Below are 546,325 nucleotides of genomic sequence, written 5' to 3' on the forward strand. Positions count from 1 at the left end.
GGATTATTCTTGTTTGGTGTTTTGCCAAGACAGTGAGGTAATACAATGGAACACTGTAATACACTTCTACAACTCCCACCATAATCTGTGATATATCCCTACGAAAACAGATTTGGAGTCATTCCAGTTCATGCTGTCAGTTTGGACTAAGACGAGCCGTACAAATGGGCAGACAATTTTTTTGGTAATGAAATCTAGATATTTGTTTGGAAGACCCTGAGCAATATCATTGGTGCTGTCTGATGCTGCAGTGCCATCAGCATGAAGTGGAACAGCTCTGCTCTAAAGTGCCTGGCAAAAAAAGGCGCATGTCTCTGCATCTCAGGAGCACAAGCAATAAACATCATGTTACTGTAAATTCCATTTTTATAGCAGAGATTAATAATGCATCAGCGTGCATTGCTTACTGCCATTCCAACGAATTTCCAGAAGACTTTTAATTCTAAATGTTAAAAAGACTTATTTATATTTTTCACATGATGATGTGTGTGCTGTACATGTAGTAAAAGATACAGACGCATAAAGAGAAAATACAAATTATGAATTTTAGAAGAATCATTTTTCTAGCCACAGCCATTTTTTGGTGTCTCTGGAGAGATCAAACGTGTCACTGCAAATATTCAGAAAGTAAGAAAAGAACAGAAGCATATTGATGCTATAGCTTCCTGGGGATTTCATTATTTACAACAAGTGAATTGTGCAGGTGAGTGCAAAGAAATGTTCTCCCAACACTCCTCCAAGAAATCCCTTAGAAATTGAAAATTCATGTGAAGGTTGACTCTGGAATGACTGACCTGGAAAATGCCATCTATGTGAAGGTGCACGTTCACCTTCGCATGACACACACACATACGCACGCATACTGTGTGCGCACATAATGTGCACAAAAAATACATGCATGGGTAAAATGTGATGACTAAGACCATCTTCCTGCAGTCAAGATATCAGTTCTTAAATTGGAAACTTCATTTTTCAGTCTCTGAAGTTATTCAGCCTCGCACTTGGACCACAGGTGGGAAATTATGTGCAGGAGGCCCACCTGTGAGCTCTTTGGCCAACTGTGATTAAATTAGCCAGCTATGCAGTTGGGTAAAAAGTACTTACTGTACCATCACTTGGATTGTTGAACGAGCTCTGCAACTTCTGATTGTCTCTCCATTTTTAGCTCCTCCTCTTCTTTATTATGTTATCCTAGATTTTTAATCGATCTTATTTTTAGATGTTAGATACTATCTCTCCCCAACCCACACTGTATACACACAATGTAGGTGGGCCACTAATTGCATGAGGCCATTAGAATAGTCATGCACTTATCTCTAGGGTCCATTCTTCAGAAATTGATTTTACAAAATAATCTCAGAGGGATGTACCCTGCTGTGAGATAATTGGAGTTTTGCTTGTGCTCACCTCACGTGGAAGATGATGGCAATTGGTGACCTAATATTAACTCCTCAATGCCTTCTTCCTTGTTCAGGATGGCAATGTACCCAGATAAAAATAGTCTATGGAAACTAAGAGATGACCATGGGACATAGTTCTAGCCAAGAGAAATGGCCAAGGCTTTCTGAGAATGTTTAGACTTCACAATGTAGGTAGTATACCTTCCTGTATGACCTTCTTTCTTCCTGTAATGGAAGTGAGATGAAGGTGTGGCCTGTATATTGCAACCAGGAGGTGGCAAGAAGCTTGGATTCACTACCTTTGTACTTTTTATTATTTGATCAAAGTAAACCTTATATGCTTAAATGACTAGAGTCATATTTTCTGTTATTTGCAGCTGACCTCTTCCTCAACTGACATAGAGCATTAGTCAGGGTTATCCAGAGTAACAGGACCAACAAAGATATATTGAAAGGAATTGGGTCACATGATTATTAAGAAGTTCCACGATCTGCCATCTGCACCCTGGAGATACAAGAGGGCTGACAGTATAGTTCTAGTCTGAGTCCAAAGGCTGGGAACCAGGACAGCCTATGGTATAAGTTCTAGTCCAAAGGCTTGAGAAGATCAGTGTTCCAGGTCACACAAACAGAGAAGGTAAATTCTCCTCTCCTCTGCTTTTTTTGTAATCAGTCCCTCAATTGACTGGATGTTGCCCACGTACATTTGGGAAGGCTACCTGCTTTACTCAGTCTACCAATTCAAATGCTGCTCTTGCCCAGAAACACCCTGATAGACATACCCAGAAATCTTTATCCAAATACCTGGGCACCCTGGGATCCACTTAAATTGACACATAATATTAACCATCACACATACCTTACATTGCCAATAAGGTATCAACAATGGGAGTTTTGAAAAATACTACATATAAACTAGACTTCTTATTACCTAGGGAACTAGAGGCACGATGCATGAAATTCGTGCAAGGGGCTCAACCCTCACAGCTCCAGCTGCCTTGACCCTCTCAGCCTGGCTGCCTTGCAGCAGCCCTGTGGCCCCGCCCACTGGTCATTACAGAAGGTCGTTCCACCATCTGATCTAATTAGCATATTAGCTCTTTATTATATAGGATTCTCTACCCAACAACAGCAGAATATACATTCTTCTTAAGGACACATGAAATATTCTCCAGAACAGACATATGGTAGGCCATGACACACTCTCAATAAATTTTAAAAAAAAATTAATTAATACAAAATATGTCTTTGTATTCCAATATAGTGAAATTAGAAATTAATAACAAATAAATTTTGGAATTTCGCCAAAATGTAGAAATTAAACAAGACACGACTAAATATCCAATGAGTCAAAGAAGAAATCACAATGTCAAATAGAAAACACTTCAACTGAATAAAAAGAAGGCACAACACAGCACAATTTATGAAATGCAGCTAATGTAGTGCTTTTAGGAAAATTTATAGCTATAAACACCTACATTAAAAGAAAAAGGAAAACACCTCAAATCAACAACTTAAATCCCCTCCTTCAGGCACGGGGAAAAGAGTAAACTAATTCCACATAAAGCAGAAGAAAAGTGATAATATGCATTTGGGTGGGACTCATATCTAATAATAACAATGAGATACCACTTCCCACCCACTACAATGGCTAAAATAAAACAAAACACATACATAAAAAAACAGATAATAACACATGTTGGTAAGGATGTGGAAAAATCAGAACTCACATGACAATGTCACGGATGTAAAGCTGTGCAGCCACTTTGGAATAAGTCTGGCAGTACCTGAAATGGTTAAACATAAAATTACCATATAATCTGTCAATCCCCCAGCTACGTATATACTCAAGAGAAATAAAAACATAAAACTTTCACATAAAAACTTGTACATGTATTTTTATAGCAGCCCTATTTAGAATAGTCAAAGGGTAGAAACAACCCAAAAGTCCATTATATGATAGATGGATCAACAAATTGGTATTTCCATACAACAAAATATTATTTGGCAATAAAAAGAAATGAAATGTTGGTACATGCTACAAATGGGTGAATGTTGAAAACTTTGTGTGAACTGAAACAAGCCAGTCATGAAGGAACAAATGTTGCGTGATTCTATTTATATGAGATGTCCAGGACAGGCAAACCTATAGAGACAGAAAGTAGATTAGTTACCTAGGGATGGAGGGATGGGGTAGGGGAGGGTTAGGGAGGATAGATGGTGCCTAAGGGGTATAGGGTCTCTATTAAGTTGATTGTGATGATGAATGCATAACTGTGAGTGTGCTAAAAGTCATTGAACCACACACTTTAAATGAGTAAATGGTATAGTATAGTACCAATAAAACAGTTTAACATAGAGTAATAGCCAAATGCCAGGGTCTCTGTAAAATGTGAAAAATGGGAATACATGCAAATACATAAATCATATATTTTCTTTGTCTGATACAGTAGTCACTAGCCACATGCGCCTATCTAAATTTACATTGTCATTAACTGAAATTAAGCATAATTCAAAATGTAGTTCTTTATTTGAAGTTACAATAGTTCAAGTCTTCAATAGCTACATCAGGAAAGTGGCTCCATGTTAAATAGTGTGTATGTAGCACATACCCATAATCTCAGAAAATTCTATTGGACAACATTGATATCTATAATCTATACATCATAAATTTAGTTTTCATATTAGTAAATTTATAAGTACAAATTTTCCTACTTAAGAAAAATTCCTGACTTGGAAATGTTTGTCCTTTCTGGTTGTTGTTTTTTTAATAATAATAGATGTGTGTTTTTTTTAATGTTCTTACCTTGGGGCAGAAAGGGGTGGTTAATCTATATTAGTTGCCTGCTCCTGTCTCCAATCTCATCAAGAAGTCCAGAACCATTGATATATATTTTCAACAGCACTTCAGTTTAAAATTTTATACAGAAGAAAAGTAGTTTGTAAGACTGAAGGCAGACAAAGATGAGAGTCTTGGCATATTAAGATCTTTTCTATTAGAAGGTAAATAATGAGTGTTAATTTAAAAACAAAGGTGGTTTTGACAGTGAAGTGCTAATATTTCAACATGATTCTGCAGCTGACAGAATCAAAGGCATTCAAGAGGAGGGTAATTTCAGTTGCTGTGTCACTCAAGAATAAGAAAGAAGGGGTAAAAAAGTATTCTATTGATATATGTTGTCTTCTGAGTTTGCTATTCCATAGTCCTCTGTGTCTGTGCACGCACGCAATTGACTGTATTTTATGTCACCCTGGTGAACACGGTATGTCAAGGCCATTAAAATTCAACTACAAAGGAACGAAGAAGAGAGTTCCAATGTTCATGTCTAGCAGGATCTTCCACTTAGATTTGGAGGCTTAAAATTAACTCAAGCAATATAAAAAAATATATAACAGACACAATGCAGAGCAGACAATCTCACAAAAGACTTCCTTCATGGCTCATCAGAGTACATTTCTTGTCAAAATACTCCCTGCACTAAGTAAAAGTTATCTATTCATATGAACACCTGACTTATAAAATCAATCAGGGCACAATAAGAAAGATGCCTGCTTTTTGCACGCATTCAAGTTGTTGCTTCCATTAACTTAACTTCCTAAAAATATATTTCTTTTTTTTTTTGCAGTCTGCTCTGCAGTACTCATTAACATCATAATCGCCAGCAATAATTGCCTGAAGTGAGTAAAGAAAATCACGAAAGATGAAGAGTTGAATTACCACTTAATGAAAGAAGAAAAAAAAGAAGACAATTTAAATCAACAGTCTACCATACTGTCACCACTCCCTTCCTTGAGAAAATGTATAGTAATTGTGTTTCTTGGAGCTTGATGTGTTTATAAATGAGGATTCTCAGACAGTGAGTTCTCAAAATGATTCTAAGGGCTTAATTGATGATATGAATCAGATGTACTCAAGAATATTTGCTCAGCAATCCAAAGATGCATTTTTATAGCAAGTTGCAAGATAATAGTATTTAGAATATTTCAAAATTATCTCTATGGTAATTAGAACTTCTGACCAGAAGAAATGTTTCCTCTTGGTCTTCAAAATGTGTAGAATCTATCAAGGACATGTTTAATGACTTGGGGACTTAATGAGTATCCCCAAACCAGCGTTTCTCAACTAGAGTTGGTTTCAATTCCCAAGAAACATTTGTCAATGTCTGGAGAAATTTGGGTTATGAGAAGTTAGAGAATGCTATTTGCATCTAGGACAGCTTCCTACAACAAACAATCATCCGGCCCAAAATATCAATAGTGCCATGAAGTGGAGGAATCTTGATTTATATCCACAAAAGGACCTAAAAGCTTACTATATAAGGTAGCAGCTAAAATAAAAAGATGATGTATCTTAATAATAAATAGAACACAAAGTAGTATGATTAAAGCTTAAAAAATTAATACAATATTTTACAAAATAATCATTTATTTTGCAGTTTAGTGAGCAAGCTAGAGCTAGGGAGATGGGAGAGGGAGGATAATGACACATTACTCCAGCTGCCCTTCCTGGCCAAACCTTCAGGTCCTGGTGATTTAGGTCTGATGAGTGTCAGATAATCAGCAGGCTCTAATTGTAGTAAAGTGTAATTATGATTTATCATCTTTATAGCTATTTCTTGAATCTGTAAACATATGAGTTATTATGAGAAACAGATTAAGTGGGTTGACAAGTTCAGCCAAGTGCACATGTGAGAGGATATTACAGTAGAATTTTGGCAGATGCCTTAAAACAGTGGTTCCCAAACATGAACATACATCAGAATCACCTGGAGGGTTTGCGAAAACAGACTTATGTGATGAACCCCTATAATCTCTCTGATCTAGTAGCTCTGGGGTGGGCTCTGAGAATTGGTGCTTTTAAAGAGTTCCCAAGGGATACTGATAATGCTGGTCTGGAACCCCTGTTTGAGAACCACTGCCCTAACTCAATGCATAGGCATCTTAAAAGGAAGTGTGATGCAAATTTTTTAGAGGTGGCTAAAACTCCTCCCCACAGCAAGGATATAACGGAGAAGAAGTTTCGAGATGAGTGAAGTGGAGGGTTTTGTGTGCTGTGAGCCCCATCTCCTCATGGATGGTAGGTGGTAGCTGGAGAGTGCAGGCACTTTCCATTATCAGTAGAGAAAAAACTTCAATCTGACCACTTAGACATGTTTCTTACAGTTTGTAGATATGGAGTGGACTCGTATTTCTCTCTCACCTGAGACATCTAAACAGCCAGAGAGACTGGTTGGCCAGCTGATCTGATGGCAGGACAGATGGAAGTGGGTACTGTGTTGGAATTAGCCCGTACTGCTAGAGTTTTTCAGGGAAAAATATGGATGTGTCCCCCACCGGTATGGGTTGTGTGCAAGGGACTCTGCATGGGTCTTCTTAAATTATGTCCACAAGGGCAACCGCAGGGCAGTAAGTAGAAAGGGCTGGAGGGATTGCTGATTGCAGGGGCTAGGAAGGAATAAGGTATCTGCCGTGACAGAGATACATTTTCCTTCAACAAAGTGATGACAAGTGGAAAACTTATCCCAGAACAAGGGGCATGTTGAGTTTATTTTTAAATGCCTGACAAATCTCAAGAGCAATGAAGCTAGGTAAACAGGAATCCGCCTGTTAGGACGTCTCCCCTCAGTGCACCTTCCTCTCTTGTGCCAACTCTGGAAGGGTCACAAGCAAGGTTTGTGAGGTGATGGAGAATGAATCAAATAAGAAAAAGATGCCAACTCCACTCTCATTCCTGACTCTAGCCTTCCTGTCTGCAGGAGGCCTGAGCGACAGGAGGAGGGGATAGTTTTAATTACATACAAGTGAGACTGAACTTTTAAGTTACTAAACCAAGTGTGTGTTTGTGATTGTAATTGACTGTTGAATTGTTAGTTTTACTGGAGAGGGGCCAGAAAGGTCAAGGGCTTGCCTGAGATTTGATGGAGGAGAAGGATTTGTTAACAGTGGAGATTTAGAAGGAGACTTGAAAGCTAAAATTAAAGTTGCTATTTCTTAGTGTAACTTCTTTAGGCCCTCTCCACTAACCCCGAGGGAACAAAGCTGCCATCCAACTTCCTACCTTCCCCTACCACCAAGAGAGGTTATGATCGGTCATAACACAACCCAGGATATCTACTGGATCAGGTCATACATAGTTTGGACAAGGTTCCGGTAACCATTGTTTGAGCCAGCTTCCACCATTCATCTTGACCTTCTGACCTCATCCTTAGAAGTTGAGGCCTCAAGCTTCAGCCCCATTCTCCAATTCATCTTTTATGAGAGAGTTTTCACTATGGTATTGAATATTCTCTCAAATATCAATAAAGGTCTACTTTGATTTCTAAGTTTCACTATTGTTTCTTTTAGACACCATTTCCTTAGGAAGTCAAAGGGATGTAGACTGATTAGCAGGCAGGATGCAGACATTTCTAAATTCCTTACTTTGATCCAAGCATATTTTATCTAATAAAATTAAAATTTCATACTGAACCCCTAGCAAGGCTTAAAATTGGATCCTCTTCCCCCATTTCACCCCCTTTCTTTTTTTAAGTCTCATGTGTCCATGATACTCTAGTGTTAACCCCACATCACTTGCATTCCAAGACAGGATAGGAAAACAGGCCTTATGTCTCTACAAATTATAGTAATTCCTAATGACCCTAATGGATTTGTTTTATTCTGAATTGCTAAGCAAAATTTTTCTGTTCATATTCTTGGTCTTCCTGAGTGACTGGTTCAGTCTCCTATCCCAATCAAGCCCTGGTGTCTAGTAATGAGTCTCTTCCTGCTAGATTTTAGTGTAGACTCTCTTTATTCCTCCTGGGCTTTGGTGATTTGCCCTGCTACCTCATTTTGAGTCCTGTAATTAGGCAGAATTATAAGAGAGCCCCCAAATGTATCTGCCCTTGAGTGTGGGTGGGCCAGTGAGCATGATGGATGTCACTCCATGAGCAGTTTGCATTATACAGTCATGTGCCACATAATGATTTTTCGGTCAACAACAGACCCCATATATGATAGTGGTTCCATTAAAATTATAATGGAGCTGAAAAATTCCTTTTGCCTAGTGACTTCATAGCCACCCTAACAGCATAGCTCAATGCATTACTTACATGGTTGTGGTGACGCTGGAATAAACAAACGTACTGAGCTGCCAGTCATATAGAAGGATAATACATACAACTACATATGGGACATAAGACTTGATAATGATAATAAATGACTGTTACCAGTTTATGTGTTTACTACCCTATGCTTTTTATCATTATATCAGAGTGTACTCTCTCTACTTATACAACAGATTTGCTATAAAACAGTGTGTCTTGTTATACAGGCGGTAGCCTCATCGATCTTGTGTTGGCTGTATCTCGATTGCACCATTTTCTCTGGTGCTTGATTTAATCTCTACTTCTTTTGTACAGTAACATGCTGTGCAAGCTTGTAGCCGAGGAGCAACAAGCTATATGCCATAGTGCCTAGGTGTGCAGTAGGCTACCATCTGAGTGCACTCTAGGATGTTGTCGCGATGATGAAATTGCCTAACAATGCAACTTCTCGGAAGGTATCCCTCATCATTTCGTGGCACATGACTGTATATCAAATGGTCAGGGATTTTGCATTCAAGCCATTGAATTGTGAGAAAACCACAGTGAGATTATCCAGGGTGAGCCTGGCCAAATCTAGATCCTTTCAAAGAGATTCTAGGAGCAAGCAAAAAGCAGCAGCAGAGACGCTCTCTGCTGGCTGGCCTTGAAGAGGCAAACTGCCATGTTCAAGAGAGGGCCACGTGGCAGAGAATGCCGGGGGGGCCTCAAGGAAGTGGGGGCCTCAGTCCCTCAAATGCAAGGATCTAAATTCTGCCAATAATCACGTGGCCTTTGAAGAGGAACCCAAGTTCTCGAAAGGCATGCAGCCCAGTCAGCATCTTTACTACAGCCCTGGCTGGTGTGGCTCAGTTGCTTGAGTGTCATCCTGTGCACCAAAGGGTTGCCGGTTCGATTCCTGGTCAGGATACATGCCTGGGTTGTGGGCTCAGTCTTTGGGGGCGGGGAGCATGCAGAAAGCAGCCGATCAATGTTTTGCTCTCACATCATTGTTTCTCTCTCTTTCTCTTTCCCTTCCTCTCTCTCTAGAAATCAATGTGTGTGTGTGGGGGGGGGGGGGGGGGGGGCAGGGGGAGAGCATCAGGAGATCCTAAACAAAGCACGCATTTAAGCTGTGCCTGGACTCCTGACCCAGAAAAACTATGAGATACTGAATGCACGTTGTTTGAGGTTGCTAAATCTGTGATATTTTGTCGCACAGTAATAGGAAACTAATATAGGTTCCCAGGTTATTGTTTCTACTAGAAGCAAGACTGAAGATTGGAGTTCTGAAAATTGCACATGCAGTTCCAGGGTCAGCCAGAAATTCTCTTCGCACTCCCTTCCCCTAACAAATACACACAGATGCACTCCTGCATCTCCAAACTGCCAGGATCTCTTCTGCTGTAGGAGGGGCTGGATTTAATTTTAGGTTTGGGCTCCTCCCTCTCCTGCACTGGGCTGATGATACCTGCAGCCCATCGATCTCGACTTTTTCTGAGATGAAACAACATCGCCCTTGGGGGCTCACAGGCTCAGCTGGGGAAGTTGCTTCCATTAATTGCAGTACAAAGAAACCTCTTGAATATGATATTGTGAAGTTTGTTTTGAAAATCATATTCCTTCTGAAAATTACCATTCATTATGCTTCACAGCCAAATCATTTTACTTGGGAGGATAAATGCGATTTTCTACCAGCTGAAGGGACCCTCCACAATGAAGCTGAAGGGTCATTTCTTGAGCAAAGACTGCCTCTCCTGAAGCTAAGCTCTTCTTGCATATTCTAGGGGGGGAAGGGACAAGTCACATGTAAGTGGAGAAATAAATCTTTGAAAGCAAGAGAGAACTCCCTTTGAGTTCATTTCTATGAGTATCTTTTTCTCATTTTGTTTGTCAAGTGGGAAGTGATGTAACTATCTGTATTTTTGGTGAAGATGTAATTCATCACTTCAAAATCTAAATTTTTCTTCCTGAGCTATAATACCTCATGGCCTCAATAATAGGACAATCAAATCAACTCAATGTGTCTCAAATATGCCATTTTTTGTGACATTCCTTTTCAAAGTCATTCTTGGCTCCTTGACGCTGTAGTTTCTTGATATATGCAATACCCTATTTATAGCTGTAAATTGTATTTGCTGGATAGACTGCAATGATTTGTATAGTGATTTGTACTGTGTGTCCTGAAAGCAACCACACAGAAATAAATTGCATTATAAAAACCGCATCTGATGCCTCAATCAAGTCTATTCATTATTATTTGGAAATTTTCACCACCCACAGGCCAGAGCTACTGCTTTGCATTTATCAGTGGTTTTTAATCCTCATGAATTCGAAATTCATCAGTTCCTAGTTATTTTCTAGATGCAACTGAATACCAATACTCATGAAAGAGCTATTTAGTTTCTGACTATTGCAGTAACATTCTGATTACAAATAAGTGAAACCAATTTTTTTTATCAGAATCCTTGCCTGGATAGACAGGGTGTGGCAAAAGTAGGTATACAGTTGTGAGTACACGAAACAGTTTTTTTCTTGTAATATTATTTATTAGTTATTGTATTATTTCCATATGAACAAATGTGTAAACCTACTTTTACCACAACCTGTATAAGTACTGAAGTGGGCAATATTAGGGAAGGTTGGTTTTTTTCTTGTGGATGCAAAAGAAACACTAACGATTCCTTTCCCTCCTTTGCTTTCTTTTTCCACCATCACAGGATAAGAAATGAGGGCGTAACTTTGTGCACCTCCATTATGGGGGTCACCTGAAGGCTCCGACTGTGTATGTATGTGCCCCCACAAGCACAGAGTGGAAAAGTATTCATCTCTGAGTCTTCTGTGCCTAGCAATGTGTTTCACGTTCCATAGATGTTAAATAAGTGTATGTTGAATGGCTCATAAGCTGAAAGATACTAAAAGGTGGAACATGCCCACCCCCACCCCCCCAAAAAAAGAAATGAAGGTACAGTAATAATTTACCATATTTAGTTACAGACAGAAATAAATATGCAAATTAATTTTAAAAAATATCCTAAAATGCCACGACTTCCTTTTGCATCTCCAATCATTGCCTGGGATAATTCAGAATTTCATTAGGTGCTTTGAGCTGTATTTGAGAAAAAATAATTTTGAAATGACCAATACAGCCAAGTGTTTGTTTGTTTGTTTGTTTTTTAAAAAAAAACTTACATTATTCCTTCTTTATATCCACAAACCCACTCCCTGAATATGGTCTACTATGATATTTTCTCCACCTTCTTTAGCCATGCCTCAGAGATTGCAGGCTTCATGAAGGTTAAAATGGTTATTTTCCTATTCACTGTTATATTCCCACAGTTTAGCAGAGTTAGGCACATACAAATATTTGTGGGATACATGAATATCTCTAAGCATTTAGAAATTTGGGTTTCCTTAAAATCAGAAAATGGATTAGATAAATCATGTTCAGATTGAAATTTCCCATCACTCCTTTAGCCAATCACTGTTTAGGAAAATTATTAAGCAAATATCTAAATATGTAGGGGGTGAAGGGGTACACACACAGCAGTATCCACAACCCCTGAGAGAGGTAGAAATCAAAATCTAGAGCATAAAACATATTATCTAAAATATTCAGTTTTTAACAAAAAAAATGCAAGGCATGCAAAAAAAATAAGATCATGGGGCCAACATCGAGGAAGAAACAATTTCTGCATATGCCTGCCAGCTAGCCATTGGATGTGGGTCAGCTGCCTCAAGAATGGGTGTGACCCTGGGCAAAGGATTACCAGGAATAATTCCTGGAGTTGGCTGACAGCTGAAAACTATCAGCAGGAAGTCTCCCAGTCATTGGGAGAAATCACCTTCTCCTTCCCAAAGGGAATTTTGGGCAGATCACCACGATATCAACTAGATGTTGACGGTTAAGCCAGCTTTCAAATGCATACCTTTGTGGCTTCAAGCACATGCTTTAACCCTTACATTATTATGCCTGCTGAATGCACAAGGAATACTGTTTACAACTGTTACCAGAGTTCTAGCCTCTCTAATGAAGCTTCAGGGCATCTGAAAGAGCAAAGCATATGCCCCTAGTTGGTTGTTCAAGTAAATGTTTGGTTTCACTGCAACAGTTGTGAACTAGATGTGTGAAGAGGCATGCTATAGCCTGACATCCCCCCTCCCTTTCTAGATATAGTGCAGTAACTCAGAGAACCCCCTCTGGTTTGTAGGCACAGGGAAATGTACACCAAGGCTCTGTGTAGGCAGGCACCCTGAAGACTTTCCTGATCCCCGGGAAGTGCTCTGCAGGAATGAGAGTGGGGTCTTCAGTAAACTCCCTCCAGCCCCTGTTTCCCATCCTCAAAGAGTAATTCATAGTTTCTTAAGAGAATACTAAACATGAACTTTTGTTTTTTCCCCAAGAGGTGCCAGATAGGTGGCTTAAGATTCACCGCAGGGAAGTCAGGGGTAAGTTGAGTGATTCATGAATGCTTCTCCTGGCCAATGAGGAATGACCTGTAAAAGAGGAGCCAGACATATCCAAACCAGAAAATAGGGTCTGCTTGGGTTCATTTACAAGCAGAGTCTAAAACAAGAACTACAGAGTAAGCCTTTTTTTGTTTGTTTGTTTTTTTGTTTGTTTTTGTTTGTTTGTTTTTTGTTTGTTTGTTTGTTTTAGGGAAGAGATTATCCCAAGATTCTAGAAAGTAAACTAAGGAGATTAAGAGACCGAAGAGCTTTAAAAGGAGAGTCTGTCCTCTGAACTGGTTATTGTTGTGAGCAACTTGCCTAACCCACCTCAGAACTGCCCAACAAGAATGGATGCCTGGGGCATTATTCTAGTATTCTAGTGACTCCAATTTCCCATTATGCAACCATCTCCCCTGGAGGTATTAAGTCTCCCCTACTTCCTTAGCAAGCTCCCTTGGTTTTAAAGAAAGCATTGAATAAGAACAATGGCAAATCCAGGTTCACCCAGGTCTGCATCCACAGGAACTGTCCAGCACAGCTGCTGCTGAAATCAGACATGAGCTGAGGGAATACTGTGGAGAGTGCCAAAGGTGTCTGCTACAGCCAGTGGTTGTCTAATTAGATATCTAAATGATTGTTTGAAAGATTAGCTCTCAAAAAAGCAAGAGTAAATAATCAACTGAATTGTCAGCTCTGTTCTTAGATGTCTCTGCTCTCTGATGTTCAAGGGAGCTTCCTTCTGTGCTCACATCAGAAAATATTTTAACCAATAGGAATAATTTCTCTATGGCATTCCTGCTTTCAATTCTGGCTCAATACTCTAAGAGGCAAGAGTAATTTATCCACACTGGACCTCTCATCTTATCCCCAGTAAATATCAGCTCCTACACCTACTAAAAGAAGAGGATGTCAGGAGATTATATAAGTAAACAGTATTTAAAAAATTGGCTGGTTTCTCCAGACTACATGTGTTTTAAATGATTAACCAGTGCTTCCTAAAGGAGCCAGTCACCAATAAAAAGGTTTTTTCATTTCGTTTGTTAAAAATCTGTCCTGGGTATTTGGAAGGGCCTCTGGAGCTAGCCTTCACCGCTAACTTTGTTGTTTCTGTGGGTTTCTGTATGTCTTACCTTCGAATTCTATGATTTCATTATATATCATGAAATGGGCTTCTGTTTCTTTCCTTTCAGTCATTCAGGCAGTTGAGATATGACATTTCACTTCATTTTGAGTCACTGAATATCATTCAGTAAAGGGTGGAGAGAGAGCTAAAGCAGGTGCCTTTTTCCTTGCAAACCAGTTGGCTTTTCTCCTACTGTTTTGGAAAACCCTGATAACATTCATGCTTCCAAATTTCTAGCCCCATACCTTTTTTTGGCTATTTCACTGCATTGAACCTTAAAATGCAATTTTTAGCACAGAAAACAAGTCCGCCTTCTCTGGCTGACATCTAGAGAAGAAAAATAAATATGAGGGTAGGTTTTATTTAGGCTTCCTTCCTTATTAACTGTGAAATGTATGAGTCTAAATAAGATGGTACAGACTCAAACTAAAAAGCTGGCTATTCAATAAAGAACAGAATATATCGTTTTTAAAAATAAGCTAGAGCTCTAACCGGTTTGACTCAGTGGATAGAGCATTGGCCTGCAAACTGAAGGGTCCCGGGTTCGATTCTGGTCAAGGGCATGTACCTTGGCTGTGGGCACATTCCCAGTAGGAGGTGTGCAGGAGGCAGCTGATCGATGTTTCTCTCTCATCGATGTTTCTAACTTTCTATCCCTCTCCCTTCCTCTCTGTAAAAAGTCAATAAAATATTAAAAATAAGTAAATAAAATAAAAAATAAAAATGAGCTAGATTTCTTTGTTTTGCATAACTCTCACAACATCTCTATAATTGCTATTGCTAGTCTAATTTACAGATGGGGAAACTGAGGCACATTGACATGAGGACCACAGTGTACACAGGTGCTAAGTAGGGGAGCCAGAATTCAAACCCAGGCAGCCTGGCTTTAAAAATCTATGCTCTTTACCACAATCTTTTGCTACCTCTTAGCTACCGTTCTCTCTTTAAAGTCTTTGGCATGAATTCACTGATACCTTGTCAAACAATAAGGAAGTTAAGGACACCAACATTATTTACATAAACTGTTTAAATTTGTTTGAAAATTAGCAGCAAAGCAAGAAAACATCTGATAATTCTAATCTTTATATACATTATTTTATTTTAGCAATTCTGATTCCTCCCACAAATCAGAGCTCAAGATTGTGCCCCTGTATTGTCTTATGGTACTGCAAAGTATCCCAAATGTGAGGGCTGCATTTTGGATATTTTTAGTCATAGTAAAATATGTGTAAGAATAGAATTCTGTTAGTTAGCTCTGACCTGGCTGCATCTTAAAATCACCAGAAAACCTCCCTAATATAGCTCATAGTAGCATATCAGCAGGCATACACACTGCAATTCTAAATTTTCTGGTTTAAGAATGTAATGATGCCTAAAGCACACTAGATGGCAACCTTGCCACATGAGCCCCCAACCTAAGATCAGGGTCTGAGGCTAGTTCTCATTTCTAAGTAGAATGTTCAAACAGTGAATGCAGGACTAATAATGAGTCTACCTCTCTGATTTCAGAATTTGAGGTCAAGACCTCTGGAAGGACTCACATGAAGTTAGAGAATTGTCCCCTGCTCAATAGTTCAATAAGACTTGTCCTAGGGAGACTTTTTTTCCCTGTGAGGCTAGGAAAGTTCACTTTCTGCTCCTTGCACAGTTGGGATAATTGTAGAAAGCTTCTTTGGGGGCCCATCAAAAACTCAAACTGTTTATTTGTAATTATACACTAAAATACCTGATTTCTTGTAGCTCTTAAAATACATGTTTAATTTACAACCATATGTAATGCCAGACATTGGGTATGTGTGTGTATGTATGTAATTTTTACTTAAAACGTCCATTTTTCTAAAACATAAGAGATTTAAGGTATGAATAAAAAGTTAATAGTCTCAACATTATCTATGGTCCTTTAGAGTCACTTAACACCTATTTTTTCCTCATCCCAGAAATGCCTCCCCTAATCGTTATCCTCATTAAACTCAGTCCACGGCAAACATTCCATACAAAATCCTCCGGTTAGCATATTCTCCTCTCTACTGGATGGAAGTTAAAGAGATTAGACGGGAGATGGAAACTCTCTATCTTACAATCTAAAGCAATGGTTCTCAACCTGTGGGTCGCGACCCCTTTGGGGGGGGGGCAAAAGACCCTTTCACAGGGGTCGCCTAAGAGCATCGGAAAACACATATATAATTACATATTGTTTTTGTGATTAATCACTATGCTTTCATTATGTTCAATTTGTAACAATGGAAATACATCCTGCATATCAGATACTTACATTACAATTCATAACAGTAGCAAAATTACAGTTATGAAGTAGCAACGAAAATAATTTTATGGTTGGGGGTCACCACAACATGAGGAACTGTATGAAAGGGTCGCAGCATTAGGAAGGTTGAGAACCACTGGTCTAAAGTGACAGACGTATTCCTACCACCGTATGGAAAAGCCTTGACCACATCGCCCTGTAGATGAAAAGACTGCTTCAGGTGCATTAGGCATTAAATCGGCTTTTGTGGGTTGGCTTTGGAACCAAGCACCATCAATGAGCTTGTGAGATATAGGTTCCTTGAGCAGTGCAAACTGTTCAAATGATTGAACTACAACCAGTTCCTAGAATGGAACTTTAAGATACTAATCTCTTTTGTCGTGTCCGGGCAGCTCAGTTAGTTGGAGCATCATCTGTGCACCAAAAGGTTGCAGGTTCAATTCCCAGTCAGAGTACATACCTAGGTTGCAGGTTCAATCCCTGGTCAGGACACATTTGTGAGGTAATATCTCTGACTTCTCCCTTCTCTCTCTCTCTCTCCCTCCCTCCCTTTCTCTCTCTAAAGAAAAAAAAAAAATCAGTAAAAGCATATCCTTGTGTGAGAATTTAAAAAGAGAGAAAAAATGTTCATCTCTTTTATTTTCTGTTGACCTCCTACAGTTTTAATCAGCTCTCCCAAGTCAGATGGCTGCTGGTGCTCCCATTTATCTTGTTACAAGTATACACTAACAAAGCAATAATTATGACATGACATAGGCTCAGTAGGATAATAGTTCTTTATGATTATCATCTTGAAGATAAAAATAAAACTCTGCATTTGGGAGTGAGAGACACAATCTAGGTGAATGTTTTGTAAAATATATATATGCCTAAACAACTGTCCGACCGTTAGTTCTACCATTCGCCTGGTAGCTATGACACACAATGACCACCAGGGGGAAGATGCTCTGACCAGTAGAGGAGGGAGCCTGATTCCTTGCAGAATTGGCAGTGGATTAGGCTGCTGCTGGGGCACTGTTGGCCCAAATCTGCTTCACCCGCACCCTGGACCCAGAGAGGTTCCTCGGACTGGCCTGTGGGCATCGGGCCGAAACCAGCTCTCCGACATCCCCCGAGGGGTCCCGGATTGTGAGAGGGCACAGTCCAGGCCGAGGGACCCCACTGGTGCATGAATTTATGCACTGGGCCTCTAGTGTGGAATAAAAACAATTGATCCTGAAAACACATCATCAAACTCTACTTTAAAGGTATATAATAAAGTCTTAATCTATATACAACATACTTGCAACTTATCCTGCTGCCCTTTAAGCAAGTTTATGAATAATTATAGATTTTTTAAAATAATTGTATGGTTATGTAGGTTGGCCTTCCTTCCTTTAGCAAAATAAAATGAGTATCTCTGTGTCAGTTCCTATTAAAGGGCCATAGTAGGATACGTGTTCTGTGTTATAACTCTTCACCTGTTCTCTAGTTGATGAAACCTTAGAAAAGCATTCTATGCACACTGAAGTACCATTTCTAGATTTGTAAGGACATTTCCAGCTCTGCTGTATGCTGTCATGAACAATATAGCATTCAACTCTCAGAACAACTTTTGAGTTGGAACAGATGCAAAGAAGTTGAGGATATTGTTGAAGAGCATGTGGTAAATTCTAGAGCCTGAATTTGAATTCAGTTCTCTTGCGTGGATGTCCAGTGTACTCACTGATTACAGTCATGTATAAAAGTCTGGATACTTGCCTATTTTTAAAACTAAACCTAACCACTCTCTGAGTGCCTAAGCCAGATGACTTGGCAAATTGTGGTCAATCCTGTTCTGTTGAGGGTAGCTGGTTGCCCATAACAGTGACCTCCTCAGTTATGGGTTTGGTTTAGATGAAGTCTCCCGGAAATTTGAAAATAAGAATTCGCAACCAAAATAGGTTTTTGCCTATGTGATTACATATAAAGGAATGAACAAGTACGTATAATTATTTATATTTGCTCTTGACTGTATAAAAAATTCATCAGACCAAAAATATTAACTGAATGTGGTCATATTAAGTTCTGCCTCCTCCCATTTTATTTTCCACTCCGTTGAGTCCCCAAACCTGATTATAAAATGAATCAAGCGATAGCCAAGGTCAACTACAGTTCCTTGGGAAGGAAAAAGACAGTATTGGGTGTCTCAACCCGGTTATGTGAAGGTATTTGGAAGAAAGGCCTACTCTTCAGGATCTAAATCAAAACCACTAATAACCTAACTTAACAAAAATGGATTCCAGGTCTATGGCAATTTTAACACTCTCCAGAGCACAGATGAAGCTAAAGCGACCCTATGGTTAACATCCAAATTGGTACACACTTGAGATGGAAGATAATCTCAAATAATAATAATAATAATAATAATAATAATAATAATATGTGAAACAGGGGTAAGCCACAATAGTCCTGGGCCTATCAGGATATCTGACTCTCCACCTATCGGCAGCCTGGTTTGAGAGTGAGACAGTAGTTTGGAATCCATGGTCAATATATGTCTTTTCTAGTGTTTGTCTAGTAAGAGGGGCCTCTTTGATGTATGTCATACTCTTTAGGGGAACCACCAGAAGATGCAGGACCCTGGTGTTTGCAGCAGTTAGGACTTGTACATTTTCCCATGGCAAGGTTTACTAAGGTATAGTGGTGTCTAGTGCAACACAGTGAATGACATTCCAGAGACCAGAATGCCAAAGGAAAATAGAATTATCTATATATCTATATATATAAAAGCCTAAGTGACCGAACAACCGAATGATCAGTCGACTGGTCGCTATGATACGCATGGACCACCAGGGGGCAGACGCTCAATGCAGGAGCTTCCCCCTGCTGGTCAGTGCATTCCACAGCCAACCTCCCACATCCGGCCAACCTCCCACAGTCCCTCCTCCCAGTTGGCTGGCCCTGATCAGCCCCAATCAGGACTGGGCAAGACAGCCCCGATCAGCCAGTCAGGCCAAGGGACCCTACCTGTGCACAAATGCATGCACTGGGCCTCTGGTTACCTATAAGTCCCAGAGAGGAAACTGCAGCAGGCCTCACAGGGCTGACAGGAAGTTGGATGATGCAAGGGCTCAACCAGTAGGTGGGGAAGGAGAGGAAGGGAACTGTGGCCCAGAGTCTTTAATGAGGTCCATAACACTAGGCAAGTGGGATTCCCTCGCTCATGGGGGATTGGTTAGGTTAAAGGTAGTTGGTGGTCCCAGGAGATTGTCTGGTGGGAACTTGAGGAACTTAGTATCAGATGTCCCATATGTTTGGTGAGCCAGAGCAGAAGTCCAGGAAGACAGGTGAAGTCAGAACATGGACCTTATCTAAGTAGAGCAGAGAAATGGGAAGTTTTGTTTTGTTTAACTGAGTCCATTAAACACACACAAAATAAATGCCGAGGCAGCAAAAATAATAGATGAGTATGACCCCACTCCTACTAGATTGCAAGGTAGAGAAGAAAGCATTTATTTAACAAAAATTTGGAACCCGGAAGACAAAGTATAAAGTGGGCCACCTTAGAGCAGCAGTGCCTGTAGTTAAAGACCACAGACTCAGGCAACTTTTCCAAGAAAGAAGCCCGAGGAATGATTCCTCCCACCTCTCTGTAACCCATCCCTCTGAACTCCCTCTGGGGTCCCCAACTGACTGACATAACTGGACACTCGAATGCAAAGGAGCCTGTTGTTGTCTTCCATGCAGGTCAGCATCCACAGGGAAGAGAGTGTGGTGGAGACAGGCAGACAGTAGATGTGGGGATGAAGAAGCAAAGGGAAGATATCTGCCCCACAGCATTAAACAGGTGTCCTGGTTACCACTGCTGCATAGCACACCACCTTAAACTTACTTCAATATCAGGACAACTCACAGTCCAGAAATACAGACCTTTCTTGGCATCCCATGGGAGACGGGGTTGGAAATTCAACCAAGGTCATGAGGACACGGCTTATCTCTACTCCAGGATGTCTGGAATATCAGTTGGGGAGGCTTTGGTGAGTGGCTTGGTGTCTGAGGGTTAGAGTAATCTGCTCACTTATCCACATGTACGGCAGCTGATTTTGGCTGTTGGCTGAGAACTTAGCTGGGGCTGTCAGCTAGAATACCTGAACATGTAGCATCTCCAGGACCTGGGCTGCTGCACAGCACAGTGGCTGAATTCCAGAGCAGATGTCATAAAAGAGAATCAAGTGGAAGCTGTGTGCACATTCATTAGCCTGAGATTTCACACAGCATTACTTATACTACAGTCAGTTTCAAGGGAAGAAAATAGAAATCTACTTTTTCCATGAAAATATTTGGATGGGAGAGAATGTGTCATCACTGGAAAATGCAATCTGTCATACCAGGTTGATAGAATTTCCTCTATTATTTTTAATATCATCATTTATATGCTTTATGTGCTTTCCAAAATAAACATTGAATTAATGTACATTTAACATAATTTGATTGATTGTATTTTTGGACATTACTTATTTGGTTGTACCCTATACAAATAAGCAATACATTGGCAGAAAGACCTAAGCCATTTTTTAAAGATAGATGTGATTCTTTATAATAGTATATGTTATTTTTATGTTTATAATATTATATAATTGTATAATATTAAATAAATTGGTATAATGTATTTATAAATCATGACTCTTCTTCCATAATTTTGATGTATTGAGTAACTCTAGAATAGTGTTACATGTCTATTCTGACATTTAAAATATTAGGTACAGCCAATCATTAGTTTTATAATGTAGAGATGTATACTTGAGACATTTTATGTTACATTGGGTACTTGTTTCTAAATGGTTGTAGAAAAGCCATAACATTTTGTATTTCTCCATAAAGTCTAGAATGGAATCCATAATCATACAGAGTTAAAATCTAATTCAACTATAGGTAATTTGAGTCATATGCTGGATGTATTCCATGTGTCTCAGAATGATTCCTTACTTGCTCCATGCATAGTTTCATTGTGAAGAAAACAAATTCTCTCTTGGGATTGGATTAAGTACTGGTAAAGTGATGACTCAAAACATCAAAATATGGGCAAACTTAACACTCTACATTGTCATATTTGACATCAGTAAATGGCATTTCTCTTCTTAAGGAGAACAGCTCATGTTAAGGGCTGAAAGATGAGAAAAGCCTGAAAAAAACTTTTGAATAAAGAAATTTAGGGCTATGGTATAGAACAGTGATGGGGAGCCTTTTGAGCTCGGCGTGTCAGCATTTTGAAAAACCCTAACTTGACTCTGGTGTCATCTCACATAGAAATTTGATATTTGCAACCATAGTAAAACAAAGATTTATATTTCTGATATTTATTTTATATATTTAAATGCCATTTAACAAAGAAAAATCAAACAAAAAAAATGAGTTCGCATGTCACCTCTAACATGCGTGTCATAGGATTACCATCACTGGTATAGAATGAAAATAAGCTTGGAAAGCAAGGGACGTAATCAAATTTGATAGTCAGTTTGGTTACAAAATCAGAAATATAAATGCTTTCATATATATTTGTTGGAACTTTGTAAATAAGTAATTATTAAATGTTACCATAAAATAAAAAATAATGGACAATCTGAATAGGCCTACATCTATCAAATAAATTGAATCAATAATTAATAACCTTCAAAACAGAAAGCACCAGGTCCATATGGGTTCACTGGTAAATTCTACCAGCAGAGAAAATACTTTTTAATATATTCTACCTGGCCAGCATCATCTTAATACTAAAACTAGACAAAGACATTACAAGAAAACTACAGATCAACCACTATCTATCGTGAGCATAGATGCAAAAATCCTCGATAAAGTATTAGTAAGTCAAATACTGCCATGTATAAAAATAAATATATATCATGACCAAGTGAGATTTATCTCAGGTAGCAAAGGCTGGGTCAACTAAAATCAATTAATGTAATAAAAATAAATTAATGTAATCCATCACATCAACAAACTCAAGAAGAAAAATTGCATGATCCGATCAATAGATTCAGAAAAGCATTTGACAAAAGTCAATACCTATTCATGATTTTTTAAAAAAGTCAGCAAAATAAGAATAGAGGGAACTCCTTCAACCTGATAAAGAGCATCTACAAAACACAGTCAACATCACACTAAGTGATAAAAAAAAGAAGTTAATGCTTTCCTTTGAACATTAAGGAAAGGATGTCACCTCTCACTACTCCTTTTCAACATAGTACTGAAATTCCTAGCTCTTACAATAATACAGAAAAAGGAATAAAAGGCACACAGATTGGGAAGGAAAAAATAAAACTGTCTTTGTTTGCAGATCACATGATCAGCTATTTATAAAATTTAAAAGAAGGAACAAAAATCTCCTAGAATTAACATAAGCAATTATAGCAAGGTTGCAGGATACAAGACGAATGTACAAAAGTCAACCACTTTCCTATATAGCAGCAATTGACAAGTGGAATTTGAAATGAAAAACAGTACCCTTTACATTAGCATCCTCCCAAATGAAATACTTAGATATATATCTAATGAAATGTGTACAATATTTTTCTAAGGAAAACGTTAAACTCTGAGAAAGAAATTAAAGAACAATACTTTCACAGTCATATTATGTCCTCCTTTGAACCCATGAAGGGCAACACATAAAGTATAGCTCATTATTAGGCATTTGAAACTCAATCTTCCATTGAGAAAAAAAAAAAGTGTTTTCTGTATGTAGGTTCTACTTTACTAGAAGAAAGACCTTTGAAAGGAAAAGAACATCACCAGCAATTTTTACAAACAGCCTTCTTATGAAATGTATGAAAAAATGGCTTTAGATTCATGGGTTCATTGTTACTTCTGACTTTGAAAATGTCATTTTAGAGCAAAGGCATCTTATATGCAGATATTATATTTTAAATCCTATATAATAAAAGCCCAGAGACTGAAATGGCAGAACGACCAGAATGACGCGAGACCAGAAAGACTTTGGCCCCTCGCCCCTGCTGGCGCTGCCCCCCAGTGGGGACCCCCACCCCAATCAGGGGCGTGGCTGGCCTGCAAACCACCTGCAGCCCCTTGCCCCAGCCATCCCCACCCCCCAGCAGGGACCTCCACCCCAATGGGGGCCGTGGCCACACTGCAAACCATCTGAGGCCCCTTGCCCTGAGTGGCCCCACCCCCCAGTGAGGACCCCCACCCCAATTGGGGGTGGGGCCGGCCAGCAAACTACCCTGGTCCCTCTTCCAGCCGGCCCCACTCCCAGCAGGGACTCCCACCCAGATCCAGGGCCCCCATCAGGGCAGGCTAGTGGGCCCCCACCCATGCACTGAGCCTCTATCCTATATAATAAAAGGGTAATATGAAAATTGACCCTAACAGAGGAAGGACCAGAATGACCACTCAACCAGTCACTATGAGTCGCACTGACTACCTCTTGGTCCCTTTCCCCGGCTGGCAGGCTCTGATGGCCCAATGGCAAACGGGGAACTGGGGATGCGTGGCAGGGGATGCAGGTGGTGCCATGCCAAGGTCCCCACCCCACTGGTTGCCCCACACATAGAGGGAAATCTGTGGCAGGGGCAGGGCTGGTGAGTGGGTGGAATGGCCGACCTCTTGGTTCCTTCCCCTGGCCGCAGGCTCCAATCACCTGATGGTGAATGGGAAACTGGGGGGTGGGTGGCAGCAGGGGGTTGGGACTGGCTATTGGCAGCCGGGGAAGATGGCCCTGATCACAGGCCAGGCCTAGGGACCGTACCTGTGCATTAATTTCGTGCATCAGGGCTCTAGTATTTGTATAAAATCCAATGACACACTTAAGAAACTTTAAAGAAATGTATAAGGACAGACAGCATCACCCATTTGATTGATAGTAAAAAAGAATCCTAATTTGGAATGTGGCTTCATGAGCCACACATTGTTTCTTTCATTTCACCTGGTACATTGAATAGCCCTTATTGTCACTAGAAAATTGCATCCCTTTTAAATGACTAGAGAATGAGCTTGAGTTTTTTTCAATCTGAATTCAGGAAGCTGCTAGCTAATGCATTCTCTTCAACTCAGAAAATATACTTTTCTGGGGCCTAAACAGTCAGGCTACCCTTTTAATAGCTGTAATTTTATGAAGGTATTTTCCTTGAGCTAACTTTTCTTGACTGTGACTCCACACAATTAGAGGTAAATCAAGCCACCTCTCACCCTCACCCTCCCACAATTAAATGCAACAAGGAGCAATAACCTCTGCTCTCTTCCTCCCAAGTGGAACCTCTGTCTGGGGCATAACTATCGGATTGCCACCTCCCTACCTGGGCACTGCCCTTACGGGTTGTTCTGACCCATCTAGTCTGGTCTGCATGTGAAAGGCAACCCCATACTTTAAGAACAGCTCTATTGCTATTTTATCTTTATTTTTAACTAGAGACCAGTTGCACTAATGCACCAGTGGGGTCCGTTGGCCTGGCCTGCACCCTCTTGCAATCCGGGACCACTCAGGGGAATGTCAGACTGCCAGTTTTGGCCTGGTCCCTGCAGGCCAGGCTGAGGGACTCCACTTGTGCATGAATCCATGCACCAGGCCTCTAGTATGCATATAAGATCTTTAGTTAATCTCTTCCCACCCTCCCCTCTCCCCTCTGAAATTCATCAGACTGTTCCATGTTTCCATGCCTGTGCGTTGAGCATCTGCCCCCTGGTGGTCAGTGTGCATCATTGCTACCGGTCGAATGGTCACATAGGCTTTTATATAGATAGATAGATTAGAAAAAACTCATTTAGCTTTTACAAAACCTCTGATTAGTCCCCTTCTGATATACTGGTCCTGTGCCAGTGACAATGGGCTTAAACAAAGGATCCATGTCCATATCACACTATACTTTACCAAGCACTCTCACATATTATTTACCATCCAGGGACACGTTATCTCCATTTATGTTTGCAGAGTGCTAAGGGGAGAGGGGGAGAGGTTATAAGGTCTAGCTCAAGATTACACAGGGAACAAATGGCAGAGCAAGCACAGGAGACGAGGTCCCCACACTCTCCAGAACCAGACTTGAGTAAGCATTAGAATCACCTGGGCATTTGTTAGAACAGATCTCTGAGCTCCAAGACCAGAGTTCCTGAGTCAACCCGGCAAACTGCATTTCAAACAGTTTCCTAGATGATGCTGATGTGTCCTGGACAGGGACCACACTTGGACAACCACTGTGCTAGAACTTGCCACATTCACATGTCTGTGTTATCTGCATGCCCCTCACTCCAAACCTAGACACAGTCCATAAAATGAAAACAAATATGTCACTAAAAGAAGCGGGGAAGAGAATCAAAATCTCGTTAGGCCTGCTACCCCCCTGGCCCTGACCCCTCACTCCGGAGTCCAGAGTTTACCATCACTGCTGTTGCACCACAATGCCCTGAGATTTAAGTGGTCACAGCCAGAGGTCGTGGGGAGAGGAGAGTGGATGGGCTTTGTGTTGACAAATGCATTTCCAGGATAGGATCATTGTGGTCTTTTCTGTCGATTTCATCACATGCTGTTCTCTCAACAGGCTTTCAGCATCTGGCCTCCACAGGAAACTCCAGATTGATTCTAAGAGTGAGGTAAGTCTTTATTTTTAGAAAACATCCACCATTGCTGAATGTCTTTGGTTTTGCTTCAGATTTGAACATAGATTCATTTTTAAAAGGCACTGGGGCCAAAGGAAAAATAAATAGTCGTGTTTGTTATGGGAAAGTACTGTCTTATTTTAAGAAGTCAGGGAAGTTAGCCAGCTACAATTTTAAACATTTTCAAAGCAAGAAATACTATGAGTTTAGGGAGTCACTTGGATTTAAATGCTAAGATAGCTTAATAATAATGATCATTTACTATGTGCCAGACACAGTTTTGATATATATCTACATAAATTAATTTCAGTTACATTTTCAGCATTTTTTAAGAAGTAGTATAAATATCTCTATTTTAGAGATGAGGAAACCAAGGCCAGAAGAGATTAAGTGACCTCCCTAAGAACACATAGATGGTATAGATGATTAAAAGGTGGCATTTGAATGCATTCACAGTTTGGATTCTGTGTTTGGGCTCTGAATCGCTATCTCTTCACTGTAGGACCCAACTTTCTGGCATGAATGCATAGGAAAGGGAGAAATAGGAATAAGGAAACTGTGCCCAGGTTTGATGCAATGCCAGGACTAGACTGGCAAGAGGCAATAACTTTCCATCATGAAGGCATTGACTTACGGTTGAGAACCAACAGTCCGAGTCCAAGACAGGTAATCTCAAACCTTGGATGACCCTGGATACTCTTTGCTTGTCTAGGTAAACTGCCTTGACAACAATAACAAATTAGTGAGTAGTAATGGGAAAATAACACCAGTGAATTGCATGACTCAGACATAGAGATAATTGAGGAAGGAAACAGCTCTGTTTTGTCTGATAGGTCTTAGTTTAGTATGTCTGTCTGATGTCACTCATTTCTCCTTTGAAAGAAAAAATAATTAAGATGACTAGTCTTTTGTCACATAATGAGTCCCTTTGTGACAATAACTAACATCCAGCAGAATGAAATACACCCCCATAGTTTTTTGGTTAATCTATCCAAGTGATTCTCTCCTTATTTTTATTTTCTCTTTTAATTGCTTAGAAAATTAAAGTTGGGAAAAGGAGAGGGAAGAGCAGAGGATGCCACTATAGAGTGTTACTGTCTCCACCTTCACGTGGTTACTGGGTGTCCAAAACCCAATACTGAGACGAAGTCACATTAGCCCAAATGGTGGGCTCTTTGCTAGTCAAACTGTTTTCAAAGACCCAACTTTCAAACTTTTTTTAGAAGTTTTGGACTTCTTAGGTTAGCATTGGGGAAACAAACAACTTTAACATACCAATTTCAGTTTACAATAATGGTTATATGTTATCCAGTTTATTTTTATAATAATTCATGAGCTAATTCCAGTGGGGTTTTTTTTGTGGGGAGCCGGCATGGCCGTGGCATACTCAGCCCCAGGGCACCTTATGTGCCATGCCAGCTCCGCCTGGTTCAGTGACCCTGAGTCGGGGCGATGAAAGGTTTAGAAAAGACAGACATGAGAATGAAAGCTGGGTCTCAGTGGGATGCTGCCCCTCTGATGGACAGCGCCGCACCCACAAGCCGTGTCTTTATTTTATAGCAGATGCCACGAGACAAAGTAAGGGCGTGATCAAGATGTTTACAACATTCTCGTTGGTTTCAATCCTTACTCAACTACATGCACCTGAACTATATCACTCAGGCACATGGGGCCACGTGTTCAGACTATAGGTTCAAGCTTACAGCTATAGCTGTTGGCTAATTGTGCTGGGAAGGGTCTGCCCTCCAGCTGGGACTTGCACATGGCAATGAGAGGACTATGCCCTCTCATCAGTCCAAGGCTTGAACCTGTCCAAAACACTATAGCAGCACCCCATAGTTTTTATCATCCTCATTTTCCAAATGCAGAACCTCATGCCCGGATAAACTCACATTGAAAAGCTTCTATTTAGTAAGTGACAAGTTCAGACTTGAACCCCAGCATAACAACTGTTAGGCACATTCTTACACTCCATTATGCTTTGCTTGGGGCTCTCGCCCCTCCTTGGACTCTCAGGTACATTCTTGGGCTCCATTATGCTCTACTTGGGGTTCTTGCCCCTCCGGGCAATTTTCTGTTATTCTCATTGTAGGTTTCATGATTAACAACAGCCTTCTGCTTCCAGTCAACTGCCTCACCCAGTTTCCAGTGACCACCTACACCTGGCTCCCACCTACACCTGCTCCCACCGGTTACTCTGACTGACCTTTACAGGAGACATAAACATCCCACTTCCCCTACTCTGCCCTAATGATGCTGTTTTGGCCTCAGCCCTTCTGCTAGCAGATGTAACAATCCTATATAATAAAGAGGTAATATGCAAGTTGACCCTCACACTCTCACAAGATGGCTGCCTATGACCAGGCCAGCAGGGGGGTTAGTGAGGGACGACCAAATGACTGAAAAAGCAGGCTGTGTGGGGCAACCAGGCTGGTGGGGGCAGGGGGGGAGGGCAGTTGGGGGTGACCAGGCCAGCAGGGGGGGCAGTTGTGGGCAACCAGGCTGGCAGAGGGGGCAGTTAGGGGCAACCAGGCTGGCAGAGGGTGTGCAGTTAGAGGTGACCAGGCTGGCAGGGGCGACAGTTGGGGACGATTAGGCTGGGGGGGGGGGCAGTGAGGGGCGACTCGGCCAGCTGGGGCAGGGGGGGGTAGTTGGGAGCCACCTGGCTGACAGCAGGGAGCAGTTAGGGGCAATCAGACCGGCAGGCAGGTGAGCAATTAGGAGCCAGCGGTCCAGGATTGTGAGAGGGATGTCCCGGATTGGAGAGGGTGTAGGCTGGGCTGAGGGTGCCCCATGCATGAATTTCATGCACTGAGCCTCTAGTAAATTTATAATTCTTTACCCATTTTGGCCTCATGTGTTCCTCCTTTGGCGACCCTCACACAAACTATAAAATTTTAGTACCTTTTATTTTTTTACTCTAATGTAATACTTGAATGTATAAAACAGCCTTATTGTATTCTTTTCATTGCAATTGAAGATATTCTCACATATATTTTTTAAAGGAACAGTGTGTTTTTCTCCAACCAAGCTAAGAGCAATATTTGAAGAATGCAACAATACAAATCAAAGTTCTGTTTTCAAATTGGGAGAAAAATATCAATAAAGAATTTTTAAATTATGAAGAGCCCTTCAAAATTATTTATAAAGTAGTTCTCAGATGTTCTGAAATATTAATTTGTTGACAGGGGCTAATTTTCCATTTTAAAAATGAATGTAAAGTGACAGTTTAAAAAATGAAGAAAACCCTTGTAAATGGCTGATGCACTTTATCAAGTGAACATCCAGGGAAAACCAAAGACTCAGTGTTTAAGGCACAGCTGCAGATATGGCTAATTTATTGAAAAAAATGGAGAAGTGATACCTCCCAAAATACATAATAGTATTAACAAAAATATAAGAATAAAAACTGAAATATAACAACAGTGGCAAATAAATAACAAAATTTATCAATTACAAAAAGTTGTGATCTACAAATTAAATGTAAGTTTCTGGTTTGACTTGGTGTAGTTCTAAGCCTTATATGGCTTTCCACCAATAATGTAGAAAGAACATGAGTGAAATAAATCCCAAGAATTCCTTCTAAGTAACAAAATAAACTGATGAACGAAGTGGATCCAGAGACATGGAAGCATGGAACAGAGTGCGGATTCTCAGAGGGAAGGTGGGGGAGGGTGGGTAGGTGGGAGGTAATCAACCAAGGACCTTGTATGCATATATGCATGGCCCATGGACACAGACAATGGGGTGGTGAGGGCCTGGGTGGGGGAGCAGGGGAAGCTGGGGGGGGGGGGCAGGGGGATCTGAGGGGGGTCAATGGGGTAAAAGGGGACATATGTAATATTTTCAACAATAAACAATTATTTTTTTAAAATCCCAGGAATTCTTTCTACCAATTAGGATAGAAATCAATTCAGCATATGAGTAAGTGCAGGTTAAGAAAGGGTAATGACAAGTCTCTAAAGTGTATAAATTCCTGACTTCTGCTATAGAATCTCAGCACAGCCAACAAAAACAGTCAGAAATCACGATATCCCTGGTCCCTATGTTGAATGGAGAAAATGGTCCAAACACCAATTGTATCTCGCCAAAGAAACAGCATTGCTGTCTGTTCAGAGTGAATCCAAACATAAGATATTTAACACAATACAAAAGAAAGAGCAATGTTGCCTACTTCCTTAGGAAAATACAAACTACTTAGGGTAAATGAAATAGAATGTCTAGACAAATATTACCACAATATTATGAGAAATGTGAGAGGATGTGGTGTGGCAAATATCAGAAAGAGAGAGATAGAGAGAGACAGAGAGACAGAAGGAGGGAGGGAGGAGAAAGGAAAAGAAAAAAAAAGGAAGGAAGGAGAAAAGCCTCTAAAAGGCAGATAAATAATTCAGTCTGGAAGTTCAGGAAGTAAATTAAAAGACTGAAAAATTACCCTTGAAATGCTTTACATTATAGCAGAACTTAAAAGGAACAAAAATTAAGTAAAACAAGCATTTAGATATTAAAGCATGAACAAATGTAAAATTTAAAAGTTATTATCAACCTAAAAATAGAGATGAAAACATCATTAGGGAATTAATAAGTTAGCAATAGCAAATAGTAATGATAATAATAGTTAACATTTATATAACAGTGACCTGCCAGGCACTGTTCTAAATAATACACACACACATATTTGCACACAGACACAAACATGGAACCCTAAAAATGACACCATGTTACACCTAACCTCACACCGTAAACAAAAATTAATTTGATGAAAATCAGAGACTTAAATGTGAAAGATAAATCAACAAAGCTTCTGAAGAAAAACCTTGCTGAAAAATCTTCATAACGTAGTAGGCAAAGATTTCTATACCAAAAGCTCTAACCAGAAAGGATTGATAAAGTAGACTTTATGAAAGTTAAGATTTTCTTGTTACATGTGCTCTTCTGAATACCTGTAAATTGTTTTTTGTTTCTAATTGATTTGCTTTAAATACACTGAAGAAACTTACACTGTAAATGAACCCTAAGGGTATGACAGCAACAGCAGCTATTCCTTTGTGGTATGAGTAAGCCAGATTCTATTGTATCTGTTTTCTTTTTTTATTATAATTCTGAACTGAGGATATTTTTCCATTGATTTTTAGAGAGAGTAGAAGAGAGAGGGAAAGACAGAAATATCGATGTGAGAGAAACACATTGATTGGTTGCCTCCCGCACATGCCCTGACCAGGCCCGGGCCTAGGTTCATGCCCTTGACGGGAATCAAACCCGGGACCCTTCAGTCCGCAGGCCAATGCTCTATCCACTGAGCCAAACGGGCTAGAATTGTATCTGTTTTCTAATTAAATTTAATAACAATATACAATTGACATGTTGAGATAATCTTTAAAACAGCACAGAGATATATAAATAGTTACTCTCATTCAACCTCTTTCTTTCACACTTGCATCCTCTTGAGGCAGTCTGTGGTTAAGAGCCAAATATTTACCTTTCCCCATTCTTTTTCAAACTCAAACATACAAGAGTTTATAAATCTACCAGGAATGTTTGTTTTCTGATATTGCATGCCTGTCTCCAAACTTTTTTCCCCCCTCTGAACAATACATCCTAAATAACCCTGGAGGTCAGCATATACAGACATAATTCTCCGTTGAGCAAAAGCTTCCATTCTCCAGCTGCTGGGAATTTCTGCTGCTGACAGCTCACACCTGCGCTCCCCCTTGGTGCTGCCCTGACAACAGAAAACAGCCTCACCCAAGGTAATGACCCCTCCTCGGACTGCCTGCAGCCAGTGATTGACTGACCTGGGAACACAAGGCCAAGTCTTCGGTTGCCTCTGGGTTTAACTCTGAAGGGCTATCTCAGCTCCAGAGTACCCTGAAGCTCCAGAGAAGCCTCAGGGGAGAGTTGCTGTGTTTCTGCCCAACCTTGCCTTCACCTACCTCCTAGCTTGCGTATTTCCTGAGATCTCTGAGCAAAAACCCTTTTCAAGCAAATCAAGATCTCAGGCTCAGTTTCAACCCAAACTCAGACAACTGCCCATGAGAAGGAGATGGGGTAGATAATGGGGACAGAGAGAAATAAATAAAACAGTAGAGAGACACTGCGTAGAACAATGAGTTTCATGCACGAAGAACTTGATTTTCAGAGAGATTTGAAGATGGCGGCATAGGTAAAAACGCCTGTCCTCTCCGCCTACCACAACCACATGAAAATTACAACTAAAATACAGAACAGCCATCATCCAGAACCTCTGGAAAGCTGACTGAATGGAAGTCCTGTAAATAGAGAAGTAAAGAAGGCACACTGAGGCTGGGAGGAGGTGCAGAGGCGCAGAATGGGCTTTTCTAATCGGGAGGGAGATCCTCTCTGCTAAGGCCTCCTGTGAGGAGCAAGGGGTCCCAGCCCCACACCAGACCCCCTCCCCCTGCCCCTGCCCAGGGCCCCAGAGCTGGGAAAAGAAGTCCCTATGGGTAGTAAGAACTATGGGCTGTAAAAACCAGTGCGAATTGGGGCTCAGTGACACAGAAGCTGCTGGGACCCAGCTGTTCCTCTTAAAAAGCCGGCACCAAACTGAGCTTACAAGGTCCCGCTTCCTCTGAACTCCAGCACCAGGACGAGGCTCTGGGGGACACAGACACATACCAGGAGGAACTGGACTATTTGGCATCGGGGCAGGAACTCGGGGGCGGCTTTCTCCCAGACGGAGGTGCTTGCAGGGATCATTGTTCCTGTGCTGGGATCTTCCAGGTCGCAGGGCTGACTGGAAGCCATTGCTGTTTGGTCCACCCTGGTAATTCCCTAAGACCCCGCCTCAGCCAATTTATAACCCCACCCAAGCTGTGTGCAACAGCTTTTGCCTATGAATGCCCTGTCCTGGCTCTGGCTAAAATCTCAAACACACTGCAGCTGGGTCAGGGAACCGCACCCCTATCAATAAGAGGCCAGACACAAGCACCAGCACCAGCCTGCCTTGCTTCATAGCTGGGCCTCATCCGGGTACTTCCATTTAGAGCTGCCAAGGCTGTCATACCTATCCAGGCTAAACATTTCTCAAGGCGCAGTGGGTCCTCAGCGATGGACTCAAGAGGAGAGAGGATAAACTAGAAAATGAAAGAGCCTAAATTAGCTTAATGTTGCTCAAGGGCCAGCTTCCGAGGAGGGTAGCTATTGATGTAAGTTACATCATTTGACACAGCAGAATATATTTAACTCTCATTATCACTAACCAAGAAGCTAGGCCTCCATTTAATGAATGGGTGTCTCAAGAAGTCATCCTCAAGGAGTGGATGAGTGACCACATTTTGGGATCTAATGGAAAGTAACTACATTTTTTGTAAGTTTTTGTATTGAAGCAGAAACAGAACAGGAGTCCTAAATCCCAGGTTGAAGAATAGGAAACATATCATAGAGAATTGCACCATGCTTGAAAACATGATCTGAGAGTCAGTGACATTGGTTTTTAACATTGGCCACGTTAGTGAGCTAGTGATTTGTAACAATGAACTACAGTCCCGGTGGGATGAGACTACCTCAAACTTTGGGTTGTTTGGGGCATCCCTGCTGAGCTCTGTTCCATCATTTGTGTCAGCAGGTCAGCTGTGATTGGTTGGCTCAATTCTAGAAAAAAAATAGAAAATCTTATTGAAAGACATTAGAGAGATTCTTAATAATGGAGAATCATGCCATGTTCACAGATAGGAAGGCACAATATTGTGAAGATGACCCTTTTTCTCAAATTGATCTATAGTTCAATACAATTCTAATAAAATTTCCAATAGTATTTTTATTGACCTTAGCACCCTGCTGCCTCTCCACCCACTGCCTTTTAACTCTCTGCCTGGCAAGAATAGGCCCCCAAATCAGACCTTTTCATGAAGCCTCCCCCAGACCCATAAACCTACGCACAAAGCACAATAAAATTGCCCTGAATTGCTCCGTCCTCTGTGATTTTAGAGCACTTTGGACATCTGTACAACTCTCCATTAGAGCACATATCACATTTTCTAAAACGACAGCTTTCCACCCACATCTGTTTTAACTTAACTTGTATCAGCGGCAATCAAAGGTGAACGAGGAGTCTTTTTTTTTTTTTTTTTGCTGACAGTGTTGGCCCAGTAAGTCATGCATGTTAAAGTGAGTCACTGGAGAAAGGCAGCATGAATGACACAGTCCTGAAATTTTTAGAGACATCTCCTCCTCTAGTCTCGAGCCTCAGGAGAAACACAAACCAATAAAATAGTTATTAAGAAAAGAAAGAAGTTGATGAGCTGGAGAAGATTAAAAAGCAGATCGGTGAGCGGTATGAACACTGAACCATTGCCCTCTTGCTGAGCTTAGACTACTTTGCTGTGTCTTAATTAACAAGTCTTTTGCCATTGCCGGCTCAGAAGGCTTCAGACAGCAGTGCTTCTCATAGACTGGGTTGCATATCTTCACCCTTTAAAGGAACCATGTGGTTATAAGCTTATGAACCAGATATGGCTGTTTGAGATACACTTGTAAACAGAATCACATTATCTCAGTGGACTGATTCCTTAATGAAAACTAGATAATTTGGGGAGTGGGGTACTGCAGAGTTCTCTTTTAGCATGCTAAGTATAAGAATATTACTGCTGTAGCAAATGAAATAATATTAAAAAGTAAATCCTACGGATGCAAATTCTGGGAGAATTCAGCTCACTTTCCATTCTACGTTTACAAACCATAGCTGGATATTTGGAACCGTATCAGAGAGCTCTGCAAATCAATTAATTCCTGCTTTTGTTTTTGCACTGAGATCAGCTCCATGACATGATTTTCATACACTTGGGCTTTTATGTGGTGGCCAAATAGACAGATTTTCCTCGCAGACACTGTTTTTCAAAAATTGAGCAAATTTTTTTTTCATAGTTCTTCTGTTATTTTCAAGAAATTTTAATGCCTTCTAATCACTGACACCCACTACGTTGAAGTCTATTGATGACAAAAGAGAGAAAGAAGTCCTAATTGATAATGACACTAATAGAAAGAAACTATAAGGTATTTCTAAAATATGTATGATCTCTCACCTTTTTTAATTATGCTATGTATACTGTGCCAAACAATAGAAATAAACATTTCTCATTGCTTTTGTTCATTTTTTCTATGTATAATTGTTATTAAATATTTTGTAAATAGATAACAAAAGAACATTTTCCCATTATGCTGTTTTAAAATTAATAATAAAAATTATGCATGTCTATGTTAGATAATTAGGAGATAAAAACCTGTAATAAAAAGCCACAGTCACACATAATCTCACCATTAAAGAAAGCCTATTATTAATATTTTTGTGAAGAATTTTCATGTCATTTATCTATGTATGAGCTTATTTATTTTTACAATTTTAAATTATAATGCACTATGCTGTTTTATCGTGCTTTGTTTAGTCAATATGTCTTCAGCATTTATTTATATTTTCCGATTTCAAAATTTTAACACGTGGCTTTATTTCTGTCTCATGTCTTGTAATTTGTTGCATAACATGATTTAAAATGACTTTAAAATTATCCAAAAATGATTTGATTTAAAAGCAATTCTATAGAGAAGCTCTAGCCCAGCATTATGCAAGAGAAAATAAAAGCCACATATATAACTTAGAAAGTTCTAGTAACCATATTAAGAAAAATAAAAATCTGGTATGTAACTCACACACAACACATCTTACTTCTGACGTCCCACATATCAAGTACCCAATAGCCACCCGTGGTGCGAAGCTGCTATCTTGGGTAGTCTGACATTTTTTACTTGACTACACTAGATATCAAACTAACAAACACAGTCAAACTAATTCATAAAGATATGTGATTTCTTTTGTATGGCTCTGTTTAGCAATTTTCTTCTTTTCTCCTATCATATTAAACCCCTAGGATTCTAAGAGAAGTTTCACATATGTATCCCCTATGATCTGGAGATGATAGCTTCTTAAAGACCCACCCCCGCCCTAGCCAGTTTGGCTTAGGGGAAAGAGTGTGGACTTGTGGACTGAAGGGTCCTGGCTTCGATTCCAGTCAAGGGCAGGAGGCTACTAATCCATGTGTCTCTCTCACATTGATGTTTCTCTCTCTGTCTCTCCCTCCATTCCACTCTCTCCAAAAATCAATGGGAAAATATCCTCAGGTGAGGATGAACAAAACAAAAAATAAAAGACCCTCCCCCTCTGACTCTTTTCCTGATCTTCCAACCCTCACTCCCATCCCCAGTAAATAGCCCAGGGTTCTAGAACGGTGGTCCTGAATGCCTGCTTCTGCCACTTTATGCCCTTGTTGTAAAGAAGTTCCTCCGTCTCAGGCCTCATGATTTCCTTAAGGTCTTGCTTCTTGGGGATAGTTTCTGGTTAGTACGTTCATTTGCCCCCTTACTACACGGGGCAGCTGTGCAGTCTGTCCTCTTAGCAAACAGTCTTCACACTGGGGTCTGCGAATCACCGAGCTCCCAAGGGGTACATGGGCAAGTAGATATTTTAAGAGAGTTCATTTCTAAATCCTCAGCTTCCATATATATTCTCATGTAAAATGAACCTGCTTTTACTATTTCACAAGTTCTCCTTTCTCTCCTCCCTTTTTACAAACAACCCTCAGCATACCGTTTACTCATGCCTGGTGTCACTCCGCTGCTGGAAAATCCCCTGGTGTACAAGACAAATAATCATTTCTAAATGTAGGTGCAGGTGCCAAGAAGGCAATCCTAAGGTAGCAGACCCTCTTTCAGGCCAGGTGCTTTCTATGCTCTGATCTCCATGGCTCATCTAAGTGGGTTATCAGCTGATAAATTAGTAAAAATAACGTTGACAGTAGATCAGTAGGTGATAGCTGACAGAATTGAAGGGCTATTACTAGTAACATAAATCTTTTCATTTCTATCTATTTATTTATGCAAATACATTTTCTCAGTACTTACATCAGAAAAAAAATTAAATCGGAGTAAAACTGATGCTAAACTCTATGTTTACAAAAAAAAGTATAATTCATCTTGTATACATGAAAAAAATCCCCACCCATCTCCTTAAGAAATATAATAAAGTTTTACTTTTTATGTTTATTATTTATTATGTTTGTTTATTAGTATCCATTTTATTAGCTATGCATTAATAATAGCTATAAAATAACTCAATCTGGAGCCTTATTATAATAAGAAGTAAAATATTTAAATTTAAATTTATATGCTCCATTTTGTTTCAGAAAATTTTTATAGAGTAATCAATTCTAGCCTTTCACATATAAAAAATATATTTTCAAGATAATATCCTATGAAGAAAGTACAATAGAAATATGAATTCAAGGAAATGTGAATTTCATGTAAAAAGAGAATATGTAAATATTTCGACTCATAGAAATTTATATATGTTTTAAGAAGAACAGTGATATTAATATTAGACTAGAGGCCTGGTGCATGAAATGCATGCACTCAGAGGGGTCCCGCAGCCCATCCTATGGCCTCTCACAGTCCAGGAGCCCTAGGGGGATGTCCGACTGAAGCAGAGGTGGGAGAGGCTCCCACCACTGCTGCTGCACTTGCCAGCCATGAGCCCAGTGGGAGTGCACTGACCACCAGGGGGCAGCTCCTGCATTGAGCATCTGCCCCCTGGTTGTCAGTGAGAGTCATAGTGACCAGTTGTTACAAGGTTCAGTCAATTTGCATATTAGCCTTTTATTATATAGGATTTGTTAGAATTAAAAAAGAGGCATCAAAATTTCATTATACTAGAAATTTCTTCCTTTGTACTTATTTAGAGGTATGATGAAATTTCTTTAATCCAGTAAAAATGTGCAATAGGACACAATTTTTAAAAATGAGATAGTACACAAAAACATTGAAGAATCCATAAAATTAGCTCAACTCACCTGCAACTGGTCCTTGGGAAGACCTCATTGCCAAGACCTTTAAACATTCTGCAACTCAGTCTCCAATTGGGATAAAACTCTAATATTAATAATATGGAGTAATGGAGTAATATGATTTATTTGATAATGTTGTAAAGATAAAATGCGATAACTTGCCCAGCCAGTGTGGGTTAGTGGTTGAGCATTGAATCAGGAAGTCATGGTTCAATTCCTGGTCAGGGCATATGCCTGTTTTTCGGGCTCAATCCCCAGTAGGGGATGTACAGGAGGCAGCCAACCAATGATTCTCTCTCATCATTGATGTTTCTACCTCTCTTTCTCCCTTCCTGTCTCTGAAATCAATATGAACATATTTTTTAACATGAGATAACTTAATGGAAAAGCATTTTGTAAACTATGAAATATTGAGATGTTTGTTATTTAATAACTTTTTTTCATCTGTGAATTCCTTTACCCAAAAATATATCTTGAGCATCTACTCTGTAACAGAAATTCTTTTGGATTTTTCATATACAATGATGAAATAAAAAGGGGAGGTCCATGTATTTATAAATTTTACATTACAGTAGGACTGGCAGAATACACAAATAAGCAGAATCAAGATCATTGTAGTCACAGTATTAGGAAGGAAATAATACCAGTTATTTCAACTCACACTGAATTTCCATTTCATAGATTTTGAAAGAAAAGTACAGTGCTTTCATTACACATAGAACATCTTTTTCTCGATGTTCTAGCACAACCAAGGCCCTCACAATAGTTCACAGCCAGCCCTTCTGACATTGTCCCCTACATGCTCCACTTTGTACTCTGTGTTCCAGCCACTGTGACCTCTGGACTGACCCTTGACCAATCCAGACATGCTCTCTCCTTAAGTGTTTGTATGTTTGGACTGGCTTTGTCCTGTCTCTAAACTTTTCCAATATGCGCGTGGATAGTTCCTCCAACCCCTTACATTCTTTTCCTTACATTTAATCTTCTCAATAAAGCCTACCCTGACCATCCTAGCTAAAACTATACACTGTTTCCCCTGTCCTCCAACCCCCTTTGCTCTATTCTCTCCCACCTCCCCCCCATAGGACATCACATTCTAACAAACTACATTATTTATTATTTCTGTGTGCACCTTCTAGCATGGAAGCGCCACAAAGGTCTCTGCAACTTTGACTCAATAGTACAGTCCAATCACTAAGCAATAGTTACATTTCGTTGCAGTGCTCTCCCAGAGGGTGCTAACTGTTTTACTAGTATTATTGCTATTTCATTTACTAGTATTATTGCTAACCACCACATTAGATAGATTCCATTGTTGTTTCTATTGCTACATAACAAGCCACTCCAAAACTATGTGAGTTGACACACAACATTTCACCACCTGTAACTATTTGGTGGGTCAGGAATTCGGACATGTCTCAGCTAGAAGGTTCTTCGGAAGAAGACTCCACTCAGATCTGGGGCCTCAGTGACCCTCCTTGTGGCCTCTCTGTATCTACACGATTCTTCCTTCATCTAATAGCCTTGTCTGAGTGTCTTTATAGCATGGCATCTGGCTTTCCTGAAAGGGAGCTCCCAGGCTTCTTAAGGTTTATTACTGGAACTGGTACAGACTCATTTCCTCGGCAATCTACTGGCTAAAGGAGATCACACGGCTGGCTTACATTCAAGGGCATGGGAAATTGAATCTACCCTTAATGGATGAAGCAGCATGGGCATATGAAGAGAAAAGGGAGTGATGGCAGCCCACTTTGGAGACTGTCTACTGCCATTGTTCTCCTATTTCAGATGAGGAACTCGGAGAGATTAGGTTGACACATTAATAGGTGGCAGAAATGGTGGTCAATCTAGGTTTCACTGATCCCAGAGTCTACATCCTGAAGCACTCTGCTTTCACAGCCTCCGGAAAGTGGCTTCCACTCTGGCAGACGGGAGGTCTGGACCTTCTGAGACAGATTCTTAGAAGGCTGGAAAGCAGGCAGGCCCCTGGGGAGGCAAGTGTAAGGGTTCCAGGATCCCATCCTTGCTTCAAGCAGAAGAGCTCAACCGCAAATTATTTTACACATCGAGCTTTCCACTGAATTTGATTCGAAGAAGGGATTCCACAGATTTAGAGTGCAAAGTGTCCAAAACAACTATCTGAAGCAAAAACGAGTTTCTGTTTCTGTGAGTTAAAATCTCTAACATAGTCCAAAACTGTTCTTATTTTGTTTATAAAAATAAATTTTAAAGAGATAACAGTTTACCATTTCATACTTATTTTACGCATATGTCAAGGGTGATTTTTATACAGTGACGTAAAAATAGTAGTTTTTGTGGGAAGGTTCCTTTTGAGCTCTTTTGAAATGTTATAGCGTGTGAAGTATCTAATTTCAAGCCGATAGAGCAACTTACATTTCTGCTGAGTTCTTCACAGGGATATAATTTGGGGAGCGATTTTCCACACAGTTGATGAACATGTTACATTACAATTTTGTGCAAATTTGGCACAATATTATTGTAAATTCTAATAGTTCTGTTTTTTCCATAATACTGTATACAATGGGGATGGAGGGAAGGCAAAATGGTGAACAGTCACCCTCCCATGCTTCATCCAGAGGAATGCTCTTTCTTTTTCTTTTATACATTAGATTTCTGTACAAAATTTTATTTGAAGAAAGCCATCCACAGCAATAAAGTAATAATACAGTTTTAAAACCATCTCAATCAATGTCCTCTAAGAAAAATAGTTTAACTACAAAGTCTATGGTTTTCTAGTCACAAAGTAATTCATTTTCCAAAATCTATATCAAATATAAGGGAGCTGATAATTTTATGAGAATTTTTGGCTATGGTGATATTGATTGGAGATAGACAATATAAGAAAGGATGAAAAATTTCCCTTCATATGCTACTGAGGAGCTGGTATAAATACTTTGTCCTGGTATCTTTATTTTTTTTCAAGATCTCTTGAAGGTAGGTAAGATGCTCACAGTTTATCTAGAAATATTTTTAACTTTCCAGAAAACTGCTCTAGATGACAAATGCATAGATTTTCCATTCAAGAGATCAGCGGATGAAAAGAATAACTGGCCTACTGCTAACTGAGCACTACTAGAGAATAGAAATGGTCCTAATTTTTCAGTAACCACAGTTCAAATTTAATTCAAAATCCATTCCACTTTCTTGATTAGTTTTACTTTGTTTGCATCCAAAACCTTTCAATATGTACTTTTTAATGAGCACTCTGTTCTCCGAACAATTCACTTTGGTTTCTGAAGTAGCAACCTGAGAAGCCAGGATCCCTCTAATTCCCCCTGGATGAGAAAAGAGCACTGTGGATACTCATTCCACATAGTGAGTGCTGAAATCATCGGGTCCTGTCAAGTCTCTAGAGAAAATATTAAGTTGCTCTACATGGGCTTTGACACTGGCAGTTAGTTGATACACGGTGGATCTAGAAAACATAGAGCATTTCATAGAACCAAAAGAGATCATTTTCCATAGCCCAGGATGCTCTCTCCAACTGTTAGAACAAACAGACACCAGAGTTCTAGCAGAGAGAAAGTTCCATTTCAAGACAAATTAGATACAGAACTAACGTCAAGATACACAGTTTAGAACCTATGTGTGTTCCGGGTTCACAGACTTGAAAAAGGTTGCTAAACTAAAAAATGTATGGAACCCATGATAAAAGTAACAAAGTCAATTAGCAGGCCATTATAACAATTCAGATTAAGAATGGCAAGGAGATGAACTAAGCTAGTAAATACGATAGAGAGGAAAGGATGGATAGTGTGGTGAAGGCTGTGGAAGGGGGAGAAGGGGGAGGAGGGGGTCACTGGGGAAAAAGGGGACATCTATAATATGTTCAACAAGACAAATTTCAAAAGAGAGATAAGCTGGTGCAGGGTGATCAATGGTCCTGGTTTGTGCAGGACTGAGAAATTTCCCCAAATGTAGGAATTTTAGTTTTAAAAGCAGAATATTCCTCTGCAAACTGCAAACTACCTAGTTTTCATGAGATTGAAGGGATTCCCAAAATACAGGGCTTCTACTGCTAAAACTGGGACCATCCTGAGCAAACAAGGATAAATTGGTCACCTTACCCAGCTATCCTTTTTCTTATAATGGCCCAGCCTTAGCGTCACTGTAGAAGCTCTTCCTTCCACCCATGACATTGAAGCGATGCCCCTTGAACACTCAATTACATCTGGAAAGCTTCAGACAATCCTGTTCTAAATGTTACTGGAACGTCTTGAGATGAGCCAGAGAGGAAAAGGCACATTATGTGGATGAACAATAATAAGTACTTTCCTGAATGCAATCAATACGAGTAAGTACTGTTTATCTTCTGAATATAAAATATGCTATACATTATTTTTAAAATACAGTAACCCCTTCAAGAGATCTCATTCTTAGGAGAAAGATAGAAAATAGAGATGATTTTAGCTACTTCCCCCAAAATTCTTCCATGTGTATTTAAATAAGCTTTTAACAGCAATTAAAATTGTTAGATGTTCCCGTTTTGTTGCCTGTGGCAGTGAAGAATGAGTAAGCATACAAAACGCTATCTAGGGAAGTGTTTGTTGAAATTTGAACCTAATATAAAGGCGCTGCAGTGTGAGCTTGTTGTTTGATAAAAATACTCCTCATTTCCAAAAGTCATCTAAGGCCCCACTTCTGTGCCATCCTGTACAGAAATGGCATCTGGAGCCACAGCGCCTCCCACTTGTTCAAGCACTGGACTCAGGCATTCATTCATCGCTCATTCCTCATGGGGGCAATCACAGTCTCTATGGTACTTGAATCAGTTTTGTGAATGGTTTTTACTTCGAATCATTTTTTCCACTAAGCACAGCTATGATATTGATTTTTAACAAAAAAAAAAAAAAAAAAGGAAAGCCATTGAGGCTGAGCCTCATTCCAATGTATGTTAGCAATGCTTTTTATGCCTTGTTTCTTCAGATCTAACCTCCTAGCCCACATAAAAGATTGTGACTACTTCATGAAATTATCAGCAAAAAGAAAGAAATGAAAAATTACTACAAATTATATTCTTTAAGACGTTGATAATTTTGTTCTTGGAAAACAACCTCTTCGTAATTTTTGCCTTACAATGTGAAAGTGTCGACCTTTTTTTTTTTTTTTTTTTTTTTTTGTAAAACAATAAAAACCACAAGTGAGATAATTTAAAATTCTGATGATTTCATTACTTCAGAAACTGCATATTTTTGTCTTTTCCTTTTAATTAAAAATTAAATATTGTACTGTTTTAATATTAAAGAGGAATTTTATGTGTGTCTCTCAGAAAAAAAGTAAAGTCAGGCAGCATACAGGATTTAAGTAATTGTGTAATAAAATGATTAATTAATGGGCATGTAAAAGTTACTGAGCTATTAATTCTTGTTCTTATTATAAACCACTTGCACAATAGGTTTTATTGAAATTTCCATCTATTTTCTATCATATTACCAATTCAAAATGAAGTTATTCTTTTTTAATATATTTTTATTGATTTCAGAGAGGAAGGGAGAGGGAGAGAAAAACAGAAACATCAATGATGAGAATCATCCATCCACTGTCTCCTGCACGCCCCCTACTGGGGATCATGCCCACAACCAGGGCCTGTGACCTGAGCAGGAATCAAACTGGTGACCTCCTGGTTCATAGGTCAGTGCTCAACCCCTGAGCCACACCAGCCAGGTTGAAGTTATTCTTGAACATAACCTGAAATTATTCTTTTCAGATATTTCTTAGAATTTAAAATATTCTCAAAGTACTGTACTTTCTCAATCCCTGTGATACCTACTATAGCATATCTAGATCTTCATACTTCCTGAGTCTGAGCCTGCTATGTCCTCTGCCTCTACACACAGTTTCAATAACTATATAGTATTCTTAATACATGTCCTACATTTTCTAGGTAACAAATATGTATTGTGGTCAGTACTAAATGCTAGGGAACCCCCAAAATAAGATTGACAGAAAGTCAATCCTGAACCACAAGTCATGCAATAATTACACAAAGCTGTAACTGACACTGCAGGTGTTTTGCAACTCACTAGATATGATTACATTCTCTACTTCAACTTCACTTTTTGAATTCTGCTAACCTCAGGACCACCTGAATGCATATTCCAGGGAGAATAGCCTGAAGTAGCAGCCACAACTTTGAAATTAAAAAAAAAAAATCAAATCCCTTTATTAAAAGGAAACACATAGCAGAACTTGAATATGAAAATTAAGTTTCTGGAAGATATGTCTTGTTTACCCCTAGGCTTTAGAAATAACTTTACCACATACCATGCACCATCAGCGGCACACATACTGTAGCTTGGGAAACTTTAAAGGAGATCTACAAAAGATAAGTGGCCATAAATATTTTATCAGAAGAGTTCAAACTCCAAAGATAAAAAGGAAGTTAGTTTTCCATGGCCACATTAGGCATCGAGCATCAAAAGTTCACCACCTTGATAGTTTGAAAAATATGGATCCAGGAAAGAGCAGAGATACAAAGAAAAAGTCCCAAGGGTACTCTGCTGAGACTATTTAGATTTAAATGTCCTCTCTTGAGTTGACTGTTTGACCTTGGAAAAGTCATAGCCTTTAGTAGGTACCATTCTCCCTCTGCAAGAATAATGGCATGGTCTCTCTGGTCTTCTCTAGCTTTGCCAGCCTATGATTAAAAATGTACTGAATTTCTTGTCACTGGACTGCACTCCACTTTGAATTAATGAACACAAAAGAATGGCAATAGTTCCTACCTGCCAAGCTCACCAACAGAAGTAACTTTAGCAACATAATTGTAAAATACAGTTTGATTGCCTGCAATTTTTAGGCTTCTACAAAAGGGAAAAAAACTAGCATTAATTGAGCTACTATAATGTGCCAGTCATTGCATATTCCACAGTAATTTATATATATAAAAAAAATGACTCAACACTGTTTAGGGCCAAAGTTGATAGAATGGAATCACATAAGAAAAAAAAAATCACATTTCAAAACTGGGGAGCAGTAAAAGAAAAAATGAATCTTGAGAGTTGAAGTGATGGCCAAGATGAGAAAGAATGAATATTAGAATTATTTTAGAGAAGAGGAATTTTGAGCTGAATCTGTGAGAAGATGATAACTAACTAATAGAAAGAAGGAAGGGAAAGTAGATGTTGAGTTGGGGAAGGAACAAAAATGCAGTTGAAGTTTCTCTACAGTGCAAGACTTTTGAATGGAGTTAGTAGAATAAGAAGATGGCAACATGAAGACCATAGTTACGTTCTTCAAATCAATACACATTGTGTAAATGACCTACTATGCACAGGAGACATACGTCTTTATTGAAAACCTACAAAGAGCAAAAGTCCAAGCTAGATACCATGAAAAATACAGAGCATCTAGACTGCAAACCTGGCCCCCAAGAACTCTCTAAGTGGAAGAGCCAAAGCATTCAAACATTGAAAGGTAATGAAACTAAATTTTACAGAAGTCAAGACATTAAAAAAAGACATGTCTTGGTATTTCATGAAACGTTACCAAATAAAGAAATTAGCTAGTGCTACTACAATTCAGGAAAGAAAGAGTCCATGGAACTGGCACCATGGGGTAAAAAAGAAATGAACAGTATGATGTCTGAACACCAGGAACTTATAATGTTTAAATATCGACTTCATCAACAGTTGGAACTGCTCATCCTCCCTACCCCCTTTTCACCCTTTTATTTCTGTTTTCCGTTAGCTGAGTGATGACGGCATTGCCATTTACACCAGCACTGAGCATCTATTCTAATCTTCTGCTAAAACGTTGGGTTTAAATACATACAAACGAGCAGCAGGGGACTTGAAAAAGGCTAACTTTATACATATATTTTTTTCTTGTGTGAAAGTCTAAAAACAGAAACCAGGATAGAATCTAGGAAAGAGAGGAGGGTGTAAAAGCCATTCCTTTCATCTTTAATGCACTGGACTGTTCTGTGAATTGTCTTCATCTGTATGTAAGCAAAGTTTTCCTTTCAAGTTCTTAGGGGCAGCGAGGATTGTAGCTGGGATTCAATTTTCAAGTGTCACAAGATGACTCCCAAGCTTATTTTGAAATTTTCAACCTGAACATGAATCGAATTCTATAAAAGCTGGAAGGGACCTTGGCGATCTGAAACTGCTCTTCCTTCTTTCTCTATGTGAATCCCAGAGATATTAAATGATTTGTTCAAAGTCTCAAATTTAGTTGAAAATGAGCTTGGAATAAAACTTGAGTTTTTAATGCTCAATATTTTTCTATTTAAATAACACCAACTGACAGTTTCTTCTTAGAATTTAGTATGAAGAAAGGTTTTGATCTCACTCCCTAGGCCATGTTTTAGCCTCTAATATGATCAGAGCTTAATTTAGTGCTCAACTAAGCCATATTCCTTGCACAATAAATTGCCCCTTCCTTTATATAATTTCTAATCTTTCCTGCCTTTTCTTCCAGTGTAAAGTGATACATATTCATTGTGAAAAATCTGGAAAACATGTCAGACTACAAAGAAACAAAAAGTTCTACAATCCCACCACTCATATTACTTTATTTGAACTACTTGTCTGTATATGGCTTTATTGTTAACTGCCTTTACATATTTTAAGTAAGAAAAGATTACTTTATGAATAAGTTAATTTCGTTAAGGAAAAATGACATCACCTCGCTTTTTAGACATACTGACCAGTCTGTTAATATGTGCAGTCCATTTAGCTTAGCAAGCATCCAGCAAATGGAGAGAGGCCTCCTGTTAAAAACATGCATTCCATGGGGAGATTGAAGCCCTAGAGCAGGGAAGGGCCATGGGAGCTTGCCTTGGACTCACAGTGAGTGGTTAAAGACTTAAGAAATATTCTGTAACTTAAAAATTTTGTGATTTAAGAAATGTGATACATCATGAGAGATAAGTTGAGCTTAGAATATAAATACATTATTATAATGTATCCATTCAATGATTTAAACAGAATTTTGGATAGCATACCACTTCTCCCCTCACTTTTTGCATTTAAACAATCAGTTCAGCAATATTGAATAGACACTTCTCCAAAGAGGATATATAGATGGCCAATAGACATATGAAAAGATGCTCAACATCACAAATAATCAGAGAAATGCAAATATAAAACCACAATGAGATATCACCTCACACCTGTCAGAATGGCTATCATCAATAAATCAACAAACAACAAGTGTTGGTGAGGATGTGGAGAAAAGGGGACCCTCATCCACTGTTGGTGGGGATGCAGGTTGGTGCAGCCACTGTGGAAAGCAGTATAAAGTTACTTCAAAAATTAAAAATGGAATTGCCTTATGACCTACCAATTGTATTTCTGAGAATATATCTAGAAAAACACACACCTTGAAACACTAATTCAAAAGAATATATGCACCCCTATGTTCATTGCAGGGTTATTTATAATACCCAAGATTTGAAAGTACTTCAAGTGCCCATCAGCAGATCAGTGAATAAAAAAAAAAATCCATGGTACATTGACAATGAAATACTACTCAGTCACAAAAAAAAGAAGGAAATCTTATAATTTGTGATAGCATGAGTGGACCTGGCAAGTATTATGCTAAGTGAAATAAGCCAGCAGAGAAAGACAAATATTATATGATTTCACTTATTTGTGAAACCTAATGAACAAAATAAACTAACAAACAAAATAGAAGCAGACTTGTAGAGACAAAGAACAGACTGATAGCCATTAGAGGGGAGAGGGGTTGGGGGGCTGGCTTAAAAAGGTGAAGGGATTAAGCAAAGAAAAACACCACCTCATAGACACAGAGAACAGTATGGTGATTACCAGAGGGAAAGAGGCTGGGGGCAGGTAGAAGAGGCTAAAGGGAGGGCTAAATGGTGATGGAAGGAGACGTGACTTGGGGTGGTAAACACACAACACAATATACAGTTGATGTATTATAGAACTGTACACCTGAAACCTATATAATTTTATTAACCAATGTCATCTCAATAAATTCAATTTAAAAATAATAAACAGCTCTAGCTGATTTGGCTAAGTTGATAGAAGGATCCTGGGTTCGATTCCAGTCAAGGGCACATGCCTGGGTTGTGGGCTCGATCCCCAGTAGGGGTCATGCAGGAGGCAGCCAATCAATGATTCTCTCTCATCATTGATGTTTCTATCTCTCTCTCCTTCTCCTTTCCTCTCTGAAATCAATTTAAATAATATATTTTTAAAAAAATAATAAACACACACATGTTCTGTTAGATTATATTTTTCCCATCTAGGAATTTCCATCAATCTAAACCCATGAAAATGTAAGAGTAAGAAATAGCATTGTTGTCCTGGCTGGGTAGCTCAGTTGGCTAGAGCATTGTCCTGTACACCAAATGGTTCTGGGTTCGATTCCTGGTAAGGGCACATGCCTAGGTTGCGGGGTTTGATCCCCATCAGGGCATTTATGGAAGGCAACTGATTGATGTTTCTCACATCAGTGTTTCTCTTTCTCAAATCAGTAAAAATATATCCTTGGGTGAGGATTTTAAAAAAAGAAAGAAATAGCATTGTTTTAATAAACCACTGAGACATAGTGTTTTTATTAAAGTACTAGAGGCCCGATGCATGAAATTCGTGCAAGAGTAGGTCTTCACAGCCCTGGCTGCCTCGGCCCTCACAGCCCTGCCCCCTGCCCACTGGTCATTCCAGGTCGTTCCGGAAGGTTGTTCTGGAAGGTTGTTCTGCCGTCCAGTCTAATTAGCATATTAGGTCTTTATTATATAGGAAAATCTAGATTATCCTGGCTGTGACTATAATTCTGGTGGTTTTCCAGAGTATCCCAGTTTCTACAAACTTTGAGAGTATATTGGGAACGAAAGGCAGTGATCATACCACTAGAATCAAGTTTGGGTGGACATCCGAACTGGACAATTCTAAAGCATTAGTAAGAAAAATTAATGAATTTAAGCCATTTATATTAAAAACAACAAGCTCAGAAGCCATAGGTTTTGACAGGTTATTATTAATACACGAATGTATCCTGAGTTAATAAGACTACCCAATATAATAGTCAACAACATTTACTGTGTATAAAGAACTTTGAATTAGGTGTTTTAGAATACAAAATAAAAATGAGGCATATGTTATTATAATAATATCTTCCATGTCACATATTACAAGTTTTAAAGATTATACACAAATATTTTGTTCTAGTCAGTGAAGTAGATAGGGAAAGTATTATCTCCATTTCACAGGTGAAGAAATGGAAACTCACAAAAATTAAATGACTTGTCCAAGGTCACCTCAAAATCACAAAGGGAATAAATGGTAGAGACAAAACTAGAATACAACACCTCTGAGTAGATGCTCTTTCCTTCCAATCAGCCTATAAATTAAAAGAGTTCTCTTAAGGAATAAAAGTCTTGTTTTCAGAAAATGTTTAAGAATATTTTCAGCCCTAGTTGGTTTGGCTCAGTGGATAGAGTGTTGGCCTGCAACCCAAAGGGTTTGATTCTGGGCAAGGGCATGTACCTCGGTTGCAGGCCCATCTCTGACCTGGGCCCTGTTTGGGAGGCAACCAATTGATGTGTTTCTCTCACATCAATATTTCTCTCCGTCTTTCCCTCTCTCTTCCACTCTCTCTGAAAAGCAATGGGAAAATACCCTCGGGTCAGAATTAAAATTTTTTTAAAAAAGAGAATATTTTCAGATCCTACAGTCAAATACATGAACAGCAGTGAAGCCTTTGTCTGTGCCCTGTAAATGCTATAATTAGAAAATGGACGCAAAGAGGGTCGAAAACCATCCAACATGCCTGGGAGCTCCTAAAGCTCTTTTCAATCTCACCTAGACTGAAAAGACAGCATGGAGTGTTGGGAAGATGTTAGTTTGAAATCTCAGGAGCTTCGGGTGAAATCTTATGCTGGCTCCTGTACTTGAAGGCAAGGAGAGACCCAAGAAAGGCCTATCACCCCAGATTAGTGACTGGTCATTTTTAAAACAGGGGGAACTTACAGGAAACTTGTCTTGAGGGGGTCCCATGACGAGTAGATCTCGGAACTTGCCGTCAGAATCTTAAAAGTTTCTATAGAGGCCTTAATGGGGTTCAGTGTTGTATACCAGCCAGGCCCAGAGAGTCTCGACAACACATCGTTCTCTCAGGGAGTGTTCTTGAAAATGGCGCCAGCTTGGGAACAGTGGGCAGGGTGTATATTACATGCCCAAGCCCTGGGGGCAGCTCTGGAGTCAACAGGAGGTCATGTCCGCTGGGTGGCCTCCCCCTAACAGGAGAGAATCAACTTGAAACAATAACAATTGCCATTAATACCTGGCTTTTGTTCTCACGTGAGTTTAATGTATATTTCTTTATTTGTCTTACATTTTCCCTAGAGTTATCGACTTGAGCCCAGATAAACCCCAAGTTCTTATGGAAATACTTAGAATCGGTAAAAAGGGATTTTTTTCCATCGTATTTTGGGATACTTTTGTAAGGTAACTTCCTTTGAAACTTGAAATACTAACAAATGGATGCGGAGATTTTAACCCATGGATTTATGTTTCCTTCCATTGCACCTGGGCTCTGTGCCTGCTTCAGTTCTGGCAGTTTAGGAACCAAACCTTACAAAGCTGGTAGCTGCTAATCCCTCTCTTGGGACACTCAGTCTTAAAACCCCACCATGCTGTAAGGAAATCCAGGTGTCTATGGAGAGAGTCACATGAAGAAGAACTGAAACCCCAAAGCCACTGCACTGGCTGAGCTCCTAGCTGATAGCCAGCACCAATGGCCCCCATGTCGGTGAGCCACGATGGAAGTGACTCAGAAGTGAGCACCATTGAGCCCTGTCAAACTGGCAGATCTATGGTGGGGGGGAGAGGGGGGAGAAAAGAAAAAAAAAAGCAAAACCTATTGTTTTAAACTAGTGTAATTCAAAGTTCTTTATACACAGTAAACCAGTTAAATTTGCCTAGGTTTGTTTTTGTAGCATTCTATAGCACAATCACAGAGTGTACCTTGGTCCGAATTTAGGGATTTTTGTCTTTTACCCTGTAGAGCAGGGGTGGGCAAACTTTTTGACTCCAGGGCCACAATGGGTTCTTAAACTGGACCGGAGGGCCAGAACAAAAGCATGGATGGAGTGTTTGTGTGAACTAATATAAATTCAAAGTAAACATCATTACATAAAAGGGTACGGTCTTTTTGTTTTTTAGTTTTATTCATTTCAAACTGGGCCGGATCCGGCCTGTGGGCCATAGTTTGCCCACGGCTGCTGTAGAGTCAAAGACATGATGTCCTGCTCTGTAAAGATGAATCTCTTCAAAAAGGCCTTGGGTTTACTCTATTGTGTGTTAATCCTGCCTTCTTGTGGTGTGGTGTTATTGAGGTGGTAGAGAAAGTTCACATCTCCAGGATAGAATGGGTCTTCAGTAAAAGGAGTTGCAGTTCTTTTTGTCAGTCATTGGGGACATTTCCTTTAAAGAAAAAGAATGTGATTTTTGTGACAGATAATTTCTCATTGCGTCTCTTTTTTGTGTTTCTTTGATTTCAAGGTGCCAGAGGACTTAATATGCTTACTCTCTTATCAAGATCATGTTTTAATTTCCAAGTTTGGCCTCCCCCATGCCACAAACACTTAGGAGGAGCAATGGGTCCTTGTTTAGTGCTTAGAGAGGGCCTGGACCCCAAGGCCACACAGGTGATGACAGTCCATTAAGAAAGACTCTTGGGTGATGAAAACATAAAAATGTGGTGAGATCTACCTCCGACAGGCCAATAGGATCCAGTCTCTCTGGACTGAACATGAATTTAGGGTAGGAATCTTGTCATGCCTAGTCCAGTCCCTGACCGACAGTAGGTGCTGGAAACGGGACTAAGACAGTGAGTGATAAATGCTGGGATCCCTTTGCAATAAAATCTAAGCTTTCTTTGGGATTGTCATTCTTAAGCCTCTCTTGCTGCTTGTTTCTTGCAAGTGATTTCATGCATTTGGCAACATTGATCAAGTCCCCCAGGAAACCGTTTTTACACACACACACACAGCCCTAAAGTGCAAATTTATAAACCTGAACCATGGTTGTCACTTAATATAGTTTGTGATGAACTCCAAGTCACTTCAAGGGAGGCATTTTTCTGGCTTCATGGGTGTTTTCGTGAGCAAATTTCGTAAGCGAGATTAAAAAATAAATATGCGTCTTTGGATAAGTTCAGCATTTGCAGTAAATTGAACAGAGCTGAGTAATGGCAGCAGCAACAATGAAACCATGCTTTTTATTAATCTCACAGAAACACAATCATTGCAATAACTGACAGCAGCAGTCTGGGTTTTCTGGGACCCGCTGCACCGCCCAAACAGAAGCAGGGACTCCCTGGTCTTTCTCTCCCCGCTTCTGCCCTAGAGGGAGCCAGCAGAACCACCCGCATTTGGCTCGGCGCGCCACGTGGGGGACACCACCCGCGCGCGAGCTCAGTTTCCGCAAAGCTCAGCGGGCTGGGGACTGCAGGGTTCGCGGGAGGACGGGAGCCGCCCGAGAGCCCAGCGCAGAGTTCAGCCGGGCGGGGGACCCCGTGCCAAGCGCCAGGCCCGCTGAGGAATCCCCTCTCCAGCCAGGCGCGCCCCCGCCCCGCTAGAGGCGCCGCGCAGCCGGATCCGCCAGAATTTCAACACAAAGGGAATCCTCGGCCGCAGGAAGTGCATCACTAGGCAGCGGGACGGAGGCGGGGAGAGGGGGTGCTTCCCTCCCTCCCTTCGCCCCTGCCCTCCCCGAGCCCTGGGCAGCGGTGACGGAGCCCTCAGGGTTCCCCTTGGCCGCAGGAGCCGGGGGAATTCAAACAAGGAACTACCCCCCCCCCAAAAAAAATAAAATAAAATAAAAACATAAGTGGGGAACGTGCGCTCTCGCCTCCAGCCACGCCCGAGCGCCAGGGCGGCGGGGACCCGAGCTGCCTGTCGCCGGGGTTCACACACCTGTTCGCTTCCCCCTCCTTTTCTTCCGGGCGCCCCAGCACCTGGGCCCACGTTTGTTTTTCTGCCCCTAAGCTCTCGACTTGCTCCCTCTCCTTCCCTTCCACGGGTCTCTGTCGGATCCCCGCGCCGGGTTTGGGCTTGGTTCTCCCGGGCAGGACGTGGGGACAGAGGGAGTCCCCGCGTGAGAAGAGGGACAGGGACGGGGACGCACCACTTTCGCTTTCCAAGACACTTGTGGTTCCAGGGACTCGGCCGGGCTTCCTCCCTGGAGGTGCCGGCCTTGGGGGGAGCCTCGCCGTGGGGCCAGGGAAGAGGGGGCCGGCTAGGCTAGTTTGTGTGAAAGCTGTTTTCATCGGGCAGCCTTGCCGTTTTCACTGGCGCTGTCATCTGCAAATCAGCAAAAACAGCAAACTTTTCAAGAAATATTTTGTTCACATGTCACCGGAGAGAGGGAAGCCGCCCATTGTCTGCGTGAACAGCTACTGTTATCATTTTCGGTTTGAGTTTAGAATGGCTTGGGGGGGCCGATGGCCATTTGGGGCGAGGGGCTGAAACACCCCCTTTTTTGAGCCCAGGAAGGAGAGGTGGAAACCACCCCACTCATCCCCCCGCAACCCCGGCGCTTTGGACCAGTTCCCGGGTGGAAAGACCTGGGTGATTGGAGAGGGGGCCGCGCAATGAACTCCAGGCGCCTCGCGCTGCCGCGGGCACGGGCAGGTGCGCCAGAAGGGGGCCACCTCCCCGGGGGCGCCGGGCCGCCCGGGCTGGGCTGGACACCACTGGGTGGCCTCCCCCTCTCAAGTTCTAGGCGGAGGCCCGGTACCTGTCCGGACCTATCTCCTCCCCTTTCTCCAACACCACACCCACGGGACTCCGATCTCTTCGAGAGAGGGAGCGGGAGCGAACAAAGGGGTCTTTGTTCCCTGGCTCCTGGGGGGTGGGAGATGCGCTCGCTTGCATTTCCTGGCGCCCCTTAGAGACCGGGAGGCTCGGCGCCACCGAGCGAGCGTCCAGCGCTGTCCTCCGAGACCCCAGTGACTTAGGTCAGGGCACGGCGCCCGGGCCGCTGAGGGCTCCTTCCCGGGGGGGGCGGGCGGGGTGGGGGACGAGGCACGCGCCGCGGCGCCGGGCGGGCACCGCCGCCAGCCGAGGGGCGGGGAGGAGGGCGGAGGGAGGAGGGAGGGGGATCGGCAGCTGGCAGAGGTGGAGGGGGCGGGAGAGGAGCCTGCGCGGGACTGAGCCTGGAGGTGCGGGGCGGGCTCCCGGAGCGCTCTCGGGGCTGCTCCTGTCTGAGCAGCAGCGGCTGGAACTCGCTTCCTCCCTCCTGCCAGCCTCCCCCTGCCCTTGGCTCGGCCCCACCGCCACGCCAGGCCCCCCTCCCCGCCATCCTCTCGCTCCCCTTCTCCCTTCTTGGCACTTTCCTCTCGAACAACCCTCCCGGACAAACTTTGATGGAGAATTTCACACCACGCTGGAAAAATGCCGGTTATGAAAGGATTACTGGCGCCCCAGAACACCTTCCTGGACACCATCGCCACCCGTTTTGATGGAACACGTAAGTCCTGCACTTCGGCGAGTTCCACGGTTATTTTTTGATAATGATGTGTGTGAGTGTGAGTGTGTGTGTGTGTGTGTGTGTGTGTGTAGAAATTACTTTCGCTCCCACCTTCTTTTTGTGCAACAGCGGAGTGAATTTCCTTCTGTTCCAAGGTGTCTTTTGTGCGGAGAAATTTTTATTTCCTCCCATGGTCTGGTGCAGCGTGAACACTTTGGTGTAGTTGGCCCCCTTGATTTCTTGGGGTTCAAAAGAGCCCGACGACTGATCCCTCGTTCCCGGTGGGACCTGTCTTTTGGGTACCTCTTTCAGGAATTGGTTTTTATTAAGTTTATGAGGGGAGAGTGGGAATTGTCCATAGTGGTGAATCTGCCACCGTATCCCACAATCTCAAGTCCTCCTCGATTAGAGGGAGAGTTTGGGATGTTCTTCGTCCATGGAGCTTCCTTCTGTGAGGTCTTTCGGATGGCATGGTTTCCCATGGGAGCTTAAGAACCGCAGACTAGAATCAGGAATTGCCAAGTGTAAGCTTTCTGTGGAATTCTAAGCATTGTGAGTCTGTCAGAATCTTGATTCCTGCTTTAAACTAGAAGAGTGCACCTTTCAGCCCTGGAGTTATCCTAACACTGGAGGAGAAATTGTTGGGGAAGGAGGAGCTGGGCATTAGAAAGGCTGATCTTACCAAAAAGAAAGTTTCGACATTTTTTAGGGCAACTGTTATTGGACGTTGGGTTGTTTAAGCGGCAGTTTTGTGTGTGTGTGTGTGTGTGTGTGTGTGTGTGTGTGTTGTGGTTGTTGTTTGAGAGAGAGAGAGAGAGAGAGAGAGAGAGAGAGAGAGAGAGAGAGAGAGAGAGAGAGAGAGAGAGAGAATGCTTGGAGCAAGTGTTCTATTTCAGGACCATGGTCAGGTCCTGATTCCGTCCTAGTCTTTTCTCTAGCTCCCTGCTTGAGCCCTTTGGTCTTTCCAGTAAGCTTTCTCCCGGTAATTAGAAGTCCATAGTCACATCTCCAACAAATGTTCTCAGCTGGTTTCACTATGAATATCCATTCACACTTAACTCCTAGCGTATGTTGCTTCTGTGCTATCTTTCTTTTTCCTTACTATTACAGCAGACTCATAGAAACTCGTTTATTTAAAAGGCTTTTTTCAGTGGTTCAGGTATCAGTGTGTGTGTGTGTGTGTGTGTGTGTGTGTGTGTGTGTGTGTGTGTCTTTACTATGAGGCTGTTTCTTGGAGCTGGTATGGAGAGCTCATTTAATTTTATTTCCACTCCAGTGTTCTAGATACACACTCGATGCTGGGAAGTAGCTCCTGGACTTTTGAACTTTGGGAATACTTGGAAAACTTTACATAAGGGAGAGATGAAGCCTTTACTTGATTCTGCTCAACTTTTGTTTTTGACATCCAGCCTACTCATGGTAGTTGGGGTGGATATTCTCCCAGTGTTATCTTTAGCTGTAGCCATTCTCTCCCTTTTTATATTCTAGATGTGTCAGACAGCGTAAGAAAAGTGCAATGCCATGATAGATCTGTCTTCCTTAAATAATAATTTGATAAAAATTAGTAATGAAATTCCAAGTCCCTGCTGTTGCCATTACCTCCACCACCTAGCCACCACACAAATTTACCACTGCAGACCTTAATCATGCATGATTGGGGAGAGGGGGTGCTATATTTATTACCTTAGGAAGTAATCAGTTTTATGTGGATGTTTGGTCTTGAAGTTGCAAATTTAATCCCCTCCCCCAAAGCCTTCTGACATTGATCACAATGTATCTATATTGAAAATGAAGTAACTGGTAAAAAGTAGTTGCTTATATCATTGTCATTTAAAATTGCATGGAATGCCTTGTGCACTGAATCATCCCAGCATAGCCCTGGGAATCACCTCAGGGTTCACTTAGATATCAATTGTTAATGAGGGGCTTTGGATCCTCAGTGTGAGGATGCCTCTATCACTATAATATTTGACAAGCAGAGGGCATGTAGAGAGAGATAGGTATACTAGTGATTAGGCATTTTTCTATTTTAACTGCACATTAATGTTAATAAAATGGGTTAGGAATTTTAAATCCTTATTTGGGAAGACCATCATCATATATCAGCTTTTAGAATAATTTTTAAAAAATTAAAACTGTTGGAGTGCATGCTTGGTCTGTGATCCACAGCTTCTGGGGAATTCCTGGAGGGAACCACTTTGTATGATATCAATCTGAAAATCAGTGAAGCACATTTCAAAGTGATGAGTAACACAAATGTTTTGTTTACCACATTTGCTGGATATTCCTTGTCCCAACAAACCTCATCCAATAAAAGATTGTACTTTCACGTTTGTTTTTTGTTTGAATTGCAGGATGACTTGAATAATCTGAAACTTAAAAAATACTTTAAGCAAATTTTCATCCACAAATTTCACTGTGTCTAGAATCATGAGCATACCCTTTCCCTGGTTAAATATTCAGTTTATCTTGTTATGCTATCTTTTCTGTGTTGACACAGTTTTATTTAAGTAAAATTACTATCCTGGAAACTCTTTTCCTATCATTATCCTTCTTTCTCTTGATTTTTTATAGTGGTCATTTATTTTCTTGTGCAAGATAAAACTTAGCAAGTTTTAATGTTGCTAAATTGTTACCCCCTCAAATAAAACCTATCCTAGAGAATGGACAATGTCATTATACTAAAAATGCAATGTGCTTACTTGTTAAAATTTTTCTGCATTATTTCTTAGGTACATTTTATTGTCATGTTAGTTTCTTATTTTATTTTCGACAATTCTGATAAAAAGCAAGACAGCAAACAATAACCCTGAAAAACCACTTTGCTAACTTAACCATGATGTTTGTAGTATTATTGTTAGCCATACTGATTTAATATTTTGATAGAAAATAATAAAACAAAACAGCATCTAACATTTCCCCGAGGGGAAAAAAACAAGTATATGACAAGAAAAGCCTACAACATTATCTTACTAATGTATCAGTTGGTGTATAATCACAGGGAACATAAAAAAAAAAGTTAATAATATACTTTATCACCTAGTGACATTTTATTCTTTTATGTAATAGGGTATTTTTTACTTTTAATATTTAAGAAGTGAGCTCTTTGTCAGGATTGAAAGACAATTGTGGACCATTAATTAAAATTGTTTTTCTCATATACAATATAATTTTTAAAAAACTATTAGAAAATATTAATCCTTTTATATAAAACTACCCTAAAATGTATTTACTCTTAAAATATCTTCTCATTTGTGTTTAATTCAAGTACAAATGAGACTTAGAAAAACTAAGCCCTTGGAAATATTGAATATGTATACCCCATTTTAGGGGAAAAATAACTCCAATTAATTTATTTAACTCATTGCATGTAGCCTTATTTCTCATTTGAAATACTCTAAAACACACACACACACACACACACACACACACACAATCTTAACATTATCACCTACATATAGTTCACTCCTCCATAGTTCCTTTTTTAAAAACACATTTAAAGTATTTTTTATTTTTTATTTATTTATTTTTTTTAATATATTTTATTGATTTTCTACAGAGAGGAAGGGAGCGAGATAGAGAGTTAGAAACATCGATGAGAGAGAAACATCGATCAGCTGCCTCCTGCACACCTCCCACTGGGGATGTGCCCGCAACCCAGGTACATGCCCTTGATCGGAATCGAACCTGGGACCTTTCAGTCCGCAGGCCGATGCTCTATCCACTGAGCCAAACCGGTTTCGGCTAAAGTATTTTTTAAAAATATATTTTCTTAGTAGACTTTTGCTTTAAGTACATGAGTATTAATCTGGACAAATGGAAAGTATAATAACACAAGTACATATTTTATAAAAATAGTTTTTAGCACAGATATTTGCCACAGAGTACCATTGGAGAAAAACACATTTTTGAGAATATAATACTTTCAGAGGGAAGTAGCCATTCTCAAACATAATGGTACATTAGCCTATATTTTCCAGTCATATCAAAATTTGGCCAGACTACTTCTCCTTTGGGGTTAATGAGGCAAGATTTAAGCTTTAAAGGAAGTCTGGGGCCCAGTGGACTCTATCAAGGAGATTTCAGTCAAAGCGTTCAAGAACTGTGCTTCAGAAACTCATTCATGTTTGCATATATTTTATGTACTCCTGTTATAGGCTGTTCAAACGGTCCAAGAAAATTTGTTCAAATCAAAATACTTCCTTTTCAGGGGCAATTCTCAGTGATTTTTTTTTCCTCTTTATGCTTTCATCAAGTTACATAGATCTCTTAACATTAAAAGCATAGAGAAAAGGGTAATGTACCCAATGTCCTCGGAAGGGGAAAGGATAAGGTGAGACTGTGGAGATCTGAAGTCTTTGCTTAGTTGTAGTCTGGAAAATATCTTAAATTAAAGGCAGTTAGCCAATAAAAAAAATAGCTCCATTATTACGGGTCTGAGTGTATAAAAGGCTATAATATGAAAACAGGAAAAGGCTATTACATGAAAACTTCATAGATATCTCCCCACAAATGGAAGATTCTAAAGACTTTTTTAAATTTTTACATGGTATTATAGTTACTTTTATTGCTCTTCTTTATGTTTAGGGAGGTAATTCCTGTGTTCATTTTCTATATCTGTTTAGCAAATTTTCACAAACTTAGTGGTTTCTTATCTCACATTTTCTCTAGGCCAGACATCCAGGCAAGGATTAGCTGGGTCCTCTGCTCAGGGTCTCACAAGACGGCAAACAAGTTGTCAACTGTGAGACTGTGGTCTCAGCTGAAATTAGAGGCCCTCTCCCAAGCTCATGTGGTTGCTGGCAGAATTTAGTTCCTTGTGATTTTGTGATTGAGGTCCCTTTTTTCTTGCTGGCTGTCAGCCAGGGACTTTTCAGCAGCTAGAAGCCACCCTCAGGTTCTTGCCACATGGCTTCTTCTATAGGCCTCTCACAGCAGAACAGCTACGTCTTCAAGACCAGCAGGAATGCCTGTCTTTTAAGAGCTCACTTGACTAAGTCAGGCCCAGCTAGGGTAATCTCTCTTCTGATGAACTCAAAGTCAACTGATTATGGATCTTAATGTCCTCTGTAAAACCCCTCCTAAAATCATATGTCCTGTCCACATACCGGGGAGAGGGATTAGACAAGTGTGTATACAGGAGTTGGAATCCCGGGTGCTGTCTTAGGATTCTGTCTACTCCAGTTGCTATTGCACTGCTGTACTATCATACAAAATGTAACGTTCTTGCACTTGTTCTTCATGAGACAGGTTTATTGAGCACACCCTGTAATCCTACATGCACAACTCTGCTGAGTTCATGTCTGAAATCTTTGTGAATATAAGGCCCAGCTCGCTGGAGGTGGGTTTTCCTTTGCAATGGGGGATGACATGAGTAAACCTTACCTAGGACACGTTCAGTCAGTTGTGCTGTCAGAGTCTTCATTCTCTGGTCTGAGAGTAAAGTGGGAGACATAGGTATATTTCCAGAACATTACTCCCTGTCTCCTGACAGGGTGCTCCCTCTTTCCAGATAAGGAAGGTTACATGGGGTCTATTAGCCTATGTATAGGTATCTTAGTCTGCCCTGGATGGGGCACCAGTACAAGAATGTGGCATCTGCAAAGAATGATACCAAGTCAGATCCATGCACACTAACGTGACTGGGCTGTTTCTGCCTTATTAACTTTATTAACCAGGTCATTTCTGGGCCAACTATTTGGACTGTTTTGAAACAGTATGTTTCTATCTCTTTCTCATGCCTATAACCATGTTTAACATTTAAGAAACTCCCCACAATGCACTGGTGCATTGAAGTTGGTTGGCTGTGTTAAACCAAATAATTTTTTTAATTTAAACTTAATTCCAGGTTTATTAAAAAATACATAGGAAGAGAGATGGAGAGGGAGGAGTCAGAAGAGAAGAGAAATGAGGGAATTATTTATTCTCATTCTTTGGCCTTTGTAAATGAATTCTTCACCCTGCGAAGGACTTATCACAGGGGCTCTCATAATTTCCCCACTATAAAGTATTTGATTTTGATATACAAGAATTGGATTAACATGTTTACCAAAAATACATTTTTTTTGATGAGCAAGACTACAAATAATAAGAAGCATTCTATTACATAGTCTCTAAAATATTAGATAATTTTGTTTTGACATCATTATATAGAAGGAAATAGATAACTAATGTGTCAAGAACGGAAGTTATGCTCACAATATTTTCTTTTTAGACTCTGGCATTTGCCATCACCTGTAGACCAAGGCTATGGCATGATCCCTCTTCTGGCATGAGAAACATATGAAAAATCTTGAGTTGCCAGTTTCTGGGATATCCTAGGCATACTGTACTTCTGAGAGGGCACAGTCTTTCTGAAGAAATTTTTACTGTAGTCATTCCATCAGCCAGTCAATCAATTACTCATCGCTTCAACAATATTTAATTAACACTGACTATATACAAAGTTATTATGCTAGGAACTTTGGGATGAATCGGGCTTGTCCTTCTCTCAAAGAGGACAATGAATGTATACACAAATTGCCATAATATAGGAGGGAAAGGGATAAGAGTATTCCGGAGCTGTAGGCAAAGGGCTGTGCACATTTTGATGGGGTGGAAGGGATAATTTCTGTGAGGGAATGGCCTGAGATGGCTTCATATAATAAGTGACTTCTGGGTGAGAATGATTGGCTCATCTTTCTCCCTCCCTCTTCCTCTCTCTCTCTAAAAATCAATAAAAATATTTTTAACAAAAATATTTTTTAAAAGGGTAAGGGCAAAAGCTATATTCTGTGTACTTTGCCAATTTGTGTAGCACTTCTTACTGAGGCTAACATGGAAGGGGGCGGGGGTCTTCAGGGAGAGGAGCAAGTATCTTTGAGAATGTGAAAGTGGCAAGGTGGAGGCAGGAGGACATAGAAAGCCTATTAGGCCAGACATGGAATGTCTTCAAAGCCAGAGTGTTTGCATAATAAGCCATTGGAGCTGATAGATCCATGTCTTGGCAAGAGAACTATGGTACCATCTATGCCTGGAGTAAAAGCTCTCAACCCTGCCGAAACCGGTTTGGCTAAGTGGATAGAGCGTCGGCCTGCGGACTGAGAGGTCCCAGGTTCGATTCCGGTCAAGGGCATGTACCTGGGTTGTGGGCACATCCCCAGTAGGAGATGTGCAGGAGGCAGCTGATCGATGTTTCTCTCTCATCGATGTTTCTAACTCTCTATCTCTCTCCCTTTCTCTCTGTAAAAAATCAATAAAATATATTTTAAAAAAAAACTCTCATCCTTTCTTTTTTAAAAAAATATATATTTTATTGATTTTTTTACAGAGAGGAAGGGAGAGAGATAGAAAGTTAGAAACATCGATCAGTTGCCTCCTACACAACCCCCACTGGGGATGTGCCTGCAACCAAGGTACATGCCCTTGACCAGAATCAAACCTGAGACCCTCCCGTGCTCAGGCCAATGCTCTATCCACTGAGCCAAGCCAGTCAGGGCTCTCAACCTTTCCATATTCCACAGGTTGATGCATAATATTGGAGAAACGTCAACCTTGAAACTAACAATGCCTTTACACTTGGACGGGGGTCCCATAGAATGCAGTGGAATGGGTGTATTCATTGTCTTATGAATGCCTGCTTTTGCCCAGGAAGCTAACTTTGTCTTAGGAAAGGAAAAGATTCATTTCTGACCACATAGCTGAGTCCCCTTCTCCACCCCTGTGTTGTACTATAGAATTATGCCTGCGGAGAGAAAAAAGGATTGAGAGTATGCTAGAATTCAGTTCCAGTGAAGTCGATTGGAGAAATGCCAACAGTAAAAGGTACAGAATTGCAACTACTGCAGAGATAGTGGGGTTCACCTGGCAATATATTTTGCTGATATAGTCTGACTATAGGTTTTAAAATCCGTTTTGGTTTAGCAGAGTCTACAAACAAAAAAGAAGAGACTTCAACTTTTCCTATGGCATATTTAGCAACAGGAGCAATTAAAGAACTTTTTCAGCGATTTAAACAGTCAAATATATTTCTTGGCTTAAAAATTCCCTGGAAGATATATTTTGCTTACCTTTATAGCTGTTAATGCAACTAGCTGTATTCCTTAAGCCCTCCAAAATTCACGTCCCCAGATGAACTGATAATCTCTTCTAGCCTATGAAATCCATCTGTCTTCGCATGTTTTCTGGCCCCATTGCTGGCATCACCACCCACCCATTTCTCCCAGCTCAAAAAAGGAGTGGGCCTTGACTGCCCACACATCTCCGTGGTTATCAAGTCTTTGAGATTTTACTTTAGAAATGGCCTAAGTTGGCTCCTCATCACCTTCTTCACTGCCTCTGTCTTGGTTTGCATCTGCTGTTTCTTATCTACATAAATACAACCTCATTCTAATTAGACTCCTGTGGTCATAGGCCCTGATCCCACTCACCCGAAACCCCTGCAGGCTATATTGTTCCCAGAGTGATTTCTGTTTAAAATAAAACAAAACAAAACAAAAAACACAGTATGACTATTTAGTCATGTAGCCCTCCTACTTAAAACTATCCATTGGCTCCCTGCAATCTCTTGGAGAATATCCAAAGTCCCTAGTGTCTTCGACTCCAAGAGGATTCTGCAAAATCTTTTTCAACCACTGCTTCCGAGGCTGCAGACACACGCACCCCCAATCATCTGCTCAGTCCTGCTTTTGGGCCTCGGCATGTCACTTGAGCAGCAAGATCCTTTATTGTCTTCCAACCCCATCCTGAAGGTTACTGTATATGAACTCTTTCTGTGAAGCTCCAGGTAGAGTTAGGTGACATTTCCTCCATGCTCCCACATCTCCTTGCCCATCCCTCTAGTCAGCTCTTAACCTGGGCTCTAATTGTATGTGTTCACATTTTAACACTCAACTACCACCTCCTGGAAGCCCTGACTGTCTTCATTCATTTTGTATCCCCTTAGCTGAGACTTGTGCTTGGAACAAAGTCTTTGTTCAATAAATGTTTGAGTAAAAGACTTAAATTCCTTTAAAGCCAGCGTTGTATATTAATTAGTTGTCTTTATTTCCCTTTAGTGATAGCTGGTGTTCCTTTTATTCAGTAAGGGGTGATTAAATTTAGCTTTGAAATATAATTATAAGACTGGCTTCTAGCCCTTCATTTTCACATGTTTTAAGTACTAATTTCTTTAATAAAACTTGAATGATAACAGTGACTAGGATTTGGGGCATGTCTATTTATAGGTTCTATACCGTGCTGGTGTTTTATCTGTTCCTACCACAATCCAACAACCCTGCAAGGAAGATGGAGCCCCCCTTTTTGTTTCAGATGACAGAACTCAAGCTCAGAATTTTTCTACATAATTACACTAGCTTACTATAGCCTGTGACTTTTTTTTTTTTTTTTTTTTTTTTACTATATCACACTGCCTCTAAATGTGGTATTTCTTATAGTATGTATAAACAGACTGGGACAATCTGTGGTATCATTTCTAGTTTCTATCTCTTGTAAGAAGGGATTTCTGCTTTAAAGTATTTAGCCATTTCAGGTTATAGGGTTTTTTTTCTGTTGATATATTATGCTTTAAGTACTTGTTATTTATATATTGTCCTTAAATAGGCATTTCAGACACATTTGGGACTATTAAATGCAAAGCAGTTTTACTCATCAAAGAAAATCTACTGTTTGTTTTGTTTGTTTGTATCTTTGTTTTTAGAAATAAAGATATCTATTTTCTTTGAGATTTTGGTGCTTTATCTGCTGACTTTAGAATCTCCTTGTGATTTTTTTAAAAACTGTCAGGCTAATCCCTCCTTAGAAGATATTCAAAATCTCATAGCTATTATATTGACATCATTGTGTGTTTTTTACTTAATTTAATGTAATTTTATTTTTCCATCACCATGTATCTGCCCCTACAGAGGGAATTCTTCTATTTTGAGTATGCTTTTATTGGAAGGAATAGAGCCTCCAGTGTCAGGTGCTGTTGACATCTTTTAACAGAAATAATTTACCTTTTCTCTACAATGAACATACAGGAAGAAATAACAGGATCTCTCTCCAACTCTCAAATCTACTAAAGCTTTTTTTTTCTTCATGTTTTCTTTTGTACTATTACATCTTTTGGACAGACTTCCTTATTGTACTTGTCAGTCCAACTGAATTTCTTATTCTAGTTATTGACCTAGAGGGAACTGAGTCCAGAGCACTTAATCTTTTCACACTTTATTTGATTTTCTAAAAAGAAGGCTGCACATAAGAAGTTCAGATGCTATTGACAAGTCAAATACCTAGTTGGACAAGAAGTAGACTTGTTCGTAAGTGTGGTGTTCTGACTATTCCTTCAATGGAGAGAATAATGTGTGAAGGTAAAATTGGGCATTTTTATTTTACCTTAACACCTAAATAAATGTTTCTACTATGATTCCATGAAAATGGAAAAGAATTAATGTCACTGGACTGGAACTTTTGTATTGTATTAATTTGGTATACCTTTATTTAGGTTACATCCAAAAATGAGCCCACAACTCTCTCTTAACAAATGTGTGAATCCAAGATTTAAGATATAGAGTCAATAATTACCAAGAGTTACTGTCTCCCTGTACAGTGCTCCATATCATGTAATGTAGTTTTTTATTTAAACAAACCAAAAGTTACAAAATTAAAGATAGTAATAATTATAAATATTTTGAATAGCATTTAAGTATATATTTTTTTCTTCCATCACTTGAATTGCTTTTTAACTAATAGATGAAAAGTGGCTTCCTATTATAATTTTAATGTACATATGTTGAATATTGTTTAATATATTTAATATCTATTTAAAATTCCTTTTCTGGAGCATTATTCATTTATATTCATTGCCTTTTATTAATTTTATTGTTGGCATTTTCTTTCTGACTTACTTTGATGTGTGCTTAAATCTGAAAGATACCTGGCAATAATACATATCTTTTCAAAATAATGTTTGAGTTTTTTACTTTACCCGTAAATATAAGTAAAGCTTTTCAAATTGTATTCTATAGAAGGTAAATTATATATTATTATAAACTCAGTAAAATGATCATTAAAAATAAAGTTAGTTTGTGGTGACAAGACAAATATAAATTTTGGTAGAATCCAATATCATAGTAAAGAGAATGTTTGTTAAAAAAAAAACGTGTGAAGCAGAAGTGTGCTTGGACTTGGTTGTGGTGTACACATAATTAATTTTTGTGTTAAAAATTTTAATGTTTTGTCAATCACTGTGGAGGCTGTAGTGGTCAAAATGACCAAATATTTATATTTCATAAATTAGTTACATTAGTTACACAACATAATATGTAATGTTAGATACAGAAAAATATTTGGCATGACAGTACATGGTTTCTTTTTTTGCTGCCATCATCAGAAGATAATATTAAAAGTAAGTTACATGCACACACACACACACACACACACAAAAGTAGGTTATATAAGAAGTCTAAGGAATTGGTGGGAAATTTATCCCATAACTTTAATTATTAATGTAAATATAAAATAATTATTCAATCATTTATTTTAATATTTTATACATATGTGTATATATATATATATGTATGTATGTATGTATATCTCTGTTTGATATGTCTTTAACTTTGCTATGCTAGAAACTTTGAAATGGAAGTCACTTGGGTCTGTATTGGCCTCTGATTGTTCCTAAATATTTTTATTGTCCCCACTTTAGTTGAAAGGAGACAAAAGGAACCTTGAGAGGCTCAAAATATTTGGTCCCAAAGCTAGTACCTGAGAAGGCTTGGCTTTTACTCTTATCCTATAACTAGAGGCCCAGTGCACGAATTTGTGCATGGGTGGGGTCCAGCTGGCCGGACTTCAATCAGGGTGGATTGGGGCCAGGCCTGTCAGGAGGAGGAGACAGCAGGAGGTTGGCCAGCCAGCCTCTCCCTATCAGGCCAGATCAGGGCTGGGCTGACTGGGGGGAGGGGCTGTGGGTGATTGGCCAGTAGGCCCCGCCCCCAACTGGGGTGGAAGGGGCCAATTGGGGGCGGAGCCGGCCATGGGGAGGGGCTGTGGGTGGTGGGCCAGCTGCCCCCCCCCCCTCCCCCCAGATCAGTCAGTTCGCTGGCCGTAGTGGGCGTTATAGTGACCGGCCGTTCTGGTCATTAGGGCATTTTGGTCACTGGCTCTTTATCTATATAGATAGATTGCAAAACCCAAGTTCTTCCTTCAACTTTGCTCTAATTTTACTTTGAAAGAAGGAAAGGGAAGAGAATTGACATTTAATGAGCTACCATGAACCCAATGCTATGTTTGATATTTTCATCTATATCAGTTTATTTAATCTCTTAATAACAAAAGGTAGATGTTTTTACCCCTACGTTAGAGATAGAGAAATTAATTAAAGCCCAGAAATGTTGAATAAATTGTCAAAAGTCACACACTTTATAAATAGTGAAGCTGGAATTTATACACATGGTTTTGGCTTTAGCAGTCTGTGTTTAATAAAAAGACAAAAAAAATCGGAGCTAAATTATAAAGCATTAAATTTATATGACTAAGATGTTAATGATTAAGGCTGACTTCCTTTGGAGACACTTACAAATCATTTTCATGCTTTTTAGGAATACATTTTTGGGAAGACTCAATTTAGAAAGCTGCAAAGTGGCAATGTTTTATGAACAGCATATAGTGGGTTTACCCAGGAATTTCTCTCCCTTGTTATAATAAGTACCCCAAGGCAGCCTTTACTCGTCTATGATTAGTTGTACTGATCCAGATTGTTGAGTGTATGAGACTTGAGAAACAAACAAAATTAACAACGAAAATATTGAAATTAATAATATGAAATGACTATTTTAACACTAAAATCATATTAAAAAGGTAATGTTGATTTTTTTTTCAATGGTACAGACTTATTTGCAATATTAGTTATCTACTGATTATTATAGCTCAGATGTTTGTGAGTTGCCTAGGGCATAACCTGATCCAGATTTGGCTTCCCTGGCTTGCCCAGGGTCTTGGCTGGGCTTGCTCATGCATATGCAGATTTTCTACAGTTTCTGCTCCCCTCTAGGCTTGGCGAGTGAAGTTTAACTGGGGGAATTTCTGCTCCTTATGTCTCTTGTCATATGCTGGCCCGAGCATGATCTGTGGCAATAGCAGAGGTGCCACAAAGCCAGCCCAATAACACAAACAATTCTCAAGATTTTTCTTGTGTCACGTTTGCTAACATCTCATTGGTTAAACTAAGTGAAACGAACAAACATAGGATGCCCCTCAATGAGTAGGCACAGAAAATTATATGTCACAGGAGAATTGGAGTCAATAACAAAATGTATCCCACTTCTTATTAACGTTATCTTTGAGAAGGGGAAACATGTTTCACAAATTAAAAGTTTTTAAAAAGAGATTAGCCATGTTTATTTTCTTTGTAGAATGACAGTCTCGTATCTTAAAATAGCTTCCTTGTTTCCTCACATACTGTTAAAATTTAGAATGAATACCTTAGGATAGAAAATCTATGGTGCTACTTGTGAAATCTATAAAACTGTTACAAAAAGAGCTGTTCATAATATTTCTATATAATGGGAAATTATACATAAAAAAACACAAGACTCTTGAAATTGAATTTTGTTCTGTTACCTTATCGGCATGCCGTCAAACAATGGACACACCAGAGGCTTGGGGATAACGACAAGAAAACGAATAGATTTCTTTAAAGTTAAGTCAAAGATGGTGATGGAAAATAATTTTAAATCTATACTCAACTAAAAAGCAACAGGGATATCTAGAATCTTTAAAGAAGGTTTTATGGATTTAGGCCCTCAGTGGCTTCTATAACAGAGTCGCCAGTGTGTGCTATTTGATACCAAGGGACAAGACCACTAATGGTTAGTTAGTATACCAGGGTTAAAGCTCTGTTTACTGCAGCTCAGCTCTGGTGCTGGAATGGCAGTTGTAAAAGACTGGAGAGATTAGATCGAGCCTCTTCTATGTACTAGACATTGTGATATATTTGTACACTATTTCCTAATTTTCTCTGTTACAAGTGTCTCTTTTATTTGTTACTCACAACACAATGAGGCAGAAACTTCATCCCCATTCTACAGATGAGGAAATTGAATATTGACTGGTTTATAATTACTGAGCAGATGAGTGACATAGACAGAACTGGGTGATCATCCTAATTGTCAGGCCTGTGTTTTTAAATTATATTATATTGCTTCCAGAAAGGGTTGTATGGGGGAATTAAAAAGATTTGCATAATAGAAACTTCATAAGCATGAAAGCAATGTTGCTTCAGCTAATGTAGATGTATAATAGCTTATTCAAAATGTTTATTTTTGTAAATCCCCAAATCTGGGCAATTTTCCATTATTTCCTCTTCAATAGGAAAGATTGCACATTGATATTCTTTTTTGTCTCAGACCTAGGATGTGATTCTCCTCATTCTCTTGAAATGAGATATTTCTGAATTATTGTTTTGTAGGACTTTTTACAAGTTATTCATTTATTGAATTAAAAATATTTAAGGTATGAGAAGTGCAAAAGTGAATGGTAATTTTCTTATTGTACCAGGATTCTAGAATTTTTCTATTCTTACTGATTGGAAAACAATTCTATTCTACTTTTTTCCATATTTTTAAGAGATAATTATAGATTTTAATGCAGTTATAAGAAGTAATAGAAAGGATGAGGACACATTTGTAATACCTTAACTAATAATAATAAAAAAAGAAGTAATAGAGAAAATTTCCATATACCCTGCATCCAGTTTTGCCCATGGTAGCATCTTGTTTTACTATCGTATAATATCATCAGGAAGTTTACTTTGATATAATTCATCTACCTTATTCAGATTTCATCAGTTTTACATGTACTCACTTATGTTTAGGTGTGTGTTTAGTTCTATGCAATTTTATCACACATGCAGATTTGTGGAAAAACCACCACAGTCAAGATACAGAACAAGCCTGGCCAGTGTTGCTCAGTGGTTGAGCATCAACTTATGAATCAGGAGGTCATAATTCGATTCTAGGTCAGGGCACATGCCCTGGTTGTGGGCTCGATCCTCATTGGGGACTGTGCAGGAGGCAGCCTATCAATGATTCTCTCATCATTGATGTTTCTATCTCTCTTTCCCTCTCCCTTCCTCTCTGAAATCAATAAAAAAATATATTTTTAAAAAGATACAGAACTATTTCATCACAAAGATTCTTCATGCAACCTTTTTACAGTCACAGCCACCTCTCTCCCTACCCCATGACAACCACTGATATGTTCTCCATCTCTATGATTTGTCCTTTCAAAAACATTAAGTATATAGAACAATGCAGTAAAGTACTTTTGGGGATTGATTTTTGTTTTTTAGTCAGCATGAATTCCTTGACATCTATTTTACTAGATACATCTATGTATAAATAATTCATACTTTTCATTGCTGAGTAGTATTCCACCCATTCTTGGGGGGAGGGGGTGTTTTAGCTTTAATTTTTCTCATCTGTAAATTATATGGAATGGACTATTAGGATTTGCAACACCAAAGGGCTAAGATGATTTGCTTGAAAAAAAAGGCTTTAAAAAATGCTGAAACTCCTCCAAATTGGCAACAGACCTAGCAGCTATAAACCTTGAAAAGATGGTCTGTGCTACCTCAGGTATTTGAGCATAGTCCCAGTCACATAATAATTATTTTCACATATGAAGGATGAAGAGTAACAGCTTTCACTAAGTATTTAAAGGAGGTGACTCATTAATTTGTTTTCTCAGAAAACTTGTGGAGATGCTGTATTCTCATCTCTCAAATTAAAAAAAACAACACATTAAAATAATGAGTTCAACGGCTTATCTATGAAAGGGATTCATCTGTTGTATTCTTAACTTCCTATTTTTTTGTTATTCTTCTTTAACAGTTCCCCCACCTCTAGCCCCAACACACACACTCACACACACGCACACACACACACACACACACATACACATATATATACACACATACACACAGCTATTTAGAATTTAGTATTACTTCAACTAAATGTTAATTGTTTCCAAAGTATAATATCTTGTATAATGTAGTAATGTCTCATGCTTAAATAATTTAGAGCTTTTTTTCAATGTCGGAGAGTTAGACAAGAAGAGATTTAGGAATGTTGTAAAATGGATTGTGTTTCCTTCTTCCTCAGGCTTAAGGATCCTCAAAGTTGAATGTTTAGCAAGTGTATGTGTTCTTGTGGCATATATAAATAAAGGTAGTATTTTTAGTCCCACAGTCTCATTCTTGTTCAAATTTCCTTATTTATTTTTATAAGTTGTATGTATTTTGTGAGCCATGTGAATTATTTCTTTTTGGGGACAATTCATCATATACATAAACGTAAGTTTTAAGAAAACTTTTTTTTTAACTTTCTGAGAAACTTTCTCACTGGCTCGGTGTTTTCTAGGTTAAATTAACTTTCTTGGAAGATACAGCTCATATTTTTTGCTCCTGTTTATTCTATGTATCTGCTTATTTTTCAGAAACTAAGATTCAGGAGAAATGAATGATCCCTGCTTGCAATATATTTTTGAAGTTGTCATTTATTAAAGGTTGATGCAAATGGTGGAGCTACATGGCCATACTTCACTTCTTGGATCTATAAATAAATGAGTCTATCAAGAGTAAGATTCCATGAATGACAGAGCTGGTCCTCTGATTACTTAATTCACTCCAATGAGTTCATGTATACTCTCACATTAAGTGACTGTGACATTTTTTGAAATGAGCAAGAAAACATGCTAATTGCTTCCATGGCTGAGTTTATCCCATTACCTGGGATGAGAAATATCCCATTACCTGGGAGTGAGACATGGCTCTGGGCTGCCTGTATAAAATGAGAAGCTAAGATGGGGTTGAAATCTAGACTAATAACTGGGGCAGTTTTGCTGTGTTGGAGCTGGAGAGTGACTAAGTTTCCTCTGCTCACGCAGTGGTGAAGTATCTTCATTCTGAATGTACAGGCACTTGACAGTGTTTGCACTCAACGTGTGACGATGGAAAAATCTCTTCTGAGTGCAGCAGTTCCCGTTTTCAGTCATGTGGGAGGAGGGACTGGGAAAGGCTTTTGATTTTTGTAGAAAGTTGCTGTCTGTTAATGGGGTTTCTATGTAAAACTTGCTCTTTTTTTCTGATATTTGTTACTGCACCGTAATGGGAATACATTACCTTCCTGGGTTGGGCAAGTTATGAAAGAGCAATATTTTGTAAATTATGCTGCTTCTTAGCACCTAGATTATTTTAACAAAAAAAATTGTATTTGGAATTCATTATGGTATTACTTTATTATTTTATGTCACTTCATCACTTTTTAGGTGTAGACTTGTCTCCTATACAAGAATACATACCTCTTAAGAGACAATCTTCTCTTTTTTTATGATCATCTCTTCAGTGCCTTGCAAACTGCCCCAAACATGGTAAACATACAAAAAAAATTGCTGAAGGTTTTTAACCTGATAAGTGTGAAACAAAAATATAGAAAGTGGTTTTCTATTCAACTACTTAAGGTTTTTCAAAATCCCTTGGTCACTTATACTCAGGAGTCATTAAAGACATCATCGTCATCATCATTGTCATTGTCATTACACCTCCCATTTATTGGCCTCTGTGCTGAGCATGTTTTACACTTAAGTTCATTGAATTCACACAACCTGTGTGGTATTTCACACTTCCTGTTTTACACATGAAGACACTGAAGCAGGGAGAAGGTAAGCAATTTACCCAAGTGTCATAGCTGAAAAAATAGAAGAGTCAAAATTCAAACCTAGGTCTGTCGTATTTCAGGTCTGGGCCACCATGTGGTTGCGATAGAAGGTGCCTTTTTACTGCACCCCACTCCAAATCTTCTTGATTGTATAAGTCTTTTGTTTATTTGTTTCATAATTCCTTTATTCCATCCTTTGCTATTTGCTTAGTTACTTTCCTCTGTGGATGTATTGTTATATATTGAAAAGAAAAGAAAGGTTGTCTAGGGTTAACTGAAGGAATAAAGATGACAGTTGCATATTTATATTTTATCAAACATAGGAGATTCATTTCCTTGTAGGTGATTCTCAACCCTGGCTGTAAAATCAAATTGGCTTAAAAGCAGTTAAAAACTGGAGATCACCAGGCTCTGTCCCAGAATTATTGAATCAGAATCTCTTAGGCATCTGATTAAAAAGATACAAATGCCAATGTGTTTCTTATGTGCAATTGGGGTGGACAATCGCCCCTTAAATCTGTAAGATGGAGAATTGAAGCTATTTCCCCTGAACAACGGACCGTCAATGTGAGTGGTATTGCCTTGAGTGACAGATGCCTGCACAGCTGCCAGGTTTTTCCCAATTCTTTTATTCTATAAATATTTATTGAGTGTCTACTAGGTGCCAGACAATGTGTGAGAGCTTGCACTTCCCAAGTGTAGACAGCAGGAAATAGTTCAACCACCCAAACTGTTTTTTTTTCCTTTTAGTGAAAATTGTGAGATAGATATAGTGTCTACAGCACACTTAGCTTCTCATTTTTTAATTCTTAGCTCAATTTATAAATATTGCATAGAGATAAGGAATTTAAAGAAGAGGGAACAGTGGAGAAAGGCACAAACTACATGTGGACATATATTATGGCAGAAGAACACACTAAATCATTAATGTACGCTATTCACAATGTATGATTTATGAGATGATAGAACGTTTAGACCAATCTATATATATATAAAACCTAAGTGACCGGCTGACCGTTCGACTGTCTGACCAGTAGCTATGATGCAAACTGACCACTAGGAGCAGGGCGGGAACTTCTCAGGGTGGGCGTCAGGCAGCCAGGAGTGGGGCCTCAACTTCTGCCGTGTTGCCATGGCAACGCGGCAGAAGTTCCCGCCCTGTAGCTGCTTGCTCATTCACTTACTCGCTCATTCATTCACTCATTCACTTACTCATTATTCACTCACTCACTCAGCAAACCCTCTCAGGTCCCTGGCACCAGGCCAGGCACTGAAGTTGAAGCAGGATAAGACAGAGCTATGTCCTCAAGATGTTAGTAATTCAGTAGGGCGAAGCAGGCACATGAACGAGGCAGTTGTACGCACAGATGCACTGTACTGGGTTCTGTGAGGGCAGTAACTAATGCCGACTTTGTTCTTTTGATAAAATGGGGCCTCAGGAGCCAGGCCGTCCCAAGCCTGTAGGCCTGTGCCTAGGCCAGGAGCGGCCGGGGTCCCAGAACATGACAGAGGGGTGCAGGTCAGGCTGAGGCGTCTGGCCCCATCCTTCACTCCCCCCGCCATCCCCGAGTGCACAAATTTTTGTGCACCGGGCTACTAGTCTATATATATAAAAGCCTAAGTGACCAGCTGACCGTTCGACCATCTGACCAGTAGCTATGATGCAAACTGACCACCAGGGGGCAGACACTCAATGCAGGAGCTGCCAAGCTATGGTGACTTGGCAGCTTCAGTTCTTGGGTGACGCACCCAGAACCAGAGAGGACGGAGCCCAATTCCGGGGCGCGTCACCAGAGAACTGCCCTCTCATAATCCAGGACACCTCAGGGGATGTCAAAGAGATGGTTTTGGCCCAATCCTTGCAGGCTAGGCCGAGGGACCCCACCGGTGCATGAATCCGTGCACCAGGCTTCTAGTATTTAAATATATTCTCCCAAGAACAAAGGAATTATATCTATGACTATGATTCTCACTGTATGTTCTATACATTCACATTCATCCTCAAAGAAAATAGTTACCTTTGCTTCTGCAGGACTTCTTCCAGGAGCACACGTTCTTGGCAACTTTGTTGATCAGATTTGGCACCCAATAGTTCCCACAGACGGTCTCATTGATATTTGACCTGTTCTAGTGTCTAGTATTTATGTGTTGTGTTCACATTACTTTTTTCCCTCCCATCACTACAGCTACACCACAGTGACTCCTCCCCATCAGCATCCCTGCCCCCATCGTCCACTGCACCCCCTCCACATCATCTCACTCTTGTCTTCTGTGGCTAAAAAATTTTTAAATAATACAGAAAGGAAAAAATGCTTAGGGGCAGATACCCTGGGGCAGGTGTTTCCTCCTTACTCTTTCTTTAGCTCCTCTCTAGGCTCCATACCTACCTGTAGTGGGTTTCTTCAGTAGGGTTTCAACATCATTATGTCTGACCTTAGCTCTAGGCCTTACAAAGAAATTCTATTTTTAAAGATTTGTGTGTGTGTGTTTTTCTGTATATTTTAAAATATATTTGAACAGAATACCTCTCTAAAACACAATTATAGTGGTTTCTTTAAAAATAGTATTTAAGATGCCTCCAAAGGGCCTATATAAACATTCTGGCTTGACAACAAGTTAACAAATATCTGGATTTACCACAATAAGCTTTAGAATTAAGAATAATTATTAAGAATTATTTAGAATTAAGAATGTGGATTAAGTATACACAGTTCTTTCGGCAAGTTCACAAATCTCTGTATTCCCTTTACCTTTAGGGAAATGGAAAAATATCTTGGATGAGGTCAAGAAACTAGTTAAGAATCAAAAATTTATTTTCAAAGCTCTAATTTAGACCTCCTTCAACTTTTTAAGAAATATTGATTTTTAAGTGTTCTCAATCTTAAGAACTAAATTAAAACTGAATTCTCATGTTTTTGTGAATTTATTTTCCCATTGTGTCTTAAAGTATGTTTATTATTCAATTCACCTGGCATCTACTGTGTGCTTTAGAATGTAACTAGCAAAAAGATATTCACCATCCTCCAGCAGGGCATAGGAAAAGGATATGAGCATTATTATCTCTACCAGTAAAATCTGGAAAACTTTACAATGGAGAAATGTATACAATTGGAATTACCTTGATTTTTGTATAGTCAAAGTTTGTACCTGTTTCTTTTAAGACAAAGAATTTTTTAAGTCAATCCATATTGGGTTTCTTTAATTAGTGAAAAGTATTGCAAAGGATAGAAAGAAATGTGCCAGTGTATCCCTTTGAATTGGATACTAGTCGTTTTATATTTTATTTTATAGAGTATTTGACCAACTAGTCATAATATGGTATATTCTTTTTTAAACCGTGAATCTGATCTCATTGCCCTAGGTGAAGTTTCATGAGTTTTAAAAGACATTATCACACTGGGATAAATACTTTCTCAGTCAAAACTTCTGATAACGGATTACCTTTGTCTAAATATAGCAATCTAGAAATTCTCTATTCACATTTAGCTGAAAATAAATGCGCTCTCTAAGAAGTGGTTGATTTAAAACATGCAAATAATGGTTCTGTTATTTTATCAATCACACTTTTTTCATATTCTTCCATAAAATGGCAATGAATTTGTTATACGTTATGTTCTAAATAGTTGAGGTGCTATTTTATAGTAATATTTTCTACAAACTCCATGAGCACATAAAGACTAATTCTTACACACTTTCTAGTATATTTCATCTGGAAATACTGTAATATTACCTTTTAATCAGTTCTAAAATAGTTTGTTATCTTAGTTTTTTTCTGTTAATCATTTATTGATCTAGTTAAATCTAAAGACTGACTATAAATTTGCTCTCTTAATACTCTGTGACATTTCAGAGGTGGGAAAAAATCTACTCATTACTTATATTTACACTTGAATTTAAGCACAAGTTCCTATACAGTACTCAGACTTCACATTAGACATTTTCTTCCACTAATAAAATTTTAGCAGCTGTGTGGGAGTTTTAGGTTCAATTTAGCTACATTAGCCTGTTTAGAAATGATGCTACCTAAAATGATATAAGTTCAAATTATGATGTACCTCCTCTGGACTTGTTTTCTATTATTAGAATTTTCTCAGAAAATGCATGCTGTTGAATTTGGTGTGAAATATTTGTTAATCTCTTGTCTGTTAATATTTCACTCTCAAGTAGATTCAGAAGGTCTTTTTTGAAAGCCCCAAAAGAGATCTGAAGAAGTATCTTATTTCAGCTTCTTTGAAGATAAGGAAAATGAGGCTTAGAAAGGCAAGTGGACTTGTCCAAGGACACACAGCTGGTTAGAACCCATGCTTATCCAGTGTCATGTCCATTCTATAGCTGAATAAGTGAAATTGGAAAGAATATTTGACTTGGATACCTTAAAATCTCTTCTCTATGTAGACTTTTGGCCCAAGGGAATGGACCTTTAAGATAACAAACATATTAACAACAGTGACTATAACACTGACATTTTAGTATGATCTTTGAAATGATCATTTTGTAGACATTGTAAAGTTGAGGTTAGGCAAAGGAAGAAAAATGAAAATATAATAAGGACTCGATTAAAAAGACCTACTAAGGTTTAAAATCTGATTCTGACTCTGCCAGATTTTTTATAATAGGCAGTGTCTTTATAGAAATTGCCCTACCAAAACACTGAATGAATTCTTTTTAAAGTATATATTAACACCGGTGATTACTGGTTGAGTGTAAAGCCTTATCCTGAATGTCAGGCATATTCCATTTGGCCTCTCTGTTCTCTGAGATTAGAACCTTCATTTTGCAGTTTCTGTAGCAAAAGTGACTTTTAATGTACCGCCTCACCCCCCACCTCAAGGCAGGGAGAGAAGAATCACTTTTTTATTTTCATCTTGGCAAATTAAAAGTTCCTCACTGAATCAATGTTTCAGGATTTGGATTAAGGTTCCAGTATCTAAAAATAATAAAAAATTGCCATTAAGTTAAATATCTGTGTTCCATATGGTATGAATTTTATTTTCTTTGTGGATAGTCACATCCTGGTCATAGAGTGACTTTCCTCCCTTTAGCTCATAGAAGCTCATCTAGCAGCATTCTGGTGTCTTCCTGTGGACAGACATGAATGTGGACAGAGCACCATTCTATTCTTGAAACGTATCTTCCCTAACCAGTTTAGCACACAAGAATTTTCCCTAATCAACATAGCGCTTCATTCTACTTTATTCTGTACTACTTAATATTATATTTATCTTGTCATGATGAGACACTATAAGCTCTTAAAAAGCTTAACATTGTAAATTCAAATTTTCATTCACTTGTTGCCAAGTCAGAGCAATTATTCATTTAATAAATGATTATTGAGCATTTACTATATGTCAGGCACTGTTCTAGGTACTAGAGATATAGCTGTGAATAATTCAGAGAAAGCTCCTTTCTTCCTGAAGCGTATATTCTGAGGGTGAGCATGGGAGGGCATCCCAAACACACAAATAAATTGAGTTTAGAGAGAGATTCAGTATTAAGAATATATAAGAGAAAGGAAGAAGAAAAGTAACTAGGAGAAAAGAGGTTCTTTAGATAGGATGATTACCAAAAGACTCTGTAAAAGTGATTTTTAAGTCAATATTTAAATAATGAAAACAAACCAGCATTGGAAATATTGGGGATGAAGAGGGAACATTCAAAGCAGAAATGACAAAGTTGTAGATGTGGTGGGACAGGAGGGGGAGTGTGATATGAAACAAGTTCTGAGTAATAAGAAAAGACCTGATCAAGTAGGGCCCTATAGGCCATAGTGGAAAGGAGTTTGGATTATGTTAAAATTGAAATAGGAATCTAGGTAAGGTTTTAGTAAATGGATTAATATTATCATTTTGTACTGAGAGACATAATAATAGATAGACATGAGTGAAAGCCATCTCTTCATGTATTTTTCTCTGTAGATTGGAATGGAAAGGAATCTATTTGGTGAGTCTCTTTAGATGTGCGTGTGTGTGTGTGTGTGTGTGTGTGTGTGTGATTGTATTGTGTGTGTTGATCCTCTCTATTTTTGGTAGTTATATTCTATAAAGTGCTATGAATACTGAATTAGCTACAATTGAACCAGAGCTTCTAGGGGAAATATAGGGTTATGTTCCAGTGAGTCTCTGGTCACAATATTTTTGTAAACTGATCAATACACATTTTTGTTTTGCATGTGTTTTCATTTAAAGACATTTTACTTAATATGTATTGTTGATTCATTAACATTGGACTCATGACCAACAGCACTATAATTCAAGCCTGAATGAAGCTTATCTAACACATATATTTTCTCCATAAGGCATAGCATTCTTGTGCTTAGGAACTCTAGACAGCAAAATCACTAGACAGCACTCTTGATGACCATTTAGACAGTAAAATCACTGATTGAAAGGACAAAAACGTGAAAAACATGGCATTAAACAAACTTTGCAAAGGACACTTGTTTACAGTATGAAAGCTGAAACAAGAAGGCAGAGTTGCCTTGTTCAATCTTAGGTGGGGACATGTCAGGTGACTTATTTTTCAATGCTCTGTGTGTGTCTGTGAATGATTGTTAAAAGCACCACAGATATTGACTTAATGGTTACAAATAAATTTCAGTGAGTAGGCAAATTCCAAAATAAGGAATCCACAAATAATGAAAATTAACTGTATAAAGATGTATCTATAATATCTTGGTTAGTCTAAGGTAGCAATTATCTTCTAGTATGTTCTATCCTCCTAAATAATAAAAGGGTAATACGCAAATTGACCCTAATGACGGGGAACAACTGGTCACTATAATGCATACTGACCACCAGGGGGCAGAAACTCAACATAGAGGCTGCCCCCTGGTGGTCAGTGCGCTCCCACAGGGGGAGCTCTGCTCAGCCACAAGCCAGGCTGAGGGCTGCAAGCGCAATGGCGGTAGCGGCAGCCTCTCTCACCTCTTCTGCAGCACTAAGGAAGTCCGGCTGTGGCAGGTGGACATTCCCCAAGGGCTCCCAGGCTGCCAGAGGGATGTCTGACTGCCAGCTTAGGCCCAATCCTCCGGGGAGCGGGCCTAAGCTGGCAGGTGGACATCCCCCCCAGGGGTCCCTGACTGCGAGAGAGTGCAGGCTGGGCTGAGGACTGCCCCCCCTCCCTGAGTGCACCAATTTTTATGCACCAGGCCTGTAGTTATTTTGTAATACTTGATGACTAGCCCAGCCCATTCCATGCTTCCACTTATTGTTAGTTATAGAAAAATATCTCTAAGTATAATTATTATTATATTTTATAGACATGTATTAAACTTGAGTATTTAAGTGCATGTTTATTTAAATACATGTATATTATTTATATGTACAAACAGAGACAGAGCAAGTGAGAGAACAAGAATAAAAGAGAGAATGAGAGAAAGGACATGTTGATGTATAGGAGAAAGTAATTTTTTAAAGTAATCAATTTCCTAATTATTCATGTATTACTGTAGCAGCCTACTCAAAAATTCTTTGAAGTACATAAAATTGACTTAACCTCTTCTGTTTATAGACAATTGAATTGAAAAGCCTTCATAATTAATATGTTCTTAACATTATTATAGAATGCAGTTAATGGGAAGTCATCCATCTTCTGACATAGTTAATTCAGTTTTTGCCACACTTATAGCACCTGAATTAGAACATGTTATTATATATAAAAGGTGCTCATTTGCTTTGCTTTTCTTCTTCTTTTGAAGATGAAGGCCAGTGAAACATTTGTTAGTATATTACCAACTCAATTTTTGTTTATTTATTGAAATTAATTTATGCCTCTAGTAACACTGAATAGCTCAGAAAAGTAAATACAGTAATTGGGTGGCCTTTCCCAGGAAATTCTTCACTGGATTAGTAGGACCTAGAATTAATGCCCCTTAGGAATAAATAAATTCATCAGTTTGTATTATATTTTGTACTTAGAGATGTTTTTTCATGGCCATAGATTTTGGGGAACAGAAATACTTGGTCATTTTAACTGTTTGGTTCACTTAAAAAAATCATTGGGAATAGAGAATAGAAGGCAGGTGCTCTGTCAATTTCCTAATCTTTAGGCTCCAACTGAATGTCTCAAACATCAGTTCAATCACTACTTATGCAAGTCACTGTTACATGTTGTTGAAGAGGTGGCTGAAATAGGATAAATCTTTCCTGTCTCAATACACTTACACTACAGATAGGTAAGATTGGCTTGACTAGAACACAGAATAGAATGGGAGAGTTATATAAGAATGAGCAACAGGGATTATGAATTGATATATGATGAGAAGGCTGCTTCTTGAGAATAGAGAGGGGAGCATTCTGACTGGGACTTGTATTGTGAGTAGACTCTGATAGGTAGAGAGGGAGCGTGTAATTCTTCAGCAGATTTTGCTGGAGCAGGGCATTCTAAAAGTAAGTAGTAATAGTAGGGCAGTAAATTCTAGGAAGGCTGGAATGGTAATTTGGGCATATTCATATCTTGGAAGCAGAGTAATATGGTTAGACTTCAATAAATAGACAATGGGGAGGTATTGCAAAATATTGAGCTGGTAAAGTCAGAGCCTTAGTAACGAAGTTTAGATGGGTTAGAGAGATGAGATACCAGAGGCAAAGAAGCCAGTTAGGAATTGTGTTAAGGGTATCAAGGGACTTGAAGGTACTCTTAACACAAGAGAAGGCAATTTGAACTAGAAAGATGAGGATGAATGTAAGAGATGTTGTTGAGAAAATGTATGTTGTTAATATAAGAGATACTTTCACTTGTCTGAAAGATATTTTGCCCCCACAATAGAAATTACATTGTTCTGATTTACTTGGAATGGGAAAGTTTAACTGTTTCTCTGTAGTTTTGGCAAATGTACTTATCTGTTTTGTTAGATACCATATAGGAATTATTAATTTTTGAGTAACAGGGACAAAATATTTCAGTTAGCCTTAAAACTGTGCTGATTAATAATTTAATCTTTCTTAGACATTCAGAAGATACTTTTATTTTATGCATGGGCCTTAGTGTCAAAATTAAGAATATCAGTTACTTATGTTCTATAGCATTGCTGATTAATAGAATTTAGAGGGAGAACTTACAGTAATATACTCATTTAATCGAAATTTATAGAAATCTGCTTAAGTTATCCAGTATAGAAGCAACCTTTGAACTCAGCTTTGTTGCTTATTTTTGCTGTTAGTTATTATTCTCCAAGATGAAAGGTAGTGGAGATAATTGAAATACTTGCTTTCTCACACACATTTTACTTAAAAATAGAAACATTCGACTCTTTCTCAGAGACTTTGGAAGATTTAATGGCTATTTCATGAGCAAATTTCATTAGGAAGACTTCAAAATAAATACCTTTGAATAAGTTCAGCATTTACAATGCATTTAAGACAGCTAAATAATAGTTGAATCAACAAAACCATTCTTTTTATTAATCCTACAAACACAATAATAGGATATTGTTATTTAAGCTAGCCATGGGGGAAAACGGGGGAATTAATGCTTTTATTTTTGTAATTGAGAGAGAGAGAGAGAGAGAGAGAGAGAGAGAGAGAGAGAGAGAGATTTGTTGTTCCACTTACTTAGGCATTCATTGGTTGCTTCTTGTATGTACACTGACCAGGGATCAAACCCACAACCTTGGTATATCAAGATGTGGCTCTAACCAACTGAGCTACAAGCTTGGGTGGAATTAATGCTTTTTCAAAGAGACTACAGGTATAGACAGAGGAGACATCTGCATCTGTACACATGGACTCTATATATTCTTAACTCTAATCTTTGTAGAGACCAGACTGATGGATGTGTTAGGGGAAACCTATACTAATAAAAGGGTAATATGCTAATTACACCAGGGGACTGGACATCTTCTGGATGTCCCACATTCTTCCAGACAAAGCCACAGGGTGGGGGCTGAGACGGAGGTGGTTAGGGGCGATCAGGCCAGCAAGAAAGGCCAGTTGGGGGCCATGAGGCTGGCCAGGGAGGGCAGTTGGGGGCCATGAGGCTGGCAAGGGAGGGCAGTTGGGGGCCATGAGGCTGGCCAGGGAGAACAATTGGGGGCCATGAGGCTGGCAGGGGAGGGCAGTTGGGGGCCATGAATCCGGCAGGAGAGTGGTTAGGCAACGATCAAGCCGGTAGGCAGGCAAGTAGTTAGGAGACAGCGGTCCCGGATTGTGATAAGGATGTCCAACTGCTGGTTTAGACCCCATCCCGCTGTGGGACACCCCCCCCCCTCCCTGTGCATGAATTTCATGTACTGGGCCTCTAGTATAGGATAAAATTAAAGAGAGGAAGAGGAAGAAAGGAGGAGGAACAAAGGTAGATCATAAAGAGATGATCACCAAAACCAAAAATTTGTGTGTGTTTTTTTAAAGAAATCAATGGTATATAAATATCTGTCAAATTGGTGTAGAAAAAAAGAGAAAAGACAAAAAGAAATGAATTTGGAATAAAAAGGAGCACATAGATATTTTTTAAATCTCTGTGAATTCCATGAGCATCTCTAAGCCAAATTAAAGAAACATAAGAAATAGATGAATATCTATAGAATTATAAATTTCCAAAATTAATAGATTTTTAAACATGCATCACCACATAGCCAGTAACAAATAGATTGACTCAAACATGATTATACTCTTCTCGTATGGCCCCCTGTCTTGCACAGCAATAGACATTTTAGAGCACCCATATTTATGGAACACATACTTGCTAGTCTGGACAAATTGTTTCAGCAAAAAGAGCACTATTAAATGTTTCTTAACTTAGAAATCTTGGTACAAAACTGGACAAGGATAGAAATAGAAAGAAAAATTAAGAGCTGATTCCTTCTGAATGTATAGACATATATATATATATATATATATATATATATATATATATATATATACACACACACACACACACGTGTGTGTGTGTATGTGTGTTTGTATATATGTGTGTTTCTATAATAATAAAAGCATAATATGCTAAGTAGAGCAGACAGCCAAACGACCTTCCAGACATCATTCCGGACGTCCTTCCAGATGCAGCTGTGGTGGCGGGAGCCGAGGCAGAGGCGTTTATGGGCGATCGGGGGTGATCAGGCAGGCGAGTGGTTAGGGGTAATCAGGAAGGCAGGTGAGCAGTTAGCAGCATCAGGCAGGCAGGCAGAGTGGTTAGGGGTGATCAGGTAGGCAGTCAGAGGTCGTTAGGGGTGATGAGGCAGGCAGACAAGCAGTTAGGGGCAATCATGCAGGCAGGCGACTGGTTAGGGATGATGAAGCAGGCAGGCAGAGTGGTTAGATGTGATCAGGCAGGCAGGCAGGCGAGCAGTTAGGGGCCAGCAGTCCCAGGTTGCGAGGGGGATGTCCCGATTCCTGCAGGATCGGGCCTAAATTAGCAGTCAGACATCCCCCAAGGGGTCACAGATTGCAAGAGGGTGCAGGCTGGGCTGAGGGACTCCCCGACCCCTGTGCATGAATTTTGTGCACTGGGCCTCGCGTGTGTGTGTGTGTGTGTGTGTGTGTGTGTATGTGTACTACACAGTAAATTCATTGTCTTGTGTGTGACATTTGTATAGAAAATGACCAAATACCTGGGTATCTGTATCACAGGAAAAATATAGTTTTACATCAGAAGAAACTGTTACTATAGCACGGCACAGTAATAAAGAAGACTCCAGACTGTAAAGAATGGCTGCTCCTCCCATCATGAAGTGGAATCTGGTTCTCCACCCTTGAATCTGGACTTGGTCATGTGCAACAGTAGCTTTGGCCAATGGGACAGTAGCAAATCTGATGCAAGAAGAGGCTTAAAAAGTTTTGGTGCATTGGTTCTTCCTCTTTCTTGTGGCTCTGAGTCCTGATATGATCATGTGAACAAGTGTGGGCTAGCCTCCTGCAGAATGAAAGGACAAATGAACAAAGAGGTCACAATAGTCCCAGCTGAGCCCTTGAGGGCCTGCTGAATGTAGCTCTGGGAGTGAGCCTAAAAGAAAGCTGCAGACTGGCTTAGCCAATGTGCAGAATCATGAGGAAATAATAAATCATTGTTACTTTAAGCCACTAAGTCTGGGGGTATCTTGTTATTCAGCAAAATTTAAATTATACATTAAAGCATGATCACATGCAAGAAAAAAATTTGTAGTTCTTAATGCTGCTTTAGGAAACACCGTAGCAAAATAGCAGAACTTTCTTAATGTGATTAAACTTATGTGTCTAAATCTTCCAGTTAATGTACTTAGTGGTGAAGGTTTAAAAGCATCCTCTTTAAAATCTGGAGCCAGTCAAGAACCCCGCCATTACCGCTTCTATGTACTATTGTGCCAGAAGTTTCAGCCAATGTAATATAATAAAAAGAGGGAAGAAAGTATACAAATTAGAACTCTCCTAAGTGCAGATGATAAGACTGTGGAGGAAGCCCTGGAGAACGTAAATACAGTTAGAAAAAATACACTGAAGATTATGTTAGAGCAACAAGGTACAGAGACATGCTCCTCTGGATGGCAAGATTTATTATTTATTAAATTACAGCAAGTAGATAGCAAGTTAATGTGCAGACATAGAAAAATGACTAATGGAACAGAAGACAGCCTAGAAACAGACATAGATATTTATAAAAAACTTGCCGAAACCGGTTTGGCTCAGTGGATGGAGTGTCGGCCTGCGGACTGAGGGTCCCAGGTTCGATTCCGGTCAGGGGCGTGTGCCTTGGTTGCGGGCGCATCCCCGGTGGGGAGTGTGCAGGAGGCAGCTGGTCGATGTTTCTCTCTCATCGATGTTTCTGACTCTCTATCCCTCTCCCTTCCTCTCTGTAGAGACTCAATGAAATATATTTAAAAGGGAAAAAAAACAACAACAAAAAACAAAAACAAAAAAAAAACTAATAGAGGGCAGAGTTGACATTACAACTGAGTTGGGAAAGGGTGAAAAATTAAATTCTAAGTGGTCTAAAGAATTAGATCAATAAATAAATAACTTTAAAATGAAATATAGAAAATCATAGAAGAGGAAATGCTTCCATTAATCAACGGAAGTCAGGAAAAGGGGAAGATGCTCAATCTCACTAGTAACCAAGGAAATGCAAACTAAAGCATTTAACATCTACATAGCACATATATAGATACTTTGAAATATGTTCATAACATGTATTAGCAAGAATTTAGAGGAACAGATTTTAAACATGCTTATGTTAGTATGGATTGGAACAGCCACTCTGGCAGAGCAATTTGCCATCATAGTAAACTTGAACATGAGCATATGCTTTGATAAAGCAATTCTACCTTTAGAAATATGTTCTAGACAAGAATTCACTACCAGTACCAAACAGACATATCCATAATGCTTGTCGCATCATTATCTGTAATAGCTAAATTTACTATAAACTGGATAAACACATTTTGGATGTAATCATATAATGAAATACTAAACACCTATGAAAATGAACCATCCATAACATGGACAAATCTCAAAGGCACAATTTTGAGGGGGGGGGGGGTGGGCAGGGGGGAAGCAAGTATGTCATTGTTTATAGAAAGTACAGAAATATGTAGAAAATACCATATGTTATTTATAGACATATCTATGTAGTAATCCTATATAATAAAAGGGTAATATGCAAATAGACCAAACGGCAGAACAACCGAGCAACCAATCAAAGCATAATACGCTAATGATATGCTAAGGCTGCTCAACCGCTCACTATGACATGCACTGACCACCAGGGGGCAGATGCTCATACCGGTAGATTAGCTTACTGCTGGGGTTTGGCCAATCGGGACTGAGCGAGATGGGCTGGACACACCCTGGAGCCCTCCTGTGGTCCCTCCCCATCCCAATCGTGCACCGGTGGGGTCCCTCAGCCTGGCCTGAACCCTCTCACAATCTGGGACCCCTCGGGGAATGTCAGAAAGCTGGTTTCAGCCCGATCCCACAGGCCACTCCCCTTGGGAGGGCACCAAGCTGCAAGGCTGATGGCTGGTAAGCAGTTGGGACTGATTGGGCACGAGCCTGTGGCAGGCACAGTGGGGCAGGGATGAGCAGGAGTGGCAGGTAGGAGCTGCAGGCAGCATTGGACTGTGGGTTTCAGCCCAATCCCTGCAGGCCACCCAAAGGGACCCCACCCATGCACGAATTCGTGCACCAGGCCTCTAGTAATATAATAATACACCACTTCAGAATAATGGATACAGCTGTAGAAGTGATGGAATTTGGATACATAAGCACTTTGACTGCATATGTAATGCTTTGCATTCAATAAAATCTAAAATAGAAATGAAAATGTTATTAGTTAATAAAACTGGTTGGAGAATACAAGTCTTTCTAGATGGTAAAGATATTTCATTTTTTAAAGTAGAGTTAACTCAAATTATGTTGTTGCTGATGCAGGACTTTTCAGAACTTTTATTATGCTAGGAAGCACTGTGACTCACTAGGAGGTAAATGTAGTATGCAGTGCTATTCAAACTCATTTGACAAGGGAATGGATTTTGAAGATATATATGGAACACTGACACCAGATTATTGTAGAACAACGCTGTGGAATTGTTTTGTAATGCAAGTCCCTGGGGCCTGAATGAGCATCTGCCTTCTGGTTAAAATATTTAACCAAATGGGTGAGGCTTTGTTAATTACGGTTTAGTTTTGAGCAATTTAATCTAAAAGTTATTAAAACTTGTGCCATAAAATAGGCTTGAAATTTAAATGTTTTAAAACAGATTGTTTACAGTTTTATTAAGGTCTAATTTATACCCTGTGATTTTTTTTTTTGGTGACTGTACAATTCAGTAATTTTTAGTGAAGTAGGGAGTTGTGCCACCACCACCACTGTCCAGTTTTATAGTATATCCATCATCCACCAAATTCCCACCAGCCTGTAGTCAACTTCTGTTACCACTCCCAGGAAATAACTGATTTGCTTTCTGTCTCTATAAGTTTGCCTTTTCTGCATATTTCATACAAATGGAATCATAAGAGCATGCAGTCTTTTGCATCTGGCTTCTTTTGCTTCACATGTTTCCAGGCTCATTTCATGTTGTAGCATGTGTTAGTATTATGTTCCTTTGAATTGTTGAATAGTAGTCCATTGCATGGATATACTGAGTTTGGTTATCCATTCACCTGAATTATTCATCTCAATTATTTCTAGTTTTGGGCTATGAGTACTACCGCTATGAATATTCATATACAAGTCTTCTGTGGACAAATGTTTTCATTTCACTTGGGTATATTCTTTTCTTGTTAAATTTATTGGGATGACATTGGTTAATAGGATCATGTAGGTTTCAAGTGTACATTTCTATGATACGGGATTTATATATTGCATTGTGTGCCCACCACCCAAAGTCAAATCATCTTCTATCATCACACATTTGTCCTCCTTTACCCTTCACTGCCCCACCCCTTCCCTCTGGTAACCACCATATTATTGTCTTTGTCGATGAGTTTCAATTTTATATCCCACATAATGAGTAAAATCATATGGTTCTTAGTTTTTTTCTGACTGACTTATTTCGCTGAGCATAATATTCTCAAGGTACAACCATGTTGTCTCAAATGACTGTATTTCATCGTTTCTTATGGGTGAGTAGTATTCCATAGTATATATATATATATATATATATATATATATATATATATATATACCACATCTTTATCCAATCTTCTATTGAAGGGCACTTTGGTTGTCTCCATGTCTTGGCCACGTAAATAATGCTGCAGTGAGCACAGGGATGCATTTTTCTTTGCAAATAACTCTTTTGATGGTTTTTAAAATAGATACCCAGAAGAAAGATTGTTGGATCATATGGTAACAATATTCTCAATTTTTGAGGGACCTCCATATTGTTTTCCATACTGGCTGTACCAATTTACATTCCCACTAGCAGTGAATGAGGGTTCCTTTTTCTCTACAACCTCTCCAGCACTTGTTATTACCTGTCTTTTTGGTAATTGCCATTCTAACAGGTGTGAGATGGTATCTCATAGTAGTTTTGATTTGTACTTCCCTAATAGCTGGTGAGGTTGACCATCTTTTCATATATCTGTTGGCTGTTTGTATGTCTTCTTGGGAGAGATGTCTGTTCAGGTTCTGTGCCCATTTTTTAATTGGATTGTTTGGTTGGTTTTGAGTTGTATAAGTCCTTTATATATTTTGGGTAAGCAACACGCAAAAGGATGAAATTAGATTAGAATTTGTTCCCATGTACAAAACCTAATTCAAAATGGATTAGGGACCTAAATATAAGATCTGAAACAATAAATTACATAGAAGAAAACATAGGTACTAAACGTCTGAACCGTGGTCATGCAGAACATTTATGAGATTGACTCCAAAAGCAAGAGAAATAAAGGTGAAAATGAGTGAATGGGACTATATCACACTAAAAAATTACTGCACAGCAAAAGAAACCTACAACAGATATTTGCAAACAACAGCTCTGACAAGAGGTTAATAGCCAAAATATGTAAAGAACTCATACAACTCAACACTTGGGTAGATGTATATGGATGGAATTGTTGGGTCATTGAAAGGTTATGTTTACCTTCTGAAAATACCGCCAAATTACTTCTAGAGTGATTGCACAAATTTACATTTCTACCGGTATTATATGAGAGTTCCAATTCCTCCACATCTTTGCCAAGACTTGTTATTGTTTTGTTTTTATTCATTCCTTTCAAGGGGGTATGCAGTGATATTTCAGTGTGGTTTTAACTTGCATTTTCCCAGTGACTAATAATATTGAATGTTTTTTCATGTACTTACTAGTTATTTGATGTCTCCTTTAGTGAAATGTCTATTCAAGTCTTTTGCCATATTTTAAATTAGATTATTATTGTTGTTTATTGACTTATAAGAGTTATAGTCTGGATAAAAGTCTTTTACCAGAGACAAGGCTTGCTAATATTTAAAGTGGGGCTTTATTTTCATGTGCCTCACATTTCTCACATGATCTTACTTTGGGCAGACAGTACTGCTGAGGAGATGATGTAAAAGAGGGTCATTATCACTGTGCCTCATACTTTGGGTGGTTAGCATATTTGTGCTGCTATCATTTATTTACTCTTTTTCTCTCTAAAGGAGAGTTGAATCTTATGAAAAACATTGATTCTAACTTATTAGAACTCATGCATCCCAATTACCAGAGCTTCTGTCAAAGTAATTATCTTATATTTACTCTCTGCATTTATTCCAAAAATATAACCCTGTTCAAAACATTCTTTGAAGTTTTCTCATTATTTGCATTCCTAGCCAGTGTTAAACTCCTGCACACAATGTACATACACACACACACACACTCACATTCATTTTCTCTGCTTCAAAATAGAAGTTAATATTTTGCTAATTGCAGAAGTCACCCCAAACTCCATTTGGCAAGATTAGTATCTCATGGAAAATAAGGATTTAGTGAGAAAATGATTTTAAAAAAACTATGCTTTAAGAAACAACGGTAAGTAAGAATTCTAGAAGTTAAATGCTTGTACAGAAACAAGATTAATCAGCATTAAAACTTGCTGGGGTAGGTAACTCTTCTCCTGAATCACCTTCTCAGATCCTCTAGGAGACATTGCTGTATTGACACAATCCACTGGGGTGCATTATCCCCCAGTTTTATTTTAGGCCGAGTTCTTCTCTTAAGAAAAGGGGGAAAAAAGTTACTGGCTTGAAATGAATGTCCTTTACACTTGAATATGCCTTTTGTTTCATTTTCAAAAGTCTCTCCAAAAGAAAACGTTGTATAAACACCTGGCATTTCACAAATTATTGTGTTGCTTAAGGGCACTTTTCCTGGGCCTTGTCTTTTATTCATATATTGAAAGGGCAGAGCATAAACAGATCACTTTTGTGTGCTCTACCCTCACATGATGGAAGAGGTAGGGCAAGGAGAATAATGCATATACTTTGATGTATTCTTTCTATTCTGTTGAAGGATAAATGTAAAAAAAAAAAAAAATGAAAAATCAACTCCCATATGGATATAAAATAAATATGTGTTAAAGGCTTTATTTAACCTATTATTAAAAAGGAAGCTATGCAGATGTTACAAAGTTCAAAGGAAAAGTCAATGAATCTCACATTTATATGGAGCAAAGACATGTAGAAATGAATTTACAAGAGAGGAAACTGGTTTTTTTCATGGAGGACAGAAAGGGGTAGGGGGCAATGCATGCTGTTTCATTGGAGACATTAGTAATCTTTTCTACTTATCCCAAATATCTGCATAGTCTTAAGCAGGGCTTGTTGATTTTTTTCTGTAATATGCAGGTAGTAATTATTTTAGGTTTTACGGGCCTTATGGTGGGAACTCAATTCTGCTATTGTAACATGAAGCAGCCATAGACAATTTGTGAACAAACGTGCATGTTACATTTGAATAAAACTTTAATTATGGGCACAAAATTTGAATATTATATTATTTTCATGTATCATGAAATATTTTTTTGCTTTTTATTTTTTCTCAATAAAATTGGGATTACAGGCCATATTGGGCTAACCTCTAATCTACAGGGAGTAACTTGAAAAATTCATAACTAAAATTAGCACATATTTCCCAAAGCATGGATTAATTATAATCAATTATTCTATATAAAAGTATAAATATATATATATTTACCTATCTATGAATATAAATAAATAGTAACAATATAAGAAAAAATAAAGCCTTATGCAAAAACAGCTGGAAAACCCATGATTGGCCAAGTAAAGATTATGATACCTTGTTGTTGACTCTAGTTATATAACCTCAGTTTATCACCCACTTTGCTCATAAGATTCAACAACATATTATCAAGTCAATATTGCCTTTGAAAATAAAATTCTTTACCCTGAAGTGATTCTCTTTCAGAAGTGCCTTTACCAAATCATATGGTGTTCCAAACATATTTAAAACATACACATGAAACCCATTTGTTAACAAGTATTTAAGAAATAAATGGAACTGTATAAACTATAGATATGAATATTTCCTTTCTAGTAAAAATATTTTTTAAATTGAACATTTAAAACAATCAAAACAGTCCTTGAGAATAAACTTTTATCAGCTCTCATATACCCATTGACTGAATAATGATTCCATAAATCAGAAACAGCTATAAAATTATATCTTTTATATATTTACTAGAGGCCTGATGCATGAAATTCATGCAAGAGTAGGACTTCCTTCCTCCGACTTCCAGCACCAGCTTTCCTCTGGCACTTGGGACCCAGGCTTCCCTCACAGCCCCGGCTTCATCTGGAAGGTTATCTGGAAGGACTTCCAGTCTAATTAGCATATTATACTTTCATTGTTATAGATGATTACATTACCTATTATTGTGTTTATTTCTGCTATGGACATACTAGGGGCATCAGATATATTCTTGGGATTCATGAGCTCTTAATAGGTTTTTAAATATGTATTTTATTTTTATGAATGGTTTAATAAAATTATAAGCATATTGTCTATTATCTGTATTCCCCCTTTATGACCAAGACTGCTATACAACTTTTATTTCTATACATGTGTTTATTTATTAGTGGGCTTTAGCCTATGTTTTAAAGTCTAATGTTTACTATAACATTGGTCCAACTATGAGCTTTGGCTCCTTGTTTCATGTTATACAAACATATTTTAGAGTGGAGCTCAGCAATCTTTCTGGAAGGGATAAATATTAAATATTTTAGGTTTTGTGGGCCATATGGTCTTTATCGTAACTATGCAACTCAGTTGTTGTAGCATGAGAGTGGCTATCAATAGTATGTGAATGAATGAGTGTGACTGTGTTCCAATAAAACTTTATTTACAAAAACAGTGGTGGGTTGAATTTAGCCCAAGGACTTCAGTTTGCTAACTCCTATTCTAGATAGGATTCTCAAAAGTCTAAAAAAAATCATTCTATAATTATACACTATTTAACAAAATTATTCATATAAGACATTAGCAATAATAAATTGAGAAAACTATTATCTGCTTGACAACCTCATCCTTCCTTTATAACATTATAATTTAAAATTCGGTCATTATTAACACTTTATGTTACAATAAAGATTACTAGGTTTTTCAGATTTGTTTGTTTTTTAATAAAAAGCTCTTACTTGAAGAAAATTTGCCTGCATTCAATAAGTTTTTTACACAGAATATGAGTAACTGCTTTTTTTAACTCAGCCATACCCCTTTTATATATTTGAGTAACTACATAAATTGCTAACCATAATCCTAAGTACTATGTAGGCCTTACCTTTTCATGCTCATCTTGGAAGTGCAGGATTTTTAGACTGTCAGCCAAATCAAAGGTGTTTGGATGAAGAAATTTCAATGTTAAGATGCAATAGTCGGTCATCCTCTAACAGACCAGAAAGAAAGTTTAAAAGCTCTCAATTCCCCCAACATCTGTTAGGTGAATGATTTGCAGAATTTATCAAAATTGACATTTCTTTTTAAATATATTCAATGACCATTCAATTACTAAGTTGATAAATTTTTATAAATGCATCTATAAATATACTTATTTGTTAATTTTGATGAATTTAACATGTTTTCTACATGAATAATTTAGGTAATATAATCTCTTTTAAATTACTTTTAAAGCCACTTTTAATTTTGTCTTTTAAAATATCTTTTTAATTCTCAATTAATATTGATTTAACTTGTTATTTAATTATTTGTAAATTTTATAGCAATTCATACTGTAGAACTACATTAATATTTTTTAATATTTCTGTAAATTTTAGCCCATTGGCTCTTTTGTCTTCATAGCAATATTTTAAATAATTACTTGGTTGAAAGGTAATTTTTAAAAGGTCAAAGGATGATTTAATCTTCTTATGGATATATTTCAAATTCAGAAATTTGTAATTCATATTCAGCAAACAAAATTTAGAGTAAGATCACCATCAAAAATCTGATTTACAGTTACCATCAACATAGCTTTACCTATAAATGTTCAAAAACAAATACATTGATTTAAAATGTTAACTATTTTGCTAGTAGTTATTACAAAATCATGGCTGATATGCCTTTTTAAAAAAAAAAAAAAAGTTAAACTTACTTAAAGCCCAAAAGTATAAAATGAAATTGCAGAGAATTTGAAAGAACTAATAATAGCCAAAAATAATTCCAATCACATATAAAATACTCAAATTTTCTATTTTAATTGATAGAAATAACAAAATCAAGGCTGATGTATTCATAACAGATTTATAAAAGGAATATATAGTTATTGGTCATAATTTTAAAATTTATTAACACATTCCTTCAAGAGTTTATAGGGGTCCTCAAACTACGGCCCGCAGGCCACATGCAAATACAAATATTGTATTTGTTCCCGTTTTGTTTTTTTACTTCAAAATAAGATATGTGCAGTGTGCATAGGAATTTGTTCATAGTTTTTTTTTTAAACTATAGTCCGGCCCTCCAACCGTCTGAGGGACAGTGAACTGGCCCCCTGTTTAAAAAGTTTGAGGACCCCTGGATACATTTGGTAAAAGGTAAAATGTTGGTGATTGTTTAATTAATTGATCTGGGGCGGAACTGATCTACAGCCGGCAGAGACAGCCCTAGTTAAGGGAAAGAAAACAGTGTTGCTTTCCTTCCATTGAAAACTTAAGTTGGGACACCAGAATCACGATTTCCGTGAAGTTCTATAGTGAAGTAAACATTTAAAAACTGGTGTTGACAGTTGTTTTTTTCTTGATTCAAGAAACTAGTAAATGCTTTCCTCCATTTGCACCTACAAAAGTTCAAAGGAAAGTTTTATTCAGTATCCTCTTTTTTGTATCAGCAGCTGTTCATGTTTGTAACAAATCTACTTCCCTCTAATTCTCATAGGAAACCTAAGCCCCTTGTTGTTTCACTGTCATGGACTAGCCCTTCTCATTAGCGGCCTTCAGGTGCTATTTGTATGTTCTCATCATTCCATTCCATCTTCTTTTTTTAAATTTGTCTTTATTGTTGAAAGTGTTACAGATGTTCCCTTTTCCCGCCCATTGACCCCCTTCACCCTGCCCCCGCCCCTCCTAGACCTTCACCACAGTATTGTCTGTGTCCATGGGCTATGCATATCTGCATATAAGTTCCCCTATTAAATCTCTCCCATTCTAACGTCTTTTAGGATCCGGCACTGTAATTCAGTTAGAAGCTCCATGGTTCCTTTATAACAATTATGATCTCTCTCTCTCAACTTCCCCTCATCTTGCCAAGAGCAAAAGTTGAATGGATGCCTCACTATATCTAGTCCCACACTCGACTAGACAAGACTACATGTTTCCAGTAGATCAAGGACTTTTTTTTTTACCCCAAAAGTATTTTTAAAAGAATAAACAACCCAAGTGAAATTAAGTTGACCTCTGATGAGATAAAAGGAATAAAATCTATAAACCTGGCTGCTCTGAAGACCTTTTTTTTTTTTTCGGGAATAGCTTTGTGGAGGATATAATGTGCCTGATTTATTTATAGCCAAACAAGTATTAATTGCATGGACAAGAAGCCTAATGGCTTTAATGTGGAAGAAAATAGGATGCTGGTGGAAGTTAGCTAATTCCTTAAAGCAACATGTGGAAATGACAAAGTGGCAGTAGTTTGCCTTTCACGATATGTAATGGATGGAACAGCTTAGGACAGAGAACACTCATGGGCAATGTCGTCTTTTAAGTCTCCACCTAAACGTTCTCAAATTCAAGCCTCGTGAAGGTAGGGGTATCTTCTGCAAGTTTGTATGATAGCTTATTTCAAGTATAGTGTGTGAGTTTTCTTTTTAAGGAAAGGAATATATACGTTATATAGTATATATAAAATAATGCTTTTGATATTTATTAGAAAGTGGTTGTCAATACTTTAATTGTCCTAATTATCATCCACCTGTGAACTAGATTATTTTGAGGACTTGAGGAATTGCCATATCTTAAAACTTTCAAAGAAACTTTTGTCTTCGGAAAAGAATAGTAATAAACTGTCCATTGGAAAATATTTTTAAATTACAAAATTAACACACGAGTATGCAATTCAAATAGTACATACATAATATGTATAGACTAAAAAGTGAAACCTCCCTCTAACTCCATGATTTACACACACACACACACACACACACTCAGTTGAAGAATTGATGTCTGGTAATTGTATTCCCCTCTGTAAAGGGTTTTAATATGCATCCTTAAACACTTTCTTATGCATTCATGTATATAATAAAACTGGTTCATATTTTGATGTTTTGTAAAACTTTTCTCACCTCATATATTTTAGAGATCTCTGTGCTAGTAATATATATTTCATTGTTCATGCTTGCATATTCCATAGCATGGATAATTTATGTAATGGAAATACCATAGATGATTCCATAGTATTGCTTCATCATAATATGTTCCATAGAATAGATATATCTTTTATCACATTTTGCTTTTTTATTGGCATTCAGGTTGTTTCCATTTTAACTATTAAAAAATGCTATAATAAAACTAGGTTTATTCAAATTTCCCCTTGGGAAAGTAAAGTTATTACCTGTTTTCAAGTATTGGCTTTCCTCCATAAATCTGAAATTGTACCGTCTTGTATTTCCAGACTGAATGAGAATTGTTTTTTGTTTGGCAGTAAACAAAGTTTTAAAGACAAGAGTTTTGCCTCTGGTTATTTTTTAGAGGAGAAAAGGGACAGGGGCAGTGACCTTCAAACAGTTTAAGCCTTCCTTGAGTGTCCTAAAAAATGTTTACCTAGAACTTTGTCTCATAGTTCTAGCACAGTGATGGCAAACCTTTTGAGCCCGGCGTGTCAGCATTTTGAAAAACCCTAACTTAACTCTGGTGCCGTGTCACATATAGAAATTTTTTGATATTTGCAGCCATAGTAAAACAAAGACTTATATTTTTGATATTTATTTTATATATTTAAATGCCATTTAACAAAGAAAAATCAACCCAAAAAATGAGTTCGAGTGTCACCTCTGACACGTGTGTCATAGGTTCGCCATCACTGTTCTAGTACCTGTGCCCACTCTTGGAGTCTCTCGTGTCGGAATTCCTGCTTTGCTAGAATATACTCATGTTTGTTTTGTTTTGTGTTGTTTTCAAAACAAAAATAGTCACCAACCTTGTCAGCTACTCTCGTTGGTACCTTACAGGCTGTAACTTTTCTCTTGACTGCCTATGTCCCAATTCTTCTTTAAAGAATCCCTTTACCTTAGGGTTGCTTAAGGTTTTCTATGGCTGAGAGCATTATTACTCAGTTGGATTTTGAACTCAGTTTATTACCGTCTGCTTTATATCTTCCAGTAAATTAATTGTCCAAAATTTCCAGTGCTATTTTCTATTGACTTTTATTTTTTCATTTGTCCTTTTTGAGGGGATTTGGGGAATGAAGAGATTTGTTCCATCAGTTCTCTTCCATCTTGATTTAAGACCGCATTTCTTTTATTAGTGACATAAAATGTCTCTAGTTAAATAAATGATGAACTCGTTTTGGCTAATTGATTATATTTTTCCAAATTATTCCTTTTCAGCTTTTAATGGAATTGCTTGGGTTTGTGGTTGAATTTGATCCATTATATTTATTTTTACTCAGTCTGATTCCAGTAAAGAGATGATTACTTATCTTGTTTTCAGTTTGAAATAACTGTAGCAGGTATATTTAGAAATGGTCTTTGAACTTGCTGGACATTTAAGCCAATCAAATATTATTAGAAGCACTATTATTCAGGTTTTTTACTGTTTTAGTGCAGAATTACCACAGATTTGTCATAAAAGATTTAACATTTCCACATCACATTTTAGAAAAACTCTAAACTGAATCTTTCTCATTTTAAAGCATCAGGCGAGGCTCATACCATGCAAGGATTATTTTCATTACCTATTTGACTGAAAGTTTTAGATTCTTTAACATATGCCATTTTTAAAAATAGTAAAGAGAACATCTTCTAGTTCCAATATTTAAAAAGTCCTCTCTTTGCAAAACCTGTAATTTAGTGCTCAACACAAAGCATATGTGTGAGAATTGAATATTAATGCAATTTAGCAAAATCTCTGCACAGAGGAACATAAGAATAATCTTCTGCATCTCCATGGACACTAATCTCTCCGTGCCTTTGAGTCATATCATTCGCTCTCTTTCCTCCATATTTTTATTCATCCTCTTCTTTCACAATTAATTTCACACTTATTCAATGTCTCATAGAACCAGGTACTGTGTTAGCACCAAAGATAATTAAATAAGAAATATACAAATATAAATATACAAAGATAAATAAGCCATAATTCTGACCTCATATTTTGACCTTTCTGTAAGTGTGAATTCAAATGGTAGGGATGGAAATGTTCTGTAACATGCTGTATAAATATAAGTTGCCATAGAAGGTATAGGTAAGAACACAACTTAATTTAAATTTCCAGAAGAGATTTTTTTAAAGTTATAAAATTAGGCCTAAAAGCTTTCAAATTGTTGTTTCAAGTGCTAAGTATTAAGTTGAAGATAATTATGCTGTTGCAAAAGGAGGAGATTCCTCAAAGAAAGAGCTGTGCCACTGAAGAAAGTTTGCTTTAACTTTAAAGCTGCAAACATTTGGAGGAGCTTATTAAGTATGAATATTTTTCTCTTGTACTTTTTGTTTGTGTGGAGCAAAGGTCAAGTAAGACAGTAGGTGTGAAAGTGTTCTGTAATCTGTAAAGTGCTGTATAAATATAGGATGTCCAAAAAAATGTATGCACACACTTTGATAATTATAAAGGCAGTGTTTATGAAATTACATTTCATTTTCAAAATTGAGCTATCAGCTGTTAAAATGTGTGTACATTTTTGGGGACACCCTGTGTAAGGGGCTGTTATTGTGGAAGTACATGGTGTTAAGAGACTATACAGATCTGAGCTTACATTGGGATAGGAAAAGACAGTAGACTAAGTTTTAAGCAAAATTCTAACAGCCTATCTATAATAATAAAAGCGTAATATGCTAATTAGACCGGACGTCCTTCCGGACCAAGCTGGGGCTGTGAGGGCCGAGGCAGAGGCAGCCGCCGCGGTGGGGGCTGAGCCTCTTGTGCATCGGGTCTCTAGTATGTTATATTTTGAGATTCCATTTCCAAAAATATCTTCTGACTACAACCTGTTGTGGCTTTTGAAATTAAGCTAGAAAAATTGCTTTTTTGTGTGATGCTGATAGTAGTATACATAGGAAAGTCGTGTTTTTATAATACAGTAGGTTAATGTTTGATATATTTTTTGCCATATTTTTACTAGCTCACAATAACACTTTTGACTAGGTCTTTGTGATGCTATTTTTATTTTCATCATCTTTATCGTTCCATTTTTATTGACGAGGACGTAAGGATCAACAGTTAAATAACCAATGTGGGACAGGCTTAACCAAGACCACCTCACTTCTGCTTTCTTTCCATTGCTAAGAGCAATTTAGATAATGGAGAAAACAATATGGTTGGTTTAAGTCAAGAAATGCTTTTTTAACAGGTGGGATTATTTTTAAAAGTTAGAAGAAAAGGGGTAGCAGACCATTTCAGGGTAGGTTAAAGACATTATGAAAAATGTGAAAGTGACAGCAAAAGTGATTAATATGACATGATACGCTTTAAGGGGAAATACCAATAACCCCTATAAACAAATGTTTCCCTGAGCTTTGCCAGCTATGAACATAAGAACACTTCAATCATCTTTTGCCACATTGAGGCTCCCAGGAGCACGCCCATGCCTTTTCCCTACTGCCTTCATTTGCCCATGTACCTTGGCTGGCCTCCTGCCGTTTCAGGACTGCAATGTCTTATGGGTTGTGAAACACTTCTTTTCCCCACCTTTTTAGATGACATCCCAGAGTAGAACTGCTTGGCCCTGGCATTTAGGGATTCCCCCTCTTTGATTCCGATAGCCTTCTTCTTCCTCAAAGTACATTCATGCTGACAGAGTAGAGGAACCAGAGATGGTTTCACATCCCTGTCCCCAGCACCCAGACAGTCGTAGGCATTTGCTGTTCGGTTTGATATGGAGCACCTATCACCCTCCTTGTATTTGGGCAGAATTTACCACTGTGGATCGGATTGATGTGCTGCAGTGTGCTGGCCTCTCCCTACAAAACTGAAAGGGGAAGATATACCATTTACCTGGTAATTCTGCAGGAGCCAGGGCACAGCCTGTGACCCAAGCTGGGCCTATCAGATGTTGCAGCCTGAGACCTTGATTCTGGAGGAAGTGACTCAGGAAAGCAGGGTCAGATAGAAGCCATGTGACGATAGCAAGGTTAGCATTGATGGCAGTGGCTCTTGCAGTGGTCACACCTTGCAGAAACATCACAGTCTTTTCATTGGACTTGTCTGCTTCTTAGTCATCCAGCTCAAATCTTTTCTGGGTCTTGTTTGTGTGTGTGTGTGTTTTGTTTGTTTTCTGTTGTTGTTTTTTTTAGTTTGCATTGTACTCTAACTTTCTTGCAGATTCTTTAGTAAGCCTTCTATCTTTCTAATCACATTTATGGTTTATTTTTAAGGTAAAATATCTCAAGTTTATTTTCTTGTAAGAAAGTATTCTGACTCAAAACAAAAGACTCCTTTGCCAAGTCTGGCTTATTGCACCATGCTGACATTTTTCTTGTATTAGTTTCTCCCTAAGAGGCGCTTCGTCTGCCTTTTGTTTAGCTCCTATCTTCCTCTGCCACCCCTGAAGTGGCCGGGTATAATCCTCATGAAAGACAGCTCCATGCCTTTCCTGAATCTTCTTCTTCACAGATATATTGAGAAAATCATTAGATACTATTCAAGGGATGAAGAGAGGGGGAAATACCACCTAATTCCATGTGTTAGGAATTTTGAATCTGTGTTCCGGTCCAGTATTAATAATATTCTCACTTAATGTTTATATCATTTTCATGAAATAAACACTTTTACCCAATAAAAGACTTTGAAGTGGAGAAAAAAAAAAACGACTGAATGTCTTCATTGGAAAATTAGGCATTCTTTAGCGATGGTCTCTTCCCAGTGATATGATAATAGGGAGGTCGTTGTACCCTTCCTTGTCTTTGGGCGCTCTACAACTCTGCAAATAGTAGATAACTAATAGCAATGCAAATTGTCCATATCCTTAGATGTACAAATACATTTTGTCTGATGAAGTTAAATTGATTTCCTTTCCTCACTGTGGAAGAAGCCAGCTTTTAGTTTATTTGTAAGTTCATTTCAGCATTTCTTACCAGAACCAATGTAAATGGTTCTTTAGATTCTCCTCTGAGCTAGTTGTAACATCTGACTGGTTATCTCATTAGTTAATAAGTTAAATATAATCTTTGACACCTGCACACTGTAAATTTGTATAAAAGATTTTATGTTTTAAAAAAAAGATCCTTTAACAATGTCAGTTTAAAAAATATTACACTTGTAGCCTCCAGTGATTTGAACATAGCCAATGAATGATTGACATAAAATTTAAACCCAGCTCTGGCTGATGTGGCTCAATTGGTTCGGTATCATCCTGTGCACTGAATGGTTGCTGGTTCCATTCCTAGTCAGGGCACATGACCTGGTTTCAGGCTCAATCCCTGGTAAGGGGCATGCAGGAGGCAGCCAATCAATGTTTTGCATTCACATTGATATTTCTCTCTTGCTCCCTCGCCCTTCCTCTCTCTCTAAAAATCAATTAAAATTTTTAAGAAATTAAATCCAGATTTTCCAACTTCAAATTCAACAATATTTTTACAGGGAAGAAGTGATAAGCAAAATATGGGTCCGGCCACTTCTGTCCAAACCTATAAAGTAGTTTTAATGAGCTTCCTGCCATCTAGTACCTCTCCTGTCCCCCAATTTTACTTTACAAACTACTGACAAATTATTATTCTTAAACAATGCTTTATCCATTTCTCTTTGGATATTTCTCCCAATGAATTCCATGGTCAATTAAAAATATTTTGAACTACTAATCTGTACTTCACTACTAACTGCAGAATTTAATTTTCCCACTCACATCTTGCCCTATATACCCTCCAGTATTATTTCACAAATAATATACCTTATACTTATTTTTTTTCTCTCTGATTTTTTGTTGTTGTTGTTGTAAGGCCTTTTCCCACTCTGATTTGCCAAATCCAAAAAAATCTTAAAAGTCAATTCTAATCAATTTTCATTTCTCCCATAATGTTTTCCTGTCACAAAGCCACTGCTCCCTCCTCTAAAAGTATAGCATTTGTCTATCCAACCATTTGGCAGTCAATCTTGCAATTGTTTTGGGACATGTAGGCAATTTTGTACTATGCTCCTAGAGGCAACATGGTACATAGGTTTTGAAACAGGCTGTCTATTTCAAACAGAGGTTTGAAGCATAGGTTTTGAAACAGGCTGTCTAGCTTCAAATCTCAGTCCTGCCAATTCCTCCCTCTAGAACCTTGGGAAAATTATATAACTTCTTTACCTCTGACATGGAGAGTTCCTATTTGAATGGATTCTTGTGAGGATTAGATGACTTAAGTCAGGTACTTATAAATATAAGTGTATGTTGTATAAACTTGACCATTATTGTTATTGTTTCTATTTTAATCATTCTTGGCTTATTTTCCTAACTGAATTTTAAGTTATGTGTGGAAGTAATTTTTTAATAATTTGTACAGTGTATGTCACAGCTTTGCTGCCCAATCACTTGGAAAGGGGAGCTACTGAAGGCTTTTGAATAGGGTTTTATGTGTCAAAGGCAGTGTGAAGCACCATGCATCAAGGGGTTGGAAAGGCTGGCTCAAGGACTACTACAGATATTCCAATCATGCAATAATTTTTTATTCTTCTCCAATCAACAAACATTTATTGAGTATTCATCATATGCCAGACATAGAGATAAACCATGAGTATTCAGAGTGAACAAGTAAGTAACCATTACAATCTTTAGAGCACTTAACATCCAGTACAGGAAAATTAATAGGTAAGTGAATAGAGGCAACCCATTGCTGAGCTTTCTAATCTATATATATAAAAGCCTAAGCTACTGAACTACCGAACTATCCATTGACCGGTCACTATGATGTGCACTGACCACCAGGGACAGACACTCAATGTATTGGATTGGGCTTCCTCCTGTCTGGATCGGGCCTGTGGGGAACCAGACTCCCTCCTATCTGGATAGGGCCTGCAGGGATTGGGTTGAAACCAGCTATCCAACATCCCCCGAGGGGTCCCAGATTATGAGAGGGCACAGGCCAGGCTGAGGGACCCCGCTGGTAAAGGAATCCATGCGCCGGGCCTCTAGTAGAAGTATATATAGGCACAGGATACAGTGGGAAACAAAGGCATTGATGGAAATGGTTTCTCTGAAGAGGTGATTCTTAAGCTAACCCTGAACAGGAAGCATTGGGAGGTAATGGTACAATAAGAGTACTCTAAGCAAGTAGAGCAAATTTTTGGATGCCATAACCAATATGGTGTGTACGAGAACTTCAGCAGGATAAGGCATGGCTATAGCACAAAACAAGTTGGAGAAGTAATGGGGCTCCACCCTGCCATATAAAAGATTTAGACCTTTTCCTATGGCCAATAGAGAAAGAGTGGAGATTTGAATTTCTATAATAAATGATCAATAAGATTTACAGACTATTGTGATTCTATATTATGCTTCATTTTAATATTACAGAAATAAGGATTATTTTTCATGGGAACAATTAATGTGATAGTGACCACCCCCCCAAACACTGAGAATGTAGACTTTCCCAAACAACAATAATAACAAATTTCATCCTCCCTGTTTTATTAACACAAAAAAATACACTCTATTTGGTTTTTAGAATATCTCTTAGAATGTAGAATTCCATTTAGTATGCCATAGCTTTTGTGATAAATTAGCTATCTCAGTGAGAATAGGGATCTGCAGAAATGAGATACAGATCAGAAAAAAATGAGGGCTAAAGAGATAGGAAGAGAGAGGTCCCAAACAAGGCCATTACCTAAAAGAACCACAAAGTTCTTTGAACCTTGAAAAACCAGAACTTCAAAGCAGTGGCTCCTGGCAAGTGAAAGAACAGGTGATGGAGACTGGCTGGCTGGCCAACATCTGCCTATTATCAACTTCATGTTTATGGAAGAAAATTATAAAGTAGGAAATATGCAGTACGAAGGGATAGCTTGACATTTCGAAAGCTGTTTTGACTCTCCCCTCAAATATATAACTTCTACCGCACTGCATGCTCTTGCATTCATTGTATTGTGTCATCCTACTAATATATGAAGTCTGATGGTTAACGTCGATAATCACGATGAAATAAATCACATTGTGTGTAAAACTGAGTTTAATTCTACCCTGTTTCTATCTGACAGGGTGCTTTCAGAACAATAAGTTCCACAAATGTCAGAGCACAAACAAACCTTCATTATAGAAGCAATTTACTAATGTTACATAAATCATGATGAGAAACAAAGGACATCGCGGCCTAAGAGGCAAACTTTTCAATCATCTAACAAAAGAACACTCCCTCAAATTTATAAATATGTATTCTCAGCTGGTAATATTAAAAGTTCTTATAGCTGCTGGATAAAAATTATTATTTATGTATTTCATGCAGCAGAAATGTGCTCATCATTATTGCTGAGAACAACTCATGTATATATATTATATATTTACATATTTACATAAAATAATAAAGTGCATCGAGGTATGTATTTTAGAAATCCTTTAGCAATGGTTACCTACAGTTTTTAATGATAGGGAACTACCTCTCATTCTCGTAAGCAAGAACTATATTCAGTAAAATATGTAAATCACCAAGAGTCCTTGGCATATGACAGATGTGGTAATAAAGCAAAGTAGTGTGTAATACAATAATATTGTTTCAATTTAAAAAGTGAGTGGTCCTATCTGTCCTGATGAACTTTTATTCAGCTGATTTCATCATCTAGTGCCACAGTTAATAATGAAGGAGTTCAGATTAGGAACTCTCTTTAAACTGTTTTAAACTGTCTATAAACTCTCACGTATTGTGAATACTTTAGTACAAATTTTTATTATGAAACTGAAGAATATATATCCTGTTCAATGAATTTGTAGGCCTAAAATAAAACTAATTAATCAACTTATTCCCCTATACCATTCCAGAATCTTATATGAGGTAGTTTTCAGAGATACAAATAACTGATTGCAAATAAAATGTTTTTTCATATAAAAATAGAAACAAGAAAATAGGCAAAGAAATAGAGTGAAGAGAAAAATAGAAGTAGAAAAAAGATAAAGACCTAAGGAGCATCTTGATGTAAAAAATGATCTTGACAAGTTGCTAAATGTGGTTCAAAAATTTATTCAGATCTAATAGTAAGCACACAAAAAACTTACATATTTTTATTTTTAGACATTTATTTTTAAAGATAATGAAGGAAAATTCATAATAATCTATTAAATGAATAAAGTTTACTAAAATTTTATATTCTACAAAAAATTAATATTCTAAAAAATAATTCTTTAAAATACTGGAAACCCAAACAATATGGCACCCAAGGAAAGTTGCAATGATTTAATTACCTGGATAGTTGGGATTCCCACTTTTTTCCCCCTGAACAAATGCTTTATTATCAGTATATAATCAGTATGATGTTGACTTAATTATGGCTTTCAATTTTCCCTGTGTCCTGTACAATGTAAACTAATGTTAGTTCAGCTTCATCTTTATTGACTAATTGTTGTTATACATTTGGTTTCACCCTACAGGTCTCAAAGTTGTTTTAAAAAAACAACAACTTAAGACATGAAGTTCTCCATGAGATAATTAAGACTCATAATAAAGGATCATACTAAGTGACATAGGGGGGGTAACTGAATATAAACGTCTAAACATTTTTTAATACAACACCCCACCAATTGTTACATATCAAAGTCCCCTTAATTATCTCATGGAGATAAGACATGAATATCTCCATACTACATTGGTGATATTCTACCTTTAAAGTTGAGGTATTAAATTAACTTTGTACCCACAGGTTAGGCATAATAAATGAGTGAGATAATAAATGAGTGAGATATTTTTAAGTATGTAAGTGGACATATAATTAATAATTATTATCTTAAAAATTGTATTTGATAGTCATAAATGCTACTAACATTTTATCACCTGTGTCTATTTTGTTCCTCTCTAATTCTTTCACCTAATTAGTTTTCCACATTCAAAATTTATCAAATATTTTTAAAGGGCCAATTATGTGCAGTTGTGTTATTTAATCTCACAATATTCTCTCCCTCAGGGATATTAGCATTTTTGTTTTACATGTAAGAAAATGGTGGCTTAACAATGTTAAAGGATCATACTAAGTGACATAGGGGGGGTAACTGAATATAAACGTCTAAACATTTTTTAATACAACACCCCACCAATTGTTACATATCAAAGTCCCCTTAATTATCTCATTAGTAGATGCCCTATTCAAATCTGAATTTTATGTCATTAACCCTGTGCCATTCACCTTAATTCAGGGACCTCCTGGTGCCTTAAGTTATCCATATTAATATTATACATTGAGTCATTAGTCCAAGACAGAATAAGTACATTATATGTCAACTCTCCCACATCAGACATGAGTTATCTCCTCACTAAGCTCCATTTCTTACCGCCCCCTCCCCGCCGCATTATGTACACTTTCTCAACCAAGGAAATGACAGTTAATACTTTAGATGCTTCACTTACACAGGGTGGGGCAGTAGTAGGCTTACAGTTATGAATATGAGAAATGCAGAGTTTATTCTCATATTATTATTTATTAATTATTGTATTTTTTTAATATGAACAACTGTAAATCTACCTTGTCCCACCCTGTATTGCTATCCAGGGGTAACAAGTTGATTGCTTTTACATTTTAGACCCAAACCATTAGATGCTAATTTATATTAGTCCTTAAGTTCCTTTTCATTCTAAAAACAATTCATTAAATTCTTTTCATTTTTTGCACATAACACTAAAAATAAAACAAAATGAGCAGTCAATTCATTAGGTTTTACAGATTCGTCACCAGTTTTAAAGATAAAAACTGACAATATCAACTTTACTAACATATATCCTGCAACAAGTTAGGGAGCTAGAAGAACTGGATAAAAAATACCTTTATTGGGTTAAGGGTAGAAGTGCAAACAGGCCTCATGAGGAGGATGACCATATGTTCTGCTTTGCCTAGGCTCATCCTGGCTTGTGCCTGTCCTCCTGTCATTCACTCTGATTTAGCATCTATCCAAATTGTTCAGTTTTTTTATTTTTTTAAATATATTTATTATTGATTTCAGAGAGGAAGGGAGAGGAAGAGAGAGAGAAAAACACAATGATGAGAGAGAATCATTAATCAGCTGCCTCCTGTACGTCCCCTACCCGGATCGAGCCCACAACCTGGTCATGTGCCCTGACCAGAAATCAAACTGTGACTTCCTAGTTCATAAGTCAATGCTCAACCTCTGACCCACACCAGCCAGACATAATTTTTCAGTTTTTAAAGACATGTTGTTATTGCTTATTTTTTATTACAATGAGGTGGGATGGGTTTGATAAGTTTCTGCTTTGCTTGCAGCTTCTGCCATAGTCTGGTCTAGTAGTTTGTGAGACCCAAGTGCAATGAAGACCATCCTCACTTCAACTTGTGGTGAAATCTGAAAGACAGTGATCAGCCTGTCTCTCTAGTCCCACCCTCTCTAGCTACAACTTCCCTGCAAAAAAACTGCATGCATTGTCCTTGCTAGTAAAACAAAGCTTGCAGACCTCAGAGACTAGGAACAGCTAACTCCTTCTAGACCAGATGCACAAAGGGGCCAGGACACCAATGCTTGGGGTCAGTAGGAAATGTGGGAAATTCTGCTTGTCATGTGGGAAATGTGTATGACAAGTTGATAATGAGCAGTCCTGCTCTGTAGAGAGTAGTCTATAGTGTATTTGTCATTTATCGTATTGTACTCTCCTGCATTGATTGGAAAACCTTTCAGCAGGAATAACAGAGTAAAGGGAAATGAATATTTAATGTGTTTGGTAATGAAATTATAGTTCTTTAAAAGAATTGATGGGAAGCATGTAACTTGCACAAAAAGTTTGTTAATATGTACCACCCATTATGGGGACCATAGATATGTCAGTAACTACATGACCACCAGAAGGTGCAAATTTGTTGACAAAGCACCAGTGTTCACATCACATCTGTTTGCATTTTGCTCAAAATTAGTTAGAAATTTAGAATCAACGAAAGGAGTGGCAAAAATATTCATATTTTGAATATGCAACAAACTGTAATTATTGTAAATGGTGTCTGCAAACAGAAACATATTGAAATTGGTCCTTACAAAGGGAGAAACAAATTAAAAGAGAGCTCAATAAGCATGAATGACAATTTTTAAACTTTACAATTATACTTTGCAATATCTTGAGTTATGGGAAGAATTTTTTGTTGGTACTTCTCTCTTTAATGGAATATATTTCTATATTTTGAAGTACTTAAATTTGGCAACCATTCAGAGGAATCATAATAGAGAGGGCCTATTGATGTATCAAATCTTATAGAAACATTTGGCAAATAAATTTATAAATAAAAGTAAATAATATATAAGAATATTTATGTTTCAATATAAAAAATATTAAAATTGACGTTATACTCCATGAATCATAATATGCTTTTGCTTACCTGGTACCTTAGCAGTTATAGAGATGATATTTTCAGTTAAAAATTTTATGGCCTACAAAAAAAAAAGGGTCAATTGAAATGTGCACAATTTCCTATGTATTGTCCATCTTTGAAGCAGTTTGCTGGTAATTTTTACCAAAAATATTTGTAAAATAATAAGACTCTATTGAAAAATATACATTTTCCAATAATACCAGTGACATAGTACTGGAGAGAGATGTGGATAAGAACCTGTTTAAAGCATCTAATTGTGTATATATACTTTTTCAACTTATGTTGTTTCTAATCTTATTTTTCTTGCTGAATTTTTATAGGGCTTTACAATCCTTTTAAAAATTTCTAACTCTTTCAGAATATATTTCCTAAAATTGAGGACAGTCTTTGATAAAAGCAGTACAATTATTAGTCTCTGGAAGTGAACATTGCTTATGTTCAGATAAGTGAAGAAGTATTTTAATGTGGTTTACTACCCAAGATATGCACTATTTTTATTTTTAGAAAGAATTTTATCTGGAAAATAGTTATTGAATAGAACTTTTTTATTGGTTCATGGGTTTTCAAAAGCTTGGGTCTTGAGACACCATTGAAATGACGTTAGTAGTGCTGGTCCATTTTTAATCTAGATCAGGTTTCTCAACCTCAGCACTACTAACATTTGGGTCAGATAATTATTTGCATGTGGGGTGGGAGGACACTGTCTTGTGTGTTATAGAATTTTGAGCAGCATCTCTGCCCTATATCCTCTAGATGCTAGAAACATCAGGCAGTTGTCACAACCAAAAATGTCATCAAACATCGCCAATGTCCCCTGAGGAGCAAAACCATCCTCAGCTTTAGATGAATCACCCAGAGGATGAATTTCAGGGGGAAAGACAAGTGGTAAAATCAGACAGATAATTTGGAAGACATAGGGATGGAAAACATTGGAATAAAGAGAAATGAGGGAAGTAGGGGTGCTGGGAGAAATCATGGGTTTGTTTTTTTGAAATGGAGATTCAAGGTACCTAGGTTATATTCAAGCAGATGGGTCTGACAGACAGTTGAATATACAAACCTGTAACTTCGTGAAGAAGTTTCCCCTTGAAGGAACGTTTTGAGTGTTGTAAGCTAAAGTGAGGATGGACGTGTATAGAGGAGCAAACAAGTGGGCCACCAATACAACCTGGGAACATAAAGAAATAGAGGGGTGGACAGCATGAGAGAGAACTAATTATTAAAGATAAGGAATGGTCCAGGGTAGGAGAAGAGCTAGGAAAGTGTGATATCATGTCTGTCAAAGAAGCCTTTCAAGAAAGAAGCTGTCTTAGTAGCAATGCTAGGGAAAAGCACATTCAAGCAATAAATGTAAAATGTTCTTTGGGCATAGCAGTCAATTTGAGAGGGAAATACAGGACTAAGTGGAGGCTGTTATTCTGCTCTATAAACTTGGTGGCTGACACATAGTGAGTACTCAAAAATGTGAGATGAATAAAAGAATAAATAAGTAAATTGTATTGAATTCTACTGAAAAAGTACCTCTTTTGAGAATAGAGAAGCAGGTCTCTGTGCCTATAATAGTCTTTGACTATAACAGTATATCAAATATCATATCTAAGTACCTTTTGGTAATGCAAAATGTTCTCTGTGTATGAAGTATTTTGAGACTTTCAGAAATAGGCACTTCAGAGATATATTTTAATACATCCCTTTCCATACCAATATGCACATATAGACAGTTGAATTATGCCAGTCACAAAATAACTTCACTGTGGAATTGGACTCATTTAATTTATAAATGATCATTTGTACATCCTGAAATATGTCAAGTTGTGCCTAGAAGGCTGTGAACAGCTGTGTCGTGTAGCTAATGAATTTTATCATCAGAGATGTAAAAAGTAGATATAATACTTATCACCAGCATGATGTGTTCTAGATAACAAAAGTAGAGAGAAGGTTTTCTTGCATGAAATTTTAATGTACTTGGTATGGATTTAAGAATTACTTTTTCTACATGTAGTTCATGGTATTCAGTACACTTAATATCAATTTTCAATTCTACTAAGATATTTTTTAAAATAAGAAACTAGTTTCAGCTTAATTTCATTAAACACTAGCCTATGTAGTCTTTTCGCTTATTCTAAAAGTTGAGAAAGTCAAATGTTAAATGCTATAGAAATTCATTTTTTAAGTTGCAGTTGAAGGAAATTAGTCATTTACTCTTCCTGTCAATGCTACAAGAAAGGAGCTGTGCTAAACTTTGTCAGTTTGAAATTTTTCACATCATGATTTTACTCACGAGACATTTTTTCTGTGCATTTACTTTCAGAGTACACATTTAATGGTTCAAATGTCATTATTTTTATTCCCATTGTGCATCTTCAGTATATAATAAAATACCATGAATAAGAAAATATTGCTAATAATCTCTTCAGAAGTTGTCTGGGTGCCACCAAAGCATAAATTCACTCTCCTTTTGTAGTCAAATTAATACCTTAACTCTATTTAGACATACATTTTCAAGGACTTGAATGATTGAAAAGAGTAATGCGTGATTCTCAATCAAGTGAGTATGACGTGCATACTTGTCTGTACTGATACACTACTAAATAACGACAAGGCATAAATAATAAGCATAATATTATAATCCTTATTCTCAGCAGCTTGCAAGCCTGTGGGAAAGTAGGGACCATATGTAAATCAATAAGAAAACAATTACATGCTGAGCACTCTAGGACTCTGTGCATGGGTAGAAAGTATTTAGGATAAAGGACAACCTAGAAGGCCAGAAGTGTTCTTCATCTATTTTTATGTTGATTTTGATAATGGTCCCAAAGAGAAACTTGTTTTTCCCAAGTTCTACTCTAATCTTTTTTATTAGAGGGAGATGGGAAAAGGGGAATTGAATTTGCCATTTGGAGGAGCACAGGATTAAAGCAAGGGATCAAGAGACAACAGATCTTGAGCATTTTTTGACCTGAAGGGTATTTTACTGTACTTTCCTTATTGAGGAAAGAGAACCACAGGTCTGCTTTGGGCATAGCTAATTTTCCTTAGTCCTTTGAGACTCCCAGTAGTAGGGAAGTTGGTCCTTAAAAAAAATAACTTAAAGTATATATTAGCAACTCTGTCACTTAGCTTTTTTGGCAAGAGCTTTATTTTTGGTTTTTAAATAATATGCCTTTTTACTTAAAAATATTCATTGTAATTGCTACCACAAGCAAACCAATCTTCTGTTTTTGTACTTAGAAGTTCATTCACCGATTAAAATAAATCACTGAAACGTGCTTTAGGAGAATAATTTATATTCCTTGAGTACAATGTCATTGTACTTCCTGGGGCCAAGAAAGTATATTCATCTAGCAAGTAATACTGATAAATTTAAGAAAAGATTGAACCATTTTAAAATAGAGTACGTTGTTGCAAGCAAAGCTAATTTAATCTTGTGGAGTTGGGAGGGTTACTTAACACTGACCCAGAGGTAGGCTATTACATTGGAAAGCATTCAAACCAGTCATGTGGACTACCTCAAATTATCCAAGAGATTTCAATTCCCTTGCAGAAGTAAGCAAATGATTGTGTCTTCACATCTGCTCTCAGTACAAAGCACAGCTTCGTCTACTGGATTCCAAACCAAAGCAGCTTTGCTTATAGGAAGATGTATTGTCAACGGTAGCATGAAACCTGAGAGAAATACTGTCTGTTCACTCTTCTGGAGTTGCCAAGAAGGGAAGTCACAGACATGAGCCATGTGCTTGCTAAAAAGCTGGCAGAACCGTGAGTGGAAGAATTGCAGGTATCTGATGAGGTGTCCATCATCTGTGTAATATATATATACTTCTGCTTGCTCAGTATTCATACAGCCTGGGCTAAAGTGGAGGAAAAGCCTCAGGCTCTGAGCTCCGAGAATTAAATTCTTTGGCAGGGGGTGGGGGTGGGAGTGGGGGGGGCGGGCGTTTACTGGATAGGCTGATGCTAGAGATTTGTCTCAAGAGACCTGCGTTCCAGACCTTCCAGACCAAAAGTAACTGAGTGATTCTAAACAATGTATACGCTCTCCTGGTCTTCTCTTTCTTTCTTTGCAATATGGAGTTTGAACTAGGCAATCTCTAAGGTTTCTGCCAGTTTTAATAAAAGGCCCTTATAGAATTTCCTACGTATCCCCAAGAAAGCCTTGAACATTCTGTGAGTGAACACACTTGCTATCGCATTTGAAAATGGAGAGAGAAAGGCAAAGAATGGACAGCCATGCCGGCTCTCAACTGTGATTCCTTTTCTCCTCCTACTTGCTCTCTTTTCCCGTTATCTGATTTTCTCTCAAGTGACATTACCCAAATGCATAAAATGAAATTATGTCTGTTCAGACTGAATGCCTAGCGATGATGATGAATGTCCTGGTTTTTGTACAGGACTTAGTGGAAACCAATGCAAGAGCCCTACCACCAGGTTGAATAACACCTTTTATTTGACATTCCAATCTCTTTTGAAGTGTAAGATGTGAGAGAATTCATTTTAATATTTTACCTCCTTTTATATAATACTATCTTTTTCAACAGTGCTTTCCTGAAGATCTGAAACCTCACTGTGTTGGGTTCTGACATTGTGAAATGGCTGCTTTAGTGTCGGCACAGATTAAGTTTCATATGCTTAACAGTTTTTTAAAAAGTAATAAAAGCGGAGCATTGACCTATGTCCAAATAGGAGTTATTCATGTTTCCTAGTGAGTCAAATAAGAGATCAAAATAAAGGACCTTGGTAAGAAGCTGACAGTAGATTCCTTTGATAGCACTACCTGGACGGAGTCCTGTTACTACTGCACCCTGGAGACATGGTGAGTTTCTGCTAACAGTGCTTGTAGGTACCCTTTTCACAGCAATACAGAGTCAAAATCTCAGGAAAACTTTTCTCTACTACTCAATATTCAAATATTTATATTTTAATAATGCCTAGCTAATGTCACTCTTTTCAGCCCTCATCTAGAAGGTCTCAGTTCTCTAATATGGCCATAACACCCAATATTCTCATTGACCTTACATTTTCGTCACTTATTCTGCATATATCGGCTACATGCCTACCATTTTCAAGGTATGCATGGCAAGATAATGTGTGCAGAAAAGTCAGAGTTCCCATCCACAATGACTTACATTGTGGAAGGGGGTACAAAAAACTTACAGTGAGAAAAACAAAAGAGCAAAATGCCAGCATGACAGTCATAGAACAGATGTCACAGGAAGGGTTTTTTGTTTTTTGTTTTAAACCAAGTACTTTGATTTAAAGCCAGGGAGCTTAATACTGAGTGAAATAATCAGGGGAGGCTCCATGGAGGAGGTATCGCTTGAGGGAGCATTGAAAGGTATGAAGGACTGAGATAAGCAGAGAAGACAGGATGGTGTGAACTAAGGCAATGTTTCTCAAGGGCCAGCTGTACCACTGATGTGCACAATATACAGATATAATATTAAATAATATTGAACCACACAGGGAGAAGGTGTTCTCTTTTCAATGGTCTTTCAATACTTGTATTCTGAGAACAAAAAAAGGGCCCAATTTCATGCTAATGCATGTTTAACCACTTTCCATACTTGCTAGTTAACTTCCTCTTCCCTAGTCCAACTTCCACTCTGAGGAGGTACAGCTGCACTTCGATGATAGGCCAAGCTAAATTATCTCCCTAAAGAAAACTTTAACACACAGCCAGAAGGGTCCCAGGTTCAAAGATGATGGCAGACACAATAACCATAATTCAATAAAAAGTTCCTCAGATTGCACTTATTTTTTAGTTCTCTTTAACTTATGGAAAGTAATCCTGGGTTTTCATTTAACATTGTGATATAAAATGTTTTAATCAAATAAATGTACTGAAGGGAAAACATACAATTTAAAGAAAAATGGAAGCAAATAATAGTACAAGTGTTATGTTGATAGGACAACATTTATTTGGGTGCTATTCGAATAAATTTTGGAAAACACTGAGTTACAATGTAAATTATACTTGGGATGGTAAGTAGCTCAGTGTGATAACAAGGAGAGTCATCACAGGAACTAGCTAGAATAATATTTGAAAGACAGGTTGTGAGTAGGTCAAAGAGAACAGAAATACTAGATTCATGAACTTTATTTATGTTGTGTCTCTTCTTAGGATTCCATACCACCTCCTTTACCCAGATATTAATAACTATGGTTTATCGTTTCCTTCTCAGATGCCCGGTATTGTAACATATTGTATATAATTATCACTTCTTTTTTTAAATAACAACCACCCTAAGAGGAAGGAATTAGCCTGAGGTTAGGAGTGAAGGGTCTTACTAAAGGGCACATAGCTAATTGGTCATACAAATGAGTTTGGAACCCAGGCCTGTTTCATTCCAAAACTTCTCTTCTTCGTCATGCCTGGAAACCCTATTCATCTTCAAGCCCCAACATCAATACTAGCCTTTTCTGTCTAAGCCCAACTTTCCAACAGATGGCCAATTTCCTTTTTGGCCATTCTCCACTAGCATTATGCGTTTCTGGGTAGTGATTTCCTTTTCCCTTCACTAGAATTGTTTATCTGGCCATCTGATGACTAGGTTGTGAGTACCTAGAAGGCCTATTCACATGTCCCAAAGCATCAGCACTGTACTTTTCTCATGGTCAAGGCTCATATTGTTTGAATTGAGCTAAATTATCTCCCTATGCCATGGCCTATCATTGAAGTGCAGCTGCACCTCCTCAGAGTGGAAGTCGGACCAGGAGCTCTGGAGATGATAGCTCATGAACTACCTGGAAAGGCTTTTGCCTTTGTCAGATTCCAAGAATCTAATTAATTAATTTTGAGCAAATCAGCCATGCTTTGGATTGGTTTTTAACTTTGGACTCTTTTTATTCCTGGGTTTTATAATGTCTGGATTAAATAGCACCAAAATGGATACCTGGTAATTATAGACTTCTAGATCCCAGAAGATAATTTTATTTTTTTTATTTTTTTTTCCAGAAGATAATTTTAAAAAGTATCTTGCCCCAAAAGGCATATGATAATTTTAAAAAGTATCTTGCCCCAAAAGGCATATGAAAGCTGTTCAACCTCACTGGCAATTAGGGAAATGCAAATCAAAACTACAATGAGATACCACCTTCTACCTGTTAGAATGGCCATTATCAACAAGACAAGAAATAACAAGTGTTGGAGAGGTTGTGGAAAAAAAGGGAACCCTCATTCACTGCTGGTGGGGATGTAGACTGGTACAACTACTAGGGAAAGCAGTCTAACAACTCCTCAAAAAATTAAGAATAGAGCTACCATACAACCCAGCAATCCCTTTCCTGGGTATATACCCAAAAAACTCAAAAATCATGTATTCACAAAGATATATGCACATTGCAACATTATTCATGGTGGCCAAGACATGAAAACAATCAAAGTGTCCTGCGATAGAGGACTGGATAGAGAAGAAGTGGTACATATACATAATGGAATACTACTCAATCTTAAGAAAGGATGAAATAGCACCCATTTGTAAGAAAATGGATGGGCCTTGAGAACATTATGCCAAGTGAAATAAGTCAGTCAGAAAAGGCTAAGAACGATATGATTTCACTCATAGGTGGGATATAGAACTGAAACTCGTGAACACAAACAGCAGTGTGGCGGTTGCCAGAGGGAAGGGGGTTGGGTGGGTAAGGGGTCCTAATATAAGGTGACAGGAGAAGATTTGACTCTGGGTGGTGGGCACACAGTGCAATATACAGATCTTGTTACATAGAAACCCACACCTGAACCCTATATCCTTATGTTGACCAATGTCACCCCAATAAATTGAATAAATTTTAAAAGATTTTAAAAAGTAAATGTAGCATAACAAAAATTTTAATTTTTATCATGACATTACCCCCCTTCCCCCCAAAAAAATAAAGTATCTCTCCCAACTCTTTCATTTTATTAATGAGGAAACTGAAGACTAAGGAAGTGTCATGAGTTGCTTAAGGCCAATAGGGCAGGCCTCAATGAAAGGTCTCTTGATTTCTGGTAATAAATTATCTTCCATATTGATGACTTTGAGCTTGGAGGTCATGTGCTCTTCTTCCCGCCCATTGTAGGAATTCCTGACGAGAGTAGTAGTGATGTCAACAGGTGCTGCTTGTGAGCCTGGAACAGTAACTCACTATTTGTTAACAATCTATTCAATTTTAAATTAAAGAGCGCCTTTTTCTCTATTGAACCCAATGCAAGCTTATAATCATATTTATTGCTCTTCACACCAGAAGCTTCTTCCAGTGATCCTCTTGTCCTGAGGCTTTAGCTACATCTGTAAATTGAGGGCTTTCAAATTTGCAGCTCCAAACCAACCTTCTTCTCTGAACTCTAGACTCATATAGTGCCTGCTGGATATCTCCCTTTGAATGTCTAATAAGCCTTTCAGAATTTTATTTTTTATTATTATTATTGCTACAAAAAGCGTTATTGTTTCCATTTGGTCCAATGCATGGGAGAGGGCTCCAGGGTGGTTAAAAGGATGCCTAGTGGTTTCAGGGAGAAGCTCAGGCAAAAGCCAGACCCTAAGGGAATCCAGAGGGGATCTGAAAGGCCTCTGGGCTCCAAAGGCTCCTAGTCACGCTTGAGGGTGAGTCTTTGGAAGAGATACTCACCCAGCCCAGCCTCGGGTCTGGCCAGCCTGCGGAGGTGAGCCAGGTGTGGCCCATCTTCTTGATGAGCTTCACCTGCTCACCCGGAAGTGCTTCTCCAGGAGGTCGCAGAGATGAGGGCCTGCGCAGCCAGAACCCAGGGCCTGCAGCTCCACAAGGGCCTGGCTCAGGGTCCTCTCCAAGGCCAGGGCAGCTTCCATGGCGTCCTGAGTTTTGCCCCAGTCATCCCGGGACGCTTCAGCGCGTCCTGGAAGAGAATGCGGCCACCGCGCTGGTTTTGCATCTTTAAGAGACGCTGGGAGCCCTCGTGCTTCTTCTCCACCAACTCTCCACCAATTCGTGGAAGAAATGAACCACGCCTTTGAGAGCCACATCGTCAGGGTGGGAAAAAAAGCCCAGAGAGAGGTAAGTGGGGGAAGCCCGCAGATGCAAGCTGGCCAGGCAGTTGACCACAGCCTCCACCTCCGTGGAATCATTCTGACGAATCTGGGAGCTCATGGTTGTTCAGCAATAAGCAGTTAAGTAGGGAAAAAACAAAACGGTGTTGGCTAGTCTCCGAGTTGGTTCTAAAGGTGGTGACTGGATAAAATGCTAGAGAGTGGTCGAAGGCTGGAAAAAGGGGCATCCCTGGGTCTGGAAGTAACCTGGAGGCTTTGCACTTCTAAAAAGCAGTGGAGATGGGCAATCTGCCATTTACTTATTGATGCCATAGCTTGGCATCACGAGATAATAAAGAAAATAGCAATAACAATTGCTACTATTTGCCGAGTACTTACCATATGCCAGGCACTGTGCTTGGCACTGTACAAAATCTCATTTAATCTACACACCTTTACATAGTAGATGTTACCCCGTATTTTCTAGAAGAGGAAACTGCAGAGTGGGTATTAGCAGGTGCAGTGGGTGCCTTATCCCAATCCCCTTTGCTGGGTGGGGTATGTCAGTTGTCAATTTGTTACCTCTCAGCTCCGAAAGGACCCTTCAATATATGCTCTGTATTAACAGAATTCCAGTAAAGGGCACTAGAGGGACACTGTGGGAGGAAGAGGCTCTTCTGCCTGTTTCACAGTGGCATTGGAGGTTGACTATGAGAGTGAGGACATCCAGTGAAGCATCAAACCCCCAAACACAGCCCCTCTATAAACCCGTGGTCTTAGCCTAGCCATAATCTTTCCAGAACCCCAGCACAGCTTGCACCCTCTTTCCCTACCCCTGCCAGCACCCAGACCTCATACACCCACAGCATCGGTTGCTGATCGCCTGCTCCCCACTTGCACTCAGCACTCCAGAGGATGATGGCCTGTTGTTTGCCCAGCAACACGTATCCTCTGCAGCCTGGCCAAACCAGCATACTTCTCTACTGTCTGGTGGGCTGAACATTACTTTCTTCAATTATTCCTTCTGTGGATTCTGTCCCCCAGCCCTAGGGTACTATGCAGTTATTCTTTCCTTATCATTAGTAATTATATTAAAATTTTCCTGCTTTACTTATTGTATAATTTTTATATCCAGATTGGACCCAGACCACTATAGACCCATCTCGTAGCTGCTGCAAGCATTGCCTGCTAACACACAGCTGCCAGGTTGCTCAGATAATTGCTGTCAGCCAATGAGAGCTGCTTTGCCTAAGAAATTAGCACCCTCCCTAATCCTTCTGCTCACCTTTGGGCCAGAGCCAATGACTATCCCACAAAAGTCAGCTCCTTTGACTTCAGGCAGACAAGTCTGTAGTGCAGTTTACCTTCTAGAGCTCCCCTATCAACCAGGTCAAAGCGAAGATGTACGAGAAACCCTGTCCTGTCCGTTCTCAGTCTCTCTCCCCTGCTCAGTCCTGCCCTCCTCATTCCCTCATAGTCTTTTCCGGAGAGAACTTCCTTAACAAAGTGGGTGTATCCTAATCCTGTGTCAGGCTCTGCGTTTGAGGAACCTGACCTCTGACCTGTACCAAGGCCACAGAGCTAGAAGATAATGGAGCTGGTGATTGTGCCAGGTCTACTGGCATCAAATCCTGTCTTCTTACCCAGCAACTTCTCTGGATGAGGAATCTCCCACCTCCAATGTGTTCCCCCTAACCCAGTGGTTCTCAACCTTGGCTGCACATTAGAAGGCCCAGAAATCAGGATTTTAAAAAGATTCCCAGGTGATTCTAATGTGCAGCCAAGGTTGAGAACCACTGCCCTAACCCACTGTGCCTTCTGTGCTAAGCCATCTCAGCCTTGAGGATGGTCTGTCACTGGTTCAGAGTGAAGTTTGTGATCCTGGCTCAGCAGTATCCAAGGCCTGTGCCCACTGTTCCCAGAGGGCCATATGCCACCTAATTGTTTCATGGAGGCTTACATAGCCCCTGCTGTTACTCCTGCTTCTCTTACTCTTCTTTCATCGCCCAAGAGTGCAGCCCAACATCCTGACCCTCCCAGTTCCCTGAGGTGAGTCGGCTTGTTTAGCTAAACTATCCTTCTCCTGTCAGCCACATTTATTTGGGCTAGACTAGTTCTCGGTGCCCTGGGAATTGTGCACTGGTATTCACTAAGGTTCAGAAACTAAGATGACAGCTTGACACTTGCATACCTGTTAGGTAAATAATAGTTTTTATTGGGGGCCATAGCAGTGAGTTTATTTATAACTCCTGCCACCACACACGAGCACTTAATGGGGTGGTGGGGACAGACAGTCGAAAGGCTGCTTAGGGACCCAGAGGAACTAGGAGGATGGAGACTTGGCAGAGATTGTATGTGCCAATCTTGAAAGATAATTGGGCCAACACCGAGTGAGAGCAGCGTGTTCCAGTCCGTTCCATTTTCAGATGCTCTAACACAGAGTGAAAGATTCGGCAGACAAGTCAACAGGTCTTGACTTTAATTGTCTCTTTTCCATGATCCCAACATGTATTTTGGTTTTGTGGGTTGTTCTTTGACCACCACATGCAGAGATACCTTTGGGGGGTTGTCAGCCTAGGCAGTGCTCCCTGGTCGACTCTGACTCCTGTTTTCCCATTTGGTAGTAATTACTTGACAGTTACACAACTTCCCTCCCGTCCTCAAACATGTACACGTGCTAATAAATAGAAGACCGGTGCTCTAATTGTGGGCTCTCCTTTTTTCAGAGAGGCAACCCATTCCCCTTCAGAAGTGGTGTTCCCCTCTCGTCAGCATTGCCACATTTCTTTGTGGCTGGGTGAAGTACAGCTGTAGCTAATCCAGCCACAATTTCAGTTGTCCCACAGTTAAATGAAATTATTAGCCATCCCCACAGAGTGTCAGCAAACTGCAAATAGAAATGCGCCTTTGCAGGCAGCTGAATCCAACTGGGAATTGAGAAATTAATAGAAATTTAGAATAATGGGCAAGCTTGCAATGAACTGTTCATGAGTTCAGAAACCTAGTTCCTTTGGTAATTTGAATGAGCAGTTTTGCTAATAAAGTTTGTCTGTGTTTCATGAACCTTCTGGATCTACCCGTCATTCACAAACAACTTGAATTACCACTTTCCCGTCAAATGTTGCCCTTTCCCTTAGCTTGCCAACTGGCTCTGAAAGCAGATTTTCTCCACTGTAGGCAGGGAATGGGGGGAGAAAAAGAGGAGAAGCTTTTAGCACCAGCTGAGTCAGACTGGCTTACATCTACATCAAGGATGAAGCATGTTTATTTCATGAAGGTAACTTTGGATGAATTTCAAGTGGTACAACTTTTATTTGAAAGGGCAGCCATTCCCAATAGAAATCCCCAATTATGATCACGATCTACCCACAGTTCTTGACCCCTCTACTTAGTAGATCTGCAAGTGCCATGATCCCATTCCTCTGCCTACAGTGGATTTAAACTGCAGGAAAACGAGCCGATGTCACTGGCACCTTCAAGCTTTTAACAATCCTCTAAGTCCCCACACCAGTAAAGCATATTAGAGTTTGCTTATCACCTTTATTTATGTGCTTTTAACTTTTCTCTCCCCAGTGAAACAGAAATGCATGTCCCTCAAGGAAACACAAAGCATTGCCCTCTCACAAATACATCAGGAACCCCTTTTGCATTCTCTGCAGTTTCCCCAGCAGTTTGAGTGCTGTTCTCAAGGAAACGGTTATCAACAGGATTGATTTTTCCATTCGGCCCCTGGGATTGCAGCAGCCTGGCCGCTGGCCAGGTGCAGGGCACTGAGGCCTCCCGGAGGCTGAGGAACAATTCAGGGATCCCAGGGCAGGTTGAGCAGCCAGGAGGCATGGCTTTGATGCAAGTAAAGCAGGTTGGCGAGGAGCTCTAGTGCTAGGTTTTCCACTACATTGCAGCCGTGCGATGGTACAGAAGATATTTAACCTCTCTGAGACCATTTCTTCATCTTTACATGGAGACGGTTATGAAGCTACTGCAAGTGTTATTTGAGGGATTCATGTAAAGTCTTAGCATCAACCCTGGTAGAAGGCTAATATTTTTGCTTGGGTACAATTATCATCACCGATAATTAAGATTGAGGGGCTACCATCTGCTGTTCTTCAAAAGTGTTCTTTCTAGTTTATTTAGCTATAGGGATTAAGGAATTTCGCCTTACTTTTCTGTAATTTCTAAAAATCTATTGACTCTAAACTTTTAAAATAGGTGGCCAGTTTGTGAGCAGGTGAGCACACATGTGTAGGTATGAGTAGTTAAAATTAACACACATGTTGCTTTCTGGAGGCAAACATTTTTAAGAGCTTAAAAATTTGTCTTACTATATGAAGTCTTTTATGACATTTTTATTTTTTAATTTGTTCATCAAAATTTGTTTGTAGGAAAAATACATACTTGTCTGTTTACGTATTTAACAAATACTTAATTTTTACTGAGTGCTAAGCATGTTCTAGGTCAGTTACAAATATTAACTCAGTTAATTCATATTACAATACTATGAAGTCAGGCCTATTATTATCCCCATTTTACAGATATGTACAATGAGGCACGAAGAAATTAAGCAAGTTGTTTAAGATCCTATAGGTAGTAAATTGCTCAGCCAGGATGCTAATCCAGGCAGGCTGGTTTCAGAGTCTGTGCTTGCAGGTATCAGGCTAGGCCAGGCTAGCCCATTTGTACTGTGGGGTCTTTTGAATAACAGGAGTTGGGATTATTTGAATTGTTTTGTGTGGCTGTCAGGATGGGATTTCGAGGTTGATACACAGTCACCTTCTTTAGTCGGTGTAAGGCTGTGCATTAACCAAGGATTTTCCCTTTGCATTAGGAAGGTAGCAAAATGGTGTGAAGGACTCCCTCTTAAGAACCTGTGTCATGTGTATTAAGAGCCACTGGAGTTGAGTAAATTAGAGCCTGTGTTATGTGTTTGTGTGTGGGTTTGTTTTGTTTTTTAATGAATCTAAACAAGATTCTTAGACCTTTGGCATTCTGAATCACTTTAAGAATCTCTTTTAGTGACTCAAAGTAATTCTGTTCCATTCAAATAGACCTCTACATTGAGACCAAGATTTATCACTTATCTTTTATTTCTTCTCGTAAATAAACTCATAAGTGTAAAAATATGTAAAATACTAACCATAACAAACCACGTGGACTTCAGAGATTTTTTTCTCTCCAGCTTTAACTGGCTCCTGTACGCTTTGGAAGAAGCTGGTGACTTGCTTGTCTTCCCTCTTCAGTGATTACCCCTGACTCACCTCCAGGGTTGGTGTTGCTTTGACAATACCATCTAGCATGTTTTTATTTTGAAAAAAAAACACACCACGAGCTTCCCTCATGCACATTCTCCTGGTTTCCCTCCTACATCACTGGCCATTCCTTCTCGGCTGCTTTGCAACGTTCTCCTCTTTTCTGAGACTTCATCAAGTGGTCCAGAGCTCAGCCTTTGGGCAGGGCATAGCTCCGCTCTGCTCAGAATGCTATGGTGACTGTTCATCCAAAGTCCTTGGGTTAAGACCCTTTATCATCTGTTCTTTATCTCTTGCCTAATTGCTTATTGTATTAGTTTCCTAGAGTTCTTAACACAGTACCAGAAACTGAATGACTTAAACAACAAAAATTTATTGTCTCACAGTTTTGGAGTCTAGAAGTCTGAGATCAAGGTGTCGGCAGGGCCATGCTTCCTCTAAAGGCATGAAGGAAGGATCTGTCCAGGCCTGATCCTGGCTTCTGGTAGCTTCATGGCTTATGGCAGCATCACTCCAATCATCACATGATGTTCTCCCTGTGTGCACAACTCTATGTCTAAATTTCTCCTTTTTTATAAGGACACTAGAGCTATTGGACTAAGGGTCCACTATATTCCAGTATGACCTCATTAATGGCACCAGCAATGGCTCTATTTCCAAATAAGGTCATGTTGTGAGAACCTCAGCACATGAATTTGGGGGGAACACAGTTCAACCCATAACACTACTAATCTTCTCCTTGATCAATTTTGGGACACCACACTCCTCTCTTTGCTGTTCCTTGAATACTTACTTGGATGTCCTCCCGCCTTGAGGCCTTTGCACTGGCTGTTCCCTCTGCTTGGAACATCCCCACACCCCAGCTGTTCACATGGCTCGCAAACTTCTCTCTCTCAAGTCTGTCTTCAAATGTGTGCTCCTCAGTAACGCCTCCTTCCCCTGATCCTCCTGCATAAATTCAAACCTCCACTCTTCCCCATGCCCCTCAGTTCCCCTTGTCTATTGTTTTTCTTTTTGTGTGTGTGTGGTACTTACCACCTGATAACATGCAGTACTTGATCATTTGTATCATCTTATTTACTTGTTTTGCTGTCTATTGTTTGTCTTCCCCCACCACAACATCAGAATGTAAGCCCAATAAGAGGTTCTCTGTTTTATTCTCTGGTGTATTCCAGGCACCTAGAACAACAGTACTTGAAAATAAGGGCAGGTCAAAAATGTGTGTAGCTTTTCTATTTTTCTGGGTGGGTTTAGTTGTAGAGATGCTTACCTTTCATAGATTGGAGTGAGGCAGGTGGGAGGAGGGCGGAACATGCCTTAGACTGTTTTCTTGATCACTGTGGCATCATTTTCCCATTGGACCTTCCACCTGGGACTTTAGCCAAATGTCATGTTCAGGATGACTGCAAATCCTAGTGGGGCTTGCCATCCCTCCCTTCTGGAAATTCAGGGTGTTTTGCACATACAGGATGAAACCACAACCTTCTGATGATACGATTAGAGGCCTGATTTGACTTGTTACATTGAGGCTCCTGGAAAAAACTGATAATCAGGTTGAGAACGGAGGCATCATGACTTGCTGTGATTTTCCTCCTAACATCAGAAAGCAGAACGCTCCTAAAGTGACCACAGAGTGCTCTGGGAGACAGTTCTCTGGCTTCACTAGAGTGGATGAGGTTTAAACGGCCCACAGATGCCACTTCCAATTTCCTTAATAATTATGTCAAGGTCTCTCATGGGCCCCTGGCCAATGTCAGGAGTCATTCCCAGCAGAATCACTGAGCTAGCCAACCCACTGTGCACTTCTTGGTCTTAAAATCCATCATTTTATATCAAAGTTATCGATTTGTTATGATCCTTTGTCCTCATCAATATTGTCTACTTTTTATAGAAGGTGGAGTTTAATGACGGCAAGCATTGTTGGTTTTCATTCTGTTGTCCGCATGGATGCTGGCCCAGGTATATACTTAGAAATGCTTCTTAAACTGGTTGTATCACCACCCAGCCTTACCTTGGCCATTTTGATTTAGTTTTCTGTGTGTGTGTTTTATTTTTTTTTAACTCATGAATGGCTTTCAAAAATAAATGCTATAACACCACTTTAAGCCATTTTTCTGTCAGAAGGAAGATTGGTGGTTTTAGAAAAGCATGGAAAAGTGTTTCTGACATCATGAGGCCCAGGCGGTGAACCATCTCAACAAGGCATCAAAAACGAATGAGACTTCATAGGGGAAGGCCTGGCCACATAGATGCGGGAAATGTGCCATTGATTTTTTTTCCTCCACACTCATTCATGGATGACAACATTATCCATGACTGACCATAAAACAGCAGGGGTATTGGGAGATAGGAGCTGATTGAGGCAACACATTTGATCCCTCAATCCACACATAATAAAGCCATCTTATTCCTTGCTCAGCCACCTGTCATATGCTTGCTGAGCAAACTCTCTTGTTTCTCCCTAGTCCTGGGGGTGTTGTCCACATGCATCAGTCTAGAACAGTGGTTCTCAACCTTCTGGCCCTTTAAATACAGTTCCTCATGTTGTGTCCCAACCATAAAATTATTTTCATTGCTACTTCATAACTGTAATGTTGCTACTGTTATGAATCATAATGTAAATATCTGATATGCAGGATGGTCTTAGGCGACCTCTGTGAAAGGGTCATTCGACTACCAAGGGGGTCGCAATCCACAGGTTGAGAACCGCTGGCCTAGAAGAAAATGCTGGGTGTGTTTGATTGCAGATGTAGCTCTTTTTGATGGGGATGGATCCTTTCTGCAGCGAATTCACGAGGAATTTATGAAGCTCAAGTTTCAGGGCCTGTCACTTGCCTTTGGTAGGGACCACAGAATGTCCCATTCATCATTTCTGTTTAAAATTTTCCAAAAGTAATATATTTTAACCATAATAAGTTTATTGCCCTGACTTTTTTCTTCATTGACATGCAGGCAATTTAGGAACCCAGCTAAAGTGGAAGTTGAATTGCAAATGCATTTATTTAGCTTAGGTTGAACAGAATATATTTATGTATTTACTGGATTTGCAGTAATTTCCAAGTGAAGGTATTGCTAGTCGTCCCGGGGAAGGAATGAATGACTCACAGGAATTCTCGGGCCACCCACTCTCCCACTCCGTAACTCAGCAGGTGTCAGAGCACAGCAGTGCAGGCCTGAGCCTTGTCCTATGATGCCCTGCACCAGAGCTATGTGAACGGGGGAGGAGAAAGGAGGATGGAAACAGACAGAGCCAACCATTGGTCCCTGAAAAGTATCACAAAGGGTATGTCAGGCAGTCTATAAACAAAGCCATTATGTTATTTTTCTGGTTTTTCTGATGTTTGTGTTTGTCAGATTTTTACAATTTGTGATTATGTTCATCCTACATAAATCCTCCTTTTTACTTCTAGTGTATTTTTCTTACAAATTTCCCCCTTTTTAAAAAAAAACAACAAAAACCAACACCTTAGGATTTCTAAAACCCAGATCTCCCCTGCCTCTACCTTATCAATTTTATTTTTAGTTAACATTAATAATTTGACTGCCCTCTGCAATTTCTGAAAAATATGTAGATATTAAATAATTCATTCTTATCAAGTCTTTAAGTGTGAAAAAATAACCCTAGCATTCCATTTTATAGGACAAGTGGAGTCAGGAAATTTGAGTAGGTTTTCATAACCTCAAAGCTTCAGTGAATTCCCAGAGTTCTTATCTATCTGCCTTCCAAATGGAGCTATGTCATCTACATAGAAAATTGCACTTCTACATTAGAATTTTTTTCTAATTATTTGTACATACTATGATAGAATTTCTAAATGACACTTAGTTGGATGCCTTTATTCTATGTATACAATAAATACTTTGGTTAAAATAAACATTTTATATAGCCAAAATATTCTTAAATTTTCTGGGAGAAAAGGTGATGGTGAAATGTTTAATCATTTCTACTTGAACTAGAATTGACTAATTAGAGTAAGTCAAAGCATGTGCATTTGTTTACAGGGGATAATTTTGTTTGGCATTTCCAATCATCCACATAACTGCAGTAAAGATTTCAGAAAACATCAGTAATGCCTTGTAAGACTGCCTGTGGGGTGACAAATAATACCAGCTCACCCTTTGAATAAATTGCACTTCAAGAAAAATAGTGATAGTAAGCTTTGATAAAAGTAAGTGGTTCAGAACTTTCCAGCTCAAGTGTAAGCCAATTGTAGAGCCTTTAAAACCTTTGAAACTGCTGCTTTGACAACAAATAAATCTGCACCAAGATCACTAGCATCCAATTTGTTCCAGAATACTTTATAGGAGGAAACCCATACAGAAAATAAAAGAAAGTCTCCCACAACAGGCCTTTCTAATGAAGAAGGACCTGCATTTCCTCTCCCCAGAGATTTCCCAAGTGATTCCCATGCAAGTGTTGACCTTGACCAAATCCCTGAACTTCTTTGGGTCTGTGCCCTCATTTTATAAAACAAAGGGTTGGAGCCACATCCCAACTGTACATTCCAGATCTGGTACAAATATTCTGTGGTCTATATCTCAATGTATTAAATGGGTCAGATCCATAAAGGAGAAGAAAAGTAATTAGAGTAATTAGCAATTACTCTAGGTGTAACAGATGCTGTGGGAGATGCAGATACCACTGGAGCCCTTAAGATTCCACTGAATTATTGCTTGATACATGGGCAAGAGTTGCTAGAGAGGATAATTCTAGTTTGAGATCAACAATTCAAAACATAGGGCATTAGAACATTCACATATTATTTAACAATTCTATCCTAAGATCTCTACTTACGGTTAAACTTGCATGTGGACAAAACTACCCACCACTGTCCCCAATGAAGTAAGTTTATTGCAGACTGACATTTATTGCAGTCTGTTAAACAGTCATATTTTTCCCAGCATTAAACAGGTAACTGACTCTTGAGTTGAGCCTCTGAAGAAATAATTGCCTTATGTTTTGGGGCCACATTATATTTAAACAACAACAAAAAAAACGTATCTGGAAACTATTCCAATTGAATGCTCAAGTTACCTATACTATTTAAATGTTTACTTCTTTTTCCTCTCCTTTTAATTATTTGCTTATTTACATATTTATACTAATCTTGTATATTAGGTTTGTATATGTTAAAGGTGCTTATTTGGACTCCACTGCCTCCAAGTCTCACTGAGCCACTTAGGACTGTGAAACTTCAAACTTTTAGCCTCTTCTACCAGGGCTTTTACCATGTACTTGTCATTTTCTTCAATTTGGGGGAAAATGTTTTAAATAATTTCTGCCTTTTTAAAGATTGTACTGCTACTTTATTTTCTAATTTCATCTCAAATATTTTAATCTTTAATATCTTTTCTGAGATAAAAAATATATGCAGTCAGGGAGGTAGAGATGTATAGGAAATTATTTGAAATCCTATAAGTCACATTTGGTAAAGCACAGAGAAAATAATAAAGGCAGATTTAGATACATATTTACACATGTTTTATTGATTTGTGTGCTTCCCCCATAGGAATATGTGTGCATATCTTAAAAGACAGAGCCAAGCCTTCTGTTAAGACTAATTGGCAAGGAGTGGTTATTCACTTAGTGATTTCAAAGTAAAGATTTTTTTTTTTTACATGGGAAATAGGATAGCCTAATTCAAACAGGAGACCAATTTTTCTTGGACATGGAATGAAGTCAATTCTGACATATTTCCATGGTGAGTACATTATATGTTTCAACTTAGAAAATATTTAACCTTATTCTAGCCATTAGTTTTTGAAGCACTTGACAACATAATTCATTAAAATCTGCTGTGGAGCCTGTGAGCAATTAGTCTGGCAATGTTTATTTTTGTTTACCTGAACCATGCTTGCTTTAAAAATCATGAATTCTAGCTAGTCTATTTGCAAAAATTAAAAAAGCTTTATAATGGTCTGAAATGTCATTTAATTCTTTTTTTTCAATGGCATTTTATTCCCACAAGGGTGAGAGGAATTGATTTTTGTTAGGGCTCACTTTGTTCTGATTTTTAAACAAAATGTATCATTGATTAGAATACAACCAGACCTTTTGCTATTTTACCAAAATTAGAATCACTGGTCATTCTCACAGATATACAGGGTGGTGTAAAAGTAGGTTTATAGTTGTGAGTACAATGAAGCACAGTGTTTATTCTTTTATTATTATTTATTAATTATTGGATTACTTTTCATACAAATAATTGTAAGTCTATCTTTGCCCCACCCTGTATTTTGGGCAAGGTGTTGCTGGGTACTGTACTAACAGATGCAACCACATTTAAGGCCCAGCCTCTCACATCAAGGGCTTATAGCTTAAAATGACGGCAGATATACAGAGCTCTAACACAAAGATGGTTTTGGAAAATTATAGAAAAGAGTAAAAGACAGTTCAGCTGATGACAAGGGAAGAAAACCAAAGGTAACTGTGATGAAAGAGCAAGAGAAAAAAGAAGATCTGAATGGTACATTGATGTGGCTTCAGGAATAGACCAAGATAAAGGGGGAGATAAGGATGTAATCAGAATATGGAGAATTGATGCTAACCTGAAGTTGTTTGGACTTCATTGTCAGCCTCTGAAATCAAGACCTACTATGAAGGAAGATTTGAAGAGACATAATAGAGGTACAGAATGTTGGAAGAATGGTCCATAAATTCTAGTCCATTGTTCTACAGTAAGGAAAGTGAGGCACACAGAGGATAAGTAACTTACCGGAGGTCACATAGAATCTCAGTAGCTTAATGGGGCCAAACACCCATCTGCTGAATCTCAGCCTACAACCATTTTCCATCACATCATGTAGGCCAGTGATGGCGAACCTATGACATGCGTGTCAGAGGTGAAACGCGAGCTCATTTTTTTGGTTGATTTTTCTTTGTTAAATGGCATTTAAATATATAAAATAAATATCAAAAATATAAGTCTTTGTTTTACTATGGTTGCAAATACCAAAAAATTTCTATATGTAACACGGCACCAGAGTTAAGCTAGGGTTTTTCAAAATGCTGACACACCGAGCTCAAAAGGTTCGCCATCACTGTGCTAGGCTATTCAAGGTCAAAACCTTCAGCAGTTGCTGCTTCTTGAATATGTAGTAGATTGGCCTAGTTATCATTGCTTTTTAGTCTCTGTTTTTCTCCCAAGAGCTTCTAAGAATGATAGCTTTCTTCCCAATTCCTGAATGTGGTGGTATGTTCACCATAATAACTTTCCTTTCATGTGTAAAACTCATAATTCTTACAAACTCACTGGCTAACTGCCTGGCTTGTGGCAGGTGGTGTGTTTTATGGATGTGGAGTTGACCGTTCCTGTAGTCCTTATCCTTGAGAACAGGCTTTCTATCTATTATGGGAGTCCTTTTTTCTTGTGCTCCCAGATTCATAGATGGCTGATTTGGACACTGCCTTTATAATTAAAGTGTGTGTCTATATTTTGGGGAAATCCTATATTTATTTTATAAAATGTCTGTGTGTGTGTGTGTATATATATATATATATATATATATATATATATATATATATATATATATATATATATTTGTATGTGTGTGTCTGTGTATGTAAAATTTTTCCTCAAATGTTATAAGAGCATGCTTGGCATTTTCTAGAATACATGGCCCTCAAACAAAAGTATATTATACAGTCCTTGTCTTGGTAAGGCCTCGGCAACAACAAGAGACTGAGTTGCACTTTGGAGGCATCATGCTTTATTTGGCATTAAGTTTGCTGTTGCAGCATCACACACACACAGGAGAATTCACTCTGCAAGAAAGGCAGCTGTCAACTGGCTCATGCTCAGGCTATGCAGGTGCCATTCACATGAGACTACTAGACTGTGGTCTAGATAGCACTCCTGGAGCTCTGCAGGATTTGAACTCATCCTAAAAATCTTCCCAATGTTTTCAGTTACAGGATGCAACACTAGCAGACATGATGTCTCATTTGTGTACACTTCTGGAGATCCATAATATCCCGTTCTCTCATCCCTGGCCACAAGACTTAGGGTCTGTTTTTGAAGCTGTACTCTTAAGTCTTCACCTGGACTCTTTACTGGACTCTTCCTTTTGTCTGAATAGATCCAGCAACTCCTTCAAGCCACTGCCTGGAACTTGTTACTTACATTCAGGCATAATAACGGGAAATATCATTGTTCCCCTCTAGAGCCAACATCACTCTTTGGGTGCCTCGGCCTGATTTTCCCACTAATCTTGAAAACATCTCCCTCCTACTGCACTGTCTTCTTTAGCCTAGCCTCTCTTGTCCTTGACCCCTCCTTTCACTCGTTTCTTCCCAACCCAGGCAAGGTTGCTATTCTCCATAGTAATAGTGATCTGTGCCCCTAATGAGCCAATATTTTGTTTTCTTCTGATACCATAGAGAAGTGGGGGAATGGGAAGTAAGATGATAACACATGACACTTTTCCCATATTGAAAACGTTGCTCCTAGAGGTGACTCATTGTGTACATGAGAACTCAAGACTTCATAGCAATCACCATTGGTTATATTTGAATATAAGTGCTTTGTTCTCAGTACAGAGTTTCATAGGATATACACACACAGACAGAGAGAGAGAGACATGCACAAGTTATAAATGGTTCAGAGATATAAGACATAAAAACTACCTACCTCTTATGAAGATTAGGAAAAGGAGTTTAGCACAAAACAACAACAACGAAAACTTTAAAACACCCTGGTTATGCCAGAGACTCAGTGAAACATTCAGTATGGACTATACTCTCACAGCAATCTTGAAGTGTAGATGACCTTGCAGGCTCAGCATTACACCTCAGTGAGCTGTAACACAGTACAAAGCTGATGGCCAGATTTGGGTGCAAGTCTATGTGGATTGAAGGATCTTGTGTTTCCACCATACATGATGCCTATGAAGATAAAAATGCTTAGATGGGAAGGGTGCTACCATTTGAGGCAGCCCTCATTTGCTATGTGTTTTCATGTCTTCCTTCTTCAGATCAAATTACATAAAAATCCCATGAGTGGAGTACAGGTTATTGTTCCAACTTGGACGTCTGTGTGGAGAGAGGAGACTAATTTACTCAGGATGACATAACCACAAAGGGATAAGCCAGAATTTGGGTCCAGACAGTCTGACGCTGCAGCAGGGTCTGGAAACTGCTGCCTGCAGGCCCTATTAGGTTCACCTCCTGTTTTTGAACAACATGTGATCAAAACAATATTTCATGACGATACTAGTTTATGTATTTTCTATGGCTTCTTTCATGCAATGACAGAGAGAGTTGAGTATCCATTATGGAGACTAGATGGCCTTCAAAGCCTAAAATATGTTGTCTCTGTCTTTTTACAGAAATAATTTGCTGATCTCTACTCTAAAACCTTACCCTTTAGGCTATCCTTTTCCCACTATTTTATGTTAGGCTTAAATTCGAATTTCTAGTTGGTTTTGCATTATGTGAGAGTTTTAAAATGAAAATAATTATCTGGGACCCTTTGGGTGATAGTGGCACAGATGTGAAAATTTAGGAGCAGCTCAATGAAACCATAAATTTAATTTGATATTATATTGATGGAAAATATGATAAATGTTCTACTCGCACCATTACTAGCTCTGTGACTCATTAGAAAAATTCATCCCAATTGACAAGTAAAATGAAGGTTTATTTGTGTGCTACATTACCAATATATTTAGCTAATTTCTATTCATTTGTATTCATCGGGTTATTTTCCAAAATAGATTTTTTTAAAAAAAAAAACCCAGAACATTAGCTAGAAATTATGAATAAAACCACACACTTAATAGTTTGCCTCTTAAGGCCTATGGAAGAGGTTAAGGAATTAACCTCGCTATGAAAAAAATTGATAATCAAGACACCTACGATGTGCCATGCACTTTATTGGGTGTAGCTGATATTACTCCAACAACACCATTTCAAGGGCACCAGGGCTCAGAGGTAAAGTAACAGCTGCAGGTCATGCCTGCTGGTGAGTGACAAAGCCAAACCGGAGGTTCCAACTCCAAATTTGGTATATTTTTATAAAACAAATTCCAAGACAGTTATCATTTCAGCTTGTAAACTAGCATAGCATTCTTCATCCAGGCAGGGGTCCAACTGCTTCTCTTTCTAAATGTTGCCCATCAGTTGATTCTCACTTCAATCTGTTATTTATTAGCTGCTCAAATGTAGAAAAGGAGTTGAAGTGGCCATTGAGTCATAACCACACACACACACACACACACACACACACACACACACACACACAGAGAGAAATAGTTGAAGACGTTGACCAAAAATAAATGTGTTTTAGTAATTTGAGAGTGTCAATAAATTTTAATTCCCAGTTTTTATAGAATTCAGAAATATAACCTTCTTGGTATGTGTGTAAATTTTACTTGTGGTGGTGGTTACCTCAATTTTGCAAGTAGCAGACAATAAACATAGAAGTTTAATAAAGATTATATAAGCAGTGGACTATTTCACACTTAGAACAGATAGCACAGATAGGAGGCTTGATGATGAGAGAAGAGAGGTCAGCTACCAAGACAACTTAAAACATGGTTTTAGATAATGGTAATGAAAGGTTACAGCAAATATGCATAACATGTCATTGGTTCCATAACATCAAAAACTGTGCCTTCTTTTCCTTTTCAAAATGTTTTAGTCTTAAAATAGGTATCTTTTACAATCAGACAAAACCAACTATCATCTCTGAATCTTTATATAATGCAAATATGTATTCGCTTGTGCCCAAGAACAAAGAGATTGCTTGTACTTATGCTTAGAAAATCTTGACACTTTGGAGGAAACAAGGACAGTGTGAATACTTATGAGATGAGTGTGTACTTGTGTATGTATTTTTAAAAGACTGAATTCCTGGTGGTCATGTAATTTGGCACAACCGTTTTGTTCTTTGGAAGGCGACTTTGCAATTTGTGCCAAGAGTTTTAGAGCTGTTCTTACCCTTTGAAACAAAACTTAATTTCTAGGAATTTGCTTTAGGACCCGTGTGAAAGATGTCCATCATTACAGTAGGTAATGAATGAAACATTTTAAGTAATCTAAGCAGTCAGGCCTAAGAAAAAAGTTAACCAACTATAGCATAGCCAAAGCATGAACTACTTTGCAATCAGTAGCATGATGCTAAAAATGCATATATATTATCATGGATAAAACTTATATTAATTGAAAATAAGAGATCTAATTTTTTTAAAATGTGATCATATCTCAGTACAAAGTATGCATATGTACCTCAATGATAACCCTGATCAAAATGTGTTGTATTTTCTTTTTAATTTCTACATGTTCCCCAGTAGATGACATAATTTGAGGCCAGTGACTGTCTTATTCAGTGCATTCCTTTTATTATGCATAATGCTTGGTAGACTGTAGATAATCTCTAACTTCTTTTGAATGAATAAGAAAGGTGAAAAAAAGCCTTAATGTAGCAGAATTGTGATTTTGGTACATTTTACATTTTATTTAGTACTTTATTACACATGTGACCAGAATAAACAATTTTTAAGCAATAGTAAATTTATATATCAAAAAAGAAAGATGGCATCTTTTCTCCAGGATTGCTGGTAGCTTAGACTTCTATTGTTGAAATGGCTCTTTGTAATGTGGCTCTAAGTTTAAATAACCGTCTTAATGGGCCCACCTACAAAAGCAGAACAGTTGCTTGGCTTCCTCTCTACCCCAAGGTATTGTTTTACAGAATGAAAGTATCCAACAATGCAAACCTGCATCATTAGGAGCTCTAATTTGGGGGATTGAGCCTTGAAGTAATGAGTGTTTGGGGTCTGATTCTGTGAGTGCTACTCACTTTCAGCTTTCATTTCATCAGAGATCTCATCTCGCTTCACCAACATTCCTTTTCCCTTAGAAACATCTTCTACAGTGGCCTTGCCGGATAAACACATCTCAGCCTCAGATATAAGTCAGTACTTCAAATTAATTACAATGAGTTGAGACCTGACACCAAAAGAGGGTATACGACACCTAGCTCAAGTCAGAGGCCACTATGCTGACTTGTTTTTAAAAATCTTTGAATTACCCATTTGAGATGTTTGTTTCTGTGTCTTAGTTGGAATTTATTTTTAGCAAGAGAGTAGTGGAGAGGAATTAGTGCTGCAGAATTTATCTTTTTTAAAAAAAAAAGAAAGAAAGAAAAATACATTGTCAAACAGAAGCCTTCTGCATGATAGGCAAACAAAACACACCTTACAAGTTTATCACTTCAATCAATAGACTGTGAATGTCCTAATATAACTGGAATACGTCATCTTAGTTTGGTTGCCAAGAAGATAATCTGATTCCTGATTTTATTTTCCCAACCATATCCTTTACTCAGAACCTAGAGCTGAGAATCCTTCAACAATTTCTGTGGAGGGATATTTTATGTAGAAAGATTTGATCTATGAGAAACCAAGGGACCCATCTAACAGAGGAGAATTGCCATTTGCATGTGTTCCGAAGGCCCAGTTCACCATTCCCATTTCATCTTATGCTTCAATTCTTCAGGCTCCCATAAAATTAGAAATGATCTACAGTAGCCTATAGGGTGCTTTTGTGAAAATTAGAAGCGGCATACTTGTCAGGCAGATCAATTAGTAAAAGAGGCCTCTTCGGATGGACTAAGTAACCCCCTGAGGTGCAAGGATGGTCATCAGCCCCTGGTGCCCCTTTGGCTGGGATCCTTTGTGAATCAAAAGCACAGCTCTGGATGGCAGTGCCGGGTAAAGGGTGAGTCTCCACTCATTAGTGTAAGAATTGCAGGAAGTATCTGCAAGGTATGGTATGAAAGGAATGCATCCAGATCTGGATTGGCATGGGTCACATGAGCTTCAGTACCCACAGGTCTATTGAAAATAGTTCTTGACTATTTCAGAGAATAGCTAATGCCAAATCCAGTTGTATGAGTAACAAACTATTGTAATGTATTGCCATTATTTGACCTACAAAATGGCAATTTCCTATGGTTCAACCAAAGTACTTCCCCGATCAGCACTTCTTGGCCATTTTTTTTATGTTCTGATTTCAAATGCTTTTGTCTATTATCCTTACACCTCATAGATTGATATTCTTTCTCCATATGTAAGCCGAGGTGGTATCTTAAAGTTTTTCCATCTCTATGCCTGGCCCTGTTAACTCTTGTTAATGTTGAAAACAGCTTTGATTTGATGTTGTTACTGTCAGCACACTTGAGTGAGTGCCAATATAAGCATACCACAGGGAATCGAGGATTTTTAATAAGTGGAAAAACTGTAGCAAAAGAGTCACCAGCATCATTTGTTAAATATACCTAGGAAAAATGATGACTGGATTAATTGTGGGATAAATAGTTTGCAAAATGCGTATACTGGTTTTGTAGGTTATAATGCTCAGATATGGTTTAGCTGTTTGTATGGAATAAATTAGTTCTTGCCTCCCAATAAGAAAGGTTATTCAACTTTTTTTATTAAAAATATAAGAAGATATTTGAATGAACTTTGAGAAACTCTGACACTCATGCTTATGTGCTTTACTGCTTGTTTATTATAGAAAAAAAAAGGAAGAAAGAAAGGGAGGGGGGGATTGAAGGAAAAGAAGACTGGAGGGGGGAGGGATGGAGGGAGGAAGAGAGGGAGAGATGGAAGAAGGAAATTTGTTAAATATCCATCCGTAGAGGCATGGGTAGATAAATTGTGTTATATGCCTACAGTGGAGTAGTTAAAATGAAACAGTTCAATGTATAGTTATCAATGTGGATAGATCTCAAAAACAAAGGAAGTAGGGGAACAGACTTCAGAATGAGCCATAAAAATGATTCAATTTTTATACAAAAATATTATGAAAATGTAAAAACAAAGGTGAATTGGATGCGTGCTCACTCCAGGATTATGTGTGCTTCTGGGAAGGATGAGAGTGACGAGCATTGAGAAAGGCATGTGCCTACATCTGTAATATTATAAAATTGGAAATTAGTATGGAAATGTTAGTACTCATTAATTATGGATGATAGGTACTGAGGTGTTGGTCACATTTATCTCTATTTTTTATGTTTGGATATTTAATAATAAAAATTACATAACAATGATCATCTATGTAAGTCCATTATAACTAGGAAGGATCAATATTACCAAATAAATGAATTTTTCTTAAAAGTTTTGATGCCATTAATCTTTTGAATGCCCCCAGATTGTCTCAGGTACTTTGAAATCAGAGTCACAGTGATCTAAGGTCTTGAGTACAAGGTATGCTAGTTGGAGTGACTTGATTTTTTGAACAATTATTTTAGGAAAAATGGCCAAAATTAAGACCAAGAAAACTGACTTTTGGCACAGGTATTTATTATACTTACTTGGGAAATAGACATTATACATTTATTTGGTCAAGTAGTCAGATTCTAACAGACTTGTAAGTAGAGATAATTTTTTTAAATTGGTCATTAAATAAATACTTTTCTGTATCCAGATGGGGAACTGCGGTGGAGAAAGGCAGGGAAAGCTTGGTGGCACAGTCTTCCTTGTATATTTATCTTCTAGTATAAATAACTGAAAACTCATTTAATGGTACATAGTGGCCTCACAGATTCCCAAGCCGCTTCGGGTAAACTAAGTAGCACCTTGAGGTGCAAGGATGGTCATCAGCCCCTAGGGCACCTTTTGGCTGGGATCCTTTGCAATTTGCCCTCCCGTAGCTCTATAGCACCAATAACCTACGTGGAGTACTGGGGCTGTAGGGCTTCATAAAAGTTGTTCATCTCTCTCTCTGCACCATTCAGAAAGTCTTCCTTTGTGTGGGGTTGAGTTGGGAAACGTTTTGGTGAACAACAACAATAAAGGTGTGGATAGTCATATCTGGATAAGTCACATGCACTCTGTTCTTGTCTCCTGTACTCGTCCCCCTCCCTCTTCAACTGTTAATATGTTTAAGCCCAATTACTCTAGTGTCTTTAGCTGGGGAGGAAGGTCAACGGGAAACACTGATGAGTGCACTGTTTGTGTGGGTTGAAGATGGGGTGAGAGGGCACTGGTTAGAGTCAGGTATGTAAGAGAGACAAGAAAACTAAGATGGGAGAAAACTGTTAATTTCTGACTCTTCATTATACTTTACTTCATCTCCGACACTAGATATGTGGGGTTTTTTTTCACACATCAAGCAATTCTGAGACACCAGCTGAGTGTCCTGCAATGTAACATCAGGTCCCACAGGTTAAGGTCAGTCCATAAGACCGCCCCCGCCCCCTCTGCAGATGCCAGTTGGAAATCCAGGTTGTCACCTGTACCTCTGACCAACTGTCTATAAATTGGAGATTTCCTCAAAACCCCTCCTGGGGTTTGATTAATTTGTAGAGCAGCTCACAGAACTTAAGAAAATATTTTACTGCTATATTTCTGGTTTATTAATAAAGGCCTATACCTCAGGAGCAGGCAGATGGAAGAAATGAAGACATAATATAGATTTATGGTAAATCACAATATCACATGTAGAATTAGGTAAAACTATTACACTCTAACCATGTTATATACACCCATTCCTCAGAATCTAGCAAAGGAAGACATGATCTAAATTTGCGATGAGGCAAATAAAATTATTCACTTTGTAAATTAATTAAACAAGGAGCCATTCATTCGACTGAGGTGGTAATACCTTAGCATCCTATATAAGCAACCCCAAACCTAAGCCTATAAATGCCTCAAGGTTAAGAAATTGAAACCTAAGGATAATCAGTTATAAATGCTTAGTAGGCTTTAAGCTATAGCCAATCAAATAAACTCCTGTTTTTGCTTTGGCACCTTCTCTATGTCTTTCCCTTAGCTTTTTTTGGCTGGGCCCTCCAGACCACTTTCAGTTTGGCCCTGCTCTATTGAAATTGATTTTGCTCAAATGAACTTACAATTTTTAATATACTTCAGTTTTATCTTTTTTTTATTGTCTAAAGTTTTACATATGTCTCCTTTTCCCCCAAATAATCTCCCCCTAGCCATTCCCACCCTGGGCAAGCCCCCACCGCCCCAGAGCCTGTGTCCATTGGTTATGCTAATATGCATGCATACAAGTCCTTTGGTTGCTCTCTAGCCACCCCCTGCATCCCCTACCATTCGTCTCTGGATCTATTCTTGTTCATCAAACAATTTTATCTTTTAAAACTGCCCAAATTGCAGCCTTAGAATGGCACAGTTTCCATTAATAGGTGTTCATATAGAACATGACTAAATGGAGCTATCTAAGACAAGACAAAGAAAAAGATAAAGAAATAAATTTTAAATAGAAATCAATCATACCTTTCTGTAATACAATAGGTCTCAATATTCATTGTATTAAGTGCCATACATATATTTGCTAAAAATATTTTAATGCCATCATTTTAGAAATCAGTTTTAAAATCCAGTTGAACTTCACTTTATTATTCTACTTTGACTAATTGCAATTTCTTTGGAAGCCACTTTATCTATATTTCAATATTTTTATCTGCACTATAGAATGGTATGAGTTGGTAGGATGTAAATGTATCTTTCATGGTCAAGTTAAACAATACATGTAAATGAAGTAAAGAGCAGTCTAGACTTTAGTTATTTACTTTGTTTCTAAAATTATAATAATAAAAGTGTAATATGCAAATCAACAAAATGGCCAAACAGCAGAACGACCATCCAGATGACCACGCTATGACATGCACTGGCACCAGGCCAGCCAAGGCAGATGCAATGCGATTGGTCAGGGGGCCCCGCCATCTCCCCATGATCGTCCCATAGAGGGAGGCCCAGGCCACCAGCCAGCTGGGCGATCATTCTGGGGGGTTCTTTGATTGCCCCAAAGGGGGAGGCCCAGGCCACTGGCAGGGGCGATCAATGGCAGGGGAGGGCTCCATGATCGCCCCAAGGAGGAAGGCCCAGGCCACCCTCTGCGGGGTGATCAATTGGGTGTTTCCTTGGAACTGGGGAACCAGAGGTGCGTGGCGGCTGATGCAGGCAGCACCAAGCCAAGGCAGGTGCGGGTGGAGGGCGGGGCCACAGGGCTACAAGGCAGCCAGGGCTGCAAAGGCCTACCCTTGCACGAATTTCATGCATCAGGCCTCTAGTTATTTATAAATCACCTGGGAATAGCATTTGATGGGAGGTCACAAGAAGCATCTGCATGTAGTTGTTGTTGTTAACTAATGGAAGAGTCTCCAGATATTAGTCAGGCATTGTTCTCAGAACTGCCATAGACTTTGTGGGAATTAGACAAAGGCCTGCATCTTCTAGTGGACATGGCCCAGTACCAGGGCTATGGCTTGATGAGCTGGGTACAGACTGGATCTCAGTCCCCATACATCCCTCAGCTGGACACACTTGCTCGGACATGACCTGCTCAATTGTATGTGCCAACCCTGGGTGTTCTCTCCAAAAGCAATCTATACTAATAAAAGGGTAATATGCTAATTAGACTGGCTAGACTGGATGTCTTCCAGACGTCATTCTGGACGTCCTTCCTGACAAAGCCGAGGCCCAGCCTGGGGAAGCCGCTCGCGGTCCTGGGTGCCTGCAGGCAGCTGGAGGGGAGAGAAGCCCAGGTCCTGGGTGCCTACTGGCAGCCAGAGGAGGGAAGCCCAGGTCCCAGGTGCTGGAGGAAAGCCAGTGCCAGCAGCTGGGGGAAGGAACGCGTACCCTTGCACGAATTTTCGTGCATCGGGCCTCTAGTGATAGCTTATAAAACCTTGCCCTTGACTTCAGCATGAGGACCACGCCCCTGCATATTAGAGGGCAACCATAGTAGGCACACTCACTAGACAGCAGTGCATTCCTTGAGTTCAGTGATTTACATGAATCTGTACAGAAGCAAATACCAGCAAATAATTAGGGTCATATAAATGCAGCTGATGAATTTCCTGTACTTTACTGACTGTGCTTGGAACAAATGCAAATAGCAAGACTGAGAAATCTGTTCCATTAGTGTATCAGCTCTGATAGATCAAAGTGCATGAACCACTGTGGGACCCAGAACAAGATCAAGGGATAATGTAGATTCAGGCATGTGTGTGTGTGTGTGTGTGTGTGTGTGTGTGTGTATTTGTGTGTTCTAGGAACCTTTTGTTCCAAAACAATTCAAATCCAATATCTCTGTTGCTTAGAAATAATGTGATTTTTCCATTTTGAGACTATTGGCCAAGGGGTGAATATATACATATATACTTACAGTAATTTATAATTTATATATGTACATCATATATCCCATATGTTTTAATGGTGACAAATTTAGCAGTTGGATTTGGTATTTGGTAAGAAATAAAATAGAAGTATTTTATTTCTATACTTAGAAATAAAGATCTCCCGCATTCAGGGCTTGGTTAGGAGAAACTCTTCAACAAATCATGGCAAGATTATTTCTTAGATTACTTTTTAATGGATTTAGAAGTCATCGAGGTCAAATTTCGGCTGTTCTTTATCGTTCGCTTCCTATTGCATCTGTGCCGGTCACCCATGTCAGCATGAGTACCCTCGATACCAGGAAGTTCACATATTTGAGGTAGCTTGTGACCTTTTAGGCAGCCTTTGCTGATATAATTATATTCATGATGAGGAGAAATCTTTTTCCTTGTGGTACCATCCGCAGGTCTTGCTTCCGCTTCTTGGACAAATCCAGAGGGACACAACTCTCTCTTCTATGTGGCAATACTGCAAATATATGAAACAGTATAATGTTCCCATTTATAAAACAAACTGCAAATGGGGGGAAGTCAGGAAGTAGAGAGTATTCGAAGTCTTTGTTTTTGCAGATATTTGCACCCTTCTCTGAGAATTTCTTATTTGTGTAGAATAATGGCACTCTTTTTTGTGATTTCATTATCACATGGTGAGCAAGTATATTTTGCTTTCCATTTGCAGGTGCATAACAATGCCAGAAGAGCTTGACACGGGCAAAAGAGCCACTTACCTACCCTCCCTGTCTCCAGAATTGTAGGCTAACAGAAAACAAAGCAAAAAAATAAAAAAGGTTTAGGAAGATGCTACTTAGTGTACGTAAACATTGTAAAATATGAGGTACACCTTGTAGGCTTTTCTCTCAACCTACTTTTGTTGGAAATTATAGAATTTGATACATGTCTTTAAGGTAATTTGGTATCAATAAATGTCTAGCAGTATATGGAAAAAAAGGTATCTTATAGTCTTTTTTTTTTATTCTAGAAGATGTATCCAAAATTCTAACTTTAATTTTTCCTAACACCAAAATATTTTAAGGAGCAGACCTAGAAATTTTCCAGAAAACATACATAATTCCCAGAATAGAGGATTAGCTAAGCAATTTTTGGTATATTGATCATTATGTCACCATTCAAATGATGGTTATAAAAATAGGAATAAATGGGGAAGATATTCATGAGATTGTATGTTTCCGTTGGGAATGCTTTCAGCTTCAAATATAGGAAAACCCAAATATCAGTGCTTTAAACAAATAGGACTTTATTTTTCTCACGTCATATAAAACTGGACATAAGCTTTTGCTGGCATTGGCTCTGCTATTTCAAGATGTCATCAAATATCAGGGCTTTTTATCCTGTGTCTGAGCTCAAAAGGACTTGGAGATCATATATTCAACTCCCTCACTTTGTGCGTAGGGCCAGTAAGGCCCAGGAGAGGAGGCGACTGGGTACATCCACCCCGCTTGTCACTGAGAGAACCAGAATCCAAATCTAAGACAACCTGGTAGGTAGACCAGAGTTCATCCAAAGTATAAAATGTCTACTAGATATGTTATATTTCATATTTATTTCTCTCATGATTGAGGTCACAAGGGTGCTCAACCTAAAATCTTATCATCGCCAGAAATGAGTTTTTTTCATAAAAAGACAGTTTTCTTTGTTGCAGATTAGGTGGCTGCCATGGTGGTGTCAAGTCAGCGTAACTCAAATGTACCAATACCATTTACTTAAGAAGAAGTGTGTGTGTGTGTGTGTGTGTGTGTGTGTGTGTGTGTGTGTGTGTGTGGTGTGGTGTGTGATATATTTAATTAGAAGAAAATAACCACATAATGTGCTTGAAGATGGGATATACAACAATGGACCATTTCCTTATGGAGTTTACAGTCTAATGTGTGTTTATAGTTTTGTGTAAAGTGGGCTTGGCTGACAAATCATAAACTAACATGTTGAATATCATTAAAAATTATAACACTCATTCTTAAGGGGAACAAAACAGGCTATAATGACATAGAATAGTGGGATGGGGTGTGTGGAGGGGGTTCACCTATTTACATAAGATGATCAGGGAAGAACTCTTGGAAAAAGGGACATTTAATCTGAGACCTGAAAGGTGAAACACAGGGAGAAGGAACCACATGGGCAATTTGAATGAGCTGAAAAACATTCTTAAATGCCAGATACTAGGTAAGGAGTGAGTGAAATCCTAGGCAGCGTATTACAGGCCATGGTAAAGGACATTTGAATTTTATTCCAGTTGCAATGGAAAGCCTTTAAAGAATTTAAAATAGGAGATTGATAGACTTGATTTATTTCTGCAAATATTATTCTAGGCAATGAGACCCAGAGCAAGTGTTCAATCCATATGTGGGGGTAGGTTAGCACCCTTCACAGTCACCGTATTGGTATCACTGATTCATGAAAGAGTGAGGTCTCCATTACTAGGCGATAGTGTTTCACAGAGGGGGATTAAAGGAGTATAGGTTGGGCATTAGGTCCTACACTAACCTTTATCATCCTTCCTAAACTTCGAGCTCCTATAGATTTATGAACTAAGCAAATTATTGAAGGTCTTTTTAATAATTATAGAAAACCATAAAAATCAAAGGGGTTATTATTTAGAATGGAATTCTCCCAAACCTTAGAAATTGAGTATATACTTATCTACAAAGGAGATACCCCTTGCCAAGCTTGGGCTGGAATGTATAATCTGAACCTCCTTCCATTAGGGTAGACGGTCTCATTTTTTATGTAGTATGTGTCACCTAGCGATTTTGTTTACTAGTAAAATGAAGATCCTAGCGTCTGATACCTTGGGGATTCAAAATGAATAGACCTGAGGTGACAACTGAGAAACTGCAACATTCATAAGCACTAGCAGATTCCGATGAACGTGTGGACCAGAGCTGCGCATTGGGAAACATTGGACTTAGTGACTGAACCCCTATTCAGACCCTAACTGTCCTTCACCTCTAGCTGTCCTCCAGTGACATCAGGGATATTGTAGTTCTAAATATATTTTTACTTGCTGTGTAGCGTTGTTAGGTTATTCAACCTTTCTGTGCCAAGGTCCCTTCCTCCATAATGACACCATGAGATGTCGTTGTGATGACCAAACACCCAAAATGCAAAATGCTGACCTGAGCGCCTGGCATATCACAGCTGCTTAGTAAACAGGGGCTATTATCTGCTTTATTTCCACCTGTCTAATTTGGCTGCCTCCTTCCTACTCATCCCAGTTTCCTAATGCAGAGTCAGCATTTGCCTGTGTTGGTTTGTTTCTCAATTATTGCTGTCTTCCTCTTGCCTCTGCTTCTCCCATGAATTCCCAGAGACCTGCCTTTTGCAGCTATCACCTTAATTAAAGTTTTGCACTCTCTCTGCATTATTATGAAGACAGTGGAATAAAAACACTAACGTCACAGTCATGGAATATCTATAACTACCAAATTAGTTTACTCTTGTGTTTCCTGCGACTTAACTTCCAATTATCTCTTGTAAAAGCACTCATCTTTCCTGTTTAATCTAACATGAATACTGTGAAGCAGAGGGGACTAGGCAGGAGACAGATGAGGTTCTGGAAAATGATACCGTATTATGGAAAACATTTGAATTGCATTAGCTTCCGCAGAATATAAACAAAGCTTGAACAGAGAGAGAAAGGTCAGTCCATTCTGGGGCACTGGGCACACTGATTTGTATATGTTTTCTTCAAAAATTCAGACTTAAAAGGGATCTACTGGTAAAAATATACTATGTAAAATGACTAAAATTTGGCTGAATCACTTTTTTTTCAAATCGTTATGTATGTTTAAGGTCAAGATCCTATTCTAGTCTGTTTGAAATTATAAGGAAATATTCATTGAATTAAACATAATTGCAAGGAAACTCTAGGTTGTGCTGGAAGAGAACCAGGGGACAAGTTAAATTACATCTTTGGAGAACCTGGGTATTCATAGAGTGTGGCTGGTTTCATTTGCTAGGGTCCATGTAGGGCCAAAGAAAATGCCGAACAACTAACTGTTCTTCAGAACAAAAATATTGTCATGTGAGCGTCCGTTGTCTTTTAATAAACATCTATGAAAAGTCTCACAAAGGTATAAAATTTAAACCACTATTAGCCACATATTTGGTAATTTACGTTTGTTTGAGAGAATGAAGTTGCACTAAATGAGAGTTGTGCCGGAAAATCCAGGCCCCACAATTGCCAGGCACTAAACCCTTCCTGTCACTTGCCACCTGACTCTCTGTCCACCTTGCCCTTCCTCCAGGCTAGCTGGAGTTGGGATTTTTATGCCATCCAATTCTGTATATTGAAAAGGGGGAGGGTTTAGCAAACACTGAGCTTTCTCCTCCCTTGCTCTCTGCAAACGCAGGGGAAAAGCTTGACCTTCCCAGGAAGCTGAAACTATGGTTCGTATTGGATTCAGGGAAGGAGGGAGAGCAAGGGACAGGAATTATAATTATGAAGATGCAGGAATAATAGATGCACAAATGCAGAGATATTTACATCAGACCTAGTTCTTTTTTCTAAGCACTATTAGGAACAGGTTAGGCTACCCTCACTAGGGTAGTGGTTAAAATGCAGCACCCCGGATTAGAAAATTACAAAGGAGCCCCTTGAAGACCCCCAAGGCTCTCTAATGAATCCAAAATGCTTAATTCGTGTGCACACAGTCGTTTTCTTTCCTGCGTAGAAGTGCCTCATAGTTTTGGGGGGTTTTTCATTTTCTATTTTGGAGAAAGGTCTTTGTTTAGCATTATTTAGCTCTCTGATTTTGCTCGATCAGTTTTCTAATAGAAAATGAAATTTTCTCTCTTGGCTTACCCAGGTCTTTACTAAAAGTAACATGTCAGGATGAAAACTGCAAGTATTAGATGGGCTATTTAAGGAGGTTCTGAATTTTATTTTTAAAGCAAAGGTGCTAGTTATAAGTGATTCCTGTTAAATAATAGATTTAGCTAAAAAAAAAATGCCCTCTTTTGGTATGCTTCAATAAAAAGTAATAGGTTACAAGTTTATTCCATTCATTTGCTTAACAAATATTTGTTGAGTAAGACAAGAACCAGAGAAAACTGGGGCACATTTTAATATTTTTTCAAATGTGTTCATAGAGAATTAATTGTGAATAAAAAACAAACATTTTTTATTACCTTTGAGATTTTCTGAATCTTGTCCACTCATTTTACTTTTGATGAGCACTGTCACCTACCATAGTTAAAAGTCATCCTTAACAAAGTTAAACTTAGGTACTGAACTCTAAGAGGCTATCCATGTAAAAAGAATTAGTACAGCTCATCCTTAAGCTCACATAGTTTAAAAAGTGGAATTTGCAAAACTTACTGATGATTTTGCTAATACCAAATTAAGATAAATTGTGTACTAAATTTGCTTACAATTTATTTATAATAATGAATTTTTTATTATTAGAAATTTTAAAATTTAGCGGTTTTACTTCCTCATGATTGTTATTTGTTTTTTATCATTATCATTTTTCCACTTAGTGGTTAAGTAAACTTTAAGGAGATAATTTTGAATAGGTATTAATACGTATAGTACAAAATTCAAAAATTAAAAAGGGCATATGATGAAAATAAGTCTCCTTTTTATTTTCTTTTACCATCAGCCACCCAGGGGCTCTCCCTCAGTCATTTACTGTCACTAGATTCTTGGAGAACTTTTCAATATTCTAAACTTCTCAAGCTTTAACATGCGTATGAATTTTGTCAAATTGCAGATCTGATTCAGAGAATGTGGGGTGAGGCTTAAGATTTCACATTTCTAGTAAGTGCCCAGTTGAGGCTGATGTTGCTGGACCAGGACCACACTCCCAGTGACAAAGTGATGAAGCACATTTGTTTATATTTATTTCTGTGTTTGTTTATTGGAATGAAGAAAGCGAGGTATCCTTATACACATATGCAACTTAGTGCTTTTTTGACTATGCTTTCAGCACCAAAGTTCCAGCTTTGAGCTTTGCTCTGTTACAAAGTTTCCTTCTAATCTTTGCCTATTAAACAATGAAAGCTAGCAATGTGACCATTTGGAGCATGCCACTAGGTAATGCTTAAGTTGTAAGAACTATGAGAATCTCTCTGCACACTTTTCATCTGTTTTTGGTTTTTGGTGGTGTTGTTTTTTAATAAGGTTAGAAATTCCTCAAATCCAAGCAACCTCCTAAATTTTGGCAGAGGACACACTGAGTACTTTAGCTTGCAGCCAGTGCCATTAATCTGATAAAGATGCCATCATACTTGGAAATGATACAATTAGATCCCTGAAATCAGAATAACGTGCAAAGATCATTTAAATACTTTAGTCATAGACATATTCTACCTGCCTGAATAAAATAGTCTCAAGAGATGGCTATGCTCAATATCACCCGGGTACTGATGTTGTCTTTGTTGGACCTATGGGCATAGGAATTCAGAAGCCATGAGGGCAACTCATAAAAGAAGAAAAGTTCAGGTTTATATCCTGCCCTCTGCAAGAACATGAGGCCTAGAGGACTCACATTTGCCCATCTTCTTCGACTGCCGAGTCTGTTTCTACAAGTACTTCCGAACAACACAAGACTTGGTTTAAAAGACAGCCAGTATCAGAGGCACTTTTCAGAAATCACGATTCGGACCACTCCTGGTCTCAAAACCTGTGTCAGTGGCAGAGAACCATGGGGGTACAGGTTTCTCTTTGATGCCAAGTTAGTGCCTATCTGTGACTCCTTTGGTTTGAATGGCTGCAGAGGTCTGCCATGTGGAGAGTTCTTAGACTGGCTGCTGAGATGGTTTTGTTTTGAAGTACTTGAGGCTGCAGGATCTGGCTGCAGGGAGAGAGTGACCTGAATCTACCTAGTCCTCCAGAGCATAATTCACAACCCTAGGTTACATAAACGGTGCACGGTGTCATAGAAGAAAAAGGGCACAACCTGAGTTTCAATTGAATTAAAAATCTGTCAGGCCCGTATTAAAATTAAAAAAACACTCAAACAAACATGAAGATACAACACCACAACATACAAAATTCCCAGGGGATTTTTAAGTTAAATGTGAGTTTTCCAAACGATATGGAGCTTACTTTTATGCCTACAGGCCCCATGGAAAACACATGTATTGGCTTTAGCCAGTAGAAGGAATGTTCCAGTGGGAGCATTTATTGTAATGAAGGAATTCTTACCATTTGCAACAGCATGGATGGAACTGGAGAGCATTATGCTAAGTGAAATAAGCCAGTCGGTGAAAGAAAAATACCACAAGATCTCACTCATTTATGGATAATAAAGACCATTATAAACTGAGTAACAAAAATAGATACAGAGGCAGAGCAGCATTAAACAGACTGTCAAACTACAGAAGGAAGGCTGGAGAGGGTTGGCAGGGGGGGGGGGGGGGCTAAGAGATCAACCAAAGGATTTGTATGCATGCATATAAGCATAACCAATGGACACAAGACACTGGGGGGGGGGGAGGCTGAGGGAAGGTCAATGGGGGGGGGGGGGAAGGAGACAAATGTACTACTTGTTGTAATATTTTAAGCAATAAAAAAAAATCAGACAAAAATAATACATGAGGAGATAGGAAACAGGTATTTTGAGGAGATAGGAAACAGCAGCTACATTTTCTTGCCTCTTGCATGCCTCGAGTGGGCAAAATATTTTGGGACCAAAAAAGTTGCTGTCATATTTTTGAAATAATTGACTTTCTGTGGGAAATGAGAAAGTGACATAGAAATTGCTGAGAGACCCAGACTGGTCTAGGAGCTGCCATCAATGAGCTTTTAATAAATAATCTACATAGAGAAAAATCTGTGACTGGGCTCTTTGTAGGATAGAAGAGATAAAAATATTTCTCTAGCTCTAACCCATTGCTTCGAGAACAAGTCACTTCTTTACAGAAAAAAAAAAAAAATGCATGTTGTAGTAAGCGTACTCTGTCACACAGACCTGGTTTTAATTCCAAGCTTCAGACCTTGGGCAGGAGACTGAAGTTGTCTAGGTCTCAGTTCTCTCATCTGAAGAGTAGGGGCAAGTACAAGGATGTAAGGCAGCGGTTCTCAACCTGTGGGTCGCGACCCCTTTGGGGGTCAAACCACCCTTTCACAGGGGTCGCCTAAGGCCATCGGAAAACACATATATAATTACATATTGTTTTTGTGATGAATCACCATGCTTTAATTATGTTCAGTTTGTAACAATGACATTGGGGGTCACCACAACATGAGGAACTGTATGAAAGGGTCGCGGCGTTAGGAAGGTTGAGAACCACTGAATTGTAAGGGGTAAGCAATGGACCGATATTTGTTTCTCCTCTTCTCAGTGTTTTTCCTTTCTATACCTTTGTATTCCAGCCCTTATTCCCTTTGTTGCCTGGGAAGTCAACAGCGACTAGGACATCTCCATTTGAAAGAGGAAATGCCCTATATGAGGAAGTCAGACCAACTGACCTGGGACTCCACCAACCCTGAGATTCCCTCTGCTAATCTCTGAAAACTTTCTGTCCAGAAAGCTTTGAGAGAAATAAGCTGCCTACTAGTAAAATGTAAACACACTTAGATCGTGCTGTTTATTGGCACTTCAAAACTGAATATACCTAGAAACAAGTAGAGAAAGGCTGTGCGGCTGTGCGGCATTTAGATGCATATCACATATGCATAATTGATTCCTTAAAAGGTTAAATACCCTTAGCATATGTATGGATAGTGATACACCCATGATGAGCTCATAATCATTATGGCAGTGGCTTTGTTTTGCATAATTCTAAAGTAAATGTCATGTTTCTTCTTTGGAGATTCCAGGACTGGTATTCAGCAAAGCGTGTGTTTGCAAGCAGATAGCTGGGTAAGAGGAGCTACTCATTCCCAGGCTGGAGGACTAATCATGTAGCTAGTACACCAAGCTTTAAAAGGCGCCAGCCACTGCCACTAATTTCTCTTTGGAATTGAAATGCGATTGCATATCGAGGACAAGTGCTAAATATAAACAGAAACGGCCAAATACATGACTTTTTTTTAGCTTTGTTTTTGCAGCATATTTGCAGGAAGAATTAACCACCCAAACACACTATAATCCTTCATTAAAACATGCAGATCAGGCAATTTGGTGAATCCTTTAGAAGCTTTTTTTTTTTTCAGAAGCTTAGTGTACCTCTAAAGGAATGGTCTTACATTCATAAACAATTATAAAGATGCTAAGAAAATTAATAAAAGAATCAAGTCACTCAAAATATGCAGAATGAGAGACCATAGTATATGCCATAATAAGCAGAAAAAAATAGGTAATATATAGCATGAGGATAGGTATGTAAGTGGTAAAGACTATATAAATGGGAAGAATTATTACAAATATTCAAGTTATGGGTTCTTCATTGGGGAAGGAGGCAAATACAATTTATATGGTACACGCAGGGGTTTTTGCTGTAGGAGTGTTCCATGTATGCTTATTGTTGTTTTTAAATACTATTATAAAATATTTTTATATATGTTATATTTCCTAATTTTTTTAAATGATGAAAGCAAAATAATAAATCAAGGTGAAGAGAAAGTACAAATTAAGTTATTTAAAAAAACAATATAATATAGTTTAAAAAGTAAATATGTTTATCTCAAGCTGATGGATGTATCTTCATATTATACTTTTTAAAGATTTAAATATATGACATGTGCAAGGCTCAACTAAAGCATAAGTCCCTAGAAGGGTTGAAGTATAAGTAGATGGATGAGAAAAGGTATATCAGATAAATACTAACAAAAGATAACTATTGTAGCTATTTGAACAATGGGAAAACTGGACTGTAGGACAAAATGTAATGTTATTTATTCTCTTTGTCTCCAATTCCTCTTTCTCCATTTATCCTCCAAGCCTACTCCATCCAGGCATCTGCTCCAACCTCCCAGGACTTTTGATAAATCATCTCCGACTATTTTTTGTCCTATTATTAGCTAACTATTTCCAAAACCTAAGATCTTTAATCTTTCAACTCTGGTAGGACATATTATCTATGTACCATTAATTTGGTAATCATCATATGCTATAGTTTAGTGTTATTGATATTCATGCATTTCTTTAATTAAAATATAATGTCCGAGAGCTAGAGGCTATACCTTATTTATTTTTTAACACCTCCTGTCACCTCACCCTAGGACCTGCCATATGGTAGAACCATGTCACCTGGCACATACTAGAAAGTCAATAAACATGTCAGCAGTCGACTGAAAAATGGCTTCTGAAAGCGCATTAAAAGCTCTTTCGAGATGTTTGAGTACTTTGCCAATGCTATGCATTTGCATTTTCTAAGCAATTTCTCAGCCAAAGTTTTAAAATGGAAGAAAGAGCAAGAGAGACTATGGTTAGAGAGTGACTAATCCAAAACTGTAAGGAGTTGGTGAGGCTGAGCGTCAACAGGAGGGCGCCCCCTTCTGGATCTAGTTGGGAACTCCCATATGTTCATGACTGATCTTTAAGAGTGGGGACTGCATGTAATAAACTTCTTGGCTCTCTGCACCTGGAACGAAGTCCAACATAGTACAAGTCAGTAAATACTTCTGCAAAGTGTGCAAGAATTAAACATTAGTCTGGGATTATTTAATTTGCTCCCATGGCTTCCAAACAACCTATTATTCCAGGTTTTCCACTGTGGATCTTTAGCTCTGGCTTCTCCCCACAGGGAAAGGGTGACTGGCACTTTAAGGAGAGAATGGTGGGGTGGGGTGGCGGAGGTGGAGTTGTAAAAGAGCCAGACCCTCCCATGTGGGATGCAAATGTCAACACCAGAATTTGTACTCTGGGTTTACTTTAGGGGCTGATTGGAGCAAAGCTGAATGGAGTGAATTTGATTTGGCCCACTGATGGTAGACTGAAGAAACACATGACAAATGTTTCAAAGGAAGCCCATGGAATTGATCTTCATTCAGTGCTTGTCCAGCTGGCCATCAAGAAGTAGCTGGAATTCCTCCTTTGTCATGACATACAAGACAGGGTGTCTGCTGTAAACCTCTTTTAAACATACTGGTTTTTTTGTTTGTTGTTTGTTTTTGTTTTTTTGAATAGGCAATACATAAAGCATATGTTTTAAAATTCAAAGGGTACATGGTAAAAAAATTAGTGTTCCTACTACCTTTGCCCAAAGTTGCTTTCTCTAGAGACATCTACAGTTACTGGTTACTTCACTTAATTTTAGCTACATAAGCATTTCATATTTGGGTACACATATATAGGTTTATATGTATTTATACTATATTTTTAGACAAATATTGAATCTTGATTTTTTAATTTATTATCTTCAAAATCTCAGTCGTGGTTATTGTCTGGGATATTGACAGTGATCAACATTTTTGTTCATGAGTGAATGAATGAATGAATGATTTAATAATAGCGTCTAATTCATTCTGAACCTAGAAGTTATCCACCAACATTTTATAAATGCTTTATCTTTTATCTTATCTCCATTATGCAGCTGTTTTGCCTATAAAAAATCATATGCATCCTTCAAAGTTCATCTTGCAAAAATTGGTTCTGCAGGAGGAACCTTCCCTGAATATTGGCTCTCAGTGTCTCTCCAGTTCTCTCTAAGCACTTAGCAATAGTCTACCACATTTTAGTGTCCTCTTATTCTCATTTGTTAGTATAATGGCCATGAAGATGTGAATAATATTCTTAATAATTGTTTTCATTGAGTGCTTATTTGTATCAAACACTTTGCTAAGCACATTATATGCATTATCTCCTTAATCTCTACAACACACCTATATAAAGTTAGTAACATCCTATCATCCTGTAGCATGCCTGCCAATGCCCTTCCAGTATCACCTTGACTCACCCTTTAGATCATGAGCAGACTGTTTCCTTATGCACCAGTGGTTTCCAGCATCTTGCTGCCCAAGTCATCTCTACAAAATGTGCTTAGCCCAAGTGGGTAGGTCAGAAGTGCCAACATACTGTCACCCCAGAAGTGACCTTTAACCAATAAAGTATAGATGTTGATGGATAAATACACCAGCTTTCTCTCCCCTCAGTGAAAAAATTTTAAGTTGTGTTCTAATCAGTCACTTCTGGGGTCCCTGTGTGATTGAGTCTCTCAGTTGCCCATAATAATAAAACCCTTTATTTTTATCTCACTCTTTATTACCCCCCCCCCTTCTTTTTCTCAATTTTCCATTTGTTCACTTTCTGGAATCGCCTACCAAATAAACTACTTCTACTCAAATCCTTGTCTCAGAGTCTGCTTCTGGAGATATTAAATCTAAGGAAGCTGAGGTTTAGAATAACTTTTCAAGTTCATATATACATCAAGTGGCAGATTCAGGATATGAACAAGAAGTCCTATTCAAAAGCACCATACCTTTTTTACTGCAGCGTAGTATTCCATTGTGTAGATGTACCACAGTTGTTTTTTTACCCACTTAGGCTGTTTCCAAATCTTAGCTATGGTAAATTGTGCTGCCATGAACATAGGGGTGCATATATCCTTTCTGATTGGTATTTCTAGTTTCTTGTGATATATTCCTAGAAGTGGGATCACTTGGTAAAATGGGAGTTCCATTTTTAGTTTTTTGAGGAAAAAAAGAAGGAATTCTTACCATTTGCAACAGCATGGGTGGAACTGGAGAGCATTATGCTAAGCGAAATAACCCAGTCAGAGAAAGATATATATCACATTATCTCACTCATTTGTGGAATATAATGAACAACATAACCTGATGAATGAAAACAGATCCAGAGACAGAAAAGCATCAATCAGACTGTCAAACCTCAAAGGGAAGGTGGGGGAGGGTGGGGTAAGGGGGAGAGATCAACCAAAGGACTTGTATGCATGCATATAAGCCTAACCAATGGACACAGACACCAGGGGGGTAGGGGCATGAGTGGGGGTTGGGGGGGGCAATAGGGGGATAAGGACACATATGTAATACCTTAATCAATAAAGAAAAAATAAAAAGCACCATACCTTCCTGCCAACTAGATAGTAAATGCCTCAAAGCAGGCCATGAGTACTGTGCTCCTGCCAACGGTATATTCAAAATGCAAGCCAAAGTCAGAACTTAATACATACTCTGCCAAGTCAACAACGTTCTATGTTTGTAGTCTCTTTTCCACCTCAGCACATCAGGACATGCATTTTAAGCACTGTTAGCTAAATACATGTGCTCATAATTTGTTACTGAAACTGATTTAAAGGAAAAAAATCTGTTTAGTTGCTGAGGGTCTTCTCATTGTTGTTTTACAGACAGCAACTTCATCCTCGCGAATGCCCAGGTGGCTAAGGGTTTCCCCATAGTCTACTGCTCTGATGGCTTTTGTGAGCTTGCTGGATTTGCCCGAACTGAAGTCATGCAGAAGAGTTGCAGCTGCAAATTCTTATTTGGGGTTGAAACCAATGAGCAACTGATGCTTCAGATAGACAAGTCACTGGAGGAGAAAACGGAATTCAAAGGAGAAATTATGTTCTACAAGAAGAATGGTGAGTTGGCTTTCTGTGGGGCTCATTGGACAGTGGTGAAAGGTCACCTTCTTTCAATTCAGTAATTGCTCCATAACTCCCATTAGGGCTTAATGGCATTTCACATAAATACTGTCTGTTCCAGAAGTTCCACAAATGACCTGGACAATGGTCTTGTTTTAGCCATTAGCAGCCCGAAAATTTAGCATGATAATTATAACTTCAATGTCAATATATGAACTAAACTGATAAGTGTCAAAATGAAGTATATGACTATTACATACCATTCTTAAAATATATAGTAGCTATACTAGTTGTTAGTATATTAACAGATGATCTTTTATCTAGAGATGGTTTTCCAAGTTTTATGCCTTTCTGAACCACAACTCAACCTCAGTCATTAAGGACAGAGACCCAAGTGTTTGGGTGGGAGAAAAGGAAGTGAATTTAAAGAACATCAGGATAAGGAATTTTCTCTTTCAGTTCCCCAGCCACAGAGCTTTTCTCACTACTCTCTTCAATTCTACAGACAAAAGAAGAGACACACATTGTCTCAGAGTGAAAGTAAATTTGCCTGAACTCTAAACTGCCACTGGGAAAATACTAAGTATTTTCGGGGGGCTAAAGTTTTATGATTCTCCTCTAAATGTAAGAGGATCTAGGGATGCTTATGGTATCATCAGTGCTTGAGTCTTATGTGAGAATCGATATTACCCTCTGGGCCCTGGTAGTTGGGAGTGAATCCAAAAGGCATTATGTTGGGGAAATGCTAAATAAAAATTAGAACAAATCATTGTTTTCCAGTTTTATCTCTTTCTTTAATAGGTTTCCTTAAGGCAAACATACACCCCTGAGTTTTAGCTGGGCACATGGCTGCCAAGCTAGAGAATATATTTCTCAACGTTCTTTGCATTTAGATTTGGCATATGACTAAGTTTGGGGCCCATGATATGTGAGAAGGAATTATCTATGCATCTTCTAGATAAACTCCATAAATAGTGAAATTTATTTCTATTTATTTCACTATTAGAATTTTATTTCACTATTAGAAATTTATTTCACTATTAGAATATCTAATTTCTCTGCTCCTTTCTCATGGTGCTATTGACTGAATTGTATCTTCTCCAAATTAACATATTGAAGCCCTAACCACCACCCTCCTCAATGTGACTATATGTGAAGATGGGGGCCTTTAAAAAGGTAGTTAAAATTAAATAAGGTTATAAGGGAGGGCCTTAATTCCTTATAAGAAAAGGAAGAGACATCAGGGATACCCACACTGAAGTCATATGAAAAGACAGTGAGAAGGCAGCTGTTTGCAAACCAAGGAGAGAGGCCTCAGGAGAAACCAATCCTGCTGGCACCTTGATCGCAGACTTCCAGCCTCCGGAACTGTGAGGAAATAAATGTCTGTTGTTTAAGCCAGCCAGACTGTGATACTTTGTTATGGCAGCCCTAGCAAACTAATACAAATGAGTCCGACTGTTAAAGTAAGGTTGGAAAGCCAGCTTCCACCATTGACAAGGACCTCATAGAGAAACACAGAACAGCAATATGGAAGGAACCTGCCTGTTCTTAGAGATCTACCTTATCTACCCCAGACAAAGACAAATCCATTTCTATCTTGTTTGAATCCCTATAATTTAGATTTTTTTGTTACAATATTCAAATTATACTCTAACTCAGAGTTTCTCAATGTCGGCACTATTGACTATTGACATGTGGGGCAGGTAGTTCTAAGTTGTGGGAGGCTGTCCTGCCCGTTGTAGATGATGAACAGCATCCCTGGCCACTATATTCATTAACACATTCTTTACAAGAGTTGATACATTTGGTAAATGGTAAAATGTTGGTGGTTGTTTAATTAATTGATTTTGGGAAACATTGGGCTACAGCCAGCAGAAATAGCCTAATTAAGGGAAAGAAAACAGCTTTCCTTGCCTTCAATGGAAAACTTCATTTGGGACACCAGAATGAGTATGTCTGTGAAGTCCTATAGTGAAGTAAACATTTTAAAATTGGTGTTCACAGGTTTTTGGTGGGGTTTTTTTTGTTTTGTTTTAATTGATTCAAGAAACTAGTAAATGATTCACAGCATCCCCGGCCACTATATCTTGCTCTAAATACCTAGTTTTGGGATCTTGGTCAGGAAGAGAAATAGGAGCCTGAACATGGCTATTTGTCCTTGAAGGACTTTCCTTGAGGATGTGAGTTTGGGATATACAGTAATCACGAAGTATTGGAGAGTGCCCTTCTGGAAGGAATAGGATATCCTGAGTCTTTGACACTAGGAACAGAGTTCAGACCAGGATGTTTTTCCCAGAATCACTAGGTGAGGCCTACATAGCAAATATGAGAAATTAAAAGGATTCCAGCTCTAATTATAGTATGATAATTGAAAAGAGGGACTGAGATAAGAGAAAATGGAGGCTGTCATGAGAATGCAGACTGGTAGGGAGTGATAAAGCCGCCATCTCGTAGAACAAAGGAGAAGGAATGTCCTTTGTCTGACATATCTGCTGACTGCAGACCTGTACAAGTAACCTTGTATAGGTCACTCCAAATCCAAGCGAGTGTCTTTGTTTTTAAGCCTCCTCAAAATATCCAAACATGGCACTTGAGAGAGGTTCAGGCCAAGAGGAGAATCTAGGCGGCAAGCCCAAAGGACAGAGATTTTAGAAGCCACGTAAGTAGAATATATCGAGAGTCAACACCTAAACAATTTCCTGAGACCCGTTTTTTATAAGATGCCTGCTGCCTTGGACCCCTTTGGGTGGAAATCATTAAAGGCACCAAGAAATAATAGGTTCTTTTTAAAAATTAGGTAATGATTAGGAAGACAAATAGTTTCACAGGTAAACATAATATGCAAACATTTCTTTGTCTAAAATGAAGATAGTAATATTTCACATTGTTATGTACAGCAGCTAATATTTTCCATTTATTGCTCTTCCTCTAGATCAGTGGTTCCGAACCTGTGGGTCGCGACCCCTTTGGGGGTCGAACGACCCTTTCACAGGGGTTGCCTAAGACCATCGGAAAACACATATATAATTACATATTGTTTTTGTGATTAATCACTATGCTTTAATTATGTTCAATTTGTAACAATGAAATTGGGGGTCACCACAACATGAGGAACTGTATTAAAGGGTCGCGGCATTAGGAAGGTTGAGAACCACTGCTCTTGATAGTGCAGTGTCTAATATACATCAGAAGTGAGTACCATTAAGATGCCTTTTCAAGCCGAAACCGGTTTGGCTCAGTGGATAGAGCGTCGGCCTGCGGACTGAAGGGTCCCAGGTTCGATTCCGGTCAAGGGCATGTACCTGTGTTGCGGGCACTTCCCCAGTGGGGGACGTGCAGGAGGCAGCTGATCGATGTTTCTCTCTCATCGATGTTTCTAACTCTCTATCTCTCTCCCTTCCTCTCTGTAAAAAATCAATAAAATATATATTTTTAAAAAAAAAAAGATGCCTTTTCAAAAAGCAGTCCCCTCCACTTCTGTTGGTATACAGGGTTGTTCTAGTCAAACAAAAATATGGTCACTCTAACTAAGGGTAACCATTTTATTAATTTTATATTTAACCTCTTATTTTCTTAATATAAGTAATACATATCTTTGTGGTTCCCTCCTTTTCTTACACATAGCATACTTTTCATACTATTCTGCATTGTGTATCCTGTAGGGTTGTGTACACATTACAGAACAATATATGCAGGAGATTTCTCATTCTTTTTAAAAGCTGTATAGAATTACATCGTGTGGATTTATGATGGTTGATTCAACCAATCTTCTATTAATGGATATTTGTGTTCCCTCTAGAATGTAGTCTGTTCTCTTTGCTCTTTTTGCTTCTCTCTGTTTTAAATATTCCTTTTGTTATTTAAAAGGTTTTGTGCATTTTTTCTAAAAATTTTATCTTTTACATGAGATGCCTACCTTTATATAATAAAGAGTGTCCCACTTTTTAAAGATTTTGTCATTTTCTACTCTAAGTAATGTTATAATCAGCCAGGAGCCACTCTCCCTTCTTCCCTTTCCCTCAACTAATTTAATGTTCTTTTAGTACCTGCTAGTATCTATCAGCACACTTGTTCTGTTTTCCTTATAGTCCCCCTTTGTTCGACTCTAACGTCTTTCACAGTTATATTTACATTGTCAAAGGAAATAACAATTACATATATTGAATATATTCCTTCACCACTTAATCATATTGCTACAGTTAAATATGCTTAAAGATCACCATATATTCCATCCTAAAGCTTCTCCAATTATTTCTTGGTTGTCTAAAGCTTGTTCTTGGAACCATCTCGGGAAGAGCTCATGGGAATTTTTTTCTGAGCTCTTTCACGTTAATAACAGTATGAATGTGGCCCTTTTACTTGTTGATCAATTTAGCTGAAAATTGATCATACTTTAAATAGATGAATTATGTTAGTCCTTTATGTAGTGGCATAGAGTATTGTTTTACCCTACAAATGCTGTTCATTAAGTAATTTCATGTTTGTCCTGGGTTTTCAATGAATTTATTTTATTTTATTTTATTTAAACCAATAGTTTTACTGTACTATATCTTATCTGTAAGGGGCTGGGTAGTAAATATTACATGTACTGCAGGCCATACAGTCTATGTCACAAGTACTCATTTCTGTTATTGTACTATGAAAGCAACCATAGAAAACATGTAAATGAGTGGATGTGGCTATGTTCCAATAAATCTTTACTGACAAAAATAGAAGGCAGGCTGGTTTGGCCTACAGACCTCAATTTACTGATACCTAATATAGAATATTTTTGGTCAGATATTTCCCCTGATACATGGTAGGCCCTATAGTATTTATGTTTAAGGCCCTTTTATTTTGGAAAATTTTTCTGGATTTTAATTATCATCATTGTTCTGTTTTATCCCTTTGGTTTCCTCTTTATGATCACCAATTATATGTACATTGGATCCTCTTTGCCTACCCTCTATTACCTATCACTTTCTCATTTTATTTCTTTTTCCAATTTTCACCTTGTGCAATCTGTTTTCTTTTCTTTTTGTGGTATCCATTCACACTTTTATTACTTCTCTTTAAGTCTCCAGTTCTTTATCCTCTATTTAAATTCTCTCCTGAGTTCAATTAATTCACAGAAGCAGAGAATAGAATGGTGGTTACGAAAAGTTGAGGGGGAGGGAAAAAGGAGAATTATTGCTCAATTGTATAAAATTTTAGTTATGCCAGATGAATACGTCAGAGAGATCTGCTGTACAACACAGTACCTGTAGTTATGGTATTGTTCACTACATACCTTTTTAATGCCTTATGGGGCTTTCCATGAAGTAAAACACTGGTTTCTAATTACCTAGATGTGGAACCTAACACACAGTGTTTTCTGGAAGGCTTTAATTTCCCACTGAATTGCCTAGAATAAAACAATAGTGTAGTGAGGGAAAATTGAACTTTTTCTTGTTCAGAATTTCACCATTTCAGAAAATCTTGTCACTGACTCATAGCACTTGTCAGGGAGACAGCACATCTGCACAGATTCTGTACTTGGAGCTGTTGTATTCACAGTGACTCTGAATATTGATCCAATGATCCAACTTCCCCATTATAGCTTCTATGGTAGTCCACACTCTCAGAGCATTTCATGTTGAGATGCATATTATTTAATGAGAAATTACTTCAATTTTATTTTTTGTTATATTATTGTTAATAATATAGAGTATTGTCTTTCTGAAAATGTGTGTAAGTAGCCAAGTTTTATAATTTTTCAGTTTTAAACAGAAAAGAGGAAAATACAAGTATTTGTTACAAAAGGGAATCTAGAGTCTGATAGGGTTGAGGGTTTCTTAACTCACAGACTCATTCCCATGTCACCTCCAAGTTTTGCCATTTATGTTTGTGTACCTCCTGAACTGTTGCTTACTTAATGCTTTTCTTTAAGTTGACTCAGTTTTAAAACTCAAATTGGAAGCAAAAGAAAAACAAAATCACTACTCTAAATGGATAATCAGGATCACTAGCCTCAAAGAGACGGTAACCATAAATAAATATGCAATAAAAACATTGTTGTTTAACTTTTATAAATTAAAAAAAGTAATCTATAAAATCTAAATAATAATAAATCTGACTATACTGTGCCAAGTAGCACATATATTATTTTCCCAATAACACCTTAAGGTATGAATTATCTCACATTTGCAGATGAGGAAACTGTGATGCAGAAAAATGATTTGAATACACGTCTATGTGTTATGTGATAGTCCTCAGCTTATCATTGACCTACCAATTTCCCCCTTGTTCATTTCTTTCCCCACTAATGTACTTCACATTTCTTTATTTTCCCATTTCTTTATTTAATTTTCTTATGACATAGAAAAAATGTCTAGAAAAATCAATGCTGAATCTGTTAGTTTTCTTTCTTTTTAAATGTAGTTAGATTTTCAACTTTCTATAATATATAACAACAAAAAACAATTTATAATTTACTGTTTGTTTGTTTAGGGAGAATGCCTCCTAAAGAAGATCCTTTGTTTACTCAGCTGCTAGTTGTATATTTAGATGCGAATCAAAGCTGAAATTGAATTGTTCCATAAATAAAAAGTTATGTAGGAGAGGTGGGGAGAAAGCTGGAGCTGGAAAGCCGAGGGGACTTCCCTTGGGCTGGGATGAGTGGGAGAAGAGGAGAGATTGGAAAATATATGAAGAGATGAGAGAAGGGGAGAGAGTGAGAGAGAAATGGGGAGACATCTGCTGGTATCTTACTCATGTCCCTCAAAATGTCCAGCTCATTTGATGTGCTAGCTGCATATTTTTGTTCCAATACACATTAAAACTAATACACAGATATTAAAGTGTAAGATATGCATATACACTACCTAAAATAATTTTAGTACAACCAGGAGTATGCATACCACTAATTGAGTAACACACTGTTTTCATTCCAGTGTACAAATAAACTTTTTGAATTAGGCATATTCATACTCAGTGTTACGAGGTCAGCTTATGATAAAAGACAAAAGAAAGCTGATTTCTCATGACCTTCCTTTGTTTTTACAATGAGCTGCTCATGGCAGATAGGGCTAGTATGAAACATTATTTTCCTCCTAACACTAAGTTTATATTTAAGATATTCTTAGTGAGTTCTATTACATTCAGTTATTCAATATGACTCTGCAGAAGATTTTCAGAATATTTGATTATGCCCTCTAGGTATTTTAGAACTGGAGCTCAATATAGAAAAAAGACAAAGCCTTAGGGCTGTAGAATGTCAAATTATTCTCAAAATTAACATTTAAAATGTACAGCAAAGTTGCCTCCTTATTTGACTGTTAGGAAATGCCATTGGAGCATTGAATATAGAATGACTTTATGTAAGATCCAAATTTTGGAGCAACGGATGTTGTGCCCATTCATGTAATAAGTGAACAATAAGAAAATGCCTTTTATTGCAAAGTATAGTGTCTAAATGAGTGTATTTTGTGGATGTTGGGGTTCACAGCATGGGTACCATTTGTAATCACCTTAGATTTTCACCACATCCGGAGAACAATGAAGCAAGCCAGCCAGAGACCTATTTCAACAAGAGCTAGAGAAACCAAGTTTAGGATTACAGAAAAGAAAACTTCTCTTAGGGCTGAGTGAGATCCTGGGAAAAAAGAAAGAGAATTCTGAGCAAAGTAAGATTATTTCCCCAACCAGTCCTCCCAAAGACTCAGAGCAGAGTCCAACAGAAAGACAATACAAAAGCAACTGCAATATTTTTCATAAAGATCTCCTTGGGCTATTGAGGCTGTCCAAGCCACAGCATCATGGGCATTAGCCTTGCCTGGTATGGTCCCTTGGGCAGGATCCAAATAAGGCTAAGTCCTCCATTCTTGGGAGCCCAGAGGACTAGATTGTGGAGAACTTTCCTCTAGATATTAGATGTATTTGTGAAGAGCCCAATGGGGACTTAGTTTCCTGAAAAGCTAGTGAAGGTGGGATCTTGGAAACTTTTATTTGTGGAATGGACATACCACATTCTTACAGGCATGTAGAATGAAGAAAGCACACACAGTTTACTAGTATTCCACTTATCTATTGCTGTGTGACAACTACCTCAAAACTTAGTGGCTTACAAGAGCAACCATTATATCTTAATAATAGTGCGGGTCAGGAACCAAGGCTGGCTTAGCCAAATGATTCTCCTTCCTTGTGGAGCCAGCGGAGGTTAGTGTTAGATGGGTTCAGATGAGAGACACACTGCTTTGGAGCATCTTGGATGGCTTCTCTCACATGTCTGGCATCTTGAAAGTCTGAATGAGTTGGGACAGTCCACTCAAGTGCCTACACATAACCTCTTCAGCATGGAGACTTCCAGGAAGTCTCGTCTTCCAGAGGCTGCAAGACCTTTAGTGACTTAGTTTAAAAAGTCACCTGGCATACCTTCATTTTGTGGTTGGAGAAGCCACAAGTCTGCCCAGATTCATGAGCAGAGGATCTAGACCCCCAACTCTTGATAGAATACGTACCATGTTTTACAACTAGCAATCTAGCTCCACATCTAGATTTGCAGAAACACATTTGTTGAGTCTGTGTGTCTATATGTGTAGCAAGGCACAAGAGAACATTTCATATTGATGCTTGTAAAATTTGCAGGTTTTATAATGTCTGAAAGGCTACCAAATAGAGACCATGCTGCCCACAGCAAAGTGTATTAGCAAACACGGGGTCAGATTTTTGTTGCTATTCTCAGCCTGATTCCTCTGAGGTCTTACTTGAGACTTTGCATGCCCCAAAATAGAAAGCATTTTATGATGCTTTTATGATTTGATGATGATTCCCCATATGTCCTTTCAGTCTTGATAGAAGATTAGTATTTTATATTTCCATCCTGTGTCTTTTGCATTCAAGAGATGAGGCTCAGAAATGCAAATACAGTGAACAGCTTCAAAGTGATTGTAGTAGAAAGGCAAAGGGCTCAGAGAGAATGTGCTCTGAAGACGACATGTGCAGCCTTCGGTGAGGAGCCTGCCTTGCAGTTTATCTTACCGCTTGTGTATATAGTCAAGCTTTGTACTTGTAAACCTAGGCAGCTTTCCTGGTCTACTCCCCATGTATCTGAGCAAGCTGCTCTAACAGAAAGCTTGTCCTTTTTCTGTGCACACGGTTACGGTTGCATTGTTTAATCAATGAGCTGAAATTTCACATGAGGCCATTTGTTGAAGTGCTCACCCAGGCTCTGCAGCCAGGATGATTGGAACAAAGTGAGCCAGATGTATAGAAGAGGCATTTGTGCATTCATCAGGAACTGCTTAGCTTTGCCTGTCCTGTTGAGATTGAGCAGTCACTGCCCCTACCTAACTAGATTGCTGCATACCTTCACTTCTTCAATGTCAGCCTTCCTGACTTAACACAGACAACTTCATGAAATAGCCACAGCTAGCAATTACTGAGTGTTCACTGCAGGCCAAGCTCTGTGCTCTGCCCTTTGCTTGTGTTGTTACTTCATTTAATCCTCCCATCAACCCTTTGAGGCAGATCTGTTAATGCCCCATTTTAGAGTTAAAGAAACTGATTCACAGAGAAGTTAAGTGGAAGGCTGGGATCCACGTGCTGGCCATCTATTCCTGACCCTTGTCCTCTTAAACACCAAGCCATGCTCATGGGCATGGCCAACCTGAGCCTCCTATCTAGGAAACCTGTGGCTCTGCCTTACCTGCCCCTCGTCTATGACAGTAGATAGATGGACTTCCCAGGGGCTATATATATACCCCTTGGGGAATAACTGGCAAACTAGCAAGGAAAGACCCCATAAAGGCAGTCATTTTTGTACCTGTGGCTGTTCATTATTCCATCTTTATTAGCCAGAAGTGAAATATAACCACAATGTTTGAGAATCTTTGAAGCTAAACAAGTTCCCTTTGGAATAAGGGAAGCTTATTATTTTAAATGTTCTCTCTCTATGGTGAGAAGAAATGATATTGAATATGGAGGATCAAGGCGTGGTGAAAGCTGTGCCCAGGCCAAGGACTAGCTCTGAATAGCTGCTATAGATAGAGCAATAGTTAGAGAGGCTTCATTAAGTCACCCTCATGAAGTGACTCTGCTTGTCTGAGCCTCAGCTTGATCTTCTTCATGGAAATACCACCTCAAAGATGTCTGATGAAGGACCGAACAAGACACCCATTGTACACAGACATTGTCAGGAAAAGCTACATAATTTGCAGGGCCCATGGCAAAGTGAAAATGCAGACCCCTTTGTTTAAGAAAAAAAAAAAAAAACACTACAAATTTCAAGACAGCAACAGCAGAGTCTTAAACCAAAGCCTGGAGCCCTTCTGAGTGTGTACTCTGTGTGACTACCCAGGTTGGATGTGCATCAGCCTGTTCCTGAACATTATAGCAATTTAATAAATACCCCCTTCCTCCCCTGACATGTTCCACCAATAAGAAGAACCTGTCTACTCCCATTTCCCAGTGTGCCAGACCCTCAGAACCTCACAGTTAGATGCCTGAATCCAGTGCCTGGTCCTGGGTGACTCTGAGCCTTGGTCTGTGGGCTGGTTGCTAGTTCCCTCTCACCTTACTAGGAAGCCATGCACATCTAACCATCTTCTAGAAGAGCCTATAAAGGTTCTGTGATGTCTTAGCTGAGAGCTCTATGTCTTTGTATAAGAATTACAAGATTAACACACACAAAAAAAATCACACCATTCTAGTCATGCTTAGAGTATACTCTCAACATGAATAATTATATAATTGACTAGTAATTATATAAAAATAGAGCTGTACTTTATTTCTCTCTGATGAGCTTTTACTCCATGACATCCACCAAATTTATACAATAACAGGTGCCAGACATTCAGGTCTCCAGGGCACCCACCTGAACCTGTTTGCTCTGATATAGAAAGCCATTCTTCCTGCCATGGCCCTAGTTTCAGACTCTCGTGATTCAAGGTCTGAGTTGCAACAATTCCACATACCCAGTCACCCCAGTTGTGCCCTCTCAAATCCCCCCTCCTCACTATCTCCAAAGCCATCTTTCCACAGTGCAAATCTGATCATGCTGCTCTTCTATGACAAAGCCTTCAGGGGCTCCTCGTTGCCTTTCAGGATAAATGCAAACTGTTGAGTCTGGCATTTAAAGCCACTCATGAGCTAGCTCATCTATAATCTATTCCTTTAAAATCATCCTTTCCCTTTCCACCCTTTTTCCCCTCTTCATTCCTCATTCACACTCTAGCACAGCGGTTCTCAACCTGTGGGTCGCGACCCCTTTGGCAGTCCAACGACCCTTTCATAGGGATTGCCTAACTGTGGTCGGCAAACCTTGGCTCGCAAGCCACCTGCAGCTCTTTGGCCCCTCGAGTGTGGCTCTTCCACCAAATACCACGTGTGGGCGCGCACGTATAGTGCGACTGAAACTTCATGGCCCATGCGCAGAAGTCGGTATTTTGTGGAAGAGCCAGTATTTTGTGGAAGAGCCACAGTCAAGGGGCCAAAGAGCCGAATGTGGCTCGCGAGCCGCAGTTTGCCGACCGCTTAGGCCCTAAGACCATCCCGCATATCAGATATTTATATTACGATTCATAACAGTAGCAACATTACAGTTATGAAGTAGCAACGAACATAATTTTATGGTTGGGTCACAACATGAGGAACTGTATTTAAAGGGCCAGAATGTTGAGAACCACAGTTCTAGCACATCCCCTGCTGCGGCCCATTTTATCATTTTTGTTTTTTACTATTCCGAGTTCTAACTTGTCTTGTGCCTTTCTAATTGATGTTCCCCCTGCTAGGAATGGTATGGCCCCTCCTCCCCCCACCCCCCATCCTCACATTAAGCTAATGCAATCATCAAGACTCAGTTCAAGCCTATCTCCTCTGTGACCTGTTTCGAGTCAGCTTTCTATTCTTAGTCATAGATACCATCCTGCAATGAACTGAATGTTCTTATCCCCCTAAAATTTCTATGTTGAAACCCCAATCCCAGTTTGTGAAGTATTTGGTGGGGTATTTGGGAGGTAATTAGGTCACATGGATAGAGCCCTTGTGCGTAGGATTAGTGCCTTTATAAGAGGCCAGGGAGCCAGCTTTCTTTCTTTCCATGATGTGAGGAAATAATGCAGAGTCAGCAGTCAACATCTCAGAGGAGGCTCCTCACCAGACCAGGCTGGCACCCTCATCTTGGACCTCCATCCTTGAGAGCTGTAAGAAATAAATTTCCTGTTGTTTATAAGTCAATCAACCTATGGTAGCAATGGAATCGAAAACAACAAGAATCATTTTGTTCGGTATTTGTGCACCCTCAATTCATGAACTATTGCCAGTTTTGTGCTGTAAACTTTATCTTTTATGTATCCCCATAAATAAAAAAGTCTAGCGGCACTTTAGGATACATTTTCTTTGTTCGAAGCTTAGTCTGGCTTCACCCATTATTTCAAATCAGTTAAACCTGAAAAGGAGTGAAAATTAAGTGAGTTATCAGCTGTTGTTCTAGAAGCCCAAACCAACTAAGACATACTTTCAACCTTCTCTTTATACATCTATCTCCTCCATGAGATTATGCCTGGTTGAGGGTGCACGTTCAGGTGCCATATTAATCTAGGTATCTGCAGTGCCTAAAACAAGCCCTTGGTACAAAATACTTCCTGACTGTTGAATGAGTAAAAATGTTTGTCTTGTTTCAAATGAAGCTCAGTCATATTGGAATAGGCTTGAGGCTCTGTGCGAGTCTATTTCTACATTCTCCTATAAACTCATTTTGCTCTTCTGTTTCAACTCCACGATTAGCTCTCCTTCCGAGTTTCCCCAGACCTCTGACCCCATTCACTTCATTTCTTTCTGTTTTTAGACATTGGTTTAATTACTAGAATATGTTTTTTTCTTTTCTACTTGGAGAATTCGTTTTAATTTTCTATCTTGCCCAGGTAGGGTGGCATTCTGGAGTTTTCTGGTAGCTTAATATATCAACATCTGTTAGATGGGAATTCCCCAGGTTATCCTGAGGTATATTAATTCCAGAATGCAGGATTCGGGTCTGGAGGATTTATTCATTGACATCCTTTGCTCTTAGTCCTTTCTAGCGCAGCTGCCTCTGGGAGGCTGAGCACAAAGGAGGTAAACAAATAAGGCAGGCAGGACAGGTGGGTGCCTCCCCAGAGCATGTAGGCAGGACACGGCAAGGGGAGCAGCTGGAGAGAGAGCACCTGGGAATGCAGACAACGCCAGCAACTTGCACACAACTCGGGAATCCTTGTGGGTGTTGGAGACAATGGGAACGTTCTGAACGCAAGCAAATAAGTTTTGTTGCTCTACCTAGAAGCTCTGGCATGTGAATATCTCTCAAAGCTGATAGAGCTTCTCAAGAAGTAGTCTAATCGTTGGCCTTTAACAACTTGGCAGGATGCTCAGATTTTCAGATGCATAATTGAGGACAGAAATGTAATACAGATCATCTTATCATAGAGAGTACTTTTTATCACCTTCAATGAAAAAAAGGTACAAGCTTTGTGTGTGTGAAGTCCTAGCTAAATCATTGACACGCTGTATATTTCCTTAGCTAAGTCATTTTTCCCTTCAATCTCTAATCCTGCCTGTAAGAGGCAGAGATAACATTTTTCTCTTAAAGCTGTTAAGGGGATCAGATAAAGAAAGTAAGTGATAGAAAATATAAAAACTACATAAATGTTTGCTGTCATGATTCTGAGTCTAGATTTGTTCCTACTAGGCAAAAAAAGCTCCCATCACTTATGAACTATGTGATTTAGGGCAATGTACTTCAACTTCCTGAGCCTCAATTTCCTCATCTGTAAGATGGTCATAATAAGTAATAACATCTTCTTCATAGGCTTAGAGGAAATGTTGCCTATAATGTGCTTTGCATGGTGCCTGGCACGTGGGCACTCAGTAAATGTTAGCTGTCATTCTTGCAACCAATAGCAATATTATTATAAAGTTGGAATTCATCTTAATATGTGATGTTTGGGCCAGGTACTCACTCTGCTTTGAATATGGGAGAGTGTAAGAGAAAATAAGGCATAGTTCTTGTTCTATTGACCTTTATTGTCTCCTGAGAAAGATATATCAAATAATCACATGAACCTGTTAGTAGTTGGCAGGAAAATTAAAGGCTGTTATGGAGGGAATAATGGGGGGAATCCAACCCAATCTCAGGTACAAGGAAGGCTTCATCAAGGTAGTGATGTTTGAGTTAAATTTTGAAGGGTAAGTAGAAGTTGGCAATGGGGAGGAAAGAATGAAAGCATTTTAGGCAAAGAGAACGTGCAAAGGTCCTACGAGAGACTGCCTCATTTGAGAAAAGGAGAGAAGGCCAAGTGTCAGGCAGCAAGGTATCTCATGGGAGCGGGGAAAGGTAGATAGGAGTTAGGTCACGTGGGCTTTATAGACAATGCTCAGTCTTTCGCCAGATAACTAAAGGCTCTCATTGTTCTAAGCAGGGAAGTCACATGATGAATATTTCATTTTACAAAGGTCACTTTTGCTGGTCGTCCACATAACTGATGCTGGTTACTCAGACAAGTGCTACTCAGAGTGTGATCTGAAGGCCAATAATATTGGTATCACCTGGAACTTGTAAGCAATGCAAATTAACAGATACCTCAGTGCAGACCTACTGAATCAGATCTTGAGGTGGAGCCTTGCAATCCCTGTTTTCACAAGCCTTCAGGGGATTCTGACCCAGGCGATAGTTTGAGAATCTCTGGCTTCGTCTAGGGCAGCGGTTCTCAACCTGTGGGTCACGACCCCTTTAGGGGTCGAACGACCCTTTCATAGGGGTCGCCTAAGACCATCAGAAAACACATATATAATTACATATTGTTTTTGTGACTAATCACTATGCTTTAATTATGTTCAATCTGTAACAATGAAAATACATCCTGCAGATCAGATATTTATATTACGATTCATAACAGTAGCAAAATTACAGTTATGAAGTAGCAACGAAAATAATTTTATGGTTGGAGGTCACCACAACATGAGGAACTGTATTAAAGGGTCATGGCATTAGGAAGGTTGAGAACCACTGGTCTAGGGTGTGGCCAATAAAGACAGCAGAGTGACTGAGCTGAAAACAGATTTCAGAGGATTAGCTACTGGAGTGGACAGGATTTGATCTCTTTGGTTTGGAGGATGAGAAGGAAGAAAGTGTCAAGAATGACTAAAATGTGCATCATTCTTTTTATACTTTGTTGGCTGAATGTGTTTTGATATGAGAGGGGAGGGAAGTCTGGGGCATGGGCTTTTTTTTGTGTGTGTGTGTTTTTCAATATTTACTAATCCACAAGCACTGATGATAGGATCCAAGATGCATCATTGTTAAAAATTACTTCAAGTGACAAAATATGGCTTGGTACATCTCTACCAATTGGCAATATAACCAAATATAAATGGAGAGCTGATTTCATCTGATTAGAAGAGCTCTTTTTTCTTGAAGCCTTTACTTTCCCAGAATTCCTCAAATTTGAGTCCACTAAATTATTTTTTGAAGCATCATGTTCCACTATTTTTATTATTATCGTTGTTGTTGTTGACAGTATTATGGATGTCCCCCATTTTTCACCCTCTTGCCTGCCCCTACCCAGCCCCCATCCCACCCCAGGCCTTCCCCTCACTATTGTCTGTGTCCATGGGTTATGCATATATGCGTATATGTTCTTTCTAAACATCATATTCTACTTTTTTTTTTAAAAAAAAGGCACTCTTTCAGAAATGCTAGAGTAGTCAAACAGCAAGAGAATAACAGATACTATTAGAAGGGAAAACATTAAACTCGGAATGTATTTTAAGGTTTAAAAAATCCCCTTTTGCCCAAGATTGTTTCATTGTGTATAATGTCTACAGTGATTTAGGAAACTACCTGTTCTGCTCCATGCATAAAAGAGATTGCCAGAGGAGAAGTGTGGAACATATTTCAGCTTCTAGTTGCTTTGGCCTGAGGCTTATAGACTCTGACCACAATGTCCATTTCACTCCTCTAGACTTCTGATTCACTTGTAGTTTGCTTTTTAATGCAGCTCAGAAAGTTCCTATTCTATGCCATCATCTCCAAAGTAGCTTCTGTTTTGGAATGGAAAGATGGGCCTTTTCAGTGACCCTTTTAGGTCATTGATAGTTAAGCCTATTTTTCTATTGAAAAATAAGTCCATTCTTGTAATCAAAAGAGAAAAGAAGTGACTACATTTTACTTAAAAAAAATAGGGTTGTCTGGATAACCTTTTAGAATGCACACCACTAAGACATTCATAGTTTAGGTCTGTGATCGGCAAACCGCGGCTCACGAGCCACATGTGGCTCTTTGGTCCCTTGAGTGTGGCTCTTCCACAAAATACCACGTGCAGGTGCACACGTACAGTGCAATTGGAACTTCGTGGCCCATGCGCAGAAGTCGGTATTTTGTGGAAGAGCCACACTCAAGGGGCCAAAGATCCGCATGTGGCTCGCGAGCCGCAGTTTGCCGACCACTGGTCAAGGTTCTACCTAAAGAAAGACTTTACCTGGTTCTTGCACCTACAAATAGTGCTTCTTATAGATATTGTGGTAGTATAGAGTCTGGTCAAGACTCTCAAAGAATCAAGAATGAACTCCTAGTGTACAGTAATCTGTAGGCTTCTACGTAGGACAAAGTACCATGGACCATATCTGACTGGATGCCTGTTTCTGTAAAGGATGTGTATGTTTTTTTAAACAGCCATGCTCATTTGTTTATGTATTACCTATTACTATTTTAGCACTATCACTATAGAATTAAGTAGTTGAGACAGAGACTATATGAACTGCAAAGCTAAAAATATTTAGTACCTAGCCCTTTACAGGAAAAGTTGGCTGACATCTGAAGATTAATAACAAATTGGAGCCCACAAGGTTAGAAGAATTCTGAATTGTCATATTTTAATTACATGTATAGATTCCAAATGTCCTATTTTGTTTTGGAGGAAAATGCCTATAATCATATAAAGGCTAGAGAAAGAATACTATGCATAAATTTATTTTTCACTAACCATTAGTCTGTCTTGGGGCAGGCTTGTCAATGCTAATACCTCACCTGAACACGGTGGGTACAGCAATGCTTCCCCAGGCACTAGGGTTTGTTCTGGAGTTGCTGGTGGGGTATCAGCTTCATGTGAGGGGAGAAGCAATAAGTTGAGGAAGCATCTAAGTGTTTTGTCTCACATGCCTGCCAAGTTGTGACTCAGGGCAATCTGGCACAGCGCTTATGAGTCTTCGCTGAGTGGAGTTTGCACAATAGGAGAAATGTTCAGTATGTTTGTTGTCTGCGTGTTCTTGGAAAGTGCTAACTTGACACCTCAAACTGCCATCTTCTATTTATACCCTGGAGAATTGTCAGGAGCTCCGTAACCATATCTTTTCCATGCCTATTTCTTTGTTTCCAAACTCTAATCTCTAAATTTCTGATTGCTCACAGAAAATATTTTCTATTTTTTTTTAGCGTCTTTGCCCAACCTTTTAAACACAGATTCTAATTCTGAACCTAATTGCTTAAAAAGGATTTGATCAATGCTGAATTTGTTACATGTTCTGGCTTATTTAAACAATAATATATACAAACACTATACTTTTTCCTATAAAGATAACAAACTAGATTGTTCACTTACGTGATATTTTTCCTTTGGTGATTTTTTTTAAAGTTTGAAGAAATGCAGTGTTTTAGCACAAACCTCATAAAACTGAAAGTCATAAGACCTGAGATCTAGTTTCAACTCTTCCAACAATTAACACTTTGACCTTGGACAGTTTACTTCACCACTCTGAACTTAGGATTTTCATCTTTACAATAAAGAGTTCCACCTCATAATCTCTAATATCTTTTCTAATTCCAGCAATTTAAGATGACTTTGTGTATTACAACTTAAAATTAGACTAGATGTTCAAGGAAATGCTAAATAATTCATCATTTTCCAAAGTGATGTTTCCTTAATTAGAAAAAAATAAAGCATGAAATGTTTCATACGTACACAGAAAACAGAGATTTTTATAATAAAAACTCTCTCCCCATACTACCACCTGGCTTTAACAAATATTAATACTGAGCCATAGTTGTGCCTGATTGCTTTTGATGGTGAAAAAATCAAACATACAGGCAAAACCCTTACTTTACATAAATAACTAGTCAAAAGGTATGAGATACTTTTACATATATTGATCTCTTCAAAGCTCTTAACCACGAGAAGTGTCCATATATCCAGTATGCAGATGTGATGCAGACAGATATAAAACTTATATCTGAGGATACTCAGCAAGGAAATGAAGAACCCAGGACTCGACTACATGCAATGTCATCTAAGCCCTGTGTTCTTTCCATTACATCTTTATTATTCTTTTCTAAAGACTATATCACTTTGTAATGAGGGCTCTTCATAATCAACATTAATTGATTCTGGTTATCTTAGGCAAAAATAATAATTTATTGAAAACATGTTGTTACTTATGGAATCAGAGAAAGTAATGAGCAATCAGCTCTTGAAAAAGATAGGAAGTGGTGTGTTCTGTAAAGTCTACGTAGTAGGAATAACTGGAAAGATTTTTCTGGCCCTTATTGTTGAATGAACCTGCTTGCTCCATTTTTTTATCTTGGGTCCCTCTGTTCAAGATTAAATTACCAGACCAAGAGAATGTAAGTTGATCCAGGATGGACCATTTGCTCATCCCTCCAGTGAGGACTAGTCAGAGCACCTGGCTTGATAGCTCTATTGAGGCTCCATGCAGAGAAGAGTTTGGTTCCCAATGGAATATGGAAGTGCAGGGACAAGAAGAAGGGGCACAATGCTATTCTGTTCAAAATATGAGATGTCTACTATACTAATATGGCAACCACGAGAATGTGCTTCCTGTATCTCATTACAGGAGAGTGGTTGGCTGATAGCCCCAGCTGCTGTGCTCTGAAACACATCACTGTGCTGGCACAGAGGCCAAACTTTCCATGGGCTGCTCCCAGCCAATGACTGAGGGAAGCAAGGAGATGCAGGGCTGCTTTGATGCCTGACTTGACTAGATGACTCCCTGAGGGCCTTAGTGAACTTTCTTTAGAACTACACTGCAGTCTAAGATACCAACATCCAATTTCCTTCCTTCTCTCCTTTGTTTGACCTCAGACCTACATTAGGACCTTCTCATGGTTTGCTTCTAAGAGGACCAGCAATAGCACACAAAGGTTAAGTAGCACTTGTGTGAATCATTCCTTAAAATGTCAAGCTACAGTTCTACACCACCTTTTTCCACATTCTATGTGCCCTTACCCTGTTCTACATTTTCTTTTTGCTGTAGCATTTAAAACCTTCAAGTAAATGTTATAATTATTTATAATTTCACTGTTTTTCTCTCCAGAGTAGAATATAAGTTCTCTCAGGGCACAGGACAGAGATCTATTCTGTTTTGTTTGCTGATTTATTCAAACACTTAAGACAGTTTCTGGCCATAACAGGCACTCAGTAAATATTTGTTACATGAATGAACAACTTTATGTTCAATTACTTGCAATGCAATCTCCAAATATTTTCTTTTGGATCCTAAACTATTTCCAGAGTCCCCAAACCCCCTAACCATCATGAGATCATGTGTGCATTATGTTTATTGACACCAAAATTCATTTCCATTGCCCTGCAAAATCCATAGATTCCTCCAACAAAAACTTGGTGCAGTTATAAACACGTAACTTGATTCTCAAATGCTCATTTAAACAACTTCTTTTCCACCAGACAACTACGAGTTTGACGAAATCTTAAAGTCAAGTATCAAGGGAGTAAGTCTGTTTCAGTGGCTTATTTTCAGAAAGAAGTGACTTATAAGTAGCAATCACAAAGCCAAGCCTGTTGGATCAGACATTTTTCTGCTAACAACTATCCCTCATCTCTGGCCTTCTTTCCCCCAGAGGATTTTTAAAAGTTGATTGGGACTCAGTTCTCTTTTGTTACTTCCCGTCTTAGAAAATGAGTCCAGAGGATGTTGCCATGTGTCCTACCTAAAGCTGGAGATCACCTTTTCTGAAGCTTTCTAGGAAATTGAGAAGCAGGAACATACTGAAATGAGGACTCAAAGGCTTTGTGAATAAGGTCAGAATATAGTGCAGCACAAATTAATAGCTGATCTTGAAGGAAAATAAGCCTGAAACATCGCTGGAGGCAAAAATGACGAAACTGAAGCTGTCCTATTTCAGGAACATCATGAAAAGTCAGGGTTCTTTGGAAAAACAATAATTCTTGGGTAAAACTAGAAGGCAGCAGGAAAAGAGAAAAACCAACTATGAGATGGATTGACTTTATAAAAGAATCTGTAGTCATGAGTCTCTGTGAGCCACGCAGGACTGTTGAGGACAAGACATTGTAGGCATCACTCACTCATGTTGTCACCAGGAATTGGAGCCGACTCAACAGCCAGTAACACACTAGTACATACCCATGAGCAACTAGGTAACTGTACTTAGAAGCTTCAAATGAAGCTTGTATAAGTACATTCTCTTTGTCTCAATTGAAAACAGCACTAATGGTGGATTTTCTGATCTCATTGTCTCATTGGCTACTCAAGCAAATTAAGAATGAGTGCCATGTGTACCTTAATTAAGGATGTATTCCAATCTGAAACCAAAGCAGTTGAGTCTGATTTCAAATAGAAGTTATACTCTTATTATGGGGTTGAGAGTAAAATTTGTTGATCAGTTTTACTTTATTTTCTTCTTTTATAGTGTGACATTTTTAAAAGTATATGTATTATTCATTATGTCCTCTAGCATGGGTAAAAATAAAAATTAAATGGAAGTGAAACTCAATTCCTAAAACATTGTTCACAGAATAGGATCATTCCTAAAGTATATATCAAAGCAAAATTAGACTATCAAACTAAGATTTGTGTTAAATTCTGGTCTTTGACACTTATTAGGTATGTTACTCTGAAGACAATACTACCCAATTTTTTGTTTAGTTTGGTAAAATATTGGTCAGATTGATGAGTGAGAAATTTAGGTATAATCTATATAAAGCATGTGGGACAGTGTCTAGTACATAATCAAAGATTGATAAAGTCCTTGTTGTGTGCATTATATTGTCAGGACTACTTTATCTGTATTTCTCACTAGAATATACCCAGATGTCCTGGCTCCTCCTCCAAACCTATCCCACTTGAATTTGTGTTTAAACCATATTGAAAATCCTTTCAGTTGTAGGTAGGAATTATCTGTGTTTATCATCAGAAGCAGTTTGGTTGTCTTAAAGCAAGTAATAGCTCTACTGGTCAATGATCCAGTAAATGATTTGCTGAGCAAAGATGTTGGAACTATTGACTGAGCCCATTTGGGGATATTCTTTAGATCTCAAGTTCTCAAGCTTCTCTTCTACATAATTATTAGAGATTTGTGAGACGTGACCATTCATACTCCTAGGAGAAGAAGAAAGTATTTTATTTAAGGACAAAGGGAATTTGGAGCAAAATGGAAAGAGGGGGAAAAAATACTCCAAAGCTTGGTACCTTCGAGTCAGTTAAGCATCACTTGATCTGATCTTCCCTCTTTCCTCTCTTCCTTCCTCCCTTCCTTTCTATCTCGTTTTACAAATATCCTAACTTTTCTCAAATTTTGAAGTGGATCATCTATCAGAACTTAAATCATGGAGAATATGTAAATTGGTTGCCCCAGAAATTTGATCTCATCACTCTTATTGTCCAGTCTTGAACTCCTTACATTCTTACTCTAAATCTTTAGAGTTGCCAGAACTGCACTATGTATTTTCTCATGCTTATTCTAGAAAAACTGAAAATAAGGACGGACCGTGAGAAGAAAAAAAAAGTAGAAATGATAATCCCACAGTCCACCACCATTAATATGTTGTGTGTATTTTGCCCATCTTTTCTACACAGAAACAAAGTTAAAATACATTGTTTTATGAGCTCTTCTTTAGTCATTAAACATTGAAATGACAGGTGTTTGTAGCCACTGCTCAGCTCAGGATGGTCTCCAGCTGGTTCAGATCATCTCTCATCAACCCCACTCCACCCTTCACTACTACACAAGGTGTCAGGGCCCACTGCCCCTCACTTTGGTCCACTAGTATCCTGAGGTGTTTGGAAGAAAGATGTCTACTCAAGTCATATTCCACAGGGACTGAGCAAAGATCTAAAACATATGCGATCTGCACTGCAGATGGGTAGTCCTTGAAAGAGGTGTTCTCTGCAGATAAGGTGAAGCCTTTACCTGCTATTACACCAAAGAATTATTGCTTTTATCCCTTAGCATAGTACAAACACCAGAAAGAGCTGGTGAGGTTGCTGTAGGGGCTTGTCTGCTCTGGGTACTCCAGGGGACTTCTTGCTTTTTTTTTTTTTTTAATATCACATGTCCTTTAAGTTCATTCCTCGCACTACCCATCCCATCCCTGTTTTCCTTCTAGTCTCTTGAAAATAGACCTTTCATATTAATAAATGTTTGGAATGTAATGCTGATGCTTTAAGCAAACAGTGAAAAATCATTGGGTGTTTCTCACAGCTTATTGGAAGTAGCATGGGAGAAAGGCTAGAGGCAGGGAGAACACTTGAAGAGTGGGTGAGAGATGATAAAGGCCACAACAAGGCACTAGCAAATGGAGTGAAGAGGAGGGACAACTAAGAGCTCGGCCGTGACTCAGTAGCATTCCCATGATGCTCTACTCTTTCTGCTACAGACAGCAGTGTCCCAGCATTCAGCTACCATGAACAAGGTGGCCTTGTTCACCTACCTGTGGTCTTGTCCCACCCCACCCCAATTCATGTCCCCTGGACTAATGTTTAAAAACTGTCTAACATGTCACCACATCAGTAAGTATGTAGCACTGAAACAACAGTTGAGAATAAGACTTATCAGATTTAATGTGAAATGTGAGGAACTCCTGAAAATATTTAGGTCACATGATACTGATGCTGATAACAGTTAGGCTATCACAGTACTGTTGTCATAATTGCAAAAACTAAAAGTCACAAATATTTATCATTAAAAATCCAATCAAAATCCTACTTGATACAAAAAACATGAGGACATGCAAAATATCCATATCCCATTTTGTGTTACATTGAGAAGTGCAACTAGTAACAACTCATATGACAGCATAGTCATTAAAGAAAAGGGAACAATTCACAACTCAGTTTTCTGTATACCTGCACCTCCTTGTATTAAGTTATTGAACCATGAACTTATACTGGTAACCTTATCATTAATTTTTACTTATTGCCAAATATAATCTTTTTTTGGGGGGGGGGCAGGGTGTATATGGAACACATATAAATTTTTTTCTACTTGTAAATGTTAGCAAGTCAAATGCTCCTGTGCCCTTGTTTCCCAATGAAGAGAAAGAAAGTACCAAAATGGAACATTCCACCAGATTTAAGCTCTGTGTAATTATTTATGCAATTCTGAAAATACATTTTACCATATAGGGTATAAACCCTGTTTCTTCTCATGAATTGTATTTAACCATGGAAAGTAAAGGTGTTATTAACTTACATCCAGTCAGAGCCTCATCAGTTTTAGCTCTCACCAACCCACATGGTAATTACTGGCTGCTGTATATAAAGGAGTCACAACTGACACGAGATTTCTGCCCTCTAACCCTGCTTTTAAGGATCCTTCACAGCTCTGGATTTGAGGGCGGGAGATTGGCTGCCTACCACCTTAACCCTAAGACTTGCAGTACCAGGCCTGAATCGCTGCTAGCTGAATGGTGTTGCATGTCCATCATTGTGCTCTTAGGTAAAGAAAGAAGAGGCAGACCCTGGGGAATAGCTGTGAATTATCACAGTCGTGTAAGGTTGAAGATTTTGTCAGAGAGCCAGGGCAGAGGGCCTGGTGGAGAGATGTGGGGGAGCAGGGAAGATAAGTAAAGAAATTGTGTGAAAGGTCTTGCTTTGAACCTGGTTAGAAGCTTTTGGCATTCATCCTCTTTCAGGAGAAGGAAGCGAGTGTCATGCCTTGCTTTCTAACTTTAAAGGTGCCCAAAGCCATATTTGTAAGGCAGTTCATGTGGATAAATGTGAAGAAGCAGTTGAGAGAAGGGAAGAAGGTAGGGAAGGAGAACATAAGTCTATATGTCCCGTACACTATTTCCCTTAATACTCTTTTTTTTTTGGGGGGGGGGGGGCGGGTCATTTATGCAATGGGAAGGTAGACATCAGCCTAGTTTATGCCAAATCAGTATAAAACTTGAATTTAGAGGTACCCATATTAATGAAGTTTTATTGAATTTATACAGTGTCAGAGAATCACATCTCATTGTATCTTAAAAGACAGACCTCAAAGTGATCTTTCAGCTCTCCCAGAACATGATGTGAAATGACAGATGTGCATCTAGGGTTGTGAGAAAATATTGTGGTGTTGGCAGCTATTTCCTGGCTTTCATCTCATTTTGTGCTTTTGCCTCTCTCTCAAATACATTGGTGCACCTGTGCGAAAGCTCTGTGGAGACAATAATGGTGCTTGTTGGAGTGTATAGATAAAATGGCTTTTCAGGAAAATTAATAACCTCTATTCTGACTTGGATGATGCTCTTACAAGGTAATTGACAGAGAGATGCTTTAAAATGTGAACCAAAATATCAAATTCATACCATTATCCATGCCCCCACTGTTACTGACTCTAGATGCTGATTGATAGCTTGGCCCTATTCTTTTTGTTCCTACCATTGCTGCAGAATTCGTGAAGAGGGCTTTCAACTTGAAGTAGTAGCCATAAAAAAATTGAAGTAAGACCCCTTCTGGGTTGATGGGGATAGCAGTGTTCTGCCAAAAAATATGGCTCATTTATGAGGTTTCTTCATTAGTCACAAACAATAGAATGAATTTATTGTCTCACATTTTGGGGGCACTCTATCCACCCTAGACCGGAGAATGTAAGAATATTGCAATTGAGGGAACCAGGTTCCAGAGAAGTGAATTGACTTCCGTATGGTGGTCTCATGGCTAGTTAATGTGGGAGCTGTGGTTGGATCCCAGGTCTCCTGGAGTCTGGTGATGAAGTGTTGAAATGGAGTTGCTGTAACATAGATATGAAGAGAGATGAATGAAAGGAAACCACAGAGACGAGTCAAATGAACAAAGAGAAAATCATGGCTTTAAAAGTTTTAGAAGGATGAGGGGGGCAGGCATATATTCCATTCGTGCTTTATATAGTAGACACACATCATATACGCATTTATTGCATGTGAATTCAACCACACTTTTAAAAAAAAACGACAACAGCAACAGCTATAATAAAATGGGGTGTTTATGCCAGATGACTCCTAAATACAACCAACTGCTTCATCTGGTGTTCAACTAGAGAAAAATGATAGATGGCAAGGCAGGATGGACACACATCAACTGTGTTGGTTGGAACTTGTGAGATCTGATACTGTAAAATATCAAAATATTTTTCTATTTCTGATTCTGTTATTCTGTCTTATACTCAACTTTGAGATCAATGCCCACGTAAGATGGAAATTTACAGCACTGAGGGTTGTTTTCCTATCAAAAGAAAATTGAAGGAAAATTTCTGTGAATAGATTAGTAGTTTACTTTTTAAGCAACAAAAAGTAATTGACTTATTTTCAAATATTTCTGCCCAGCAATCCTTTTCAGCATGAAATCTAGTGCAAACTTTTATAAACTTTTAAAATATGTATTTTAAAAAACAGGGGTGGGAAAAAGTATGTTTACAGCTGTGAGTAGTCAAAACACAGAGTTTATTCTTTTGATTTAATAAAGGTATTGTAATAATCATTGCCTGTATGTGTTTTTCCATACAAACAACTGTAAACCTACTTTGACTAACCCCTGTATATAAAAACATTTCAAAACATACGCCTTAGGCTTGCACTTGAGTCTATTTAAGACATTTCTCATGGTTCTTTTGCTCAAAAAATAGAATTGAACATTATTGCTTTTATAAAACGTGCTCTTGAAATAAAACACACATAATGAAAAATACACATAGCGAAAGTGTAGAGTGGATGAGTTTTCAAAAACTGAACACTCCTATGTAAACATGAAGATCATAAAAAAAAAGTTGACCAGCATCCCAGAATTCCCTGAGATGTGTCCCCTTCTAATCATGATATGCCAATGCTAACCACTCACCTGACTTCTAACACCATCAATTAGTTTTGCCTGTCTTTGTATTACTAGTATATGTGAATGCATTCATATTGCATTCCACTCATTTGTGTCTGGCTACTTTTGTTCAACATTTTCTTATTGATATTTCTCCATTGTCAGTTATTATACATTGTTCATACACATTGCTGTATAATGTTGTTGTGAGAATATATCTTAATACTGCCAAATAGTTTTAAAGTATTTGCTAATTTTCTACCAGCCAGCAAAATAGGACAGTTTAAGTGACTACACATTCAACCCAAACTTGGTATTTTCCATCTTTTTTATTTTAGTGTTTCTGGTGAACAATCATTGATTTTTTAAAATTGACTAAATAAACCTCTAGCAAACTCATACCAAACAAAGGTCTTTATTTATGGACTAGAGTGTGATGGGGGTGGGAAGGGGCAATGCTTCATGAAGTGGAATTCTTCACCATCAACAACAAGTTCAAAGAAGAAATACAATTTGAATGGCATAAGTAGAAATGTCTCAGCACAGACAAGTGTTTTTGTTTAAAATACTGCCTTATTTTCAGAGAATGCACATGGGCTAGACATTTATGGAATCTGAAAACTGACATTTTTAATATGTTGAGGGGGGAAGTTGTGGGACAGAAGAAAACAGTAAGAACTTTATTAACTGTAGCACTAATTTTCAAGATTTTCGTAGAAAAACCATACAAGGCAGTGGTTGACCTGTATTTTTTATTACTGTTGCAGGGTCTCCATTTTGGTGCCTATTGGATATTGTGCCCATAAAGAATGAGAAAGGAGATGTGGTACTTTTTCTGGCGTCCTTCAAAGATATAACAGATACAAAAGTGAAGATTACTCCAGAAGATAAAAAAGAAGGTTTGTACTGTTTTCAGAAAACATTGACAGATGGGGTAACATTTTGAAATTGTTTATTCAAAAACTCTGAAAGGAAAAAAAAAAGTCTTTTTAAGTAACAGCAACTCATGAATATTCATAATCTAAGTGATCAGTATTTGGTACCTATTCCAAAATCATAGAGACTCACAGGAATTTACATTCTCTTCTTTGTATTAAAAACTCAATTGACAAGAAACAAAAGTTCATATCCCTACACAAATAGGATGAGGATAGGAAAATAATTTTATCAAAATAAAAAGATTTATACCAATTTGTTTTATTAGTGGGAAAATGAATTGATAGTGACAAGTAAAGTTAAAATGATGTGATTAAAAATACATTTCTCCGTTTCATCTAAATTGCAGCAGCTCAATACTTGGAAGTGCAAATTTCATTTTATGTACAAAATTAAGAACTCAAATTTAGTGGTTGTTAGGGTGGAATGTTGCAAAGAAATGTGTATCTGTATTTTGTAGTATATGACCATATAATAATTTGTTTTGTTTGAAAACAAGCTTCTCAATGATCCTTGAAGGGTTCTGAGACTTTATGTTGCTTGCCTTATATTTCCTGTCTATAGCTTACTAAGAAGCAACCTGCATTTTATGTCAACTGACAAAGCATAATACTGAAAAAATGCTGCTATTATTTTGTTTAATCAGGAGTAGAATTAGATAATTTGGTGACCAGAGAAAAACAGTTGCCACGTAGGGCTTCCCTATGCTATAAGTTATGTATTAGAAATAAGCTATTTGACAAGACATAACAATAGCTATGTCTTGTTAAGAATGGGCTCTTTTACTCCAGCTTTTTTGAAAAATGTGTGTGATTGTTTTAAATATATTGTCTCTTGAAATGACAACACAAATGGAGAACAGTTATGGATTGCCCCTCCCCCCTTTCTGTTATTTGAAATGTTTGCAAATACATGACTTTTTCCTGTGTATTTGCATGACTAAACACTGTGGCATGTTTTACATACTCAAGGGAAGAGCTGTCTTGTAATTAAAGTTACTTGGATGTGAGAGCAAGTGTAATGGCCACCCGGTGAGAGAAAAGTGTGGACATCCCTGTGTATATTTTTGTTTTTACAATGTCTTTGGTATTTGCGAATACAGAAGGTCAGTATGTATTGTGTTTATTCACACTTCTGACACCAAATGTGTGGGGGTTTTCCATACCCATTCTGCAACTCTCTGGACACCTACTGAATGTCCTATAATTTAATTTAGTTCTGACACTAAGTACCCAGAGTTAGTGTCAGACTCCTCAGGTTTAAGGGCTCTTTCTCACACTTCAGATGCTAATCACAGTATTGGGTGCCCAGGGAACACACAAACTTTTGTCCAACTTGGCTCAGAGTTGGGGATTTCCACATGAATAATTCGCTGGAACAGCTCACAGAACTCAAGGAAACACTTTACTTATATTATTACAAACTAGAGGCCCGGTGCATGAAAATTGTGCACTCAGGGGGACCCTCAGCCCGGCCTGCACCCTCTCGCAGTCCGGGAGCCCTCGGGGGATGTCCGACTGATGGCTTAGGTCTGCTCCCTGTGGGCCTAAGCCATCAGTCAGATATCCTTAGCACTGCCAAGGAGGCGGAGAGGCTCCTGCCACCGCCGCTGCGCTTGCCAGCCATGAGCCTGGCTCAGGGCTTCTGGCTTAGCAGCGCTCCCCCTGTGGGAGCACACTGACCACCAGGGGGCAGCTCCTGCATTGAGTGTCTGCCCCCTGGTGGTCAGTGCATGTCATAGCAACCGGTCATTCTGCCCTTCGGTCGATTTGCATATTAGCCTTTTATTATATAGGATGATACAAGTCAGGGACAGCCAAATGGAAGAGGTGCATAGGGCAAGATATGGGTCAGAGTGTAGAAGGGCTGCCATGAACATATTTTTTCTGGGTTTGCCAGAACATATTTTTTTCTGTTGCTACCTTATTATAAATATCCCACAAAAGTATGTAGTATTTTTATAGAGGTAAAGCAACTCTGCAAGCCAGCATGATTATGAAATTACCATAAAAAAATAGTGAGGTACATATTTCTTTTTTCTTACCTGCACTTCATAGAGGAAATTGTGTTAATTAAATCAATTCCCTGCTAAGGCTCATGTGATGGCCTTCTTTTAAGAGATACAAGTTGTATACTTCCATTTTTAAAAATACTTCAAATCATTAATATCTACATTGTTGAGTTTTTGTTTGAAATGAGGAAAAAAAACATATTTTATAGAAAAGGCTAACAAGGTATGTACTCAGTTTCACATCTCAATTTTCCAATCGTTTGTCATAGCAGTTCATTCATCATGTTAATTTCATTTTTTATTTAAGCCATTTTAGTATAATAATGTGCCATGTTTTTCCAGACAGGACCCAGTGCAATTATTTTGTTTATTTCTTGCAGGGTGTCCCAGATTTGGCTTGAAATGAGAGTTGACACTGGGTTATTCATTATGTGGCAACATCATCAGTTATGCCAGAACTGGGGAATTCCAATTCCAATTTCTAAAAAGTGGGCACTTTACTAGTACATTTGTCTTGACAATTTAGAGGTTGCTGTATGAAGCTTTTCACGTTATCTTCAGTGGTCATACAAATCAGGATTAAAATGCAATGGGTGTCCTTTTTGAAATCTGACTTTTGGCAGGCAGCTGCAGCTTACTATTAAGTACACTGACAAAAGGGGGTTTTTTTATTATTAAATATGCCTTTTCCTACTACTAAATAGCTCCAGAAGAAATAATAACTGCTGTACTAAATAATGACATATGAATTGCATTTACCTATAAGAATCTGAGTACCTAACATAAGCTTAAATAATCAGGGCTTATTTTTCTCATATTTTGAAGAGTCTGGAGCTAAGCAGCCCAGGGCTAGAACAGCAACAGCAATACTCACAGGCACTCACACTCTTGACCTTTCTGCTCTGCTCTTCTTAATATGCTATTTGCCATCCTCATACTTGTCACCTCTTGGTTGGAAGAGGCCTGCTGCACCTTTAGAAATTATTTCTGTTGGGTAGACAGGAAGAGTGAAGGACAAAGGGCAAGGACTCTTCCTTATGAGACTTTGCCTTTGAATGGAGGAAGGAATGTCCTTCCTCTGCATCCCCCTCCTGCTAGGGATTTCCATCAATGTGTCATTGACCTTGACTGTGTCACATGGTTATGGCCATCTCTAGCTGCAATAAAGGCTATGAAATCAAGGATTTTGGTCTACTTTTTACATTTTTATACCCTTAAAGTAGGAATAGCCAAAGAGAAAGGGCTTAAAAGTGAGGTTAAATCAGAGTGTCTAGTATTTATTGATTATTTTCTATAAGCCAGATGGATAACCCAACGTCCTACAATGTAGAAGGTTGAGATTTATGAGAGTAGGTGAAATGCCCAAAGCCTCAGTGCTGTGGAGAGGTAGAGACAGGATTGAAACCCAGGATTGTCTGGTCTAAGAGCTCATACTTTTCACCATGCCAAGGAGCCTCCTATGACAACAAATGAGAGGAAATTGGAAATGAGGTGGAAAGAAGGCTGGGCTTGTCTCAGTTCCTTCCCCAAACTCCTACAGATGATTGCTGTTGAAAATGAATACTCCTACCCCAATTTGTTTTACCATTTTCATTTCTTATTTAAAGTTCTTAGAATTCAAAGTGGAGTCCAAGAGAAGACCTAGTGTATTGGCATCACCTGGGAGCTCATTAGAAATGAAGAATCTCAGGCTCTACATGAGATCTCTGAGCTAGAATCTGCATTTTCACAAGATCCCCAGCCGATTCACAGGTACATCAACGTTTGAGAAGCCTGTGCCATATGCATTCTTTAGAAAGGCCTTCTCTGACCATACGGTCAGCAGTTACCCACTTCCAGTCACTCTGTCACAGCTCCTACTTCATTATCTTTGTAGCATTTATGGTTATCAGAGACAATCTTTTCCTGAAAGTTTATTTTGAAATTGTTCTCTACTCCATAAAAATGGAAGCTTCATCAGGAAATGGACTTTTCCTCTCTTGTTTAGGATCATAAATCCAACATGTAAAGAGTGTCTGACAGTAAAAAATAAATATTTGATTGTTGGATGGATAAATAAATGAATGCATAAATGATGTCCAATTTAGGGAATTTGACTATTCGGAGATGGAACACAGTAACATTCTTGCTTTGTCTTAATTATCAAAGCTGCGTGCCTCTGGTGCACATTCTGATGAATATATTGTTTGGTTGTGTTCTGCTTGACTTAAGTCAAAGACAATTTGACATGTACTTATCAAAGCCAGTTCCCTCTCAAATGTGTTCATACAGTTGGTGTTGAATAGCCCTTTCACCTTCAAGTAGAATCTCTGCTGTTGGTTAATTTTTTATTCTTGTTGACTCTGGGTTTGTTTTTCAGTTTCTGAGGATCTCAATTTGGTCACATTATTTAAGACAACTGAAGTTGTTTGTTTAAAAAACTATATAGTCTCCAAAAGGATAGGCGTTAAGCCACTGATCAGATACTAATTAAGTCTGACATGATTATATGTACTTTGAATATTTTAATTTTCAATGTGGAACATAGTAATAATGTCCCTTTCACTTGCTGAAATATTCTGCCTGATTTTTTTTTGTTTGCATAATGGAAGGACACATGCAAAAATTCTAATAGATAGCAGCAGCCTGAAGAAAGAACTATTATAAAAATTGATACTCTTTTTGAGGATATAGGCTTCAGTTTCAAGGAGATCTATACCAACTCTTATCAAATCCTCCTATATAATAAAAGAGTAATACGCAAATCAACCGAAGAATGGAACAACTGGTCGCTATGATGTGCACTGACTACCAGGGGGCAGACACTCAACACAAGAGGTGCCCCCTCATGGTCAGTGCGCTCCCACAGGGGGAACACTGCTCAGCCAGAAGCTGGGCTCATGGCTGGCGGGTGCAGTGGTGGTGGCAGGAGCCTCTCCCGCCTCTGCAGCAGCGCTAAGTATGTCCAAGGGACACCCTAAGCTGTCAGTCGGACATCACCTGAGGGGTCCCAGACTGCAAGAAGGTGAAGGCTGGGCTGAGGGACACCCCCCCCCCCCACACACACACACACACACAAGTGCATGAATCTCGTGCACTGGGCCTCTATAATGTGCTAAAATTTAAAATGAAGAGCTGAGATGCTTAAAGTGACTGAAGAAATTTAATCACATCTGTATTTTATTGTATTACCTATATTTAAAAATCCAAAGGTTGTGTGTTTTTTAAAACACATTCACCAATATCATTGTTTCCTAGAATCTTTTTAAGGCAAATAGTATAAGCTGGGGTTCATAAGCTCAGTTGCCTTTAGAGACTGTGGGGCAATATGATGAGTGAAATGCAGTGATATTCCATGGTGAGGACTTGAGGCAAAATACACATGGACTATTTCAAGTCAGTCCATTTTAAAGAAAAAGTTTCTGTATTCTGTAGTCAATCAAAATATACCTATGGACTAAATTTCTTCTATTCATCCGTAGCTTATGATTACTGGACAAAACTTTATTGAAGTAATTATTAGTCTACTTTTTATTTTAAAAGTTTCTAGTTTTATTACTTTGAGAATGGAGACACGATTTTAACACTTTTGGTGAATTTAATATTTAAAAACTTTTTTTATAATTGAATGATCCATTACTTAAAGCACCAGATAAATATGTATTCAGAAGATGAATAACTTCAGTCTGAGAGTTTTAAAAGCCATATAACTTGACTCCCTGGTTGGACATACATTCTTAGTGAAATTCTCTATATCCATCAGAATTCACCTAGACATCGGTATGAGGGAATGTACTCAATTCAGGGATTGTCACTGTCATGCTATTGTCATGTATGATGGCAGCAATCCTGGGACAGGCTGGAAACCATGGAGAGAAAGGTCTGCAAGCATCTAAGTCTCGGCTTCAGCATCTTGTAGAGAGGCATGCTTGGGACTGGCAGGACATCATGTGTTTGTGCTTCAGTGAATGGTAGAGGGGTGGTGGTTCCCCTTTTAGCTCTTCTTTTTTAATGGGTTCATGTGGAATGGATCTGCCAGTGTGAGGAAAATAGACTATTGGGTGCCAAGAGCACAAGTCCCAGCTATTTCGAGAACTGCTAGTTTCTAAGTGGTTTCTTGAGGTAGAATCTACTAGTATTTCTGTCAAAGATGCTGTGAAGATTGCTGAAAGGGTAACAAGGGGTTTAGAATATGACATAAATTTGCTTGATAAAGCAGCGGCAGGGTGGGGGAGGATTGACTCCAATTTTGAAAGAAGTTCTGTGGGTAAGACGCTATCAAAAAGCACCACGTGCTACAGAAAAATTGTAAAAGGAAGAATCAGTTGATGTGGCAAACTTCATTGACTTATTTTAAGAAATTGCCACTTCAGCAATCACCACCCTGATCAGTCAGCAGCGATCAACACCCTTCACTAGCAAGACCCTTCACCAGCAAAAAGGTTAGGAGACGCTAAATGCTCAGATAATGCTTAGCATTTCTAGCAGTAAAATATTTTTTAATTTTTAGACACAGTGCTATTGCACACTTAGACTATAGTAAGTGTAACTTTCATACTGGGAAACCGAAAAATTCAATTGAATCTCGTTATTGCTATATTCACTTTATTTCATTGGTCACTAACTAAAGCTGCAATATCTCCAAGGTTTGCCCGTAGACGCAAAAATTCTAAACCAAAAAAGTGTTTATCAATTTAACCCTCTCAACAACCCTGTGGTATAGGCAATACTATCATCAATGCTTTCAGAAGTTAGGTAACATGCCCATGGTTACAAAGCTAGTGTCAGTCAGGACTTGAACCTAAGCCTTGTTTAGCTTCAGTTTGATCTCCTATAATCACAGTATAAAGGAATATATCCATAATATCATGTTGTGATGAAAATATAAATTGTGCAAATTTGTATCCATTATTAAAATGTTACCTGGTCATTGATAAAAATTATGGGGGAAAAAATAGGAAAGTATAGAAAATGAATAAGGAAATTCAGCATTTCTAGGATCATTTTGGGAAAAAATATCTTTCACACATCCATTAATCTATTTCCATCCATTCCTTTTTCTATGTCAATTTCAGTTTTTTAAGCAATGGATTTATCCTATATTAAACCTCACTTCTAGGAATTCTTATATAAAACTTCATTTCTTTTTGTTGAAATTAAAGACCATTTTATTATACTTGGATCCTTTAAGAAAGAAGAAAACTAACATTGAATAGCCTACTATCAATAAAATACTTTGACCCACCAATCATTCCATTAACTTTTCTTAGAAAAAGCACTTTAAAAGTTGAAAATGAGTAAGCATTGCTATACTGTATATGCTTTAGGGCCATTAGAAAACCATCTAGTTTTTCTCTTCTGAATACACTGCATGTTCTCCTGCTTACTGCTTAGGTTCTCCTTATCCTCAGCCCTTTAATCATATTTGCCATTTTCCTTTAAGCCCTCTCAAAGTCCATCAACTCCTTTGAGGCTAGACTGGTTCATACTAATGCGTATTATATCTCATCACTACTGAGTATAATCAAAGGATAGCTTTTAAATACGTGCATTTTATGTATTTTACCCCCATCATGATGGCTGTTAAAAATAATTATGACACTCATTCAAGTTATAAGCCTATCATGATCCTTGAGATAATAGACATTATCCATACTTAGTCATTTATATCAATCTTGTAATTGCAAACCTGTAAGAACTCCTTTCATACTGATAGTTTCCCATCACTTATTTCCTTAAAGATATATCAAATTTCAAGATATATAATCCCTTTCTTACTCATTCTTCTGTCCTGGAATAATGCAATCAGAAGCTTTCATGATGAATATTTCTATTTATACAGTATGGCCTGCAAATAAAAATGTCAGAAGTTCTCAATGCAGGGTGAAGTCTACATCAAGACACTGAAAAATTAAATGCATGTATTTCTAAAATAACACTAAAATGACAGTAAAGCCCAGCCAATATGGCTCAGTGGTTGAGTGTCAACCCATGAGTCAGGCGGTCATGGTTCGAATCCCAGTCAGGGCACATGCCTGAGTTGCAGGTTGCAGGCTCCATCCCCAGTAGAGAATATGCAGAAGGCAGCCAATTGATGATTCTCTCAACCACTTCTCGCTCTCTCTCTCTCTCCCTCCCTCCCTCCCTCCCCCTTCTCTCCCTTCTTTCTGAAATCAATAAAAACATATTTAAAATTTAAAAAAAAAAACTTTAGTGGAAAAAGTTTTTGGAGGTTTAATTGTGTTCCATAAAGTCAGAAAGCACAAATCATAGGTGTACTGTTCCTTTATTGCACTCATCTGCTCAGAAAAGAGTCACCAAACATCTAGGGACACCGATGAAAAAGAAAAATTCTTGCCTTTGCATAAGCCACTAATGGGGAGTGACACAAATAACTAAAATGCATTATTCTGTATAGTAAAGCAGAAAAGTGTTTTGAGCAAGTGATATGATTATTTCTGAGTAGGAATAGAAGAGAGTGGGAGAAGTGAGTGGAAGGCTCCTCAAAGGATATGACAGTTTCAGAAGGAAAATATTTGGATAGGATGGTATAACATAAACCAAAAATCAGATTCTTACAACAAGCAGCTGAGACCACTGAGCATCATAGTTGATTCGGACACTATAGAAATCTGGCATCAAAGTCACTCTAGATAGAGATGGAATATGGTAATTTGCTTTGACATGAGGCTCAATTTGCTAGTGGGTTGTCTCCCTTCACCAACTGTTTGTGTTTTGGGGGGGCCTTTATTGCTTTAAGTAGCTTTCTTGATCTATATTTAAGATTCTCCTGGGAGGAAGAATGAGAACTCTGTACCCAAGATATATTAAAATATGTGTAAGACAGGTCTATATCTTTGTTTTCTAGCTCCTAGCACAGTGCCTGCCATATGGAAAGCATGTCTTTAAAAAAAAAAACACACATTTTGGAATGCATGGATATTTATGAACAATGAGCATACTGATTATCAAAGCATAACAGGATGAATTTTCTTTGTATTTATTTCTTACCTAAGTAAAATTCCAGTGTTTCTCTACATAAATGACTATTCTAAAACTACTTAATCGTATCACTGATTTGTTAGAAGATTTTGACTGCTTGTTAAAGAATAAAGCTTTCTTTAACATAAAGCAACTTACCAGAATAATTATCCATCCTGGTGCAGATTTCTTTCCTTCTAGAAAATGTTGCCAAATCCTATCCACGGATGGACATAAAATATCATGAAATGTGAATATAAAGAATGCGATTTTATATTTGTGTTATTTATAGGTTTTCATAACTTAGGAATCATAACAGCATTGCTTTTATGAAGTCTCTAAGGAGAGACCATGAAAAAGGGGTTATCAGGTGTAGGGTAAGAAGCTTTTGAAATGAGAGCAATAATCCTTAGATCAACGCAAACATATTGGTAAAATAGCCTGCTGTTCTTGAGTTCAAAGAGGTCGGTTGTTAGAATCTGTTTCTTAATAGAGTAATTTTATGAATATGTCATAAAAACCACGCGGGGATGCCTTCAGATAAAATTGTTTCTAATAAATGGCTTAAATAAAACAGGAAATGTATCATTGTTTCACAGTAAAGGACCTATAATCCCAAACTGAGAAAAATAGACTTTTTAAAAATTACCTTTTAGAAGGAACACAGACTTACCCATACCCAGAATTTTTGAAAAAATTCTAGCACTTGAGACCTTGTTATAATTTTCCTCTTCACTCCAGTCAAATTGGTTGGTCTACTGTGACTTTTGCTCTTTTGCATCATCACACTTGGGCATGGGCTGTTTCCACTCAGAATGCCATCTTCTTCCCCACTCTACACCACAATTACCCACTTCTCACTGTTAGTGCAGATCTACAATTTACCCCACCACTAATCCCTTTATAAGTGTTCTCTCCTGCCTTTGATGTTTTGTAATACTTATCATCTTTGCCTCTATTAGATATGAGAGGCAAATCTATGGCATAGATACATCTACAGCATAAAAAAGAACCTAATTACTTTATCTCTATACCCTCTATTTTTACTTCTTATTTCTTTTCTCTTTTCAGAACACAAGGAAAACAGGGCTATGTGACTGGTTTGCTATCGAAGATTTCATACTATGAAATAGTGTACTGTAATGGACTTAGAAATGGGAACCTTAGCAAGTTGTATAAACTTGGGTAGGCCTGTAATACTCTCTCAGGCTTGGCTTAAACTTTTTCATACATACTCTGAATTTATTAGATTATGTCACTTCTCCTTGGCATTGGCCTTATTAAAATAATGGAAACTGTGACTATCTGACATGTTTTTGCACAATTAGTCACATCACAAAAATCTTCCTGATGTCACCAATAGCTAATCAGAGCTTCTAGTCAAGTGATATTAGTAAATACTAGAGGCCCAATGCACGAAATTCGTGCAAGGGGCTTGGCCCCCACTGCCACAACTTCGTCCAGAAGGTCTTACGGAAGGACGTCTGTTCTAATTAGCATATTATGCTTTTATTATTATATTCTAAAGTCTAGATGGAATATATACTATAAATATTGCACTTTTGAGTATTAGGATAATAAAAATTATTTCTCCTAGGTTTTATGCAATATTAAAAGTATCTCAAGGAGTTTGCTCCTTTACTGCTTTTATGGGCCATAAAATTGAAACTATGGAATAACTGAATAAGATGTTATGCAAGGTCCCTTTCTGCCCTCCCCCCTCCTATGAAAAGATACAAGGCCATTGTCTGGAATAATCCTTATTTAATACCTTGTATAGTCAAGATGGGACCTCTTTTCTCTTGTTCTGGATGCCTATGTTTTGGAACTAGATGAGTTCTAGTGTCCAGGTTTTCCTGAAGGTACTTTTTCTCCAAAACTGCCCTTGGCTACTTGCCTTCATGAGGACATGCTGGCCTGTGAGCTGTTCTAGAAGTCCAGGAATATGAGTTGCCTTCGATGGAGAACATGTAGGTAGTTAAAGCCTTTAACTATAGGTCATACTAAGTGGTGGGTGAGTTCTCCTGTTAAGACATGCCATCAAAAGGGGTTTGGGATTTATAGTTGTCTGAGGACAGCTTTTCTCTATTTTATAATTTTATCTGGGACAGGTCAGCTTGCTAAATTTGTGATTTAGTAAAAACGATCCTAGAACTTAAGGGTTCAAGTTCTGCCACTAGCTAGCAGTATGACCTTAGTCCAGGCATTTTGCCTGTCCTAATTGCAATTTCTCCAGCTGCAATATAAAATAATTATGCTAGATAATTTCTAAGGCTTCTTTTATTGCAAGGATCTTTAATTCCATAATCATGCTACAGACAAGAAGGTTTACAGTATACTGGGTCACAATCTATGTAAAATTGAGAATTGAAGGCCCTATTTTCCAAATCTTCCATCTGAGCTCACCAAAGGAAGAGAATACTCACTGTGTTTACCAGCCAGGAAAAAAAATAGAAAAAAAAGAACTGTTCTGGCCTAAGCTTTTGAAATTGAAGTGCACCCTCTTTTTTTCTGATGCTGCCACAGATTCAATTGGAAAAACCTAGTAAATACGTTTTCTGTGGTTAAGCAAAAAAGAGCTTAAGGAGGGTCATGCATAACATTGTAGATTATCATATGAAATTTCCAAAGGTCCCTGGGTAACTTAGGGTCCTATCTGAGGAGGAGAAATAGACATTAGTATCCATGCTGAAGTTAGTGATAATTTGCATTTCAATGCCAGTACTTAAATGGTTTAATTCTTATAAACCCTACATTTTATGGAGTTTGATGTTACATAATGGTGAAATGAATAGAATTGGGAAGTATTTGAACTTCAAATGTACTTGCTGATGTGCCTTTTTTTTTAACCACCTATATTCATAAACCTAGGATCAATTATGTAAAGTTTAAGTTTTAAAAGTTTTCATAAAGCTGGGTCATTATACTTTCTCCTTTTCCAGCAAGTTAACTCTCAAATAAGAATATATTTGGGAGAATGGTTAGTTCAGATTTTCATTCTCAGTTGCTCTTTCTCATTTGATCTAGATCAGGGAGCAGCAAACTTTTTCCGTGAAAGATCTGATAGTAAATATTTTAGGCTTTGTGGGCCATATAGTCTCTATCAAACTTAATTCTTCCCCTATAACAGAAAAGTAGTCATAGCCAATATGTAAACAAATGGATGCAGCTGTGTTCCAATAAAACTTTATTTACAAAAACAGATGACTGGTTGGTGGGCCAAAGTTTGCAGATTCCTGATCTACCTAATTAACAAGTGATTCCTTCCTCAACCCATTCCAATACTAGATGATTTTATACTGAAAATAGCATTAGAATGGGGGATCTGTATACCTGGCTCTTATTTATGGCTCTTCTAATTACTAGACATGATTCCCTGGAAAGTCTCATTGACATGGGTCATTATATTTAGTACTTAACATGTTAACAAAGAGCTAATCAGATTGTTGTTGTGTTTTATGTCTTTAGTAGTCCTTTAATTATCAGGTCATAGAAAATTTCATAACCTTAAGAAATGTAGGTTAGGTTAGGACTCAGATCAATAGGACCATGCTTCTGGTCTAGAGGAGAGGGAGGAAAGAAAAGAGTTTCTTCGTAGCATGGTCTGGAAGTGCTCATGGTCTAGAATCATAACATACATGGCACAGAATTATGCACTGTTAAAACAGGGGAGTGAGTTGTCAACCCCAGAAATAATAAAGAAAATGTTGGCTTACTTTCTGATTTAAGAGGTTAAGATGGGGAGAGTCAGATCTATGCAAGGAGGTTCAAGGACATCCTAGAGTCAAATGGGCAGAGTATTAGTAACCTAGCAAACTGGTGGATTCGACCACGATAATGAGAAATGGAAATCTTGCACTCTCTGTGATGGTTCTATAGACCCTTGTTAGCTTCTTTATTATCCAAGACTTTCCTTTAATGTACTAAGGGATTTTTCCCACTCTTGTCTCATAAAACCTTTAAGCACCAATTGCTGGCACCTAACAAACTCATGGTAAATAGAGGCAGAACCATAAAATGTTGATATACAGAGATCATTTGGAAATCTATTTTGGAGAGTAAAAAAGAATATGTTAATAATTTATTGGTAGTTTGCCACTACATTAACCCATCTGGAATGCTTTAGTATGCCCCAAAAATTGTTTTCTTGTACACTTGAAAAATATGTCCCCTGACCTACATGAACTATATTTACAATCTTAATTTAATTAGGAAATCATAGCATCAAAGCTAGAGACCCCAGGACCTTTTATCTTAGATTTTACTGATATTACAGAGTCATCAGTTGGACTCAAGTGAGTGAGATGCTATTATTTTTCAATTAAGAAAAAATAAGAATATCTTATAGTTTGCCATTATGTATATGCAAATTTCTACAAAACAAAATCTCTAATGTTGTCAGAAGCCCAGATCATTATTTGGTGAGTTGATGAGCATGACTGGAGAAACAAGTTCCAGTTGAGAGTTGACTATTCCTGAATTAAATATTTAATGTCATAATGCCTGACCCCAAGATTTAAAACAAATTAAATCATTTATTGATTTTACAGTCATCTGACTTCCATGTAAGTCTATTTCCTTATTTTGGAAAAAAAAAAAAACTAAATTTTTTTTAGTAGTTCATCATCTTTTGTGTATGATTGGTTGCATCATTTTATGATTGAATTATATGAAAAAGTCAAAGTTCTTATAAAATTAGCATATAAGTGGTTTTATTAAACTTGGCATTATTGACATTTTGGGGTCTGATAATTCTTTGTTATGGAGGGATGTTCTGTGTATTGGAGGATTTTAGCAGCAGCCCTGGTCTCTACCCACTACATGCCAGAAACACATCCCAGTTTTGACAACCCAAAATGTTTCTAGACATTGGTGAAATCTCCCCTGGTTGAGCAGCATTGGTATAAAGCAACCGAGTCATTACCCTATAACATATAGCATTAAAGAATAAAATAGGGATTATATTAATATGTTTCAGTAGTAGTTGAATTTGGTGTTGAGGTGAATAAATTTGTGTTATTCAGTATTTGTGAGTGATGTATTATTATGCAAAACTTCTTAAGGAACCCCATTATTTAGACATAAAACAGCCTTCCACAAAGGGCTCTCTCTCTGTCCCTCCACCCCTGCATATATATCGTGTTATCAATAGCATGCTGTGGTTTTAATAAGAGAATTGTATTAGAAGACTCCATCCTTCGGTGGGAGTTTGTGTGCAGAGTAGCCTTGATGGAGTTAGATCTCAGAATAGAAAGTGAGTTGGACGTTATATTGGGATGTCCATGAACTAGCTGGATCACCTTCAAACCTCCCAGCACACCTTTTGTCTGGATAAATCAGACTCCTTACTTTTCCTTAAGGTCAAGAAATCTGAACTATTTTTCTTTGTCTCCCCAGCTCAGTGGCTGGCACAAGATAAATACATGCTTTAAAATTGGATGAATAGGTTGAATCTATTTGTTGATCTTGTAGACAAAGAGTTCACATTATGTTTTCAACATCTGTTCTTCCTTTTTCTCCGTTATTCTTACACTTTTCATTCCTGGCTATTTCTTACTGGCCTGCATTCTTCAACAGAAATCCTATTCTATTCCTTCACTGGCTCAAAGGATGGCCAAAAATTTGTTGCTTTGACTTCTATAAACCTGAGAAGAACCCAGAACAACAACAACAACAACAACAACAAACCAGTAAGGAATTTTAATGTAGGACATTGGGAAATACCAGTGAGAAAAAATATTGAATCATTTCAGCACCCACCATCAATGTGATAAAATTGTTACTGCTACAAATTATTAAGGCAAGCCTTTTTATTTTTATTTTTTTACTTTTGATTGATTTCTTCATTAGAATTCCTATAAACTTGTTTCTCATCTTAAGTAATTTTCAATGTACTCTGTAACTCTTAAATATAGACCAATTTCCTATAGAACCTAATTATTTTTGAAAATCACTTACCAACACCTTTTTTGAAGTTGGCAGTCCTTAAGAAAAAGGTGTCCATAAATTTTGAGAAAGTAAATGATAAAGGCAAAGAGCAAAGGCTTTGGAATTGGGTATTGTCTTGCTGCCTCTTGTATTCTACAAGGATGTAAGCAAGTTATTTAAAACTTTTGAGGTTTAGTATCATTTAAAGTGGGACCATGTCTACAGATGTCATTATGAGAATTAGAGAAAAATAATGATCTCAGATGATATTTGCAAAAAATAGGTGGTTGTAAGTCCATCATTAGCACAAAAATGATTATGATTGGTGGTGATTGTGGCGGTGATGGTAGTGGTATTCATTAGAAATGGACACGGTGTCTCTCTGGTAGCTTTCTTACACTCTTTTCTGGGTCAGGCTTAAATAAAATCTTCCCCTCCGTCCTGTCCCATATGATGGTACTCTGTAGGCTATCACTTAATCCTTACTAAGCAGCTAAGTATCCCTTCCATAGTATTTGTATCTTCATAGAGGTGTTCTTTAATGTCAGGTATAGGCTCAAGGATCTGAATGAAGACGGAGACTAAGGTGACACTACCCTTATTGTTCTATCTTTTCCTGATGACTTGTTTTCTCCACTCCAGGACCTCAAAACCAAGTGTATCAGTTAGCTTTCGCTGCATAACCAATTTTCCCCAAACTTGTAAACAACCATAGTTTATTGTTTCTCATGATTCTTTGAGTAGGCTATGTGGGTTCTTCTATTCCAAATGGTGTTGACTGGAATCACTCAGGTAGATGCCATCCACTTGGAACTCAGCTGGGCTGGAACATCTTAAAGAACTTTACATATCCAGTGCCTTAATGGGGAGGATGGAAAGACTGGGAGTTGTAAAGCTTTCTCTCCCTCGCCCTCCATCTTTATCTCTATCTCTCTATCTTTGTCTCTGTCTCTATCATTTCTATCCCTGGCTCTAGCACTAGCTCTAACTATGTCATTATTCACTAGTTGAGCCCTTGTTACTTTGCATAGAGGATGGATCCAAAGAGGGCAAATATGGAAACTTCATAAGTCCAGAAGTCACACACTCTTTCCTGCCATGTTCTTTTAAGAAAGCCACAGGATGCCGGGGTCCAGCCCCATCAGGTCCAGGGGTTCCCAAAGGTGTGGACGGAGTCGGCGAAGAATGTTTTACACAGAGACAGCGTTCAGAACTCTCTAGCTTTCCTTAGTCTCCGTGGATCTTCCTGTGCCTGGCTGAGGCCACAGAGAAAGAGATCCCAAGGCAAGCTGAGCCTTTACTTTATAGTGAGAGGTAAACAAGGTAGTGGTTTCCATAGTTACACAGTTCTTATGAGTTTCACTTGTTTTGACCATGGTTATACTTCCTGCACTTCCTCAGCCCATTAGCTTCCCAGATAAGATCTAGGGAGTGTTATAAGATCAAGCATAATTATGCTAAGAGGACTGTGCCCTCTAAGCTGGGAATTGTTTGTGACTTTGCCTACAGGTCAGTCCGAGGCTTAACCCTATATCAGCTCCCTACAACAGGACCAGCCCAAATTCAAGGGGAGAGGAAACAAACTCTTGAAGCGAGATGTGTATGAATAAGAATGTGAAAATTAGTTGGTGGCCACATTTGCAGACAGTCTGCCACTCTGGAAATAATTCCATTCCACCCCACGTTTTACCTTCTCTTCCTCCTGCATCCCTTTCTCTATTTCTCCTGTTGGGATTAGTGAAACCCATGGTTTCTCAGTTTACAAGGTGTAAGTGGTTATCATTATTCTCATTAATGCAGTATAATTACTAGAAAGTACATGGGTGTAGAGACAGAGACGTACAAATAGATGCCACGTCTACTAATTCCTAGCTGTATGACATCAGCTCTTTCGCCTCAGGCTTCTCATCTACCAAGTAGAGTGGATACAACTTACCTTATAGGCTTAATATGAGGTTTATGTTACTGCTAGAGGCCTGGTACACTGGGGGGAGGGGGGCGTCCCTCAGCCCCACCTGCCCCTCTCACAGTCCAGGAGCCCTCAGGGGATATCCTCTGCAGGAGGCAACTGGGCCGATCATGGGAAGGCGCTGCCCTATCACCCTGCTGTTGCTGCCACTGCTGGCCAGCAGACAGGCCCTTGCTTCTTAGCGCTGGCCCTGCCCCCCACCACTTGTTGGTTGGGGACGATCTGGGGCCAGGCCAGCTGGGGGAGGAGGCACAGCAGGTCCAGCCTCTACAGAAGTGTGGCGCCAGGACCAGGAGCGGAGGCGGTGCCTCCACCTCCACTCCCATTCCCACTCAGCTCCACAGCAACGGCCCTGCCTCCACTCCCGCTCCCTTAGAGGAGCCTTTCCTGTGCTGGCCCTAGGCCTTCGCAGCGCTGTGGCTTTGTCCAAATAGACGTCTGCTCTAATTAGCATATTATCCTTTTATTAGTATAGATAATTTACCCACAGTGATTAACTGAAACTTAATAGGTGTTCAATAAATGCTAATTCCTCTACTTCTTTCTACCTCTTTCTCCCAGTTTTTCCTTAACCTTTTTTCTGGAAGAGAAATTAAAATACACACCTTCTAAACACTTCTTATAATAATCAAACACGTTTGTCCTAAGCCTTGTATTAATTTCCAAGAAATGCTTCAAGATTTAGAGAGCATTTTGATAACTACGCTTCTCTTACACTGATTGTGTTATTCTTTCTGGAATTTGCCATGTAATTTCTACCCTGAAGTCTTGGTTCACATTTTTCTCTTGCCTAGTAATCCATCTTCTTTGCCTGCTCCTAGATCCACATGAAATCTTTTTTCTTTTAAAAGCATTGTCTAATGTTTCTGGTGCCTAATATTTACAACTTTGTGTTTTCATTTATATTATGACCCTAAACTCCTTTTCTATCAGTTTTATGCTTCATAGTGATTTTAGGGATCTTTTAAACCTTCCCGCCTACCCCCGTCAGCTACCCACTCTAAATTTCACACACTATAACTAGAACTAAACCACTGGCAACTTTTCATTAACAGCATGTTGACTTGAATTCTTCCACAGAACACACAAGAAGCATTACAACCTTGTTTTTAGGGCCACACATCCATGAAAGATTCTGGAAATTGCATTACTCAATGTCTTGATAAGTCCTGTGGGAAAAAAACATATATAAATAGAAACTAATAACAATAATCAGGCAATTTTTGAGAGAACAAAATTGAAGTAAACACATTAGCTTGCTTGATTCATGCATTAATTTGTGTAATTTGAATTTCCATAAAAAACTCCTAACCAGTAAGTGACTAAGCATTAAAAACATAATAAATTGTGAATGAGAATCTGTTTTTATCTTATTATATACTTGTTATATATGGAATATACAGGGACTTTATTCTTTTATATATGTTGCTGGATAATTTTTAAATTTATGTCCTTGATAAATATTGTCAGGACTGTGTCCTAAGAGTAAATAGCTAGATCCCAGTTCTTATCAATTCATTAGTATTTTTTTATGACTAAACACCATTTCTTTGGTCTTTCTGCCTCTAAAATTCTCCTTCAGTACAAACTTCATTCTAAATCTAAAAGCAAAAATCATCTTCCCTTCCTAGACTAATCTAATATTTTTCAGGGTTAGAATTAAATTACTTAGCTCAATCCCCAGTAAACTTAACCAAAAGTTTTCTCCCAGTCTGTTTTCTACTTAACTGGCAATACTCAACTGAAAGAAATTTAGTAAAAAGCAGAAATGCATGGTCCTATGGCAGATTGGTGTGTTATTTTTGATTTGTGTAGATGCAACTCTCCCAATGAATTGTTGGTGCTCATTAAAATATAATTACCCCAGCGTTGGTCCAGTTATTTGAATTTATCACCGAAAGACACTTTCATGATTTCAAAGGATTTAAAGAATAATTTATCAAAGTATTTCCATTTCTATGATATTTTCTGAAAATGTATTTCCACCAATATTGTTAAGTAGCATAGACTTTTTTAAAAAAGGAAATGTTTACGCTTCCATTTACCTTTCCTCCTCTGTTAACTGTTTCGTGGGGGTTTTTTCTGATTTTAATACCTTCATATTTTAATTTTTAAATGTAGGGAGTGGCCATTTCTAAGATTCAAATGGCTAGTGGTTTACTACCTACATAGATTTATAACCACAAACTTTGATATCTTTCAGTATGTATTCATTTTTAAAGGAGGTTATAATAAAACCCCATGCATCCATTATGTAGCTGAAAATTCATCAACATTTAAAAGTGACTAAATACAAATTTGCTCTTATAAATATCAAAGTAAATCTTAAGAGTCATTTTGTAAGTTGATATATTAAGTTGAACAAAGGAATTTTATTGCTCCTTAAGCTATTCAAACTAACCTTTATCTTCACTCCTAGAATTTATTATAATTGTTAATACTTTTATTTTTTAACTTTATTTTTATTGTTGACACTATTACAGATGTCTCCATTCCCCCCCGAAACTTTTGCCCACCTCCTCCCAAACCCTCCCCCCCCCCTTCCCTCTGGCTATCAATCACCACACTGTTGTCTGTATTAATACTTTTAAAATTCCTGGGTTATTAATATCAGTTTATCTTAATCCCTCACTTTCTTTTTACTGTTTTGCTGCTTGAACTTCTCAGACTTTTAAAAAATTATTTGATATTTCTGCTTCTTACTCTTAGGGGAGAGCGACTTGCTCTTGTAATAATCCTGTGGCATTATTCTGATTTCTTCTAATTCAATAAGAGGTCTATTCAAAGGAAATTGAAGGCCTGCCATTAAATTCTAAAATAATGCTCTCTTGTCTTTTTAGCCAATCTTGCATAAATGCTCCTCCCAAAATTTTCCTAACCAGTGACTTAAATTCCTCACACAAAACAATATATAAAGAGATTAATAAAAAACCATATTAAGTAACATTAATAACCATTAATAACTCACTTGCCTCTATCTCTTGTGTTAAATTCTGAGTAGTGAGCTTTTTAAGCCATATAATGCTATGTCTTCCAGACAAGAAATTGAGTAGAGCTAAAACACTTACTGCATTATTCAATACACTTTTCTACTAAATGTACTTTTTTTTTCTAGTTTGAACAAAGTAGAACTAATACTACTCTCTTATTTTGACTCAAGAATACCTATTTAGTAATATTCATTTTCTCTAAATGACAGTTCTTTCATTGAATTGAATCTCATTTTGAAGCTCATTTTATAAGACAGATACACAGAAATGGGACTTCTTGACCAAGTACATTATCTGGTAGCTTTTTCCTGTCCCACACTCACACATGCCCATCCCTGGGAATGGGAATCCCCTGGGAATCTAAGAATTCCAATTAAAAGTCATGGTTCCTCAATGACTGAATATTTGATCATATCTTAAAATATGGTTATACATTTATGATGATATAGTGACATATATTGATTCTGCTTTTAAAACTTTTTATCATATCCTATATAATAAAAGGCTAATATGCAATCAACCGAAGGGCAGAACGACCAGTTGCTATGACATGCACTGACTACCAGGGGGCAGATGCTCAATGCAGGAGCATGGGCCTAAGACATCAGTCGGACATCCCCCAAGGGTTCCAGGACTATGAGAGGGCACAGGCTGGGTGGAAGGACATCCCCTCCCTCACCCCCCCCCCCGAGTGAATGAATTTTGTGCACCGGGCCTCTAGTATGTATTTATATATGTAGATAGATAGATAATAGATCAATGATAGATAGGTAGCTAGATAAGAAGATAAGTAGCTATGCTGCCTCAAATTTGCATCAAAAGAAACTGAAGGAGTGAAGTTGGTGGAACTAAACAAGACTATACAGCATTCATACTTGTTTAAGCTGGGCAATGGGTGTACCAGAGACAGAGTTCTACAGAAAAACAGAACTAATGGGAGACACATATAATACTTATGTCTACATCTACCTATATAATATCTTCCTGATTTAGAGATTCAAAATCAGTACCAACCAGAAATCAAGCTGTACACTTTTGATTTGTCTGGGTGTATATATATATATATATATATATATATATATATATATATATATATATATACTAGAGGCCCGATGTACGAAGATTCGTGCAAGAATGCACCTTCCTTCCCCTGGCTGCTGGCACCACCTTCGCTCAGGCCCGGAGCCACCTTTCCACCTTCCCACGCTGCCCAGAGGCCCGGAGCAGCTGGCGTGGTGCAGAACGCCTGTGTTGTTGCCATGGCGACGACGCAAGCATCCTGCCCCGCCCCTGGCCACTCGGTGCCTGTGTATGCAAACTAACCTGCCATCTTTGTTGTGTTAATTTGCATACTCATGATTGGCTGGTGGGCATCATGAAGGTACGGTCAATTTGCATCTTTCTCTTTTATTAGTGTAGATCTGTTACACTCAGGAAAATGTTGACTTCATGATGTAAATAAATAATCTGAAAATATATCAGAATTGGTATAAAACATAGATGACTATAAAATATAAAATCAAGTTTATGCACAGGATTTTGAGTGTTTTTCTGAGAAATAAACTAAAAAAAAATGAGAGATGAAAATAATGATGGTGATAATAATTATCTGATAGGCAAAGCATGTAGCCAAATTCCCAATAATCCACAAATATCCAAATACATAGTGCTGTACAAAATATATAATGAGAAAGTATTTTTCTTTTTCTTTTTTTTTTAAATATATTTTATTGGTTTTTTACAGAGAGGAAGGGAGAGGGATAGAGAGTAAGAAACATCGATGAGAGAGAAACATTGATCAGCTGCCTGCTGCACAACTCCTACTGGAGATGTGCCCGCAACCAAGGTACATGCCCTTGATCAGAATCGAACCTGGGACCTTTCAGTCTGCAAGCTGATGCTCTATCCACCGAGCCAAACCAGTTAGGGCAGTATTTTTCTATTTTGTTCAACTCTTCATTAAAAAATTTATTATGGAAAAGGCTCTATTTTAAATACTAGTAATAACAGTAAGTCATCTATATCTCATAAAATGTATAAAGGTGAGATATAAAAATATAGGCATTTGCTTTGTAGATGTGTGATTTGTATATTTTTATGATAGAATATAACAATAAAATGTCATATTCTAATAAGATCAGTGTAGTGTACCAATTTTATAAAAGATAGATGTAATATGCTTTAAGGAAGGACTATTTTCGCATATTGACAACTCTCGGGATGGGCCAGGAAAAACCAGCTCCAGGCTTTCATGCAGCTTAGATTCTCCAGTGTTAAAAGCACTTAAAAGGCCTTGATATGCTACACTCAAAATCAGTGAAAGCAGACCAATACATAGACACAACATGAAAACTATTTTTTTACTCTATTTTAAAATAGTCACAGATTTACAGGCATTTGCAAGGACGAGAGAGAGAGAGAGAGAGAGAGAGAGAGAGAGAGAGAGAGAGAGAGAGATCCCAGTTGCTCCCAATAGTTACAACTTACATAGTTATAGTGTAATATCAAAACTAGGAAATTGCCACTGGTATGTGTGCATAGTTCTGTGCAATTTTATTACATGGGTACATTTGTGTGACTACCACCACAAGCAAGCTATAGAACTATTTTATTACTACAAATGTTTCCCTCTTACTACCCTTACTTATATAGTCATACTACCCCCTACCCTGCACCATCCCTACAGATAATCTGTCCTTTGTCTCCAACAATTAGAGAATGTTGCATAAATAGAATCATGTAGCATGTAACCTTTTGAGATTAGCTTTTTTCACTGAATATAATATGATGTCATTGATGTCAAAACAAAACAAAAAGCCTAGGACAAAATAAAAAACCAATTCACCAAATGTTAAATTATTTCTGGAAGTCAGTATTATGAAAGACATTCATTTTCTACTTTATGCAATTTTACATTTCTCAATTTTGTAAAATGTACACGTATTATTTTTTCATATTCAAAGAATAAATGTTTATGTACTCTATAACTGCAACTGAGTATGAAAAATAAACGCACTAAAATTTTAAAAGGAAATGCACAAAACTCTTGATATTGAAAATAACCAAGCATTCTATACTTTTTAATTTTTTGGTATTTTTAAATTTTTCATAATGAATTTGCATTTTCTTTGGAAAGTTTTGGCCCTTTTACAAATTACAAAAACTGTAAAGCTTCTAATGTCACCCATTAAATATGAGTTTTCCCTTGGTTACTGATAGATATCCTCTATTAAATTAAGGAAGATCCCTCCTATTGCTTGCTTATCATGAAATTATAAAAAAACACACACAAGAATATTTAATTATATTTTTAAAATCAGTACTTATTGAGATGATAATATGCCTTTGCTTCTTTGTAAATTATATTGATTCCCTAAAATGAAGCCATTGTTGGCATAGTCCCACATAGGCATGGTATATTTCCTTTTAATATTCAGTACACTAATGTTTTGTTTAAGATCTTTGGATCTATATTTAAAGTGGTACATATAGTTTTATAGTTTTGGTATCAGTTTTCCAGACTTGTAGCTTGCATTCAGAAATATTCAGTCTTTTTTGTTCTCTGAGGCTTTAAAACAATTATTTGTTCCTTTAAGGCTTGATAACATTGACCTTTAAAACCATCTGAAGTAGGCTTTAGTGTGGAGTGATAAGCAGTGTGAGATGGACTCTTTATTGACTTTTTTTCCACAGTTATTAGTCTATTCAAGGTTATTACTTCTTTGGGAGCCTATTTTACTAATTGGTTGGATCTCCCTCAAGGTATTCAGTTCATCTAGAAGACTATGCTATAATTGTATGCAAAGTAATTCATAATTTTTAAGTTTTTCTAAATTCATGGTGCTTTTAAATTTTTTAAAATAGTGTTTGTGTTATCTCTATTTTTCTCCCTAAATACAATTGCTAGAAGTTTAATTATTTTACCTTTTTTGGTTTTATTGACCATATTTTTTAAACTTTGTTTTTTTATTTTATTTATTTTACTTCCATTTCTATATCCTTTTAGTTTACTCTTATTTGGATTTCTCGTTATAAAATGTAGTTATTTTGTGACTTGAAAAGTTCTGTATATTTTACATTTTAAATATCTTTTGTGTCATGTGTTGGATATTTATATGTGATATCTTTTATGATGCATGCACTTTAAGTATTAATTTCCTCTGATCCATCTTTGATCATATCTATTGGGTTTGATTATCAAATATTTGGTAACATTATTTCTTTTTAAACATAATATTAATGTATTTCCAAGTCTATTAATTTTATTTACTAATTTCTTTTAAAATGAAGTTACATAAAAACTTTGGGAAAAATCCAAATGCTTAGAATCTGAAGTAGAGGGAAGATTTTTCTCCCCCATGTGACCTACTTTTTGGAATCTTTTTGAAGTTGTCTTTGCAGAATAAAATCAATTGTTGTGAATATTCCATAAGCATGTGAAAAGAATGGATATTCTATGTTGGACATCACCATAGATATATGCCGATTAATTGTTGATAATTAGTATTTAAATTCCCTATAATTTTATTTATTTATTGCCACCACATCTACCAATTTCTAAGACAGGTTAAATTATTTTATTGTGATTTTGTTTTTGTTTTTCAATTTGATTTGGGTTTCTAATGATTTTCTGCTTTCAAAATAATATGATTCAGAGCATGTGAACTCGTATATTTTATATGTTATTGTAGTTCTCTAATATGGGGTTTTTTTCTTAAAGCCATCTTGAACCAGAAGTCTGGATTAATATTTAAATGGAACACATGTTCTAATATGTAAAAGATGTATTATTAAAGTATTTTACAGCGTAAAAGAGAGGACATGAGGGGAAGTGGAAAAGAAATGTAACCTAAAATAAACAGAGAGGGAACATTTTCCAGTGTATAACTCTTCTGAGGCAAGGAGTAAAATGGGAGACGAAAAGACCACAAAGGAAACAATTCCTGTTTAGGAGATAAGATCCATTTTGACTCAACAGGTAGCACAGATAAGTAAAAATATCTAATAAGAATAGTCTTCCTAGTTGTCTATGATAGTAAGGTGGGAAAAACATGAGCTTTCAAGTAAAATTAGTAAGAACTCCAAATCAGCCTTCCCACTTTGAATTTTTCCAAATTACACAATTTCTATGACCTTTAGTTTGCTTTTTAATAAATGGAAAAACTAATGCCTATCAAAGTGAGAATTAAATGAGAATGAAGACAAAGTTCCTAGGCTAATGCCTAGAACATGTTGGGGGTTAAGGGAATACTGCCAATTCATGATGCTTTATTAAAAAGTCCTAACTCACTGGAGTATAAACATAACATTTCACTTTTTTCTGGAAATTATCCTCAGTATTGCTCAATAACTGAAATTGCTTATTTAACAGTCCTGCTTAATGATATACCTAGCACCTCCTCCCCTAGCATGTTACTCATTTACCTACAATTTTTGACCTGATGGTAATCGCCAAAACATTGAAATCTTCACCTTCTTCCTCTTAGTTCACTACTGTTTACTTTGTTCTTTACCTTAGCTTTCATGGTTCATAATTTTAGAGTCTTGTTTGGATACTCTTACACCTCTGTATTTTTTCTTTATCCATCTAGCAAAGCTGTAAACTCATGACCAACTATCTATTTTCTCCGGCCTGCACACAGGTTGCTAAGGATTGCTGGTATAAAACCTACCCTAGACAGATGGGAACCCCCTCTAAATTTATTATTTGCAGTCTCAAATAGGGCAGTCAAATTCCCCAACAAATCTATCACTTTCACTCCAGGGCTTGACAGCCCATCTCCTACAACAGATGTTTCAAGCACTCCTTATTGTCTTCAAAGGACCAGCTCCTAGTAATTAAACCCTCATTCTTAGCATTTGACATTTGACTTCACCTCCAAAGTCAATGAGAAAGAGAGGAAGAGAGGGAGGGAAGAAGAAAGAGAGAGGAGAGAGGAGAGAGGGAAGGGAAGGGAAGAAGAAAGGATGGGAGAGAGGGAGAGAGGGAGGGAGGAAGGGAGGGAGGGAGGGAGGAATGAAGGGAAAGGAAAAGGGGAAGGGGAAGGGGAAGGAAATCCATTAGCCATACATCTTAAGCAATTGATGGTCCACCCTCACTACCATCACCACCCCAAAGAGATTAGTCAGGTTCCACTGTTCAATGGTTCAAAACCACTCTAGCCTTGTCTCTTTTTTGCTGTGAAATACTTTATAATAAAAAACATATGTAATATGAAAATATTATTACAAATCCCCATACACCAAAAATCCAGTTTAGGGAATAGAATTCTACTAATGCTATTTAGTAAGAAACATGGTGGCCCAGCTAGAGACTATATTTTCTAGTCTCTTAGTAGGTAGCCGTAGTCATGTGAGTATGCATAATTTTACAGAATATACATTTCCTAAACAATATGTTCTTTAGTTTTAGTTTTGCATGTGTGTGAACAATATAAAAATGTTGCCATTTTGTCTGTGTTCTATTTCTTTTGTACTCAATATTTTGTTTCTGAGGTATTTCTATGCTGATTATTTCATTCATTTTCCATTTATTCCCACATGAGTCCAGTTTAATAGAAGTTGTAATAGCCCATATCATGACTATACCAGCATTTATGCATTCTTTTGTTTATGGACAATTGGCTAGTTTCTAGTTTCACACATGAATATACATGTATATTGTATATGTGTATACATTTATGTGTTTGTGTACATGTGCAAATTACAAATATTGCTGTCATACATATTTTGTACCTACATTTTTTTTTTAATGAGCTGTTCTCTATTTGTAATTTTTTTAGTTAGGAGCCATCAACCTAGGACCACTCTGACCTCTTTCCTCTGCTTGGGAGATTTTAGATCACTAAGTGGAATGATTTTCAACCCCAATCTTGCATGAGTGTGTAAACTGTGACAAAAGTTTTTAAAGAAACATATTTTTATTCCATTTAGAGCTAAGGCCAATACAGATACAGTTCTTTGACATCTCCCTTTGAGGGGCTCTTTTTAAGACTATCAAATTGCTGTTGTTGGATTTAGAAAATCTCAGCTATTAATTAGATTTCTCCACTGAAAAAGGAACTGGCTTATTGGCTGTCAGAAAACTCTAATCTGGTCCATTTTGTAGTTAGCTTTGCAATTCCACCTGGCATTGTGATGCTCCCTCACACTGCGTAAGCAGCTGCTGGCCGTTCTTACCACATTTCTATAGACATTGGCTTAAAAATCTCACTGTCTTCACATTTGCATATATTTAAAGTTACTCCCTGATGGACTAATAATTAGATTTTCAGACACAACTTAGAAGAGTTTCTACAAACCAAAATGTTGACCACATAAAGACATGATCCTAACTTCCAGCAGTACAATGAAATGTGCTTTGTTCAGCCCTGAGTTTCCAAAAAACTGACCCTTTTGATGTTTTACCTTGTGTTTTCTAATCTGTTTTTAGTGATTCAAGTCTATAGACTATATCATGTTTTATTTTAAGTACTCTTTCAATGTAAATGAAAAGGTGAGTAATTAAAAACTGACAACCATGTAGCATCAGATTAGACTTTGGCAGTGAATAAAAATCCTATTTTCTAGTCATTAAAAGCATCCCAGGGTGAAGTGGGAATGGGGAATGATTAAATTCTTTGAAAGACTTGGAGTCCAAGCTCAGATAGTCAGGGACAGTGATACAAATTAGTCTATATGACATTCAATACATACTGGCTTCACATACTGTCTCTATCCCTTACTACTGTGTGATCATATGATATTAAAACTTTCAATTCTCTCATCTGTAAATGGAGGATGATAATATTTATGAGGATTAATTGAAACAATAAATACTGAAAATCTAGAACAGGACCTGGCATACAGTAGCCACTGATAATAGTTATAGTCTATCCCCAAGGTAGCAACTAAACCAAATCATTTTTGTGAAGGAGAGGAATCAAAGAGCTTTCATAATCCTATGGAGACTTGATGATGAAGCTTAAAAAATAGTTTTTAATTTTTATATTTTGCAGTTGTTGCAATCATTTATTTATGAATAATTATGTTTATCGACTAACCAAACCAAAGACTAATGTTTCTTAAAGTCATATAATTGATCGATTTCTTTATATTTGACAATAACCCTTTGGAAAAAAATAGCAAGTCCCTACCTAATTTTACTGACATAGAGTCCAGTCGAATTAAATATTTAAATGCTGAAAATAAAAGTAGACATAAAGATGTTGGAAGAATGCATGCATATATTTTTAAAAATAATTTTTGAGTGAAGACAGTTTGGTTATGCAGGCCATAATGTCTAGACACCTCAAATAGATTGATAAATGGGACAACATAAAATTTTAAAATGTTTATTTATACTGCATAAATTAAATCTAAACTCAAGTAACAAAATGGGAACACTGGGCAGCATATATGACAAGAAAGTGGCAATTAGTACACAAAGAGCTCTTACAAATCAATAGAAAAATACCAACTTAATTTCAAAATGGGCAAAAATATGAACAGACTTCATAAAAATAAATTCAAATAGACAATGAATATTTAAATGAAGATTCACCCTCATTCATAATTTTGAAAATGCAAATTCAAACAATATGATGTTTTAAACTATCAAAATATCAGGCAGCACTCATTTTATATTTCATAATTTTGATGTATGTGTGGTAAAGCAGGCACATCCATTCAACTCTGGCTTAGAATGTAAATTGCTAGAATGAAATTTGAAATATGTATATCAAAATTTAAAATGAACATATCCACTCCTAGTCATTTATTTGCTGAATATGCTGACACACCAGTGCAAAGCTCTATGCAAAGTGTTTAAGAACTTTTATTGCAGGATTAGCTATATAGTTTTTTGGTGTGTTTTTTAATCCTGGATAAATCTAAAAGTGCATGATAAGGAAATAGTAAAATAAATAAGGTAAGTTATATACTTAACATGGTAAATGCTTAGCTATGAAGAATGTGAGAAGAAATACAATGTGCATTTTGGAATAGTTTACAAGTTATTATAATGTGAAAAAATAATATGTAAGAATTTATTATAAACTTCCATTTATGAAAAAATTATGTAAATGTGATACAGGATATATATTAGATATGTTTCTGGGGGAAATAAAGAAAAACATATTGGGAGTAGAATTTGGGGTATGAGTATGGAAAAATAGGAAAAAAGAGGTGAGAATTTTTTGTTTAATATTTTAATAGTTTTCTGAAACTATTTTTTAAAGTTCCTCTATGCTCGTGTATGTCTACTTTTATTTTAAAAACTAATGCAATTATTATGCTCATTAAAATATATAAATTATAAAGGACTAAAATTTTAAATGTCAGCAGAAGCCTTGTGCTCTTGAAAGGGAACTGTCTAAACTTGACTTTCTTGAGATGAAATGATGCATTTATTGGTGCTTAATGAGTTTTATTTTCCCATAGACAAAGCCAAAGGGAGATCAAGAGCAGGAACCCACTTCGACTCAGCCCGGAGACGGAGTCGAGCGGTCCTTTATCACATCTCTGGGCACCTGCAAAGAAGAGAAAAGAACAAATTGAAAATAAATAATGTAGGTGGATATGTGTGTACACTCTGAATGCTAGACTTTCCCCTGGTGGCAATGTTTGATTCACTTAAAGAAAGGCTCCATGTACTCTTTTATTGGCTTTCCTAGATTTTTTTCCACTTTGGCTTGTGCTTTCCTATACAGAACAAACCGGAAAAGGTCAGTAGTCATGAGGCATTTCTGTAATAAAAGTGCTTAATCATTGTGTTATCACAGCAGAGAGATTAGAATATTGCAGTCAGTACAATAGGATACTAGGGGCGCTGTAAATGGGGAAACACTGGCTATATTTTCTGGACAAGATGTTGCAGCAAGTCATATTACACATTCATAGTATGTTGGTTAAAATTTCTCAAATTAAATTTTAGTGGCATCTACTTTGCACTTTATCTAATTTCACATGCTGATTTTATCCAGGGGGACCATGAACAAATCAAAATCATTACTCCTCTTTAAAAAATTATGTTTTATACAAAACACAGTTGGAAATTGCACACAGTATAACATTGAATTTGAAATTACATGCCATACATTATTATTCAACTTTGTAAAAAGTTGCACTCTTAGTAAGTAACAGTAGAGCTACTTTCTGAAACTTGGTGCTTATCTGTCAAAAGCCACAGCAAATAACTATGCCTATAAAAGGTGATTCTACAGAGTTTTACATAACACATATCCGTCAGGATTTCACACTTAATTTCTTAATTGGTTCTTAGCACTAACAGACTTCACTGAGAAGGCCAGAACTATGTCTGTTTGGTTGTAGATACTCAAGGATAAATTTTCAAATGATGACGATGTCCTTAATTTGCACTGTGGAATCTCTAGAGCACACACTTTGAGGGCATGTCTGACTAGGGGTGGCAGATATAAATACTAAGGGTCTAACTTGCCAGTGACATTAGAAAAAATCACATCAAACAACCAGAACTATTTGGGGATCAATCTAAGATCCAGAAGTTCTGGGAGTTAGGGGCACAAGAGGATTCTTTGGCATCTTACTTTGTACGGGGGAGCTTGAGACTACCTAATCTGACATACAAATGCTTTGATAAAACTGAGTCACGCATCAGACATACAAAATATCCACTTCTGTGAGTGTGACCAACAAAGAAGGATGCATTTGCCCAGGTGTGGAGGGAAATCTGACAGCGAAATGCTGCAAACCTGGTTCTGCTTCATTGTGACTCCCTCTGGAAGCCAGAACAAGCTGTTGGGGTCCATTTGTGCTCCAGGGCCATCGGCCATGCTGGCGCTGACCTGCCATGCACCGCTGTTGAGAGTCAAATACTGCTTACCATATTTTGTCTTGACTTAAAGGTTTTCTGGGGATATATGTGCCTCAGTGTCACATGGATTTCCAGAGAGTCTATAGACAGACTTGAAACAGGGCACCAGACTTGATCCATGGATCCTACTGGGGTTCCTATTTACATCTCCCTTCAGTTACCAAGTCAGCCTTAGTGACAGTAAACAAGTTCTGGGGAGAAACGAAGGTAACCACATCTGGGTTTGATTCTATTCAAGTCACCCAGCAAAGCTCCTACACAAATATTAGGCAGAGATTCGGCAATGCTGAAAGCTGACACTATCTTCTAGCCTTTCCCTGAGAATCATTTGAACGTAGCAAGTAGTATTGAGCTTTAAAATGCATTTGCTGAACATGCTGTTTTCCCCTTTAGAGTGAACAAAGTACAGAACACTACTTAAAAACTCATTTTAAAAATCATAATTCCCACCGCTTAGCTAATTAGCTAAGTTGCCATTCATTTAAGAAGTACAGACATCAAGGTGGAACATAAAAATAATACACAGTAATTACAGATGTCTAATCCACACAATGATTTAGCAATTCAGGTAACTCTTACTTCTAGAAGCAAAGTATGGAATCAGAAAAAGCCCTGTTCATTATCTCCTTTCAAGTAGAACAGGGTAGACTAGCTAAAAGAGCAGGAAGAGAGAAGGAAGAAGAGGAAAAAAGATCTGGGCAGTTTATTAGCTAATCAATCTTTGGGAAATCTGGCTATTCACACACACAGACTTCTTAATATTTGTGTAGCTCTCTATTTCCAAATCCCTTTTACATACATTATATTATTTGATTCTTATACTTAGCCAGTGCCAGAGGTGATGTTTATTAGTAATGTGTGAACGATGGAAAAGAACAACCTAGGGAGATCTCCAAAGTAGAGCAGTGGTTGTGGAAGCCAGCTGTGAATCCTCTGACTCAGAGACCCTGTGCCTCTGACCCTACCCCGCTGCCTCTCTGATGCAGTTCTGTGGACTAAGAATATATGATCCAGCCACAGACAAAAGATCTCAGCAGGCCCTTAGCAAGGTTCCATCCCAATCAAGATGTAACACCTTTTAGTCACGCCGGAAACATCTTGGAAAAGGTGTTTCATTTCAGCTTTCCTTGATTTGTTACTCTATTAAACGGCACTGCGATGATGCAAGTGTCTCCAACAGGAGCGCCTTGGGAGCTTAAAAGGAGAGTGCTTTAAATGGTCGAGTATTACCAGCAGGGTATTACTAATCGTCATCCAAGAGTACACTCCGCTAGGATACTCTGTGCAGTGAATGCAGAAACATTTTCTTCTCCGTTTGCTCATTCAGAAGTTAGTTTTAAAGAAATACTGCAAAAATAGTTTTGGAAACAGCTTAGACATTAGCCTTAACCATTGTGTTTCAATAATTTATGGGGTGGAGGTCAAATAGCTAAAACACAATTGGTACTAAAGAATATGCTTCAAAATTAATAAACAATATTTGAGAATAGTTGCTTGTATTATTCTTTAGGCAAACTTCATATGTTTCAGGGTTACAAATAATGTCTTTTTCTCCCTACTTGCTAAAAGCATACTTTCCAATTATAAGAAATTTTCTTCCAAAAAGATTTTTGATAAAACTTGACAAATGAGGTGGGAGGAGAGAAGCATCTATTTTTTTCACTCAGGTGATTGTGTCAAGATGTATATAGGATTTGAGTTTAAATCTAAACTCAAAGCTTAAATCTAACCTGAAATGTGTTAGTTTGTCAGTATCTTTTAAAATCATTTTAACTAATACATTTTAAGTAGCCTATAAAAATGAAAGCTTGTGACTTATTTTGTGATTTGTGGATATAACTAATATATTGCTGACCTTTTACATCAGCATCACTTGTGATTCATATAATCAATATAATCCAAAGAAAATACTTTACTTCTTGGCTTTTCCTGACCCTCATTCCTAGGGTTGGCTTCTCCACAAACAAGATAAAAATTTTTATTTCTGTAACACTATCGGAAAAGACTTACTTGGATAGAAATTGAGATAGTCCTTTATGGTTTCTGGTGATGTCTTACTGTAGTAAATATTTTTTAAAAATCTCTATTGGAATGCATCATGTCCTATTATAAAGTAGATGCAGTGCTTATCAACCTTGAGGCTATTAATACCTATGGACCCTAACTCTCTTCTATGCACTAACCTAAGCTTTGATAAGCCCAACAGTTGTACTTCATTCTTCTCTTTTCAACTCTATGCCAAAATCTATCTTTGGAACCTGATCCTGGAAACTATAGAATGAGATGAAGGAGAAAGGTCAAGTACCGATTAGTCTCAATTTTAGACATATATGATTCATAATTTTGAAGTATATTCTTTAGTGCCAATGGTGGTTTAGTAGATGCAGTGGCAGATAGGCATCAAAAGACAATCTGAAAGTGGTGAAGCAGTTTCTCGCCAGGAAACCCTGACAATATGAGCTTCCTGTGTGGGTTAAGTAAGAATATTAACTGAAAGTAAAAACATGTGTTAGGGTTGCCTACCAAGAAAAGATGCAAGATAAAGGGTGCCTTAATATTAAGGGAGTAGAAATACCTCATTACTGATAGTTACCACTAAGGGGCTGAGTGTTCCGATCCCTCTGAACCTTTCTTGAGCTCTCAAGTGTTTCAGGGCTCCCTGAACAAAATACATTAGTTGGTTCTTTCCTCTATGGCTGAAGTAAGAAAACACATTGTGCCCTGCAAGTAACATGTATTCCAGAACTTTTAACTGTTCCGTTCATTCAACTTAACTTTGACATTTCGGTTTCCATGACCAATCTTGTCTTTCTCATTAACTGAGGTTAAAGCGAGGTCGACAAGTATCTGGTCATAGGCTTGTCAAACTTCCACACGTGCTATTGTTGCACCTCCCTTTGTCTCAGAGCAATAAGGAGAGCTGTTCATCAATTCTGACTGCTTTCAAAGTGAAGTGCTTTTGCAGCTATAAAAACTCCAGCTATTCTTCCGCATTTAATCAGCTGCATGGTGAACATTGCCCTTCTCCTCCCATGATTTGAATAGTAACTCTAAAGTGATCATTTCTCCCTTTCCACCTTAACCAGAGCTAGCTACTGTCAAACTGAATCCATATCAATCAAGGTTATGAAATATGGGTTCCCAGCTTGAAACTTCACAAAAAAACACAATGCAAAAATGCAAGTAGTTATAAGAACTGGGTTATATTTTGAAAGAAATGTACACAGCTATTTAAAATAGAATGTTTAAAATAGAATGTTGATCATATCATCTCTCTCTAGAGGGGGAAAATTGTACCTTCGTTATCATTAGAAGGATTTCAGGTCAAATAGATTCTTTAGCTAATGATTGTCACCTCAAAATTATAATTATATGAAATGATCTCATGACAATAGGGATATAAATGTATCTTTGTGTTTAAAATGTGTGTAGGATTATATTTTCAACTTGTGGAAGTTTATAGGAGGTGATATTTTAGGTAATTATCTTTTCATTTTTAATGAACAAAAGCTGGATTGCTCAGTTAACATTCATGACTAAACTCTGCATGTTTCTATAACCTACAACAAAGATCTCTGCTCAATTTTAGTATATACATCTCTACTTTTTGCATCACCAAGTTCTAAAATCCACTTGTAAGATAGACTGACATTGTATGTATAAACGATCCTCCTCACGGACGTGTGTCTAAGGCTGTGTGATTCTGGTTTCTAATGTTGTGTCTCCCTTCTTTTCTCTTTGTGTTTATCCACAGAATGTTTTCGTAGATAAGCCAGCGTTTCCGGAGTATAAAGTTTCTGATGCAAAAAAGTCCAAATTCATACTTTTGCATTTTAGCACTTTTAAAGCCGGATGGGACTGGCTTATTCTCTTGGCGACGTTTTATGTTGCTGTGACCGTACCTTACAACGTTTGCTTTATTGGCAACGACGACCTGTCCACAACTCGGAGCACAACAGTCAGCGACATTGCAGTGGAGATTCTTTTTATTATAGGTAAGAACCAGCGCCTGCTCTCCTAGGAGATTTGCATAGGGGGAAGCAAGTGTGTTCCAGATTTTTCTGACACAAATTTGAACTAAGAACCATTTGCATGGGCATGGCTCAGCCTCTGATGCAAATTTTGGAGATGCACATATTTGAATGTCTGAAAATTACCTCTTCCAACACTCTCTCTGTTCCTTTAGTGCAAACCAAGATGAACCCATGCTTTGTGTTTTCATCTTTATTTTGTCAAAAATGGGCTAAAAAAAAAAAGACTTAGTGGCTGTTGTGTTTGTACTCACCCATCCATCATGATCTTAACTGTGTCAGAGGTGGTGCTTGGCAAGAACTCATCAGTGGTGTTCTGATAATGGTCCAGTCCTGGGCATGGTTCTCCATGCCCTACATGTTCTCTCGGCACGTTGATGGTGGTCGCAATAAGAGACCTGGTTGCAGAAGCAGAGGATTACATAAGGCTTCCAGTAAACCAGGAGGAGCAGTGAGTATCAGATTTTAACTAAAAAAGGCCGCCAGGGATGTTTGCTAAGAGTATTTATCTCTAGACTATTGGGAATGTCAGATGAAGCTGCATCTCTTCCCTCTTATAAGCCTTTTCCTACATTCTATGCCTTAAATCTTTGTCTTGTTTAGACCAAAGCTGAGCTCTTGCTTGCTCATTCTTAGGCAAATTCTAGATCTCTGCTATGGCTTGGACTGACTCCCTGTGGAGTTCCCTGTATCTTTCATTCATTCCTGTGGAGTTCTTGGTCTTCATTAGCGACCTTATACCTATTTCTCTACCTCGTCATGGTGATGTAGGGCAACAACCTTATTGTAAATATGAATGTTTGAAAATATTTTCAGACAGTTTTTAAACAGAGGAATGAGAAATGGATTTTAAAGTTGAAAGGAAAGGAAATGAGGCAGATCACAACCTTGTTTTAATGGTGGTGGTACTCTCCATGGAGCTGGTGAAGCTTTGGGAGAGGGGGTCTTCCAACTGAATGAGCATGTTTGTTCTGGATAAGTTTGTATGACCTATGTGTGGCTTTGGTGCCACTAATTAGCATTGCATCTGCTATCTTAGTACCCCTGCCCCCACCCCCAAAACGTTGGCTGTGGTATGTTTAGGCCACTAGATGGCACTGTTGTCTAGTTGGGTAGCTTGGGAAGGCTACAGATTTAAGGAAACTTTAATTTTTTTAACCTAACTTATGCATTATTAGAAAAGTGTAATGGTAAAGGGATATTAAATCACTGTTAAATGGCAAATAACAACATTCTAGTTTGTAAAGGAATTTAAAGTGAAAACTGTAATCAAATTGGTTGTGTCCATGTACCAATCCATTGTGGTTTTAGACCCTTTTACTTGCTAACTTTTAATGTCTTCTTCCATCCAAGACATACACAAATGAACACTCTAAACAGACTTCTAATAACCTGGCCAAAGTACTCAAGAACTTGAGAGGTCATTTAACATGTATAAGCTTGAGTATATCCTTAACAAATATTTTATATAATAATTATTATTATTACTATTATATAACCTTGCTCATAGGGATAAGGTTACATCCTGAACTTTCTTTTCCACTATTTCTGGTTCTTAGATATTTGAAATTCCAAGGGCTTAGAAGCCAATTCTGATACTACATGCTCATTGGCAGATGATGACATGTTTACACTCAGAATTGACACGTGTGAGAAAGATCTTTTATTTTATTTGTTTTGGGTTGCTTCCCTCTGTTAAAGCAATAGAGTCTGGCTTGTCCCCCATAGTTGCCTCTAAATCTTCTGTGTTCTTTCTTTATGCCGTCAACAATGTTTCAGGGAGCAAGATATTTCTCTAGGAAGACAATACAGTAGTCTCTCCTTATCTGCAGTATCTCTTCCCAGGGTTTCAGCTATCTGTTGGTCAACCACGGTCTAAAAATATTAAATGAAAAATTCCAGAAATAAACATTCATAAGTTTTAAATCGAGTGCCATTCTGAGTAGCATGATGGAATCTTGCACCATCCCGCACCACTCTGGACGTGAATCATCCCTTTGTCCTTCATATCCAGGCTGTACACACACCTGCCCGTTAGTCACCTCGTAGCCGTCTTGGTTATCAGATGGACTGTCTGTCGTGGTATCTCAGGGCTGGTGTTCAAGTTGGGAGGTAATATATCTCTTTTGGAGAGTCACAATGAACTTTATAGCATTATAAATCCTCTGAGAAATCCAGTGGTAAAGAAATCTGTTTAACTGTGATTAATACAGCACTATCGATAGTTATTTTTACCTCAGAACTCGCTCCTCCCCAGACCACTTGGTAACACTCTTTTGGGAAGACTGAGTTTAAAACATTCTTCCCTGATAGATTCACTATAAAGAAGGTATCTGAATATAATTATGCTAGTCAAAATATAAATATGAATCATGAGCTTGAATCTCTATTCTCTTCCTCTTAAAATGAAGTTTGTAAGCCATATTCTTTTTCTTAATACATTTTTATTGATTTCAGAGAGGAAGGGAGAGATAGAAACATCAATGATGAGAGAGAATCACTGATTGGCTGCCTCCTGCACGCCCCCTACTGGGGATCAAGCCCGCAACCTAGGCATGTGCCCTTGACTGGAATCGAACCCGGTACCCTTGAGTCTGTAGGCGGACACGCTATCCACTTGGCCAAACCAGCTAGGGCCATCTTAGTTCTTTAGAATCAACAGGACACAAGGCTTGGCTTTAAGTTACAAAATAGTTATAAAATTACTTTTAGTTTGAAAACCACCCTACATAACTTAGCTATTGATTCAAAGCCTTACAGAATGAGAAGTGATTTATAGAACCTAATCGTTCTTACATTACAGGTGGGAAACTGAGCCCTAGCGATATGCCCAAAGCCCCATAGCTAACTGATGGCAGACTTGGGTCTCCTAGTTGTTGGAAAGGGTTTCATAAGAGTTTATAACCAATATGATTCCATTTTCTGAAAAATTCCACTCAACTTAATTTCTTTTATTGAAAGCAATGAGGCAGAAAATGAGAGAAAGAGGTGCCAACTTCTTTCTCTTTCTTCAATGAATGCAGAAATTAACAGCTTGAATCTCTGAAATCTCAGTACTTAAAACTGTAGTATGCCCATAGGTCCAACAATCATTTCCTTATTAAAAACCCAAAGAACCCAGTTTTGTGCAGGCAGTAGTACGCCCAGACAGACACAGAGAATGAGTTATGAGTATTCTAAGCCAGTGGTAATTCCCTTCCCTTTAGCCAATTTCAGGAGTAGGGGTAAAGGTGTGGCTAGTTCAGTCCAATAGGATATAAAGAGATCATTTCTGAGGGCTTCTTGGAAATAATTTTTCCCCTGATCAAAGAGAAGCATGTGAGGAGAAAATATTTGTGTTCCTACTCCTTCTGTTCCCCCTGGGGTTGGATATGATGGGAGGACATGATGTGTGTAACTCCTGCAGCCACCCTTAATCATCAGGAGAGGCATAGGAAAGAAGATGTGGATGGCAGAGCAGAAAGTTGAGATATTGCACCTCTGGACCCCTCGTCAGATGATGTAAGAATGTTCCCATTATTGGAGCCAGCTAATTAGATATTCTGTTACTGATTGATATGTCATTCTAAAAATACCAGAACAAATTAAGAAAAATTCTCTAGCATCTTGACCCCTTGCACTAAGTCATTTCATAAGTCCTACAATATGTCCTTTCCAAAGGAACAGAATGCTCTTTCTTCTGTCTTGTCATTCCCCTCTGAGACAGGCTAGCTAGGAAGTGGTCTGCACATTCTTTGAATCTGAGATTATTACCACCATGGCTTCATAGGCTACACCATAAAACTGTAACTCTGATGGACTTGGTCTCTCTGAGAGCCCCCAGAAAGTAAAGGTCAAAGGAAAGTTGATGTGCAGTTCTACTTCCTATTTGCTACATTCACCTTAGTCACAAAAGGGCAGTTGAGAGTCATGTGAGATAAAGGGCAATTAATTATACATTGTGTGGCCCATCCTGTCTAGGACTGAACATTTAGCATCCTTACCCACTACTCACTAGCAATGCTCCCCAACTATTATGACAATCCCAAACATCCCAAAGGAATTTTCTCCCAATATTATATTTTTAACATTATACTCTGTTGATCTAGGTAGTTCTTAGTCACTGGTTCTCAATATCATAACAGAAAACATTCCAGAAACATGTGGGTTTGACTTTAATTCGTTAATCAGCACTACCATCATTTAGTGTTTGTTTAGTGCTTTTAGGTCACAATTTACAAGTGATTTTACCCCAACTAATGAACAGAATTCTTATAAAAGCAGTATTTCTTTTTTCTTAATACATTTTTATTGATTTCAGAGAGAAAGGGAGAGGGAGAGATAGAAACATCAATGATGAGAGAGAATCACTGATTGACTGCCTCCTGCAGGCCCCCTACTGGGGATTGAGCCCCCCTGCAATCCAGTCATGTGCCCTTGACCGAAATTGAACCTGGGACCCTTCAGTCTGCAGGCTGACATTCTATCCACAGAGCAAAATCAGCTAGGGCTAAATGCAGTATTTCTTATAAGGATATGTCTAAATTTTTGTCATTTCTGATTATTTTATTTCTCCTTTTGTCTCCAATACTTTATTAACCAATGCTTTTTATCCATTTACATGTCAACAAATTTTGCTATTTCAGAGATGATTTCTTCTCATTTAATTTTTAATATAACCTTGTGACATAATCATGCAGGTATATATATTCATACTTAGGAGGGGAAGGGGAAAAAAACAAAGCAATTAATTTATCCATGATCTAGCTAACTACTGACCAAGCTAGAACTATAGCCCTAAACCTATTTGTAAAATGGGCAAAATAGTATCAATCTTGTGAGGATTTAATGAAGTAATTTTATTTAAAAAGAAATAATCTCACTCACTGTTTAATCAGTAATAATGAGTATTGTCAATAATATTATCAAGCCCATATCTCTTTGGTTTGTTTTAATATCCATTATTTTCAGAAAATCAGCCCTCTTTAATTCATACTGAAAATCCAACTTGAACACAAGCCCTGAGATACGACGACAGTCCATCTGATAACCAAGAACATTCCAATTCCCTCAGCTTTCAGGAACACAAGTGTCTGGGGACTCATTTACCACTTAAAGGATCTGAGGCTTTTACAGCTGCTTCTACAGACTTGCCTCAGCATTCTTTTAGAAAAGCCCAAATTAGATCTTCCATCGACTCTAGTCCTGCATTCTTTATTTGCAGCTCTTCGGGATCTGGTGTGCATTAAATGACCCCAAACAACATTACAGGCAATTTTTCCAGTGTCTTCTTCCATCCAGTCTTCCATCACCACTTCTAGGAACAAGGAAATAAGCTGGTCTGCATTTCAGCTCCTCCCCTTTTTTCTTCCCAGCTCTGATGAAGCCTAAAAGGCACAAGCTGGGCTTCCATTAACAGTCTAGAACAGTGGTTCTCAACCTTCCTAATGCCGCAACCCTTTAATACAGTTCCTCGTGTTGTGGTGACCCCCAACCATAAGATTATTTGCGTTGCTCCTTCATAACGGTAATTTTGCTACTGTTATGAATCGTAATGTAAATATCTGATATGCAGGATGTATTTTCATTGTTACAAATTGAACATAATTAAAACATAGTGATTAATCACAAAAACAATATGTAATTATATATGTGTTTTCCGATGGTCTTAGGCGATCCCTGTGAAAGGGTTGTTCAACCCCCAAAGGGTCTCGACCCACAGGTTGAGAACCACTGGTCTACAAGGAAGTCATTACCTAAAGCTTCAATCACCAGTTTCAGAGTAACTGAGACTTGTCTCCAGCCAACAACTTCATCATTTTCCTGAATCTGTGTTCAATTTCTAATAGTTTTTTTAAATACATGTTTGTCTTGTAAAGCTTTCCCCATATCCCGTATAAATATGCCTTTTCCCACTTAACGTAGAACTGAGAAATAATGTTCTTATACTATTCAACTCCAGTTCAAAAAAACTTTCCAATAGAAATCCAAGGTTCAAAAGGAGTTCTTTCATTCTTTCAGCATTCTTTTTTACTTTTAATATTTTTATTGATTCCAGAGAGGAAGGGAGAGGGGGAGAGAGCTAGAAACATCAATGATGAGAGAGAGACTTATTGACTGGCTGCCTCCTGCATGCCCCCACTGGGGATCAAGCCCACAACCCAGTCATGTGCCCTGACTGGGAATCGAACCCAGGACCTCTTGGTCCATGGACCGACACTCAATCCACTGAGTCACCACAGCCGGGCCTTTCAACATTCGCGAGTGTCTTTTTCTGTTGGGGTAAAATATATAAATTTCACTGGAATGTGAACGAGTATGGACATTTTATTATACAAGAAAACCTCAACTTACAGTCATTTTCCTGAGATGTGCAAACCAAGACATGTCATTCCCCCCTTAGATAAATGACTAAATTAAAGATAAAAACTTGGATACTGGAAAGAAAGACTTCTAACAATAAATAGGGTTGAAATTTCATAATGATGAGGGAATTAAAATAAATTTTACTGCTGCATGATTTGGGCATTCTAGTATTCCTGGGCTACGTATTTAGAAGCGTTGATTGGTTAGCATTCATTTATCTCTTAGTGTTTGAGTCCCCACCCCCTTCCCTCCCTTTCTTTCTCATTCTCTTCCATTTTTTTTCCTAACTCTCATAATCACAGTCTCCCTCCTACTCTTTCTCTGACATTCAAACATAGGATAGTAATGAAAGTCCACACATAACACCCCATATCTGCACATCTGCACTCCCACTAAGAGTAATTCACAGCCAAACTTCAGATTTGACCTTTGTCTCATGTGCCATTTTTCACCCAAGTATGAGAGCATTCCCAGTGCCCACATTCCCAGTAAATACAACTGGAGTATCAAATAAATGGAATGTATTGCATTGAGCATTAACCATTTATTAGAAATGAATCACTGCCCACTTGGCCATTGACCAGCTATTGTCTGCTAAAAAAAGTCTAAGCCTGAGGATAAGAACAAACAAAAAACCAGAAAATTACCCTGCCACTTCAGATTTCCAGAGAAGTGTCACATACCCAGTATTTTAAGAGTGAAGAGATTTTGTATGTCAGAGTGCCTTGAGGGGGAAAAACAGAGCTTTGTAAAGTAAGGTACTATTTCATTATTGCTATTAAGAGCTCCCATATAAGTTGGCTTAAAAGTACCTACATAAGCCCTTGAACAAAGATTGGAATTGCATTTATTTTACAAATATACTATCGGCTTAATTATTGCTTCTTTAGGCTTTTCAGAATATCTCCTGGGAAGATGAAGTGCTATGATAAATGAGCTTTTGAATGGATACCCAGGATATGTGACCACTGTATTTTTCTTAACCACATGAAAATGCAGAGTTTTCATTTCATTGGTTCAAAATTTGCAATTAATAGTTTCCTTACACTAGAATAATGGGTGTATGTTTGATTAGAAAAAGTACTTTATTGGCCATCATTTCCTATTAGACAAGTAGATTTTTAGAAATATTTCCTCTATTCTTTGCTATGAACAAAAATCACTAAATGGCAATGTTCTAACAAACCAACAAATCACATTCCCCGGACATTTTCTTTTGATTAGTTTAATTTCTCCTCTGTGAATATACCATGCTAATTACATAAGGTTTAAAATAGAAATAGTGGAGAGAAACAAATGGCCTTCAGCAACACCCATTCCAACACAACTGCCTCCATGTGAAATTTTTCTGGTATCATTTCCTCTTATTCCTCTTCTTGTGGATGTGATCACAGTCTATGCAAATTTAGGTGCCTTGTATTTTACAGACCTTTTTTATATATTTCTCTGTTTTATAAATATTTATAGACATTAATATTTGCATAACATCCCATCATGTAAAGGAGCTTTTCTGTTTAGTTAACCATGTCTTAATTGTTACATATTGCAGGTGATATATCTTGCCACTTACACAAAAAAATAATGAATACCTCCGTGGAAAATATATTTATTCACTAACAGAGCAAATATATATTGAATGCCCATTGTTTGCTATGCACTGTTTTTGGATGTCAGAAATAGAGCAGTGAAACAAATAGAGACATTTGCCCTCAAAGGTCTTACATCCCAGTAGGAGACAAACAGGAAACAAAACAAATAAGAAAATATATAGCGTGTTAGATAGTGGTGAGTTGCACAGAGAAGTAAAGCAGAGAAGGGGAAAGGATTAGCTAAAATGGGAAGCTAATGGTGAACATGACATGTAGATAAAAATGGAGGGGAAGCAACGGGACAAGCAATTACATGAACTACATGTCTTGATGAAGAACATTCCAGAGAAAGGGAACATCAAATGCAAAAGACTCTACCTTGACATTTTGAATTCTTTTAAGGAGTTTAATATTTTTACTGGGCCAAAAATATTAAGAGATACAGCTTATAACATTCTCAGAGTGTTATTTTTTAATCACAGTATCCTTAGAGCATTTATTTATCAAAGTTCTAGTTGAAACGCAATTTGTTCTTGCTAGTATTTTTTTTTACAGTAATGGCTATTGTGAGAAGTTCTAGTTGCATGTTGCTTTCTGAATTTCTTTAATGCTACAAAGCATTTCATTTAATGGAATAAGTCAGATAAAATAATGTTATCAATATTGTACTACTGTGATTAACTACTATTTTCCCCTTTAGAAGATTAGATATACATAGAAAATGAGTTGTATTTGCCTGACAAACACAGTAGTTATTTCACAATGTACCTGAATTCACTATGTTTAAATATGAAACATTTGTGAGATGACAAATTTGGTGGAAAATTGTCTTCACTGCCCTGAGACTTACATATTATTGTAAATAGACTACAGGAAGGAGCACGTACTCATAAAATATGAAACAATAGTGCTTGTTTTGTACAAGACAAGGAAATTAAGAATGGAATATTACTAAATTTAGAAACCCAGAGGAAAATTATGAGTTCTTGATTTAGAAACATATTGCACAGTAATGAGGTGGGTTTTTTTTTTCCATTTCCCTCTTAGCAACATGAACTCTGCTATGTCATTCTCTCCTCTTTCCACTTTTTCAAGTATATTTTCTTGCAGCATATAAAAATACTGTATTCTGTAGGTAAAAATTGCATTATTTATGTGGTTTATATTTCCCAGTTGAACCCATGCATTTAGCATTTGCCATTGGAATAATCTCCTCCACCACTACCCCAATAGTTTAAAGATAAATAATTTTTAAAACCAAATATATATTGAATATATTGAAAAGTTGTTTATTTTAGATAACAAAAGAATATTATGGCCACCTGTCCCTAGATGTCATTCATTATGTGTTATTCAATTCGCTAAATATTTGTTGAAGATCAAAATACTGTCACCCGAGTGATTGCACATGGCAATTCTCCACCATGGCATAGGAGACCCTTTAGGATCTGGACTCTATCTTTTTACTTATCGCCACTTGCTTCTCCTTTCTGTGGGTCCAGCCATATGAGACCCCTTGCAGTTCTTCAACTGTATTATTCCTTGCATCCTGTGTATTTTCATATCCTCTTTATTTTATACTCTCAGAGAAAAGTAGCAAGATATCTCTTTACCCAATCAAATGCTCCTTATCCTTGAACTATCATCTTTGACCTCTTCTACAAAGTCTTCTTTCTAACTCTTCTTACTCCTGGCACCGCAAGTCTGGGACTTCCATCGCGCACTATTTACATGCTTTCCCTCTCACATTCTTCAACCCTATTTCATAATTGCTTATTTATCTCCCCACACTCACATGCCATAAATAAACTATGCGCTCCCAGAGGACATGGATTGGATAATATATTTTTCTCTAGTTCCTTCAACTAGTATAGTTTCTGACCCATAGTAGACAGGAAACTAATGTTTGCCTACTGCCATAATTCAGATAAACAAAAAGTTAAGCTCATTGAGTTAAACAATGGACTTATTTCCAAAGGCAGGCCTATATGGTTTTATACATGGTCCCACAGGTATTAGCAATTCTTTCTTGGTGTCTCCAAAGCACTCACCACATAATTTTTTTAATTTCCAGTTTTCTACCTATATCCCCTACTAAACTAATTTCTTTGAATGCAGGAAGAGAGGATCAATCTTTGTACAACCCACACCCAGCCAATATACGTACATACTAGGTGATCGATAAATGCTGGTTGAGTAAATAGATGAGAAGCAATCATTTATTAGCTCTATTTTACTTAAATAGAAATTGGAACTTAGAAAAGGTTACAAAAAGAAAAAAGAAAAAGAAAAACCTTTCCAAAGGACACTGCTACTTATGGGAGAGCCAAAATTAGAACTCAGTTACATTTTGGCTCATAACATTTTATTATATCACCACATTTAACTGGACTAACATTATAATTTTAAAGAATAAAATCCAAAAAATGTATATGTATTTCAAACTTGCTAATGTTATGTCCATAAATATGATTATTATTACAGTTTCCATGGAAATCAGTAAGTTTGGTGATATTCCTCTGGAGAGATTCCAAACAGGTTAATTTACATTGGATAATCCAAACGGTATAATAAAAAAAAGTGTAGAAAAACTCAAAATACACTGGAATGAAACAAACGTATAGGTTTCTGAACAAGAAGCAATTCATCTCTTTGGGAAACCAGTTGTGAACAAAGAGGAGATGCCCACAATCAGAGACTTTTCCAAAACACAGGTATGAAGACCTGGAAAGGTGGTTTCATAGGTGCACAGCAATACTGTGTACATACAAGGCAGGGCGTGAGAATGCACAACCAAAAGAGTAAATGGGAAAAGGCGATTGGAATGATCCTTGCTGTACTTGAGTTGATGATAGAAGTAAAGGTCTAGAATGTAAGTTGTATAAGTTTGATAAAACAGCAAGAAATTGCAAGGAGGTTAATTGCTGTTGCAAACAACAAAGTTTTTTTCTTTTTTCAAAGAATGGAAGCGAGAGATGGCAGTGCAGAGAAGCACATGAAGATGTGATGTTTCTGGCTGAAACATGTTTCTTCTGTATAGTTCACTTCCACATCAGGATCCATCTGGTGGCGCGCGCGCGCACACACACACACACACACACACACATTCTTAAGTTCCTGACAAGGACATTATGTAGATTTGTGCACGTATGTTGGTGAGATGAGGAGGGCTGATCAGTTTTTAGGTCATCTGGTTTTCTCTCGAGAGGCTTCCTAGCCTGAGGACACTTGTAGCAATAAAAGGACTTTTTCTTTTTATAGGACATATTTCTGCCCCCAAATTATTCATTCTATATTTGAAAACCAGATTTAACTGGCTGTCCTGTTTGCTGAAATTGCAAGTATATACTGAGGTGACCTCAATGGATCATATTAATGCCTCTGCTTTAGCAACACCGGGAGGTTAAATTCCTAGGAGCTGCTGCAGAAAAGGTTTATGTTGAAATGATGCTGACCAATTTTTGGCTAGATATTGAGAAACAAACAAATAAGAAACTATGGCTTAGGAGTGCTGCCATTGTTAGTAGAGTCTGGAGAACTGGATGCATCACTTGCCCATTATGGTAGCAGGTCACATTTAGATTGGACTGTCAAGACCAGCCACCAAAGCACTATTTCATGGGACTAGGAACTGTTAAATTGCTAAGTTAATGAAAGGATGAGAGCTGTGGTCTTTGCTTTGTGTATTAGTTAGGTTTGATCAGCTACTGCAGCACGAGCTGCAACAATAATTCAGTGGCTTCTGAGACTAGAAATGTATTTCTCACCTAATGTCCTGGGGAATATATTGAGGGCTGGTAGGGAGAAATAGGAGGAGGTGGTTCTCTTATGTAATTATTTAAGGACTGAGACTGACAGTGGCTCTACTAACTTTAATGGGTGGCTTCTAAGGTCACTTTGTTCTTAATTCCAGCCAGCAGAAACAGAAAATCAAAGAGCATGGCAAAGCAAATGTGCATAACTTCAGCTAATAGTAATGCAAGATTCTTTTTAAAGGTACCCAACAAGTCGTTAAGGCTGTATTACTAGAGTAAAACCAATTCTAAAGAATTACTAGAAGCATTATATGCCCACCCAATTGGCAAAGTCTAATAATATCAAGAGTCAATGAGACTGTGGAGTAATAAGAACTGAAAACTCTGCTGGTTGGAGTGTGTCTTCTACTCTGGACAGGCTATGTCTGGGGATTAGCTTTTGTCTTTCCTGGTACAGAGAGGAGGAGGGTGCTTTTGAAAAGTATGTCCTGCTTTGAAGCAAATAGGGGCAGAGCAGGTAGCTTTTCAGGTTTCTGCTTCTCAGTTGCCTTCAGCTCAAAATAATTCTAATGCCAAACTGGCATATTTTTGGATGGCATAAACCTTTCCATATCTTACTTCCAAAAGGATAGTAGTCAGCTATATAAGTTGACTACTTTTCTTTATTATGCTAGCACTTGAGAATTCGTTTTTAAAATAAAAACTGATAGGGCAGTATGTAAAATGAATAAAAGCTCAGCCTGAAAAGAGAAAGGGGGAAATAAGAAGGGGAAAGCCCAAAGTCATGAGACTTGTGGAACTAGAGAAAATCACCAGGACTGGGAAAAGGAAACCCCATCAGTTGGAGACAGTTGGAAGAAATGGAGATATTCATCCTGGGGTACTGAGTCAACTTGATGACTGATCTTGAGTATTTATGGAAAGGGCTTTGGGATGCGAGAGGACAGTGTATTCTGTGTTGTTGCTCAGGATGAAACTAGAACCAAGGAAAGGGTGCTACAGGGAAGAAGGCATCTTGCGGAAAGGCAGAACTACTTAGTGATGGGCATGTCAAACCAAGGGCTCTCAAAAGGCAGGGAGCTTACCACTGCTGGGGGCATTCGAAGACTGGTTGGCCATATCCTTATGAAGGATGACATGGATGGAGTGCCTGCATTTGAAGACATTAGGATAGAAGACTTGTAGGTCTCTTCCCTCCTCTGTGGGTTAATGAGATGCTGATATTGAAGGTCAAACTGATATAAGAGTACACCATGGTACCATTGGCCACACTGGTACAAAACAGAAACCAACACCAGCTTCAGCCACCCCTCAATCCACCTGGTTGCCTCTTTTAGTTTCACCTTTTTTTCTAAATGCAATTGCTCTTAAGTTCCATTTATCACTAAGTCTGCTGCTCTTAAATGCTATTTCTCACTGAGTCTGCTATCCTTTCTTTTTCTTTAAATCTTTCACTTTAAGGTAAACAGAAGGGACAAATGCTGACAAGATAAGGGTTGAGTGGTATGAAAATCTCATCTATTATTATTGGCAATTGATTACAGTCATTCTTAGGATTATTAGTCCCTCAAGCCTCTTCACTAATCAGCTCTCAATTATTCATTCTTCCCACATCTTGTAGCTCGACTTTGTAGACATCATATAGTGTTGAAAGGAGAACCTCACAAGCCATATTTAGAACATTAGTCCGGCAGCTGGTTTAGTGAAATATCTCTTCACCCGAGCTGTACTACATTGATTAATTTTTAAAGGAATAGCTAAATGAAGATATTAATTATTTGTATGTGGTGCATATGCTATCATACACACAATTATATTTTAATTTACTTTTTACGAGTAAGCCAATATGATTTTAAAATTATTTCCCATCTGGCATGCATGCTAATAAAGAAAAGGAATCTACTCATTTGTGCCATATTGAATTTAACCTTTTTTTGTACTTCCTAATTACATAGTTCTCAAGGAAATCAAACTAGAAAAAATGGGTTTAACCTTTCTGATTTTTAGTCCACATACATAGCCATTTAGTGTGGGAGAGAGAGGAAGCACTGATTTTTAAAGGTCCTTAACAATATGAAAACAGAACATGCCTACATTTGTTTATTATTTGTCTTAAATTTAATCATGTTTTTGTAAAAATGAAATACAAGACAAATGATTATCCTTCAAAACCATTAAGTGGCACCTGAATCATCATATAATTCAATTCTATTCTGCCTCATTTGGGTGGGGTATATTATGATCAATTTTTGAAAATTCTATAAATCGTATAAAGAATGGAGATAATGTTCTGATTCAAACTCTGTGCTCTGTGTGTATATACTTCTGGACAGTTGCACACATTAATAAGTGGAATTAATAATAAAATCACACATAAAAATTTGGATATGAGTACACTTTTATGTACTTCTCAACATAAAAGTTGAAAAACATCATAGATCTTCCATATGCCTCAAAATGAAAACTATATTGCTGCCTTTCAGGTAAATTGTGGATTGTCTGCAGGAGACCACATTCTTGCTGTAACATTTTAATGAGTTCCTGATTTAATTTGCCAAAAATACAAAACCTCATGGGAAATGAGACAACCATGGGGGGAGGAACAGCTGTCCCAATATTCTCGAGGCTCCACTTTGCCCCCATGATTCTCACATGAGGGACATCACATCTGACAGCTCTTTGCTTTCTCGTCACAATCATTTTATCTGATGCTCCCTTCACTCTTAAAGAAGAACTTGTACTAATCACCTGCCCTTCCATTTAAGAGAATATTTACAAACATGGAGTTCTGTTTCTAGACACCACATTGTATCAGTAGAGAGAAAGCAGAATGAATTCTCAGTGATCCCTAGACAAAAAGTTCTTTTATTTCCAGAATCAAAAACAGTTCATTTCCTCACATTCAATTCTGTGACTCTGATTTAATTTTTTTTAACCGGGGTGGTACGGATGCTGAATTTGGTCTAAGAGCTACTTTCAGGACTGCATTTTCCTACACCAACCTATTGTTATTCCCTCTAAAATATACTTAAGAAAATGGGACCGGGTGTCTAAAGATGCTCTGTCTCTTTGTTGCTCATGACTTTAAAAATGTAAAATCTCCTTTATAACTTTAAGGAGATTTCTTTACATCTCCTGAGTCATTGGTAAAATGACAGTAATAGTATTACACATGAGAGAGTTGGGATGGGAACCACACTAAGGAATTTGAAAAGTTTTATAAATCATAATACAGTAGAACTTTCTATGCTTATCATGTGACATAACTAGGTTTTTTAGAAATTAGTGTTCAAAAATAATACTAATCATTTGATAAACCTATAGTCTTTGCACAAAAATAGTACCATAACCCTGAAAATGTTAGAATATAATATATATCTAGGTTCCCCCCCCCAAAATAAACCCAAAGTATTTACATATTTCAAAAATAGATTTATATCTATAGTTTTTTTAAACAGTTGATTTTTAAAATAGCTTTCATTCTTTTATGATTATCACTATTTGTATATGTCTTCTAATGACTTCTTTTGAAACCTAAAATTAGCATATCTTCATTCAACCAATTAACTCCAATGAATAACAAATTATTTTTTTAAGTTTTCTAAACTTTGTAATGATTCATTCAAGAATACATTTTATCTACTTAGCAGTCTGCACTTCTCTTTTACTTTATAGTAAATCACATGATTAACCACATATCTTTATAAAATGTTTGCAGCACCAATCAAAGGGCAGTCAATTCATTCATTCCTCCATTTAGGGAATGCCTCAAATATGTTAATAGTGGCAGTGGGTTTTCTGTGAAATGTGTGGTAGACCTGGCAATCAGTTAATAAACATGCAAGAAATGTATCCCTTCAATTTTATAATGAATTTCTAAACTTACCTTAGCTTCTGTTTTAGAAACTAAAGCTTGGTAAACATTTGCTTTGGATTGCTCGCTCCTAAGATGAAAACCTAAATACCTAACCTGAGCTTTCTTTTGGAAACCATTAAGTTGAAATCTCTGCTTGATTTCTACAGCTGGTGGTCTGACTTGTTAAACTGCTTTGCTTAGTTTAGTTAGTTTCTAAACTTTGCAGAGTTTAGAAAGTTAAAGGGAAAGGGAAAATAAAGTTCATGTGCTACCATAACAACCTCATGGCATTCCACTGTGCTCCTTATGGTAGCCTTGCTTCACTGATGCTTTGGCACTTGCCATCATAGCATTTTTACTCTGCAGTGGAAATCATCTTGGGATTATCTTCAAACCTTTGTGAGTAGTTTATCCACTAGCTTCAACCTTTCATATTTTCAATATTAACAATGGAAGTATTTTGATAATTTTAGCTTTTGACAAAAAGTTAAAAATCTTTTAACAATATTATATTTTAAAGTTAGGATTCACAGTAAACTAGAGTGATTTTTGTTTTGTTTTGAGTCACCTGGAACAAGCTTCCAGACAAGTGATGTGATTGGCCTCTCTTAAGGCGCCAATACTTAAAGTGCTGAATCAGAATTTAGGAGACTTAGATTTGAGTCTGGCTCTTTCACCAACTAGCTGAGGAGTTAAATCCTGTGCTTTTGTGTCATCATCTGTGTGACCCTGAACAAGTCACTTGACCTCTTGTGTGCCTCATTTTTCTCATCTGTAAAAGAGTTAATGGAAGTGCCTACATCTTACCATTGCTATAAGGAGTCAATGAGATTTACGATTCTAAAGGGCCTAGAACACTACTGGCTTCATGCTAAGAACATATGTGTTATCTAAAATACATAATAGTAATCAGTCTTGTCATAATCCCTAGATTATCTCACCTCACAATGCTATAAAAGTCAAATGACATAATAAATATTGTATTAGTTTGTTATTGCTGCAGAGCAAGACACCACAAACTTAATGTCTTAAAACACCACCCAATTATTATCTCATAATTTCTATAGGTCAGAAGTCCAGGTATGGCTTAGCTTAATTCTCTGCTCGGAGTTACACGTGGCTGAAATCAAGGTGTTAGCTAAGCTGTGTTCCCTCTGGAGCTCAGAATCCTCTTCCAAGCTCATGTGACTGTTGGAAGAGTTCATTTCCTAATGGTTGTAGGACTGAGGTTCCCATTTCTCACTTAATGTCACCTAAGGGCTGTTCTTAGCAACTGGAGAGCTGCATACTGTTCTCTGCCATGTGGCTCTTTTCACCCAGACAGTTGCCTTCTTCCAGTTGAGCAAGAGTATGTCTCACTGGCTTTTAATCCCTTGCCATCAGCTGAAAAAAACCTCTGCTTATAATAGTACCTGATCAGCAATGGTACCCTTTAGTCATATACTGCAACATGATCATGGCTGCATATCTCCTCATGCTCACAGGTTTCACCCTCACTCAAGAAAAAAGGTAATATGAGGGTGAGGATCCTGGAAGGTCATTTTAGAATTCTGCCTTCCACAAATGTGAACATAAAGTGAAAAGTAAAAATTATATACATAAAGTGCATACTATTGTATGATTTATACTTGTCATCATCATGCTCATGATGTCAACAAATTTCTAACCTCATACAACACTATTCTGCTTATGTTTAATGGTTTAAATTAGCTATAATAAGTATTCCAATTCATCTAATGTGTAACTCAGAACTTAGCATTCACTTCATAATGTCTGGAATGTACTAAGTGCTCAAAAAATATTACTATTTTTACCCTTCTTAATACATGTTTGTTAAGTTGTGCTGGATCTGCCAAGAAGATTATTTTGTATGTTATCAATCTGAAATATGCTAAGAGGTTACCATTTGTCTAACTTTACTTAATTTTATACAATTTTCTTTCTTCCTCCCTTCCTCTATGCCTGTCTCCCTTTTGTCCCTTCCACTGTTCCCCTTTGTCTTCCCTTATTCTCTCTCTCTTCCTTCCTCTCCTTCTCTATCATTTTTTTCCCCAAGCAGATATTATTTTAAATTTCCGAACAACCTATGTCAGCAAGTCCGGCCAAGTTATCTTTGAAGCAAGATCAATTTGCATCCACTATGTCACAACTTGGTTCATCATTGATTTAATCGCTGCTCTGCCTTTTGATCTCCTGTATGCTTTCAACGTCACAGTGGTGAGTAAGGAAAGACCTCCCTTGCACATGATCCAGAAGGCTGGTTTACCCCTGTGTTTGTTTTTCACAAGTTCAGGTTTTAAACATTTGTGGCAATTTGGCAACCAAGATTTGATGTCCTTGTTAATAAAGATGCCAAGTTGCCCAATGATATGCAGGTCAGATTCTCCACTTGAGGAAGAATTTCCTCTTGAAATTTGCATTACCTGTTTCTAGTTATTTAAATACCAAGAACAAAGATATACAAAACGTCTAAATTGATCAGCAATACAGATTCGCTAAACAAACCCTTTGATAAGGAAGCCATCTATAAAACTATAGCAGAACTTTATCTTGCTTGGGCAGATATTTGCCTCTAGAGATTGGTGGAGAGTTTAAAGATTTCTTTTACTTTTATGACCTTTATTCTTACTTCTTGAGTATTTTATAGTTCATTGGCATAACAAACAGAAGACCAATCAAGATAGAGAAAAACGCTAAATTTAAAATAAGAGAATTCAACTACTTTTTGGGAGTCTTTGTAAAAATGTTGCATGAGGCAGAAACCTAAATGACACAATGACCGAGTTGAGTTCTCTTTGTTATTAATATAGGGTGTCTCAAAATAATGTGTACACAATTTGGATAACTATTAATTCCAATGGGTTAAATCTGAAAAGAAACATCAATTGAGCTATCAGCTATTAAGTGTGTATACATTTTGGGGGGACACGTCTATTTGTAATGTCTCTTTTTTCATCAAAAGCCTTTATACTTACGTCTCCTCAAAGGGAAAAAAAGTATCTGCTACTTGTAGTAATAACAATTTTTATTATTTAATGATTGATATCCTTACAAAATTAAGTGCTGTTTTATAAATAGAGTTTTGGAGAGGTATAATAGCATTTTTGGACCAGTAATGCAATTTGCTGCTAGCATAAACAATTTTAACTGGAAAAAAAGTGTATTAAACATTAATTCTAATTAAACATATTTCCTATGCAGTTAGCAACCTCCTGTAGAAATATTTCCTATTAAGAATGTGAAAGCATAGTTTTCAATATTAAACAAAGTGATCAATATTTCAAATACAATTGATATCAACTTCAGAATGAAGATTGAACTGTAATCCTGACTAGTACATATTTGTCATTTGTTAATTTCATGTACAATAATAGTATTTTTTTCTTTTTCTTTTCTTAAGTTGGGAATTGAGGGTGTCAACCTCTTTAAGAGGTTTATAACTCAACTGAAATGAAAGCTCTGGGGGAAATTCAGTATGTAATATCAATCAATGCTACATTGAGTTGTTATCCAGGTTTCTTAAAGTGCTTTTTAAGGTTGAATTTGACTAGATAAGTGTACTATAATGAAAGTGTACGAGGTGTACCAGTTAATAATGCGGATTTTTTTCTATAGAGTTACACATATGTTGATATATATGCGACTTGGTATGTATGCTATTTTGTTGTATTGACAGCAAGGTTCAAAACTTCATATGTCAAATTTTCTGAAATTAGATATTTTTACGCTTAAAAGTGTTGAATTTCATGCCAAAAAAAGAACATTTGTGGGAAGTTTTAATTCATTACTTTATTTTGAAGAAAAGTGCTGCTGAAAGTTATCGTATACTTTGGAAAGCTTATGGTGAACATGCTCCATCTCAAGATACTTGTGAATGTTGGTTTAAATGCTTTAAAAGTGATGATTTCAATGTGAAAAACAAAGAACGTCCAGGTCAACCGAAAAAGTTTGAAGACCAATAATTATAAGCATTATTGGATGAAGATGCATGTCAAACTCAAAAACAACTTGCAGAAAGATTAAAAGTTGCTCAGCAAACAATTTCCGATCGTTTACAAGTAATGGGAAAGATTTTAATGGAAGGAAAATGGGTGCCACATCAACTGAACGAAAGACAAATGAAAGACCAAAAAGTCATCAGTAAAATGTTGCTTCAATGGCACAAAATAAAGTCTTTTTTGCATCAAATTGTGACTGGCAATGAAAAGTAAATTTTTTTTGAGAATCCCAAACACACAAAATCATGGGTTGATCCAGGTCAACCATCTACATCGACTGCAGGGCCAAATCGCTTTGGAAAGAAGACAATGCTCTGCGTTTGGTGGGATCAGGAAGGTGTGGTGTATTATGAGCTTCTAAAACCAGGTGAAACCGTTAATACTGATCGCTACAGACAACAAATAATCAATTTGAACCACGCTTTGATCATGGAACGACCAGAATGGGCCAAAAGACACGGCAAAGTAATTTTGCTTCATGATAACGCACCATCACACACTTCAAAACCAATTGAAGACACATTAAAAGATCTTGCCTGTGAAGTATTAACCCACTGGCCATATTCACCAGACCTTGCTCCCTCAGATTACTTGTTCTGATCGATGGCGCACACACACTTTCTGAGCAGCACTTCAAAACGTATGAAGAAGTGGAAAATTGGGTCTCTGAATGGTTTGCCTCAAAACGAAAAGTTCTATTGGGACAGTATCCACAAATTACCTGAAAGATAGAAGAAATGTGTAGCTAGTGATGGACATTACTTTGAATAAAGCACTTGATGTTTCTCTTGAAATTATCGTGTTTTCTTTGATTACAAAATCCGGATTATCAACCGGTTAATAGTTAATCTGAATTTTTAACTGGTTAAGAGTTAATCCGCATTAGTAATGAGTAAAACCAGGCTTTTGCTATACTGAAAAAAAAAAAAGAATATCCAGAAGGAGAATATGATTCACAAAATGCTAATAAAATGTTTCCAAATTCTCCTCAAGGATTGTTAAATAAATGGTGTTTAATAGACTGTGCTCTAAATTAACTTGCTTCTTTGCTACTAAATACTAATTTAGTATTTAATATTTTTATATTCAATTTCTCTTTGGACACTGGACAAATAGGACAATTTTAAATATATGATATAAAGAGGAAATATATAACATATTTACATATCTACATCCTTGTTGCCTAAAATTAACACAAATAAAAGATTTATGAAAAAATTTAAATCTCTTGATGAATTTTAAATATCTGTACATTTTCACTGCACTCCTGTACCCTTCTGTCACTCATTCTGACTTGTTAAATCTGGTATGAATGCTTTAGAAAGAATGCAAGTTGTAGATTAACATCTATGTCAGAAAGTAAAAGAGGAAGGAATGAAGAAATCTTTCTCTCTTATCAGTGATAATTTTTTTTTTTGCTTTTCACAAGAGTAAGGATATGATTATTTAAAAAATTGGTACATAAATTTAATATTCCCCCAAATAAATTAGGTTGAAATATTCTAGTTTGAATAGAAAAGCTGTTCAACGTATTATATTTACTGCCCAGGATACATAAATTATGAGGAATAATTTATGTTCTGCCATTGTTATACTGCACAGCAATATAAAAAGAAAAGAAGAAACAGACAAAGGTATTGTCTTCCAGATCTAAAATGTGTCCAGTTAATGTATCTCTATAGATGACATTGAAAAAATACAATACAACCATCAAAAATGTATGTTTTAGCTTTAGTTCTGCCTACAATTGTTAATGGCAAATGTTTTATATATAGCTCACACATTTATTTATTAAAACTTACTATATCCAAGCCCTATTAAAGGCCCTATGAGAGATAAAGTTATGAATGAGACATAGAAGTATGATAGAGTGAAAAAAGGCAAAAGTACAAATCCTAGTTTATCACTTATCATATGAGTTACTTCATTGGGAAAGTTATCAAAATCGGTCTAAAATAAGCATAAAAATCCCGTCAGGGTTTTTGAGCAGCCTAAAAAGGCAACATTTCTATAAAATACCTTGTTAGAAAGACCTGAGTATATGTTAATTAGCTCCATTAGGGATTTGTGTTCCAGGTTTCATTTTAGTTACAAAAATGTCATCTATCTATCAAATTTACCTATAAAATAAACTCCACCCCTGGTAACTGCTCTAAGCTACAAAGTAAGAAGTGTGGAGTCCTAGCATATAATCATCAGACTTACAATCAACTAGAGAAGTAACAGGCTAGAATTTGGCTGTGAAGGAGAAAAAAGTAATATGACAAGAAATAAAAGAGCATAGCTAGCTGGCAAGGTCCTCACTGACCTTAAGATTTTGTTATATTTTATAAGATTACAACTGAAGACACTTTTAGTGAATACACATTATTATACTAATTTTGGAGTATTTTTATCTTAACTTAATAACTAATCTACTCACTCACTTAAATATTTATTGAGTACATACGACGTGTTAGGCCTTGATCTAGGTATGTTTTTAGTAGAGATAAGGGAAGATGGCTAGTGGAAAGAAGCTAGAAGTTGACTGACTCCAGCTAATTACAAAGGCAAACTTCTAAAAGATTCTGCACTGTTTATGATTTTGTCTGTAAAGGAAAAACTGTTATTTGGTATAGTCATACAAACCAATTCCTTCTCCCCTATTTATTGCCCCCCCCACCTCCAAAAAGTTAGATAAGGTAAAAAAAATTGTCAAACTCTATTTGCATGATTAATATTTTATTTACCTTTTTTATTTTAGGAGGCTCTTTGAAGGTGTGAAGGGAGTATACATTAGTGCATCACCAATGTTAACAGTGACATGGACCATTCTGGTGAACGCCAATGGGGCACATTTTTCAGTTGGGCCCTAAAGTCGGGAAAATAACCTTTAGCTCCAAGTCTAATGCTTTAGTGCATGCAGAGGCAGAACCTAGGAGATTTCTTAAACTGTTTTGTTCCCTTTGATTTTGGTTCTCTTGGTGTATTTGAGAATTGTAGATGCTTGGACAAATGTTTTCTTTCTTGATATTGCTAGAACGAAGAAGGTATAGCACATAAAGCGAGAGGTACTACTATACTTGTGAACAGAACTTAGTCAAGTTTTACAGTTCTAATTATTTTTCAAAATCCTAAGTTACTTTCATTACCACTTTACAGGCTTTTACTTCAGTCTATACAAATTATTATAAAAAAGGAGGGAACATGGATTGAAAGAAAATGTATGTAAGGGTATGATATGTCTAATGTACAATCCTGATATCATAATGTGTTTCAGTTGTGTATCAGAATGAATGAATGAATGAATGAATAAATAAATATAAATAAATAAATAAAATTATATTCAATAAATTTTAATTAAGGAAGATAAGTATTTACTCAAAGAAAAAAATCATCCTTCTTCCTCTTTTCACTTCCTAATACATGTCAAGAGATGATATAGAAATGGTCGTACAAATGGAATCATGATTATACCTAATTTCAAGAACTTTCCAGAATGGCTGTAAGTGCAAGAACGCGTCTCGGCATGAGGTGAACCCCTGAGCCAAGTTGTGTTGCCCTGTCTCCTCCCACAGGTTTCTCTCGTGCATCTGCTGAAGACTGTCCGGCTGCTGCGTCTTTTGCGTCTCCTGCAGAAGTTGGACCGTTATTCCCAACACAGCACAATCGTCCTGACTCTGCTCATGTCCATGTTTGCGCTCCTTGCACACTGGATGGCGTGTATCTGGTATGTCATTGGAAAAATGGAGAGGGAAGACAACAGCCTTCTGAAGTGGGAAGTTGGTAAGGGCTTACATTTGTCGCATTTTCCATTTTTAAGTGAAAAGGAAGATTGTCTAGAACTTGGAGGAAGTGAAAGATGAGTCTATAATATATGTCCTCTGTCAACTTATCACGTCTTTTTACAAGTAATTTCTTTTGACAAAGTTTTCTAGAACAACTTTTTTATTTTTTCGGAGTTTTGGATTAAGCTTTCAATTGGTTTGCTGTTTTAAATGACCAGCAGGTCTGTAGAAGTGTTTAGATAAGTAATGTGTGATCTTATCTTGACATACCCAATGCAGGGCTGGTAATAGCAAGTCGCTAGGCAACTGGCCTATGGCCAATCATTACAATATTTTAAATCATAAGAAAATGATCATTTGTATTTTAGGTGGCAAGTTAATACAAAAAAAGAATCCTCCCATTTTTTCCTTTAAGAAAGAGAGAAAAAGCTATCATAATGACAAACTTTCCACATTTAGTATACTTTGAGAACTTGTGATATTTATTCTGGATAAATACAAATGTAAGTTATAAGGACCGGGTATTTACAAATAAAATTTATAAAATTTTGTGTCCCCATCATACATGAGAGTTTAAGGGAAATTTTCCAAGTGTTATATAATTCTGCATAAATGAATTTGAAATGTTGACTCATAAACACATTTTTTAATTTATGTCATCCACAAGAATCTTCAAAAATGAAAATTTGTGAAGACTATAACCCTCTATCCTAAAATACCTGCAAATTCTTCTCACAGTCATTTCCTGAGTTGTCTGGTTGTTAAGATTAGGGACATTAATATGTTTCTAGCTCAGGGAATGCCAAGTGCTACTGTTCTTAAATGAGTTCAAAATTGGAGACATATCTCACACAGAAAGCACTAATTTTAGGGTGGCCCAAAACGTAACGTGAGCATCCAAAAGAAGAGAAAAGAGATTCATTTTTGGTGATCAGAGAAAGGAGCTAACTTTACACATGTATGTATATAAGTATGTAGGTAGGTATTCATATTTTAAATGTCTTACTCATTTTCCAGTATCATTAATCATGTATTCCATTTATTACCACTAATTAAATATGGCATTTTAATCATAGTTATTATGCATACTGACGACTGTTACTAGGTCTCATTTCTCTTCACTGACAGTCTAATTTTATATCAATATTGCAGAATTTTCATTATTGTACTGTTTCGATTTTGATACAGAAAGCAGAGCAGGCCATGCTAGCCATTTACTCAGATCAATATAAGAAAAACCATACCCCTTCCCCAAATCTAAATGGCTTTTTAATTGCAGTTCATTTCAGAAATTAATTTGGGGAAATTAATGCTTTTATAACACAAAGATATTTTTACCGTCCAAGGTTATAATATTTGATCTACATTTATTTAAATTTTTAAAAATATAATTAAGATTAATTATATAGGTTTCTTCACATGGGTTGCACATATTTCTTATTAAGTTTATTTCTAAGTACTATACATTTTTAGGCTTTTGGATTTCTGAATATAGCTATTTCTGAAGAGAGTTCTTTTACTCTAAGGTATTTCTGCATAGAAATGCACAGCTCTACTTCCAAAAATATGCAAACTGGTTTTTGTGGCTTCTGGCCCGTGTTTTAAAGAGTAGGGTTGACCTGATATGTCTTTTTAAAATTTAGTTTTTAGTTTATATATTTCTTTATATTTTTTTTCCATAAATCCAAACATAAAGCCTTTAATTCCCAGTGCTGATGAGTTCCAGGGGAAACAATCAGAATGTCAGTATTTTTAAGTTAGTTACCTTTCTTTACCTCACTAAATTTAAGAATATTAGATCTAGATAAAAATGTTTTTAATAACAACCCTTAATGAAGCCTCTTCCATCTACCCAATAATTTTCATATGAAGAGCAGGATAAAGACATAATGTTACATCTTAACCTTCACTGAAAATTAGGATCAACCATTTATTTATCATTACAAGAAATGAAAGCAATTTCCACGAAAAGACAGGTAAATAGAATTGGACTTTTAAATATAATTAACAAACAACTTGAATTTTTTCAGAGAACTACTCTAATGGAAGCCCTTTATCCCATACTCACACTGTGTCCCTTGATTCAGAGAGATTAGATATCTGAGAAAATGGAACAATTTTTTCTCTACTGCATAGACATTGCTTTAAAACAAAATGGTAGTCCCCCTAGGCCCATTAGCTTTTTTATTCCAACCAAGAATATCAGAGTCTTTAAACTGTACAAAATTTCCCACCTTGGAGATGAAGGTAGGGAAAGGAGGTATATATGCATAACCCATGGACACAGACAACAGTGTGGTGATGGCCAGAGGGGGCAGGGGCTGACTGGAGATGGGCAAAGTGGGGGAAGGGAAAGAGGGGCATCTGTAATAGTATCAACAATAAAAATAAAGACAAAGGGTAAAATAGTTGTAATTCTAAAAAAATCTTCATGGATTTATTTTCTGTATATCGTTAAAGATTTTTTCAAGGTTGTTTAAAAAAATTTTAATGAATAAAATGGTAGAGGAAACTATCAGTATTGACTAATAAGTAGAAAACTATAAGTTAAATGGGCTTCTGAAAATTTAAATGACACCATCAAATAGTAGTTAAAGTAGCACATATACCTTATAAATCACACCAACTATGAAGCACAAAGAAAAGGACAGGAAAAGGGTTCGCCAAAAACCACAAATGTAAGAAATAATAGATCATTAAGCATCATGATTTTAATGACTAATGACATGGGAGAAAGTTCAGGCTATTTCAAGTGAAGAACTAAGGATGCAGATTTCTATATATTGATTCCTATTTAAGACAAAAAGGAAAATACACAGAGAGAGAGAGTGGAAATAAATTCAATGAGAAGTGCAATTACTTGTAAAGTTATTTTTTCTTTACATTTTAAAAAATAATTTATATCAAATAAATATTCAGCTTAACATTGATTAAGCACAAACTACACGGATGGTGCAATACTTAGTATATTTGTGTGCCTTATCTCAGCTGATCTTTTTTTTTAATATGTTTTTTATTGATTTCAGAGAGGAAGGGAGGGGGAAAGCTAGAAACATTGATTGGCTGCCTCCTACACGCCACACACTGGGGATCAAGCCTGCAACCGGGCATGTGCCCTTGATCAGAATCGAACCCTGGACCCTTCAGTCCTCAGGCCAATGTTCTATCCACTGAGCCAACCCAGCTAGGGTTCAGCTGATCTTTATTGCAAAATTGAGGCAGATACTTTCAATCCCATTTTACAAAAAGGGAACTAAGTTTGGAAAGTTTATTCCCTGGAGACTTGTTTTAAAAATTAGCAAATATTTTTAATATATATAAATGTTTAGAATGAATATAATAGACATCCTCGGGAAATTATATCTTTTTAAACATTTTACTATATTTGCTTAATTTCTATTTTCAAGTCAATGCAATATTACAGATAAAGTCAAAGTCCCACTAAAATATAATCCCCACTTGCACCTTCCTCCTTACTATTCTTAGATGCTTTTACTACACAAATGTATTAGTAAAACAACTTACTATTATTGTGTCCCTTTAACCTCCGCATAAATCATTACAAATGGGAGGAGGAGTAGTAATAATAATACTGATGATAATAGTAGGCATGCACAGGGCTTTTTCTTAGTACCAGACACTGTTCTAGGTATATTACATGAATTCATTCATTTATTCCTGCCATAATTCTATGAGCCCAAAACGATTAGCCCAATACTCAGAAAACTGAGGCATATGATTAAATAACTTGTCCTAGATCACACAAATAGTTTATACCGGAGCTGGGATTTCTTGCTTTCTTTGTAACTTTGTACATTCCACAGAGCTTTAAAAAAAAAAACACCTCTGTAATAATAGATGTAAATCCCATATATTTATTTTTAACTATTTAATAGAATTCTATTTGACAATAAGCCAGTTTGCTCATCCTTTAGGTTTATCTATTTCCCTACTGAGCTGTTTTACACCTATTGTCACTATTACAATTGGTAAGCAATCAGCAATCAAATACAAGTTTTGTTGTGCACGTATGCAAGAATTTCTCTGGATAAGATACGTAGAAGTACACTTGCTCAAAGGGCGTGTGTATCTGCAGCTGTAGTAATTTATTATTTGGCAGTATTATATGCATTCTTGCCCCAGATTTTCACTAGCAATTGTTACCCGTGTCTTAAAACTTGTGAAAATTGGGTGTGGGGAGGAGAATGGAGGGTATAAAATAGTGTCTAATTCTTATTTTCATTTCCACTTTCCTAAGTAAGATAGAACATACTTTCATAGTTTTGGGGGCCACTCTAGTTTCCTCTTTGATAAATTAGACACTTAGCTCACTAATTTGCAGTTCTCTGCATTCATAAATAATCTATTTAATGTTGTATGTTTTTAAATGTTGAAGTCTTTAAAAATTGTTATTCAGATTATATGGGACTTTTGAAGTTAACTCTTCATTATTGATTTCTAATTATATTCTTGCTTATCACAGAATTTAGTCTATATAATACTGATTCTTTTGTGTTTGTTAAGGCTCGATTTGGAATACATTCTTTGTATGTTTGAACGGAATGTGCATATAATTTCTTGCATATTATCTTTAGTTCAAGGTTTTACATCCATCCATTAGATCAAACTGTTGAAGTTAATTATACACATATTATAGATCTTTAACTATTTTATATCAAACATATATAGAAATTTTATTTGGTGCTTTTTTAGATCTCTATTCATTTTCCATAGTGTTTAATTTCCTTTTTATAGTTCCAGTTCCTTATTTTTTTGTCTATTAGATCAATTTTCTAAATTGAATTTAAATATTTTAAATATACTCTTATTGTATTTCCCCCTTTTATTTACTAATGTAAGTTCATCATGTACTGATTTTCATCTAACTCTTGCAAAAGGTAAGCTATTTTTCATGTATTTTGTGATATTTTTAAAATTTTTGTCATAAACTCCTCTTCAATGGACCTTTTAAAAACAATTCTGTGCAGATTGAAGTATGAGAATAGCCAGAATTTTTTAGTTGTTTTGATTTTTCCTGTTGTCAAGTACAGTAGACTTATCCCTTGCCTGAGGATCAAATGTTTTTCATTTCTTAGCTTCAGGGTTCTTGTGCCTCATGAATAGTGTGCCTTCAGACACCCAATGCATACAAGGCAATGTTTGAAATTTAAAAACTCTCAAGAGACTACTTTATTCAAACTCCAATGTCCTTGTCATCTTGTAAGCTTTGGGGCAATTATTTTCTACCCTTCTTCCTGCAGGTACCACACTTTCACTATCCCAGGTGTCAATTCCAGTATTTGTAGGATTTAACTGCTCTCTCTTGTGCATATACAGGCAGGAAACCAAGCCCATAGACATTATCACTCTGATGAGCTGCCCATCCTTGTCTCCCCACCAACAGCGCACTAGCACCAGCACCACCACAACGGTCTCAGCTAACAAACTTGCCACTTCTCAGTTTTACATATTTCCAGGTGTTTATGTCAGAGAGACTTGCACATTATCTAAGTTCAAAATCTTGCCAGAACCACAGTAAAAATTTCTGGTGCCCTGCCTTCCCTCCATCACCCAAAAAAACACATAGCCTAAATTCCAGTGTGATTTTGTTCTATGTTTTGTTTGAAATATAAAAATGATTGTAATTCAACCCATAAAAGGCCAGTTGAATATGGGTTAATTACTCAAGATTTTATTTGCACTTGGAATGCCTTTCTGAGGGAAAATCATTTAGACTTAAGACTTCAAATCTCTAACTCTTCAAACAGAATTGTCCAAGTACCAGGAAAATAAATTATGCTGCTGTCTTAAGAAGACATCACTAAATGTGCTTAATATACAATTATTTCTTTCTAGTTACTATATTAATCATAGTAACTCTTTTCAAAGAGGTGACAATTTAATGAACTGCAGATTATTTTCCTAAGAGTTTACAGATAAGAGAAAAAAGAAGAGAAAAAGAACTGTCTTTGAGATTGTTTCATTTAAACCCTACAAAGTTTCCAATATTTACTATAAAATAAATACTTGTTGAGGCCTTTAAGGAGGACAAGGTTATGAGCAATAGAAAGAATTATAAGTTAGAGTCTGCCTTTTAGGAGTGTACTGTGTTGTTAGAAGTGGTTAGAGCATCAGCCTGAGCACCGAAGGATCGCAGGTTCGATTCATGGTCAAAGGAATTGTACCTGGGTTGCAAGTTCCATCTCAGCCCTGGTCAAGGCAAATGTGGGAGGCAACCAATGTGTCTCTCTCACATCAATGTTTCTCTTTCTCTCTCTCTCCCTCTCACCCCTCTCTTCCTCCCTCCCTTTAACTCTCTCTAAAAAGTCAATGGAAAAAAATATCCTCAGGTGAGGATTAACAACAACAAAAAGTCACGAGGTGGACACAGAAATTATTATTTTTTTAATTACTAGAAAATAGAAGTGATTCTAACTGAATCTCTGTGAACATAGTCTTTGAACTGGGTTTCAAAATGTCAGTACTGTTTTGGAGTCAGATTCATCAGAGAGCATTTAGGTGAGGGGTACAATGTGAACAAATGCATGGAAGTAGAAAATTTCACAATGTACTTGAGGAACAGTGAGTGGATGAGATGCATTTGTTTAGAGTAGAAAATTCTTGAACAGCCGGGGTCACAAACGAAAAAGCCCAAAGGAGAAAGAGGAGAGCATATGGGGTGAAGCGGGACAGGTATTACAGTAAACGTTAGGGAAGTTACGTTCTGAAGGAAGTGGAGAACCCAAGTCCCATCTGCAGGAACCAGCCATGACCTGACTCTGGCACCAACATTGATGAAATGTGACATCTGCTTTTTCTGGAGAATTTGGGAATCAGGACTTTTTGGTCAATTGAGATTTCTTTGGTAAATACCTCTGACGTTTAAACATTGACAAGTAATTCAGAACTTGGAAAGCATAGTATAAGAACCAAACAAAATACGTGTGGGCCTGACTAAGCCCACATACATCGGTTGCCAATGTGCCATCCCAGAGACAGAGAGACTAAAGAGAGGGATAAAACCAAAATAATGGGTAGGAAGCCTGGTTGAGATGTGCTGACGTAATCCCCAAAGACAACAAAGGCCAGAGAAGGCGTGGCCTGATTCATATAGAATTTTAAGGATTTTATTACAAACTCAAAAGGGAGAAACACAGAAAATACTTTTCATGATATTTGCCACATGTTTAGTCCTCATGAAAAGGAGTACACGTGCTATTTGTAGGAAATCGGACTCATACACTATAGACTTGCAGTAATGAAAAGTTTTCCTGTTTATTACCTTGAGTATGTGAATTATAAAGGAGTATCAAATTTATAAAGAGTTTCCACTAGGATACTTCCCCATTTGAGATTTTTATAAACATGTATATAACTCAGAGATACATAATAGGAAATACAAGATAATTAAACATTTCATTAAACTAATTAGATATCTGGCCTAAAAAATTTCAATATATCTCTTCTCTCCTCATCTGTCATGTGTGAATATGTGGGTGTTTGCTTTGTATTTGGGATTTCTTCAACTAGCCACAAACAGAAGAAATAATTAGGATGTGTTTCATAGTCTTAGACCACATGGAGGTTATTGACAAAATCTCGTTGTTGATAAAATCTCCTTTATACGGACATAAGAGTCATTTTGGTTTTGTTTTTTGCCATTGAGACTAGTCAGAAAAGACAAAGAAAACCTAATTTTATTTCCGCAGAAACTGAGAGCCCATAACTCCATTCAAGATAAAAATGATTAATGAAGGCCCTCTTTTTAAAAATAGTGGATTTGTATCCAGTATAGGTGGCAATGCCCCTGCTCCCTACACCAAAATTAAACAGACTGGCATTGGATACCAGAAAATTCATTCCATGGAAATATTAAAGACAGAAATAAAAGTTAATGTAGCTTTTGAACTCTATGTCCATTTTCTCTTACGAAGGTATTGGAAATTAACCTTTAGCTTGACAGCTCCCTGTGAACCCATATTTGGTCTCACAGGATACGATATTACATGACAGTTCTAAAGAATGTAAGTTCTAGATTCAGACTTCAAAGTCTGCCTCCTCTACTTTGCATCTGTCATTTTATGTGCATTAATAACCTCTCTAAGGTACTAGCTCCTCGTCTGCGAAATAGAGATAGGATTAGGTACTTCATAGGGTTGTTATGTGAATTAAATATGAAGGCTCCGTACATGTCAACTGTTACTGATGCCACTGCTCCTGTTTTAGCTGTCATTATTGTTGTTATTGACATGCAATAAGCCATTAAAATCTTTACTACAGCAACTTATTTTATTTCCAAGAGTCTGTATTTACAGTATTGAAGCCAGTGCCCAAACTGCCTGCAGTCTTTACTGAAAACCTGCTACTGATGGTCAGGGATTACAGGCTTATTTTTAGCAATCTTTCTAGTTTAAAATGGAATTCTGTCAAGGTTGGCTTTTTAAAATGTGATGCACAAAAGGAGGGCAGTATTTCTAATTTTATCATCTGCCCATAAAATCATGTTTTAGTGCTGGCTAATCCCATTCATTTAAAAAATGTACCGGCTTAGGTATACAGGTTGCAAAGCTATTCAGTGGCTGAAATGGTATATTTGGGAATAAGCAGTTACCCACTCAGGAGTAACCTATAAAATGATTTCAAAGAGAATCGATTAGCATGTGATTTATATTAGAGTATATCGTAAGTGAGGATAATGATTCCTGTCTCCATAATAGTGTTTTATATGTTTCATAAAAAAAATGTTTGTTTAGCCCTAGCCAGTTTTGCTCAGTGGATAGAGTTTCAGCCTGTGGGCTCAAGGGTGCCAGGTTCGATTCTGGTCAAAGGTACTTGCCCATTGGGGGGTGTACAGGAAGCAGCCAATCAATGATTCTCATCATTGATGTTTCTGTCTCTCTCTTCCTCTCCCTTACTCTCTGAAATCAATAAAAATACATTAAAAACTTCGTTCATAACAATGCAAATAGATTTTCAAAAATCCAAAAAATAACACCATGGTATAACAGGATTCTGAAGAGTTAGGTATTTTTTAATGAATAACCAAGCATTATTTTGTTGACAACTGAGCATATGTAACTCTGTGATTTCTCTATCAACCACATACCTGGTGAATGGTGTAAGCAAGGCATGTTATGGTAGTCAAGACTTACAAATGTTGTGGCCATATTGAGTATGTGCATGAGAGAGAGAGGGAGAGAGAGGAAGAAACTCATTGCCACTGCCAAATTTTAGAATTTAATATTCTTTCAAATTAGTAATCAAACACTTTTTATTCTTTAGAGGGAAAGGATTCCATGTTTGAGTGGAATTATTTTAGTAAAATTTGCTATGAGTTAATGACTATATTCAGAAATATCAATGTATTAAAAATCTTTATATGACCAAATATTGAATTGGTTTTGATAAGTAGAAGATGTTCTGATCCTACCATTTTGAACCTAAAGACATTTCCATTATATGTTCAGTAATTTGGACATTCTCATTGGAATGATAGCAACATTTCTGAGTCCTCAGCTAGGGGGTGCTTGCTAGAACTTCATTATACTAATACTAGACGCCCGGCGCACAACATTCGTGAACTGGGGGGAGGGGAGGGCGGTCCCTCAGCCCGACCTGTGCCCTTTTGGAGTCCAGGAGCCCTTGGGGAATGTCTGACTGTCCAAAGGGAACGGGCCTAAGCCAGCAGTGGGACATCCTTAGCGCTGCCATGGAGGCAGGAGAGGCTCCCGCCACTGCCGCTGACGCAGCCATCAGTCCAGCTTCTGACTGAGCAGCGCTCCCACTGTGGGAGCGCACTGACCACCAGGGGGCATCTCCTGCATTGAGCATCTGCCCCCTGGTGGTCAGTGCATGTCATAGCGATGGTTCATTCTGCAGTTCGGTCAATTTGCATATTACCCTTTTATTATATAGAATAATTTTTGAATCAAATACATATATAGCAGGTTAAAAAATTATTTCTCATTACCTTTTCAAATTTCTATTAGAGTTATTTTTATCAAGACAAGTTCTTTTCTACATAAATGTTACACCTAAGATTTAATTCATAAATCTTTTTTTTTAATCCCAAATCTGAAAAGATGTGTTCTTTTATAACATTTCTACCAAGTCCAATTTTCTCAATTTAAGATTTCAAGATCTAATTTTTCAAGATTTAGTCCACCATCCTTTTTTGGTCAGCAACAAATTTTACTTTGAGCAATTTGAGGTATTATGATTATTTCTGTGTCCAATTTTTCCCCAGTCAATGTTTCCCATTTTCAGTGTTTCTAGTGAATGTTTATTTTCAATCAGGTTGTTTTGGGAACTAACCAATTTTAACATGCTCTGTTTTAAACATTGTCAACTGCATTTATCTCATATTTCTACAAATCATGTTTTATTGATTGGACAACATAATTTAAATATGTTTTTATTTCTGTGAACAAGAAGCAAAGAGCATGAGATAAAACAAAAGATGGTACCCAGATTGGTGGGGGGGGGGGGGTCCAAATGGCGTTGCAGTCACAATAGTGGGTCAAAATGTCCTCCTTCAAATTTTTAGACACCTCAGTGGAATCACTCAGGAGACATGATTTTGTTAAGTGATAGTGATACCTTTGGGATAGTCAGTATATTTCATCTTCTGTCTACATTTATGGATCACTTTATTCTAACTAAATTCCCTCACTGACATGTCCATTTTTAGTTGATATATGGTGAAAACTGTCAACTTATCTTCTAAGTTAGAAAGCTAATTTATTTTTGAATAATATAGTTATTTATGAGAAGTGATAGATTACAGAAAAGGTGAAAAGAAGGCAGCATTTTAAGCAATAATCACACCCTAGCTACCATGACAGATGTTTTACACAATTATCTTTTTCAATCCTCTCAACAAAAAGAGAGGTATTTTTAATTTCACTGCTTAGTTGAAAAAGTTGGAACTTAGAGGGCTAGCTTACCTGAAGTCAAAAGGTTAGTGATGTGGCTGAAGTTCAAGACATTCTGCAAACCCAAAGCCTGTGTTACATACATGGCAAGAGCATCTATTCAGAAAGACATGCTTTATCACTTAACAAATATGTATTGAATGTGTATTAGGTGCTATGCCCCGAGCTAGGCTTGGGAATGAAGTGTATAAAGAGACCACATCCCTACTCTCACGAAGCAGCCCGTCTAGTGGGAGCTACAGGCAAATAATTAAATGAGATTAAAGTGGGGGACAAAGGAGCAGAGGGCTAAGGGATTGATCAATGAAAATGAAAAATTGAGCACATATATACTGAAAAGTGACAGAGGCTAAAAATACTCTCTAAATAACTGCAGGTGAGAGAATTTTGCAATATCCTGAAAGATCCTTAAAAATATTTATGTTGATGATTTATAGTGATTAAAAATTATTACTTACGTTAACAACTGTATTTATAAATATTGGAAATGCTGTCATTTTATGGAGGAAGAGAGTAAAAATAGGTCAAAAGGGTAGAGTACCAGGAAAGGCAGACTGGGCTCAACACCAGACTTAGAGAAAGCCAGACCCGTGACAACAGATAAATCATGTGCTCCTGGACCCTCAGCAGTTGGAACTGGATCCTCCACCAAGACCTGGGCTTACCAGGGCCCTAAGTGCTGAGTTTTTTCCTGAGAGGCCCTACCACTGCCTGGTCATGCTACTCCTGTTTCCATCCATTTTTGCCCAAGATGTTGGTGTTCATGGATTTCCCTGTTCCCATTATTGTGTGCCTCCTGACACCTCTGGTATGCACCCAAAGTTGCTCAGCTTTCTCCCCGAATGACACCTACCACAGCTGCCCCATAGAATTTGACACATGTTTTCTACAAACTGGACTAAAGGGTTTTCAGAGGATACCATCTGATAGAAGCCTAAACACATTTTCTTCCCAAATTTTTAGGGCAAGGCTTGTGTAAATAAACTATATACTATACATTGATTGCACTGTGAGTTAAACCAGCTTTTGTGTACCTGGCTGGAGACTAAACCATTTTTGCCCTATTTCCATTGGTTCAAATCCATGAAAAGGGCATTATGGTTGCCAAGTAATGGATTTGTCAGCTGAGAGTGTCTATAGGTGAAATTAAAAATCAAATGTCAGTTAATGGAATGGTTAAAGCATGGTTCAAAGTGCTTTAGTTTGTCATATTTTTAAGGTCTAAGAAATTACATAGGAAAGTGGGTTCTTGTAAGAAAAACAAAAGCTATGGAGTCTTTAATTTCTTTACACCATAGGTCTGACCTACATAAAGTCTTCTGCAAAGTCCACAAGAGGGTAACCAAAGAGTTCTATTCTTGGAAAATGAAGTGTTGGGCAGTTTGTGAGAGTTCAGTCTGTGGTTCCAAAAAGCTCTTATATTACCCAACCCTTTGCATGCACAGACCATTAACACATCAATTTCCACCAAATACCTTTGCAATCATAACTAGAACTTCTATGAGGGGGTGTGGAGTGGTGATGAAGAACATCACAGAAGCTTTCATGCTCAAAATAAAAATAACAGCAGGTCTCCAGACAATGTGTCCTAGATGATGGCTGTGAGCAGAAGACAATATGGGAAATTTCCACTTGCAGGTGGAGGGAAGAGTAATTACAGCAAAAAATCCACTGGGCAGCCATTGCTATGAAAGAGATGAAGTCAATAAGGAGGGCACTGACCGACAAGAAGGATGAGGAGGCGGCACAGCAAACTAAAAACTAGAAAGATTTAACAACTCACACAAACCCAGGTTTAAAAGCTGGCCCTTCTCCTTAACAAATGTCTGCTCTTAGTCCTGTTTAGCTTTAATCTAAGCACTAATATTTTAATATCAACATTTCATATTATAACATTTAGCTCTTAGAGTTATAAGAAATTAAACTATACAATATAGGCTTAAATTAAATTATATATAACGTATTCAGCACATTGGGTGGATCAATGTATGGTCTCTAACCACAAATGTACAAATAAGAATATTATAACATACTATTTTAGCATAATGAGTCAAGTAATTGCAAAGCAAATTGATGACAAAAACTCTTCTGAGCTTATGTCCTACCCTTTTCATGTCTTCAATACCTCATAATGGAAAGTGGAATTAGTAAGCAGGAATGATATAGGATCCTTTAATTCCAAGAATGATATGACTGTGTATTACAGAGATATCCCCTTTGTGTGTTTTTTTCCCCACTGACCCCTCCATCCTGCATCCACCCCTCCCAGGCCTTCGCCACACAACTGCCTGTGCCCATGGGCTATGCATATATGCATATAAATTCTTTGGTTAATCTCTTCCCGCCCACCCCACCTTCCCTCTGACACTTTTCTCTTGTGCATTCTTCCTGTGTTTCTTGTTTCTCTATTTGTTATCTCTCTACACTCTACCTACTTCTCATTTTTAAAATTTAGGTCTCTCTGGCAAAGCCCATTGCCCTGTGTTTCCTTCAAGTCCAATCACTCAGCCAACCGCTGGCTAAAAACTCATTTTGAATGTTCATGCAAACTCCCACTACTTATTGTATTTCACACCCCATCAAACCATCAAACAAAGTTAGTTATATGTTTTCAAATGCATTGCTAGACATAAGAGTCCTACTCAACTCTTCTAAAGGAAAACAAAAGCTGACACCTCAACGCTGGTGTTTCATTTTGAGACTTGGGCATTTCCTAGACATTTGAAGAAAATGCCTTTACAACAGTATCAATACCAAGTAAATTCCAGAGGACTCTTTAATAGAGTATTTGACTCCAACATTCCAGCATATTCTGTGGTCTACTTTATTTTAGAGTTATCTTTATAATTGAGATGTTAGAAAATGTAGCTCCTCTAACATATTTGGAAGAAATGTAATTAGAACTTTAAAGTTCTGCAAACCAGAGGAACTTGAGATTTCCTTTTGAATGGCTGTCAAAGGCCCATGCTCACTTAAATGACCTCCAGGCAATTATTAAGCAGCTGAGAAATGGACTGCAAACCTGGGACCTATCTATCCATTTTTCTTACCTAGGTGTGCACCAACTTCCAATCTTTGAAAGAAAAAAGGACAGAAAAGAACTTGGGTGCAGCTAATGAAAATAAACTTTAGCATACCAATAAAATAATTTGGCTGGAATCAATTATTTTTATCCCATGTTATCTTTCTGAAACAGGTTTTTCTCCTGATGTAGATATAAGAGATGAATGTTTGGGATTAGAATTTTCTTACTCAATGACATTGTGTCTTTGTAAATGGTACTCTGAGCTGAGGCATGAATGTATGTCCCACAAACTCATTATGCCATGAGAGACACCAGAGCACTTATTCAGGAAAAACTGCCCATGTTGAGACACAGATCTGAAAGCACTGTGGCTGGTATGAGCATTTTATATAGGAATGTTAAGTGCAAATCGTTTATGTTCTTTTAACGTAACCATGAGCATAATCTTTGTTAGAATTTTCTCTCTTTTTAACTAAGATTTGAGAGGCATTTGGAAATTCCCTCATTGGCTGGAAACAGATGGCCTGTTCTGCCTTTTCTTGGGATCAATCAGAGAATCTACAGTAGCTGCTCAACTGTGTTTTTTGGGTCATTTCACATTTCTCGTTCTTTCTAGTGTATTTTTGTTTGGGGTTTTTTGGTATCTATGATGATGGCCTATTTTGGCAGTTTGCAGTAGTGTATAATCTTTCAATTAATCATTGCTTAAGTGAAATGCCATACTTTAGTAATCAATATTCAGGAAGTTTCTATTATAAAAACTTCAAATTTAAGTAGACTTTGAAGAACTGGCAAACTCTGGACTGGTTTTTGCACAAGTGGCATTTTTTTTTTTCTTGACAGTACTAATAGCACATAATATTTCTTGCTCTGAAAAACTGGTCAGCATTGGAAATAGAGCAGAAGTGATATATGCGTCCAAATGTGAAAACCTTCCATCCATATCCCATCAATATTTGCTGATGGGTCATCACTCAAATAATTAAAAACAAATAAAAGATGAATTCACAGAATCATGGATTATTACACAAACATTTTGCTTTAAAAAAACAACCATTAGTGAAGAAACATTACAGAATCTTATTTCATAAAATAAGATCAGAAAAAGAACCAAGAGGTTGTTCAGTCCAATCATGTTCATTCAAGTCATGCTCAAGTTTGAAAAGTGGAAGATCAAAATGACTACTTGATGCATAAAGGCTCTACATCTACTTAATGTTAGGATCCTTATTTCCTACTCAAAAGTAGAAAATACCTACTTTTTTAATTATTAGGGGGTGACCAGGCTGGCCTGATTTGAATAATTTTTTACCTCGAAAGTAGGTTATACCATTTCAGAAATGTAAGATACCTCTTAATTTAAGAGAATCAAAAGTGTGAGATTAGCGGGAACTTTAAGTAATGATGAAGTTTCTGTCCAAAACGATGCCTCCTTTTTAGTGGAATCAACAAATCAATATCAAATGCCACTACAGCCTTGTGCCCTTCAGCTCTTATCCTTGATCCTATAAAATGGAGACAGGGTGGGAGGTTGAGAGTAAGTTTTGGAATCTAAGTCTCCGAACTTCTCCTTCATTCTATTTCTTAAATTAAAATATATATAGTTCATAGTTTAGTTAGTAGTAATGTACCAATGTTTATTTCATAGTTTTGACAGATGTTAAGATATTAACATTAGTGGTAACTGAGTGAAAGATATACAGGGATTCTCTGTATCTTTGCAATTTTTGCATTAATCTAAAATTACCTCAAAATAAAGTTTATTTAAACAAAAAGCAAAGCAAAACAAAAAAATGAGTGGCAGGCACTAGGTGAACCTTAAAAAGTGGAGATACTATATTGCTTAAATGTTATGAAGTGTAGATATTTTAAGAGACAATAGAGACGAAATCTCAAGATCTTTAATATTTTGCTCAGAGTTACAACTCTTTTTGAGTAATAGTAACAGTAAATACAATACCTTAGAAATGCTTGGGGTCTTCATTGCCACACCATCACAACCCCCTGCCATACACACACATGAACACGTGCACACACTCACACTTCTGACACTTAACTTGAAATCTTTCAATCACTTCAGCAACTGAGCAGTCCACACTTCAGCCCCTTGGTACAAAGGCTGAAGAGAACTGAGAAGTTCTCAAGTTGGGCCCCCCGCACAGCAATCATTGTCTCCCACTGCCCGGCCAGCCACCCCCTGCCTTATGACTCACAAGAATCACAGTGCTTTCTCATGCCTCACCTTAATGAAGTCCAACAGGATTAAGTAGTTCTTCAGAATTATGGAGGGAGAGGAAGCAAATATTAACCATAGTATTTTCTATGCTTTTAGAATTTACATTAGAAACCTCTTAATCACTGTTGAAATAATATTCACATTCTAAATAATGTTATCCTGAATCTACATTGTGGATTATGTTTGGGTAGTTCTTCTGTTTTCTCTCATACAATCTGTGCTTTGGGGACACATTTCCCCACTATAAGCAAAAGTGAGCACTGGAAAAGCAAACTTCTTTAATAATGGTTACAACAAGCACAATTAAAATGATAATTTTAAATGATTACCTCTTTATAAGCAGTATAGTATAATAGAAAGATCATGAATGTTTAAGTTAGAGAGTTATGGCTTTTCCTCTGAGTTCTAATAGCTTCTAAAAGAAGAGAGAAAATTGCTCAACCTCTCTGTGGGACTCCATCAGTTAAAACTAAACAAAACAAAATAAAAAAATCCCAGAGTTATTGTAAGAGGTAGATGAAAATAATGTTATACGAAAGCCTAGCAAAATAGTTGGTGTTCGGTAAGTGTTGGCTGCTGTTGCAACTGTTGGTACCCCACCATGTCCTCTCAATCAGTATGATTCTCAGCCTTAAGATCTGTGTCTATGCCTGAGGCATTCTCCCACACTGTGGAGGGCTCCTCTGCTAGCTGGAATGGCACTAGTGGGAAATCAATACTTCCTAGGAGCAGTAGTCAATCACTGATATATGTATTCCTCTGCTCCAAAAGGGTGTGTGTTCTCAACTGGTCCCAGAGGCTCCCAATGGGATAAAGTTCCAATTGCCTCTACTGGGAACTTGACTAACATTCCCTATGTCCTGGCTCCACTCTCTCCTAAAGATATTTTATTTAAATGAATTACTTAGACTTAAAGTCTTGTCTCAGCGTCTGCTTCTGGGAAGCCTTAGCTAAGACTGCATCTTTCTCCACCAAGTATGTATACCATGATAATAAATGGAACCTCGTTTGCAAAGGCACTTAGTTAGACCGCAACACCAGTGACCTGGGGGTCTGTTAGCTTCGCACGTGAAGCACTATGATATAGTGGTCATGGACTCGGCTCTAACAGCACACAGATCGGGATTAAAATCCTGACACTGCTACTGTGAACAAGTCATTCAACCTCTCATCTTTAAAACGGGGATGCTAATTTCTAAATTGTTGTCATGATTAATGAAATAATGAATTAAAATATGGATGATAATTGTACCTATTCCATAGGGTTAGTGCGCATAAATGAGATGAAAAATGTGTCATCCTAACAGAGAGTCCGGAACACAGGAAGAACTCAGTAAAATGTTACCTGTATGCCCACCTAAAAATGAGAAAACCCGAAATTGGGCTCCATCCTTGCTTCTAGTTAAACCCTATTACAACTTGGTTCATTCAGACCAAATTAAGTAAAACACTATTTTGAGTTATAGGTGTGATTATGCATGTGCTAATGCTTTCTTTTTTTCTATTCATACAATCACAACTTTATATGCACATATGCTGAGGTTGGACCCCAACATACATCTGATTTAAGAAGCTTATATTTTACCGGATGGTTTTTCATATTACTGAAGTATCTTGTATGACCAAAGAGATTCAACCATAGGCTTTCCCTAAATAACCTGCTTCTATTTCTTTCATTAAGCCTAAAATATCTGTTAGTTTGCCAGCTGCTAATATAAACTAAATTTTTCAGGGACATATCTGTTGTATAAAGCAAATCATGCCTGTAGAAACTGCATACACACATATGCACAGTAAAAGTAAGCATATTATTGTAGGAAACCTAACGAGTAAACTAAGAGACTCCCATTTAGAGTTAAAAGTAGGTAATTAAGCAAAATACTGAGCCCAGGATAGTATGCAATGGATTGAATTATCATGTCAAATTACAGGCTCTTCTGGGTATGATCATTAAGAGTCATTGTATCTTTGAAACTGACATTTATTTCACACATCTCTATTTTATTCACTTAATCTATTTTAGTAATGAAGGGATGATTTTATATCTTATTTTTCAGATGGTAGTGTATTCAGTACATTTAGATTCTACTTTATGTTGGGTGTGCTTTTTCCTTCAAAATGTTCTGTAGGAAAAAATTTTTGAGCAGGAACAGACAGAGGGATATTCTAGGACATCCCTTCATTTAGAGACGAGTTTCTCCAGCATAAAAAAAAAAAAAAAAAAGAGCGACTTCCAAATCGGTTAAATTGCTTCTTTTGTACAGTACAGTGACATGTTGTCTTGTGGCAGTGGAACATGTGTTCTCATTTCAGACGAGCTTTTCTGTGAAAAAGTTTTATTTAGCCCACAGGGCCAGTCCCCGGATTTGTGGGTGTTACCTCCTTTCCATGTTACCAGATTTTTTTAGAAGCATTATTGCTCTGCTCCATCAGTTATAACACAGTTTAGTATCAACCATTCTTAAAAAACAAGATGCTTCTAAAAATAGAACAGTTGACTAGAAAGAAAAGAGATATCAACAAAAGTTGGTCTGCTGTTTGCCTATGTTTTGCTCCCTGAATCACTTCTGAGACAGTTCCACAGATATGTAAATGAACAGGGATGGAGTGAGAATATTATCTATGTGTCCTAACATGAGCTCTTATCCTATTTTATTAAGGAGATCAAATTATATAAAAACTGATTTGATTCAAAAAATTCTTAAATGTGTCACTTTTGTTCCAATTGAGAAGTTTAACCAAATGTACTGGTTCAGTTTGTTTGCTTTTATTATTTAAATGAGAAAAGTTTGGGTTCCAAAAGAAAGAACACTTTAAATCAGCTCAAGATCAATAGATGGTTCCAGTTGGTAATTCGTGGTCTAATTGTATAGCTGATTCAGCTGAGAGGAACCAGTGGCTTTATCATGGGGTTTTGTTCCTCTCTATGCATCAACTAAAACAAAAATTAGGTCATGCAATATTTACTCTCTGGGCAAAATAACATTTTTCAGCTGCTCAGACTTCCCACTAATTAGCAGGAATGACCAATATGGGACAAAGGGACAGCTCCTCTAATCACTTCTTTGTCTAGCAGAAATGTAACATCCTTTTCAAGCACAACTCAAAAGATACATGAGAAACAGTCAACACAGCCATTCAGCATCCCACGGTTATCCATACTTGACAATGCTTAGGTCAAATGCATATAAGAGCACTGCTATGCAGAAATCTCCATTCTGAGTATAACGACATATTCAGATGTCATCTCTGCTTCTTGATTTTACCTGTGTCTCGACTTTCTTCTTCCTACAGTGTGTGTGTGTGTGTGTGTGTGTGTGTATCAGTAATGTGCACAGTTGATTTGCTTTTGTGATCTCTCTTTAATCTTGAATGTTACCTTTATTTCTAAATCTTTTTCCATAAAAGATTAAACTAAGTTACCAAATCGCACTTTATCACTGCCTTCATCCCCTCACTTAAAATTCTAGAGCAGAACTTTCTACTCTGGGTCTTTGGACCAGACATTTATGAAAGCAATGCAGAAGGCCTTGAAATGTACACAGAATCATGCATGTGTTCTCACATGTACTTTGTTCTAAGAAAGAGACCAGGTTTTCTTCAGATTCAGTGGGTGTAAAACTTTCCAAATTTCAAGAACTGCTGTCACCTGGATGTTCTCCCGCTCATTTCTATTAGTTAGAAATGCTAACTTGTATCACATGCCAACACTAGATTCTACCAAATAGAATACATTTAGTCAGCACCTTCTTTTTCCATTCTAATTCACGGCTGGTCTCATATTTTCTCTTGCCTTTCTAAAATTTGTGCTTTCTCTGTTCTAATTTAATTAACAGAAGAAAGGGGAAGAAAAGAGATATCATGCACTAAACCTCTGCCAGTAACAGTGGTTGGCATCTTCCTCCTGTGGCATCTCATTTACCAGTAATCCCACTGCAACCCTGCAGGTTAAATAGTAACTCAGTACAAATGAGAAAAAATGAAACTAAAAAAAGTTAGTCATTCCTACATCCCATAAATGGAAGTGTCCAGTTGTAAATCTGTGTTCGAATCTAAACATTTTCGCAAAACATTTACAGACAACATGAATGGTCACAGGTTACTAATGGCATTATCTTTTATAATGCATAACTTAATATTTTATAATTTTTCTCTATCATCCAAAAATAGTCATTATACTTTATGAATAAATCTAGTACAAGTTTACAAATCCACGTGTGTTGCTACATTGCATCAACATTGTCCTATTACACCATCACAGAGGGAAGAACCATTTATCCATTCATTGATTCATTTGCTTTTTAAAAAAACATTTATTAAATTTTACTATTGTCAGGTGCTTTACTGAGTACTGGAATAGTGGTCCTAAATTCTGTCTTCATGTTAGAGTGTATTGGGGAACTTAAAAAACAAAATAAAAAAAAAACCTGAGCTTAGCACTGGGAATTTTTATTCAATGAATGGAGGTGGCACTTGAGCAGTGGATTTTTACACTTGATCTTAGCCAAAAGGCCGAGAAGCGATGAGCAGTGGATTTTTAAAAAGCTTTTCTAGCTGCAGCTGATGCTGAGAACCATTGTTGTAGAGCAGTGGTTTTCAAAGTGTGATCCCCTAAATCTGCAAAATCAACATCATGTGGGAAATTCTCAGCCTGTCTCCCCAGCCTCCACATGTAGTGGGCCAGAAACTCCATGGATGGGACCTGGCTAGCTAGCTCTGTTCAACAAGCCCGTTAAATGTTTCTAAGGCAAGATCAAGGCTGAGAAACACTTCTCTGGGGACGCAGGATGAATAGGGCACAGTACTTGCTACTAAGCATTTCTCCTTGGTCTCAAGGAATTCCTAGTGTTTCAATTTTGCATTTTAATTAGCTAGTTCCATAATTTCTACCTTTAGTTGATAATGACAACATTATTACTACTTAGTACATGTACTGACTTTTCATCTCTTCTTGGGAAGCCATAAATGAAGGGATTATAAGAAAGTAGTGCTCAATGAGTAGCATCCCTTAACAAAAGTCTTATGAACCTATAGGTTGAGCTGAATTGTCACAGTGTTTTGTAACACACACACATACAGAGAGAGAAAAGAAGAGTGAGAGTACTTGAAAATACAAAATCTTAAAAGGCAAAATATTTCTAATAAAGGATTATAAAGTGATCTTTGTGTTGTGTTTCCATTCTATTATTAATAGTATACTTACTATTTCCCATCTTTATTAATATAGCTTTTTACAGATTTATGACATTATAATTTACATGTAATAAACTGCACATATTTAAACCATTCAATTTGACAAGTTTTGACACATACACCCCAGTTGTAGGAAGAGGCATCCAATACTATTACAGGTTCCTCTTATTTGTGCAGTTTTCCCTCTCTACCCCCAAATAGTAGAATGAAATTGCAGAAAAGGCTTCCTTAGGAAAGTAACATGAGCTAAGACTTGTAAGACAACTAGATATCAGCCCAAACAAAGAAAAAAAAATAAACAAATGGGACTACATCAAACTAAAAAGTTTTTTTCACAGCAAAGGAAACCATCAACAAAATGAAAAGACAACCCACAAAATGGAAAAACATATTCGCCAATGCTACATCTGATAAGGGTATTAATATCCAAAATTTATAAAGAACTTATATAACTCAACACCAAAAAAAACCAAACAATCCAATTTAAAAATGGGCAAAGGACCTGAATAGTCACTTCTCCAAAAAGGACACACAGATGGCCAACAGACATAAGAAAAGGTGCTCAATGTCACTAATCATCAGAGAAGTGCAAATTAAAAACCACAATGAGATACCACCTCACACCTGTCAGACTGGCTATCACCAATAAATCAACAAACAATAAATATTGGATAAAAGAGAACCCTTGTGTGTTGTTGGTGGGAATGCAGATGGGCGCAGCCACCGTGAAAGCAGTATGGAGTTATCTCAAAAATTAAAACTGAAACTGCCTTATGACCCAACAATTTCACTTCTGGGAATATATCTGAAGCAGCTCAAACACTGATTAAGAAGAATATACGCACCCCTATATCCATTGAAGCGCTATTTACAATAGCCAAGATTTGGAAGCAGCCCAAGTGCCCATCAGCAGATAAGTGGATAAAAAAGCTGTGGTACAGCTACACAATGGAATGCTACTCAGCCATGAAAAAGAAGAAAATCTTACCTTTTGCAACAGCATGGATGGAAATCATTATGCTAAGTGAAATAAGCCAGTCAAAGAAAGACAAATATCATATGATCTCATTTACATGTGGAATCTAATCAACAAAATAATTGAAACAAAATAGAAACATAGAACAGATTGATGGCTGTCAGAGGGGAGGGTGGCTGGAGGGCTGGGTGAAAAAATGGAGAAGGGATTAAGTAAAAAATCATAAATATATATATATAGACAGGGACAAAAGTATGGTGATAGCCAGAGGGAAAGGGGATGGAGTAGGTGAAAGTGAGCAAAGGGGGAATAAATGGGAACAAAAAGAGACTTAACTTTGGGTGTTGAGCACACGATGCAATATGCAGACAATATATTATTGAGTTGTACATGTGAAACCTATATGGTTTTATTAACCAATGTCACACCAGTAATATAATAAAATTTTGAAAAAACACATACTTGATCTTTTTGTTTCTTAAAATTCCAATTGAGAAATGAGCTTTACCACTAATGAAATATACAACACAGTTACTTAGAGTAGCAATGCTATTTGCAGTCTCCACAGATAGTTTCTTGCATTAAAGTCACCTGTTTAGCTTTGACCATGGATCCACTCTTGAATGCGTATTTCTCTGCTTTGTTTATTATATACTAGAAGCCCAGTGAGTGAAATTGCGCAACCCCGCCCACCTGCACCGGTCTTTGGTCATTACAGCGTTAGGGCCACTGGGTTTTTATAATATAGATAACAGTTGCATAAGGTCATGTTTTTGCTGTTATAGCAATGAAATCTAATTCCTTACCTTTAACTTCCTTCTCCTAAGCAAATCTGTGCATCCCTTAAATGTTCATTATCATTAGACCATGTATTAATACTGAGACTTTACCTTTTGGGTTTCAGTTCTCATTCTTTCTTCTATTGCAGGTTGGCTCCATGAGTTGGGAAAGAGACTGGAGTCTCCGTACTATGGCAACAATACCTTGGGGGGCCCGTCGATCCGAAGTGCCTATATTGCAGCCCTGTACTTCACTCTCAGCAGCCTCACCAGCGTTGGGTTTGGGAACGTCTCTGCCAATACCGACGCGGAAAAGATCTTCTCCATCTGCACCATGCTGATTGGTGGTAAGGGAAACTCTTCTTTTAGGCCAAGAGAATCAATGAGTGTCTGCCAAACTGTTGCTCTGTCCTAAAACACAAAGAAAGATATTGGTTTACATCAGAAGAGTCTAAAAGCACTATTTAAGACATCAGTGACAAACATTGTAATATACATAGAGATTAGCAATGAAAGTCTGTGATGTCAAAGAGTTCCATTTTCTGGGCAGATGAAGAAGAAACCATGTACCTGATGGTTGATTTCCAAAGGGCAGGCATTTTGTTTTCTCTCCATGCTATTTATCCCTAATATTTGTGAATGACATGAGTTTAAATTGCAGGAAACTCCATTTTATAGTCCCAAACAGATCCATATTATCAAACTTTATTAATACTAATAGAGTAAGTTAAGGATGTTTGATAGATCACTTAACTAAAAATAAAAACAACATGAAAAACACCAATACGATAATAATAGTTAACATTTATTGTTTTTATGCTCCATTCTCTGTGCTAAATGCTTCAACCACAATACACTAAGTGGTTATTAAGGCAAATCTAAGAGTTGAGCACTATTATTATTCCATTTATGAAATAGACAGTCGGTACAACAGAATGTACCTTCTGTACTCTGCTTTGTATACTGGGATTTGGACTCTGCAAACTTCATTCTTCTTTGCCAGCCAATTTTAGTTACTTCTGCCAATAGGGGGCGCCAGAGGGAGACTGAAAAGCAGGAGGAAGGGAGAAGGGGCCTCCGGATTCTGATGTGTATGATGAACCTTCAATTGGTGGCAGGCCATCTCAATCAGGAGCGAATGTTTCCAGCCTCCAGCCTTTTCAGATACCACCACCCCCCCCCCCCGCCCCCCGTGTCACTGAGCCTTCTCAGAGACCCTTGCATCTGTTGGGTGCCCCCACATCCAAAGTCAGAGCCCTGGTTCCTTGTGGCCCCTCACAGCTCTTCCTCTGGGCTTCTATTTTCCAATAACCCCACTTGTTCCCTTTGTTTACCCAGCTCCAAGGGCAGAATCCCCTTCCTGCGGTTATAGTTATGTTTCCTCTCCACTCTTTTTGCTCATTCAGCCTTCCAACACCAGGGAAAATAACCTCTCTACAGTAAATTACCTCCGTTGAAATATTCAGTATCATTCTCTTTTCTGAACCTCCTAACTGATACAAGATTGATAATCTTATTATCCACAATTTTTCAGATGACAAACCCAAAGCTTGGAGAAATAAACTTTCCCAATGCTTTTCAACCAGTAACAAAGGCAAGGTGTGTGAACCCAGAAGAATGCTCATCTGTGTCTTTAAATACATACATGGAAAATAACTGAATTGTAAGACTTCTGTCACAGAGCAGTAGGAGATGTGGATGTCTATCTAGATGAAGCAGGCATTCCTCTTGGACCAGTGTTCTATTACTATTTATTGTCCCACAGTATTCCCCCCAAAGCCTGTTAATTTATCTTCTCTAACTGGCTTCAATCCCAGGTATCACTTTGAGTTTCGAACCTTATAATCAAGGATGGCCTACCAGCTTCCTTGCTTTAAGCAAAGTGATCCAGCTTATGGTGAAATAAAAAAAAAATGCATAAAGCAGACCCTTCCCTCAAGGAGCTTATGGTCCAGTTTGGAAAGAGAGAGGCTGAAATATGTAAAAAGAGGTTTTGGGTGTTTTTTAATATATTTGTATTTATTTCCAAGAGGAAGGGAGAGTGAGAGAGAGATGGAAACATCAATGATGAGAAAGAATCATTAAATTGCTGCCTCCTGAATGCCCCACACTGGGGATTGAGCCCGCAACCCGGGTATGTGCCCTGACCGGGAATCAAACCGTGACATCCTGGTTCATAGGTTGATGCTCAACCACTGAGCCACACCAACTGGCCTGTGGAAAGAATTTTAAGGATACCAGGCAGTGAATGCTAAGTGCCAAATCACTTAGGAAGTTCAGAAGCAGTGAGAAACGAGGGCCAGGGATCGGAAGAATTTCTTGGAAAGGCAGTACTTATGGCAGAGTTGCTGAAGTAGCATTTTGGGACCGCAGTGATTGTAACAGGCTCTTGGCTGATGTGTGGTAGTAATAGCCTGGGGAGCAGAGAACAGGAATTCTCATTTTCTGAAGTGCTGCCCTGTGCCAGACCCGCTGGCAGCTGTTTAATACCCAGTATTATGACATACATAATTGCCATTCTTCTTCATGGCCCATCTTTCAGCCTAGCGAAATGACAAGCATTTTTCAAATAAACACAGTCCATATTTATTTAATTTTTGCCCATGTTTCTTCTACTCCTGGTGGAAATTTTGGGAAATGCTCAAATGCTTAAGGCTTAACCTACTAATTTGACATTCAAAGAATCTGATAAATAATTAAAGTTATTCTCTATTGATCCTCCTACTATATTGTGAGTGACTTTGAGTCATAAATTGTTAAGGGATAAAGTACTCCTGCTGTTCACTGAAAATAGGCACTATGCTGGCCACAAGGCCTAAAAATATGGGGAATAATTGGATAACCTCACTTTGTCACTTGTTAAGCACTTATTGGACAAATTATCCAGGTGCAAAAGCAGTGCTCACTTGTAAGTGGCATAACTAATACTTATAAAATAAAATTTTAAAAGGTTATAAAAAATCAAAGTAAGAATAAATGTTTAAAATGTGCAATACTACCTACATAGAAAACTACAAAACATTTGTGAGAGAATTTACAAATGGTGTAAAATAATGGAAAGATATGCAATGGTGATGGTTTTTAAGACTCAATATTAAAAATATACCAGTTGTATGCAATTAGTCTAAATCAGTGGTTCTCAACCTTCCTAATGCCATGACCCTTTAATACAGTTCCTCATGTTGTGGTGACCCCCAATTTCTTTGTTACAAATTGAACATAATTAAAGCATAGTGATTAATCACAAAAACAATATGTAATTATATATGTGTTTTCCGATGGTCTTCGGCGACCCCTGTGAAAGGGTCATTCGACCCCCAAAGGGGTCGCCACCAACAGGTTGAGAACCACTGGTCTAAATATTCACTGCAATTCCAATAAAAATACCAGGAAATGTGTGTTTGTGTATGTGTGTGTGTGTTTGAACAGTGACAAGCTGTTCCTAAAAATCAGTAGAAATGCAGAGCTAAAATTAGTCAACGCAATCATAAAGAAGAACAAACTTGGAGATCTGTGCTACAGATATCAAGATCTATTAGAAAGTTACAGTAATCAGTAAAGTATGGCATTGGCTCAGGAATCGACAAATAGGCCAATGGAATACAAGACAGTGCAGAAACAGGCCCACGCTTTATTTATAGCACAGGTGACACTGCAGTGGAAAGGGGAAATGATGATACTCTCAATAAATGTTACTCGGTCAAATTTACATGAAACTCTAAAAACTGTACTTTAAAATTAAGCCTAGATAAGTTTTTATCTAAATGTGAATGAGAAAACAATAAGGTTTTCTAAAAGGTAACTTAAGAGAGTATTTTTATGACTTTGGATTGACACAGATTTCTTAAACATGATACAAAAAGTCCTAATCATAAAAGAAAGATGGCTAACTTGAACTTCCGCTTATCAAACACATTATTAAGAGTGTGAACAGGCAAACCCCTGGATGGAAGATATTTGCAAACATTTGACAGGACTCTTATGTCTCATCTATCATATTAGAGAACTTTTACACGTCAACAAAAAAAGAGCAGGCAACCCAAAAATGCATAAAAATTTTAAAAGCAATTTTAAAATAGAACTCTACTTGTGTAGCTATCTAGAAGAGGGTTTATAAAATTTATTAATTGAAATTACAGAAATATCTAAAGAGAAACTGGTATGGCAGAGAATATTCATCACCTCTTTGGAGGTCTTTGATGGCAGCAAAATATTAATCTATTAAAGAGATTTTTGTTTTTGTTCTATAAAATGACATTTAGGATTTTGTTTGTTCTACTCTGAAACATTACCAAGGGTCAATCTGAATCAAACTGAAGTGAACAAAACTAATTTGCAAAAATTCAAGAGGAGCTCACATACTTTAAGTTGAAAAACAGAATTTTGAAGGGGAAAAAAATTCTAATGAGTATTTTTTAATATATCCACACTGGAAAAGAATTTAATGTTTGCTAAAACAAGTGAAATGGAATTACAAAATAATTGTGAACCCACTCAATATTTCCCTATTCTTAAATTGAAGCAGTTGATGAATTTCCTGGAGAGAAATAAAAACACACTATTCAAAAGTGAATCAAAAATTTAAAATTAGAAAAATTAAACATATTTATTATAAAAAAAATTTTAATTGAGCAAAGAGGAAAAAAATTACTTATAATCTGTGATCAGAACATTGGTAAGATTTTGGTATGTACTTTCCTAGCTTAAAAAAAATTCACACGCAGATGAGCATAATTATGTCCATTCCCATTTATATATTCAACGTATAACTTTCAATTAAAGTTTTCTGAGGGCAAAAAATATATAATTCCATATCCAAATAGATAGGAACCATATAAAAAGGTGCTCTACACATTCATAAGGGACATGCAAATTAAGATCAAAATTAGATAACATTGACATTCACCATAATGGTAACTTACAAACACTAAGTGACTGAGAGGATATGGAACATCTTCACTGCTATACTGTTAATGGGTATGAAAGTTTTGTCAGTATCTACCACAGCTGAACATACCTGTTTTCTGTGACTCAACAATTCCACTTCTGAGTGTATATCCAACAGAAATGCCTATACGTATATATATAAAGACATATATGTAGATACCTATAGAACAGCGGTTCTCAAGCTGTGGGTCGCGACCCCTTTGGCGGTCGAACGACCCTTTCACAGGGGTCGCCTAAGACCATCCTGCATATCAGATATTTACATTACAATTCATAACAGTAGCACATTACAGTTATGAAGTAGCAACGAAAATAATTTTATGGTTGGGTCACAACATGAGGAACTGTATTTGAAAAGCCAGAAGGTTGAGAACCACTTCTATGGAAGCATTATTATAAGACTCTCAAACTGAAAATGCCCATTCTTAGGGGAATAAATAAGTAAATTGTGAAATAATTATTCAATAGAGTACTATAGAGCAGCAATTTTCAATTTTTTTCATCTCATGGCACACATAAACTAATTACTAAAATTCTGCAGCACACTAAAAAATACACTTTTTGCCAATCTGACATACACAAGTAAAACAGATATAATTTTAATTCATTCACACCAGACAGCTATTATTGTGTTGGCTGTCACTTTTTAATTTGACAAGCTAAGAAAAAAGAGGTCAGTCCCCTGACTAAATAGTCAGGGATTGAATGTTTTAAAAATTCTTGCAGCGCACTGGTTGAAAATCTCTGCTACACAGAAATGAGAATGAATGAACTATTACATCTGCAACCACATGGACGAATCTTACAAATTCAGTGCTGACCAGAGAAGCCAAAAACAAAAATGTACATATTGTGTGGTTTTGTTTAGAGAAAGCTCAAGAGTAAACAAAGCTTATTGATTATAATATAATCCATAACTGTGTCTATCTTTCATGATTAGTGAGTGTGAAAGGACACAAAAGAGACCCAAGGTACTGAAAATATCCTGTTTACTCATGGGAAGTAGGTTACTCTACAAGGTCTGTTCACTTTGAGAAACCTCAATGAGCTATACATTTAGAATTTGCCAAATTTTCTCATGTGCATCTTTGATATTAATTTTACCTGGTAAAATTATGATAGGTGAGCTAATAATATAACTATCAAGTGTGGGATGAGAAGGTACGTAGCAGTGAGCTGAGTTCTCACCTTTCGTATCAGGTTGTTTTTAGGTGTTGTCTAAAAGTAATAAGTCAAGCAACAGAAGCAAAACAATAATGTCTAAATTATTGGTGATAATCATAATAAGATTAAAATAAATAATTTTAAAAGATTCCTTTTGCAGAGTGGGATGAAGGCGAAGGGATGGACGTGGGGCCGAACTGCTCATCATAAGTTTCTAAGCTATTGCTTACAATTATAAAACTTCTTAAAGGAATTACCAAACTACCAGAAATTCACTTCAGTTTCATAAATATTTACGACACATTTAAATTATGCCAGGTACTGTGCTGGGGAAACAAAGATGACTAATACATGATACTTTCCTTCTAGGAGTTCACAGTTTAGTCATGAAAATAGATGCTTAGGTAGACAATGTTCTTGCTTTTTCCATTTTATTCTTCCTTTTATAATGCATATATTTAAGAGACTGGAAAATACACACACACACAAATAAAACTACATATAATCCCAGCATCAAAAGTCTTTTCAGTCTTTTTATACAAATATGCCTCTATTTTCTCAAACATTTATCTCAATTACACATGTTTGCTACCAAACAAAATATATGGAGAACATTTTTCCATGCCTTTAAAAGTCCTTTCATTACACTTAGTAATGGTTGTCTAATAGTCACAAAATAAGTTAGCCCCAATCAATGGGACCATCGACTCAACCTCTGTGGTTAGATAAAGCTTCTTAGTGAAGATGACACATCACTGAGGACTTATCCAGTTGAGATGAGGCATTATTGCCATAAATAAAGTAGAGTGAAACTCTTAACAGTCAAAGCTTTCCTTAAATCCACTCATCCTATATATGCCCACCCTGACATCATTTTATTGGGCCCATATGCACTATGGTGTTCACAAATTCAGGTTGTTGTTAAGATGTCTTTACACTGCCATTTAAATTCATCACTTAGGAAATTGTTCTCACTCTGTTTTCTCTCCCATCTGCCACCCATGACCCAGTGTACTTGTAGCAGAGTGGAAAATTCCAGGGCAATGAGTAGGTGAGGTGGGAGAGAAAAGGAGGGCAGCTAAGATTACCCAAAGGCTGAACTCTGGTCTCTTTTTAAAACAGCAGAAAACAAGTCCCTGTGTAGAATCTGAAGACACTGCCAAGTATTTGGCTAAAAAAAATCAGCAACAAGGGCCATACATAGTTTGCCAACTCCTGAACTATTCTATAGGGTACATATTCAAATTTCACCAGTTGTTTTCATCATGTCCTTTAGAGCTATCCTCTCGCCTCCAATCCAATCCAGTTTCCTGCATTGCATTGAATTATCATGTCTCTTTCATCTAGAAAGTCAATTCCTTAGTCTTTCCCTGACTTCCATGACCTGGACACTTTTGAAGATTACAAACTACTTCTTTTGTAGAAGGTCCTTCAAGTTGGGTTTGTCTGATGGTTTCTCATAAGTCAATCCAGGTTATGCATTTTGTCAGGATAACAGGGAAGTGATGTGTCCTTTTCAATGAGTAATATGAAGATAATATGTTTGTCTGATTACTGGAGATGCTTAGACCATTTGTCTGCCAGGCTTTTCCCACTGTAAAGTTACCTTTCTCTGCTTCAGTAAAGAAGTTGTGAAGGGGGGGGGGGGGGATGGATAAAAAGAAATCAGCCATGAGATTATACCTCAGGAAAGCAATATTGCCCCAAATCCAGAGAAGTGGAGAGAAAGAAGGGAGGGATAAGAAGGGAAGAAATGGGGGAAGGAAGAGCAGGAGAGGGGAGGGAATAGAGAAAGAGAGAGAAGAATCTTCTTAGATCCCAATTAATTGGGTTCCTTCAAAGACCTGATATTAAGATGAGATTTTACAAAATGCATTTTATGTAAAACTCCTACAAAAAGAAAAAGAGCCTCCCACAGACTCAGCAGCAGGCCTAGCATCCTGCTTAAAGAATCGTATGCATCAGCTCTGCCAGGAGTAAAATGAAAATCATTCCCAAACTGACCTGGATAGAGAAGTTAGTTCGAGTCAAACTTTCATAGCAGATGGAATGATTTGGCCTGACACTTTCACACACTCTTTGCCAATGTGAAAATTATAACCAGTGGCAAAGAGGCAATAACTTTGGAAACTGAAAAACTGTGAGAGCTAGGGTTTTCTTTTTTAACTACTCAAATTAGAAGCATTTTTCTACGTTGAAATGAGACTTTGAAATTATGGTGACTCAGACGTAGATAAGTACTTACCAACAACACTTATGAATGCTACAATTAATCCAGTAATTCATTTTATTGATAGTGTACAATTAAGATGCTAAATGATCTGAACATATTACTTCTTTTACTTTAAGTGCTTTACACACATTATAATTAAGCAAAGCAAAGTTAAAACCATACACATAATTAAGGAAAGTAATGTTAAAATAAATGAAATAAAATTGTTCTCAGTATTCAGTTTAATCTTCATAAAAGACAATTACATATTTTTACAGATGACAGGGCTTCCAAACCCTGAGCTCGTAAGTATTAACAGAGCCTGAAATCGGCGTTTGATTTCTTCAACTTGGAACAGAATCAGTTCTTTTCTTTACTGAGTATTTATCATAAATAGAAGTCTCTTCTTCCAAATAAAATATTTAAGCATCAAAACTCTTGTGTTTCTAAAATCATACGGAAGAATAAAACTCTATTTAGGATTCACCAAGAACCATTCCACAGTAAATTGTTAAGTGATAACACATTTTTCTTGGGACATTTTTGGCCTGTTGGAAGGCATTCCATTTTTTGAAAATTTAGAAAGAATATATACTTATGTTGCCATTGCAATGACCCGGTTATTATTTAACAGGAAAGAAGGAAAGGGAAGACTAGATATAGGCATGCCATTTATACAGCTTTGCCAAAAGCTGCATTTAACATCCTCCAGGCCTGCTCCCTGCTGATCAATGGGGGAAGGAACTGGACAACAAACGCATGCCCAGTAAAGGCCAGAGTGACATGGGAAGGTGCCGACCCATCTGCCAGTCATACCTGGGAACAAATTAGTGTCCAGGATGGGCATGACCACTGCAAGACAGGAAGCCTGAATATTTAAAACTTCCAAACAAAGGGGGTTCGCCCTCTCTTGCTTGGCTCCAGGGTGCAAGGCTCCTATGACTCCTGTGACACGAGGCTGCACCCCCCCGCAGCCCATGTGGCCCCTGTCCATGTGGGACTGCTCCACACTATGTACTAGTGGGCTTTAATCTGGCCTAAATACTGAACTACACCCGGCTGCGTCACGGAACGGAAGCTCTGGGCACTGGCCTTGTTCCTGGCTCTGCTGAACTCACAGCTGCGCCTTTTCCAGGACTGTCTGAAGGGGCAGGGGACTTTGGAACTCGAGAAATGTAACTTCACATAAATAAAGCCATCCTCCCGTGTGAATCTGAGAAAATTCATTTTCTAAAGATACGCAAGAACCTCACTCCCAAGAGCAACAGGGGAGTTTGATTCTCCCACAACACTTACACATACTTGCACTTATTGACTATTTCTTGAATTTCTTTCATCAAGAAGTTATTTCCACCGAAAATCACTCTTTGTTATTTAAGAGGTTTCTGGAAAACCTTAAATCCGAGTACTGTTTCCCAAATTTTACCCCACTGAGCATGTTAAAAATTCATGATAACCCTTTTCACCCTCATGGGGAAAATTAAATTCATGCCCCCCCCCAACCACCACCACCGACTGTGTTTCACAGAAATATTAGGCACTTTAAATAAGTATATTTATATTTTAATTACAGTTGACATTCACTATAATATTAGTTTCAGGTGTACAACATAGAGGTTAGACATTTATATAACGTACAAAGTGACCATCCCATTAAGTCTAGTACCCACCTGGCACCACACATAGTTATTACAGTAATACTGGCTATACTCCCTATGCTATACATCCTTGAGACTATTTTTATAACTGGCGATTTTTACTTTTTCATCCCTTTCACCATTTTCACCTTTTGAAACTAAATTACCCTTGAGTAAGACACTATTATGCCCGTTTACATATAAGGGAACTGAGTCTCTATGGGAATTATGTATTTTGCCAAGTTCACAACAATGAGAAATATGAAAGTCAGGATCCAAATCTGGAGGTGTCTGATTTTGAAGTCTGTATTTTTTCTGCAACATTACATTGCCTCCTATACTTCCACCCTAAGTTTAACCCTATTCTAGTAACTTTTCCAAAATATTGAGGCCCTCCTTATTATTATTGGGTGACTTTATAGGCATAGTGTTCACATTTTCCATAGAGAAATGATGGCATATATCTTGATAGAGAATTTTAATTCCAGGGTGAGGTTGACTTGAAATTAATATGCCAGTAGTTACTAATTTCTCATAAGTATATGAAAAAAATAATTTGAATTGGCTCTGTCCTACAATATTCAGTAGGACAGATGCAATAACAGGTTGGCCCATTTGCACTAATGTGTCCATCTTGATGCTAAAAACATAGCTCCTTGGGCAATGAGATTTGGGTACAAGGACAATTTGATAAATTCAAATAGACGAATTACTCAATGTTAAGTTGGGAGGGGGGTTGTTTTTGTTGCTTATTTGTTTTGTTTGCATGTTTACAAAAACTAAAACCAATTATTTCACCCAGGTCCTGAGCTTCTAACCTCATTGCCAATCCCACCCCAGGATGAGAATAAGGACAAAAATCTGAATATCATGCAGAATTGGTCTGTCATGAATGTTAAGTACATCATCTCCCAGTTTCTCAGCCCAGGTGTCAAGACCTTCTTGTGCTTTTTGCTGGTGTCTGAATAGGCCATTCCATCGTCAGCTAATGATTATTTAGTGCAAAACCCTGTCTCACCTTTTGACTTCAGAATATCTGACCACTGACCACCACAGGCCTCTTCTAGAAAGTGAAGCCCATCCTCTCTCTCTACTTTTTTTACAGTAGAAAGCCCATCTGCCACCCTATGTACCCTCAAATTCTGGAGAACAAAGTCTTCTATCTCACCACACTCTGAGAGTGGTTTTAGGCAGGGGAAGACTCTGCAAGTAAGTAGGGATTAAATACTACCTGACCGAGAAACTTCATCAAAACAGAAGTCACATAGACTGTCTATGTATCACCCAGCTCTTCTCAGGATGCAGCGATGACTAAGAAGAATACCTGTTTTGCTCTGGGACTTCATTTGTTTCTCTAATGGTCTTAGGGGTTGGGAATTGGAGCCATATTCATCTTAAGTTTGCTCAGGAAATATTTAATTACATTTCTAATTACTTTCTCAATACTTACAGGTACTAATATAAATGTCATATTTGGTAGCCTAAAACTCATTTTAAATGATGGCTTTGGAGAAGACATAAAAGCTAACCGATTATAATAGACTTATTTTTTAAATGTATTTGTTATTACAATAAAAAATAACTATTAAACTATGACTTTCTAACTAATGTTATGAATTATTAAACTTTCAACATAGCTCTTAAATTATACATAACTATTAAAATAATACAGATGTGAATCAAGTACAAAATAAAAATTTGTCATAGCCAGAATGGCAGATAACAGATGAAGTACAGGTCAAAGGGGCTTATTTTTCATATTACTATTTTTTTAAATATTTTTAGTCATATGGAATCAAAATGACTGCATCAGGATGCACCTCGTGACAAAGTGGCTGCACCAATATGTTTGTATCAAAAGAGCTGTATTGATGTGGCCACATAAGCAAACTCTGCTCTAATATAGGATATACAGACTATAAATACAGATTTAAGGGATGAACTCCTCCATCATATTTATCTCCCATTATATGTGGCATTTTTCTCTTCAGCCTTGATGCATGCCTTGGTGTTTGGAAATGTGACGGCGATCATACAGAGGATGTACTCCAGATGGTCCCTCTATCACACTAGAACTAAGGATCTGAAGGACTTCATACGTGTCCATCACCTGCCCCAGCAGCTCAAGCAGAGGATGCTCGAATATTTCCAAACAACCTGGTCAGTCAACAATGGAATAGATTCCAATGAGGTAATGTTCATTTCTCATGTTGGCATTTTCAGGCAGAAGGTAAAGGCAAGGTGCTCTCGTGTAGGTCTCAGAAGTGAAAGACGCACCTACCAACTTCTTTATCTCTTCATTTTTTAAATCCTCTAGAAACCCAATCCATCTTCTTCCATCTGCCTTGGCTTGTGTTTCCATGATGCCATTTTAGATTGACCAATGACTTATACTAATTTGCTAGTTTAGTCAATCAGGCGGGCTTATTTTCATTCTTTTTAACCTGCTTTGAAAGGAACCAATTCTTATGGCAGTTGGATGGTGTAATTTGGAATACAGGGTGGGGCAAAAGTAGGTTTGAAGTTGTTTATATAAAAAAATAATACAATAATTAATAAATAGTAACATAATAAACTCTGTTTTTTATATATTCCCAACTGTAAACCTACTTTTACTCCACCCTGTATTAGATTAATTAAATGAATGTTTGCATTTAAAACCAACAGCAACAACAACAACAACAAAAACATGCTTTTCAGCAAAGGTATTAGCTGTGGACTTCCAGAAATACCCCACACCGCCACTGTAAAAAAATTATCAAATAAATTAAGCAAACATTCCACCCACCACCACCATACCAGTAACCAACATTTTTCATGTGATTATTTGGTTTCTCCTCTCTTCCTATAATCGTGACAACACATTCTATAACTTCTGCCTGGAGTTGAGTCTTTGTGAGAAGCAAGTCACAATGAGCTATATGATTTCATTTTAGAATCTTTTATTGATTAGTTTATTCTGTTTCTCCAGTCTTCTCATCACCTTGTTATTCAGCAGCACATAAGTGGGGTCACAGTCATTGAAAAATCTCTCCAGGACTATTCATACAGATATTTCCTCTTCTGTACTCTGGTTGGTCCAACAATGGGAAGAACATCCCCACTGTCTTGCAAGTAAATAAATTAGACTTACCCCAACTTGATTTTCTCTTTCATCTTTTTTGATAGCTTCTGAAAGACTTTCCAGATGAGCTGCGTTCTGACATCACTATGCACTTGAACAAGGAAATCTTACAGTTGTCCCTTTTCGAGTGTGCCAGCCGGGGCTGTCTCAGGTCTCTGTCCCTACACATTAAAACCTCTTTCTGTGCTCCGGGCGAGTATCTGCTGCGTCAAGGAGATGCTCTGCAGGCCATCTACTTTGTATGCTCGGGCTCCATGGAAGTTCTTAAAGACAGCATGGTGCTGGCTATTCTTGGTAGGTGGGAGTTGAAAGCTCCATAAAATTCTACTCTGGACCATAAGTTAGAGATGAAGGTGGGGGGGGGGGGGCTGGACTGCCATAGATGAAGAAAACTGTGGCTGCCTATGTAGACTCAGGATTTTTCTTCATATGGGTTTAAACCACATATTGAATTTATACTGTGTTGTGTTACATCCACCATATTATTTGATTCTTGTTAAAAATCCAGCTGTAGAACTATGACTCCCATTTACAAATGAATAAGTAGTACTTTAGTATCACAGATAGTAAGTAGTCCCCCTTATCCAAGGGGTTATGTTCCAAGACCCCCAGTGGATGCCTACAGAAATATACATATATTTCTGTTCATGTCTTTCCCCACAAATGTAATGCCTTTTCATCTTAACTAAGCATTTATCACACTCTGTGGCCATACATAACTTTTGCAATTTGAGGTGTAACAGCAAAACTAGCACAAATTTCTTTTTCCTCTTTTACAATTCCATGGACAGACGCTTCCTTCTTACCAGAGTTTGGCAACATTAGCATATGATTTTCCCGCCTTGTTGAGTGGAGAACTTCTACTGTTTCACTTTACAGCTTGTCGTTGGCGTATCCAAATTGCCTGCATCACTACTGCTGTACATTGGGGTCATTATTAAGTAAAAATAAGGCTTACTTGAACACAAGCCCTGGGAAACGGTCACAGTCAATCTAATCATGAAGACAGCCATAACTTACTAACAGGCACGGAGCGTATACAGTGTGGATACGCTGGACGGAGGGACGATTCACATCCTGGGTGGGAGGGAATGAGACTTCATCATGCTACTCAGACCGGCGCACAGTTTAAAGCTTAATGACAGCTTATTTCTGGAATTTTCCATTTAACTTTTCCAGACCACAGTTGATCGCGTGTAACTGAAACTGCGCAAGGCAAAACCTCAAATAAAGGGAGGTGAGGGTGTGTGTGTGGTTACTATGGTAAGAAAAAGAATATAATTCTTTCTGATTCCTGAAGCCAGGTTATTAATCATGATGTAGACTGCCCCTTGGCAAAACAGTTGGTCAGTTTTTAGAGGCCGTTTAAGTATCTTTACGGGGAAACAGTTCGGAGAAGAACATGAACATTAAGCTTCATCTGCGCTAGAAGAAGCGCACAAGTGATTATGCATGAAGAGTAAGCTCTCAGACCTTAGTTCTCTTTCCCATCTTGCAAGCTGGCGGGTGGAAAGAAAACCGGGAAGCCGGACACTAAGGAGAAGAACCCTGAAGCCAAGAAGGCTGACGCTGGCGGCAAGGTTACGGCGCCTAAGAAGGGAAGCCCCACTGCAGCCAAAACCCCATCCTCCTCAGAGGAACTGGCAGATATTCCCGGTCAGCTATGTGTTCCCAAAAGGCCATGTACAAGAGGAAGTATTCGGCAGCTAAATCCAGGACTGAAAAGGAAAAGCAGGAGAAAGTTCTTGCTACTGTCACAAAACCAGTTGGTGGCGACAAGAATGGTGGTACCCGTGTGGTTAAACTCCACCAAATGCCTAGATGTTATCCTACTGAAGAAGTGCCTTGAAAGCTGTTGAGCCACAGCAAGAAAGCCTTCAGTCAGCATGTGCGGAGTCTGCGGGCCAGCATCCCTCCTGGGACCATTCTGATCATCCTCACTGGGCGCCACAGAGGCAAGAGGGTGGCCTTCCTGAAGCAGCTGGACAGTGGCTTGCTACTTGTGACTGGACCTCTGTCCCTCAATCGAGTTCCTCTGCGTAGAACACACCAGGAATTTGGCATCGCCACCACCACCAAAATTGATATCAGTGGGTGAAAATCCCCAAACATCTCGCTTGATGCTTACTTCAAGAAGAAGAAGCTGCGCAAACCCAGACACCAGGAGGGTGAGATCTTCGACACAGCGAAAGAGAAATACGAGATTACGCAACAGAACAAGGTTGACCAGAAAGTACGAGATTACGCAACAGAACAAGGTTGACCAGAAAGCTGTGGATTCACAAATTCTGCCAAAAATCAAAGCTGTTCCTCAGCTCCAGGGCTACCTCCACTCTGTTTGCTCTCACGAATGGGCTTTATCCTCACAAACTGGTGTTCTGAATTTCTTATAAGAACCCGATTAAATAACAAAACAAAAAAAGAATAAGCTCTCATTGCCCAGCCAGTGTGGTTCAGTGGTTGAACATCGACTTATGAACCAAGAGGTCACAGTCTGATTCTCAGTCAGGGTACATGCCTGGGTGGTGGGCTCAATCACGGGTAGAGGGTGTAGCCGGTCGATGTTTCGATCTCCCTCTCCCTTCCTCTCTCCCTAAAAATCAGTAACAATATTTTTAAAAAGAATAAGCCCTCATAAAAGTTATTATGCTTGGTTTTTCTACCTCTAACTAATGCCTGTTGTTCTCTACAATCATTGTAAACCTGCAGACTCTGGATTCTAGCCAGTAAGCTTCAAGGCAGAATAGAATTTGGAAGAAAGAAGAAAACTAATACTTATTTAATCCCTAATATGAGCTGGGTGTTTTATGTCCATTACCCAATTTAAACCTTGCAACCCTCTTATGTTGGTGTGATTCTCCCCACTTAGGTGAAGAGATGGAGGCTAGTGAATGGTGAATACCCATGTGTTTCTTACTGCTTCCTGTTAACTTCAGTTTACCTCTTAGCAGAAGAAAGGTAGGGCTTGCTTTCAAAGTTCTGGCTCAATTTTTGACTCACCATGTTTTATTCCTTAATACAAAGACATGGAGTAGCAACTCAAAGAGTTGATTACCAGCCTGGCCAGTTCATTATCAGCGTTAGAGTGAGGCTCAGTATGGGTGTGTTTTTTTAAGAGAAAATTTAACACTCTTCCTGCCCACTTCTCAACTTTGTGAAGTTAAAGGCCAGTCATCCTATCATTCTATAATTCTAAATAAAAAGTGACACTTATTTTTAAATTTGCTTCAAACACTTAACTTTAATCATAAAATACTTTTCCCTGTACTTCCTTAGTACCACTGTAACTTTTATAGCCTGCCTGTTGACATAGCCTGATTTGAAAAGGGCTTATATAGGGTGAGACAAAAGTAGGTTTACAGTTGTTCGTATGAAAAATAATACAATAAATAACAAGTAATATAAGAATAAACTCTGTTTCACATACTCATAACTCTAAATCTACTTCTACCCCACCCTGTATGTTTTTTTCCAGAACCCTACGGTTCGCTATACATGTAAGCAAAAATGATACACCATTTTTAAACATATTTGTGTATTTCTTCCATAATTGCAGTGATTATTTAATTTGGTAACTAGCAACAATTCTAGGAATGGAATATGAATGTATCATCCATAACATTAGGGCACAATGGCACAGATTTGATGGCTTATATATTATAATCATCATTCATAAGACATAATTCAATTGAATTTTCTTATTTTTTAAAAATTCTACTTACAGCTAAAAGACTTAATCCACTCCCTCTTCCTTGTGGCCCCAATTTCTTCCATAAATTGTGTTTTTCATGATTAACATTTTCACATATTTGCTTCTACCATGTAACTATCAAAAGTGTTTTAAATGCAAATTGCCACATGACCATTCTAAACACTAGAATGTGATACTGGAACTAAACACAAACAAAGATAATAAATGATTAATATTCTGTCTGTGTGGTTAACATTATTTCAATAGAGGTTAACTCTTTTATTTTACCTATGGTAATATTGTCTCATAGGGCCAATTCAAATCAATACTGACTTTGATAAACTTAGGCACAGGACTTCACATTTGATCTGTCAACATTTAATACATGTTCACTCTGCCAACAAAATGAATTAATATATAATGTTGTAGGGAAGAAGTATCACCAAACAGCTGTCAAGCCATAACTTATTCAAACAACTCCATTGTCCAAATAATACACAAAGGCATGTCTTAACCTGCAGCCTGGAAGGCAGCTGACACAGAGGCAGGGATTTGTTATGGGGATAGAATTTGTTTGCCTTGTGCACCTTCATTTCATGTCCCGTTAATTGTGTTTTCCCACCAATTTCTTCATTGTTGTTTAAAAGAAAATAACAAAGCGCAGATAAATGTGCTCTTCACAGATGGCACGAGTCTGCCTAATTAGAATTAAACATAAGTTACCGCTCTTACCTGGATGGTTTGTAAATGCATCTCATCAACTTTTTTTTTCCCCAATGAAAGCATAACTGATTAGCAAACATCAATAATGGAATTCTGAAAAATGTAGACTGTAATAACCATCGACATCTTTCTCTTCTTTTAGAAATAAGGATATCAAAACCCAGAGTAATTAAGAAACTTAGATCTGGGTCCTGAATCTAGACAGTAAGACATCACAAGACATTACAGTTATTGAGAGTGAGAATCATGTTGTTAATTACCAGTGCCTGTTTGCCAGGGCTCAACCTGAGGCCCCACACATATGTCAATTATTTCATAAATATTCATTGAATGAATAAATAAACTGGAATCTTTCTTAGCCTGCCAAGTTTGGCAAGATGGCGGTATTGTTTTTATAACTGGTTATTGTGGCTGAAAGAGTCATACTGTGGTAGCTCAAGGTATGAAAGTATGATGACCCTAAAGATACTATAGACACCAACTGCTTAAAAGAACATGTCAATGCTCGTTGTAGCAAGATAGTACATCATGATCAATTTTCCTAATAGATCCAGAAATTAAAATGTTGTATTCAAGGCATCCTGGCTTTATTTACATCTGGCATCAGTACCCAACATTGAGTTTTTAGATTTCTAACAAAATGTGCAAGAAACAAAATTTCCAAGTTTAGCAGTATTGGTGATGACAATGAATCAAACTGGAATTCTTCAGCACCATGTGGTTGTTCATTCCTTTACTGTCTATAAACAGATTTTAGTCTTTTTTCTTCTGCCATGTAGTCTCAATTTCAAGGTTTAAATCTAATATTAATTTGAAGATAATACATGTAATTCAGTCATTTTAAAATGCTCAACTTTTAACTGCTGTAAATATTTTTTATTATCTTAGGTATTCACGGCTAATTTTGCATGTTTCCTTTTACTGTCAAATTCTGTAAAACAGACTTTTGTTGAAGCCTACTACCTTGCAGGGACTTGGCTTCCAGAATTTCTAGACACAATAAAAATAAAAATTTTAAAGTTAAATTAACTGAATGGGAAATAGATGGGGACAGTTTGTGCTATGGCGTTCTGAAGGTGTTATTTGCTTGGTGATTTTTGGTTGGTCAGTTGTTGGTTATTGTTTCCATATGAAATGGAGAAGCAAAGTGACCACAAAAAAGTAAAAGTTAAAGTCTAGGCATGATGCTATGTGAGGACAAAGCAAAGATGCAGAAACTCCTAAGTTGCAGCCATGAACTTAATACCACTATCCTCTGTGAACTTGGTCATATCACCTCAGCTTTTAACCTAAATTTGTCTAAGAACTGAATGGATTTTCTTTCCTATTTCTCATGTGGGTGCCAAGTGAATTAATGGCTATCTAAAAGAAATCTGAAGCAGTAATCAGCTTTTTGTTAGCGCTTATAGCCATGCTCACCTTCCTGCTAAGTTAAACTGAGTCAAATCAATTCAAAGACTTTAAAGGTTCAAATAAATTGCTCAGTATATTAGTATCTAGTCAACAAACTCAAGGAAGCAAGCTAGTTCAAGGCAGGTAAATTCTGATAGGCTTGGGTATTTTAGGCAAAATAGCAAAGGTTGAAGTGGGAGAGAACACAGATAATAGGAAAAGTAGCATTAGATCCTCCCTCTCTGCAGTGGCACAAATGAGGAGCTTCTTTTTGATGATGAAAATTGAGTTTTTACACTGTCACAGAACATTAGAACTAAGAATTGTGTTTTACATTTCTATGCAGTAGATTTCATTGTCTATAATGTCCAATGGTTATCTTATCTCCCAACTCTGAGGCTCCTCCTCCAACATCACCTGTCTGGTAGACACATTTAGAGATAAATTAAATAAACTGAGTATGTTAGAAAACTGATGGTAATCCTTATATTATTTTCCAAAGTGTTGGAATCAAAATTACTAATACACCTCTTGATGGTCTTACCTCAGAATCACTGAGACTTTTTACACTCAGAAAAAATCTCAGCTACTAGTATTTCCTTTGAACGGTTAAAGCAACTGTGACAAAAATGTCAAATGGTTTGTCTAAAGTCACTTACTGAATCCTGTGAGGGACCTGTTGGAAGCCCATCTATGACCTACAATTCCTAACTCTTGGTCTCCTGGCCTTTATCCTCTACAACAGTAATCTCAACTAGGACCAGTTTTGCCCACCAGGGAACATTTATCAATGTCTGAAGATATTTTGGGTTGTCACCACTGGGGATGGGGAATGTGAGGTGTTGCTAAACATTCTACTATGTACAGAATACCCCCCCAACAAAAAATTATCAGACCCCATATCCCAAACTACTGGGGTTGAGAAATCCCACACCAGATAAAGTTTCCACTTCTCCTTTTTGTGTAATCTCAGAGAAAGGAAGAAGATATGAAGTTACTAGTCTGAAGCTTGTTTTCTTTAAAGTGATATGTCTCTTTTTTCACTGTTTCAAGGGAAAGGGGACTTAATTGGAGCAAATCTATCAATTAAGGACCAAGTGATCAAGACCAACGCAGATGTGAAGGCTTTAACCTACTGTGATCTCCAGTGTATCATCCTCAAAGGACTCTTTGAAGTGCTAGACCTTTACCCAGAATATGCTCACAAATTCGTGGAAGACATTCAGCATGACCTCACATACAACCTCCGAGAAGGTCATGAGAGTGATGTAAGTCTCACTTCTAATTAATGCTGAGACCTAGTAACATGGGCCCGGGGTCATTTACAACAGTAAAGGCACACGTCAGGATAAAGTCTCTGAATGTATAAGGTATGACTAGTTAGCCACTGGTTGAGCAATTAAATAATGAGCTACAAGTCCAACCTCATAGTCTAGTACAATGACTTCTCTTTAACTCAGTTTCTTTCTTATTTTCATGTGCTTATAACTAGAATCAATTTCAATAATATAATATTGAGCTAGAAATGTGTGATTTCTAAAGTTTTGGATAGAGTACATGGAAATTTATCTGAAATATATGGGTTCAGAGTTTGCTGTGTTTGTAATTGTTCAGCACTCCACTTGCTAGACATGAATTTTGCCTAAAAATCATTATGTTGTTAATCGATACCAAAAGTCTACCTTAAAATGACTAAATATGCATAAAAGGGTTCAAGCCAAAGATTATCACACTCAAGACATAATGAACATTTTCTGAAATTACATATTTGAGGCATGTTTCAGTTTATACAAACAGCTTTCCTGTCCAAATATGTACTGCATCCTGTGATTAATCTGATCATGAACATGACTTCATTAGATGTGTGTGAGAGAAAAATGACTTAATAGCAATGATTGTTGAAAGGCAAGCCGGAGCATGCATAGCATTCTGTAACAACAAAGGCCTTGATCTGCTGTCTTGAGCTTTGTCCCAGATATTTGCAATACTCAATTGCTTTCCTAAAGGCTTAAGAAGCTATTGTTTTGACTAACCTCTCTTGTGCAGACATTTCGTTAGTCATTAATATTTTTCACTTTGAAAAGTAGAGAAAAAGTCCAAATTGTGTATTAGTTCATCTGGGTTAAGGATGTCCCATGACAGTCAATACACTGAAGTTCAAGATCACCTGTTTTGAGTGTGTGCTTCTCTCCACTGATGATAGCAAACAGCAAAGGAGGCATCAGTATTTATTGGGAACCTATTTATGCTAAGCTCTCTGCCTGCCAAGAGCATCTCATTTAGGACTTAAAATGACTTTTTAAGGTAAGAGTCAATCCATTTTTTATGGAACAGAAAACTGATGCAGAATGGTTAATAACTAGTATGTGATCACCGAAATTTGTAGGTGGCAGGGACAGTGTATTATTACCACAAGTATCTGTCATTTTAAAATTTGTACACTTTCTACTAGTTATGTTGTCTCTCCTTCTTGAAGACACTTTTCATCTCTTCCCATTCAATAGATCAAATTTTAAAGTTACAAGTGCCTTTTGTGCTCTCCATGACAGCCTAATGTGAAAACTATTTTTGAAGAGTGGAGGTGGTGAGCTAGGGGGTAGAAGCAACCAAATGGGGAAGAAGAAATGAGAGGAGAGAGAAATAGCCAACACTCAGCATAGACAAATGTGACACTGGATCTCAGCACCCACTTTCTTTCTATTTGATTACTTTTGAAGGATCCTTACCTTTGATCAAGTTTTTTACCCTTTTTTCCTATTTGCTAAGACATTAATCATAGTGATTTTAAAACTTTAATATCTGAATCGCTTATGGGACTATTTTCATTATCTGTTACTTCTCTTGGATTTTGTTGTTGTTTTGTCATTTGATCCCTTTTTATGGGCAGATGCCATAATTTTGTTTAACTGTAGATGTGGCGTATGAAAGAACGTGTATAATATTTTCCGCCAAATCGGGTAGGTTTTCCTTTGACAGGCAGATGGTGCACCAGCTAATCACTTTCACTCTGTTCATAGTTTCTCTTCTGCTTTGTTATGCTGTTCAGTTTTGCTCCTATTCCCTGGGTGTAGCCCTCACTCTTAAATCATGGTTTTTCCAGGATATCAGCTAAGAGCCTAGGATGTTTGCCAAGTCCCTTCCTTGGCACCGCCTGACTGCTGAAATCTCTGCTCTGCCTCCCAGTTGCTGTTCCCTTCTCAGTTTCTCGGAGCATTGCCCTGAGCAGCTTAACTCAGGAGCTGGCTAAGGCCTCATGGACCACATGGATGCAGCTGCCTCCTCTTTGGGATTTCACTCTCAAATCCCAGATGCTCTGGTATACCTGACCTTCATCCTCTGTCTCCTCTTCCACTAAGATTGCTCCTTTCTAGTCTACTCTGTTCCACTTCACAATGAAATAGCGAATTCCCTCAGAAAAATACCTGGGTAAATATGGTGCTCATATTAGTGCTTCTCTTTCTCAGGGATCACAGCTCTTCCAGTCCTACCTAGATGCTCAGGGTGAGGGTTAGGGTTAGGGTTAGGGTTAGGGTTAGGGTTAGGGTGAGCACTGCCCTCCAGTGTTTTCCAACAGTTATTTTATTTATTTCGTCCAGCTTTATAATTATTTTTTCCTGAAGGGTTAGTTCAATGCAAGTTACTTCAATATGGGTGGAACCCAAAGTTTAGCTTCTTTTCAGAAGGGCCCTATGGGCTACATTTTTAATGGAACTGAAACTTCTCTCTTTATTGTTTTGCATTTCCTAATATTTTATCACTTGACATTTCCATGTACATGGAAGTGTCCCAAAAAGATATATACACACTTTGAATAGTTATAAAATCAGTGTCTATTAACATACAGTTCATTTTCAAAATTTAAAAGAATCTACAGAAATGAATCATTTTTTTGTCAATACCTGTTTTCATACTGATGACCGTTCTGGTCCAGGCACAGCTGATAAAGCAAAGCAATGGAATTGCAAACCTCAAGAATCATTTCATTTGTTATTTGTGTGCCCTCAATTCATCAACTGTTGCCAGTTTTGTACATAACTTTATTTTTTATGTATCCCCATTAAAAAAAAAAGTCTAGTGGCACTTTAGGATAAATTTTATTCAAAGTTTAGTCTGGCTTCACCCATTATTGCAAATCAGTTAAACCTGAAAAGGAGTGGAAATTGAGTTATCAGCTGTTAAAGTGTGCATACATTATTTTGGGACACCCTATATATTCAAGATCTTGGGATGCTAATCCTTCTAAAGACTAGGTAAATTTGGACCATCCTTCCCCATAATCCATGGGGGGAAGTCTGTGCTCTTCCTAAGCATAATATCACTCTGTCTGCAACTCAGACCTGGTGTGAGACCAATGTGGAGCCCAGCTCTTCTCTTTAATTTCCATGCACACACAAACAAAAATATCCAATCACACAGGGTTTGGGTGGGTGGAAGCCTTTGTTGAAGTTTGGTCAATGGATTCTAGAAGTAAGAACATTTGCATAATATAAATGCAAATAATAAAAATGTATCTTTTATATATATATCCCTATTCTTAAAAGTCATGGGGCCACCCTGTCACATTGTTTAGCCCTTTATTATTGTTCTTGTCTCTCTCTTCTCCTTGCTTCTATGCACTCTCTCCATCCCCAAATTCTCCATCATTTCTGATACATATTAGCTTAACTATGTCTTTGATTGTCCTGTATGTTTCTTTTTAAAAATATATATTTTTTTATTTATTTCAGGGAGGAAGGGAGAGAGGGATAGAAACCTCAATGATGAGAAAGAATCATTGATTAGCTGCCTCCTGCGTACCCCACACTGGGGATCAAGCCCACAATCTGGACATGTCCCTGACCGGGAATTGAACAGTAACCTCCTCATTCATAGGTCGACATTAAACCACTGAGCCAGGCCAGCCAGACTGTCTTTTGTCTTTCTAATTTTGCCTTCTAGATGTCACCTTTCTACCCCAAGTAGCATATAAACTACCAGGTGACATAGAGAATTACCAGAATATTTGGGGTAAAAATATTGATATTCCACCCATTTTGAAATAAATATCCAAAAGCATTTTAAGAAACAGTCAAAAATAAAATATGCATGTAACAGTAAGATATGACTAGAACTGTGATAAATTACATAACATTAGAATGACAGCACATCCAATTCTCATAGAAAAATCATTAAAATGCATAAAATATTTTCTAAGTTTGTGAAAAGTCCAGCTAACACTGCTTTGACCTAGTGCTAATTATGCATTTTGTGCACCCAGTGTACTTTCTAGATTTGCCCTGATTTGTATCTCCTGAATGGCCATTAATGACAGAATAATTATGCATTTCTCTCTCTGCAATTTATGAGAAATATGCTTCACTGCTTCTCATGGTAAACCCTTTAAAAATTATTTTAGCAAAAAATCATGTTGTTGGTTGTAAAATTTCATTTTCCATAACACAAGAATTTTGAATTTGTGATAAGCAAATAAAATAATTTAAGTGTATGTAAAATATCTGTTGTAAAAATTAATGATGCTAATACACTGGTGATCAGATATTGATATGGCTGCACATACACATCTTATGTGCTTTGCACATGATAGACACTGACTTCATGGTGGGGCGGTGGTTGTGGAGCAATGAATGGCAGTCGTTGTTGAAAAAAAGATGTTTTCCAGTTTTACCTTACTGAGGGGTTTCTCAGTGATGAAAGCCATTATATTTTAACTGTGTTGACTTCCTTGTTTTTTTCTCAGTTTTCCATTATTGTCATATAGTCTGATCAGCATAAGAAAATAAAGTCTCCTTCCTCAGTCTCCCCACCTCTTTAATATATGGAGGAGTATTTCTTCAGTTTCCTGAGGGCCAGTGAACTCTAGGTGAAGGTCTTTGAACTCCTATCTCCAAATATAGCACCAGAGATTATACTGAAGTTCAGAGAAGGTGTGTGAAGCAGAGACAAGGGAGTCCCTGAGGACCATCCGCTTTCAGCAACTTTTCTTCACTCTTGACATATTTGATGGATGGTACTCAAGTGGTTTATGGTGCCCACCCCATGGCAGCTCAAAACCCCAACATTTATCATAATATTGCAATCCCCTCCCACCAACAACATACTCTCTATATCTATACCAAGCACCAGTGTAGTTAACAAAATTACAGCCTTCAGTCTTGACCCTCCAGTTAAACAAATGCATGCATAAGCATAACTAATTGCCAAAACTCTAGAGTAGTCATATGCATTAGTTAAGACATAAATAAATAAGCATAACTGAATGTAAAACTTAAATATGAATGATGCTTGAATAAATAAATGGAAGAGTCAACTTGCCCTCACCAGCCCATGAGAATTGCATGTGTGTGTGTGTGGGGGGTGTCATGGTCTCCCTGACCATGACAAATGAGAAGTGATATAATGGTTTTCTTTGCCTCTGTTCTTATTCCCTTGCCACACACTTACCTCAAGGCTAAGGAGCCCTCTTTCCAAAAACATAAATTGGATCATGTCATCCTGTTACTTAAAATATTCCAATGGATCCCCATGGATTATTAAAACCCAGACATCTTACCATAATTTTCAAGATCCTGTGCATCCCAACCATGCCTGCCTTTCCAACTTCTCTGATGCTATCCAGTGCCCAGCACTACACTCCAGAAAACTCACCTGTTTTCCCTTCCTTACACATGCCAGGCTCCTATCTGCCTCTCCTGCCTTAGGGCCTTTGAATTGCTATTCTTTCTCTCAGCAATGCTACTCCCTTGCCCTTACCTCTCCCAGTTATACTCTGTCACATCATCTTATTTATCTTTTCCATAGCATTTAGCAAAATCTGAAGTTATTTTATATGTATATTTTCTTATTCGTAGTTTCTCTACTACAATGTCTTTTGTATAAAGGCTTTGTCATGCTCTATTTTATATCCTTTCTGCCTAAGCCAACTCCTAGTGCAGAATAAATATGTAATACGTATTTGATGCTTGAATAAATAAATGTCAAAAAGTTTACTTGACCTTGGTACCTATATGAAATTTTGAGAAAATAAATAAAGTCTTTAAGGCAGCAGCCTAGGTTGCCAGTAAATGGAGTCTAAAATGAAAAGCTAAGGGAATTTAGAATTATATTTTTTAGAAGTAACAAAGCCAAAGAGAGTGTTAATAGTAGAATTTGAAAGAACAAATTGAAAGAACAGCTAAATTGAAAAACAGCCATTTTTCACTTCCCCTAAGTTCAGGACAAGAGGTTTTCAAAAGCCACAGGACAAATTTAAGCTGAATAATAGGGAGAAAGCTTTGCAATATAGATAGTGTAATTATGCCAGATAGTTTGATATAGTAGGATGTGTGCAGATGAAAAAGAATCTACTTTCAAACCTAAACTAACACTCACTTTTTGGTAGAAATAAATGAACTATTACAACACTAATAACCCCAGAAAGTAGAGAATCAATACTGTCAACCATTAAATTGGGTTGAAGGCAAAAAAAAAAAAAAAGCCAGCCTGAGAATCCTGGTAAGTTTTGGAGCAATTCGGAATGAAGACATTGACTGTAGGCAATAGAAATCCAACTCAGAGCATTAGAGGCAAAGATTTCTTGTAAGAATTCCAAGTATCTCAGCAACACTTTCTTAGAAACCAAATCTCACACTCACACACACACACACACACACACACACACACACACAGGGGATGGGGGGAGAGGGGGAAAGGGGGAGAGGAAGAGAGGGAGGGAGGGAGGGAGGGAGGGAGGGAGGGAGGGAGGGAGAGAGAGAGAGAGAGAGAGAGAGAGAGAGAGAGAGAGAGAGAGACAGACTGAGACTCAAAAAGCATTGACCACCATGAATGATCTCAGGTTTCATCTCTGGATTCTCTTCTGTGTGACCTTTTGTCCATCAGATAAGATGACGTGTGCATTGCAAAGAGATCAGCCACATTCTGGTGACATCTGGGCATTTCAGCTTGTGTTTGCAAGTTGAACAGTGAGCAGTTAGATTTTTAAACTCCTTGTGGGGAGAGGGGAGTTAGCTGAGTTGGGAAAGTCAAAGGATAAAAGGCTACCTGCCACCCATAAACAAAACAGAAAGTATTTTCCTATTTCTCTGGCTGCTTCCATCCTGCAGGGAACAGATGTTCAGCCTAAAATGAGAAGTGTCAGATTTGCATATGCAGATGCATATACACAAATAGGCAGGACTCAATTAAATGTCCACTCCTTGAGAATACAAAACTACCTAGGCTACATCTATCAGGAATCCTCAAACCTGCCCCACTATTACTTGGGGGAAAACTCAGAACCCTCCATTCCACACTGCATTCTTTTAAAAAAAAAAAACATATATATATTGTTATTTCAGAGAGGAAGGGAGAGGGAGCAATAGAAACATCAATGAAGAGAGAGAATTATTGATCTGCTGCCTCCCACACTCCCCACACTGGGGATTGAGCCTACAACCTGGGCATGTCCCCTGACCAGGAATCAAACCATGACCTCCTGGTTCATAGGTCAAAGCTCAACCACTGAGCTACCTCATCCGGGCCACACTGCATTCTTGATGGTTGTTTAAGCCTTAAAAGGGCAGAGCTTGCCCTTGCTTAAGTTCTCCTATAGACTGGGTGACAGAGGTCTGCCCTTGTCACAAAGGCTCTATAAAATGAAGATGATGTTCATGCTGCTGATGGTATAGTAGCTCCTATGAGCCAAACTGTATGCTCAGCACTTTATAAACATGAACTTACTTGATTCTCACAACAACTTGGAGATAAGTTGTTAAGTGCATGTACTAGATAAGGCTAGTTAAGGATGAAAGAGGTAAAAAAAAAAAATTGGTCTGGAGTCTCTAAGCAAGAAAGCAAGGGAGGTCATGAAGTGCAATTTCAGTCCCAAACCACCTCACTCTAAAACCCAATGAAACTTAGTGTTTATCCATCAAAACAAAGCTATGAATTCTTGCTTTGCCCCTTAGTCTCATGAGCACTGAATAGCAGATCCATTATAGGTTAATGGAGCATTCACACAAAAAACATGTGTCCATGAGAAAATAAGCTTCACATGCCAAATACATAAGTTAAAAAATGACCACAGAACTTTTTGATAATTCATCAAGCTGTATTCTTTTCATTTGTGCACTTTCTCCCTGTGTATTATACTTTAATGCAAAGGGGTTTTTTTTAATGAATCATAAGAATTCAACTAAGTTACAAGTCGAGAATTCAGTTATCCTATATAATAAAAGGCTAATATGCAAATTGACCGAACAGTGGAACAACCAGTCACTATGATGTGCACTGATCACCAGGGGGCAGATGCTCAATGCAAGAGCTGCCCCTGGTGGTCAGAGCACTTCTCAGCCAGAAGCTGGGCTCACAGCTGTCAAGCGCAGCGGTGGTGGCTGGAGCCTCTCCTGCCTCCTAGGCAGCGCTAAGGACCCCCCGGGGGGAGCAGGCCTAAGCCAGCAGTCGGACATCCCCTGAAGGGTCCCGGACTGGGAAAGGATGTAGGCCAGGCTGAGGGACATCCCCCCCAACACCACCCCAGTGCATGAATGTCGTGCACTGGGCCTCCAGTATACATATACTAAGTTCCTTGAAAACAATAACTATAGTTTATTTGTGTTTGTAATGCTTTTTCTAGTGAAATTGGTGGCAGACAGTATGTGCCTGATGAATCCATATTGGAATTTAATTCATTCACTCATATATATTTTTATATTCACAGAATAATAGAACTTTACAACTAGAAGGAACCATATGTACCATCCAATAAAATTCAGCTTTTCTTTTGATTACAAAGTGCCTTAAGGGGAGAAGAAAGAAAATTTATTCACTCACAAAACTAAAAATCCAACCATTGGTTAGTTACATAACGTGAGGGAATTACATACCTAAAAGAGGCACCTACCTGTGCACAGTCAAAACTGACTTTCACTTTTGGATAACATCTTCCATCAACCACACCAAGCATATGTTTCAAATAAGATTCCATCAAAAGCATCAACATGTATCTCATCAAGTTTTAATTTCTCTTGTCAACGAAATAGTAACATATCTATCGGCAAGGAAAGAATGCTAATGTTTATTAAGTATGATTATGAACAAGGCAATTTACTTACATTACTTCATTTAATTTAAATTTTAATTCTTGCATCATCCCTGAGAGATTGGATTATGCTTTTATTTACAAATGAAAGAACTGGGGTGTATTGCGTGTCTTAGCAGCCCACTGCCTTAAATTACAGAATTAGTGAAAGAATCAAACAGTATAAAATTGAGTCAAACTTGCTCTGGCCAGATGGCTCAGTTGGTTGGTGCATTGTCCTGTATACCAAAAGGTTGTGGGGTTCGATTCCCAGTCAAGACGCATACCTAGGTTGCAGGTTCAATCCCCAGTTGGGGCATGCACAGGAGGCATCTTTCACATTGATGTTTCTCTCTCTCTCTCTCTCTCTCTCTCTCTCTCTCTCTCTCTCTCTCTCTCTCTCTTAAATAAAAAAAAAAAAAAAGCAGCAGCAGCCTGTCCTCAAGTAAGGATGGGAAAAAATAAATAAATTGAGTCAAATTCTGGTATTCTGAATCCCAACCTAGCACATTTGTCCACTAAAGCACTGTGCCACAAATGAGAACATGACTCTCCTAATATGGGCTGGGTTCCTCAGGCATTCAGATTCACAGCAGAAGCTAGACTGAATCCTCAGAATCACACTGACTTTAATCTTATTAACCTTAACACTATTACTTGTCATGTCTCATCAAAAACCCATGGTGCCTAACTACCATTTCAGGAAAGATATTTCATTAAGACAACAATTCAGACAACAGAACTATTGTAGTTTGGCCATTCAACTTATCCTCTGCCCAATATTAGTGCTTTTATTTGCTCATAAATCCATCCATTTATTAAATAACCCTGTGGTCATGAACTAACTCAGGGAGAATTTCTTCCCATTCAAGTATGTGCTTTTCAGTCTGCTATACACATCATTGCTCTTCATCCTTCTCTTGCTCCATGTTCAAGAATAAATTTGTGAAATCTCCACTCCAGCATGTTTTCAAGTGTACAAAACAGTATTTCTTTCCAGACTCAGTTTCATCCTCGTAAGAAACTGAAGGCCTTCTTATTTATTGAAATAAATAAAAATCTCTTTAGAATATGAATATATCACATTTGCCAACAAATACATCCCCAGTATTTCCTGTATGAACACACAACACACTCATACACAGACATATAGTTATGTAGAGGGGTAAAGAATATAAGTGAAAGAAGCAATATTTTTAACAGAGTTTTGTTCACATTGCTCAATCAATCTGAAATTACTTCATCTGTGAATATGTTTCAGAAAAGTTTAAATATACTTTTATACTCCATTATTTTTTTTTGTTCAAAAATTTGATTTCCTGGGACCTGGAATAATCCTGAATATTTTACTGCAGAAAGCATTTCGCTGTTTGGGCTCTGCTAGTCCGATAATGTTTCACAGGTCATCCTTGGGCATGTGGGCACTCCTTCAGTTAGCCCTCCAATCGCCAATACAGACTCAGCTGTTACAGTATAGAGTCAGTGGGTGGCATGATTAAAAGCTGTTGTAAAGGAACAAAGTTGGTGCAAATTAAATTAAAATTTTAAAACAATTATAAAATCCCAGGATAAACATCTTCAATAGTGATTTTCCTATGAAATTCCCCAAAAGGGTGTAGACAGCAACGAGGGTGACATATGGCGGAGACAGTCTGCTTACACCGCAGCGCAGACTGCTCGGCAGGCAGATCTGGAGGCCTCCGCTCTCATCAGATTCGAAGCATCTTTTGGTTCAGCATTTAAACCCCGCGTTCTAGGACACCAAAAGAGCTTCAGCTTTGACAGGAGGAAATAGCCAAGTAGCCAGAAATGTGAAGCCAAGAAGACGCCAAGTTTCGGGGATAACTGAAGTACTACCTCCAAATTGTAAATTGGCAGGCCAGCATGCAGTGAGAATGATGACTCTATGCAGGTGGAGGGACCCAGGGAGCCGCATCTCTGGCCAGGGAGTTGGGATTGAAAGGATTTGGTTTCCATGTCATTGAGGAAAATGATTAAGGAAGATTCTGAGATGAACATCTGCAAGATGCTAAGCTTTTAGTGATGTGGTAATCCCACTTACATTTTTCTACCCTGAAGATTAAGGTCTTTAAAAACAGAGCATATGGTGACCGATCTGTGTCACTGCCTCTTGCCAGCATTCATAAACAGTCTCAAGTCTGACGCGTGCTAAGGAAGCATATTTATATTCCAGATTATACAGCTTATATATTTCCTGGAGGCTATTAGTCACCCTTCCATCTTGAAAGTACCAAATGTTAGCATCCAACATGGAAAAACAAAAACAGGATTCTGCCAAAAAGAGCAATGAATGCTGGGTATCAGACTCACCACACATAGAAGTTGAATGGCTTGGAACAAGTTGCTTTCCTTCAATGGGCCTCCAGTTTCTCATCTCTAACCTAGGTGATCACTAAGGAATTTTATCAGTTGGGTCAGGCAACCCCACGTCTCAGTGACTTAATACAATAGGTAGAATAAAAGACTTATGAGTTCTGTCTTATTCATAGCACCATGTACAGAAGATGGTGGACAGATGATAGCTTTTCATGGGGTGATACAGGGAACCAGGCTTCCTCTGTTTGGTGGCTCCATCATCCTTTAAGCCGAAGATTCCTCTGGAACTCAAAATCCTCCACTAGATCTCCTGAAGATCTAATGGCAATTTATGGGGAAAACATGACTTCCTCTGTGGGACTCCACATGCCTTATTTTGGAAGGATATTTGTTACAAAAAAATGTGGTGTGCCTACACAGTTCAACTAAGGCCAGATATACTTAGTATTCCTTCAAAGAATCCAACATCACCAGATTCCTGCAATCCCCAAAGAAACAACTTATCAAGCAAAGTTCAATCCAGTAAATTGGAAATGTGAAGGGCCAGAATTGGTTTGCACAAATACGTGTAAAAAGTTATGAAAGCATCATCCTTCCCAATGGAGTCACTTGTGCATATTTGTGATCATGGAAATAACTTGGAGTGAAAAGTTTGTTCTGAATAGAATTGTACGTATACATTTTATGTATATAACTAAAAAAAAATGATGTCTTTATATGAATCTATAAATAACTGAGTTAGATAGTTCTGTAAATTCAGAATGGCCTTACAATAAGAAGTCATGCCCATTCTAAATGGATATGCCTTATTCACTATTCAATGTTCATGAAGAGGAGTTCCTCAATGGATATCACTGTGATTTTCTTTTTTCTTAATATATTTTTATTGATTTCAGAGAGGAAGAGAGAGAGAAACATCAATGACAAGAGAGAATCATTGATCAGCTGCCTCCTGCATGTCCTACACTGGAGATCAACCTTGTAACCCCGGGCATGTGCCCTGATTGGGAATCAAACTGTGACCTCCTAGTTCATAGGTCAACACTCAATCACTGAGCCGGCAAGGCTATCACTGTGATTTTTCTCCAAACTTAGGAATAACCACTTTGTGACGAGGCTGCCACATGAAGACTGTAAAAGTTTATCCACATGGTATAATTTCAGGAAAGGGCTCATTGCTTTACCTCTCCCCACAAACTTCTACCCAATATCCCTCACTGTTTATTTTTAAAGGATAAGGAAAAGTCTATTCTATGATTTAAAACGCTCAGGCTCAAGATAGAAATTTAAGAAAACAAATAGAAAATACACACACTGTATAAATAAGTAGAGAATGAAACCCCACCCCCCAGACACACACACACACACACACAGAAACAGGCTTTAGGTGAGAACATTAAAAAAGAGACCCAGGAGAACCAAGATGGCGGCATAGGTTAACGCCGGAGTTTGCTGCCTTGAACAACTACTTCAAGAGTGAAACTAAAAAACGGAACGGACATCACCCAGAACCACAGGAACGCTGGCTGAGTGGAAGTCCTACAACTAGGAGGAAAGAGAAACGCATACGGACACTCAGAGGAGGTGCAGTGCTGAAGTCAAATTCTGAGGTGCAGAGTGCGCGGAGCGGGCTGGCGGCGGAGGGCGCGGTTGGCGTTTTCAATCGGGAGGGCGTCGCAGACTCTGAGCTCCAGATACAGGCAAGTCTTTAGGGACCCAGACTCAAACGGGAGAAGCGGGACTGTCTGGCTTCGGTCAGAGCGAGTGCAGCTTTCTCTCCGAGGTTTGCAGCGAGTGCTGGGACTCAGAGAGGCAGAGCCCCTGGGGACAGGACTGAGAGCCGCCATAACTGCTCTCTCCGGCCCACCCTGTTGATCCTGTGTGACCCGCCCTGCCCAAGCCCTGCACAGAGGCATTTGCCGGATAGCCTCAGGCAAACGCCAGATTAGCACCTCCCTAGAGGACAGAAGTTCTCTCACTGCAGACACAGCTGATTCTCATAGCCACTTGGCCTGGAGGTCAAACCCTCCCTGGTATTAGCTACAACAATCAAGGTTTAACTATAAGACTGCGCACAAAGACCACTAGGGGGTGCACCAAGGAAGCATAACAAAATGCGGAGACAAAGAAACAGGACAAAATTGTCAATGGAAGATATAGAGTTCAGAACCACACTTTTAAGATCTCTCAAGAACTGTTTAGAAGCCGCCGATAAACTTAATGAGATCTACAAGAAAACTAATGAGACCCTCGATGTTATTTTGGGGAACCAACTAGAAATTAAGCATACACAGACTGAAATAACAAATATTATACAGACTCCCGACAGCAGACCAGAGGAGCGCAAGAATCAAGTCAATGATTTGAAATGCGAGGAAGCAAAAAACACCCAACCGGAAAAGCAAAATGAAAAAAGAATCCAAAAATGTGAGGATAGTGTAAGGAGCCTCTGGGACAGTTTCAGGCGTACCAACATCCAAATTATAGGGGTGCCAGAAGATGAGAGAGAGCAAGATATTGAAAACCTATTTGAAGAAATAATGACAGAAAACTTCCCCCACCTGGTGAAAGAAATGGACTTACAGGTCCAAGAAGCACGGAGAACCCCAAACAAAAGGAATCCAAAGAGGACCACACCAAGACACATCATAATTAAAATGCCAAGAGCAAAAGATAAAGAGAGAATCTTAAAAAACAGCAAGAGAAAGAAACTCAGTTACCTACAAGGGAATACCCATATGACTGTCAGCTGATTTCTCAACAGAAACTTTGCAGGCCAGAAGGGAGTGGCAAGAAATATTCAAAGTGATGAATACCAAGAACCTACAACCAAGATTACTTTATCCAGCAAAGCTATCATTCAGAATTGAAGGTCAGATACAGAGCTTCACAGATAAGGAAAAGCTAAAGGAGTTCATCACCACCAAACCAGGATTATATGAAATGCCGAAAGGTATCCTTTAAGAAGAGGAAGAAGAAGAAAAAGGTAAAGATACAAATTATGAACAACAAATATGCATCTATCAACAAATGAATCTAAGAATCAAGTGAATAAATAATCTGATGAACAGAATGAACTGGTGATTATAATAGAATCAGGGACATAGAAAGGGATTGGACTGACTATTCTTGGGGGGGAAAGGGGTGTGGGAGATGCGGGAAGAGACTGGACAAAAATCGTGCACCTATGGATGAGGACAGTGGGTGGGGAGTGAGGGCGGAGGGTGGGGCAGGAACTGGGAGGAGGGGAGTTATGGGGGGGGGGAAAGAGGAACAAATGTAATAATCTGAACAATAAAGATTTAATTAAAAAAATAAAAAAATAAAAAAAAAGAGACCCAGAGAAGGAAATGACATATATCAGACATATCTTATCTGTGACAATATTTGTTCTGGGAACTTCCTAGAGCACCACTGAGGCAGCAAATATGCCAAATCAGACACATTTCTTCCTAAATTTCAATGGCTTGTAATCCCATTGTGAATTCTCACAAAGACTTGCTTTTAGTCAATATATAACTAGTCAATAGGATCTTCCTTACACCTTCCTTACACCTCACCTTTTAATACAACAAAGCTAACATGAGCAGTGACGTTAGACGCAGCAAGCGCTTAGGACGCGTACGCTCCTCTTCCTTCCTCTTTCTCGACTCCATCTTCGCGGGAGCGGCACAGGCCGCAGTTCAGTCACCGACATGCAGCTGTTTGTCCGCGCCCAGGAGCTACACACCCTCGAGGTGACCGGCCGGGAGACTGTCTCCCAGATCAAGGCTCATGTAGCCTCGCTGGAGGGCATCGCTCCCGAAGATCAAGTCGTGCTCCTGGCGGGCACACCCCTGGAGGATGAGGCTACCCTGGGCCAGTGTGGGGTGGAGGCGCTGTCCACTCTGGAAGTAGCCGCCCGCATACTTGGAGGTAAAGTCCATGGTTCTCTGGCTTGTGCTGGGAAAGTAAGAGGTCAGACCCCCAAGGTGGCCAAACAGGAGAAAAAGAAGAAGAAGACTGGTCGGGCCAAGCGACGGATGCAGTACAACCGGCGTTTTGTCAATGTTGTGCCCACCTTTGGCAAGAAGAAGGGCCCCAATGCCAACTCTTAAAGTCCTTTGTAATCTGGTTTTCTCTAATAAAGCCACTTAGCCCAGTAAAAAAAAAAAAAAAGCTAACATAAGAAGCTTAGTCTCACATCTACTAACTGTGAGACAGTCTTCCTCACCTAGAAATTGTTGAATATTTGGTAAAAGTATAAATATTATGATGAATAATATTCTTCATGTTAAGGTTTCAAAGGTTTTTCAATTTAAAAAAAGAAATGCATTAATTTTGGTGGTGTAGACGCTGCCTATGACTCCACTATGGTGATCCCGTATCAGGCCTCTTATTTCTGTGGCTGGGTGAGCATAACAGCGGCACTGTGGTTCAAATAAGAGAAGTAGCTCGTTTCATTATGCCAGTTCAAACACTGTGTTTGACATAGAGGGCTGTCCAACTTTTTGTTACAGTGTATAACCGACAATGGACTTCCTAGACTGCAAATTAGGCATTTCACATTATCTTTAAAAGTGGCATCAGGAGTTGTGATGCACAAACTTCTCACACTGAATTAAGCATCTTTTTTCACCATCCTGCTTTGGAACCAAAGTACTCAGCATGTATTCTGAAAATCTTATGAAACCAGCCATTGTGTTTCCTTACAATTACAGAGTAGCTGATTCTACAGGCTAACCAGGAGCTATTGTCCCCTAATCAGAAGCGGGTCATTGAGGGGCATGGGATCCCAGCTCAATATAACGAGTTTAAACTGTGCAAATTCTTTTAGCATGATTACCTGCTGACCTACCCAAATCATTGATTTGGTACATCGCTCCTTAAGTCTGAAATCTTTAAACTGTATGTCATTGTCAAGAGACTTCTGGTTAGTTTGCTTCACATGATAGTGTGTTTTTTCTTTCTAGATTGATATGAACCACATATTAGTAAGTAACTCTCTCTTCCCTCTAAGTCATCCTGCATTTTTCAAGTGTTTAAGTAAGTATTAAGCGGCTCTTTTGGGTTTTCTTTTTATTCCAAAGCCTTCATATTCATGCCTTTGAATTCAGAATAGGAAGTTATAATTGTGCTTGAGTGCATTTGTATATATTGTCAATGTCTTATTGACTGTATTCATATCCATGGGCAATTTAAAAAATGTCTTATTTAAGAGAAGTAGTTAAAGGGGTTGAGAGAGTGAAGAACAGAATGTCAAACAATGACTTTATAAAGTATTCCACCTACTACTGTGCAAAGAAAACTGTGTTTCTGTGGCCCTTCTGCTAGGAGAGAAGTTTGAAGAAAACTGGTGTTTCAAAAGCTCATGGCCTCTTTGTTACAAGTCCTACATATCTTTTACTTTCAAGTTGTACAAACCCATTTTTATAAATGTTTAGATATTCATGACCTAGCTAAGAATGCCCTATTCCCCACTAACTCAATTCAAGGAAAACTTTTCTCTGTAATCAAGGTATCAATAATAATATACTTACCACTTATTAAGATGAATCACTCTTTATGCCTGACACTGGAATTAACAAATGCAATAATGTGAGGACTAGACACAAAACACCGGGCCTACCGTGGGAGCTCCAGAGAGGCCAAAAATTCCGTGTGGAAGTATCTTTGAGCTCGCTTGGACATCAAGAGCAAAGCTCACCCTCCGAGTTTAAAAAAAAAAAAAAAAAATTATGGACGAGAAGTTATCATTGAGATTAAATGGTGGCAGACATTTCCAAGGAATATTGCAGAGATTTGACCCCTTTATGAATCTTGTGATAGATGAATGTGTGGAGATGCCAACTGTTGGGCAACAGAACAATACTGGAATGGTGGTAATACAAGGAAATCGTGTCATCATGTTAGAAGCCTTGGAACGAGTCTAAAGAATGGCTGTAGTTACCAGAGAAATCAACTGCTTCCACAAGTCCCCTCTCCACAGCAGTTTACTACAATATAAAAATTGAGTCCTGTCCATTTTCACATTGAACTTTTGTTAAATTTTTGCATTGCTCAAAAAATAATAATCCTATCTAATAATAGACACACATGGTAATTGACCGTACCTTCGCTCTGCCTCCCATTGGCTAATCAGTGAGATATGCAAATTAACAGCCAACAAAAATGGCAGCTAATTTGCATACTGCAGGCAGTGTGAGTCAGCGCCATCCCGCCTGCCCCACAGCCATCCGGGCCTGCTATTTGCCACCCGGGGCGGTGGGACAGGACAGCACCATCCCGCCTTCCCTGCCACCATCCAGGCCTGCTATCTCGACCCAGGGTGGTGGGCGTCCCGTGTGCGACCCGACCCAGGGTGGCCGGGCGGGACAGCATGGCTCCTCTGTCACCCCAGCTTCCTCATCACAGCTCCCTTGGGGGCCTAAGCCTTTAGTTGAACATCCCCCGAGGGCTCCCTGGCTGCCAGAAGGATGTCTGACTGCAAGTTTAGGCCTGATCCCCGGGGAGTGGGCCTAAGTCGACAGGTGGACATCCCCCAAGGGGTCCTGGACTGCAAATGGGCGCAGGCTGGGCTGAGGGACACCCCCCTCCCCCACCCCCCACCGAGTGCACAAATTTTTGTGCACCGGGCCTGTAATAGCAATAATAATGTGAGGACTTTTTTTACTATAAATTCTATGTGAGAATTCTGTATGGATAAATAACTTGACGTGATGGGACACACTGCCCAGCAGGCTCCAAGTGCCTTCTCTCCCTGGAGAAACAAGAGAGTCCCGGAAGTCATGGCACCACCTAGTGGTTACCTCTGGCAGAAATGTCCAGCTTTATGGCCAGATGGAAGCAGGAAGATATGTGTGAACAGAAGGGATGGGGACAGTTTCAATGACAGAATTGAGGGACAGGGACCTTTATTACTGATAATAAAATTAAAAAGGATGGGTATTTTTGAAAAGTCTTACTATGGGTTATTAAATGTATTGCTTTTAAGGTTCTTGAGAGACAGACAAAAAGATAAATATTTTTAATGCTTTTGATTGCTATATTACATTACTCTTAATGTGACACAATGCCAAATGTGGCCAACTGGGTCTCCAAGATTTGTTCAGTTTGCACATGTATATCTAATTTAACCCTTTGCGGTCCAATTTTATTTTTGGAATTCAAACAGTCTGGTCCAAATTAATTGACGGGATTGAATGTTGAACCGGTTTGCGGTGTCGACCTCAGCCTCGACGTTGGACCTGCTCCTAGCGCCTGGTCTGTCAAGTCAGCCTCCACGTTGGACCAAAAAGGGTTAATCCTCAAAATAACTCTAGATCTTATCATCATTATTAGGAAACTCACAGAATTTTGATTGAAAGTAACCAGGACACTGGTGCCAGCTAATAGAACAGCTAAGATAGTCACATGCCCAATATACCTTCCCCATACTCTCTCTCCCATGCTTCCAACAGGAGGATGCCAGGACAAACCTGGGACCATATGATGGCAGGACCACAAAATAGAAGAAGCCTGTGTCCCTGAATCACTACTTAGAGGAGAATTGCTTGACACACATTAAACTGTACATGATTGAGAAATAAAATTTGTATTAAGCCAAGGAAATTTAGCACATTACTTGTTACCTCGGTATTATCTATCCTATCCTGAATAAAAGGCTTCCCAAGCTTACATAGCTAATAAGTGACAAGACCAGGAAAATCCCAACTCCTAACCACTATGCTATACAACCTCCTAAGTGGGTCCCATCCCCCAGCACACAGGCCTTTATTATAATACACATGGATGAAGAGTGTTCATGGTGATTCCTACACTCTAGCTCAGTAGCTGATTCTACAGCCCTAACAGTTAGTAAATGTTAAATTCAGGACTCGATTACTTGATGTTGCTTTTTACATCAGAGTGATAGTATTTACCTGGGGGAAGAAAATTCTCCTATAAGTCTTAATAGTTTGTCTTGACCTCAAGGCTCAGTGTGAAACTGGGAAATGTCAAATTCATCAGTTTTGTTCATTAAAGCCTCATTTCAGTTTCTAAGTTATATAACCAACAGAGGAAACAACAGAAATTATATTACTCACATAGCGTTTCAGACCAGTTTCAAAAATCTCCTCTTTAGATTAGATGGTGGTGAACTCTCAGACTTGTTTAGTGGAAAATGAATGTCCCCTATTCAAAGCCTAGCCTTTTCCCAGAGGTTTCTAGTCACTCCTTCCATCTGCCACCTGCCTTTGGTGTCGTTCACTACTTACGGGCACCTTCACTTGAGTCTACAAGATAAAGAAGTAGATCAGAAATTAAAATGAGACCTATTCATTTCCTACTTGCCTGTATTAGATGCCAATTACATATGATTTTTATAAGAGTGAACATGTTAACTATGTGAGTTATGGGGTTATGTGTGAGTATCCTTCATTCATATTCTATTTATCCCAACAGCCACTAATACTGCTTATGTTGCTGTCCAGTGAACAAGATAAAATATGTGCCGATCCGCTTTTTCTCAATGAGGACATATATTCCTTCGGTCTGCTTTGTGACTGAATCAGTGTGGCATTATTGACAAGGCAGAGGATACCATGAATCAGCCAGAAAGAAGAGCCTTGCAATTCCCATCTCATTTCCCAACTGAGCAATCAGCAATAGATAACATGCCTATACTAGAGCCTTTTAGTGTCTTACGAGATTCCACAGTTGAGAGGACATTTGCAGACTCACACAGGGACTCGTAATTCTGACCTGTGGGGCAAGCAAACAATGGAAATAGATTTCCTCCCTTTATGTGGTTGGGACTCAAAATTGGATAAGACTGCCTTCCTCAAAACTTTCAAAAACTTTGAGTCTTATTCTAGTTGCTGGAACAAGAAAATACAATTGATAAGCATATTCCATCCAAAGATTATGTCCAGAACTCCCCACTAATCCCCTGCCTGGGGAAAGAGTGCCTAGAATTCATCAGATTTCCTGAAAGATCTGGGACTCAGAGAAGGTTAAAGAGGTGGTTGGGTAACTTAGTGGTTGGGTCTGCTTTGTAGCAACCATCAAACCCTGTGCCAGAGTAAAATCCATAGCATATCAAGCATTTAATCTTTCAGCCCAAGTAACAGCATTAACTGCTGGAGAAGGTACCTGAGAAAACTTATGATTCTGTCTAAGATTCACTGAAAGTGAGGACACATGGCTTCTGGTACAGGTTCTGCCACTAACATGATGCATGAATTAGGCAAATTATCTATTTTCCTGGGCTGCAGTTCCACATCTCTAATTAGGGAGTTAGACTTAACTCAGTGATTATAAATCTGACCTGGAGACCTGGACCCCACCCACCGCCAACTGAAAGAGACTTGCTGGAGTTGGTGCTCTGGAATCTGATTTTTTTAGGAACGCATCTCAAAACATTCTGTTATCTGCCAGGTGCGCAAAGCATTGTAGCAGACATTCCTTACGGTCACTTCTAGCTTTAAAAGTCTGCTTTTCCATTAAATTCATATTCTCTGCACTTGGCAGACTCTGGATCAGCATGAAGTATTAGTCAACAAAGTGAATATATTACAGTATTCTTCCTAAATACAAATGGTTAATACTATATGTAAATGAAATAATGTATTTAGAGAACCTATCACAATAGTGCTCACTAACAATACATACTTACCTCATAGGATTGCAATGAAAATTAATGGACATAATGGCCGGGAAGCATTTGTCAAGATGCTTATCCTATAATGAAAACTTTATGTATCATATGCACATAATAATTGTAGCAACAATCATGATTCCCACTCATATCTAACTTCACAATTTACAAAGGTTTGTTAATAAATTATGTATTTAAGGTGAAAAAAAACTAAGAAAACTTAATGAATTGATAGGTTTTAGGAGGATGATGACAGTGACATTGGTTATGAGAACTTGTTACTCAAATTGTGCCCCATGGGCGAGCAGCATCAGTCTTACCTGGGAGTTCATTAGAAATGCAGAGTCTCGGGCCCCATCCTAGACCTCCCCAATCAGAACCTGCACTTTAATGACAGCCCATGTGATGTGTATTACACATATAAGTTTGAGAAGCACTGATACAGAAATAAATAAATAAATAAAATGAAAACCTTGGGATTCAACAACGTGACAGAACTCATACCAAACTGAACTCCAACCAAGGAGCTGGGAGTCACACCAAATCAGAGGATGCTAAGGCCAGTGCCTTACACCTCAGGGGGCATCTGTGACCTGCGGATGTTCAGGCTCCTGAATCCACTGGGATGCTCTTTTTCTCATCTAAGCTGCGACCCAAAGCCTTTTTAAAACACGTTTTGTGTCTACCATAGTAGCAACGGCACCATAACTTTGTTTTATTTTCACTTCTTTAATTATTCAGCTGTTGTAAATGTCACCATTTGGTGCATTATTACAAACCTTATGTCTATAATACTTCTGATCAATGACTAGGCATCTAAGCAGATATAGAATGGGTTGACTGTTTTGATAACATTCAACATTGATGAAACATGTATTTTCACAACAATAACGGTTCCAACATTTGTATAAATAACAACAGATCTATTTCCCTAATCATCTAGGAAAATAAAAGCAACAGTGAGAGGGTGACAGCAACACCAAATAAGTCTCACTTACTAGGTGGATCATTTTCGAGTGCAAGGATTTTTATTTTTGTTTTTCCATGTGAATAAAATTATGTTAATTTATAGTATCTAATACGACTTTAAAATGAAAAGGTCTATTTGAGCATGAAACAATGTGGATGAGACCTGAAGCAGGTTTTCAGATTATCATAATTTCCAGAGCTTTTTTATACATCATGGATGGTGCATGTTTTTTAATGTGCTCCTCCACAGACTGTATCACATAGCTTGATTTTATGAGTCCTGAGATCCAAGCTTAAGTGATTCTACATTACACATTTGTTTTCACATTTTATATCTTTGAAATCAAGATCTGTCTTACAATTGATGGCATGTCACTGTGATTGGCAGCATTTTTTTTCCTTTTATAATCAATGTGATCTTTTCTTTCTTTTTATTAAATTAATTGGGGTGACACTGGTTAATAAGATTATACAGGTTTCGAGTGAACATTTCTATGCTCCATGATCTTCCATTTCATTGTGTCTGTTTCAATCTCTTTTAATAATGCTTTGCAGTTTCCAGTATAGAGGTCTTTCACATCCTTTTTAAGTTTATTCCTATGTATTTTATACTTTTTGTTACAATTGCAAAAGAAATTTTTTTCTTTCATTTCTTTTTCTGAAATCTCATTGTTAGTATATATAGGAATGCAGTGGATTCAATGGGATCTTAAATTCAATTAAAAAGGGGATTTGGATTCCCAGTAAACCGAATCCTAGTTTACAAGGAACATCATAATGAGTAAAACAAGTGGGACAGAAAGAAGACATGACTCCCACCTGCATTCAAGTAAGAGGGAGAGATGGTTAAACAAAAAGAAATGAGATGAAATAAGAAAAGTTCCCATGGGTTTCTGTTTTCACAGAGCCAGAGGAAAAAATCGTGGAAGATGAAAGAATTTAGCAAAAGGGTAGCAAAGTGGCATAAGAGAGATGGAAAATAAAGGAGAGTGAATGAAGTACCAAGATGGAAGATGTAGGCAATAAGCCCACTATTTTCTCATTATTCCCGAGGTGCAGTGTCCTATGTCAGACATTCCGTTTTCTGCCCCCCATCTCCTTTTTTTTTTTTTAAATAACACACACTGGTCAATAGAGCTCCTCGAGTGTGGATTGTAGGAGGTGTTTTCAGCATCTTCCAAGATGTATTTTCTGTTCTCTGGCCTACACAGGTGGATCAATCACCCCCACCACTCTCTGAACCCCCATCTCTTTCCCCTGCCTCCTACATTTCACCCAGTCCCCAACCACCTGCTCAGGTTTAAATCAGCAATTTTCAACCAATGTGCCACAATAATTTTTAAAACATGCAAGAGCTGACTATTTAGTCAGCAGCACTGACCTCTTTTCTCTTAGATTGTCAAATTTAAAAAAAAAAATGACAACAGCCAACACAATGATAGCCAAGGATGTGAATGAATAAAAATTATACCTATTTTTTTGGTCAGATCAGCAAAAAATGTATATATATTTCTTGGTGTGCTGAAGAATTTTAGTAGTTTGTGCCATGAGATGAAAAATGTTGAAAATCATTGGTTTAAATGATTGTTACAACTTTTATTTTGTTTGTTGTTTCAGGTGATATCAAGATTATCAAACAAATCTACAGTCTCACAGGTATGGCTTTTGCCACAGAGAAAAATATGTATATAAGATCTGTAGGATTTCCAATAAACCTGTTCCCTAATACACTTCTCAACGTGAGATGTGGTGACTGACTTTCTTCAGTTTGCAAATAGAGAAGCACTAAAACGCATATCTCTACTTAAGACTTTAATTGCTATTGTTGAAAAGTAGATTGTCACCAAAACCTGACAAAAGTAGCAAAGTCCTGAGGTAGTGATCTTAGAGATACTTTCATTGAGTTTAAAATTAGTAGCCAAATGTTTTCTTGTAAACATCCAATTGAGGGCATAATGTGATTACCCAAAATGTAAAAAATATGGTTCAGAGATATTTTGGAAGTAGTTTCATTTGGTCTCAAGACATTCCTAACTTTTAAGAATCCTCTAATTTCAAAGAAAACTTTCCCAAGAAATAGTGATTTGCCAGATCTATTATCTAACAGAAATAGACTCATAGATACAAAGAACAAACTGATGATGGTTAGCCGAGGGGAGAGGGTGGTAGGACTGAGTGAAAAAGGTAAAGAGGTTGAGAAGTACACATTGGCAGTTACAAAACAGTCATGGGGATGTGAAGTACAGCACAGGAATATAGTCAATAATACTGTAATAACTATGCATGGTGCCAGGTGGGTATTGGAAATATCAGGGGGATTGCTTCATAGAGTATATGATTGTCTAGCCCTATGCTGTACCCCTGAAACTAATACAAAATCATAGACACACACACACAGAGGCACACAAATACATCCAATCACAGAATATATCACATTTTTTTCTTTCTGTTTCATCATCCTCAATGTATGGCTTCATTCTTTAAGATGTCCTCATTTTCTAAAATGACCACTGGTGAGCCATTCATTTCATCAATATTTTTCAGTCTAGAAACTAAAGAAATGTGAAAGAGCAGGATAGAAGCTCCCCTCTTTCTAGACGCTTTCCTAAAAGTTTCTTTATAATCTGTTCATTTACATGTTATCATCCCAGAATTTAGCCTCATTACTAAACCACGTGGCGAGGGCAACTGGAAAAGGTGATCTTTGGTCAAGGTGCATTGCTAAGAGTTCTGTTAACTAAGAGCAAAGGGAAAATTATGTAAAAAAGGGGGAACCAGTACTCTCTGGAGCACCTGTCCTGATGTCATATTGTTTCTATTTTCTTCATGATTATCATCATCACAAGGGCAAGCATTTATTAAGCACTTGCAATGCATATTGCTAAGTGTTTAACTTTCATTACCCAATATCTAATTTTTCTTTCACACCATTCCCAATTCACAAGCTTTAAACAATTCTATTACTTGACCAAGGGTATAGATAATGAGTCACAGGACTTCTAGGGCTGGCATTCAACCACTGGACTTTATTCTGCTTTCCCTTTAGTCAAGATAGGTCCAATGAAATCTAGTCATTTTTGAGTCTGAAATGACTATCCAAGCAAAATGTCATGAGCTAACTTAGAGATTCCTTTCACGAGGGAGATAAAAACCTTATAAAAGCATTTGTCAGAGAAAGATGAAGGGGACGGTCAGAAGAGAAGGAAGAGATCTACCCTGACCAGGAATTGAGCCTACAACTTTCGTTGTATAGGACAATGCTCCAACCAACTAAGCCACACCAGCCAGGGTTCTATGGTTGAATTTTATGGCAGTGTATGCACAGGTGAATCCAGCTACACAAGGAAAGTGGGAGTTGCTAGACAGATTCTGAAGAAAGTAACTGGTATTCCTGCAAAGAGACTGCATGTGACTCTGGGTATTTAAAAATCGAATAAATGTGGGTCCTGTCTGCAATGATGGTAGTTGGGAGAATTAACTCTTGATATAAGTAATGTCACATGTCTTGTTCACAAGAGTCAGTATCTAAGTAACTTTTTCAGGGCATCAAGCCTCTGTGACAAAATGGAAGAATGAAATGTAAACAACCTTGTAGAAGAACAAGCACTATAGGTTATTAGTCAGACAATTCTAGTATAGCCACTAGAGCCTCCTTGAAACAAAGGAATAATTAAATTGCCAGTGCAAATGTAAACAGAAGTCCAATTAGAGAATGCACTCATTGTTTTTCATCTCTTTGATAAGTTTGCCCTGTTGTGTCTTTAGCTGGGTGAGCTAGTTTTTCTAGTCTACAATACTAGTATACAAATGTTCACCTGCAATTCATGTGGAGCTTTTGTTAAAAGCACAGCATTTTTTAATGCTGTGAAAAACAAAAACCAAACAAATAAAAGCAATACCATGACTATTCCAACAAATAACTGATGGCTTCACCATCTAATTAAAATAACCATATGTAGTTGGAAAGGTGAGTCTAATACCGTATCTTCAAGAAATTTTGAGCCATTAAGAATAAAATACCAAAAAAAATATATGAGTAAACTAACCATTTATTTCACTTAGCACTTAAACTGAATGGGCTATTTCCTTTAAGGTTCCAATTCATTCTTTTATTATATCGTTAAAAGATGGTAAATCTATATACATCAATAAGCCAATTATTTATTAAAATGAAGTAATAACAATGAGAACTCATGAGATTTAAATAGTACTAGTAGGTCTTTTCAGTTTACCTAATTTTTATTAAAAATTATTGATGGGCAGGTATAAGTGATTGTATCTTCAAAAGAAACTGAGGCACAGAAAAATGAATTGAGCTTTTGGAGGAAGGAAGCCATGTCTGGGGCAGAGCAAGAAACATTTACAGTTGACTCTGCCCAGGGCCACTCGTTTAGCCTTTGCTGCCCTCTCTACCCTGACCCTCCATCATACCTCAATTGTCCTTTCCCATTCTCTCCCTTACTTCTTCTTAGCCTATAAGGTTTAATGACCCTAGTCAAGAGCCCAGTGGTCCTAGGATGAGGCTTGGCAAGACTTTCTCCTTCCTTTCCCAAGGCTCTTCAAGGGAGTGGATAGAATGGTTTTCTCCATTTCCTACCAACCGACTCATCAACAAAAGGAAAGCAGGAAAGAGTAGCTGAGGACACTGCTGATCTTTTCATCTATGTGATCCAAATAGGAAACACTTGTATTCTCAAGGATATTTTAATTTTGCTAGTTGACCTCCACACAAAGTTCTACTGAAGACCTTGTAAATTTAAAATAACAAAGCCCAAGAACTTCCAGTAAAATTAAAAACGTCTTTATGCCAGAACCGGTTTGGCTCAGTGGATAGAGCGTCGGCCTGCAGACTCAAGGGTCCCGGGTTCGATTCCGGTCAAGGGCATGTACCTTGGTTGCAGGCACATCCCCAGTCGGGGGCGTGCAGGAGGCGGCTGATCGGTGTTTCTCATCGATGTTTCTAACTTTCTATCCCTCTCCCTTCCTCTCTGTAGAAAATCAATAAAACATATTTTTTTAAAAAATAAAAATAAAAAATAAATAAAAACGTCTTTATTCTTAAGAGCATGCCATTATATACTATTACAAGTGGCAGGTTGATTAAAACCTAGATGCAAACTTTGGGAAAATACACCTTTCACCCAGCTCTCCAATAAAAGAATTTAAAAGACCAACAGAAGGGTTGGTGGGCTAACACCAGGAAAGCAGAGAGGGTAGGCTGGGAAAGATCATAAATGGAGAGACTTTTTTTTTCCTACAACCATTTATCAATGGGGGAACTTTTAACACCTGAATAACTTATAGAAAAATCTTGTAAGTCTTTAGTTTTGATGAGAAGTAAGTCTCTAAGAGATTGGACTCTGTTCTGACAGAACCTCCAATATGAATGACATACCTCTCAAGAGGTCTTTGCAATTCATACTAATCTATATTATCCACTGATTTAGTCAGAGCCCAAGGGAAATGGCAGCATCAACAGGAAACTCCCATCCATTGTGGAAGATGAGGAAGAGGATGAGGAGGAAGAAGAGGAGACAGCCTCCCTCTCTCCCATCTACACGAGGGGATCCTCCTCAACACGGAACAAGAAGGTTGGAAGCAATAAAAGCTATCTAGGTTTAAGCCTGAAGCAGCTGGCCTCGGGAACAGTGCCATTTCACTCACCTATCAGAGTCTCCAGTTCAAATTCCCCAAAAACCAAACAGGAATCTGACCCACCTAATCACAGCAAAAGGAAAGAGAAGAACTTGAAATTGCAGCTTTCAACTTTGAATAGTGCTGCACCCCCAGACCTCAGTCCAAGGTAAGAATTCACATCCTCTAATTCTTGCCCAGGTGAAAATGGCTGCCTTTTATTCAGACCAGAACCTGGCTAGTAAATTATTCAGCTTTCTGGGTCTTTCTAGTGCACAAGACCCTAGCCTGGATGCTTCAGCTTTCCTGAGTTTTTTGGGTAAATTTTGCCTCTGTGTGGAGGTATGTGCAGATATGAGAATAAATAAGAATTTTGGTAGGTTTTTTTTTTTAGAATAGTTTTAATCATATTCTCAAAAGGATTCAATACAATACAATCTGAACTAAAAGTGTGAACCAAATAATTTTAAATTTTCTAGTAGCCATATTTTTAAGTTAAAAAAAGTGAAACTGATTTTAATAATATATTTTATTTAAATCAATATGCCCCAAATATATGATCATTTCAAATGTAAACAATATAAAAAATTACTAATGAAATAATTTACTTTTTTTACTAAAATCTTCAAAATCCCTTGTGTATTCTATACATATAGCATATCTCAACTTGCACTATCCACATTTCAGGTGCTCAGTACTCTTATAAGGCTAATGGCTACCATATTGAATAGCATAGCTCTAGAATATCTAGAATTTAGAAATTTAACACAATATTTTTAAGACTTTTAGGAACTTTGGAATCCATGAAGATAAATTCACAATTAATCAATTTCCTTTATTTTAAACAGGATTGTTGATGGAATTGAAGACGGAAACAGCAGTGAAGAAAGCCAGACTTTTGACTTTGGCTCTGAACGAATCAGGCCAGAACCCAGAATTTCTCCTCCTCTTGGAGGTAAAGATATTTAGCCTTCTCTCAAGAGGAAATATTTCTTTTTAATTTCTAATGTTTGGCATTAGAAGTTAAACACAATATTTTCCATGTGATAGGACTGACCAATACCATGGAATAATTTGACTTTAGTCTGTGTTATCTATAAGTTATCAATATATCACTTGTAATTGCTCCTCTGTCCAGGCTAGATGTCCTGCCATTTACCAGCCAAGGTAACTGGTGTGTTAGGAGATTCAAATTTCTGCTGTTCATCCGGGGGTGCCCATGTTTTCCTTTTATAAATGTACACTAATCCACAAAAACACTACCCAGAGGAAATGCTGCATTAGTTGTGCACTGTAAGAACATTGGTTATATTTAACCAATTTATTTGGTGAGAGTTTCCGTACTTGCATTTTGTCAGAGGATAAACAACTTCAGAAGTATGTAAAAATGTTGGAAATGATGGAAAACTATATGAAGTACTACCCTCTAGTGATGGTGAATTAATGTAAGGGGTAGCCCCAAACCTAGCTCAGGCTCCTCTCTCGCCCTTTCATACTTGAGTCCGTTGGCCATAAAAATGAATCTAACAACATGAAAGAGGCCAGAACTGACAAATAAATTATAAAGAAGACACCCCTATAGTTAATAAAGAGAGAAGAATGAAGAAGTATTAAATAGGCATAAACTATCTACAAATACCAGCAAACTACCAGATGCAAGGCCAGCAATCCCCTGCCAGCTCTCTCCTCTCCTTCATGCCCAGCTCCGAGATCCCTTCCTGCTAATTAGTAAATCCCTCCATGGACAAAGCCAAGCCTAAAAAGGACTTTTGAAGGTACAATTCTGAAAGTGTGTCTTCATTGGTAGAATGCCAGTATTCGGTCTCAATTAGCAGTTCTTTTTCCTAACATTCATCATCTTCTGGGGAAATGGGAGGCTCCTTGTAAGATTCACTGATGGAGGGAATGGGGGAGGGAGAGGAGTGCAGATGTCAGTCAACAATCCTGATTAATGTATTCTTTTGACTTACATGTGCTGATATTACTCTGCTTAAGGCAAGGGGCACAGAAATCATAGTTATAGTCAAATTGGAGGGCTTGCCATGAAAAATGGTTGTGGGGCCCATTTGGAAGTTTTCTTTGTTGGCTCATCTGGGCCTGGAGATGATGCGCAGAACCTTACCATGTCCATCCACCTATTTCTGGTCCAACTACCCTCTTAGCTTCCTCTTCTCCCTTTTCCCAACATCTATCCCTACACTCATTCATTCAAGCAACACATTTTCTTGATTCTATCTCCTGTGTATCTCTCGGTTGTAGGACTTTCTATCCTTACTGCCTCCACCCTTTTCCTCGCCACATTCATCTCTTGCCTGCATTGCTACCAAAGTCTCTTCTCTGATCTCACATTTTTCTCCATATAGAGTAAACATTTAAAAAAATATAAATTGATTCCTATTACTCCCTATTTCCCCCCTTAGTATGAAATTCAAACCTGTTGCATAATTACTTTTCAAATATCTCTTTTCCCTGCTAGACTTTAAGCTTCATGAAGGTCAATTACATTTTATTTATTCATTGCTATCGCCTCTAAAGGAGGCCTAGCCTGTGGTATATGATCTCTCATCATTCATTCCTTGTGAATGGGTTAGCTTTGCAAAATATCTCTGCAAAATGAGTTCTTACTACTCTGCCACTTCTGATTGTTTTGAATGAAATTTTCTCCCACTAACAAGTTTTCTACCCATAACTGACCAGAATTAGAATATTAGAATGATCATATCCTAATATACATATATCCTTTCTACTGCAGCCAGCAATGATTCATCTGTACTTTTGTCCCTGACAGAAATAAATGCATTTGGAAGATTAAGGTAGAGAAAGTAGAGATGAGAGAACCAGGAAATTGGAGAAATTATCTTTTAGAGCGACACGGGAGGAGATGGAAAACCTGCAGTGGAGATTAGCACCTGAAATAGAGGTGGGAGGAAAATACTCACATGGGCACAGAAATCAATATTTAGGGGGGAAATAGAGAGGAAGAACAGAACATCCCTTTTCTATGGTTTGGGCACTGGCTATAATATATATTTAGAGAACTGTCAAAGAAGAGAAAATGTGACCTCTTGCAACACAGTGGTGATTACGTTCAGACAAAGGAGAGGACTGCCATGTTCACATTCAGTCACTATAGTCAACAGTCACCACCCTGATGTGTGCCTGGTTCCAAAGAGTGTATCAATTCCAGGGAGACAGAAACTACATCAGGAATCTAAAGGCAGTAGCTCAGGCTTCCTTCCCTAATACTCTTGACCCAATTCTCAAATATGATATTTATTCCTAAAGGACTCATTCTGTGTGTGTGTATGTGTGTCACTTTTCAGACCCAGAGATTGGAGCTGCTGTTCTCTTCATCAAGGCAGAGGAGACCAAGCAGCAGATAAAGAAACTCAACAGTGAGGTATGGAGCCTTCTCTTCCTTTAGTCATGCTGGAGTGGTTAAGAGGAGAGAAAAGTCCGGGTCACGAACAGAAACGTTATAATATTATCATTACAAGTATGGGTTCTGCTGTCAGGCCACCATGGATGAACTCCCACTAAGGCTCATATGAGTTACGTGACCTTTGATAAATCACTTACCCACTCTCAAGCTCTGATTCCCCATGAGTAGAAGGGGACGGTATTATGCTTACCTTGTAGTGCACTGTGAAATGCAGATGATCTAGGTAAATCATCCTATATAATAAAAGCCTAATATGCAAATCGACCGAATGGCGGAACTACTGGTCACTATGATACGCACTGACCACCAAGGGGCAAACACTCAATGTAGGAGCTGCCCCCAGCCCACAGGTCCCAGGCCAGCCAAGGTGGGTGCCAGCAGGGCCCTCCACCCCCACAATCGCCCCACCAGTTGCCCCACAGATCAGCTCTGATCGCTGGCCTGGCTTAGGGACCCTACCCATGCACGATTTGCATGAACTGGGCCTCTAGTTTAGCATAAAGCAAGCACACAGTAAGTAATAATTATTATAATTAGCATATTAAATATATTGATATTTGGTTTAATTGGTGCTTTTTCATTTTTTTCATGTACTTCGATTTTTAATGGGTTAAAGCAAGATCATTAGTCCCCAGATGAATCATAAGTAATGAGTCAGAGCAATCAAATGTCCTGAAACTCTGCTCCTTTCTCTGACACATATTTGCTGTGCAACTCTGAACAATTTACCTCTGTAAATCTTATCATCTATCCATGTAAAATAAGGTAACTTTTTTAAACAACCCTATTGAGGTATATTGGACATAATATAAAATTTGACCATTTCAAGTGTACAATTCAATTCAATAATTTTTAGTATCTTTATTGAGTGGTTCCACCTACACCATAAATTAGTTTTAGAATATTTTTACCTCCTCAACAAAATCTCTCATACTCATTTATAATTAATCCTGTTCCTACATCCAGCTCTAGAAAACCATTTATCTACTTTCTGGACCGTCTGTATAAATAGAAAAGGTAATTTCTGAATTACTGTCTTAATTTATGCCACCCATTCCCCAATATAATAAAATTTGAGAAGGGGAAAAAACAGATTTTGAGATAATGATTTGGATGCAAATAGTTTATTTGGGACGTAATTCAGGAAGCAAGATGAAAGAGCAGAGAAGCAAGACAGAAAAGAAATGAAAGCAAAAATATAAGGGTGTGTTATGAGATAATTAACTCTGTGGGCAACTGGGGCTCAACCCTGCTGAGAACCCCTGAAAGATTGTAGCACAACTCAAAAGTGTAGCACTATGAGGCAAGGAAAGGTGGAGTTGAGGATGGTTCCTGGGGGATTATCTCTCCAGGCCTAACAGCAGAGAACACCGGAAAGACTCCTCGGACAGGAATATATGGTGACCCTCAGGGCAGGCACAGAGAGTATAACAGAATCCCTTTCAAGGACTAAAGTTTTTGATTATCTGATGAAATTTTAGAAGAAAATGTAACCAGTTTATGATATTGATGAGATGTGAGAGAAATTAAATTCACGTCATTATTATCATGTTCCAATTATCTGTAATAATGGAAGACTGAGTAGATTGTCATAAAGTTCAAAGGTTTTTCTTAAATCTGTATTTCTTCAGCTTAGTAAAAGTTTATGTTTTACTGCCGTCTCCCCTTCTGAACCTGTATTCTCTGTAAGAAGTTAGGTGGCCCCAGGGCAGATTAACAAAACAGGCACAGAAAAACTAACTAGAATGAAAGTTCTTCAATCACAACGGCTTGGCCAAACACTGAATCACCCAAATAACCTCTGGCTAAAAATGCACCCCCAAAAGAACCCAAAACTAAACTAACTGAACTCCCTGTTGGAGAAACTGGTCATTAACCTTCTATTCAACAATTTCTTTTCAGATATTGTTCTTGACTAAAACCACCCATTAATACCATTTGAATTCTTTGCCCTCACATTTGAGAAGATCATTTGATGGTTTTAAGAACTGACTGACCAAAATCTTAGCTCAAGTATTGGACTTAGTGATTATTCTGGAGGGGAAGGATGGGGTGTTTATATCTTCACTTGTTGGAATGTAGGTAATTTTCCCAATTACAGCTGTAAATCTAATGCTACATGATTTTCCTTTGATAATGTGAGCCAGTGGTACCTGTGTTAAAACAGAAAACTACTTGAAAAACAAAATATTTCCCCAATGTGATTCTGTATTCATGATTGCTTTTCCAATGAGATGGAATAAATCTTTTTAACTTGTCATATATTGAAATAAAAAGAGCAAGATAAAATACCAGTGATCTAATTTTCCTTCCCTAGAGGATTAGTTTTTCTTTATAGGAAAATATCTGATTTCATCATGACTGAAACTTAAGTTAAAAAAATCTTATCCTTTACACATAATTTAATTTATACACAGTCTTGACCCTTTGTGTAGTGCATTAAAACCCACTAAGACAGGCAGAATGAAAATACAAATTGTCTTCTCTTTGTAAAATTATTCTCCTTATTAAACCTTCCTACTTGTTTTTTCTTCCTATCTCTTACAAAGTAATGTTTACATGGCAAAAAAGTCCAAGCCTAATTTTTCCATTTCACCTATTGTCTACTACATACATGTGTGATCATTTAGTTGCTCTGTTCTTTATTCTATTCTTTTAGGAGTAAGCAGAAGAAGAAATGATAATACATGTGGGATGTACTGCATGACAATAACCGCAACCAAAAGGTCAATCCCCAATATCCGTGAGGCATGCTGAGCATTGTGTACAGCTGAGAGCATTGCAGAAACCCCACTTTGGCATTTACTAAAGAGCTAAGATGTAACACAATTGTTCTACTGACGTGTAGATTTCAAAATCGGCTGGTTAAACATTGAACAAAAATCAGAAAAGGAATACTATTGGTAGTAACCCACTTTCCCAGAACAGTTAAGACAGTTTAAAAGATGTAGGGCAGCTGCTAATATTAGAACACTTTTGAAAACATTACCATTATTTTACAGCAGAGAAAAAAAAAATAGTGCAATTCTTAGAGAATTGTTTAAGAATAACAACAAAACATCACTGTAGGGGCCACGGGCTGTGTAGGTCAAATGCTCCATTTCTGAAAGGGTTTGTAAGGAAGGATTAGAGTGCTTTCTCACTTCTGAAACCTGGCTGGTCCAGAAAGACACTGTGGCAAAGCCTGCCAAGGGAACCTGCATGCTCAGCCGCAGCAGGCACAAGGCATAAAACACACCAGCAGAGGAAGAGAATAAGCTTTGGGGACAGACAGATACTTAGGTCCCTGTGACTTCAGCAAAGTGTTCACCTTTCCCAAGATTCCTCCTCTATGAAATGATAATAATAAAATCTGTAATGGAGGATTGTTATGACAACTTAATACCAAATTCAGAAAGTTATTTCAGTCTTACCCTTTATAACTCCATATATTGTAAGTTAACTTATTTTTAGCCTGCATTGACTAAATGCATTTCCTTTTCTTTCTTTCTTTTATGTTTTTATTGATTTCAGAGAGGAAGGGAAGGGAGAGAGACAGAGAGAAACATCAATGATGAGAGAGAATCATTCATCGGCTGCCTCCTGCATGCCCCCTATGGGGGACTGAGCTTGCAATGCGGGAATGTGCCCTGACTGGGAATTGAACGGTGGCTTCCTGATTCATAGTTCGACATTCAATTGCTGAGCCACACTGGCCCAAGCTAAATGCATTTTCTTATGGATCACTTTAATGACAAAACAGCTATTAACATTCTGTTTACCATTAGCATAGTATGGAACAACATGGGAAGGACTGGGCACCTTTCAGATATTATCTAAATCCTTATCTTCCTTTTTTGGTGTATGCTACTCTGAATCACTCCTTGGTTTTTCCCCAGTTTATATATCAGGAATTTATTCAGGTTCCTTCTTGATATTCTCACAAAATTCTTGATTTTTGCTTTTACAACTGCTTAAAGTAGGAATTGGCTCAAATAATAATGGAGGCTGAGGAGTTGCAAGATCTGCATTTGGCAAGCTGGAGACTAGGGAGAGACAGTGGTATAGTTCCAGTTCAAATCCAAAAGTCTGAGAACCAGGAGAGCCAGGAGTAGAATTTCAGTCCAAAAGTCAATCGGCTCCAAACCAAAGAAAAGCTGGTGCTTCAGTCTGAATCAGAAAGCAGGAGACCATGTCCCAGCTTAACAATCAGGCAGGATGAGTTCCCTCAGCCTTTTCGTTCTATTCAGGCCTTCCATTGATTGGATGAGCCCGCCCGCACTACAGAGGGAACTGCTTTATTCAGTGCACTGATACAAATGTTAACCTCACCCAGAAACAGCCTCACCAGCACACCCAGAATAAGGTCCAGTCACCCCATGACCCAGTCAGGTTGACAAACTGGCAAATACAATTAACCATCACATCCATCAAATGCCTTCAGTTTGTCAGTCCAGTGGCTTTCTTTCCAAGTTAACTGGCCTGTTATGATGTTCAAACTGCTTTGGTAGAAATAATCCTTTCCAGACTTGCCTTAATTTTTTAAAAAAATAGATTCCTCTATGAATGGCGAGGTACTTTTTGTGGGACAAAATAAAACATTTTTTTCAAATTTCAGAATTAAGAAAGTTATTTCAGTCTTACCCTTTACAACTCCGTATACTGTAAGTTATATGTTTGTGTGATGAGAGCCAGAATTTGGAAGAGCCCTATTCTATTTTGACACCCATTACTTTGCTGAAAGTCTCATTAAGTTATCTGAAGTCCTTTGTTTCATAGGACACATGAGCACATTGTTAACTTAAGAGTTATGAAAAATCTATTCTTACCAACTTGGCCTCTGGTGTTTTAGAGGCCAAACTCCTGTTGCTATTGAGACCAATAGAAAAGCATCTGTTTTTCAGAGATGACCGTGTTTGCACTACACTTCATAATTTGATCATGCCCTTTAAAAATAGCTATGCCACTGTTATTACTGTTATTACTTTTATTAGTGTCATTACTGTTATTACTTTTTCTAAGGCTTTAAATGATCATTTTATATAGTCACTAAGACTACAAGCCAAATTTCAAATTTTGTTTTGTACCATCGACATCTTTTAACTTTTCTTTCCTCACTGTCAACCTCCTCAAAAAACTCTAGTGAATGTTTATGAAATATTAAAGAGTCCCACCTTTCAGATAGGCACTGTCATAGGATAAATCATACTGACGTAACAAACTCCGAATCTCATTGTTTAGCATTTATTTCTTGTTCAAGCAAAATGCCTAGCACTGGTCAGCACAAGGGGCACCACCACCCGAAATGTTACTGATTGGCTATGTTCCATTTGAAAGGGGAAGCATAGGCAGTCATTTGGCTCGAAAGATATACACATAACCAGAACTAATTTCATGGGTACAATGAATTTCAAGAGTCAAGAAGGTATAATCTTCTGTGACCCCAGAAGAAATGAAAAACTGGAAACTGGCAAACACTAGTAACAGATACAGCAGCGTTCAAAAATTAACAGGGAAACTGTCTCCTCTTTTCATTTTGCTCAAGTTGCATGCCAAAATATCCCCAATTAAATGTATCATACAATATCCAAGCAAACAGATACAGATAATGAAAAGCCTTCTGCTCAAAAACAGAGAGTGAGAATCTGTTGTCAAGATTATACTTAAGAAAGTAGTAAATAAGTTTTATATTTGTATCACTAGATCAGATCAATGAAGCTGCCTTGCGTCAAAGAAATTAAATAGTAATAACAGGTTTTCTTTAAGAGTTGCTTTACTACTTTTCTAAATAGCTATGAAATACCAGGGTTCTATCAATTCACAAAAGGAAATCTGCATAAATAACAGCTTATGGTAAAGTTCATTCATTGGTTCTCTGATTAGTGTTATCACTGTACATTTTCTTCACAAATAATTTAACTGAAACAGACTAATAGAATTGCCAGACCACCTCAAGATCTAAATATACAGTCTCTTTTCTTCTTCATCATGATCATACATAGATCTTGACCATCAATTCTCAAAAGCAAAATATAAACAAAGGCTATATGTTCACTTTTTTGACACAGAAAAACAAAATCAATTTAACTGCTAGAAAACCATTCTGCTTTTTTCATTTTAATACATATATATTATTAATGTTAAATGCTATATTTTGTGGACACAGATTTCTAAACTGGAATATATCAAACTAATTTATGACTTGTAGGATGCTTTTTGGCGATTTTCCAGTTCTCAAGCCTCTATGCACAGGCAGATTTGTAGCTTTCATGAGCGTTTCACTGATTAAATAAATAAATAAATAAATAAATAAATAAATAAATAAAAGAATCTCTCAAAAGAAAAGGGAAAAAAAAAACGACCGGCCCAATAACCATAAATATCTCTCTGTCTGTATTATGGTCTTGAAATACAATTTCCCACTAAAATATACCAGAGTTTCTTGGATAAGTGTTAGCCACTTATGAGGTCTGAAGTATACATGATGAGTCTGGAACACCTTGGTATACTAGAGAGCAATAAAGCTATCAATGATGATGTCAAAAGAACTCAGGAGCCAATGTGGAGAGTCTTCCATTGGTCAAACTTGGGATAATTTGAGATTCAGTAGGATAATAAATACAATGGATTAAAATACATAAAATAGATCACAAATGCTCCAAGATGGCAAATGAGGAAGCTCCTGGATTTCCCTCCTCTGATGGACACATTGAGTATGCACCTATACACAGAGCAATTCCCTCTGAAATACAGAAACTAGCCGAGTGATGTCTACACATGAGGCAAATGAAAAAATAACCACATGGAAACAGGAAAGGCTGAGACAAACTCTTGCCATAAACCCCCCACCTGGCACATTTCCATACTATCAGGAGGGAACCCCTAATGCCCGGCTTCTCCCTAAGACAGAAGGATATGGACCACATATAGAGTGCCTCCAATTTTTAAGGCTCCTAACTGAGGAGTGGGCCCCAAAAATACCTAGCTTTGAAAGCCAAAGGGGCTTACAGGTTCTCAGAACTATAGCAAAAAATAAGTGGTTTTGAAATGGGTGCAGTTAGCACCCCTGTGGCTGTATACCCAGGCTCAGCACAGAAGGAGCAAGCAAACACGCCTATCTCCCAGTTTCTTCTTGATAGGGTTTGACCGCATACTTTCCCACCCGCTGGCAGCTTACATGTAGGTACTTGCTGAGATCGTACCTTTGTGGACAAAGATGGGTCTTGGCACACCCTCAAATACTGAGAGCCACCAAGAACAAAGACAGCAGCTTTGACCATCACAAACACCATAAAGCCTCAAGACTCTACATAAAAAAAGAAGAAAAACCTCAGAATTAATTCTGTAAAGTTGCAGGATACAAAATCAATACAGAAAATCAGTTGTATTTCTAAATGCTAACAATGAAAGAGAAATTAAGAAAACAATTCCATTTACAATAGCATAAAAAAGAATAGAATGCTTAGGAATAAATTGAACCAAGGAGGCGCAAGACTCGTACACTGAAACTACACAATATTGTTGAAAGAAATTAGAGCAAATCAAAACAGATGGGAAAATTCAACGATAGACTTGCCAAAGGACTTGAAAAAAAGCTGGTCACACTAAACTTTAAGCTCTTACTGAAAGGTCAGTACAGGAAGACTTAACCAAAGGGACTGGATCCATAAGAATAGGAACTAATCATGTGACCACGTCCAGTGCAGACCAGCAGCATTGGCACCTACTGGGAACTTGTTAGAAATGCAAAATCCCAGGCTCCGCCCCACACCTACTGAATCTGAATATATACGTGTGTCAAGATCTCCAGGGGATCCCTATATACATTAAATCTTTACAAGCACTGCCCTACACAGTTGGTATTCAAGAGGAGGCGGACTTCGTTTGGTGCTCACTGGTAGCAGTGAGGATCCCTTAGCCAGACAGCAAGTTGGATACTAGTCAAACTTTATCACAGGAAGCAGGAAAATAGATGAGAAAAGCAATCAAAGAGTTGATAAATAATGAATAACCATAGTACAGCTAAAGTAATAAAGTTGTGTGTCCAAAGGCCTGGGCTTGCAGAAATTCAGTGAAACCACTGGAGTAATCACTTTCAAGACTCTAATTGGTCATTTTGTATTGGTAATGCTAGACTTGTAATTCTTCTCTTGTTATAATTTAAGAGGCATCAGATGCACCTGCAAAAGTAAAACCCTGGGTCTACTATTCCTGTGTGACCTTAGAAACCACTTCACCTCCCAACATTCTAGTCTCTCCAGCTGTAGACAAGATTTACAACTTTCGTTAGTAATGGGATTGACATCCCTCATCTGGATAAAATTTATGCAAGCGCCGACTATAATTATTATTTTAGCTGACAGATAAAAAGACTGTCACTTGTGTTTGAATGCTTTGTGAAGCAAAAGACACAAGGATGAAATTATGCCGATCATCTTTTTTGTTTTGCCTGCTTATGGAGTTTGATTGAACTTGTCTGAATCCTATGATAAATATGCAACATAACAAAGGACTGAATGAAACACCATTTAATTACCTTGTGAAAATGTATATGTGTTCATGGCAGGGGGAGAGGGTTGGTGTAATTAGCACCCCTGAATTTAGGAAAATTGTGTCTAGCACAAAAAATGTGTACATGTTTGGCAAAAACTGAGTGACGGGTCAAGAACTCTTCAAGCTAAGAAGATTATATTAACAGATGCTTTCCCCATCTGCTCGCTGAATGCACAAAAATGGAAATCACATTTTCTTCCCTATCAACACAAGTTCCAGTGATACTCAGAGTTCATGATTCATACCACACCAATAGGCAAGACTGAGAAGTGTAAAACATGAATAATATAATATGAAAGGAAGCTATTTTCTATGTGAAATGAAAGGTATTGTCAGAGACACATTCTGGTCTTCTTTATGAAACTCACACTCCTATTTCTAAAAGGCGCAATCTAAACAGAACAGGGAATTGGTGATTGCGCCTAATGCACACAATCTCCCTCCTGAAAGCTGGCAGTGCAGTGTTATTGGGACAATAGGTCACCAGCACCGCAGATGGGTTCTTTACACCATGTACTGACCTAATGTTTTCCAATCTCTCCCCGTTTGAAGGGGTGGGGCTTCCATAAGACACCGAGCTCATATGAAATTACCTGCTAGAGTTACAGTGACCCTTACTTCTGTATCTTGTAGTGCGCCTTGCAGTGCTATTTAGGGGAGACTGGCAAAAGTTACCTTCAAATGAAAATAACAGAAACTCATACTAAGAAATTAACCAAGCAAGTTACTATTCATTAAATCATTCATGTATCAACAAAGATATATAGATGGCAAGATTTGTGCAGAGCCTTGGGCTATTTATAAAGAACAATGAAGACCAGTCATACCTGCCCCCAGCCCAGACCTACATTGGTCCTATTCAATTCTAATCAACACCAAACTGCACATTGTTGTATTTTGGCTCACACATCCTTTATCTAGAATTCTCATGCCGAAACCGGTTTGGCTCAGTGGATAGAGCGTCGGCCTGCGGACTGAAAGGTCCCAGGTTCGATTCCGGTCAAGGGCATGTACCTGGGTTGCAGGCACATCCCCAGTAGGAGATGTGCAGGAGGCAGCTGATCGATGTTTCTCTCTCATCGATGTTTCTAACTCTCTATCTCTCTCCCTTCCTCTCTGTAAAAAATCAATAAAATATATTTAAAAAAAAAAAAGAATTCTCAGTTCATCTGACTGCAATTACTCAAACCTTGGATTATAAATACAAGATCTTAATCACATTTTTTCAAAGGTTCTGCTAATTGCTATTACTATAGGGTGTCCCAAAAAAATGTATACACACATTTTGAATAATTATAAAGTCAGTGTTTATTAATATACATATCATTTTCAAAATGGAGCTATCAGCTGTTACAGTGTGTATACATTTTGGGGGGACACCCTGTATTTACCACTTCAAAGATCTATGCAAGCAATGCTAAAACTTGGAGACTGTTTCTTCTAATATATTTATGTTAAAGTGTTAACAGGAATGGGTTTACCTCTCCATGCTGAGGCTAAAGAGGAGTTGTTTAGATAACTGCCTTTTATTTTCTTTGATCTAAATTTTTCCTGGGTTAGCATTTCCTACCAGGACAAAGCTTTCAACTAAGCTTAACACCTGTGTTACCTTATCAAATTAAGACACCTGGAATTCTGACATAATACCAGTTATGTGGGGACTACACTTTATCATCCATTATTTCATTCTCAACAAAGCCCTTGTGGAAATATGACTCAGAGGAGGGTGAGAAGTAAATCACATCAAGGGAGCAAATTAAACACAAGAGGAGAAGACCAGATACTCTGGAACCGTATCAACAATGACTATTTCTAAGCCAACAGAAGTTCTGAGGAACCTGCTGGCAGTTTAGTGATTCCCTTCTTAGAGGTAGGGAACAATCAGTGTTTGAGTTATTATAGACAGTTGATAAGTCTGTGGTCACATGGGTGCTTCATGACAGGAGGTGGTGGTCAATAAGAGCAAGTGCGCTGCCTGAAAACCTGCTATGCCCCTAACGATTTGTACAGTTAAGTGCATGATGCTGGGAGAACAGAGAAGAATCCTTAGGTACTCCAAAGTGTTGGATAGAAAACTGAACCTCTTGGAAGCACAGATGGTGTTTTCGTCACTTCTTTCTAACAGTTGGGACATTGGAAGGGATAGAGAAATCTTGGATGTGAACACTTGGCTATGCAGATGGTGATGGTGAATTGGTTTGGCCAACAGTTCCAGACTGATGGATTCTTATCCACAGAAGAATGAGGAGGAGGAGGAGGAGAAGAAAGAGGAAGAGGAAAAAATAGATTTAAAAAATGCAACTTAATATACAAGTATGAGAACAGTGTGTTATGTTCTGGTTTCTTTATCTATTATCTTTATAAATAATTAGAAGGCCATATCTAAATAGCCATTCAGGACAGCAACCAAGGATGTAAAAGGTTTGCCAAATTTGAACTGATAAAACAATTCTGACAACTTAATTGAATTTGTTGCTTGACACTCATATTGTAATCATGAGATAATAAGAGTCAATTAATAGAGGGAAAATTCCAGGGAATTTAAACTACCCATGAAAATCAAGTTTATGCTGGGACAAAGTGTCAAAACAGTAAGATAAATGAAGTCTAGTAGAAGTCTTGGTCAAAGGAGATCTATCTCCACAATTATGAAAGAAACACAATAAAAGAGATTCTTAACAGTGGGAATGCCACCTGCTCTTAAAATCTAGAGGATATTCAAGGATTTGGTTTAGGAAATTTATATTTAAAAACTTAATAGTCATAATTCATACTCTTAATATATTTACTTGGAAGAAAGGGTCAATGACAGATCTCCCAATATAATTTTGTAGTAGTCAGCTTTCCCCTAGGATATTTATGGTAAAATCATGAGATAAACTAAGAACAAAATCAAAGGCCATATGAGGACTAGGTCTTCAAAGTGGCAGAAATAGCATTAATTTATACATTTGAGAGTTACTGTGTGCATGGCTAGGCACTGCTCAGTGTCCAGGAGATCCTGAGATAAGTAACAATTTATCCTCAAAAAACTCACAGCCTCAGTAGGGACACACAGTCCTATATGATGCTCAAACTGCTCTGTATCAATGAGCTGCCAGGAAAAAGCTCTGCAGAGAAGATGAGGGATTAAAAGTTTGGAGAGAGAGAAAAAACTTCTATTTTCTAATATGGGTGACAAAACATTTATAGATTTAAGGAGCTGTTAAGTGGGAAAATTTTGGTTCATTTTATCTGAACGATGTTTTGTGTGTGTGTGTGTGTGTGTGTTTAATATATTTTTATTGGTTTTAGAGAGAAAGGAAGAGGGCGAGATAGAAACATCAATGATGAGAGAATCAGCAGCAGCCTCCTGCACACCCCACACTAGGGTTTGAGCCCACAACCAGGCACGTGCCCTGACCGGGATTCAAACCTTGACTTCCTGGTTCATAGGTCGACATTCAACCGCTGAGCTATACCAGCTGGGCTGTTTTTATTGAACAAACTCTGCAGAACTATGGCTTTAAGTTGTATTACGAAGGCATTTCTCCTTGAGTGGATGGAGCCTTGTTCACAAAGTAGCCCCAACAACCTTTTTTAGCAAATGTGTATCTTCTGACTGTGCTGTAAAAAAGCAGTGAGCCTCCCCAGCACACGTACAAAGTAGAGATACTGCCTTCTTGGTTTTCTATATTTGATTACGACCAAGGTCTTTCCTGTTTCGGAATCAATGTTGTTAGCAAGCCTGGCAGGAAGCAGTAAACAAAAGTACAGTGAAACTTTACAGCAATTTCGGTGGCAGTAGGTGTCACCTTGAGTGTCACTGGAGTCTCCACCTCCAGGAGATGCCATCTCTCCTGGGACAGCTGGCTTTGTCCCGGGAAGGGAGAGAACCCTTAGCTAACGGGTATTAATTTCCTCATGTAACTTAAATAAGGGCAGGGGTGGGTCCCCAGTGACACAGCAACAGGAATCTTCCCTAACATAAATGGTCGTTACCCTCTAGAGCTAAAGAAAGCTCCGTTTCTTGGCTTCTTTTAGTTCGAGCTAATATAGCAATTTTGTTTTCTGAAAATGTTAATGCTTATTTACATTCCGGGAGCCAGTTAAGACTCTGGATTTCCATTCAAAGTTCATGGCCTCAAAGTTGTGGCAAAGACACAGTAAGAGTTAACTGTCAAGAACATGGCCATGGAAAGGTACATCAACCATAGGAAAATATCTGGGCATTTTGGGCACTTGAAATACAGTTCATCAAAAATATATCTGGCCCAGTCAGTATGGCTCAATGGTTGAGCATCGACCTATGAACCAAGGAATCACCAGTTCGATTCCCAATCAGGGCACATGCCCAGGTTGCAGGCTTACTCCCCAGTAGGGGATGTGCAGGAGGCAGCTAATAGATAATGTTTCTCTCTCATCGATGTTTCTCTCTATCCCTTGCTCTTCCTATCTCTCACAAGATCAATAAAAGCATATTATTTTTAAAAAAGGAAAAAGTTTTGTTAACCTATTGTTTGGTTTAAGATTTTTCTTTATTGCAAAATCCCTTTTGTTATTGTTGCATTCATATAATTTGCTGTGAAGAGGTTTTACTGTTCAGACGCCTAGGGTTTTTGGAGATGACACCATTTACTTATTTGATGTTGAATTACCATTTCAGACAGCTTTTACACATGGGGCTACTTTCTGTATCATCTGTGCTCTTCACAAATTCTGACCACATTGTCTTTTTCCACATATAATGTACTATAAAAGAAAGAGCACCAAACTTACATGGCTTGAATTCTAAACCAAAGACTCTCACTCAGGCAATAAAGGACCTTTAAAAATGACATTTAACCTCTGGGTCTTAGTGTCCCCATCTCACAAGTGGGATAATAATAATGTATCCCTACCTACTATTTGTAGAACCGATAGGGAAAATGTACCTGAAAGCACGCTGTATTATGAATTTACTCAAACATTTATTAAACAACATAATCATTATGTATCTAAAATGCAAATTGTTCTTCAAAGACTGTGTCTTTATTCAATCTACATAAAAGGCCGATCAAAAGAATTTTTATTGGGGTCTGAGCATATATAGCCCCAGGGAATGTGATATAGGAATTAAACTTGGCCTACAGGAAAGGATGGTTAATAGGTCCTTTCCAACCTCTCATTGAGTGTCAGTCTTCCTCTGAAATGTTGATAGAAGAGCTAATCAATTCAGGATAGAACCCAAGGGTGCAAGTCTACAGAGCTGAGATCCAGATACTGATTTAAGCCTGGTCTATACACTTTAGAATTGAGGCTTGGCCGGGTATGAAATTGACCACCTGCAGTGGAAATTTCAAAACACATAGAATCATTGTCAGTTCACTGTCTCACTTCTTAACTGTGAGGCTCAAAGGTATCTCTTCGTTGCCAGAAGTTTTAGATCTGCTGAAAAGCCTGGACAAGTGTTCGATTGGGTCCCTCGAGTTCCATGCCAGCAGCGAGGCAGAAATAGTTTTGGCCTGGCAATTTCAAGGCAGGTGTTGCCAGTGGGTTGCCTGAACCATGGAAGAACCTCCTTCTGGCCTTTTTTTAAATGCCTGCTTTGAGAGGCCCTACCTCCTGATGGGCCTGCCAGGGAGAATTAGTTTCAGAATTCATTCAGAGGAAGTGGACTGAATTAAGTTACTGGATAAACTAGGAACGTCTACTTAAAAAGTCTGCGCAAAACAATCTTGGTTTTGGCCTCATTGAAACTGAACTGCTCATTGTGTTTATTTCATTTTCCAATGGTATTTATCCTATGGGTTCAGTTGCTTATATTGGAGTTCTGTGGTTCATGATAGTAAAATCAAGTCAGAGAGAAAATACTTTATAAAAGGTGTTAATGTTATGAATCTAACCACAGACTAGAAAATATATATCCATGCCCTGCTTTTTGAAATACAGGTCCTCCACATTGTGGAATATAAACTCTCCAGAAAAGCTGAATTTAAGTCCAATTCAAACGTCTGGTGGTCTTCATGCTTAAAATCATGTGGCTGTTAGAAAAAGAAATCCTCCAGTGAATTTTATTATTGCTTTTAAGTGTAAAATGAATAATGAAGACTCTTCAGTGGTTCTTAAGTGTTTAAAGGTCATATGTCCTTTCAAAATTTTCATAAAAGCTGGATGTCTAACCTGGAAAAGTGAATTTAAGCCCATACCACACAATTTGGGTTGTAATTTCACGAGGTCCCGAGCTCACTGATGGATCCCAGCACACACAAGTTCCCCGCAGTGGTTATCTGTACTCACCTACCTTGAAGGTCTTTTTCTTTCTCTCTCATTTTCCAGCTTTCCCTTTTCCCACAGACTCCCTCCCTCGCACATCTGGTGTGGGTTCTTGCTCACCACCCACATCATCACTGAAGGCCAATTTGTCATTGGATCTATCATAAGTGTAGATCTTGACCAGAAAGGACCAAAGTGAGCACTCTCATTCACTGTCTGTCTGCTCTGGAAGGTGGTGTGCTGAGTGCCTTACATGCAATGCCCCCTTACTCAACATCTTGTGAGGTAATGTGTGTGAACCACTGTGCACCCAGTAACTTGGAGAAGGTAAAAGATACTATCAGTATTTAAGAGATATAGGTGCGGTTGGTATGGCTCAGTGGTGGAGCGTCGACCCATGAACCAGGAGGTCACGGTTCAATTCCTGGTCAGGGCACATGCCCAGGTTGCAGGCTCGACTCCCAGTAGGGGGCATGCAAGAGGCAGCCGATTGATCATTCTCTCTAATCATTGATGTTTCTATCTCTTTCTCCCTCTCCCTTCCTCTCCTTGAAATCAATAAAAACATTTTTTTTTTAAATAAGAGATACAGGAGATGATGGGCCCACACTTCAAATTTTTTTCAAGAACCCCAGAAATATGGGTGAAGAATGCCAGACTATGTCTCTCTAAGTTCCCTCAGAATGAGGATGACTTTAGGTCAGGGTCCCAGTTTCCCCTTCACCCTTTGGACTTGACTGGCATGGAGGCCCAGCAGCCTTTCAGACCTTCTTATTAGAGATCTCACTTCACGGCCTCGCTGCTCTGAAATCACTACCATGCACTTCTGACTATGGCCTTTTGCTCTGTTTTATCCAAACAGGTGACAACCCTAGCTCAGGAGGTCTCCCAGTTAGGTAAAGACATGAGGAGTGTGATGCAACTTCTAGAAAACGTCCTGCCACCCCGGCAGCCGGCACGGTTTTGTTCTCTGCACACCACCTCCGCGCAGCCCTCCAGGGACAGCTTCCAGAGCAGGATGGCCTGGGGTGCACACCAACCTTGCCTACACTTGCAAGCAGGCGGAGCCGCCTATACCCAAGCACAACTTTGTCACGGCAATGTCACCTCCGACATTTGGAGTGTGGATCCCTCCTCTGTGGAGACCAGCCCCCAGCGAACTGGAGCTCCGGAGCCAAACCCTGCAGGCAGTGAACGCGCTCATTCTCCAAACCTTGATTTTTCACCCGCCCACTACCCAGTGGTGCAGGAGGGTCACTTGCAATTTTTAAGGTGCGTCTCTCCGCATTCGGATACGACGCTGACGCCCCTGCAGTCCATTTCAGCGACTCTCTCGTCCTCTGTCTGCTCCTCCTCGGAAACATCCTTGCACCTGGTTCTCCCCAGCAGGTCAGAGGCGGGCAGCTTCGGCCAGCGAGCCCTGAGCTCCTTCAGTCTGGAAAACCTGCCCGGGTCTTGGGACCGGGAAGGACTGGCATCCACCTCTACTGAGCCCTTGGAGAACTTTCCATTGCAAGTTGTCACAAGCACAGCCGATGTGAAAGATAACAAAGCCATCAATGTATGATGTTAGTGCACGGGAGGCGGCTGCCAATTTCAAACCCCCCAGTGCATGACCCGCTTTGGCTGCCTTTTGTGCCTCTGGCAGACATGTGGACCAAGCAGAGCGGGGAGTCCTGCGGGAGGGAGCCAGCCAAGGGGCCAGGGCCAGCACCTCCATGCCGCAGCAGGCACTTTCTAGATCCTAGACCTAGACACGCGAGAGGATCGTTTTTCCTGTACAGGTATTAACCCACTGGTCTGTCTGAGGGACTTGGATAAGAATGCAATGACCCTGAGGGTCTGAGCAGCTAGAAGTCCCAGACAAACGTGTGGATGGGTTTTGTCCCAGGTGGCTTTTGTGAAGGGCAGCAAAGGTTTCTCCCGAGTGTCTGTCTGTCATCCTTGAACAATATCCGTAGCACTGTTGGCCTGGAGCGCAGGCGGCTCCTGCTGACCTATTTTTTTCTTTTTGTGGAGGCAAAGGGACAAACATCACTGCATGTCATCTCCTAAGACAATCAGTCAAGTAGAGCTGGTGGCCAGTGGTTAGCTATTGCACGTTATTTGCCATGTAAATGATGATGTCTTTATTTATCAAAAAAAACAAAGAGAGCCTATTTTTATATCCTTGGTATGAAATATGTATTTAAACTATTTAAAATATTTATAAAGAAATGAATGTTTTCATTTTAGTAAAAAAAAAAAGCTTGCCATTTTAACAAGAAATGCACTACTGCTATGTATAGTAGATCAAAAATTATTTATTATTTATTATTAGTTTCAAAAGGCACCCCCCCCTTTTATCTGCATGCAGTTTGCCACAAATGTATCCTCACGCTTCCGGATGATGAGAGAAAAGCGAGGTCAGACCTTCTCATTAGCGATCTCTCTTCCCTGCCCCACCGCTCTGAAATCACTACCATGCACTTGATGAAATGAAGTGCAAACACGGACTCAGTGTCAAGTGCACAAGCTCCAGCACCTGGTAGGGGCTCCACCTACTCTGCTGACTCGAGGCTGCTCTCGGTGCCAGCATAAATGCCCCTTCTCTAGGCATCACACACGTTGTGCAGGAACCCAAAAGTAGTCTGTGGGATATAAAATCACAACTACATTGAGCTGTTTCGGCCTCAAAATGAGGGAGAAAATCTTGGGTGTCTCCCTGTGCTGTACCTTCAGGAGAGGTTTGTAGACCAGAGAAAATTCCAAAATTGAGCCAAGACTTCTGATTTATGATTTGTGAGAGAAATGCCAACTTGCATGGGATCAGCACTGTAGTTTTTTTAAAGCTCTCAACAATGCTCTAAGTGAAGTGGAGCAGGTGTTTTCCTTCTCGTTTGACAGAGAGAGAAAAAAGAGTCCCAGAGATTACGCAGCAAGGAGGCTGGAGAAGGTCTGGAACGTATAATGCTTCCCCCGCGCCCCCCACCCCCACACACATCTCAACCAGCACGCAAATTCAGATGCTGGCTTGTTAAGGATTTAAACGCCTTTTTTAAGTTTTATTTCATGTTTAAGAACATTTAGGACCTAATCATCCCAGACGTTCTTAGAAAACCTATTGAATTCACATTCCGGAGTCCCCCTATTCTTATTTCCACCACAGAGAATCCACAACCTGAGAATTGTATCATTAAAAACATCTAAACAAGCAAGCCTTCTGATGCGTGAATCTTATAACCTAAAATAGGCTAGAATAACAGAAAGAAAAGAAATCTCTAAGAAAATGTGGAAACAGAACATGTTTATGAGGCAGGTCACTCAAAAATCAATGCCCTCTACTCTCCCACTTCCATATTGAATCTCTCCCTACTTAAGTGAATGGGAAAATTGAGGCAAAGGGAACCATCTATGTAATCATTTGTATTCCCTATTTTGCTCCCTGACCAATGTCCTCGTTTGAAGTACCATTCAGAAAGAACTCACTGGTTTTGGTTGATAAAATAGCCTTCTGGAAAACTAGCACTACAATAACAATGCTACTAATGACTGACATTCTGTTTTGTTTTGGTTTGGTTTTTTGTTTGGTTTTTAAATATATTTTATTGATTTTTTACAGAGAGGAAGGGAGAGGGACAGAGAGTTAGGAACATCGATGAGAGAGAAACATCAATCAGCTGCCTCTTGCACACCCCACACTGGGGATATGCCCGCAACCAAGGTACATGCCCTTGACCGGAATCGAACCTGGGACCCTGCAGTCCACAGGCTGAAGCTCTATCCACTGAGCCAAACCGGTTAGGGCTGACATTCTGTTTTTTGAATGCCGATAGTGTACCAAATGTTTAGGAACTAACACGTGTCTACATGTAATCATCAAGCAATGCTAAAAGCTACTTGTTATGATCATCTCTATTTTATAAATGAATAATTGGGACATGCCCCATCACATTGTTCTAAATGATAGACCCAATACCCCCATGGCTATTCTGGGTACTCCTCCCTCCTCATTCTTGCTGACTTTTGAAATTAATTTCTTCTGAAATCTGCAAATAAAATATTTGCTATTGTTTTTTAAAGAGGCATACAAATGGGCTAAATTCATGCAGCTCTGAGGATCTGGGGGAGTCCAGTGAGATACCTAGAAACATGCCCACATTTTTCCAGCCAGTCACCTTCACTGTATCTATTCCACACAACTGATTTCAGCGGGTCTGAGAACCAGCTCCCTACCCTGGGCACGTCTGCAAGGGGATGAGAATGAGCGAATGAGCAAGCTCCTGGGAGGAGTAAGGGTTCCCGAAGATTTCTTACAGGAGGGCTCCTGCCTCATCTGAATCAGCCACGCCTTCTCCTTCTTAGCCTTTTCTCTCATCATTATTCTGATAAACAGGACTCTCCCTTATCCTGAGCAGCTTAGAATGACACCTTTTGGGTTCTGTTTGTTTTTGCATGTTGTGGTATTATTCTAGGAAATGAGAATTCCAAGTTGTTCTAGATGTTTGACTTTCTAAGCAATGTTGCTATGCAAGGCCCTTGTCTTCTGATCGGGGATGCACTTCTGGAGCCCTGCGCTTTCGTTCTCCTCATCTGCCCATGCTCAGCTGAAGGGGCCAAGCAGGGATCATCCGAGAGGGAACAGAAGCACTTATTTTTTTTGGTCAAGTATATTTTCTTAAAAATAATATTGGGGACTAAAGTCTTCTGTGTAGTTCTAATTAAGAGTACCAGACTAACATTATATAAGACTTTATTTTAATTAAACACAGGAAGAAGTTTCTGGCAATTAAAGCTACTTATCAATGGAGTTGATTGCCTGGAGAGTTGGGAAGATCACTAACAAGGTATCCTTTCAGAAATGAATAACTCTTTGAAAGGAATATTGTTTTCCAGAAGGGCTTTGTATCAGGTGTTAGCAGAATACCTGCATCAGAATCACATGGGGTACTTGTTTAAACTATGGGAAATCTGGCAACAACCTAGCCCCTTTGGGTGGGGCCTGGGTCTCTCCCATGTACTAAACTCCTGGGGTGACTTAGATACACTAAAGATTAGGAAATATTAGTCTACAATCTATAGTAGTACAAGACTGAGTCCTGGCTAATTTATACATAAATGGACTAGCATCTAAATTCTATTAAAGACAGCCCTGGGCCTATAATTATATTAATAGTTAGGCCTGGTTAACCCCTGTATCAGTAGTCTCAAGCTCTAGTTTGAATAACATATTTCCAGGGGATCTTAATGAAATAGAGATTTCAGGGTCCTGACCTCCATGATGTGAGCTGGGTCCCAAATGGTTCGGATATGGATGTTACAGGAAACAAACTCCAGAAACACTGTCCTAAGTGGTGTAATCATCCCTTAGATAATGTAATCATCCCTTAATTGGTTCTGTGGGAGGTGGGCCCACTAGAATCAAACCAATTCAAACTGACAATTGTGTGCAATTCTACTTCTTTACAGTTCCTAACACATCAATGAGTTTTTTCATAAAAATTATCGGACACTTTCTCCAAGAAACCTTCCAACATTTATTCATTATTTCCACTAATAATGGTTGAGTACCTAACCTACTATGTGCCCTACACTAGTACCTCTTGTTTATTGTAGGTCTCTGTCTTCTTGTTTTATTCTGATTTTCTAGAAGGAAAAAAAAGTGCCTGCTGAAGTCTCATAATCTGATCAGTTCTTCATAGATAGGGAGGAATCCTATTTGGATGTGAAGCAAGCCAACTATTTGGTTTAAAAATGACAATTGCTCCCTCTATTGTCTGTGACGAAGTCCTGGGCTAGGGTGTGAGGGAGGGCTGGGAGGGGACAATAGAAGAAAAGGGGGACATATGTAATACTTTCAAAAATAAAGATTTTTTTTAAAAGTACAAAGAAAAATGACAATTGCTGTGGAAGGGCCCTGTGTGGAATAGAACTGCTAAAGTCAAGATTATGACATTAATCTTCTCATGAAGTATGTAAGTTAGATCATCCTTTTAAGACACGCCTTTACTACAGAATTCTATAATACTCCAAACATAGCCCACCCTAGGTCACGGTCATCAATGAAAGACAGAACCTCAGCACATGTGCTCCTCAATTAAAGGCTGTTCCAAAACGCTGTCCCTTGCCTCCTTCCTTCAGGTTACCCAAAGGCAAATACTTCAAATAAACATGATACTGAGAAAGAAGGAGTTTTAGAGGGACACCTAGAAGTGTTTGTTTCCAACCATTTTTCTTTGCTCTGTGACCCCAGACGAGTTAACATTTCTGAATCTCAATTTCTTCATCTAAAAATTGGAGATTGAAAGGTATCTAACTTGCAGAATTTTGTGAAGGTTGAATGAAGTAATTTATGTGAAGGCACACTGCCTGGCATCTAATGAATGCTAAGCAAATGCCACTTGTCTCCCCTGACTCTCTCCTGCTTCCTTCCCCTCCTCCTGACATCTCCCTCTCCCTCCCCCTTCCTAAGTCCTGCTCCCCTCTTTCCCCCATCTCCTCTTCCCAACTTCCTCCCTGCCTCTCCCTTCCCCCTCCCTCACCCCCAGCTTCTCTGCGCTCTTCTCTCCCTTCTGCTCCCTCCTTCTTTCCCCTCCCCTACCTGTCCCAGGCTAACTTTTGGAAAATGAGTCCCTTTAACATCTTCTCTGCACAGGTCCCAATCTACTTATATACTATGTCCCCCAACAGTCTATTCGTCACAGTGTTAATAATCAAGTCAACATTAACCTTCAAAAAAAAGTCCTTGAGGAGGCATCAGGGTAAAAATGGGCTGTCTCTGCTCCCAGCTATCTTAGCCGCAACCCATGTAGCTTCTGATTCATCTTTATCCGCATTTTGGTAATTAAATTCTTAAACTTTATATTTACAGAAGGGCCCAGGAAATGTAGTCACTAACATGAATATATTGCATAAACATACACACACACACACACACACACACACACACACACACACACACTAGAGGCCCAGTGCATGAAATTCGTCCACGGGGTGGGGGGTCCCCTCAGCCCAGCCTGCACCCTCTCCAATCCGGGACCCCTCAGGGGATATCCGACTGCCAGTTTAGGCCCGATCAGACATCCCTCTCACAATCCAGGACCGCTAGCTCCTAACTGCTTACCTGCCTGCATGCCTAATTGCCCCTAGCTGCTCCTCCCCCCCCCGCCCCCCCCCCCCCCGGCTGCCAGCCTGATCACCTCTAACTACCTCTGTCTGCTGGCCTGGTTGCCCCCAACTGACCCCCTGCTGGCCTAGTCACCCCCAACTGCCCCCCCCACAGTCCTGGTCACCCCCTACTGCCCTCCCATGCCAGCCTGGTCGCCACACACAGCCTGCTGCTCAGTTGTTTGGTCATCCCTCACTAACCCCCCTGCCAGCTTGGTCGCCCCACTCAGCCTGCTGTTTGGTCATTACTGTTATTGTGACAGCGTCCCAGACAATCCGCATAATTTGTTATTCAGAAATGACACACCCACCATCACAAGCCACAGACCTGAGCTAGTCAGCCAACAGCCTCAGAACTTGCCCTGTGGGGAGTGGCTTTGCCCTCCTGCCCGCCTGCTACTTCACAGGAATGCCCACAAAGCTTCCCCTTGGGATCCCTCCCACCCAGAGAATAGGTCCCACCAGAGGAAGCAGCTGAAATGTCACTCCCTGCAGTGTGTCCTCAAAGAATCTGTGTCCTTGGGTTGTGTCATTTAACAGATCCCTGCAGACAGCCAGGGAGACAGAGACCAGCACATCGTACTTCTTGTTCCAGGAAATTAAATAAGCTGTACATTCTAGAAAAAAATTTAAAAAAAGACAGCTGGGTGGGCAACACTACGCCTTCTCAGACTCTTTCCTCCTGGCTGAGGTTTCTCCCCTGTGGAGATGAGAAGCTGGGAATGGGATGGAATTTAATACTGGGTCTAAAGCGCTATTTGAGGTTTTCGTGGGGGTTTTTTTACAGTTGGCTTGATAAAAATAAAACATGCATATGTGATATAATTGAGTACAACCGAGAATAAAACTGGAGGAAGTGAGACTTAACAGTGTGTCTGTGCTTTTCATTTTCGTAAGAATCCAGTACACTAACTTGAGGGGACCACGCTCAATTAAGCATTCCCTCTGGGATAAAGAGTACCTCACCCGTTTGGCATTTTTGCTTTTAGTAGTAAATTTTCTACCATCACGGAGGCTCCTGAGCTCCAGCTGGTACTTTATTGTTCACTACGGTTTATTTGTCCCGAGGAAGAGTTATTTCTGAACTCAGCATGGGGGTCTTTGTTAACTGCTGCTGAGGAAGAGGCTTGAACTGGGCTGCATCCCTCAGGGAACACAGCCCTCTGAGTGGCGACAGCCACATGGCTAAGCCTCTGAGTGCCTTTCAGGTCCCTTGCCATGATTGGCAGTGATGTCCAGGAGCCCCCAGGTTGATACGCATATTTCTGAAAGTTGTCATGGTAACCCACAACCCAAAATGAGTCATGATTGCTCCTCCTGCTCTAATCAGGCAACCCGTAGAGCAAAATCAAATTGTCATCTCTGGCTTCTGGCACCCACGAGATATCTGAGCCCTAGACCTGAATCACTTAATATGTCTCTGGTTTAATTTACAGCAAAACCCCATCCAGAGAATAAAGGAGACTCTAGCCTTGTTTTCTGACTCTTGATTCTCAAAGTGTGGCCCATGGAACAGCAGCAGCAGCTTCATGTGGGAGCTTCCTGAAAATGCAGAATCCTGGATCCCATCCCAGAGCTACTGAATCAGTCTGCATTTAACAAGATCCTCACATGTACATGCGGTAATTTGTTTGGGTTTATTTGTTTTGTTAATATATTTTTGTTGATTTCAGAGAGGAAAGGAGAGGGAGAGAGCGATAGAAACAACAATGATGGGAAAGAATCATCAATCAGCTGCTTCCTGCATGCCCCCTACTGGGGATCAAGCCTGCCACCCAGGCATATGCCCTTGACCAGAATCGAACTCCAGACCCTTCAGTCCACAGGCCGACACTCTATCCACAGAGCCAATCCAGCCAGGACTGTTTTGCTGTTTTGGGGTGGTGTGTGTGTGTGTGTGTGTGTGTGTGTGTGTGTGTGTGTGTTCATTAATAAACACTGTGATAAACACTGGTCTTAACTCTGGCCACCTTGAGAATCATCTTTTAAAAACCAGACTCCTGGCTTTGCCCTTAAAGATTCTGATTTAGTTTATCTGAGTGAGACACAAGTATCAGTATAGTTTTAAAACTCCCCCAGGGACTCCAGTGGGCACCCAGGGTTGAAAAAGCACTGCAATTCTAGAACAGTGATTCTCAAAATGTGGTCCCTGACCAGCAGCATCAGCATCACCAGGAACTCATCCAAAATGCAAATTCTCAGGCCTTGGCCGAGACCTACACATCAGAACCTCTGGGGGTGGCCCCAGTAATCTGTGGTGATACCTACGCCTGATAATGTTTGAGACAACTGCCCTAGTCTGGGCAGCAAAGGAACCAGCATGGGTTGAAGTAGGTCTTCAGGAGAAAGGAGTTTATTATCTGTATATATAAAAGCCTAAGTGACTGAATGACCAATCAGTCACTATGATGTGCAATGACCACCAGGGGACAGACACTCAACACACAGGATCAGGCTCCCTCCTGTCTGGATTGGGCCTGTGGGGATTGGGCCAAAACCGGCTATCTGACATCCCCCAAGGGGTCCTGGATTGCAAGAGGGCACAGGCCAGGCTTAGGGACCCCACTGGTGCACGAATCCGTGCATCGGGCCTCTAGTAGTAATATAATTATTATTAGATGTTTAATAAGATGATTAACATCAACCTTCGTCCATCTATTTTGAATAGTCCTCGATGTTTTAAAACCATACTGATATATAAACACATCACTTCCTATTTAGGATAGGCTCCTTTGCCATCTTTTCTATTTCTACCATTTAGCCTAATGATACATCCTTGTGAGAAATTTTATTCCTAAGATAGCATTGGTGCATCTCAGTTTCATGAGGCCTGGCTTGGGAAAAGAATGGTCTTGGTTACAACAGTGACTCAAAATTTTAGGATCAGTGCACCATGGCTGAGAAGAGAAGTTTCTCCCCAAGACTACAGGTAATGTGTCCCAAGGAAAACCTAGTGTCAGTTCATATATTGTTCTTATGTTTAAAAAACCTGGGCTTTATATTTCAACATGGAAACAACTGCATATATAAGCCATAGGAGCAACTTTATGGCGTTTTGATGACATTCATAGAAAATAAGTAATACCCTATAATATGATTGTGGGTAGGTGGTACCTACTGACAAACTATCATACACAAGTGATGAGAAGAGAACGTTTTCTGTTATCAGAACGGTTTTGTATTCTCATGATGCCTATGTAAATTCTATAACAAACCTTTATGGAGATTCACTTTTAAATCTATTTTATTTTATATATGGGACACCTATATTGTAGAGTTTGTATAATTAGACTAGACTAAGGTCTGAATTCATCCGATACATAGTTAAAATTATCTTCATAGAGGTATTTTCAGAAATAAACATAAATAATGAGATTTGGGCTGAGATGAAGTGAGTTTTTAACTCCACAATTTAACTTTTCGACTTTGAGCAAAACAATTAAATTCTCAGACGCTTCATTCCCTTGTCTCTGAGGTGGAATGTACTAATGTGAGTTCCCTGGAAGCCTATTCTGAGATAAATATTTTAATTAAATAATTTATTTGATGGATGATTTTATGAAACACTGGTAGGGGGATGAGGAAATAAGACAAGGAGGGGAATAAAGCCCATAAAAGATGTATTACTGAGAAGATAATCCGTGAGCATTTTGAGCTCAATGGCCCTAAAAAGCTCTCAGAAACATTGTAGAACATGACCATGAGTTGCCCCACCTGAAGAGAAAGAAGTTGGCGTATTCATTCTCCAACTCTCATCTGTCCATGACTGAGGAATGCTCCCAGAGCTATTAACCCCACATTATGCCTGACCTGCCTCATGCAAAAGCAAAGACAAAGCCTTAGCATAGAGTCACAGGTGCATGCAGTAGGATGCCTGAGCATGGAGAGGATCAGTGTGTGCACAGCAGGGCACCTGAAGCATCTGCTACCTGAGGTATGTATCAGGTCCAATCAGAAGACAGAAACCACACTTTTTGAGCAGGAAATACTTAATATAACAAATTATTATTTATGGAGGGTGAGCTTCTAAAAATAGATGAAAAAGAATGCTAAAGAATACCCTGTGGTAGAGGGAGACTCCCCAGAGAAGAAATAAATTTGGAAAAAGTGTTCCCAAAACTAGGATCCAGACTATGTTGGATAAGTGCAGATGTAGCCCAAGGAACAGCAGAGAAGTCGGTGGGATTCCTGGAGCAGAAATGTCCAGTCACTGGACTGAGGCTGGAGGGCAGAGAAATGCAGGCAGGGCAGAGAGAAAACCCCCCGCTGGGCTGAAGGTGGACAAAAGCTGGCGCCAGAACTGGCAAACGGATGGTGAGCATCACTGAATGTCCATCACACACACACATTACTGCTCAAGGTGTAGAGCAGAAGCCAACTGAGAGGGCAGCCCAAGGAAACCGGAAGACCCTTTTGTCTGCGGTGTCTCTCCAGCACCCTCTACTGGCAAAGGGGAAATATTTACAAGTTCCAGTCCAGTATCTCCATGGCAATGAAGCAGGGCAATGAAGGGTGGATTTCCAAGTGAAAAGGCAATAATCTGACACAAGGTAATACTACTTAAATAAGATCGTTTACTATATGAAGTAAATGGAATGTGTCAAAATTACTTCTTCATCTGTAAAGTTCTTGATAGTGTTTTAAATTAGTATTTTTATTCAAAAACATCATGAGAATTACTGCTAATAATAAAAATGTGTTTTTCACTGATACTACTTATTACTTTTTTCTTTTAAAAAAAAATCTTTAGCATATGGACTTCTTAACAGAATTTGTAGTTTTTGCAATAATGTTATGAATTGACCCCTGTATCCAAAGATATTTTCTTTTGTTGCCTAAAATTCCTTTAATGGGAACCAAGTCTTTCTACAATTAACAAGTGCAATACAGACATTTTAACCCATGGAATAGAAGGGCTCTAGCATATCTTTATTTCTTTTACTGAAAATTTTGGCAGACAGCGGTGAGAATGAAGAGTAGGCTGGGTACAAGGTGAATAAGCTATCACTGAGCATCTGGATTGCCTACTCTCAAAGACCCTCAGGAAACCACATCTCCTCTCACCTTGGTTAGTGCAGAGTCAAAGTACAACCTCAAACACCAAGTTTAACTCCTCGGACACAGCACACTTTTCTCTCTCAGCCTCCTCACTAGTGATCTGTCAATTACAATATCACCTTGAGATGTCTTTATCACACACACACACATACACACATCCTATTAATTAGCCTTTCCACTAAATGAATTAATCTTCTGGCCCATCAATATGCTTCTGGATATTAATTCATTGTTTCCTTTCAATTACCATTACTGTTCTTAAAAATAGAAAAATGATCTGTTTTAGGGTCTGCTGCTAGGTCAGAGCATCCACTTCCTTCCTCCTTCCCCTCCTTCCCCTCCTCCTCTTCCTCCTTTTTTTCTCCTCCTCCTCTTTTTCTCCTCCTCCTCCTTCCTCATGAAGTTTCAACCACCATCAAAGGGATACATTCCCATTATAGCACAACTCACAGGACAGAAACAAAAAGGCAAGAGATGACCATTGATGCATCAATTCATTTTGTCCTAATACTATCAAGTAGTTACTGCTGTTATATTTATTTCATAGCTGAGGGAACCAAGGATAAAAGAAGTTAAATAATATATCCAAAGTCACACTCCTAGTAAGTGGCTGAACTAGGATTTAAACCTATCCATATTGGTCCCAGAATCCAGTTTGGGGCGTGTCTATTTCAGGTTGTAAGGTGTCCCAAGACAGCCTCTCTCTCATTATTTTTTGTTTTTTTGTTTTTGTTTTGTTTTGACAGCCTGTCTCTCTCAGTAGATTTATATTTCCCGCACAGCAGTAAAAACGGAGCCTGGCACACGTGCTGCTGTGAAAATGTGACTAGAAGGCCTTATTATCCAGACAATGATCATTATTTGCATGGGAATTAATAAAAGGCTGGTCATTATAAGGCTTCACATGACACATTTGGCATTCAAAGCAAATAACTGAAATGACATTTAAATTAGCCACTCTAAAAAGACCTACTCCCGTGCTTCCAGATCTCCCATCAACTGTGCAGCAAAGGTGGGAATTAAACAGAATCCTATACAATAAAAGGCTAGTATGCAAATTATGTCCCCTTGACCAGGAGTTCGACCGGGAGTTCAACCAGGGGACGGGGCGGCCAACCACCTGTGGCCCTCCCCCAGGCTGCCCAGCCCGATCAACCCCAGGGCGGGCCAGCCAGACCCCACTTGTTTAATATAATGTACTATCTGTATTGCAAACTGGAACCCAGAGATGGGCAGGATCTCCAGTGAGCACATTCCATGCAATCTTCTTAAGCATCCATGTAGCTCTCTTTGAAGAACCTTGTGAGGAGAATCAATTACCCAGCAAATAATTAACCCAAGTACTTAGCTTTACCATCCTTATTTTCCACAAAATATGGAGGTCAAAGGAAATGGTATCTTTTTTTAGGGCTCAGGATTTCTGAATTTCCCAATCAATAGCTTGGATACTGCTGGTTGTAAAAAGAACAGAAATAGCCCTAACTGGTTTGGCTCAGTGGATAGAGCATCGGCCTGCTGACTGAAAGGTCCCAGGTTCCATTCCGGTCAAGGGCATGTACCTTGGTTGCGGGCACATCCCCAGTAGGGGGTGTGCAGGAGGCAGCTGATTGATGTTTCTCTCTCATCAATGTTTTTGACTCTCTGTCGCTCTCCCTTCCTCTCTGTAAAAAATCAATAAAATGTATTTTTTTAAAAAAAGAAAAGAGCAGAAATACACAAGGGGTTTTTATTCCTTTCTCCAAACCAAAATGGCAAGGCATTCACATACAAACATTCAAGACAGGCAGACACCTTTCTCCTCAGTCTCTCATTAAAACAGGAACCATGTGACTCTTGTCCACTTGAACTATTCTGAGTTAAACATGAACTCTTTATTGAGGCCCCCAAATTCCTATGTTTGCTGCTAGAGCCTTTTTTAGAACCAAACCCTTTTTATTTATAAAGCTTAAAGCTTAAAACATTTGCTACGCTATAGCTGCCCTTCTTTCTTTCCCCTCCGCACATCCCTTCCTTGATGCCCTCTCTCCCGCCTCCCCTTAACTCATCCCCGTACGGTAAGTTGAAATATCAACACAAGAGAGTTGGCTTAAATGTGAGATAAAATATTTCCATCATCTGCTCAGAGACCTCTGCCAAATGTCACGGTTATTGACCCACATGGAGTGTAAATATACTTTGAAAACCGTGTGTCAGGGGACCTCGGCTTACATTATCCACTTGGCCCTGCTCGGGAGTAAGCTGCTCAAAAACAGGGCTCTGCTGGAGAACACAGTAAGGGCAAGCCTACAGGGGGGTGGTTTTTTATTGCCCTCACTAATATCAGAGGCGATGATTCACTTGCTGTGATTCATTTATTAAAAAAACAAACAAGCTACTTTGGTTCATTTACAGGGAGGAAATTTGACAGAGTAAAAAGGACTCCTGATTTTTTTCTAAGAAATCATCTCTATTAGTTTGCAGTAAACAGGATGGGCCCCTGTCTTTGCTATCATTTGTAGATAGCTAAGTGTGGTAGGAAGCTTCTGACATGACTCTCAATGGTCCCTACTCCTAGTGTTAATGTCCTGGTGTGATCCTCTCCCCTTGAGAGTGAGCTGGACTGGATGACTTTCTTTTTATAAATAGAATACAGCGAAAGTCATGTGATCACTTCCATTATTAGGTAACAAAAGACTGTGGCCTCTCACTTGCTAGCATTTTGTCTCTCTGGGTTCTTCTTACTGTGATGGGAAGTGACAGAAAGTGCCACAAAGCGAGGAACTGAGGACAACCTCTGGCCAACACCCAGCTAGGAACTGAGCCTTTCAACCCAGCAGCCCACAGAGAACTGAATCTTGCCAACTCCGACTGAGTGCGCTTAGAAGTGCATCCTGCCCCAGTTCCACTGAGTTGAACTTTGCAGCCTCTGATCATAACTTGATTACAGCCTTGTAATCAGCAGAGAACTCAGCTAAGCCATGCTCAGAATCTTGACCCACACTACCTGAGATAATTTGCTATGCATCAATAGATAATCAATACAAAAAGAATGGGGCAATAATCCCTTAAATTGAGCAGAAGCCCTAAAATCCCTTCTCAGTATAAAAGTCGCTACCAAAAAACAAACAAATAACTTCAAACACTTCAAGGTCATAGGGTTGCTTGGTGAGCATGACATAAGGTAAAAAGAACTTCATTGGTTTTCAAAGCTTTTTCATCCAGAGTTGAACAGCTCTAAAAGCTAAAAAATAAAAATAAAGTCGTCTCCTTTGTACAGGATAGGAAAGCACTCATGATTTTTTTGTTCTTTCATTCCACACAGCCCTTCTCCAGACTGTCTGGTTACAAAACAGTTGATTAGGTTTCTGCTTCCTGTAGTTATCTCAAAATCCACAGCCTTCTGATCACACTGATTGGCGTGCATGCTTTCCAACTCTCCTGCAGATGGTTCTACCAACCATCTTCTGCTGATTGTTACCAGCTTCCATCTCAGTCTTCCCTAATAATTATAGTATTTAGCTCCATCTATGAATAAGGCAATCTGAGAGGGGTCACATGACATGTAAGTGAAAGACCCACCCAAGGATAGAATCCAGTCTCAGTGGCCCATCCCAGTTCTCTATGCCATTCCTTCTTGATGACTTGTGGGAATATAAAATGAATTCTAAGACTTACACACTGACTAGTGCTCAGAGCTGCCAGTTCTACCCACTTTTGTGCTAACATCCTGTACTTGATACCACCCTCTTGACTTCCTGAGTTACACAGGGGCCTTCCTCCAGTTTTGTGCTTTCAAAAATTCATTCTGATCTCTTCCCTAAAGTCTTAGAATCCAGAATCTTAGAATCTTTCCCAAATATTCTCTCTAGCCTTCTTGAAAGGCCAAGAAAAGGCATGAATTTTTGTATTCCTGGTTTTCAATTCTTGATTACCATTTATTAGATGTGTGACTTTTGAGGAAGCTGCATAATATCTCTGGTGCTGTTCCCTAATAGTTTCTAAAAAATACAGAAATTATCATGTGTGTTTTAATTATATGAGATGCTGCATATAAAACTTTAGCACAGTGTCTACCACATTATAGGTGCTCAACAACTCTTAATTCTCTCCTGTTACTTTCTTTTCCATTATCTTCTCCATAGTCTTTTGTATATTAATGAAAGGAAATAGACTATTGTTCTTGCTAACCAATTTCTGTCCTGCCTTGGCAAAACCTAACATCAGTAGAGTATGTAATAAAAATGTTTAAAATATATGCATTCCTTCTGGGGTTGATTCTTTCTGTTGTGTTGTATCTTGAATAGTGTTAAAGTTTCAATATCACCATACAATAATATTATACAGTATGTTAGATATCAAATATCACTTCAAGACTGTTGAGGTGAGGAGACATTGGTGATGATGACATTAAATCTCAAGTAAATGTGAGCATTAGCCCAGGTAGATCTGAAAACAATCCCACGAGTTCATTTGCCTTTAGCAACTATCGTTAACCCCTGACCAAATCCCCAAGCAAGTTTAAACATGACTTTCAATGTCAGATCACAAATGAGATCATATATGACAAACTTTGTCTCTTGGTGTGTCACCTCTTCTATGTCCATTCCTTCCCAGTCAGAATTTACATTATTTTTTTTAAATATATTTTATTGATTTTTTACAGAGAGGAAGGGAGAGAGATAGAGAGTTAGAAACATCGATGAGAGAGAAACATCAATCAGCTGCCTCCTGCACATCTCCCACTGGGGATGTGCCCGCAACCCAGGTACATGCCCTTGACCGGAATTGAACCTGGGACCCTTGAGTCTGCAGGCCTACGCTCTATCCACTGAGCCAAACCGGTTTCGGCCGATTTTACATTATTTTGAATCAGAAAGACATCTCACAGATCTGCTTTTGTCTCAGTCCTTCTACTCTAAACTGTAATAATCACCCTATGTTTACTTCCCTAAAACAATTTGCCCTTGGTTGTATTTACTCATTTTTCTGATTAGTTCCTGCTTTTTCTCTAGGGAAAAAAGACCTTCAGTTTTTGTATGAAGTTATGTTCTGAGCATTACAGTTTGCATGTCTTCCCACTTTACTGATGCCTTTAGAGGGCCTAAGGCACTTCTTAAGGGATGTTGGAACTGCTAGGATTCCCTCTTTTAAAAGTTTATGTGTGAAAAGGTTAAGCACTGTCATCCTTCCTTATTCTCTTCCCCACGAAATCATTATTTTTTACAACCTGTCTGCAGAGGCTAGACTAGGTTCTACTACAACTTTAATATAAAAGTGGAAATTTCAATGAGATACATGTGACTATTTAACCGTTAGTTCCCAGCTCAGATGTCATTTTTTGGTTTATACTCAGAAAACTGAGATTTTCTATGACAGGATATAACTTAAAAATATTAGCTACTTATTTGATTAATGTCTCTCTCCTAATCAGACTGTAAGCACTTTGGGATAAGGCATCTTGTTTATTTTGCTCATTATTATATCCACAGACAACACAGAAGTTAATAAACATGTTTTAAATGAGTGAATAAATGAGGGAATGAATGCATAAATGAATAAAGAGCTGGGATCAGGTTTTTTGTGTTATAGAGACTATGTTCTTAAGAAATCTTGTTGACACCAAGCCAGTTTCTAAGTTTTATTCCCTATATTTGCCATTTTACCACTTCATAGGGTAGTGGATCTTCCAGTAGAAGAACTTAGGGCTCACATTGAGCTCTGTGAGGCCACCTGAAATCTTTAGCTCTGCTAGGTGCTCTGCTAGGTATAATTACACCCAGTCTCTAGCTTCCTTGGATTCCCCAAGTTGTGACTGAGAGAGTAGACTACGGGACCATTATCAACATCCATAACTTCTGGGCTTTTTATCTAAAGAGCACGAAATAATGTGCATTGGATCAAAGAGTTTTCCCAAAATCTGAAGGAAGTTTCGGACCTAGAATTCAGCCATATTTGAATACAAAGGAAAGAAGTGAAAGAGGGGAAAAAATGGTAGGAAGTGAAAAGAGAAAGGCAAAAATTGACCCAGAGACATAGAAGCATAGAACAGACTGTTGAATCTCAGAGAGAAGGTGAGGGAGGGTGGGTGGGTGGGAAGAGATCAATCAAAGAACTTGTATGTATACATGCATAACTCATGAACACAGACAATAGGGTGTTGAAGGCCTGGGGCGGTGGGGAGAGGTGGGGTGAGCAGGGATAGGCTATAAGGCCTCAATGGGAGAAAAAAGGGGACATATATAATACTTTCAACAATAAAGATTCAAAACAGAAAAAAGTAAAAGGCAGAAGAGAGCATTGATTTTGTTTTATCCAAACCATTGGAAATAAGGAAAATAATAATCATTATTATTATTATGTAACTAGTTATATCATTATACAATTACCAAAGAATTTTAGCATATTTCTCAAAGCCTCAGTTTTGAAAATTGATAGATTGTTGACATAGTGGCATTATCTCCTACAGTTCAATATGTTGCTATTGAGAGCATAGTAAACTACCTGGTGTTTATATTTAATCTAAGTTTCTATCTTTTATCTATCAGGGGAAATTGAATAAGGACACTGTGGTTAAGAATACCTCAAAATTTCTCAGCTGTACCTTGGTATGCAGATATAATTAGAGGTGGGAATGAAAATTCCCTGCACTGAGAATTCTGACTTTATTGCTATTAAATCCTCTGCACAGAGGTTGGGCCAGAAGGCCTTGGAACCACATGTTCCACTCCCCCTCCTACCCTGTCCCCATTTCTGCCACTGAGTAGATTTTCTCCAAGAACAAAACTATAAGATGCAAATGGCACTTGTTGCCATAGCAGCTAAAATGTTCAGTTCTACCTTCCTCCTCTCAAAGAGACCTTAATGCATCCAGTACTTTTCTTGGGGTTAGAACATTAGTTAGAAACTAGGCCAGGTTTGGTCTGATATTCTCTCAACCACTGGGATAAAGCATCTGTGCGAATTCAGTGATATTCCAAACATCATCAAATCATTTACAGCATGAAAAAATCAACCATATGATTGATTGATGGTTCCATGTGGGGAGCAGCTATAGGGTTAAGCCTCGGACTGACCTCTTGGCAAAGTCACAAACAAGTCCCAGCTTAGAGAGCACAGTCCTCTTAGCATAATTAGGCTTGACCTTATAAGGCTCCCTAGATCTTATCTGGGAAGCTAATGGGCTGAGGGAGGTGCAGGAAGTGGTCAAAACAAGTGAAACTCAGAAGACCAGTGTAACTATGGTAACCACTACCTTGTTTACCTCTGACTATAAAATAAAGGCTCAGCTTGCCTCTACATCTCTCTCTGTGGCCTCAGCCAGGCACAGGGAAGATCCATGGAGACTAAGGAGAGCTATGCTGATCATCTGAGCGCTGTCTCCGTGTAAAACATTCTTCACTGACTCCGTCCACACCTTTGGGAACCCCTGGACCGCTGGGGCTGGACCCCGGCAGTTCCATATTAACACTCGATCTGTCTAGGGGTTCTTCTAAGAGTCCTATGGCAAGGGAGAACAAAGAAAACTAATTGAGACTGAACTTTCCGTAGCTTTACAAAGTTGGTTACATCTCAAGTTAGAATCCAATGTTTGACTCCCTGCAGTTTAATTTAGCAAGCAATACCCCTTTAAGGTTGGGCCTCTCTCTGATTGTCTGATAATTACTTGCTTATACTATTCCCCAACTCTCACATCCCTTCCAATTTCTTTTGGTTTCTCAATAGCAATAGCAATACTTTTGGTTTCTTTTGGTCTGCTAAATTAGTTGAAAAGATTAAATCCTAACCGAAAGAGAAGTAGGATTCTTTCTTTGAAGTAACTGCTCTCTGTGTCTCTGTAATAGAAAACATTGTCACCACATTTATGCTAAGTGTGTCTGTGTTTGTCCTTTTCAAGACATGGTTCTCTGAAGCTGTGGCAAATCCAACAGAAAGATTCTAGGGAAGGGAAACAAGAACAAATAGACAAGCATATATATACACAAAGACATACACAAATGTTCACAGCAGCTCCACTCATAATAGTTTCAAACTATACCCAACCCAAATGTCTGTCAACAGGAGATGAACAAAAGGCTATTCAGCAATAAAAAGGAATGATCTTTGATACATGAAACAAAATGGATGAATCTCAAAAGCATTACACTGAATGGAAGAAGCATACTGTATGGTTATATTTATATGAAATCCTAGAAAAGACAAATCTATAATGATTTAATGGAAAGAACACAAGGGACATTTGTGGGATGATAAAAATGTTCTGCATATTGATTGCAGCTGTGGTTATATGACTATATAAATATATAAATTAATGAAAACTCATTAGAACACTTACTATAATTTACATTTTTATATATATTTATATATATATTCTTCACTTCTACCAAACCCTTGGCAACACAGACAGTGACTTTAACTTGACTTTGCTTTCAAATAGAGAAACAGATTTGACATAAAAATTGTTGTTTCATTGCATTAGGTGCTATATATCAGTAGTAGGCTGAATAATATCCCCACAGATATCAAGTGTTAACCCATGGAAACTGTAAATGGAAAAAGGATATTTGCAGACTTGCTTAAGTTAAGGATCTTGTCCTAGACTATCCAAATAGGATCTAACATGCTATCAAGAGTTTTTAAGAGAGCAACAAAGGGAGATGGCTCTGTATGAGAAGGCAATGTGAAGATAGAGGCAGAAATTGGAGTAAAGGAGCTCCACACCAAGGAATGCCAGCAGTCACTAGGAGCTGGAAGAGATAAGCAACAGATTTTCCCCTAAGGTTTCCAGAAAGAGCGTGGTGCAGTAATACGGATTTCAGACTTCTGGCTTCCAAAACGGTGAGAGAATAATTTTTTTTTGTTTGTTTTAAGCCACCCCAAGTTTGTGGTAATTGTCTACAGCAGACACAGAAAACTAATACAATCCTATATAAGAAAGAGGTAATATGCAAATTAACCCTCACGCCCTCACAAGATAGCTGCCTATAACCAGGCCAGCAGAGGGGTTAGTGAGGGACAACCAAACGACTGAACAAGCAGGCTGCATGGGACAACCAGGCCAGCAAGGGGTCTAGTGAGGGACGACCAAACGACTGAACAGCAGGTTTCTGGGGCGACCAGGCCGGGGGGGGGGGGAAGGGCGGTGGGTCATGCGTGAGAGACAACCAGGCCGGCGGGGGGGGGGGGGGCAGTTGGGGGTGACCAGGCCAGCAGTGGGGCTGTTGGGGGCAGCCAAGCTGGCAGAGAGGGGCAGTTGGGGGCAACCAGGCCAGCAAGGGGGGCAGTCAGGCCAGCAAGGGGGGCAGTAAGAGGAGACCAGGTCTGCGGGGGGGGGGGGCGTTCAGTGAGGGGCAACTAGGCCGGCGGGAGGGGGGGTGGTTGGGGGCAACCAGGCCAGCCAGGGGGGCAATAAGAGGTGACCAGGCCAGCAGGGAGGGGGCAGTTAGGGGCAATCAGGCCAGCAGGTAGAGGCAGTGAGGGGCAATCCGGCCGGCAGGGGGGGACCGTTAGGGGTGACCAGGCAGGCAGGCAAGTGATTAGGAGCCAGCGGTTGAGGACTGTGAGTTGGACATCCCCCAAGGGGTCCTGGATTGGAGAGGGTGTAGGCTTGGCTGAGGGGACCCTCCCCCCCCCCCACATGCATGAATTTCGTGCACCAGGCCTCTAGTGCTTTTTATAAAATCCCAAACATTTAGAAGTTTTTAAATTCCATTCAATAAGGAAAACACTTATTGAGTATTATAAACAAGATCTCCGAAAGAACCGAGCTCAAGTCATTTACAATCAAAGGAAGATGCTGGAACACAGGGCAGAAAAGACAAGAACTGTAACAGAGACTTCGTGGATGATGGGAAAACAGAAGAGAATAATGATATCTGACCAAAGAACTGGAGAATGCTTTTGCAAAAAGTTGCCTTCAAAGTTGGCCTTGAAAATTTGTAAGACTTCAGCAAAAGTTGACAGGAAACTTAAATGTGGTTGAGAGTCTTATTTCCTAAGGGCTCCAGTTAATCACTCTAGAAGTCTCTCACTGCTTTACTAAATAAGTGAGAGTCATGTTGCAAAAGTTGTTTAGGTGAGGGCTCTTTTCCAAATGATATTTTAGCCAGTCATAATGGAACACACGTCTTCCAAGTTATTAACAACAAAGGAGATCATGAGTAGGCTAACCTGAGATGAAGGCAAATAATACAGGGAATATTTCATAATTCACTAGAAAGAGATGTCACTCCCAATTGTCAAAGAAAAAGCTTTTATAAGTGTTTGAAATTAAAAATATGTGATCAACCAAAGGACTTGTATGCATGCACATAAGCATAACCAATGGACACAGACACTAGGTGGGTGCGGGCATGTGTTGGGGGGTTGAGGTGGCTGGGGAGAGGTCAATGGGGGGAAAAGGAGACATATGTAATACTTTAAACAATAAAGAATTTTTTAAAAAGTGATAGATTCCAGACCAGAAGCTTCTTCAGACCCAAAGCTATTACTCAAGTTTTTCTAAGCATGCAGAATCACCTATGGAAAGCTACAGGAGAGGGGGAAAAAATCTTTGGTTAACTTTCACTGTGGTCTAACCATTGGTAATTTAGAGTTTGATCGCTTGCTATGACGTGTGCTCAGCCCCCATCAGCAGGACTCCAGCAGCAAGCTAACCTACTGGTTGGAGCGTCTACCCCCTGGTGGTCAGTGCATGTCATAGCAAGTGGTTGGGCAGCCTTAACATATCATTAGCATATTATGCTTTGATTGGTTGAAGAGACAACTGGGAGACTGGACACTTAGCATATTCGGCTTTTATTATATATGTTTATTATTTTGTCCAGCTTTTCTAAATGTTAGAAGCATAATAATTTCCCACAGTAACTCAATGCACCATATTATTATAAGTTTCCCAAATTTTAAAAAAGTACATCTTATGGTATTTCCATCAAAATCTCAAAAGGACTTTAAAAAATTTAGTAAAAACTTCTTACCCTTTGAAAAATGAACAGGTAAAAAAAAAATCAAGACAAGTGTTTTAAAGAACAGCAACAGTGAGGTAAATACCTATCAGATATTAAAATGTACAATAAAGTGATCAAACGTCTGGTCTCCCGTCAAACTCCCAAGGGGACACTTTGCATATTAGCTTTATATATATATGGATACTCCTAATTAAATAAATTGAACTGATACTTATAAAAATACTAGTTATTAGACTAAATTAATAAATCTTTCCACTAGGTTTACACATACTATATTATATGGAATATTCTGCCATCAAATTTGACTTCTGCCATCAAATTTAACTCTATATTAAAATACTTCTCATTGGCCTGCAATCATAATAACTCTTACCTCCACCATGGTTCAGTGAAATGCATTATGCCATTTACTGTTTCCACAGCCCTAGGACCTAGCAGATAATAGGATACTGAAAAGAAAAAAAAAAAACAGTCTTAGTGTCTAGGTTTCTCATGTACTGTGCACAAAGATTAGCAGTCCCAATTCCATCACCCAGAGACCACATAGAGTCTGAAATTTCACATGCATTCAGAGTCGCTGTGTCTCTGGTGGTTGGAAATGGTCATTGACATTCAGACAGACAGTCACCTTTTTAGCATTTCCTTTCTTTTCTTTAGTCTTTACTTTCAGTATAACTGCCATTGCTCAAAGGAACTAGGAAAAGAAAAATATGAGGCTAAAGAATGACACCATGGTAGCAAAAATGTGTGCCAAGCAATCAGAGCATGACTTTGCATGATGTCTGAAAGGTTATAATTCAGTCATCTTCCAGAATTATTTTCTGTACATAACAACTTGACTGCATGTCAATGAGTAGAGATTTCATCTATTTCATATTTTTTTCTCAAGCTGCTTACATGAATTCATTATTTCACATTCACCATATAACTTAGAGAGACTTTCAGATGTCAGAAATAGTATAAGGAATGAAGAAGGGTAAAGATTCAGAGACTAAGGAAAGAAAGGAGAAACCAAACTTAGGATGCATGGGATTCGGACAGTGCTAACCAATACAGAGGAGGGTGTGGAGGTGGCTGGGAGATTAAGCACTGGAACCCAATCTGACACAAAACTTCATCCTGTGCTCTCAGGGAATCAAAATCCAGTCTGTCAGTTATGTTATTGAAATGGGTTAAACGCCTTTTTAAACAGGATGAAAGTGGCTCATTTGAGTGAGGAAGGTAAAGCAGAGAATGATATGCAGAATCTTGGAGTCCACAGCCTCTAGGATGATGTCATGGCTGTGAAATAAAATTTATTGTGATCCTGTTTCTTTTGGATTAAGGAATTAAGAGTATGTTCAGAGCTCCCTCTAGCCTGCTGCGTTTGTCTATAACACAGGCCTAGGAGTCATGAAATTTCAGGTGCTGGAGATGTCATGTTGGATGTGATGAGCATCAAAGGTTTCTGTGGATTACATTAGTGTTGAATGGATGGACACATCCCTCTGGGGTTGTGGTGACAAAGCTATAGCAATGAAGGAAGAAGTCCTTCCATACATGTCTTCTAAGGTCATCTCTATACATATATATAAAATGTCTCTGAATCTCAGCATTTTTATCACAATTCCTATAGAAATACTCCAACCAGAGGTCCACATGAGGGTATATTTACCAAGTAACCCTAGCAGGAGATCTGTAGTATAAGCTCGTATAGATGTAAGCTTTGAACATGATGAACCTCCAGGTGGACAAACTAATGGCCCTCCTTCTTATCACAAGGTGAAATGAGTTGGTACAATATCCTGCAAACCTACAAAAATGGTTCCAGGTTGAGAACAGTGGCATTGCAGGATGAGCCCTACACTATAGTTCTTCTCTACTTATAGATTTGGGTGGGTTTTCCTATCTCGTGAGCCATGCAACCGGCCTGACCACAAATTGCATATGGGTGGTCTCCCTGTATTTGCCATCACATGCAATGGGCCTATTTCATAGGTGCCAACATGGTGGAAAAACAGATACATTCGAAGGGATGGAAGTTAAAGTTTGGGAAAAGAATCCATAAAGCACCACTTAATTATAAGAGGTAGAGAGGCTACTATTTTTACCTCACTTTTCCACTTTGCTGATTTTTCAAATTTACTAAATTTAGAAATACTGTCTTATAATGGAAAATGTTGGAGCCATTCATATTATTTAAACAATAAAATAGGTTATTAAGAATTTTTTAATTAGTTCTGTCAGATACACGAAAGCCCATAGTCTTAAACATGCTCAGGAAATACACACACACACACACACACACACACATTTTACATATACATATATGCATATACATATATACATATAACATCCACATGAGAAAGATTGTTTTCTGATTTTGCAAGGTTCTCTCGTTGTCTTCTGAATATCCATTTTCTCTTCTCCCTTACTAACCGAAACTCTGATTTTGGCATGGTGTTGATTATTTCAACTGAAAATCTTAGTTTCCCAGCCATTCTTACAACTATGGGTGATCCTGTCACCCAGTTCTGGCCTAATTGGGAATGAGACCTAATCAGGAATGTGGTCGAATTTTCTGATGTGTTATTCTCTCTCCTAATATAGGTGCTGCCACTTCCTGTTTCCTGCTCACATTTTCTTTTAGGCTAAGAGATGGACTTGACTCTTGGAGGTGCAGAAGCCATCCAGCGACAATGAGAGGGAACCCACACCCTGAGGATGGTAGAGTGAGAAGGCGGAAGAAACATGAGTCCCTGGAGGCATCAGAGTCCTGCTGAAGAACTTCTGGACTTTGTGTGGAAAAAAAACCCTTTGTTTGTTTAAGCCACTGATTGGTAGATTTTCTTCTACCTTCATCAGAGTACATATAAATATTAATGAACACCCATTTTATATGTCATAGTTCACATTTAGTGAATTAAAAACTCTTCTTTCCTATTATGGTAATGAGGTCTTCCCTGGTAAGTAAGCACTTCTAGACTCATGCAATATTCCTCCTAAACTTTAAACTTTTTTGCATATGCCTCTCCTCATGGTAAAAAGCAAAAAAAATACCATGTCCCAAGCACATTCCAGCTTTGGTGCTGCAACCTAATTAGTCAGACTAAATTACTGGGGGAATAAATATTGTGATAACTACTGCTGCTCTCCATCCAATTTGCATATTTATCTAGAATTATTATAGATGTTATTATCACCCACATACCTGCTGCTGTGTAGGCAGGAAAACAAGCCAAAAACAAGTGAAGAAGCAAAACATACTAAGTTTTTTAAAAATGGGTATAATCCTTAAGCATAGGATAAAATCAGACCTACAAATATGAGGGCCAGTATGCTTGGTTACTAACCAGTCTCTAACTACTATAAATGTCCAAGTCCAGATAAGGAGAAGAAATAATCCAGATAATTTCTATGTTTTCTTTTCATTTATACTTTCTGTAAAATGGGCGGCGGGGGGAAAGGAATACTTCAGAGGGTTAGCGGTGTTCCCCATTTTTTTTTTCCCGAAGAGGAAGGAGAGGGAGAGCATGATTGAAACATCAATGATGAGAGAGAATCATTGATCAGCTGCCCCCTACACGCCCCCTACTGAGGATCAAGCCCACAACCCAGGCAGGACTGGAACTGAATGGGACTCTTCAGTCCACAGGCCAGCACTCTATCTACTGAGCCAAACTGGCTAGGGCTGTACCTCTTTTTTTAGCAAACTCCGCTGTGACTTAACTTACATCAACATTTTTTGCCCAAAGTATCTTTTAAGTTTCTTTACTCAAAAACCACGCTGATAGCCAGGTGGTGTGAGTGTTGACCCATGAACCAGGAGGTTATGGTTCGATTCCTGGTTAGGGCATGCCCATGCTACAGGCTCAATCCTGGTCGGGTGTGTGCAGGAGACAGCCGAGCAATGATTCTCACTCATCATTGACGTGTCTATCTCTCTCTCCCGCTCCCTTCCTCTCTGAAACCAATAAAAACATAGTGTTTTTTTGTTTTTTTGTTTTTTTTAATTTTTTTTTAAATTTTTTTTATTTTATTTTATTTTTTTATTTATTTTTTTTTTTTATTGATTTTTTACAGAGAGGAAGGGAGAGAGATAGAGAGTTAGAAACATCGATGAGAGAGAAACATCGATCAGCTGCCTCCAGCACATCTCCCACTGGGGATGTGGCCGCAACCCAGGTACATGCCCTTGACCGGAATCGAACCTGGGACCCTTCAGTCCACAGGCCGACGCTCCATCCACTGAGCCAAACCGGTTTCGGCTAAAAACATAGTTTTTTAAAACACACGCATAAAAAATAGTAGGTAGTGGAGAAGAAATTTTGATATTAAATATAACTTTTGTGATTTGAACATTGAAAATTTATTTTTTGGCTCTTCCCACCAAATATCAGGTAAATATCATACTAGTAAATATGAAAATATGTCCATGTGAGAGAAAGACTCAGATACCAAAGTATTTAGGAAAGATATTTACTTATTAAAAAGTTGGCAAAAGTCAGACTTCAGAAAGATTAGCTTCTCAATAAAAAATACAGTACAAATTTTTTTTAAATTTTTTTTTATCGCTTAAAGTATTACAGAGGGTATTACATATGTCTCCTTTTTTCCCCCGCCCTTGACAATCCCCTGGCCTCCCCTATCCCCCAGTGTCTTATGTCCATTGGTTATGCTTATATGCATGCATATAAGTCCTTCGGTTGATCTCTTACCCCGCCCCCCCTCTTCTGCCCCCCTACCCTCCCCGGCTCAAATATTAATTGAGCATATTGGTTCGGGCCGTAAAAATACAGTATAAATTTAAAGAAAAAAAAATTGCGAAAATACCAAGGTTACATAGTTGCATTAACCTATTCATAATAAAAACAACTTTCTTACATAATTATCATATTCACAAAGGATATTATCTTTAGAAATTAAGTCAGGGTTATAATTACTTTGCCAGGAAGTGAATAACTTAGAGGAAATGCTCAAAGCTTCATTTATCTTAAGGACCACAACTAGACCGGGTGACTGTGTTGGTTTATCGAATTCTGGGACATCATGTATATCTTGATATATAATGGTGGCAGATCAAAGTGTTCATGTTGCTTCCACATTGGCCATGATTGACAGAGGTAGGATAGACCTAGACAACAGTGAGGTCATCTGGGTAACCTGGAGGATAATGAAAATATCTTGTGTCTGACTCAGAAACCATGTCATTGACAAAATACTTATTAGTATTAACATTTCATGGAAGGAATTGTTATAGGGAAGGCATTTTTTTTAGTGAGTTCAGACACTTCTGTTTTTCTTAACTTCACAGAAAACAACATATTCCTGCTGAAAAAAATACAGGGCCAGCGCTAGTGGATCTGAATCCTGACTCCATAAATTATCAGGACATTGACCCCAATAAAGTGGGTGATATGAAACACAATGATTACACATCTTTTGTTAATGGGGGTTTTGTGCAAGAACATGTGGAAAATAATTGTATTAGTCAGGGTACAATCAGAGAAGCAAAACGCCTGGGAGATATAGACAAAAGATTTATTGTAGGAATCTGACCTTGCATAATCATGAGGCTGTTTAAGCAGTCTATTTAAAGCATTCATTCTGTGTCTGGTTCTAGAAACTGAAGCATATAGGGAGGACAATCAGAAACAGAAAACAGACTGCAGCCAATATCATACTTAATGGGCAAAAACTAAAAGTGTTTCCTTTAATATCAGGAATAAGACAGGGATATCTGCTTTTACCACTCTTATTCAACATAGTACAGGAAGTCCTCGCCACAGCAATCAGAGAAGAAGAAGAAATAAAAGGCATTCAAATTGGAAATAAAGAAGTAAAACAGTCATTATTTGCAGATGAGTTGATACTGTATATAGAGAACCCTAAAATTTCCACACACAAAAAAATACTAGGACTGATATATGAATTCAGTAAAGTAGAATACAAAATAAATTTCCAGTACTCAGTTGCATTTCTATACACCAATAATGAACTATCAAAAAGGGAAACTAAGAAAACAATCCCATATGTAATTACATCAAAAAGTAAAATACTTAGGAATAAAATTAACCAAAGATGTAAAAGACCTGTACTCAAAAAATTATGACACTGAAGAAAGAAACAGAAAAAGATACAAATAAGTGGAAACGTATACCATGTTCATGAATAAGAATTAATATCATTAAAATGTCCATACTACCCAATGCAATCTACACAATTCCTATCAAGATACCAATGGCATATTTCATAGAACTAGAACAAATATTCCAAAAATTTATATGAAAGCAAAAAGACCCCAAATAGCAACAGCAATTTTGACAAAGAAGAACAAAGTTAGAGGAATCACACTGCTTCATATCAACTATACTACAAGGCCATAGTAATCAAAAGAGTATGGTACTGGCATAGAAACAGACATATAGATCAATGAAACTAAATAGAGAGCCCAGAAATAAAGCCATGCCTTTATGGTCAATTAATATTTGACAAAGGAGGCAAGAACATACAATAGGGTAAAGACAATCTATTCAATAAATGGTTTGGAGATGTAAAGTATGAAAAGCAATCGAGAATATATATTAAGAACTCCTACAATTCAGCAACAACAACAACAAAACACAACCTAATTCAACAATGGGAAAGGTCTTTAAGAGACTTTTTTTTTAATATATTTTATTGATTTCAGAGGAGAGGGAGAGAGAGATAGAAACATCAATGATGAGAGAGAACCACTGATTGGCTGCCTCCTGCACAGCCTATACTGGGGATCAAGCCCGAAACCTGGACATGTGCCCTGACTGGGAATCAAACCCTGACCTCCTGGTTCATAGGTTGATGCTCAACCACTGGGCAACACTGGGCAAGCTATCTATTATAATTTATTGCATTAACAAATTAACCAAAAATACACACTAATCAACTCAATACATTCATAAAATGCATTTACTAACATATAACACTCAATTATTGTAACATTTAGCAAATGTTGATTAAATTAAAACTCTTACTTCAAACATCTTACCAAATGATAAAATTTTAAAACGATTCCCATTAAGCTGGCATTGATAGGAGGATATGAGATATCACTAGCACTATTTAACATGGTAGCTAAATCTCTGCCCAATATGATAGGCAAAATAATAAGGATCAGGATAAAAAAGATAGGGTCAGAGGGAGTTGTTGGTCTTTTTCTTACATTTTTATAAGGAGGATGTATTTATACACTTTGCATAATTAATTTCAATAATCACCATTCTTTTTAAAAATTTAAATAACTCAATTTTTAAAAGAAATATTTATGGGAGTAATTTAATTCCATTAAATTCCTCCTGCTTAGTAATCATTTGTTTTGTGTTTGTTTTTGTTTGGGTTTTTTTTTAATATATTTTATTGATTTTTTACAGAGAGGAAAGGAGAGGGATAGAGAGTCAGAAACATCAATGAGAGAGAAACATCGATCAGCTGCCTACTGCATACCACCTACTGGAAATATGCCCGCAACCAAGGTACATGCCCTTGACCGGAATCCAACCTGGGACTCTTCAGTCCGCAGGCCGACGCCCTATCCACTGAGCCAAACTGGTCAGGGCTCAGTGATCATTTGTTGAGCCTTTACTCTATGCCAAAGTGGCAGAAGTATATATTAAAATAAAATAAAAGTAATTTTTGTTCTTCATTCTAGGATTGCACCCAAGCCTCAGGGGAAGTTTGTATTATAAAACAGAAAGCAGGAGTTGATACCATGAAATCTTCACTAAAAATTGTACTTTATGATTCCTATGTTGTGGTAGTAGGTAAAATGAAAAGCAGAAAGATCATGACTAAGAAATCCTTAAGGTTAGCCTACAGAGAAAACAGAGTGGCCCATGAACGAAGTCCACATCCAGGTTATATGTTGCATTACAAAGATATAAACAAGCAACTGTAGAAACACAAGAAAAAAAAGAGGCAACATTAAAAACTGATGATATGCATAACCCATGGACACAGAGAGTAGGGTAGTGGAAGCCTGGGGCAGGAGCGGGGGCAGGCTATAAGGGATCAATGGGAGATAAAGGGGGTCCTATGTAATACTTCCAACAATAAAAATTTAAAAAATAAATAAAATAAATATAATAAAAAATAAAGATATGACACTTAATATCAGAAGATGGGTAAGATTTCAATTCATAGCAAAGGGGGGAGAAAAAGAGAATTTCAATACACACAGTAAATATGGGTCATATTATATCCCTGTTCATGTTCTCCACATAGGCATTTACTCAAGTAAGATTAAAGTATTGACTCTCTAGTTAGACTGCTTGTGTTCTAATCATGACTGTAATTTAGTAACTTTGTGCTTCTCGGCCTTTAATAAGCTGCTTCTTTACCTCTAACGAGGATATAACAATAGTACAAATGCCATAGCATTCACTGAGAGAACTGAAACAGTATCTGTAAAATGCTTCGAGTAGTACCTTGCATATGAAGCAAGCACTCAGTCAATGCCACCTTATCGTTATTAATTTGTAGCTGTACAATAATTGAAAGTTGAGGTTTATAACTTTTAAGGAAGACTCAGTATGTAGTACTTGAGTTAATTAAAAATAAATGTGATAGAACGTTAAGCATAAGCACAGAACTTTGCCACACTTAATTCATTACTGACTTTTAGCCAGTCATGAACACTAACAATATTTGTGAGTATTTAAATAGTTTCTCAAGAGAAAGACATTACATTTCCTCAATAATCTGTCATTCAATGAAATTTCTAATATGTGAGAAGTCATTTCAATTGCCAGAAAAGCCATTCTGAGCAGCTTCATTTTAAAATCGTCGTCAGTGGTTAAAGACACTGTAGAGTTTGCATTTTACTCTTACATGTAGATCACTTTGCTCAGAAAAGACATATCACAAGAAAGTTGCCTGTGAATCTAATTATTTTAAATCAAATAGTATTACCCCCTTGACTTTCATTATCATTTTAGAAACATAAAACCATTTTTTATGGTTCATTAATTGACTATTCTCTACTTAACGACTGAGCATAAGCAAACATTTATCTGCCTAGAGAAAACTATGTATAAATGGAAATCAGTGTGCATTCATTTTAAAGTTGGGTCTTTCTAAATACAGTCATCCCTTAATAATTCAAGGTTCAGTTTTCATCTAATATTTTTTCGCAGTGTAACACACTTAGACCCTATTTTTGGGCTTTGTTTTCCATTACCAGGTTGGTAATGGCTCCCACAGAAGGGTTCTGATGTAAGGATCATTTCACACCACACGGAAAGCAGACACTGGAACCACTATTTCACTTCCAAGAGAGGCTGAAGAATTTTCAGTCGCACAAGCTGTCCTTTTTCCCAATGGGGATTTAGTCAGGGCCGTGAAGTTCATGGATTTGGAGAAACCTTAATGAAGCTTTAACAGTGATCGAGACCTCAACTGTAGCATCTTATATTAAGACCAGAAACAAGGTCAAGAAAAGGCTGGGTCATGGCAAATAGTCATCTCTAAAAAGGAGGTCTTGATAGAATTGCCATTTCGTAGCCCCAATGTATTCTTAACTTCTTTACACTGTCTTAAAAGTATTGAGGAAATCGAAAAATGTTTACTTTTGTGGGTAAATCTATCAATTTTTGCAGTATTAGAAATTAAAATTAAGATATATTAGAAATATTTAAATATTTAAAATAAGTTTATTACATGCTAGCATAAACATATTTTATAAAAAATAACCGTTTTCCAAAACAAACAAAAAATAGAGAATTATTATTTTATTTTTTTATTGATTTCAGAGAGGAGGGGAGAGGGAGAAAGAGAGAGAGATAGAAACATCGATGATGAGAGAGACTCACTGACCGGCTGCCTCCTGCACACCCCCAATGGGGATCGAGCCCTCAACCTAAGCATGTGCCCTTGACCGGAACTGAATGTGGGACACTTCAGTCCGCTGGCCAATGCTCTATCCACTGAGCCAAACCGGCTTCAGTGAGAATTATTATTTTACATTTTTGCAAATCCCTTTAATGTGCAGCTCCATAAGAGATAGCTGATGCTCATATTAGCTTTGGCATTCAGTGAAATGCTATTTATTTTTTGGATTAAAGTATATTGTAAAGAGAGGAGTATTATAATACTCCTCTCATGAATTTTCTTCTTTGATGCTATGTCAAACTCAACAAGTAGTAGTTTCTTAAAGGTGAGCTGAAATAAGGAATCTGAAGTAAGCTCAGTGAACTTTGCATATTCTGTGGCATTAAAATATATGTCTTTCTTGCACTCCAAATGGATTTTTTTTAACATGAATGATTTTGTAACCATGAGATGGTCATTTGGAAAATATGGGTTCACTGAGTTATGCAGATCTTCAAAATGCTCACACATTTATTATACAATATCAAAAAATAATATTTGTTAATATTACCACTGATCTCATCAGGAAAGTCTTTGGGAAAATGTCAAGATCATGTATCAGATGCAAGTTTTCTAAAAGTCTAATTTTCACTGGAAAACTTGAGTGAAAGCTTACTTTATTTATTTTTGAGAAAATATATGCCCAATACCCAAGTCTAAATAACCGTAATTTATCTGTCAATAGACGTTTCAAGTAAAAATGGAACTTCCAAGTGTCATGAAATCTGATTTAAACTCAAAGCACACAAGTGCTTTATGAACACATTATGTGACACTCCCATTATACCACTCTGAATATTTAAAAAGTGTACTCTAGGGTGATTTAATATGATTAACAATTTTACTGCTTCATAAAGGGCATTCTTAAGTAAAATTGACATTTGTGAGTCTGTAGCAGTGAAGAATGTAATGACTACTAATACAGTTTGGTGGAACTGCTTTAATTCACACTTAGGCACAAGTAGTTTTTTTTTGTTTTGTTTTGTTTTGTTTTTGTTTTTTGTTTTTTTTTAATATATTTTATTGATTTTTTACAGAGAGGAAGGGAGAGAGATAGAGAGTTAGAAACATCGACGAGAGAGAAACATCGATCAGCTGCCTCCTGCACATCTCCTACTGGGGATGTAGGCACAAGTAGTTTCACACCACAGCTTCTGGACCATTGGCACAAATGTCAACACAATCCAAAAAGCAAATATTATATTATTATATTATTATACAAATATTTTTAACCTCATAGACTTCTTGAAAAGGTCTCAAGTACCCGAGGTTACCTGTGGACTATATCTTGATAATTGCTGTGTGCAATCTAAAGTTTGTTGCATTGATTGAGGTTCCTTTTAAATGTAGCATTCTTCTTTCATATAACCTGTTTTCATAAGTTCTGGTCTTTTAATTTTAAAACTCTTGTATTGCTATAAATATGCGAATTTTAATGTTTGGTCACATAGGACTATAGTGAGTAATTTTATTAATTTTGCCTGTAGTTAGCAAATGGTCCCTTCTTATTATTATTGGTTGTATTCCTACGTAACCAGATTAATGGTACATTCCAGAAAATGGGGATATATTTAATAGTATGTGTTCTCCCACACTCCTCTGATAAAATAGTTCATTCACGCATTAGCATGGAAGTCAATTTTGCTCTCATTCAGAAAAGTAAAAGCAAAATCTGAAGTGACATTGGTGGTTCCTCCCGGGTGGAATTTCTTTCCCTTTAATTTATCCCAGTTTTAAACTCCATTCTCCTAAAAGAGTTTATATTGTCAAAGCAATGGAATAAAAAGTTGGGAGTCAGTACGGCTGTAAATAACCATGCACAGTGCTGGCATCTGTGAAAACTATTTTAAAAATAAGATTCCTGCTACAGAATTATGCACTTGATCTGAAATCATTCATTTTTGTAATCTCTACTACATTGATCACTCCCTCCAGACTTCTTCTTTTTCCCGTAGTAAACACCATGTGATTTATTTTTTGCTATGCACTCAGGTTTAAATACAAACTCAGGGAGTATAAACGTCCATCAGAAGCCATCCTAGTGAGACTGAACTGTTTTCATAATGAATAATGATCCCCTACCAGGTGCAGCATGACAACATAAACTCAAGGGAAGCATTATGATTGCCATGGAGAGTAAGAAATGCTGATCAAAGATTTCATTCAGCAGGTCTTCTATTCAGACTTGAGATCAGAGTTAGATGCTATATCACTTACTTAACTTTTTTTTTTTACTTAACTTTTTACAATTGTCATAATTCTAAGTATTATCAAACTGGGTTCTTTTCCTTTTTTTAATGTGTTTTTATTGATTTGAGAGAGAGAGAGGAATGGAGAGGGATAGAGAGTAATATCGAAGAGCAAAACATCATCTTTTGGCTGCCTCCTGCACACCCCCCTACTGGGAATCCAGCCTGCAACCCAGGCATGTGCTTTGACAGGAAATCAAACCAGTAACCCTCAACTACTGAGCCACACTGGCTGGGCCAAACGAGGTTATTTTCTACAATGATTGTATCTGTAAGTAATGCCATAATAGTTTTAGCTATTGGCAGCAAACCAAATGTTTCTACAACTGTATGTCAAGAACACTGAAGCTTCTCTCTTTAAAATCAGCTGAATGGGGGAGGTGGTCAAGGCAGAAAGAGCAAGAAAGAGCATTTATATTTACCTTCCCAATCTCCAGTTTTACTCAATCAAATGTAAGTAAAGGCAAAAGTTTTAATTAGCCCCCCCCCCCCGAAAAAAAGTCCTTTTGGCTGGTTATAAGGAAGTCAATGAGGCTAACTTGAGGAAAGGGGCCAAAGGAAGACTCTCTTATCAAATTCAATTCTGACCCACAAACTGGTTCCTTTCGTAATTTGTAGGAAAGCAAAATACCCTGGCATACACACCTCCTCCAAACAAACTTTCTTCTCAGTTCAGTTGCTATGACTGATATCCACCTACTTCACCAAAACCAGGGGACTCTGGTAACTTCTAATATTTGTTTTCTCTGCCAGCCTTACCTCTGAGTCCACAAAATATAAGTTTGATGCCAGCATGATAGGTGCTTAATGGAAAATGCAGATAAGTGATTTGAAAAAAATTCCTATTTCTGGAACAGCTCAAAGAGAAACTGAGTAAACCTTTCACTTGAAGGCCTGTGACTAACCCATGCAGCCCAGTCTAGAATAACTTCAAGCAAAGTAGGCTGTCTCAGGCAGGAGGGCAGCTCTGTTTCTTCAGAGCTGAGCATCTAAAAACAAGACCGAAAGCAAGCAAGGCACAGCCAGTTTCCTGTCTTCATTTACACCTCCTTGGCTCCCATGGCCTTCCCTGCTTGTGTCGGTGTGATGTTAGAGCCAGACTCATTTCCCTGAAAGCTGGGCTACCCACTTCTTCTGCTCCAAGAAGAGTGGACTCTATAAACACTATTTGAAGTGGACATTTCATTTGATCCTACCAACTTATTTTCTATGATTAAAAAAGAGAGCGCAAGGACAGGAACGCTGCCGCTGGGAATCTCCTGCTGCTGGAGGTCAATGGCTTTTTAAGTGGCCTCACCCTGATGAGTTTGAGAAAGATTTTCATATTTGGAAGCTCCTGTCACTCATTCTTCAATCTGAATCTACACATTGGAAAGAGAAAAAGCCGGAAAATGCCTGATAAAGATACAATTGGAAAATTAAGGTTAATGTGTGTCAGACCAATTTTGTGGATTCTGAAGCCCTGCTTTGGGGGGGACACAGACAATCAAACCCAGGCAGACAGAGCTAGAAAGAGTGAGTAGAGTAAGTGAAAGGAAAAAGAAAAAGTGAAACAGCGAGAGATGGAAGCAAATCAGAAAGTGGCGAAGAGACAATGTAAGAGAAAGGGTGAGGAGGACAGAGACAGAAAGAGGAAGGCAGAAAAAGAAAGAGTCAGAGGCAAACAGGGACAGGGAGAGGGAAAGGCAGACAGGAATTGAGAAGAAAAAAAAACAGAGCTAGAAAGGAAAAGGCCATTTGTAGTGGGCAAGAGGAAAAAAAAGACAAAGAACATTCCTTCAACAAGAATCTATTGAGCAGATTCCATCTGAGGTTTCTGTGTTAGCAGGCATTGAGACTGTACAGATAAATCAATTAAATAAGGCACTGCAATGAAGAGCAATGATATGCAAAATAGCATGTTCTCTGAGAAGAATATAGCAGGAATACCCTATTATGTAAGTGAGCTGGCACTTGTTGGGAAAAACACAGATCTTTTCTTTCACTAAGTGTGTAAAAAAAAGTAGTTCAGTCATTTACAATAATGGGTTCATTGATACTATTAAACCATTGCTTTTAAGCTGAATTTTATCTGATTTACAGTCTTCCTAAATATTCTCCTGTGAACTCCCAACTTAATATAGCTGCCACTAGCCCCATGGTCGGCAAACCGTGGTTCGCGAGCCACATGCGGCTCTTTGGCCCCTTCAGTGTGGCCAAGAAGTTTCAATCGCACTGTATGTGTGCGCCCGCACATGGTATTTTGTGGAAGAGCCACACTCAAGGGGCCGCAGTTTGCCGACCACTGACTAGCCCATACAGGACCATTAAAAAAAAACCAAAATATTTTATTTCTTTAAGGCAATTTACTCCCATCTATTGAAAAATTATCATAATGTGTTGGCTTTCTTAGAACAAAACCCTACTACCTGGCAAAAAAATTATCTGAATAAATATGTACATCCTTCATGTGTGCAATGCCCATGATGACTCATGATATATGTGTTCTTACATGGTGCCCAGTCTAGACAACCATACTCAACAGCCCTACCTTGAATGCTGATATATACTTCTTTCTTAGACCAGGATCTCAGAATTAAAATAAAGGAAAAGCTTCTGCTTCGTTTTTGCTCAGGGCTTCAAAACTAGGCTAAAGTGCCCCATAACTATGCTTGCTTCTATGTGAAACTTTGAAAAATTAGAACAATTGGGATAAAAACCCACATGTCTAGTTTCTCTTGAAAAATCAGCTCTGATAATACTTTGCTTCCTCATTGCAACAACTAGCTAGAGCAGAGTAGCTCTGCCCCCTGTAGCATAGTCATACCCTCGGAAGAACACCCCTCTCCCATTCTCCACGATTCCTTATCGATCGCTGGAACACTGCGGTGCACAAGTCAATGGCACTCATTATAGTCCTTCCACTGCTGTCCTGTTTATATTTTGATCTGCTTCTCACATCTATGTGTCCTGCCTGGCCCCTGTAGGCAACTGATTTTGAAAACTTTGATCTAAAACTGTGGTGTCCACACTAGTCACATGTGACTATTTAAATTTAAATGGATTTAAAGGAAATAAAATTTCCATTTCATTTCCTCAGTTGCATCAGCCACAATTCAAGTGCTCACTAGTTACCTGTGGGTAGACGTGACCATATTGGACAGCACAGAATAAAACATTTCCATCACTGAAGAAAGTACTGCTGGACCATGCTAATCTAGAGAAAGAAGAACTAAGACCAGCAGTCCCCCAAGATTGTTGTCCCCTGCACAGAACACAAGATCCAGACGGTATTAGCAGGTGGTCTGTGGTCATATAACATGGGAAAACACTGTGTATGTTAGTGTTTTATGGCTGCTGTAACAACTCACTACAAACTTAGTGACTTAGAACAACATTTGTTATTTTATAGTTTGGGTGGCCGGAAGTCCAAAGTGGATTTTTTTCTGGGTTAAAATCAAAGTGTCAGTAGGCTGTTTCTTTTGGAGGATCTAAGAAGGAATTATTTTCTGGCCTTTTCCAGCTCTAGAAGCTGCCCTTCCATCTTCAAAGCCAGCCATGCCCATTCAAGTCTTTCTCTATCTGATTCTAAAAGTGACTCTTCCGCTTCCCTCTTCCGCTTTTAAAGACATTCATATTACAAACTGAAACACTCAATCAAAAACATTTTTTAAATATGAGCTACAATTTTGGAGTTAAAACTATTGAATGATTTCTATAATAATAAAAGCATAATATGCTAACTGGACCGGACAGTCAAACAACCTTCCAGACGACCTTCTGGATGAAGCCAGTGCTGCAAGGGCCAAGCTCTTTCCAATAGATTACATAACCTTACAATTACCTAATAATTGCAAAAAAAAAATTTTTTTAATTTTTGTTCAGGGCTTCAAAACAATTTGCCAATAAAGAGTTCTGTATGTTGGTAAACCTGAATCTCAGGTCACAATTTGCCAACAAATTTCATTCATGTAAGGGTAAATGACATGTAAGACAATAAAGAGTTCTGTATGTTGGTAAACCTGAATCTCAGGTCACAATTTGCCAACAAATTTCATCATCAGGCCTCTAGCATTAACATAAGAATAAACTACTTTGGGTGCCTTTGAATATTTCTGATTTTCCAAAGATTTGGGGAGCATGGGATAGCTGGTATCAGAGATATGCAAACAAAGGAGAGGTGAAAAAATTCTAATTCAGTAGATGTGTTAGATGCTGTTGGGACCACTGCCTAACAATTTACTGGGTTCCAGGTACTGTGAGTGTTAGCTACTAAGAGCTCAAACTGCCCCTTTCTCAAGAAAACTGGCCTTTGTTGATGGGAGCTAGTGGCTGAAAACATTCACCAACCCCAAGATAGCCAATAGTCAATGGCTAATCAATATAATGGTACAAAAGACTGGGCCCCTTGTCTCATGAAAGGAAAGCTTTGTGATGTCACTAATGCTCTAGAGATACCCAACCCACCATCAGGGAATCCGGCTAAGATTTTTCCTAAATTAACCTCATTCTTTCTTCTTTGCTGTCCTGCCTCTCTCACTCACAGGTTCTCTTAAGAGCATCTGCACCATAAATCAAGAGCAAACAAATCCTTCCCTCAGTCTCTGCTCTTAAGAAACCCCATCTAAGATATCAGGGATTAGCAAGACATCATGGAAGAGATGACCTTTTAGCTGAACCCTGTTGTGTGCATAGGCATTTAATGCTCAATGGGTGGGAAAAGATTTTTGCATTTCATGTGGACAGAATGAATACCTTATTGGGTGCCTTCTTGAGGCTAATGTATAAAAAACTTAGAAGGGTTAGGGAAAGTCATAATCCTTAGACATAAGAACTTTAAAGGACCAGTTAGGAAGCCAGTACAGTAGCCTCATTTAGAGCTAGACTTCGGCCATAACAGCCAGAATCCACTCACAAAACTTCAATAATTGACACTAAGTATTGGAAAATTATATAGATTATGAAGTAAACACAGACTAAATGTGGCTAAATATGTTTTTGGTATAGCACAGAAAGAGACTGCTGGCTCAGATTTCAACTTAAAACATCCTAACCTGCAGCAAAACCACACTCATCATTACTGGAACTTAACCAAATGACAAGTCAAAAAGACAAAGCATAAAATGAAAGTAAAGGATGGAGAAGAACCTGCCAACTCAAGACTTGACAGATGTTCAAAAATTTAGGTTAATTAAGTGACCACATGGTTGATGAATTAAGACAGTTTCCTTGTTTGGAACTACACAGGCTATCCAATCTGGTGCGGGGAAGGTTAGAGAAGGAGAAACAGGGGAGACATCATTGAAGTTGAGATAAAAAGTAATGAAACACATTAAAAAGAGGGACTGAAGACAGTAATAAATAAATAGGAAGTGCAGCAATTTAGAAAACCGTCCCACAATAGAATAAAATATGGACCTAAGAACTAGATGCTTTATAAAGTTGGCAAAAATGGCATGACCTTCAAGTCTTTTAAGAGAACTACTTGAAAATGATGATGAAAGCTGGAAGCTAATGGACTAAAGATATATTTACCACCTGCCACACCCTAAGCAAGTACTCAGAGAAACTCCACCTAAAGAAGCTAAAAATATTCACTTTCAAGAAACGGTTATTACTTTAATAGCACAAATACCCTGTAAAAGGGCTACTGAAACACCAAGATAATGGGTAGCAGAACACAGGGAGGAGCAGTTAGCCCTGGAAACATGGGACACAGGACATCTGACTTGCTTTGAACATCTTGCACTTCTTTAGTCTCTCTGGCTTAGCAAAATAGAAACAATTCAACCATTTCAGTTTTCCCAAAGGTGAGATGGTGTCAGAGAAAGTACACCATCTTCAGCCTGGGTCTTAGCTTTATTTTCATCACTAATTAGCTTTGGGACCTTGCAAAAATCAGAGCCTTTCTCCACCTCAGTTCTCTTATCTGTCAAATGAAAGTGGCTGCACAAGAAGTTAAATCCAACTCTAAAACGCTATTCTTCTATTGTGAAGCCTGCAGCAATCAATCTTTGACACGAAAGTGACAAAGTAGGATGATTCAGTGTATAGCTCATAGCAATCCGCTCTAATGATAGCTGTGTCAACTGGCTTGACTTGAAAGTATTTCATATAAACATGGTTTCTATTACTACTGAGAACTATTTATTTCCTTCTGAATCTGACTTGGCACTAGTCCTCCTAATGCAGGATCATTAGATTTTTTTATTTTTTTTTTATTTTTTTTTTTTTTTTGCAATTATTAGGTAACCATTTAACCTCTAAGGTTATGTAATCTAGTGGAAAGTGTACGGCATTGTGGGACAGAGGTCCTGAAATCTAATTCCTGCCATATTGCTATTGGATTTCATGGACATTGAGAAAGTCATTACCTCTAAATAAAAAGCAACCACAATTGATTTGTCTTCATAATATTATCAGGGCAAATGACATGTAAGACAATAAAGAGTTCTGTATGTTGGTAAACCTGAATCTCAGGTCACAATCTGCCAACATATAATTTTATTTCTATGACTGAATTTAATTTCTATCTGAGCTCCCATTCTTCTTAGGTGTGGAAAATGAAGCTCAGTGGATTCAGATCCTTCCCCCCTTCTGCTGCATTTGTGCCCATAGTCCTAGAAGAGGTACACAGTGCCAAGGCACTGGAGCGGTCTTCATTGGTCACGGTCCCTACTGACATCACTCATGACTGCTCTCCACCAACCCCAACTGGCCTCTGGTTGTCTGTCCCTCCAGGTCACTGCTGCATTCTCCCCTTAACAACTGCAAAGCTGCTCCAGGTCTGGCAATAATTGCAAAAGAGAAATAAAATAAAAGCAGCCAGACAGGTAAAAGAACTAACATCAAGATGAGTTATAGGCCCTGGCCAGGTAGTTCAGATGGTTAGAGCATCATCCTGATATGCCAAGGTTGAGGGTTTGATTCCCCAGTCAGGGCACATACAAGAATCAATGAATGAATGCATCAATAAGTGGAACAACAGGTCGATGTTTCTCTCTCTTTCTCTCCCTTCCTGTCTCTCTCTATAGTCAAAATTTTAAAAAAGATTCGTTGTAGCAGCTAAGGGAGAAGAAAATGCCAAAAACAATGATGGCCTGAGGCATTCAGTAATTCAGAGGAGTCCACGAGTAAAGAAAGACCAACATGGAGCTACAGGTAACTTTTCCAAGAATAGTTTCTTTTAATTGGTAGATATACCACTCTAATTGCAGGGGTAGAGAAGGAACCCACTGACATATGACAATTTTGAAAAATTGTTTTCTTAAAAAATATGATTGCAATTATCTTTACTTTGAAAAGGGGTGAGAGTCATACTCAAAGTTTTAACTTAGAATGCAACAATTTGAGTAAATGAAATAATATAACGGTCAGAGAGACCTGACCACAAGAGTAATTCAAATCCAGGATTATCAAATTTTGGAGGTTGAAACTTGAATTACTAAGTTATTTCTAACTCTTCGTTTGTTCCTTCATTGCTTTCCTCTGTATACATCGCCCATCATCCTCTCCTGACACATATACACAGGATATTTGCATATTCGGGAATCAGAAATGCAGAAGCTGTCATAATGCTAAAAAAAAAAAAAAAAAAAAAAAAAAACTTAAACTCCTCCATTTACAGTTAACACCAGCAAAAAGATAATTTAAAAGTTAAGATCATTGAACCAAACAAAGAGTTAATTTTAGGCACCCAAACTGGCTATCAGATTAAGTGGGACTAGAATTAAGGAAAAGGTAGGCAAACACCTATTCAAACTCCTTAGCAGCTGTGCTTCCCCAGTCCCTACCAATTTCAGAATGACAGAGTCACATTTATAGAAACACAGTACTTTTCTAATTCTTCCCTAATCTATCATGGAAGGTCTTCCAGATCCCCTCACACCCTCGCCCAAGCATTCCCGCATGTCCCCTGGAGACATCCCACTGCTACTGCAGAGCAAGGCCTCTCAGCTACCACTTCCTCCTCCTTTGCTCTGGCTTCAGCTCTGGCTCGGTGTGGCAGCATCAGCAAGCCTCCAACCTCTGTGAAGCCTGGTGTGTGCAATTTCACTGATGCTGCCTCTGATGACATTTTTTATCAATGTCGTCTGGAGTCATGCTGTGCTCATGTTGTGCTTCGCTGAAGCTGCCAAATCTCCAATATGGCCGGCGCACTCCCCTGCTGATTGCTCAGCGCCCTCAACAGAGCAGCGGCATTCTATGTTCTCTGCTACAGTGCACAAAACAGACAGCCTCACTTTTGCTACTCCCCACTAAGTAAGTATACCTGTTAGCAGTTCAGAATGCCACAACATGCACATGACAAATAAGAAATAAAGTACAGATTTATTTATATGGGAATCTCAAAAATGCTGGGCCTTTCGATAACCATGTTGGAGAGCATAGTTAGGAGGCCAAAGATGAGGAGTTGAGAATGGGAGGTAGCAGGCGTACTCCCATTCTCAACCTACATCTTAGAGCCTTAAGCTCAGGCATGCATATAGAGACACAGCAGAGGCTACAAACCTGACTTATATAAACACTTCTACCTTATCCAACCAGTTACACAGAGAACAGAGAGAGCTTGGAGAATGATGAAGGAAAGCCATTCATGATCGTGACTGCTGAATGGAAGCCTTGCCCCAAAGATATAACAAGAAATAAACTAAGAAAGCTTACATGGATAGCTTATCAAAACCATCATTCTAGGTAAACTGACTTGTCCATTTTCCTCCCACCTTGTACTCCTCCAACCTGGAGGATTCTTCACTTTGCATGGGCTGCTGAGACAAACCTTCTTGTATGTTTCCATGAGAATCAAGAGGCTGCCTCAAAAATCAAAGGAGTGGCCCCGAAGCGCACCACCAGATATCCTTAATGCCATGCGCATCCTTCCATTGCTTGCTAACTGAAATCATAGTAAAGTAAAGCAATCGCAACTATAGATCCAGAGACAAATGGCAGGGCGGGGGGGAGGGGGGGAGTTAGAGAGCAACCAAAGGACTTGTATACATGCATATTAGCATAACCAATGAACGCAGACACTGGGGCAGTAGGGGCTTGCCCAATAGGAATGGCTGGGGGGGGGGGGGGGAGTCAATCAGGGGAAAAAGGAGACATATGTAAAACTTTAGACAATAAATGAAAGAAAGAAAGAAAGAAAGAAAGAAAGAAAGAAAGAAAGAAAGAAAGAAAGAAAGAAAGAAAGAAAGAAAAAGAAAGAATCATCTCTGATAATCCTAAATCTAGCTCACATGACCTTCTTCAGATTATGGGCTGTAGGCTATGTATATGGAGACAGAAACTCCAGGAAGCAGCAGAATGGAGAAAGTATGGCACACGTAGACACCTGCTCACTAGTAAATAAGTCCCAGTGAAAAAAGTTCTACTCATTAAGATGAGCTCCTCCACTTCCTTAGCAAGAGTAAGAGAAACCAGAAGTGTTTGCACTCCCTACGGGGGCATAAGGAACAAAAGCCATTCAACCCTCAAGCCCATTATGTACTACACGGAGGAAAGAGCACAAATGTTTCTCCCTAAAGATTTAAGAAGAGTGCATTCCTATGCCTTCCACATCACTCAGACTTTTGGAAAAACTTAAATTTCAGTTTCAATGGAAGCCCCCTTTGTCCCCTCTAAAACTCAAGCCAATCCACGCAGGCTGTAACTGAGAGTGAAACATGGCTTTTGAAATTGCCTTTTCCCTGACAATGTTTGGGGGTTGTTATTGTACCAACATACACTCAATGTCTTTTTAGAAAGAGTCTTTCCCAAGAGGTCTCCTACCATTCATACAAATAGATTTCTGGTAGCCCACCCCTCCAGCCTCTACACAGGCCTCAATATACCTTACTCTAAGATAAGCACAACTTTGGCTCTGTTGCAAAATCAAGATCCATCACAAACTAATTACTACTAACCTTTGTAGTCACCTATATTTACCTTTTTGACCAGCTTACTACACTATCTACATTGGCCTGGGCATATATGTAAGACCTATATATCTGCCAAAGAAGTTGTCTGCCATAAAACAACCAACCAAAGGTTTAGGGCCAAAAATTTCATGAAAATATAAACCTGCAGAGTATATGCAACACCTTGTCTTCTGTCACTAGGAAATTAACTCTGGCTACTTTCAGAGGTCACATAACTGTCAGCTAGGGAAATGCCTTTTGAAGACCTAGACCTAAGTCTGAACTGTTGTTCCTTTAAAAGGATTTTAGTTGTTCTACTTTTTATGATGTATTTAGTAAAACTTAGTGAACACTTGGGTGTGTTGCCTTTAGACTGAAATATTTGCAATTGCCTTTAATGTATAATTATTGTACTTTTACATTTCTAAAATTACAAGGTCTTAATTGTACTTGCTAAAGTAAGATCAAAAACAGCAATCATTTTGATTAGGATTCTTCGCAAAGGAGTAAAAATATCCTAGAATTAAAGACAATTACCTGACTTGCTCAAGATGAAACAGATATAGTGTTGAAATACAATGGGAATCAAACTAAAGAAGCATGTAGAGGAAACCAACCCTGGTATATTGCAAAGAAATACTACCATTGGTTTAAATAGAAACTGAGATTAATTACATAAAATGATCTTGGATCAGATGGTCTTTGGGTAAATTGCATCATTAGCCCCAATTCTTCACACCCACCTCCCTATATCCATCCCTTTACTATGGGACTTTGCAGTTCTTCACCCTGAGGGGGGGGTACATTACTTGCTTTAGCCAACAGAAGAATAGAACGCAAATAATATTGTGCCAGTTCCAGCCTAGGCCTTAATGTTTTTTTCATCCTTTTGTTTCTGCCATCTCTATGAGAAGTTCCTGCCTGGGCTTGCCTACTAGTCCCAAGCAAGGGAAAATACCATGTGGAACAGAGTCACCCAGCCAAGCTGCTCCAATCAGCCAGCCTGTATCAACTGACTGCTTCAGTCAATCCACAGACACATAAGTGGGTCTAGCCAAGATCAACAAAGCTGGCCAGCCAACCCCAATCTAGATCAGCTGACCCACAGATGCATGAAAAAAAAAAATAATGCTTATTGCCCCAGCTGGTTTGGCTCAGTGGATAGAGTGTTGGCCTGCAGACTGAAGGGTCCCAGGTTCGATTCCGATCAACGGCACATGCCCAGGTTGCAGGCTTGATTCCCAGTAAAGAGCATGCAGGAGGCAGCAGATCAATGATTCTCTCTCATCATTGATGTTCCTATCTCTGTCTCCCTCTCCCTTCCTCTCTGAAATCAATAAAAATAGAGTTTAAAAAAATAATATTAATGCTTGTTGTTAGAGGCCATTGGGATTTTGTGCTTGTTATTTAACAATAGTTAACCAGTATAGTCTAATTAATAAAATGTATTAACTTTAAAAATATTAACTTAAAGTCTACTTAGAAATATGTTCCTTTGGAAAAGCTGAATTCTAACTCCTCTTGAAATTAAATTTGCCAAATAGAAACAAAACATTGGACTTTCAAACAAAGACATAATGGTGTGATTAGATGCATTTTTTACTATATAATTTAAAGGCAGGTGAGATGTGAGGACACATACACACACAAAAAAAAATTTGTAAGTGATTAGACACAGATGAGGCATAAATAGAAGTCTAGATATAATGACAATCCATTGATTGTATGTGGAACTCTGAACAATTACCCCCCAACCAAACTGACAGATTTATAGCATACCAATAGCCTGGTTCTATCCTACAGATTTTCAAAGGAAGACTGTTCACCTCACCAACATTCCACAGCATTCCATCTCTATCTATATATATAAATAGCTAGGGGCCATCGCAACCAAACAGACAACCGAACAGGCTGAGTGGGGCAATAAGGCCGACAGGGGGCTTAGTGAGGGTCAAACAAACGACTGAGCAGCAGGCTGCGTGGGGCGACCAGGCCAGCGGAGAGGTAGTGAGGGACGACCAAACAACTGAGCACCAGGCTGCATGGGGCGACCAGGCTGGCAGAGGGTTAGTGAGGGACAACCAAATGACTGAACAACAGACTGTGTGGGGCAACCAGGCTGGCAGGGGGCACAGTTGCCGGCAACCAGGCCAGCGGAGGGCGGGGGGGGGGGGGGCGGGGATGGGGTAGTGAGGGGCAACCAAGCCCGCAGGCAGGGGCAGTTGGGGATGACCAGGCCAGCAGGAGGGGCAGTTGGGGGCAACCAGACCAGCAGAGGGGGGCAGAGGGGCGACCAGGATGGCAGAGGGGGGCAGCGAGGGGCAACCAGGCCAGTGGGGGGGAGTGGGGCAGTTGGAGGTGACCAGGTTGGCAGGGGGGTGCAGTTAAGGGTGACCAGGCTGGCAGCAGGGGGCAGTAAGGGCTGACCAGGCTGGCAGGGCGCAGTCGGGGGCAACAAGGCCTGCAGAGGGGGCAGCTGGGAGCAACCAGGCCAGCAGGCAGAGGCAGTTGGGATGATCAGGCTGGCAGGGGGGCCAGCAGGGGAGATCAGGCAGGCAGGCAGGTGAGCAGTTAGGAGTTAGCAGTCCCAGATTGTGAGAGAGTTGTCCAACTGCCAGACATCCAGCTGTCAGACATCCCCCAAGGGATCCTGGACTAGAGAGGGTGCAGTCTGGGCCTCTTGTATTATATAATCCCAGTGAATGTTCTAAAGGACATAGATATAGTGATAGAAACTGGACAGCTACTTTTAGCAATTTACATAAGTACCACCTTAATGCATGTGGTCACTACCTAAACAAAGATTTAATAAGAGAAAAAGAAGTCTATATCTATATTCCACTTTTTCTAACTATTTCTATAAACCTGTACTAGCATTAGTCAGTAAGAACTTGCAAGGTTAGTAAAATCTCATGAAAGGGCAGAGCTTCATTAATACTAATTTCTCTTTTTTTTCTTGTTCTTGTCCAGATTGAAATGGCATCGGTCCACAGTCCATGCTAACAAATAATGTAAAAATATTGATTTAAATTAAATCAAATTATTAGACCATCTACCAACAAGGCGACTTCAATTAAGTGTCAAAAACTATTGAAAAGGTGGTATTTCCTTGCTTTGTTTTAAATTAATGATTGTAGATTCTGTGCTGGGTAGCTTATTAAGAAATTAAATCTTTATGACTATAAAATACATTTAGAAGAAGAAAAGATGAGAAAGCTATTCTGCATGCTAAGTAGCTGAAAATTTTATATTTAAATTCATTAAAAGTAATCTGAAACATTCTAAACTCTGCATAATGTGACCATTCACTGAATCCTGTTAAGAGTCAAAATTACATACTGTGACCTCATTCATTAGACATGATAGGAAGGTATATGTAAAATTTAATATAAACCTTCAAAAAACCTCTTTGCCCTTAAAAATAGGTCTTTGAATCATTCATTCAAAAATATTTACTGAGCACTGTATTAGTCAGGGTCTCAGCAGGAAACAGATGGCACATTCAAAGTAGGTTGGCCCAGCCGCAGTGGCTCAGTGGTTGAGCATCGACCTATGAACCAGATCATGGTTTGATTCCTGGTCAGGGCACATGCCCAGTTTGCAGGTTCGATCCCCAGTGGAAGATGTGCAGGAGGCAGCCAATCAATGATTCTCTCTCATTACTGATGTTTCTATCTCTCTCTCTCCTTCTCCCTTCCTCGCTGAAATCAATAAAAAAAAATATATTTTTTAAAAAATTAGGATGTTTTCAGTAGGGACTCATTACAAAAATGTAGGCAGGGTGAAGGGAAGCCACAAAGAGTGGGGCAGTAACACTGGACTCAAAGCAACAGATCTGCAGGTTTCCTAAATCCACAGGTACAAAGGGATTAGGTACAGTTACCAGAAGTCAAAAGAAGAGTCCAGTGACAGAGGTCTACATGAAGAGAAGCAGTGACTTTAGAGAACTCAGCTAGCTGGAGGCCACCAGAGGGTGGGAGCCAGCCGCTACAGCAATAAAAGTTCTCTTCCTCCCTCCCACTGGTGGTGGTGAACAAAAGGGACAAAAATTGCTGCCATCACGAATGTGACATTCCAGTCTAGTGAAGCAAACTAAGTGCTATGGAGAAAAATAAAACTAGGTAGAGTCATAGAGACAGCTAGGAGCAGAGGGAGGGAGTGCAATTTAAATAGATGGTCAAGGAAGACCGGGTTGAAACAGTGGTATTGAAACAAAGGCATGAAGGGGGTGCAGGGGTTAAACACGCAGATATTTAAGGAAGAACATGCCAGGCAGAGAAGAAAGCACAAAACGTGGGTGTGGGGGTGCTTGGCCTGTGTGAGGGACAACCAGAAGGCCAGTGTGAAAAGAGTAGAATGAAGCAAGGGGGAAAGGAACTGGAGTGAGGGTCAAAGTGTAAAGGGGAGCCCTAGCCTGTTTGGCTCAGTGGATAGAGCGTTGGCCTGTGGACTGAAAGGTCCCAGGTTCAATTCTGGTCAAGGGCACATGCCCGGGTTGCAGGCTCGATCCCCAGTGGTGGGCCTTCAGGAGGCAGCCAATCAGTGATTCTCTCATCATTGATGTTTCTATCTCTCTCTCCCTCTCCCTTCCTCTCTGAAATCAATAAAAATATGTTTTTAAAAAACGTATAAAGGGGAAGTCATTAGGTAGGCCCTTGTAGGACATATAAAGACCTCGATTTTTATTCTGAGAAATAGGAAGTGATTAAAGAGTTTTCAAGTTGAGGAAGGAGATAATCAGATTTCAACTATGAGCATTCTTGAAGCTACTGGATCAAGGATACACGGAAGGGGTAGGGTTAGGAGGTTGCTGCAACAATCCGGGCAAGAGATTATGGTAGCTGAGATGAGGCGGGGTAGCAGTGGAAGTGATGAAAATGAAATGCTTTCACTCATGACAAGTATAGTGGTTATGAGGAAAGCTTAGGCATCAAAATCTTTGCATTTATACCTACCGCTTAGCCTGTATGACTATTTCTCTTCTCTGTGCTTTATTTTCCTCATCTGTGAACCTAGCTCATTGGGTTTTTTCCAGGTTGAAATTATATAATGCATAGAAATGATTTAGTAAAATATCTGGGACATATAAGACACTCAGTAAATACTATGATTGCTATCTGCACTTGAAAAGCATTCTGGGATTATTTTTAAAACTTACTTCTCATTTATGGATGTAATTAAGGACTCCTTCTAAAATTTGCAATAGTATGTTAACTTAAGAAAAATTAACATTAATTTCTTAGTCTTACTGAATATCCAATCACTTACTCAGATCTTTCTATCCACTTTCAGTCTGTGTGTTCAAATCAGAATCTAAAAGGTTATTTTAGCCCTAACCAACTTGGCTCAGATGACAGAACATCGACCTGTGGACTGACAGGTCCTGGGTTCAATTCTGATCATGGGCATCTGCCCAGGTTGAGGGCTCGATTCCCAGTAGGGCGCATGCAGGAGGCAGCCAATCAATTATTCTTTCTCACCATTGATGTTTCTATCTCTCTCTCCCTCTCTCTTCCTCTCTGAAATCAATAAAAATATATTTTATAAAGAAAATAAAAGGCTCATATATTTCAATAGGTCAACAATAACTTGCAGTGTCCCTTCAATCTCTTTTAATTTCTCTTTTTCACTTTCTCAGTCTCCCTTCAATTTATTTATTGTAGAAACCAGATTGCTCATCTTGTAGGGTTCCTCCCTATCTGCATTTTACTGGTCACAACTTCGTGTTGTCTTATGCCTCTATATTTCCATAAGTTTATATTAATCTCTATATTTCCTATAGATCTAGAGGCTTGACCAGATGCAGGCTTGATTGGGACAGGGGAGTTCTCTATTTTTAATATTCAAGGAAAATAATTGGGCTTCATATGCCATATTACCAGAGAATCATTTTGCTTATTTTTTTATAATTTTTGTTATTGTCTAAAGTTTTACATATGTCTCCTTTTTCCCCAATTGACCCCCCCGCAAGCCATTCCCACCCCGGGCAAGCCCCCACCACCCCAGTGTCTGTGTCCATTGGTTATGCTAATATATTTTGCTTATTTTTAATGTCTGTTCCACCTACAAATTTTCCAAGAGACTGTCGAAAGGACAAACCCTGACTGCCACATCCTTGCCTATTGCTATGAGGAAGGACTGACCACCTGTTCTAAACTCTGCGCCATCTCTAACTTCAATTTAACAGCTGGACACATTTATGCCAATCTCAAACTCTCAAAAGTCTTAGCATGGAAATTGGATCTCCATTACAGATACTCTCTTCCCATTGCGTATTTTGTCCTATCAAAGGTCTTCAGTATAGATCCTCTTAATCCATTAGAGAAGTTCTCATAAAAGGACTTGTCTTGGCCTTGAAACTGGCTCATAAGAGGCTCCATGATCCTAGCACTGTGACCTCCTCCAGCCTTTAATCTATTACTATGGGGGCATACTAACCTTATAATAACATATCTAAGAGGAAACATTACATCCTTCTCAAAACCAAGAAAATTTCCTGGTAAATGATGTGATGTCTCCATCTATATAGTGAAATAGTGGGCAACTCTATTTGACAAGCCCAGCCTCCAACATACAGGATGTAATATAAGTATAATCTTATAGGAGCACAAAATTCATGGAAGGGGTCACAATAAGTCTAGAAAATTTTTCAGTAAGGATACAGGATATAATCCTTAAAGGAATATTGTGAGTTAGCCTCATTACTCTCATCCTAGAGGTGAGAAAACTAAAGCTCAGTAAGTTGCCAAGGATCATAAAAATCTCTTTCCATTACAACACACGGTATTTAATCAATATTCAAATTAGCAGTGTCAGACAATGGCATCAAAAAAAACCATATTTCAAAAATCTGCATAGGTCTGGCTACAGGCAATATTCAGTCTAAAACTGGTACAGCATTCTTTTAGAAGCAAGGAAAGAAAATGAGAAAAAGGAAAATTCTGCATACTTCTCTAGCTCAGAGATTTGCAGAACACCTTGGGGATAATCTTCTGTTACTGATGGAGATGCAAAGTGCTGGTGCTAGGCAAAGTACTGGGTTTTTTTTTGGATCCAGAACCATAAGCTTGTTCCTTGTTAAGGTATTTGCCTACCCTGCAAATGGACAAGAACTCTAGGTTCTTGAGGTCACCTGGTCTCCAATTATCTGCTTCTGGTGCAGATAAAATTTCAGTTTATGAATAATTCCCGCATGATCATCATATTGTTACCTCCTTCTAACACTGTAGTGAACCAAACTTGAAACTTGGTCTCCTCTTTTAATTTCTATAAAGGCAAACTCCTCACAAAAAGTAATTGTGTGCAGAGCTGACTTTATTGAAGGTTTGGAGAGCAGGAGGGGAAAAGGAGGCATTTAACCATCACATTAATGCCCCACAAAAATGTTGAAACTGAATATGAGACAAATCTTTCTAAAGTTCTTTTGCTGACTCTGACACAATATATTGTTCACCATCTACAGTCTAACATAGACTGCCACCATTTTCTTAATACTTCTCTTCTAGTTCTTTCCCTACTCCCTCTTGAAAAATCCCTAAAATCCAACTATTTTTTCACTACTTTTTAGTGTATTCAGTCCTCTGCCATTATTTCCAAAATTTGTGCCAAGCCTACCTTATGTTGAGTGAATCCCAAACTGATTATGTGTTAAACATAGCAAATGGCCTACCTATTCTCTTGACAACACAGAAGACCAGCAGAAACCTAAGGTTTCCTTTACCAGGATTTTCTCTCCTAAAAAATACCAAATTTTAAACAGTGACTTCACCTTGTTGCACAAGTATATAAGAGAGTCACTGGAAAGTGAACCAAATAAAATAAAACCAGGAACAGAGTACACTATAATGAGGAAATGATTCTTCAAAGGTTAGATGGTGACCACAGAGAATATTCAATGGTCTCCTTCACTGAGACTGCCGTGAAGAAATTTTTATGCCCTTCCCCAATCTGACCTGCCATTTGAGATGTGGACATTTTATTGGTCTTCAATACAGAAATATGCTTTCAAGTTCTACTTATACCAGCACATAGACCTATGACCCTGAACAAACACCACCTTAGGACCTTATGTAAAAGTAGAAATTACTTTCAGCTCGGTTCCTGGGCTGGTCTGAGGATGGTTTGTGTTGTTGTTTTATACCAGATTATTTGCATGGATAGAGTTCCTATTTCTCTGACCTTCCTTTCCTACATTAGCCAACCTGACCAGCTACTTCTCTTTGTTATCTTCATGTCCTATATATGCAAATATCTTCAGTCAAGGCTGGTAGCCTAGGGGGGTCATTCAATCTTAGTAAAATGACATCACATATTTTTTAAGGGATTGACCGGGCTACAATCCCAGGTTATTATTTCACTCTCCATGGTCTATCAGGGGTCCTCAAACTTTTTAAACAGGGGCCAGTTCACTGTCCCTCAGACCGTTGGAGGGCCAGACTATAGTTTTAAAAAAAACTATGAACAAATTCCTATGCACACTGCACATATCTTATTTTGAAGTGAAAAAACAAAATGGGAACAAATACAATATTTGTATTTGTGGCCCGCGGGCCATAGTTTGAGGACCCCTGGCTATATATTATTCCCCTACTTCTAAGTCATTTGAGAAGCACCTCACTGTTATGACTCCCCTTACCTCTCACACAGTCAAATAAGTTCAAAGAAGGAAATGTGAGCTTGCCTAATATACCACCCTCCACTTCCTCTCCAAGGTAGAAATTCGCCTACACGTGTCTAGAAAAAAAACTGGAGGGTCCTCCCTCAGGCACTGAAAAGCAGCCTAAGAATAGTCTTCCCCCCAATATCAGAAAATCCCTGAGTAATAGCAGGTATACATCATAAAGACCTCTAGAAGTTGGTCTCCAGAGGTTAAAAATGTAGTTTTAAGAAGTAGAGATAAAGGAACTAAGCTTAGGTTTTTTAATTCTCCTAGTGCTCTCCTAATTTTGCTCAAGATATTTCAAAATGGAAAAACTTTTAATGAACACTGTAGAAGTAGGAACATACCGACCAATGTACATTTCTGTGGGTGCTTTCTATATGCCAGTTCTTGCAGCAGGTGAGCAAGATTAAGTTAGGCCATGGTCATAGCTCAAGGAATTTATATCCAGGGTAGGAGACAGAAGAAATAAACCAACAATTATAATAGAAATGAAAAGCACTTTTGAAAAGCAAGAACTGTGACTAGGCCTTCCGCTTAGCCTAACCCCTTGGGAGGGGCTCGACTCTCCTCAGGGGCATCAGGGTATAAAAATACAATCAAGGCAGTGGTCTCCATTCTCTTCCCGTCCTTGGGCTTTCTCCAATCTAGCACAACATAGGCACTTGAAATGCTCCTCACCTTGGCTGGGTATGTAGCTACAGCACAGGTCCACAACTTTGGCTGAATACTGTTATCACCCAGGGAGCTTTTAAAACTCTCAAAGCCCAGTTCCAAATAAAATCAGAATTTCTGGAGGTGGAACCCAGCAGTAGCTATTTTAAAATCTCCAGGTCATTCCAATGTGCAACCACGACTGAAAACTCCTGAGCTTGTACATCACTATCATCCAAGGTTTATAACAGAGGCTCTTCATCTTTGGTATATATAGGCATCATCTAGAGACCCGTTAGTCCCAAAAACCACATGCCTAGTCCCAACTCCTGATTCAGTAGGAGTGGGAAGGATCCCCACTGTGTGTTTTTTTAAAAATTCACCAGAGCAAGTATGTCAAACTCACGGCCTGTGGGCTGCATGCCTTGTTTATTTGGCCGGTGTTAGCCTTTGAGTTTGACATGCTTGCACCAGAGGATTCTACTAGATGTCAAAGTTTGAGTACCATGCCTTTGGAAGGAAAAGTGAGTTTTGACAAATACTCAAGGTCACCTAAAGGCAATGGATAGAGATGAGGAAAGAACTCTCCCTATCTTTTATCCTGAGCCATGAAACTGTCACTGCCAAAGAGAAGCTATGCAGGAATGAAGAGCCAAGATACCACAAGACAAATGACTAAAAACACCTTTCCATTCAGAAAAATGACATGCTTACCTCTCTAGGCATGTGACTTGTTTCCTGGGAAACACATCAAGAGATGGAGCCACCTATTGGGCTCATATATATGCCTAATAGTTGATCATCAGCTTGACTTATCTACATCTGCTCATTCCCAAGTCCTACAATGAGGCTTCCAGGCAGTCTTATTCCCATTGAGGCTATATTACAAATCACCTGCTCCTGCATTACTGACTGTGACTATTATTCCTTCCTTAATTAATTCCCTTGAGAAAAAGGATCTTTCCAATCAAACAAATCTGGAATGCTCTGCAGAGGTAAGCAGATTAAAGAGAAGAAAAATAGGGTCGGCCAATTATTTGTGAAGGTATTGGGAAGCAGGGACTCTCGTGTACCTCTTTTTAAAAAAAGAACACAAATCAAGGACGTTAAAAAAAAAAAATCCTAAAAGTCATCTGCATTGTCTTCTCCACCTGAAAAAGATTTTTACAATTTTTTTTCAAAAACTTTGAAGACAGAATCAATGAGCTTCATTGCAGCACAGAGACAAGAGTTTTTTAGATTGTCAAAAAAAGAAAGGAATCAGCATTCATTAGTATTAAATTGAGCATTTTCTCTTATCAAAGTCAGTATGCATTCTCTTGTCGTTATAATACTGCACTTATTATCTTGTCTACTTTGCTGTTATTGACTAAATGGAAGTGCATGAGACCTAAAAATTGTGCGTTTCTTTTTAATAAAATGTGTTCTCAATTTCTCAGAGAAAATGAGTTGCGGTGTGTTGCATTGCTCTTGCTATTATTTATAATAATGATTAATAAAAATTAACTTTTGTATCTATTTTTTCAGTACCTTTAATCAAGCTGCTTTTTGAGTTCTTATGCTCGGAGGTTTTACCTTTCTCATATTAGAACGATTAATGATTCTGTGATGCTTGCACACATTTTCTCAGAAGCTCACAAGCACTTAATGTCTATGTCTATTTCACATCACTCCTATTTCTAAGGCCAGTAATTCACACCTCCACCATATGTACAGTGCCGTGTTTGGTAGAATGCTTAGTAGTCCTAAGTGTGCTCAGAACATGACATGTGGTACTTTTGTACAGTGTCAACTTAGTGAAGCTAGAATAATGCTTCCCAGAATTCTTTCTCTGTATGACTCTAGATTAGCACTGGCCACAAAAGAAATTCACACAAGGTTTGTAAGGTAGAAATGTAGCAGTAGTCGTTGCACTCTGAAGGTCAGTGTAGAACACCAGGCACTGTGGCAGCTCACACACATTGTCATTGACCTCTGACCCACCTGGTTGGTCCCTGGAAGGCATCCAGATCTACGTACAGCTCCACCAGCTCCCACCAGCACTTCTTCAGCTTCTACAGGTCTGGGCCAAATGCATGTGCAACTCCATAGTGAAGGGCACCAACCAGGTTTTTCTGCAGGTCACCCTTGTTGTCAAGATTGGAGGTGGTGAGAGACAGACATGGGGTCTAATTCATCTTCATGGCTTCCCATTTGTCCTTACTGTCATTCACATTGTCTTCCTTCCTGTACATCTGGCTGAACTATAGACTTCCAACCAAATACCAGATGCAGAGACAATAGCCTGCACAGCCTGTCCCACCAGCTCTCACAATTATGTAAGTTCTAACCCAATAATAAATCCCTCATTCTATGTCAAAACATGACTGATACATGGTAGTTTTGTGACAAGACGTTAAAATTAAGCTATTTAAGAATCCATTGTACCTAAGTGTACCAACGATCAACCTTCAGAGAATAAATAACATGAGACGTCTGACATACAGGACAGATGACAACAAAAGTGATTATGTCATTCCTCTACTTATAATTCTTTACAGCTCTTCCATTGCCCTCAAGATAAAGCCTAAACTTGTTTATATAGCATACAAGGACCTTCATGGTCACAAACTTCACTAACCTTGAACTCCTTCAATTCCTCATTTCTTTCTCTTCTCTCTTTATCTACACTTCCTTCTTCCTGTCTCCTTCCATCCCCTCCCCTCCTCCTAGCTCTCTCCCTGCACTCTCTTGCTTCCTCCTTCTCAATCTTCTCAACTCTAGCATCCTGCTCTCCCGCCACACACACACACACCCTTCTTTCACCTTACTATTCTCAGCTTATACCTTACTTCTTTTAGGAGATTCCATGAACTCTCGGGCTGTCATTTATGGTAGATGCTGTGGTGTGATGCCCAGATCTCCCTTCAAGAATAAAAGACTTAGTGCTGCAGTTTCTGGGAGAGCTGCTGACAGAGTCCTCTGCCATCAGTTACTTTGGAGATTATGGAAAGCTGAAAACTGAGAAGAGCTATCTTGCCCAAAGTTGCACCCCCTTCCAAGGGTGACCAATATCGATGCAGATGTACAAAGGCTCAGCCTTCTTGCTCCAGTGCACGGCAGCTCTGTTGGGTCCTTTTGCAACACTGTCCATAGGGTAGGCCAGGCCTCTATTAAGACTACATCACAGTTCAACCTCTCCATCTACTCAATCCAGTTTTTTCCTTCCCTTCCACAGGTGTTTATTCTAAGAACCTTCCCAAATATACCTCCTGCATTCTAATATCTGTCTCAGAGTCTGCTTGCCATGGTGCCCAATCTGCAACACCTGTCGCCACCCCCCTTAGCACAGGGCCTAGAAGGGGGCACTGTTCAGTAAGTATTGGTTGATTAAATATAAGGCATAGAAGACACCTATGGTTAAGAAACCCTAAACGAAGAGGAATATAAAACTATTCAGTTGCCTGAAATACTTTATGTGATCTCTAAAAGTCTGAAAACTTGTGATTCCAGAGTTACAGACTACCCACCACAAACCTTCTGGATGTTGCTATAGCCCTGGCTGGTAGCTCCTATGGGGTGATTTAATTATATAAGAGACATACAGCCTGGTTGAAGAAACCAAATTCTGACCTGGTACCTTGCGTCTCTAAAAAATGACTGGCAAATTAACCAAAGACTCTATAAAAATTTATTCTTACATGACAACTGGCGAACACATTCTAGGAAGAAAGATGTTGCTGAAGGAAGAACCAAAAAGAAAGCAAAAAAAAAAAAAAAAAAAGGTATTTTTTTATGGCCAGGAAGCAATAAGAAACTCAAGCTGTCTGGAATTCACAGTAGAAAGTGATGGAGGATGAGGTGGGGGCATAGGCAGGACTGAGTTATAGATGGAGAAGTTATTTTTTTTTAATTAGCATTAAAATATCTTAAACATTCATTTGAGTTCATAATGACTTTTTTTTTACAAATCACATTAGTTACCTTTAATTTTGATTCCATTTTCCAATGAATATTTTCCATTAAAATCATTAAATTCATGTTTCCTGGTATCACTCCCTCTAAATCTAATCTGCTCCCAAAGATTGAATTATCACAATAGGCTAAGATACTCTTACTTAATTGTCATTTAATGAAAGAAATTATGTCTACTAATAAACAAGAGATATGGAATATGATAGATGGGTGAAGGCAAAGTTCTTTTGTGATCCAAGAAATCAAAATCAAAATGAATTAGACTGATTCCAAATATTATTTCTGTTGGAAGCAAAATGTTTGAAAAATTATTTACATCCTTCTAAAATTGTAATGTACAGAGGCTTACATTGAAAATTTCCAGTATCTTGTTCATGTGATTGGATCCAATAAGATAAATGGCATTCATTAGATCTCCACCACAGCAGTAACAACAGTCTAATATTATTTTGTGCTTTGGTTATTTATATTTCAACTAGAGGCCCGGTGCACGAAATTCATGCACTTGGCAGTGGGGGAGGTCCCTCAACTTGGCCTGTGCCCTCTCACAGTCCAGGAGCCCTCAGACATCCTTAGCTGTGAGTACGAGCTAATCGCCAGCCATGAGCCCAGCTTCTGGTTGAGCAGCGCTCCCTCTGTGGGAATGCAATGACCACCAGGTGCAGCTCCTGCGTTGAGCATCTGCCCCCTCATGGTCAGTGTTGCGTCATAGAGACCGGTCGTTCCACCGTTCAATTTGCATGTTAGCCTTATATTATATAGGATCTGTCTCCCTACCTGCAGAGAATATTAACTCTAGGAGGGCAGAAATGAAGTTTGTTGTTGTTTTCCCATTTTATTTGTATCACCTACTAGAGCACCTTTCTCATAACTAATAATTAATTGGAGGATAAGAATGAATGATTGATGAATAATTGTGAACTGAAGAAAGAGTCCTTTTGCAGGACGTTCACTTTATTGCTAGCAACTGTAGAGATACTGATGAAGCTAAGTTGGAACCCTTGAAACTTGGTTTTTAACTCTTGATCACTTTTATCAAGTGTACTGATGAAAAATTACATCCATTTAAATCTCACATGCTATTTGTGTTTATAACAAAATTTCTTCAGGATAGAGTGAAAGACTGGATGATACACTAAACCATTTTATGAGTTATGATTATTTGTTGGCAAGTGACTAAAACCCAGTGGCTAGCTTAAGCAAAGTAAAGCGGGCTACCAATATGAAAATGAAACAAAACAAAAATCAAACAAACAAAAATTCCTATTGGGATTTTGATTGGAATGCATTGAATTCATAGACCAGTTTGAGGAAAGCCAACATACTGACTATATTGAAACTCTTATCTACAAAAATGTGTTATCTCTATTTAGAGATCTTTATATTTCAATAATTTTTTTATATTTCTTTGTAATGGTATTGCACATCTTTTGTTAGCTTTACTTCTACTTTTGTTTTTACACATATATGCACACATACACACAAGTATGCATCAGCATTTAGGTAATATTATCTACAAATTATATATCCTAGCCCAGCTGGTGTGGCTCAATGACTGAGCATCGGCCCCTGAACCAGGTCATGGTTTGATTCCCAGTTAGGGCACAGGCCCCGATTACGGTCTCCAATAGGGGGCGTGCAGGGGGCAGCCGATAGATGTTTCTATCCCTCTCCCTTCCTCTCTCTAAAATAAAAATATTTTTTTAAAAATTATATATCCTAGTGATCATGATTGCTGTTTACATGAAAATTAAATGAAACAATGTACATGGATTCCGACTACACATTCATAACATACACAGCCAAGGTTCCAGCCAACAGCCAGCACCAACATCCAGACATGTGAGTGAAGAAGCCATCTATAGAAATGGATTCTCTCGCTCTCAGCCATTTTTTTCCCAGCAGAAGGCCCAGACATCACAAAGCAAAAAAATCCATCCCTACTATGCCTTTGCTGAATTGCCAACCCAAAGAATTTGGGAGCATAATAAAGTGGTTATTATATTTCAAACCACTTTATTTGGAATGGTTGACTACACAGCAATAGTAAGTGAAACAGGGTTTTAACCAAATCTTTCTGTGAGCTCCACTAATTGGGGTGTAGAGCCTTATTTCTAAATCCCACGGCAAAGTGAATCATGTCATAGCAAGACTATGGAGAATGCTAGGATCGAAATCCCTGGCTACTAGACAAGGTTCAGAGGACTCATTTGTTCTCAGATTGATGCATAATTCAGAATCAGGGCTTCCAACTGGGGTTAGGTCTTCTTTGAGGGTCTATGTTTCTAATCAAGGTCATAACACCTTTCCATCTACTCTGAAGTACAAGATCAAGGGAGCCCACAGAAAAGACAGCCATGCCCACTGCATCTCTGAAGAATTGACACAAACTTCGGACTGACTGAGCCTGCTTGTACTTTAGCTTTATTTTGTGTTTTCTGAAAATATGCTTTTCTCAGCTGTTTTTGTAAATGTTTTTAGCCAGGACAACTTGAAAAAGAAATGCACGTGGGGTGGAGGGGAGAGGCTGTTAAAAACACCCGTTGTGCTGAATAATTAATTGCTCCCCAAAATACAATTTAGCTGATACAAGCTGAACTGAACTCAAACCCTCTACGGTCTTCCATGGTCTCATGTTAACTGCTCCTTTCTGGCCCCGAAAGCAGCATTTCGCCAACTTTCTTCTCTGACTGCAACAGGGAGAAAAGCATCCACAAGCGTTCCGCTACATTTTCCTCTGTCAAATGAGACTACCACCCCACCCCCTCCGCCCCCCCAGGAAATTCAGAAGATTTTCTTTAGAGTGTTGTTTCTTACTTCCCACAGGAGTCAGTCGCTCAACTATAAAAGCCCAGATCCTCATAAAAAATGATTGTGCGCTAAAAAAGACATGATTTGATTGTAAAAATCTGAAGTTGCTGAGAGGAGTATGGAAGGGAGCCAAACATATCCTTTGAGGGCAAATGTCTTTTTCATCATTTCTTGAAATTGCTTGTTTTCGCTTTGGAAGGAAGATGCAAGTGTTTCAGCTTCACAGTTTGAGGGACTTTGCCCTGAAGGCAAAAATTCTAGCTGTCGGAATCCCAGGATAGTAGCACTAATCAAAAGACCTCTCCTTGGGTATCCCCGTGCCAGGGAAGGGCACCAGAGCCCTGTGCAGCCTGCTAACAACCACATCTGCCTCCTTCTGGAATAAGAAGCCATCCTAGGTTTTCCAGAGGTCTGCTTATTTCTGAAAATCAAACCCGGGTCGCTTCTTTTAATGGGAATGTTCCAGCAGCTTACAGCTTTGCTTTCAATGGCTTTCAGCCTCACGGATGGATATTCTCCGGTGAGATAATTATGACAGAAGGAACCATCGTGCTGGGAAACTCAGACCCTATCAAGATGATTCCATGGGACAGCTAGTCTCTGGCGATCTCTGGCCCTGTTTGCACACACTGCTCCTGCATTCTTATACCATCGTCCAGGGAATCTGTGCTGGATTCCAAGTGTGTTCCCAAGTAGCGTCTTGGTACATCTCAGCCCTCTTCATTCCTCAAGGAGTCTTGAGCCACCATGTAAAAAATCTGCTTACCATTGTGGAGAGAAGGATGAGATGCTGAGGGGAGAGAGAAGTCACATATAGGAGCACTGAGGTGTAAATATTTACTGTTAATCGGCACCATGGCTCATCAAATTATTGAACTTTCCTGAATCTCAATTTCTGAATTTGTACAAAATGAAGATAATATGTATTTCACACTGTTGTGAAAAATCAAATAAAATCATTATCTCTTGTTTTAGATGTATTGAGGGCTTACTATGTGTCAGCCACTGAGGATACAATAAATAAATTATGAATGTTGCCTTATACAAGATCCCACATTCTAAAAGGCACATGTAAAATTCTTGCACTTAATTCTGGAGTATGCTTTGAAAAATAATAATAATAAGGCCTAGAGTTTTAAGGGGCACTCAGGGGCTATAAAGACTATAAGTCATAACTCTTATCTTTATGAAGGTTTTAATCTAGTTTAAAATAAAGGACTAACACATAAATAAATTAAGAATACTGACTACAGCCCTGGCCAGTTTGGCTCAGTGGATAGAGCGTCAGCCTGCAGACTGAAGGGTCCTGGGTTCGATTCTGGTCAAGGGCACATGCCAGGGTTGTGGGCTCAGTCCAAGTAGGAGGCAGGCAGGAGGCAGCAAATCAATGATTCTCTTTCACTGTTGATGTTTCTATCTCTCTCTCCCTTCCCTTCCTCTCTGAAGTCAATAAAAATATATTTTTTGAAAAAGAGAATATTGACTACATATTATGTTCTAAACTCTACAAATGCTGTCCAATAAATACGAAACCTAGAAAATGCAGTGTGGTGTTGTCTTCCAATACATTGTAATGAGTCAAGCTTCAATAAGACTAGTAGGTTCTGCAGAGGCAGTAATAGGAGAAGCTGCTATTCCTGGAAAGAAAACAACTTAAGCAAAGTGATGACGAGAGCAGTGTTGTTGATTGAACTTCCTGCCGTGGTGCAAATATTCTATATCTGTGCTCTCCAATGCCCCTGGCCACATGTGGCTATGATACATTGGACATGGGGCCAGTGTGACTGAGGTACTGACTTTTTAGATGTATTTAATTTTAACCAATTTAAATAGCCGCTTGTGGCTATCATATTATACTAGAGCAGTGATGGCGAACCTTTTGAGCTCGGCGTGTCAGCATTTTGAAAAACCCTAACTTAACTCAGGTGCCGTGTCACATATAGAAATTTTTTAATATTTGCAACCATAGTAAAACAAAGACTTATATTTTTGATATTTATTTTATATATTTAAATGCCATTTAACAAAGAAAAATCAACCAAAAAATGAGTTCGCATGTCATAGGCTCGCCATCGCTGTACTAGAGGCCTGATGCACGAGACTTATGCATGGGTAGGGTCCCTAGGCCTGGCCAGTAATCAGGGCCAATTGGAGCCTTCCAGCTGTTGGCTGGGCCTTCCTTCATTCAGTGCCGCACCCTGGTGGTCAGCACATGACATAGCGAGTGATCAAACTCCCGAGGGGCCAATTTGCATATTAGGCCTTTATATATATATATATATACATGGCATATGCCCAAAGGACTTGGGAAAGACCAACCATGTCTTTTTTAATTACTTTGTTATGTCATCCAGCCTCAGTTGACATATTAAGATTAATTGCTTGCCACTACTTCACCCCAACTGTCTACTCCAAAGTGTAAAACTGACTGTCTGCCCTGGCTGGTGTGGCTCAGCTGGTTGAGCATCATCCCATGCAGGAAAGGTCATAGGTTCAATTCCTGGTCAGGACACATACCCAGGTTGCAGGTTCAATCACTGGTCAAGATGTGTGCAGAAGGCAACTGATTGATGTATGTCTCTCACATCATTGTTTCTCTCTCTCCTTCTCCCTTTCTCTCTCTCTCTCAAATCAATGAAAACATATAAGAAAAAAAAAGACTGTCAATACAGAGTATGTCCCTACAACATAATTCCAGGACAATTTCATGAGCTGCCAAAGTTTTACTCTTTTGCACATCTGCACCTTGTGTTGATCTGAACCAATGGATTCTCCCTTCAAAGGATCGTTGTCTCCTATAAAATATAGAGAATAATTTTTTAATTGAGCAATTAAGAAAATGACAGGGGTGCATGTACCAGAAAACTTTTCGTATGTATCAGTTTCCTTGTTTACAGGTAATAAAGAAAAGGGATAGGGGCAAAAACACTTGAAGCACAACTGACTGGAACTGGAAACTAAACAAGAGATGTAAAGCTCAGAGTAACATTTAGACCACTAGCAAAGCAAAGTGGAAAAATGAGGCAATTATCCTGGTGGTCAAGACAGAATGAAACCTTTCACCTGGAAACAACCAGATAATTCCAAATGAGAGGATTTTTTTTTTTTTGATGGTGGTTTTCTGATGAGTTGAGCTGATAACTGCCAGGGTTTTATTTTCTCAATGTACCCTTCATCATAGCTACAGATAAGACAAGTGCAGAGGGGCCAAGTAGGAGCTGGAGTCTGTCTGCCTGTGATGAATAGGATGGAACCACCTCCCCTGAGGAACTAAATCAAGGCCAAATAGGAAAGCCAGAAAAGAACTGAGTACACATGAATCCAGAAGCCCTGAGGAATATAAGATGAGATTGTTGTTTGGTGGATGCTTCATACGCAGCTGTCAGCACAGGGTTTAAGAAGGCAGGAGCTGGGAGGTGGGAAGATGTAATTCCAGGAGCTAGAGCAGCAGCTCCAATCCACATTACTGCTTATGCTGATGTGAGTAGGCACTTGCAGGCTGTTCTGTCATGACATGTTCTATTTCTCTCACAGTAGGCCTGAGAGAAAGTCTCATTAGAGTAAGGAAAACATGCAAATGGATGCCCTGATGCAGGGAAATATCCCCAAAAGTGTACTCATTAGCCTAGCTGGTGAGGGAGGGAGAAATAAACCAAAGAAAAAGAAATAAACTTCAGAATCAGTTTGGATGTGTTGGCTTGGATTCTAAATGCCTCTCTGCCCAGACCACACAGATCCAGAAAATCGGAGTAAGTGCTCTCGTATATCATACGAGGGACAGCTCTCGAGTGATGAATTAGCCCCAGCACGGGACAGGCAGCTGAGAGACGGGCTTTGTCCTGCAGCAGGTTAAAAGGCTGATCTCGTAGAACAAGGCTCTCTAAGTGCACATTAGCCACAAAAGAAGCCCCCTTGCTGTTCAGCACATTGTGCCAGCCCAGTCATTTCCAGAAATAGACGTCTCAATCCCCTTTATATTTTCCAGAGCCAAACCTGAACTTTCAAGGGGCTCGACTCTGCTTTTATTTTTTACTCTTCTTTTCATAGATGATTGAATTTCCTGGTGTTGCTTTCAGATCAGATGTTATTTTGGGCACAACTCAAAGAAAGCCTTCCAAATACATTGAGAAGCAGTGGGTGGCAGAAAAGTTCAGCTACGTTCCTGATTAAGCAAAGAGACACATCAGGGGGTGCAGGAGGCGGGAGTGGGGGGGAGCACTAAAGGCTCCAAGGTCATTGAAAAGTACAAGTATTTGACTACATAGGATGATACTGGCTGATGCTCAAAGTCTACTAGGCTTTAAGAAGGATCTGCAGTGTTCAAAATACCAGAGCTATTGTTCACATTTGCTAGCATGACAATGTATTTAATCATGTCATTTTAAAATTAAAAATTTCAACAATAAAAAGTGTACAAAGTCACAGTGGGAAAATATCACTTGATACAATAAAAGAATTGTTGTGGTTTAAATCTGAGTTAATTCTCCCAATAATATGGTAGCTCTCTAGTCCTAGTTCAGAATCCTCCTTCAATACCTCCTCTCCCTCCCTCTTCCTGACCTCCTCCTTCGCATCCTCTCACCTACCAAGAGATGTTGGTTGAGCCTGAGACCCTGAGCAAAAACCATTTGCCTAATTGTCTCATTTCCTTTTCACAATCACACTGTGAGGGAAAATTGGGGTTCAGGCTGATAAATAACTTGCCCAAGAATAAACAGATCATAATTGGATCTGATTACAAAATTACACTCAAAAGCTTTCTGTTTAACCACAAGGAGAGCAGAGACTTTATTTCAAATTCACTTTTTGAAAATTTTGACGTAATGGTCTGAGGAGGAAAGTGCTGGAACTTTCAGTGACTTACCCACTCAAAGATATCCAAGTCATTATTTTTCTCCTCATTGGTCCCAAGATGTATTGGAGAAACAATATAATTTTAATTTACTTCTCAGGGGCTAAATAACAAAACATATTGGCATCTTAAGCCCAATAAAATTTGGTTAAAAACATTTTTTTTTTGTCATTCTTTCCTTCTTTGGAAGTCTAATTCCTCAGTAACCACCCGGGACAGCACCCACACACGCTTCAGCATCAATTCTCAGTTGGGCTCCTCCCCTTCAAGCTCCTAAGTTGAATCTTAGGCAAAGAAAATGTGTTCATGCTTGGAAAAAAATAACAACAGCAACAAGAGGGGGAAAAACACACCAGTCCACCTACAAAATCAAACGAGATGGATGAGAACAAGCTTCATATATTGAGAGACCTCAGAGTTAATTAAAAAAAAAAAGATTATCACCTATTTTATACATCCCATTAAAAACATCCCAAAGTCTCCATGAAGATGTTTTAAAAAACAAATGGAAAAGTACTTAGGCCTAAAATATGTATCTCCTTTGTCCTCATGCCCTGTCTTAGGTTCCAGAAAATCTTGTAGAGATAAGAAACTTAAGCCCCACTCTTCTCTTTGACATTTCCTGGTAGTGGGTGGGGGGGAGGGGGGGTAGACTCGATATTAAAGAAGACAATTCTCTTGTTCTAAGCCATCCTTAAAAAGATGAAATAAGACATCAAATACTATTACCAGAAAAATGGAGAGAACTTTTGGGATGAACTTTATCATTTTCCTGATCTCTATTTTTAAATGATTGCCTTACTTACATTTTTAAAGGTTATCTTTTTAAGAAAGGAAAGTTAAAGTCTTTGTGTAAAAAATAAAAAGAAGTCTGATATGTTCCTATAATTTCAGAGATAGCTGGGAAAGAAATGTTTAAGACTTTTTGGGGTCTACTAGTATATAGTTTTCAGGTTCCTTTGCCTTTAGAAATTCATAGCTCAAGCACTAATAGAATGCAGTAGAAATCCCCCTGGAGCAGAAGGCAGACTATCTGGATCCCAAACCCCAGCAAGTCCATCCAGCAGGGAGATGACCTTGGACAGATCATTTAACTTCTCCAGTTCTTGATTCGCTTATTAGAAAAAGGGAAAGATACACTCTAAAGACCTTACAGTCCTAATTGTGCTCAAAATCCAACACAATATGCCATATTGAAACTGCAATGAATGCTGCTGCTGGAGGTAATTAGGTATCTTTTGTGATTGCAAGATGGTAAATGGATGCCTGTTTCTCTCAAAGGATATTATTCCCCCATCTGCCAATTCCCTTGAGCCAAGATAATAATCATTAGTCCTTTCCTGAATTTGTTCTTGTCTCTTTTATTGCACATGTAGTTTGAAAATGATGTACACTCTCCTATCCCTTGCTGATAACAAAGCACATATTCTTCTCTGTCTTCTCACCATGTCCACAGTCAAAGAGTCTTCACCGTTATCCTGCTGGAAAACATTGCAAGAACCTCAAAAAAACCCTCAAAACTCAGAGTGGTCATGGGAAATGTCATAAATGCTAGGATAGCAAATAACTGGGGAAAGTCGTTTCTATATGAGGAAGAGAGATTTGAGCTGAGATGTGTTAGATAAAAAAATCAGGCATGAGAAAAGCAAGGAAACAGCTACCCAAAAGGAAGGAAAGTATATACAAAGGTCATGAGTTGGGAAAGAGATCGCCATATTCCAGGAACTCAGAGAAGGCCTGTGTAGTCAACTGGAGAGAAAAGTACAGGAAATGAACTTGGAGAGTCAGAAAGGCCTGTTCGCACAGTACATAACAGGCTGTGCTACGGTATACTGCTATGTGCAGCAGGAGCCACTGCACAGCGGTATGACATTCTCGGATCTAAGTCTTTGGGGAAAAAGTACTCCAGCTGCTGTATAGGAAATAGATGTTGGGAGTGTGGGGCAGCAGGAACAAAAGTGGGAAGAACACCCTGGCTGGTTTGGCTCAGATGATAGAGCATCGGCCTGAGGACTGCAAGGTCCCGGGTTCAATTCTGGTCAAGGGCACATACCTCACTCAGTTGCAGGCTCCCTGCCCCAGAGCCACATGCGGGAAGCAACCAATCAATGTGTCTCTCTCATATCGATGTCTGTCTCTCTCTCTCTCTCTCTCTCTCTCTCTCTCTCTCCCCCCCCCTCCCTCCCTCCCTTCTACACTCTCTAAAAACCAATGGAAAAATACCCTCAGTTGAGGATTAAATAATAATAATAATAATTTAAAAAAGAAAAAAATAGATTTTTTTTTTAAAAACGGTGGGAAGAACTGTGGGAAGAGTCCTACCATAGTTCAGGAAGAGTTGCCTGGGCTATTGTGGTGGCACTAGAGATGGGAAAAGTGGATGATGTTTTGAGATATATTGTGATATATCTTGAGTTATATTTGAGAAATAGAAACAACAGAACTTGTTCATGGATGTGATGGCAGGGGTGTGGCTGAGAGGAGTGATGTCTCCAGTTCTGGTTCAAGTGACAGAAGATGGAGAATGTAATGAGAAAGGAAATACCAGGAAAAAATGCTTATCTATTATATTTGATTCTTTCCATTAGGATATAAGCAACATGGGGGGCAGGGATTTTTTTCCATTTTTTGCACTGTAATTTTATTATATTTAGGATAGTGCATGATATATGGTAGGAACTCAGTAAATATTGAATAAATGTATGATTAGAATATGAAAGAGAATAATGGAATACTACTATCAATGATGGCTGTCTTTGGGAGTGGGTTTATGGGGGGTTACATAAAGCCTTTGAATCACCACTTTTAAATGTATGCCTTCTTGTAATGTATTGTATAATAAATATGCATTACTTTTGTAATGAGACACATTATATATATATATATATATATATATATATATATATATATATATATAAAGAGAGAGAGAGAGAGACTGACTGTATAGAAATATACCAAAAAGTAGCTTTCTTTAAATGATAGACTTTTTAGTATTTTTTAAATTTGTAGGTTTTACACATAAAAGAGAATAAAAGGGGAAGAAAATATATTTCATTTTGGTGGTGGTGGTGGTGGTGGTTTGAATCAGAATATAGAGGAGAACACACAAAAAATAAACAATCCCCTTCATACTTATACATCAAAAAAATAGAAAATTAGACAGTAAGGGACTTAATGTATATTTTGTCTGTTAGAGATAATGTGAGTGTTTACACTGAAGAGGCTTAAGTAATTTAGACAGAAAGGAAAACATAAGATATTAGATTTCTTTGGGATTCAAAAATTTGTGCTCTATTCTTACTTTGACACTTTGGTACATAAAGCCTTTGAATCACCAAATGTCTTCAAAAGGTTTGAAATAAGTCTTTGGAAATTCAAGGTTTGATCCCAAATGCCCTACCTAGCAAATGGTGATCAAAAAGAATTCCCCTGACAAAAAAAAAACAAACAAAAAAAAAAACAAAACAAAGCAGGAAACCATAGGAGAAGGAGTGTCACAACTTGAAGCAAGAAACCTTTTAATCAAGCAATCAAGATGTCTAATAAATAGAGCTTCTGGTTAAAATTTCATGAAGAATGTAGTTTTCTATTAGGATCATTTCAAATCTGATGAATCTATCTGTGTGTTTTGCATATCAATTTAGGTTAAAGAAATAATGTTTGGACGTTGGTTGTAGCCAATAATTTGGCAGTTGTTCTGACAAGTGAATTCACTGCAAAGTGGGGAAACTTTAAGCTCTTTCAGTTAGATGTATTTCTTGCCGCCTCAAGAATAATCGTGTTAGATCTCTTAGGTATACCAGAAATATTTTTGTTCAGGTTGCTAAGAAAAACTTTAGGAGGCATATGGAAGTTACCTTCTGGGTGATAGAGTTATTATTGTCCATCTGAAGAATAAAACAAAACACATGTCCTGCGGGTACTGGGATATAGTTTGGTAGGGATGGATGTTCAAGAAAGAGGATTTCATTTGCAGATAACCAGTGAGGACTTACAACGTGAACTCTTTTCTTTTTTCTTTCATTTTATTTATTTATTTATTTATTTATTTAATATTTTTATTGATTTTAGAGAGGAAGGAAGAGGGGGAGAGAGACAGACACGTGATGAGAATCATTGACTGGAACTAGAACAGGAAAAATTACCAGAAAATGTGCCATGAAGCAGAGAAAATTTGTGCCTAAATATTTTTAATGGATTATGAAAAACATAATAAAGTCAAGAATTCTATATATTAAGATCACAAAGTAGAGAGGAAAGAATTTCGGGTAAAGAGGATAAGGAGAGGGAATGCGAGCTAGCCCATGAAGAGGAAGAATGTAAGATTCTGAAGAGAAACCAACAAATAGTTATCTGTGACTAATACAATCAGCGAATGACCCTTGGTGTCTGTCTGATGACAACCCTTGGCTTCGTTCTTATCTGCATACAGGTGCCCTGGAGGTGTATCTCCTGGAGGTGTATCTCCTGCAAGCAGTCCTCATAAAAGGGTTGGTGTCTCAGACAGTTAAGAAAATGAATTACTTATACCAAAACAGCATTTGTTTTTGTTTTTTTAAGTTTTGAATTCTTGACCCAGATATTTTCCATTTTTGGGCTCGAGTTCAAGCTCATGCCTTTCTGCAATGAACAGCTGTTGACTATTTGCACTTAAGACTTTGTCTTATGAATCCTATTTTGATTTACTCTTTTCATCATTTGTTCATCTTGGTTGTCCGTGATCATAAATGATCTCTATTTTCTCTGGATACCTTTTCTTCTACTGTTTTTCAAATTTTCGGCCATTTTTATATTTCTTTAGATGCTTAAATATTGATTATGTAATTAAACTCCAGAAACAAAAAATTATTTAAGAAAACTAATGCTCAGCTCAACCAGCATGCTCAGTGGTTGGGTGTCGACCTATGAACCAGGAGGTCATGGTCCGATTCCCAGTAGAGTACATGTCCAGGTTGCGGGCTCAATCCCCAGTGTGGGGCACGCAGGAGGCAGCTGATCAATGATTCTCTCTCATCATTGATGTATTTCTCTCTCTCCCACTCTCTTCCTCTCTAAAATCAATTTTTAAAAATACACATTTTTTTTAAAAAGCTAATGCTTAGAACAAATCACATTTAATAATTATATATGGTATTTTAATTTTAGAATTGCTGACACATGTTTGATGTTATTTATTGTAGAACTTCAGAAGTTAATCCAAAGTATTCTAAACTCCTTTCCTGTCATACAACACTAATGGAAATGTTCTAATAATTTTTAAAAAATTAAAGTATAGCCCGGCTGGCATAGCTCAGTGGTTGAGCATCGGCCTATGAACTAGGTAGATCACGGTTAAATTCCAGGTTGGGGCACATGCCCGGGTTGCGGGCTTAGATCCTCTTGTGGGGCATTCAGGAGGCAGCCAATCAGTGATTCTCTCTCATCATTGATGTTTCTATCTCTCCCTCTCCTCTCTTCTCTGAAATCAATAAAAATATATTTTAAAAAATTATAGTTGACATACAATATTATATCATTTGTAAGTTATGTTTGCCATAACAGATTGGTTTTAAGCATCAACTTTGTGATAACTCATTGATTTTATTTAATAAATTTGAGTGAGTTCAACTACTGAAAAGCCTCTTTAATAACTTATGTTAATACTATATACAGCTAGTTGTTTCTTTAATGTTCTCTTTCCTTCCATGAGTTTCATAAGAGCAATGACCATGACTTCTTCATTATTATGTCCCCAAGATGCACAGCCCAATGTCTGGCACATGAAGATGCTTATTAAATATTTGCTGACTCACCAGAAATAAGTTCATAGATTTAAGATGTGTCTCCTAAGAGTTAATCTACTTAATTTTATTTTTTTTTAAATATATTTTATTGAGTTTTTACAGAGAGGAAGGGAGAGAGATAGAGAGTCAGAAACATCGATGAGAGAGAAACATCGATCAGCTGCCTCTTGCACATCCCCTACTGGGGATGTGCCCGCAACTCAGGTACATGCCCTTGACCAGAATCGAACCCGGAACCCTTCAGTCCGCAGGCCGACGCTCTATCCACTGAGCCAAACCGGTTTCGGCAATCTATTTAATTTTAATAGCCCCCAAACTTTTCAACTTTCAAAAGAGCTTTCATTATTCCAAGTCCACATCAATCCAATATTTTGAAAGGTTTATTCCATCAGATTACAATAAATAATTTATCTTATTTTTAAACAAATGTCTATAAATCCCAATCAGTACTTCCACTGGCTTCAAATAACCAATGTTTTCTCATTAAATGCTACAATACTACCCAAAATTAAGGAGCCATGATGTTATAATAAGCCTCGATTGCCTAATCACCAAAGAATTTCCTTCAGACTTTTTTAAAATATTGGAAATACTCCAGGACTGCCCAGCAAACTCCTTTTCTTGGCTCAATGTGAATTAATCCTTATGCTTACATGTCTGCTACATTCTTCAAGATTATTGTCAATCCTATTCATATGAAAAAATTATCTCCACATTTTACAAAATGTGGACAATGAGATAACTTCTACACTGCCTTCTTCCTCACCCCAAGGCCTCATAATGATAATGCTACCCAAAAGACAAAAAAAATTACTGTACCATGGTCCTAATTATAAGGAAAAGGTGACTGTTTTTAAAATTATGGCCTTTCTCAATGTGAAAACGATTCTGTAACTTCAATTTCTTATGAAACATTAAACTTCATTAACTGTGTTATGTACCTACTGGCACTGAATGATATTTTTCCTTGTGACATATTTGGCAGAAGGACTCCAGGGGATTCAACTTTTCATAAATCTGAACTCTTCTCAGCCTGGAAGTTAGTTTATTCACAGACTGATCAAATAAATTGTTTTTCCTAAGAAACCAGCTTGAAAGATAGACAGGGAAAGAAATAAGCTCTTTCTCTACTTGAAAAAAAAAACTTTAAAAATGTGTTAAGGCTTCTATTTACCAAGATGATTCTACACTTGAATAGGCAAGAGACATTTATTTCTGATGCTTTCTGTATTGTGTCTACCATTTAAGAGCTTACTTGTAAGTGCAATGTCTCCTTTCGAAAGATTCTCTTTTTTTATGAACTTTTTAAAATATATTTTAATGATTTTTTTTTTTTTTTACAGAGAGGAAGGGAGAGGGATAGAGAGTTAGAAACATCGATGAGAGAGAAACATCAATCAGCTGCCTCCTGCACACCCCCTACTGGGGATGTGCCTGCAACCAAGGTACATGCCCTTGACCGGAATCGAACCTGGGACCCTTCAGTCCTCGACCCTCGAACCTGGGACCCTTCAGTCCTCGGGCCGAGGCTCTATCCACCGAGCCAAACCAGTTAGGGCAGATTCTACACTTCCATAATTTGTGCGCTTCCTGGAGCCTCCCCACCACCAGAGCTTCAACTAACTATTCTGTGAGAACTGACTTCTCACCCAGAATTCCCGAAGTGATGGGAGTTTCCCTAGACTGACAGTACAGTGGGTACCTAACTCTTAAAGTCATCACATGAGCACCAACTCTGATGTAGGTTTTTCTTTCAAGTGTCGATGAGTTTTGTGTGGTATTCAGTTGAGTATGATTATAATTTAGGCTATACTCTTTTAGAAAGCTATGGGGATATTGGTGCAATAAATATACTTTACATCCCCGACATTCTAACCCTTCTGCTGCTCAAACAGTAGTGCAGGAACCAGCGGCATGGACATCACTCAGGAACTTGTTAGAAATGCAGAATTTCAGACCCCATCCCAGTCCTATTGAATCAGCAGCTGCATTTCAACAAGATTCCAAGTGATTCCTGTTCACATTAAATTTTGAGAAGCATTGTTTTAACTGACATATTCCATCAGTGCCAACACTCAGAGTCATTTAATAAATCTGCCAACCACCACCTCCAGCAGCAACCTTTTATACAAACATGCGTCCTGTTAGTAAATAATTATGCACATTCTGAAAACCTCTTTTTTGCATACTGATCTATAATATTTATAAGAAACTTACCCTTGAGTGGAGAGAATTCATATTGTAAGATACCTCAGAAATTGACTTTTATAAGCAAATGTTTCTGTGTAAGCATATTAATTTCTCTGGAGTTCATTTTTCTTATCAGCAAAATGGGGATACAAACAGATAATCTAATGGGTTATTGGAGGATTAAGTGAGATCATATAAATGAAGCAACCTGCATCTCAAGGCTTCTCTTTTCTTGACAGATTGGTCACTTTCTCTGCCACTGAAGATGACTCTGTATGCAGCCAGGAAAGATGGCAGCAGATTCACAACTCCAGCTGTTGACAGTTCCTGATATACTCAGCCAAAAACTATCAAAAAGGACACTGATTAGTCTTGAACTGAACGCTGAGTGAGTATTCTCAAATCCTGGATGACATTCCTAACCACAAAGTGAGACTAGGGAGGTGGTAGAAGAATGGAGTCCTACAATCCAAATTATGATGGAAAGATGGGATGGGGTTGCTTTGTAGAAAGATGAATTCAGAAGCAAGACAGAGTAAGGCAGATGAAGAGATGGGGGTGCATTATTAGTCAGAAGGATCAGAAGATGCAATGGTGCCTAGAGTAAAATCACCATTAAAAAAAAGAGATGTCACTGAGTGTCTGAGTTTGATGGAGCAATGAGAGGTTTCTAAGCAGACTAACTTAAGTATTAAGGGTTTGACTTTCTGTGCTGCATGTAGAATGGAGCAGCAATTCTCAGTTGCACATTATAATCACTTGGGGAAATCATTTAAGTCCCCTAATACCCAGACCACACACCAAACCAATTAAATCAGAATTTCTGGGGATGAGACTCAAGTACCAATAGTTTGTGTGTGTTTTCAGGTGAACCAACATACAACCAGGTTAAGAAACACTGACCCCTGGATGGGAGAGAGTGGGGCAGGGAATCCAGTTAGGAGATTGCTGCATTAGTCCACATGAGAGAACATCAAAGCTCTGTTGATAGCAGTGGAAATGAACAGCTTTCTGCAATATTATAGAGAGAAATCTACAGGAATTGCTAACGACTAGTGTAGAATAGAGATTGCGTCGGGGAGAAAGAAGAGTCAAGGGTAGTTCCTATATAGTATCTATGTGTATGGCAGATATTCCCTGATAAAGATATGGAGAAAAACGGGTTGAGTGGGATGAAAAATTAAGAGTTCAGGACTCACCCAGCTGTTATGGCTTAGTGGTTGAGTGTCAACAATTCCTGGTCAGGGAATATGCCTGGGTTGCAGGCTCAATCCCCAGTGTGAGGCATGCAGGAGTCAGCCTATCAATGATTCTCTCTCATTAAGTTTCTATCTCTCTCTTCCTCTCCCTTCCTCTCTGAAATCAATAAAAATATTTTTTAAAGGAGTTCAGGACTAGTTATATTTGAGATACAAGTGAATCATCCAAGTGGAAATGCCAAGCACATAGTTGAATTTGGGTAAAAGAATTGGACAGGAGACATAAAGCTGGAGATCATCAGAATGTAGATGATATTTTGAGCCATGTGAATAGACGAAATATCTCCGTGAAATGTAGGAGGGAAAAGAAGAAGGAAAGTATTACATGCCAACCTAAGAAAAGACACTGATAGCTGACATTGATGTTAATGGTCGCAGATGATACAAATCTGTATGTTTTTAGTCTTCTAGGTGATTCTGGTCATGAACTAAGCTGGAAACCACAGTTTTACTAGTGTAGCATTTTTTTCTAATAAATTCTCTGGCAAAGGCACTTCTCCTATGCTTCAAATAATCCCAAAAAGGCTAGGCAAAGGCATATGCTCCTCAAAATATTCAGTGAAAGTAATTACTGGGAGAATTCATGAAAAAAATCAGTAAGACAATAGAGAGACACAATAAAGGGGGGGTGGGGGGTACTATGGTATGTACCATAACTAGGCTTCTTAAAGAAGGAGAGATGACTAACTGGATAGACAGCAACATCCTGAAAATCATGGTTTCTTGTAACAGTCATTTGAGACCAGATTATTAAACAAATGCTCTCAAGAAGTAAATGTATTTTTTTTCCCCAGAAGCTTGTAGCAAACGTCTAAGATCCTGTTAGTGTCAGAAGGAATCACTGAGGGGCAGAGGGAAGCTCTAAAATGGAATAGTAATTATAGTAAACAAGCATAACTATTATTGATAAATAGAGGCCTGGTGTACAAAAATTTGTGCACTCAGGGGGGTCCCTCAGCCCGGCCTCTCGCAATCTAGGACCCCTCAGGGGATGTCCACCTGCTGGTTTAGGCCCGCTCCCCCGGGGATTGGGCCTAAGCTGGCAGTCAGACATCCCTCTGGCAGCCTGGAGCCCTCAGGGGATATCCACTTGCCAGTGCGGAGCAGGCCTAAGCTGCAATCGGACATCCTTAGCGCTGCTGAGGAGGCAAGAGAGGCTCTCGCCACCACCACTGTGTTGGCAGCTGGCAGCCTGGCTTGTGGCTGAGCAGAGATCTCCCCTGTGGGAGCACACTGACCACCAGGGGGCAGCTCCTGCATTGAGCATCTGACCCTGGTGATCAATGTGTGTCATAGTGACCAGTCATTCCCAGTAGATCTGCTGTCAGGGTCAATTTGCATATTACCCTTTTATTATATAGGATTATGTGCCTCTCAAGAGTCCTTTTTTCCTTCAAGTTCTAGAGGTCTGGCCCATTCTGAGGTAGAGAAATTGTAAATACTAGGGAAGTAAGACAGATTTAAAGGTTATCTGTCAGAGGCGGGGTGAGGGGCACATATACATAAATTTTCATAGCTACATGAAAGGACACTAAAAAGCACAGTGAATGTCAACTTAAGAAATACTAGTAGGTGCTTAAAGTCAGAATGAATATAAATTTATTTAAATGTTAAATTTCAGGGCAACATGTGTAACTTCTAGTGGATAATAAAGTAGCCTAAAAAGTAGTTTCATTTCAAATAATCTGCTAAAGTTAAGGGATATCCATAGAAAAATTTGGCAGCCAGAAAGAAAATAAGAACATCCAGATAGTGTATCAGTTCCACAGGCAGCATATTTCTATTTAACCAAATGAGGAGGCAACTCCAGCCAAAGATTTCAGGTTTCTCTGTGTCCTCTCCCTTGATAATCTCATCCTACACAGCACTTGTGTTGATGTAGATGATGTACACATTCAGACTTCTTTCCCAATCTCTAATTTCACATTTTCAGTGACTCGCTGGGTATTTTTACCTCAACAATCTCAAACTCACTCTGTTCAAAATTGATCGCATCCTCTTCCTTTGAAAACCTGCACTTCCTCTTGGGCTACCTTTTTTCTGTTTATGTCACCACATCCTTCTTGTCACTTTAAAACTGCAAACCTCAGATCCATCTTTGTCTCCTCTTCTTTGCCTCTAGCAAATATGTCAATCTGAGTATTTTTAGTTTCTCAGGTGCCAAGCCTACACTTACCTCTACAGAGACTGATGCTTGTCCCTTCTTCCTAATTCCCTCTGCTATTTCCACATCAAGCTCTTGTTATGTCTTGCCAAGACTACTGATGTTAGCCCTGATCAGGTAGCTGAGTTGGTTGGTGCGTCATGCCTTATACCAAAAGATGGCGGGTTAATTCTCTGTCAGGGTACACACCTAAGTTGCTAGTTCTATCCCCAGTCAGGGAACATACAGGAAACAACAGACTTATTTTCTCTCTCTTCTCTTCTCTCTTTCTCTCTTTCTTCCTCTCTTTCTAAAAATCAATAAAAACAGAAGAGAAACCAAGATGGCAGCATAGGTAAACACCAGAAATTGCTGCCTCGCACAACCACTTCAAAACTACAACTAAAAGACAAAACGGACATCATCCAGAACCACAGGAAGGCTGGCTGAGTGGGAATTCTACAACTAGAAGGAAAGAGAAAAACACACTGAGACTCAGAGGAGGTGCGGAAGTAAAGTGCAGAGGTACGGAGGTGCGCGCAGAAAGGGCTGGCTACTGAGGACGTGGTTGTCTTTTTCAATCGGGAGGGAGTCACAAGCTCCCGACTGCTCTGAACTCCAGTTCAGGGCGAGTCTCTGGGGACCCAGACTCATATGGGGAGAAATTGGACTGTCTGGCATCGGGCGGAACTCGAGGGTGGCTTTCTCTCGGAGGTGCTTTCAGCGATTACCACGGGACACTGAGACCCAGGACCTCTTAGGGCAGGGCTGAAGATCAGCCATAGCTGTTTGCTCTGCCCTGTTGATTCCCTGAGACCCCGCCCAACCCAAGCTGTGTGCAGAGGCTTTTGCATATGAATGGCCTGGCCCTTTGCAATCTAAAATTACCTAACAAACTGCAGCTGGGTCAGAGAGACCCAGAACACCCAAAAGAAGGCCTAAGGCCCCACAGCACCTTGCACTGCTTCACAGCTAGGCCTCATCTGGGCACCTCCAAATCCCAAACAAAGAAGAGGAATCTGCAGATCTCTCCTTAGCTCCTGCTGGGTAGCTGGTGGCAGAGGCTAAATTAGCACCTCCTTAGAGATCCAAGAGCCAGTGTACCCAGTGGTCAGAGTGGGACCATCCAGATTACAACTCCTCAGATCCATAAGGGACACACTCAGGGGTCAGACTCAGTGAGCACTGAAGCAAGTCTTGCCCCATAAGGGTGTCTCCAGCACAGAAGTTCTCCCACCATAGACACAGCTGAATCTCACAGCCAATTGGCCTGGAGGTCAATTCCTCCCAGTGATACCTACAACAATCAAGGCTTAACTACAACAAGACTGTGCACAAAGCCCACAAGGGGGTGCACCAAGAGTATCCACCTCAGGTAATTGGGGAGGCTGAGCCACTGGGCCCTATAGGACACCTAGCACAGAAAGCCACTCTATCAACACAGGGAAGCAGCCAAAATGCAGGGACAAAGAAACAGGTCACAAATGACAGAAATGGAGGAAAGCAAACTACTGGATATAGAGTTCAAAACCACACTTTTAAGGTTTTTCAAGAATTTTCTAGAAACCGCTGATAAATTTAGTGAGACCCTCGATAAATCTAGTGAGACCCTCGAGGATATGAAAAAGGACCAACTAGAAATTAAGCATACATGGACTGAAATAAAGAACATTATACAGAGATCCAACAGCAGACCAGAGGAGCGCAAGAATCAAGTCTAAGATTTGAAATACGAAGAAGCAAAAAACACCCAACCAGAAAAGCAAAAAGAAAAAAGAATCCAAAAATATGAAGATAGTGTAAGGAGCCTCTGGGACAACTTCAAGCGTACCAACATCTGAATTATGGGGATGCCAGACGAAGAGAGAGAGCAAGATATTGAAAACCTATTTGAAGAAATAATGACAGAAAACTTCCCCTACCTGGTCAAAGAAATAGACTTACAAGTCCAGGAAGCACAGCGAACCCCAAACAAAAGGAATCCAAAGAGGACCACACCAAGACACATCATAATTAAAATGCCAAGAGCAAAAGACAAAGAGAGAATCTTAAAAGCAGCAAGAGAAAGAAACTCAGTTACCTACAAGGGAGTACCCATACAACTGTCAGCTGATTTCTCAACAGAAACTATGCAGGCCAGAAGGGAGTGGCAAGAAATATTCAAAGTGATGAAAAGCAAGAACCTACAACCAAGATTACTTTACCCAGCAAAGCTATCATTCAGAATTGAAGGTCAGATAAAGAGCTTCACAGATAAGAAAAAGCTAGAGGAGTTCATCACCACCAAACCAGGATTATATGAAATGCTGAAAGGTATTCTTTAAGAAGAGGAAGAAGAAGAAAAAGGTAAAGATAAAAATTATGAACAACACATAGATATCTATCAACAAGTGAATCTAAAAATCAAGTGAATAAAAAATCTGATGAACAGAATAAACTGGTGAATATAATAGAATTAAGGGCATAGAAAGGGAGTGGACTGACAATTCGCGTGGGGAAAGGGGTGTGGGAGGTGTGGCAAGAGACTGGACAAAAATCATACACCTATGGATGAGGACAGCTGGAGGGGGAGGGTAAGGGCAGAGGGTGGGGTGGGAACCGGGTGGAGGGGAGCAATGGGGTGGGGGGAGGAACAACTGTAATAATCTGAACAATAAAGATTTAATTTTTAAAAATTTTTACAATAAAAATATAAAATAAAAATCAATAAAACATATTTTTAAAAATAAAAATAAATTTTGGCTCAGTGGATAGAGCATCGGCTTGTGGATCAAAAGGTCCCAGGTTTGATTCTGGTCAAGGGAATGTACATTGGTTGCAGGCTCCTCCCCAGCCCAGGGCCCTCGTGCAGGAGGCAACCAATCGATGTGTTTCTCTCCCATCGATGTTTCGCTCTGCTTTTCCCTCCCTCTTCCACTCTCCCCAAAAATCAATGGAAGAATATCCTCAGGTGAGGATTAACAACAAAAATTAATAATAATAATAATAATAATAAAGTAAAAATAAAACCATGGCTAGGAGAACAAAGAGCAGCTTTCAGAAGACTTTGATAAATATCCTCTAATCACTCTCAATCAGGATTCCAGCCAGATTTCTGACACCGCTGTAGATTTTAATAATTCCAGCTACTTACTAGGCCATCTTTCCATGTAACAAAAGATCACTGACATGCCATTTTAACTGAAGTTCTGAGTGTGATGTTTTGATTAAAAACTAAATTGCTAAGCATTGTACAATACAAATCAGGCTGCTGAAAGCATCTGGAAGAACAGCCTCTTATCTCTTCTTTCACTGATACAGACAAGAGGATTAAAGTTGAAAGACCATCCAGAGATCTGATGTCTGAAAGAATGCATGGATCAAGTACTTCGTGAAGTGACTATGATCCACCTGAGATCCAGTTTAAGCGTATTGGAAAGCAAAGTCATTAGTACCTAGAGAAGGCTCTTAGCCTCAGCGAAATCTCCAGAGAACTATTGTTCTCCCATAGTCATGAAGTGGAAAAAATTGCATTACCAGAATTCCTTTTTCAAAGACAATACTAGATTTGTTTGCAAACAATGCCTCAACAAGCCTGCCTAGGGAAGACACGAAGGCCTGCAGGGAAACTGAGTGTATGTGGCCATGACCTGGAGAGAATTCTTGGTCATTCCAGATTGGGAGGGGGGAGGGGGGAGGGGGAAAAATGAAGCAGGAAGAGGAGAAAAGGGCTATGGCCAACAAGATGGCATATGTACAATATAGCATATTATGTGATCCCTTCTTATGTGCCTCCCCAAAAAAACTAAGTAAAGGTCTTCAAATATACATAAAGATTTGATCAGAACACTTTTTCCCCCCAGTGGGCACAATGAAAGAATGGGCCTATGCCTACAGCGTATCCTGGAACAATCTAAAAACAGCCCACATGAGCAAAGGAGCAGAGAGAAACTCGAGTCCCAGAGTCAGCAAATAGTTTCTGTAAAAAGTCACACAGTACATATCTTAGGCCTTATGGTCCAAACAGTCCCAACTATTCAACTCTGCCATGAGAGCATAAAAGCAACTACAGACAACGTTAAAAACTGTTCCAATAAAATTTAACTTCTAGACACTGAAATTGACATTTTACATAATTTTTCATGTGTCAAAATATTATTTTTCTCTTCATTTTTTGGACCACTGTTTAAAAATGTAAAACCCATTCTTAATATGTGGACCATATAGAAACGTACAAGTTGTCCCCCAGGCTGTAGCTTGCCATGTCCTGGCCTTGGATATCCTACATAATAAAAGCCTAATATGCAAATTGACTGAACGGCAGAACGACCGGTGGAATGACCGGTGGAACGACTGGTCACTATGACATGCACTGACCACCAGGGGGCAGACGCTTAATGCAGGAGCTGCCCCCAGCCTGCAGGCCCCAGGCCAGCCAAGGCGGGTGCCAGCGGGAGCCCCTTGATCACCCCGCTGGTCGCCCCACAGAGAGAGGCAACTGGTGGCGGGAGCAGGGCCAGCAAGCGGGCAGTGCCAAGCCAAGGTGGGTGCCAGTGGGGGGGGGGTCCCCGATCACCCCGCCAGTTGCCCCGCAGAGGGAGGTGACCGGTGGAGGCAGGCAGGGCTGGCGAGCGGGCAACGCCACGCTGGCCAAGGCAGGTGCCGGCAGAGGGGGTCCCCGATCGCCCTGCTGGTCATCCCACAGATTAGCCCTGATCACCGGCCAGGACTAAGGACCCTATCTGTGCACAAATTTCGTGCACCAGGCCTCTAGTAAGGTATAAGAAGGCAATTAAATTATAGGAAGACTGTCAGACCAGCCCAGGGGGTGGAAATCATGCTAGTCTCTAAAGGTAGAGTTGTATCTGCTGCCATGCAGGTAACTTCTGGCAAAGCTCCAGGTAGCTCCGTAATAGAGACATAGTGAACTCTAAGTATCTTCTTAGTTACCTTAGTTGACCCTCCCTCTGGTCTCCCCACTCCCCTTTCTACTCAGTCCAGATGTGTAGGACACTCTTGTGTACTGTTTAAGCAAAATCAGTGGGAGACTTTTTTAGGAGTAGGTGGGACAAGGAGAAAAGTTCCACAGGGTATAGAATGAATCATGCCATCAGGTAACACAAGTTTAATTTTGAGTAACTCAGGATGCAGTTCAATCTCAGGCATAGACTTTCAAAGACTTGAATCCTATCTAATAAAGAAGAAATATGTAAATTGACTGTCATGCCCTCACAAGATGGTGGTGCCCACAACAGAGGCAGGGCCAGCTGCTCAGCGCACCTGCACGGGGAGAAGCCGGGCCCACCCCCAGGTGGGGCCAGCCACTCTGCGTGCCTGCCTCCGGAGTCCCCTCAGCTCCTCTGGGGGCCTCTAATGCTTGTAACTACCACAATCATCTAAAGAAAGTATTTCTATCACCCCAAAAAGTTTTCTTGTGCCCATTTGAGGTCAAGCCTCCTGAACCTCCAAACCCAGATAACCATTTATCTGTTTTTGGCCACAGTAGATGAGATTTCCCTTTTTAGAATTTCATATGAATGGAATCACACAGTATGTACTTGTTGGAAATAAAACATGTTTTCTCATAAGCTGTTACAACTCATCCATGTGGCTGCATGTATCAGTAGGTCATTTCTTTTCATAGAATAGTAGTCCATAAATAGAAATATCATGGTTTCTTTTTTAAAATATATTTTTATTGACTTTAAGAGGAAGAGAGAGGGAGAGAGAGAGAGAAACATCAATGATAAGAGAGAATTATTGATCAGCTGTATCCTGCACGCCCCCTTACTGGAGATTGAACCCGAAAGCTAGGCATGTGCCCTGACTGGGAATCAAACTGTGACCTCCTGGTTCATACATCGATACTCACCAGCCGAGCTACCACAGTTTCTGTATGCATCCATCTGTTGATCAATTTTTGTTTTCCAGTTTGGGACTAATATATATTAAACCAGTATGAACATTTGTGTACAAAGTTTTTTTTAGACACATATTTTCTTTTCTCGTCAGTAAATACCTAGAAGTGGAATTGCTAGGTCATAGGTTAAACATTATAAGAAACTACCTAAATGTTTTCAAAGGAAGGTTATACCATTTTATACTCCCAATAGCAATGTAGGTGCTCCACATCTTCTCCAACACTTAATATTGATAGTTTTAATTTTAGCCATTCTAGTAGGCATGCAAACCCAATCTTATTGTGACTTTATTTGTATTTATGTGCTAATTAATGATGTTTAGACTCTTTCATATGTGTATTGACATATAAATACCTTCTTTGTATGGTGTCTATTCAAATATTTTATCCATTTTTAATGGATTGTTTAGCTTCTTAATATCAAGTTGTAGAATTTATTACGTATTCTGGATGGATGCCCTCTGTGAGATATCTGTATTCTTTTCTCCCAGACTATGGTTTGCATTTCCATTGTTGTCAGCTCAGAACATTAGATCACGTTAAACTAAAACGAACTAATGCAATTATCTGGTGGCCCATGGGGCTCTACAAAGTTTCTAGAATCTCCAGTTAACTAGTGTCAACTGAGGTATTCTATCTATGGAGCAGTACAACTGAGATAATCTTAATTAAAGTCCTAAATGCATTCCAAACACCCCAAACCACATCATGTCACAATAGTGAGATTAATTAGGAAACAAAGTTGCCTCAGTACATAGCTGGTATGGAAGGGCTGGTAGGGAGTGGGGAATGAAATGAGGAGGGGCCAAAAATAATAAAATGTTCTATTTAGTTTGAATTGCCAAGTTAGCTTAGTAGTTAACCTTCCTATTTTCCTATCCACAAGCTAATATTTTCAATAAAGATAAGTTAGCCAACATAAATACCACTTTAGATATATCAGAGTCCAAAAGGACTCTATTACATCAACACATTTTAAAAGATTTAACACAACACTTGAAGAACATAAATGACCATTCATGAATGTTTGATAGCAGCCGATATCAAAAGGTTAACCCTCAATGAGCAACACTTGATAAATTCCAATTAACTACACACACCCCAGACTGAATGGCTCAGAACGTCATTCTGTCTGCCATTATATTAACAATTAGCAAAGCAAAACTCCTCTGTTTGTGTTCTAGAATCCACTACCAACTGACCAGACACATGGGCAACAAGCAAGTAATATATCTCTGATTCATTTGTTTAAAAAGAGATGGAAATTATGTTGTGTCAGTGACCCTAAATTAGAAAATTTTTAGGGCTAACCGAACAAATTATTTTCACAATTAAAATGCATAAAAGTTCAAAGAAATAAATAAAATGCATAAAAGTTCAGTTTTCTGAAAGCATCTTAGCCACATTAAGTCATTTATTAATAACCAATACTAAAGATTTTCTGGAACCCACCCCAAACATTTATTTATTGTCCTGTCAATTCCAGTCTTATCATTAGTAGTGGAGATTCATAATCACCTAGCAAAATCCGTTCTCCTGTTCTACAGTAAGAGTTTAAGCAACAATTAACACTCTACTTCCTGACCACCCTTGAAGCTAAGTATAACGACGTGCCTGTGATCACCAACTTGAGCAGAAGTAAAGTGTGTAATTCACATGTCGCCTACTTATGAGAAAACATGACTTGCCCTAGACATCCACTTCTTCCCATTCTGGTATGCTTGAGATTCAGCTTGACCATGCAGATGAAGACAATGCCCCAGAGTGTACACCAGTGGTTCTCAACCTTGGCTGCAAATTCGAATCACCTGGGAATCTTTTTAAAATCCTGATTTCTGGGCCTCATCCTCTGGAAATCCTGTTTCTTTGTTACTAATGTTGTGGCCACACCCCACAACAAAGAAACAGAATTTCTGGAGGATGAGGCCCAGAAATCAGGATTTTAAAAAGATTCCCAGGTGATTCTAATGTGCAGCCAAGATTGAGAACCACTGGTGTAGAGGAACCCAGGAGATGAAAAAAACCTGGGTCCTTGAATGTGTGGAGCTGAGCTGTTGTCACCTGGACGGCTTAATTTGAAACTCCTGTGTGAGACTTAACTAAACCATATTCTTCTTTACCACCACAGTTTTGGTCCGCTGTGTTATAATAGCTTTGCCTGTGTTATCCACTGCTTGTAGCCTTCTGAAAAAGCTGTCAAACCCTGAGTCTTCCTGATAAAGCAATTTTTAACCTTCCTAAGGAAATTATATCAACCATCCATCAGAAATTACTGTGCTATTAGGGAGATATAATTATTGGCAAAACTATCTAAAGAGGATTAGAGAAGTTAGCATTTTATATCACTGTGCTTTAAATAATAAGAAAACCATATCTAAAGGCAAAACAACTTAAAAGAAGTTAGAGAAGGTAGCCACTTATGTCACTACTAGTCATTTTTATTTCCTGTTATGTAGCAAAAAATGATATGTTGTATAAAGGGAAAATTAATTTTATAAATTATCAAAGCCCATTCTCTATTCAAAATCAGAGTGAAAACTGATTCATTCTATTCCTGCTGCTATATAGTCCGTGCATTGAAAAAAGAATATACCATTGGCATTATTTCATTGGGCAGGTTCCCCAAGCACATTGTCCTCTTTCCATGGCCCCATGAACTAAGGCTTTTATTATAAGATGGATCTCCAGTTGAATATTGGCCTTAGCAATTACTGTCTCTTCATTCATTTAGCACTAGGAATACAAAGATAGATATGGTTCTGTCACTACCCTCAAGGAACTCACAGCCCAGAGTGAGAGATAGATATCTAAAAAGATGATGACACACAGAATGAGCTATGCAGCGGCAGAGGGAAGCAAACTCATCAAGAGAGGCCAAGAGGGTATTTTCTCTATTGATGAAGGTCAGGGTCCTATTCTGTCTTCGGGTCCTGCTCTATCTTTTCCCAGCCCTGTCCCACAGTGTCCACTCCATACATACTGATCAAAAGAAAATGAGTTTAATTTAGACCTGTGCTGCATCTAAAGAAATGCTGTGACCTTAAATGAGTTGCTCTTTTAAATCACAGTTTCCTTATCAGTAAAATGGGGAAACTAATATGTATCACAGGATTGTTTTGAGAATCAAATAAAACATATACAACACCTGCACATAGTAATGACTTAATGTATTAAGATTCTTTTCCCCTTCCCACAGTAGCACCAGTTCTTGAAGCTAGAAATGTTCATGTATACTAAATTTATTAATTCATTTTCCCACTTTCACTAATCTCTAGATACCCTGTCATGTATTTCTATTTTCAGCCTATAACTTCTTGTGGATATGTTCTGATAGCTTATTACCTTCTATAAGGAATAGCATTTCTACATACAATCACACATCGTTTAACAGTGGGGACACATTCCAAGAATTGAGTCTTTAGGTGATTTCACCATTGTGCAAGCATGACATAGTGCACTTACACAAACCTACATGGTGGAACCTATTATACACGCAGGCTGTAAGGTCTAGAGCCTATTGGTCCTAGGCTACAAACCCGTGCAGCATGTTACTGTACTGAAAGTAACTAGGCCAATGTAACACAATGGTATTTGTGTATCTAGACATATCTATACATAGAAAAGGTACGGTAAAAATACAGCATAAAAGATAATGTTGTGCACGCACCTGCACACGCACGCATAGACGTTGGGGGAGCAGGAGAAGAGCTGTGGATGGAGGTACCCTCAGGGGAAGAATAGACCCCAGGGAGAGAACGGGAGAACGGGAAGGAGAAGGGAGGAGAGACAGCGGGCAGAGATCAAAAGAGACCCTGAGAGATAAAGCTTGACAAAGAGAAATAGTAAAAGGGGGTGGAGGGCTGGTAAAAATAGAGATAAAGAGAAACAGAAGGTAAGGAGGTGAGTTTGTGCACACGTTTGCGTGTGTGCTTGTGCACACCTGCGCAAGGGGCGGGAGTGGGCGGGCTCCTGGGTCCCCTCCTTCCCACTCTTGCCCCTGCACCTGGGGGCTGGCGCTGAACGAGCGGGTAAACAGCTGAGCCTCCTTGTCTGTTTTAAGCCACACAGAGTTGGCAGTAAATTCAACATCACGGTTCGGTCCAGCCTTTTCTTTCAACATTGCAAACAAGCGGTTTGGTTATGACCCATGATGATCTTATGACACTGAGCCACGCATCACTTAACAACAGGAACACGTTCTGAGAAATGGGTGGGCCGGTGATTTCACACTGTGCGAGCACCACCGCGTGCACTTACACAACCCTAGGGGGCAGGGCCTACGACACACCTGGGCGGCACGGTGTAGCCATCGCTCCTGGGCAAACCTGCACACAGCATGCCACCGAGCTGAAAATACTGTGGGCAACTGCAACACAGTGGGAAGTATGTGTGCACCTAAACATATCCAAACATAGTAAAGGCAGAGTAAAAATACAGTAAAAAACTGAAAATGGTACATCCATATAAGGCACTTACCATGAAATGGAGCTGATGGGACCGGAAGCTGCTCTGGGTGAGTGCGGGAGTGAGCGGCAGTGAACGAGAAGGCCTAAGTAGGGCCTGGCCTCGCCGTAAAGCATTGCGTTAGGACTTTACGACAATTATGAGCTATGACGTCACTCGGCAATAGGAACCTTTCAGCGCCATTACAACCTTAGGGAACCACTGCGCTACCCGCCCAGCTGGCGGTCGTTGCCGGAAACGTCTTTATGTGACGCATGATGTACTCGGCGTCAGCTTGTCCTGTTCCTCTGCCACAACTACATCTGAGATGGAGTCGCGAGCTCCTACCTCTCCTTCAGATCTCTCAAAGCCAGGCAGGTCTCAGCACCACGGGTGTGATTTTTTTTTTTTTTTTATCAACCACATTTTGGATGCAGTGGGAATTTTTGGCATTGCTGCTTCATTCCTGTTCGAGATGTGCAAGAACAATTAATTGTCTCTGTACCAGCTTCTGGTTACCTGAATGCCCCCTGCTCTTATTCCCAATTATTTTCTCCTAGAGTTACACACCTAGTAATGCTGAGACTGAAAGGGGATCTAGCCCGGCAGGTGTGGCTCAGTGGTTGAGTGTCAACCCAAGAGGTCTCGGTTCGGTCAGGGCACATGCCCAATTGAGGGCTCTGTCCCCAGTGTGGGGCATGCAAATTTGGGTGGCAATCTGTGGGAGATTACCTGCAAAAATGGCCAATACAATTTCTGTGGTCCCAGGCCACACCGCCTGCCCAGCAGGGGAGTTTAATGCCGTGCCCTTAAATCTGGGGGGTCCTGTGACTGGCTTTGACTAACAGACTACAGCAAAAGTGACCCCATGCCAGTTCCAGGACTGGACCTTAAGAAGCCTGGCAGCTTCTCTTGTGCTTTCTTGCTACTCTGAGTCACCACGTGAAGAACGTCAAGCTCTCCGGATGGAAAACAGGACCACATGGAAACAAAGGCCTGGTGAGGATGATTGGCAGCAATCCTGCTGACAGGCAACACCAAAGCTCCCAACACGTGAGAGAGGCCATCTTGGCCTCCCTGGCTCTCCCAGGTGAATGTAGCTGCACGGGTGAGCTCCGCCAACAGGTGGAGCAGATAAGCCATTTCTGCTGAGTCCTACAGCAGTGGTTCTCAACCTTGGCTGCACATTAGAATCACCTGGGAATCTTTTTAAAATCCCGATATCCGGGCCTCATCCTCCGGAAATTCTGTTTCTTTGTTACTAATGTTGTGGCCCCACCCCATCACAAAGAAACAGAATTTCCGGAGGATGAGGCCCAGAAATCGGGATTTTAAAAAGATTCCCAGGTGATTCTAATGTGCAGCCAAGGTTGAGAACCACTGTCCTGGAGGGATTTCCTGACCCACAGAATTGTAAGCAATAAATGGGCATTGTTTTAAGGCACTGAAAGGTTTGTGGTGCAACAATAGATAACTGGTAAACCATATCTTTCCCCACCTAGTTAACCCACCTCGTTATCTCCATTACTCAGCCACCCTTCAGATCTCATCTCTCTAATGTCCCTGCAGCCAAAATGGTCCAGCAGGCTTCTCTCCTCCTCCTGCCGACATTTTCCAAGCCAGACTTGTCCGACTCAGCTTTGCTTGGCCTCAGATAAAATTCTAGGGCGTTCCCCATTTGTGCTTTTTTTGTCACACCTCTGCCTTGTAATTCCAGGGCCACTACCATATCCACTTTGGATCTTCCTTCAGAAACCCTGAAATTACAGTATGCTTATGGCTATTTTTGAGCATAAGAGAACTCTGTAAATGTGTTTCTATATATCTGTATCCAAGTACTTGCTTTCATTTATATTCCCTAGGTCTCAACAGAGTCAACATTACATTTAGTGCTGTCTATGGTTATATCGTACAACATACATAGATGTCTCATCTCTTTATGTAACTTTCCCAGTGCCAGCTAATCATGTACCAATTTCTGACAAGAAGTTCCTTTTTAATTTTCTACAAAATTCTTTAATCCAGTTTGATTCATTTAGTAATCACAATATGAATATGCTACATTGGCCTGAAGAGCCCATTCAGTGTTTTCAAGAGATCTGAACTGTTTCCAATGGCAACCAGGGAATCAGCTTGACATCTCAGACTGTAAGAACCTGAGAGCCCATCCATATGATGAGCCCAGCAGAGGACTGGGAGGCTTATGACATTTTAATCATTGATAATTTGGGTTGTGCTGATGAGAAGATTTTTTAATACGAGGAATTTGGAGAGGGTGCCAAGGAGAGTTGCCAAGGTAATTAAAACAGCCTTGTAAATTGGCTTGAAGAACACACCAGGCCATCAAAATCACCATCCGCCTATCTGACCCCCCTCCCCAGGCCGCCCCCACCTATTCATCAGATCTTCTCAGCCTTCATTGCAATTGACAACACAATGAGGACAAATATGCGCCACATTTCATGCAGCACATACTACTTCATAAACCCCTAAAGAATGTGACACCAAATAACGAGGTAGATCATTTGTACCCTTCCGACTTTCTGAAAGTGTTTGAGGTGGCTCACATTAAAAATGCAGTGAGAATAATGCACAAAATGAACACAAGGTAATAGCCAAGCTTAGTCATTTAAAAGTGTATAGAGGAGGTGGTGAAGGACTAGAAATTAAACCCCCAAAATGCTAAATGAGGAAACCTAGGCTATCTGGATAGAAATCTAGCTTTGAGTACCCAGCATTGGGGAAAGGTGTGAAGAGGAGAAAAAAAGCATACTCAGTGAGCTGTAGTGAGGAGATGGGAGGAAAAGAAGGTGGAGGCAGAGTACCAACATAGCCTGGGTTCCAGTCTCCATAAAGTGCACTGCTCCAGGAGTGATAAGGAGGAAATTAAGTCACCAGCGCCACAATGTGTGTGTGTGTGTGTGTGTGTGTGTGTGTGTGTGTCTGTCCGTCTTCACCATTATCTACAGCTTAAAGTAGAGAGACCCTTCAGAGAACCCAGTATGAGGTCCAAATTCAAAGCTCCTAAGTCTCCCACAGATATCTGACCTGTGCCAAGTTTTCAATATTCCAGCAAATGAGGAAGAATGGTCTTAAAGAGTTTCCTAAATATTTTTCCAGCTCATACCACTTTATGCAGTTCTGTGATTAGAATTATCATTGTCATTTCAAGCACAAGAGTATAATTCAAGTGCACAAAGTATCACAGTTTTCTGAACAATACCTGCCAGGTCCTCCTCAGGTGCTCAAACATGAGGATACGAACTGAGCAGATCAGGAGGTGAAAGCAGAAGGGAGCTGTAGGGAAATCAAAATCCAGACTGGGGCCGTGATGTCCATGTTCTGGGTACTTGAAGCCTTTCTATTTTCTGCAGAATAGAACCTCCCAGAGCTTCCCTCAAACCTGGGTCCCTTGAGAGTACAGCCCTCTCCTTTGTCAAACACCACACTTCACACATTCTTCCAAAAAGGAAAGGAAGCGCCCAGGTCTTTCTCCCAGCTTCCCCATTCCATTATAAAACTAAGTGTATTCAGATATTTTACAGACTCCATCAGATGCCATATAAAAAGGCAATGCCTGTGGGTATAAAATCATTTTTTAATACATTAACACATTTTCTCAAGGTTAACATTTTACTGAAATTTTTAATTTCCCAAAGCATAGAATGGAAAGGATGAAGTTAGTTAATACTAAGAAGGATTTATTCACTGGTTTTTGTCTCTTGGGATCAAGGTGACCACTATTTTATGTCAAATAAAAGTAAATGGATTTCTTAAGACAGAGTTGGTGACTCAGAAATCATCTAGGATAATAATAATTACTTGTTTAGGACTTACTACATAAGGTATATGCTATTATTATGCTTTTTAATGAATGAGGAAATCAGAGCTTGCAATAGTTAATGTTTGCTCCCAAGGTCATAAATCTACAAAGTGATGGTTGTAAAATTTAAATCCAGGTAGTCAGATGTTGCCAAAGAAGAAATAGACTTCTAAGCAGAAAATAATGACTGGTTTCTTGCTGCAATGAAAATACATTTCCTTTAAACCTTGAAATAATTCATCTGTCCATAAATACAGATGATTGTGATACATCTTGGGAGGATATAGCCTTAAAACATAGCTCCTAGCTCTACTTATATGCTAGAAAATGTTCTGTCATGCAAGCCTTTGCACAACACTCCCTTAAGCATCAAGCCCTGAGGACAATGAGGTTCTGGCCCACCTCAAATAATCTTAGGAACAAAGCCTCAGGTCTGTTGACCAAACACACCCCTGAGCTATACCTCTTGAAATTGTATCTGATCTATTAGGTGATGGTTCATATAAGCGTTGACTGACACTTGCAGAAGTGACCACAAGATCCTGTAACTGCACCATTAGCCATCTCTATTAATTATGAAATAAAGACATACAAAGAGTTAACATACAGCCCTGGTCGGTTTGGCTCAGTGGATAGAGTGTCAACCTGGGGACTGAAGGCTCCTGGGTTTGATTCCGGGCAAGGGCACATGCCCGGGTTTCAGGCTTGATCCCTAATAGGAGGCATGCAGGAGGCAGCCGATCCATGATTCTCTCTCATCATTGATGTCTCTATCTCTCCTTCTCCCTTCCTCTCTGAAGTCAATAAAAATATATTTTTTTAAAAAGTATTAACATACAGACTAAACTCTCAAACTCATGTTAGTCATTAGCTTCATCCGTGTTTACTACAATTCCTAAGTTATAAAATATATTGCTTTTGGTTTCCCCTGTCTTTCTCTCCACCAAGCTGGAGTGGTACAAGCAAATAGTGACTACAACACTTTTGGTTTCTCTCCAACATGTAGAGAGCTTGGAAGTGAAGCCACCCATCTTTACGGCACGAAAAAGCTGAGCAATCTGAAAAGCAGCTGCTTTTCCTGGGCCCATCAGAGAACTGTGGTTGCAGGGAAAACTGCCGCTCCAAAACCTGGAGAGGCAGGCAAAGCTAGCAAGTCATAGACAAGATCTGCTTCCCTGGAGCAGAAGCTGCTGGCACTATAAACGGGTAGGAACACCTAGCCGTCTATATATAGAAAAGGCTAGGTGACTGGCTGTACATACGTCCGACCATCCGACCAACCAACTGGTACATATGACGCACACTGGCAATTTAAAAATAAACGTCGACTCCTACATGCACGGTAAAGCTCTCGCTGGCACCCATGGCACGTGTGTTTTAATTTTACAATATATCATATACGCTATTTTGACATGTAATTTTTTGCAGTAACATAATTACCGCAGGAATCTTTCTTCTAATTAATTTCCTTTCAATGTGCACAAATCCATGCACCAGGCCACTAGTATTCACATAAATCTTCACAAAAACCCATTTACTTCATTTCCTCTGTTATGCAGCACAACATGACCAGCTTTCAACAAAAACTTGCAGTGCGTGCCAAGGTAGGAGAAAACACACTCCAAAAGCACACAGGAAGTATTAGAACCAGATTCAGATATGACACAGCTGTTGGGAAATCAGACAGGTAATTTAAAATATCTGTGACTGATATGTTAGAGACACTCAAGGGAAAAGTAGACAACTGCGAGAAAAGGTAATATATGCAGAGAGATGAAAACTCAACAGCAACAAATAAAAGGAAATGAGAGAAATCCAAAGCACCGTAAAAAGCACCGTAACAAAGATGAGGCCCGCTTTTGATAGGCTCATCAATAGACTTGACATGGCAGAGCAGAAAACATCAGTGTGCTTCAAGATAGGCCAACAGAAACTTCCCAAACTAAAATGAAAAGGACAAAACACCTAAGAGCTGAGGGGCAATTTCCACCTCAAAAAGCCAAACATGCACCCAGCTGGCATGGCTCAGAGGTTGAGCATAGACCTATGAATCAGAAGATCACTGTTTTATTCCTGGTCAGGGCACATTCCCAGGTTGTGGGCTCAATCCCCAGGGTGGGGTGTACAGGAGGCAGCTGATCAATGGTTCTCTCTCATCATTGATGTTTCTTTTTTTTTTTTTAAGGTATATTAGGACTATTTATTATTCAGCCATAAGAAGGGGAAATCCTGACATTTGCAACATGATGCTAAGTGAAGCAAGCCAAAGACAAAGACAAATACTATATGATATGACTTATATGTGGAAATTTCTTTTATATATACATATATATATATATATATATAAAATTGCTTAAAATATTACAGAGTATTACATATGTCTCCTTCCCCACCCCCCCATCATTGATGTGTCTATCCCTCTCTCCCTCTCCCTTCCTCTCTGAAATCAATTTAAAAAGAAAAAACAAAACAGCCAAACATGCATAATATGAATCCCAGGAAGGAGAGGGAGGGAGGGAGGGAGGGAGGGAGGGAGGAAAGACATCAATATAAACTCATGTTTAGTGTAATGTAGATACAGATGCTTACACATGGAAATATTTGTAAATATGTGTAGATGCACGTTAATATACACATATATATTTGCTTGCTCCATCAGCGGAGAGGGCAGAGAAGCAAAGACACCCCAGTAGCAACTAGCACTGTGCTGTACATCTGAAACTAATATAATATTGAATGTCAATTGTAATTAAAAAATAAAATTTTAACTGACAAATCTCAATTGATGGACATTCTACCAAAGACCTGACCAGCACTCCTCAAAACTGTCAAAATCATCAGAGTCGAGTAAAGTCTGAGAAGCGGTAGCAGCCAAGAGTAGCCTAAGGAAACACGACAGGCTCCTGGGACAGAAAACAGATATTAGGTTAAAACTAAGGAAATTCTAATAAAGTATGGACTTCAGTTCACAATAGTGTATGTGTATTGGTTCACTAATTGTAACCAATGCACCTTACTAATGTAAGAAGGTAACAACAGCGGAGACTGGGTGTGTGGGGACTATGCTCCTAATTTTTCTGTAAGCCTAAAACTGTTCTAAAAAGTTTACTTCTATAAATAAAGTGAATGTTACCAACAGAGAACATGTGCAGTGAGCAGGAGTACAAATAGTAAAAGCCCTGGCTGGTTTGGCCCCGTGGATAGAGCGTAGGCCTGCGGACTGAAGGGTCCTGGGTTCAATTCCAGTTGAGGGCACATGCCTGGGTTGCAGGCTCGATCCTCAGTAGGGGGCATGCAGGAGGCAGCCAATCAATGATTCAATGATTCTCTGTCATCATTGATGTTTCTATCTTCCTCTCCTTCTCCCTTCCTCTCTGAAATCAATAAAGATATATTAAAAGAAAAAGAGAAGAATTAGAGTTGGTCTTCAACATCAACTTTAAATTCTTTTTTTTAAGAAGTCCTATAGGCACCAGGAGGATGGAGATCTGCGGAAAGTATAGTTGCACAACTGCCAGAAACCTTAAAACTTTGCTGCTCCAAGTGTGAACCACAATCAGCAGCATCCTCTTTTTTTTTATATATATATATTTTATTGATTTTTTACAGAGAGGAAAGGAGAGAGATAGAGAGCCAGAAACATCGATGAGAGAGAAACATCGATCAGCTGCCTCCTGCACATCTCCCACTGGGGATGTGCCCGCAACCCTGGTACATGCCCCTGACCGGAATCGAACCCGGGACCCTTCAGTCCGCAGGCCAACGCTCTATCCACTGAGCCAAACCGGTTTCGGCAGCAGCATCCTCTTGAAGCTTTAAAAATGCAGAATTCCGGGCCCCACCCTGACTTGCTGAATACGAATCTGCATTTTAACAAGAGGTACTGGTGCTTGATATGCACATTAAAATTTAAAAGGCACTAGCTTAATGGCTATCAAATATAAACTGCTTAGTCATCCTGTCCCCCCAAAGCACCCCACAGCAGAATTCTACCACCTATAAATCTCAAGAATTCAACTTTTCTAATAGATGTATTTATTACAAAAGTTGACGATGGGGGGCAGGAGGTAGGGGGGTAAGAGATCAACTAAAGGACTTGTATGCATGCATATAAGCATAACCAATGGACATAAGACACTGGGGGATAGGGGAGGCTAGGGGACTGTCTAGGGCGGGGGGATAAAATGGACACATATGTAATACCCTTTGTAATACTTTAAGCAATAAATAAAAAAATAAAAATAAAAAAAATAAAAAGTTGACGAACTTACCATGGATTTTAATTGTGGAAATATCTCTAACAGGAAAAGTACAGGCTGGAGCCCTGCCCAAAGATATTCTTAGTTTTTAATCTAAATTCTGTGCTAGTTAACCACCCCTCTAAAAGCTTAGAGAGTTGGGATGGGGAGTGCCTTTTTATTTTTTTAAATATAGTTTTATTGATTTCAGAGAGGAAAGTATGTAGAGGGGGAAAGAGATAGAAACACCAATGATGAGAATCATTGATTTGAGCCCGCAACCTAGGCATGTGCCGTGACTGGAAATCAAACTGTGACCTCGGGGTTCACAGGTCAATGCTCAACCATGCCAGCCAGGCTGGGGAGTGCCTTTTTAAAACACATGTGTGTATCAGTTCAAGGTACTGATATAAATGAGTTCACTCCAACAGAGAGAGAAAAAGGCTCTTCCTCTGCCCAGGTAACGGTGTGTTCACCTCTATCTACAGAGGAAAATCAGGCAGAGTAATTACAGGTGGAATAAGGACTATAAGCTCCAGATTCCTCTCAGGAAACATTTCTGAGTCTAAATGCACTTTTTAATTAGCTCTTCCAATAGCATCATGCTAATTGGCTAATTTGGAAATGATATGAGACTCCATGTGCTCTAAAGAAAATCTGTTTGTTGATACATTTATTTGCACCTGAGACTCTTATTGCTGGCAGGACAGATATTATTAGAATAGAATCACCTGCTTGTTTTAACCAGATTTAAAAAAAAAAAAAAATGAACACACATGAATTGGCTCATCCCTAGGGTTTCAGGAGGAAGTATTAACATTTTGAGTGATGAGAAATTGCCACTTGGATGGGAAATAAATGAGCTTTAAATAGGTCCCATTATTTTTTTACAAGGTTATTATTATAAATGTTTCATAATAGAAGAAATGCCCTTCATGTCTATCCTCATTGTTGGTTTATAATTGGGGTGCTAACCTCTAACCAGCCCCGCTCTTCACACCAAGCCTCGGTGAGTTTTCATAAGTGATTTTTCCATAAAATAAAATTAACTTTTATTGGATTACAAATTTCCAATAAGTATCTCGGTTTGTTAGCTATACTGTGAAGAAAATGTATGAAATTTATTAGCTAGGGTTAGAAAATAGTGGCTTTTTAAAGTTTTCATGTGATTAACGTATTTCACTATTAATAAGACTGTCCTGAACATTATAGAAACATGATTTAGGTGAGAGCATGGTGACATATTGGGATATTTATATCTCACCTGAATATTTCATATTTGCTTTTCTTGTTCCATGGAGATGATACTTTGTAATCCAAGCAAAACTCCCCTCTAGGTTACTACTTAAAGTGTTCCTTTCCAGCCTACTTAGTGCCACTAAATAACAAAAGAAATACTGCATGGATCACCCTGGATTTCAGAAAGTGCAGTGATAAATTGTCTCCTCCCAGTAACTTAACTTGAGCAGGCTGCAGCTATTCTGCATTGTGGGCTAAGCCTCATTGCTAGGTTTGGAAATGCTGGGGTGCCCCCTACCGTTGTAACTTAGGAGGCACTTCTCTTGGCTGTTTCACTCAGAAAACAAGATTCTTCCCCAAATGTCACTCACTTAAGCAAAGTTCAGGTAAGCAATGGTTAGTCACAAGGATGGATGGATGGATGGATGGATGGGTGGATGGATGGGATGGATGGATGGATTCATGGATGTGTTTGCTATGAAGGACATTAGTATGATAGAGGATTATTGGAGAAATTTGAAAAAATGTCTGTAGATTGAATAATAATGCCTTAGCAATAGTAATTTTCTGATTTTGAAAACTGCACTATGGTGGTAACAGAATATCCTTGTTTACAGGAAATACACAGCGGAGTGTTTACAAGTAAAGTATGCATGTGTGGATTGGTGGGTAGGTGGGTGGGTAGATGGATGGATGAATGGATGGACGGATGGAGTTAAAGAAAACAGAGCTGGCCCTAGCCAACCTGGCTCTGTGGATAGAGCTTCGGCCTGCAAACTGAAGAGTCCTGAGTTTGATTCCGGTCAGGGGCACATGGGTTGTGAGCAATATCCCCAGTAGGGGGCGTGCAGGAGGTAGACAATCAATGATTCTCGTTATTGATATTTCACTCTCTCCCTTCCCCTTCTCTGAAATCAATAAAAAGTTTTTAAAAATTAAAAAAAAAGACACCTAAAGAGAAGATTAACAAAATGTGGAAGGCAACATTTTGTGAACCTGACATCACAAACCAGAGTTTGAATTTCAGACAACCAACTAAAAACAATAGACTTCTTAGGCATACTAAACATTACAAACTTCTAATATCATTCTGAACTACACCTTTGGTGACTTTCCAAGCTCTTGCTTGTCAAGTTCTTTGGTACTTTATAAAAACAATAAATATTTAAATCCAAAATCTAATTTATTAGCAATGCATACAGGCATATGAGTCCCAACACAGTGATTACTGAATTATCATACAATAGCTAAAACCAGAATATACTGAACATAGATTTAACAATTCCTTTATTTAAATGAATGAACTCCCAAAATATCACATGGTTGTTTTACACTTAACCCGTTCTGCATGTAGTAGCTCATCTAGAACATTTCTAATGGTCTCAATACAGACTTCCCCTCTGTGATGTTTTTTTGATGCAAGATTCCATACATTTTCAAATTCTTCATCAGAAAGCTTGACACCAATCTTACATAATATCTCTGCAATCTAGAAGAAAACATTACAAGTCAAGCCAAGATTTATATAAATTTGTATTTTTATAATATGTTTGTAACATATAAGGCTATGAATATTTATCCAAAAAAATATGGTGATAGGGGGTAATTTGTGAGTGTGTGTGTGTGTGTGTGTGTATCTATATATAAAAGTCTAAGTGACTGAACGACCGCTCAACCGGTTGCTATGACGCACACTGACCACCAGGGGGCAGACACTCAATGCAGGAGCTGCCCCTGGTGGTCAGTGCGCTCCCACAGCAGGAGCGCCACTCAGCTGACCAACGGGCACCAGATGCCTGGCTCACGGCTGGCGAGCGCAGCTGTGGCGGCATGAGCCTCTCCCGCCTCCGTGGCAGTGCTACCAAGAAGCAGCAGCAGGCGCAGCAGGGACCGGGATGAGGGGTCCCGGATTGTGAGAGGGCACAGGCCAGGCTGAGAGACCCCCCTACCCCCTGTGCACAAATCCATGCACTGGGCCTCTAGTTACATATAATAAGCATACTTTGCTTATTAATCATCTCTCTGAAGTGGTAATTATTAAAAGAGATGAAGGGAGAGGAAAAATACGCTGTTCACGTCCCAGAGAAAGTATAAGAAAGGAAAGATAAGAACTGGTAGTGAAAAGAAATGTTAGAATGAGGAGAGGTAATAAAAGACTTGAGGGGGAAATAACATTTACTCTAAATCATACAGGAAAAAAAAAAAAAAGCAAAGCGGGAAATGAAAGAAAGGTTAGACAGGGAATAGGAAAGCCAAAGAAACAGAATAGCTGCAGAATACATCTATTAAACAGAATCTGAACAAGAATTAAAAGATCCCCTGGAAATGATGTGCCCTTGTGGGAAATTAAGAGTATAATAAAATACACTTGCAACTCAGAACCACAGCTCTGGGGGCAGCTGCAGCCATTCAGCAAAAACACCTTAAGGTCCCAAAGCACAGTTGCTGTTCTTCCGCACCCAGTGGCAAGTAAAGAATGTCCCTGCAGAGTGACTTATGACGTGGGCATCTCGGATCTCCTCTCCGGCCCCTTTGCCACTCCTCCCGAGGCATTCTCCCTCGTTCAGCATCCCATCATGGTGTACTGATCAATCAATAGAATACTTTTACAGAAACCCACATCTAGTCCCAAGTTAACCCCAACCGGGCCTTTGGTTCTTACTTTTTATCTAGTATTGTGAGATAAAGGATGACTTTCTAGTTAAAAGAATTTTAGGCTACATAAAACAAGCAGGAAATTTTTGTGAGCTTTTTTTTGGGGGGGGGCAGTGCGGAACCCTGACCGTCTATTTCACAGGCCCTTTGGAGTGACTGAAGGAAGTGAAAACATAGGCCAGGAATGTCTCTTCTCTAACTCACTGAGGAGAATCCTGGCCTCCTGCTTTGGAACCAGCCAGCAGGCATGGTCCTCTGAGCTTCTCCCTTCCTGTCTCCCCCACCTCAGCAGAATGAATGGTTGCAATGAATCTGGTATTTAGTATTTAGTGAGTGCTCAAGCCACCAACCCTTCATGTGAAGTCCCAGAAGGTATCGTCTGTCTATTCTATCACTTATGCCTCCAGATATACAGGATCTGAGGAAGCAGTTACTCACTAGTTCACAAGTACGGCTCTAACCAAGCTGGTAGGACCAAGCCCTGCTATTAATCCTTGGTCCTCTGAAGCCCGAGGCTACCTGGCTGCTCCTGCTTTATAACCCATCCAGGAAGAAAATCACCTGGGAAACGAGGACCATGTTTTCTGAGAGAGAGGAAACACACACACACACACACACACACACACACACACACACACACATACACACACACAAGATACATGGGCTGACACACAGTACAGGACAGAGTACTTTAAATCAGTGCTATTGCACATAATTTGACACAACAGCAGTACCTAGGAGGGTGGCAGAGTGGCCTTCGCATGCCTACTATTTGGTTCTGGAGACCCAAGAACTTACACAAGGGAGAGATTGACCCTTTGGCTTTTTTTCAACTAAGAATGCTGTGAAATGTTTTAGAAAACATTTTTCTTTTATAGTAGGTCGTAGTGAATATACGATGTGAAAGTAATGCTTACTATCATAGAGTAAATTCCGCTATAAGAATCGTACCAAAATGTCACAACCAAATTGAACATTACCCTCAAGGACCGTTTATTTGGGGATCCTGATGAGTTCTGATGACTAATATATAAGGTCAGGTTGTATAAAGTCTGATATTAAGTAGCTGTTGTTAAATACACATTCCTATGTTGGTGTATTTATGTAAAGTTGACATTTCTTTCCACCCTTTTGAACTAGTATGCTGTACCTCTTTTTTGGATCTGGTTTGGAAGAAGTCTCTTTCAAACACTCCTTTCTGGCCAAAGATGGAAGGATATAGCAACGAATAGGCATTTCCCTCTTCACCATAATTCGTTCTATCGCTGATGCGGCGAATTCGGGGGGCAGGGATATCAGATCGAATGGTTGGAACACCATAGATGGGATAACCTAGGACATCATTGAGGGAAGAAAACACATATTTTGAAACAAAGCTGCGTAACACACTAGCCACCAGCCACATGTGGCTGTTTTGAGCACTTGAAATGTGGCTAGTCTGACTTGAGACATGGAAGAAATATAAAACACACACTGAATATCAAAGATCTTGTACCAAAAAATGTGAGATATTTAATCACTTTATATTACTTGTTGAAATGATAATATTTTAGAAATATTGTATACACATTTATATACATTTATACTATTAAATTAATATTACTTGTTTTCTTAATGTTGCTATAAAACATTTATAAGTACATACGACTCCAGTTATATTTCTATTAGCACTATTCTGAAGAGTAGCAAGACCTCATTATACCAGAATGTATAGCAAGTCTATAAAATTCAGTTACACAAAAAAACATGTATATCATTATTCATGTCCTTACAACCCGGAAGTGATCTTGATCAACATAAATTAGACTTTCTAAATAGCCAATAAACATCATACACTATATGGAGATATAGGGTGTTATGGGTTAAACTGTATCTTCCTCAGATTTATATGTTAAAGTTCTAGCCTCTAGTACTTAGAATGTGGCCTTATTTGGAAATAGGGTCATTGTAGATATAATCAATTAAGTTAAGATGAGATTGTACTGGAGTAGGCTCCTAATCTATTGTGACTGTGGTCCCTTAGAGAAAAGGGGACATTTGGCAACTCTCACAGGAGAATGCCATGGGAAGGTGACGGCCGAGATCGGGGTGATGCAGCAGAAACCAAGTAGCGCCAGAGATTGCCAACAGGCCACCCAAAGCTGGGGGAGGGGCCTGGAACAGATTCTTCCTCAGAGCTCTCAGAAGGAGCCACCCCTGCCGACACCGTGAACTTGGACTTCCAACCTCCAGAACTGTGAGATGGTAAATTTATGTTGTTTAAGACACCCACTAGGTGGTCCTTGTTACGGCAGGACTAGCAAACTTATAGATGGAAAATGAAGATAGTGAGAAACCTTTTGTAAGAGCTCTTCAAATAGTTGAAGGCAAACCTGTGTGTAGCTAAGAGTCACGTGGTTTACAAATCTCCTAAAGCTCGGTGACATCTGATTACTACACTGTGTACCATTCAGTGTTCTGATCTGTGACGGTTTCAATTTCATTAACATCGAGAGAATCCTTTTACTTGGATCGCCACTAACAATAGTTCGGCCTAAACTTACCAAGACCCCCTGGGTGCTTGGATATAGAATGAAACGAAAGATCCTAGGCTTTGAGAAACTTACAGCCTCATGGAAATCAAGGCTGGGGATGATGCAAGGGCAGATGAAGAACACATCACTTCCATGTTTGCTGATCATTTCTGATCTCAACAAACGCCTTGACATACTCACAGATGGTAGGGACAGCTCCTACAACCGCATTGATATCAGAAGAAGTGGTCTTATAGTGGCTGGAAACTTTATCGCTTGGCCTCAGAAGTGTCCGGAGAGTCTTTTCTGAGTTCTCATTTAAGACAATGTCTCCAGGCTGTACCAGGAGGGCTGGTTCCGATTCTTCAGCATTAGCCTCAGCAGGGTTTGCACAATCTGGTTTTCTACCTATAAGCAAAGAGGGAAAGAGGGGTAGGGTAATGTACAGGAGGAAGTTACTACTTGGTTCTTACAACTCCACAACAAAAGCATTTTACCCATTTAGTTTCTTCTTGCTGGTGGAAAACTGAGACCGGGCTGGTGTAAACCCTCCCCAGATACCAGCACCCCACTGTGGAAGAGCAAGTTCAGGCCAAAGTCATATCCCAGGAAACTGAAACCTGGTCTAATGTTTCTTTTCACCATTCTACTCCCTTGACTCTAGAACAGTGGTTCTCAACCTGTGGGTCACGACCCTTTCACAGGGGTCGCCTAAGACCATCGGAAAACACATATATAATCACATATTGTTTTTGTGATTAATCACTATGCTTTAATTATGTTCAATTTGTTAACAATGAAATTGGGGGTCACCACAACATGAGGAACTGTATTAAAGGGTCGCGGCATTAGGAAGGTTGAGAACCACTGCTCTAGAATAAAGCTCTTAAGTATGAAAGAATAAAAAACATAGAACCTATTATTTTTATTTCTTCTCTTTAAAAATTAGAGCTTACTTTCATATTTAACTTGAACTACAGGATTACCACAGTTGTTCCTAGCAAAAGACACATTTAGAGCCCTGGCCGGTTTGTCTCAATGAATAGAGCATTGGCCTTTGGTTCGATTCCGGTCAAGGGCACATGCCAGGGTTGCGGGCTTGCTCCCCAGTGGGGGGCACACAGGAGGCAGCCAATCGATGATTCTCTGTCATCATTGATGTTTCTATCTCTCTCTCTCTCCCTTCCTTTCTGAAATCAATTTTTCTTTAAAAAAGACACATTTAGAGTTGTAAATTCCATACATACCTGATCATGGAAGGGAAGGCCTGTGTATTGAAACATTTGGAGAAACGATAACTCACTGTGAGCTCAGGAGCTGATTACTAGTCTATCAATAACTCCCTTCAAATCCGTGTATAAAAGAAAACCCTGAGGTAGAACTGAAATTATAAGATTCTGACCTGTTTTGCAGATTTGCTTTGCTGAGTCAATTCTGAAACTTAGGAGTACATTCCTGACATTCTTTCCAACAGAGCTGGTAACGGACACTCGCACTAGAGGGCGCTGTGGCCTTTCACTCTCTACAAGAACTCTTAGTTCTGAAAAAGCTCAAGCCAGGTTTGCAAAGGCAAATGGTGCCCCAGTATGAGAGTGGGGTGGGAGCAGTGGCGAACCAGAAAAGACATGTCTCTGTAAGGTCTGCACCCCCCATTTAGCACCCGCCAGCTGTTGCCATGAAAGCATTCAGGCCCATTGCAGATCTTCTAAACCCCTCCCCAACCCCCCACTCCTCCCCAAACACACAAAAAAGCAGAAATTTGTTCAAAGTGTGAAACCTATTCCTCAGAAAACTGTTCGAAGGCCACTATCTTAAAGTACTTAGCCCATCACCACCACCTTTCCTGCAGAAGTCAACAAACAGTAGGGTAGATTTGATACAAGACAATTTCTGAGCCCTTTCTGACCCATTGGGCACTATCTTACAAGATAAAAATCTCAAGAATTCCATAGAAAATGGCTGACAAAGTCAGGCCCCAAATCCTGACATGAAAACTGTCTGGTTTGAAAATAGGCTTCTGCTTCCCCCACACCCCCACCCCCAACTCATGAGTTGTGCCAAGAAGAACAATTTGACTCCTCTTATGTGACAAATAAGACAAATTCATTGAATTGATGTGGTAGAACTCTTTCTTTTTTCTTCAACGAAATAACAGGTGTTGCATACCCTACTTTTGAAGACAATGCTCATACTTCTGAGAGCTTCATTAGGTAGGGAAGATGCGCCTGTTTTCCTAGTGGGTAGACTAGAAAGGCCATCCCAGAAACTGGTAAGGGCTCATGTCATCAGTACAGCCCCAAATTTGGTTTTGGTCTTGCAGAAAGCCATGACCAAGGAATAAAAATAAAAGCAACAGGCCTTAGCTGGTTTGTTGAGTGGTTAGAGTTGGCTCTTGGACTGAAGGGTCGGGGGTTCAATTTTGGTCAAGGGCATGTACCTCGGTTGCAGGCTCCATCCCTGGACCCAGTCAGGGTGCATACAGGAGGCAACCAATCAATGTGTATCTCTCTCTCTGTCTCTCCTCCTCTCTCCCTCCCTTCCACTCTCTAAAACAGTGGTTCTCAACCTTCTGGCCCTTTAAATACAGTTCCTCATGTTGTGACCCAACCATAAAATTATTTTCGTTGCTACTTCATAACTGTAATGCTGCTACTGTTATGAATCATAATGTAAATATCTGATATGCAGGATGGTCTTAGGCGACCCCTGTGAAAGGGTCGTTCGACCGCCAAAGGGGTTGCGACCCACAGGTTGAGAACCGCTGCTCTAAAAATTAATGCAAAAATATCCTCAGGTGAGGATTAACAAAAAATAGAAGCAGAAGTATCTTCACTTTTTAGAAGAGAGAAAATAAAAATGTAAACAACCATTTAAAATAGTTATCTTTCTCTAATAATCAAGATTTGAAAATTAAAGCAAATGATGCATCATTATATACCAACTAAATTACAAGAATGTTTGAAATAACACTCAGTGGTAACACAGTTGGAGTAAAATTGTCTCACAGCGTTGGCTGGTAAAGTTGCAAATTGGTAAAATCATTTAGAAAAGTGAAACGAAAATACGTAAAGAGAGTTACTTCTGGGGTAATAATAGCATTCATTAGAAATGAGATATAATTAGAAACAGAAAGCTTTTTGAGAGATAATCGTTATAGTGTTACCCATATTACTTTAAAACTGTCTGGAAACAACCAAAATTTCAGAGTAAGGAAATGGTTTAGTAATTCATAATACAACAGCATGAAGGAACTGAAAATGAAGTTTACAGAAACCATAAAAGTATCTCTTCATTCCACAGTAATTTGAAAGTTAAATTTTAAAAAATAATAAAATAAAAATGGTACATTTGCTGTGATTTTAGCTATATTTAAATATATGCATACACACATACAAATATGTATATATGTATATCTATATATAATTAGTAATGCAGGTATATAATATGTAAGCATGAAAATATTTGCATGAAAGTGAAGATTATGGCTTTATTTTTTGTTGTTACTGTTTACGAAAACTAACCGGTTAAATTTTCCTTTGTCAAATTCTACTTCACTATTCATTTTCCCTGGGGAAGGAGAGATAATCCTATATCATAAAAGCCTAATATGCAAATTGTCCCCTTGACAGGGAGTTCGACCAAGGCGGGTGGCCAGCCAGCCAACCACAGGAAGGCAGCAGCTGGGGGAAGGGAGGCCCCAACTGGCAGCCGGCAGCAGCTCAGGACCCTACCCGTGCACAAATTTCATGCACTGGGCCTCTAGTTACTCTATAAAAATGATTTGTGAACAGTTTTCTGAGGAACTGTATATCATGTTTTGGGCTTCTGAATAAATTCTTTTGCTTTTAATTTTTTTTATCTTAAATGAGTAATAAAATTCAAAAGATACAAAAACATAAGATTAAAAACTGAGTCTGTCTCTTTGTAATACTTCAAGCAATAAAAATTATTTTAAAAAAAACAAAAACACTGAGTCTCACTGCTATCCTATCCCTCAGCTACCCAGTTCCCCCTCCCTGGAAATAGCAAATGTTATCAAATTCTTTCCTACCCTTCTATGGATAGTCTATGCATAAACAAGCAAATAAATATGTGTATATATATATATATATATATATATGCATATTTTTAAATACATAATATTAAAGTTGAGATGAGCTCCTAGAAATATAAAAGTCCATTTAAGAGTTTGGCAAAGCTTCAAAAATTACCTTTAATGACAACCCTCTCTTCATACTCTTTCAGAGGCATTTTATCTTTCCAGGTAAGATAATTTGCAAATTCCAGGTAGCTAATCAGCCCATCATTATCCACATCACAGTAGTCAAATAGCTGGTCCAGGAGCTTCTCATCCAAGTGCAAGTTGGCCTGCTCACAAGCTTCCAGAAGCTCATCTTTATCTATCACCCCATCTGCCTTCTGTTAGACATAAAGCAAAAAAAGGTGCAGTGAGCATTGTCTTCAAAAGTAGGGTATGCAACACCTATTATTTTGTTTAAGAAAAAAGAAAGAGTTCTACCACATCGATTCAATGAATATGTCTTATTTGTCACATAAGAGGAGTCCAACATTAAGCAAGATTGATCTTCGTGGTGCCAATCTGCTATGTGCACAGTAATTTTAACCCTGGTTAGAGCAAGGTGTGGCTCAGAATCTTTGTTAATGCTATTTAATAATTTTTTTCATTTAAATCATGCTGTTTACACTGAGAAGATGTGACCATGACTCATGCCTGACATTTCATCTGAAGCATGCTGTGACAGCTCTCTACAAGGTTCCTTGCTTTCAAAGTGTTCTGGTGTCCCACTGGGCAGTGAGTGATCCTCCACTTCACGACCTGGTAATGGGAAAGAATTGGGGAAGCAGCTGCCAGCCAAGGACAGGGAGGTGGATTCTAAGACAGTCACCTGCTTGTTGTTAACACTCCTATGGGCAAGAGGAGCCTGCTACCAATTTGGTGGTGAGCCCTCATTGTGACAATGAGCACTACAATTCATCCTGGTCTGGTGGGAGGGGAAGTCTGCACCCCCTTTCAGAGAACAGTTTAATACAGAAGCACCTACACTGAGTGTGATAGGAGGGAAATGTATGACGGCCCTGGGCAGAAACTGGCTGATTCACTCGGGAGGTGTGAGGGCAGAGCCTATAATGCTCGTTAAGGAAGAATGACATGAGTTGGGATGTCTTCCTCCTCAGCCCCTCCTAAAATCTTTTAAGCCAACCTTGAATCCATTCAAAGATGACAGTAAAAGATCTGAGTATGTTCCCGGTGGGTCCTGGCTGCTGTAAGGGAGCTTTTGCCCGCTCAGAGAGATTTCTCTGAAATAAAATAAGGAAGAGACGGAGGAGGAGGAGGAGGAGGAGGAGGAGGAGGAGGAGGAGGAGCAAGAGGAGGAGGGAGAGAAGGACAAGGAGAAGAAAAGAAAGGAGGAAATATAAACACACACACACACAAAAGAGAGAGATTTCTCTGAGACAGACGAGGGAAGCCATAACTGACTCATTGACTAGTATTCAGCTCTTATGTCCAGGATTGGATTTACAATGATGAAGGTGATCCCTGGAGACCAAAACACTGACCCTATAGTTCTAGATAAACTCCTGTCTTCACATCCGTAGGCCTGGAAAATGTCCCTAACCCTTATGTTGAAACAGAAGGAGAATTTAAAACATACCAGTGTGTGTGTGTGTGTGTGTGTGTGTGTGTGTGTGTGTGTGTTTCTATTGAAACATATCTTGACAAGGGAGCTACAAATGCCCTGGATTAAAGTAGACTCCTTTATGAAATCATCTGCTACAAACCCAAATCAACCAAAAAAGCAAACCCACAGCCCTGGCTAAAAAGCAACGTGGGCTGTGGCTGTTGAATCAAGAGGATCTTCAAAACGGAAATAGATGGTGTCAATAATGACAACTTTGCTGCCCAGTATAGGGCTTTGTGTGGACTGAAAACATTGGTGGTTTTTTTCATCTGTGTGGCCTGACAACGTTGGTGGTGTGTTTCTTTGAGCTGCCTGCCACCACCACACCACTCAAAACTGCAAGTATATGTTTCTTACTCACTGGTGCAGACACCCTCTCTCCCTCCACGCCCTTAATCTCTCCCTCCCCAGACCCCAACCTCAGCAGTTCTAAGAAGAAAGATGAGTAGATGTGGGGCTAAGGTCTCCCTGTCCGCACGGGGGATCAAAGGCCACATGCAGCTGTCCAAGTATGCTGTGGAACTTCAGGGGGGGGCAGAGACTCCAACTTTCGTGGCTTCTTTGAATACAGGTGCCAAAGTCATCATCCTACTCAGTCTGTGGGGGAGGAGCCATCTGGATGCAGCTAGAGGGCCTGGGCAGAGTTGGTTTGATGTGGAGAGGGAAAGCTAGCAATAGCGTATTTCTGTGGCTTCCACTTCTACACATGTAAGTGATATTGATACCTTACGTGCCTGTACTGGGAATGTTCTTGAGACCCAGAGGCACTCATGATCAAGAAGAACCACATGTAGAGAACTGCTAATACCTTTGGGGCCCCACAACCCCACTGGCCCCTTTGAGCTACAAGTCTCCATGACTAATGAGTTTGCCACTTAGTGCCTCTGGAAAAAGAGAGGCAGCCTCCACTTGAAGGCGCCCCATGAGATTTCAGACTTGTTGCCCCCTAACCAGGCAGACAGCTTTTGAAAAGCAGCTAATAGGCAGTTCCTGAGCTCTTGCTGAAACTCAACACTTGACCCACGGAGGCCTTGTAACTTTCCAGACCGATAAGCATTTTGAAGTGAGCCAACTTGGACTCAATGATTAACAAGATAGGAAGGACTTAACAAGCCTCATTTGTGAAATGGTAATGGTGTATTCAAGAAGGCAGCCGGCCTGACCCCAGTTACATCTCAGTTTTACATGAAAAGGGCAGCAATCCTTAGGGGAAAACTTGATGCATCTTTGCTACCTGAAGCAAAAACCACTGGCTCAATAGGACCATACAGTTCACAGAGGCCCCCCCTGTGCCTGGGCTTCATTCACTAACCTGAAAGCCAGTGGTCTTCACTGGGCTGCTGTGGCTTTGAACCTCAATGACAGCTCCGAAGGACCGAAAATAGACATACAGTCACTCTACCCAGTGAACAGAAATCAAGGCCATTCTTATGGCTCTGGCCAATCCTCCCCTTGATGAAGCTGCTATAGTTTTACTGACTCTTGGATTGTTGCCAATGGCCTGCCTGCTTGGTTTGCCATTTGGAAAGCTATAGGCTAAAGATTAAAGACACTTCTTTTTGAGTCTGAAAACTATGGAAACGGATCAGGGCTACTGAATGAGCCCTCTGGGTAATTCATATAGATGACCATGATGAGGGTCCCGTCTCTAATGAGAATAACTGGAGTCAAGCTTCTGATTGAGCCTGATCCATTCAGATTGCCACCATGGCTGTCCGGAACCATCGTTGCACCAGACATGGCAACACACCCACCACAAAAGACAAGGCACAAAGTAAAGCACTCTATGTTTCTGATGCAGAGGCTACCGCCCTGTGACAAACTGTGACTCCTGCCACAAGCTGACCCATCAGTCTCATGATGCGGGGGGACACATTGCACACAAGACATTGCTCCATGCTCCTGGCAGGCTGACCTTTGTCCCCTCTCAGAGTTATGAATGGTGCCTCACCACTGTTGACATATTTTCAAGTTATGGAACGGCTATGCCTAATCAACCAGCTCCAGTCGCAATAGAATGGCCCATGAAATTTATCTGAGTCATGTGTTTTGCTTTCTGGACCATTTTCAGTCTGACAGTGCTGTGCCTTATAGCCCAAAAGCAACTCAACAATCAGCTGTTCAGCAAGGTATTCAATGAACCATTCCTGCTCTCAACCATCCACAGCCACCTGAGCTCTGGAATAGCCTCAAAAATAGACTACCTTCCCTATCAGCTCCTGCTCATACATCTTACAGTAAAGCAGTTTGTCTCTGAATGCAGCTGCCCCCCAAAAGGAATCCATCCCATCTCAGCTACTTCCTGGATAATAATTAGAATAAAAGGAGTGAGAATTATATTGGCCTAATTTTGAAAATGTGGGACTCTGTTGTGACCGTTCTTGGACATGATGCATTTTCCACCCTCTAGATTTTAAGTTCCCTAAATGGAAAGTCTACACATTATCCAGAATAATGTCTGATGTATTGTGTGCTCAATAAATAACAGAATTAACCCTCTAAGCCAAGAAGATTCATTTAGGAAAGAATATCTTGTTAGTTTTGTTTTGGCATTGAATTAAAAATGGGCATTCAAGCCCTAGCCGATTTGGCTCAATGGATAGAGCATCGGCCCACAGACTGAAGGATCATAGGTTTGATTCCAGTCAAGGGCATGTACTGGGGTTGCAGGCTCCATCCCCAGCCCAGTTGGGGAGAGGGGAGGAAGAGGCAACCAATCAATGTGTCTCTCTCACATCGATGTTTCCCCCTCTCTATCTCTTCCCCTTCCACTCTCTTAAAAAAAAAATTCAATGGAAAAATGTCCTTGGTGAGGATTAACAGAAAAAAAACCCCAAAAAAACCCACTATAATTAATTAATTAATTAATTAATTAATTAATTTTAAAAAGGGCGTTCAACGATAGAAAATTCAAATAATCAAAAATTATCCTACAGCTGTAGTAGGAAGACCCACATCTTATTACTCTCTCAGAAAAAAAGCTCCTCAAGGACACTGAGCACTACATTACACATATTAAAAATTTACTATTTAAAAGGTGTATCAGCATTAAATAATTCTCAGTAATTTCCTCTCTGCTTAATTTAATTGTATCATAAGGAGTATGCCTGGTGGTTCACTAAGATAATCAACATCTATTAAGATGATCATCTTGCCTATAATTACATTTAAAATGAAGAAGTTTTTAAAAGCAGAGCACTACGTATGGGCAGGTTTTCTTATTCATATCACTGCTACATAAATTTCCCCGGATACCATCTTTGTAAAATAACTTGGATTTGAGTTAAGCTTAAAATGTATTTATTTTAGCTTACATATTTTAATTCTGAAGAATCATTTTTAAATTACCTGTAAATAGCAATTGGTCTCTACTGAAAAACCAGAGAAACCGTTGAATACTTCTCTTTTCTTTAAACACAACTATGTGAGAAGTGTAATTGATGACTGGTTGGTGTGTGTCCCTACATAATCAGTACACACCTAAATGAGAATATTAACCCACTTTTTATGCATTAGGACAACACAGGTACACAGGCCCTAATCTAAAAACAAATAAAATGAATGGACTTAAAATTAATTAGCCTATGAGTGATTAAGATTCTTTTAAGATAAAAAATTATGAAGTGTAACTTTCTCAAAACTATACTCAACTTGCCCTAACTGGTTTGGCTCAGTGGATAGAGCGTCAGCCTGCGGACTGAAGGGCCCCAGGTTCGATTCTGGTCAAGGGCATGTACCTTGGTTGTGGGCACATCCCGAGTAGGGGGTGTGCAGGAGGCAGCTGATCAATGTTTCTCTCTCATTGATGTTTCTAACTCTCTATCCCTCTCCCTTCCTCTCTGTAAAAAATCAATAAAATATATTTTTTTAAAAAAGCTATACTCAACAGAGGAAGAAAAATAGGAATATTATATTTTTCCTTTTGAGATAAACTAAAATTATTCTGTTCTTTTTTCTTCTCATATCAAGATGATACATCACATTATCACAGACTTATTTATAAACTTTTATTTGTTTATATTAGAATCATTCTAAAATTGTTGCTAGACTGCCTAGAAAAATAAATACAATTAATAAAAATAAGTATAAAATAAAAACAGAACCAAAATAAAAGTGAGGAAATCAAAGCAAAAAGAATATAAGGATGGAAAAAATTAAGATGAAACTTGAATAAAAAGATCATACAACATGTATGCTATAAGATCATATTCACAAACTAGATGAGTTTCATTGAATTGGCTCTGAGCTTCCTGGTGGCCTAGTCAAAAAGGTCTGGACAATTAATGCAAAATTCGTGTTGTTCATAAGGTAAAGACAAACCAAATACTTAGATGAAGCACAGTTATTACCTGTGGAAAGACAGGATTTCCTTATAAAGAGAGTGCACATGACAAAAATAAATAGTCTCGTAGACATAAGAACAGAAATGTACCATGGCCTCGTAAGCAGTTTATATAATAGTGTTCCTTGGTATAACCTAAAGGCAAGCAGCTTGGTAAAGCAATCCTCTGATGACCTATAATGATGTCAGGTAATCCCACAGCTCTAGATTGATCTACTTTATCAAAGGATAAAATTTAGAGTAACTTGAAAATTGAATGGTCTTGCCATCTCAAAACTGAAACCACACCCTGCTCCCCCAGGGGAGAGACATTCTAAGTGTGACATGGACCTAGACCAGTGGTTCTCAACCTTAGCTGCACATTAGAATCACCTGGGAATCTTTTTTTTTTTTTTTTTTTTTTTTTACTTATTTTTTATTTTATTTATTTTTTACAGAGAGGAAGGGAGAGGGATAGTTAGCAACATCGATGAGAGAGAAACATCGATCAGCCACCTTCAGCACACTCCCCACTGGGGATGTGCCTGCAACCAAGGTACATGTCCTTGACCGGAATTGAACCTGGTACCCTTGAGTCCACAGGTTGATGCTCTATCCACTGAGCCAAACCGGTCAGGGCTCCTGGGAATCTTTTTAAAATCCTGATTTCATAGGCTCAGAAGTCAGGGTTTTAAAAAGATTCCCAGGTGATTCTAATTTGCAGCCAAGGTTGAGAACCACTGACCTAGACTGACAGTACTGTGTGTACATATTCAGATTTAGATGTAGATTGTCTCTACCTCAGGAGTCTTCGCCAGGGTTCCACGGTGCTTCCCTCCCATTGCTCCCAGCACACTCTAGTTAAATAATCTACATCAATGGCTCTCAAACGTGAATGTGCACCAGAATCACTTGAAGGGCTTGTTAAAGCACAGTTGCTAGGCCCCACCCCTGAGTTCCTAATTCAGTAGGTCTGGGATGGGTGTTGCAATGTGCATTTTAAACACATTCCCAAGTGATAGCAATGGTGGTAAAGAATCACACTTTGACAACCACTGCAAAGGTCAGAACATTTTTTTTCTGTCAAGGACCAAAAAGTATATATTGTATGTTTTGTATGTCTCTGATGCACTACTGTGCATTTGTAGTGCAAAAGCAGCCACAGACAATACTCAAAACACATGGGCATGGAAGCCTATTTACTAAAACAGGCTGGATTTGACCCACAGGCTATAGTTCCCTGGCCCCTGTTCTGCACCCATCTGCAGGGATCTGGAAGCCTATGCACAAATCAAAAAGCTCTGCTCTGCTACTGGCCTTGTCATAGTGCCTGAAGGCTGTCAGCAAAGAGTCAAACCTTTCGCAGTTAACGTTCTTCAAGTGATGACGAACTGCTGCAACCATGGCTCGCTCCCTATCCTTGCCTCGAAGATATTCACTTGGGAGTCTATTATAGATGAGATCATCAGAGCCTATTGAGGAGGGGGAGAAAAGTCTTTTTATCTGAATATAAAGTTTGTCAGTAGTATTCTCATGCTAAAGGAAGAGAGTGATCAAACAACTTCCATGAATGAAAAATCTACCTAACTCCAACACTATGATCCAGCATGACAAAATCTTGTGTATAAAAAAGTACATTGCCGAGACCGGTTTGGCTCAGTGGATAGAGCGTCGGCCTGCGGACTGAGGGGTCCCGGGTTCGATTCCGGTCAAGGGCATGTACCTGGGTTGCGGGCATATCCCCAGTGAGGGATGTGCAGGAGGCAGCTGGTCAATGTTTCTCTCTCATCGATGTTTCTAACTCTCTATCTCTCTCCCTTCCTCTCTGTAAAAAATCAATAAAATATATTTAAAAAAAAAAAAAAAAAAAAAAGTACATGAAGTAATGGACAAAAACTAATATTTCTGTTTTATGTGACTTCTCTGTTCAATGAAAACAAAATCTGAAGAAATAAATTTTGTGGGGGCATCATTAGCCCTGCTCAGCTGTCAAGTCATTTCCTATGACAGTGGAGGCCTGACTGCCTCTTCGCAGATATTCGGCTAAAATGCTGAGGACTGAAAAGCTGGGGCTGATTTCATGTGGGGGCCACTCTATATGCCTCAGAGATGGCTGAACCTCTGGGAGCCCCTGTAAAAACTGTTCTCAAGCCTGGCCAGTGTGGCTCAGTGGTTGAGCATCAACCCATGAACCGGGAGGTCACAGTTCAATTACCGGTCAGGGCACATGCCCGGGTTTTGGGCTCGATCCCCAGTAGGGGGCATGCAGGAGGCAGCTGATCAATAATTCTCTCATCACTGATGTTTCTATCTCTCTCTCCCTCTCCCTTCCTCTCTCTGAAATCAATAAAAACATTTTCTTTTTAAACACTGGACTCAAATTCCCTACTCCCCCCTAATATGGGTTTCTAGTCCACCTTCAGTCTGCAGATCAAGTTCCCATTTCCCAGTCCTGCTTCTCCCTATACCACTACCAACACCCCAGCCCCATCCACAGTCTCATTAACTAAGAGTAGCAACGGCCAATACAATACTACAAGGCCCCACTGTATTTGATTCAGTAAAAGGCTGCCTCACTTCACTTTGGCTTGTTTAATACAGGCCATATTTATTTTCTAAATAAAATTGTGAGCCCTAATTGACTGAAGATATTCATTACAACGGCTTTAATTTGTGCCTATTTCAAACATGACACAAAAAACTTTTTTTCTTTCTTGTGTTACAAACTTTTCTTATTAATATTCATATGATATTTTAAGCCTCTAAAATTAAATATATTTTATTGATTTTTTTTACAGAGAGGAAGGGAGAGAGATAGAGAGTCAGAAACACTGATGAGAGAGGAACATCAATCAGCCGCCTCCTGCACATCCCCCACCGGGATGTGCCCGCAACCCAGGTACATGCCCTTGACCGGAATCGAACCTGGGACCTTTCAGTCCGCAGGCTGACACTCTATCCACTGAGCCAAACCTGTTTCGACAAAACCTCTAAAATTAGAAGCTTTGAGAAGAGCTGGTGAACTTAACTGTATAACGTTGTGTGTGTGGCGGGGGCGGGGGGGGGGGAGGGCAGGCTGGGGCGGGGGGGGGGGGGTGTTGTTTGTTTTGTAAAGAGAAAGTCTGTATATTTACCATAGTCGTCAGGACGGAGACAAGCTCCAAATGTGTGGTCCGGATGAACATTCATTGTTTCTGCAATGCTATCCAAGAAAACAAACCCTTTAGTTAAAATACCCACCACATGGCATCCCTGGAATTTAAAATATGTTTGCCATATGTTTTTAATAGCCCATATTTTCTCCTATAACCAAACTATGACGTTATCAAACAGACGGTCTCCAGAGACAGGGAAGAGAGAGGAAAATGTACCACAATAAGTTAAAATGAAATAAAGCTTTACACCAATTCTCCCTCCCTCTTCTCCAAATGCCTCTCCATCCCGGAGAACTCAGCACTTTCCTGCAACCACAGGCCCTGAGGAAGCTGACAGATAAACACACAAGGATGGCTTTCTTATTTAATAGATAGAAACAAATAGAACACAAGCCAACATTTGCCACAAGAGTACTTTTAAAATTCAATTACAGACACTCGCGATTCAAAGTTAATCATTAACTTACGGATCAAAGACTCTTCCAAGTTTATGTTGAAACTTTTCTTTGAAATCATCAATTCTCTTGGATACAACCTTAGCTCCTCTTTTCCTACAAAATTAGAAAATTGTCAGTTATCTCCATCACCTAAAGTATTCTTGGCTGCCAAATATACATATGGTAAGGAAAATCATAGTATACTTCAGGCCATCGGGAAAATAAATCCAGTTTCAAAATAAATCATATGCTAAAAAGAAAGCTCTATGCTCATTCATCTATCATTCTACTAGTGGCCCGGTGCACGAATTTATGCACATTGAAAGGAAATTAATTAGAAGAAATATTTTAATATTGCTATTCGTCCTTTTTCTATAATAGAAGTGTCAACCAAATTCGACTGACAATGACAGATCAAAACACATGCGTGTGATTGGCTCCAGCAAGAGCTTTATATGTATTGTACATGTGCGAGTCAACTTAGCCTTTTATTTTATTTTATTTTTTAACATATTTTATTGATTTTTTACAGAGAGGAAGGGAGAGAGATAGAGAGTTAGAAACATCGATGAGAGAGAAAGATCAATCAGCCGCCTCCTGCACACCCCCTACTGGGGATGTGCCCGCAACCCAGGTACATGCCCTTGACTGGAATCGAACCTGGGACCTTTCAGTCCGCAGGCTGACGCTCTATCCACTGAGCCAAACCGGTTTCGGCGAACTTAGCCTTTTATAGTATTGAATAAACTTGCTTAATAAGACCTGCTTTCCAATATAGCTAAACTTTTTCCAGCCCAGTGAAGCACCCCAACTTCTCTTTCAGGTAATTGTCAGCAACACAGCAGTAAATATCAACACAAGCAGATTATTATTGTAGATCACGCAGGAAGAACAAAGGGTAAAATATTTAACTGCAGCAGTGTTTGACTATATTCTGCACAGTGAGAAAACCTGAAGTCATTTTCAAGGTCCACTATTTCTTACTTCTTTTCAAGTTTCTAAGCTTTCTAAATCTCCATTTTCCAGCTAATGAAAAGAAAACAGGATTCCACTGAGTCTCCTATCTATCTACTCCAGGACTTCTGTGAGGATCAAATGAGATGAGGCATGAGAAAATGCTTCACAGACATTTGGTTAAAGTGTGAAATGTTTCCACCTGGGCTGAAGAAATTGCAAAGAGGCTAGTCACTAGAAAGAGGAAGCCAGGCGTTGCTATGTGACATCATTACGCGGACAGTCGGACACTTAGCAATGTTAGCCTTTTATATATATAGATTATAAAGGTAAGTTAATAATACTATCTGAAATTTTTTTAAATATATTTCTTTATTGATTTCAGAGAGGAAGGGAGAAGGAGTGAGAGATAGAAACATCAATGATGAGAGAGAATCATCAATTGGCTGCCTCCTGCACACCCCCCCACTGGGGATCGAGCCTGCAGCCCAGGCATGCACCCCTGGCCGGAATCGAACCTGGGACCCTTCAGGCCGACACTCTATCCACTGAGCCAAGCCGGCTAGGGCACAATCTGAAATTTTAATGAAAGAATAAGAAAGCAGACTTCAATTTGTTTTCAATGAACAAAACCAAGGTGTCTAACTTTTAAAATTGCTAAAAGAAAATTAAGCATTAAATAAATAAATAATATAAACAATTAACTCACATCTAGTAAGTAAAATATAGAGAAATTATAATACTATCTAGTAATGAAAGTAAAAACAACAAAGTACTACTTTTAACATAGTACACTAGCATATATATATATATATATATATATAGAGAGAGAGAGAGAGAGAGAGAGAGAGAGAGACATAAAGAGAGACAGAGTGAGACAGAGAGATAGAGAAAGAAAATATTCAACATTGGCAAAGTGAATGGTAAAACTCTTGCAGATTCCTAGTGCAAATTGCTATAATCCTTTTGGAAATAATTTGGTAATATGATTCAAAAAGCATAAAAACGTTCATTCTCTTTTTTTAATCTACCTCTGGGAACCAATCATAAGAAGATAATCCACATAACAATTAAAAATGTAGAGAAGTTATATTTATAAAAATGTTTGTAGCCTCATTGACTATAATGCAAAAAGAATCTAAATATTCGATTATCAAGGGTGATTATATTATGTCATATTAAAAAGAATATTGCCTGCAATTTAAATGTTGGTTATTAAGAATACACAGCAATATAAAATTATTTGATGTTAAGTGAAAAAGAATAAAGAATGAGGTTGCACTCTGATCAAACTTATGCAAAAAACTACACAGGAAGCCACACTAGAAAAAAATACATTAAAAATAATGGCTGAATTAAAGTGACAAAACTATGGGTGATTTTATTTTGCCAATTTTCTGTAATATAATTTTGTTACTTCATTATGATTAAATGAATAAGATTTCTTTTGAGAACTGTAAAATTAGAACACTACTATTCATTAACATTAGAATTAATAAATCCTCTATTGTTTTGCTCAAGACTGAAAACAATGAATATAAAATTCTTAAATTTCATTTTCTTTTAAAACTATTTCCTGTGCTATTGAAATATCAAGCTGAATAAATTTCTGGAGAAGAGCGACACTCTGTGGAGAAACAAAAGATGAAATACAAAGTAATTCACTTCTTACATCTTTATTTACTTTCCATTAGTTCAAAAAGAAGGGAAAACAAATATAGGTAACAGTCAGAATAAATCAATGGAAGTTTAAAGGCCATAATTTGAAATAAATAAAGTTGCCAATCTAAAAACCAGCTCCAAAAGACATAATTAGGAACATGGAAGAATGATAAGGGTTAGTATATAAATCACAGAGTCTACTCTCTCCAGTCTAATAGTGCCTGGATTATGTTTCTGGGAGAATCAGAAAGTACCTGTGAGAAGCCATTTCAGTCAGAATATCAATAATTGTAACATTATCACACAACCTCACAGCATTCACTGATCAACTCAGAATAAAGTCCTTTGCATGCCAGTAAGATTTTTCATACACACACACATATACATACACTTACTATTTGAAGATTCTAACTGATTCTTCAAACCAAAAGTCATAAACAAAATACAGATAGAGGTGGTTTTACAGAGGAAATATATCCCTTAAAAGTTAAGAGTAAACCAAATTTATGTTAAAATAGTACATGTAGCCCAGCCGGCATGGCTCAGTGGTTGAGCACCAACCTGTGAACCAGGAGGTCACGATTTGATGCCTGGATTGTGGGTTCAATTCCCCAGTAGGGTGTGCAGGAGGCAGCTGATCAATGATTCTCTCTCATCATTGATGTTTCTCTCTCTCTCTCTCTCTCTCTCTCTCTCTCTCTCTCTCTCTCTTTCTCTCTCTCTCTTTCTCTCTCTTCCCCTTCCTCTCTGAAATCAATAAAAATATACATATTTTTAAAATAGTACATATAAAATTCAGATGCCTTAAAATATAAACAAACATGCTTAATTCCAAGTTTATACTAGAAATCACATTGAAAAGTAATGAGTTCTTTTTAAAAATCCAACCAATTGAAGGAATAAATGCTCTATTATTTTAGCAATAATTTTCCAATTACGTTTCAAAATACAAAAATTATGATCAAATAAAACATTGTTCTATAAACAATGTTTCCTCTTGGATAGAGACAAATTGGAGATAAATGTACCCTACTTATTGCCTGCTTTTATAAATTCAGTTATTTTGTATTGAGATGTAATTAACATATAACATTGCCCTAGGTTTTTTAAAAATATATTTTTATTGATTTCAAAGAGGACAGGAGAGGGAGAGAGAGAGAGAGAAACATCAATGATGAGAGAGAATCATTGATCGTCTGCCTCCTGCATGCCCCACACTGGGGACCAAGCCTGCAACCTGAGCATGTGCCCTTGACCAGAATCGAACCCGGAATCCTTCAGTCCGCAGGCCGACACTCTAGCCACTAAGCCAAACCAGCTAGGGCTTGCCCTAGTTTTTGGAGTACTCAGTGTATTTACCTATAACTATCCCAAATCATTAATAAATATGTCCTTATTAATGGCCCAAAGGCTCTGTTCTTAGGACATTCTTAAGAACTACATTGTTGTTAATGTGTTTATTTAATGTATTTTAAAAATTGATAGGTTTCTACTTCTAAGCTTTCATAACTGAATATATCATATTTGTCATCTTCCTTTAATTATCAATTTTTGTTATACTTCCTTATAAGTATCTAAAGTCCTTAAATATTTCAATAATTTCTTCATGTTTTCCTTTATGTATGGTTTAACGACTTAAGTAATGATAAATTAATGAATATTTGTCATATAAACTTTTCTCCTATACCCAAAAGAAAACTATTCCATAAGGGTTTACTATAATATTGTAAGAATTTATTTAGTGTTTGTATTTTATCATTATTGTTTTGAATAATTCAAGTATCAGAAACTCATATAACTAAGAAGTGGAAGAGGAATGGAAATCATTATTTCAAATCTGTTATCATAGAATCAAGGGCAAATAAATCTGGTATAGTCACACTGCCTGGGTTTCATTCCTAACCCTAGTACTTCTTAGCTACATGATCTTAGGCAAATGATATAATTTTTTGTACCTCAGTTTCTTCATCTGTAAAATGGGAAAAAATTAAAATTATAGTACACCTACCCCATGGAGTTGTTGGTAGGATTAATTTAACAATATATAAAATACTTAGCACTTTGCCGCTGTAACTGGGAGGGGGTGTTACCACCGTGAACAGAGGGGCAACTGAGTGAGGCAGGTTGGGTCACAAGTTGTGGGAATGCAACTTTGTGTCCACACTGGAGCCTGGAAACTTGTAGGTTCAGTCTGTCCTTTAAAGAGGGCAGAAGGCAAAATGAATCCACTCCCACTGCTGATATATAGACGTGCAGGCCCAGTATATTAGTTTCCTGTGGTTGCTATAAAAAAAAGGTAATACTACCACAATTTGTGGCTTAAAACAACAAGTGTATCCTCTCAAGAGTTCCAAAGGCTTCAAAAGTCTAAAATCAAGGTGTCAGTAAGACCACATTCCTTCCAAAGGTTCTAGGGGAGAATCTATTCATTGCTTCTTCCAACACCGGAGGCTGCTGGCATTCTTAGGCCTTCGCTGGCTTCAGGCCACATCACTCCAATCTCCTCCTCCATGTTCACTTCACCTTCTCCTCTGTGTGCCTTCTCTTCAGTTTCAAGTCTCCCTCTGCCTTTCCTTATATAAGGACACTTGTCATTGGATTCCAGGCCCATCCACATAATCCAAAATGATCTCGTCATCTCAAGAGTCTTAATCTAATTACATTTACAAAGACCCTTTTCCCACATAAGGTAACATTCAGAGGTTCTGGGAATTGTCTGGACATACCTTTTCAACCCACTAGACCAGTATTTCCTATCTTCTGTTAATTTTTTTTATTGTCTCTGCTTTTTATTTTATTTTTCATTAAAAATTTATTACTGAAAATATTGCATATGTCCCCTTTCAATCTTCTGATATTTTAAGCATAGTAGAAAATATGGATTTTTATGAGTAATCTCCCACTATTTAAGTGTTAGCTTAGATATAAAGCTTAACACAGGTTATGAAAAACTAAAAATGCTTATTTTCATTTTCTAGGGAAGTAGTCATATATAGAATGAAGGCATAAAAAGATCACAGTTTACAAGAATAAGTCAGATGCTCAGGTGCTCAAATAACTATTTTTAAAGATATATTTTTATTGATTTCAGAGAGGAAGGGAGAGGGAGAGAGATAGAAACATCAATGATGAGAGAGAATCATTGATCAGCTGCCTCCTGCTTGCTCCCCACTGGTGACCAAACCTGAAACCTGGGCATGTGCCCTGACCAGGAATCTAACCATGACCTCCTGGTTCTTAGGTCAATATTCAACCACTGAACCACATCAGTTGGGCCCAAATAACTATTAAACAAAGATGAATGATAAAGGACTGGTCAATTATATGTGACATGGTTATCTTTGTAGAGATTTGAAAACCCATTATCTTTAAGAAACATCAATAGAGTTGATCCCATAGATCAAAAACATTCATACATGTCTTTATATTTGCTTGTACAATCACCAAGTAATTTTAGAGTGATATATACTTACACATACACACACACACACACATTATCATGATTATGAGGGATCTGGTCAATTTGGAAGATACATCACTATATCTTTTCTATTAATTTTATGTCTGAAACATATCATTGTATTACCTCTTCAAAAAATAAATTAGCCCTAGCTCAGTTGATTAGAGAGTTGTCCTGATATGATAAGGTTTCAGGTTCTATCCCCCATCAGGGCACATACAAGAAGCAACCAATGAATGCATAAATAAGTGGAACAACAAATCAATGTCTCTCTCTCTCTCTCTCTCTCTCTCTCTCTCTCTCAATAAGAAAATTTAAATAAATAAAAATATGTCTCTCTCTCTCTCTCTCTCTCTCTCTCTCTCTCTCTCAAATCAATAAGAAAATTTAAATAAATAAAAATAAACTTTTCTTTAAGTCCATAGGTCATATATCTAACACTTGTGCCAGGATACAATATAATTAAACTTACATTTGTAATTCATGGAGCCAATATAAACTTTTTGCCATGGTTCGTCCATCATTAAAATGTGGTGTTGGGGCCCCGTACAGGTTAAACCTATGGAAAGTTGATGGGTTATACTTTCGGTTCTTTGCTTCTCCTGTGAAAAGAAAGGGGAGACTTCTGACTTCTGCAATACAAATAACCTTATCTTGAAGGAAGCACATTATGTTCTCATTGACATTGAAAATGAGAGTGGAACAAAGAATGAAACTGTAACAGTGCAGAGACCTGCACATATTAGGCAACAGATGACAGAAGAGTTCTCCCATGTGAAGTAGGAGACTGGTGGACAAGAGTTCCTTGTGTTAATATTTGGAAAGTAGGCAGCACATGATGAAAAATGCAGACCCAATTAACATTACAGGAATCCTGAAGATTGGGGAGGTTGGGCAATGCTCTGGGGTCCCAGGAGTCCTTCCCATTATGCTAAGATCAGAGAGGTTGGTGTTCTGTACTTGCTTTCACTGAGATTTAGTGACATGAGAACACTGAAACCCTCACAGTTCCCTAAAATCATGTATCTCATATTAGAAACATTCAAAGGGTGATTGAGAGCAGAGAACACAACAGGGAAGTCTTTATATTGAAGATCTAATACTGTGGTTTTTCTTTTCAAGTCAAAATGTAGCATTAGTTTCTATTTCTAGATTAGAAAGTGAGACTGAAACTAGAGATTAGCTCAAAGGTTAAGATATAATGGAGAGAAGATATTCAGACTCACTAGTAACCCAAATAATGTAAAGAAAAACAATCATGTGAAATTATAATTGGTCTCTCAGTTAAGTAACAATGAAGAAGACTGGCCCTAACCAGTTTGGCTCAGTGGACGGAGCGTTGGCCCAGTTTGATTCCGGTCAAGGACATGTACCTTGGTTGCAGGCTCCTCTCCAGTCCTCCTGGTTGGGGGCTCCTGCAGGAGGCAACCAATCAATGTGTCTCTCTCACATCGATATTTCTCTCTGTTTCCCCCTCTCTCTTCATCTCTCTCTGAAAATCAATGGGCAAATATCCTTGGGTGAGTATTTAAAAAAAGAAGAAAAAGATTGGCAAACTCACTATATGGGAAGATGTGGGGAAGTGAAAATTTTCATATTCTGTGGGTGTGAGGGCAAATTGGGGAAGCTATCAGGAGAACAGTTAGGCTTAAGAGTGAAAATTTCAGATGCTCAGAAATATAGGAATGTATCCTAAGGAAATAGACCATAGTCACAAAGATATATAAGCAATATTTTTAATATTGAAAAATATAATATTGAAATGCACATGAAAAGATAACCAAGATTTCATACAATGGGAGAGAAAGCAAATAGGAAAAAACATATATACAGAGCAAAATACACACATATACTCATATATGAATGAGCAAATACAGCTATGAGAGTATCATCTGTGCAAGATTGGGAACTGGGAGATTTTCATTGTGCTTTCTGTATTTCTCTATAGCTTGCAATTTATAAAAGAAATACCTATTACTTCAGTAATTATTTAAATTAAGTGTATTTAAAAGAAGTTGTAGAAGTGTATCTATTGAATAGTGCACTTGACATATTAAGTTAAAAAATATGTTTAATGTATATAGCAGATTCCCCAAAAGCATTGAGAATAACATCACATTTAACTAAAGATAGCTCTATGAATAGTGGATTAGAAAGATGTTTAATATAAAAACTGTAGTCATCTCTGGTTGAATGGGATTTCAAGGTTACATTTACTTTTTTATCATTTTTTATATTTAAATTATGCACAATATTATGTATTTTTATAATGAAAATATAATTTCATTATGAAAAAAATAAGAACAATATTTAAAAGATTGGATTTCATGACTTTTCAAGAGGCTAATGAAACATCTGTAAAAATCAGCAAATGAAGTTAAGTTCTTCAAAATATATTTTTTTAATCTACACTCATTTACCTCCAATTGCTAAATGCATCTAGTAAGATATCTCATTGTAGGCTGTCTATATACATTCATTCAAACAGTTCTTTTTAAAACAACTATAAGGCATTAGATTAGATTGTGTGAGAGATGCTAAACTTTTCCCAAAGAGTAAATAAAATATTTTCACAAGAAAGGAAGGGAGGGAAGGAGGAAAAAAGGAAGAGAGGACTAGAGGGAGGAAAGGAAGAAAGGGAGGGAGAGAGTCAGAAAGTAGAGGGGGTGGAGATAGAGAGAGAAGTCGAGGTTGTGAGAAGGAACATGGTGACCAAGCAGGTGGCAGGAGTGGCTGTCTGAACAGCAAGGTAGAGACAATCTCAAGACTGGGATCCTGTTAGAGAGTGTAGGAACCAGCAGAGATTGGTCATGAAAGAAGAGAATAGCAGAGGATACAAGTCCCAGCTATGAAGAAAGTTTAGAAGGAAGACCATAGACTGGGAATAAGATGGAGGAGAAAAAGTAAAGAAATAAAGAAGGAGCAAGGGAGAGAGGTGCCTTGAGCTGCAATCAAGGGAGAGTCTTGCTTCTAGCTAATGGAAGTTGAGTTCATGAATCATTCACAATTCAGCAGCTTTCTCAGGACATATAGCTGAGTCTAATTCTCAACCCTCTATCATATCACGATTGTACTTAACATCAACACATTAACAATTAAGTTGTGTTTTATAGCACTATAAACATCTAATGCCTTTCAGCTGCGCTGTAGAATAATTCCAGTAATAGGGTTACTATTAATCAAAATGACTTAATACTAATACCTATTGAGCTTTTACCATATTCCAGGCACTATGCTAAGTCTTTTGCAAGCACTCACTTAATCCTTACAATATTATTATCCCCATTTAAGAGACTAGAATAGATGTTAATAGGACAATTAAAATACCCAAGGCCTAAAAGATGAGCTAGAGTTTGAATCGGATATATCTTAGTCAGAAGTTGTTCACTTAACCAATACCCAATCAATATTCCTCATATAAAGCTAAACACTTAGAATAATCCTGACATTTAAAAAAGAACAGTATTTTAAAGCCTAAAACCACTAAAAGAAAATAACACTATCTAGTATTTAATCTCTCTTACCTGTCTTTTCATTTTAATGATACATACATTTCTACTTTTTACATACAAAACGTTTAAGGGTATGTGGTCCCAGCTATGGGGGTTTATGACGTTATTTTTTTAAATGTTATTATTTATTGATCGCCCATGGTATGCCAGGCTCTTAACTTTATGCACATTATCTCTTTTATTCCTCTTCACAAATCTGAGAGTCCCATATTGTCAGGCCCATTTTATACTGGAGGACACTTACCCACATAATAATCATTGTGAGAAACAACATACAGGTCATGCCCTTCCTCTCCTTCTTTAAATACTTCATGATAGGGTTTCGGTGGATTCACCACATCTCGAGCAGATATATCTAAAGAAAGAATTAATCACATCAGTTTTAAGGTATTTTAAAAATCTATTTATAGCCCTAGCTGATTTGACTCAGTGGATAGAGTGTCGGCCTGAGGACTGAAGGGTCCTGGATTTGATTTCGGTCAAGGGCACATGCTCGGGGTCTGGGCTCAATCCCCAGTAGGGGATGTGCAAGAGGCATCCAATCAATAATTCTCTCTCATCATTGATGTTTCTATCTCTCCCTCTCCCTTCCTCTCTGAAATATATATTCTATTTATATTTAAATTAAGTAGAAGAACAAATGACAAACAAGGTAAGCTGAATGCATAAGCCACATGGCTACCCTAGAAGAACACAAAGCCAATAGAAATGAAGATTTATCAAGATAGATGGGACATAGTCCAGATGTTACTGTTCTAGGAACCCTCATTTGACCTGGCTCGCTCCCTAGAAGTCTGAAGAATATCAAAACTCTGTACCAGTTAACCATTTAGGTTGTCCTGAGCCATATTCCAAGCCCAGTTAAATTCCCAGTTCTGAAACTCTAGAGAATTTTGATTTTAGTTTGCTCCAGACTTCTCATGATGATCTAAGCAAATTTGAATCATAAGTCAGTTTCAAAAACCCTGATGCCCTGTGGGGGAGCCTTGGTGCAAATTTTGGCAGCTGTAGACTGGAACATACACCCTGAGTCTGTTTAGATTTGAATATCCATCTTCAAACTAGCCAAAAGTACCAGGGAAATCACTGGAATCAGAAAGAAATTCCTCTTCTTCTTACAGATCCCAAACCTAGAGCTAAACTTGTTTAGTAGCTGTCTTCTCAGGAGTGGTGGCCCACAATAGTGAATTATTTTGTTTTCATTATTTTACATAATGATTTTAAAATATAATTCCACTTACAATTTTACTCTTTCAACTTAACAACATAGATTACTAATAATAATATATACTAATTATTATAATACCTAGAGGCCCAGTGCATGACCTCAGCCTGACCTATGCGGTCTTGCAGTCTGGGACCCCTCGCTCCTTACCACCCGCCTGCAGCGGAGGCGGGAGAGACTCCTGTCACCACCGCTGCGCTTGCTAGCCATGAGCCCGGCTTCTGGTTGAGCGGCACTCCCCCTGTGGGAGCGCACTGACCACCAGGGGGCAGCTCCTGCGTTGAGCATCTGCCCCCTGGTGGTCAGTGCACATCATAGCGACTGGTCGTTCCAGCAGTCATTCAGCTGTTTGGTCAATTTGCATATTAGGGTTTTATTATATAGGATTAATTTATAGTTATAATAAATACATCTGTTATGTATTAACTAAATATATAATCACTGATATATTTGTCATACAATTAATATTAATATATAATTAATGATATAATAATTATAAAATATAAATCTATTTATAATTTCACTCTTCCCTTTCAACCTAACCACATGTTTTCTTTCTTTTGGACTTTCTGCCAGAACTGAGGTCTGTAAACAAACAGTTAAGAATACCTAGCCAGGTTTGGCTCAGTGGATACAGCATCAGCCTGCAGACCAAAGGGTCCGGGGCTCGATTCTGGTCAAGGGCACGTACCTTGATTGCAGCCTCCTCCCCAGCCAGGGCCTGGGTCAGGGCGCATGCAGGAGACAACCAATAGATGTGCTTCTCTCACATTGATGTTTCTCTCTGTCTTTCCCTCTCTCTTCCCCTCTCCCTAAAAATCAATGGGAAAATATGCTTGGGTGAGGATTAATAACAACAACAAAAAAAGGATACCAGAAGGTGGTCATACTCAGAATAATACTGTAAAGCAGTACTTATTTCTACTCGATGAACCACTATAGTTATTAACACACATACACATTTTGGAACATGATATGTTTAAATGAGGTACACCTAGACAGTACTTTCCTTATTAAATGAGCTAGTCCTAGACAGCACTTACGATATCATTACTGTAATACTGTAATGCCATGCCTACATAAACACAATTTTTAATTCTATGAAAAAGAAAAAAAGATATTTTATCTGTTCTAAAATACATTTTCCATATTTCAAATTTTAACTTAAGATCTGATACAATAAAATACAACTGCATATTTTGCATTCTAAGAAAGAGGCATAATTTATATCCAGGGTGGATGTTACTATGTTAAGGAAAATAATCTGATGGACTTTTTGGTGGAAGAAAGTCCTGGAGCAGAACCTTAATGGGTGCAGAAAGACAAAGAGAACTGAATTTCTCTGCAGGGCAAAGATGGAATTTGAGGTCTCGTGTAAAAACTCTGGAGACAGGGTAGAAACCTCAAAAAGACAGAAGATAAATGTGAGAAACGTGTAAAGAAAGGTGCCTGACCACATGGCAGAAAGCTGGAGGTTCAGAAGAAATAATGGCCAATGATCAATTCAATTGTACGTTGTCGTTTGTTGAAAGATGTGCTCCACTCCCTCTCAAAATGAGAAGACAAGTCTGCTCTATACACTGCCTATGTTTGTTAATATGTGGTAGACACTGGGGATCTGCATGTGCAGAAGGGGGTGTCAGCGTTTACCAAACTTATTTGTTGCTTGACCTACTTTATGGAAGAGTTTCATAAAGAGTTAAGACGTATGAACACATCAGGGGCATTAGTGAAGAAGAAAAAAAACAGCCACAAATGGATGTCCAGGGAGAAGGGATTGCAACCTACACCGCTGGTCCCAATGCCAACTTTCCTGTCTTTTTTTTTATATAATTATTTATTGGCAGAGAGAGAGAGAAATTGATTTGTTGTTCCACTTATTTATGCATTCATTGGTTGCTTCTTGCTTCCTGTATGTGCCCTGACTGGGGATCGATCCTGCAACCTTGGTCCTGGGCATATGGGGATGACACTCTAACCAACTGAGATACCCAGCCAGGGCTCTCTTTCCTGTCTTTATATCATACATACTATGCTCACCGAATCTCCATTTCAAAACCTGAACTTTTACTGCCTGACACACACAAACTCTAAGGATTTTGGGTCTAAGAGTAGCTTTGTTGCTATGATCCCATCTCTCATTCTTTAGTCATCAGTGGCACCACCACCACCAGCAAACACCATACCAATGGGATATTTAATTCAATTTTCCGAGAATTTTTTTTGACACCCCTCCTATCCCTTATTTTATTTACTACCTCTGATGACTGTTGTTCCAAATGTCGTATTGAGTACATCCAGGCCTTTAGGTAATCCTGGTGATTGATCATGAGATTTTCCTAATGGTGCTCGTTGATTACTAAAATATATTGATTCCTTTTTATCTTTAATTTTCTGTTGAAATGTTGTAATAGGCTGTGGGTTTATCAATACATTTGCCTAAAGAAATCATACAAAGCACGTATGTAAGAACAGAAGAAGCAAAAATCTAAAAGCTGACACTCTAATCCATAGCTAGAGAGAAGAAAATATGATTGCAGAAAAATAACTCCTCATCACTGCTTTGCTCATCTTCAAAGGAACTGTAACCGTTAGGACTATGAAGCTTAAACATGTCTAAACATGAACTTTCAAAGGGGTTAAAAGGTTTCAATGGGGTTAAAAGACTTATGAGAGGAGCTCCCAGGTTACTTGACTCCAATATTCCAGAAAAATGGGAATGCCAAACAAAAGAAACACATGAATTCAACAAATGTTTTTTTCTGAATCTAGATTGTCCATTCAATGAATGGACATCTCCACTCACTCAATATATCTACTGGTAAGCACTTCGTAGTACCTCTAGGCAATAATCACCCAGCCTTTGTTGTTCCCTGCAAAGCCTGACAGCATTTCTTATTACTGTCAGAATATGGAGTGCAACTTGGCTTTTAATATCTGAGGGGAGGATATCAAGTTTGTAGCTTTAACCATTAATTTTTCCACATTCTTTTGGCTGCTATTTCTTGGATTCCCCCCACCCCACCCCCCAAAAAAAACTATTAGAGAAAGTTCATTTAGAAAGTCACAGAGGTAGAAGTGAGCCATAGAAGAAATGGGCACAGAGAATAAGAGGCAAAAGGAGGGCCCTTGGAGCTTAGGAGAGAGAAAGGTAAAGGTAATGCACCTGTGGGGAAGAAGAAGGGAAGGGGAAAGACACGAGAGTCGCCAGTTTTGGGGGTTTTTTTTCCAGTGCTCAAGATGTAGGGTGGAAAGGAGAGTGGAACTGATGATTTCATTAATACCTCATTTGTGAATTTTCATTTTGGTACGTCAGTAGTAATATACAGGGAAAAAAGAAAAAGAAGTTACCGGTAGTGAAACTTTAGATCTTATTCCATGTGTCAAATACGGTGCAATTTGAGGATCATTTGCTCTGCCATAAAATACTCTTTCGGCTCCAGCAGGTGGATATCTGAAGTTGAAAAATTTTTTTGTCTCAGGTGGAGTAATTGGCTACAAACAGTGAGACAAGAAAATAGAATTATCAAGTACAGTTTTTAAAATATTAGGACTTATCTGTATCAGAGATTTTCAACCAGTGTGCTACAAGTACTTTTAAAACATGCAATACCTGAATATTTAGTCAAGGGCACTGACCTCTTTTCCCTTAGATTGTCAAATAAAAAAAATGACAACAACCAACACAACAATAGCCATCTGGTATGACTGAATCAAACTTACGCCTATTTTTTTTTCAGGTCGGCAAAAAATATATTTTTTTGGTGTGCCACAGAGTTTTAGTTATTAGTTTATGTGTGCCATTGCTATCAAACCCAGAAAAGCTGTTATCGGACAGCCCCCCGAGTCAGAGGAAGATGGCTGTCCCCTCGTCAGTTTTTATCAATCTCGTAGGAAAGATTTCAAACAACTGACAGTGGAAAGCGGTATTGTAGCATTGAATGTATTGAGGAAGCAAAGCAAGCAAATTTATTAAGAAAGCAAGGCAAGCAAATTTATAAAAAATATACTTGGCATAAAGCACAAGTGAGCACCCAGCTAATATGAGTGTCCTGCCTCATGGAGGTTTAGGGTTTTATACTTCTCTGTCTACAGGTTTCAAGGTTCCACTGCCGGATATCTTGGGCACAGACTAGATTACTTGGCTGTGGCCTTCCCAGAATTTATGAGAACATCTGGCAATTTTATGTTGGAAAATCCCAAGACTGCTGACTTCCTTGTTCAGTGAGTGAGATGAAATTCTCTCTTCTCTCCTTCCCCGTTTCCCCCTCCTGCCTTAGCAGTTCCAAGGTGATTTAAGCTATGTATTCTCTTATTAGGGAGGAGAGGTATTAAACATTTGTTCTTAAGTGTCCTTGGTTGGGGGAGATAAGCTCTTGTTGCAAGCTGCCCCTGCAAGCTGCCCAAACTGCTTGGCCTTGTTTAATTTTCTTGTCTCAGTTTCTCTATTCCACTTGTCCTGGCTGACTGGCCTGTCTCACCATGAGATGAAAAAGGTTGAAAACTGCTGATCTATACCAATCAATGAATGCCCTTCATTGCATGCGTATAGTAAGCACACGGGGACCTACAGCTCCAAATAATAAAATGTCCTGAGATTTGTTTTTTAATGGAAATAATTTATTTTAAAAGTTACATTTAGAGAACAATCAGGAAGTATCCAGGTTAGAAAGCACACCATAAATATTTCCTTTTAAAATAAATGGAATCCCCTCTGTAGCTTTTTATAAAGCTGGAAATCATAGAACTGGAATTTTCACTTCCTTGGATAAAATCTATAGAAGCCCTCAAATTACAATAAAGAATCCAAATCTAATTCCAATACATTAAGTTTAAACAACTTGCACAAGGAATATTGAAAGGTGTCTATCTTCTAAAGTTCACATTCAAGGTAAAAATATAAACACAAATGCATATTGAAAATGCTCACCCTTGGAAGTTTTTCAGTCAAGCAGGTTGCAACTCTGTATCCAATCGGAATAACTTTCCCTGCCTAAGAAGAACAACAAAAAATGCCTCATAGTTGATCATTGTGGGGGAAATGGAGGGTGAAGGATGGGAAGGGTGGAGGGGCTTGGGGGTAACATTTCAAAGAATGAAATTTATTTCAAAATGCTTCTAACTTTTCAGCTACTTAACACAATTGAGGAAAAAAGTAAGAACAAATTGCAAATCTAAAGCAATCTTGATATATAATATAAACATTAAATTCTAAGTGTATATATAAGCTGCCCAAACTGCTTGGCCTTGTTTAATTTTCTTGTCTTGTTTTTACAGTGCTAGCATTGTAGTCCAATCACATGAGCTCTGTGAAAAGCTAAGGAAATCAACTTTCAGAAATAATCTTGTCAGAGTTCATATCAGTACAATGGGGACATGGCTATATTCAAGCTAACCTCAGGATAAAATGTTAGGTAATTCCACGTGTGTGGGTGTGTTTGTGTGGGGGTATATTTCCACCAACACCCTAACTTTTGGTATACACAAACACATCAACCACAGGCCCAGATCCTTCGGTTAATGTCCACTGTTCACTTGATTCAAATTTGAATGTTATCTTTCTTTCTTTGCCCAAGACAAAGATTATAACTGTTCATTCCCAGCAATTCACCTCTTATCTATTTCCCTTTTATCATTTCAAGGCAGCTGACAGTTATGTCTTCAATCTCAGCTGGGTGCTCTTTAGGACTGGTGCAGAGGTCTTGTCCTGGGAATTTTTCCTTTGCCTTTCTTCAGAGATAGATTGCCCATTCCTCCCATCTACTCCTCCTTTTGGGTTTACTCCCCCATTTTCCTGAAGAAAATTCTTTAGTCATTGTAATGCATAAAAAGCCAATTTATGATTCCTTACACCTTTGAAAATGTCTTTATTCTACTCTTACATTGGTCAATAGTATGACTTGGTATGGACTGGTTAATAGTATGACTTGGTATGGACTACAAGGTAGGAAATATGTAATTTTCTTTCTGAATTTTGAAGGCATTATGCCAACGTCCTTTAAAAGATGGTCTTGCCTGTCTGGTGTGGTTCAGTTGGTTAAGTGTTGTTCTATGCACCAGGCCCTTGCATAGAAGGACTTTCAATCCTTTGATTTTCAGACCCAAGCTTTACTATACCTTCTCCCAAAGGCTGAGCTTCTCAGAGACTGTTCCAGGCAAATTGGACCATTTCTGGTGGAAATTACCACCTGATTCCCCTCAAATTTCATTGTTTTCCTGCTCTGCAAAAATCAGTTGCCATACCTTCATCTTCCTATTTTCTAATATTTATTGAAATTTCTTTTTTTTAATTTTTTTTAAATATATTTTATTGATTTTTTTACAGAGAGGAAGGGAGAGAGAGAGAGAGAGTCAGAAACAGCAATGAGAGAGAAACATCGATTAGCTGCCTCCTGCACATCTCCCACTGGGGATGTGCCCACAACCCAGGTACATGCCCTTGACCGGAATCAAACCCGGGACCCTTCAGTCCGCAGGCCGACGCTCTATCCACTGAGCCAAACCAGTTCTGGCATGAAATTTCTTAACTTAGTGTCTCCTCTTCTGTTTTCTTTTTCCTTGTGGCTTATTACCTTTATTTATTTTTTAAAATATGTTTGTATTGATTTCAGAGAGGAAGGAAGAGGGAGGAGAGATAAAAACATCAATGATGAGAGAGAATCATTGATCAGCTGCCTCCTGCATGCCCCCGCCCCAACCCACCCTTTAGGGATCGAGCCTGCAATCCAGGCATGTGCCCTAACCAGGAATAAAACCATGACCTCCTGGTTGTTTAACCACTGGACAACACCAGCCGGGCTGGTTATCTTTAAAAAAAAAAAAAAAAAACTACTAAAGGCCTCAGAAATCAGGAAATTCTGTAATGACCCCATTCAAATATCACCAGTTGTCCTTTATAGCAAAAAGAGCAAATCCAAGATCATAACGGATTCTCTGAGAAGCAGACACCAAGATTAGACATGTAAGAGATTTTTTACGGAAAAGAACTGTGAAAGATAAAGGGGGGAGGGGATGACAGGAAGAGCTTTTAGACCATGACATCTACAAAAGTGTTAGGAGAAAAATAGAATATTGGGGACTAGCTATAGTTAAAATATATATTAATCATACCCTGTTAACTGAGATTGCCTTGTTCTAATTAAAGAATGGACATTCTAACCTGGCTGCAAGGTGTATGCCCCCAGGACCTGGGAGTCAACCTTGACCTGGCAGTCAACCTTGGAATGTTGTCTATTCTTGTTCAAGAACTGTCTATTAACACAATAAGATTAACAACCTTGTTGCCCAAACAATGGAGTCTCTCCCCAGCCCCCATTGCCTACTTCCCCATGTAATCTTCCCCCTACCCAATATAAGCCAGTTGGCTTATGGGGGGCTGCAGAGCAGATTTTTGTGGGTGACCTGCTGCTTTCCCATACTGCTGGCATCATTGGAATAAACGCTCATATATGATTAAACCCTGTTGCTGCTTAATTGGAGCAAGTAGTGACAGGCAGCCTGGACCCCTTGGTCATCCGGTTACAAAAGTGTTGTAATGTACCCCGCGAATCACACAAGGACGCCTCAAGAAGTCGAATTAAAGAGTCACATTTATTGCAAATCCGGGACTATGAAGGGGCATTTTGCTCTCCCAGATCTCATAGTGCCCGCCCCAGCCCCAACACCAGATTTATATAGGCAAAGATCACAAAGGTATTGATTACATCCCAGGGTTTGGAATGAGGAACCTGGTTTGCAAAAAAGCAGTTTACAGCCAGCACCGGTTTGGCTCAGTGGATAGAGCATCAGCCTGCAGACTGAAAGGTCCCAGGTTCGATTCCGGTCAAGGGCATGTACCTTGGTTGTGGGTACATCCCCAGTAGGGAGTGTGCAGGAGGCAGCTGATCGATGTTTCTAACTCTCTATCCCTCTCCCGCCCTCTCTGTAAAAAAATCAATAAAATATATTTTAAAAAAAAAGCAGTTTACATAAGCATGTTATTTAAATTATAGTTTTGGGTCTCCGGATCACTGAATTGACAGAAACACATTATCTAGAGCCCTTGGGTCTTGGGAACCACTGAGTCAACAGGGACACGCTATCTGGAGCCCTCTGACCTTGGGATAATTGTGCTGTCCTTCACAGGTAAAGGGAAATGTGCTTTCTAAGACCAGTATGACTACAACCAATGGGATATTCACATTACTATCAAATAGGGTATTCAATCGAATGGGATAATTTATATAATTCAGAAAATTAAAATAACTTTTCTATTATTTTAGCAAGAAAATAAGTACAGAAACCAAACAGCAGGGTTAGAGTTAAACTACAGTTTCTACCTGAGATGATTGCTACCATACTTCAAAAGGAGTGAGGGAAGGAAGCATTAAGAAGAAAGAATGTTGGCACAAAGAATTTAGCACAACCAAATGTCCTGGGCACCAGGACAGATACCACAAATTCCTTCACTTCATTGTTATCATGTTAATTGTTGACTGCTAACTATTCTGTACCCACCTAAGTAAAAGAAGTATGTATCCATTATTTTACTCTTTATCCAATCCCAGAGGTTTCTCCCACAGCCCCCGCCCTCCACCACTAGCCCCACTTGGCTTTCTCCTACCTCTCTAATCTATCATCAATGGATTTCATGTAACCCACCGACATCTCCTCCTTTGATTGCAATGTATAAAAATAGATGAAAAACCGCCATTCTCTGGAGCATTATCCCAATCCATTGAGATTCGGCTTCCTGGCAATTGTTGATAATTTGGCTCAAATAAACTCACAAAAATTCTTGATGTTTTTACCTTAACACTTTCAATAGAACGGTATTTAGAAATCAAGATCTGTGTTTTGGTATGCTCATTATTACTAGATAAACATTGTTTTAGGTCCTCTGAGAAGATAGAATTAGGAAATGTATGTATATACACAGGCCCCCACACACTAGCATCTGTATCAACTCTATATTGTTTAGTTAAATGTGTGTAAATACATAGACATGGATTTTGACATGGACACACAGAGAGACAGATACAGAGACACAGGTATAGGCATAGGTGTAGCACCACTTTCCACCAATACCGCCAATTACTATCCAGTACAGAAGAATTATTTCTATTCTTCTCATATTTGTAGGGGTTTTTTTCTCTATGAGTGAGAACTCTGGTTCCTATTGTCCTCAATATATTTACTTATCTGTTAAGGCCTCTGTATGTAACCAAATTCCCACTGCACTGACCAATTCCTTGCTCAGCCACTTCCTTGCTCAGTTCCTAACCATACCATTGCCATCTCACGTCATCAACTCCCCACCATTCCCCAATATTACAGCTTTCAGTGACCTATTTTACTTCTTACACAGTTGGTTTTCAAGATTTAAGTCAACTTAGGAAGGTTGATAAAAACCAGCCTTGGTTGCTAAAGAGCCAACGACCCATAATCGTGTCACCTTCTACTCTCTAAACTCAGTGTGGGCTGATATTATGGTTCCATCTTCCCACTGGGCCTTGTCCGAGATCACTGTGTTTTACCCATAGATATTCCTAATTCTGAATATCTCAGAGAAAAAGATGTGATAGTATCAATTTCTTTCTGCCCAGAAGGCCCTGAACCCATTATGCAACCACCCACTTCTCGGAATTCTGCAGAGATTGGATCTTTACAAATCCATACAAAATAAGAATTTTCAGTAACAGGGTTTACATAACTAGCAAGTTCTCACAAGTTTTACAATTAGGTGATTCATTTGCTTCTACCCATTTCTCAAATATCTACCAGGTTCCCTAAGTATAGAACAGGAAAGAAAAATAAGGCATTCCTTTTACATGACTTTTACCATATTATAAAGTCATTTGTCTATTGGTCTTGAGTCTCTAAACCAGGGGTCCTCAAACTACGGCCCGCGGGCCACATGCAAATACAAATATTGTATTTGTTCCCGGTTTGTTTTTTTTACTTCAAAATAAGATATGTGCAGTGTGCATAGGAATTTGTCCATAGTTTTTTTTTCAACTATAGTCCGGCCCTCCAACGGTCTGAAGGACAGTGAACTGGCCCCCTGTTTAAAAAGTTTGAGGACCCCTGCTAAACTCTAAATGTTGTAATATACCCCGCGAATCACACAAGGACACCTCAAGAAGTCTAATTAAAGAGTCACTTTTATTGCAAATCCGGGACTATGAGGGGGCATTTCGCTCTCCCAGATCTCATAGTGATAAGATGGCTACAATACCAGGTTTACATAGGCAAAAATCACAAAGGTATTGATTACATCCCAGGGTTTGGAATGAGGAACCTGGTTCGAAAAAAAAGCAGTTTACAGAAGCAGAAGCAGCATGTTATCTAAGTTATAGTTTTGGGTCTCTGGATCACTGAATTGACAGAAACACATTATCTGGAGCCCTCGGGTCTGGAAGGAGGAACCTGGTTTGATCTAAATTACAGTTTTTGGGTCTCCGGATCACTGAGTCAATAGGGCCACGTTAACGGGAGCCCCCTGACCTTGGGATAACTGTGCTGTCCTTCCCAGGTAAAGGAAAATGTGCTTTCTAAGACCAGTATGACCACAACCCATGGGATATTCACATTACTATCAATAGGGTATTTAATCGAATGGGTTAATTTATATAATTCAAAAAATCAAAATAACTTTTCTATTGTTAAACAACGCAAATAAGTACAGAAGCCAAACAGCAGGGTTAAACTATAGTTTCTACCTGAGATGATTGCTACCATACTTCGTAAGTTCCTTGAAAGCAGACACCATATCATTTTTCAGCTTTGTAGCCACAGTGCCTAACATACTGTCTCTTCATTGTAGGCACTACAATTGGTTAGCCTTTCTTTGAACCTTTCCTTCCTTCTACCTATATCACAACCAAGTAGGGCTTAGCCCAGAAATATGAAGATTGTTTGCTGTTAGAAAATGAACCATTTCAATCTGGAAAAGGTGTATTTCAACCAATGGGAAACATTTTAATAGCTCAAGGTCTATTTCTGATTTTTAAACATTCTTAGCAAACTCAGAGTAGATATAGGTGTCCTTAACTTGACACATCAAAAATATTCAGCAAAAATAATACTCAATATTGAAGTATTAGAATTATTCCCATGAAAATCAAGAAAGAAACCTTACTATCAATGTCATTTTATTGATCATAGGCAATGCAATGATATAGAAAATAGAAACAAGAAGCATATATACTAAAGAAGGAAAGATAAAAGCATCAATATGATTATTTACCAAAAAAATCCAAAAGAAGGTGCTGGCTGGGGAGCTCATTTGGTGTGAGTGTCATACTGATATGCCAAAGTTTTGAGTTCAAACCCTGGTCAGGGCACATACAAGAATCAATCAATGCATGCATAAATAAGTGGAACAACACCACTCTCTTACTCTCTCTCTCTCCCTTTCTCTCTCTCTCCCTCTCTCTCTCTTTGTAAAAGGAAAAGAAAAAATGAAAAGCAATACAGGTTGTTGACCACAAAAGAGCATTCCATGTAAATTGAAAAAGAAACATGAATATTAGAATACAACATGGCCCTAACTGGTTTGGCTCAGTGGATACAACGCTGGCCTGAGGACTGAAGGGTCCCAGGTTCGATTCTGGCCAATGGCACATGCCCAGGTGGATTACAGGCTCGATCCCCAGTGTGGGGCATGCAGGAGGCAGCCAATCAATGATTTTCTCTCATCATTGATTTTTCTCTCTCCCCCTCCCTTCCCCTCTGAAATCAATAAAAAATATATTTTTTAAAAAAGAATACAACATGTATCTCAGTGAAAGGACTGAGAAATGCAGGCTAAGGAATGAAATAAAGGTCACAGGAGAAAACAAAAATCAAGAGGAAACCACTGATGTGCACAGAAAACAAAGCTGACATCTAGAAAGGAAGGCAGAGAATCAGAGAAGATTGGATGAAGTAACAGCTAGAAAGAGTCCAATGGGACAAGAGATATCAGAATCCCAATGAAATATTGGCAGTTTGACTCCACAAACCCAAACACAAGTATCATCAGTTTATCACCTCTATAAAGATACGGCTATCCACAGTTCCCTGGGAAAATACTAGAGAAAAAAAAAGACTTACACTTGGATAGCACGGCATTCGATCAAAAAATTTCCCAGAGTAGATGGGTCTGATGCGATCTGGAGGTTCTACTCCTGGTTCAAAGTTTTCAGCCTCTCTTTTCTCTTCAGGTTGTTGGGCGAACTGGCACTCAGAAGGTTCAATCACCAAGCCCATTAGGGGCTCTGTATTCTTCATGGCATCTGGCTCCTCTGGTTGGGGCAGCCCAATGTCCACCTCCACGGGAGACGTCATCTCTACACTGGGCTTCATCACCACACAGGTGGGCTCTTTTTCCAGTTCCTGGCTAGGTGCCACACCCAGCGCCTGCTGCTTCTCCACTGAGGGCCCACACTCCACAGGGGCGCCAGCCGCAGGACCTCTCCTGCTCCCCAGAGCCTGCGGACTTTCACACACCATACCCGAGGGATGCTGTATTCTCCTTCCAGAACACTTTGCCAGAAGACACTCATTTTCTGGCAACATATCCAGGGAAGGTCTTGTTTCCTGTGAGGCTGAGACCCTGTTGATTCCTAAATTACTCCTCTCCAAGGGGGTCCTAGAAATATCCTGTCTTTTTAATCTAAGTTCAAGCCCCTTATTCAATGGCGACTTTGTTTCTGATGATGCCGCTCTCTCCTCATATTTATCACTAACCAAGGGGCTCTCCCTCCACTGGGAATCTTTTCTTAATCCTCCCCTGAGCCCACACTCCGTGGGAGATATTGTTCCCCTGAACACCCTCCTCTCTCCTACATCATCCTTTACTTTGTGGGTTAATCCGACTCCCATGCTCAGGGGAGACTTCCTCTCGGACACCCTCGTGCCTCCAACAGCACTCATCTCTAAGGGGAAACCTGTGCCGGTCCCAAGGGAAGTTTCCAATTTCTTTGGGGGCTCTAACCCTTTGGAGGACCCTACTCTCACGAAAGAGCTCATCTTCACTCCCCGCTACTTTCTACCTACCACTTTACACCTATGGAGTTCACAGAGGAAAAGGAGCTCAAGTTCTGTTTACCGCGTTACCAGGGAAACCGGGGTGTGGCTAGGCAGGCAATTCCTTCCCTGGGATCCCAGTCCATCTGCCCCTCTCTCTCCTCCTTACTTCCTCTCTTAGTCTCGTCCCCAGCTCCCCCCCGCCCCCCCCTCCGCCCCGCCCCCCCCTTCTTTACTGGATTTGGATGGCAAGAAAACGTAAAGGATGTGCTCTTGGGACACTAGAGCAAATGCTCACCAACTTCTCTGGTTTCCACGCAATGTAGTCCTTTCAGGATGGGATCAGCCATGGGCTTCCTCCTGGCCATTGGCCTATTCATTTTACTGGTAATCAGGGAATAAATAACATTCTTTCTGTTGGTGATCCCTAATTTTAGGTCCTACCTTATGCAAGTGCATGCACACTGCATTTAGTTGTGGTTTTTTTTAGCGCTAAAGAACTACTTTATTATTAAATTATTACATTTAAGTTATATTTGACAGCTGAGATGTAGAAATACCTTAAAGTCTTTGAGGACACTAACATTTTAGTAACTAGGCTTTGAATGACATTTAAAGTAAATATGTTATTAAAGTTTAAGTAAATATATTAAAGTTTGAGATGTGCTACACAATAATGCATATTGATTTTTTTATTTGCATATTGATTTTTTAAAAATATTGTGTTAAACTCAAACTTTGTTTTTTTTCTTTTAATTAAATCTTTATTGTTCAGATTATTACATTTGTTCCTCTTTCCCCCCCCCCCCCCATAACTCCCCTCCTCCCAGTTCCCGCCCCACCCTCCGCCCTCACTCCCCACCCACTGTCCTCATCCATAGGTGCACGATTTTTGTCCAGTCTCTTCCCGCATCTCCCACACCCCTTTCCCCCCCAAGAATAGTCAGTCCATTCCCTTTCTATGTCCCTGATTCTATTATAATCAACAGTTCATTCTGTTCATCGGATTATTTATTCACTTGATTCTTAGATTCACTTGTTGATAGATGCATATTTGTTGTTCATAATTTGTATCTTTACCTTTTTCTTCCTCTTCCTCTTCTTAAAGGATACCTTTCAGCATTTCATATAATCCTGGTTTGGTGGTGATGAACTCCTTTAGCTTTTCCTTATCTGTGAAGCTCTTTATCTGACCTTCAATTCTGAATGATAGCTTTGCTGGATAAAGTAATCTTGGTTGTAGGTTCTTGGTGTTCATCACTTTGAATATTTCTTGCCACTCCCTTCTGGCCTGCAAAGTTTCTGTTGAGAAATCAGCTGACAGTCGTATGGGTATTCCCTTGTAGGTAACTGAGTTTCTTTCTCTTGCTGTTTTTAAGATTCTCTCTTTATCTTTTGCTCTTGGCATTTTAATTATGATGTGTCTTGGTGTGGTCCTCTTTGGATTCCTTTGTTTGGGGTTCTCCGTGCTTCTTGGACCTGTAAGTCCATTTCTTTCACCAGGTGGGGGAAGTTTTCTGTCATTATTTCTTTAAATAGGTTTTCAATATCTTGCTCTCTCTCATCTTCTGGCACCCCTATAATTCTGATGTTGGTACGCTTGAAGCTGTCCCAGAGGCTCCTTACACTATCCTCGCATTTTTGGATTCTTTTTTCTTTTTGCTTTTCCGGTTGGGTGTTTTTTGCTTCCTCGCATTTCAAATCATTGACTTGATTCTTGTGCTCCTCTGGTCTGCTGTCGGGAGTCTGTATAATATTCATTATTTCAGTCCGTGTATGCTTAATTTCTAGGTGGTTCCCCAATATAAGATCAAGGGTCTCATTAGTTTTCTTGTAGATCTCATTAAGTTTATCGGCGGCTTCTAAACAGTTCTTGAGAGACCTTAAAAGTGTGGTTCTGAACTCTATATCTTCCATTGACAATTTTGTCCTGTTTCTTTGTCTCCGCATTTTGTTATGCTTCCTTGGTGCACCCCCTAGTGGTCTTTGTGCGCAGTCTTATAGTTAAACCTTGATTGTTGTAGCTAATACCAGGGAGGGTTTGACCTCCAGGCCAAGTGGCTATGAGAATCAGCTGTGTCTGCAGTGAGAGAACTTCTGTCCTCTAGGGAGGTGCTAATCTAGCCTTTGCCTGAGGCTATCCGGCAAATGCCTCTGTGCAGGGCTTGGGCGGGGCGGGTCGCACAGGATCAACAGGGTGGGCCGGAGAGAGCAGTTATGGCGGCTCTCAGTCCTGTCCCCAGGGGCTCTGCCTCTCTGAGTCCCAGCACCCGCTGCAAACCTCAGAGAGAAAGCTGCACTCGCTCTGACGGAAGCCAGACAGTCCCGCTTCTCCCGTTTGAGTCTGGGTCCCTAAAAACTCGCCTGTATCTGGAGCTCAGAGTCTGCGACTCCCTCCCGATTGAAAACGCCAACTGCGCCCTCCGCCGCCAGCCCGCTCCGCGCACTCTGCACCTCAGAATTTGACTTCAGCACTGCGCCTCCTCTGAGTGTCCGTATGCATTTCTCTTTCCTCCTAGTTGTAGGACTTCCACTCAGCCAGCGTTCCTGTGGTTCTGGGTGATGTCCCTTCCGTTTTTTGGTTTCACTTTTGAAGTAGTTGTTCAAAGCAGCAAACTCCGGAGTTAACCTATGCCGCCATCTTGGTTCTCCCTGCACATTGTTCTCTAAACTCAAACTTTGTTTTTGAGTTTCAGATTTTTCTTTAAATTGGGTTTACACTCTGTCAGGTTTTATTTTTTTGAGTGTGACTGGCTGGAGTGTAAAGAATAGATTGCAAAGGCAAGAGTGTGCATTAATTCCAGTTTATATAAATGCTAATCATAGCCTAGGTGTTGGGATTAGGTCACGTTTTGGGGATTAAAGAATTCTTGGAGATAGAAAGGACAATGGTTCATGGGAGAAAGAAGGAAGAATTGAAGATGATTCTGCCCTTCCAAGTCCGGTGACTGGGAGACTGTTAATACCAGTCACCAAGCAGAAGCAGGTTTGTGGTGGTACGGGTTTGATTTTGGACAGACTGTTGACATGCCAACATTGATGCAACATATCCGATTTCCTGATTCTTCCTGGGATTGTCCAAGAGGTATTACCATGACTAACATATTATACTAGCACAACCCCTTGGGGATAAAGTGCCACAGATACCATTTACCTGTGACACATTACATTCTTCTAGTTAGTAATTGGGGAGTGATCTAAAAGACTGGCTCTTCAAGGATTCAAATCATCTTCATTGCATAATGTTGACCGAGCACCCACGGGGTATCTTATCCCAAGTACACATCCTAGACAATCAATATTGATGCCCTCACAACAGAGCTATAAATGGTACACTGAAAAGTAGCCATTATCCTGAGTGAAAAATCAATTTAACAGTCTACCAAATTACAAAACAAAATTTTTTGTTTGTTTTACTTCAAATGCCTGGCCAGACACTGCCTACTGTGTGAGATTTAACCAAAGCAGCCTGTCTTATACAGGTCTGCAGTGGAGGGTAATGAATGTTTTGGGTTGTCTTTCACTAGAATTTGTGCTTAAGAGCTCAGGTTCTGGGGCTAGACTGCAGGTTAGAATATAATTTCATCACCAACTCCATGTTGATTTTGGACAAGTTACACAATCCCTGTGCTTCAAATTCTTTACCTGTAAAACAGGTATGCCTCATTCATTAATTCCACAACCAAGACTGAAAAAGACTCTGGACTGCCAGGCACTGTGCTGGCCGGACATTGGAGAGGACAACTTCAGGCGACTCCTATAAAGCATTTAGTACAGTAACCCAAGAAGGGAAACTCTGAATAAAAGTTGCTATTATTTTAGAATGTGCCCTCTGCTCCATAAAAACAGTAAACTCACAATAAAAGCAAGTGATTATTTTTTAAAAATATATATTTTATTGATTTTTTACAGAGAGGAAGGGAGGAGTTAGAAACATCGATTAGCTGCCTCCTGCACACCCCCTACTGGGGATGTGCCTGCAACCAAAGTACATGCCCTTGACCAGAATCGAACCTGCGACCCTTCAGTCCGCAGGCCGACGCTCTATCCACTGAGCAAAACCAGTTAGGGCGCAAGTGATTATTTTAAGATTTCCCCACCTAAAGACAACTCTGGGGCCCAGCTGGTGTGGCTCAGTGGTTGAGCATCAGATCTATGAACCAAGAGGTCATGGGTTCGATTCCCCGCCAGGGCACATGCCCAGGTTGCAGGCTTGATCCCCAGTAAGGGGTGTGCAGGAGGCAGCAGATCAATGATTCTCTCTCATCATGTTCCGACCTCTCTCTCCCTCTCACTTCCTCTCTGAAATCAATATATATATGGATATAAATATATAGATATACAGATATATAGATATAGGTATATTTTAAAAAGACAACTTTGGGGTTAGGGAAGGTCTCTAGCCTCTTTCCTGAAGTACCACTTACTGCCTTCACCAACCAACCCTTCCCCCGGGATATAATGGGGGGCTCTCTCCTGTTAGACATGATCCGTAACCGGAGTGCCAGGGTTGGGGTGCTGCGGGGTAGGGTTAAGGGGGACTGTGAGTTAATATTCACAGAAGGAATTCGCCGCCCCACGTGGACTGGGAGCAACAAACACAAGTTCCCTCCGTACCTCCCGAAAGCAGGGCGGGCCTGGAGCTTCCCCCGCCCCGGCCGCAGGGAGCGAGACCGCCGCCCAGATAACAATGGCGCCAGCGAGGGCGGGGCCCCGCGCCCGCGGGGAGGGAGGCGGTGGAACTGCCGGGCCCACGTGACACGCCCACCGCGCCCGGCGACCAGCGCCCGCCCGGAGGGTTTGGAGAGGAGCCGGGGAGCTGACGGAGCGGGGTCCGAGTGGCGGCGACAGGAAGTGACGTAGGGGCTTCGTTGGCTACGTGCGGCGACGTGGCGGCGAGGCCGGCGCCGCGCGGCGGAAGTGGCTTCTGCGCTGGGGCTGGAGTGTTTGTGTTTTGGTTCGCGAAGGAGCCCGCGGCCGCCCCGAGGGGAGGAGGCAGAGGAAGGGGGAGGAGAAGGAAGAATTAGTGGGAACTCGCGCGCCGGCGGCGGTGGCGGCGGCGGCGGCGGAGGAGGAGGAGGAGGAGAAAGGAAAGAGGAAGGCGGAGCGGAGAGAGGCGGGGACCGAGGCCGACGGGGGCGGCACCACGGCGCCAGCCCCGCACCGTCCAGTCTGAGGGGAGCGGCGCGAGGAGGAGACGCATCGCCGCCAAAGCCACAGCCTTCTCTCGGGCTCCGCCAGGGACCTGCTGCCAGGAGCTTCCGCCCCGCGGCCCCGCGAGCTGCGGTCTCAGGTAACCGGGGCGGGCCGGGACCCCGGGCGATCTGCCGGCCCCAGCCTGTCGGGGCCCTGCCGGCACCGAGCCCCCCGCCCCTCCCGCCTCGCGCGCGCCAGTACCCGGGACCAGAGAGCTGTCGAACTCGGCGTCTCGTCCTGCCGGCCCCGCGGACTCCTCCTTCAAGAGGCCCTGGAGGAGCAGGATGTGCGGTCTGGCGGAGGGAGCGACGGGTGTCACCCGCTTCCCTTCTCAAGATGGCGCCGCGAAGGCGTCTGGAGGCCGCGGCTTGGCCGGCCCCGGGCCCTGGCGGTCTCGGGGGAGAGGGGGCCGACGGCCCAAACCAGGCCAGACTCCTGGGGAGAGGCCCGGAAGGGTGGCCCAGGGGCCGGGCGGGCCCCGCTGGCTCCGGCCACCCGGAGTTGAGCACCGGTGATTCAGGTGTTCCCTGTGGAGGAACCGGGGCCTCCCGCAGGTGTGAAATCGGGGAGCCCCGCCTACCCTTGGACTTCCGAAGACGGGCCTCGGAGGGAGGAGGTGGCCCATCAAGATAGGCTGTCTGGAGATGCTTGTCTGATCCGAGGAAGGGGGTGACCCGCGTCTTTGCAGACTCCAGACCACGAGGCCGCTGGACACGCTCCCCGGGCGGAGACCATTAGGCCTGCTCGGCTGTCGGGGGGAAGCCGGTTACCCCCGATGGACTCGGACCCTTTAGGCCCTGAACGTCGTCGTCATTCACGTTTGTGGTTTTTGCCTTGTTGAGTGCAGGTCAGAGTGTGGAATCAGTTGCCGTTCACTTCAGAAGTAGGGAGAAAAAAAATAACACCTGTACCCCCCTGTGACAATTCAGGACAGCCCAGGGACTTTATTGTTCATGTAAACTAGAGGCGATCAATAGGAAGGAGCTCACAGAGTTGCTGTAAGCAGAAGTCACGGAGCAGTGCCTGGTACAATAGAAGGCCCGCTAAATGGTAGCTGCTGTTATCAATACAATTTTGATGATAGAAAACCAGTTAGAAAATTTTTCGAAAGATTAAAATGGCGCTTTATGCAAACATCTTTGTTTTTGCAAAACAAGTTTCAATAGTGAATGCAACTAAATGCACGTAATTTTTCACAGTGTTAAGGTGACTGCCTATAATTAAATTTAGTTATTTTCTGTTTGAAAGCCTGCGGCGAATTAGAATCAATAGAAGGCAAAGCTAAATTATAATTTTTTTTTTATAATGGGAATCTGAAATTTAGTAAGTATCGTGGGACTTCAGAGCATGTTTTCCTTAAATCGTTTAATTTGCTGTTTTGTAAGGTAGTTAGACAATTGGAAAATATTTCCATTGCTGTTGTGTATAATATCTGATGGTATGTTGATGCATTTTTAGTCTACGTGACATTCTATTGATACTTGGTCATTATCTCATCAAAGAGTTTCTACCAATTTTTAATTTCATGTGCCACTGTATTGGAGATGATTTTATATATAATCTCTCATTTAATTCTCACAGCAGCTATGTAAATTAGGTATTCTGGAAATAGAGAATTGGAAATCAAAGAGCTTGCTTTGGCAGAAATTGGTATGGCCAGCCAAATTAGATTCCCAAATCTGGCATTTTTTTTGGGGGGGGGGGGGTTCTATTGGAGCATTTTTTTATTTTGAAAGAATTTTTAAATACGCAGATAATAGGGAGAATAGTATAATGAGAACCTATCACCTAGTTTAAGTTCTCTTTTGTATGGCCAGTCTTACGTTGTTTACATCCCCATTGTTTGGAAGCAGTTAGACCTATTTCTAATTTGTAAATATGTGTGTTACCCATAAAGGACTCTTCCAAGCTGCTGTTCAGATAAGACATTTATTGTCTCTAATGTAAGTTCTCTTGGATGTGTTTATTAATGAATTCATTGTCAAGACTCTTGACTCTTGTCTTGACTCAAGAGAGATTCTTATGTAAATTCATTTCATAGGGAAGGCACATTTCTTATGAGGTACCTAAGTGAAATGTAACAATGATTTGCCCTAGCTGGTTTGGCTCAGTGGGTAGAGTGTCAGCCTGCAGACTGAAAGGTCCTGGGTTCAATTCTGGTGCACATCGCTTGCCCAGGTTGCCGGCTTGATCCCCAGTAGGGGGAGTGCAGGAGGCAGCCAGTCAATGATTCTCTCTCATCATTGATGTTTCTATCTCTTCCTCTCCCTCTCTGAAATTAATAAAAATATGTATTTTTAAAATAATGATTATAGGGAGAGAATTGTCAGATTTAATAGCATTAGTAAGCACATGATCAGGTTTTGATTACAGATGGGAGAAAAAGAACTTTAAGTTTGACTTGGAGGTAGATTGGAAAATCATTTTTTTAAAAATATATTTTATTGATTTTTTACAGAGAGGAAGGGAAAGGGATAGAGAGTCAGAAACATCGATGAGTGAGAAACATCGATCAGCTGCCCCTGAACACTCCCCACTGGGGATGTGCCCGCAACCATGGCACGTGCTCCTGACTGGAATCGAACCTGGGACCTTTCAGTCCGCAGGCCGATGCTCTATCCACTGAGCCAAACCAGTCAGGGCTGGAAAATCATTGTTTAAATGTTTGCTAATTCCTTTCAGATTGAAAATTAGCATTACTAGTTAACAAGAGAAGACAGGAGTTGCCGTTCAGGCTAGTTTTTTCTAAATGTATTAAATAGAAAATAATGACATATTTCATTGTTGGCGCCAACACTGCAGAAAGTGTAAATAAGACACTAATAAGCTCACCACATAGGAAACCACTGTTAACACTTCAGTGTATGTGTACTTGAGCACAGGAGGAAACAGTTGTAAGTCTTTCAGCTGTTAGACATACAAACCTGGAAGCCAAAATCTTTTTTGTTCATGGGATTAACAAGTACAAATTGGCAGTTGCAAAATAGTCATGCGGATGTAAAGTACAGCATAGTGAATATCGTCAAAAATATATATATATATATATATATAAAAGCCTAAGCAACCGGCCGACTGGCCGACCATCCAGTAGCTATGATGCACACTGACCACCAGGGGGCAGACGCTCAATGCAGGAGCAGAAACCACAGGCATGAAAACATGGAACAAATTGTTGAATCTCAGAGGGAAGTGGGGAGGGTGGGAAGAGATGAACCAAAAATCTTACATGCATACTAGAGGCCTGGTGCATGGATTTGTGCACTGGTGGGGTCCCTGATCCCCGCAGGCCAGGCCTAAACAGGCTCTCTGACATCCCCCAAGGGGTCCCAGACTGTGAGAGGGTGCAGGCCAGCATAGTGAATATAGTCAATAATCTATATATATAAAAGGCTAAGCGACCAACTAGTAGGTATGACACACACTGACCACCAGGGGGCAGACACTCAATGCAGGAGCTTCTGAGCTGCGGTGACTTGTTCAAGGGTGATGCATCTGGAACCAGAGAGGAGGGAGTCTGATACCGGGGTGCATCACCCATGAACCACCCTCACAATCCAGGACCTCCCGGGGGGTGTTGGAGAGCCAGTTTCTGCCCGATTCCTGCAGGCCAGGCCAAAGGACCCCACCTGCTGGAGGGAACCCGCTGCAGATAACCGAGTCACTCCACTGAGGATCTTCAAGCCCTGGCGCCGCCCCAGGTGCCTGGGAGGGAGGGGCCACGGGAGGTTGACTCCAGGGCGTGTCCGGCCCATCTCATCCAGTCCCATCCTGCTGGCCACCTTATAATTTTCTTTCAATGTGCACAAATCTGTGCACCAGGGCACTAGTATTGTAATAACTGTATGGTGCTAGGTGGGTACCAGACTGATAGGGAGATCACTTCCTAAGTTGTATAAATGTCTAATTTCTGTGCAGAATACCTGGAACTAACATAATATTGAATGTCAATTATAATTGAAAATTAAAATTTTCACCAGCTGGGTGTTGTTCCACTTATTTATGCATTCATTGGTTGACTCTTGTATGTTTCCTGACTGGGGATTGAACCCAAAACCTTCGCGTGTTGGGAGGATGTTCTAACCAGTTGAGCTACCAGGTCAGGGTTCCTCGCTTTTAAGGATTATAATAGTCAAACTTTATTTTATTTTTAAAGCTCTGGGATTTAGCTGCATGATTTTAGGCTCAAATCTTAATGCCTTTATGTTATTTCATTACAAATGATTTAAACTCAGTGGCATTCAATGTCCAATAGAGGTTATAATTTTTTAAAATATATTTTTATTGATTTCCAGGGCGGGGGGGGAGAGGGAAACATCATTGATGAGAGAGAATCATGGATTGGCTGCCTCCTGCATGCCCCCCTACTGGGGATCGAGCTCACAACCAGGGTATGTGCCCTTGACCGGGATTGAACCCGGGACCCTTCAGTGGCTCTATCCACTGAGCAAAAACAGCTAGGGCAAGGATATAATTGTTATACAATAATATAGGCAAAATTTACTAAAGTGATTAATATTATGTTTTGTTTTATTGATTTATGTATTTAACTCATTTGTTTGTTTATAGGTTTCTTTGCCTCCAGAAAGAAAAATTGACACCTTGCATCCTGGAAGTTCATTTAAGAGACTGAAATTAGGGACTTCTTTCGAATTTGGACATGGCTAATCGAGGAGCAACAAGACCCAACGGGCCAAATACTGGAAATAAAATATGCCAGTTCAAACTAGTACTTCTGGGCGAGTCTGCTGTTGGCAAATCAAGCCTAGTGCTTCGTTTTGTGAAAGGCCAGTTTCATGAGTTTCAAGAGAGTACCATTGGGGGTAAGATTTTCCTTTTTCCCTTCATTTAATTGACTCACATTGGCAAAAATGATTTTGCAATTTCAGTTGTGTGATGATGAATTCCTAAATAGGTAACACAGTGAAGAAAAGAGCTGTTCAGTATACCTCAAGCTGTAAAATTTACCTTGATTCTTGTTAAGATAATACTTTTTACTTTTTGATTTTTCTGGTTATCCTTAAGATCATTGTATGGGAGCTAAAATACAAATGTAGACAAGAGTAGAATTAATGTCCCAAGTAATGAGATTTTATCTGATATCTACTTCTTGATAATTATAAGCTTCTTCAAATTAATACAGATGTGTGCTGAATTATTGGCTTTAGAATGGTAAAAGAATCTTAAACTTCTAATTCTAAATATTTGTAAATTATACTAATTTGTAAAAATAAATTTTATTAATCTCGTTTAAGAATGCTCCTAGGATGATGGAAGAGAAAAAGTGAGTTATAATGGAGAGGGACATGAAGAGGGGGAAGAAGTAGAAAAAGCACTGCTTGCAGTGGTTTTGGTAGGACCAAGATGAGAGGAAGGTAATATGTAGGACAAAGAGGAGACAACTAACCGTTCAGTTTTGTGGTTAGAAGAAAGAACATTAAATAATTTAATCAAAGAAATCATAACTATATAGCGGTGGTGCAGAACAGCCTTTTCGGGGCGGGGGCGTCTTAATTTCATCTGTCAAAGGAAGCTTTGGATTAGATAATGTCAAGGAACCACAAAAGCTTTAAGATTCACAATATTTTGCAAGGAGTATGCAATTAAACAATACTATATTTTTTCAGATGTATATGAATTCATTCTAACCTTATACATTTAAAAAGGCAAAGTTTTGAAATATGTAAGGCATATACCCACTAGCATGTGGCAGCTTCTTAGATTCCATCTTTCAAGAAGCATAATTTTATGCTGTGCATTTAGTGTATATTCTCGAGTAAGTACACTTGAGAATTTTATTCATAGTTTCAGACCCTTCCAGTAAGATAAATTCCAGAACTCTACTACCTCCTGGATTTTCCCTGTATACAGAAATACACTAGATAAGTAGTATTCCCACTTTAAGACTCAGCAGTATAGTATTTGTCAATCTCTTATATTTGTTGTTTTAGTGTTTTGTGTTTTTGTAATGGATGAGCATCAGAAATGTAGTCCAGCCCTGGCAAGTGTGGCTCATTTGGTTGGGTGTCATCCTGTGCACCGAAAAGGTTGCCAGTTCAATTTCCAGTCAGGGCACGTGCCCGGATCCCCAGTGGGGGACATGCAGGAGGCAGCTGACCTATGGTACTCATTCACATCAATGTTTCTCTCTCTCACCTTCTCCCTTACTCACTCTCTAAAAACACTAATAAAAACCTCTTAAAAAAAAAAAAATGTAGTCCATATCATGGAGCTTTTACTTTGAATCACAAAAATGCTGGTATTTTTAGAATATTTAATGAGCAATATACTATGCATTCTTTGTTAATACAATTAAATGGCTGACATAGTAGAAATAGTTTAAAGACTTGTAGGTCATGTCCACCTACCTTAAACTGGTGCAGAAAGTTAGTAACAGGTTGCTTAGCAAGTGATTGTCAGTGGCAGCATTTCCCAAAGTGCACATGTATTCTAGGAGAAATACTTGGGCCCAATAGGTTTGGGACTTATATGCTAGCCCCCCATCCCTTTCACAGTACATGTTATTAAAATAATCAAAACACTGAAATACTGTAGTACAGAATTTAGTTCCTGAGAAAGTTTGCTGGAGCCTGAGAAGTCTGCGAGTAGACATTTTATTTTTGTCTTGTATACTCTGATCATCATCAAATGTATTTTTTCTTCTTTTTTTTTTTTTTTTTTTTGGTGCCCTCTCTGAGGCTCGTATTTTTTCTTAATGACATCTCAAGTACTTTTTTTTTAATATATTTTATTGATTTATTACAGAGAGGAAGGGAGAGAGATAGAGAGTTAGAAACATTGATGAGAGAGAAACATCGATCAGCCGCCTCCTGCACATCTCCTGGAGATGTGCCCGCAACCCAGGTACATGCCCTTGACCGGAATCGAACCTGGGACCTTTCAGTCCGCAGACTGACGCTCTATCCACTGAGCCAAACCGGTTTTGGCTCAAGTATGTTTTTAAAAAAAACAACAAAAAACCCGTATCAGGGCATCATAAATATAGATGTTCTCTGATAATCCTCCTATATAATAAAGAGATGATATGCAAATTAATCCTCATGCCCTCACAAGATGGCTGCCTAGGAGGTGGAGCTTTTGACGCTGACTGGCATAGAAATCAGAACCAAATCTGGGTGAACTGTGAAGGCAGAACTTAAGGTGGGGGCTGAGGAGGGGTTTTAAGGGCAACAGCTGTTTGGTGTAAGGTGTAAGATAGTGGTTCAACTTTTTAATGACCGGTTTGGCAGTATAGTGCATATGGCAGGCTTTCGGTCCAAGTATAGGAATTATGTATTTTTGTCTGCGAAGAGCATCTCCTCCTGCTGAAAAAGGCTCCCCCCCCCCCCACCACCATTTGAGCAATCCTATCCTATATAATTTATCTATACTAATAAAAGGGTAATATGCTAATTAGACTGGGTTGACCAACCATCTTCCAGACATCCAACTTCCTTCCAGACAAAGCCATGGTGGTGGAGGCTGAGGCAGATGCAGTTAGGGGCGATCAGGCTGGCACGGGAGGGCAGTTGAGGGGTGAGATCAGGCTGGCAGGGGAGGGCTGTTGGGGGTGAGATGAGGCAGGCAGGCAGAGGCAGTTAGGGGCAATCAGGCAGGCAGGCAGGTGAGTGGTTAGGAGCCAGGGATCCAAGATTGTGAGAGGGATGTCCAACTGTTGGTTTTGGCTCCAATTGGAGAGGGTGCAGGCTGGGCTGAGGGAGCCCCACCCTCAGCCCCCCCCCCCCCAACCTCTGCACGAATTTTGTGCACCGGGCCACTAGTTTTATGTATTTATATATATATATTTTTTTTTTCCCCTTTCTATTTAATACCAATTATATTGTATACATTTTGTTAATGAATTTTCCAAAAGGTTTTATTTTTATTATTACTATTATTTCCTGCCTGTAAAGCTTTCTTAACACATTGCTTGAGGGTAGTTTTTATCGCGGGCTAACAGGTGGCGTGGGCCATTTTTGCCAATTTTTTGCGCAAATGGCAACGTTCAGTAAAATTACGATAACTTTAGTTTACATATTTATACGTTTCCCGCATACAACGTGTTAATATTTTCTGCTTATACAGGTCAAATAAGGCTTTTAAAACCAACTTCAGCCTGGCCAGTGTGTTTCAGTGGTAGAGCATTGACCTATGAACCAGGAGATCTTGGTGAGGGCACATGCCCAGGTTGCGGGCTCAATCCCCAGTGTGGGGAGTGCAGGGGACAGCTAATCACTGATTCTCTATCATAATTGATGTCTCTCCCTCCCCCTCCCCCTCCCCCTTTCCTCTCTGAAATCAATAAAAAAAGAATTTTTTATTTTTTTATTTTTTTTAAAAGAAAGTGGTAGACTTTGTATCCACCGTTTGATTTTAAATTCTAGCTCTAGTACATACCAGTGATCTTAGGCAAGTCATACCCAACTTTATTTTTCCCTCTATGAAATGGAAATAGTAGTACTTAACTTGAAAGATCTTTTTGCAAGGATTAAACAAAAGTGTGTGTGTGTGTGTGTGTATATATATATATATATATATATATATATATATATATATTTATATTTATATATCTGTTGGCACAATGCCTAAGCTCAGAATAAAATGCTTATTAAATGTTAGCTATTACCACTACCATCACATAATTTTTTTTTTATCACATATATTTTTGCTGTCCTTTTTTTTTTTTTTTTTTTTTTTTTTAAGCCCTCACAGGAGGATATGCCCATTGATTTTAGAGAAAGGAAGTGGGGCGGGGGGGCGTGGGGAGAGAAACATTGATATGAGACAGAAAATCAATTGGCTGCCTTCTGTATGTGCCCTGACCAGGGATCTAACCCACAACCTAGGTATATACCCTGACCGGAAATCGAACCTGCAACCTTTCGGTATGTGGGACTACACTCCAGCCAACTGAGCCCCACCAGCCAGGCCTTTGCTGAGGCATTTTCATCACTAATGATATTTTGTTATATTGTCATGACATGCCATTATTTTGGAATTGTGACCCTTCTACTTGGTGCATAGCATTCAGTTTAGCATTTGACAGTGTTCAAGAATTTTATGCTCAGATTAGCAAAATGTAAAGCCTCTCATTAAAAATGACAGGAACAAATAAGGTTTAAAAAACTATAAGCAATTATGTCCTAAAGTTGAGTTTTTCTAATAGTGTTTTTTTGCAGTTTCATTCAAGTATATAACATGAGTATTTACAACTAAGTATGGTAAAATCTTAATAATTTTCTCCCCCTTAATTAGTTTTCACAAAAGTGGTTAGTCATGTATATTACTTTAAATGTATGCCACCCACATCAACTAAGTTATTTGTGGAAGTTTTCTCAGAGGGAGAAATTACACATTTAAATGGAATACTACATGTATGCAGATATTAAAGTTGCTTCCTAAACTGAGAAATAAAAGCCAGCCAGAAAATTTAAATCTGAAAAGCTCATGTTTTTCCTGAAGTAGTAAACTTTCTACTACTGCCATTCTGAAAGACTTGTTTGTATAATTGTAATCTGGGCATTTATTTACTTGCCTTTATCTTTTTGCATCTGCACATTACTTTAGATTAAAAGTACTTTTGAGAAAGGACATAAGACCTAGAGACAGACTACCAGTATATGGTTTTTGGTTAGTGAGAAAAATGGTTTTTGAAATAATCATTCTTCTTTCTGATACAGCAAGAGTTAGAATTTGTGTAAATTAATCATTTGGCTTTCAGTGAAAGAATATTATCTTTATGCATAATACTAGAGGCCCAGTGCATGGGTTGGGTCCGACCAGCCCGCCCCATGGGGGCCAATCGGGGGCGGGGCTGGCTGGGGGGGGTGGAGGGGTTGGGGCCCTGATCAGCCGGTTGGCCTCTGCAGTGCATGCCATAGCAACCAGTCCTGGTCACTTGGCTTTTATTATATATAGTTTATTTCCTTTTAGAAAGTACATATTCAGTATTTGAGATAGATTTTATTAATCACGAAAGTTGTAAAGATTTATACCCATTCAACCTAAAATTATCTTTTAATAATCTTAACATCAATTATTTTCCAGTATTCCAGACTAGTATGTTATTATATGTGGATACTTAAACATTGCTATGAATTAGGAGACACATTGTCTTATATTTTTTGTTTGCTCTTTTAGGATACAGTAAGCTTGGTTCTTATCCTGGCACCCTTTTATAAACACTTTTATAAGCCCTGTGTACAGATTTTTAAACTGAGCAGATTGAGCTAAGTAAGAATTCTTCTAGAGCCAACTTGTAAAGTGTGTACTCTCCGACACATTCAACAATACAATCAATACAAGTTAACCTCTTTTCCCTCTTAAAATTTATTTCACATATTGGGATCATAAACAGTTTTTACTGTATCTCACTTAATCCATTGATGCCCTCTGGTGGTGCTGAAGTGTTTAAAGCTGTTTAGTAAAATGATTTTGCCAATTCTACCTATAATGAACTACCTCCATCTTTATGTTGTTGTTCAATGAACTCTTTTGATTCACTGATTTGCTGTTTTTATTCTCCTATGTACTGGGGATTGAGTGGGCTTAGGTGGTTTTCTGATCTCTCATGGATTGCAGTCAGTCTGGGGCTAAAATCATGTCAACATATCTGGCAGCTAATGCTGGCAGTTTGTTGGGCCCTCAGCTGGAGCTGACAGCCAGAATACTTACAGGTGGTCTCACCCACCTGGCTTGGGTTTCCTCACAGTATGACGGCTGGGTTCAAGAATGAGTGTCCCAAAAGTACCAGGTGGAAGATGGATAACCTTTTATGGCCTAGCCCCAAAAGTCACATAAATAGTATCAGGCATGTTCTAGTCACAAGCTTAAACAGATTCAAGAGAGGAATTTTCAGTGTTGTGTTATGAGAATAGTGTACTGTGGGAAATCTTATTGCAACCATGTTGGAAAATACAGTCTGCCAAGTTTCTCTCCATGTCATTTTATGAAAAGCATCCTCATTTTTCTTGGCTGTAACAGTATGCAATTGCATGGATATACTTAATCAGTTCTCTAGTTTCGGATTTGCACATTGTTTTGTATTTTTGGCTCTAAACAGTGCTGCAGTGAATAACTTAATTCATAGTCATTTCTCACATATTTCAAGTATCTGTAGTATAAACTTCTGGAAGTTGATTACTCTGTCAACGGCTATATACATTTGTAATTCTGATAAAATTTTCCAAACTGCCGTCCCCATCAGCAATGCATAGGATGCCTATAACCCTATTTTATTAACTCAAAGTATCATCATACTTGTCAGTCTTTTCTATTCTTATATGCATTGATCTCTGCACTTTTTATGTATAAATTTTCCATATTATGAGTGAGGTCAAGTATACGTTCATATTTTTATAACCTATTGTATTTCCTTTCTCTCTGAACTATTTATGACTTTATGATATTTTATATAGATTCACTTATAATAGTAATACTATAGTATTCTATTTCATTTGTTAATGGTAATTATTTTTCAATAACTCTGGATTGTAGTCATATTTATTTTAAAAACTTACACTCTACCTTATTTTTTAACCATACCCTTATTGTTGGGCAGTTAATGTTTATATTTTTGTTTGCTCTTTTAGGTAATCATGTAATAGTGGATATATTCATGGAATTTTTCCCCCTTTGGACTTATTTCTGTAAGATCTATTTCTAGATGTGGTTACTGAACCAGAAATAATTTTATTTAAATATTGTGGGATCAAAAGGATTTCAGTCTTTTCATCTCTTTTTTCTCCTGTAGAGGTACTCTTACTTTTGGGGGGCATTGCTTGGCATAGATACTTTTGTTCTGGGACTACAGTTTCCTGTAACTGTTATTACTCTAGGGTTAGAGTCTTCCCCTGTCTCTTCTCCCTTCTTTAATTTGCTCCTTTTCATTCTTGGGTTGTAAAATTTTCAGATCCATATTAGAATTTTTAAGCTTCGTGGATGGGTTTATTGCTAAACATTAGAGTCATTTTCAAGGCCAGTAATGTTGTAAAGGTCTGGGAGATGCCCTTGAAGTCTGGGAAGCATTAAGTGCTAGGTTCTTGAGTCAGAACGAAAAAGGGTATCACCAAAGAGAAGGGGGAAAGAAGCTTCCTTTGCAAAATAGCGTGGGCACTATCCTTGCACATTATTTTTGGTTTTCTATAGTTTGAAAATGATAGGCTTAAGTGTAGATATTTCAGCACTTATCTTCCTTGCCGTTCTCTGACTTTCTTGGATCTATAATTTTCCTTGGATATTCTGTTCTGGGGGTTTTTGTTGTAGTTGTTGTTTTCTGACTTTGCACTCTTAATATTTTCAGTTTTAGAGGCTTCAATTAATATGTCCTCAAGGCCTTATTTCAAAATGGGTCCTTTTCCCTCACCCTGCCAAGAATACAAGAGGATTTTTCTCTGATATTTACTGTGAGAACCTGATCAAGTTCCTGTAGGTAAAATTCAAAAACGTGTGGTGGCCCCTACTAAAACTGGGTTTCCCTGGAGTTTTTAACTCAGACTTGTTTGCACCTTACCTCCAGCAATTTGTCAGTTACAGTTCATGTTTTCCTACCTGAGCACTGGTTTCCTTAGGTTTCTGCTCTGAGGTGTGATTTTCTATATTTGCCTATCTCTCCGGTTTTGAGGGTAGCAGATTGTTTGTGACCTCACTTGTCTTACAGATCTAAGAAGAGTTGTTGATTGTCAGTTTGTTCTGCTTCTTTTCAGGGTGAAGTGGTGACTTCTAAGGTCCTTACACCTGGAACTAGAAACCAGTCATGTTTTCTTTGCATATTATAGAAATTTAATAATATTCAAGCTACTTAATAAAGTATTTGTTGTCTGTAGATAAAATGTCTTTCATAGACATAATCGTTAAAGCTAACTTAATTTTATTAACTTTTTCTGTCTTCATATTTGAGAGGAGCTGATTCTAGTTAATAACTTGTAAATAACCTCTCCCCTTTCTCACATGTTTTTACCTTTTCTCTTTGTAATGTGTACCTTCATTCTGCTTCCCTGTTCTGTATTTGTTACATCCTTGTTAGATAAATCCAATCTGGTGAGTAAAGACTTAAGGATTGTGCCTTTGGTGAAGTAATGAGGCCTTTAGTGCCTCTTAGCCTTGAAGGTTCAAATACTGGTATTATCAGCTCATTCTAGGGTGATAAGGCTTGGGGCACTAACTTAATACTAACCAAACGCAAACTCCTAAGACTGATTTTGTTTTCTAGTTGATGTTGAGAGTATATTTATTAAAGCTATGTCCTGGTAAGTGAATTCCCTTAGGAGAGTTGGGTGTCCTTTTAGAATAACTGTCAAGCTGCGATAGTAATCAATCAATCAATCTCTCTCGCTCTCTCTCTCTCTCATTTCTCAGTTTTGTTGGGAGTGTCGTCCAGTACACCAGAAGGTTGTGGGTTCCATTTCTGGTCAGGCCACATACCTACATTGTGTGTTAGATCCGTGGTCGGGTGCATATGGTAGGCAACCCAATTTTTCTCTCAAATCTGATGTTTCTGTCTCTTTCTCCCACTGCCTCCCTCCATCCCTCGTGTCCTCTCTCTCTAAAATCGAAGTCAATAAAATTAATCCTTGGGTGAGGATTTTATTTATTTATTTATGTACTAGAGGCCCGGTGCACAAAAATTTGTGCACTGGCGGAGGGGGGCGTCCCTCAGCCCCACTTGTGCCCTCTCACAGTCTGGGAGCCCTTGGGAGATAACGACCTGCTGGCTTAGGCCCACTCCTGGGTGGCAGAGGGCAAGCCCAGTCCCTAGGTGCCTGACCCGCAGCCCCTGGTTGGGCTCAGAGCAGGGCCAATTGGGGAGTTGGGGCGCCGCCCCCTGTCATGCACAGAGCAGGGCGGATCAGGAGGTTGCGATGCCACCCTCAGTCACGCTCAGGGTAGGGCCAATTGGGGAGTTGGGGCGCCGCCCCCTGTCATGCACAGAGCAGGGCGGATCAGGAGGTTGCGATGCCACCCTCAGTCACGCTCAGGGTAGGGCCGATTGGGGGGTTGGGGCGCCACCCCCTGTCACGCACAGAGCAGGGCGGATCGGGGTTGTGGTGCCACCCCTGTCACATACAGAGCCGGCCGATCAGGGGGTTGGAGCACTGCCCCCTGTCACGCACAGAGCAGGGCCATTCAGGGGGGTTGGGGCGCTGCCCCCTGTCACGCACAGAGAAGGGCCGATCTGGGTTGGGGAGCTCCCCCCCTGTCACGCACAGAGCAGGGCCATTTGGGGGGTTGGGGAGCTCCCCCCTGTCACACACAGAGTAGGGCCGATCAGGAGGTTGTGATGCCACCCTCAGTCACACTCAGGGTAGGGCCAATTGGGGGGTTGGGGCGCCGCCCCCTGTCACACTCAAGCATGGTCGATGAGGAGGTTGGGGCGCTGCCCCGTCACCCACAGAGTAGGGCCGATCAGGGGGTTGGGGCACTCCCCCCTTGTCACACTCAGGGCAGGGCCGATGGGGAGGTTGCGGCTCCACCCTGTCACAGAGCAGGGCCCATGGGGGGCTTGGGGCGCTGCACCCTGTCACACACAGAGCAGGGCGGATCAGGGGGTTGTGGCCCCACCCCGTCACACACAGAGCCGCAGGGCGATCGGGGGTTTGGGTGCTGCCCCCTGTCACGCTGCTCCTGGGGCCAGGAGGCCTCGCGGCTCTGCTGATCACGGTGCTGGGAGGCATATTACCCTTTTACTATATAGGATAGAGGCCTGGTGCACGGGTTGGGGCCGGCTGGTTTGTCCTGAAGGGTGTCCTGGATCAGGGTGGGGTCCCGCTTGGGTGCCTGGCCAGCCTGGATGAGGCAATGATGGCTGTTTACATCTGGTCACACCCCCTTCAGGGTGGGGTCCCCACTGGGGTGCCTGACCAGTCTGGGTGAGGGGCTGAGGGCTGTTTTCAGGCTGGTGGGTGACTGAAGCTCCCAAAAGCTCCTTTTTTCCTTTTTATTTTATTTTATTCTTGGATTTATGGCTGTCACTGGAGCTGAGAGCCGACTTTAGCTGTGAGACCTCGCTGCTGAAAGCAGGTTTCTGGCTTTGTTTACTTTCTTTATTTGAAACTTTGTTGCAACTCCAGCTCTGAGATCCGGGGGTTTTGTTTAGCTTCTATATTTGTAACAATGTTTCTTAGCAGCTCAGAGCCGAGCAGTGGAGTCCTCTGTCACTGAAGCAAGCAAGCCTCCTGTTCGTGTCAGTAGCCTGGCTGCCGGCCGCCATCTTGGCTGGCAGTTAATTTGCATATCATCCTGATTAGCCAATGGGAAGGGTAGCAGATGTACGGCTAATTACCATGTCTTTTATTAGATAGGATGAATGTATGTATGTATTTTTTTTCGTGTGTGTGCGCGCGCACGCAAATTGGTGTAATTTTTAAATTTTTTTTAATCTTTGTTGTTGGAAGTATTATTACATATGTCCCCCCTTTTTCCCATCAACCCCCTCTAGCCCATCCCCACCCCAGACCCTTACCACCCCACTGTCTGGGTCCATGGGTTATGCATACAAAATCTTTGGTGGATTACCTCCCACCCACCCACCCTCCCCCACTTTCCCTCCAAAATTCCGCACTCTGTTCCATGCTTCCATGTCTCTGGATCTGAGGATTTTTTTTTTTTAAGCACATGAATTAGTTTTAACAGTGTTGGAAAGATTATTCTTAATCTTCACCTGGTTTTGCTTGACTTCATGCAAACTCTCTTCTATGTATCATTAATAGTTCCTAACATTGCAGTTCATTTGGCAACAATTACCTTTAGATGTTGCTGAATGATGCATAATATGAAATTTACATTTTTAACAATTTTTAAGTTTACAGTTCTGTGATATTACGTACATTCACGTTGCGCAACCATCACTACTGTCTATCTTCAGAACTTTTTCATCTTCCCCAGCTAAAACTGTACCCAAAGAATAACTCCTCATTTTTTCCCTATCCCTTCTCGTGGCAAATACCATACGATTTTTGTCCATGAATTTAGCTCTAGGAATCTGATGTGAGAGAAATTATACAGTATTTGTCCAGTATACTGTATAATTTCTCTCACATCAGATTCCTAGAGCTAAATTTTTAATAGGCTGGCCTGTTTCACTTATTAGCATGTCATCAGAGTTCATCCATATTGTAACATGTCAGAATTTCCTACCTCTATAAGGCAGAATAATATATTATCGTATGTATATACCATATTTGGCTTACCAATTCATCCTTTGTCGGACTGTTGTGTTTCTTCTACCTTTGGCTATTATGAATGATGCTGCTATGAACATTGATGTACAGATATCTGTTCAAGTTCCTGTTTTCACATCTTTGGTATATACCCAGCAGTGGAATTGCTGGGTCTTATGCTTAATATTTTTTTAAGAATCTATACCACTTTTTGCAGCATTTCCACCATTTAACTAAAATTCCCATCATCAATGCACTAGAGTTTAATTTCTTCATATCCTTGCCAATTCTTGTTTTCTGTTTTGATAATAATTGTCCTGATGGGTGTGAAGTGGCATTGATTTTCATTTTTCTAGTGATTAGTGTTGTCGGGCATCTTTCCATATGCTTCTTTGCCATTTGTGTTTCTTTAGAGAAACTACTAACGTGCTTTGGCCATTTTTAAATTGGGTGGTTTGGGTTTTTGGGGTTGCTGAGTTGGAGGAGTTCTTTTTATATTATCAATCCCTTATGAGATGATCATTGATTTTTTTAAATTATTTTTTTGATTGTTGATTTTTTAAAATACATTTTTTTATTGATTTTAGAGAAGGGAGAAGAAGAGAGATCAAGACATCAATGATGAGAGAGAATCATTGATCAGCTGCCTCCTGCACCCCTCACACTGGGGATCGTACCGTGACCTGCTGGTTCATAGGTCGATGCTTAACCCCTGAGCCACGCCTGCTGGGCAAGAGGATCATTGATTTTTAACACATTGTTTGCAGGTAGTTTTTATCGCGCGCTAACAGGTGGCCATTTTTGCTAATTTTTTGCGCAAATGGCAACGTTCAGTAAAATTACGATAACTTTACGTATTTATACGTTACCCGCATTCTACCGCTAGTCTATAAAAAACATATTAATACGTGTCCCGCGCTCTACTACCAGTCAACGTAAAATGTGTAAGTAAAACGTATAAGTACGTTTCCCGCATACAATGTGTTAAGAATGAATCCCATATTATCAATGTTTATAGATCATCTCATAAGATGGGTTTACTTTTGGGGATATTGCCATCTCTTTATATATTAATAGTAACTTTCTTTATCTTGTTGCCAGGCTTTTGCAATATTTTCTATTTTGGTTTAGTCACAGGTGTATGCTTTCTGTCCTAATCTATTTGTATCCCCTTCTCTTCCACATATTAATTCAGTGTAACTCTTCCCTGAAAATGTGGCTGGGCTTTGCTGCCATAATCTACTGGGTACTTCCCCCATATACACATACAATTTTAATGTGCAATAAAAGTGGCCTTAGTTTTTATTTTGCCTGTTGTCAGCTCTAGACCATTTATCTATTTTCTGTGTACAGTTTTTAAAAATATTTTTATTGATTTCAGAAAGGAAGGGAGAGGAAGAGATAGAAACATTAATGACGAAAGAGAATTACTGATCCGCTGCCTCCTGCATGGTCCTAATGGGACTGAGCCCGCAACCCAAACATGTGCCCTGACTGAGAATCAAATCATGACCTCCTGGTTCATAGGTCCGTGCTCAACCACTGAGCCACACCAGCCAGAGCCTCCGCGTTTTATCATCTGAAGTCAGTGCTTCCCTGTATTAGAAAGTTCATTACATTACATTATTACTGTTGATACTTATTTTCCCAGAAAACCAACTTCTAACTTTACTGATAACTTTAATACCTGATTTTTTTTATTATTTTACTAGAGGCCCGGTGCACTCGGGGGGGTGAGGGGGGTCCCTTAGCCTGGCCTATGCCCTCTTGCAGTCTGGGACCCCTCAGAGGATGTCCACCTACCTGCTGGCTTAGGTCCGCTCCCTGGGGGGATCGGGCCTAAGCTGACAGTCAGACATCTCTCTGGCAGCCTGGCAGCCCTCGGGGGATGTCCATCTATAAGCGGGGAGCAGGCCTAAGCTGCAGTCGGACATCCTTAACGCTGCTGAGGAGGCAGGAAAGGCTCCCACCACCACCGCTGTACTGGCATCCGTCAGCCTGGATTGTGGCTGAGCAGAGCTCCCCCTGTGGGAGCGCACTGACCACCAGGGGCAGCTCCTGCATTGAGCGTCTGCCCCCTAGTGGTCAGTGTGTGTCATAGTGACCAGTCATTCCCAGTCATTCTGCTGTTAAGGTCAATTTGCATATTACCCTTTTATTATATAGGATAGAGGCCTGGTGCATGGGAGGGGGCCGGCTGGTTTGCCCTGAAGGGTGTCCTGGATCAGGGTGGGGGTCCTGCTGGGGTACCTGGCCAGCCTGGCTGAGGTGCTGATGGCTGTTTGCAGGCTGGTCAAGCCCCCCCAGTGGGGACCCTCACCCGATGGAGGTTTGGCCAGCCTGGGTGAGGGACTGATGGCTGATTTCAGGATAGCCACACCCCTTTAAAGTGGGGGTCCCCACTGGGGTGCCTGGCCATTCTGGGTGAGGGGCTGAGGGCCGTTTTCAGGCTGGCCAAGCCCCCGGGGACAGAAGCTCCCAGCCTCTCCTTTTTTTCTTTTTTTATTCTGGCATTTATTTACTTTCTATAATTGAAACTTTGTAGCCTTGAGAGGAGCTCAGAGCCGGCCACGGCGGCGGGAGGGAAGCCTCCTGCTCGCTCCAGCTCCGTAGGCACAGGCGGCTGAAATCAGTTATCTGGGGTTTATTTACCTTCTATAATTGAAACTTTGTTGCTTTGAGTGGAGCTCAGAGCCGCCTTGGCAAGTGGGAAGCTTGGCTTCCTCCATCACTGGAGCAAGCAAGCCTCCTGCTTGCTCCAGCTCTGTGGTTGCTGGCCGCCATCTTGGTTGGGTTAATTTGCATATAGTCACTCTGATTGGCTGGTGGGCGTGGCTTAAGGCATAGTGAAGGTATGGTCAATTTGCATGTTTGTCTTTTATTAGTGTAGATTTTTAATTTTGTGTGTCTTTTAGATGGGAGGGCGGGGAGAAACATCGATTGGCTGCCTCCTGCATGCCCCCCAGGCATGTGCCCTGACCAGGAATCAAACCAGCAACTTTTATTGCACAGGACAAACATCCCACCAACCTGAGCCACTTCGGCCAGGGTGGTACCTGGTTCTTGATACTGCTCAATCAATTCCTGCTATTTTTCTTGATTGGATGTTCATCATGAAATTTGCTCCAGATCCATTGAACTCTTATTGAATTATTTGGTTCTTAAAACCTTTGCTTTCTCTACACATCACTTCCAATGTCTAACTTGGATTTGACAATCACAAGTTCCTGATCTTCTGAGATCCATCCCACCTGTAAAAAAGGTCCTTCCCCTCAGTATAGCAATTTATATTTTTAATTTTTAGCTTGGTAGGTTCTCAAATCCACCACTTCTGATAGTTTTACATAGGGGGAACATTCAGTCATGATTCCACTATGGGGACACTGCTATTATTTTAGTTTTTTCTGTTTGCTTTTCTATTAGTGTTTTTATATAGATATACCTTATCCTTACAAGGAACTTATATATTTTACTTTATGGCGATTAAATTGGTCACTTTATAACCATATTTTTATGTAATTGCTACTTAACACTTACCAAGCCACCGGTGTCTTTTCACTTACACATTTAGGTAGTTTACAACTTTTTTAACATAAAGGTTTGTTCTACCTACTCTCCTGCCCCTGCCCACCATACCATATTTTGGAAATTCCATGATATAGTAGGTTAACAAGTACCAGCATTTCATGGCTTTGCCTGGTTAAAAAAAAAAAAATTATTTCCAAAACATTTGTACAGCATCACTAGCAGTGGGTGTTTTTGCCATCCCCCTCTCTCCATTTTTTTTTAAGTTAGGAGATAAATTTAATGTTTTTGCTCTAAAGATGATTTTGACATTGACTTTTCTCTATGAACCTTTTGTGAAATACTTTTTTACACATTTATCCTTAATGCTTTTGTAATTTTTTGTAAGATTTATATGAGATTCCCACATATTAAAAATTAATCTGTTAACATTGTAGAAAATTCCTTAAAGATATTCTATGATACATTGCAAACCTAGTCTCAAATTTTTATTTGAGACTGATAGGCATAGTTTTGTTTTGTTTTTGTCAATTCGAATAAAGTAATTCTATCAAATTTGATAAATAATTTGTTAAGGGTTGGGGTGGTAGTGGTTCCTCAGTCTGTTCTGTTTAATTCATGTAGAATCATCTTAGTTGTTAGTTCATACTTTATTTTTGAGTTGTTGGCCTTTGGATATGCTATTGATTTGGATAGTCTTTCCCCTGCCCACTGTTTTGCAGTGTCTGCTCCTTGATTACTATTTATTAAGGTCTTAGATTATAGGCCTTTGGTATTAGCAGATTTAATATTTACAGTTTCAGGTATTCTCAGCTGATTAGGTCTATGATGCGGTAATTTGTAGTTTTCCTGAGACTGAATTGTTGCTTGCTGCCAGGCTTGCAAATAGGAACTGATCATGTAGCTCAAAAAGGGAGCCTATTAGACAGGCCAGCACCCACATCTCAACGCAGCTTTGTTTTTCTCTACTTGTCGTCGCGTACACAGTAACTCTCGAAGTGATAAAAGCTGTTTCTTTGTGAAATGTGGGCCCGAAAAGAAAACCAACTGCTAGTGCTGGTGATGGAAGTGAAGAGAAAATGAAGAGGTCTAAGAAAGTGATGGTTCTTAGCCAGAAAATAGACGTTTTGGATATATTAAAGTGGTTTTGCAGATTCAGGTAAGTTTGTGGTTAGTTAATGTTGCTAACAGTATTGATGTAGTTATATTTTGAGTGCCAGAATTTATTTTTATAACTTTGTAATCGACAAGTAATGTATTTTTACAAGCACTAAGGTTTGAAGACGTCAGCTATACTTAACTGAATTTTATGGGAAGTTAAATGCTGTAGTTAGTAGTATTTGAAAACTTGAGAACTTTAGGGAGTCATGATGGTCTTGCAATATGTAATGTTTATAATACTGAGTTATCCTATTCCCATAATATTTGTTCTTGTGGCACTACAACACTTTTATTATTTTAATGTGTTTTAGATGTATCCTAAAACTCATTCCCTTGGCCTGTAATAATTGGTCTTTTTCTCCTCTCCCAAAATTATGCTTTCATCATACCATGAGCAACAGTATGGTATTATGAAGTTAAAAAGATTTTGATGATATTATGCTTGAGATTGATAGTTATATAGTAACATGAATAGAGACTTTTTGAAATGCCTGTTTTTTCTCATTTGGGAACTGTCTATTCAAATGTTATCTAAAGTAGACCAAAAATAATTCCACATAACTTATATGAGCATCTGTTAGCAAACATTTTGAATATTTATATGAACTGGGATTTATATTAGCTGTTGTATGTGGAGAAGAATAACTAAGAGTAATTTCTCAAGGAACTTCCAGTCTAGGAAAAGAAAAAGATAATATCCTTTTAAACAGATTATAAAAAACTATGAAATATGTTATTGCACAGTGAAGTGTGGGAGCACAGAAGTAGGAGCTACTTGATGGTGTGGGATGAAGAGTGTTTTCTAAGAGGAATCTAAGGAATTGCTTGTTCTTGTTCTGTGTTAATATGATTGGGATCCATCAGCATAATACTGAAAACCTGGTAATTGGCAGTGCATGGTAAGATCTGTTCTAGTCAATTTAAAGAACTCGTTATCCATTTTACATTAGCTGATGCCTTTGGATTTTCATGGCAGTCCTGTCTTCCAAATAATTGTCTCTTTCCAATAATTTACTACTTTTATATGGATATCCCAGATGATAAATAACTGTGATGGTGGACTTCCTTGTTTGCTTTCTAGATTTAGAGAGACTGCCTAAGAGCTTTGCTGATTTCATACTTAAGGATGGAGAGGACACTTGATAAATTTTAAGGGAAAAATCCTATATGTATATTAGGAATGCATGTTGCCTCTAATTTTTAAATAAAACACAATTTTTCTTTTGTAGCCTGGTGTAATAGCTTTGTGTTTCTGAAAGAGCTCTATTTGGTCATGGGGTGTGTGTGTGTGTGTGTGTGTTTGTTTTAATGTATTTGTTGGCATTTCTTTGCCTGTATTTTCTTTTTGTACATGCATTAATAAAAAAGATTAGTAGCCTTTTGTGATATATGTAAATGGTTTGAGAATCAGATTATATATGCTTTAAGGCAACTTTAACTAATAGTTATTTCCCTGAGTCTAGAGTTGACTTACAAAAGTGTAAGTGAATGTTTTTACTGCCAGTGTACTTTGTGGTCATAAAAAAGAGAAAGCAAAGTCTGAATTCCAAATTATAACTAAATTTTTCTTAGTTTCATCAAACTTTACTTGAGAAAAGGCTTATATTTTATGATCCATTCCTTTGTTTTTCCCTTTTATTGAAAAAGGGATAATGTTAGAGGCTAAATTTTAAGTGCTTAAAAATATTTATTGATTCTATAGAAGAGCCATTCATGAAAGTTTAAAAAGTGCTTTGTCGATATCCTTTACTATAAATACAGGATTATAGAAAATGGGTGTTACTGCTAGTGTTGTAAAAGAGGCTTGATTATTAAGTATATTTTAAGTATGGCTACATTTTTGAGAATTCACAGAAATATTCATTAGAATGTACCTCAAAATACATTTCCAATTGTAATGTCTGCAAAATTAATATTATAGGTGCTGATACTGAAGCCAGGAACCAATTGACTTAATAAAAATAGCAAGGCCCTAACCAGTTTGGCTCAGTGGATAGAGCATCGGCCTGCGGACTGAAAGTTCCTAGGTTTGATTCTGGTCAAGGGCATGTACCTTGGTTGCGGGCACATCCCCAGTAGGAGGTGTGCAGGAGGGAGCTGATCGATGTTTCTCTCTATCCCTCTCCCTTCCTCTCTTAAAAAATCAATAAAATATATTTTTTAAAAATAGTAAGAAAAATAAATGTTATATCAAATATGATATATAATATCTAATTACAATTGGCTCAGTTAGCATATTCATATTAACTAGTGAATCTCTTACAAAGGATTGACACCATCAGATAAATTGGTACAGTTTACAAAAATTGATTATAATTTTCTTGCAAGATAGACCAGTTTTAGGAAATTTTAATAACTTTCTTCCATGCTCTTTGGGGAGGAGTTGAAGATCACACCTTGAGCTGAAAGTAAAAGTGAGGAGCAGCCAAGGCTGGAGAGGCTCAGTGGTTAAACATCAACCTATGAACCAGGAGGTCACGGTTTGATTCCCACTCAGGGCACATGCTTGGGTTGTGGGCTCAGTCCCAGTTAGGACCGTGCAGGAGGCAGTGGATCAGTAATTCTCTCTCATCATTGATGTTTTGATCTCTCCCTCTCCCATCCTTTCTGAAATCAATAAAAATACATATTTTTAAAAAGTGAGGAACATAATAAGATGAAAGCTAGAACTGCAGGAATTTAACTACCAAAGTTAATGAACAAAAGGAACTATAGGTATGGTTATTGGCCAGCATGCTGCTAAAAATGGGTGTGTGTAGATCTTGTTCATAAATATCTTTAGTGTGCAGTTAGCTGTGGTTAGACGTTTACTCTCACATTATTTTAAAGTTAATCCACTTGATTATAACCTACCTTTTATAAATCAGATTTTTTTTTCGTAAGTGTCCATTGTGGTGCCTTTACTGATGGCTATTCATAGAGCCAAGAGAAGTATACTTGTAATAGATATTTTACTTTATACTGTTCTCATGAAGCAATTCAGAAAACAAGTGGTACTTTGTAGATTTGCAGCAATCTCAATTTCAAAAACAAAAATATCATTATAAAATGATACTTTATTGTTAAAATTAAAATCTGAGGGAAAAGATGAAAAGGTACAAATCCAAAAAAAAATGTTCATGGCAAGTAATGAAAGAGCTAGGAGTTTATATTGAAACTATGTTTAGCAAATTAAGTGTAGCTTGAGCTAATGATTATAAAAATCAAGGTGTCAATGTTTTAAAGGAATAATATAACAAAAATATTAATTTAGTGGTAATGAACTGGGTAAATCCCTAGAGCAGAGGTCGGCAAACCGCAGCTCGAGAGCCACACGCGGCTCTTTGGCCCCTTGAGTGTGGCTCTTCCACAAAATACCAGGTGCAGGCGCGCACGTACAGTGCAATTGAAACTTCGTGGCCCATGTGCAGAAGTGGTTTTCGGCCTGGGCGAGTCTATTTTGAAGAAGTGGCGTTAGAAGAAGAAGGGGGTGTGGGTCGGTCGGGCAACGGGAGACGTGGCGCAGGCGGGACGCGGGATACTCAGCGCGGAGGAGGTACGTTGTTTTGAGGTATGTTCGCTGAGGTCGACCCCTTCCAACTCTCCCATCCAACTCTGAAACAAGCATACAAGACGAGTGTGGATGGGAGAGTTGGAAGGGGTCGACCTCAGCGAATGTACCTCTGATTGAGGACGTTTTTAGCAAAGGCCAGCTTAGGAGTACCCTAATTAAGTTAATAACAATGTACCTACCTATATAGTTTAAGTTTAAAAAATTTGGCTCTCAAAAAAAATTTCAATCGTTGTACTGTTGATATTTGGCTCTGTTGACTAGTGAGTTTGCCGACCACTGCCCTAGAGTATACCATTAATAAAGTTCTTATATGTAAGCACATATATTCAGCTATGAAGCACAGATCTTACAAGTATTTAAAGCCACTGTTAACTGGGTACGTAATAATATATCAGGTTTTCAGGTGTTTTCTGTATTATGGAAATTTTAGGGGGGAAAATGATTAACTTACTGCAGACATTTTCTTCTTTCAGCTGCTTTTCTAACGCAAACTGTGTGTCTTGATGACACAACAGTAAAGTTTGAAATATGGGATACAGCTGGTCAAGAGCGATACCATAGCCTAGCACCAATGTACTACAGAGGAGCACAAGCAGCCATAGTTGTGTATGACATCACAAATGAGGTAAGTAGAAATGCATAATATCATGGAACTAGTTTGAATGTCCGTTTCTGATATTTAGAATTTTGATTAGAGATAAGATCTTTTTAAATCCTTCTTTTTATAGCCAAGCATGACATTTCTCCATAAAGCTTTTGAATTAGAAAAGTTGATTTAAAAAAAAAAGATGAAAGTATCTTAAATAATTCAAAGGGCCTAAGAATTTCTTTCCCAGCGTCACTTTGAACAGTCTTTAAAGCCTTGTCTCACAAAGACTCTCCCTGGCCATTTTTTGATCCTGTGCCTGAAAGTAGCTGGGGTTTTTTTGTTTGTTTCCCAGGAGTCCTTTGCCAGAGCCAAAAATTGGGTTAAAGAACTTCAGAGGCAAGCCAGTCCTAACATTGTAATAGCTTTATCAGGAAACAAGGCTGACCTTGCAAATAAAAGAGCTGTTGATTTCCAGGTATGTTGAATTTAATTTATATTTGAAGACACATATTTATTGTAAATTCTTCTGTATCCATACTTGAATTATAGTTATAATTTAAAAACCATGTAAATAAAATGTATTGAACACATGTGATATAATATATGTAATAAAATGCTTCTCATGATAAACCTGAATCTTTTAATGTCTTTACATAATTGTAATATATATATAGTTAGATTCAGATTTTGTTGACCTAAACAATTACAAAGTAATTGTTTGCAAATAGTGCAGAAATAAGTAAAAACCGATTGCATCCTACCCTTCCTAACCTTTTCCTGTTTATTTAATAATATATATATATCAACACACATATGCATACCTAGATATACCCACACGCTTTCGGTACACATAATCTACACTCATGTGGTTGTTCTTAAAGGGGCCTTAAAAACTCAAAAAATCCAGTTTGTATGTTATCAAATACAGCTATTTAGGAATGGTCCCTGCTATAAAATAGAGAAAGTACAATCTTTTAAAATAAAGCAGATGTCTTTAAGTAGATATTTTAAAACTTCTGTTCTCTTGTTTGTCAGCTTCTCTACTAGAGAAGTTTGATTGTGGCCATTATATGTACAATATCAGTGAAGGGAATTTTTCTTTTTCGGTGATGGCTAGATAATGGAGAAAGGGAAGTAATGGTTCTTACATCATTAGGTGTGAAGCTGAGCATACAGAGTTCATTTGGTTCTGGTGACAACCATGTCAGGTATGGTATCATATATTACTCCCCAGCATAGAGTGGTAGATAGAGCATGTAAATTATAGTCAAAAGTGGTTCTATCACATGACAGTTCAAAGGAACCTTATTACCTCATTTCTTTTCTTTGTCAAATGGGAAAGATAATTGGTTGCTCTTTACAACAGCTGTGAGGATCAAAGGCAATAATACATGTAAACTGTAAAGCATGACAAAAATGTAGAATAGTAACAATTTTCAAAGGAATGGTTCATAATACATTCAAATTTAAAATGTTGCTTACAAAACTCATTTAGAATTAAATATCAGAGTGCCTTTTAGTGGTTGAAGGCAGTATTATATATTTGGTTGCCCTTTGACTTTATTGCAAATAATGAGCATAAGTAAAATTTGCCATTGAGGGTACATTTTCCCCCTCCCACATGAGAGTGTGTAATTGTTCTTCAATAAATTTCCACCTTTGCTGTTAAAAAATTGCCATTGAGATCCAAGAAAATTTTATATTTAGAATAGGATAAAATTTTCCCCCTCTAGAAAGCAGAGTTAAAGGACTTTATTTTTATTTATTTACTTAATTGTAACCTGAGGACACACATTGATTTTAGAGAGGAGGGGGTCGGGGAAGAGAGAGAGAGAGAGAAACATTGATCAGTTGCCTTCCTGTAGGTGCACCAACAGGGATCAAACTTGAAGCCTATGTATGTTCCCTGACCAGAATCGAACCCAAAGCATTTTAGTGTTTCCAACTGAGCCACACTGGCCAGGGCTGGAAAGCAGATTTAATGTGAGACCAGATTAATCAGGCTTGGATAGTGCAAGTTAAGGCAAAAAGAAAATTACGCAATGCCATTATCTTTGTTTTACTTTTACCTAGTAATTATTGGTTGTAGGTAATTAAGTTGGAGTAGTAATAAGGAAGCCTTTTATTTTTGTTCTATAAACAGGAAGCACAGTCCTATGCAGATGACAACAGTTTATTATTCATGGAGACATCAGCTAAAACATCAATGAATGTAAATGAAATATTCATGGCAATAGGTAAGATGAACTTTTTTCAAACTACAAATATAGGCAAAACATTATACTGGAACATTTTTAGTTTGACTCTTTTAAAAATATTTTTATTTTTTAAATTTTCTAGGTTTTTTTTATTGGTTTTTAGAGAGAGGGGAAGGGAGAGAGAAAAAAATCAAAACATTGATGTGAGAGTATAACATCTGTCAGCTGCCTCCTGCATGCTCCCTGCCAGGGATCGAGACTGCAACCTGGGCATGTGCCCTGGCCAGGAATTAAACTGGCATTCTTTTTGGTACCTGAGATGACCAATGCCCAACCTAACTGAGCTAGGGCTAGTTTGACTCTTCTTTTTAAAATATTCTTCGATTTTCCTTCTTTTTTTTTTTGATTCTACAACTATTTTAGATCCTTTTGACCAAACATTCATTACTTAGTAATATTGTCAAATTTGAGAGATTATTATCTATTAGGTTGTAATATTGTAAGCATAGTTTCTTCTGAAAATATGGAAGCTTGGACTTTGCAGTAATAGATTTTCTAAAGATTTCACTGAGGATAAAGTGTGTGTTTTTCTATTAGGTTATACTTTTTATTTATTTATTTATATATATATATATATATTTTATTGATTTTTTTACAGAGAGGAAGGGAGAGGGATAGAGAGTTAAAAACATCAATGTGAGAGATCAATCAGCTGCCTCCTGCACACTCACTACTGGGGGTGTGCCCGCAACCAAGGTACATGCCCTTGACTGGAATCGAACCTGGGACCCTTGAGTCCGCAGGCCGACGCTCTATCCACTGAGCCAAACCAGTTAGGGCAGGTTATACTTTTAAAATAAAAGGTAATAAACTTAGAGCCATATTTTTTAATGCAGATATTGTAATAAAGTTTCAAAGCATGAGACACAGAGACAAAGAGGAAAAACAAAACACCATCTATGCTTTATGTGACCTCAATGATCATTCCATCCTATGCAGCACTCTTACCTTTTCTTTAAGGTACTTTAAACTGATGATGATTGCTATTCTACCGTTGTTGAAGTAATGAAGTTGGAATAGTAATAAGGAAGTTTCTTTCTGTCTACAACAAAAATAAAAGTATTTCTATTGACTTTAAACTCCTTCCATTAGTTTTAAGGTGCAGATTCTATGGGAAGGGTCTACTTAGGTGGCTCTCACAATTTTCTGCCTCCACTCTATTCATGTGCTAGCACTTTTCTTGTCCCATAACATCTTTTATTAAATAGCAATGATCATTAACTGAGTGTCCGCATTCCTATCCCCAAATAAGAAATACTCTTTTATATTGAAGTCATACCAATTAACCATTTAAGAGCTTAAAAAAAAAAAAACTCAGTAAAAGTTGCAAGTACTGTCATAATAACTGGAACTAAGGGAAAGAGTTTAATGGTGGCTCATTTAGGAAAAAACTGTTTGCTGTGTAAAATATTTTCCTGAGAAACTCAGGCTCGTATTTATTAGGGAAATGCTAGCCAGCACAGTTGTGAAGGATTGTGGACAATACACTCTTTTTATAAATGGGATGGGTGACACCCTGAACCACATCTGGAAAGTTAAAAGAAAACAAAATAGTAAGTCCTTTAAATCAGGCTGAACTTTAAAGCTTTCTGATGGTATTAAGACTACGGGGGGGGGGGGGGGGGGGGGGGAGGCGGGGGGGGCTGAATACCAGAGGAGTCATAATTTAATTTTTATTTTTTATTTAGAAGTACTAGTAAGGTCGTTTTTCCAGTCAGAAAGTAGCCTACATACTAGAACTTTCGATTACTGTTCTGAAATTAGAATGTTCTTCCCTTGAAATGGAAAGGCCATTTCTTTTACCAGATTATAACTTAAATCACACAGTACACTCATATTTTTACTTTGGTGACTTCCCAAAGGGAGTACACTTATTTCGTGGAAGAGTTTAAATTTATCATCTGCTTTTAATTTTATAAGGTTTTGAGTGGCTTCTTTTCTTGTTCATTTTCATTAACTTGATCTAGAATTTTTCTTTTCTCACAATCCTAATCAATTTAGGGACAGATTGGTAAGCTGGTTATCTATGTACAAAACAGATAGTATCAGTTTCACTTTGGTGACATTCAGTAAGATATAAGACAGGAGACAGCTTCTTTTGAAATCCCCAAAATGTGTTTTGGTTTATTATCACAGTAAAAATTAACCATTCTGGTTTATTTCCTTCAGCCTCCTGATTTCACTCATATCTAATTACAGGAAGCCCTGCTAAAGTGAAAATGGTCACTCAGTCAGAAACCTAACTTGACATAATTATAATAAAGTTTATAATGGTAGCCTATTCTTTGTCCTATGAAGCTTTGTGAATACAGCTGACTGGAAATGTATCGTTTTACTATCATTTACCCTACCATCTATACAGCAGTTCCTAGAGAAGTACCCTAAGGTGATGATGGCTTTTCTTCCCAAACCTTGATGTTCTGGCTTCCCGATCCATTGCCCAGCCCAGCATCTAGAATTATAGAGATTATTAATGCTGATGTGGAATATTACAACAAATAAAGGATAGAAGATCCAAGACACAATTAGGCGTTCATATTTTGAAGTAGAGCATGTTTCACTTTTGTGTAAGCTTAGCCAAAGCTAAGATTAAGTTAGAGTCTTACCATAGTAGTCCATTCCCAAGGTTGGTAGAGACCAGTGTGTCTAGCTACCCTTACAATCTGTACTCTTAAAGACATTTTATTATTTCATGAACCCAGCATATAAGGATCTTCAGATTCCAAGCAGCTGACATCTAATCAGCAGGTGCAGTGCTACAGAGAACAGCATTGTACCGATATAGCAGAGCTAAAGCTATAACTGCTTTGTTCAAATGAGGAAAGCCATGCTCATCTGTCTCAAAATTGGGAAATGGTTTTTGAGAGAGCCTCACTTGCATTAAGTAGAATTACTTATAAATCACATTAGTATTCTTACTCAGTTACAAGAAAGGAAAATGGTAGATATTTGAAGGGTAAAATCTGTGTAAGGTAGGAAGAAAATAGGAGATGTGATCTGTTATAATTTGGTAATAATTAGATTGCACAGCAGAGGACAAGTTCTGGGGTGATGGTAATGCTATTTGTTTATATCCTAACTTATTCCAAATGTGCTTGTAGCAGTCCAGAGAACATGGATAGAAGCTGAACTTTATAAACATTACTAGAGGCCCAGTACACAAATTTGTGCACTGGTGGGGTCCCTCAGTGGGGCCTGCAGGGATAGGCCGAAATCGGCAGTCTAACATCCCCTGAGGGATGTAAAAGCAGCAAGTGGCTGGGGAGGGGCTAGCGCCGCACGGCTCCAACTCATCCCGGCCCCACTGCACCTACCGTCACTGCAGCTCACCCACCATGATCCTGAGCCCAGCGTTTGGCACCTGTCCCGTCGGTCAGCTGAGCAGTGCTCCCACTGTGGGAGCACACTGACCACCAGGGGGCAGCTCCTGTGTTGTGTGTCTGCCCCCTGGTGGTCAGTGTGTGTCATAACAACTGGTCGCTTAGGTTTAGGCCCCGTGCACAAAAATTTGTGCACTGGCGGGGGAGGGGGGTGTCCCTCAGCCCGACCTGTGCCCTCTCACAGTCTGGGACCCCTCGGGAGATAACCACCTCCTGGCTTAGGCCCGCTCCCCGGGTCGCACACAGCAGGCCTGATCCCGCAGTTGGGGCAGGCGGCAGATGGCAGGCCCTGCCCCGCTAGCCTGCAGTATGCAAATTTAATGGCCATCTTTGTTGGGTTAATTTGCATACTCTTCTGATTGGCTGGTGGGCGTAGCGAATGTATGGTCAATTAGCATCTTTGTCTTTTATTAGTGTAGATTGGCTGTCAATTAAATAATAGAGATGTTAATGATTTTGAAGTGAATCTACATAAAGATTTCATATAGCTTTAGTGTTGTTGTTTTTTGTTTTTTTATTTTTATTTAGAGAATACTTTATTAGTTTCTGTAATCAAACCCATGTAGATTAAGACCTTACATATTTAATACAGTGCGATGCTCCTGTACAAATGGAAAAAATTATGTTGAATGTTTCTAGACCAATATGGCTGTTAATTTCTGTACAATGCCAACCCAACACAGTACAACTGGGATAGTTTTTCCAAAGTTGACAGCACAGCTAAAGTTTCCAACAATTCAAACTATATATATATACACACACACACACACATACACACTAGCGGCCTCGTGCACAAAAATTTGTGCTCTCGGGGCTGGCGGGGTCCTTCAGTTCGGCCTGTGCCCTCTCACAGTCTGGGATCCCTCTTGGGATGTCCATCTGCTGGCTTAAGCCCGCTCCCTGGGGGGATTGGGCCTAAGCTGGCAGTCAGACATCCCTCTGGCAGCCCGGGAGCTCTCAGGGGATGTCCACTTGCCAGCGGGGAGCAGGTCTAGCTGCAGTCGGACATCCTTAGCGCTGCTGAGGAGGCGGGAGAGGCTCCCACCACCACCACTGTACTGGCAGCCATCAGCCTGGCTTGTGGCTGAGCAGAGCTCCCCCTATTTTACATTCACAGAGGTATAATACAGTACTGCCCTACATCTATAATACTAGAGATACAATTAAAAAGGTGTTGTTTGAGACTTGATTCCGTTTTCTCAGCAGAGGCCCCAAGGGTGGGACGACAGCTCTGGGAAGAAGTGTTAAGTTTTAATTGTGTGTCAGCAACTGGTCCCCATTTTATCCTTCCATCAACTCACTGAACTCCATCAGGACCGAGTGACTAATGTTTTGATACTTAGTTGATACTCAATAAACATTTGAAAAGCAAATGAACATATGGTTATGTGACACTTTGGGGTAATCTAATTAGAAAGGAAGATTATCAGTAAGAAGATTAACATTCTAGTATGAATATTCTAATTGTGTTTTGTTTTAATACTTTATTTCTCAGCTAAAAAGTTGCCAAAGAATGAACCACAGAATCCAGGAGCAAATTCTGCCAGGGGAAGAGGAGTAGACCTTACTGAACCCACACAGCCAACCAGGAGTCAGTGTTGTAGTAACTAAGCCTCCAGTTTGAACTAGCTGGAATAGTCTTCTGCTTCCTAAATGTAATAACCGTGGAATTGGAGCATTTAACCAGCTCAGTATGACTTCCAAAAAGAAGAGACTTATGATAGAGTCAAGTTTCTAATACAGAATTATTTTAAGTGTTTTGAACTTAATTTTTAATGACATGCATGTGACCCTCTGACTAACGTTTCAGCAGTAGAAGGGGGAAATGAGAGCTATGTATACTTGTTTCCTTGGAAGGTTAGGAAGAATCATTTCTCATCACCAGGGATATAGGCAAATGACTATCTGAACCCACAGTTAACCAGCCAGTTCTAAGAAAGAGATTTCGAACTTAATTTGAGCCTTTCAGAAACACTCTTTTTTTTTTAAGAAGGTTCTAAAGATATTTATGCTTAGCTGTAGTATTTAGGCAGCCAGTAATTTCTCTTAGTATCCGTATTTAAAGTGTACATTCCACATTTAAACAAATTAGCCGCAAGAAAACAGTCCCACATATGGGGGTGGGGGGGAGGGTGGAATGAACATTAGTGGCATCTAAATTGTAGCCAATCCTGTTATTTTTTTAAATGGGGTAAAAAAAAAAAAAAGCCAATTGTAACCTCATCTTGTTTTAGGAATATGTAAACTGATAAAATGCATCTTAATGAGTAGTGTTCCCTTCAAAGGTGAGCTCTTCAACAAAAGTGAAACAAACCAGGTGTCTGTGATTTCTGTTTAATCACTGCAGGCCATTTTATCGGTTTTGTTTAGGGGCATGGAGGTCCAGGGCTTTGTTCCCTTTGGGCATAATATAGTCAATGCACTAACAATTATGTACATTCAGACTTGATTATTTTAAATTCGATCTTCAGCTGTACTGTAAATAGGGTACTGCACTGTAGTCTCCATATGTTCCTCTTCTGTAATATTTAAGAGTTGCTTAAAAGCATACAAAATGTACAGTTACTAAAACAGCTAATTTTTTCCTTCTCGCCCCCTTTCAAAGGAAGGGGCTTCAGAACCGTAATAACCAATGTACCAGTAATTTGTAGCATAAGTATTGCGATATGTTAGTAATAATCTTGCAGCCTTATTTTCCAAAGTTTGTTTATTTTGATCAATTCAGTATATTGCACTAATTGTTTTAGGTATTTTCATTATATGAAATCTACCATGTGTCAGAGATGATTTTAATCTATTTAAGTGTTGAACTGCTAGCAGAACTTGTACATTTACAGTAATTCAAAATTAGTAAAGAAAACAGTTCACCAGTGTTTAGTTTTATATTGAGGTGCTCAGGTTGGAATAAAGTGGTATAAAAAGCAAGCACTGGTTTTTCTCTTTTTTTTTTTTAATGGAGCAGTGAACATATATAAATGGTATTATGTTACTCAAAAATCTGTCTTTATATTTTCTTTACTACATTCTTAAAAATGATTTGTGTGGTATTGATGTATTATCCTAATATCTGGTTCATTGCAGAGTTGAAGAGTCTTCCTATTTTTGTATTCTGGATAATCAGAACTTTATCTTTCATTTCAGAAACTGACATTCACTTCCATTGAGAAGTATTACCATAACTGTAATGTTATCTCTGGAGCCAGCCACTAAAGCAGCATGTACAAGTCCGTGGCTGATATACTCGGCTGCCGCTTCATAGATACCCTTGGTGCATTTTGGTTCTTTTCCACTTGAATCTTTTGGCACACCGTCTACATGGGTTGGCCTGTCAGTTGCTTTCTCACTGCAAGTACCAGAATTAGTCATTTCTGGTAGAAATGTTTGTGTATTTTTAGGACCATGAGTGAAATATTTAGAAGATTTTACATCAGACAAATTTTCTTTTGAATTTGTACTTGACACACGTTCTTCAGATTTACGCTGAAACAATGTGTGGGTATTACTTGTTGATTCAGTAGCGTTTGATTCATTGATTGGGAGTAACAGAGGCTTTTTGGATGATGATTCTTTTTGGATGTTTAAAGAGTGTGTTTCTTCATACATTTGAAACATTGTTATTGCCAATGCAGTGACTTCCTTTTTATCCAGAACTTCCCAGAGTCCATTAGTAGCTAAGATAAGGAATTGACATAAGTCATCTATCGGGACAGACAGAGTTTGAGGTACCGGGATGATGAATTTTTTCAGTTTGGGATTTCCATGAAATCCGAGTCCTCGTGTGGTTTTTATTTGCCCTTCTAGGAGTCCATGTGGTTCATTGGAACTAACTGCCGCTCCATTCTGAAGTACTCTTCTTTTTTCCTTTTTGCTTCTCAGAGTGTGTTCTTTGGTTAGGCGAAAGCCTTTCCCATTTCTGCATAAGAGTGCTTGTACATTACCTAAAAGATTATTAGAGAAAGTTGATCCCAGCGACTTAATAACCAATTGTATCAAAGTATGCTGTTAACTTTAGTAATTCTGTGTTTCAATGCATAAACAAAGTAAGCCATTTTAAAATATTTTTAAATGTATAAATTGGTATCATTGGATGATTTACAGTAATTCAAACTGAGAGGCCAGTTTATTCCTACTTTTAAAGCAATTTAGTGTTAAAATACTGCATTTAGTATTTAAAAAACTAAAATTACAGACTCTGAAAAATCAAATGTTTTATGAAAACACTTCCAAATGTTACTTACTTTGTAGAGCCAAAAGTTGAACTTTTTTATAACCAATATATATTCCATAGAGCAGACATTTCTAAATGTTTAAATAAATGCCTTCTGTTTAAAAACAAATTTTGATTTTTTTAAAAGTGGAATTTGCTGGTTTTATAACTAGTAATGTTAAAAACTAAAATACAGGTAGGTATGCGTGATGAAAAAAAATTAGAATATGACTGTTAATGTCAGTCTTGTTAGGTTCCTGATGTGTGTGGCTAAAAAGAAATTAAATCACAGCCTTATGAAGAAAAAAATACGTGTTATTAATGTATTAAATGGATAATAGCCAACATGAAATTAAACCCTTTGATTGTAACCTGAAATCCTAAAAGTTGATTATAGTTTGTTCATCATTCAGATGAACCTGTTATGTGTGCACCATTGAAATCTTAAGAAACTAAACAGATAGAGGGATGGTTGTATAACCAATACTTTTTTTGATTTATTAAAAGGTTTGTTAGGAAAATTGATTTTCCCCATGTTTTTAGGGACACAATTGTATATTCAGGCATAGGCAGTTTTTCTTTATGGAATTTTTAAGGGTTTTTAAATTATTCTGAGATGGGGTTAATGATGTTTTGAGAATGAATTCCTGGAATAATGAAAATCTACAATAGGATATTCTGATTTCATACATGGAGCTGCAGGAATTCAAGTGTAATTCTTTTTTTTTTAATTTCTCATCTGAGAATATGTTTTTAGCTGATTTTAGAGGGAAGGGAGAGAGAGAGAAACTGATCGGTTGCCTCCAGTACCCACCCTGACCAGGAATCAAACCTGTGACCTTTTGGTGTACGGGACAGCTCTCCAAACAGCTGAGCTACACTGACCAGGAATCCCTCGGGGGTTTTTTTAAGTAAATGAATTTACCTTTCAGGAGGCAGAGGTCCACAACCTAGTATGATTGGACAGAGTATAAGTTAGTGAAGAATTGGTATCTGGCATAGACTGAGCTTATTGCCTCGTTTACATAATGGGAATTGTTAAAATATCTTGAGTTAATGGGACCAAAAGATGCAGATGTATATGGAAAATGTTTTAGAAATCTAAGAACTGTATAAATGATGATCCTAATAGCAGGACTTCTTATATTTTGTAGAAGGGTTTATTAATATTTTATATTAATAGGTCTTTGCTGCTGATTATTCTACTTAGGTGTGCAGGGTTAATTGTTTTATTTCCTGGACCTTAGGTTGCATATGCTGTCAGCTGCAAATGGGGTTGTTGAAAGTAGTTGACTGTTAAAGCTAAAAGAATAGAATAATGAATAAAAAGCCCCAAGGAAGATGGAAAATGAGTAAGATTTTAAAATAGCACTGTATGTCCATGTATCTGCAAAACTGAAGGAAGAGAGAAGCAAGTCATGACAGTATAAAAGGGGGGACAGATTGGCTTTCAAGAAAAGGCCCTGTACATTGTTTGAAGGATATGAGAATTAGCAGTGAATATAATGAAGACTTACACAAAAATTTTAATGAATCTGATTATAAATAAGAATTCAAAGTCTTAGACGTAAAGATAATTTTTTAGTAGCTGGAGAGATTGTGCCATTCAGAAAATGTTATCGGAACAAAGATGGAACAGGGTTACTGGGAGAGCGTCATGTTTAGGGGGATTAATCATATAGGGATTAAGAAGAACTGCTTTGAGATGTTACTTAAGCCTTTTTAAGATATCTTATATAATCAGGCATGGTATTCCATAGATAGAGGGCTGTGATGTAACTGCCTCCTGCAATTGCTGGGTGATCTCTGACTTGTGAAAAGGAAAAGTATTCTGTAAGTCAGAGTGACCTTGGAATTCTGAAAGGAATTCTATATCTGAATGGTCAAGATCAAGATTTTTTTTTCAGATAAAGCCAGCAAGGCTACTTACTGTTGAAGATAACAGGAAAGTTTTAAGGAAGAACTGGAGAAAAGAGGAAGAAAACTTAGGTAGTGGTAAGAAAAGGAAACATACCTAGGATGTAGGAGTGCCCTGGGATAAAAAGATGGCTTGTCTAGAAGAAACAGCATGGGGAAGTGGAAAGTCTTGGGAGCCTGACACACTTAAACTTGAGTCCCACTTTGTGTGACATTCATTAAGTCACTTCATTTAGCTAACAGTTTTCCACCTGCAGTTTTTTGTCAATGCTATTGTGAGGATTTAAGAAGGTACGTATATATAGATATTTCAGAGAGGAAAGGAGAGGGAGAGAAACAACGATGAGAAAGAATCTGATTGGCTCCCTCCTGCACGCCCCCTACTGGGGAAGGAACCTGCAACCCAGGCATGTGTCCTTGATGGGAATCGAACCTGGGACCCTTCAGTTTGAAGGCTGACACTCTATCCACTAAGCCATACCAGCTAGGGTAAGAAGGTACTTTTAATAAGTAGACACTTGATAAAGGTTTTTCCTTTGCCTTCTTTCCTCTTCACAGAACACAAGGAGCCTATCCAAAAATAAATTGAGATGAAGCTACATATCAGAACCATTTATTTAAAAATTGCAAGAAATGGGGGGTGGGGGAGGTCAGGGGATAGTCAAGGGCGGGGGAAAAAAAAAAGACACATATGTAATACCCTTTGTAATACTTTAAGCAATTAAAAAAAATTGCAAGAAAGTCTCTTATGAAATAGAATTATAGGCTTAAGGGAATAGGGAGCAATAACTGGGGAAATGAAGAAATAGTTATTGGGAAAAGAAAAAGCAATTGAAAAATAGCAAAGCTAAGGAAATTGACACACATGAAGTATACCTGAAATGGAAGCATAACAGAAGTGCATGTAAATGATGTTAGGGATTAAACAATCTATATCTAGTTTTTGTTAGGGACTCTTAATTTTGGCCAAAAAGGCTGAATTTATATGGGAGGACATCATGATGTGGAGCTACTTTTCCCTGGGTATTCGAAAGGTCCCCTGCTTCATTATGTAAAATGTGTGTACATGAAACTCACGTTCACCATTGTAAAGCTGGAGCCAGATAATATTTTACACATCAGTCAACTGTCAAGTATTTGTTGGATGTGTTCTCAGAATCAGGTTTGTATGTATGTGACCCACCACCAAGTTGGTCCTAAATCCAAAGAACAGTATCCTTATAAGATACCAGAAGAGTAAAAAGCCATGGGAAAATGGAAGCATAGATTGGAGTTTTGCAGCCTTGGGCCAAGCAGTACCTGTAGCCACTAGAAGCTGAAAGAGGCAAGCATTTTCCCTTAGAGCAGTGGTTCTCAACCTTCCTAATGCTGCGACCCTTTAATACAGTTCCTCATGTTGTGGTGACTCCCAATTTCATTGTTACAAATAGAACATAATTAAAGTATAGTGATTAATCACAAAAAGAATATGTAATTATATATGTGTTTTCCGATGGTCTTAGGTGACCCCTGTGAAAGGGTCGTTCGACCCCCAAAGGGGTCGCGACCCACAGGTTGAGAACTGCTGCCTTAGAGGCTTCAGAGGAAGTGTGGCTTGTCAACACCTTAATTTAGGTTTCTGGACTCCAGAACTTGTGATAGGAAACTAGATCACGGGGCATGCAAATAAGCAGAAAAAAACTACCCACAATTTAAAAAAAATAAAACTAAGAACTGACACAGATGTTGGGATTAGTAGACAAGAACATTAAAAGTTATAACAATACCATATGTTTAAAAAGTTAAGTAGAGCCCTAACCGGTTTGGCTCAGTGGATAGAGCGTCGGCCTACGGACTGAAAGGTCCCAGGTTCTATTCCGGTCAAGGGCATGTACCTTGGTTGCGGGCACATCCCCAGTAGGGGGTGTGCAAGAGGCAGCTAATGGATGTTTCTCTCTCATCGATGTTTCTAACTCTCTATCCCTCTCCCTTCCTCTCTGTAAAAAATCAATAAAATATAATAAAAAGTTGAGTACAGACATGGAAGATAATTTTTAAAATGCAAACTTGTAAAGATGAAAAATGTTAGCCCTGACCGGTGTGGCTCAGTTGGTTGGAGTGTCATTCTGTACCCTGAAAGGTGGCGCATTCAATTCCTAGTCAGGGCACGTACCCAAATTGTGGGTTCAATTTCCAGTTTGAGAGAGTCAGCCAATTGATGTTTCTCTCATATTGATATTTCTCTTCCTCTTTAAAATCAATAAAAATATATTGGGTGAAGATTAAATAAATAAAAATACAATGTTAAAAGTGAAAAATACACCCTAGTCAGTTTGGCTCAGTGGATAGAACGTTGGCCTGAGGACCAAAGTTCTGCTTAAGGCAATGCTTCTCAACCTTGGCTGCACATTAGAATCACCTGGGAATCTTTTAAATCCTGATTTCTGGGCCTCATCCTCCAGAAATTCTTTGTTATGGGGTGGGGCCACAACATTAGCAACAAAGCAACAGAATTTTCGGAGGATGAGGCCCAGAAATCCAGATTTTAAAAAGATTCCCAGGTGATTCTAATGTGCAGCCAAGGTTGAGAACCATTGGCTTAAGGGCACATACCTCAGTTGCAGGCTCCTGAGCTGGGCCCTGGTCAGAGCGTGTGCAGGAGGCAACCAATCGATGTGTTACATCGATATTTCTCTCAGTCTTTACCTCTCTCTTCCACTCTAAAAATCAATGGAAAAATATCCCTAGCTGCTTTGGCTCAGTAGATAGAGCATCAGCATGCAGACTGAAGGGTCCTGGGGTTCAATTCCAGTCAAGAGCACATGCCCGGGTTGCGGGCTCGATTCCCTGGTATGGGGGTGTGTGCAGAAGGCAGGTGATTCTCATCATTGATATCTCTCCCTCTCCCTCTCGGAAATCACTAAAAATATATATTAAAAAATACAATGGATATGATTAATGGCAAATTAGATGTTGCAGAAGAAAAAAAATGGTGATTTTGAAAACTAACAAAATCTAAAGAACATTATGGAGATTTTGGACAGTTTCAATTGGCCTAAAGTACATCATTGAAATTCCTTAAGGAGAGGAGAAAACTAAGAGAAAAAATTTGAGGTGCACCACAATTTTGCTTAAAACCAATGATAAAACCTTTAAACCATCAGTCAGGGAAGGGAAAGACACATAGACAGGAATAGTGGTAATAGAAGATTTCTCATAAATAATGCAAGCCATAAAGACCCAGCGATTCCACTCCTGGGAATATATCCAAAGAACCTGAAACAATTCAAAAGAATATATGCACCCCTATGTTCACTGCAGCATTATTTACAATAGCCAAGATTTTGAAACAGACCAAGTGCCCATCAGTAGATGAGTGGATAAAAAAGCTGTGGTACATTTGTAGAATGAAATACTATTCAGCCATAAAGAAGAAGGAAAGCTTACCTTTTATGGATGAGGGACCTGGAGAGTATTATGCTAAGTGAAATAACCCAGTCAGATAAATACAACTACCATGTTGTCAGGGCTAGCCTGACAGGTTGAGCCGGGCTGAGGCAGGAAGGTGGGAATTTTAGTATATGTGCTGCCGAAGCGAGCACAGGAAGGTGGGAATTGAGAAAATAAAGAAAGACAGGAAAGTGGGATCGGGAGGACTACAGCTCTCGAGGAACTGAAGCAGGTTTATTAGCCACACAATCTTGTTTATACACAAGACACTGAATAGGAGGTCAAGAGGAATGTATTCTTTGTTCCTCTTAATCTCTAAGGGAGAGACAGCAGAAGGACAAGTTCTCAGTACAGCATATCTCAGTAAATAGTTACCGACTTCTTGGTAAGCTTTGAAAGGCTGTTCTCATTCTACTGATAATCGCCATCCTAACAAGTCTGGGAAAACTGTGGGTAAGGTCCCAGCCTTGCTAGCCCCTTCAGGTGCAAGGACCTTGCCAGCTTAAATCTGACCCCCAACACCATGTGATTTCACTTATATGTGGGCTATAATGAACATAATAAACCAGCAACATATAGCTATCAGAGAGGAGGTGGGTTGGGAGTCTGGGTGAAAAAGGTGAAGGAGTTAAGAAAAAAGAAAGAAGACTCAGACACAGAAAAAATAAAATACCTTCACAGCAAAAAAAAAAAAGGGGTGGGGGGGTGGGGATGTAAGCCAGAAGACAGTGAAAAGAAAAATAAATCCTAGTCGTAACACTGAAAAGAAAAAACCCTGTCAATCCAGAATTCTATGCCAAATAAATACATCTTTGAAAAACACAAATGTAAATAGAGTCTTAGAATTTATCACCAGAAGACATTACAAAAACTATTAAAAGGTTTTCAAGCAGGCCCAGTCGGCGTGGATCAGCGATTGAGTGTCAACCTATGAACCAGGAGGTCATGGTTTGATTCCCAGTCAGGGCACATACCCGGGTTGCGGGCTTGATCCCCAGTGTGGGGCGTGCAGGAGATGGCCCTTCAATGATTCTCTGTCATCACTGATGTTTCAGTCTTTCCCTCTCCCTTCTCTGAAATCAATAAAAATATAAATTTTTTTTTAAAGTTTTTCAAGCAGAAGGAATCTAAAACACAGGGTGTCCCCCAAAAATGTATACACACTTTAACAGCTGATTCTATTTCATTTTGAAAATGAAATGTATTTTAATAAACACTGTCTTTATAATTATTCAAAGTGTGTATACATTCTTGGGGACACCTGGTATATCAATTTGTCTTACTGAAATCTATTTTAAAAATAATTGAATGCTTAAACCAGAAAAGATGTTACATATAATATATATTGATAAAATGACAATACTCAAATTGTGCAGAATCAACACAATCTCAAAATATCAGGTAGATATTTTTGGGAAATTGATAAGCTGATCTTGAAATACTTCATAAACCTATGAGGAATAAAGTAAATTTTAAAAGCATCAAGAAAAATTATAAAATGAATTATAAATGAGAAGTGATAAGAATAAAAAAATCAGGAATATCAGTTGGGAAGTATCTTTTCACATGTACAAAATCAGTTATTTAATGGCTTCATCACTGCCCTCACGTTTCATTATAAAGTGAGGTGTTTTTATTTTAATTCCAGAGTTGTGATGACACAGGTATTTTAAAATTTCAAACAAGACAAATGAATTCCCTTGCTACAATTATAGATCTTGTTTTATAAAATAAAAAATATGTTCTTAATAAATTTATGTGAACATTTATTTTTTTATAGCCCATTTAAATTATCTTCTTTACAGACACCTTGATGCAGAATAAAGTTTTTCATCAATTATCTTCTTTTAGGAACACTTCTGTAGTGTAAGTCATGACCTCCCTTTCACAAGTTGAATGTTTTTCCTGTATTTTTGTTTCTGTTAAAATCAGGGATGCCTAAGTAAAACAGTGTAACACACTTATATATAAGCCTCAAAATTAGCCATATAGTAAACTAGACATTTAATGATCTTATCTACTTGACTATCTCTTAATTTTTCCTTTAATTTTGCAAGAACCCTGATATCTAATGATATTTTCTAATAAAGGTCCCAAGTCCAGGAATATGGGACAGTTCTCACTTGGGTCTGAAATCTAAAAACTCTCTGCCCAATGGAGGAGGCCTGCTCTGAAGCACTTTGGAATCTCAGGGTAGAGCCTGAGAAATGACAATGACTTCGAGGAAATTGCACTGCACTTGGTTCTTGGTGTTGCTTAATCTGGAGTTCTCATTTGGGGCTCAGAACCTGAACTAGATCAGAAACAGGCTGACTTCCAAGACCTTGACATTGTAATGGTCTTTGTGATTATCTGGCCCTAGTTCAGAGCCATCTCTCTCACTGAGGCCCAGCCTCCTCAGCCTCTGGAAGCAATCCCCTCCAGAGGCAGAATTATTTCCATTCTATTACCTCTGAGACCTTGAACAAATGATCTCACTTCGCCAAGCTTCCATTTTCTCATCTGGACAAGTGGGTTAACAAAACTTAGATATAGGGGGTGGGGGAAAGAACAGATACTTAAGGGTACAAACTTGGAATGAGTGGTAAGTAAGTCCTAGAGATCTAATGCACAGTATAGGGAATGGAGAAAACAGTATTGCATTATAGTCATCAGACTTGTTGAGAGACTACGAGACCTTAATTATTCCAACCACTAAAAAGAAATAGTTATGCAATGTGATACAGGTGTTAATTATTGCTACAATGGCAACCATATTACAATATATAAGTGTACCACTTTAACATATTATACACCTTAAACTTGCACCAATGTTATACATCAAATATATATTTGTAATATATTTTTTATTGATTTCACAGAGGAAGGGAGAGGGAGAAAGAAACATCAATGATGAGAGAGCATCATTGATTGGCTGCCTCCTGCATGCCCCCCATTGGGGATCGAGCCTGCAATCCCGGCATTTGCCCTTGACTGAAATCAAACCCAGGACCCTTCAGTCCACAAGCCAACGCTCTATCCACTGAACCAAACCAGCCAGGGCAAATATATCTTTTTAAATGCTGTGCATTTAGATGTGTTTGTTGTTTGTTTGTTTGTTTTTTAAATATAGGGAGAGAGAGAAACATCAATGATGAGAATCATTGATTGGTTGCCTCCTGCACACCCCCTGCTGGGGATGGAGCCCGAAACCTGGGCATGTGCCCTTCCTTGACCGGAATCAAACCTGGGACCCTTCAGTCCACACACAGGCCGATGCTCTATCCACTGAGCCAAACCACAGGGTCATCAAATATATTTTTAAATAAAAACCCCCAGCAGTTAGATATCAGGGTTTTTGTAAGGCTAAATGAGAAATTATTTAGTATTTAACAAGCAGACTCTATCAATAATAATTATATCCATGAATGGGGTGGTGGAATCCTGAACATCTCATGAAACTGCATGTAACTCAGATTCACTTCACTAAAATGGTTTTACTCCTGTGCTTTTCCTTTCGGCAAGCTCCTAAACTGGAACTTTAGCACCAAATGTCAAAAGAATGGCTTCCTGAAATAAAAGTAAAAGAATACAGTAAATATTTGAGAAAACATGCCATAAAATTGAGGCATGCTCTATTGTTTTCTCTGAGATGAAATGGATGCTACTTGGCCAGTGAGCACAGGAGTGCCCTATTGCAAATGTATTAGTTATCAGAATAAATGACCAATATACCAACTGAACAATTATACTAACAATAGTCAAAGTATTTTCCATTCTTCTGAAAAAGGAGTGTGAGAAACGTTTTTTGTTTCACTCAGAACTTAACAAATGTATTTGCTTTGCCTTTATTAACTGCTGTATTGCTGCCCACTTAGAAAGTTTAATGTTTTGGTGACATTATTTCATATATGTGCCTCCTTGGAAAAGAATTACAATTGCACAACCGGTGTGGCTCAGTGGTTGAGCATTGACCTATGAACCAGGAAGTCATGATTCGATTCCCAGTCAGGGCACATGCCTAGGTTGCAGGCTTGATCCCCAGTGTGAGACATGCAGAAAGCAGCCAATCAACAATTCCCTCTCATCACTGATATATCTATCTCTCCCTCTCCCTTCCTCTGTGAAATCAATATTAATATATTTTAAAAATAAACAGAAAAGAATTACAATGATTTGTGTGCCTGTCATCTGCATGTAAACTGGTTATTGGTCATTTCTTAATTGGTCAATGCAATATTAGGCATTAATAAGTCACTAAATAATTCTGGAAACATAAGAGGTCTTGCTGCCAGGAATTTAAAAAAAAAAATGTTAAGGTATAACCTGGCACTTCAGTGTACCTACCAGTGTATGCAATATGTAGTTCTCCAGAAATTATTTGTGGCAAGTTCTCGGAAGGTAACCTCTCTGGCAAACCATCATGGTCAATGGGTCTCTGATTCTTCTCGTCATGGGAACTTGTGATTTTGCCTTCCAATATACAGGCAACTGCAGAACAGCCACTCCATCGAACCCTGGATACTTCTTGCCTTCCAAGACGTAAAAGCCTATCCATTCTCCAAAATGCTTTGGCAAAGGCTTTGTGTATGCTCTCATGCTCACACCATGATTCTTTTGTTTGTTTGCTTACAGAGAAGAGGCTTTCTAGAGCGATGTACTCTTCCCTAAACACTGTCTGGAAGGAATTGATTAATTTTTGCTCTTCGGGGGTCATTTGGTAGGATGGATCAAATCTGGAAAGCTGATGGAGAAGTAAAACTGGGAGTTCCTTGGATGTGAAGTCTGCTGCTGATGGACCATGATGTCCATCAAACAAACCGAAGAAACACACATTCGGTTTACTGCCAAAATGATTCACAACAGTAAATTTATCATTCATGTGCACTTTCCATGTAGAATTCTTGTCATTGCAAATGGCTGCTCCTTTAATTAATAGATGGCGGATTTTTTGTGAATAGATGGAACTGTTGGGAATGTTGTCCATAATCTTATAGTACGCTGGTATTTGTTTCTTCCAAAGTAGTTCTAAAGCATTATTCAAGCTGTCTAGGCCTTTTTCAGAATATGTAGAAGATGACAGTAGTTTAGTAATGGTAAACTTTCTCTTACTAGAAATCGCTAAGCGTGTTGGTTTAAGTCCACTCCTCCATTCAAGACCCAGTGCAGCGAGAGCTTCATGTTGCCTTTTGTGTAGGAAAAATCCAGTTAGGTCAATTTCCTTCTTGCATATGGAACAGGGGATTGTGATCACTTTATCACGGAGCTGCTGCTCTTGCTCGTCTGCAGCATAACATAATGGTCTTTCCTCCTTCCTTCTAAAATGCTTTCTTCTCCATAAAACTAGGAATTCCGCTTCTGAATCAAATTTTTTCATATTCCATTTCATCACTCTCCAAACTAATCTGCAAGCAAGAGGAAAGATATTTATGTGCCAGGAATGATGCAGACCCTTATCTTTGCAATTTACTTTGGTTCCTCATGATTTTATCTAGACTTAGAATTGAATATTGATGCATCTTTCTGTGATTGCAAAAAAAAAAAAAAGAGAACAAACCACACACATAGGAAATATTGAATAAATTGGTGATTGACCTGTGTGTGACTGAATAAAATTAGGCAAAATCTCCACAAAGTCAGCTTGACATCTAAGAACAAATACTTAGAGAAATCAGCACAATATTTAATCCCAGGCATCTGGAGGTACGTACTTAAGACTTAGGAATTTGATTTCAAAATATGAGCATACTTACTTTCATGCTCTATTTTGTCTTGCTTAAAAACACTTTTGTCCTAATTAAAGGGTTTGCAAAAAAATGAATGGGAGATGCCAAAACCAGACTGATGGTAAGAACAGAATTTTTTAGGACCACAATGGGCAAGAGGTACGGGCTGAGAAAAGGAAAGAAAGCTGTGGAGCTGCATGATAAATTTCTGGAGAGCTGACACCTTCCTATCAGAAGCATCTAGAACAGTATTCAGCACATGGGGACATTTTTATCCATTTTATGCACAATTCCTAGGGCATGGAATCTTTGCAAGGGCCTATGGAAATGTTAGAGACCCCCCAAAAAAAATGCTTTGGTTATAAAATATTTTAAAATCCGAAACATCAAAGATAGTGGCTTTAAATGCTTATGAAATGTGGCATTTTGAAAATTAGATAACTTCAACTCAATTCATACATAAATTATATTTGATATGAGTACATTTAATGTATTAGATATGATGAAGGGTAGGGCCTACAAAAATAATGCCTGGAGCCCATAGAGACTTAAAGCATTCTAGGCATCATAACAGGTATTTAAGAATGTTGATGGCTGAGATAAGAAATGAGCCCATTTAGCTCTGGCTGGTGTGGCTCAGTTGGTTCAGGATCCTCCCATGCAGTGAAAGGTCGCTGGTTTGATTCCCGGTCAGAGCACATGTCTGGGTTGCTGGTTCATTCCCCAATAGGGAACATGCAGTAGGAGGTAGCCAATCCATGTTTCTCACATCAATCTCTCTCGCTCTCGCTCTCGCTCTCAATCTCGTTCTCGCTCTCTCTCAAATCAATAAAAATATATTTTAAAAATGATATGCTAAAAAAAGAAATGAGCCCTAACCTGTTTGGCTCAGTGGATAGAGCATCGGCCTGCAGACTCAAGGGTCCCAGGTTTGATTCCGGTCAAGGGCATGTACCTTGGTTGTGGGCACATCCCCAGTAGGGGGTGTGCAGGAGGCAGCTGATCGATGTTTCTCTCTCATTGATGTTTCTAACTCTCTATCCCTCTCCCTTCCTCTCTGTAAAAAATCAATAAAATATATTTTAAAAAAAAGAAATGAGCCCTTTTAGTAATAATGACAAAATAATTTTTATATAATAATAAAAGTGCCCTAGCCAATTTGGCTCAGTGGATAGAGTGTTGGCCTGTGGATTGAACGGTCCTGGGTTTGATTCCAGTCAAGGGCACATGCCCAGGTTGAGGGCTCAATCCCCAGTAGGGGGTGTGCAGGAGGCAGCTGATCACTAATTGTCTCTCATCATCAATGTTTCTTTCCTTCTCCCTTCTTCTCTGAAATCAATAGAAATACATATATACACACACACACACTAGAGGCCCGGTGCACAAAAATTTGTGCACTGGGGGGGGAGAGGGGGTCCCTCAGCCCGGCCTGTGCCCTCTTGCAGTCTGGGACCCCTCGGGAGATAACGACCTGCTGGCTTAGGCCTGCTCCTGGGTGGCAGAGGGCAGGCCCAATCCCTAGGTGCAGCCCCTGGTCGGGCTCAGAGCAGGGCCGATTGGGGAGTTGGGGCGTTGCCCCCTGTCATGCACAGTGCAGGGCGGATCGGGAGGTTTCGATGCCACCCTCAGTCACACTCAAGGCAGGGGTTGTGGCACCACCCCCTGTCACACACACAGCAGAGCCAATCAGGGGGGTTGGGGCTCCGTACCCTGTCACGCACAGAGCAGGGTCGATCAGGGGGTTGGGGCTCCGTAACCTGTCACGCACAGAGCAGGGCTGATCAGGGGGTTAAGGAGCTCCCCCCTGTCACGCACAGAGCAGGGCCCATCAGGGGGTTGATGAGCTCCACCCTGTCACTCACAGAGTAGGGCCAATAGGGGAGTTGGGACACCGCCCCCTGTCACACACAGAACAGGGTGGATCAGGGGGTTGGGGCGCCACACCCTGTCACACTCAGGGCAGGGCCAATGGGGAGGTTATGACTCTACCCCATCACACACAGAGCAGAGCCCGTGGGGGGGCGGGGGGTTTGGGGCTCCGCCCTCTATCACCCATAGAGCAGGGCCGATCAGAGGGTTGGGGCGCCGCCACTGTCACACTCAGGGCAGGGCCAATGGGGAGGTTATGGCTCTACCCCATCACACACAGAGCAGGGCCCGTGGGGGGTGGGGGGGCTTGGGGCGCCGCACCCTGTCACACACAGAGCAGGGCCGATCAGGGGGTTGGGGAACCGCACCCTGTCACACACAGAGCCGCAAGGCGATCAGGGAGTTGGGGAGCTCCCCCCTATCAGGCACAGAGCAGGGCTGATCAGGGGGTTGGGGTGCCTTCCCCTGTCATGAACAGAGCAGGGCGGATAGGGAGGTTGTGGCCCCGCCCTCTGTCACACACAGAGCCGCAGGGTGATCAGGGGGTTTGGGCGCTGCCCCCGTCACGCTGATCCCGGTGCCAGGAGGCCTCGCTGCTCCGCTGATCCCGGTGCTGGGAGGCATATTACCCTTTTACCATATAGGATAGAGGCCTGGTGCACGGGTGGGGGCCGGCTGGGTTGCCCTGAAGGGTGTTCTGGATCAGGGTGAGGGTCCCGCTTGGGTGCCTGGCCTGTCTGGGTGAGGGGATGATGGCTGTTTGCATCTGGTCACACCCCCTTCAGGGTGGAGGTCCCCACTGGGGTGCCTGGCCAGTCTGAGTGAGGGGCTGAGGGCTGTTTTCAGGCTGGCGGGTGACTGAAGCTCCCAACCGCTTCTTTTTTTCTTTTTTCTTTTTTTTATTCTGGGCCAGCTTTAGCTCTGAGGCTTGGCTCCAGCTCTTGGGCCTCAGCTGCTGAAAGCAGGTATCTGGTTTGTTTGGGTTCTATAATCGAAACACTGTTTCAACTCCAGCTCTGAGATCCCGGCTGGCTGAAAGCAGGGATCTGCGTTTGTTCTATAATTGAAACAATGTTGAGGTCCTGCTGGCTGAAGCCCGGCTGGCTGAAAGCAGGTCTTTGGGGTTTTGTTTTGCTTCTATATTTGTAACAATGTCTCAAACTGCAAGCTCGAGACGTGACACCAATTTGCATATTTCTCTTTTTTTAGTGTAGATATATATAGATATAGATATAGATATAGATATAGATCCTATCTAATAAAAAAGAAACATGGCAATTAGCCGAACCTCCGCTAACCTCTCCATTGGCTAGTCAGGGCGATATGCAAATTAACTGCCAGCCAAGATGGTGGCCGGCAGCCAGGCAGCTTGAAGCGAACATGAGGCTTGCTTGCTTCAGTGACGGAGGAAGCCAACTTTCCCCGCCTGCCGCTGCCGGCTTCTGAGCTTGCAGTTTGAGACATTGTTACAAATATAGAAGCTAAACAAAACCCCAGAAACCTTCTTTCAGCCAGCCGGGATCTCAGAGCTGGAGTTGAAACAGTGTTTCGATTATAGAACCCAAACAAACCAGATACCTGCTTTCAGCAGCAGAGGCCTCAGGGCTGGAGCCAGAGCTAAAGCTGGCCCAGAATTTAAAAAAAAAAGAAAAAAAGGAGCGGTTGGGAGCTTCAGTCACCCGCCAGCCTGAAAACAGCCCTCAGCCCCTCACCCAGACTGGCCAGGCACCCCAGTGGGGACTCCCACCCTGAAGGGGGTGTGACCAGCTGCAAACAGCCATCATCCCCTCATCCAGGCTGGCCAGGCACCCCAGTGGGGACCTCCACCCTGAAGGGGGTGTGACCAGCTGCAAACAGCCATCAGCCCCTCACCCAGGCTGGCCAGGCACCCAAGCAGGACCCCCACCCTGATCCAGAACACCCTTCAGGGCAACCCAGCCGGCCCCCACCCATGCACCAGGCCTCTATCCTATATGGTAAAAGGGTAATATGCCTCCTAGCACCGGGATCAGCGGAGCCGCGAGGCCTCCCGGCACCCTGATCAGCGTGACAGGGGGCAGCGCCCAAACCTCCTGATTGGCCCTCTTTGTGCGTCACAGGGGGTGGCGCTGCAACCTCCCCATCGACCCTGCCTTGAGTGTGACTGGGGGTGGCATCGCAACCTCCCGATCCGCCCTGCTCTGTGCATGACAGGGGGTGGTGCCCCAACTCCCCAATCAGCCTTGCTCTAAGCCCGACCAGGGACTGCACCTAGGGATTGGGCCTGCCCTCTGCCACCCAGGAGCAGGCCTAAGCCAGCAGGTCGTTATCTCCCGTGGGGTCCCAGACTGCGAGAGGGCACAGGCCGGGCTGAGGGACCCCCCTCCTCCCCGAGTGCACAAATTTTTGTGCACTGGGCCTCTAGTGTATATATATATAATTGATTTTATTTTACAGAGAGGAAGGGAGAGGGAAAGAGAGTTAGAAACATCAATGAGAGAGAAACATCGATCAGAAGCCTCCTGCACACCTCCTACTGCGGATGTTCCCTCAACCAAGGTACATGCCCTTGAACGGAATCGAACCTGGGGCCTTTCAATCCACAGGCTGATGCTCTATCCACTGAGCCAAACCAGTTAGGGCTAGGAATATATTTTAAACATTTAATAAAAGCAATGCATAATCATTTTTTAAGTTCAATGCAGAAGGATACAAAGTAGAAATATCAGCATATTAGTGAGCCTTCCTGACTCTGCCTAATCAATGGAAAATTTTAAAATTACATAAAAATTGAGAGAAGAATAAAATAAGCTCCCATATACCCATCACCAGTTTTAACCATTATCAATGTTTTTTCACTTATTTTATCTAAGTCCTCCTCCACTTTATTTTATTTTATTCTATTTCTTTAATTTTCTGGAGAAATTTAAAGCCAATCCCCAAATTATATTACTCATAAATACTTCAGTCTCATCAACAAATTTGATCAGCATCCATTCACTTCTTTAATCAGTACCAGCTACTGTTCATGGTACAGAAGATGCACAGATAGCTTGTGTCCTGCCTTTGAAGCTATAGGGGCAAGATTTGAAGGGCTGTCCAGATGATCATACAAAGGATTAAACAGGTCAGGTGGAGCTTAGGACTGTCCCATGACAGTACCTACCAGTGGCCTAACCCTTGATCTAGCCAGGAATGGCATTAGGAGACATGAGAAGCTGACCTAGAAAAACTCACAATTGAGAGAAATCAGGGAGATGTCCAAAATAAATCCCAGGGAAATACCAGTTCATAGCAGCAGGAAGAAGACCTAGCAAAGGAAATGGAAAGGTAAGTGGAGAAGCAGGGGAAGAGATTGGAAGCCGGCAAGCTTTTAAGCTCTTCTGACCAAAATGTATATTAAATATTTTAATTGCTATTATTTGGTGATATGCAATTAAATGATACCATTTTTTTCCTGAGCCTTGATGAACTGCTGGAGCAATATATAAGGCATCCTAATATTATTTTTATAAATATATTTTATTGGTTTTTTACAGAGAGGAAGGGAGAGGGATAGAGAGTTAGAAACATCAATGAGAGAGAAACATCAATCAGTTGCCTCCTGCACACTCCCTACTGGGGATGTGCTCACAACCAAGGTACATACCCTTGACCAGAATCGAACCTGGGACCCTTGAGTCCGCAGGCCGACGCTCTATCCACTGAGCCAAACCAGCTAGGGCCTAATATTATTTTTTAAAATGTATTTTTATTGATTTTAGAGAGGAAGGAAGAGGGAGAGAGAGATAGAAACATCAATGATGAGAGAGAATCATTGATTGGCTGCTTCCTGCACACCCCCCATGAGGGATTGAACCTGCAACCTGGGCAGGTACCCTGACCAGGAATTGAACTGTGACCACCTGGTTCATAGGCTGACACTCAACCACTGAGCCATGCCAGCCAGACCCTAATATTATTTTTTTTTTTACCTCAACTCAAACTTTTATATCAGAACTTTATTTTTCAGCATATAAAGGATAGCCAGTATACGTTTATCTCTCACATGGAGTCATTCTTAGAGCATAATGTGTCATTTATATGTTCATTCATTCATTCAACAATTTCTTGAGTTTCTGCAATATTCCAGGTACTGATTTCTTTTCTGAGGGTACAGGAGTGAACAAAATAGGCATGGACTGAGAAGATGCTCATATTCTGATATGAGAGACAGAAAATAAATAAAGGACACATGTAAACATATATCAGATAGAGGTAAGTACTGTTTTGAAAAATATAGGTTCAGAGTACAAAGAGGAATGGAAGCCATTTTTGCATAAGGTAATCAAAGGAAGCTATCCCTGTTTCATGTACACAGTCTAACAGGGAGCCTAGGTTTATTTGATTACTAAGAAAGTGAAGGTAGCCCTAACCGGTTTGGCTCAGTGGCTAGAACGTCGGCCTGAGGACTGAAAGGTCCCAGGTTCGATTCTGGTCAAGGGCATGTACCTGGGTTGCGGGCACATCTCCAGTGGAAAATGTGCAGGAGGCAGCTGATCGATGTTTCTCTCTCGTCGATGTTTCTAACTCTCTATCTCTCTCCCTTCTTCTCTGTAAAAAATCAATAAAATATATTTAAAAAAAGAAAAAAAGAAAGTGAAGGTAAAAGAATATTGCAAATATAATTGTTCATTGATTACATTTGTTACTCAGTAAAAATGAAGTTTACCTGAAAGGACTCATTTTCGTTTCCTTCGTTACCATTGTTACCTTTCCGTGCCCTATCGTTGTCACCTTTCCCTAGCTTCTATTCCTCCAACTTGGGTGTTGATGCAGTGGTAATAATGGAAAGGTGATGGCAATGGTGTGGGCTCCACTGAATTGATGTGTGGAATGTTTACTACATCACCTAGAACCTCAGTCAGAACCCACTTTATGAGTTAAGCAGTTGGGTCACAAAGTGTATTAACAAACTACTCTTCGAATTTCTGAAAGAAGGATTGTTCATTATGTCTGCATAATGAGATAAAAACGAAATAAGCAGAGTGACTATCAAGTAAACTTTCGTGTTGTTTTTTTCTTCTTCTAAGTTGTGGTACTTTCAAAATAGTGATTCCAGAAGGCCCTTCTCCTCCTCCTCCTCCTCCTCTCCTTCCTCCTCCTCCTCCTCCTCCCCTTCCTCCTCCTCCTCCTCCTCCTCCTCCTCCTCCTCCTCCTCCTCCTCCTCCTCCTCCTCCTCCTCCTCCTCCTCTGTGGGGAAACTGTTTATTGCCTTCACTATCTGATAAGCATAGACAGAGCACTTCCAGAAACCCCCGAAGGCTGGGTGCCTTTGAAGCCCTAGCAAAGCCCAGAGCTAGGCAGCCACCTCTGTTTGTCCAGACAGTGGTAGCTGAAACTACTCCCCCATTTATTATTATGTAAATCCTTGCTGATGGGCTAGTCTGCTTGTTACTAGGGGGTCACCTGCCTAGGGCTATGCTATGGGTGCATCCCAGATCAATAAAAGCTTGGTGAGGCCTGAGCACAGAGAGGAGAAGTCCTTCGGGACTTGCCGCCTGGTCCCCCAGTATTGCAAAATTATCTCGTGTCTTTTTCTCTCATTTGCTGTGCGGCTCCTCTTTCAGATACCGAACCCTACTCCACTCGAGTCGTGGAAGGAAAAACACTCAACACTCCTCCTTATCTTCCTCCTCCTCCCACTCCTCCTCCTTTTTTCTTTTATTGATTTCAGAGAGGAAGAGAGAGATAGAAACATCAATGATGAGAGAAAATCATTGACTGGCGGCCTCCTGCATGTCCCCGGCTGGGATCCAGCCTGCACCCAAGCATGTGCCCTGACCAGGAATTGAACTGTGACCTTCTGGCCTGTAAAGGCTCTTCTTAATATACAAATTGCCTTCCCACTGACATATCTCTCAGGGTGTCTCAGGCCATCTCTCCCACCTTCCCTATAAGACTGCCCAATCCATCTTGCTGTTCCAAGTCCCTACCTGAAAGTTATAGACATTTTTCTTTTTCTTTGATATATTTCTTTATTGATATCAGAGAGGAAGGGAGAAAGACAGAGAGATAGAAACATCAATGATGAGAAAGGATCATTGATTGCTGCCTCCTGCACGCCCCCTACTGGGGATTGAGCCTGCAACCCAGGCATGTGACCTTGGCCATAATTGAACCTGGGACCGTTCAGTCCACAAGCTAATGCTCTATCCACTGAGCCAAGCCGGCTAGGGCTGGACTTCTTGTTTCTTGAGCCTGCCTTCACTCCTGGCCAATACCTTCAGTCTGTAGGTTCTTAATCTGGAGCTGCCTTCCACTCTCTCACCCCAGGTTAAATTAGAACTGGAGTCCTAAATCAGCTTTCTTGCACATTGAAGACATTTAGACAACCTCAAGTGCTTACTGGAATCTCCATGGGGGTGTATCACAGTCAATTCAAAGTCAACATGTCCAAAGTGGAATTTACTACCTTTCCTTCAGAATCTTCCCCCACCATTAGCTTGGGCAGGCTGGAAACCAAATTTCCCAGAAACCCTTCCCTATGTGGTTCCAGGTTAGAGTTGGCCAAGAAAGGAATTTGGGAGAACTACATCTGAATGCCATCATGATTCAATGAGATGACCCACAGAGGTTCCAGCTTGTTCTTGCTCCCTCCACTCTGCATTCAGCTCTTCCTCCAGACTGCCGGTCCTGTGGACCAACAGCTGCCCCAGATCCATCAGCAGAGGCCTGCCTTGGGATCCACCAAGGCAAATGCTTCCTTTAGACTTCTCCATCAGCCTCACCTTTGTGGTCCTACATCCTTGGATGTGGTCTGGACATCCTTGGCTTCTCGGACTGACCCGCTGGGGACTTCACTGGTCCTCCAACTCCCCTCCCCAGATGTCCAATTGCCCAGCTCCTCCTACAAACGATGTAAGGTCTAATTGCAATGTTTTTATTTCATAATTCCTAAGTTCCAGCTTTCCTAATTGAACCCCAACTGAAACAGGTGCCACCATTCCCACCACCCTGTCCTCTCTCTCGGGATATATGCTAATCATAAGGCCCATCAGGTCTCTCTCTTCATTATCCCTCCAATCATCCACTTGTCTCCTTCCCCGGTGCTATCACTGTTTCACGGTACCAAATTCCTTTGCCTGACTTACTGCACTAGCCTCCTTGCTACTCCACCCACTTCCAGTCTGCTCGCCTCTCAGTGCATTCATTCCCCTTGGGGCAGCAGACGTGATGCAACTGCCTAAGGCTTCTTACTGGCTCGCCCTTGTTCTTGAGATGAACTCCTTATGCATTTGGCAGATCTCTGCCTCCTTGGCTTCTGCTAACCTCTCATCATTGCCCCCCCATGCCAATATTGTGTAGAAACATTAAGCAAATCTTCACCAGTTTGGTAGGAAATGCTTTTAATCTGAATGTCTTAGTATTCCTTTGCTTTTTAATTCCCACCATGGATACATGTACTGCATATTCATTTCCCACAGCTGCGTCATCCCCATGCCACTGTGAGAGTGGGAAGGAGTGAGGCCCCTTCTTCAAGCAAGTACTGAGTCTCCTGTGGGCTCCAGCTCCCTGGGTGGGGCATCTCGCAGGGTGGCTTGGTGCTCATATCTCACCTCTACATGCAGCCTTCAGGCTGCATGGCGATTAGGGTAGTAGGAAAACCCCCATACAGAAGTTAACCAATGACTTAATGTCAACTTCTTTCCAGCGAAAAATAGAGAAAACACATTCCATATGAAACTCTTCCCAAGGGAGGTGGGTGGCTATATCTCTATCTGGGTTCTTAGTAACCTGTTGCCTTCCAATGTGTCTTTATTGTCAGTTAATTTTGATTATTTTATTAATTGAATACTTTATTGATGTTATTTTGTTGACTTAAAACATATTGCACTTTTATTTATGTACTAGAGGCCTGGTGCACAAAATTTATGCACTTGGAGGGGGTCCCTAATCCTGGCCTGTGCCTTTTTGCAGTCTGGGAACCCTCAGGGGATGTCCGGCAGTCGGACATCCTTAGCTGTGGAGGTGGGAGAGGATCCCACCACCACTGCTGCATTCTCCAGCTGTGAACCCCGCTTCTGGCTGAGCGGTGCTCCCCCTGTAGGAGCACACTGACCACCAGGGGGGAGCTCCTGCATTGAGCAGGATCGAGCTGAAACCAGCTCCCTGACATCCCCCCGAGGGCTCCTGGATTGTGAGAGGGCACAGGCCAGGCTGAGAAACGCCACTGGCGCATGATCAGGGTTGGGACACAGGAGGTTGGCCAGCTGGGGAGGGACCACAGGAAGGCTCCAAGGCATGTCCAGCCCATCTTGCTCAGTCCTGATCAACCGGATCCCAGCAGCCAGCTAACCTACTGGTCAGAGCATCTGCCCCCTGGTGGTCAGTGCATGTCATAGCGACTGGTCGACCAGTCGACTGTCTGCCCCTCGGTGGTCAGTACACATCATAGCCAGTGTCGAGCGGCCTTAGCATATCATTAGCATATTACTCTTTGATTGGTTGAATGGCTGACCAGACGACTGGACACTTAGCATATTAGGCTTTTATTATATAGGACTTGATACCCAGTTAATGCATACTCCTTTTATAATATTTAAACAATAAAGATGTAGAGGAAAAGCAGGGGTCTCCTTTTCCTCAATGTAACCACTGCCAAAATATCGGGTGTGTATTGTTCGAGACTGGTTTCTATTTTCATATATAGATGAAAACATAGACACAGTCTATTTTCAGATTTAGGTTTAATTTGCATGCAGTCAACTGCACAAATTCTAAATGTACAGCATGATGAAGTTTTATATAAGAATACACTTGTAAGCCCTGGTGGTGTGGCTCAGTTGGATGGGCGTTGCCCTGTGCACCAAAAGGTCATCTGTTTGATTCCCAGTCAGGGCACATGCCCAGGTTGCCAGTTCAGTCACCAGTTGGGGTGTGTACTGGAGGCAACCAATCGATGTTTTTCTCTCTCTCTCCTTCTCCCTTACTCTATTTAAAAATTAACAAAAATTTATATATTAAAAATACAAGAATACATCTGTAGACTCCATCACATCTTGTGTTTTGTATTTTTTTAAATTAGCTTGGCCAACATAATCATAATATTCTGTAAATGTTATCTGTCACTGGTATGGGGAGGGGATTTTTTAGGTTAGTACATATCAACCTGCCCTATTCTTTTTAACTCCTCTATTATATTCCTTAGTAAATATAAAGATGTAACATAGATTATTTTAGCCACTTACATATAATGATAGAAAACATTTTTATTATAATAACATTACAATGAGGATGAACACATGTGTACAAACCCCTTTTTACATGTGCTGGTAAAGTCTGCATCCAAATGAAGGAAGCAAGGGCTTAGGGGCAGGCAGGCTGGACTACAATCCCAGCTTGCTGCTGCTTTTAGGTTATGTAGCCCAGTTTGGGCCACAATTTTGTCAGCTGTGAAATACAGATAATAACAGTAACTTTGCTGGATTGGTGTGAAATGAGAAACATATGAGCACAATGTACATGACAGATACTCAGTAACTGTTATTATCATTAATATTAACCTAGTAACATTTAATATCCCCAGATTTCATAATCATCTTTAATCTTTCTCTTTTTTTAATATATTTTATTGATTTTTTTTTTTTTTTTTACAGAGAGGAAGGGAGAGGGATAGAGAGTTAGAAACATCGATGAGAGAGAAACATCGATCAGCTGCCTCCTGCACACTCCCCACTGGGTATGTGCCCGCAACCAAGGTACATGTCCTTGACCGGAATTGAACCTGGACCCTTGAGTCCACAGGCCGGCGCTCTATCCACTGAGCCAAACCGGTTAGGGATCATAATCATCTTTGCACATGTATTTCCATTAAATTCTCTTCCCCTGATCTGCTTTCCTCTATGTACACCTGAAACTAATATAATATTGTCAACTGTGCGCCGAAACCGGTTTGGCTCAGTGGATAGAGCGTCGGCCTGCAGACTGAAGGGTCCCGGGTTCGATTCCGGTCAGGGGCATGTACCTGGGTTGCAGGCACATCCCCAGTGGGAGATGTGCAGGAGGCAGCTGATCGATGTTTCTCTCTCATCGATGTTTCTAACTTTCTATCTCTCTCCCTTCCTCTCTGTGAAAAATCAATAAAATATATTTTTAAAAAAATTGTCAACTGTGATTGAAAAAAATTTTTAATTTAAAAAAGATATAACAATAGAAACATAAAAAAGAAGAAGCCAATTTGAATTGGCTACCTATTGGATGAATCCAGCTACATGACATTCTGGACAAAGCAAAACTATGGAAATAATAAAAGGACCAGTGGTTGCTAGGAGTTGGGGGCAGAAAGGAATGAATGGGTGGACCACAGGTGATTTTTAGAGCAGTAAAACTATTCTAACATCTATATGATGTTGTAATGGTGGATCATGTTATTATACATCTATTGAAACTCATAAAATATACATCACAAAGAATGAACTTTCTGAGTTTAGGTAATAATATATCAATACTGGTTCATCAATCATAACAAATGTATCATACTAATGCAAGACATTACTAATATGAATCGGAGTGAGGGGCCATGTGGAAAATTTGCACTTTCTGCTCCATTTTTCTATAATCCAAAAACTACTCAGGAATTAGTTTATTAATAAGTGAATATATGTATGTGTAAGTAGAAATATCCCAAGAACATAGCTTTCTGAAAGTACTCAAAAATTTTGTTTTCCTCAGTCATGTCTAAAGCAGACAAACAGTAAAGGTTGTGGAAAGTTAGAAAACTGACTATATTGGAAAGGTTGATAATGCAAGAGAAGAATTCCTTTACTCTAAGATGGCTGTATCAGTTATTTCTTTTTATTATTTATTTATTTTTAAATTATTTATTGTTTGTTTGCTTTTTTGAGAAAGAGAAACATCAATTTGTTGTTCCACTCATTGATGCATTCATTGGTTGATTCTTGGGTTCTTGTATGTGCCCTGACTGGGGATCAACCCCCAAACCTTGGCATATCAGGACGACACTCTAACCAACTGAGCTACCCAGCCAGGGCACAATTATTCATTTTTTATATTGAGCATGTACAGGAGTAGGCACTAGACCTAAAAACCAATGGCAGGTCTCTGCACTTGAGGAGCTCAGGGTCACAGGAGAGATAGATACATATATACAGTAAATTCCTGGATAAAACCAGTGCCTTTGCTTACCACGTGCAATGACTATTTCTGAGCAATCCACCCCTCTGTCTCACGTCCATACAGCCCTGCAAACAGACACTATTAACCCCTTTCACAGACAAGGACACTCCATCTCTGCCAGGATACTGAGTGACGTTGCCTGGAGGAAGTGGCAGAGTTGGGAATCAGGCTCCAGAGTGCCGACCAGCGAAATGGGTGACTTTTCTATCATGCCGGGGACAGAAGCAACATCAATTCATTTTGAAAGAAGAGGACAGTGATTCCCTTGGCTTTAAGCAAGTCAGATTCTTATTGCTTGAAACTTTGGAAGTCCAAGTGCATTCATCAGTCTTTTTTCTCATTCCACGCTTCATGGCTTGCCTTTTCCCCAGGGGAACACATTCTTTTAGCTGGTCATTCTCCCAACTGAAGGTCAATCAACCTCACGTGGCTCCATGGAAAGGTGGCCAGGCGAGTACATACTGAAACTCAACCTCTGTCCGAGGCTGCCCTTGTTCAGCTGAGACCTGCCCGTGAACTTCACGTTGACTCGATGTTTCATAACTATGATCATAAAAGTGAAGGCAGCAGGCAGCAGCCCCGTGGAAGAGAGTTATATTTAGTAGCCCTTTAGGAGCTGTCTCGGGATGTCACTGAGACTCTGGTACAGACTGTTACTGTTTGAGGGCTTCTGGGCCTGCGGCGGAGAAAATGGAGTGGGTGGTTTGCTGACAGTTTTTTATAAATACCCCAGTATTTATTTAATGGCAGAAACACACAGAGAGAACACACAGAGCATTAGCGGAAAGAGCACAGCTTAGCTCCATTCATCCTCTGGGCCTAGGACCAAGCCCTTCTAGTCTGTCCTGGGATCGGCCTCTGCAGCCAGCTGCAGCCTGTGTCTGGGGAAGTCACCTGCCTGCCTGCTGGAGGAGGAAGGAAGGAAGGAACAAGCAACAATGAAGCCCTTATTAAAAGCCAAGGGGTTTTTTTTGCTTGTTTTGTTTTGTTTTTCACATTTATTTTCTAGCCATGTCACTGCTCTGCTGAAAGCCTTCTAGTAGCTCAGGTCTGTTTTTAGGATAAAGGTCAAACACCCTGATAGGGCCCAGCCAGCATGGCTCAGTGGTTGAACATGGATGGACCTATGAACCAGAAGGTCCCGGTTTAATTCCAGTCAGGGCACATGCCCAGGTTGTGTGCTTGATCCCCAGTGGAGGGCATTCAAGAGGCAGCCCATCAATGATTCTCTGTCATCATTGATGTTTCTATCTCTCTCTCCCTCCCCCTTCTTCTCCAGAACCTATCTATCTATCTATCTATCTACCTATCTATCATCTATCTATCTATCTATCTATCTATCTATCTATCTATCTATTTTTTTTAAACCCTGGTAGGAAAGGACAAGGTCTGCCACTTCAGTCTTCCCTCTCCCCACTTTCCTCTTCTCTAAGCTCCTGAAACATGCCCACACTTTGCCCACTCAGCCTGTACATGTGATTCCCTCCACCTCAGATGCTTGTCCCTTCACTGTCACTAATTCTAACTCGTTCTTCATTTCTCAGCTGAAACAGCTCCTTCACAAACTGAACTTGAGCATCCTCAGAAAGGTCTTTCCCGAGGCCTCCAACGGAGCCTCCATCCTTGTCAAACAGCTCCCCAATTCCTTATACGTTTCATTTATTCGAGTTTCTAATCATGCATTTGAGTGATTATTTAAGTCATGTCTCTCCACTTCTGTTTTGCTCGCCATTTTTACCCCAGAGCCAATGTCGATATGCCTGCCCTGTAGGAAGAAGTCTATAAATATTTGTTAAATGAATAAATGAACAAGTGAAGCGAGTATTGGAGCACTTACAGACTTAGGTTTTAATAAAGCGAGTGAGAAAGAGCTGGGTTCTTTTTCCTCTTCCTCTGTTGTTAGCAGTGCCTTAGTGGGCACATACATGCCCCAGAGGCTGGCCAATGGAAGGGCTAAGAGAAGGAGAGGAAATCAGAAACTCTTAGGTTCCACTGGGAATTTGGCCACCAAGCAGTCTTACCCTCTACAGCTGTGCTGTCCAATGTGGAACCCCTAGCCCCATGTGTATTTACATGTAAACTGGTTAAAATTAAATAAGTTCGGGGGGCAGGAGGGAAGGGGGTAAGAGATCAACCAAAGGACTTGTATGCATGCATATAAGCATAACCAATGGACATAAGACACTGGGGGATAGGGGAGGCTAGGGGATTGTCAAGGGCAGGGGGAAAAAAAGGACACATATGCAATACCCTTTGTAATACTTTAAGCAATAAAAAAAAAAAATTAAATAAGTTCACCGATCTCCACTAGCCACATTTCACATGCTCAATGGCCACACATGGTCAGTGGCTTCCATATGGGACAGCACCAATTTAGAACATTCCTATTATCACAGAAAGTTCTGTGGAATAGTGCTGCTCTAGAATAAAAAAATCTCTTCTGCACAGAGCCCGGAATTCTCAAGGGGGGGGGGGGGGGGCGGGAAGAGAAAGCCCACTTTCCCGTCTGCTTTCAAAGCAGGAGGTGGGGAGAGACCCTGCACCCATTATCATTACCATCTGTGTTACCTGTGATGCCTGGTGATGCAGCCAAAGTTTCTTCATCGGTCTGTGGGACTCCTAGGTGCTCCTTAGTAGGGTTCTTATGAAGATTAAGTCAGTTACAACACGTGGGCAGGCCCTTAATCAGCTCTCTGTAAGTGGTAGTCACCATCCTTAACAGCTGGAAAAGTAGTTAAGAGCAGGAGAGACTCTGGTGCAAGTTACTTCTCTGAGCCTCAAGTTCCTTATTGTCAAAATGCGAATCATAACTATTACTAGTAAGGCATAGAGAGACTATTTTGCCAAAAGGGCTTAGCACAGTGCCTGACATGTACTTGAAAACTGTTAGCTACTCTTATTTTATGATCGTTGAGTGTTCTAAACAAATTTGAATTTCTCATGAGTCATCTCAGAGACTGGATTCCGGCTGTGAAAACATTCCAGGTATGTACCTGAAGAGGTGCAGATGTGGCCAGTAGTGCTAAGTTCCTGAAACTTGTGTTTGGTTTTGCCCAGCCTGTCACACTCACATTTCTGAGATGCCCATGGCTTCTCCCTAGGCCAGTGATGGCGAACCTTTTGAGCTCGGCGTGTCAGCATTTTGAAAAACCCTAACTTAACTCTGGTGCCGTGTCACATATAGAATTTTTTTGATATTTGCAACCATAGTAAAACAAAGACTCATATTTTTGATATTTATTTTATATATTTAAATGCCATTTAACAAAGAAAAATCAACCAAAAAAACCCGAGTTCGCGTGTCACCTCTGACATGCGTGTCATAGGTTCGCCATCACTGCCCTAGGCCAAGAAAGGCCGGACATAGGCTATGTGTCAGAGTTCTATTAAGAAGTAGTGGTCATCTTAAACTATCAAACTTGTATCTAATTTTTCTTCTTGGACTCAGTTAGATTCCTCTAATGTCTCCTGTCAATTCTGCTGGCTATGTTTTCTTCCAAACTTTACACTTTTTTCCATCAGGCAACCAAATGTCAAACAGGATATGTATGTTTGTATTTGGAGGGTGGAGAGTGGAAAACAAGAGAGGAAAAAGATGTTTAATATGATGTCAAGTTGCCCTAGCCTGTTTGGCTCAGTGGCTAGAGCGTCAGCCTGTGGACTCAAGGGTCCCAGTTTCAATTCCGGTCAAGGGCATGTACTTGGTTGTAGGCACATTCCCAGTAGGGGGTGTGCAGGAGACAGCTGATCGATGTTTATCTCTCATTGATGTTTCTAACTCTCTATCCTTATCCCTTCCTCTCTGTAAAAAAATCAATAAAATATATTTTAAAAATATATATGATGTCAACTTAAAAGTAAGAAAGGGAAAGTGGGGGTGGCAAAAGGAGGATCCCTAAACCACTTGTGAGACACTTTTTTTTCTTTTTTTTTTTTTCTTTTTTAAATATATTTTATTGATTTTTTACAGAGAGGAAGGGAGAGAGATAGAGAGCCAGAAACATGGATGAGAGAGAAACATCCATCAGCTGCCTCCTGCACATCCCCCACTGGGGAAGTGCCCGCAACCCAGGTACATGCCCTTGACCGGAATCGAACCTGGGACCCTTCAGTCCGCAGGCCGGCGCTCTATCCGCTGAGCCAAACCAGCTTTGGCGACACTTTTTTTTCTTATGGACTTTCTTTTTTCTTATGATCTTTCTTTTATTTTATATTTAATTTTTAAAAATATTTTTTATTTATATTAGAGAGGAAGGGAGAGGGAAAGATAGATAAAAACATCAATGATACGAGAATTATTGATTGGATACCTCCTGTATGCCCCCTACTGGGGATCTAGCCTGCAACTGGATTTGAACTTGAGATACTTCAGTCCACAGGCCAATGCTCTATCCACTGAACCATACTGGCCAGGGCTAATTTTTAATTCAAAGTAATATATAAATATGGTCAAAATGTAATTGTTTTTAAAGTATAAATTTTTCATTTTTAAAAATATATTTTTATTGATTTTAGAGAGAGGAAGAGAGATAGAAAGATTGAAACATTGATGAGAGAGAAACATTGATCTGATGTCTCCAGCATACCCCCTTACTGGGGATTGAGCTGCAATCTGGACATGTGCCTCTAAGAATCAAACTGTGACCTCCTGGTTCATAGGTTGAAGCTCAACCACTGAGCCACACCAGCCAGGCTAAGATGTAGAAATTTTGAGTGTATATTCATCAAAAAAATGTGAGCTCTTCCAAAAAAAAAAAGAAAAAAGAAAAAACAACAACAAACAATGTGAGCCCTAGCCAGTTTGGCTCAGTGGATAGAGTGTCGGCCTGCGGGACTAAAGGGTCCCGGGTTTCATTCCGGTTAAGGGCCTATGCTGGGGTTGTGGTCCTGACCCCCAGTAGGGGGTGTGCAGGAGTCAGCTGATCAATGATTCTCTCTCATCATTGAATTTTCTCTCTCTCTCTCCCTCTCCCTTCCTCTGTGAAATCAATAAAAATATATTTTAAAAAAAGGTGAATAACAGTAAAATAAAAAAATTCAAAATTAAAATGTTTTATGTCTTAAAAATGTTATCTTCTAAAATATAATAAAAGACCTATCAAAAGACAGCCCTACCTGGTTTGGCTCAATGGATAGAGCATTGGCCTTAGAACTGAGGGGTCCCGGGTTCGATTCTGACCAAGGGCACATGCCTGGGTTGCGGGCTCGATCCCCAGTGGGGGGCGTGCAGGAGGCAGCCAATCAATGATTCTCTCTCATCATTGATGTTTCTCTCTCCCCTTCTCCTTTCCTCTCTAAAATCAATAAAATGTATTTTTTTAAAAATGCTAAAAAAACAAAACTAAACTAAACTAAAAGACAAAGTGAAGTTATAGTTAATCACTATCAAACTTTTAAAGATATTAAGATAAGCTGAATATTTTATCATTTAAAAAATTCAGTGTTTTAAAACTGTTCACAATTTTTGCATTCAATGTGCATCTATTTGCTAATGAAAAAAAAATCCATGTCACACTTCCCATAGGTAATGTTTAGATCTATACACATATAAATTTAAGGGTAAACTAAATTGTGCAGTATTACAAAGTGTTCCTCAGATACTGCAATGTTAGTGAATACTGTTCTAATTTATGAAGATCCTCAGAAGCATGAATTGGAACACAAAGAGAAGGAAAGAAAATGGCTGCTTGGCACTCTGGGAAACAATACTTTGTTATGCAAGAATCTTCTGCATTCATGCTCAGAAGAAGGATTTGACAAGTTAATTAATTTGTCTTTTCTCTTACCTAAGCATTCCTGCCACTCAAATCCTTCTTGTGCTCCTAAATTGTGCCTCTCTCACATGCAAAACTCAGTATTCTGATGTATGCGGGCACTTTCTGTTTGAGAAACCAGGACAAGATATGCGAGGAAGTGTGTCTCCCTGGGGCTTGATCCTGTGAGCTAGAAAGGTGAATGTCTAGGTTTACAGGGTTGCCCTGTCTGGCGCTCACACCAAGTGACAAGTGACAGAGGTGCCCCTCCTCCACCCCCACTCTGCCTTTGAGTGTTTTTGACGTGTGTAACTCTCAACTAGGGTTGCAGAGTAGGGGCTCCTCTTGCCTGAGGTTAAGGGGGAAGCTGCTTTCAACACTAATTAAAGAGCATGCAGTCTTTAATGGGGTTCAAGACTATTCTTAAAAGGTACTACAGTGAACTTCCGGGAAAGACTGAGCTTATAAGGTCATGCTATAAAAGCACTCCTGCTTGGAACATTTAACACTTGATAGTTTAAAAATGAAATAGAGCAAATTTGAATAAGATGGTGACTGCTACCTCACACTACACCAGAGCAATTGACTGAGATGCAACAGAGGCCCAATTATGAAAGATAAGAACAATGGAACTCAAAGGACACAGAGGCATGTATCTTTACAAACATGCCTTAGGCAACGAGTTTTTAAATGGGACACAAAAGGACTACACATTGTAGAAATTATTGACGCATCAGACCAATAAAAGTAAGAGCCTCTGAGAATAAACTGAAAATGGATAAAAGACTTAAATGTAAAGCATGAAACCATAAAAAATCTTAGAGGAGAACATGGGCAGTAAAATCTTAGACATCTCAAGGAGCAGAATTTTTGCCAATACATCCCCTAGGGCAAAAGAAACAAAGAAAATAAACAAATGGGACTACATCAAAATAAAAAGCTCCTATCATTCAGAATAGAAGGTCAGATAAAGAGCTTCACAGATAAGAAAAAGCTAAAGGAGTTCATTACCACCAAACCAGCATTATATGAAATGCTGAAAGGTATTCTTTAAGAGGAGGAGGAAGAAAAAGGAACTCTTACCATTTGCCACAGCATGGATGGAACTGGAGAGCGGATAAATACCACAGGATCTCACTCATTTGTGGAATATAATGAACAACATAAACTGATGAACAAGGACTGATCCAGAGACAGAGAGGCATTGATTGGACTGTCGGGCCTTGGAGGGAAGGTAGGGGAGGTTGGGGGTAAGGGGGAAAGATCAACCAAAGGACTTATATGCAAGCATATAGACCTAACCAATGGACATGGACTACGGGGCGGGGGTGAGGGCATGAGCGGGGGGGTGGGGGTGGGGGTGGGGGTGGGGAGTAGGGGGTAACGTGGGGATAAGGACACATATGTAATATCTTAATCAATAAAAAATATATTTAAAAAAATAAAAAATAAAAAGCTTCTGCACAGCAAAAGAAACCACCATCAAAATGAAAAGGGAACCCATTGTATGGGAGAACATATTTGCCAATGATACATTGGATTAAGGGGTTAATATCCAAATATATAAAGTACTCATACAACTCAACAAAAGGAAGACAAACAATCCAATTAAAAAACGGGCAGAAGAACTAAATAGAAATTTCTCCAAGAGGACATACAAATGGCCAAAGTCACTAATCATTAGAAAAATGCAAATTAAAACCACAGTGAGATATCAACTCACACTTTTCCATCAAAAAAATGGCTACCATAAAAAAAGATCAACAAACAACAAGTGCTGGTGAGGATGTGGAGGAAAGGGAACACTAGTTCACTGCTGGTGGGAATGCAGACTGGTACAGCCACTATGGAAAACAGTATGGAGTTTCCTCAAAAAATTAAGAATGGAACTTCAGTTTGACCCAGCGATCTGACTTCTGGGAATATATCATAAAAACAAAACAAAACAAAAAAACACCAATCAGAAAGAATATATGCACCTTTGGGACAGCATGATGGACGTGGAAAATATTATGCTAAGTGAATAAGCCAAACTGAGAAAGACAAATATCACATAGATCTCACTTATTTGTGGAATCTAATGAACAAAATGAATTGACATAAAATACAATTTTAATGTAAAAGTTGTCGTTCTTCTTTACAGACTTTCACAATATATTAAACTCATCCTAAGTAGATACAACACACTTGTTGCAAATGTTCACCTCCTATCGATTTAAGACCTTCCCTAATTGAAGGGCTGAATAAGTAATGCTTTAGATCTTCTCTGAAAGAACTGCTCAAGAGTATATTCAGCAAGAAAAGAAGCAAACCTAGACTGAAGGAGTATAGCGCAAGAAACCATGAACATGGGAGTTGTTAAAATATGTTGGCATAAATATGTTAAATATGTTATCTATTGCAGCAATTTTCAACATTTTTTTTGTCTCATGGCGTACATAAACTAATTACTGAAAAATATTTTTTTGCCAATCTGACCAGAAAAAAAAAAAGTGTACTTTGATTCATTCACATCGATGGCTATTGTGTTTGCTGTTAACATTTTTTTTAGTTTACAATTAAGGGAAAAGAAGTCAGTGTCCCTGACCAAGTAGTCAGGTATTGCATGTTTTCAAAATTCTTGTGGTACACCATTGAAAATTGCGGCCCTACTTCATGTTTTGGTGCCCTGCCTCCCTACCAAAAAATTCATATATTGAAGTACAAGCCCCTCAGGGTGCGATTATACTTGGAGATAGGGTCTTGAAGACCCTAACTAAGATTAAATGAGGTCATTAAGGTGGGCCTTAATCCAATATGACTTGTGTCCTTATAAGAAGAGGAGATTGGGCCCTTGCTGGTTTGGCTCAGTGGATAGTGTCCGCCTGTGGACTGAAGGGTCCCAGGTTCAATTCTTTTTTTTTTTTTTAAATATATTTTATTGATTTCTACAGAGAGGAAGGGAGAGGGACAGAGAGTTAGAAACATCGATGAGAGCGAAACACCGACCAGCTGCCTCCCGCACACTCGCGCCCCCCCCCCCCCCCCCCCGGGGATGTGCCCGCAACCAAGGCACATGCCCCCGACCGGAATCGAACCCGGGACCCCTCAGTCCGCAGGCCGACGCTCCATCCACCGAGCCAAACCGGTTTGGCCCCAGGTTCAATTCTGGCCAAGGGCACGAGCCCGGGTTGCGGGCTCCATCCCCAGTAGGGGGCGTGCAGGAAGCAGATTCTCTCTCATCATTGATGCTTCTCTCTCTCCCTTCCTCTCTGAAATCAATAAATATCTTTAAAAGAAGAAGAAGAGATCAGGACACAGATACACACAGAGGGAGGACTAAGGCCCTAACAGATTTGGCTCAGTGGGTAGAGCATTGGCCCGCAGACTGAAGGGTCCCAGATTCAGTTCCAGTTAAAGGCATGTACCTTGGTTGTGGGCTCAATCCCCAGTGGGGGGCGTGCAGGGGGCAGCTGATTGGTGTTTCTCTCTCATCAATGTTTCTCTCTATCCCTCTCCCTTCCTCTCTGTAAAAAATCAATAAAAGTATATTTTAAAGTAAATAAGTAAAGACACTGGAAAATGGCCATCTGAAAGCCAAGGAGAGAAGCCTCGGAAGAAACCAACCCTGCCAACACCTTGATCTTGGACTTCTAACCTTAGAACCATGAGGAAAGAAATTGCTGCTGTGTAAGCCATCTAGTTTTAGGTACTTTGTTGTGGCAGCCCTAGCAAATGAATATGTTTCAGTAAAATAAGAATTTGGTTTGTGTCATAAAAAAAATATAGATCAGAACAACAATAGCAAGAAAGATGGGAGTGTTTGGTGGGTCGTTATAATGTGCTAACATCCTGCTTGGTTTCCCACTGTGTGAGAGGAAGAAGTGTTCTTTCCCAGAACTAGATCTGTTCGCATTTACAGCTGTAAACCTCTGTACTACTGGATAGAGGGGATGTGGTAGAGCAAGGGCAGAATTGCATAGTTGCCGTAGAGACTATAACCCACAAAGCTTAATCTGCAATCTAGCTCTTTACAGTAAACGTCCACCCAACCCTTCTCTACAGGGTTTATTTTGTAAATGTTAAAAAACAGAAGCCAGAGGGAGATAAAGAGATATGAAGGAGGATTTTTCGAACTAATTATATGTACACCTGGTAAATGAAAACATTCAGAACATCTAGCCCTGGCTGGTGTGGTTCAGTTGGTTGGGAGTCATCCCGTGCACCAAACGGGTTACTGGTTTGATTCCCGGTCAAGGCACATGCCTGAGTTCTGGGCTTGATCTTTGGTGGTGTGTGTGTGTGTGTGTGTGTGTGCAGGAGGCAGCCCATAGATGTTCCGCTCTCACATTGATGTTTTTCTTCCTCTCTTTCTCTCTCTCTCTCAAAAAAAAATAAAAATAAAAAAGTTAAAAAAAAGAAAATTTAGTTGGTGTATGTATAGATATTTTTCTAGGTGTTTGAAATATTTTATAACAATATACACAGTGTTTTGGGAAAATATGTTACTATGCACAGATATCATGTTTGTGCTCGGTGAGGATATCATAGTGTAGTTACTGTACCATACTACTTTCCATTTTTCTCCTTTGGTTTCTGATATATAGCCCCTATTTCATAAGCTGAAATACACTACTCTGAGCTTTGATTTTTAGACCTAGAGAGTCTGCTGCAATGTATTCAGCATACCAAGACTTAAGACAAAGGAATGAAGGAAGTTGGTTTGGCCTCATAAGGGACCCTAAACTTGAAAACCTGTCCTGATAAAAAATTGTTTTCTTAATTCACAAAATTATGTGTATGAACATAGTCACAAGTTAGGGAATTAGAATCCTCCTTACGTTTTTTTTTTTTTTTAAAGCAATTATCTGGCACTAACAAGAATAAAATTCATGATATTCATTTTTTAGGGAAAAAATCTAGGTCATGCCTAAGTTTGGTTCTTTGGAAATTTGACTTTCTTATATAATTTTCAAGTAGCTCAAAGAGATAGTGACACACTGCTTTAGAAATCTGTCAGCCATTTAGCCTGAGTTCAGAAGAAAGGAGACTTCATTTTTTTTTCTACTGGGTTTGCACCTTCATTATACTAGTAAATGGCAGGTAGGCTGGTAAAACAAGCACATGTATTAGTATTTAAAACAGAAAACAATGGGGAAAAGCCCTTTTTACAAGGGTAATGCTCAACCAAACACATGTAAGTCTATTCACATTAAACATGGAAAACTGTTATTAAGAACAACTAAAATTGAATAAAATAGCACGACAGCTATTTGGGGCAGCCATCCTGTTTGGAGGAGCGTTTCTGTCAATACTGCAAATGCAAAGGCCCTGAGAAGGGAAAGAGCTTCCAGGGTGTGGCTGGAGTAGACCACTCATGGAGAAGAGGGCAGGGGAGGTGGGCCTTGCCAATCAGGCTATGGAATTGAAGTCATATTTTACCAGTAAATGTTACAAGAAGCCACTGGAAGTTTTCAAACAGGGAATTATAGGATCAGGTTTGCATTTACAGCTGTAAACCTCTGTACTACTGTTTAGAGGGGATTGTGGTAGAGCAAGGGTAAAAGCAGAGAGACCAGTTAGGAAGCTGCTATCAGTCAAGCCGTGGTTCTCAACCTTCTGGCCCTTTAAATACAGTTCCTCATGTCTTGATCCAACCATAAAATTATTTTTGTTGCTACTTCATAACTGTAATGTTGCTACTGTTATGAATCGTAATGTAAATATCTGATATGCTGGATGGTGTTAGGCAACCCCTGTGAAAGGGTCGTTCGACCGCCAAAGGGGTCGTGACCCACAGGTTGAGAACGGCTGAGTCAAGGTGAGAGGTGATGGCCATGGAGACAGATATGAACAGATCGGAAACAGTTTACAGAGGCACTGGGAATATACAAAACTGAGAAAAATAAGTTTTACTCTCAAGGGTGTAGGCAACTGCTTTTAAGAGTTTGCTGTGTCTTTCTAAATCTTTCTCTTGCTTTTGCATTTTTATTTTTTTTGTTAATCCTCACCTGAGGGTATTTTTCCATTGATATTTAGAGAGAGTGGAAGGGATGGGAAGAGACAAAGAGAAACATCTATGTGAAAGAGACACATCAATTGGTTGCCTCACACATGCCCCAACCAGGGCTGGGGATTGAGCCTGCAACTGAGGTAGGTGCTCTTGACTGGATTCGAACCCGTGACCCTTCAGTCAGTGGGCCGATGCTCTATTCACTAACTCAAACCGGCTAGAGCTGCTTTTGCATTTTTATATGCATTTGCTGAACATATACAGAATTGTGCTTATATGCTGATGTGAATTTGTTTTTAACAAATGGTATTATACTGTACAAGGGTCCATTTGAAAGTATTTCTTGGAAATCTATCTATGCCGTTTCACTTGTACAAAGGTCATTCTTTGTAACAGCCTCATAACAGTATTAATATGCCAGAAGTAACCTCCGGTGGTCAACCTGCCCCTTACAATTCCTACTCTCGACACCCTTTATTTTCTAATCGTGGCTTCCTTAACTCAGGAGGTAAGTTGTAAGTACTTTGTAAACTAAAGCACTGCCTTTTATTTACTTCTTAAAGGGGCTCTGCACACAGGATCTAAATGCTCACAACAGCCTACTGAGAAAGCCTCCCAAATCCTTTGCCCTGGAAATGTCCCTGCCTGGTGCTTATAAGGCACTTTGAATAGGCCTTGAAATTCTAGGCCTTCAACCTAAGGCAGTGTGTCATCTGGGTGCTCTGAGCAGGGCAATAATGAAAAATAATGTTCATTTTGATGTCATAAGCAATTCATCCTTCAGACAGTGATGGTTTTCAGGTTGGAATCAAATGAGGTTGATTTCTTTCTGCTTCAAAACATCCTGGAAATAGCCTGAATCCCGCATTTGGCAGTGGCTTGGAGGGGGGAGTTTGTTGGGGAGCACAGGAGACTTGGTTGGAAAGTTGTAAGGAGGACATTCTGGTAAAAGGGAAGTGTGTGGAAGGCTTAGGGGACACTTAGGGGAGTGTCGATGGCCGTGCCCTTAATTATTCCTTGACCTTTCCAAACAAGTCTGTGTACGTGCAGACCCCCGGGTGTTTACTGGAATCCTTATGCTTAATCTCTGGATGCTCTTGCCTAGAGGACAATGTAAACATGTGTCCTCCCAAGATTACTCACCCTACTGATTGTATCTAAAGATAAACATTTCAATAAAGGCCTAAGGAGGCAGGCAATAGAGCAGCCGTGGGCAAACTACGGCCAGCGTTTGAAATGAATAAAACTAAAAAAAAAAAAAAAAAAAAAAGACCGTACCCTTTTATGTAATGTTGTTTACTTTGAATTTATATTAGTTCACACAAACACTCCATCCATGCGTTTGTTCCGGCCCTCCGGTCCAGTTTAAGAACCCATTGTGGCCCTCGAGTCAAAAAGTTTGCCCACCCCTGCAATAGAGGCTGCTCTGGCTACTAAAGCTGGGGACTCCTTAGCCCTCTCTTGCACAGTCAAACTGTGTCTGAGTCATCTGTTCACCTGTCATTCAGGGATTGCTGGTCAGCCCCAGCAGGAGCTGACACGTCGAGTTAATATTTACATCTGGGACTCCCTACTCCCCCAACATTTTATAATGGAAAATTTGGAAGAACAGCACAGTGAACACTTCTATCCACTACCTACCTTCACCCTTAACATTTTATTCTCCTTTGTCATATATCTGTTCATCTGCTTATTTGCACATTCATGGATGCATCAATCCATCTTATTTTTTGATGCATCACAAAGCACACCGCAGATAGCAGGGCACTGCACCTAAACTTTCAGCATGCGCACCATTAACTGGAGTTTAATATCTTTAAAAAAATATTTTTATTGATTTCAGAGAGGAAGGGAGAATGAGAGAGAGACAGAAACATCAATGACGACAGGGAATCATTGATCGGCTGCTGCCTGCATGCCCCATATTGGGGATCAAGCCTACAACCTGGACATGTACCCTTGACCAGAACCAAACCTGGGATTCTTCAGTCCGCAGGCCGGCGCTCTATCCACTGAGCCAAACGGGCTAGGGCTAGGGTTTAATATCGTGATTTTAAAAAATATTTAAGGGAAATTTATATCCCACGAAATGCACACATCTCAGGTGGACTAGTCCATCAGTTTGATAAATGCCTGCATGTGGGACCCAAACCCCCATCAATACCTCCTAACATCATGATGTTCGACTTTGACCAAGGGGTCACAGCCTTTGACTCCCCTCCTGGGGACCTGGAGAGCATCATGCAAGTGAAATAAGTCAGTCAGAGAAAGACAAGTATCACACGATCGCACTCATATGTGGAATCTAAGTAAGTACAAAATAAACTGCTGAATGGAGTGGATCCAGAGACATGGAAGCATGGAACAGAGTTCGGAATCTCAGAGGGAAGGTGGGGGAGGGTGGGTGGGTGGGAAGTAATCAACCAAAGACCTTGTATGCATATATGCATAATCCAAGGACACAGACAATAGGGTGCTGAAGGCCTAGGACGGAGGAGGTGGGAGGGCTTGGGGGAGGGATAGAGGGGGCAAAAGGGGGAGGGGAAGGGGCCATATGGAATAGTTTCAACAATAAAGAATTATTTAAAACATTTAAAAAAAAATCAAGTTAAAAAAACAAAAAAGACTCCCTCCTGCTCTGGAGAGGATGGCAAAAAACCTGCAAAACAGCAGAGCCAGGGGAGAGTAACAATGGTGGCTCCAAGCACATCATGCTAAGAAAGCCGGCACCCGAAGAATTGTCCTGAAAATGGAAGCCTGACATTTCAGATCTTTCAGTCTGGACTCAAGTAGGGACAGGATATTTCTTTTTGCCCCAACATCACTGTTTCGATCGACAAACTTCGAAAACGTTTCCACTTTCCCACTTCGCTCGCTCTGCATTAAAAATCAAAAGAACAGAGAATCAGAAAAGGATAGAGAAAATTAATTGGGGACGGCACGGGATGGGGAGAGGAATGTTTCCAGGGAAAAGTACATTCCTGAAGGCGACACTGCCCAGAGTTGGGTGAGAGCTTTATGGCATGTGAAGAATTTTGTAATACTCACAGTATGACCTGTATGACATAAAAATTATGACATGTTACCAAGGGCGCACAGCTTCCAAATGAAAAACTGAAATGCTCATTCCATATTACTACACACCACGGCTGTCACCAACAAGGACAAGAGTTTTTTAACAGTTTCAAAGATAGTTGAAAACGCTGAGTTGATATGTTTTGTGTTGTTTGTAAGTTTGCGGCCAAAATCGACACTCATCTTTTTGGGTGCTTACTGTTGTTTTTTTTTTTTTTTTCTTGATTACTATCCTGCTGGTGGTGTTAATTTTGAAAACGGAAACATTATAGAAAACAAAACAGCAAGTTTTATAATCCCGCCACGTAGAGATGAGCCCCGTGAACAAACTTTCTGTATTCAAACTTTTCCCACTGCGCATAAGGTTTCATTCTGACAGTGCGTTTAGACGACCATTCTTTCAACGACCAGCGCTTTCAAACAAAAATGACCGAAAATATTAAGTCTCTTTCTTCCTCTGGCCGATTGGATCCAGAAATTGTCATAGAAAGAAAGCGTTCATAATTAGATAAAAAAAAAAAAAAGTTGAACAGAAAAGCATTTAAAAAGAGAAACAGAAAACATGACGCCTGTATTTTGGTGAATGAGCAACAAAGAAAAGGATTAGCATGGACGGGTACTTTTCAAAAAAAATTTTTTTTTTTTCCTCCGGCTCCCGCTAGGGTGGAGGAAGTTCTCTGTT

General features: G+C 39.1%; 6 protein-coding genes and 2 pseudogenes across 8 annotated transcripts; 5 read left to right on the plus strand and 3 right to left on the minus strand.

The window, feature by feature from the left end:
• Window positions 1-53,856: 53,856 nt before the first annotated feature.
• Window positions 53,857-330,166, plus strand: KCNH8 (potassium voltage-gated channel subfamily H member 8). Its single transcript, XM_081106039.1, has 16 exons — window positions 53,857-54,178; window positions 152,944-153,177; window positions 179,979-180,110; window positions 209,426-209,553; window positions 214,594-214,834; window positions 232,475-232,632; window positions 237,971-238,178; window positions 261,473-261,670; window positions 273,275-273,474; window positions 274,452-274,701; window positions 281,267-281,481; window positions 304,810-304,848; window positions 308,640-308,995; window positions 309,675-309,781; window positions 312,150-312,226; window positions 327,897-330,166. The coding sequence occupies exons 1-16, from the start codon at window positions 54,103-54,105 to the stop codon at window positions 328,599-328,601; spliced, it is 3,324 nt and encodes a 1,107-aa protein (XP_080962165.1). The 5' UTR covers window positions 53,857-54,102; the 3' UTR covers window positions 328,602-330,166.
• LOC308529958 (ferritin light chain-like) lies at window positions 115,925-116,460 on the minus strand (annotated as a pseudogene). The gene has a single exon. The product of its transcript is annotated as a ferritin light chain-like (transcript).
• On the plus strand, window positions 276,221-276,789 carry LOC308529758 (large ribosomal subunit protein eL6-like; annotated as a pseudogene). The gene is made up of 2 exons: window positions 276,221-276,637; window positions 276,675-276,789. The product of its transcript is annotated as a large ribosomal subunit protein eL6-like (transcript).
• On the plus strand, window positions 296,222-296,762 carry LOC308529759 (ubiquitin-like FUBI-ribosomal protein eS30 fusion protein). Its single transcript, XM_081106040.1, has one exon. It carries the CDS (start codon window positions 296,300-296,302, stop codon window positions 296,699-296,701), a length of 402 nt encoding a protein of 133 aa, XP_080962166.1. The 5' UTR covers window positions 296,222-296,299; the 3' UTR covers window positions 296,702-296,762.
• Window positions 298,285-298,516, plus strand: LOC308529760 (small nuclear ribonucleoprotein G-like; the record flags this gene model as incomplete). Its single annotated transcript, XM_081106041.1, has 1 exon — window positions 298,285-298,516. The coding sequence occupies exon 1, from the start codon at window positions 298,322-298,324 to the stop codon at window positions 298,514-298,516; it is 195 nt and encodes a 64-aa protein (XP_080962167.1). The 5' UTR covers window positions 298,285-298,321.
• A 95,138-nt stretch (window positions 330,167-425,304) lies between the features above and the next one.
• Window positions 425,305-466,760, minus strand: EFHB (EF-hand domain family member B). The gene is made up of 13 exons (XM_081106365.1): window positions 465,809-466,760; window positions 458,664-458,726; window positions 457,085-457,228; window positions 455,992-456,172; window positions 452,753-452,863; window positions 449,469-449,598; window positions 442,951-443,034; window positions 442,463-442,530; window positions 440,646-440,800; window positions 433,517-433,724; window positions 429,507-429,713; window positions 427,943-428,124; window positions 425,305-425,626 (listed from the first exon to the last, which is right to left on the minus strand). Exons 1-13 carry the CDS (start codon window positions 466,724-466,726, stop codon window positions 425,453-425,455), a joined length of 2,625 nt encoding a protein of 874 aa, XP_080962491.1. The 5' UTR covers window positions 466,727-466,760; the 3' UTR covers window positions 425,305-425,452.
• Window positions 466,761-471,634: 4,874 nt separating this feature from the next.
• Window positions 471,635-505,464, plus strand: RAB5A (RAB5A, member RAS oncogene family). The gene is made up of 6 exons (XM_081105782.1): window positions 471,635-472,016; window positions 476,486-476,739; window positions 496,786-496,937; window positions 497,254-497,376; window positions 499,045-499,138; window positions 504,035-505,464. The coding sequence occupies exons 2-6, from the start codon at window positions 476,577-476,579 to the stop codon at window positions 504,148-504,150; spliced, it is 648 nt and encodes a 215-aa protein (XP_080961908.1). The 5' UTR covers window positions 471,635-472,016; window positions 476,486-476,576; the 3' UTR covers window positions 504,151-505,464.
• A 207-nt stretch (window positions 505,465-505,671) lies between these two features.
• Window positions 505,672-518,618, minus strand: PP2D1 (protein phosphatase 2C like domain containing 1; the record flags this gene model as incomplete). Its single annotated transcript, XM_081105548.1, has 2 exons — window positions 516,419-518,618; window positions 505,672-506,477 (listed from the first exon to the last, which is right to left on the minus strand). The coding sequence occupies exons 1-2, from the start codon at window positions 517,458-517,460 to the stop codon at window positions 505,672-505,674; spliced, it is 1,848 nt and encodes a 615-aa protein (XP_080961674.1). The 5' UTR covers window positions 517,461-518,618.
• Between the last annotated feature and the right edge of the window lie 27,707 nt (window positions 518,619-546,325).

This window comes from Myotis nattereri (genome assembly GCF_964212035.1).
Source record: "Myotis nattereri genome assembly, chromosome: 14".
Classification (NCBI taxonomy): Eukaryota; Metazoa; Chordata; class Mammalia; order Chiroptera; family Vespertilionidae; genus Myotis; species Myotis nattereri.

Bases quoted from the DNA above. Each gene is read 5' to 3' on its own strand.
- KCNH8 (XM_081106039.1), top strand. From the start codon at position 54,103: ATGCCGGTTATGAAAGGATTACTGGCGCCCCAGAACACCTTCCTGGAC. The intron at 54,179-152,943 runs GTAAGTCCTGCA...GTTGTTTTACAG, and splicing joins CACCCGTTTTGATGGAACAC to ACAGCAACTTCATCCTCGCG. The intron at 309,782-312,149 runs GTAAAGATATTT...GTCACTTTTCAG, and splicing joins AATTTCTCCTCCTCTTGGAG to ACCCAGAGATTGGAGCTGCT.
- LOC308529759 (XM_081106040.1), top strand. From the start codon at position 296,300: ATGCAGCTGTTTGTCCGCGCCCAGGAGCTACACACCCTCGAGGTGACC.
- EFHB (XM_081106365.1), bottom strand. From the start codon at position 466,726: ATGAGCTCTTTCGTGAGAGTAGGGTCCTCCAAAGGGTTAGAGCCCCCA. The intron at 457,229-458,663 runs GTGAGCATTTTC...CACTGTTTGTAG, and splicing joins TGACTGAAAAACTTCCAAGG to CCAATTACTCCACCTGAGAC. The intron at 428,125-429,506 runs GTGAGTATGTCA...ATGATGTCCTAG, and splicing joins AGGAGCTGTCCCTACCATCT to GTTATCCCATCTATGGTGTT.
- RAB5A (XM_081105782.1), top strand. From the start codon at position 476,577: ATGGCTAATCGAGGAGCAACAAGACCCAACGGGCCAAATACTGGAAAT. The intron at 476,740-496,785 runs GTAAGATTTTCC...TTCTTCTTTCAG, and splicing joins TCAAGAGAGTACCATTGGGG to CTGCTTTTCTAACGCAAACT. The intron at 496,938-497,253 runs GTAAGTAGAAAT...TTTGTTTCCCAG, and splicing joins TGTATGACATCACAAATGAG to GAGTCCTTTGCCAGAGCCAA.